The sequence below is a fragment of the Mastigoproctus giganteus genome, chromosome 13 (assembly GCF_048544385.1).
Source record: "Mastigoproctus giganteus isolate SK-2022 chromosome 13, ASM4854438v1, whole genome shotgun sequence".
Taxonomy (NCBI): Eukaryota; Metazoa; Arthropoda; class Arachnida; order Uropygi; family Thelyphonidae; genus Mastigoproctus; species Mastigoproctus giganteus.
This window is the reverse complement of record NC_143587.1, coordinates 112,247,584-112,735,170: the sequence shown is the minus strand read 5'-3', so window position 1 is coordinate 112,735,170 and position 487,587 is coordinate 112,247,584. Positions and strand designations below refer to the sequence as shown.

Genomic DNA, 487,587 nt, shown 5'->3' with positions numbered 1-487,587 from the left:
ATCCAATAAAAATGTCATCATAGAATAAATGCAGTAAGAAAGGTTAAACTATATTCACTCATCTAGCCAGTTAAGACGATATTCGAGTACAAATTTAAATGCACATTTTTTTTTTTTGCATTAGAGAAAGTTAAATATCTCGTGAATCCAAAAGAGTTTAGAGCAACGCGATCACAGCAACATCATAATTTGCCCACAGGTCAACCCCCCATTATGATAGATTCTGTAACATGTTTTGTGTGTGTGTGTTTTATTAGGCCAATTTTCATGTCGTAATAACTGCAAAATCAATGAGTGACCCACTTCTCAGCCTGAGCTTGGCTAATTACAGCCCAAATTAAATGTACATGAAAGTTAATGGGAAACAGTAATATTTATTGGAGATGTATATATCACATTTCATTAAAATTGATAAATTGAGTATCACTATTTAACATTATTGGTTATGATATCCAGAAAAATTTAAATAAAAATGGAACTCTTTTATCTTAACATAACTGGCAGTATAAAAAATACTGGTTTTTAACTAAGTGAAGATTCTTCATTGTGATATTTCAATGCCCGAGCGATGAATGGAATTTAAGATTGATGGCCTTCTTAACTCCAATTTCAACCCTAAAAATTGCAAGTTACATGCTCTCCGTATTTCTGTTTAGATATGCATATGTTTTGCCGCCTCAGTAAATTATCATATCAACAAGGGGGGGGGGGATATCCTAGTGTATGTTTTATCAGTAAATTTTGCTAAATTAAAATAAACCTCTTCCTGGTTATGTGTTGAATAACCAATAATCTCAAACTGCATATACAGCATCATATCCTTGTAAATTCAATACTGGATTATTTGAAATGCAATATATTTCAAAGTTGATAATTCTATGATGAAATCTGAATTGAGTCAGGTAATGAATACCTTGTATAATTCAAAAACATCACTGACATTATTATACAGTCTGTGGCACCTTTAAATTTTATATTTCTAATCACTTCCCTAAGAACTGTGTGAATCAATAACTTATTTTGATGTACATGAACTGTATTGTTTATTATGTATAATTGTATATGCCTTATAAAGAGAGTATCCATATTTTTTGCTGTTTAACACTTGAAATTGTTGCAAAAGAAAGGGGCAATACTTCTCTCTTCTAGCATTGCTGCTCATTCAGTAAACTTCATAACATTGCCCTCAACTATTCTTGCTAATTAAAGCTGTGTGCTAGTCATAGAGCACTAGTACAAACCACTGACTAGTTTGACATTATTTTAGAGCAGCTGAGTGAGAGTCCATTGTGGCTAGAGTTTTCAAAAAATATATATTTGGTTGTATGTAATTAAATACTTTTGTTTATTTTTTTGTGCATGAATCAAGTAGCTATTTACAGAATAAATTAAACTGCTTCAGGTTCTTTTATCAATTCCACTACTACTTTGCCAAGGCAAGTTAAAAGACATAAAAACATGTATTCAGATTGAATTGTTCTAAAAATTTATTATTTTTTTAAATGTGTTATTTGTTTTCGTGTACGATTGCATGTAATATTTTCCTTTCAGACAGCTTTTGCAGTTAATCTTTTCAGTAAATAGACTTATTTATACACACAAAAGGAGAAAAACTTAAATTAATTCTACATCCACTAAGGTTATTTAATACCACTTTTATACCGTGTGAAATTAATAATATAGTTTATTAAGCTATATGCCTAAACTACTATACATTAAGGAGACATTTCAGGTATCTTTACTGATACCCATCATTACTAATACATATATTTAGTAGTTTAGGCAAATAGCTTAAACTATATTATTATTAATGTCACGTGGTATTAAATACAGTAATAATCTTAATGGAAAACAACCACGTAACGTCCTTCCCTAACTATATTAGATCTACAACCAAGATAAAATTTTTCAACCATAATCAAATGTATTTTTCAGCTACCCTGAGATACCCAGGCATTATTCTGTCTACCACTCACAGCCGTTCTAAAGTGACATCAACTGATCATTGGTTTGTGTAGTTAGAGCACTTGACACAAAGTTTGCCAAAAGTGATAATGCAATAAAGAGAGAAATTTCACTTTTTTTGGGTGGATTACAAGTATTAAGCAGCAAATAACATCCAAAAATAAGGAAGCTCTCTTCAGAAGCTTGTATGCATCAAATATAATGGCAGAAAAAAAAGTTAGCAATGACATCACGTTCAAGAAATTTATTGAATTTTTTTACAGCGCAATTGTTATCTTTATCATATTGACTAAATTAACTTGTTAGCCATATATTCATGCATGTGTATTTTAAATGAAAATTAAGAAGGGCAGTGATGCCCTGAGCCAACTTTGCTTTGGTGCTTATGTTTCCATCACATTCATATAAGCTAAAAAGGATTTTTTAGTTCAAAAATACTTCATACTTAATCAATTGAACACACCATCTTGGTGATGTTCAGTTGATAAAAGGTTGCTGATCCAACAAACTGATCTTGTGTCATCTTCAATAAGTTCCATTTTGCAATGGTAGTGCTACAGGAATTCTCAGCACCACAAAAGATTTGCCAGCAGTGCTATCAGCATATAAGCACATAATTGCAAGATTTGTGGTGGAGAATAACTGTCTTTGAAATAGTTTTGCAAACATTTTAATTATTCATATAAATTGATACCAAAAGTGTCTTGCTGCAACTGTTACAGAGCCTGTAGTCACTAATTTTTGTGACACAATTCTAACTGTATATAGAAACTGGAACTAATCATTATGCTTTACAATCACCTCAGCCCCTCTCTTTGGATTGCTTTGTCTAACATTTTGGAAAAGTGGATCCTAAAATTTCCTTCTCTATCATTCCAACTTTGCTTTCATGTTCATCAGCAAACATTCTTTATCAGAGGCAAATTCTTGTTGGCTTAAATTCAGATGCCAAATATTTTTCATCATTTAGAAGGAATTTAATTTATCACCTGCAATTTTAAGGTATTTTATTGATTTTGAAAGCAAGAGACAACTTCTAATAAATTAAAATCGACCTCTTAGAGAGCATCACTTGTATAGATTTGGTTCAAATCTTCAATAGCCCTTTTTTTCTTTCTTTTTTTTTTAATGGTCAAAAACTTACACCCTAATTTTCTATGTAGAATTCTTCTTCTTAAACTGTTCACTTTTGCTTGATAATGATTTTTTTTTCTCCTGTTGCTCTTGATTTTTGTTGCCCCTTTGGCTCATCCCTTAAACTGGCTAGAGATTGGCTACAAATTTCTCTTGATTAATAAATACATGTTCTGAACAAACATGTATTCATACTTCAAACCCATTTAAATTGATATGGATGTATTTTGGCCCCTTTAACTTTTAATAATGAGGTTTTACTGTATATGGATGCCATAATATTTTGTGTATATAGAGCTTGCTGAAAATAAACTAAATTGTTGAGTCTCAGTTATTAGTAAATTTATGCACATCATCTACTCCTTACCTTCAGATTTCATCCTGTTTTTTTGATTTACTGGTTCCACTGTTATGTAATTGAAACAGCATGTGCCACAGGGTTTAAAAGTGTATAGTAACATATGCAACACTTTTTCCCCATATCTAACACAAGGTTGACAGCCACAAGTCCTCCAGGCTACTGTGAATAAAATTTCATTTTATTTGAAGACAGCCTTATAAAACCAGAGAAGCAGCCATTTTATTTTGTTCAAGAGAAATTGGTTATGCATTCATGAACCACATACTTTTTTGGTGATATATAGAAAACATGTACCCTTGTGCAAGGTCTAAACAGTGAAAGATGGGGAGAGAGAAGTTTAATTACTTTTCAAAAGCTACTTCCCATTTCATTTTGCATTTAAATGCAATTTCTGGTTCACTGGTATATTTTGTTTATAACTTAGCTTTTAAGTTATAAACAAAATTAGAAAAATACACAATGAAAAATTGGCAAAACTTAACTCACAGCTATTAGTGGAAGGTAATATGATGTGCATCCAAAACTTTGAATCAAAACACCAAATCAAATACAAGGAAATTCTTACCTAACAGCACAGAAATGAGTTACCAAAGTATAAAAAATTCTGAAGAAACTGAAAAATGTGACCTGTACAAAGAACAATCAACTTTGCATTCAGAATATTTTATAACAATCAGGTTTAAAAAAAAAAAAAAAAAAAAAAACTAACTGGGAGAACAAGAGTATTTTTGGGCTGTTCACAAAATCAAAGTGGCAAAAATACACACACACAATCTGGCATTTTTTTCCCCTCAAGAAAGATCACAAAATCACCATAATAATGTGTATGGTGTTCTCAAAATAGTAATTATGTAAAAATTTTCTAGAATATAAGCTTTGCCAAAATTGGTAATTTAACAACTTTATGTTATTTATTATATTTCTTTTACTTTTTTTTATACTCATACTTCAAGGAGCACTTGCGAGTTTGACATAGTTTCCATCCCTCCCCAACTGAATTAGGAAATTTTATGATGTGAGTCTGAGAACTATCGGTTTTTATCTAGTTTCCCCTCTAACTCTAAAGTTGGCTAGATCATGTTAGTAATCCTATATTCAGATTTGTAGTAGTATTAATTTAAAACTACATAAAAATAATAATCATGAAAGCTTATAGATCTGCACTATTACTTCTTCAGCTTGCATTTGGGGTTATTCTTCATGGGTGGATTCCAGTTGGATTTAAAAGCACCAGACTCTAGCCTCACCAATAGCTCAAAGTTGACCATGTGTGGTTCTCTATCTGGTGATCTACAGAAGTCAAATATATTTCCTACAGTACTCATAGCTGATAATGCATTTCAAATGCTAGATATAAATAAGGTTTGATCAAAAATTTCAATGAATGTTGCAAAAAAAAATAATTCTATTCAATGATTAATGTTTATATTCTTCAATATAACCTTCTGCAACCACATACTTGTTCCATCATGCTTGTCACTGATCAAAACATTTCTTATAGTCTTTGTGGACTTATAGACTTTTAGGCAATGTGGTGTGTGACTGGATTTCTTGAATTGACACATTGTTTTAATTTTGGAAATATCCAAAATTTGCAGGATGGAGGTGTGGCAAGACATGAATGTTTTTGTTGGTAAAAATTGCTGAATTTTTTCATAGCAGCTTTCTGCTAAACATGTGTAACAAGTTAAAACTTGGTATGTGCATGCCCAAGAGATGTTGTTACAAGTTTTATCACAATCTAGCTAGCTACTGCTTTGCATGCAAGAATTACAAAATTATTCACTGAACTTTTTGATCAAACTTTGTATATATATCTAATCCTTGATCTCTCTTGAATATAGAATGACTTTGGAGGAAGTGAATGACACCTCTGCATTTGTGGAACTGACAACATGGCTGGAGTTTGATATGCTCATTATGACTGTTGATTTCTCAGTTGACCTGCTTGACAGTTATGCACTCTACCATGTAGTTTTCCATTCTCTTCTGTGTGGGTTTTACCATTGTAATGCAATTGAAATTCTGATTATCTAGTATACAAATTTGCTATTTTCCACACACAGTGTGTGCATCTTGACATTACACAGGATTGCAGTGTAATTATATATTATGTGTATTGTTATCTTGCCACTGATAAACTTTGGAAAGAACAGTTTGTGTGTGGAATACTCAGGTTGTATTGTCAAATGAATGCACAAATACAATAATAGGATTCACTACTTGCTTCTGTTATTGAAAATCAGATCCAGTGAGCATTGCAAGCAGTATATCTGATTTCTGCAGAATCCCCCAGACTGAGGAATCACTAGAATTTTATGTATGTGGGCAACTGAAGGTCTTTATCTAGGATCTGAACTTGGTATAAAACAATCCAACCAGAGCATGTTCAAGTATAAGGACAAACACACGATTAACTTGTTAATTGTATTCACTCAGATCTTACCACAGTGAGTTTTTCTGTATACTAAAAAATTATTAGAGCAATTTTTTCATGCTTCCAGATCATCAGTTTTCTAAAAATATGGTTCATATGTGATAAAAAGAAGTACCAAGTTCAATGAAAAATACTGGATCAGAATCCCTCATCTTATATTGTAAAATTGAATATTCAGATGTGTACGATTAATGAAATGAAAATTAGTTTTCAGTGTACATGATATAACAATGGATACACTTAGCCTGTTTATTGGTAGAACATTAGGCAATGTAAGCGTGTCCCAGCAGTACAGATATACTTACTTTAAGATATTTTATGTCACAGGATAAGATAATATAATATTTGTTAACTGTTTCACCTGTGAAGTCAAAATAAACATTTTCTCATCAGTAATTAAAAAATATAAGCAGAGGGCTTGCAAGCTAGATGACGTTGTGCTGTACATTTACTCGTGCTGTCGAATAAAGAATTTTTCTATATATAAAAAAAAATTGTTAGGCCATGTTTAAAACATCTATTTATACTTTTTATAAAAATAAAAATTGCATTGCTCAGGAAAGTATAGCATTTGACATAGGATCTAGCACATTATTTTATCAGTGATCACTTAACAAAATGCTACCTGACTTATAGTAAATATATAATAACAAGGGAAAATACTGGCTTCTGAATCAATAGGTAACCCTTGATGGCACATAAATAGTAGCTAGTCTGATTTTGATTTTATTTAAAGGTATTATTTTGCTCTAGTCAGTTTTACAGTTTTTGTATGTAAAAGTGCATAAAAAGTTTGTTGTAATGTGTATAAACAAGCATTAATCTGATGTAATATTGTTATTGATGCCTTGTGAATGTGAGAATTAAATAAAATTTTACTAAATGTGCAGTTTTTAATATTTTGAGTCAGTCCATTAAAAATTTTTTTTTTCTTCACTAGAATATGTACATACTCATATACAAAAAGGAAGTCAATTTTGGATTTAAGCACCTGTCATTTTCCCCAAAGATAATGTATGATTTTTCTACTAAAATTTCTTATGTTAAATGTTAATTTATTTGTGCAAATCGTGTTACATAAAACATCATAACATTCCAGTTAAGTATGCACTGAGAAATTGACCCATTGGCAGAAAAGGTGGAACACAACATTCACTGTCATATGTATATGCCAAGGAAATACTACAGCTTCAACAACTGATATTGACTTCAATTTCCACAGAGTTGTCGTTGATCCAATACCATCTCAGAATGGGGTTCCTTAACAAGGAGAAGTAACTGCAGTTCACCTTTCTCAACAAAGTTAAAATTGGAACCAGCTTAACTGTGTGTTTGTCAGCCATCCTAGATAATTGTAAAAGCCAACTCATTAGCTTTTACATCCTTTGTTAAGCACCAAAAGGTGCTTAACAAAGGATGTGCTCCATTTCAGGCAAGATTGATTCTGAGTATAGAGGGAATGTGCTGCTTCAAATTGGAAATTTCATGGAGCTCATATGTACCCACAACCACTCTTGAGTGAATGTATCATGAAAAGGTCTAGAAAATTTGAGCAATATTGCTAAATAGGAAAGCTATTTTTGCAACAGATGATTAAACACCTGCTGTTCATATGGGAGGGCACTGATATTTTTTAGAGGTGGCCATAACTATATCTGGACTGCAGAGCAAGGAGATGATTATATATTTAGAGCAGTGTTTTAAGTGTATTGCAGAATCCTGGGTTCCCCAAAGTTATCTTGAGGGTTCTGCAAATACATGGGCTGTGTTAGGGTGGCTAGGAGCCATGAACAGGTGCACGTATACTTGCATGTACACCAATGCTAGGAGTATAGTTGTGGGTGCATTTATCAATGATATCGATGAAGGTATATCAGGCTTAGTGTCGAAGTTTGTAGATGATACAAAGGTTGGCAGGGTTGGTGATGGCAGTGTGCTACTGCAACAGGATCTAGATAATTTGGGCAGATGGGCTAAAAAGTGGAAACTGAAGTTTAACCTTGACAAATGCAAAGTACTGCATATGGGTAGAAGTAACCCCAGAGAAATGTACCAACTGTGTGGTACTACACTTAAGGTGGTAGAAAATGAAAAAGACTTGGGAGTAATTGTGCAGTCAGATATGAAGTTTTCTGAACAATGCAGACAGGCTGCCAGGGCAGGTCATGGGGAATTTTGCTATCAGGGAAAAGGAGGTAATTGTCCCTCTGTATAAGGCAATGGTCAGGCCACCCCTTGAGTACTGCGTACAGGTCTGGAGGCCTCATTTTAGGAAGGATGTAGATTTGCTTGAGCGTGTACAGAGAAGGGCAACAAGATTGGTGAGGGGAATGAAGGGATCCTCTTACCAAGAGAGGCTTAAGTTCTGCAAATTGCAGTGGCTAGAGACTAGGCACCTGCGCGGTGATCTCATTGATGTGTATAAGGCCTTGAATGGGTTGAGCACGCTGAATTCTGATGGGATCCTTCCACTTGTTCAGATTACGAACCTATGGGGGCATAAATTCAAATTAAGAAAAGACAGATGTAGAATAGATGTGCGGAAATTTGCCTTTAGCCAGCGGGTGGTTAATTGCCTGAACAAACTTCCATCTGTTGTGGAAGTTGATAGGTTAAATAAATTTAAGGAGGAACTCGACAGGCATTTGGAGGGAATGGTATGATTTTTTTTTTGGCTGATGCTGCATAAGCTTATACACTCGCTTCCTTGCATCACATGCCACTACTACTATATTCAAATTGAGGAAAGACAGTTGTAGAATAGATGTGTGGAAGTTTGCCTTTAGTCAGTGGATAGTTGATTGTGGAAGTTGATAGCTTAAATAAATTTAAGGCTGATCTAGTCAAATGTATGAAGTGACTGGATGGGTGAAATGGGAAGGGGTTTTTTTTTTTTTTTGGCTGATGCTATATAAGCTTACTTTCTTGCATCACATGCCTCAACCGATGCTAAAGTCATCCGGACTATTAACACAATTATGGGGCATATTAATTAATTTTACATGACACAAATACTGTGCAAAAAGCAGGAATCACAGAGAACAACCATTAATTGAGAACAAATCATCCAGCACCAAGCCATATTCGAGGATTACTACAACAGACTTGAAGACACATTTGATGTGATGACTTATCACGTGATACAGAGGAAGGAAAAATATGCTGAGTGATAAGAGTGTGGTGGTACTGAAACTGTGGTGTTGCCATGCATTTAATTGAGAGCCATAGTTGATAATGTAGAGTAACTTGCTAATATGAAACCTCAACTATAATTTGAAAACAATAGCGTGCACATGCACACACACGTCTGAATTATATATTATATAAATATATAAAAAATATATATTTATATTTTTTATATTTTCTTCAGTCAATATCACTCTTAGAATATGAATTTCGACAAGTGAACTGACTTGTTATCCATAAAAAATTTAAACAATTTTTTAAATAATAATATAAAAAACAAAACAATATAAACAAATTAAGATTTTTTTGAGGCAAAAATTTCACATGTATAGTAAAAGCTTTGTTATCTAGCAAAACATGGAGATTATGGCATTACAATTATTTGAGTCCAGTTGGACAACCAGGAAAAGCCAATGGATAACAACAGTAAAACTAAAATTTTGGAAACGTAAAATTTTGGAATTTTGGCTACACAGTTTTGTTATTGTAATTAACAAAAACTGTGTAGCACAATGAAAATAAGTAAAATTTAATCTTACTTTTATTTTAGAAAAATCTACAAGTACAGTAGTTGCAGAATGTTTTGTACATGTAGTGCAGTGCTATGTAGTGAGTGCAATGTAGCAAGTAAGTAATTATTTTAGATCTGCATTTTTGTAAGTTCCCTTAATTTGAGATGTGACATTTAAGAACCTGATCACACTTTGTACTGAATGCATCTTTATTCCCATTCTGTAATACTAAAAAGCAAATGTTTTTTTTAAATACAGGTAACCCTCGTATAGCATAGTAGTTAGGTTCCTATGAAATCTTGTGTAATGCGAAACTGTGTTAATAGGACTAAGAACCAGTACAAAAAGGGGGGGGGGGTTATGTTCCAAGTGCCAACAAAAATACACCATTTTGCTATCAAAAATACACCACTTTGTGTATCTTCTGATCTCTTTAAAAAATCATTAATCTGGATTTTTTTACTTTTTCTTGATAGATCTTTGTAAATTTCATAGTATGGAACTAAGCATTTTTAAAGCTCCCTTTTGAATTTTGGGCTCTTTTCAGTCAAGGAATCCGAATTCAAAAAATAAGATTCTAATTGCTTGGCTAACTTTATATCTTTCTGTATACATTTTTTTGTATAAAATTTGGAAGTTTGGCAGAATTTTCAACTGAACTGTCATCATCTGAATTGATTTGCTTCCAGTACCATTTCGACCAAATCCGCTTTGTCAGTCTCTTTTTCTACCAGTAATTCTTGAACATCTTCAGTAATCATATTTTTTTAGGAACATCGGCAAAAGGCTATGTTGTTCTGTGTATATTGTCTATAAATTGCACGTGCTCTGTGGTCGATTTTCTATTGTGCTGGATGAAAAAACCAGTTTCTGGGAGAAAAAACCATGCTACCTTCACCTGAGACCGACTAACTCAGCCATGTTGTGAAAAACACCCATAAAAATTTGCTTCCGTTATCGAACATGATTCAAACCTAGGTCTTTTCCACCAGATGTGGGGAGGACTGCGATTCTACCAACTGTGCTACCCACGAGGGCTTCACTAGTCATATCATCAAAACCTTCCCCTCCTACCAACTTAGCAAGTTCTACTATTGCACCGATTCCATGTTCTGCCGGTTTGACTAAATTTCCTGAATGAACTGCCTCTGGTCATACATTTTTCCAACACACATTTAATGTTGATGGTTTTACTTCTTTGAGCGATAAAGCTATGATCCCGATACAGCCCACAATTGAAAAATGTTTCCATGCCTCCATCACTTCAATTTCTCATCAATTCAATTCGGAATCAATTTTTTCCAAACTCCATTGTAACGATTTTCCGATGTAATGAGTTTCAAAGGTAGATATAATGCCTTGATCTAATTAAAGAAGAAGTTGTAATAGGTGGTAGGAACATTACTTCAACGTTTGGATGGCCTGGCATGTTATCCAATAGTAATAAAACTTTGAAATCTAGATTTTTCCAAGTTCAATAGCACAGAACCTAACATGTGGATTTCCCAACAATTTTTTTTTTTTTTTGCATAACAATTAGCGAGCCAAAAGCAGGGATTCACAAAAAAATAATGGAAATGTTGAAAAGTTACATCCAACATAATAGCAGAATTTTCCCTACACAAAATTAATGTTTGTCACAATTCTATAATCATGTTAGAGTAAACCATGTCATATATGTACTGTGTTGTGCAAGGATTGCTACACTTTATCAATCATGTTGGAGCAGTACTATGTTATACAAGGGTTGCATGTAAATGGAAATAAAAATATGTTATCTTATTAATATTTTATGCCAAAAAAGAATCCAGACTACAATGAATTAGGGATTTCAATATGGACTACAAAGAATACTACTGTGATTGGTGACCCCTGTTCTAAGTGTCAGATAACAAAACTTTTACTGTATTTTTTCCTATATATAAAAAACAGATTGAAATGAGAGATTTGCTATTAATTTGTTTGGCATCGTACATGCATATAGAAAATACACTCGCCTGAACATTTTGATATATAATTAAAAAACTAGTGCTGAAACTTGATGTATGTTTTCACAGGTACACAATTTATGGATATAAATTATCTACAGGTTACATATTCTTCTGCTTGAAGGTTTACTATGCTGAATTAATATGTGACCGTTACACTGTTGGTTTATTCCTCATGCCCTATATAATGGAAATGTGTCCTGAAAGTGCCCACTAGCTGCACAGCTGAAATTATATTTAATATTCTCAAGAAAGAGGTTAACTTAAGTTTATATGTGCAATAAGATAATCTAACAATGAAACAGGTAATTCAAGCATATGTCAGAAAGTTGGGAGTATGCACTGGAGAATGTAAGCACTTTTGTTTATACACTGCTCAACAAAATTAACATAAACTGTTTTTTGTGGATATTTTATTGCGAACAGTGTCGCTGAAGGTTAATGTATGATATGATAGGCATCCTGGAAGGCAAATTCTGAGTATCCAATACATATCTGTCTATCACCTTACTGAGCCACACATTTGCAAATTATTTATGCCTATAAAAACACAGGTTGCGACCACATCACTTCATTCCCATTTTTTTTTTTGGCTTGCTCAGTGGGATAGTCACATCTCCAGTACTCAGGATGGCAAGTCATCATCGTTTAGATGATTCTTTGAAATAGCTGGATGACTTGAAGCCGGGTAGTTGCTGGCACGTTGGCTTAATGCATTACGCAGTGGCATCTTGGCACTATGAAAGCAATTTCAGGAGACAGAAACCGTTGCTGGCCAAGGTCACCCAATGGCTACATCATCTAGAACAGTCCACAATCTGGCTCTAATAGCAAGAAAGAACTCTATGATGTCCTGTCATCAACTGTCTCTTGAGGTTGCTGCAGCCACAGGTGAAAATAAATTCCATCCGGACTGTGTTAAAAGGCTCAATTCAAATGGACTGTACACAAGGAAGCCAGTGGTTTGTATCTCATTAACCCACAACCACTGCAGAGCTTGTCAAAACTGGTGTCATGAATATGTGACTTGGAGCCCTGACAAATAAAGTACAGTTCTGTTCTCTGATGAGTCTTGTTTTAGCCCACAAACAGATTCTAGAAGTTTTATCAATGAGACATTTGGTACCATCCCTCCAACATCAGAGAAGGGGACACTTATGGTGGAGGCTGTGTTCTCATGTGGGGTGGAATAAAGATCAACAACCACACCCCTCTTCATGTTTTTTATAGGAATACCGTAACTATGCAGAAGTACCGAGAACAGATCCTCAAACCCTATGTGTGATTATTTAGGGGTGCAGTTGCTCAGATTTTCTTTTCACGCATGGCAATTCCACTGCACGTAGAGCTCAAGTGATGGAGGAATATCTTGAAACTGAAGATATTCAATGGCTGCCATTGCCAGCACAATCATCAGACTTAAATCCAATCAAACACATGTGGGATACTTTTGGACATGGCATGGCACTGCATGCCAGCAGCAAACTCCTCAGTCACTTGATGAGCTAAGGTTTGTGCTGGTGAAAGAATGGGATCTGTTGCCACAGAAGCTTATAGACCCTTATATCGAGTATGGTTTATCACTATCAGGACTGATAGCCATTGGAGGGATCATACGCTACTGATGTCATGTGATAATTTTTTCAAGCATCGTATATTGACTTCTGTTATTTGATCTTTTTGTTAATTTTTATATAACCCCTATAAATTACCCATATATCTGTCCAAAGTTTCTCGCTATCTCCTTATTTCATCATTATTCTATGGTACGCCATCATACCAAATTTGTCCCGCTCCATCACAAGCTGCGCTAGTCACACCACATTTTATACATGTTCTGTTAATTTTGTTGAACAGTGTAGAAACTATTTATATTATGTTTTAATGTTAAATACAGAAAACAACCATACAACTGATTTAATATTATTTACTAGAGGTATGTATAAAGGAAATACACACACACACATATATATGTACACACGCACGCACAATACAAGTATAAAGAATTAAGTTATTTTACAAGTACAAACATTCCAAGAAAGATTCTTGCAACTACATTTTATTACAATAATCCTTCCATTTCTTTCATAAACTGTTCATATGCATCATCTTTAGATGTACCAGTGACAGGAGCTGTCTTCAGACCTGATGGTTCTTTAGAAAGATCAACTGTAAAGGGGAGGGAATAAAAAAGATTCCATGTCATCATCATTAGCACTCAGTTATTAAACAAAAATATAAAATATCTTATGACTGAAGATAAATATACAGGTAGCCCTCGTTTTGCCCTGGTCCGATTTGCACCAATCACTAACCACAACACCATTTTAATTTTTATTTATTTATTTTTGCAATTTTTTATAAATTTAAAGTTTAAAATTGTCAGACAAAATTTATCAGCTTTACTGTTCTATGTATCATGAACTGTTCACATGATTTAGGACAATCTGAGCCAATCAGCAATTAATGCATCCATATCAGAGACGAGAAAGATTCCCACACTCAAAGTAGCCACTCGTGGATGCGGGTGGTAAAGATCCATGCTGTGAAACAGTCAGTTTGTTGTTGTTTATGCTATTGACACGTGTCGGAAATTTATGATGCTAACATCATCAACATCTGTCATCGTTCCGCTATTCCACAGGTCGATGTATGCTAACATTTTTTTATTAATTGTGCTATTAATAAATTAAATAATAATAATATCAATAGTGATAGCCATGTGCAGTTTTTGACAATCATGTTATAATGTTTTTAATTTAACAGAATAAAGAGACACCATGTCTGGTAAAAGAAGTTCATTGAATCTTAGTTCATTATTCGGAGGATGGAATCTGATGAAAGTCACCCTAATGTGTGTAGAGCTACGAATATGCCTCCATCAACTATTACTACAACTATGAAGAATGCTAATATAATAAAACAATCGATGCAAAGTGGTAGGTAAAATTTTTGGTGTCCGAACCTAAACCTGTGATTTCCGATTGACTCCATTACATAAAGGTTTCCATTTGCACCTGTCCTCCCCAGGAACCTAACCCAGATGTAAATTGACGGCTACCAATAATTATATTATTGCTGGTAAAATGACAGAAGAAAGCAAGCTTACATAGCAACAGCCAAAAGAAATAAACTAAAATAAATTAATTAATTAAAGTAAATTAAAAAAATAAGTAACAAGTAAAATATAAAATAACCACTGTCAACCATTCCTCATTTCACTTATCTGTTTTATTTTTAGTATTTATCCAATCCCCCCCTCTTTCTATGGTGGAAAAATCATTCCATTATGTGAAGAAGAGGGATTGGATAAATATATCACCAACAGAACTCCATGAGCTGTCCTAGCAGACTGTCTACACTGCTCAGAAAAATTCATATCAAACCATATAGTTACTTTCAAGTCCTTTTCATTTCTCAACAATCTTGCATTTGGTGGTACACAAGTGGTAAGTTACTGTTTGTTTGTTTGGGGATTTATTAGGTGCATCGGCATCTGTGGCCATAGTAAGTTACTCTGAGATTACTAATGCCCAGACAGGATCACAAGTGCATTCTTTGACATAGAATGTACTTGTGACTGTCAATAACTACCCTGCCTATGTCTGTATCATCAGAAAGCTTAGACATTAACTTGAAATACCTGTATCAATATCATTAATAACTACTAGAAAAATTAAGGGGCCAAGAAAGGAACACTGGGGAACAAAGCTAAGCATATGTGGGAAAAGATTTTTTAGCTCCAGCAAATGGACGTTTTTGATAATTTTTTGCTGTTTTATTGACTTAATTGTCATATTAATTTATTTTCTATAAATAGCTTTATAGACCTAGTCATGCTCCTTAGTTTATTTTGAATTTAGCTAGACATTTTATAGGTTGCTACTTAATATATGTAGAGCCCTTTATCTGTTCAAAAATCTTGCCACCGTTTTTATAGTATATTAGATTGTACGGTATAGTGTAGCAGATATCTCGAACTTGATAGCATAAAGTAAACGTAAACTTGATAGTGTAATACGTATCACTGCATTTAGGAATCTGGTAGCTTAGTGTAGTATTATCAATCGATCAATTAAATTGAATTTAAACAGAAATCATGCCCAAGACCAAAGCAGCAAAGTAACAGGCACAAAGTAGCTGAAGTGCTATGTGATGTGTTGGAGAATTACCCCCCCTTTGGGGGGTGATTCTCCAACACATCACAGTCTTAAAAAAATTCGCAATTTGTGAAATATATGCTGGTCTTTCAGGAACAGGACAGGATACTAGCCAAGGAGAATGCTTTGTGTGTGTTAAGTGCAGAGTGTGAAGAAATTAGGCGGCAACTCAGAGTTCTGAGGGGCATCTATGAGAGTTTGAGGAGTAGAGTAGATGCCCCAGAAGGAATTAAAATGGGGGCCCATCAAGTTCTTGGCTGCCCAACTCAATACCAGAGCTCACTCTTGTGCAACAGGCAATACAGTGACAATCTTCAAGGCAGAATACACTGGTCTCACAGGAGCTAGTTATTGTTGGTGACTCAGTTATCAGGAAAATAAGTTCTGCAAGAAAGATGAGTGGAATAGTACCAGGATATATCTACCAGGGTCAAAAGTTTATGAAGTTTTAGAGCAGATATCACCTTTTAAGGGCACAAAAGGTGACATGTTGGGCACTAATGACATTAAAATTAGGAAATCTGTGAACTTACTTAACAAATACAGGTCAATGTTGAAAAAAAGTCGCGAGTTATGATTAAAATTGAAAGTGTCTGCAATTATGCCCAGACTCAATAAGAGGGAGTATATGATAAGAGCCTTGTCAATCAATTTTGCCCTGGAGACACTGTGCAAGACTCACTGGAGAGAATTTTTTCTCAACATGGTCTGTGCCTGTTAACAGGAGAGACTGCTTCTACAGGAATGGGATACACTTAAATAGAATGGGTGCAAGAATATTTTCTGATGCTATCGAGGCAGTGTTAGTTGGGTCGGACAACTGTTAACTTGGGGGGGGGAAATCACAGACTAAAAGATTAACTGTAACCACAGGCAGAAGTGAAAGAGATTTTTTGCACTGCTTCTATCAGAATGAGCAGCAGCCTGGAAAGAAAGGACTGCTGGGAGCCATTGTCAAACAAGTAAATACATGGGCTGTGTTACAGTAGATAAGAGTAAGAACAGGTGCATATATATACTTACATGTACACCAATGCTAGGTGTACAGCAAATAAATTCGATGAATCTGAAATGCTGGTCAAGACATCAAAAGTGGATATTGTTGGGATATCAGAGACATGGTGGCATAGAGATATAAGGAATGCACAATTAGAATTTGGAGAGTACAATGTGTACGGAAAGGAAAGGAAAGGAAGGGAAGGGAAGGGAAAAGGGATTATACTGTTAGTTAAGAAACAAAATCTAAGGCAGTACATCCAATTGACAGTCGTGGAGAGTGCAATGTTGAGTCAGTTTGGTGTGACGTAAACACTGGAAAAGCAAAAATGAGGGTAGGAGTGTGTTATAGCCTAATGACTCTGATCAGTACAATGAACAACTATACTGATAATAAAGTGGGCCAATAAATCAAATGTCAATGGGGGATTTTAACTTCCCAGATATTGACTGGAACTTGTCAGTTGGTCACTTGCACACTAGCAAGATTTTGTGGATTTATTGGATGATTGTTTTCTACAGCAGCAGCATGTTCGAGGGGCAACCAGAGGGAGTTGTTTTTATTTGTTATTTGGTTTTTAGGAGCATTAGCAACTAAGGCCATATTGCTCCGGGGATATGTGGTGGTCATTCCCTGACCTTTCCGCATTCTCCGTATTTGGTGGTCACAGGCTCGAACCCTAGTCTAATCAAGAAGCGTGTGCCACGCTGCTGCTCCTGCCCACCTGGCTACGGAGGCGTCACCAGAGGGAGAATACTCTTGATCTGATTATCAGCAATGATTATTCACGCATTAAGAATTTTCACAAAAAAATCCACTAAGTAAAAGTGATCACAGTGTACTAATGTAGAATTTACTTTGAGATGAAACTACTATCAAAGGTAAAGGGAAGGGTTTTTGCTTTCGTAAAGGTGACTACAGTGGTCTCAGACATTTTTTAATCTCTATGGTAGGAGCAACCAATGATATTACCAACAGCAAATTCTAAATTCAAGGAAGTAATCTTGGAAACTACTAGGCTTTTCATACCAACAGAGAAATCATGTTGGAGGATTAGGCCTAACTGGATGTCAGAGAACTAATGAGTCTCGTGGCAAAGAAGTAAAATGCAGGGGGTATATACAAATTATCAGGTGAAACAGAAGCCTATGGTAGATATAAGCTAGTCTGTAATCAAGTCACAAAGGAGGTTAGGCAAGTAAAAGCAGAATACGAGAAATCTTTGGCAAAGGATGCAAAGAAAAACAGCAAAGATTTCTTTACTTATGTAAACTCTAGAAGAAAGGGGATGAATCAGATTGAGCCACTTGATATCAATGGTTTGACTGTTGATGAACCTGCTCAAATAGCTGACAAACTGAATGAGTATTTTGCATCTACATTCACACGTGAGGAATTCTGTAGAGAAGTGGACAACAGAAGCTTGTAAAAAGCTAACAGGGAGCTAAATGATTTTGTAATAACTGAGAGTAAAGTGGAGGAGAAATTGGTGAAGTTAAACAAGAAACGCCTCTGGGAGTGGATGGGATCTATCCAGTTATATTAAAAGAGGCAGCAAAGGAAGTAAGCAAACTCGTAGTCATAATTATGAGAGCATTCTTAAACTCAGGGGAGATAACCACAGAATGGAGTTGTGCAAATGTGTCCCCAATTCACAAAGGGAGATCAAAAGGTGACAAGTGTAATTACAGACCTGTTAGTCTATCTTCTGTTCGGGAGAAAATAATGTAGTCACTGGCTAAAGAAGCATTGCAGAATCATCTAGACAAGGCTGTAGTAATGATTAAGAAACAGCATGGGTTTGTTAAGGGAAGGCCTTGCCTGACTATTTTGATTGGATAATATGAAGTGGTCACACAGGAACTGGATGCAAAAAAATTTTGATATCATATACTCTGATTTCAGAAAAGCTTTTGATACTGTTGCACGAGGAAGACTGCTGTGCAGATTGGAGAGGTGTGGCGTCGGGGGGTAAGCTGCTGCAATGAATAGGGGGATGGTTGAGTGGGAGACAACAGAGAGTGGTAATCGATGGACACTGCTCTTCGTGGACAAATGTTATTAGTGGAGTTCCCCAGGGTTCGGTGTTGGGCCCATTGTTGTTTTGTATATTTATCAATGATATTGATAAAGGTATAAAAAGCTTATTGTACAAGTTTCCAGATGACACAAAGGTTTTCAGGGTTGTTAATGACAGTATGGTACTACAACAGGATCTAGAAAAGTTTGGCAGATGGGCTAAGAAGTGACAACTGAAGTCTAACATTGACAAATCAAAGTACTACATATGGGTAGCTATAACTACAGAGAAATGTACCAACTGTGTAGTACTACACTCAGGGTAGTGGAAAATGAAAAAAACTTGGAGGTAATTGTGCAGTCAGATATGAAATTTTCTGAGCAGTGCAGCCAGGCTGCCAGAGCAACCCATGGTGGTCTTGAGGATATACAGGTATTTTGCTAGTAGGGATAAGGAGATGTTATCCCTTTGTACAAGGCAATGGTCAGGCCACACCTCGAGTACTGCACACAGGTCTGGAGGCCTCATTATAGGAAGGCTGTTGAGTTGCTAGAGTGACTCAACGTCCTTTTTTGGTAAGAACAAACGGTTCCCCTCACCAATGAGGGGGAACCCTTTGTTCTTACCAAAAAAAAGCTTGATTTCTGTAAATTGCAGCATTAGAGATTAGGCACCTGTTAGGTGATCCAATTGAGGTGTATAATAAGGCCTTGAATGGTTTTTCTTAGTTAGTATATGCAAAGCCTAATTGGTTCTATGATTACTTTCCTGAATGCTTCCAATTTAAAATTTGCTTTTGGAACATCAGCAATTGGTCCCACTGCATAGAATTTAAATACTGTCCAAGACCACTGTAGTTACCCTTTCGAAAGCAAAAGCCGTTCCTTTTATTCTTGACAGTAGTTACACCTTCATCTTTTAACTAAATCCCACATCAGTACACTGTGATCACAGTACAGTGTACTGCAGGTGAAAGACCTACATAGTGGGTCTTTCATCTGCAGATTCATAATGAATAAAAATCACTGTTCATAATCAAATCAAAAGTATTGCTTTCTCTTAATCCCTGTAATGTGCTGCTGTTGCAGAAAACAGTAATCCAATAAATCCATAAAAGTATTGCTAGTGTGTGAATAATCAAACCATAAGCTTGGGTATTTAACTTTAAACTATCTGAAAAGTTAACATATCCCATTATGAAACACTGATTTACTGGCTCACTCAATTTCTCTGTATAGTTGTTTGTTATACTCATCACAGTCATTACGCATATAAGACAATTATACTCTCATTTTCATTTTTACAGTGTTTAGGTCACACCAAACTAACTCAACATTGAATTGGCAATGCATATCGACTGCATGCACTGCCTTATATTTAATATGGTTTTTAATCACAAGGAACAACCCCCTGCCTTGCTGCTGCTATGAATCCTCTCTTTTGAGGCATGGTGTGAGAACTGCTGACAATGGCTACATCTAGTCTGGCCAGTGTGGGATTTCATGCAGAGATGCACTGTATATCCACAGAGCATGTCCCCCCCCCCAACATAGAGCACTCTGATCCCATGACTTTCTTTCCCCACACTCCCATCTCCCCTTTCCCCCACCTCTCATCCCAACTTTTTGCCTTGTGGATCCTACCACCACAAACATTTTTGCTTTTTCTTAATAGTCCCCCCCATGTGAGGATGGGCTCCTCCCACAGGAGTACTCTATCCCTTTAACTTCCTATTTCTAGGTAAACAGCCTGCCTATTGTCCGCCTTAATTTTCTTCATCTGTTCCCTCCCTCTTCATCCCCTTTCACGCTTTCCTCTTTTTCCTAAGGCCCTCCTGGCAAGCTGAGGCACAGTCCAGGGCTTGCCCCTGCCAGAGAACTTTCTACCAGTACTATACTCAGATGCCTCCCCAAGGTAAGGACAGGCAATGTGGGAGCCCCATTAGGACTCCCCTAGCTAAATGCTAGAGGAACAACAGGCCAACACAACATTACACAAATTAACACTAAAACTTGCACTACAGCAGACTCGATTTACCAGGATCGGATTAACCAGGACACTTCAAGACTCCAAATAAATAAATAAATAAAAAAAAAAACCAACCAGAAATCATAAAATTTAAGTAATAACTAGAATAGGTATAAACAGATATTTTGTAAGTCGTAAATAAGCGACAAGAGTCGTTATAAGTTGTCATTGGGAGATTAATGTGCCTATTATCTTGCAACAAGATTAATGTGCCTATTATCTTGCAAGGGAAGGGTTATTGCTTCCGTAAAGGCGACTACGATGGACTGAGACAGTATTTAAATTCTATACAGTGGGACCAACTGATGATGTTACCAACAGCAAATTCAAAATGGGAAGCATTCAAAGAACTTATCTTGGAAGCTACTAGGCTTTACATACCAACTAAGAAATATTGTTCAAGGTTTAGGCCAAAATGGATGTCAGATGAACTAATGATGCATATGGCAGAGAAGAAAAATGCATGGGATACTTACAAATTAACACATGACACAGAAGCCTATGATAGATACAAGTTGATATGCAACCAAGTTACAAAGGAGGTTAGGCAGGCGAAGGCAGATTACGAGAAATCCTTGGCAAGGGATGCAAAGAAAAACAGCAAAGAGTTCTTTACTTATGTAAACTCTAGAAGGAAGGGGATGAATCAGATTGGTCCACTTGATATTGATGGGTCAACTGTTGATGATCCTGCTCAGGTAGCTAACAAACTAAATGAATATTTTGCATCGACATTCACACATGAGGAGTTATTCAGCAAAGGGAATGCCAGAGGTGTATTCAACTCTAGCAGTAAGCTACAGAATCTTGAAATAACTGGGAGTAAAGTGGAGGAGAAACTGTTGAAGATAAACACAAGAAAGGCACCCGGGGTGGATGGGATCTATCCAGTTATATTAAAGGAGGCAGCAAAGGAAGTAAGCAAACCCTTAGCCATAATTATGAGAGCTTCCTTGGACTCAGGGGAGGTACCCATTGACTGGAAATGTGCAAATGTGACCCCAATTCACAAAGGAGGATCAAAGGCTGACACAAGTAATTATAGACCTGTGAGCTTAACTTCTGTTCCAGGAAAATTAATGGAGGCACTGGTTAAAGAAGCACTGCAGGATCATTTAGACAAGACTTCAGTTATAGCTCAGACACAGCATGGTTTTGTTAAGGGGAAGTCTTGCCTGACCAACTTGATTGGATACTATGATGCAGTCACAAAAGAACTGGATGCAGGGAATAACTTTGATATTATATACTTGGATCTTAGAAAGGCTTTTGATACTGTTGCACATGGAAGACTGCTACACAAATTGGAGCAGTGTGACATTGGAGGCAAATTGCTGCTATGGATAAAGGGGTGGTTGAGGGGGAGAAGACAGAGAGTGGTAATCAATGGACACTGCTCATCGTGGACTAATGTTATTAGTGGAGTCCCTCAGGGCTCAGTGTTGGGTCCATTGTTGTTTTCTGTATTTATAAATGATATTGATGATGGTATATCAAGCTTAATGTCCAAGTTTGCAGATGATACAAAGGTTGGCAGGGTTGTCAAGGACACTACTGACACTATGCTGCTGCAACAGGATCTGGAAAGGTTGAGCAGATGGGCTGAGAGGTGGCAAATGAAGTTTAACATTGACAAATGTAAAGTACTACACATGGGAAACAGCAACCCCAGAGCAACGTATCAACTCTGTGGTACTACACTGACAGTGGTAGAGAATGAAAGGGACTTGGGGGTGATTGTGCAGGCAGATATGAAGTTCTCTGAGCAGTGCAGACGGGCTGCAAGAGTAGCTCATGGAGTATTGTCAATGATATACAGGAATTTTTCCAGCAGGGATAAGGAGGTGATTATTCCATTGTATAAGGCAATGGTCAGGCCACACCTAGAGTACTGTATACAGGTCTGGAGGCCTCATTTCAAGAAGGATGTAGAGCTGCTGGAACGAGTACAGAGAAGGGCAACAAGATTAGTGAATGGAACAAAGGGGTGCTCTTACGAAGAAAGGCTTAAGTTTTGCAAATTACAGTGTCTGGAGACTAGGCACCAGCGAGGTGATCTGATAGAGGTGTATAAAGCCTTGAATGGTTTAAGCATGCTCAATGCTGATGGGATTCTTCCTCTAGCTCAGAAAAATCACCTGAGAGGGCATAAATTCAAATTGAGGAAAGACAGATGTAGGATAGACGTGCGGAAATTTGCCTTTAGCCAGCGGGTGGTTGGTTGGTGGAACAGACTGCCATCCCTTGTGGTGGAGGTTGATAGCCTAAATAAGTTTAAGGCTCAGCTGGACAGGTATTTTGAACGAACAGAGGGGTGAAGTGGAAGTGGGTTTTTTTTTTTTTTTTTTTTTTGGCTGATGCTGCATAAGCTTGCTTTCTTGCATCAAATGCCTCTACTAATGCTAATGCTAATGCTAAACTCCCACTGTCTTCACACATGCAGCTAAAAAAAAAAAAGAAAAAAAAAAAAGAAGGAATGTTTAGTTTGTTTTAGTGCATCACGTCGATTGTTGTGTTCCATCGCACTGCAAAAAGACAAATTTTGTTTCGCTATTTATGTCAGGGATTTCAAATTTTTTTTTTTTTTTTTTTTGTTTAGAAATCAAGAAAATTATGGGTAAACACAAAAGAGTTGCGTTCTCAGTTTTTGAAATGATTCAAAAGTTTGAAAACAGTGCATCCATTAAATCTCTAATGAACCATTATATTGTTGGTGACCAAACCATACGGGACATCGTAAAAAATAAAGGGAGGCTATTCGATTTAAAATAGACATAGAAAAAAATAAAGGGAAGCATTGTATTGGACACAAGTAGTACGTGGTAAGTTTTTTTTATCTATTGGCATATTTTTTACATAGGTTGCTGAACATTTTTCAATACAGTAAGTCCCCGACTTACACAACTACGGATTTACGTAAATTTGGTTTCACTCAATTTTTCTATATTTTTTTTGAGGATTGTAAAATTTAAAACAAAAAAAAAATAAATAAATAAATAAGCAATCACTAACGACGATCACGGCATGCACAAATTGCACAAGTAAAATCGGAGTAACAAGCAAATAAAATAGGAAAGAAGAGAAGATACTTGCAATTCTATATTTATGGGTTTTTTTTATATGACTGAAGAATTCAGTGAAGAGGAGACGCACTCTTCACTATAATAAAATAAAAACCAACAGAATTACAGCTATCGGTATCATTGTAAATGCAATAAGATCGAGTTTACTACCCTTTATAATAGATTGCGCTAACAGAAAAGCCCAAAAAACGGAAAGTGCAAATTGTTTTTTGTTGACCTCCAGAAATGTGCTTTAGTAAAATGTGAGTTCGCGTGGGGTGATAATAGTGAGTTTTCTTTCACCTTAACTCTGTGAAATTCTTTTCAGAAAATTTAATTTTGACTGTTATCATGGTGCCGACTAAGAGAATAAGTGACAGCGGTACTAGTAAATCTACCAAGAAAAGGAAAGCGATCAATTTTTGGATCAGAAAATTAAACTAATAAGAATGTATGAAAATGGTCAAACATTAATAAGTATCATGCTGAATTCAGATTTTTCAATAATAATATAGAGCAATATGTTACTAGTCATTCCCGAGTTACGTAAAACTTGACGAAGTAAGAAGTCCTGGAACATATCTCTTATGTATGTCGGGGACTTCTGTATTTTTGGATTAACCAGGAAATCAATTATCTGGGATGTTTTTTATACCTTCTATCCCGGAAAATCAAGAGTCTACTGTACCTGAGGCATTTACAGGGTTTGTAGCGTAAACAATATATATGTAGTTTGTAGGGGGGGGGGGGGGAACAAAACTCAGTGCCACTTGAAAATATACACAATACATAATGTACACATTGTACTCCCTATATTCAAATTTTGAATCCCTTATGCCCGAATGACACCACATCTCCAATATCCCTACAATGCTGCATTTGATGACTTAATCAGTACTTCAAATTCATTAAATTTATTTACAATGTTCCTAGCATTAGTGTATATGCAAGTATACATGCACCTGTTCTTACTCTTAGTTACTCTAACACAGCTATGTACTTGCTTATTCCACAAGGACCACCAGCAGGCATTGAAATCCCCGACACTTTGCTTTCCAGGCTGCTTCATGTTCCAATAGATGCAATGCAAGAATCACTTTCACCTCTGCTTGTAGCTGTAGTTAATCTGTGTCTGTATATTCTCCCAAAGCTAGCAGTTTTCTGACCCACTTAACACTACCTTGATAGCATTAGCAAGTATTCTTGCATCCCTTCTTTATATTTAAGTGTAATCCACCTCTGTAAAAACAGTCTCTCCTGGCATAGATTACACTGAGATATTAACAGGCATAGATTACACTGAGATATCCCATCAGCCTTACAAAGTCTCTGTAGAGATGAATTGACTGACAAGGCTCTCAACATAACTCCCTCCTTTCATGTCTAGGCAGAATTGGGAACACTTTCAAATTTAATCATAACTCGCAACTTTTTCTCAACATTGCCCTATAATGCTAACAGATACAACAAGATCACCTTTCATGCCCCTAAAAGATATGTGCTCTACAATGTCATCAACTTTTTCCTCTGGCAGACATACCATGGTCCTATTCCACCTACCTTACTTTCGACAATATATTTCCCATTTCCCTGACAATAAAGTCACTGTCAATAACCTCCTTCTGTGGGACCAGGCATTCTACTTTGGAGATTACTGATGTGTCATCTGATAAATTAGTGTAAGCTGTGGTGATGGACTGGGCAGCTGAGAGATTGATGGGTCCTCCATTTTAATTCCATTGAGAATGTCCACTCTGTTCTTCAAGCTCTCATAAACACCCATCAGAATGCTGAGTTTGCATCCAATATGCTCATACTCATTGCACCAATCAAACACAAAGACATCTCTCATGTGCTATTCCAGATAAGCTGCAAACATCAAACAAATAGCAAATTTTGTAAGGCCACAATTCATAAGAGAACTGCCTCCTTCAGTTCTCCTCTGACTCCAGCATCAAAAATTATCTATTAAAATCTATCGCTCCCTACTAAAGTTATAATACACAAATATTACAGCATTTTACATTAAGCAACCCACTAGTTTTGTAAATGAGTAAATGTCCAGAAACTTAGTTGTTGTTATGGAGGCTTAATGGCACATAAGCTGCTAAGGCTATAATGTGCCTATTCACTTATTATATTAAAACATGAGTTTTCCATAAATCAGAGAAAATCTGAATTCAGAAATAATTAAAAAGCCCAGTTTGCCTGAGAAAGTCAAAAAATTCAGAAATATTTGCCTTATCACCAATCAGATTTTCAAGAGTTATTGGTTTATGAAGATTAACTAGTGAGATCAAGGATGAAGTTCTGGCTTGTTTATAATAGAGGCAGCGAATAAGAATATGTTTTACAGTCAAATTGTTAGAACAATGTGTACATTGTGGTGGATCATCTCCTGTCAGTAAATGAAGGTGGGTCAGATGAGTATGTCCTATTCTTGCCCTTGAGAGGACTACTACTTCTCGTCTTGACGTACGGACACTGGAGCGCCAAATTTTCGGGTCTTATTTAAACTGAAAGAGTTTATTATTAGTCTGAGAGTGCCAGAGTGCTGTCCATTGTGATAGGCAAGCAGCATGAACGGTTAGTGCATAATCTGATGCTGGAACAGGTATGTTGGTTAAATCTAAGGTAGTTGGATTTTTTGCAGCTTTATCGGCCAGTTCATTGCCTAAAATACCGGAATGTGCTGGAATCCAGCAAAAAGTGACCTGTTGATTGCATTCTTTAATTTGCAGTAATAAGCTTCTGATTTCATCTAGAACAGGGTGAACTTTATCTGAGGAATTACATAACATGATTGAGCTGAGAGAATCAGTGTAAATAACTGATTTTAGGGAACAGTCAGAATAGAGATTTTCTAAAGCTAGTTTTATTGCATATAATTCAGCAGAAAATATACTAAATTCTGATGGAAGGGAAGCTGATACAATTGTATTTGGAAACACTGCAGCTGCTCCAACATTTGAATTAGATTTAGAGCCATCTGTATAAATTGGGGAGAAATCAGAATATCTTTGAGTGTGAACTGCATGAATTTGGTTGACATTTGATGCTTGCAAAGAATTCTTTCTCCATTGACAGAGGTAAGTGTCACAGATTTGAAGAGGAGGAGGAGGAGTCCATGGATGGGAATATTCCAAACTTGCACCAGTTCAAGAAGACAAAGACCAGCTGGTTTTACTATGCTAGGCTTGTTTCTGTATAGGATTTCTAACGGTGGGTTAAAAAGGTATGACTGAACGGGATGAGAGGCACAATTTTGTATCTTGACAGCATATTTCAGCAACAGTGTTTTCCTGTGTAAAGTTAGTGGGGCTCATGAGCATCAATGTAGAGACTATGTGCTGGCGACGTTCTGAATGCACCAATTGCAATTCTCAAAGCACTGTGCTGAATGGGATCAAGCCAGTGTAATGCACTCTTTCTGCCAGAATCATAGATTGGAGCACCATAATCGAGACGGGATCTGATTAATGCCCTGTATAACCGAAGAAAGGAGGTACGATCTGCACCCCATGTTTGGGCAGATAAAGCTCTGAGTATGTTTAACTTTTTTAGACATGAAGTCCGTACGTTTTTAATATGATCTAGGAAATTTAACTTATTGTCAAGGGTTAATCCTAGAAATCGGATGTTGCTAGTGACCGGAACAAAGACGTTAGAAATTTGAGGTTCAGGATCTGCATGAAGTTTGCATTGTCTACAGAAATGGATAGCAACTGTTTTCTGCTACGAGGGCAGATAGCCGTTGAGGCTCGCCCATTGTTGAATTTTATTAAGTGATATCTGAAGCTGGCTTTCAATAGACCTCATGTTTTGAGAATGACAGGAGATGGAAAGGTCATCTGCATAAAGGTAAGTCTCAACTGTATTTGGAAGCTGTTTAGTGATAGAATCTACTCTCAGAGCAAAAAGAGTGGCACTCAGTACTGATCCCTGTGGAACACCTTCTTCCTGGATGAAAGTTGGGGAAAGGCATGTTGGTATCGAACTTGAAATGATCTAGTATGTAGAAAGTTCTGAACGAATATAGGAAGGTTGCCTCGTAGTCCGAGAAGGTAAAGATCACTAAGTACACCATACCACCAGATGGTATCAAAAGCCTTCTCTTTGTCTATTGAAACCATTACTAGATGTTCATGTTTGACAAAAGCATTACGGATGGCAAATTCGGCCTTGACCATAAGATCTAAGCTGTTGTTGTTGTTTGGTTTTTAGGAGCATTAGCAACTAAGGCCATATTGCTCCGGTGCGGTGGTCATTCCCTGACCTTTCCGCATCCTCCGTATTTGGTGGTGACGGGCTCGAACCCCGGTCTAATCAAGAAGCGTGTGCTACGCACTGCTGCTCCTTCCCACCTGGCTACGGAGGCGCCTATATAAGATCTAAGCATGACCTGTTTTGACGGAAGCCATACTGACTATGGCTCATTAGCTGTTCCGACTCAATGATCCAGACGAGCCTTCTGTGGATAATTTTCTCAAGGATTTTACTGAGGCAGCTTGAGAGAGATATGGGTCTATAGCTATTCGGGTTGGATGCATCTTTTCCAGGTTTCAGGAATGCCAAAATTGTAGAGTGATGACAAGAAGCTGGAAAAACATTTTCTAAAAATATGCGATTGTAAAAAACCAGCAGCAAGCGCAAAGCTTTGTCATCAAGATGTTGTAGCATGACATAATAAATCCCATCTGGCCCATCAGCACCATTGCGAGCTGTTCTAATGACATGTAAAAGTTCAGAATATTGCAGAGATATGGGAGAAGACGGGCAGTTTGAAAATGAATAGCATGCTTTTCTTTAGAATTCTTTGGAATGGGGTAGTATAGGTTGATGTTGCTGAGATTTCTGCAAAAGTATTGCCTAAAGCATTAGCTATATCTACAGGATTAGAGAGATCTTTCTCATTCCAGGAGAGGATTGGAGAAGGTATGGTAGGAAACTTACCAGACAGCTGTCTAATTTTTTTCCATATTATTTTGGGATCAGTATTTCTGTGAAAACTGGATGCAAAACAGGTCCAGGATTCTTTCTTTGCTTGCTTTTGTATGAAGCGTGCTTTTGCCCAGAAACTTAGTTTGCAATTAATTTAATTATTGGCATATTACACTACATATAAAAATATAAATAAAAAAAAGCAAGAATGAAAATAAAATGAAACTTACATATTTCTCCTGCCTTAGAAGACACTTTCTTTTTCCTATCCTCTCTCTTAACCCTTAATGTTGTAGGCATAAACCTTGTTATATCAGCACTAAGAGTCCTAATCTTTGGTTTAGCTTCAATAGTTGCTGATCGTTTCTCTTCTTCTTCTGTGATTTGGAATGCTTTTGGTCTCTGTATTAAACTGGGAGGTGCACTAAGAACATTAGGATTTGCACTGGGCAGAGGAACAGATGGACGTGGTTGACCTGCAGTTGTCATTGGAGGCAATGCAGCACTGGGAGGTGTAACTCCTGGAGGTGGTGGAATTCCTGGGTTTGTTGCTTGGGGAGGTACTCCAGGAGGACGTAACAATCTTGGAGGAGGCATACCTATATTTATTTAAAAGGTGAAAAATTAGAAGTACAACTGTATGATGTATTTATAAGAAGTTGTCAATGTTTTCCAATCATATGCATTATATAATGGAAAAACCAGTTTAATCACTGAACAAGATTATGCTATACTAAATTTAGAAATTATAATCAAAGAAATGCAATTTAGCAATTATTTGAGTCATAAGAAATGCAATTCTAGCAATTATTTGAGTCATAAGAAATGAACAGCCTATATAACATCATTAAAACATCTATAAATACTAAGCAAATATAAACCAGTAATTCTCAAGTACCAGAGTGCAATCATACCTCCAGGAGCAGAGGGGATATATTAGGATAGTAATAGTATAGAAAATGGGGATTCTAGGACATTTTTCCAATTTTACAAATAACACTAAAAATACCCTGCTTTTCCTTAAAATCATTAATTTTCTTAAAATAAACTATAAAATTGAAAAATTAAAATTATTTACATTTTTTAAGAAAATAATGTAGGTTTTAAGCATAAAATGACTAAAATGTCTGCTTTTTAAATAAATTTATTTCTTTTTCGTATTTTCTGAGGCAACAATAAATTATATGAGCTTTATTTTTTCCATATTTTCTCCATATCTTTATAAATTATTTTCATTTTTATTTGACTGTAATCTTCAATATTTTTATGTTATTTCATGGTTGAATCTATCTGGTAAAAAGACTTTAAATTCATTTATGTGAACAATTACTTTATCTCCTTTTTTCTGTTTTCATTATTTCAAATTTTTCAATTGTTCAAAATTGAAGAAATCTTCAGCAAATCTTATTCGCTAAAGATTTCTCGTAATCTGCCTTTGCTTGCCTAACTTTTTTTTGAATTTTGAATACAGACTAGTTTATATCTACAATAGGCTTCTGTATCGCCTGATAATTTATATGCATCCCATGCATTTTTCTTCTCTGCCATGAGTCTTATTAGTTCATCTGACATCCATTTAGGCTTAAATCGTGAAAGTATTTCTTAGTTGGTATGAAAAGATCAGTAGCTTTCAAGATTAATTCCTTGAATGCTTACCGTTTAGAATTTGCTGTTGGTAACATCATCAGTTGGTCCCACCATAGTATTTAAAAACTGTCTGAGACAACTGTAGTCATCTTTACAAAAGCAAAAACCCTTCCCTTTACCTTGATGGTAGTTACATTTTTTTTTTTTTTTTTTTTGGTAGTTGTTGGCGCATAGGCTTCTGTGGCCATAATGCACCTCCCAAGGTTTTTGCAGTACTTTGATCCAAGCCCGAGGCGGGAATCGAACCCGCAACCTTTGGGTTGCCAGGCAGGCACTTTTGCCACCTAGTGGTTCCTTTATCTGCAGATTCTTAACGGATGAATAATCACTGCTGATAATCAGATCAAGGGTATTACTCCCTCTAGCTGCCACTCAAACATGCTGCTTCTGTAGAAAACAATCATCCAATAAATTCACAAAAGTGTTGCTAGTGTGTGAGTGACCAACCCACAAGTTCCAGTCAATATCTGGGAAGTTAAAATCCCCTATTGACATTTGATTTATTGGCCCACTTTATTTATCAGTATAGTTGTTCATTGTACTGATCAGAGTCATTAGGCCTATAACGCACTCCTACCCTCATTTTTGCTTTTCCAGTGTTTATGTCACACCAAACTGACTCAACATTGCACTATCCACCCATGCCAAATGGATGCATTCCTTAGATTTCATGTTCCTTATGATTTTAAGATGTGTTAAAAATAACTGCCATTTGATAGTCTTACTTTTTTTAAGCATTTTATTTTATTTCATGCATATTTTTGCAAGCATATATAAAACTAACCCTTTATAATTTTTGTTTATGAATTTGTTGTTTAATGAACAATTTAAAACATCACTTTATGAATTCACTTAGCAGTCTGCTAAGTGAATGTACTTTGCTAACTGTTTCCAGTCTAATTTGTGTAGTAATTGCTGAATGCTGTCTTCTGATAACTGCTGATATTTAGTTATAATTTGCATATCTAGTTCATCAGAAAATTCAAGAATAAACGTACTACAAGGTGTCTGAAATCAATAATTTTTTTTTTTTTTTTTTTATGTTTAATTTTTCTTTGAATTCCCGAATAAATTCTTCAGATAATCTTTGAAACTCTGAAATAAATTCCCAGTTTAACTTATCTGCATGTTCTTTATTAAACACTTTAGAGATAGCTTGATGTTTAGATATCAGATTCCAGTCAATCTTTTCATGAAATTTTTTTTTAAACTTTCTCAGAATTTTTGTTCTTTAGTAATAATATTCCAATCCTTAAAATTGTCTAGCCAGTTGTTTAGAGAGGGTAGGAGCGCTAGTTCATCCCATTTTACAGTATTAGGTCATCCCATTTTACGGTATTAGGTTTAAAGGGATAGGAATTTCTTCCTTAGGAATTTTAATTTAATTATAAATTATTTTATATATATACATTCCATAGGTATAGGGTCCTTAACCTATGACACAACTGTGTGCAACCTCTGCCCTAGTAGCTGCACACGGCGTGTCTGGCAATCACGCAACACCTGAGTTATACGCTCAGTTAGGCCTGTATAGTAGGGAATGTATCCGGTGGCAATGGGTGTAAATGGCTCTCAACGTTCATGCCCAGCTTCTTGGATACATTTATCTATGATTCTCTGGGGCTAGCCGCATTTTCTGACATCTGCTGTGGCACGTTTAATTTCTTCTTTTCTATCCTCGGAGGTGCTGCAATGGGACCCAGCCTTATCCAGTAATGCCCTAACGACGCTGTTCTTGTGAGGGTTGGCTTGTGCTACAATACAAGTATATATCTGAGTTTTTGAACATATTTCCTACGAGAACATTAGGGCATTACTGGACAGGGCTGGGTCCCATTGCAGAACCTCTGAGGATAGAAAAGAAGAAATTAAATGTGCGTTTAATTAATGTCCTTGAACATGAGCTACAGGAATTCTTCGGAGCTCATACTTCGCCTTCATCTCCACCCTCACATCCAAAATAGAGTTCAGGCAAGTTGTGACAGTGGCTTCCACTGTGATTTTAATACCACTTCTCCATAAATGTAGCAAAAGCTATCAGGCTTATTTTGGTAAGAACACTACATATTTCATGTGCAGTTGAGGCAGTCAGGCAGGCAGGTGCGCACACACGCACACTATTAGGAAATTTCAGATTTTTATTTCTAATTTAAACACAGTTCATGATTTACACTAACGATACAACACTTGTTTACAAACACTAATTCACTAAAACATTTGTTGACTTTGTTCACCACTTGCTCTCTGAAACACATATTTTTTGAAATAAGAAAATGCTTGCTTGGTGTGAAACCCATTCATACATATACCAGTACAGAAGTTTCTAGAATGCTCATTATGTTTCTAGAGAAGAACTCTGCAGAAATTTTTAAAACCTTCCAGAAACACCCCAACGTTTCTTCTGCAAGTAACAAAATAATAGAACATTCTCAAATGTTGTAGAAAGCTCATGGAAGCTCTAGAAATCTCCCAAATATTCTAGGAAAAAAAAAAAAAAGAAAAAGAAATAGATAAAATAGATGGAAAAGATGATTAAACCAACTACAGGTCTTGATTTTCAATCATTAACCTAGAATATTTGAAAACTGAGGATGATGAGAACTTTTTAAGCATATATCTGAGTTTTTGAACATATTTCCTACGAGAATTTGTCAAAATTATTTCAAAGAGGAAACTGATGCCAACCAGCGTTATTTTCATTTTTCACATTAACAATAGCTTTTTTACTTTTTAATTTTTGAATTAAATCAATAAAAGAATTTCCTTGTAAAGGATTATATACATTAATATTAAGATATAATTATTCAACACCATATATAACAGATCCTGATTGTATTTCTCCACTTGCTCTCAAAACCTGTGCTCCTGAACTTACTCCTATTCTTTGCCACCTTTTTTCACTTTGTTATTCTAAAGATGTTTTTCCTTCTTCTTGGAAATTTGCTCATATCCAGCCAGTTCCTAAAAAGGGCGACAAATCCCTTCCGTCCAATTATTATCCTATTGCAATTACTTCTATTCTTTCTAAAGTAATGGAGAAATCAATTAACCGCCAACTCTTAAACTATCTAGAAACCTTCTGTCTGATCAACGATCGCCAGTATGGATTCCATCAGATAACATAAGCCAGAACATCACCAGTCAATCCACTGGTGATATTCTGGCTTATGTTACTCATTTATGGACAAATTCAATGGAAAAGTTCGGTGAAACACAAGTAGTTGCTCTTGACATCTCAAATGCTTTTGATAGTGTTTGGCATAAAGGTCTTCTAAACAAGCTTCCATCTTATGGTTTGCCAACTGTTTTTAGTAATTGGTTATCCAGTTTTCTCTCTGATCGCTCACTGAGGGTGATGGTAGATGGCTCTCTGTCCTCCTACTTCTCCACTAATGCCGGTGTCCCCCAAGGTTCAGTTCTTTCCCCCACTCTTTTCCTCTTGTGTATTAATGACCTTCTTGCATTGACTGGAAATCCTATCCATAGTTTTGCCGATGATAGCACATTGCATTCAACTTTCCATTTTGAGAAACCTTGTCCAGCTCAATCAGCTTCAACTTCTCGAATATCCGCTACCAATTCCCTAAATCCCGATCTCCAGGTAATTCTCCAGTGGGACGAAGACGACTTAACTGATTTCAGTCCTTCTAAAACTCAGTCTTGTCTTATATCTCTCAAAAAGGATTCTTCTGCTCCTATGCTTATCTTTGATGACACTCCGATTTCTAGGCAAAATGATATATCTCTTTTGGGGATTACCCTGACTTCTAATCTCTCCTGGCATAAGCACATTACAAATATAGCCTCCTCTGCATCTAAAAACTTGGTTTTCTCTTTCGCTCTTGGCATTACTTTTCTTCCAAACAGCTGTTCACTCTTTCATCATCATCATCATCATCAGCCATTTTCAATCCACTGCAGGATGACGGCCTCTCCAGCAACTTTCCAGTTCCTTCTGTTTTGAGCACTGGCCATCTATTTACTACTCAAAAACTCATGAATTTCATCTATCCATCTCCGCCTTTGTCTTCCAGGTTTTCTTCTAGTTCCTCTTGGGTACCATTCTGTTATTTTCTTAGTCCATCTGTCATCATGTCTTTGAGCTATGTGTCCTGCCCAAGACCATTTTAGTTCTTTAGTTTTGATAAGAATGTCCTTTACTTGAGTTTGCTGCCTAATCCATGTGTTTCTCTTCTTATCTAAGTCTGATTCCCAATATAATTCGTTCCATTCTTCACTGTGTAGTTCTTAGCTTCTCATCCATTCTTTTGGTGAGTGCCCAAGTTTCACTTCCATAAGTCATGGTGGGGAGTATACATTGATTCATTATTTTACGTTTCAGACAAACTGGGATATTGCTCTTCAGTATGTGACTATATTTCCGGAATGCTATCCATCCAAAATTTATTCTTCTCTTGACTTCCAGCCATTTATCATTATTACAGCTAATGACTTGTTCCAGATAAGTATATGACTCCACCTTTTCAATTACTGCTCCTTCAATCATTATTTCCCTTTCTGTGGCATACTTGTTCATCATTACTTTTGTTTTAGCCATATTCATCTTTAGTCCAAAATCCTTACTAACTGTGCATAACTGATTAAGATTTTCCTCTAATTCTTTGGAATCGTGGCTTATGACCACAATGTCATCTGCAAATCGTAAATGGTTTAGGTACTCTCCGTTCACATTGACTCCTTTCTGCAACCAGTCTAATCTTCTGAAAGCTTCCTCAAGGGTAGCAGTAAACAGCTTCGGAGATATTGTGTCTCCTTGTCGAACTCCTTTCTCGATTTTAAATTTCTTACTGTCTTTGTCTAGTCTAATAAAGGAGGTAGCATTATCATATATTTTCTTCAAAATCATAATATATGGGGTATCTATGCCTTGTCTTTCCAGTGCCCGAAACATTGCCTTATGCTGTATGGAGTCAAATGCCTTTTCATAATCCACAAATGCCAGGCATAATGGTGTTTTATATTCATTTGCTTTCTCCATTAGCTGTGATATTACGTGAAGGTGATCCATAGTTGAGAATCCTGTCCTAAAGCCAGCTTGCTCTTTCAGTTGATTCTCATCAAGTATTCTTTCTAATCTGTTAGTAATGACCCTTGTGAACAACTTGTAGATATGGGATAACAAGCTAATTGGTCTATAATTTCCAATTTCTGATTTATCTCCTTTCTTATGCAGCAAAACTATGATTGCATTATTCCACTGCTTAGGCATCACACCTTTTCTAATGCACTTTGTGAAGAGCATTGCCAGTTTTTGTGTTATGTCTCTTCCTCCCAATTTTAACAACTCTACAGTAACTTCATCTTCCCCCGGGGCTTTCCGATTCTTCATTTTCTTCAATGCATGTTCTACCTCATCAGGAAGAATATCGGGTATGTCGTATGTGTTGCTACTTTGCAATCCATGTTCCTCACTGCTGGTATCATTCCCTCGCTCCTTGTATAATTCTCTATAGTAGTCTTCTGCTATTTGAATTATGCCTTCTCTGCTGTTTATAAGTACACCGTACACCATCGCTATTCTTCAGTTTCAGTATCATTTGTCTTTCTGTATTACTGCTCATGGCTGCTGATTTAAATCCTTTGTTTTCCCTTAATGCTTGTTCTACTTTTCTTGTGTTAAATCTTCTTATGTCCTCTCTGAGTCTCTTTCTAATGGCTTTGCATAACTCAGTATACTCAATTTTCTCCCTGTCAGTTTTTCTTGCTCTTCATTTGTCGTCTTTGGTTCATCATGACAAGTGTTTCTTGACTAATTTTTTCTTCTTTGGATTTATGTTTCCCTATAGGCTTCTTGGGCTTTATCACTTTCAGAAAGTTGTAATATTCCTCGTTGATATCTTGGTCCTGAGCAGTCTGCAGAAGCTCAAACCTGTTCTTAAGTTCCAGTACATACTGCTTTTTCTCCTCCTCTGTTATTTCAAAGACCTTTGTATTATTTACTCGAGTCAGTTTTTTCCTTTCCTTTCCTACATCTATATCAAGTGTACATCTTACCATTCTGTGATCACTTCCAACATTTACCTTATTCAGGATGGTAACATCATTCACAATATATCTTCTGTTAGTGAGGATGAAGTCGATTTCATTAGTTGTTAATCCATTTGGACTCTTCCATGTCCACTTTCTGTTCACCCTTTTCTTGAAAAAAGTGTTCATTACTGACAGTCCTTGAGATTCTGCAAATTCCACAAGTCTTTCACCTCTTTTATTTCTTTCACCAATCCCAAAATTTCCTATAGTTCCTCTTTCTGCGCTGTTTTGCCTTTTTCCAACCTTAGCATTGAAGTCCCCCATAATAATAGTGTAGTGGGTTTTCTGCTCATCTAGAAGACTCTCAATTTCAGTGTACATTTCTTCAACCTCTTCATCATCATGGCTCGATGTTGGTGCATAAATCATTATAATCTTTAGCTTGTACCTCTTAGAAATCTTGAATATTAGTCTTGACACCCTTGGTGATGTACTTTTGAATTCCAAAATGTTGTTTTTAAAATCTTTATGGACCAGAAACCCAACTCCACCTTCACTCCTTTCACTGTTTCCATTGGTGTACAGCAGATTTCCACTTGATAAACTTATAAGTGATTCATTTCTTCTTTTTGTTTCAGCCAAACCGATGATATTCCAATTCACATTTTCTAATTCCTTTTCCAGCTCTAATATCCTGTCTTCACCGATGAGTGATCGTACATTATAACAGGCCAAGTTCAATTTCCGTGCATGGCAGCCTGGTCGTACCCAGAGATTCTTAGCACCCTCTGCTTCCACTCTGATCCCCTCGCTGCCGTAAGAGGGAGAGTGAAAGCTGCTGGGAACTGAGGGCCATTTGTATTGCTCTTCTGTTGTGCTCTCATTGCTGGAGGGTTTGGTCTTTTCCTCTTCACGCTGACCAGGCGTCTTGAAGAGAACCACTCTACACGTTCGTTGCCACCTAAGTGACGTAACAGGGCTTACCATCGAGAAGGTGTGCATGAGTGGATTTTAGGGAGGCAGGCCAACCGGACTTCTCCTAAATCTTCTGTAATAGAGAGATATTGGATCCATCAGTGTTTTAGGCTGAGTGTCTGATAACACACAGGATACCTGTTCCCCTCTAAGCCCCTCTTTACAAATCGCAAATCCGCCCTACCATGAAATAGTATTCCCACATCTGGAGTGGTGCCCCCAAAACCTCTCTCAGGCTTCTGGATTCCATTCAGAAGAGGGCAGTTAGGTTAATTAATGATTCATCTCTAACCGAGTCTCTCCACTCGCTTTCTCATAGACGCACTATTTCTGCTGCATGCCTCTTCTACAGATACTTCCATGGGCACTGTTCCTCTGAATTGGCTTCTATAATTCCAGGTCTCTCTTTCAAAACAGTCCGAACATGTGCCGCCACCAGCCAACATCCATTTACAGACCAACTTCAAACTCACAGAACCAACTTTTCATCTTCCTCGTTTATTCATTCAACTGCAGTTTTCTGGAACAACCTTCCTTCATACGTCTACAGAAGTTCAAGTCTAATGTCAACAAATATCTTCTTTCGTCTTCTCAACCTCCAACCCAAGCACAGTACTAAGGTTCTAATACCTCTCGTGTTTGGGGTTTTCATAAAAAAAATAAAAATAAATAACCCAACCAGAATCATGAAATGTTACTTGCATCATTTTCTTTTGCACTTTATTCAAAAGTAAATTATAATAGACATCTAAGTTAGTTCCTAATAGAATTCTATGATTTTTACTTTGAAATGAATATACATCATATTCTTCATGTTTTTAAATTTCAACTGTAAAGTTTATAGCAACTTTAAAACTCATTTGCTGTGAAATTGCTTTTTTTAAATAATATCTTTTTTATTTTCTAAGAATATCATAGGATCTAGTTCACTTATTGAATTTCTGATAAGTTTTTAATCTACCCTCAAGCTGATTCTATTCCTTGAATTTCATTAAAATTATTAAGTTCCAAAACTTAATTTTTCTTTATCATTCTAAGGGGCTCACATCTGGTGAGTATGGGCTTGGCAAACCCAGGGTCCTGAGCTGAATATCATCATTCTTCTCTTTCTTGGTGATTCCTTTCTGCTTCTGACTCCCCCCCCCCCTCTCTCTCTCAGGGTAACTCGGGAATTTTTTTTTTGGCTGGTGCAGCATAAGCCTCAGGCTTCCTTGTACCATATGGATAATAATAATAATAATAAAAGCTTTCATTGTGTTCATCATGTTTATCAGGATTATAATATGTTTCATAAGTTTTACATTTTATGAATTGAGTAAAACGTTTTCTTATTTTTCTTTTAGGAAATAATTCATTAGCATCAAGTATACTAAATATTCTAGCAAATATTTAGTCTTTCTCTTCTAACATATTTTTCTCTTTTTTAATTCCGTTCATTATAAATTCAATTAAAGTTTCTCTATTTCTTATTCTTGTATAGCCATGAAGTTGATTTTCATCACAAAAATTTTTCAATTCGCTAATACTTTTATTTTAAAAAATATGCTGAACTCTATTTTTTCTCTGTTTTCATAATATAAAATTTATTAAATTTTCTCTATTAATATCTTTTAAGTCTCTTAACAGTCATTTGACTTAATACAGAGTACATTTTCTCACTCATTTATTAGAAAAAAAATTTTTAAATAAAAATCACTTAAATTAATTTCAATATCATTAATTACATATTTTTCCATTTCACTCCCATATGTTCCCACTGACATAAAAGGTTTTCTTTTGTAAATATCGATGCAAAGTAACCATTGAGTTCATCTGAAACATCAGTTGGGGGTATCTAATACTAACCCATGCAATTACATATGGGTCCGATCTGATTTGTCCTTCTCTTCTTTGCATTTATATATATGAAAAATTCCTTAACTGCACTCTTTGCTCTCTTCTTTATTCCTTATACCGACTCTTGGCTCTCTCTGCCAGACTCGGTAAAGATACTATAGTGAAAATTATACTTCACTTAATAAAACATCTTTTTCCTTCAGAAAATGATGAACAGAATTCAACCTTGGAAGACCAACATGGGACAGAACATCAGTGTTCCGCAAATTCTTTCCAAAATAAGAAATTGCCCGACTCTAATGAGATTTTAAAAGATAAACTTGAGTGGGAAATTAATGAAATACTTTTTAAATATTAATTCTAAAAAAGTTCAAAGCCTAGAATATACAGATTGAAATCGTCTACGACTATCTCAGTACAATAGCACCATCCAGCACAGAATCCGAAAGGACGTTTACTGCCACTAATCAAATATGTACCAAAATTAGATCCAGTTTAAACGATAACACTATATGCTTATGTTTCTTAAGAGCTCACTTTATTTGGACAGGTAGTATGGATATGTAAATATAACTAAACTTTGCAGTATCAATATATATATATTTTTTGTTATTAGAATAACTGTATTTTTAATTTTTTTCAGAATATTTATTATTGCAATAAAAGTTTATTTAAAACAGGAATTCAAGTAATTACAGTACAGGAAACCCTTGATTAGTGCGGTTAATGAATCCTTGAAATATACCGCACATATTAAAACCGCACTAATCAAACTTAAGAAACAATGGGAATAATTATAATGAATCCTTGAAAATTATGAAATTGTAAAAATATATTTTTTCTTACTCAATACGTACCTATAATGCACTGCATAGTTCTTAAATTATTAAGGAATAAATTTAAAAAAAGATAGTATGATTTAAATTTTATTTTTTGCAAAAAAAACTTATCTAACTTCAATTGAACAGTGGTGGCTTTCTTCCTTTCCTCCATGATTTTGCGATAACAATCAATTTGCTTATCTAAGCCTCAACGAACGTTCATGCTTCTCTCTGCATCTGGATCAAACTCTAGTATGAGTTCTTTTGCTTTTTAAAGTGTATTAAATAGTTCAAGTTTTTTGAATGAAATTTCTTTGGGAGCAAATTGCTTTTCTTCTGCTTCATTTTCGTCTTCTTCCTCGTATGCATGTTGATGCTCAATTTCAAGATCGTCGTTACTTAAGTCTTTTGAATGCGATTCCAATAATTCTCTAACGTTTTCTGAATCTACTTCCTCAAAGCCGAGGTCTTTTCCAATTGTAGTAATTTCATCAATAACTTTGTTGACAGGATTAATGAAACCGCAAAAATCATTTGCGCATTCAGGCAAAAGATTCTGCCAGACAGCTCTCATGCAGCTGTTCGTCATTTCTTCCCACGATTTGTGTATGTTCTCAACTGCTTCTTTAATATCATAATATTAAAGAAGTTTAATGTTAATAATAAAAGAATAAAAGAATATGAGTTACCCGAGCAAATTTCAACTTCAGAGTGGTATGGGGTGCTGCTGTCGAGCATTTTGGAGTCGATTCCCATTCATTTAAGTTAGAAGACCCTGGTGAGTGCGTGTCACGTATTTGCCGCTTTAGGCACCATTGTGAGTTGCCAAGCACCGCAAGAAAAAAACAGCGCACTAATCAAATTTGATAACGCATATGTTAAGGGGATAGTATCAAAAAAATTTTTCGCACTAATTAAAACCGCATTGTTCAAAACCGCATTAATCAAGGGTTTCCTGTACTTGTTTTTTCCTTACTTTATTGCACCTAACTGTCAAAAACAAATGTTTGTTTTTGGAATACCAGTGTCATAAATTAAAAAATACCGAAATACCGGTATTAAGATTTTTACCGATATTGTAAGCCCTAGTAGTAGTATATTTTTAATATTACTTATATTTTTAAAATGAATTCATTTTTTCTCAATTTTTAAATAGAAGATCATTCTAAGTTGTCATTTTCTATGATTATATATAGTTGACAAAAATTTCATTTTGCATTCACAATGAGATACTGTAATGAGATAATTGTTTGCACATTCTTTACGTACTGTATGATATCTTTCAACCCTTGAATATTTTATAAATTGTGAAACAGTTTTTGTTTTTTACATTTTTTGCATATCTTTTTCCCTTTAATTTCCATAATGTTTCTGAAAATAATTTTTGCACTTCTCTTTCACATAAAATAACTTCCTTGTTGAGTGATGTTTTAGATTTATAATAATCTTTTTGATATGCTTTATTACAATCTCTACAATATGGATAAGATAAAAAAAAACTTCAATTTTTTTCTTTCTCACATTTCTTGTACAACTTTATTTTCATTTATAAAAACAGTTTTTTCAAATATTTAAATTATATTTTAAAAATACTTGGAAAAATTATTTGAAAAAAATTGTTTAAACAATTCCAATCCATTCCATTCAAAAAATTACAAGACTTAGATCTTAATGTATATTGTCCAATTAAAAAAATTGAAATAATAAAAACAGAAAAAGGAGATAAAGTAATTGTTCACATAAATGAATTTAAAGCATTTTTACTGGACAGATTCAACCACAAAAAAAAAAAAAAAAAAAAAAAAAAAACATAAAAATATTGAAGATTACAATAAAATAAAAATGACACTAATTTATAAAGGTATGAAAGAAGTGGGGAAAAAAAAAATAGTTCATATAATTTATTTCGATGCAGAAAATATGAAAAAGAAATTAATTTATTAAAAAGGGAGACTTTTTAGTCATTTTTTGATTAAACGTACATTATTTTCTTAAAATATAAATCATTTTAATTTTTCAATTTTTGTAATTTATTTTAGGAAAATTAACAATTTTAAGGGAAGGAGGGGTGATCTTTTGCATTTGTAGAAGTGTATGTTGTCCCAGAATCCCTATTTTCTATACTACTCTCCATCTCCAACAACAAGCCAAAAAAATGGAAATTACAAGAAAATAATTAGTTAGATACAAACACATTTTATACAATGAACCAATATGATAGATCAGAGAAATTAAATACCTAGAAAATTCCAAAAAAATTAAAGACTAGCAATTAATTAAAAAAATTAAATGCTAGCTTATACTTCTCCTACTCTCTTAAGAGTAGGAGAAGTATAAGCTAGCATTTTTGTACACATATGGAAAGAATAAATTTACTATATTTACAGGTATATAAGGTGTAAAATAGAAACATGAACTGTGAACACTGGCAAAGGAGAAGAGACAAACCTTAAAATGGCAGCGGAACGCATCACTGGGAATGGCTAAGGAAACTGGAAAGAGAATAGGGTAGAGAATATGACTGAAGATTGTAATGAACTAACAAAGTCACAGGTAAGTGGCCTAGAAGACCAAGGAGATGGTAGAAAGATGATGAGGGTGATGGAAGCAGACAACAGCCTAACAGATTAAGTCCAAGGGATCAGGCATATTGGATCAGGAAGTCAGTGCTCCAATGGAGCTGGTGGCAACATTGCCACTACTACAAAACCACCAATACTAATGCTGATGCACTATATCCAGTACAGTCCGCCTACATTAATAATCAATAGATTCCAATTCCATGAGTAATGAACTCTTACTAATTTCTGTTTTAAAGTCAACTGTTTCTAAAAAGATTAGAGCAAGAAAATTCCCACACCTACAGAACAAGACCGATTACCACAATATAGAATAAAATAAATATATTTTATGTTTATACAATCAGATGAGCACAAAGTAAGAAGGGTTTATAGGAAGGCTTTCCAGTTCTTTCCTCAAGAAATAAATGTTTTATACACTTTGTAAAGACAAAGGAGTGTGCAATAATCAAATAATGACCATTGTACAATGGTGATAAAAACCACACAACATACCAGGAGGTGGTCCAGGGGGTAATCTGAGTGGCGGGGCACCTACACGTGGAGGTAATCCAGGTGGTGGTCCAGGAGGAAGGCCAGGTCTTCCAGGTGGGGGCGGAGGAACTCCAGGTGGTAAAAGCCTTGGTGGTGGAGGAAGTCCTGGTCTCAGTGGAGGTGGTCGGAACATGAGGGGTGGTGGTCCAGGAGGAGGACCTATAGTATATAAAAAAATTTGATTTATTGTAGATAGTTACCTTATATCGACTAATTGTATAGTTATCATCTCCTAAGCAAGCAAGGTTATGTAAATAGCACAATCTCATTGCTCATTTTTACATGAACAGAACACAATTTATGAATACAAGTATTTCTCATAAATTTTTTTCTTCTAAATCATTTTTCTTCATTTTCATAACAGTTTTTTTTTTCTATTTCGTGACCTAAATTAATTTGTTGGACAATTTTCAGGCTACAATATTTAGAAGTTTAAAGTTAGTTTCTCCCCACCCTGTGTACTGCTGTAAGCAGAGCACAAATTTGGGTGCCAGGTTGCCCAAAATTTTTGAAATGTTACCTAATAATTTGAGCTGTATTGTTCTGTAGTTTTTCCCTGTCTTCACACTAACCATTTTGAAATATGCACTTCGTCCAATTTCTAGAGTATTAACTGCAGAATACTACAGATGCTAAACTACTGGCAGTGCTCATGAATTATACTGATTGAAGGAACAGTTACTTAATGAAAAATAATAGGTGTCATAAGGAGATTCAGCTTTTGTTATGATAGTCTGAAAACAACAAAGATTTGTTCTGTTTTTGTTATACAGTACATTTGATAAACTAAGTTTGTAACTGGTTCTGTTGTAATTTTTCTCTGCTACGTAAAATGTATATTATTAATTAGTCAAAATCTGCAAAAGTGATAGAGAAGTAATCATAAACAGTATTTGCAAATGCAACCTGGAGTACCTGCTTACAGTTTCTGTGTATTTGTAAGCATTGTCAAACTTGTGTATATTGCAAATGCTTCAAAAATTTGAATATTTATTCATTTGCTGTCAATGTAAATTTTCCTTCAGAATAGTTTCTAGTATTCCACCTGTTTCACTAATTGTGCACAATTTTTGAGAAGCACGAAGAACTTGAGTACACATCTGTCAGATGAATATACTCCTTATATTCTGCTTTTTTTAATGAAAATATGAGGATCATTTTCTAAGTAGTAAAAACACTGTCATTATTTCAAAAAATACAATACTTATGTGAAATTCAAGATACGTATTTTTAATTTATGCAATTTAATTTCAGATTATGCTATTATACTGTGTGAGTAGCTATAAGAAATTCGAAGATATAGCCCAGTGGTCATCAACCTGGTCCCTACCGCCCACTAGTGGGCGATTCAAGCTTTCGTGGTGGGTGGTGGGGTTTTTTGTCCATTGTTACAAATTTTGTTCTTCCTCCATATATCGAATACATTGCTAACAACTTCGCGAGTTTGACTTTTTAAAATATGCTTTTACAATTTACTTTTCAATTCCATCTCTAAACTTTGAATATAGATCTTCGAGCTGTACCTCTTTCATGGTGGGGGGGGCAGTAAGTGGTTAGATTTGTGAGAGTAAGCACGCGTCCATGGCTTGGAACGAGTTGATAAATTGTGCAACAAATTGTGAAACCATGTCTCAAAAAAAGAAATACGCTTGTTGCAATTTACCACAGTATCTGAAGATGGGTTTCATTGAATCTGTTACAAATAATGTGTTTACTGTGCCACAAGACATTATCCAATGAAGCAAAGAAGCCAAGTCGATTGCGAGAACATCTTGCTACAAAGCATTCAAAAGTTAAAGATAAGCCCATTGAATACAGTAAACCCCCGCTATTCGCGAGGGTTACGTTCCTGAGAAATGCCGCGAATACCGAAAACGCGAATACTGAGTTATGGCTCCCATAGTAATAAAGGGGTTCCGTACCAAAGTATGAAATATATAAGAAAAACTAGTCAAAAATTTTATCAATGTATGTATTATATGTACCTTCATAATATGACTATGCACATAGACAGTACATAGTGAAATGCAAGCATATGGCATCGAAATGAAAATGAGAAACAATTTAATATTAAATGTAATATTTATTAGAAATTTCAAACAAATTTTTCTAACCAGTGCCTTTGCTAGCTAAAAAAACTTATCCCGTCAGTGCTATCACCAGTTTCGCTAAAGTGTTGATAAAGGAATTTTGCCTTTTCATGAATTATGAAACTTTACGGAATTTTATTTTGAGTTCGATCTTCTATCCACAGATTTAAAGCTTTTTCTATTTTTTCTAATTTAACATCACGAGTTACAGAGCAAATTTGTGAAGCAATTAGCGCGTTTTCACGGACACTACGGCGGATTTTTTCTTCCGATTTCTTGTTTGATCGTACCCGTTGACTCATTGATTTTATAATGTTTTGCCACTGAGGAGACACTTTCACCATTAGAAATTTTGTCTAATAACAATTTTATTCGCTAATGTCATCACCTTCTTTGATCTTTTCACATTTCCCTTGTTATTCGTAGCCATATTTTTGTACGAGTTAGAACTTGTCCACAATAAAGTCACTTTCTTCCATTAACACACTCGAAAAAGTCTGTTTTACACTGCAAAAGGTAGATTTATCACTTTTGTAAGCATAACAATTTATAAATTTATTCAATTTATAAGCATATAAATTAAAAGCAAACGACGAGACCGTCCATGACAAGCGCGTAACATATACTGAACAAGGATTAGCGAGAAACATCCACGCTCGCGATTTTGTCACCCCTCTCCCCCCACTCACTGAGCGCTGTTTTGACCGGGAAAGATAATTTTAGCCACGCCCATGTTTTTTTATGGCAGAAAATGTTCAAGGCGCTTTAAAATTCACATTTTTTTAGGTTTCATTCGGAAATATATTAATAGAGATATAGATATCGCGAATACAGATACCGCGAATAGCGGGGGTTTACTGTATTTTCAAGAAATGTATAAAATATTTCAAAATCGTTCAACAATAACTGCATCATTTAAGTTGAAAAAACAACATGCAAAGAACGAAGATGGATTAACTGCAGCTTAGCGTATCACAATTAATTGCAAAAAGTGGCAAAAGCCATAATATTGGAGAAACTTTGATAATACCCTCTATCAAAGAATTTATCTCAACAGTAATGCATCAGGATATACCTGAAGTTTTAAAAACATTACCCCTTAGCGATAGCACAGTAAAGCGACACATTGACGAAATGGTGGTTAGTGTTGAAAATAAACTTATAGGTATTTCCAAAACTCTTCATTTCCATACAGTTGGACAAATCTACCATTGCAGATAATAATGCTCTATTGATGACATATGTACGGTACCTTGATGAAAACAATACATTGCAAGAAGAAATCATACTTTGCAAAAAATGATATACCCTTGAACAATTTTGTTGCATGCACTACTGTTGGAGCACCATCAATGGTAGGTCGCTATCGTGGATTTGTTGCTTATTTGAAGGAAGTGCCAAACGTTTTGTGTATTCACTGTGAGGTGCATAGACAACATCTTTTAGAAAAACATTTAAGTACATGTCTCCATTCATCATTAAGTATATGTATATAAAGTGCTTAGCATCATAATACATAGTCATAATACTATATCATAATACTATATACATAGTCTAAATTTGTTCGCAGCTTGAGGCTCTAGCCCTAAATGCACCTTAGTCTAAATACATCATTAAGTATAATTATTAGAACTGTAAATAAGATCAAATCTAATGCCAAAGATGATAGAATGTTTCGACAGCTGTGCCAGGACAATAATGAGCAATTTATTAGGTTACTTTTACACACAGAAGTTCAATGGCTCTCAAAGGGTACATGCTTGTCTCATTTTGTAGCATTATACGATAATGTCATACAGTTTTTTTGAAAGTAATAATGAGGATGGTCTCTGTCAACAATTAAAAACAGTAAAGAATGATGCCTTTTATTTGGCAGACATTTTCAAGAGATTTAATGAAATTAATTTGCAGCTTCAAGGAGCCAATATAACTCTTATCAGTTGCAAAAATATTGTGTCATTATTTACTTGATCTTCTCCATCATAATATTTTGAAGAGAGAATTTAATCAGTTTCCCGAATTGTCACCTATAAAAGATGATGTAACTCCAGAGGAGATTGAAAGGTTCAGTAGCCACCTCAACGAACTTAAATTGGATATGGAAAAACGATTTAAAGATATTTTGAACTTGAAGGTTAAGGCTGGATGATAAAACCTTTTTCTGCAAATTTTGCTGAGGTTGATATAACTTGCCAAGAAGAACTATTAGAATTTAAATATGATAAAGAGAGCAAATATAATTTGCAAATATAATTTCGATAGTGGTGGATACAAAAAACTCTGGCACAATAAAAAAAAATGCCTGCGTTATATCCAAATATATGAAAAATGATATTTAATTTATTGATACCTTTCCCTACCTCATATCTTGTAGAATCAAGCTTTAGTGCTGTTAATCATATTATTACCAAACAAAGAAACCGTCTGAATATCACCGAAAGAGAAGACCTTCGTTTGTTCCTTGCGAAAATCGAACCAGATATCAAATATTTAGTCTCGCAGCATTAGCCTCAAGGATCTCATTAATCATTAATTAAAGTAACTTCAATAAACTTTGTTTTCACATTTAACTTTCTTTTTCTTCGATTTAAGCAACTCCCGCACTAGTAGGCACTGTATCGATGGAGATGCAGAAATTCATTAAATTTAAATCATCTATGTATAAACAGACAAAGTATAAATAAAAAAATAAATTTAATTTTTTACATATTTTTTACAAACCCCCACCCCCCCTGTAAAAATTACTTTGCACTTGCGCTAAATTGAGTTACTGCAGCACCGGTAAGGAAATTTTACCATCAACAAAGATACTTTGTTGATGCCCAATAATCCAGTTATACCCAATAATCCTGGGTATAACCTTCATGCACAAGTACATGGTGGGTGACCACCCAGGTGTGAACCAACGTAAGCAGGGGTCGAGGTGTGGCGCCCACACCACATGGAGGAACGCCGCCCCTCTATGTTACCAGGCAGTACTAAGTGGTAGATGACTCTCATCAACCGGTGAAATACCACCACTTTGCTTATTGGAGGCTGGAAGTGGTGGAACCCATGTTTAGTCTCTAGGTCTAAGTTCCGGCCAACAATTCCCTATCTCTTCCATCATGCAGTATGATTGATGACTTTTGAGGTTATGATGAATGTCGTGGCGAGATCCAATATTCCTTACATTTCGAGGGTACAGCTCTAAAACGGTGTTCGCAGGCCGGCCGCTAGTTAGTACACCGGACTGAACCTATTGGTAACTCTCTAGGAAGCTTCCGGATCAGCTAGTGTATAATCTTGCTACCTCTACTCTGCCAGATAGTGACTGGAGGGAGTCCGAGTAGTGTGTATGTGGGGAGCATTGTCGAAGCCACGTTATGTCAAGGATCTGGGTATATTCTTACCACATGTACGCCATATCCAAAAATTTCATTACTTCATACAGCATGTCCCACCCACTTTTTCTTACTATTCAATACACCACGAATTGTCAAAATAATAGAGCAAGCTTATCTGCGAAAAGATCTAAACCACCCAAGGACTTCCTAATTCATTTCACAAATATACGTGGTCTCAATTCTAATCTCAACGATGTCCATTTCCACTTGCAGTCTTCCAAACCCCATGTACTTTTTCTGACTGAATCTCAGTTATCAGTTGATTCAACTACTGCTCATCTCAGATGTCCAAATTATTTGCTGTATGATTCCTTTCGCCTCAAAGGTGGTACTTGTGCATATGTCCGTTCTGATATTCCCTGTCAGAGACTTGGCAATTTGGAATCTCCTGTCTTTGATCTTCTCTGGCTTAAAATCTCTCTACCCCATTGTGTAAAATTCATCTGTTGTCTCTACCGTTCTCCCAACTCCACTAATCACTTGGAGCTCTTTGACTTCCTCTCTTTGCAACTTGACTTTCTCCAGTCCAACTTTCCTAACAGTGAGGTAATTTTCCTAGGTGATTTTAACGTTCACAACTCCAGCTGGCTTCCGTTTTCTAGTCACACCGACCCAGCAGGTCGAGATGCTGAGGCTTTTGCAATTACTAATGACCTAGCACAGATTGTTCATTTACCTACAAGAATACCGGACAATCCTAATCATACAGCCAATACGCTTGATCTTTTTCTCACAAACAACCCTTCTAAGTACAAGGTTGAAGTGACAGGTCCTTTAGGCACTTCAGATCACAACTTGGTGATTGCCTCTTCTCCAATGGAACCTTTATCTCATGGCTATTCCCAACCTCATATTGTTTGGCATTACAAGAATGCAAAATGGGATGACCTGAGAGACTTCTTTTCTTCTTTTCCTTGGTCTGATTACTGTTTCAAAACTTCTGATGTCAACGTTTGCTCAGATCGTGTCAGTGAAATTATTCTTGCAGGAATGGAATCCTTTATCCCACACTCCACTTTAAAATCTCGTCCTTTATCTAAACCTTGGTTTTCCAATAAATGTGCTAAGGCTGTCCAAGAGAAGAACGTTGCATACCGTAATTGGCTTGTTTCTAATTCTTCAGTTTCATTTTCTGCCTACACCAAAGCTCGCAACAATTGTAAAGCAGTTATTAATCAGTCCAAACTAGAGTTTGAACAGGCTAAGAGCAGAAAACTTGCTTCTTGCCCTAATGGTAGCCAAGCATTCTGGTCTCTTGCCAAAGCTATTGGCCGCAACTTTTGCCCATCTCTGCTCCCACCTCTGTCCAAACCAGATGGTTCTGTTGTCACTTCAGCCAAGGATAAAGCTGACCTGCTAGCATCCCATTTTTCTTCCAGCTCATGTATTAATGATCTTGGTAAAACACCTCCCACCATTCCTAACACGCTCCATTCAATGCCTCCTGTGGTCTTCCATCAAAAGGATATCAGAAGGATTTTGATGAATCTTGATGCTAAGAAAGCTCCAGGTCCTGAAGGTATTTCTCCACTTGTTCTCAAAACCTGTGCTCCTGAACTTACTCCTATTCTTTGCCGCCTTTTTTCACTTTCTTATTCGAAAGGTGTTTTTCCTTCTGCTTGGAAATTTGCTCATATCCAGCCAGTTCCTAAAAAGGGTGACAAATCCCTCCCATCCAATTATCGTCCCATTGCAATTACTTCTACTCTTTCTAAAGTAATGGAGAAATCAATTAGCCGCCAACTCTTAAACTACTTAGAAGCCTTCCGTCTGATCAACGATCGCCAGTATGGATTCCGTCAGTGTCGATCCACTGGTGATATTCTGGCTTATGTTACCCATTTATGGACTAATTCAATGGAAAGGTTCGGTGAAACACAAGTAGTTGCTCTTCACATCTCAAAGGCTTTTGATCGTGTTTGGCATAAAGATCTTCTAAACAAGCTTCCATCTTATGGTTTGCCAACTGTTTTTTTGTAATTGGTTATCCAGTTTTCTCTCTGATAGCTCACCGAGGGTGATGGTAGATGCTTTCTGTCTTCTGACTTCTCAGTAATGCTGGTGTCCCCCAAGGTTCAGTTCTTTCCCCCACTCTTTTTCTCTTGTATATTAATGACCTTCTTCCATTGATTGGAAATCCTTTCCATAGTTTTGCCGATGATAGCACATTGCATTCAACTTTCCATTTTGAGAAACCTTGTCCAGCTCAATCAGCTTCAAGTTCTCGAAAATCTGCTGCCAATTCCTTAAATGCCGATCTTCAGGTAATTCTCCAGTGGGGCAAAGACAACTTAGTTGATTTCAACCCTTCTAAAACTCAATCTTGTCTTATATCTCGCAAAAAGGATTCTTCTGCTCCTATGCTTATCTTTAGTGACACTCCGATTTCTAGGCAAAATGATATATCTCTTTTGGGGATTACCCTGACTTCTAATCTCTCTTGGCACAAGCACATTACAAATATTGCTTCCTCTGCATCTAAAAAACTTGGTTTTCTCTTTCGCTTTCGGCGTTACTTTTCTCCCAAACAGCTGCTCACTCTATATAAATCGCAAATCCGCCCTGCCATGGAATATTGTTCCCACATCTGGGGTGGTGCCCCCAAAACCTCTCTCAGGCTTCTTGATTCCATTCAGAAGAGGGCAGTTAGGTTAATTAATGATTCATCTCTAACAGAGTCTCTCCACTCGCTTTCTCATAGATGCACTGTTTCTGCTGCATGCCTCTTCTACAGATACTTCCATGGGCACTGTTCTTCTGAATTGGCTTCTATAATTCCCGCTCTCTCTTTCAAAACAGTCCGAACACGTGCCGCCACCAGCCAACATCCATTTACTGTCCAACTTCAAACCCATAGAACCAACTTTTCATCTTCCTCATTTATTCATTCAACTGCCGTTTTCTGGAACAACCTTCCTTCATACGTATTTCCTGAAAATTACAATCTACAGAAGTTCAAGTCCAATATCAACAAATATCTTCTTTCGTCTTCTCAACCTCCAACCCAAGCACGGTACTAAGTACTATAGGTTATAATACCTCTCGTGTTTGGGGTTCTCATAAAAAAAAAAAAAAAAAAAAAAAATACAAAAGTGGATGGTAGGTATTAAAAGGTTGAAGATCCCTGATATAGACAAACAAATTAAAAATTCAGTAAGCATTTTTTTCTTTTTAACTAAAAATACTAAATAATTAAAGAATCAAACTTTTAAACAAAAACAGTGAGGTTCATTAGAAACTTTAAAATAGTGTCTCCCATAGACCACACAGTTGTCCTCTAACAATGCAAAGTTTTAAAAAGCTAGCTGCAGCAACACTGCCATTAATTCCCTGAACAGTAACATACCACCTTTAGTTTTGAATCATTTCCCCCCCCCCACTTAGTGGTTCTTTAAATCTGGGATACAGGGAGGATAATGTAATACTTCCCAGGCTTACTGTTGCACAATACAGCAAGTTGCTACATTGTTGTGCAGAATAATGTTCTTCTCTCTACTTGAAAAGGTCGTATAAATCTTGGACAGGACACCATGTACCTTCCTAAACCCCTGTTGTTTACACTGCACGAGAATTTTAACATAAAATTGAATCATAACATCTAAGTCTTTTTTGGTCTTCAAAAACTTCTTTTAACTCCTCTCCCTTAGCTTACATGTGACTCCAGGATTTCTGTTTCCCACATGCATAACATAACCCTACATTCAGAAGTATTAAACCTTGGCTGACATTTTTTCAAACAATAGATATTACTGATTCTTTTTGAAGCAATATGACCCGAATAAAATTGTTAACCACAATTTCCACCTTAAAATCATCAGAAACTTTGAAAGCTTTCTCTGGATACCTTCATCAATATCATTTATAAAAATTAGAAATAAGAAGGGGATCCAACACTGAGCTCTGAGGAGGGCCCACAAAAGACTGACCATTTATGGCAACCCCTGAATCCTATCTTTCAGTCATCCTGAAATCCAGCGTAAGATCTTACCAGAAACTAGCAACCTCGTCTAGTTTATATAGCAAACATTCCATGAGGGACAGTATCAAAGGTTTTATGACTAAAGTCTATATACAGGGTGTCCAAAAAAAAATGTATACACACTTTATCAGCCCATAACTCAGTAACCTTTTTTCTTTTTTCAGTTACAAGTTGGTGGTAATTTTTTTTTTATTTTATTTTATTTTTTGTTAGTTGTTGGTGCATCGGCTTCTGTGGCCATAACGCACCTCCCAAAGTTTTTGCATTTTACTCTGATCCAAGCCAGAGGCGGGATTCGAACCCGCGACCTTTGGGTTGCCAGGCAGGCACTTTACCCACCTGGCTAGCCTGGTCGGCTTGGTGGTAATAATGGAGAAGACCAGACTTACATTTGAACAGCAGAAATTTGTGTTGAAGTAGTATTGGAAGTCGGAAAATATCAATGAAAGCCAGAGACAGTTTAGGAGTGAATACCACACTGAACCACTGTGTCTCACAATTTTGCATATTCATGATAAGTTTGAAGCGGATGACATTGTGCAAAATGTATACAATCAACAATCAGGAAGACCTCGCACATTCATGAGCCCACAAGATCCCAAGAGAAGCTGGAACTTTTCCAACTAACACCAAGGAAATCTGTCCAACAAGCTGCTCATGAAACGGCAATTCCCAAATCCAGTGTAAATAACATTTTGAAGTGTGCAAAATGCACTTGCTCCATGAATCAATCATCCCATACATTCGTGAGCTATTTGAGGATGACAATGAATTTTATTTTCAATAGGATGGGGCACTCCCCCATTTTCGTCACAATGTTAGGGCTTATCTGGATGAAACTTTCCCAAACAGATAGATTGGATGAAGAGACAGTATTGAGTTCCCTCGGCATTCCTCAGATGTAATGCCATTGGATTTTTATTTATGAGGATAACCAAAAGATAAAGTTTATGCCACAAAACCAGCAACAATCACTGAATTACAGCAAGCTATTGAAGTAGAATGTGCAGCAATATCAAGAGATATCTTAGATGATATATGCAATTCAGTTTCTCGATGATGTCAACAATGATATTAAGAGATTTACTAACGATATTAAGAGTAGGAGACTGGCGGAATTACTTAACAAGTACAGGTCACTGTTGAAAAAAAGCCATGAATTAGCATTGAATTTGAAAGTGTCTGCAATTCTGTCCAGACACGATAGGAGGGAGTATATGATGAGAGCCCTGTCGATCTATTCGGCTCTGGAAAGACTGTGCAAGGCTCAAGGGGTAGAATTTTTTTCAGCCTGGTCTGTACTTGTTAACAGGAGAGACTGCTTCTACAAGGATGGAATACACTTAAATAGAAAGGGTGCAAGAATGTTTGCTGATGCTATCGAGGCAGTGTTAGGTGGGTCGAAAAACTGCTAGAATGGGGGGGATACAAGGACTAATAGATTAACAGTAGCCACTGGCAGTGATTCTTGCACTGCTTCTATTGGAATGAGCAGCAGCCTGGAAAATAAGATGCAGGATATTTCAGAAACTGCTTTGAATCATTGGCGTACAAGTAAACACACGGGTTGTGTTAGGGTAGCTAAGAAAAAGAACAGGTGCATGTATACTTACATGTACACCAATGCTAGGAGTTTAGTAAATAAATTTGATGAATTTGAGGTATTGCTCAAAACATCAAAGGCAGATATTGTGGGGATTTCAGAGACGTGGTGTCACACAGATATAAGGAATGCAGAACTGGAATTTGGGGAGTACAATGTCTACAGAAAGGATAGACAGGATAGGAAGGGAGGAAGGGTTATGCTATTAGTTAAGAAATACATAAAAACCAAGGAAGTGAAGCCAGTCGACATCACTGGACAGTGCAGTGTCGAGTCAGTTTGGTGTGACATAAGCATTGGGAGATCAAAATTGAGAGTAGGAGTGTGCTATAGGCCTAATGACTCTGATGAGTATAATAAGAAACTGTTCGGAGAAATAGAGTGGGCCAGTAAATCAGAGAGTCTTATAATGGGGGATTTTAATTTCCCAGATATTGACTGGAATTTGGGGCCTGGTCACTCACACACTAGCAAGGCTTTTGTGGATTTATTGGATGATTGTTTTCTAAATCAGCATGTTTGGGAGGCAACTAGAGGGAATAATACTCTTGATTTGATTATCAATAGTGATTCTTCATGCATTAAGAATCTGCAGATAAATGAACCACTAGGTGGCAGTGATCAATGTGTGCTGAAGTGGGACTTACTCAAAGAGGTAACTACCATTAGGGGTAAAGGGAAGGGTTATTGCTTTCGTAAAGGCAACTACGATGGACTGAGACAGTATTTAAATTCTATACAGTGGGACCAACTGATGATGTTACCAACAGCAAATTCAAAATGGAAAACATTCAAAGAACTTATCTTGGAAGCTACTAGGCTTTACATACCAACTAAGAAATATTGTTCAAGGTTTAGGCCTAAATGGATGTCAGATGAACTAATGAGACATATGGCAGAGAAGAAAAATGCATGGGATACATACAAATTAACACGTGGCACATAAGCCTATGATAGATACAAGTTGATCTGTAACCAAGTTACAAAGGAGGTTAGGCAGGCGAAGGCAATAACGAGAAATCTTTGGCAAAGGATGCAAAGAAAAACAGCAAAGAGTTCTTTACTTATGTAAACTCTAGAAGGTAGGGGAAGAACCAGATTGGTCCCTTGATATCGATGGGTTGGTTGGTTGTTTTGTTGTTTATTGGCACATTGACAACGGAGATCATAATGCGCCAGTTCATTCGTTATATTATGTCTTTGTATGTATATTGATTCTCTATATCTTGTCGTATTAACTGGAGTTAAATATTTTCTCTGATTATATACTCTATCATTATTTATAGTAGATGGTAGATGTTGATTGTCTGCATGAATCTGAAAATGTCTGATACCCGTCCCTCGTCACCTAGGATATCTCTGAGGGTGATGTCTTGATTTCTTTTATATAATGATGAGAAAATCTTTCGTCGATCATTTTCATAGGTTGGGCATTCAATGATTATATGTCTGATTGTTTGGGTAGTATTGCATGTTTGGCATCTTGGAGGTTCTTCTGCACGTAGTAAATAGCCATGTGTGAGGTGTGTATGTCCAATTCGTAGTCTAGTCAGAACAACTTCCTCTCTCCTTGATTTTCTTGTGCTTGTTTTCCAATGTTCAACTTTTGGTTTTATTTTATATAATTTATTTGAAGTTTGTTTTTGCTAGAGTTCTTGCCATTGTGTCAGAGAGCGGTTTTGAATGATTGGTTTATAATCCTGATACGGAACTGGGAAAGGTTGTTTCTGAAGGTTAGTTGTTGATTTTGCAAATCTATCAGCTTCTTCGTTTCCTTTTATCCCTTTGTGTCCTGGTATCCAGCAGAAAAGTATTTCTTGTTTTTCTTTTGTTAAATCCGTTAATATCTGTTTAATTTGCACTAGAACTGGATGGGTTGTATTGGTCGTGGTTTGAATGGCTTGTATTGCACTTAATGAATCAGAGTATATTACTGTTCTCAAATGATATGTGGTTCTGAAGTACTCCAGGGCTATCTGAACTGCTACTAATTCTGCAGTGTAGACGCTGCATTCTTTTGGAAGTTGGCGTGCCAGTGTAGTGTCTGGGAATACTGCCGATGCTCCTACATGGTTCTCTGCTTTTGATCCATCTGTATATATTGGTAAATGATTGGGATATTTAGTTCTATGTGCTGCATGTAGTTGTTGAAAGTTAATGTCTGATAAGTTATTTTTATTCCAGGTTTGCGTGGAGAGTTCACAAGTTGCGGAGTGGTTTATCCATGGTGGTATTATGTGCCTTTCAAGATTTGCAACATTATTTACGTTAAGATCATATGTTGTCAATAGCTCTTGCAGTCTGATTCCTAGAGGCTTGTTTGCACTTTTGCGATTCCTATATATGTTTTCAAATTTTGGTGAGAATAATGATGCCCAAGTCGGATGATTTCTTGTGGATCTTATCTTGTATGCATAGAGTAGGGCCAGCTTTTGTCTCCTGAGGAACAATGGTAGTTCATTCGCTTCTGTATAAAGACTGTATGAAGGTGATGTGCGGAATGCTCCTGTTGCTATTCGTAGTGCACTATGGTGAATTGGGTCTAACCATTTGAGGGCGCTCTTTTTGGCGGAAGCATAAACAGGTGCTCCGTAATCTATTTTTGATCTTACTAGTGTTTTGTACAGATTGAGCAGGGTATAACGGTCTGCTCCCCAAGATAGTGATGTTAAGACTTTAAGGATATTAAGCCGTCTCATACATTGTATTCGTAATTGCTTTATATGTTCTACGAAGGTTAACTTGTTGTCTAAAGTGAGTCCTAGGAATTTTACGCTTTGTTTGACGGGTATTTTGTGACCTTCTATTGTTAGTTCAGGGTCGGGATGTAAATTTCTTTTCCTGCAGAAGTGTACGCAGACTGTTTTTTGTTGTGAAATTCTAAATCCGTTTTTCTGGGCCCAACTACTGATTTTGTTAATTGCGCATTGCAGTTGCCTTTCTATTGTTCCCATATTCTGTGCTTGATACGATATACTGAAGTCATCTACATATAGTGCATGCGACACCGTGGATGGAAGTTGTTTTGTGATGCCATTTATTTTTATGACGAATAGTATAGCACTGAGGACAGACCCCTGGGGGACTCCTTCTTCTTGTTTATATATTTTTGACATGGTGTTCTGTACTCTGACCTGAAATGTTCTGTTTTTCATAAAGTTTTGGATGAAGTGCGGTAAATGTCCTCTGAGGCCTGTATCGTGGATGTCTTGTAGTATACCGTATCTCCAAGCTGTATCATATGCCTTTTCTATATCAAAAAATATGGTAACCATATGTTTTGAACTTATAAATGTATCTCTTATGTCTGTTTCTATTCTTACGAGGTGATCTAAGGTGCATCTATTACCTCTAAACCCGCATTGCATACTGCTTAACCAGTTGGTTGTTTCTAAAAACCAGATTAATCGTTTGTTGATAATTTTCTCCAAAACTTTGCTCAAGCAGCTAGTGAGCGCTATCGGTCGATAGTTGTTTAGGTCCTTCTGATCTTTATTCGGTTTTTGGAAAGCTAATACTATTGCATGATGCCAAGCTTCAGGATATTGCTCTTCTTGAAAAATGCGATTGTACAGTTTAAGAAGGTTTTCTATTTCTTTTTGCTTCAGATGTTTAAGCATATCATAATGTATGTTGTCTGGTCCAACTGCACTTGATTTTGTTTTTGATAATGCTTCACGTAATTCATGCAATGTAATTGGTTGGTTATAGGAGTCAATATGTTTGGTGTTAAAATTAATTCTGTTTTTTTCAGTTTTCTCTTTATAGGTCAAAAATTCTTCACGATATGATTGTTTTGACGATACTCTGGCAAATATTTCTCCTAGTATATTAGCTGTCTCTGAAGGGTCAGTAATGCTTTCGCCATTCCAGTGTAATACTAAGGATGGTTGGTTTTTGTATTTCCCGTTCATTTTCCGTATTTTATTCCATATTGTATGTGTATTTGTTGTTCTATTTATTGAGGAAGTAAACTGGATCCAGGAATTTTTTTTGGCTTGTTTCCTTGTGTACCTGGCTAGCGCTCGTGCTTGCTTAAATTTTATCAGATTTTCCGTTGTAGGACATCTCCGGAACTTATTCCATGCTTTGTTTTGCTGTCTTTTTTTTGTCATACAGTCCTCATTCCACCAGGATTTTGGATGTAGCGGGAAACGAGTTGAAGTTCTGGGTATTGTTTGCTCAGCTGCTTGTATTAAGGTATCTGTGACGTGTTTCACAGCTTCATCGACTGATTTTTCTTGAATGCTTTGTGCATTAAATATTGCGAGTTCTCTAAATTTTTCCCAGTTGCCTTTTTCTATTTTCCAGCGGGGTGGTCTGCTGGGATGACAGGGAGTATTTCTGATCAGTGTGGTGATTACTGGGTAGTGGTCACTGCTGTATGGGTTTTCTATTACTTGCCACTTTAACTCTGGTAGGAGTGAAGGGGTGCATATGGTTAGGTCTATTGCTGAGGTCGTACGACTAGGAAAGTGAAAATAAGTATGTTTACCGTTGTTAAGTAGAGAAAGATTATGGTGATCTATTATTCTTTCTATTATTCGTCCTCGTCTGTTGATGTCAGTGTTTCCCCACAGATGACTATGCCCATTCATATCTCCCATTATACAGAAAGGTGATTTGAGTTCGGAGATTAGTTGGTCTATTTCTTCAAAAGTTATATCTGATCCTGGTGGAAGGTACACTGAACAGATGGTTAACTTAAATCTTAGTGTTATTCTTACAGCTATCGCTTCGAGGTTGCTGTTTAAAGGAATGTGTTCAGTTGGGATGTGGTTATGAACCAAGATGGCTACTCCTCCATGTGTTGGCCCATCTCTTATTCTGTCTTTCCTATACATTGTATAATTTTTTACTGAAAGAGTTTCTTGTTGTCTAAGGTATGTCTCTTGAAGACTGAAGCATATTGGCATATGGTGTGTAACTAGATACTGGACATCGTCGTAATTGGTTCGTAGTCCTCTACAGTTCCACTGGATGAACTGATCCATTATTTGGTTTTTCTAGGGCTTTCGGGTTGTTTCCGAAATGGAACATTCTTATATTTTGTCTTATCCTTTTTAGGGTATTGAGGCCTGTCCATGTCCATATCTTCTTCTGTGAAAATTTCTAATACTGGTTCTTCCGTTGTGTTTATTTTTCCTATATCCATCTGTTCGGTTGTTTTGATGTTTGTAGGTTTACCTCTGTCTTCGTTGTGGTGCTGATTTGTTGGTATTTGTTCTGTGTGAATAGAAATTGGAGTACTCACTATTTTCTCCTGTTTTTGTGCCTTCATTTCATTAAGTGATTCTTTTGGCAGCATGGAAATTTCGGTTTGCACTTCTACTGATTTGTATTGGATCACTGCTTGTGCATATGATGGCTTGTTTGTAGGCCATGGCTTTATTATTCTTCTTGCTTCTTGGTACGTTGTGTTGTGTTCTGTTTTGTATTTCTGAATTAGTTTCTCTTGTTTCCATTTTTCACATGTTTTTGAGTAGGCTGGATGTTCCCCTTTACAGTTTGTACATATCAAGGTGTTGGCAGAGCAATCTGTAGTCTCGTGTTCTTTAGAACCACATTTTGCACAGGTAGCCGAGTTTCTGCATGCCATTTGCGAATGTCCAAATTTCTGACATTTGTAACATCGCAATGGATTTGGAATGTATTGTCTTACTTGGCAGTTCAGATATCCTGCTTTTACTGTTGCTGGAGGTTTCGGAGTATTAAAGGTTATGATTAGAGTTCTTGTTGGAATTATATTTCCATCCCTTCGGATATTGATTCTCTTCACTGCTGTTATCCCTTGGCTTCTTAATTCTTCTATGAGCTCTTCTTCTGACACATTTAAGAGGTCCCACTCGGAGATCACTCCTCTGGAAGAATTCAGCATGTTGTGTGGTGTTACAACTACTGGTAATCCTCCAAAGATTGTCGTAGCTAGCAACTTCTGGGAGTGATTAGGACTTTCTGTTTCTACTAGTATGTCCCCGGATCTCAGGCGTCGAACAGACTTGGGAGATCCTACTAGACCCTCTAACGTTTTCTGAATTAAGAAGGGAGACATACGTCCTAATGTCTGATCTCCTGTCGCATGTATAACAATGTATGTCGGTATTTTTGGTGAGTCCATATCAGTCCTCTGTCTCTTTGCCTTTGTCTTTTCTGTATCTCTACTTGGTAGGGCTTTCTCTTGAAGCCCTGTAGTATCAGTAGTTATTTTACTACTCATGTTTGCTCTTTTGGCCCTGGGAGTGTTACTTTCCTCTCCCAGGTTACCAGCCCCGCCACGTGGAGGCAAGAGCAGTGCCACTTAGTGACCAAGCGGCTACTGTGTTAGGTTAGTAAAGTGAGATTAAGAGAAAAAATAAGAAAGGTGAGTTTCCTTCCTGTGTCTTCACTTACTGCTTGTAAGACAAAGAGCTGTTTCACAAAAAAATGAAAGTAAGTTAACGATGAAAATTAAAGAAACGGATATATTGTTTTTCTAACTCTCTATAAATCGCTGGGAATCGCTTAGTCACTAATAAATCGCTTGGCACCTGGGGCCTGATATCGATGGGTCAACTGTTGATGATCCTGCTCAGGTAGCTAAAAAACTAAATGAATATTTTGCATCGACATTCACACATGAGGAGTTATTCAGCGAGGGGAGTGCTAGAGGTTTATTCAACTGTGGCAGTAAGCTAGAGAATCTTGTAATAACTGAGAGTAAAGTGGAGGAGAAATTGTTGAAGATAAACACAAGAAGGGCACCTGGGGTGGATGGGATCTATCCAGTTATATTAAAGGAGGCAGCAAAGGAAGTAAGCAAACCCTTAGCCATAATTATGAGAGCTTCCTTGGACTCAGGGGAGGTACCCATGGACTGGAGATGTGCAAATGTGACCCAAATTCACAAAGGAGGATCAAAGGCTGAAACAAGTAATTATAGACCTGTGAGTTTAACTTCTGTTCCTGGAAAATTAATGGAGGCACTGGTTAAAGAAGCACTGCAGGATCATCTAGACAAGACTTCAGTTATAGCTCGGACACAGCATGGTTTTGTTAAGGGGAAGTCTTGCCTGACCAATTTGATTGGATACTATGATGCAGTCACAAAAGAACTGGATGCATTGGAGGCAAATTGCTGCTATGGATACAGGGGTGGTTGAGGGGGAGAAGACAGAGAGTGGTAATCAATGGACACTGCTCATCGTGGACTAATGTTATTAGTGGAGTCCCTCACGGTTCAGTATTGGGTCCATTATTGTTTTCTGTATTTATAAATGATATTGATGATGATATATCAAGCTTAATGTCCAAGTTTGCAGACGATACGAAGGTTGGCAGGGTTGTCAAGGACACTACTGACACTATGCTGCTACAACAGGATCTGGAAAGGTTGAGCAGATGGGCTGGAGGTGGCAAATGAAGTTTAACATTGACAAATGTAAAGTACTACATATGGGAAACAGCAACCCCAGAGAAATGTATCAACTCTGTGGTACTACACTGACAGTGGTAAAGAATGAAAGGGACGGACCTGGGGGTGGTTGTGCAGCAGATATGAAGTTCTCTGAGCAGTGCAGACGGGCTGCAAGAGTAGCTCATGGTGTATTGTCAATGATATACAGGAATTTTTCTAGCAGGGATAAGGAGGTGATTATTCCCTTGTATAAGGCAATGGTCAGGCCACACCTAGAGTACTGTATACAGGTCTGGAGGCCTCATTTCAAGAAGGATGTAGAGCTGCTGGAACAAGTACACAGAAGGGCAACAAGATCAGTGAATGGAACAAAGGGTTGCTTTTACGAAGAAAGGCTTAAATTTTGCAAATTACAGTGTCTGGAGACTAGGCACCTGCGAGGTGATCTCACTGAGGTGTATAAAGCCTTGAATGGTTTAAGCATGCTCAATGCTGATGGGATTCTTCCTCTTGCTCAGAATAATCACCTGAGAGGGCATAAATTCAAATTGAGGAAAGACAGATGTAGGATAGACGTGCAGAAATTTGCCTTTAGCCAGCGGGTGGTTGGTTGGTTGGTGGAACAGACCTCCATCCCTTGTCGTGGAAGTTGATAGCCTAAATAAATTTAAGGCTCAGCTGGACAGGTATTTCGAACAAACAGAGGGGTGAAGTGGAAGTGGTTATTTTTTATTTTTTTATTTTATTTTTATTTTTTTGGCTGATGCTGCATAAGCTTGGTTTCGTGCATCAAATGCCTCTACTAATGCTAATGCCTTGATGAGAATGGAGGGCAATTTGAACACTTGCGTTAATGCATATCTTTTTCTCACATTTTTTCTTCATTATAAAATTATAAAATTGCATTTATGAAAATAAACATAGAAGTTATTAACAATCAAAGTGTGTATACATTTTTTTTGGATGCCCTGTATATACAGTCGAACTCAGTTATAACAAGTATGGAAATAACAAGATCACTGATGCAATGAGCAAAAAGCCATAATGATTTTAATTTACGTGTATTCTAATACAATCACTCACTGTTATAATGAGTGTACTACACGGATATACCATACAAATTTTGGTAACATTGCAAACATTGTTGGGTAGTCGAAAAAACCCAATTCTTGGAAAAGACAAAATTTAAAAGAGCGACTTAGCTTTTATGACCACCTGCATCAGATCAACGGCTGGTTTATAACCTTGTCCTGTCAGGGACAGAGGCTATACGACAGTGCACCGACATTCGCTTGTTGCATTACCCTATTTACAAATTGCACAGTTTTTTTTCTCTCTTCTCCCCTTCCCATATTTTCACTCTGGTGGGGCATGGGCATGCCCCACTGAAAATTGGGGGGGTCTTCCTATTTCACCCCCAGTCTTCACCATCCCCTCCCAACACTTTCTCTTGTACAGTGACTGCCCCACATGTCCAAATTTAAATCACATCAAATTTTGCCTGACCTTTTAGGCTCTCTAGAAATAGTTCTTTCAGCGTAAAAACCCCAAGCAGCGCTTTCTAAGTGCAATTTTACTAAAATCAATAGCGATCGCTCCGACCTTTATTTTAGGTCCTAGCCACCGATATCCCAGGAAAGTAAGTGGCAAGACCTGCCAGAGTATAATTTGTCTCTTGGTAAACCCGGCTGGCATCCCCGTCACTAAGTATGGTAACGCTGGGTCCCACTAGGGGCCTGGCACCCAACAGGCTGGATGAACAATGGGCACAACAAACTACATACCACATTTATTTTTAAACCACTGGCATAGACAGGATACTGTCACTCAATACATAGAACATATGTGGAGATGGGAGAAATCTCTGGAGCCGTCTGACCCTCAACATACCTACACCTACACAAAGAAGTGCTGGATTTTCAATAGATGGTCCAATCTTGAAGACTCAAGCAGAAAAATTTGCTAAACAATTTGGATGCGATAATTTTGTATGTAACAACGGTTGGCTGGATCAATTTAAAAACCGAATACAAGCATATTAATACAAATAATATGTAGGTATACAGTAATATTATTTATATTAATATTTCTTTTGTTTTTTTAATCTATTTTTATTAAGTTATTGAGAATTTAAAAAAAAATAGGAGATAGATTTAACTCATCACTGATATAGTGAGTAATGGCTATAATGAGGAAATGTTGTCCATCGTTATAACCAAGTTATAACGATACTCGTTATAACCTAGTTCGACATTACATATGTATATAATGTCAGAACTATTACCTGCATCCAACTATTTTAATGACTACATCATATTAATTAACCAGACCAACCAGACATGACTTCCCCTTAAAAACCCGTGCTGGGATGTATTCAAGATATTCTTGTTGAGATGGTCGTGAATTGCATCCTTAACCAAAGAATCCATGACCCCTCCGCCCCACAACAGTAAAGACCAGTGAGTAGTCAAACTCACTGGTCTTTAGCTACCCAACTCTTCTTCAGTATCATCTGTGGACTGGGGAGACATTAACATTTCTCCAATCCAAGGGAATATTCTCAGAGCCTAATAAATGCTTCCCTCAGATAATATCACTTATTTTACAGCAATCTGACTCCTTAACATTTCTCCAAGATTCTAGTTTGCTTTCCAGAATAAATATCATTGAGAAGTAGCTGTTCGACTGATCTGCCATTCTGCAGGGTTTGCTATGGACCTTCCACTGCAAAAAATTATAGGGCCTATTTAATTGACTCTCATCTTTTTTTTTTGTATTCACATATGAGAAGAACTCCCTATCTGGCATCTTACGTTTATGAAATTTGACCACTGGTATGAATGTTTGTGGCTTTGAGCATAAATCCCATTTCCCATAATCTATTTGTATCAACACCATACAATAATCTTGCCAGTTAATCAAGCCCAAAGACATCTCATTTCATTATAGTCTCCTGAAGATCTCATCTTTACCTTTGACCACACAGGTTTTTTTAGATACAACCCCCATCAAGTTTTTGATACAGTTAATTAAGCTTCTTAGTAAGAACCAGATCTAGGATATTAGAATCCCCCCCCTCACCTTGTAGTCTCTCAGACATGCTGCAATAAGTAGCAATCATACAGTTTGTTCAAAAAACTGTTATGTAGTGTATTTCAGCCCCACATATTCTAAGATGTAGGTTTAAGTCACTGATAATGAAACAATCATACTTAATAGGCCATTCAATAGCCCTCAGTGTCATTTGGCTTGTAACGTACTTCCAATATCACTGTCCCTTTATTGCAAGTCATTTCACACAACACTGATTCAATATCCATGTTACCCTGATCTGATTCAGGGGAGCATTTTTGCCACCTTCAGGAAATTTTTGATCAAAAGTGCCTCGTTCTTCTGTCCATCCTAAACATACAATATTCACCAAAATGAAATTCTCCATCTCATTTCTGACTGGCACCATGCCTCAAAAACCTCAACTATGTCAGCATTAGATGACCTAATCAAAAGCTTAACTTAATTTGTTTACAATATCCCTGGTATAATGGAAATTTTAATTTAAGTTTTATCAGATATTACCTAGACCAAAAAAAAAAAAAAAAAAAAGTTGCATTAACAACAACAACAACAACATGCTGTTTGTTTGTTTTTTATTTGGTTTTTAGGAGCATTAGCAACTAAGGCCATATTGCTCCAGGGATATGCTGTGGTCATTCCCTGACCTCTCTGCATCCTCCGGGCTCGAACCCCTGTCTAATCAAGAAGTGTGAAGTAGCAGCAGTGCTATGCACTGCTGCTACTGCCCACCTACAACATGCATGCTAATGATAAATTCTATATATCAATTTGATGCTATATGGCAAATGTTGTAATGTCATGTTTATACTCCAGCACGACAATCAGGTCAGTAGAGTTTATAAAAAACATCAATACAAACATTAATTGTATTTAGCAGTCATGGGCTTGAACTCCAGTCCACTCAAAGAGCGTGTGCTACTGCACTGTTGCTGCTGACCACTCGGCTATGTCAGGCCGAAAATGGCGATGTGTGGGGAAAAAATGATAGTGGTTTTTGGTAATCTTATCAGGTGGGGAATAAAACTGTGCTCATAGTTTTCAGTCAGCAAAAATCATGTATACCAGTGTTATTGTTGTTTTTAGGTTTATATAAGCTTAAGTCACTATGTTTAAGTCACTATGTTTGAGTTGATGTACTATGTGCGCATTCATGTAAAATTACAACATGATTTTTTTTTATCTCCACTAATATATTAGCTGTTTGCAGTCAATTTTTTCGAAAATAATTCTTAAAATTTTACATCATATCACAATTTCTACATATCCAGGTTTTTATGTTTACTCATAACACGTATATCTTATTACAATTTAGGGAAGCAGATCTCATGTAATTCATGATCTGATGCTCATAAATAGCAATTATGTTGGGGAAGGTTAACAACTTTAGTCTTGTCTGTCTGTCACCCAAATCTCTCTTTTAGTAATAGAAAGACAGTTGTTGTGTGAGGTACATATACAGCTTATCTGCATATTTATTGCATATTGTTTGTTTCTTCTGTGTTTTGCTTAGCATTGCATTGTTAAAATGTTTAACAATGCAATGCAAGGCATATGAACCGAAGCAAGGCATATGAATTTGAAGACAGAAAACCTGAAATAAAATAAACTCATTATGCTTATACATCAGCAGAAATAATTTGAAGCACGAGCTAAAATTACAGCATACTGAAAACGTCACAGTGTTTTCAAAATATTTCATTACAGAAGACAGTATTGTTTCTGTAAATATATTATTGGTCATCTGATCCAAATGGAATTGAAAACAATCCTAAGAAATGGCATATACAGGGTGCAGAGAAACTCTACCGACAAACTTGAACAAAGGTGATAGAGGGTACCAAATGAAACATTTTTTGTCAAGTAAACATAGGTCGTAAATGAGTCATTATAGCAACAGAAGCTATTAAAGGGTTATAAAAATCGAACAACACATTCAGTGATTTAACGTTGTTTAATGCATACAAATCATTTGCTGTTGCACACAAAATAGAAAACACAATCCATAACACAGTGCTCGAACATACGACTACCATCAACATTAATTTTTGCCTGCATTGAGAGGTCCTCGGAGTGGTGCGTATCTGCTGCTAATAGCATAAACGCGTAATGTCATTTTGTGTTCAGTACGGGTACAGACATGGAAACGGAAGAGAGGCTCGCAGGATTTATCAAGAATACTTCCTATGCAGAAGGTTGCCTCACCACACAACATTTGCTGCAATACACCAAAGATTGCGGGATAGTGGCTCTTTCGGTATGAAGATGCATGATACTGGACGTCGACACACTGCTAGGACACCCTGATTTAAGGAACAGGTTTTGCAGATCTTCGCTAATACTCCTACCAGCACAGGTGCCGTTGCATGCCGATTGGGTGTGCAGCTTTGTTTGGTGTGGGATATGGTGCACAAAGCCAGACTACATCCTTTCCGATGCCAGAAAGTGCATGCACTAGAACTTGCTGACTTTGCCAAGTTCTCCCACTGATTTTTACAGGAAATCAACTTGCAGCCTGATTTTGCCAATAATGTGCTTTACACTGATGAGGCATGTTTCACCCAAGAGGGATTGTTCAACAGCCGCAACAGTCATGTGTGGGCAGAGAATAATCCCCATACAATGGTTGAACATGGCTGCCAACATAGGTTTAGCGTCAACGTATGGGCTGGCATTGTGGGAAACGTTTTAGTTGGACCATACATGTTGCCTGCACGTTTAGATGGATGACCCTGTGTTTTCTAGAGCAAACACTTCCAGACTGTTGGAGGATGTTCCTCTGATTGTCTGAGCACAAATGTGGTTCCAACATGATGGCACACCACCACATTTTCACAGACATGTATGCGCACACTTACATACAACCATTCCAGGCAGATGGATTGGTCAAGGTGGACCTGTAGCCTGGCCAACAAGGTCGCCTGATCTGACTTGTTTGGACTTTTTCTTTTGGGGATACATGAAGACTCTTGTGTATGAAATGCCAGTGGAGGAACTTATAGCACAGATTATCGCAGCAAGCGTGGAGATATAAGACAATCCTAAGAACTTCCAACGCCTACAACGGTCAATGATGCATCGGTGTGAGTTATGCATTGAACATCATGGTCACCAGTTTGAGCACTTCTTATGAACTGTTTTTTCTATTTTGTGTGCAACAGCAAATGATTTGTATGCATTAAATGACATTAAATTGATTTTTACAACCCTTTAATAGCTTCTGCTGCTATAATGACTCGTTTACAACCTATGTTTACTTGACAAAAAATGTTTCTTTTGGTACCATCTATCACCTGTTCAAGTTTTTCGGTAGAGTTTCTCTGCACCCTATATATACTCATGCCTCGAAGTTTAAACTCGAAGCCTTAAGTTTAAAAGCAGTTTTGCTGCACAAAAAGAAATGCATTCCAATCAGTTCCTCTACTTCATACTGTTAGCTTGAAAGAAACAAAATATGTCCAAGATCCTGAGTGCAATAATGTACCATGTTGTCTGTGGTGATGTAAAGGTAAGTGGATTACTCAGGTCTACAGGGAAGTTTCACAAAACACTGTTTTGTGAAACTTCCTGTTTTCTACGTTTGTGGGACAGTCATGCAGCAGAAAAACATTATATTGTGTAGTAGTGGGAAAAGAGGGAACAATTTTTAAGGGAAAGAAATAATATAAAAATTCCACTTGTAGAACCAAAAAAGGTCTTTCTTCCACCTTATCTATAAAGCTTGGATTAATGAAGAATTTTAGGCTCTGAATAAAGAATGAAGTGGGTTCTGCTATCTAAGGGAAATATTTCCCATTTTAACAGATGTAAAACTGAAAGAAGGAATTTTCATTGGGTGAAAATTCAAATAAATAAAGAAACTCATCAAAGATGATGTATTTGAAACAAAGCAACAGAATATTGAACCAAGAGTTTGGCAACTTGGCATTGGTTTCTTGGCAGAAGGGAAAAAAAAAAAAAGAAAAAGAAACAATTATGTATCCCTGCCATCAACTTTCCTGCAATGTTATAAAGATATTGGCTACTGAATGTCATCGAAAACTCATTTTCTTCACATCAATCTCAGTTTGTTTCCCTCAAAATTTGGGAGATGTAAGTGATGAACAAGGGGAACAGTTTCATCCGGACATATCCACGAAGGAAAAGTAGTACCAAGGTCAATGGTACGCTACCATGATGGGAGATTACTGTTGGTTTCTTAAGAAGGGAAGCAAAATGGACTGCAGGAAAAAATAAATTCCTTGGAGACCTCTTACAATGGCAGCAACTTGATTGGTTCTGCGTTTATTTTTTCTTGTGATAATATATGGAGTTATCAGTGACTTTCCTAATTCTTCTATGAATATTCTTCTCTTCTGCAAAAGATTCTTTTTTCACTCTGGATTAATTTCTCTCCACAAAACATGCGTTATAAGCACTTATGGTACATATACAGCTTATAACTTTTACAACTATATAGGTTGTAGTAAGTTATACAGACTGTCAACAGCTCCTTTTGTGGAATTATAGTCCAATATCATTTTCAGTTTTATATCATTCTGATCACTTATCTAGTTATTATGGTGCCTCATACTCATAAGAATAACGTTCTTGTTTTTCTTAAGAACAAAATCTAACTGTAGTATCTTGAGTAAGATAAAAGGTAAAACTATAAACATCCTTCTTTGTCAATTATCATGAGTAATTCAAGTCTGCTTTTTTCTCACCTAACACTGCAAGTTTATATTTGAGTAGCATTTGACCCAAATGATAAGATGCAAAAACGTTATCACAAGTAATGTTCTGCCCACTAAGTCATATGTCAGATCTAATACTACATATCTTGATTTTTTTCAGGAGCTTCTCCAAGTCCTTTTCCCACGTAAACCTGTATTTTTAGGGCATAAAAATTTTACTATCAGAGAGAGAGAGAGAGAGAGAGTTGTTTGTTTTTTATGAGCATTAGCAACTAAGGCCATATTGCTCCAGGATATGCGTGGTCATTCCCTAACCTTTCCGCATCCTCCGTATTTGGTGGTGACGGGCTCGAACCAAGAGAGAGAGAGAGAGAGAGAGAGAGAGAGAGAGAGAGAGAGAGAGAGAGAGAGAGAGAGAGAGAGAGAGAGAGAGTGTGTCCATATTTTGATACAATACTTAGCTGGTTTGCTAGGAATATATTGTTTGAAAGGACACCATCTTCTAAAACCTGCCAGCTGTTCATCCACATTTATATTTTCACCTGGATTGTATAACTTTGGAAGGTCTTTAAACTACTATTCCCATAATTCTCTTATCACTGACTTGTCTTTTGCTTTTCTTCACAATCAGTTTTATCATCAAAGTGTAAGATGAGCGATATGCAGCAAAAACATTAATATGACATCACCGATTCACCATATGACTTATAAACATCAGCCAACAACGGCAGCAACCACACATAAGTCTAATGTAATGCATCTAGGTCTTCCCTGTTGTTGCTGTGCACTTTTCTCCTATTGATGTTACTGGTGATGATATTTCAAGATACGACTTTCATGACTTTGATGTTTCAAGATGCAAGGGTGGTTCAATAAAGAATCGCCCTGACCAAGTTGCAGAGGAGCTAGCCTGTTGATTCTTGGCGCAGGTTTCAGTCCTTCTCTACATAGCCACCATGCAGATTTACACATTTTTCCCATCGATGGATGAGGCTACAGATACCATTTTTGTAGAAGTGGTGAGGTTGGTCTTTGAACCATGACTCTGTTGCAGAAATGAGTATCTCGTCATCAGGGAAGTGGGTCCCCCTGAAGAAATGATTTGAGGGAAGGACACAAGAAGTCCGATGGTGCAAGATCGGGTGAGTAGGCTGGATGGGTCAGTATTTCATATCCACAAGTGGCCACTTGTGTTGTTGCAATTTCAGTAGTGTGAACTGGGGCATTGTCTTGAAGCATTCTCACACCTTTGGACAGCATGCTACGACTACATGTTTTGATTTTCTCCCGTAATTTTGTGAGTAAGTTGGCATAGACACCTGTAATTTTTCTACCTTTCGGCAGGTAATCAGTCATTATTACGCCTTTCTCACCCCAAAACACTGTCAGCAAGACCGTTCGCTGATGCTTAGTCCCTTGCCTTCTTGGGGGGTGGGGGACCATGATGTCGCCATTCCATGGACTGCTTTTTACTTTCAGGGTCGAAATGGTGTATCCAACTTTCATCCTGAGTGATTAGATGAGAGAAAAAGTCTTCCTCATTTTTTTTTGTTACAGGGCTAACAACTCTTGTGCTTTCTGTTGTCGATCAGCCTTCTGGAAACCAGTCAATAATCAAGGAATCCATCTTGCACTCAATTTCCGTAAATGGAGTTGGTCATGACAGAGCCAACACTAATCTTCACCTCCTCGGACAATTCACACACAGACATCCGGTGATCTTCCATGATTAACAACTCCACTTTTCTGATTGTGCTGTCATCAATGGCTGAATGGGGACAGCCTGGAATGGGCTCAGAGTCTACCGATGTCCGACCACACCTAAACTATCTATGCCAGTGCTTCACAATGCTATAGGATGGGGCTTCATCCTTATATACAGCAGTCATCTCCTCATGGATTTCTTTAGGAGATTTCCCCTTCAAGAACAGATACCGGATTACAGCCCTGGCTTCAACTTTGTCCACATTCAGCTCTTCAACTTTGCACACGTTCAGCTCTATAAGAGAAAAACAAATTAAGACACGGCTGAAATTTTACACCTTTAGTACAGAGATATGTATGATGTTACACACCAAAATACCACGACTCTGTGATATGTGGAAGTAGGTGAGGGTGATTCTTTATTGAACCACCCTCGTAATGCACAAAATTAGGCATCCTTCCATCTCTATTAAGGTAAGCATAAGGCCCCTTTTTTTTTTTTTTTTTTTGCCTATCATGGAAGACGCACCTTCAGTAACAATTGATACAAGTTTACTCAGATCAATTTTGTCCACGGTGAGGTAATTTCATAAATGTGTCATATACATCTTTTCCAGTTGTATGACCAGTAAGCGACAAAATCGGCAAAAAAATATTCTTCATAGCTGCCATCATGTTGAATCAAACAAAGCACACGAGTTGTGATATGCCCAAAGTATCAGTCAACTCATCAAGTGCTAGTGAAAAAAAATACACAACTTTCGATTCTGTCTAATAATTCATTGAATATTACATCTGTCATTTTATGAACTCAATTTGAAACTGTATCATTACTCAAAGGAATATTTTTGGCGAAGCTAATCAAGGTAGCTATCTGTTTTTCTGATAAGATGTTAGCAAGCACTTCTAATGATGACACTACAATGTTTTATTATTTTACCATTAGTAAATTTAAATTTTTTAAAATATTTTTCTGTTTTCAAGTTTCTTTTTTTCTTCTTGAAGTTTAGCTTTTCTAATATCACTAAATTTAGGAAAAGCTTCATGAAAATTCCTATAGCATGTTTCTAATGTCTAAAATCAGTGGGGAAGTAGGTACTGAAAATGAATTTTCTAATGTCCCAGAGATGCGAAATATTCACAATTTGCGAGATGCTCGTAATGTAGAAGTTTTTAAAAGTTCAATAAATTTAAGACAAAGGCCAGATGCTATAAAACAATTGTATAAATAGAGCACAGCCTCAGTCTGAATGTAATGAAATACATAAAATGCATAGAAACCACCATTTTAATTTACATTACCTGGAGGAATTCCTGGAGGAGGTCCTGTTGGCAGGGGAACTGAGTGAAGAGGTGGATGTGACGATGCATCCGTAGAGAGAGTAATTATTTTATCTATACTTTCCAAATGATTAATTTCTTCTGTTTGCAGTTCTTGCTCATTTTCATTCTCAGCCTTTGCTTCTAAATTTTTCTTGCCAGAGTCTTCTGCCTAAAAAAAAAATATTTTTCCTAAACATTTTACTGAATATACTACTTTAGAATAATATGACATACAATTACTCCTAGCACTTTTTAGCCTGCTATATTAGCTACTTAAAGACAAAAATAACAATAAAAATTTAAAAAGAAAAAAAGAATGGAATGAAATATTTACTTCCGTAACTGCTTCTATAATAGATGTTCTTGGTAAGGTAGAATTTTTTGTTTTTAGTACTGTTGGATGTTTCTCAGAATTCCTATTTGATGAATTAGTTTCTTCTTCTTCTCCATCTTCTTTATCATCACCATCCTCTTTTTCTTCCTTATTTTCCTTATCATCATCATCAGATTCTAGTTCTTTATCATCACCTTTATCTTCCTCATCTGCGAAGCGAATTTTTCTATGCTTCACTACAAAGAAATGAACACAGTGAGCTGACAGAGCATCATTATTTTAATATATGATAATAATATTTTATTCATATATCAACATATCAATAAAACAACTGATGCTATTATGTTATAACAACATATTATTAGCATTAGTCCATTCATTCCAAATGTTTGGCTAGTTCTGACTTGAATTTATTTAATCTATCAACATCCACAACAATAGATGGAAGTTTGTTCCAGCAATCAACTACCCACTGGCTAAAGGCAAACTTCTGCACATCTATTCTACAACTGTCTTTCCTTAGTTTGAATCTATGCCCCCCCCCACCAGATTTGTAATCTGAGTAACAGGAAGAATCCCTTCAGCATTGAGCCTGCTCAATCCATTCAAGGGCTTATACACATCAATCATATCACCTCGCAGGTGTCTAGTCTCCAGGAGCTGCAATTTGCAGAACTTAAGCCTTTCTTCATAAGAGCACCTCTTTATTCCCTTTACCAGTCTTGTTGCCCTTCTCTGTACTCATTCTAGCATCTCTACATCGTTCCTAAAATGAAGCTTCAAGACCTGTATGCAGTACTCAAGGTGTGGCATGACTAATGCCTTATACAGGGGGATAATCACCTCCTTTATCCCTGTTTGCAAAATTCCTGTATATCATTGACAAGACCCCATATGACCTACTCTAGCAGCCTGTCTGCAGCACTGCTCAGAAAACTTCATATCTGACTGCATAATTACCCCCAGGTCACTTTCATTCTCCACCACCCTGAGTGTAACAACACACTTGGTTCATTTCTCTGGGGTTATTGCTACCCATATGCAGTACTTTGCATTTGTCAATGTTAAACTTCAGATGCCACTTCTCAGCCCATCTACCCAACTTTTCCAGATCCTGTTGCAGCAGCATATTGTCATTACTGTTATTAACAACCCTGACAACCTAGACATTAAGCTTGATATACCTTCATCAATATCATTGTTAAATATACAAAACAACAATGGGCCCAACACATGAGGGACACCGCTAATAACATTAGTCCACATAGAACAGTACCCATTGATTACCACTCTGTCTTTTCCCACTCAACCATCCTTTTATCCATTGTAGCAACTTGCCCTTAATGTCACACTGCTCCAATTTCTACAGCAGGCTTCCATGTGCAACAGTATCAAAAGCTTTCCTGAAATCCAAGTATATGATATCAAAATTATTTTTTGCATCCAGTTCCTGTGTGACCACACCATAGTATCCAATGAAATTGGTCAGACAAGACTTCCCCTTGACAAACCCATGCTGTGTCTGAATTATTACTGCTTTCTTGTCTAGATGATCCTTCTATGCTTCTTTAACCAGTGACTCCATTATTTTCCCTGGATCATCAATCGAACTAAGAAGTCTGTAATTACTCTTGTCACCCTTTCATCTCCCTTTGTGAATTGGAGATACATTTGCACATCTCCAGTCCATGGGGACTTCCCCCAAGACCAAGGATGCTCTCATAATTATAGCTAAGGGTTGGCTTACTTCCTTTACCACCTCCTTTAATATAACTGGATAGATCCCACCTACCCCAGGTGCCTTTCTTACGTTTAACTTCAACAATTTCTCCTCCACTTTTTAGTATTAGTAACGGCCGCATGGTGCAAGAAAGCCTATGGCTTATGCTGCACCAGCCAAAAAAAAAAAAAAAAAAAAATCCGAACAAAACAATGATAAAAACAAAAATTAAATAAATAAATAAATAATAATAATTAATAAATAAATAAAAATAATAAAATGAAATAAAAAATAAATAAAAAGGAAATTAATCCTATCATCCTATGCGCTTTCCTTACCCGAAAGTACTATCCAGATGACCTTTGAATTTCCCCAAACTGTCGGCCTCTACCACCCATGAAGGCAACTTATTCCAGTAATTTATAACTCGCTGGCTAAAATAAAACTTCCTGCAGTCCAATCTAAACATTTCCCCCCGTAACTTGAATTTATGTCCCCTAGTTCTAGCATCATTTATAATCTTGAAAATTTTGTCCTCATTCATTTTACTGATGCCTCTCAGAGCCTTAAACATCTCAATCAAATCTCCTCTAAGGTGTCTAGTTTCCAAACTCTGCAACCCACATATTTGAAGTCTTTCTTCATAAGGACGCCCTTTTGCTGATCTCACCAGGCAAGTTACCCTTCTTTGCACCCTTTTCTCTCAGTTATTACAAAATTAACTCCCTGTTAGAGTTTGATAAACATCTGGGCATCTCCTCCTTGAATAACTCCTCATGTGTGAATGTAGATGCAAAATACTCATTTAGTTCAGCAGCTATTTGAGCAGGATCATCAACAGTCAAACCATCAATATCAAGTAAACCAATCTGATTCATCCCCTTTCTTCTAGAGTTTATATAAGTAAAGAAGTCTTTGCTGTTTTTCTTTGCATCCTTTGCCAAAGATTTTTCATAATCTGCCTTTGCTTGCCTAACCTCCTTTGTGACTTGATTACAGACCAGCTTATATCTACTATAGCCTTCAGTGTCACCCATTAATTTATATGTATCCATGCATTTTTCTTCTCTGCCACAAGTCTCATTAGTTCATCTGACATCCATTTAGACCTAAATCTTGAACAATATTTCTTAGTTGGTATGAAAAGCCTAGCAGCTTCCAAGATAATTCTTTGAATGCTTCCCATTTTGAATTTGCTGTTGGTAACATCATCAGGTGGTCCCACTATATAGAATTTAAAAACTGTCTCAGACCACCATTGTAACCTTTACGTAAGCAAAAACCCTTCCCTTTACCCCCGATGGTAGTTACATCTTTAAGTAAATCCCACATCAGCACACTGTGGTCACTGCCACATAGTGGTTCCTTTATCTGCAGATTCTTAATACATGAAGAATCACAACTGATAATCAGATGAAGAGAATTACTCCCTCTGGTTGCCTCCCAAACATGCTGCTGCAGAAAACAATCATCCAATAAATCCACAAAAGGCTTGCTAGTGTGCGAGTGACCAACCCACACGTTCCAGTCTATATCTGAGGAGTTAAAATCCCCTATTACAAGACACTGATTTACTGACCCACTCTATTTCTCTGTATAATTGTTCATTGTACTCAGAGTTTTTAGGCCTATAAGAAACTCCTACTCAAATTTTTGCTTTTCCAGTGCTTTTGTCACATCAAACTGACTCAACGTTGCACTGTACATCTATGTCAACTGGATGCACTTCCTTAGATTTTATGTGTTTCTTAACTAAAAGCATAACCCCTCCTCCCTTCCTATCCTTTCTGTACACATTGTACTCCCCAAATTCCAATTCTGAGTGATACCATGTCTCTGATATCCCAAAAATATCCACCTTGGATATCTTAACCAGCACTTCAAATTCATCAAATTTATTTACTATACTCCTAGCATTGGTGTACATGCAAGTATAGATGCACCTGTTCTTACTCTTAGTTACTCTAACACAGCCCATGTATTTACTTGTTTCATTACCCCCAGCAGTTCCTGAAATCCCCAGCAATTGGCTTTCCGGGCTGCTGCTCATTCCAATAGAAGCAGTGCAAGAATCATTTCCGCCTCTGCCTGCAGCTACTGTTAATCTATTAGTCTGTGAATCTCCCAAAGCTAGCAGTTTTCTGACCCACCTAACATTGTCTTGATAGCATCAGCAAATATTCTTGCACCCCTTCTATTTAAGCGTATCTCATCCGTGTAGAAGCAATCTCTCCTGTTAACAAGCACAGACCACGCTGAGAAAAATTCTTCCCCATGAGCCCTGCACAATCTCTCCAGGGCCGAATTTATTGATAAGGCTCTCATCATATACTCCCTCCTATCATGTCCTGGCATGTTATGTACCAATACAGAACTGCATCCGTGATTGGGAAATTTTCCAAGCCAAGACGTTTTAAAATAATTAACCAACTTCCATGTGATTTTGAGAGCAATAATTGTTCCCTCTACAAAGGTGCATAGCACAGTCAAAATTTTTTAGCCTTAATTATTGATAGTGGACAAAATGAATGGCTTCAGAAAAAGGAACATTTCATGATTCTAGATTGTTATGCATGACATTCTGCTGAAATACTTAAGATAAAGAACACCTTCTGGTACAATCAGTTTTATGCAGTAATTGGATCAAGGCATCATTTTTAGCCTCAAGAGAGCATGAAGCCTATCTGATAAAATAGTGCAAATTGTTCCCTCTACAAAGGTGTGTATTTTTTTTTTTTTTTTTTTTTGCTTCATGCTATGCACTTCTATTGGACTGAGAATCACATGGAAGTTTGTTAATTATTTTAAAACATGGCCCAGTAAAGATTGTAATAGCAAAATTTAGGAATGAAAGACAATGAATGAACATATGAATTTTGGAGAATTTGAGGAGTTTGTTAAAGTAGATGATGATGTTGTTGTTGTTGCTACTACAGCAACAACGATCCGTTAACTACCAAGAAAAATTATAGTTTTCATTACCAATGATGAAAGCGATAGATAAAAAGCAGACATACTGCCTTCTAAAAGATCTCCAACCCCCCCCCCCCCCCCCCCGCCGCCGCCGCCAAAAAAAATCTCTCATTCAACATAAGAGAACATTAATGGCTTAAATTACCATTGATAATGAAACATTTGATAATTGTGGTATTTCATAATATATGTGTGCTGCAGTTAAGAATGCTTTTTTAATTGCAATTGTAATATTGGTAATTGTAAGACTGTAATATAGTCAAATTTGTAACCATTTCTATTTTCTGTTCCCCCAATAACATGGCCTGATGATGGCTATTGGTAAGTTGCTCGAAACGCCACCTTAATGTACAGAGTTTATGTGAATAGCTTAACTATATTATTAATTTTACATGGTATATGAGTGGTATTAAATATAGTTATAACCTTAGTAATGTCTTTCCCCAACTATATTGACCATGCTGTCAAAAATAATCATAATTCATTGCATTTACATGGAAGAAACAAAGATGTCCTAAACATCTTTGTTTCTTCTCAAATACACAATGGTCAGATTCATAACACTAGAAAAACCAACCCAAAGTCATCAACAATAGCTATGCCTACAAGGACTACACCACCCGCTTCTTTGACTTGAGCCAAGCATTATTCTACTCCAAGCTAACATTCACATTTTGTTTTTGCAATGGAACAAGCTTCTGTCAATAGTAATCTCATGACTAAAAAAGTATTTCTATATACTCATATGCCTGTGGGGAAGCCATCTCATAGCAATCTCAGTTCAGATTACTCACACAGAAGGAATTATTTGGGATGTAGATGCCAGGAGAATAACAAAGTCTACTAGAGTGCTAAATGATGGAAGAGAAATTGTTGAAGCTAAATGTAAATAAAGGTAAATGTAAAAAAGGTAAATGTTGAAGCTAAAGGTAAATGTAAATAAGGGGTGGACAGCAAATCTTTAGCTACAATTATAAGAGCATCCTTGGATACAGGAGAGGTCCCTATGGACTGGAGATACGCAAATATATCGCTAATTAAAAGTGGATATCAAAGAGTGACATCAACATTACAGACCTGATAGCTTGACTTCTGTTCTAGAGAAAATAACAGAGTTGCTAGTAAAACACGACTATCTGGAACAGGAATGCAGTTGTACTGCAGTTGCAGCATGGATTTGTTAAAGAGCAATTTTGGGCTGAAAAGTGGCAATTGAAATTTAAAATTGACAAATGCAAGGTACTTCATATGGGTAGCAGTAATCCTACATTAATATACCAACTGTGTGGTACCACACTCAGGGTACTGGAAAATGAAAGACCTGGGAGTAATTGTGCAGTCAGACATGAATTCTCTGAGCAGTGCAAATGGACTGCTAGGACAGGTTATGGTGTTTTTGCTGATATACAGGAATTTTTCCAGAAGAAATAAGGATGTAATTATACTGTAGTATAAGGTAATAGTTAGACCCATCTTGAGTACTGCATACAGGACTGGGAGCCTCATTTTAGGAAGGATATGAATCTCTTAGAACAGATGCAGAAGAGCAACAAGATTAATGAAGGAAACAAACAAGTATTCTTACCAAGAAAGGATACTAGGCACCTGGGAGGTAACAGTAATAGAGGCATGTGATGAAAGAAAGCAAGCATATGAGCTTATGTAGCATTAGCCAAAAAAAATTCACACAACCATTCCCTACTTGAATTTATTTAAGCTATCAACTTCCAAAATGACAGATGGAAGTTTGTTCCAGTAATTAACCACCCACTGGCTAAAGGCAAATTTCTGCACAACTGCTTCTACAGGGATGGGATACACTTAAATAGAAAGGGTGCAAGAATATTTGCTGATGCTATCGAGGCAGTGTTACGTGGGTCCGTGTATCCTACAAACTGCTAGATTGTAGGATACACGGACTAATAGATTAACAGTAGCTGCTGGCAGAGGTGGAAGTGATTCTTGCACTGCTTTTTGGAATGAACAGCAGCCTGGAAAACAAGATGCAGGGGATTTCAGAGACTGCTGGGAGTCATTGTGGTACAAGTAAACACATGGGTTGTGTTAGGGTAGCTAAGAATAGGAACAGGTGCATGTATACTTGCGTGTACACCAATGCTAGGAGTTTGGTAGATGAATTTGAAGTGTTGGTCAAAACATCAAAGGCTGATATTGTTGGGATATCAGAGATGTGGTGTCACACAGATATAAGGAATGCAGAACTGGAATTTGGCGAGTACAATGTGTATAGGAAGAATAGACAGGATAGGAAGGGAGGAGTAGTTATGCTTTTTGCTTTCGTAAAGGCGACTATGGAGGTCTGAGACAGTATTTAAATTCTATACAGTGGACTGATGTTACCAAGACAAAATTCAAACTGGGAAGCATTCAAAGAATTAATCTTGGAAGCTACTAGATTTTTCATACTAAGAAATATTTTTCAAGGTTTAGGCCTAAATGGATGTCAGATGAACTAATTAGACATGTGACAGAGAAGAAAAATGCATGGGATACATACAAATTAACACGTGGCACAGAAGCCTATGATAGATACAAGTTGATCTGTAACCAAGTTACAAAGGAGGTTAGGCAGATTACAAGAAATCTTTGGAAAAGGATGAAAAGGAAAACAGCAAAGCATTCTTTACTTATGTACTCTAGAAGGAAGGGGATGAATCAGATTGGTCCACTGGATATCGATGGTTCAACTGTTGATGATCCTGCTCAGGTAGCTAACAAACTAAATCAGTATTTTGCATTTACATTGACACATGAGCAGTTATTCAGGGAGGGGAATGCCAGAGGTGAATTAAACTCTGGCAGTGAGCTAGATGATTTTGTAATAACTGGGAGGAAAGTGGAGCAGAAATTGTTGAAGATAAACATAAAGGCACCTGGGATGGATGGGATCTATCCAGATATATTAAAGGAGGCAGCAAAGGAAGTAAGCAAACCCTTAGCCATAATTATGAGAGCTTCACATTTGTACATCTCCATGGACTGGAGATGTACAAATGTGACCCAAATTCACAAAGGAGTATCAAAGGGCAACACAAGTAATTATAGACCTGTTAGTTTAACTTCTGTTCCAGGGAAATTAAGAGGCATTTGTTAAAGAAGGATTGCAGGATCATTTAAACAAGACTTCAGTTATAGCTCAGACAGCATGGGTTTGTCAAGGGGAAAGTCTTGTCTGACCAATTTGATTGGATACTATGATGTGGTCACAAAGCATCTGGATGCAGAGAATAACTTTGATATCATATATTTGGATCTTAGAAAGGCTTTTCATATTGTTGCACATGGAAGACTGCTGCACAAATTGGAGCAGTGCGGCATTGGAGGCAAATTGCTGCTATGGATAAAGAGATGGTTGAGTGGAAGAAAACAGAGTGGTAATCAATGGACACTGCTCTTTGTGGACTAATGTTATTAGTGGAGTCCCTCAGGGTTCAGTGTTGGGTCCATTGTTATTTTCTGTATTTATAAATGATATTTTTGATGGTATATCAGGCTTAATGTCCAAGTTTGCAGACGATACAAAGATTGGCAGAGTTGTTAATGACACTAATGACAGTATGCTGCTGCAACAGGATCTAGAAAAGTTGAGCAGATGAGCCGAGAGGTGGCAAATGAAGTTTAACATTGAGAAATGTAAAGTACTACATATGGGAAGCAGTAACCATATGTAGTACTTATTTAGGCTACCAACTAAAGTTGGTAGCCTAAATAAGTTTAAGACTGAGCTGGACAGGTATTTGGAATGAATGGAGGGGTGAAATTGAAGCCTTTTTTTTTTTTTTTTTTTTTTTTTTTGGCTGATGCTGCATTGTATGCAATTTCTTGCATTGTATGCCTCTACTAATGCTAATGCTAAATTCAAACTGAGGAAGGATGGTTACAGGATAGATGTGCAGAAATTTGATGGATAGTTGCTTGTTGGAACAACCTTCCATCTGGTATTGTATCTTAGAATAAATTCAAAGAAGAATTAGAAAAACTTAAAGGGGATAGACATGAGAAGTGTTTCTTGGCTGATGCTGCACAAGCTTGTTTTCTTGCATCATTTTCCACTACTAACACCAAAAATTTAATTTCATTTTTTAGTATTTTAAAGACAATTCTATTTTTCAAAAAATATTTTTTTTTTACATAAAGGTAATTCATTTGTAAGAGAAATCAATATATTTTAAATAGTGTTGAAAAGAAATGTATGCAATAAAATATGCACATGAAAGGAAAAATATTCAAGAATTAAAAATGCACATATTTTACACTTTGCTGAATTGAAAAAGAAAAAAGAATATTTGGAGCAAAGCTTGCTGAATCATTCTTGCCTTTTTTACAACTAGTGTTTTCAAATGTAATTTATTTCCCCAAAAAAATTATTTTAAAAATAAGTAATATAGGAGAGAAATAATTTAAATTTGTTCACTTTTTTTTTTTTTTTTTTTGGTAGTTGTTGGTGCATCGGGTTCTGTGGCGATAATGCACCTTCCAAGGTTTTTGCAGTACTTTGATCCAAGCCCGAGGCAGGATTTGAACCCGCGACCTTTGGGTTGCCAGGCAGGCACTTTACTCACCTGGCTAGCCCGGTCGGCTTTGTTCACTAAGGCATACCCTAATCAAGAACCAAAAGGCCTCGCATTTCAGTAAACTCCTAAACAACCCCGTGATGAGTCTAAAACATCTATGGCAGAAGTTTTGGAAATTTGCGGGGGAGGGGGGGGAAGACAAATTAGAGTTGGGTGAAAGGTAATTTGTCAAAAAAAATTTAGATGATTCTTATATTTTTTAAAATCAATTATTTTAATATTTCTTCCTATCCCCAGACACGAAAGTCAATACATTCTCTTCTCTTAGCTGCAAAACTTCCCTTTTTTTTTTTTTCTCTTTCTTTATTAATGCTTTATGTTTTTTAAAAATCGTATTTAGCATGTAAATAGGTAAATAACCTTTTTTTTTTTAAATAAAAAATTTTTTTCTACAATAAAAAGTATCGTCTTTTTCCTTTTGCTCTTCTATCTAATAACAAAGGCAAACTGTATGCAGAGTTTAACAGACTGAGGTAAATTAAAACTGTTTAGCAAAACAAATAAAAAAAAAAAAAAAAAAAGCAACAACGACATGCCCAACCTCAATACAAAACAACTAGCATATGAAAGAACAAACGTGATAATCTAGTAATGGTTGTTGCTAGACAGTCATTTTATTTATGCCAAACAAGCAATTTCCAATAACGGTGGGAAAACCTAAGTAGTAATGTAAACATGGACTTTACTACAACTTTGCTATTACATGGCTAGTCTTGTTACTTTTTGGAAATTTTTTTTACATTGCTACTCAAGCTATAGTGGAGCAGTTCTGATGATACTTGAGTACATATAGTTTATAGTGCATATTATATCTGTATGCGTGTGTATGCATGGACTGATATGTATAATTTGTAGGCTATAAAATCCAGAACTACTTCCTCAATCTGAGGGTGGCCAATTCTGAAAAGGCCTTTGAGAATTTATCTAGTCTGCAACAGGATTTGAACCTAGACCTGTTGAGAATGACAAAACCACCATAACTTTAGTGGAGGATAGAGAATTGGGATTTCGCTGTGATCGCACTGCTCAGAGATGTTATCATCTGCAGGTAATAAGCAATCTGAGGACAAAAGAATTTTGCTTATTTCAGAACATCAAACAATACAAAAAAATGACACATGCACATAAAAATTTGAATTTTATTTTCTTTTATAGGAAGCTTACAAACAATCATTAGAATTTCAGTAATGAAATACTTACACTGTTTTTTCTTTAACCCTGTATCTTCACCAACATCCATTAATTCTTCTGATTCCTCTGCCAGAAGTAAAATAAAATACATAAAAAGGTCTGTAAAATAAGCATGTCAAGTATGCATGATACACAAAAACTAATTGTCTAGTTGGCTAACCATGAATAAAATGAATAAGAAGTATTTTAATTCAAAATTCTGTGCTTAGTAGAAGACACTGTACCAAGGATAGAAATCAGTTTTGTATGGAATGCAAAAAACTCGGCTACATCTTTTATTTTAAAATTGCTTCAATTTTGATTTAATTACAGTTGGTCCTCTGTTTCTTTATAGCGAATTTTTTTTAAATTCCACCTTGGTGATTACATTTAAAATAGTTTCCGTTGAACGAAAAAAATTTCCATATAACAAATTGATTACGAGGGACAACTTTGTACGCATTGTTCCACCTCTGGCCTTTTGGCAATTTAGATAAATTAGAATGCGTGAATTAAGGGTGAAAGGGATTACCATTTCACAATTTTAGTGGCGTCTGCAAAACCTATGCAGTCACATACCGAGAAGCCATGCTAGTCAATATGCTTTCCATAGCCAGTCAGAGGATTAAGAAGATTCCTGACATGGATAATAGCCTCTGGTCAAATCGTGTTCCCTTTACTCCAACAAACGGGCATATGTCTTTCAGAGAAGTAAGTGATCCACACCTTCCACTAAATTTCTCCATCTATGTTTACATGGCCACAGCAGCTGAATATCCGCGTGATTCCGACATTTTGCACAGTATTCAAAGAACTAGTAACAGTAGCGACATCATGGGGGGGGATTGAGGCAACTAAGATATTACATAAACTTTACGAAGATAAAATGTTGGCAGATTCTGAAACTTTATTGAGGCTTTCACCGTGCAGAAAATGTTCTAAAATATAATGGCATATAGGCAATAATTAAAAAAAAAAAAAAAAAAAACACTGTATGCATCATATCACCAATCCACAAAAACCCAGTATGAATTAAGCATGATTGCTAAAGAACTTGATGTGGAAACTATAAATATTGGTCGTGTGTTTGGGCCACGATGTAGCTTGTGGATGGCAATTGCGGGTTGGAGGAATTATCCCACTTTGTGCAAACATTTTGAATCAGAAGTTAAATATGCGGTATTATTAAACCGACTTTAAATCTGAAATTTCTTAACAATTTAGCACTAATGATCGACATCCTGCAGGAACTCTTATCTTTAAGAAGCTTTACAGAATCACCATGGAAAAAGCAAATAAATTAATTATTTGAACTAACAATGCTATTGCTAATTTGAAAAACTGTGAAAGAAATTATGAAGCTAAAATTGAGAGCATGTTGAAGGGGAAAGAATTTGAAGGAATCAAAATAAAAAGTAAGAACACATTTATATAAAATTACCTCATGACAAGTTATTAAATGCATTGTTTTATCCTTAAAGGATAAGTTATTAATGCAACAGAGAGTGATTTTAAATTAAATAAAGAAAATAATGATACCACTGACAATGAGGAATTGAAAGATATTTTAAACATATGCTACCCGAAATTGTGGAATATGAAACAACTTAGCAGTGCTGAAGCTGAGCGAGCTTTCAGTGTAATGAATAATATTGTATAAATGAATGAATAATGTTGACAATTAAACACGTTGCAGATTATGATGACCATACGTCTAAATGGAAAACCATTGCTTCAATTTAATCCGGATTGTTATGTCAAATCATCCCTTTGTAATCATCGCTCAGCTAGTGGACAAAGCAGAAGATCAACAACAAATATTAATAAAGAAGTAAATTGCATATGGCAATTTTCAGAATAAATTTTTCTTGAATATTTGGGCAATAATTTTTTTTTCATGTAATCTGTTATTTTTGTGTACCTTTTCTAGAATATAGTTTGTTTTTATATTTTAGAATGTTTTGTGATAGTTTTATGTTATTTGTGATATGGGAAATATTTTGTGTTATTTTTTATTCGTAAAATTAATTTTATCATGAAAAAAATGTATCCATCACATATTTCCCTAGTTGTTAAAAAAAAAGACGAATAAAAAAGTGGTGCATGTTTATTTTAGGTATTTTGATTTGTATATATTGATTACGAAATAAGCTTTTTTTTATTGTAAATATTTTATTGATCATTTACAAATTTTCATAATTTCTGGAAGACAAGATACAAAGGATTTATGATAACTATAGTAAGAGATGTATACTTGAGATTGCAACATATCTAAATGTCTCTGGAAAACAGTGTCAATTGAAGTAGTAGTAGTAGTGGCATGTGATGCAAGAAAGCAAATGTATGAGCTTATGCAGCATCAGCCAAAAAAAAAAAAAAATAAATAAATAATCCCACCATCCCTCCAAATGCCTGTCCAGTTCTTCCTTAAATTTATTCAACATATCAACTTCCACAACGACAGATGGAAGTTTGTTCCAGCAATTAACCACCCGCTGGCTAAAGGCAAATTTCCGCACATATTCTACATCTGTCCTTTCTTAATTTGAATTTATGGCCCCATAGGTTCGTAATCTGAACAAGTGGAAGGATCCCATCAGAATTCAGCGTGCTCAACCCATTCAAGGCCTTATACACCTCAATCAGATCACCGCACAGGTGCCTAGTCTCCAGCCACTGCAATTTGCAGAACTTAAGCCTCTCTTGATAAGAGGATACATTCATTCCCCTCACCAATCGTGTTGCCCTTCTCTGTACATGCTCAAGTAAATCTACATCCTTCCTAAAATGAGGCCTCCAGACCTGTACGCAGTACTCGAGGTGTGGCCTGACCATTGCCTTATACAGAGGGATAATCACATCCTTTTCCCTGCTAGCAAAATTCCTATATATCATTGACAAAACCCCATGACCTGCCCTGGCAGCCTGTCTGCATTGCTCAGAAAACTTCATATCTGACTGCACAATTACTCCCAGGTCTTTTTCATTTTCTACCACCTTAAGTGTAGTACCACATAGTTGGTACGTTTCTCTGGGGTTACTTCTACCTATATGCAGTACTTTGCATTTGTCAAGGTTAAACTTCAGTTGCCACTTCTTAGCCCATCTGCCCAAATTATCTAGATCCTGTTGCAGTAGCACACTGCCATTACTGTCATTAACAACCCTGCCAACCTTTGTATCATCTGCAAACTTCGACACTAAGCCTGATATACCTTCATCAATATCATTGATAAATATACAAAACAACAGTGGACCCAACACCGAACCCTGTGGGACTCCACTAATAACATTAGTCCAAGAAGAGCAGCACCCATTGATTACCACCCTCTGTCTTCTCACACTTAACAATCCTTTTATCCATTGTAGCAACTTACCCTTAATACCATTCTGCTCCAATTTGTACAATAGTCTTCCATGCGCAACAGTGTCAAAAGCTTTCCTGAAATCCAAATATATGATATCAAAATTATTTTTTGCATTCAGTTCCTTTGTAACCACATCATAATATTCTATCAAATTTTTCAGACAAGACTTTCCCTTAACAAACCCATGCTGTGTCTGAATTATTGCTGCAGTCTTGTCTAGATGATGCAATGCATCTTTAACCAGCGACTCCATTATTTTACCCGGAACAGAAGTTAAACTAACTGGTCTGTAATTACTCGTGTCACCCTTCGATCCCCCTTTGTGAATTGGGGATACATTTGCACATCTCCAGTCAGTGAGAACCTCCCCTGAGTCCAAGGATGCTCTCATAGTTATGGCTAAGGGTTTGCTTAGTTGCTTTGCCGCCTCCTTTAATATAACTGGATAGATCCCATCCACCCCAGGTGCTTTTCTTACGTTTAACTTCAACAGTTTCTCTTCCACTTTGCTCTCAGTTATTACAAAATCATTAAATATCCTGCTACAATTTGATAACCTTCTGCCATTTTCAAACCTTAATAATTCCTCGTGTGTGAATGTAGATGCAAAATACTCATTCAGTTTGTTTGCTATCTGAGCAGGATCATCAACAGTCGAACCATCGATGTCAAGTGGACCAATCAGATTCATCCCCTTCCTTTTAGAGTTTATATAAGTAAAGAAATCCTTGCTGTTTAGCATCTTTTGCCAAGTACCGATATCATAGTTGAAGCGACATACGCAGCTGTTATGGGCACCTAATAATGGAATGTAACGAAAATACATGACGAAAAAAAAAAGAAATTGTTGACAGATACTTGTATTATTGCAGTCATATGATAAATACTTCTGTTGTCGTAGTCATAGGACAAATGCCTGTATTGTTGCACTCATACTTACTGCAGTAGTAACTTCAGGAAGTATGATTGTGACGTCATACTATTCAAAAATCCTAAAAAGAACTCAAGACACTCATATAAAGGTATAATTATAAGGGGAGACATGACGACCAGGTTTTTGAGTGTTTTTTTTTTTTTTTTAAGATAGATCCAGAAACATTATACACACTTATATGCATTGTTAAGGGGGGAATAAACCCCATCTGTCCACCTCCCTGAATCCGCACCTGACTCGAGATATCATACCGATGAAGAAAAATGCCTCATGCACTCTAATCACACTACTAGTATTGCGAGCGTGGGAAGCACGTCTGGTGGAAGCCGTGGATGATGTCATTTCCGTGACCAATCAAATTTACTTGGTAGAAAGTCGGAAAAACTGTGAGCCCATTGTTAAAATATTCACAGCTCACCACTGATGCTTTCGCAGCAAATATTGCAATATACACAAGAAAATTTGGGATCCTCAAATAAACAATATGGCTTTACTCCTGGTTGTGGTTTAGAAGATGCTTTAAAATCTTTGGTTAAATTGATTAGAGATTCAAGTGCAAAATATGTTTTTGGCATTTTCATTTATTTTGAAGGGGCTTTTGATAATATCTCTTGGGACAATGTGTTATTGATGCTTCGCCTCCCAAAATGCTCCCATCAGTTTTATTAACGTCATAGTGGATTACTTTAAGGAAAGATCTTTTAAGGTTAAATCTAGTTTGGAATTTGGTAACTAGATCTGCTATTCGAGGGTATCCATAGGGATCTCCATTTGGGCCATATTTACTAATATGGCAATTGGTATTAGAGGATTGGTTACAGAAGGAATATAGCCATGTTCATATGATTGCATATGCAGATGACCTGGTATTAGTTGAAGGCTCTTCAAGGCTACAAATTGATCAACGATCTAATGAAATAATAAAATATCTGAATGCTTTGTGTGACTTCCATAAATTAACAATATCCAGGCAAAAAACAAAAATATTATTGCTAAAGGGGAACCTATCTGTTCATAGAGAGAACAGATAGGTTCCACTTGAGAAATAATATTTTCAGGAGCATCATCCTCTGAATGGAATACAGTTTTCTTATATATTTTTTTTTAAAATTAACAGTCTATCCAAGCTGAGATACCATAAAAAACAATGGGAAGGAAAATGCAGTTCATTAAGAATATTAAATATCTTGGAGTCTTCACTAACAGAGGTCCTGGATTTGACACCCATATCAATTTTCAATCTGAAAAGGTTGCAAAATTTGTTAACATGATAGCAAGAATTACTAGGAGGAATTGGAGTATTAGAGGTAGGGCACTATCTCTTCTTTATGACTGTGTTTTCCTTCCTATTGTTTCTTATGGTACCTCAGCTTGGACAGACTGTTAATTTTAAAAAATATATAAGAAAACTGTATTCCATTCAGAGGATGATGCTCCTAAAGATGGCTCTAGTTTGAAAAACTGTCTCCAATGATGCGCTACAGATTGTCACAAGGAAAATGCCAATTGACCTCTGATTTACAGAGGCCAATTGACTTTCAACATTCGGCATGGAACACCTTTTATTATTTGTGACCTTGAGTTGGATTTGGCTAATGATCCTAAGAATGAGGCCAAGCAAATCTTAGATATCTTAATGACTCTTTGGAATCATAGATGGGCTAACTCAAATTAAGGTGAAATAACTCGTAGGTTCTTTCCCTCTGTTGTTGATGTTCCACCAGAAAAATAGTTTGTGCCTAATCTATAAATTATGTTTTTATTAACCAGTCATGGCTTATTTTTAGGAAAGCAGTTGGATATTTCGGAAAGGTCGCAGTGTCACTGCATGGCTCTGAAGACATGGAATCATGTTTTATATTATTGCCATGAGTACTAGGATCTCAGAAATGAATTTTTATTTGCTAGTCCTAATCTTGCTCACCTGACTGAGGGCAATGAGGCTGAATTAATTGACTGAGGAAGGTTTTCAGGCTTTTCAAAAATTTTCCAAGAAATTATTCCAGAGAAGATTAAGTGCTGCTTGAACTTGAGGAAAGAACAGTAGAAGGCTTATAGACTATCGACATCAGTTCTGTGTCAGTTAACTGACATTATGCTGACATTAACAGTTAATTATGACATTATACTGACATTAACAGTTAATTATGCTGAAATAAACAGTGTAATTGATGTGGTGGTTAATGATCATCATGTTCCTTTGTAAACAGGCTAATCTTATTGGACAATTTATGTAGTTACTTGTAACCGTATTGTTATTTGTCTTCACCTCGTGTTGACTTTGTAAGATCAGTGGCTCCTTGTGCCACGTTTGGTCTTATTCATGTCATATGGCTCATTGTGCTATGTACTTGTCCTGTGGTTTCTTGTGCCGAAATTTATATTTCTGTATATCTGTAAAAGAATAAGAGAAGTTTACCTCAATATGATACATAGAACACTTCCATATGATACATAGTGTTCTACATATCATATTGAGATAAACTTCTCCTATTCTTTTACAAATATTGATATCAACATAGAACGTATTGAGCATTATAGCTCTGGTTCATACTATCAATTTCTGTATATTATCTGTATATGTATAAGTGGAGTTGCCAGTTTCTGGCTAGGGGCTGCTTACTAATAAAAAAAATTACAAATATAAAAGTACATCTTTAAAAAATTATTATATCAAATTACTGACAAGATTTCATACAATGCCAAGTTTGACATACATGCCTTCTATTTGCCTTTCATGGACTAGAATATATTTGGTTTTATAGATTATACATTGCCTGATGTTTGTATTTTCACAAATGTAGTTAAGCAGTGGTTCCTCAAGGATTGGTACTGGACCACTGTTGTTTTTTATTTTTTAAATGACACCGCTGAAAGGAATACAGGGTATGATTTAAAAATTTGCAGATGATGACAAGATTGGTAGATAGTTAATAGTCAAGCAGTATTTCTTCAGGATGAATTAGAAAGGCTTCAAGGATTGTTAGATAGTTATGTTTTAACGCAACAAAATTCAAGGTCTAATACTTGAGGGGGGGAGCAAAACAACTTATTGGCTGCTTATACAATGGTTAGATTAAATGGGGAGGGTGAATTAAAAACAGTAGAGGAAGAAAGGCATTTTGGAGTTACAACATGGTTGGGCATGAAGTTCTCTAAGCAGTGCAGACAGGTGGAAAGGAAGGCCAAGTGTCCTATTGACGATTGATTGCACACATATCTAGAAACAGGAAGGTCATGCTCCTATTGTATAAGGAATTGTAAGACTGAATTTAGAATACTGTGTTCAGATATGGAGACCATATGCAAAAAAAAAACCCCATCAAGCTTCCTGAAGGAGTCCAAAGATGGGTAACACACCAGGTGAGAGCAACAAAATGGATGAAGTGCGTGAGACTCAAGAGGAGAAAGAAAAATGAATGAGGGTGAAATTTTAACTGTTATAAATAGTTCAAATTACAGGGAAAGAGATTTAAACTGGAATGAAGGAAGTTTACTTTTGGCTAGCAAGCTGTTAATTGCTGGAATAAGTTGCTTCCATAAGTAGTTAATCAGTGGTTTTTCAACCGGGGTGCCGCAACAACATTCTTGGGGTGCCTTGTAATTTGGGTTTAAGTTACTTAAATTTATTATTATTTTTTAAATTTGTATATTTATTTCATCATAAAAAAGTGTACGGTATCCATTGTACCGTATCTTTTTAATTTTGTGGTGATCTATAATTGATCTTTATTTAGTACCTCTATATAAAGAATAAAATTATTATACAGGTATATATTAAAAGGTAGAAAACCACTGTGTTAGCTATTTCATTTGGCCTAGGGGTGCCGTGAAAAAATTACTAGAACACTAAGGGCGCCGTGAACTGAGAAAGTTTGGGAACCTCCGTAGCTGATAGTTTGGGGAAATTCAAAGGTCAGCTGGATAGGTATCTAATTGAGGAGGGAGTCAATTAGCAGTTTATTTATTTATCATTATTTCTTAATTAATTGATCACTATTATTATTATTTTTTTTTCTGGCTGGTGTAGAAAAAGCCTCAGTCATCCCTACATCATATGGCTATAATCTACCAAGAATATGCCATAAAAAGTATGAAAAATAGTTTTTTGGTAACCTCCTTAAATATTTAAGACAGGTTACATTGTCAAAAAGGATGCAGGCATAAAAAAGAGGCAGTATATGAACTAAAAATCAATGCTTCATATTATATACAGCCACTCCCCGACTTACATAATTATAAAAGTTGCATTCCGCAGAACTATACATAAATTGGAATTTCCCTAAATGCTTATGCAGCACTCGCAAATTTGACTGAAGCAAAAAAGAAATGTTCGACAATGGAATTATTTTATTTATTCAATTTTTTTATCTCATGCAGGAAAAATTACAAAAGTGTACAAAATTATAAAATTACAAAAAGAGAGAGGAGACAGGCATAATGTCAGCAAGTTTTACCTTACGAGCATCGTTGCCAGAATCAACGTCTCCAGCTGATTAGTACGCTAGTGCAGAGGTTGAGGGCTGTGGAAATTTAGAAGGGGTTTTTTTCCAACACATCACAAAATTTCTCTGCTGCTGCAAAATCGGCACTGGCAACTTCACTGCATATTTTAAAGTTGTGGAAACCAGTGCAATGCTTGTACCTACAAAACCACCCGTTGCTTGCCATGGACTTGGCTTGGAGTTCAGCGTACTTATCCTTAATATCTTCATAAATATTTCTTGCTTTTGCTTGAATGGTCATTGGACTCAGGGGCACTTGCTTCTGAATCTGATTTTCCATCCATATTATTAATAGCTTTTCCATTTTTGATATAGCACCTGAATGCTGTTTTGTGATCACTGTTGATCTTAAATGCATTGATCCTTTAACATGTTCTTTTATACGTGCACTGTCCTTTAAAATAATATTCACTGTTGAAGCAGTGAGGCCTAATTCCATGCAATAGATGACAAACTTTGTCCTGCTTTGTACTTCTTAATTAATCATCTTCATTTCTAAATCAATTTTGTTTCATTTACTAGCACCACCACCACCACCACTTGCACTTTCCGTTGGTCCCTTTCCCTTCACCATTGTAATAAGTAAATAGGAATGAAGAGAAGATTCTGAAAATTTATTTATGTTTTTTATATGATTGAAAAACCCACAGAATTCCAGTTATTGGTATTACCGCAAATGCAATATAATCGTTTTTACTACCCATTTATAATAGATTGCGCCAACAGAAAAGCCCAATTAACAATTAGTGCAAATTGTTTTTACTGTTTTATGATAGTGACCTCCAGAAATAAGCTTTAGAAAAATATCACAAAGGCGTTCAAAATTGATTCTTATAATGGAACATATGATAACGATGAAAGTGTAGTGCAATTTCCATTATAAAAATGACCTTTTACAGAAATAAATAGCTTAGTTACACAGCAAAAATTTCAACTTCTGAGGTCTTGGAACAAATTACCAAAAAAAAAAAAAAAAAACAGCAATGTGTTATTGGGTTCACATTATGATATCTTCACAATACCTCCATTTATTCCTACAGGATACAAAATACGTTTCCACGATTTTTTAAAGTGTGCATTGGCAAGCAAAAACTTACATAAAGTCGAATTTCTGTAAGTTGAGTATTACGTAAGCCAGGGAGTGGTTGTATAACTGTACATATTAATAATTGCTTAAAAACAACCAAAACATGGTCACTGATAAAATTTGAGTGCTTCAAGGCTGAGTCAGATGGTTAAAAGCATTGAAACATATATCCCATGTATTCTTAAAATTTGGATAGTCGATTAAAATATGATATAGATAAAGTGGGGTCAGAGAAATCCCACATAGGAGGGTCATTGGCCCTAAGCAGAAAGTAAATTCAGATGACTGTGTCCTATTCCGAGCAATGCAAGAACAACTTCCTGTCTATGATTCATGCACACACTAAATGCCATGTTTTTACTACAGGCTTTACTTGATATACTTTGTTGATGGTCTGTCTATACCATGAAGCTTGCCACTGGAAATTCAAGATATTACATATAATTTTCCTGAAGTCTCTATTTTTTTTTTTATGAAAACCCCAAACACAAAAGGTATCAAAACCTATAGTACTTAGTACCGTGCATGGGTTGAAGGAGAAGTATGGGGGGAGGGGGATACCGGAAACTCTGCTCTAGAGACTAAACATGGGTTTCACCACTTCAAGCCTCCAATAAGCAAAGTGGTGGTATTTCACCGGTTGATGAAAGTCATCTACCACCTATGTTGGAATTGTTCATTTGGCAGCAGTATCATCCAAATCGTTTTTCCTAATCCTAATGTGGTTAGAAATTCAGCAGAAGCAGATATCAAATACAAGTTCATAAAGAGAATGCATCATCTGCTTTACTTAGGACAGGATTGAGTCATATATATCATTGATAAAGCCTATAATTCACTTAAATAATCTGTATATACACTGGTGGTACTGGCAAGTTCTTATGTGATCCAAGGCTAACTCTATGGCATGTACTTCTGCAGTGTATAATGCTGCATTCACCAGAAACCTGCTCAGATACAGTAACATTTGGAAAGAGCAGCAGATCCAACAGATAATTCTGACTTCGAGCCATCTATATAAACTGGCGAGAAGTCAGAGTTCAGCCCTGTGAGCTGAACAGAATTGCAGGCAGACAGAAGACAGAGCACTGGACTTTCCTTAGTTCTTAAAGGAAAAGTCATATGAGCATTTCAGGACAGAAGGCATTGCTTTGTGAAAGAGCAGCCTTGTCTACTATAATATGTAAATCTTTGAACAGCTCTTGGATACAAATATCAAATGGGCAGTTAGCAGTCTGATGGGTGTTATACAGATTTTCCCATGTGTGGATCAAAAATGGATGTCCACATGAAGTGGCCTACAAGGATTTTAGTTTACAAGTATAAGCATATTGCAGTGACAACTGCAATAACAACTAATTTCTTTGAAGTAACAGGGATGGTTCATTTGCTTCTAATTGGAGGCTCTGGACCTGAGATGTTCAAAATGCTCCAGTAGCAATAAGGATAACCTGACAGTAGATGAGATCCAGCCACTGAAGTGCAACACTTCTGGCAAATGCATATACTCAAGACTCATAGTCTCATTTGGATCACACAGCAGATGATTAAGGGTATAGTAAAGTATCTATCTGAGATGCACCCCACAAAATAGTGGAGAAGGCATGGAAGATATTCAAACCTCCTGTGCACTTTGTACACAGCTAATGAAATTGTTTAAGACAAGTCAGCTTTTTATCAAATACCAGCCTCAAGAATTTTGTGTCTTGTTCTACTGGAATAACATTTTGTGGGCCTCAATTCAGATTCTGGGTGAAGATTAATTATACTTATGACAAAAATGTACACAAATGGTCTCTTGTGGCAAGAACCTGAAGTCACTAGGTATTACTCAGGAATTGAGATTAACTGATCATCTCAATTCCTGGGTAACTGTTACAATTGTCTTTCAATGATTCTCATGTTGCATGATTGGGAAAATATGCTAAAATCATCAACACAGAGGGCACTATTTACAGTTAGGAGAAGTTGTTCTGTAATGTAATTCAATATGATGGCAAAGGCACTTAAAAATGAATTTTGGAGAACTCCCTCCTCTCGGCAAAAAGACCAAGGCAGAGTGAATCCTACACGAACTTGGAAAGACTGAAAGGATAAAAAAAATTTTCATTATATAAAAATAGAGAAGTGACCTCTAAGTCTAAGACTGTAAAGGTCTTTTAAAATGCTAAATCTCTTGTTTGAGGAATCCATCTCGAACAAATGTTTCCAGTATAATTTAATGGCCCAAAGTGAACCTGTTCCTTCAGAAGTTGTACTACACTCTGAAGAGGAGTGTCATTTGCCTCCAAATACCATAATACGACAGGTGTTGCCCATTTTCTCCAGGACTGCATAAATGGCTGGTTAGAGCAGTAGAATGAAAGTCTTATGCCATGAATCCAGAAACTGTTCCTTTAGAAAAATTCTATTGTACACAAAGAGCAAGGATCATTTCATAATGGATGTCATCTTGCCTTAGCAAGAGCTGTTTTTAACCTTGCTATGGAGGCTTGAAGTGGTGAAACCCATGTTTAGTCTCTAGAGCAAAGTTTCTGGCATCCCCCCCCCCCATGCTTTTTTAACCCAAGCACGGTACTAAGTACTATAGGTTCTAATACCTCTCGTGTTTGGGGTTCACATAAAAATAAAAAAATGACTCATTATAAGGATGAAAATCCTTAAATTTAAAGTTAAGCATTTACTATCACATTTTTCTTTAAGGACCAGGAACTCTGAGGAATAAGATGATGTTGTAGAGATCACAGAAAATGTTTCCCCAATAGCATTGGCTACTGCAGGTGAATATGAGATTGTGCATCCATTATATTCAATGAGCGAAGAAGGGTGATATATATTTTCCTTTTTTTTTTTTTTTGATTTTATCCCAGATCCCTTAATGATAGTTATCTGGGTAACAGAGGATGTGATGCAGATCCACAATCCCTTTTGGCTCTGATGGTAGCATGCTTGATAATGGCACATATACATCTAAAGACTATGAGATTAATCACGGTAGGCTATTTTTGGAATATCCCCCATGCTTTGTTTGAACCTTTTTTGTTGCTGTGCATTCTGAATTAAACCATGAAATTGGAAATAGCAGAAACTAGGATGTTTTTGGTATTGCAATTGCAGCTGCATGGACGATGTTTTCTTTGAAGTATGTGACTGCATCATTCAGAGGCTCTAGACTAACTGTAGTGATGTCAAATTCCAGATGCTGGAAGGCATTCCAGTCAGCCTGATCAATCTTCCATCATGATGGAGTCTAGCTGCCCACAAGGACAGCAACTCCTCCATGAACAGGTACATCCGCAATTCTATCCTTACATATGATAGTAATGTTATGCAAGGAAGGGAATCATTTGGCTTCAGGTATGTCTTCAAGAAACAGCAAATGGTTCATATTTTGTAGCAGGGCCTTGATTTTGTCAGTATTTTGCTGAAACATGACAATTCCATGTAGGAATTTAGTCATCATTTGGGCTTTTGTGGATCCATCATTCAGCTTCCAAAGTGCAGAGGGATTGTTTTTCTCTGTCTTGGATTTATTTTTTTTTTGGAGGAAGTATGTCCTGAGTCCATTTCTTTCCCCACAAAGAGTTACAAGATTGAAATAACTGATACTTCCAACTCTATATCCATTTTTTATTGTATTACAGGGGTTGGTGCCTCCATAGTCAGGTGGGCAGGAGCAGCACTGCGTAGCACACGCTTCTTGATTACACCGGGGTTCGAGCCCGTGACCACCAAATATGGAGGATGTGGGTCAGGGAATGACCACTGCATATCCCCAGCCCGCATAAAGGGTGATGGTTGGCATCAGGAAGGGCATCCGGCCATAAAAATTCCATGCCAAAACAGTAAAAACGCTGACCTCATATATATATATAATGGGAAAAGGCAAGGACAAAAAAAAAAAAAAAAATTGTATTACAGGGGTTATTTTGGATTTTTTTTGGCTTTTCTCTACAACCTTTTGATAGCAATGGAGCACTGGGAGTAGGGTGTACACAGATAGGAGTAACCATTGAATGGTATTTCAGTAATATGTAAAGGGTCAACAAGGAAAGAGGTTAAACAGTTTTAAATGCCTGTATTTTTTGATATATTGGATTGATGTTAGTGAGTTTGATGTTATTAAATGTGCAAGCTGTAGCAGCTTTTTGTTTTCTTAAATTCGGCTAGTGATACTCCCAGGTAGGAAAATTCTGTAAACAAGATGGAATGTGCTACTGGGCAATGTGTGTGTGTGTGCACGTGCAAGTGCTAAAAGGTTTTATCAAACTGGCAGTTTTTTTACAGTACAGTGTGAGTATAAAGTGAGATCTGGTATCAAAAAAAAAAGAGGTTCAGAAAGATTGATGATTTTGAGGTTAGTAAATAAGTTTGAACAGTCTTGCTTTGTGTCTTTGTGTTAGACAATAAGTGCATTGCTGGAAGAAATTCACAAAGACTTCTCACTATCAATCTAAGAAGAAACACTGGTTGCTGTTATGATAATTGTCCATTGATGTTTAAAAATAGTCCTGGATGCACAGGGATCAAGCAAACACATTCATTATGTGAATATGTTTTTGCTTGGTTAATATACCTCCATTTATGCACTTAATGATAGTGTCTTACATTTAGTGATAACAAATTTACCAGTGCATCCTTTTTTTGATGATACTGTACTAATTGCCAGAAAGAATATTGGCATTCATCAGACAACAATAAGCATGACATCAAATACTGTCTCTAACATGGAATTTAATTTTAACTAATGACCAATTTTTCTGTGGGTTTTGTTTTAGTTTTTTTTTTTTTTTTTTTTTTTTCTCCCCCTTTTTTTAACAAATAGTAACTGCAGTTTCCTGTTGCATTTTTCTTTTATTGGATATTATAAAAATGAACCTTTTTAAAATTTATATAACACATAATTAAAAATGCCCCAAATATAAATCACAATTTTATTTTCTTTCAATATGATATATGTATAAAGAAAGAATATTATACATTTATATAGCATGAATCAGAGCTGAATTGTTCAATACGTTCTACATTGATATTAATATTTGTAAAATAATAAGAGGAGTTTACCTCAATATAGTACGTAGAACACTTCCATACGATACTCTCCAGAAATTAAAACAAAATTCGAAAAGCTTACATTACAGTAACAAATAATTAAAAACCAATTTAATACAATTAAAATCAATTTAACACAATTAAAAATCAATTTAACACAATTAAAAATATTAAAAAGAATTAACAAAAATATTCAAAACGATTTTCCTTCCTGAAGCTGACAACGCTTTTTGACCGTATGTCGTGATCACAGGAATGAAAATTACCAAATAGGGTTACATGAAACTTAAATAGTGATTATTTGTGTTCGCGCATGCGCATAAAGGTCCACGCATCGGAGATCAAATATGGCCGACGAACATTAACAGAATTCTCGTGTAATTTAATTTCTACGGTTTCTGCAATTAATAGTCACTTATAATTACGTTGGACATTAAGTATTTTAGTTAAATAAAAAAGTATGTTTTTCGTTAATGGCATGAAAGGCTAATTCTGATGCTGCTGAATGAGAAGTACAAATTGAGGCTTCATGTTGATTTACACGAATATTCAGAGTCGCAATCACCGCAAAAAATGTTGTATACCAGGTCATTAATTTGTGTTGCGAACGCGGAAAGAACCGAGCGATTGTTCAGTGTAGTGTGTAATTTCTGTATTGGCCTTGCGACAATTTTAAATTCGGTATCTTTAAAGAATCTATTAAGCTGTTTGTGCCACTGTTTAACATATGGGACAGAAATAAAGTATTTTTTGATATTACTATTGTTGGCTAGTGTAGACACACAATGTACTACCACAGAATATGTCAGCTAGTTCACAAACAGCTCCCCTCACCCAGTATTCAATGAACAGACATATCAACACGTTACAAATCTTTCCTCGTGTACGCTATCACAGGACCATATTTCACTTTTTACCCAAAGGATTAAATTATAATTTACCACCTCGAAAACTACCTAAAAACAATGTGTAATTGATATTGAATTTGGACTTCGTAATGTTCCACACAAAGATTTATTTATTCAACAAGTTAACCAAGGAGTGAATAACATAAAAGAAACGCGACTTCCTAAATTGAATACACATGACATCACTGAATACACATTCAGCTTTACGAGAACTTCGGGAAAATAAGGACATTATTATACAGAGGGCAGATAAAAAAGATACAGTGGTAATACTAGATACTTGTAGGTGAACAGTTTATCTAGTATTTAACTAATACTAGATAAACCTGATTATATTAATAAGTTAGATTCAGTTATTTCAGATACCTCCACTTATCTTGAAGTAGACTCGGCACTGTTTACCAATTTGGTCAATCAAGACAATAAAACGTTAACCACATATCAAAAAAACGACTACATTACTATGGCTCAGTTAAAGGAATTGAAGGCCAGAAATAGGAATAGGAAATCCAATCTTGTGTAAATTACACAAGACTGGATTTCCTATTCGACCTATTGTTTCCTAAAGGAACTCAGCATTTTCATCCGTAGCCACACATGTATATAGCATTATAAAACCCTTTAGACAGGTAATACAATTTGGGATTAAGAACTACGATACATTATTTAATAATCTTAAGGACTGTAGACTTGGCAACAATGACAATTTATTTTCACTAGATGTTACCTCGTTATATACGAATGTAAACGTTGAATACACATTAGATATTATTTGGGATATGTTAAATAATAACTCGATACTGATTAATTATACAAAGCTACCTATTAAGGAAATTTTTCACTTAATTAAACTGTTAGTTGAGGCCAACTATATCACCTTTCAAGACAAGGTGTACAAACAAATTTTTGGATTGCCAATGGGTTTGAGCCTGAGCGGCTTAATGTCAAAGATCTATCTCTCAACGATTGAGCATATACATTTGACACCTTTTCGACCCCGTATCACATACTATGAGAGGTATTTAGACGATTCTAGTTATCACTGATAGTAATACTATCCAAGACATTTTACATTCATTTAATAATGTTCATTCTAGACTCAAATTTACATTGGAAAGGAAGGATACGGATACAAAGTCATTAAACTTTCTAAATTTCACGATTACTCGGGACTCGAATAAAATCCAATTTAGCATCTATCGAAAACCTAAAAACACCGGTATGCTTCTACATTACAATAACTATCACCCGTACACCTACAAAAGATCGATTATATTTAATCAATTTCTAAATGACTATAAATATTCAACAAAGCTTTGGGCTCAGAAATACAAATATTAACTAGAAGGTTCTTAAACAGGAGTTATCCTCTTGCCACAATAAACCAAATTAGAGTACAGGCTAAGGATAGGATACAAAATACTACACCAGCCAACAATAGTAATATCAAAAAATACTTTATTTCTGTCCCATATGTTGAACAGTGGCAAAAACAGCTTAATAGATTCTTTTTAAAGATACCGAATTTAAAATTGTGGTCAGGCCAATACGGAAATTACACACTACACTGAACAACTGCTCTGTTCTTTCGGCATTCGCAACACAAATTAATGACCTGGTATACAACATTTCTTGCGGTAATTGCGACTCGTCTTACCAAGGTTCGACGCGTTTTTCTCTGAATATTCATGTAAATCAACATGAAGCCTCAGTTCGTCTTCTCGTTCAGCAGCGTCAGAATTAACCTTTCATGCCATTAATGAAAAACATACTTTTTTATTTAACGAGGCCAAAATACTTAAGGTACAACGTAATTATATGCGACTGTTAATTGCAGAAACCGTAGAAATTAAATTACACGAGAATTCTGTTAATTTTCGTCAGCCATATTTGATCTCCAATGCGTGGACCTTCACGCGCATGCGCGAAGACAAATAGTCACTATTTAAGTTTCATGTTCAACCCTATTCGGTAATTTTCATTCCTGTGATCACGACATATGGCCGAAAAGCATTGTCAGCTTCAGGAAGGAAAATCGTTTTGAATATTTTCGTTAATTCTTTTTAATATTTTTAATTGCATTAAATTGATTAATTGTGTCAAATTGATTTTAATTATATTAAATTGGTTTTTAATTATTGGTTACTCTAACGTAAGTTTTTCGATTTTTTCATTTTAATTTCTGGAGAATATCATACGGAAGTGTTCTACGTACTTACTATATTGAGGTAAACTCCTCTTATTATTTTTCAAATATACATTTATATATAAATTTTCTGTTTATATTCTGTGACAATCACATAAGATCAGATGAGTTCACAAGACAGAGACAAAATATAAAACTTCCTTAGGTTTAGCAGTCACATAGTCAACTCTAACATATGTACAACTAACCCTACTATACTCACCCTTGACCACTCAGCTACAGTGTCTGTTATAAGGATAGAAAAATTTTCAACATGCAATCATAAAATAGTGAGAAGCACATGAAACAACATAACCAACCATACCATACTTGTTAATTTACATCCATGAACAATAACTGTTCATCATAATCAATGCAAGCAGTGGAATCGGTTAATCACCTATGCAAAAAAGGCACCTACAAGAGGTTCTTTGATAAGGTATTCTGATTAGATATTTTGCCCAATTTTTACAAATATTACACTGCTAACCTTCTTAATAAGCAGCAAATGTTACTGGAAGTCCTTGAGATCTGAGAACAACAGATCTCAAGAAAAACTTGAGATCTGTTGTTCCCAGAAAATGAGAATAAGTTGCATAAGAGTGAGCGAGTGAGCGTGATTCATTTCACAAATATACGTGGGCTCAATTCTAATCTCAACGATGTCCACTTCCACTTGTAGTCTGCCAAACCCCATGTACTTTTTCTCACAGAATCTCAGTTATCGGTTGATTCAACTACTGCTCATCTCAGTTGCCCAAATTATTCGCTGTATGATTCCTTTTGCCTTAAAGGTGGTACTTGTGCATATGTCCGATCTGATATTCCCTGTGAGAGACTTGGTAATTTGGAATCTCCTCTTTTCGATCTTCTCTGCCTTAAAATCTCTCTATCTCATTGTGTCAAATTCATCTGTTGTCCCTACTGTTCTACGAACTCCATTAATCACGTGAAGCTCTTTGACTGTTCTCCGAACTCCATTAATCACGTGGAGCTCTTTGGCTGTTCTCCAAACTCCATTAATCATGTGGAGCTCTTTGACTTCCTCTCTTTGCAACTTGACTTTCTTCAGTCCAACTTTCCTAACAGTGAGGTAATTTTCCTTGGTTATTTTAATGTTCACAACTCCAGCTGGCTTCTCTTTTCTAGTCACAAAGACCCAGCTGGTTGAGATGCTGAGGCTTTTGCAATTACTAATGAACTTGTACAGATTGTTCATTTATCTACAAGAATACCGGACAATCCTAACCATACTCGTCCTTTATCTAAACCTTGGTTTTCCAATAAACGTGCTAAGGCTGTTCAAGAGAAGAATGTTCCATATCGTAATTGGCTTGTTTCTAATTCTTCAGTTTCATTTTCTGCTTACACCAAAGCTCGCAACAATTGTAAAGCAGTTATTAAGCAGTTGATCTTCGTAAAACACCTCCCATCATTCCCAACACGCTCCATTCAATGCCTCCTGTGGTGTTCCATCAAAAGCATGTCAGAAAGATTTTGACGAATCTTGATTCTAAGAAAGCTCCAGGTTCCGATGGTATTTCTCCACTTGTTCTCAAAACCTGTGCTCCTGAACTTATTCCTATTCTTTGCTGCCTTTTTTCACTTTCTTATTCCAAAGGTGTTTTTCCTTCTGCTTGGAAATTTGTTCATATTCAACCAGTTCCTAAAAAGGGTGATAAATCCCTCCCATCCAAATATCGTTCCATTGCAATTACTTCTAGTCTTTCTAAATTAATAGAGAAATCAAATAACCACCAACTCTTAAACTACCTAGAAACTTTCCGTTTGATCAACGATCGCCAGTATGGATTCCGTCAGTGTCGACCCACTGGTGATATTCTGGCTTATGTTACCCATTTATGGACTAATTCAATGGAAAGGTTCGGTGAAACACAAGTAGTTGCTCTTGACATCTCAAAGGCTTTTGATCGTGTTTGCCATAAAGGTCTTCTAAACAAGCTTCCATCTTATGGTTTGCCAACTGTTTTTAGTAATTGGTTATCCAGTTTTCTCTCTGATCGCTCACTGAGGGTGATGGTAGATGGCTCTCTGTCTTCTAACTTCTCCACTAATGCCGGTGTCCCCCAAGGTTCAGTTCTTTCCGCCACTCTTTTCCTCTTGTATATCAATGACCTTCTTCCATTGACTGGAAATCCTATCCCTAGTTTTGCCGATGATAGCACACTGCATTCCACTTTCCATTTTCAGAAACCTTGTCCTGCTCAGCCAGTTCCAACTTCTCGAAAATCTGCTACCAATTCCATAAATGCTGATCTTCAGGTAATTCTCCATTGGGACAAAGACAACTTAGTTGATTTCAACCCTTCTAAAACTCAGTCTCGTCTTATATCTCATAAAAAGGATTCTTCTGCTCCTATGCTTATCTTTAGTGACCTCTGATTTGTAGGCAAAATGATATCTCTCTTTTGGGGATTACCTTGACTTCTAATCTCTCTTGGCACAAGCACATTACAAATACAGTAAACCCCCGCTATTCGCGGGGGTTACGTTCCTGAGAAATCCCGCAAATACCGAAAATGCGAACCCTGAGTTATGGCTCCCATAGTAATAAAGGGGTTCCGTTCCAAAGTATTAAATATATAAGAAATACTACTCTAAAACTTTGTTTATGTAGGTATTATATGTACCTTCATAATATGACTATATACATAGACAGTACATAGTGAAATGCAAGCATATGGTATCGAAATGAAAATAAGAAACAATTTAATATTAAATGTGATATTTATTAGAAATTTCAAATAAATCTTTCAAACCAGTGCCTTTGCTAGCTAAAAAACTTATCCCGCCAGTGCTATCACCAGTTTCGCTAAAGTGTTGATAAAGGACTTTTGCCTTTTCACGAATGATGAGTGAACTTAACGGAATTTTATTTTGAGTTTGGTCTTCTATCCACAGATTTAAAGTTTTTCCATTTTTTCTATTTTAACATCACGAGTTACAGAGCAAATTTTTGAAGCAATTAGCGCGTTTTCATGGACACTACGGCGGATTTTTCCTTCCGATTTTTTGATTGACCGTACCGTTGACCCATTGATTTTATAATGTTTTGCCACTGAGGAGACACTTTCACCATTAGAAATTTTGTCTAATAACAATTTTATTCGCTAATATCATCACCTTCTTTGATCTTTTCACATTTCCCTTGTTATTCGTAGCCATATTTTTGTACGGGTTAGAAAGAACTTGTCCACAATAAAGTCACTTTCTTCCATTCACACTCAAAAATGTCTGTTTTACACTGCAAAACGGTAGATTTATTACTTTTGTAAGCATATAAATTGATAAATTTATTCAATTTATAAGCATATAAATTAAAAACAAACGACGAAACCTTCCATGACAAGCACATAACACATACTGAACAAGGATTAGCAAGAAACATCCATGCTCGCGATTTTGTCACCCCTCTCCCCCACCCACTGACCGCTGTTTTGACCAGGAAAGATAATTTTAGCCACGCCCGTGTTTTTTTATGGCAGAAAATGTTCATGGCGCTTTAAAATTCACATTTTTTTAGGTTTCATTTTATATTAAATCAGCGACCGCGAATACGTGAAACCGCGAATACTGATACCGCGAATAGCTGGGGTTTACTGTATTGCTTCCTATGCATCTAAAAAAAACTTGGTTTTGTCTTTCGCTCTCGGCGTTACTTTTCTTCCAAACAGCTGCTCACTCTGTATAAATCGCAAATCTGCCCTGCCATGGAATATTGTTCCAACATCTGGGGTGGTGCTGCCCCCAAAACCTCTCTCAGGCTTCTTGATTCCATTCAGAAGAGGGCAGTCAGGTTAATTAATGATTCATCTCTAACAGAGTCTCTCCACTCGTTGTCTCATAGACGTACTGTTTCTGTTGCATGCCTCTTCTACAGATACTTCCATGGGCACTGTTCTTCTGAATTGGCTTCTATAATTCACGCGCTCTCTCTCTTTTTCAAAACAGTCAGAACACATGCCGCCACCAGCCAACATCCATTTACTGTTCAACTTCAAACTCACAGAACCAACTTTTCATCTTCCTCATTTATTCATTCAACTGCCGTTTTCTGGAACAACCTTCCTTCATACATAATTCCTGAAAATTACAGTCAACAGAAGTTCAAGTCCAATGTCAACAAATATCTTCTTTCGTCTTCTCAACCTCCAACCCAAGCACGGTATTAAGTACTATAGGTTTAATCTCTCTCGTGTTTGGGGTTTACATAAAAAAAAAAAAAAAATACAGCCAACATGCTTGATTTTTTTCTCACAAACAACCCTTCTAAGTACACAGTTGAAGTGAGAGGTCCTTTAGGCACCTAAGATCACAACTTGGTGATTATCTCTTCTCCAATGGAGCCCTTATCTCATGGCCATTCCCACCCTCATATTGTTTGGCATTACAAGAATGCAAAATGGGATGACCCACGGGATTTCTTTTCTTCTTTTCCTTGGTCGGATTACTGTTTCAAAACTTCTGATGTCAACGTTTGCCCAGATCATGTATGTGAAATTATTCTTGCAGGAATGGAATCCTTTATCCCACACTCCACTTTAAATCTCGTCCTTTATCTAAACCTTGGTTTTCCAATAAATGTGCTAAGGCTGTTCAAGAGAAGAATGTTGCATATCATAGTTGGCTTGTTTCTAATTCTTCAACTTCATTTTCTGCCTACACCAAAGCTGGCAACAACTGTAAAGCAGTTATTAATCAGTCCAAACTAGAGTTTGAACAGGCTAAAAGTAGAAAACTTGCTTCTTGCCCTAATGGTAGCCAAGCATTCTGGTTTCTTGCCAAAGCTATTGACCGCAACTTTTGCCCATCTGTCCAAACCAGATGGTTCTGTTTTCACTTCAGCCAAGCTGACCTGCTAGCATCCCATTTTTCTTCCAACTCATGCATTAATGATCTTGGTAAAACACCTCCCAACATGCTCCGTTCAATGCCTCCTGTTGTCTTCCGTCAAAAGGATGTCAGAAAGATTTTAATGAATCTTGATGCTAAGAAAGCTCCAGGTTCCGATGGTATTTTCTCCACTTGTTCTCAAACCGTGCTCCTGAACTTACTCCTGTTCTTTGCTGACTTTTTTCACTTTTTTATTCCAAAGGTGTTTTTCCTTCTGCTTGGAAATTTGCTCATATCCAGCCAGTTCCTAAAAAGGGTGACAAATCCCTCCCATCCAATTACTTCTACTCTTTCTAAAGTAATGGAGAAATCAATTAACCGCCAACTCTTAAATTAGCTAGAAACCTTCCGTCAGTTCAACGATCGCCAGTATGGATTCCATAAGTGTCGATCCACTGGTGATATTCTGGCTTATGTTATCCATTTATGGATTAATTCAATAGAAAAGTTCACTGAAACACAAGCAGTTGCTCTTGACATCTCAAAGGCTTTCGATCGTGTTTGGCATAAAGGTCTTCCAAACAAGCTTCCATCTTATGGTTTGCCAACTGTTTTTTGTAATTGGTTATCCAGTTTTCTCTGTGATCACTCACTGGAGGTGACGGTAGATGGCTCTCTGTCTTCTAACTTCTCCACTAATGCCGGTGTCCCCCAAGGTTCAATTCTTTCCCCCACTCTTTTCATCTTGTATATTAATGACCTTCTTCCATTGACTGTAAATCCTATCTAGATTTGCCGATGATAGCACATTGCATTCCGCTTTCCATTTTGAGAAACCTTGCCCTGCTCAATCAGCTTCAAAGTTCTCGAATATTTGCTACCAATTCCCTAAATTCCGATCTCCAGTGGGGCAAAGATAACTTAGTTGATTTCAATCCTTCTAAAACTCAGTCTTGTCTTATATCTCGCAAAAAAGATTCTTCAGTTCCTATGCTTATCTTTGGTGAAACTCCGATTTCTAGGCAAAAACGATATATCTCTTTTGGGGATTACCCTGACTTCTAATCTCTCTTGGCACAAGCACATTACAAATATTGCTTCCTCTGCGTCAAAAAAAAACTTGGTTTTCTCTTTCGCTCTGATCGTTACTTTTCTTCCAAACAGCTGTTCACTCTTTACAAATCACAAATCCGCCCTACCATGGAATATTGTTCCCACATCTGGGGTGGTGCCCTCAAAACCTCTCTCAAGCTTCTTGATTCTGTTCAGAAGAGGGCAGTTAGGTTAATTAATGATTCATCTCTAACAGAATCTCTCCACTCGCTGTCTCATAGACATACTGTTTCTGCTGCATGTCTCTTCTACAGATATTTCCATGGGCACAGTTCTTCTGAATTGGCTTCTATAATTCCCGTTCTCTCTTTCAAAACAATCCGAATACGCGCAGCCACCAGCCAACATCCATTTACTGTCCAACTTCAGACTCACAGAACCAACTTTTAATCTTCCTCATTTAATCATTCAACTGCCACCTTCCTTCATACGTATTTCCTGAAAATTACAGTCTACAGAAGTTCAAGTCCAATATCAAGAAATATCTTCTTTTGTCTTCTCAACCTCCAACCCAAGCACGGCAACCTAAGTACTATAGGTTCTAATTCCCTCTCGTGTTTTGGGTTTACGTTATAAAAAAAAAAAAAAAAAATCTAAAATATCATGTAAATACTACAAAAATAATACTTTTAATGTATATGATTTTCCGTGCTGTTTCTTTCACAACCAATTATTTAAGTATAATTGGTGTATAAGTTATTTACTGCAAATGATGCATGCTCTGTAATTTCAGTCTTTCCTTAGCACTTTTCATGCCTTTAAAACTTGTAACAGATTATTAATGTATTTTAGGGTTTTATGCTCACATAAAAGAAATACATCTTTAATAAACTTATTTACTTTATGTAATATAAAAATGACATTTATTGTTTGGAAACTGATTTATGATCAAGAAAAACCTGTAAATTGCAACTCACCTCTAGGGGTCATGCTCAGAGATAATACACATAAGAAACAGATCCCCGAGTCTGCAGCCCCCAGTTTGAGAAATGCTAGGGCTAGTCAAATTATTCGTTCTATGTATAGCAATTTGATGATAAATAAAGTTATTATTATATATTTATATAAAAATAAGAATAAAGTTGAGTTGCTTAAACATAAAATTGAATTTTCTTTTCAGAAAACCCAGTGTTCACACACACACACACACACACACACACACACACACACACACACACACACACACACACACACACACACACACAGGTTGGAAACTTTTTTGATTTTTGAAGAGGTCAGTTAAATTTTTTTTTTTTTTTTTTTTTTTTTGAAATGGTCCATAGATCTCAACCCAGTTTGGGAACCACTGCACTAGTTGAAGGAAAGAATGAGCAATGTGGCGGATGCTCAGAAACAAATTTTCTAGGTTCACACACAAATGTTGCTTTCTGTTCATTTTTTCCCCTTATAAATCAAGAACTACTTAACTAACTGTTTATTCTATTGCCCAAGTTATATATGAGGTATAGAAATAAAGTTCCTGGACTGGTGCTGTTGCGGTCACATTCAATGAGCTTGAAAATAAACTGAAGTGGCATGTTGTCGTTCAAGCTTCCTCCAACATGGTGGTAAAAATTGTCTAGTACACTGAAAGGCTGCAAGTAACAACCAGTTTCATTAGTATCATTAACGTTCTGTGACAATTTTTTTTAATGGGGCAATGATTGAATATCAATTTTGCTTTAAATTGGGAAAATATGCAATAGAAATATTAAAATCTGTTTAGTAAGAAGAAACATTAAGTCATAACAGCATGCCTGAATGGTATAAGTGATTCAAACACAAATACGAGGATGTTCACAATGACGCAAGAAGTGGGAGACCAAAAACCTCATGAAAAGAGGACGGATTTCCAGATGTTCGGGAAATTATAGCAAGAGATAATCAGCATTAGCAGAGGCATATGATGCAAGAAAGCAAGCTTATACAATATCAGCAAAAAAAAAAAAGAAAACCTTCCAATTTCATCCATCCATTCGCTCCAAATGTATGTCTAGTTCTGCCTTGAATTTATTTAAGCTGTCTACTTCTACAATGACAGATGGAAGTTTGTTTCAGAAATAAAACAGCCGCCAGCTAAAGGCAAATTCCCACAAATCTATTTTACAACTGCCTTTCCTCAATTTCAATTTATGTCCCTCGGGGCAATTAATCTGGGCAAGAGGAAGAATCTCATCAGGATTGAGCTTGCTCAAACCATTCAAGGTCTTATACACCTCGATCAGATCACCTCGCGGGTGCCTAGTATCCAGACCCTGTAATTTGCATAACATAAGCCTTTCTTTGTAAGAGCAACTCTTTGTTCCATTCAATAATCTTGTTGCCCTTCTCTGTACTCGTTCCAGCAGCTCTACATCCTTCCTAAAATTAGGCCTCCAGACCAGTATACAGTACTCAAAGTGTGGCCAGACCACTGCCTTATACAAAGGGATAATTAAGCAAAGGAAGTAAGCAAACTATTAGCCATAATTATGAGAGCTTCCTTGAACAAAGGGGAGGTCCCCATGGTCTGGAGGTGTGCAAATGTATCACCAATTCGCAAATGGGGATCAAGTGGTGACACAAGTAACTACAGACCTGGATATTGGATATTTGGTTTTTTTAGGAGCATTAGCAACTGAGGTCATATTGCTCAGGGATATGCGGTGGTCATTCCCGACCTTTCCGCATCCGCCGTATTTGGTGGTGACGGGCTCAAACCCCAGTCTAATCAAGAAGTGTGTGCTACGCACTGCTGCTCCTTCCCACCTGGCTACGGAGGCGCCACTACAGACCTGTTAGTTTTACTTGTGTTTGGGGGAAAATAATGGAATCACTGGTTAAATAAGCATTGCAGGATCATCTAGACAAGACTGCAGTAATAGTTAAGACACAGCATGGGTTTGTTAAAGGGAGTTCTTGTCTGACCAATTTGATTGGATACTATGATGTGTAGTCACAAAGGAACTGAATGCCAAAAGCAATTTTGATATCATATACTTGAATATCAAGAAAGCTTTTGATACTCTTGCACATGGAAGACTGCTGTACAAATTGTAGAGATATGGCATTAAGGGTAAGTTGCTACAATGGATAAAGGGATGGTTGGGTGGGAGATAACAGAGAGTGGTAATCAATGGCCACTGCTCTTTGTGGACAAATGTTATTAGTGGAGTTCGCCAGGGTTCAGTGTTGGGCCCATTGTTGTTTTGTATATTTATCAATAATATTGATGAAGGTATATCAGGTTTAATGTCCAAGTTTGCAAATGACACAAAGGTGGCAGGGTTGTTAATGACAGTAAAGACAGTATGCTACTCCAACTGGATCTAGATAAGTTGGGTTTGGTTTTGGTTTGGTTTGGGTTTTATTGGTGCATCAGCAACTAAGGCTATAATGCGCCAAAACCAGGTAGATAAGTTGGGGAAATGGGCTGAGCAGTGGCAACTGAAGTTTAACATTGACAAATGCAAAGTACTGCATATGGGTAGCAATACCTGAAGAGAAATGTACCAACTGTGTGGTAATACACTCAGGGAAGTAGAAAGTGAAAAAGACCTGGGGGAAATTGTGCAGTCAAATATGAAATTTGCTGAGCAGTGCAGAGGGGCTGCCAGGGTAGGTCATGGAGTCTTGTCAATGCTATATAGGAATTTTGCTAGCTGGGACAGGGAGGTGATTATCCTGTTATACAAGGCAATGGTCAGGCTACACCTAGAGTACTGTGTACAGATCTGGAGGCCTCATTTTAGGAAGGATGTAGAGTTGCTAGAACAAGTACAAAGAAGGGAAACAAGATTGGTGAGGGGAACAAAAGGGTGCTCTTATGAAGAAAGGCTTAAGTTCTGCAAATTGTGGCGCCTGGAGAGTAGGTATCTGCGAGGTGATCTGATTGAGGTGTATAAGGCCTTAAATGGATTGAGCAAGCTGAATGCTGATGGGATTCTTCCTCTTGCTCAGACTAAGAACTTGAGGAGGCACAGTTTCAAATTAAGAAAAAAGATAGTTGTAGAATAGATGTGCGGAAATTTGCCTTTAGCCAGCGGGTAGTTGATTGGTGGAAAAGGCTTCCATCTTTTGTTGTGGAAGCTAATAGCCTAAATAAATTTAAGGCTGAGCTGGACAGGCATTTGGAACAAATGGAGGGGTGAAATGGGAGGGATTTTTTTTTTTTTTTTGGCTGATGCTGCATAAGCTTGCTTTCTTGCATCGTATGCATCTACTAATGCTACTGATAATCACCTCCTTATCCCTGCTAGAAATATTCCTGTATTTCATTGATAAGACACCAAGAGCTACTCTTGAAGACCGTCTGCACTGCTCAGAAAAATTCATAATCTGACTGCACAATTACCCTGGCTCTTTTCATTCTCTACCAACCTGAGTGTAGTACCACACAGCTGATACTTCACTCTGAGGTTACTGCTACTCATATGCATTACTTTACACTTGACAATCTTAAACTTCAGTTGCCACCTCTCAGCCCATCTGCTCAACATTTCTAGATCCTGTTGCAGTAGTATACTGTCATTAACAACCCTGTCAACCTTCGTATCATCTGCAAACTTACACATTAAGCCTAATATATCTTCATCAATATCATTCAAGCTTCCTCTAGCTTCCAAAAATGGACTCAACACTGAATCCTGGTGGACTCCACTAATAACATTAGTCCACGAAGAGCAGTGTCCATTGATTACCACTCTCTGTCTTCTCCCACTCAACCATCCCTTTATCCATAGAAGAAACTTACCCTTAATGCCACACTGCTTCTCCAATTTCTACAGCAGTCTTCCATATGCAACAGTATCAAAAGCGTTCCTAAGATCCAAGTATATGATATGAAAATTATTTTTTGCATCCACTTTCTTCGTGACCACATCATAGTATCCAATCAAATTGGTCAGACAGGTCTTCACATTAACAAACCCATGCTGTATCAGAAATTTTTTTATTAGCTCTAGTTTTTGAGATACAGTACTTTCGCTATTGTCTAAGAATATAGTAATTTCAGTAGTAGTCGGAGTGAAAAGTAATATTAAAACAATCTCATATGTACATTTTCTTGATACAACATAAATCACAGTTGTGTTTAATTAAAACGTAAAAAAAACAAGAAAATTACACAGGAACCGATGAAAGTAATCTCTCAAAATGTGGCCTATTCGTGACAATGCCGCCTATTCATGACAATGCCTTCTTTTCACTTGTATTCCACTTCCGGGGCATCTCTTGTTACTGTCCAACAGCAGTCAGTAAGCATAGAATCATTCCACCTACCCCGATATCTTCTTTCCACTGCTGAAATGTCTTGGTGGAATCGCTCACTGTGCTTGTCACTCACTGCACCACAGTTGTCAGGGAAGAAGTCCAGTGAGAGTTGAGAAAATGGATTTTCAGTGACATGTTGCAGCCTAATTGATGGTACTTTTCTAGAAGGTTGTTCAGTCTCAACATAGTTTCCAGCTCTTTGGTTTCTCAACATAGTTTCCAGCTCTCCGGCTTCCCAGGAAGTTACGCACAGTACTTTTAAAGGCTTCCCAAGCTGCTTTCTCATTACCCTGGAGGATTCACCCTGTTTTCATCCTTTAAAAGTTAATGAATTTGCAGACCAAGAAAGATTCCTTCCTTCCTTAACATCACTTAACAGTGCAAATTGTCCTCTCTCTGGTACTTGAAAGCTTCTCCATCCTGGTTCATCCCCTTAACAAAGTTCTTCATGAGTCCCAGTTTGATGTGTAAATGGAGGAAAGAAGAATTTTGCTTCGATCAACCAGAGGATTGTGCTGGACATTTTTTTTCCCCGGGGTGCAGATTTTCCCTTTGAGGCCAAACTTTTTTCTTGTAGTGTGAGGACTTAGCCTGACTATCCCACTCACACAGGAAACAGCAGGACTTCGGGTATCCCAACTGCATGCCCAGCAGTATTGCAATCAACCTCAGGTCTCCACAGATCTGCCATTGGTCGTCTTGGTACTTCACTGCTTCCAAAATTAATTTCATATGTCTTCTTCATGTGGACAGTGTGTTTAGTGTTAAATGGCACCAGGGGCGCCCCCCATCTCCACGTAATATACATTGTGGGTGTGAAACAGAACAATGTCAATGCCAGAGGTTTAAAGGTGTATGGATCTTGTACATGTGTAGTGTCGTGTACTGTTGTTCCTCTAGTCATTTAGCCACTGGGCCTCTAATGGAATGGGATCCAACGTTGCCCCACTCCACCCCCGTGGAGGCAGACCAGGTACACCAGTATTATAGTTATTTACTCTAGCAGGTCCTGCCACCTAATTTCCTGAGACTTCAGTGGCTAGGACCTAAAAAAAAAAAAAAAAAAACCCCACTACAGATGGGGGTCAGCCAAAAGGAGCACTAGTTATGCAATTTGATGTCATTAAGTTTTGGGTGTAGGGCTCAAGCAATTTAACAATGATTCGAACACTAGTAGTTGTAAGTTAGAAGGGGAGGGGAGAATGAAGGCTGGGGGAAAAGACACAGATATGGACCCCATAGAGAAGATGATCCCCAAATCAGTGGAGCAGGCCCATGCCTCACCAGAGCAGAAAGAGGGGGGGGACCAGGGGTAACCTCCCCCCACCTGGGGAGTGGAGGAAAAGGACCATGCAGGGAGCATGGCCTAATGGCAGCCTAAGAGCCTAATGGAAGGCCTAAGAGCTGTGCTGGTGGTTGTGTCCCACGTCCCACCTGGGACAGCCTTCCACAGAATGCCGGCTAGGAACAGCCAACAGCATGGATGACCTTGGGGTCCATAAGGTTCCCATGGCCATCCATCCATCTGGTGAAGAGTCTGGAATAGAAAATGCAATTTACATCATTCGCTCATACACACCAATTTTATTTATTTATTTTTTTTATCTGTTTATTTTATAGTCCCCCCCCCTTACATTTCAAGGCAACATTTTATGGTTTTTACATTTTAAAACTTTCATACTTTTCCCCTCCCCCATTCATCCATCATTCACATCAGGGAGGGGTGACATTAAACAAGCAAACTTGACACCAGGCTGTCAATCCTGCCTGTCCAATTATTGCTTTTAAAATAATTCAGTGCATGTTTAACCATTGCTTTAAAGACAAAGCAACAATTTAAACAAGAAAATAATGTAAAGAAACCTCACACAATTTAAATGTCATACAAATAATCAAATTTAGGAGAATATTTATCTACATATCTAACTGAACTAACACACACACACACACACACACACACACACACACACACACACACACACACACACACACACACACACACACACACACACACACACACACACACACACACACACTACTAATACTAGTTTTTTTTAAACTTTCTGTCATACTTTTATATTCTGCTTTCGACATTTATACATTCAACACACTATTTCTCTCATTCATTCACTCATCCAGGCACACACTTTTACACCCTTATATTCACACAGCCCATTTCACTGAGACTCCACAGTCATTTGCTAATTTTACTCAATTTCTACATTTACTCTTTCAGCACTCACCCTTTCTCACACCTTCATCCCAGAGGCATAAATTATCATTCACTCACCCTTCCTAGTATTTCCTTTCACACTCTCACCTTTACATTCACTCCAGTTCTCATTCATTCAATCCTCATTCATACTATCACACTTCAGAAACCTGCAGCTTACTAGTTTTTCCCAGATGACAGGTAACCCTGGCTGTATGTCTATACCAGTCTCTTTAAAGTTCTTCCTGTGAGTGTTGTCATGTTTGGGAACTCAAGTCTGTTTTGGTTGGACGTATGCTATGATGAGGGCAGTATCAGCCTGCCTTTATTCCTATCAGTCATATCTGGTTATTTTCCTTCACGTGGACAGTGTTAGTTGTCTGACAGCACCAGGGGTTTTCCCCATCTCCGTGCCTTCATGTGGACAAGCGTGTTAGTTGTCTGAACAGGGGGTTTCCTCCACCTCCACATTGTATTCTTTGCGAGTAACACAGAACTCTGTGGAGGCCAGAGATTTAAAAATGTGTGGGGAGTGGTCTCTTGTGTAGCATTATGTTCTGTTGTTTCTCTGACCATTTAGCCATTAGGCCCCTAACCCTTCATGTGGACAATATGGCCTAGAGGAATTGAAGGAAGAGCATTGCCATTGTGGAGCAAAACAGCTTTAAACTTAGCTTTGATGAGTCTATGAATAGCCTCCAGTCCTGTGGGTTGTGCTCCACTCAAAGCTGTCATCAAACCATTGATCACACACGCAACAAGGTTGTTTTCACTTTTAAAATACGGAGTCAAAGCATTCTGCCTGCTCCTGTATACAGACACCTTGACATTTGGTTCCAGAAGATTTAAGAAGATTGGAGCCTTGATCCCAGAAGCTCTGCTTTATCTTTCGATAGATCTAGGTGGTTGTTGTTGTTATTTGGTTTTTAGGAGCATTAGCAACTAAGGCCATATTGCTCCGGGTATATGCGGTGGTCATTCCCTGACCTTTCCGCATCCTCCATATTTGGTGGTCACGGGCTCAAACCCCGGTCTAATCAAGAAGCGTGTGCTATGCACTGCTGCTCCTGCTCACCGATAGATCTAGGTCTCGAATTAGATACTTAGTTCACCTTGAGTAATTCTGTGTGACTCACTCAGCAACTCAGGTTCTGGCACAAAATCAGGATCCTGTGATGTTGAAGGCCCAGGTTGACCATCATTCCTCACACTGTCCCCATCTTCATCAGACTTCAAAGTGTTCTCTTCTGGAGGGGTGAGGTACAGGCAGACCATCCCCACGTGCCACTGGTTGGATAGCTGACAGGATGCTAGGGTATTCCACAGTCCACTTCCTTTTTCTTTGACATACCATGCTGAAGAGGAAGCACCATGCAGAAATATCAGTCATTTACATGATTTGAAGGCTCCCTCCAAATCATTGGGATGGCAAAAGGCATTGAACGTCCTTTGTTATTTAACCATCCATGGAGATTTACAGCACATGTGTTGCAGCAAATATGAGGTGCCCAAGGTTTGTCTTCATCCACTACCTTACCGCCAAAATAATGGTAGTAGACAGTCTTCACAAGTGGAGTCAATTGGCATTTCTGAGTGGAAAATCTCACATCACCACACACATAACAAAAATTGTCAACACATTTATGTGGCATCCTGGCTTTTTATGTAATTTTTGTCCATAAACCTGAAAAAAAAAAAAAAAAAAAAAAAAAAAAGAGCATCACTTGCAAGAAATGATACACAGAAATAAAAAAAAAAAAAAAAAAAAAACATGGCGTATCAGTTCCTGTTTCAGTGTTACCTACCCATCTATTCTCTAGACTCCAAAATTTCCCTAAATCATAAGATGGACTATATCGTGGAACCGAGAGCTAACTAAGAGTTTTAAATGTTATATTCGTTTTTCTCATGCCGAAATTAAGAAGAATTGCCAATTTTCAAGCCAGAAACATTTTTGGTGTTGACCAGTGATATAATCAGATCAAGAGTATTACTCCCTCTAATTGCCTTCCAAACAGGCTGTTGTAGAAAACAATCATCCAATAATCCACAAAAGCCTTGCTATTGTGTTTAGCGACCAACCCAGAAGTTCCAGTCAATATCTGGGAAATTAAAATCCCCCATTATAAGACAATCTGATCTGATCATAGTTTGACCCTCAGAATAATGACTGATGAGTTGGATATGAACAATTTATAAAATTCTGCATGAAGATTTAGAGAAAAGGAAAGTCTGTGAAAAATTTGTGCTACACAGCCTCACATATGAGCAGAAGCAATGAAGTATCATGTGAAGAGTTCATCCAGTACTTGTTAAGACAAACCTAATTTTGATTGTATTGTCAATGAAGATGAATGAGGGGATGTTTTTGTATGATCCGGAGATGAAGTGACAGAGCATGCAGTGGACTTCAAAATCATCACTAAGGTTCAGAAAGTTTCGTTTACAGAAGTCCGGGATCACGAGAAGATGCTGATCATGTTTTTTGACAAATAGAGTGTGATTTGTATCAGAATGCAGGAGAGTCAATACTGCACTCAAGTACAAGTACTTTAGTACAGGTACAAGTACGTCAAAGACTATTGAAGCACATTTCCCTGGTAAAACCAATTTCAAGGGTAAGGCAGCTGGTGCTTGTTGCATGACATATGGCATTGTACAGATCAATCATTCACCCTACTCTCCAGATCTAGCACCAACAGATTTCTTCTCTTTTCAAAGGTGAAAACTGCCTTCAAAGGAAAAGAAATTTCAGGATGTTGAGGACATAAAGAAAAATGTAACCGGTGAACTGAACATCATCTCTTTGGACAATCTTGCTGACACTTTTCAGAAACTTTTAAGATGGTCTAATAAGTGCATTCAATCAGATGATGATTACTTTGAATAAAAATAAAACCATTTTTGAGCTCCTTCACTTTGTGTTCTTTTTATTGCACCAGTAGGGAACTTTGTCACATCTCACATATCATGTTGAGAAAGATCCCCAGGAAAAGGGACACATACAAGTTTGTTCTTGATCAATAAATCAATTTTCAAAAGGTTAAGTGTTATTAAAAAGTTAAAAGGCATTTCAGCTCAGAAAGTTATAATGTCAGAACATTATGTTGTTCTGTGTTAAAATGCTTTAAAAGATAACTTACTTTAGATTTATATTACAAAATAATTTACTCATATTTTTAATTTTCTACAAAGAATATTGCTCTCACCTTTCTCTGACTGTGATTCACCATCACTACCGCCAACATCATCATCCTCATCTTCATAATCAGATAGCTCTGGTGGTGGTCCTGGTGGAACACCTGGAGGTTGCCTCAATAATGGTATATTCTCCTTCAAACTGCAATATACAAATATAAAAGCTATATGAGACAGCTTATAAATATTTGTACATCCTATAGATAGGGATAACTAAAAATGGTTTTCTTGAACTGCCAAAGAAAATTAGAATAATAACAGTGCTATATTTAAAGTAATAAAATAAAAAAGCAATAATCCAAAACTGCATGAATTTCTGCATTCAGTTCCAGAAACATTTTGGTTTCTACAGCAAGAGAGGCAGTCTTTTTGGAAGTATGCTCGCATTAGAGATAACGCTCTAATACATAAATCAACCTAAATTGCTAATATATTTTTTAATAGAAAGTGCATCACCAAAAAGGCGAATATTATTTATTTAAAAATCAAAGCACTGTCATGAGACCTGCATCTTGACGTACTGGCATAATAGGGGCTCAGGAATGAGCCCAATTTTGGGGACCTAGATTATTTCAAATTTTTTAATTTTGGGATTTATCATGTAAAAAACAGAGACATAGTCACCAGGTCATTATGGCCCTGCTGCATGATTCAGCCAGACAAAGCTGCTGAACCAAAAGGGCTACTCCTAAACAGGGATTTTTGAAGCCCACAAAATCTGAAAACTTTTATAACACAGAGGCACCTGTATTAATCATGGCACTAATATATACAAGCAGATTTTATTCAGTATTACTTTTTTTTTTATTTAAGTTTTTCTCTTTTTTTAATTTTACACTCCTTCATTTTTTGTTATTTTGGTTGTTGTTGTTGGTTTGGACCACAGTTAACACATTATGACCATAGTTGCTATTGGCACAATAGCAACTATGGTCATAATGTCTGATTTTGTGAACATCAATTAACCTATTATGTTTATATGGGCATCACTGACCTATATACATGTATATAGTATATATAGGTCAATGATACATATATGGAGGTTGGGAAGATAGACTACAAATATTAGCAAGGTTTATTTTACTGTTACCAAAATGTGAAAAGCAGAAATGATAGGGTGCAACTTATCGATAGATTAGAGTATAAAGAAGCAGAGTTTGTATGTGTGGATCTACCATTGCAGTGCACTGAAAGCCATGTTCCATAAGCAAGAAGGAAAAAGCACACACAAAGCATAAATAAATAGAAGAAGAAAAAAAAAACTTAAATAAAAATGCAATACAAAGCAAATAAAAAACAAACTGCTTTTATTGGTATTTTAATTAATAAAATATTACTGCTTATTTATCCCTCCAAATTTTGACTTAGTGCCAAAGGGGCTCTCCACATGACAACAAAAATTAAGGGCTTGTTTTAAGTTTCTTTTAGTTTTTGTTTTATTCCTATACATAGGGTATTTTCTTGGTCACTGGCCAAAAGCTGGAAGACCTGAGAATTATGAAAATAAGTTGCGCTTTCTTTAATAAAATGCATTGTAAATTGGCTAGAAGCATCAATACATCTCTTTAGCAAAATCACATTTGATACTGTCATTTCAGTTTTATATAATGTTTGAAATCAGCTTCTGCAGTTTCCAAGATCTTCACTATGGCTGTAAAACCCGAGACTTCAGAAACTCAAAAATAAAAATTTTGAAAAGCATAGAAATTTTTGTCATTTGAGAGAACTGGGCAATCAGAAAATTGGAGTTGAAGAAAGCAATGTGAAAACAAGAAACACGGCGCTTGGCACACCCAGGGTCCTGAGCTGGATATCATCATTCTTCTCTTTTTTGGTGATTCCCCTCTCTCTCTCTCTCTCTCAGGGTAATTCAGAAATTTTTTTTTTTTAGCTGGTGCAGCATAAGCCTCAGGCTACCTTGCACCATATAGCTAATAATAATATGTATGTGTAAGATCTTGTAGAAAAATTACTGGGAAAATAAAGGGAGAGACCTATAGAGGGGAAATAAACTTGTAAGAGCAGTTCAAAAATAAATGAAAAGTTGGGAATTCAAACTGAAACATGTACACAAAGGGAGTCTTACCAAAGGTAAGATTGGTTACTGAAAAACCAAATATAATCATACACTAGGAAGCAAATATTGAACAAGCAAGCCAAAAGTCTGTTCCAGGATATACAATTAATTACTTCTGAACGAGAATAAATGTAGCTGCAGAAAGGCATATTAGCATTAGTAGAGACACAGCATCAGCCAAAAAAAAAAAAAAAAAAAACCTTCCAACTTCACTGATCCATTCATTCCAAATGTTTGTTGAGTTCTGCCTTGAATTTGTTTAAGCTATCAACTTCCACAACAACAGATGGAAGTCTGTTGCAGCAATCAACTACCCACTGGCTAAAGGCAAACTTCTACACATCTATTCTACAACTGTCTTTTCTCAATTTGAATCTATGCCCCTCAGGTTCTTAATATGAGCAAGCGGAAGTATCCCATCAGCATTGAGCCTGCTCAAACCATTCAAAGCCTTATACACCTGGATCAGATTACTTCACAGGTGCCTAGTCTCCAGATGCTGCAACTTGCAGAACTTAAGCCTTTCTTCGTCTCACTAATCTTGTTGCCCTTCTCTGTACTCATTCCAGCAGCTCTACATCCTTCCTAAAATGTAATTAACATATAAACCTCTACAAATAATGTATATATACATATTATTTATGGGGTTTCTGTATATGTGTTTTCTGTATTTGTGTATATCTACTTGCCTATCTTGTGAGTGGCTGCAAAGATAGAGCTTGTTAGTATAACCTATATATATTTATATGTAACGTTGCATTTTGTGGTTATAGGCAATTGTATAGTGGTTTAGCTAACAGTAGATGAAATTAGGTAAGGAATTAGGTTAGAAATAGGCACTCCTACCCTTATATTACACTAATAGCCAGAGTGTGGAAAATTTTAGTTGTAGGAAAGTGAACAGTATATGACTGAAGAATATAAAGTTGGTGCTCGGGCTATTTGGGATTTATCTGGACATACTAGCATGGACAGTTTCCCCGTCCGTGCTAGCATGTCCAGAGGCATTACTAGCATGGATGGGAAATTGCACTCCTGGATAACCCGAGCACTAACTTTATATTCTTCAGTCATATACTGTTCACTTTCCTACAACTAAAATTTTCCCCACTCTGGGCTATTAGTGCAATACAAGTGCAGGAGTGTATTTCTATCCTAATTCCTCATTCTTAGCTAAACCACCATGCAATTGCCTATAACTACAAAACAAGTGTACACAAAAAAAAAAAATATATATATATATATATATATATATATATATATAGAGACATCAATTGAATGGATGCAAAAAACAACACATTTTTGATACTCATATCATTAAGAAGAACAAAGCTGACACTGAATTGATACCTGGTTTCTTTTTAAGATAATGTCTGAATATGACCATCAGACTTAGGTGAGCCTTTAATACGGAGACTTCACACAATACAGAATATAACTGCTAAATGTGAATTTATTTATATATATATTTTTTTGTTTTAATGTTCAGCAGTTATTCCCTGTACTAAGTCTGAAGTCTGCTTACAAAGTTCCACTTAAGTCCAATAAGAAAAGAAAGTTTCACTGCTGATACAGGACATAACTGCTAAATGTGCCCCCCCACAATCCACATTTAGCAGTTATGTCTTTTGAGCAAGGACACCTTTTCACTAAATCCTATTTAGTATTTAGTAAGAGGAGGCTTCAATCCTTATAGGATTAAAAAAAAAAAAAACTAAACTAAATGTGAAAAAAAGTTACTTTGAATTGAGCAGTTATGTGGTCTAACTGAGGTCTTCTTTTCATGGATAACACCTAGCTTTAATTAGAGAACACAGGACATAACTGTCAAATATGCAAATTTATTTTTTTTCATTTAGCAGTTCTCTTCTGACTGAGGCCTTATTTTCAGTGATTGACACTTATGTTTAATTAGAGGACATCTCACTTGCAATACAGGATATAATTGCTAAATGTTTTTATTATTATGATTTATTTATTTATTTCACACTTAGCAGCTATGTATGTATTCTGACAGGCTTTCTTTACTCTAAAACATCATATAGGTATACTAAAAGAATGAGGCATCAATCACAATACAGGACAACTACTAAATGTTCAAAAAAATTCCACATATATATTCCCCCCCCCCTTCTTTTTTTTTTTTTTTTTTTTTGTACATTTAGCAGTTAAGGTTAGTGAATGAGGCCTCTTTCTGACTAAACTGCACCGGCATCCAACGATAAGATTTAGAAAGGCTGTTGACACGTTACCAAATAACAATTTAGTATCAGTGTTGTGCCTGAAAATGATATAAGTATCAATGAAAATCTGTTTTCTTTCTTCAATCCCATGATATGAAAGTGTCTTTGTGTATATACTTTATATATATTCTTATTATTCCTGATTTTGTTTCTTACTGGGGTTTATGTTTTTATTTACTGCTTCAATTATATACTATTATATACTATTATTATATATACCTGATGATCATGACAAGATGGTTCAACAGACTAATTCCAATTTACAATCTGTCATTCTTCTCTGAAAAATTTTAATGAAATGTTCCCATATTTCATTAAAAACTGCTTTGTTAAACAAGTGTCCCCCATAAAAACCAAGTGTGTTTTGGTGAGGGGGGAGCACCCCACACTTTGGGAACTTTTGACTTATATCATTAGCATTAGCATTAGCATTAGTAGAGGCATTTGATGCAAGAAAGCAAGCTTATGCAGCATCAGCCAAAAAAAAAAAAAAAAAAAAAACCCACTTCCACTTCACCCCTCTGTTCGTTCAAAATACCTGTCCAGCTGAGCCTTAAACTTATTTAGGCTATCAACTTCCACGACAAGGGATGGAAGTCTGTTCCACCCACCAACCACCCGCTGGCTAAAGGCAAATTTCCGCACATCTATCCTACATCTGTCTTTCCTCAATTTGAATTTATGCCCTCTCAGGTGATTTTTCTGAGCTAGAGGAAGAATCCCATCAGCATTGAGCATGCTCAAACCATTCAAGGCTTTGTACACCTCTATCAGATCACCCCGCTGGTACCTAGTTTCCAGACACTGTAATTTGCAAAACTTAAGCCTTTCTTCGTAAGAGAACCCCTTTGTCCCATTCACCAATCTAGTTGCCCTTCTCTGTACTCGTTCCAGCAGCTCTACATCCTTCCTGAAATGAGGCCTCCAGGCCTGTATACAGTACTCTAGGTGTGGCCTGACCATTGCCTTATACAAGGGAATAATCACCTCCTTATCCCTGCTAGAAAAATTCCTATATATCATTGACAATACACCATGAGCTACTCTTGCAGCTCGTCTGCACTGCTCAGAGAACTTCATATCTGCCTGCACCACCACCCCCAGGTCCCTTTCATTCTCTACCACTGTCAGTGTAGTACCACAGAGTTGATACGTTGCTCTGGGGTTGCTGTTTCCCATATGTAGTACTTTACATTTGTCAATGTTAAACTTCATTTGCCACCTCGAAGCCCATCTGCTCAACCTTTCCAAATCCTGTTGCAGCAGCATAGTGTCAGTAGTGTCCTTGACAACCCTGCCAACCTTCGTATCGTCTGCAAACTTGGACATTAAGCCTGATATACCATCATCAATATCATTTATAAATACAGAAAACAATAAAGGCCCCAATACTGAACCCTGAGGGACTCCACTAATAACATTAGTCCACGATGAGCAGTGTCCATTGATTACCACTCTCTGTCTTCTCCCCCTCAACCACCCCTTTATCCATAGCAGCAACTTGCCTCCAATGCCACACTGCTCCAATTTGTGCAGCAGTCTTCCATGTGCAACAGTATCAAAAGCCTTTCTAAGATCCAAGTATATAATATCAAAGTTATTCCCTGCATCCAGTTCTTTTGTGACTGCATCATAGTATCCAATCAAATTGGTCAGGCAAGACTTCCCCTTAACAAAACCATGCTGTGTCCTAGCTATAACTGAAGTCTTGTCTAGATGATCCTGCAGTGCTTCTTTCACCAGTGCCTCCATTAATTTTCCGGGAACAGAAGTTAAACTCACAGGTCTATAATTACTTGTGTCAGCCTTTGATCCCCCTTTGTGAATTGGGGTCACATTTGCACATCTCCAGTCAATGGGTACCTCCCCTGAGTCCAAGGAAGCTCTCATAATTATGGCTAAGGGTTTGCTTACCTCCTTTGCTGCCTCCTTTAATATAACTGGATAGATCCCATCCACCCCAGGTGCCTTTCTTGTGTTTATCTTCAACATTTTCTCCTCCACTTTGCTCTCAGTTATTACAAGATTCTCTAGCTTACTGCTAGAGTTGAATACACCTCTGGCATTCCCCTCGCTGAATAACTCCTCATGTGTGAATGTCGATGCAAAATATTCATTTAGTTTGTTAGCTACCCGAGCAGGGTCATCAACAGTTGACCCATCGATCTCAAGTGGACCAATCTGATTCATCCCCTTCCTTCTAGAGTTTACATAAGTAAAGAACTCTTTGCTGTTTTTCTTCGCATCCCTTGCCAAGGATCTCTCGTAATCTGCCTTCGCCTGCCTAACCTCCTTTGTAACTTGGTTACAGATCAACTTGTATCTATCATAGGCTTCCATGTCACCCATTAATTTATATGTATCCCATGCATTTTTCTTCTCTGCCACATGTCTCATTAGTTCATCTGACAACCATTTAGGCCTAAACCTTGAACAATATTTCTTAGTTGGTATGTAAAGCCTAGTAGCTTCCACAATAAGTTCTTTGAATGCTTCCCATTTTGAATTTGCTGTTGGCAATATCATCAGTTGATCCCACTGTATAGAATTTAAATACTGTCTCAGTCCATTGTAGTCGCCTTTACGAAAGCAATACCCCTTCCCTTTACCCCTAATGGTAGTTACCTCTTTGAGTAACTCCCACTTCAGCACACTGTGATCACTGCCACCAAGTGGTTCATTTATCTGCAGATTCTTAATGCATGAAGAATCACTACTGATAATCAAATCAAGAGTATTACTCCCTCTAGTTGCCTCCCGAACATGCTGATGTAGAAAACAATCATCCAATAAATCCACAAAAGCCTTGCTACTGTGTGAGTGACCAGCCCCCAAATTCCAGTCAATATATGGGAAATTAAAATCCCCCATTATAAGACTCTCTGATTTACTGGCCCACTCTATTTCTCCGAACAGTTTCTTATTATACTCATCAGAGTCATTAGGCCTATAGCACACTCCTACTCTCAATTTTGATCTCCCAATGCTTATGTCACACCAAACTGACTCGACACTGCACTGTCCAGCGATGTCGACTGGCTTCACTTCCTTGGATTTTATGTGTTTTTTAACTAATAGCATAACCCCTCCTCCCTTCCTATCCTGTCTATCCTTTCTGTAGACATTGTACTCCCCAAATTCCAGTTCTGCATTTCTTATATCTGTGTGACACCACGTCTCTGAAATCCCCACAATATCTGCCTTTGATGTTTTGAGCAATACCTCAAATTCATCAAATTTATTTACTAAACTCCTAGCATTGGTGTACACACAAGTATACATGCACCTGTTCTTTTTCTTAGCTACCCTAACACAACCCATGTGTTTACTTGTACCCCAATGATTCCCAGCAGTCTCTGAAATATCCTGCATCTTATTTTCCAGGCTGCGGCTCATTCCAATAGAAGCAGTGCAAGAATCACTTTCACCTCTGCCAGTGGCTACTGTTAATCTATTAGTCCTTGTATCCCCCCAATCTAGCAGTTTTCCGACCCACCTAACATTGCCTCGATAGCATCAGCAAACATTCTTGCACCCTTTCTATTTAAGTGTATCCCATCCCTGTAGAAGCAGTCTCTCCTGTTAACAAGTACAGACCAGGCTGAAAAAAATTCTACCCCTTGAGCCCTGCACAATCTTTCCAGGGCCGAATTGATTGACAGGGCTCTCATCATATACTCCCTCCTATCGTGTCTGGGCAGAATTGCAGACACTTTCAATTTCAACCCTAATTCACGGCTTTTTTTCATCAGTGACCTGTACTTGTCAAGTAATTCCGCCGGTCTCCTACTCTTAATGTCATTAGTGCCAACGTGTACAACTATATCACCTTTTGTGCCCTTAAAAGATGATATCCGCTCTACAACGTCATCAACTTTTGCCCCTGGCAGACATACCCTGGTCCTATTCCACCTATCCTTTTTACAAAGCATGTTTCCCGTTTCCCTGACAATAGAGTCACCAACAACTACTAGTTCCTGTGGGACCAGCGCATTCTGCCTTGGGGGTTGCCGCTGTGTTCCGCGATGACCAAGTGCAAGCTCTGGCATTGGTGTGGGCAGCTGAGAGCTTGATGGGCCCCTCACTTGTAATCCTTCGAGGGCATCCACCCTATCCTTCAAGCTCTCATATAGGCCCATAACAACGCTGAGTTGTCGCCTTATCTCCTTACACTCCTTGCATCGCACACACACAAAGACATCCCCCATGGCAGTATCATGTCCCATACTTGACTGCTCCGCAAACATCAAGCAAATAGTGCATCTTACAAGGCTGTGATTCAGAGGACAACTGCCCCCCTCAGTTCTCCCCTGGTCCACAGCATTCCCATTAGCTTGAGCCCTTTGCTTTGCTGCTCTGGTTTGAGTCATGATTTAGATTTACTTTCAATAAAATTTCAATTTCTGTACAAAATTAAATCCTAAACTTGTATCCAAACACAGTTATAACGCTATATTTATGTTTCAGTAACGAGTGTTATCTACGGAATATTTACGTTTCAGTAACGAGTGTTATCTACGAAATATTTACGTTTCAGTAACGAGTGTTATCTGCGAAATCCCTTTATATAACTTTCGTATCAAGTTATGTATTAATTATTTGTTTTTACTAATTATTTATGTTACGTAACCTAAGTGGTTATATGTATAATTAATTATGTTAAATAAAATTAATTATATTACGTTTGTAATCTAAGTCGTTATATGTATTTATTTAAACGTACAATTTAACTGCTAACGAAGTTCAACTAACGCTATCTAGTACGGTATATCGTATCACAAAGGCGGGAAAATTACGAACGGTTAGCGGAGTTGAAACACGTGGAAACCTTTACCGATACTTTTATGCAATTACAAGGCCGAGTAAAGAATAAATACACCAAATTAATCAGAAAATCACAAAATAATGTTATACTACTAAATTTAAATCAAAAGTTTTAGAAAAACAATAATTTCAAATCAATAAATAAGAAAAATCCACTTAGCGGCTTTGAAAACGACCGTCTCTAGTAGCCTCGTCAGCATAAAAATCATAGACATAAAATGTCTCTTTTGTGATCATGCTAAATAATAATCACCATAATACAGTACGAGGGAAGTCACAAGTACCCATGGAAATAAAATGTCATAGCAAACACCATTTTTACCATGTCAAAGTTTTTACTTACTACTTCAATGATCACACCATACAGTCCAATCAATCTGTGTGAGGTGGACTATCATGTTCTGGCAAGTTTGTCAAGCTTGCAAGAGAAACCTTATTGAATTAAAACTTTCATAATTAAAGATTTTTTTTTTTTTTTTTTGGAAAAAATAATCACATAAAATATTTTAAAAAATCATTATATAAACTGTATGTGATTACTGGTATAACCTTAATGTGATTACTGATATGTGATATGCTGTTCACATTGTAGCTTTTTTCAATCAATTTTCACAGATTTGTAAAATCTGTACATACATACAGATTTTACAAATACATTTTGTGAAGCTATTGAGTTACCAATTCTGTATTTTATTTTGGTTTTTCTTACTTATTTTGAAACATCACTGGCTATGCTACATTTTACGTTGTACATAAAATATAATGATTATATTCAAAATTAGTGGTATGTAGCATACAGATGTGTCCTTTGTGAACATAGAGAGATGTTTTTGTCAGAATAATGATATCAATTTTTATGTAATACATGTAGCAAGTTTGAAAAACCTTACATTATCACAACCTTACAATGAGAAACCTTACATTATCACAACTTCTACAATTCAATTTTTTTTTGTTTGGAAGATTAATCATACATAATAGGAAAATGCCAACAAACATAACAAAAAGAAATACAGCTACAATATAAATTGAATAATGTGATGAAATGGAGTGCACACATGATAGCTTTGCTCAAACCCAAGGAATATACACTGCATATTCATGCCAACAATGCATTTTCTGAAGCTGTTGGTTTTGCTGATTGTGTATTTTGTTTTGGTTACTGTTTCTTATTTTGAAACATCACTGGGATAGTACTACATTTCATGCTGTTCAAAATATGCACAGCATAAAATGCAATATTATGTTTCAAAATCAATGGCAGTCAAAAACCAATATAATATAAGAGTTTAATTCATAAAGATGAAGAGGAGCTATCTTCATGTTTTCTTACCCATTTTATACATGTTTATTTCCCAATTTTATGCATGATATGTACTTTCCTATTTTATGTATTTTTGCTATTTTTTTTATGTTATGTACCAATTTGTTATAATCTTTTGTGTACATTACAGATTTGTTATAAATAAATAACTAATGTTCAAATTATAGATGTTTTTCTTAAAAACACACAAACAGAATTTATAATACTCTTCTGTGCTTTCATACATTGAAAAATTATAAATTTTGAAATTAATTTTAAAATATTTGATTTTTTTTTTAATATAATACAATTATACACAGTTTATTATAAACTTATGTTTTCATAATAACATATATATAATTTAAAATGTGTACTTGAAGCAATACACAATGAAATATTGTTGCTTTTCCTGACAATCATCACTGGTTGATCCTTGAAAAAGTCACTATATACAATAACATATTTTGTACCTGGTTTTCATATATGCTTATTTCTTGCAGATATTCCTATCTTTTTATTTTCAAGCATATATTCTTATATATATATATACACACAGGGTGTCTCAAAAATACACGGCAAAACTTCAGGAATGAGTTCCTCATATGTAGAATAAAAACATTTCATATCAACATTGTTCCGGAAATGCTTGGTTTCCGAGTTTTGAAGTCTGTCTATGACACTTAACTGCTCACATCACCTTAGAGTAATTGTTCAAAATGTCCACTTTCTGCCTGAATACAGGCCTCACAGACGTCTCATGCAGGGCTCCCACTCCTGGGTTTTTCCACCCAGATCTGGGTTTTTTGATTGTCATCTGGGTTGATAGGTTTTTTTCACAAAAATATCTCATTATCTGGGTTTTTTCGGTAATTTTTAATTTTAAGTCAAAATTTATTTTTATTTCTTGTAAATACAATAAAATTTAATACATTTAATAACAGTTTAACAATTTTCTTAATTTTATATTCTAACAATACTGATCATAATTTGTAATATCTCAAGTGCTTGTACACAATACTACAAATGTAAAAGGATTTCAAAGTTTTCACAGGGTTCTACACTATGATTTTTGTTCGTGTTTCGCAGCCTATTGAGCAGGCGGTCTTTACTGCAGTCTTTCGTGATCGTTCGTGGTATTATTGCATTATTTGGTGTGATTTTTACATTTATGCGTGTACTACATACAGTGATATAATGAATTTAAATTGTAGTGACTATTTCTATTTTATGTTAATGGATTAGTGATTTATTTTTTATTTTATAGAACATTTTAAATAAGATAACTGCTAATTAGCCATACCCACAATGTCTGAAACTTGTTCTCCACAGAGAAAGAGTAAACGGTGGTATACTCAAAATTTTAGAAATTAATGGTTAGAAGATCCGGAATTAAAGGATTGGTTGAAAGAAGACAGTAATGAAAAAGGTGCGTCTTACTGTATTTGTTGCGAAATGAAATTAAAGAATGCCAATAAATCGATGTTACTAGTGCATAAAAATACAGTTAAACATAAAAAAAGTGCAAATATTGCTAAGACAAGTTCAATGTTAGACACGTTCTTCACAAAAAGTAAACCTACGGAGAATGAAAAAGTAGCAAAGACAGAGTTAACAATTGCTGCACTAATTTCTGAGCATAATATTCCATTTGGGCAATGTGATCACCTTATAGAAGCATTTCATGATAGCAATATTGCAAAACAAGTTCAGATAAAGGCGACTAAAGTCTCTTATCTTATACAAGATGGCATAGCCTATCACGAAAAAATATACATTTCTAACATATGCAGAAACAACAAGTTTTCAATGATAATAGATGAAAGTACAGATTTATCTTTATCGCAAATTCTAGCTGTTGTTGTTAGATATTTTGATATTCAAAAACTTGATGTTGTAAATGTGTTACTTGACACTGTTTGTGTCGAAAATGGTACTTCAGAAGGGCTTTATCAAGCTGTAAAAGATCTTTTCATAGAAAAAAACATTCAAATAAGTAATCTCGTTGGCTTTGGAAGTGATAATTGTGCCACTATGATGGGTACTAAGAGTGGGTTCCAATCATTGCTAAAAAAGGATATACCACCAGTATTTATAATGGGATGTGTTTGCCATTCTTTTGCATTATGTGCTAGTCATTCAGTCAAGGTACTACCATCATATCTAGAAATATTTATAAAAGATATCTCTTGTTATTTTTCCCGTAGTAGTAAAAGATTAAACGAGTTCAAAATGATTCAAGATGTCGTAGATACTGCTAAGCATAAAATCCCCAAATTAGCACAAACACGTTGGTTATCCCGTGGCAATGTAATAAAAATTATTATTGAGCAGTGGGATGCGTTAGTTCTTTATTTTCAGTCTCAATCAAAAATTGACAAAATCGATGGTGCAGGGAATATTTACAATACTATGATCACCAAAGGAACTAAGCATATGTTGTTGTTTTTAGGATATGTACTGGAGAAAATAAACTGCCTGAATATTGAATTTCAATCTGAGCATTTCAGATTGCACTTACTTCATTCAGTGGTTTCAATTGAGTATAAAAATATTCTTAGTTTTTTCATAAAAGAAGAAGTCATTACTTCGTGCAAGCTGGTTGAAATTGATCCAAGCAATGCAATAAATCATAAGCCTCTGAATAAAATATATTTGGGAGGCCGCTGTATGGCCTTATTAAATTCAACACCACTTGGTGACAGTGAAAGCAGGTTTAAAAATGATTGTTTAAAATTTCTTGTCGAACTTTGTATGGAAATCAGAAAAAGATTTCCTCTAAATGATGATGGAATTATCGCCAGTCTCAATGTTCTTGACCCAGCAGTGATACATGATCGTGCCAATTCACCATCCTCAATTTTCCATTTAGCAGTGCAGCTCCCTCACCTTGTTTCTGAAGAAAAACTAGATCTTCTAGATGATGAATGGAGATCATTTCGTTTAAATCAAGACTTAGATTTCTCTTACAAAACCATCCCTGAGTTTTGGTATCTGTTACGTAATGTAAAAGATGGCTTTAATACAGACAGACCCCGGAATATCCATTTATTTATATTCTAATCTACTTATATATATATATATAGATAAGTAGATTAGAATATAAATAAATGGATATTCCGGGGTATGTCTGCCAGAGGCAAGAGTTGATGATATTGTTACATGCACTGAAACTAATGACAATAAGTGAAAGCGATCTGCAGATTTACTCAACAAGTACAGGTCAATGTTGAAAAAAAGTCACGAGTTAGGGTTGAATGTGAACGCGTCTGCAATTCTGCCCAGACCCGATATGAGGGAGTATAGAATGAGTGCTTGTCAATCAATTCGGCCCTGAAGTGATTGTGCAAGGCCCAAGGGGTAGAATTTATTTGAGCCTGGTCTGGGCTTGTTGACAGGAGAGACTGCTTCCACAGGGATGGGGTACACTTAAATAGAAAGGGTGCAAGAATATTTGCTGATGCTATCGAGGCAGTGTTAGGTGTTGTTGTTGTTATTTGGATTTTAGGTGCATTAGCAACTAAGAGGGGCTTAGAGGGGGAACAGGTATCCTGTGTGTTATCAGACACTCAGCCTAAAACACTGATGGATCCAATATCTCTCTATTACAGAAGATTTAGGAGAAGTCCAGTTGGCCTGCCTCCCTAAAATCCACTCATGCACACCTTCTCGATGGTAAGCCCTGTTACGTCACTTAGGTGGCAACGAACGTGTAGAGTGTTCTCTTCAAGACGCCTGGTCAGCGTGAAGAGGAAAAGACCAAACCCTCCAGCATATGACAGCACAACAATACAAATGGCCCTCAGTCCCCAGAAGCTTTCACTCTCCCTCTTACGGCAGCGAGAGGATCAGAGTGGAAGCAGAGGGTGCTAAGAATCTCTGGGTACGACCAGGCTGCCATGCACGCAAACTGAACTTGGCCTGTTATAACATAAGATCACTCATCGGTGAAGACAGGATATTAGAGCTGGAAAAGGAATTAGAAAATGTGAATTGGAATATCATCGGTTTGGCTGAAACAAGAAGAAGAAATGAATCATTTATAAGTTTATCAAGTGGAAATCTGCTGTACACCAATGGAAACAGTGAAAGGAGTGAAAGTGGAGTTGGGTTTCTGGTCCATAAAGATTTTAAAAACAACATTTTGGAATTCAAAACTACATCATCTAGGGTGTCAAGACTAATATTCAAGATTTCTAAGAGGTACAAGCTAAAGATTATAATGATTTATGCACCAACATCGAGCCATGATGATGAAGAGGTTGAAGAAATGTACACCGAAATTGAGTCTTCTGGATGAGCAGAAAACCCACTACATATTATTATGGGGGACTTCAATGCTAAGGTTGGAAAAAGGCAAAACAGCGCAGAAAGAGGAACTATAAGAAATTTTGGAATTGGTGAAAGAAATAAAAGAGGTGAAAGACTTGTGGAATTTGCAGAATCTCAAGGACTGTCAGTAATGAATACTTTTTTCAAGAAAAGGGTGAACAGAAAGTGGACATGGAAGAGTCCAAATGGATTAACAACTAATGAAATCGACTTCATCCTCACTAACAGAAGATATATTGTGAATGATGTTACCGTCCTGAATAAGGTAAATGTTGGAAGTGATCACAGAATGGTAAGATGTACACTTGATATAAATGTAGGAAAGGAAAGGAAAAAACTGACTCGAGTAAATAATACAAAGGTCTTTGAGATAACAGAGGAGGAGAAAAAGCAGTATGTACTGGAACTTAAGAACAAGTTTGAGTTTCTGCAGACTGCTCAGGACCAAGATATTGACGAGGAATATTACAACTTTCTGAAAGTGATAAAGCCCAAGAAACCTATAGGGAAACAGAAATCCAAAGAAGAAAAAATTAGTCAAGAAACACTTGTCATGATGAACCAAAGACGACAAATGAAGAGCAAGAAAAACTGACAGGGAGAAAATTGAGTATACTGAGTTATGCAAAGCCATTAGAAAGAGACTCAGGGAGGACATAAGAAGATTTAACACAAGAAAAGTAGAACAAGCATTAAGGGAAAACAAAGGATTTAAATCAGCAGCCATGAGCATAATACAGAAAGACAAATGATACTGAAACTGGAGAATAGCGATGGTGTACTTATAAACAGCAGAGAAGGCATAATTCAAATAGCAGAAGACTACTATAGAGAATTATACAAGGAGCGAGGGAATGACACCAGCAGAGGAGAACATGGATTGCAAAGTAGCAACACATACGACATACCCGATATTCTTCCTGATGAGGTAGCACATGCATTGAAGAAAATGAAGAGTCGGAAAGCCCAGGGGGAAGATGAAGTTACTGTAGAGTTGTTAAAATTGGGAGGAAGAGACATAACACAAAAACTGGCAAGGCTCTTCACAAAGTGCATTAGAAAAGGTGTGATGCCTAAGCAGTGGAATAATGCAATCATAGTTTTGCTGCATAAGAAAGGAGATAAATCAGAAATTGGAAATTATAGACCAATTAGCTTGTTATCCCATATCTACAAGTTGTTCACAAGGGTCATTACTAACAGATTAGAAAGAATACTTGATGAGAATCAACCGAAAGAGCAAGCTGGCTTTAGGACAGGATACTCAACTATGGATCACCTTCACGTAATATCACAGCTAATGGAGAAAGCAAATGAATATAAAACACCATTTAATGCCTGGCATTTGTGGATTATGAAAAGGCATTTGACTCCATACAGCATAAGGCAATGTTTCGGGCACTGGAAAGACAAGGCATAGATACTCCATATATTATGATTTTGAAGAAAATATATGAGAGTGCTACATCCTTTATTAGACTAGACAAAGACAGTAGGAAATTTAAAATTGAGAAAGGAGTTCGACAAGGAGACACAGTATCTCCGAAGCTGTTTACTGCTGCCCTTGAGGAAGCTTTCAGAAGATTAGACTGGTCGCAGAAAGGAGTCAATGTGAACGGAGAGTACCTAAACCATTTACGATTTGCAGATGACATTGTGGTCATAAGCCACGATCCCAAAGAATTAGAGGAAAATCTTAATCAGTTATGCACAGTTAGTAAGGATTCTGGACAAAAGATGAATATGGCTAAAACAAAAGTAATGATGAACAAGTATGCCACGGAAAGGGAAATAATGATTGAAGGAGCAGTAATTGAAAAGGTGGAGTCATATACTTATCTGGGACAAGATATTAGCTGTAATAATGATAAATGGCTGGAAGTCAAGAGAAGAATAAATTTTGGATGGATAGCATTCAGGAAGTATAGTCATATACTGAAGAGCAATATCCCAGTCTGTCTGAAACGTAAAATAATGAATCAATGTATACTCCCCACCATAACTTATGGAAGTGAAACTTGGGCACTCACCAAAAGAATGGAAGAGAAGCTAAGAACTACACAGCGAAGAATGGAACGAATTATATTGGGAATCAGACTGTTAGATAAGAAGAGAAACACATGGATTAGGCAGCAAACTCAAGTAAAGGACATTCTTATCAAAACTAAAGAACTAAAATGGTCTTGGTTAGGACACACAGCTCGAAGACATGATGAAAGATGGAGTAAGAAAATAACAGAATGGTACCCAAGAGGAGCTAGAAGAAAACCTGGAAGACAAAGGCGGAGATGGATAGATGAAATTCATGAGTTTTTGGGTAGTAAATGGATGGCCAGTGCTCAAAACAGAAGGAACTGGAAAGTTGCTGGAGAGGCCTTCATCCTGCAGTGAATTGAAAATGGCTGATGATGATGATGAGCAACTAAGGCCATATTGCTCCGGGGATATGTGGTGGTCATTTCCTGACCTTTCCATATCCTCTGTATTTGGTGGGCATGGGCTCAAACACCAGTCTAATCAAGAAGTATATGCTACCCACTGCTGCTCCTGCCCACCTGGCTACGGAGGCACCACAGTGTTAGGTGGATCAGAAAACTGCTAGCTTGGGAGGATACACAGACTAAAAGGTTAAAAGTGGCCGCAGGCAGAGGCAAAAATGATTCTTGCACTGCTTCTATTAGAATGAGCAGCAGCATTGAAAGCAAGGCAATGGAGATTTCCAGGACTGCTGGGAGTCATAGTGGAACAAATAAATACATGGACTGTGTTAGGGTGACTTAGAGTTGAAACAGGTGCATGTATACTTGCATGTACACCAATGCTAGGAGTACAGTTAATAAATTTGATGAGCTTGAAATGCTGGTCAAGACACCAAAGGCAGATATTGTTGGGATATCAGAGAGGTGGTGTCACACAGATATAAGCAGGGCAGAATTGGAATTTAGGGAGTACAATGTGTACATTTCTGTACAAAAGAGGAGGTGTTATGCTGTTAGTTAAGAAACACATAAAATCTAAGGAAGTGCATCCAATTGATGTTGGTGGACAATGCAATGTTAAGTCTGTTTGGTGTGACATAAGCACTGGGAAAGAAAAAAATGAGTAGGTGTGTGTTATAGGCCTAATCAATGTGATGAGTACAATGGGCAATTGTGCAAGGAAATAGAGTGTGCGCAAGTAAATCAGAATGTCTTATAATGGGGGATTTTAACTTACCAGATATTAACTGGAACTTGTGGATTGGTCACTCGCACACTAGCAGGACTTTTGTGGATTTATTGGATGACTGTTTTCTACAGCAACATGTTCAAGAGGCAACCAGAGGGAGTAATACTCGATCTGATTATCAGCAGTGATTATTCATGCATTAAGAATTTGCAGATAAAGGAACCACTGGGTGATAGAGATCACAATGTACTGGTGTGGGAATTACTTAAAGATGTAACTACCATCAAGGCTAAAGGAAAGGGCTTTTGCTTTTGTAAAGGTGACTACAGAGGTCTCAGACAGTTTTTAAATTCTGTACAGTGGGATTAACTAATGATGTTACCAATGTTGAATTCTGAATGGGAAGTCTCCAGGGACTTAATTTTGGAGGCTACTACTTTTTATTCCAACTAAGAAATACTGTTCAAGGTTTAGGACTAAATGGATGTCAGATGAATTAATGAGGCTCGTTGCAGAGAAGAAGAATTTAAGGGATGCATATGAAATATCAGGCGACACAGAAGCCTGATACTTTCATAATCAGGTCAGAAAGGAGGTTAGGCAGGCGAAGGCAGATTACGAGAAAATTTTGGCAAAGGATGCAGAGAAAAACAACAAAGAGTTCTTTACTTATGTAAACTCTAAAAGGAAAGGCATGAATCAGATTGGGCCATTTAACATAGATGGGCTGACTATTTATGATCATGCTCAGGTAGCTGATAAACTGAATGAGTATTTTGCATCTAAATTCACACTTGAGGAGTTATTCAATGAGGGGAGTGCCAGAAGTTTATCAAACTAATAGGTAGCTAAGTGATTTTGTAATAACTGAGAGCAAAGTGGAGGAGAAATTGTTTGAGTTAAACATAAAAAAGACACCTGAGGTGGAGGGGATCTATCCAGTTATATTGAAGGAGGCCACAAAGGAAGTAAGCAAACCCTTAGCCATAATTATGAGAGAGTCCTTGGACTCAGGGGAGGTCCCCATGGACTGGAGGTGTGCAAATGTATCACCAATTCACAAAGGGGGGTTCGAAAGGTGACAAGTAATTATAGACGTGTCAGTTTAACTTGTGTTTCCAGGAAAATAATGAAATCACTGGTTAAAGAAGCATTGCAGGATCATCCAGAAAAGACTGCAGTAACAGTTAAGACAAGCATGGGTTTGTCAAAGGGAGGTCTTGTCTGACCAACTTGATTGGATACTATGATGTGGTCACAAAGGAACTGAATGCCAAAAATAATTTTAATATCATATACTTGGGTTTCAGGAAAGCTTTTGATACTATTGCTCATGAAAGACTGCTGTACAAATTGGAGAGGGTATGGCGTTAAAGGTAAGTTGCTACAATGGATAAAGGGATGGTTGAGTGGGAGACGACAGAGAGTGGTAATCAATGGACACTGCTCTTTGTGGTTAAATGTTATTAGTGGAGTTCCCCAGGATTTTGTGTTGGGCATATTGTTGTGTTGTATATTTATCAATGATATTGATGAAGGTATATCAAGTTGAATGTCCAAGTTTGCAAATGATACAAAGGTTGGCAGGGTTCTTAACGACAGTAAAGACAGTATGCTACTCCCACTGGATCTAGATAAGTTGGGCAAATAGGCTGAGAATTGGCAACTGAGGTTTAACAACGACAAATGCAAAGTACTGCATATGGGTAGCAATAACCCAAGAGAAACGTACCAACTGTGTGGTACTACACTCAGGGAAGTGAAAAGTGAAAAGGACCTGGGAGTAATTTTGCAGTCAAATATGAAGTTCGCTGAGCAGTGCAGACGGGTTTCCAGGGCAGGTCATGGAGTCTTGTCAATGATTTATAGGAATTTTGCTAGAAGGGACAGGGAGGTGATTATTCCGTTATACAAGGCAATGGTCCGGCTACACCTAGAGTACTGTGTGCAGGTCTGGAGGCCTCATTTTAGGAAGGATGTAGAGTTGCTAGAAAGAGTACAAAGAAGGGCAACAAGATTGGTGACCAGGAACAAAGGGGTGCTCTTACCAAGAAAGGCTTAAGTTCTGCAAATTGCAGTGCCTGGAGAGTAGGCACCTGCGAGGTGATCTGATTGAGGGGTATAAGACCTTGAATGGGATGAGTAAGCTGAATGCGGATGGGGTTCTTCCTCTTGTTCAGATTAAGAACTTGAGTGGGCATAGATTCAAATTGTGGAAAGACTTGTAGAATAGATTTGTAGAAATTTGCCTTTATCCAGTGGGTAGTTGATTGGTGGAACAGACTTCCATCTTTTGTTGTGGAAGTTGATAGCCTAAATATATTTAAAGCTGAGCTGGACAGACATTTGGAATCAATGGAGGAATGAAATGGGAGGTTTTTTTTTTTTTTTGACTGAGGCTACATAAGCTTGCTTTCTTGCATCATATGCCTCTACTAATGGTAATGGAAGAATGCTGACCACATCAGATGTATTAACAATGGAAAAATTAAATAGGTACCTGTAAAATAAAAGTAAATAAAAATAAAAATACATATAGTACTTAATGCTGTAGATCCAATGATTTTAACTTCATCATCAAGGGTCAGCAGCTAAAACCAATTGAAATATAGCAAGAAGCAAGGCCTCTGTTTCTGATGTGAAATATATGTAGCAAGAGGTAAAAAAAAGTAGGCTGACATGTATTTCATAGCTCATATTTCATGTATATTTCACAAGAAAAGGAATAAAAAACGTATCAAATCTAAAACAAAAAATAAAAATAAAAGTAAAAATTAAAATAAGATTAAATAAAAAGAAATAAAATAAAACAGCAAGCCACCCAAGAGGAATTTAAAAACAAAAGTAATGTAAAATGCAGACGAGAGGTTATAAACAAAGGCAGACAACTTACTGTGGCAAGCAGGAGCCGGTGAAATGGGCTGAGGGGAGCAAATGTCAGCCAAGCTGTACTGGTGAACCAAAGAAGCTAGCAAAGACCATACAGCCTGGCAACTTTAATGTATGTTTCACATACAACTGAAGTTTTTGGCATGATGCCAACAATATAATACTGAAAGAAGATCACAAAAGTACATTTCCTTGTGTTGGTAAAATTGACTGCTGTACAACTGACCATATGTACATAAAGAGCTAAGACAGAAAGTTCTATTTTTAAAATTATTTAAAAATATAAATCCAGTTGAAAATAATGGATTTTAATTTTTTTTAACGGAAAAAAAAAGTATAAATCAATTTTCAACTTGCCCAGTTTAAGTTAAAAAAATTAGTTGCCTTCACAGATTACACACCTGTTGAAGGGTTAACAAACCCATGCTGTGATTTCCATACAATTCTATTCTTGTTAAGGTGATCCTGCAATAGTTCTTTAGCCACTGATCCATTATTGGTGTACTCCTGGTATTCCCATCTCCAAAAGCTTCTTCATGTGTGAATGTAAATGCAAAATATTTATTTAATTAAAATTTAATATTTAAATTAATTATATATTTTTTTAAAAAGATTTTTCAAAAACCCGAATAGGATTATTAGCTGTTATCCATTCATGTCTAGTGGGCCAATTCTGTTCATCCTTTTCCTTCTGGTGTTAACATAAGCAAAGAATTCTCTGCTACTTTTCTTTGCATTCTTAGATGAGGACTTATAATCTGTTTTAACTTGCCTCTCCTCCACACAGTGATGCGACTGCAAACTAGGTTGCACTTGCTTAGGATTCCATGCCCCTACTAATTTATAATCATTATATGCATTTTTCTTCTCTGCTAGTCATTATTTCATCTGAAAGAAGGTCTACAACCATTAGACCTACACAACCATGTAGGTCAAAACCTTGAACAATATCTCTTTTTTGGTATAAAAATCTTAATATCTTCTATGATTACTTCCCTCAATGCTTCCCATTTAGAATTTGCAGTTGTTAATATCGCCGGTTGATCCCAATGAAAGGATTAAAAAAAAAAAAAAAAATGCCTAAGACCACTATAGTCACCCTTATGAAGGCAAAATCCCTTTCCCTTCCTCTTGATAGTTATACAAAGGGTACTAGGAAAGTTTTGCAATATGACGCAACAATGAATCACAGGAAGCTGCTTGTTGCTGCATGTTGAGACATGTTCATATGTGCATAGTAGCCGCCGCGCCAAGTCGATGGGCTCAGTTATTCATTAATAGTGAGAGTGTAAAGTGCTTGCGATGGCATCATGGTCACGAAATGAGATAAGGACAGTTTTGCGGTATAATTTCGTGCGTGGTTTAACCATAGACCAGTGCATAGAAGAAATGACTCTTGCTCTAGATGATGATTGTCCACATCGTACAACGATATTCAGGTGGTATAGAGAATTCCAAAGGGGAAATTTCACTCTGGAGGATTCGGAGAGGCCGGGAAGGCCACGAACGTCAGTTACGGAGGAAAACTTTACTGCTGTGAGGAAAATGCTTGACGAAAACAGGCGAGTGACCTACCAACAGATAGAGGATACTTTGGGCCTAAATGCACCAGCAATTCGTTCGATTCTGCAAGATCATTTGCATGTGAAGAAACTTTGTTCTCTCTGGGTGCCGCATCAACTGACTGAAGAGCAGATGACACGACGTGTGACTTGGTGCCGGGAGATGTTAAAACAGTTTGATAAGGGACAATCTCGGTATGTGAACAACATCGTGACAGGTGACGAGACTTGGCTGTACTATTACGATCTGCCGACCAAGGCTCAAAACAAAGTTTGGGTCTTTGATGATGACGACACACCCGTAATTGTCAGAAAATCCCGATCTCTAAAGAAGAAAATGATAGCTGTATTTTTCAAATCGAGTGGAATTGTGGAACGTGTCGTTTTGGACACGCAGAAGACAGTCACAGCTAAGTGGTATACTGAACAATGCCTGCCTAAAGTCATTGGATCTATGAAGAACCTGCGGCCAAAGTCAAGAATGGACACCTGGTACCTCCATCACGATAATGCTCAGCTCACCGCGCCAAAGCCTGCACCGAATATTTGACCACGACAGGACTGAAACTTCTCGAGCACCCTCTCTACAGTCCAGACCTTGCTCCCTGCGACTTTGCACTGTTCCCGCATGTGAAAATGAAGCTAAAAGGGAGGCAGTTTTCCAGTGATGAGGACCTTCTACGAGCTTGGGACAACGAGTGTGCTTTACTCCCTAGTGAAACTTGGCAGAACTGGTTGAAAGATTGGTTTCGGAGGATGGAGAGGTGTATTGAATGTAGAGGAAATTACTTTGAAAAAATTAAATAAACAAAGCTGTATTGCAAAACTTTCCTAGTACCCTTTGTATCTTTAAACATCACCATCAGGCATTTTCAATCCACTTCAGGATGAAGGCCTCTCCAGCAACTTTCTAGTTCCCTCTGTTTTGTGCAATGGCAATCCATTTACTACCCACAAACTCATCAATTTCATCTGTCCTTCTCCAGGTTTTCTTCTAGCTCCTCTTGGGTACCATTCTGTTATTTTCCTAGTCTATCTGTCATCATTTCTTCGAGCTATGTGTCCCACCCAAGGCTATTTTAGTTCTTTAGTTTTGATAAGAATGTCCTTTACTTCAGTTTGCTGCCTGATCCATATGTTTCTCTTCTTATCTAACAGTCTGATTCTCAAAATAATTCGTTTCGTTCTTCACTGTGTAGTTCTCAGCTTCTCTTCCATTCTTTGGGTGAATGCCCAAATTTCACTTCTTTAAACATATCCCATATCAATATATTATGATCACTGCCAGTAGTTCCTTTATCTGGATATTCTTAATGTATGATGGGTCACCACTGATAATTAGATAGAGATTGTTTTCTCTTGTGGCCTCTCTAACATGCTACTGCAGAAAAGTCAAAACAATAAATCCAGAAAATTTCTGCTACTGTCTGAGTGACCAACCACAAGTTCCTGTCTGCACAGTTATCGATTATACTCATCATCATCATAGTCATTTGACCTATAGCACACTCCTATTCTCAGTTTAGTTTTCTCAGTGCTCATGTCATAACTAACTGACTCAAAGTTGCACTAACCACCCACATCATCTGGTTACACTACCTTAGATTCTATGAAATTGTTAAACAAGAGTATTACTCCCCCACCCCCTCCATCCTTATACGCATTGTACTCACCATATTTAAATTCCAAATCGCTTATGCCTGAGTGGTGCTACGTTTCCTATATCCTTAGTATGCCCACATTTGCTGACTTACCAGTACTTCAAATTCATAAAACATAGATATAAATATATGTATACAGAATTAGAAAATTAAAGTATGTAAAGTACCATGAGAAGCATAAATGGAGAAATAAAGAATAAAATTATGTAAATAAGCTTGATGTGGGCCAAGAGTCCAAATAGCACATAACGGAATCAAGCAAACAATGGACTTTAAAGAGAGCAAAAAACTAGGCTAGTCAGTTACACAAATGAGAAAAGGTAATTGCACTGACTTGTAAAAATGTTTTAAGTCCTTCAAAAAAAAAAAAAATAAATAAATAAATAAAGCATTATACATACATAAATTTATTAGTAAATTAATAAGAGGAGTTTACCTCAATATAGTACGTGGAACACTTCCGTATGATACCCTCCAGAAATTAAAACGGAAAAAACGAAAAAATCGACAACTTACCGGTACATTAAAGTAAAATATAAATAATTAAAGTAAAATATAAATAATTAAATAATCAATTTAACACAATTCAAAATCAATTCAAAACAATTAAAATTCAAATTAACGCAATTAAAAGAATCTAACGAAAATATTCAAAACGATTTTCCTTCCTGAAGCTGACAATGCTTTTCGACCGACTGTCGTGATCACAGGAATGAAAATTACCGAATCCGGCTAAACCTGCAACTTAAATAGTGATTATGTGTCTTCACGCATGCGCGTAAAGGTCCACGCATCGGAGATCAAATATGGCCGCCGAACATTAACAGAATTCTCGTGTAATTTAATTTCAACGGTTTCTGCAATTAATAGTCGCGTATAATTACGTTGAACGTTAAGTATTTTGGCCTCATTAAATAAAAAAGTATGTTTTTCGTTAATGGCATGAAAGGCTAATTCTGACGCTGCTGAACGAGAAGCACGAACTGAGGCTTCGTGTTGATTTACACGGATATTAAGAGAAAACCGCGTCGAACCCTGATAAGACGAGTCGCAATCACCGCAAGAAATGTTGTATACTAGATCATTAATTTGTGTTGCGAACGCCGAAAGAACCGAGCGATTGTTCAGTATAGTGTGTAACTTCCGTATAGGCCTCGCTATAATTTTAAATTCGGTATCTTTAAAGAATCTGTTAAGCTGTTTGTGCCACTGTTCAACATATGGGACAGAAATAAAGTATTTTTTGATATTATTATTGTTGATTGGTGCAGTATTTTGTATCTTATCCTTAGCTTGTACCCTAATTCGATTTATTGTGTTAATGGGATAACCCCTGTTCAAGAATCTGCTAGTTAATATTTGTATTTCTGAGTCTAAAGCAGAATCCGTCGTTGAATATTTATAGGCATTTAGAAATTGATTAAAGATAATCGATCTTTTGTAGGTGAACGGGTGGTAGCTATTATAATGTAGAAGCATACCGGTGTTTGTGGGTTTTCGATAGATGCTAAATTGTATTTTGTTCGAGTCCCGGGTAAGCGTGAAATTTAGAAAGTTTAATGACTTAGTATCCGTATCTTCCCTTTCCAATGTAAATTTGAGTCTAGAATGAATATTATTGAACGAATGTAAAATGTCTTGGATAGTACTACTATCGGTAATAACTAGAACATCGTCTAAATACCTCCCATAGTATGTGATACGGGGACGAAAAGGTGTCAAATGTATCTGCTCAATCGTTGAGAGATAGATCTCTGACATTAAGCCACTCAGGCTCAAACCCATTGGTAATCCAAAAATTTGTTTGTACACCTTGTCTCGAAAGGTGATGTAGTTAGCCTCAACTAATAGTTTAATTAAGTGAAAAATCTCCTTTATAGGCAGCTTCGTATAATTAATCGGTGTCGAGTTTTTATTTAACATATCCCAAATAATATCTAATGTGTATTCAACGTTTACATTCGTATATAATGAGGTAACATCTAATGAGAATAAATTGTCATTGTCGCCGAGTCTACAGTCTTTAAGATTATTAAATAATCTTATTTGGGATATGTTAAATAAAAACTCGACACCGATTAATTATACGAAGCTGCCTATAAAGGAGATTTTCACTTAATTAAACTATTAGTTGAGGCTAACTACATCACCTTTCGAGACAAGGTGTACAAACAAATTTTTGGATTACCAATGGGTTTGAGCCTGAGTGGCTTAATGTCAGAGATCTATCTCTCAACGATTGAGCAGATACATTTGACACCTTTTCGTCCCCGTATCACATACTATGGGAGGTATTTAGACGATGTTCTAGTTATTACCGATAGTAGTACTATCCAAGACATTTTACATTCGTTCAATAATATTCATTCTAGACTCAAATTTACATTGGAAAGGGAAGATACGGATACTAAGTCATTAAACTTTCTAAATTTCACGCTTACCCGGGACTCGAACAAAATACAATTTAGCATCTATCGAAAACCCACAAACACCGGTATGCTTCTACATTATAATAGCTACCACCCGTTCACCTACAAAAGATCGATTATCTTTAATCAATTTCTAAATGCCTATAAATATTCAACGACGGATTCTGCTTTAGACTCAGAAATACAAATATTAACTAGCAGATTCTTGAACAGGGGTTATCCCATTAACACAATAAATCGAATTAGGGTACAAGCTAAGGATAAGATACAAAATACTGCACCAATCAACAATAATAATATCAAAAAATACTTTATTTCTGTCCCATATGTTGAACAGTGGCACAAACAGCTTAACAGATTCTTTAAAGATACCGAATTTAAAATTATAGCGAGGCCTATACGGAAGTTACACACTATACTGAACAATCGCTCGGTTCTTTCGGCGTTCGCAACACAAATTAATGATCTAGTATACAACATTTCTTGCGGTGATTGCGACTCGTCTTATCAGGGTTCGACGCGGTTTTCTCTTAATATCCATGTAAATCAACACGAAGCCTCAGTTCGTGCTTCTCGTTCAGCAGCGTCAGAATTAGCCTTTCATGCCATTAACAAAAAACATACTTTTTTATTTAACGAGGCCAAAATACTTAACGTTCAACGTAATTATATGCGACTATTAATTGCAGAAACCGTTGAAATTAAATTACACGAGAATTCTGTTAATGTTCGGCGGCCATATTTGATCTCCGATGCGTGGACCTTTACGCGCATGCGCGAAGACACATAATCACTATTTAAGTTGCAGGTTTAGCCGGATTCGGTAATTTTCATTCCTGTGATCACGACAGTCGGTCGAAAAGCATTGTCAGCTTCAGGAAGGAAAATCGTTTTGAATATTTTCGTTAGATTCTTTAATTGCGTTAATTTGAATTTTAATTGTTTTGAATTGATTTTGAATTGTGTTAAATTGATTATTTAATTATTTATATTTTACTTTAATTATTTATATTTTACTTTAATGTACCGGTAAGTTGTCGATTTTTTCGTTTTTTCCGTTTTAATTTCTGGAGGGTATCATACGGAAGTGTTCCACGTACTATATTGAGGTAAACTCCTCTTATTAATTTACTAATATTATTATCAACGTAGAACATATTGAGTATTTCAGCTCTGATTCATACTATCTACATAAATTTAATACATCAAAACAGTTATTAAAAGCAGAATACTTTGAATAATACATTATCAAGGGCTAGCACTATTCAATTTCACCAAATAACAATTAGCTGAAGTTATTACTTTCTGATTGTTATCTAACAGTTAATCTTAAAGATAGGCCCCACAGCCATAGTGTAAATAGGTAATACACTTCTAATTTAGTAGTTTACTGGTAGAATAACAGCTAGCCCAATAGATAGCAGCTAGAATAATTATACAGAAAATATAAAAATAAAAGCCAAATTCTATATATAAAGGAAGGGAAGGAAGAAGTAGGAATGTTATAAGTAAATGCTAAAATTAGGATAGAAATGGCACTCCAATTTCACTCAAATTGCTCTAAGAATACAAGAATAAAAAGTTAGAAACAGAAAGTAAAAGGCTTAAGTGAAGAGTTACAGTGTCTGACAATATTACTGTTATTTTATTTTACATTACTTTACTTGCTTCCACTTTGTCTTAAACTAGCTTGATAATTAATTAATTATAGTGGTGCGTGTGTGTGTGTGTGGGGGGGGGATATGAAGAGTTATGAAGAACTCCTTCCCACACATTTCTATTTCTTCCATTCTATAAAATACTGACCTGAAAGATGATGTCTTCTTCAAAATAGACTGTGGCTGCGATATTGGCTCTGGTAATGGTATATCACTAGGAAGGGGAATCTGAGATGGAACTGCAACAAAATGGACCCTTGATATTATATATACTTCAAAAAATAAGTATGATAATAAATTGGTTTTGACCATACAGATGGCCTGAATGCACATGGTAAAGATACACATATAGTTTGTGAAAGCATGAAAAACAGAATACATCACGAGAGTGTAATGGAACTAATGAGAAACAGGATTTGTCCAAAGATGTGATAACCTTATCCAGTATAATGATCCATTATCTGTGCAAAAATTGCCAGGGTGAATTATGCAATATTTCATAAGACAGTTAAAACTGTGAATGTACAGGTAGTTCCCAACTTTACGAGTTAATTCGTTCCCAGTGTGAGCTCGTAAAGCAGGAATTAATTTCCCATAGACAATGTTAAAAACAGGGTTACGTTCTCAACAATGAAATTAGTTCGCTAATTAGTTTATGTTTAAACAATGATTTATCCAAAATGAAAAAGTAGCCTGTAAAATCAGACAAATTATAACAAAGATATTATTTACGACTTATAAATATTAAAGAACGTTTATTCTTCATCATCATGGACTAAATGCACACTCGTTGATCACTCATCATTGGCTCGACACTCGCTGGCCAATGAGGAGTCGTCTTCTTCAGAAATGCTTCAAGAGGTGTTTGTTTCCAAATTATCACTTTTCTTTGTAAATTTCACAATAGCATGCATAAGCATTTTTTAACAGCACGCACAAATTGCAACTAATATGATACGCACAAGTGAGATTGCAACTAACATGATTCGCACAGAGTAACAAGTTTACAAAGCTTAAAAGAAAAGGAATGAAGAGAAGAGTCTGAAAATTTATTTGTTTTTTATGTGATTGAAGATTTCATTGAAGGGGAACACAAAGGGCCTGACGTAGCCCAGTGGTCAGGAGTGAGAGTGCATAGCACACGTTCCTTGAGTGGACCGGGATTCAAGCCCATGACTACTAAATATGATAAATATTTGTATTTACAATTTATTGTAAACTGTACTGACTTGGTTGTCGTGCCTGAGTATAAACAGAAAATAACATTTCACCATAATAACGTAAAAACTACAGTACGTTTCACCATAATAACGTAAAAACTACAGTACAAAAACTACAGTGCGTTTTTACTAACGTAAAAACGCACAATTACAGCTATCAGTATTTTCGCAAATTCAACAACAAAAACGGGTTTACTACCCGTTTATAATTGATTGCACTAACTGAAAAGCCCAATAAAACAGAAAATGCAAATCGTTTTTATTGTTTTATGGTTGTGACCTCCAGAAATGTGCTTTAAAAAAATATCACAAAGGCATTCAAAATTGATTCTTACAACAGAACCATAATTATGATAACAATGAAAGTGTAGGGAATTTTAACAATTTCAATTGATAACTAATACAATTCACACGACAAAAATGACCGTTTAGAGAGATGAATTAGTTATATGGCGAAAATTTCAACTTCCAAGGTCTTGGAATCAATAACTAACAAACAATGTTATTGGGTTCGCATTATGATATTTTCACAATACGATGATATGTTTGGAATGGATTAATATCGTAAAGCGGAGTACATCATACTGTATAGCTTTGAGCATGGTTTGAAATGCAGTACAGTGGATTCCGGTTATTTGGGCCACCGGTTAATCGGGGCAGCCATTTATTTGGGACAAATCTTAAAAAACAGAACCCAATCGAGAAAATAGCCAGGGTTTACTTCGTTTAATTGGGACAAAATGCCATTTAATCGGGGCAGGAGACCACAGCACTGGAGATTACCCCACGACTGTCTCCGACCGTACCACGTAGTTCGGTCGGATTTGTGGAGGTCACAACCATAAAACAATAAAAACAATTAGCAGTCAGCTGTTTATTGGGCTTTTCTGTTAGTGCAATCTATCATAAATAGATAGTAAACTCCATCTTACTGAATTTGCGATAATACTGACAGCTGGAATTCTGTGGGTTATTATGGTAAAATGTGTTTACACTTCCATGGAATCTTCAATCATATATAAAAAAATAATTTTCAGAATCTTCTCTTCATTCCTATTTTTAAAGCTTTGTAACTCGTTACTCCGTTCTCACTTGCACGTATTGTGTTACTTGCAATTTGTGTGTGCCGTGTTTTTTGTTATTGATTGCTTATCTTTTTGCGGTTTTAAATTTTAACCCCCACCCACAAATGTCAGTGAACAAAAATGTCAACTAGTTTAGTCAGTATGTACATATTACAGTACGTATTAATTATTTCGATTATCACGTATATTCTTCCGAATTTCACGTATCATTTAATTTTTTTAATTGGTAAGGTAATAAAGGGTAAATTTGTGCTTAATATATCTTTACTTTTAAAGCCTACGGATAATATTCCTCCTATTTTCCTAATTAGAATCACTGTTTAACAGAATTAAAATTCAGTTCACAAATGTGATCACAATGACCGGCACTTACTACACATTGCATAGTGAACGGTACTTTACTATGGTAAGTTCGTCGTAACGTGATTTGATTGTACAATGAACTAATTGTTCAGCTCACAAACGTGATCACAATGACCAGCACTTACTACACATCGTATAGTGAACGGTTCGTTGTAACGTGATTTGATTGTACAATGAACTAATTGTAAAAGGGTGGGCTTACATTGTATTTTTAACTATTTACGTGAAACTTCGGATAATTGGGGCAGTCGCTTAATCGGGCCAAAATGCACTAGTCCCAGTGTGTCCCAAATAACTGGAATTGACTGTATTTATGAATGTTTAACATTCATTTTTCGCAATTAATGTTCATATTTTCGATTTGGTTGATACTTCATACTTAAAAAAAAACCTCGTAAACCCCCGGAACTCGTAAAGGGAAACTGACAAACATTTGCATTATTAGAAATATATATTAAACAGAGATGTCCAAACCCAATGCAGGAAGGATCAGCTCCTGAAATGATTCTTGCTAGAGATCAATCATGGTGCCACCATTATGGAGCACCATAATTCTGATAATACAGGTATTATAAGAATACTTAAATTATCAGAGACGAAGAAGTACGGTCATAGTATATTCAAAAGTTCCCAGAATCACATGCTTGTATTTAAATGGTTTGCTCTACAGCCATAAGGTTTCAATGGGATGTTGACGTTCAACTTGGTGTGCAAGGAACTGGCTTTACCACTTCACTCACGGCTGATTATCATTAGTAGAGGCATTTGATGCAAGAAAGCAAGCTTATGCAGCATCAGCCAAAAAAAAAAAAAATAAAGTAAAATAAATAGCATTAGTAGAGGCATTTGATGCAAGAAAGCAAGCTTATGCAGCATCAGCCAAAAAAAAAAATAAAGTAAAATAAATAGCATTAGCATTAGTACAGGCATTTGATGCAAGAAAGCAAGCTTATGCAGCATCAGCCAAAAAAAAAAAAATAAAGTAAAATAAATAGCATTAGTAGAGGTTGCAGGTTGATTGATTGCAGGATGTTGCAGTTCGAACAGAATGCTAACATGAGGTTCTTTAAACTTGGGAAAAGTGCTACAAGGATGCTGCAAACATTACAGAAAGTTTATGGAGATAATACTTTGAAGAAAACAACAGTTTACAAGTGGTTTAATCAGTTTAAAAACAGACAGGAAACACTGGAAGATGAACCTTGCAGTGGATGCCCTTCGTCACAAAATGGCAAAATGTCATGAAAGTGAAATAACTTGTGCAAAATGATCAGCAACTTCATAAGCAATCTCAACACTTGAGATTGCTTATGAAGTTGGACTGTCTGTAGGCTCAGTGCACACAATCCTGATGGAAGATTTAGAGTTGTGTCATGTATATGTAAAGTTTATTCCACGCTTGCTGCAGGACAATCAAACCAGACTACAATAAAGCCATAGCAGGTGATGTGTTCAAAAAATCTACACAGGATTCGGCCTTCCTAAGAAAAGTGGTCACTGGGGAAACGAGTTGGCATTTGCTTATGATTCCATAACCAAGGTGGAACCATCCAAATGGCCTCCAAAAATGTCCCCAGGCCCAAGAAGCCACATGTAACAAAATCCAATATCAGTCATGCTGATCATTTTTTTCAAAGAGGGCCTATTGCACCATGAATTTGTGACTGGGGAAAAGCTTTACTGTTGCTTAGTACATTGGGGTTTTGACATGTTTGCATGAGAACGTGAGACAAAACAACCTCAAAAATGGCAGGATAGCTAGACCCTGCACCACGACAATGTGCCTAATCATATGGCAATGGCAGTTCAGCGTTCCTTGGCTGCAAAAAAAGTCACTATCATGCAGCAGTCTCCCCCAACCATCTGACTTCTGGCTGTTCCCTAAACTGAAAATGTGGCTTCAGGGTCAACATATTGCTACAGATATGAAGTTTTCTGAGCAGTGCAGGCGGTCTGCAAAAGTAGCTCATGGTGTCTTGTCAATGATATACAGGAATTTTTCTAGCAGGGATAAGATTATCCCCTTGTATAAGGCAATGGTCAGGCCACACCTTGAGTATTGTATACAGGTCTGGGGGCCTCATTTTAAGAAGGATGTAGAGCTGTTGGAACGAGTACAGAGAAGGGCAACAAGATTAGTGAATGGAACAAAGGGGGTGCTCTTACGAAGAAAGGCTTAAGTTTTGCAGATTACAGTTTCTGGAGACTAGGCACCTTGAATGGTTTGAGCATGCTCAATGCTGATGGGAGGTCAAGCAATAAAGTGCAGCAAATGCATTTGAGTAGCATATGGTCCAAATCAAAAGACTGTTAATTACAGTTAATGATTGTGCATATTGTCAAAAACATTAGTCCCTGTGGTTCAAGCCTATACAAGTACTAAATATGATGATGTTCTTGTATTCACCCTATGTTGGGAATTCCTCTGACCATATATAGTCATACAGGAGCATAAATAAAAAATTTATTTATAAGCCAGATCTATGATTCCTTTTGGTTCTGATGGAATATAGCATACCTTTGCATGTACACATTCAGAGGCTATTGAGATCAGACATGGTAGGAAGCTTTGGAATATCCTGCACACTTTGTTCAAATTTACTTGGTGCTGTGTATTCTACCATGGCTTTGGAAATGGTGGAAACTAGATGGATGTTCTTGGAATTGCAACTAAATGGAATATTTTCTGTGATGTATATGCATCCTTGATAGGCCCTGAATGACTGCAGTGATGCCAAAACTCTACTGGATATTGGAAGGAATTCCAGTCAGCCTGATCAATATTTTATTAGGATAACTTTAAGGGAAGACACAATTTCTCAATAAGTAAGAATGCCATCACAAGGAAATAATAACATTATTACTTAATGGGAAAAGAAAAGTGGTTGACTGAAGTACCTGCACTAAGAGTAGATCTTTTCAATAAGTAAGAATTTATGAATTTAATATCTTTGTAATTCATAAATTTTGTAATTTATGAATTACAAAGATATTTGTAATTCATAAATTACAAATATTCTTACTTGATGGTTATTCAATGAATTGCTAATCTGGATAAACAAAATTTGCAAAACTTGCTGATCTCCTTGGAAGAATTACCATATTTCACCATATTTGCATATATTTGAAAAACAAATTCAAAGCTTTTACTCATCATATAATTATTTCACTGCTACTGTCACACTCATCATTACTGATGTTATAGTCTCAACTTTCACTTTCTTCAAAGAATGATCATCCTCAGAGCCATCTAAGGGCAATGCCGATACCACATTTCTTGAAAGGAAGGTATATATCAACTGTCTTGTGTTTCACTAACTCTTGCTAATTTTCACCCATTCACGTTCAATGGGAAATTGTTGGTCGTTTTGTCATTCCAATGGTGTCAAATTTAGATTTGGTGCTGCCATCCACTTAATCCACTCCTTGTGCAAAAATTGAACTTTTTAAAGCCTTGTTAAATGATATGTCCATTGGCTGCATTTCTCTAAGGCTTCCTGCAATTCCAGGAGGCCTTAGAGAAATGCAGCTATTCACACAGAGCTATCTCAGCATGTTTAATTCAGCAATTACCCATTTTTGATGCCTCTACTGCAGTGATTTGAAATGGCCATACAATACAAGGCTATCCCTAGCTACAGCTAGAGATAAAGATATCACTGCATGCACCTAGTATACCTTCAGACCATAAGATGCAGAGGGATTTCAAGCAACACTTTTAAGGGAAAAAAATACATCTAATAGTTCAGAAAATATGGTTTAGCTAGTTTCCATCATGTGAAATTAGGACAGTCTGATTGCTGGATGAGATCCACATGTCAGAGCCTCTACCAACAATTGGCTGTGGTGAATGAGATCACTTTCTGATGTGCCTGAAGAGACCTGTTGTAACAAAGGGGGACCTTCCCTATTTTTGCTGTTGCCTTTATTTCTGTTGGTACTCATAGCATTTTGTTGAATGAGAAATGCTTCTATGAATCCCTTCTGTTTAGGTGTCAAATTACAGGGGCTCTGAGATTGAGGATCTAATTTTCAGTTTAAGAATAGAGTGCAACTGCCTGTCATGTTGCTGCCCTTTCTTATGACTTTAGCACACTGTTGTTTATTAATAGCAATGTAAAGATAAAACTGCAGTTTATGTCACTTAATTGTGTGAACAACTTAATTACCTTGTTGATGATATTTCAAAAGGAGAGGGAAGGTCAGTATGGAACAGCGGGAATATCTCGTTTAAGTTGGAGGGGTTTTCAAAGTTCAATAGGTTAAAAAAATCAATTTTGCACTCTTGCGTAATACAGTCGAAGCTCTATATAATGACCCTGTAGGGGAATGAGAAAAACAGTCGTTGCATCAGAAAGACATTATATCGATCATTCATAAAATCGAAAACAAAACAAGTAAAAGTTTGAAATTTTAATGTAATGCTACTAATACAATATAGTATTATCTTATTTATAACATGTACTACAATATTAAACAAGAAAAATATGATTGTAAATTTTAATGGAATCTGAAATTTCAGATTCCATTACGTCTGCAATGAGCTCCTCTTCATTTATGCATATCCTGAAACATTCAATGTCCATATCCACTTCTGCATAATCTTTAAAGCTTAAGTTTAGGTGAAGATGCACATGCTCAAATATTTCTTCCATTTATCGGACTGTTCTTCACAATTAATAGAGGAAGCATGTGAAACTTCACACACTGCATCATTAAAGGTGGTAAATCCAGCATTTTTGAAGCATTTGGCAATCACTTTTTCATCAATAGCACAATTCTGTTTATTAGCATTCTTCAGTAGTTTTTCTTAAACAATTTTCCTTTTTCACCACAATTTTTTGAAAGACAGGCCATAACGAGTCTTAAATTTCTGGAACCATTCATCTGAACTTTTAAATTCTTCAATATCCATTGAATGTGCAAACAATTCAGCCTTAACTTTTAAAACATTACCATCTATGGCAGTGATTCTCAAACGGTGCAGCACGGCACACTGGTGCACTGCAAAAGGTGGCTAGGTGTGCCATGAATATTATGAAAATATATTTTAAAAATGAGAAGAAAACCATTTTTATAGAGATTCATTACATCCATGATCAATTAAAAGCTAGACTAGGCCCCCAGGGTAACGGTTATTACTGTACACGGCTAGCAAGCAACGTGACCGAGGAGCATTACTTGCTAGCTTAGGATGCTGGTATATATTTTTAATTTGTACATGAAGTGCACCAGAAAATTTTTATATGTTTTACAGAGTGCCACGAACCAAAAAAGTTTGAGAACCATTGATCTCCGGGAACATTTTCTGCATGCATCATCATCAGCCATTCCAAAAGTACCTTTTCAAGATCCAGATACTTTGCCTTTTATGCTCGAATCCTACCCAGTGCAGCAGATTTCTCTAAACTTTCAATCTTTTTCCAATCTTTCAGAATAGTGAACAGAGCACTCTTAGGAATTCAGAACTGTTTGATGTCAGCCTTAGAATGCACACCATTATCTACAGCTTTCAAAATCCAAATTTTCTTCAATTGGCAAAGCCATCTGCTTTCTTGGAGCCATACCAATAAATATACACTAACTGACTTCTAGATGATGTTCATTTGACTACAGCACTGCGAGAAAAGAGCGTGGGAAATCTTAAAGATGATTTCTCACAGTCAGGCTGCAGTTACTCAATATATTTGAAGCATTGTCATTTTTAAATGCAAATATTGTAATAAGTAAGTGAAAATTCATATTAAGAAGTAGAAATTTATGGTCATTATAGAGAAATCCTTTTACTTTCAAGGTCATTATACTGAATGTAAAATAGCATTAGGTTAATCAGAAATTGGCTTGGACCAACCACACAGGACGTCATAACATATTGGAGCATTAAAAAGAGGGTTGCTATAAAGAGATTTGACTGTATAGTAAAGTATATTTCACTTTAAGAAGAGAAAAATGGTAGTTTATATATTATTATCAGAAATCTGTTATAATTGTATATTTAGTAGATAACTAAAGTTCAGGACTGCCCTATCCTTGATAGTAATTCATCTATGGCAGTGCCTCCCAAACTGTGGTCCCATATGAAAATAGTTGTGGGACTTTACAAAACAGCTTTTTACATATATTAAATTTCATCAAACATGCTATTAGGATGCAAATACATATCACTGTATTTAAAAAATAGTTAACATATTTGCATAGTTAATTTATACCTAACGCTTAATTCATCTAGTATTCCACTTAAGCCCTAGCTATACATTAAATATGAGAAAATTGACAGCACTTTAAGACCAAATAACTATAAAAATCTTTTAACTGTATATTTGCATAGTTTAATATTTTTTTGTGGTCTGTCATCCTACCTCAAACATAAAGTGATTAACACCAGAAACAAGCTAGAAAACATTAATTTTATGGAACTCTGCATTTATTGACTGGCCTTTCTCTGTAGTTCACTATCATGTGAATTCCAAATTTCCAGTGCTTTGTTCTTTAGGTAAGCATAGGACATACATAAGGCACAATTTCATACACCTTAGCAACATATAAATTTCAACTTTTTCCTTTTTCATATTTCATTTATCACTTTACCTTCTTAGCAAAATTATGGTTGTTATATTTAAACATGTTTGCAATCCCTTACAATTAGGATTCTTACCTACCAACACTGAATTCCGAAACATTTACCTCCATTTAGATAAAGATAGTTCTACTTGAGTTCTACTTGACATAGTCAAAACACCTATATTTTGAAAAACTTGAAATAAGTGTAATTATTTTTTCTTTCTGTTCTATCAGCATACAGAATTATCAATTATCCAGAAACACAAAAAATTTTAAATTTTATAATTCCAAAAATTTCCACAAATTAAAAGTTCATTAGGTTCAAAACACTCACAAATACTAGTCAATTCCAAAGAATTTGCAATGGTTGGAAATTCCATTTGTAATAATGCTGTACTCAACTGAATACTGTTAATAATAAACATTAATGCCCTATCATAGCAAAGTATAGAACTGCTTTTCTAACAACAAATTTCTAATTATTATAATACATAGCTCACTTTGAATTGCCCAAAATAACACTAAAGTTCTGAATTAAAGGCTAAAAGAGAATGTGCAGTTGAGAGAGAAAAATATAAATAACTATACTTTGAAACAGCATTGTGAGTCAACATTGAGTCTATGGAAGTATCCTATTTACCTAGCTCCAAACATATTAATGTGCACAGAAGACTATTTCTGTGGCGAAAGACCATTAAGACCTGTTTGATCAGATTTTTAAAATGGAAATATATTTAATTATTTATGCATAATGTGTATAAGTCAATACATTTATGACATACAGGCAGTTCCCTCTTTATGAGTGCTCGGGTTTAAAGTTTTTTTTTTTTTTACCACATATTAAGTATCAACAAAATCAAAAATATGAACATTAATTACAATAAATAAGGCATTTCGCACAACTTGCGTCGGTCGCTAGACAATACAGCACTACTGTGCATGCATGCATTTGTTTGTTCAGGTAGACAAGAGTGTCTCATTGACTCATAACATAACGCAGTTACCACGCTGATGTTACAAAGAGTGGATGTGTTGCTCTTCATTTTCACTGTCTTGTCTTCTTTCAAATTTATCCCACTTATTAATACTGTACAGTATGCCAAAACTAAGTAATACTACAGACAGTGATGTTAATAAAAAGAAAGACTAAATATAATATTGGAAACAAAATATGAGATCATAAGCAAACATGTGGGCAGAATGACTGTTAAAGATCATTGTGCAAAATTCTATCATGAAATTAATAAAGAAAAGAGAAGACTGTCTTGGAAACAAACAACTCTTGAAGCATTTCTGAAGGGGAAAATGACTCCTTGCACTTCCAACAAACTAGCAAGTGTCAAGCCAACAAAGAGTGTTGAACCCACGAGTGACGAACAATCAATAAGTGAGGAACCATCAACAAGTGTGCATTTAGTCGATGATGATAACGAATAAAGATTCTTTAACATTTGTATGACAAATAATTTCTTTATTATTATAATTTGCTTAATTTCCTTTTTCATTTCTTTGGATAAATAAATCATTGCTTAAGCATAGACTATTATATTGTTGACCTTTATTTAACTCAGAGTGGAAATTATAAATTCCCACTCTGAGTTTTCACTTTAAGAGCATGCACCAAGAACAAATTAACTTGTAAAGTCGATAACTACCTGTATATAAATTTAATTATGTATAGTGTGTGTAATAAGCTTATATATATATATAGGCTTGTATATATTTATATTTAATATATATTTAATCTTGATGTTAAAATATACATGCTGTATATTTTAACATCAGGATTAAAAACTCCATTGTGTATGAACAGAATTAGTGGGATTATTGACACTAAGTTTTAAATTTTTTTTTTTTTTTTTTTTATGTGCACCCCAAACACAAGAGGTATTAGAACCTATAGTACTTAGTACCGTGCTTGGGTTGGAGGTTGAGAAGACGAAAGAAGATATTTGTTGCCATTGGACTTGAACTTCTGTAGATTATAATTTTCAGGAAATACGTATGAAGGAAGGTTGTTCCAGAAAACGGCAGTTGAATGTATAAATGATGAAGATGAAAAGTTGGTTCTGTGGATTTGAAGTTGGAGAGTAAATGGATGTTGGCTAGTGGCGGCACGTGTTCGGACTGTTTTGAAAGAGAGAGCGGGAATTATAGAAACCAATTCAGAAGAACAGTACCCATGGAAGTACCTGTAGAAGAGGCATGCAGCAGAAACAGTGCGTCTATGAGAAAGCGAGTGGAGAGACTCGGTTAGAGATGAATCATTAATTAACCTAACTGCCCTCTTCTGAATGGAATCAAGAAGACTGAGAGAGGTTTTGAGGGCACCACCACAGATGTGGGAACAATATTCCATGGCAGGGTGGATTTGCAATTTATACAGAGTGAGCAGCTGTTTGGAAGAAAAGTAACGCCGAGAGCGAAAGAAAAAACCAAGTTTTTTAGATGCAGAGGAAACAATATTTGTAATGTGCTTGTGCCAAGAGAGATTTAGAAGTCAGGGTAATCCCCAAAAGAGATATATCATTTTGCCTAGAAATCGGAGTGTCACTAAAGGTAAGCATGGGAGCAGAAGAATCCTTTTTGTGAGATATAAGACAAGACTGAGTTTTAGAAGGGTTGAAATCAACTAAGTTGTATTTGCCCCACTGGAGAATTACCTGAAGATCAGCATTTAAGGAATTGGCAGCAGATTTTCGAGAAGTTGAAGCTGATTGAGCAGGACAAGGTTTCTCAAAATGGAAAGTTGAATGCAATGTGCTATCATCGACAAAACTATGGATAGGATTTCCAGTCAATGGAAGAAGGTCATTGATATACAAGAGGAAAAGAGTGGGGGAAAGAACTGAACCTTGGGGGACACCGGCATTAGTGGAGAAGTTAGAAGACAGAGAGCTATCTACCATCATCCTCAGTGAGCGATCAGAGAGAAAACTGGATAACCAATTACTAAAAACAGTTGGCAAACCATAAGATGGAAGCTTGTTTAGAAGACCTTTATGGCAAACACGATCAAAAGCCTTTGAGATGTCAAGAGCAACTACTTGTGTTTCACCGAACCTTTCCACTGAATTAGTCCATAAATGGGTAACATAAGCCAGAATATCACCAGTGGATCGACACTGACGGAATCCATACTGGTGATCGTTGATCAGACGGAAGGTTTCTAAGTAGTTTAAGAGTTGGCGGTTAATTGATTTCTCCATTACTTTAGAAAGAGTAGAAGTAATTGTGATGGGACAATAATTGGACGGGAGGGATTGGATGAGCAAATTTCCAAGCAGAAGGAAAAACACCTTTGGAATAAGAAAGTGAAAAAAGTCGGCAAAAAATAGGAGTAAGTTCAGGAGCACAGGTTTTGAGAACAAGTGGGGAAATACCATCAGGACATTTCATCAGGACCTGGAGCTTTCTTAGCATCAAGATTCATCAAAATCATTCTGATATCCTTTTGACGGAAGACCACAGGAGGCATTGAATGGAGCGTGTTGGGAATGGTGGGAGGTGGTTTACCAAGATCATTAATACATGAGCTGGAAGAAAAATGGGATGCTAGCAGGTCAGCTTTATCCTTGGCTGAAGTGACAACAGAACCATCTGGTTTGGACAGAGGTGGGAGCAGAGATGGGTAAAAGTTGCGGCCAATAGCTTTGGCAAGAGACCAGAATGCTCGGCTACCATTAGGGCAAGAAGCAAGTTTTCTACTCTTAGCCTGTTCGAACTCTAGTTTGGACTGATTAATAACTGTTTTACAATTGTTGCGAGCTTTGGTGTAGGCAGAAAATGAAACTGAAGAATTAGAAACAAGCCAATTACGATATGCAACATTCTTCTCTTGGACAGCCTTAGCACATTTATTGGAAAACCAAGGTTTAGATAAAGGACGAGATTTTAAAGTGGAGTGTGGGATAAAGGATTCCATTCCTGCAAGAATAATTTCACTGACACGATCTGAGCAAACGTTGACATCAGAACTTTTGAAACAGTAATCCGACCAAGGAAAAGAAGAAAAGAAGTCTCGCAGGTCATCCCATTTTGCATTCTTGTAATGCCAAACAACACGAGGTTGGGAATAGCCATGAGATAAAGGTTCCATTGGAGAAGAGACAATCACCAAGTTGTGATCTGAAGCGCCTAAAGGACCTCTCACTTCAACCGTGTACTTAGAAGGGTTGTTTGTGAGAAAAAGATCAAGCGTATTGGCTGTATGATTAGGATTGTCCGGTATTCTTGTAGGTAAATGAACAATCTGTGCTAGGTCATTAGTAATTGCAAAAACCTCAGCATCTCGGCCTGCTGGGTCGGTGTGACTAGAAAACGGAAGCCAGCTGGAGTTGGGAAAATTAAAATCACCAAGGAAAATTACCTCAGTGTTAGGAAAGTTGGACTGGAGAAAGTCTAGTTGCAAAGAGAGGAAGTCAAAGAGCTCCAAGTGATTAGTAGAGTTGGGAGAATGGTAGAGACAACAGATGAATTTGACACAATGAGGTAAAGAGATTTTAAGCCAGAGAAGATCAAAGAGAGGAGATTCCAAATTGCCAAGTCTCTGACAGGGAATATCAGAACGGACACATGCACAAGTACCACCTTTGAGGCGAAAGGAATCATACAGCAAATAATTTGGGCATCTGAGATGAGCAGTAGTTGGATCAACCGATAACTGAGATTCTGTCAGAAAAAGTACATGGGGTTTGGCAGTCTGCAAGTGGAAATGGACATCGTTGAGATTAGAACTGAGACCACGTATATTTGTGAAATGAATTAGAAAGTCCAAATAAACATTATTGATAAGTTGCTTCACTTGATGCAATAATTTAGCACCTTTAGTGAAAACTTTGAATATGTTGCAATTAGAAGAACTAGTCACTATGTTAAAAATGCTCAGAAGCTTGTTACACATCGATCATTTCTATAATTTTTACTCATGCTGTATGCAAAAACTTTTTGTATGATTTGGTTTATATAAGATTTTACTTGATCAAATATTTATGAATGTGGTATTGTTTATTCCAAATCACTTCAGCAGATATAAAAGCTCTTCTAACTACATCGTCTTGAGTAGCGACACAACCGAACTTTACCTTTCCCACAGAAGCTAACTCATGTTGCTGTCACAAAGTACAGTTAATTAAATTAAGCAATGCTGAATAACCCCTCCACTGTATTTTTGCATGAATTTTATAAGAGAAGTTATGCAGTGATAAAATAAAAGTCATAATCAAAATGCAGCAAAACTTACGAAACTGGGGCATATTTGGAGTTGCTGGAAGTGGAATTTCATCAACTTGAACTTGTTGAGCAAATCTAACAGATTCTGAAAATGAGAATGTATAAATTGCAAAGATATACTTATGTTATATTAAAATATATGTTTTAATAACAGAAATACAACAATAATATAAAAATTTAACAGCCTTATTCATTAAATTAGTATCCATTAAATCCATTAGTATCCAAAAAATAAATGTTTTAATAATAGAAATACAACAATAATATAAAAATTTAATAGACTTATTCATTAAATTAGTATCCATTTAATCAGGATACAACATAATGAAATTAGAAAAAAAAGTTTAATTATACTTTCCGGCAATAAGTAAAATCACTATTATTTCATAAAAGATTTACACAGTTCATAACTGTATCAATGAACAGAGGACAATCTATTTTTAGGATTAAGGGCAAGCTACATATGAGCTTGCCCTTAATCCAGCAGTATTAGCCTATTTTGTAGTATTAGGAAAATGATATAAGAAAGCAAGCTCATCTAACATCAGTGGGAGAGGGACTGAGATTAGCTAATACTACTGTTTCTAACTTCATATACTGATCTGTTGTAAGTATTTGCCCAATCCCTCCTTAAATTTAGATCGCTTCAGCATATCTTTACAGTTAGTCATATCCTCTGAATTGTTTGAACAACATTTTAAGGCCTTAAATACCATAATCATGTCACTTTGCATGATGCCTAGTTCAAAAAACTCAATTCTCTCTCTCTCGATAAGAATATACCCGAGTGCCTGTAAACAATCTTGTTGCTCTTCTGTGTACTCTTTCCAATCATCCACATCTTTCCTAAATAGGGTTTCCGTTGAAACCCTATTTAGGAAAAAGGCCTGGAAAAAAATTGCACTGTGGTCTACCCACACTGCTACTTTATAAAATAGAATAATCATCTCTCTACAGGCAATGTTTCTATATATCATTGACAGAATCCTCGCAGTCTGCTTACACTATTGGAAGAACTTTGTAACAGATTGTATAGTTATTTCGAAATCCTTACTTTAACTTGACAATTACTGCTACTAAGATGCAAGACCTTATATTTTCCAATGATATACCTCAGATATAACATGTCCATGAAGTGGTCTTTTATAGCCACTGTATTATACCATTTAATCATCTCTTTATCCACAGTAACTTTCCCATAATTCCACATCTCCCCAATTTATAGAACAATTGTTCATATAGAACTAAGTCAAAAGCTTAATTGAAATCTAAGGAAATCATGTTTAAATTATTTTTGTATCCAATTCAAATTGACATTTGAATTGGATACAATTTATTGACAACCTCATAATACGATATACTATGATTAAATTGAAATTAAACACTTCTTTTTGGCCATGTAAAGTATTACTTACAAGTTTTGCTTGCAAAGAAATAAAATAATTAAATCGTTAAATATGGCATTATCAGGATGTTCCCCAATGAAGTTGTGCCTGTGGTTCCCTTTATCTTTCTTTTATTTTCATTAATTTTCTTGTATGAGGTGTATGCATTTACATATGCTATGAATTGTCATCGTAGGATGAACTTGCATTGTCTCTCTGTTATGGTACAGGCAGCAGAAGTATCATTATGGCAGAATTCCATGTTAGTCTCTTCCCAAGGTGATTGTAGACACTATTTTCTTTTAATTTCCAGTTTTTAATTATTTTTCATTTTTATTTCTTTGCTTAACAATAGTTCCACAAGCAAAGCTTGCTGTAGTTACAACAATGCTTTCACATGGTAAAAATACTATTTAACATGTTCGCTGCATCAGCACGTATTCACTGGTACCCCAAATGCGGTACTGTAACGAATGTGTTATGGCACAGCACCCAATGAAGAGTAACGCATATGGGTGGTCTTAAGCAGTTGGTTTTGATTTACTGGCACAAAAATAACTGCGGTTATACTGCGCCTTCTTAAGCGGTCATTATACAAGTAGCATAAAAAGTAAAGGCACATGAAATGAGCTGTTTGATTCTGTCAGCACATTGATTGAATTTTGGGATACTGTCATCACATTTTTATTTGTTTTTTGCTTATGATGAGGTTAGTTTATGTGCACAGAATAAATTTTCATCAAAATTTTGAGTTTTGTTCTAATTCTCAGCCCAAAAGTAAGCGTTCAGTTTTAGCTATGAATTCCAGATTTTTACTTTTCAATCATTATTTAAGAATTTTCAGAATGTTGAGTTTTTAAAATATTGTTATTTCTCAACATTTTGAAAACTATAGAAAATCTCAAATATAAGTGGTAGCAAACATTAATTTCAATTTAATCATCTTGTGATAATGTCGCACATGCTATTGTATAATTTTTTTTTTTATTATTTTTTTTATGTAAACCCCAAACACGAGAGGTATTAGAACCTATCGTACTTAGTACCGTGCTCGGGTTGGAGGTTGAGAAGACGAAAGAAGATATTTGTTGACATTGGACTTGAACTTGAGTAGACTGTAATTTTCAGGAAATACGTATGAAGGAAGGTTGTTCCAGAAAACGGCAGTTGAATGAATAAACGAGGAAGATGAAAAGTTCGTTCTGTGGGTTTGAAGTTGGACAGGAAATGGATGTTGGCTGGTGGCTGCACATGTTCGGACTGTTTTGAAAGAGAGAGAGAGAGAGAGAGAGCATTAGCATTAGTAGAGGCATATGATGCAAGAAAGCAAGTTTATGCAGCATCAGCCAAAAAAAAAAAAAAAAACACTTCCTTTTCACCCCTCCGTTCGTTCGAAATACCTGTCCAGCTGAGCCTTAAATTTATTTAGGCTATCAACTTCCACAACAAGGGATGGAAGTCTGTTCCACCAACCAACTACCCGCTGGCTAAAGGCAAATTTCTGCACATCTATTCTACATCTGTCTTTCCTCAATTTGAATTTATGCCCTCTCAGGTGATTATTCTGAGCAAGAGGAAGAATCCCATCAGCATTGAGCATGCTCAAACCATTCAAGGCTTTATAGACCTGTATCAGATCACCTCACCGAGAATTATTGAAGCCAATTCATAAGAAAAGTGCCCATGGAAGTACTGTAGAAGAGGCATGCAGCAGAAACAGTACGTCTATGAGACAGCGAGTGGAGAGACTCTGGATAAATGGAATCAAAAAGTCTAAGAGAGGTTTCGGGAGCACCACCCCAGATGTGGGAACAATATTCCATGGCAGGGCGGATTTGCGATTTATACAGAGTGAGCAGCAGTTTAGAAGAAAAGTAAAGCCAAGAGCGAAAGACAAAACCAAGTTTTTTAGATGCAGAGGAAGCAATATTTTTAATGTGCTTGTGCTAAGAGAGATTAGAAGTCAGGGCAATCCCCAAAAGGGATATATCATTTTGCCTAGAAATCGGAGTGCCACCAAAGATAAGCATAGAAGCAGAAGAATCCTTTTTGCAAGATATAAGAGAAGACTGAATTTTAGAAGGGTTGAAATCAACTAAGTTGTCTTTGTCCCACTGGAGAATTACCTGAAGATCAGCATTTAAGGAATAGGTAGGAGATTAATAACTGCTTCACAATTGTTGCGAGCTTTGGTGTAGGCAGAAAATGAAACTGAAGAATTAGAAACAAGCCAATTACGATATGCAACATTCTTCTCTTGGACAGCCTTAGCACATTTATTGGAAAACCAAGGTTTAGATAAAGGATGAGATTTTAAAGTGGAGTGTGGGATAAAGGATTCCATTCCTACAAGAATAATTTCACTCACATGATCTGAGCAAACGTTGACATCAGAAGTTTTGAAACAGTAATCCGACCAAGGAAAAGAAATCTCGCAAGTCATTCCAATTTGCATTCTTGTACTGTCAAACAACACGAGGTTGGGAATAGCAATGAGATAAAGGCTCCATTGGAGAAGAGACAATCACCAAGTTGCAATCTGAAGTGCCTAAAGGACCTCTCACTTCAACCGTGTACTTAGAAGAGTTGTTTGTGAGAAAAAGATCCAGCGTGTTGACTGTATGATTATGATTGTCTGGTATTCCTGTAGGTAAATGAACAATCTGTGCAAGGTTATTAGTAATTGCAAAAGCTTCAGCATCTCTACCAGTGGGTCGGTGTGACTAGAAAATGGACGCCAGCTGGAGTTGTGAACATTAAAATCACAAAGGAAAATTACCTCACTGTTAGGAAAGTTGGACTGGAGAAAGTCCAGTTGCAAAGAGAAGAAGTCATAGAATTCCAAGTGATTAGTGGATTTGGGAGAATGGTAGAGATATTTTAATCCAGAGAAGATAAAAGGGAGGAGATTCCAAATTGTCAAGTCTCTGAAACGGAATATCAGAATGCATATATGCACAAGTACCACCTTTGAGGCGAAAGGCATCATACAGCGAATAATTTGGGCATCTGAGATGAGAAGTAGTTGAATCAACCAATAACTGAGATTCTGTCAGAAAAAGTACATAGGGTTTGGCACACTGCAAGTGGAAATGGACATTGTTGAGATGTTGTTGTTGTTGTTGTTTTTATTTTTAGGAGCATCAGCAACTAAGGCCATATTGCTCTGGGAATATGCGGTGGTCATTCCCTGACGTTTCCGCATCCTCCGTATTTGGTGGTGATGGGCTCGAACCCCGGTCTAATCAAGAAGCGTGTGCTACGCACTGCTGCTCCTTCCCACCTGGCTAAGGAGGTGCCTCATTTTGAGATTAGAATTGAGACCACATATATTTGTGAAATGAATTAGGAAGTGTTTAACATCATTAGCTAATTACATTAGTCAGACACTGTCTCCCCTTAATGACATGCTCCAATTCCCACATAGAAATCTACATAAAATCTGACTTCTTTAAAATCTGGAAATATTAAGAAAGTGATCTGGCATCATATCTATAATTACATTTAACTTTAAGAATACATACAAAAATGATGGCATTTTCTCTCTCTCTCTCCCTCCCCACACACACACACACACACGCGCGCACGCACGCGCACACCACTGTTATGCTTATTCATTAAAATTTGTAACTTAGTGCAAATTATAACCCCATGGCTGGTCACACAGTGCTTATGCAAGCTGGTGACCAGTTTGAGGGCACTATAACCTCTTCCATAAACAGACAATTACATGCACAAACAAGTGAATTAATTCCACATAACAAAAGTTTCTGCCACCATTATAATTATTCTTGCAGTTTTTCAGCTATGAAGTTTATAATGGCAGAAAACAAAAAAAAAAATCTGGTGACATTTGTTATTACATGCAAATATATATAAATACAGTAAAACCTCAACTAATCCAGTTACAGTTAATCCAGATCAAAATACGAAAAATTTTGTTTACAGTTGAGTACTGTACTTTGAAAGACACACGGATTTTGGAAGGCAGATGAGTAACTTTGACTGCACTGAGAGAGATGGAACATACATCACATTGTCATGCATGTTGTTCAATCTTGTTGTTGACTCTGAGCCAGATGGGTATAACTGCTTATATCGCTGTATCGCTTCATATATATACTTCTTTATAAGTATATATTTTATATAGCATTTTTTATATATTTTATATAAAATATATATGTTATATATTTTATATAACATATTTTATATAGCATTAGCAAAGGCACATGATGCAAGAAAGCAAGCTTACATAGCATCAGCCAAAAAAAAAAAAAAAACCACCCTTATTTCATCCATCCACTCACTCCAAATGTTCGTCAAGTTCTGCCTTGAATCGATTTAAGCTATCAACTTCTACCATGACAGATGGAAGTTTGTTCCAGCAATCAACCACCCAGTGGCTAAAGACAAACTTCCGCACATCTATCGTACAACCGTCTTTCTCAATTTGAATTTAGGCCCTCTCAGGCGATTATTCCGAGCAAGAGGAAGAATCGCATCAGATTGAGCATGCTCAAACCATTCAAGGCTTTATACACCTCATTCAGATCACCTTGCAGGTACCTAATCTCCAGACACTGTAATTTGCAAAACTTAAGCCTTTCTTCGTAAGAGCAACCCTTTATTCCATTCATTAATCTTGTTGCCCTTCTCTGTACTTGTTCAAACAGCTCTACATTCTACTTAAAATGAGGCCTCCAGACCTATATACAGTACTCAAGGTGTGACCTGACCATTGCCCTATACAAGGGGATAATCACCTCCTTATCCCTGCTAAAAATATTCCTGTATATCATTGACAAGACACGAGCTACTCTTGCAGACTGTCTGCATTGCTCAGAAAACTTTATATCTGCCTGCACAATTACCCCCAGGTCCTTTTCATTCTCTACCACTGTCAGAGGATAGTTTAACATTATTTCACTATATTCCAGACCAAGGGAAGATATAAACCCAACCATTGAATACCTACAAGTAGTCACAAACTTGCTACCTACTGCAAATATCATAGTGTGTGCTGATGTCAACTGCCGGTCAGCCTTATGGCATAGCCGTACGGAAGACAGAGCAGGCACACCCAATGGCCAGATACTTTCAAACTATATAGCCACTTCACCCTTTCAAGTGCTAAACCAACCAAATAACCTCCCAACTTTTAGCAGTACCATGTGGGAGAGTGACACTGATGTTACTCTTGACGCTAATTCAATAGCTTATAAAATCACAGACTGGTGTGTACAGCCATCCTGGACCACATCAGATCACAGAGCCATTTCCTTCAAACTAAACAGGCAATTACAAACAACCCAACACCCCCTGCTGGATATTAAAAGGTATAACCTTAAACAGGCAAACTGGCAGATTTTTACAGAACATACAGCAGCTGAGCTGCAAAAACAGGAAAATGAGTGGTCTAGATCAGGCAACTGTAGCCCGGACGAGCAAACATTGACTATGACAAACATTTTAACAAAAACGGCAACTCTGTCTATACCACGGAAAAAACCGAGGAAGTAGACAGTTCCCTGGTGGTGGTGCCCCAAACTGACTATACTCAGAAGTAGGCGAGGAGACATTTTCAAAGAGCCAGAACATCTTGGCCACAAAATGAGCTGGATGCACTGAGAGATTCTTATAGAATTCTCAGGAATCAGTATTCAGCCCTCATAAGAGACAAGAAAAGGGAATGCTGGAGGCACTTGGTGGGAACTACTGGAAACAATAACCCCTGGGAAGTTATTATTATTATTAATATCCATATGATGCAAGGAAGCCTGAGGCTTATGCTGCACCAGGAGAAAAAAAAAGTTCCCGAGTAACCCTGTGTGTGTGTGTGTGTGTGTGTGTGTGTGTGTGTGTGTGTGTGTGTGTGTGTGTGTGTGTGTGCGCGCGCGCGCGCTTAAGTGAGTGAGAGAGAGAGAGCCAAAAGCAGAAGGGAATCACCAAGAAAGAGAAGAATGATGATATCCAGCTCAGGACCCTGGGTGTGCTAAGCCCATACTCACCAGATGTGAGCCCCCGGGGTTAAGTTGTTTACAGAATAGTGACCAACAAGCTGCCAAGAGGAGATGCCTTAGAAGCTACTGTTAAACCAGATGGAACCCCAACCCTGTGTTGGGTGGATTCTGTAAATAACATTGACTGAAACTGGGAATCATTCCCCCACCCAACTAAACATCATAAAAGAAAACACTGAATATGACAATGCCAATATTGAACCTCTGTTAACCATACAAGACTTAGAAATAGCACTATCTAAAACCAAAAACAATAAATGCCCAGGTTTTGACCTCTTAGAGGTTGAGATTATCAAAAAAATTAGCAGAAATAGCATCAGATAAATTAATAGCACTATAATAACTGTATGACAGAAGGTATATTCCCAAAAATATGGAAACAAGCTGTGTTAAGATTAATTCTCAAAAACCCTGAAAAACTCCCTACTGATCCCAAATCATATAGACCAATAGCCCTACTCCCTGTACTAGGGGCTATATATTAGTCTTTCATATATTTTCCCTAGAATATTACACAGAAGCAGGTTTGCATTCCAACAATCAATACGGTTTTAAGCAGGGCAATTCGACGGAGGATGCCGTGCACCACCTACTGACAACAGTTAAAAACACAGAGGAGAAATATATGCTGGCAATCTCCACTGACTTTGCCAGGACATTTGACTCACTCTGGTGGCCTAGTGTCCTTAGGAGACTTCGCCAGGCAAATGCCCAAAAAAACCTCTATAAGGTAATAAACAGCTACCTTACAGACAGAAGTGTCTCAATACGCACAAGGTTCCAGGAATTGACACACCCTGTGAATAAAGGCTGCCCGCAGGGTTCAATCCTTGGCCCTTTCTTTTGGAACATTGTTCTGGACGAATTTCTGGCATTGGATCTCGGCTCCGTGGAAAGCCTGGCCTTTGCAGATGACATGATTTTCCTTGTAAAAGGTTGTTGTTTTTGGTTTTTAGGAGAATTAGCAACTAAGGCCATATTGCTCCGGAATATGCGGTGGTCATTCCTTGACCTTTCCGCATCCTCCATATTTGGTGGTGACGGGCTCGAACCCCGGTCTAATCAAGAAGCGCGTGGTACGCACTGCTGCTCCTTCCCACCTGGCTACGGAGGCGCCCTTGTAAAAGGTAATTCACGAGTGGTTGTAGAGCAAAGAGCAAACTCCGCCCTCTTGCAGCTGCAGGAGTGGGCACAAATGCACATGCTCAAAAAAACCAAACAAATACTTCTAAAAGGCAATTTGGACATAAGCAGATGTCCACAAATCAAAATTAACACAACCACTATAAAAATGGTAACAGAACTAAAATATCTTGGAGTGGTCTTTGATTCAAAACTAACTTTTTACCCCCATTTGATCTACTTGGTGAAGAAAGTGAGAAATTATGGAGGTATGATTGCCAGGATCAGTTGAGCAGACTGGAGCCTCAAAAGAAAGACCCTGGCAGTCATATACCATGCAATGTTCCTACCTGTTATCATCTATGGAGCCGGTGTGTGGCCATAGTAAGAAATGGGAATAAATTAGAATCAATACAAAGGACAATACTACTCACTATTACCAGAGCATGTCGCACAGTAAGCACACCTGCACTATAGTTGCTGGCCGGAACTTTCCCACTTTACCTGGAAGTAGCCAAAAGAGGCTTATATTATAGATTTAAAAAGGGCATAGCCACAGAATTTCTGGGGATAGCCCTTGACACAACCAACACCTTCAATGATGAAAGAAAAAGAATAGCCACAAAGCTCCATGAGCTATGGCAAACAAAGTGGGAGCAGGAAACCAGGGTCTGGTTACCAAATGGTTTCTGCCATGGGTGTCAATGGTTAGCCCAGAGCCACCTAAGTGGTATGCCCCTGGACTTTTTACAACATTTATATTGACAGGTCACGGCTCTCTAAAGGCGAAACTAACCTCCTTAGGCCTGACCGATGACCCAAACTGCACCTGTGGCGAAAGTAAAGACTGCGCACACATTCTATATGAATGTATAATATATGACATCCCCAGAACAGAGCTAATAGCACAGATTGGTCCCCTTCCCAGGGGAGCAAAACATCTGTTCATCATAGAAGAGCAAAATTATAAAGCTTTTATATCTTTCACACAGAAAGTATTCGAAATGCACGGAGCAACCCAAAGAATGGCAATTCAGCCCCCCAGCAATTTGACAATAATCAATAATAAAATTGCCAACGTTTCCTACCACGCCCAGACGATGACTTAAAAACTGTTAGGACAGCAGTATTCTGCACCTTGACAGAAACCTGATATAATAAAACTCCCCAGGACTACCCTGCCATGTGTAGGAACCTAGGGCCCCACACCAAACCAAGTAACCATGAAGGGGAGGGAGATGTACAGGCAGCCAGAGAAGCAGATTAACTGAAAAATATCAGTAATCTAGTAGCAAGGGAATCCAATGTAGAATGAAAGAAGAATGAAGGAATGAATGAATGAAAATGAAAGATAGAATGAATAGGCTGGGCACTGAGTGAACTAGGAATTATGGTAAAAGGGAATAAATGGCAGTTTTGGTGAAAGAAAGAGTGACCTAGCATGAGGGAAAGAAAGAGTGAATGGGAATGAGTGGAAGGACAAATGTAATTGGCCGAAAGAATACAAAGTTAAAAATAACTTACATTACTTTACATATACTGTACTAACAAATATTACTGGCCTGCAAAAAAAAGAAAAAAAACAAAAAAACTTGCAGCTAGGCCTACACCACAACTGAAGAATAACAGTAAGTTGAGGTGCCCAGAGAGTGCAGTGCAGAAAGTAAGAGTCGAATAAATAAGATATCTAGAAGAATGAATAAAAGTGTAAGCGTGTGAGAAAAAAAAAAACCACAAACCATAAATGCTACATTTAAGTACACACTAACTCGTTTTAATTAGTATTTAAATTTTCACTACACATCATTGCATCCCCTCCTGGTGTGTGAGAAAAAGATGAATGAGTTGAGTAAAAAAAAAAAAAAAAAAGAATGCAAGTAGAGTGAGAATGCAGATTATGAATGAAATAAATGTGTCTCTCCCCCACCCACTCGCCTGGTGGTTTCCCCACTGCCAGCTAACATATCCCACCACCGGAGCAGGATGGGCAGCTTGACCTTCATACTGGATTCGACACTGACGAAGACATTCTGCGGCTTTGCTGCCAACACGCCACTGGCGATCTGAACTGGGTACTCTAACCTGGTTCCCTTTAAAACCCCATCCCCAGACAGAGATGGATCTCTGTCTCCTCTCCTCCCTGCCTACCCCCCATACTTCACCTGGTGGGGCTCGTCTCCACTGACCTCTTTGGGGATGCCTACTCTATCATCCCTACTCTGTTTTTCCCCCAGTCTTCAGTCTCCCCCTCTCACTAAATCGACCAACATACACCTTAACAATGCTGCCAAATTCTAATCAACATCTAAATTCCACTGGTTTCGTCTAAATCTCTAAGACAACAAACACAATTAGCTTTTATCTAGCATATAGCCTCACGTCTAAATTTAGTAACATCAAAATTTTGCCCGACCTATTAGGCCTTTAACACATCTCTTTAGCGTTCAACCCCAGCCAGCGATTTCCTAACAGCAATCCCATTAAGCACTAATGCCAAGTGCGTAATTTTTTTTTTTTTTTTTTTTTATTTTAAGGTCCTAACCACTGAAATCCCAGGAAATTGTCCATAATTATGAGAGCTTCCCTGGACTCAGGGGAAGTACCCACGGACTGGAGATGTGTAAATGTGACCCCAATCTACAAAGGAGGATCAAAGGGAGACACAGGTAATTACAGACCTGTTAGTTTAACTTCTGTTCCAGAGAAATTAATGGAGGCACTGCTAAAGGAAGCATTGCAGGATCATCTAGACAAGACTTCAGTTATAGCTCGGACACAGCATAGGTTTGTTAAGTGGAAGTCTTGTCTGACTAATTTGATTGGATACTATGATGTAGTCACAAAGGAACTGGATGCAAAGAGTAACTCTGATATCATATATTTGTATTGCGTATCCAGTATCACAACCAGATGTATCCAATTGTGATACTGAATACACCCAGCTAGCCTCCACGTGGCAGGGTATGGGCAACGTCAGTCCCCACTAGGGGCCTGGCAGCCAATAAGCCGGTCAAACAATGGGTACAACATATCACACACTGCACAGCCACGGCCCACACACTATCAAGTCTCTGGCTTGATAGTGTACTGTCCTCGATACAGCGAAACTCAAGCGGAGTTGGGAAAACTCCCAGGTGTCATCTGACACGAACATACCTTATACCTTGTTGGTGTGGTACCACAGAGTTGATACGTTACTCTAGGATTACTGCTTCCTGTATGTAGTACTTTACATTTGTCAATCTTAAACTTCATTTGCCATCTCTCAGCCCATCTGCTCAACTTTTCTAGATCCTGTTGCAGCAGTGTACTGTCATTAGTGTCATTAACAACCCTGCCAACCTTCATATAGTCTGCAAACTTGGACATTAAGCCTGATATACCATCATCAATATCATTTGTAAATACAGAAAACAATAATGGACCCAATACTGAACCCTGAGGGACCCACTAATAACATTAGTCCATGAAGAGCAGTGTCCATTGATTACCACTCTCTGTCTTCTCCCACTCAACCATCCCTTTATCCATAGCAGCAATTTGCCTCCAATGCCACACTGCTCTCAATTTGTGCAGCAGTCTTCCATGTGCAACAATATCAAAGGCTTTTCTAAGATCCAAATATATGATATCAAAGTTACTCTTTGCATCCAGTTTCTTTGTGCCTACATCATAGTATCCAATCAAATTAGTCAGACAAGACTTCCACTTAACAAACCTATGCTGCGTCCAAGCTATAACTGAAGTCTTGTCTAAATGATCCTGCAATGCTTCCTTAAGCAGTGCCTCCATTAATTTCCCTGGAACAGAAGTTAAACTAACAGGTCTGTAATTACCTGTGTGTCCCTTTGATCCTCCTTTGTGGATTGGGGTCACATTTGCACATCTCCAGTCCATGGGTACCTCCCCTGAGTCCAGGGAAGCTCTCATAATTATGGCTAAGAGTTTGCTTACTTCCTTTGCCGCCTTTAATATAACTGAATAGTTTCCATCCACCCCAGGTGCCTTTTCTTGTGTTTATCTTCAACAATTTCTCCTCCACTTTACTCTCAGTTATTACAAGATTATCTAGCTTACTGCCAGAGTTGAATACACCACTAGCATTCCCTTCCCTGAATAACTCCTCATGTGTGATTGTCGATGCAAAATATTCATTTAGTTTGTTAGCTACCTGAGCAGGTTCATCAACAGTTGAACCATCGATATCAAGTGGACCAATACCAATCTTATTCATCCTCTTCGTTCCAGAGTTTACATAAGTAAAGAACTCTTTGCTGTTTTTCTTTGCATCCTTTGTCAAAGATTTCTCGTAATCTGTCTTTGCCTGCCTAACCTCCTTTGTGACTTGGTTACAGACCAGCTTGTATCTATCATAGGCTTCTGTGTCACGTGTTAATTTATATGTATCCCATGCATTTTTCTTCTCTGTCACATGTCTAATTAGTTCATCTGACATCCATTTAAGCCTAAATCTTGAACAATATTTCTCTGTTGGTATTATTTGAATGTTTCCCATTTTAAATTTGCTGTTGGTAACATCATCAGTTGATTCCACCTTATAGAATTTAGATACTGTCTCAGACCACCGTAGTCACTTTTACGAAAGCAAAAACCCTTCCCTTTACCCTTGATGGTAGTTCTCTTGGAGTAAATCCCACTTCAGCACACTGTGATCACTGCCACCTAGTAGTTCCTTTATCTGCAAATTCTTGATACATGAAGAATCATTATCGATAATCAGATCAAGAGTATTACTACTCCCTCTAGTTGCCTCCTGAACATGCTGCTGTAGAAAACAATCATCCAATAAATCCACAAAAGCCTTGCTAGTGTGAGAGTGACCAACCCACAAATTCCACTCAATATCCAGGAAATTAAAATCCCCCATTATAAGACACTCTAATTTACTGGCCCACTATTTCTCTGCACAGTTGCTCATTATACTCATCAGATTCTTTAGTCCTATAACACACACCTACTCTCATTTTTCCTTCCCTAGTGCTTATGTCACACCAAACAAACTCAACATTGCACTGTCCACCAACATCAAATGGATGCACTTCCTTAGATTTTGTGTTTCTTAACTAACAGCATAATCCCTCCTCCCTTCCTGTCCATCCTTTCTGTACACATTGTACTCCCCAAATTCCAGTTCTGCACTGCTTATTTCTGTGTGACACCATGTCTCTGATATCCCAACAATATCTGCCTTCAATGTCGTGACTAGTATTTCAAGCTCATCGAATTTAATAACTATACTCCTAGCATTGGTGTACATGCACCCGTTTCTACTCTTAGTTATCCTAACACAGTCCATGTATTTACTTGTTCCACTATGACTCCCAGCAGTCCTGGAAATTCCCATTGCCTTGCTTTGCAGGCTGCTGCTCAACTGCATTTCAACAGAAGTAGTTGCAAGAATCACTTTTACCTTTGCCAGCGGCTACTGTTAATCTATTAGTCCGTGTATCCCCCCCCAAGCTAGTAGTTTTCCGACCCACCTAACTCTGCCTTGATAGCATCAGCAAATATTCTTGCACCCTTTCTATTAAAGTGTATCCCATATCTGTAGAAGCAGTCTCTCCTGTTAACAAGTAAGACTAGCCTGAGAAAAATTCTACCCCTTGAGCCTTGCAAAATCTCTCCAGGGCCGAACTGATCGACAAGGCTCTCATCATATACTCCCTCCTATCGTGTCTGGGCAGAATTGCAGACACTTTCAAATTCAACCCAACTCACAGCTTTTTTTTCAGCATTGTCTTGTACTTGTTAAGTAATTCTCCCGGTCTCCTGCTCTTAATATCATTTGCGCCAACGTGTGCAACAATATCACCCTTTGAGCCCTTAAAGGATGACATCTGCCCTACAATGTCATCAACCTTTGCCCCTGGCAGACCTACCCTGGTCCTGTTCCATCTATCCTTTTTGCATAATATGCTCCCTGTTTCCCTGATGATAGAGGCACCTACAACAACTAGTTCCTTTGGGACCAGCACATTCTGCCTTGGGGGTTGCCTCTGTATTGCATGATGTTCAAGTGCAAGCTCTGGCATTGATGTGGGTAGCTGAGAGCTTTATGCAAAATAAATCCTTTGAGGGCATCCACCCTGTCCTTCAAGCTCTCATATAAGCCCATAACAATGCCAAGTTGGCACCTGATTTCCTCACACTCCTTACACTGTGCGTGCGCACGCACACACACACGCACACACACACACACACACACACTCCCCTTGGCAATATCATGTCCTGTTCCTGATAGCTCCACAAACATCAAACAAGCAGTGCATTTCAATAGACTGTGATTCAGAGGGAAATTGACCCCCCCCCCCCCAGTTTTCCCCGAGCCACAGCACTTCCACTAATTTGAGCCTTTTGCTTTGCAGCTCTGGTCTGAGTCATAATTTCTATTCAAGTTCAATAAAATTCCAATATAAAATATAACCCTATATCCCAATGCAGTTATAACACTATATATATGTATTACGTTATCGAATATTATCTCCAAGTTATGTTATATGACTTTCTTATCCCCTGTCAACTTATATGTAATTTATGATGTTATGTTTGTAATAACTAGGTCGCTATATTTATTTAGTTAAAAAAGTACAATTCAATTGACAATGAAATTTAATAAGATTAATAAATTTTACTGATTAATTGATACTACTACTATACTCGCTATCTAGTTTTCCGTTAAACCTTAGACTAGCACACGCTGTATCATATAACAATGGAGGCAAGTTACAAACGGTTAATCTACGGACACGAGGTATTATTTACTTTCCAAATCGCTCTATCTAAATTCAAAAAAAACCACGGAGCTTGACTAGGTCTATAAGATACTTATAGAAAATAATTTAATCTAACAATTAAGTCAATAAAGCGGCTAAGTATAATTAAAAACTTTTGTTTACAGGAGCTGCAAAACCTATCCACACGTGGATTTGATACCCTTACGGATACTAAGTAATAACCGACAATATCTCTATCTAAATTCAATTTAAACTAAAGTATTGTTACTAGGAATATAAATTAATATGCCAATTTAAGTCAATAAAAAAACAAACTTCTCTATTTGCTGGAGCCGTAAAAACTTCGCCTGTTCACATGTACTCTCGCACCTACTCTCAGTACTCTCGCACCATATATATTATGAGTTTATGTAATTATTGGCTAAACCACAACATCATTGCCTAGTCAAGGTCCTCATATGCAGAAGATTTCATTGTTTTTCTGATAGTCATGCCTTTAATGCTATCAGATGTGCCTACAAAATCTAATAGCTTCACTTTATTTTTTATGATGTTGTGTATCGTTTTGATACCAACATTATAATGGTTCATTAAAGATTTAACAGATGCACCTTTTTCGAATAATTTCAAGTTTTTGTTCAATTGAAAGCACAACTCTTTTGCATTTATCAATCATTTTCGTGATTTCTGAAAAAGAAATATATACATATTTACTATAAAAAAAAAAAAAAGTTGCCACTCCTAACATGAAAGAATTTTTGTTTCATAATAATGAAACAAAATTTCTTCTGCAGTGCGACAGAACACAACCCACACGATGCACTAAAACAAACTAAACATTTGTTCTCTTTCCGCTGTTTTTTTTTGTGCGGCAGATGTGAAGACAGCAGGGGTTGCGGAATAATAGGTACATTCATCTCCCAATCATGACTTATACCGCCGCTTCTTATCACTTATTTACAACTTGCAAAACATCCATTTATACCTTTCTATTTATAATGCTGTTCTTATATTATAACCCGCATCTGACTATAATTCTATCACAAATCACTATAACACTCTTTTACAGATTGCATTTTTGGTAACGAAATTGTTTCATTTGGTGAAGTCGATAGCTTTAAAATGAATAGCAAAAACATGTTTGTTATGTTATTTGGTTTTTAGGAGCATTAGCAACTAAGGCCATATTGCTCCAGGATATGCGGTGGTCATTCCCTGACCTTTCCGCATCCTCCGTATTTGGTGGTAATGGGCTCGAACCCCGGTCTAATCAAGAAGTGTGTGCTAGGCACTGCTGCTCCTTCCCACCTGGCTACAGAGGCACCTTGCAAAAACATGTAATTATGTTTTTACTATTCTAAAACATAGAATTACATGTAATTAAATGTCTAATTCTACGCATGGTTTAAAGCAACGAAAATTTCTGCTTCGACTCAGTGGATTCTTCATGCCACAGGCTGCCAACTACCTTAGTTTTATGGCCTGCCTAAGATTCATAAGCCAAGCGTTCCTCTCTGACCCACTGTATCCTGCTGCAATGAAACTACACATGAACTATCTAAATATATTGCAGGACTTCTCACCTCTTGTAGGAAATACCATCCACATTGTCACTAACAGCAGCGAGTTCATTCACCTTATTAAAGAGCTCTCAATCTCTGACGAGATTATGGCGTTATTCAATGTTGTGTCCCTGTTTACATCAATTCCTGTCCAACAGATGTCCAAATTATTTGCTGTATGATTCCTTTCGCCTCAAAGGTGGTACTTGTGCATATGTCCGTTCTGATATTCCCTGTCAGAGACTTGGCAATTTGGAATCTCCTCTCTTTGATCTTCTCTGGCTTAAAATCTCTCTACCTCATTGTGTAAAATTCATCTGTTGTCTCTACCGTTCTCCCAACTCCACTAATCACTTGGAGCTCTTTGACTTCCTCTCTTTGCAACTTGACTTTCTCCAGTCCAACTTTCCTAACAGTGAGGTAATTTTCCTTGGTGATTATAACATTCACAACTCCAGCTGGCTTCCATTTTCTAGTCACACCGACCCAGCAGGTCGAGATGCTGAGGCTTTTGCAATTACTAATGACCTAGCACAGATTGTTCATTTACCTACAAGAATACCGGACAATCCTAATCATACAGCCAATACGCTTGATCTTTTTCTCACAAACAACCCTTCTAAGTACAAGGTTGAAGTGAGAGGTCCTTTAGGTACTTCAGATCACAACTTGGTGATTGTCTCTTCTCCAATGGAACCTTTATCTCATGGCTATTCCCAACCTCGTATTGTTTGGCATTACAAGAATGCAGAATGGGACGACCTGCGAGACTTCTTTTCTTCTTTTCCTTGGTCTGATTACTGTTTCAAAACTTCTGATGTCAACGTTTGCTCAGATCGTGTCAGTAAAATTATTCTTGCAGGAATGGAATCCTTTATCCCACACTCCACTTTAAAATCTCATCCTTTATCTAAACCTTGGTTTTCCAATAAATGTGCTAAGGCTGTCCAAGAGAAGAACTTTGCATATCGTAATTGGCTTGTTTCTAATTCTTCAGTTTCATTTTCTGCCTACACCAAAGCTCGCAACAATTGTAAAGCAGTTATTAATCAGTCCAAACTAGAGTTTGAACAGGCTAAGAGTAGAAAACTTGCTTCTTGCCCTAATGGTAGCCGAGCATTCTGGTCTCTTGCCAAAGCTATTGGCCGCAACTTTTACCCATCTCTGCTCCCACCTCTGTCCAAACCAGATGGTTCTGTTGTCACTTCAGCCAAGGATAAAGCTGACCTGCTAGCATCCCATTTTTCTTCCAGCTCATGTATTAATGATCTTGGTAAAACACCTCCCACCATTCCTAACACGCTCCATTCAATGCCTCCTGTGGTCTTCCATCAAAAGGATATCAGAAGGATTTTGATGAATCTTGATGCTAAGAAAGCTCCAGGTCCTGAAGGTATTTCTCCACTTGTTCTCAAAACCTGTGCTCCTGAACTTACTCCTATTCTTTGCCGCCTTTTTTCACTTTCTTATTCCAAAGGTGTTTTTCCTTCTGCTTGGAAATTTGCTCATATCCAGCCAGTTCCTAAAAAGGGTGACAAATCCCTCCCATCCAATTATCGTCCCATTGCAATTACTTCTACTCTTTCTAAAGTAATGGAGAAATCAATTAACCGCCAACTCTTAAACTACCTAGAAAACTTCCGTCTGATCAACGATCGCCAGTATGGATCCAGTCAGTGTCGATCCACTGGTGATATTCTGGCTTATGTTACCCATTTATGGACTAATTCAATGGAAAGGTTCGGTGAAACACAAGTAGTTGCTCTTGACATCTCAAAGGCTTTTGATCGTGTTTGGCATAAAGGTCTTCTAAACAAGCTTCCATCTTATGGTTTGCCAACTGTTTTTAGTAATTGGTTATCCAGTTTTCTCTCTGATCGCTTACTGAGGGTGATGGTAGATGGCTCTCTGTCTTCTAACTTCTCCACTAATGCCGGTGTCCCCCAAGGTTCAGTTCTTTCCCCCACTCTTTTCCTCTTGTATATCAATGACCTTCTTCCATTGACTGGAAATCCTATCCATAGTTTTGCCGATGATAGCACATTGCATTCAACTTTCCATTTTGAGAAACCTTGTCCAGCTCAATCAGCTTCAAGTTCTCGAAAATCTGCTGCCAATTCCTTAAATGCCGATCTTCAGGTAATTCTCCAGTGGGGCAAAGACAACTTAGTTGATTTCAACCCTTCTAAAACTCAATCTTGTCTTATATCTCGCAAAAAGGATTCTTCTGCTCCTATGCTTATCTTTAGTGACACTCCGATTTCTAGGCAAAATGATATATATCTTTTGGGTATTACCCTGACTTCTAATCTCTCTTGGCACAAGCACATTACAAATATTGCTTCCTCTGCATCTAAAAAACTTGGTTTTCTCTTTCGCTCTCGGCATTACTTTTCTCCCAAACAGCTGCTCACTCTGTATAAATCGCAAATCTGCCCTGCCATAGAATATTGTTCCCACATCTGGGGTGGTGCCCCCAAAACCTCTCTCAGGCTTCTTGATTCCATTCAGAAGAGGGCAGTTAGGTTAATTAATGATTCATCTCTAACAGAGTCTCTCCACTCGCTTTCTCATAGATGCACTGTTGCTGCTGCATGCCTCTTCTACAGATACTTCCATGGGCACTGTTCTTCTGAATTGGCTTCTATAATTCCTGCTCTCTCTTTCAAAACAGTCCGAACACGTGCCGCCACCAGCCGACATCCATTTACTGTCCAACTTCAAACCCACAGAACCAACTTTTCATCTTCCTCATTTATTCATTCAACTGCCGTTTTCTGGAACAACCTTCCTTCATACGTATTTCCTGAAAATTACAATCTACAGAAGTTCAAGTCCAATATCAACAAATATCTTCTTTCGTCTTCTCAACCTCCAACCCAAGCACGGTACTAAGTACTATAGGTTATAATACCTCTCGTGTTTGGGGTTCTCATAAAAAAAAACAGGCCGTAAGCTGCCAAGAGGCTTCTGGAGAATGACCCAAACCCACCAAGCAGAACATTACTGTCCACTGACGACATCTGTACTGCCCTCAACCTGTGTTTAATAGGCAGCATCATTACCTTTGAAGATTCCTTATATAAGCAGGTGCACGGCACTGCCATGGGTGCTCCTGTTAGTTCCATCGTGGCCAACATTCACATGGAAGAATTGGAAGAACAGATATTGCTAAACCCACCATTACCTATTACAATATAGTGCAGATACGTCAATGACATCTTCACCGTCATCCCACATGGTTCTGAAACATCATTACTGGAGTACCTCAATTCCTTGTCAATGTTCATCCAGTTCACTTTAGAGTTAGAAATGGACGGATCCCTTCCATTCTTGGATGTCCTGGCAAAACGTGCTCACACCTGGAAACCTCAGTATCATCATCATCAGCCATTTTCAATCCACTGCAGGATGAAGGCCTCTCCAGCAACTTTCCAGTTCCTTCTGTTTTGAGCACTGGCCATCCATTTACTACCCAAAAACTCATGAATTTCATCTATCCATCTCCACCTTTGTCTTCCAGGTTTTCTTCTAGCTCCTCTTGGGTACCATTCTATTATTTTCTTAGTCCATCTGTCATCATGTCTTCGAGCTGTGTCCTGCCCAAGACCATTTTAGTTCTTTAGTTTTGATAAGAATGTCCTTTACTTGAGTTTGCTGCCTAATCCATGTGTTTCTCTTCTTATCTAACAGTCTAATTCCCAATATAATTCATTCCATTCTTGGCTGTGTAGTTCTCAGCTTCTCTTCCATTCTTTTGGTGAGTGCCCAAGTTTCACTTCCATAAGTCATGGTGGGGAGTATACATTGGTTCATTATTTTACGTTTCAGACAAACTGGGATATTGCTCTTCAGTATGTGACTATACTTCCTGAATGCTATCCATCCAAAATTTATTCTTCTCTTGATTTCCAGCCATTTATCATTATTACAGCTAATATCTTGTCCCAGATAAGTATATGACTCCACCTTTTCAATTACTGCTCCTTCAATCATTATTTCCCTTTCCGTGGCATACTTGTTCATCATTACTTTTGTTTTAGCCATATTCATCTTTAGTCCAAAATCCTTACTAACTGTGCATAACTGATTAAGATTTTCCTCTAATTCTTTGGGATCGTGGCTTATGACCACAATGTCATCTGCAAATCGTAAATGGTTTAGGTACTCTCCGTTCACATTGACTCTTTTCTGCGACCAGTCTAATCTTATGAAAGCTTCCTCAAGGGCAGCAGTAAACAGCTTCGGAGATATTGTGTCTCCTTGTCGAACTCCTTTCTCAATTTTAAATTTCCTACTGTCTTTGTCTAGTCTAATAAAGGAGGTAGCACTCTCATATATTTTCTTCAAAATCATAATATATGGGGTATCTATGCCTTGTCTTTCCAGTGTCCAAAACATTGCCTTATGCTGTATGGAGTCAAATGCCTTTTCATAATCCACAAATGCCAGGCATAATGGCGTTTTATATTCATTTGCTTTCTCCATTAGCTGTGATATTACGTGAAGGTGATCCATTGTTGAGAATCCTGTCCTAAAGCCAGCTTGCTCTTTCGGTTGATTCTCATCAAGTATTCTTTCTAATCTGTTAGTAATGACCCTTGTGAAGAACTTGTAGATGTGGGATAACAAGCTAATTGGTCTATAATTTCCAATTTCTGATTTATCTCCTTTCTTATGCAGCAAAACTATGATTGCATTATTCCATTGCTTAGGCATCTCACCTTTTCTAATGCACTTTGTGAAGAGCCTTGCCAGTTTTTGTGGTATGTCTCTTCCTCCCAATTTTAACAACTCTACAGTAACTTCATCTTCCCACGGAGCTTTCTGATTCTTCATTTTCTTCAATGCATGTTCTACCTCATCAGGAAGAATATTGGGTATGTCGTATGTGATGCTACTTTGCAATCGATCTTCCCCACAGCTGGCATCATTCCCTCGCTCCTTGTATAATTCTCTATAGTAGTCTTCTGCTATTTGAATTATGCCTTCTCTGCTGTTTATAAGTACACCATCGCTATTCTTCAGTTTCAGTATCATTTGTCTTTCTGTATTACTGCTCATGGCTGCTGATTTAAATCCTTTGTTTTCCCTTAATGTTTGTTCTACTTTTCTTGTGTTAAATCTTCTTATGTCCTCTCTGAGTCTTTCTAATGGCTTTGTGTTTTTTTTGCTCTTCATTTGTCATCTTTGGTTCATCATGACAAGTGTTTCTTGACTAATTTTTTCTTCTTTGGATTTCTTTTCCCTATAGGTTTCTTGGGCTTTATCACTTTCAGAAATTTGTAGTATTCCTCGTCGATATCCTGGTCCTTAGCCGTCTGCAGAAGCTCAAACTTGTTCTTAAGTTCCAGTACATACTGCTTTTTCTCCTCTTCTGTTATCTCAAAGACCTTTGTATTATTTAATCGAGTCAGTTTTTTCCTTTCCTTTCCTACATTTATATCAAGTGTACATCTTACCATTCTGTGATCACTTCCAACATTTACCTTATTCAGGACGGTAACATCATTCACAATATATCTTCTGTTAGTGAGGATGAAGTCGTTTTCATTAGTTGTTAATCCATTTGGACTCTTCCATGTCCACTTTCTGTTCACCCTTTTCTTGAAAAAAGTGTTCATTACTGACAGTTCTTGAGATTCTGCAAATTCCACAAGTCTTTCACCTTTTTTATTTCTTTCACCAATTCCAAAATTTCCTATTGTTCCCCTTTCTGCGCTGTTTTGTCTTTTTCCAACCTTAGCATTGAAGTCTCCCATAATAATAGTGTAGTGAGTTTTGTGCTCATCTAGAAGACTCTCAATTTCGGTATACATTTCTTCAACCTCTTCATCATCATCATGGCTCGATGTTGGCGCATAAATCATTATAATCTTTAGCTTGTACCTCTTAGAAATCTTGAATATTAGTCTTGACACCCTTGGTGATGTACTTTTGAATTCCAAAATGTTGTTTTTAAAATCTTTATGGACCAGAAACCCAACTCCACCTTCACTCCTTTCACTGTTTCCATTGGTGTACAGCAGATTTCCACTTGATAAACTTATAAGTGATTCATTTCTTCTTCTTGTTTCAGCCAAACCGATGATATTCCAATTCACATTTTCTAATTCCTTTTCCAGCTCTAATATCCTGTCTTCACCGATGAGTGATCTTATGTTACACCCTCTGCTTCCACTCTGATCCTCTTGCTGCCGTAAGAGGGAGAGTGAAAGCTGCTGGGGACTGAGAGCCATTTGTTTTGTCGTGCTGTCATATGCTGGAGGGTTTGGTCTTTTCCTCTTCACACTGACCAGGCGTCTTGAAGAGAACACACAGGATACCTGTTCCCCTCTAAGCCCCCCAGTATACCACAAGCCAATGTGGTGCAGTTAGTTCACCAACTACAGATCTGGCCACACCCCAAGTCATCTCAACAGCACTGCCCACACCCTGTTCTCCCGGTCTTTGAGCCACTCCAGCACAGATGAAGCTAGGTGCAACGAAGACAGACTTGGTCAATTGTGACTATCCAACCCACATATTGGACAAATGCTTATTGCAAGCGCAGGAGCTCGCAATTCACCCGAGACCGCCATCAACTAATGACAATGTACCTACCTCCTACATTCCCTACTATCCAGGGATGTCGGGCCAGATTTCAAAAATCCTTCAAGAATACAACATGAAATGCATGCAGCTACACGGTAGACACTTGCATTCTCTGGTTTACAATGTGAAGACTCCAGTCGCCCCCTCTTGTACAGCAGTGTAGTATACCACATAACCTGCAAAGACTGTAACAGCTGCTACATAGGGGAGATCTCGAGACGCCTTAAAGATGGCCTTGCAGAGCACGATAGATCGATTAGCCTTGCTGAGACTGACCAATCCACAATCGTAGAACACTTCTGGTGGACCCACCATGACCTTAATGCCAAGTGCGACTATGAAGTAATTGACCAGTCCCAACACTTTCGCCACTGCCTCTGTGGCTAGAGTCACTTAATATATCATGTAATTCAAGAACTATGAATCGCAGCAAGGGAATGGGACTACACCCTATCTCGGAGCAACTGTTTTGAGAATAGATAAGAGCACTGGAAGCATAACATACAGTTCCATGCAGCAACAATGAACACCAATCTAGTGGTTGAATCGTCAACCTCATGCCCACGCACACAACTGTTTTAAAATTTTGTCTCTAACGTCTCCATTCTGTTAGTATTTGCTGACAAAGAGGCCCATTTAGCCTTTGAAGCTACAAACCATTTGTAATTAAATGTGTATTAAAATTTTTACTGGATATAGGTATTTATATTTATATTTAATTGTTTATTTTTCCTAGCAATACCACCACTTAAAAAATGTCAAATGTGTGAGAGCTATAGTTCCCATACTGTAGTTGTCATTATTGGTTGGAGACACACTGTTGTCATTCCCTGCTCCTTGCATTCACAAGATAACAGATTATATTGTAAGCCAACTCGTGTTTTCAGGAACTCACATTTTTCTGTTCAAACAGAAATTTTGTGAGGCGTGATAGCGTGAACAGAGGAGCACATTTATGGAGATTATTACCATAAAACAATAAAAATTTGCAGTTCTGGTTTATTGGTCTTTTCTGTTAGTGCAATCTATTATAAACATGTAGTAAACTCGATCTTATTGTATTTGACTGGAATTCTGTGGGTTTTTGCATTATTATGGTGAGATATGTTTCCCCTTCCATGAAATCTTCAATCTTATAAAAAACTTAAATAAATTTTCAATATCTTCTCTCTTCATTCCTATTTTTTAAGTTTCGTAAACTTGTTACTCCATATCTCACTTGTACAATTTGTGCGTGTCGTGTTTGCCGTTATTGATTGCTTATTTATTTATTTATTTTTTACTGTTTTAAATTTTGCAATCCAAATAAAAAAGTCAGTGAACAGAAATATCAATTCGTATGCATATATTACAGCATCAATTAAGCTATGTACGTACTTTTCTCACCAGACTGAACTTTTTTTTTTTTTTTTTTGAGTTCTCTGCCTATCCCTATTTTTGCCAAAAGCCCTATTGTTTTTAATATGTGAAATACCATAACACGGAGATTTTTTAGGAAAATGTGTATCGTGGTATAGCAGAACTGACTGTATTTGAATATGTCTGATCGGAACTTCAAAAAAATAACATTAAATTAATAACAACATTATCTATGACCACAATAAGCAGCCAAAACTTGTACAAGTGTTGAAACAGAAGGCCAAAACAGGTAGGGTGAAGTCGGTTGTAAATATTAACATCAATACCAAAATAATTAATTGGATAGATTATCACAACAATCTTCATCAAGGAACTACAATCATAATTATCTATCCAATATGTTGAACCTCCAGACTAATGGTGAAAGAAGGCCAAATTAAGTAAACCAAATGATCAGAAAAAACATGGCTAATAAACAAGAGATAATTTTGTATCAGCAGTAGTGTGGAGAATAGTCCTTGTATGGATGTTTATTAAAGTTAATCAATAAATAAATTAAAATAAGTCAGATATTTATAAAATTGTAATGGCATAAAAATGTAATGTTGAAAGATGTAGAGAAAATTATAGAAGGCCAAAAGAAGAATAAAAAAAAAAACAAAACTAACTAAAAATAATTCTCCTAATATGATTAGCTTTGAAAACAACCACAATGCATCTTTAAATAATGTTCTAAAGCAAGTGAGAGATCTATTACTGCACCTGAGGAAAGTTAATTCATTTCTGCTTATAAAAACCTCAGTTCTTTTAACAATTTTTGGAGTAACTGTTTCTATGCGTGTAACAGCTACATCTAGAGCTTGTGAGCTACCTCTTGAAACCCACACCTCCATCTGTGGTTACAGAAGTGAGTTGTATCCGTTTTTAATAAGAAAAAACCTACATCCATTACAATTATTACTTAAAAGCAACTGATATCATGATTCATCTGTCTGTAAAAGTCAGTCTGTTTTACAGGATGAAAAACAAGAGCTCCCCTCAATTGTTAAAGCTTACAGACACTAGAAACACTGGTGATGAACACTGGTAAGTCTTCTGGATATAATGCAAGGGAATTCCATGGTTTATTTACATGCCACATTTCTGAAACAAGTGAAAAAATAAGAGAACATTTATCTGATCATCAACAAGATCTGAATCATAGATGACTCTACTTCCCCGTTTTAAGTTAATGAATGCTTATTCATTAACTTAATACAACTGCTAGGGCAGATTGCAGTTGTATTAAGATATATAAATGACATTAGTGGAACTCTTAGAATAACAAAAGATAGAAATTAAGACCATATCTGTGCATTTATCTCTGTAAAAATACAAATAAACAAGATTCAATATTTCTATAAAATAAATTCAGATGTTTTTAACAAAGTACAGCTTAGTAATTAAGAGTTATAGAATATCAGCAAGTTCTCAATTTTCAACCTAAGGATTCATTTGGTACATGAATTATCTCCATTTAATGCAGTTGGCCCCTCTCCATCCCCCCCCCCGCCAATGGACAAGATCAACTTATCCACACACTTGCAGAATGACGGAAAATCTTTCCTCGCCCCCTACCAACTGCAGAAACTACTAACTTACACAGGTTGCTATTTTTGAAACCATGTCTTTTGCTAATAGTATATTTCCAATGATGAGTGGTAAAAATCAACTTACCATAATATTTTACAAGTTGAGATCTACGTCTCTCATAATCATCTTCAAGCCTTTTAAGTTCTACCCATCTTTCTGGATCCTCTTTATGCTAACATGTATAGTAAAACATTAAAAAATACATTTCAAAAACAGACGTGCATGTGCAAGCATGCACACACACGCGCGCACACACACACACGCACAGAAACAGTTTGAATACAAAGCTTAACTTTCAGTCTCCTGGCAATAATGAGTAGTACAATTTGGATAACAGTAATTGAAACAGGCAATCACTGTTACTACAGGTACTAATTAAAACTAATATAATGTTTTTTTGTAATAACTAACAATATGCTGATATATTTTTATTGAACTTTAAATAATTAATATTTAGTGCAATTTCAGTGAGTAGGTTTATTTATTTTTTCGAAACAATCAATTACAAACATGATCATTATAAAATCTATTACAGAAAGCTTTAATCAACCTCATTATCAATGTTTAACAGTAATAGGCTAACAGTCTAACTGCAAAGAGGAAAAATTTAACAATGCTTTTAAACTACTAAATTAAAATTATGACCAATTCTTATGGCATCCAGCACACCTCACTAATTGCACACATAAAAGAACATATTAAGCCGTGTGTTGTTAACGAAATTTTTAATTTCTTACTCTGTTCTTTCATCATAGTTTGATTCCTGATTAAGAAAACTTTTAACAAATAAGTGTTAGTGCCAGAAAATGCACTTTGAGGTAAGTTTATTAGGACATACATTTCATGATTGTGAAACAGCTTATTCTATTGTATAGATATTGAGTAATGGTATCTGCTTACAACCAATTCTTATTCCATTAGGGACTATTAAGTAGGTATGCAAACGGTTTCTTTAGAAGTCAGAAACTGAAACCAGCAAAAAAGTTGATATGGCAAAATCTGTGGGATTTGCCTCTGTGGGGAACTTCTATACTGTAAAAAATTTTGCACTTATTAGGTTGGAAATATGTACTGCTATGAAGGAATACATGTAATCATAATTTTAAAATTTGTTTATAATCTTTTGTGATTACCAATATAATTCCCTCCCTCCACCCATCAAAAAAAAAAAAAAAAGGAATCACAAACAAGTTCAAAACCACGGAAGAATTTGATATGAAATCATTAATTCAGTGCATTCCAAACTGGGTTGTCGAGACAATTTAGGGTTGTGTGATGTCATGTGGGGTATCACAAAATTACTGATCTAAAAAAAAAATTTTTTTTAAAGTTGATAAATAATAAAATAGGGGGGGGGGAGCGTATACAGATAAAATTTCACCAACGATTAGAACTTTACGTAAATTTTTATTTTCATAGTGGTAACACTGAATACAACAAACAAATCTACAGTGACAGCTGACTTCTATTCATGGTAAAGTCTAGTTTGTTGATTCTGGCATCTGCTATTGAGTAATTGCGCCACTCTACTATTAAGTAAATGTGCCTGCCAGTGTAGCTGTTTCAGCATTTAGTATTACATTAGTTATATGAGGATGGTTCAATAAAAAATTGCCCTGACCTAGCTGCAGAGGTGTTAGCCTGTTGATTCTTAGCACAGGTTTTAGTCCTTCTCTACATAGCTACCGTGCAGATTTATTTACACATTTCTCCCATCGATGGATGAGGCTACGGATACCATTTTTGTGAGGTTGGTCTTTGAACCATGACTCTGTTGCAGAAATGAGTGTCTCGTCGTCAGGGAAGTGAGTCCCCTGAAGAAATTATTTGAGGGAAGGAAACAAGACATCCGATGGTGCACGATCAGGTGAGTAGGCTGGATGGGGCAGTATTTCATATCCACAAGTGGCCGCATGTGTTGTTGCAATTTCAGAAGTGTGAACTGGGGCATTGTCTTGAAGCATTCTCACACCTTTGGACAGCATGCCACGTTTACATGTTTTGATTTTCTTCCATAATTTTGTGAGTAAGTTGGCATAATAGGCACCTGTAATTTTTCTACCTTTCGGCAGGTAATCGGTCATTATTATACCTTTCTCATCCCAAAACACTGCCAGCAAGACCTTTCCTGCTGACGCTTGGACCCTTGCCTTCTTGGGGGGGGGGACCATGATGTTGCCATTCCATGGACTGCTATTTACTTTCAGGGTCAAAATGGTGTATCCAACTTTCATCTTGAGTGATTAGACGAAAGAAAAAGTCTTCCTCATTTTTTTTTTTGGCACAGGGCTAACAACTCATATGCTTTCTGTTGTCGATCAGCCTTCTGGAAACCAGTCAAGGAATCCATCTTGCACTCAATTTCTGTAAATGGAGTTGATCATGACAGAGCCAACACTAATCTTCACCTCCTGGGACAATTCACACACAGATATCCAGTGAACTTCCATGATTAACGACTCTACTTTTCTGATCGTGCTGTTATCAATGGCTGAATGGGGATGACCTGGAATGGGCTCAGAGTCTACCGATGTCCGACCACACCTAAACTGTTTATGCCAGTGCTTCACAATGCCATAGGATGGGGCTTCATCTTTATGTACAGCAGTCATCTCATCGTGGATTTCTTTAGGAGATTACCCCTTCAAGAACAGATACTGGATTACAGCTCTGGCTTCAACTTTGTGCATGATGCTACTTCGTCACACATTCAGCTGTAAGAGAAAAACAAATTGAGACACAGGGATGAAATTTTACACCTTTAGTACAGTGATATGTATGATGCTACATGCAAAATATCATGACTCTGTGATATGTGAAAGTAGGTGAGGGCGATCTATTATTTATTGAACCACCCTCGTATGCTATTATACAATAGTTTTATATTTTCTAGGCTTGATTTAAAAGTGTTAATGTTTGCAGAATTTTTTTTACATTTTTGAAAGTGACTTTTTAGAATTACCCTAATTATGGATACATTTATTTGTAGAAGAATAAGAGAAAGTTACCTCAAAATGATACATAGAGCACTTCCGTATGATACTCTCCACGCATTCTACATATCATATTGAGGTAAATTTCTCTTATTTTTCTACAAATATTGATATCGACATAGAACATACTAAGCATCATAGCTCTGTTATATTCCATCAAATGGATAAATTTATTGTGAAAAAGAGAAATATTGCTGATGTTGAGAAAGATGACACAACAGACTAAAAAGAAATTAGTACTACTGAAACATATGTCCTAGCTTTGACAAGTAAGACAGTGTTTGTTCTCATTGGGCAATACTAGTATCAAATTTATAAAAGGCAAAGTATATTTATAGTGAGGAGAATTTTAAAGTGGGCTTTATGTGCTGTGGTGGTGATGTGGACAGTTCTATGCCTTTGTGTTAAGTTTGTGCAGAAAAACTGGCTAATGAGAGCATGGCCAAATAAATTTTTTCAACATTTTTCCACTAAACACAACCATTTAACAAGAAAAACTGTGAATTATTTCAAAGATATGCTGAAACACAGAGTGCTTTATTTACTAAGTAGTTTAAGACTTCAGATGAAGCTCAAGAAGCAATTTATCTAGTAGCTGATATAATTGCAAATTGTACAGAACCACCACTCAGCTGGTGAGAAAACCATAATTCAGGCATACTGTACCATAGCGAAAACTGTGTTCAGCCCTGCATACAGAGCTGAAATTAACTGACTGATAACACAGATAAGCAATGAATTCGGGATATATCTGAAAACATTGAAAATTTGATGAGAGACATGGTTGGGGAAAAACAAACACCGTGTTTGTATTTCAAGTTGACAAATCTACTGAAGTTAGCAGAATTGCTCAACTCTTTGCTTTCATTTTATTTATGAAGGAAAAACTGCTGAACAGTATTCATGCTGCAAAGAAATCATGCTTATTACAAGAGAATAAGATGTTTTTAAGGTTTTAAATGAGTACACTGAAAGGACAGAATTTATGGGATACCTGGTTCCTGGGCAAAGCGATGCTGTCACCCCTCTCGCTAGTGAACGAACCCACAACTTGGCAGGTATGGAGGTACACTGCACCACTGCATTCATGTAGACAGTAATTCAATGTCAGTATGGATAAACATTATGAGTTAACTGACTTTTAAAGAGGGATGATAGTGGGTACCCAACACATGGGTCACCCTATCGCGGAGGTGATATAAAAATTGCAATATCCCTGTTCGACAGTATCAAGAGTGTATTGAGAACATGGCATTTCCAGAATAACATCTCATCATGGACAGTGCTATGGGCAGAGAATGTGGTGGATGATCATGGCCATCAACGTCTGTCTTACATTGTTTCAGCATTGTTTCCAATCAAAGAGTAACAAATCACTGCCAACCTTGAATCACCTTGAAACAAATCACTGCCAACTTCAAAAAGGAAGTTGCCAGAAAAGTCTCCAACAAGACCATCAGGCAATCATTAGCCGCAATAGGTTATGGGAGCCGCTGACCCACCAGAGTTCCATTGCTAACACCACAACACAGGACTCTACACCTCAAATGGGTGAAAGAACATCAGCACTAGACCTTGGATGATTGGAGATGCGTCTCCTGGTCTGATGAGTCCCATTTCCAGTTATTTTGAGTGGACAGAAGGGTACGTATCTGGCAGAAACCGCACAAAGCTATGTACCCGTCATGTCAACAAGGAACTGTTGACATGACGGGTACATGCCAGCTGAACATAACCCAAACCATTACCGACCATCCCCATAGGTGGATGGTCGGTAATGGTTTGGGGCATGTTCAACTGGCACACGTTGGGACCTCTGGTACGTCTAGATGCATCTCTGAATGGTCCAGTTAGATGTCCATCCTTGCAGACCATCTGCATCCCTTCATGGTCACCTTGCACCCACAGGGCAAGGTGACCATGACAGTCCTGCTGGACTCTTCCAGCAGGACAATGCGTCCCACCAGAGCCGTGGTAACCAGAACATGGTTTGAAGAGCATTCTGCAGATAAATTTAACACCATGGTATGGCCTCCCCATTCACCAAACATGAAGCCTGTGGAGCATCTTTGGGATGTGGAAAAGTCCGTTGGAGCTTTAGATTCTCCACCCAGGAATGCGACGGAATTATGTACAGCGGTGCAGTAAGCATGGATTGAAATACCTATGTTATGCTTTCGTGAACTAGTGGATTCAATGCCTGATTGTGTCACTGCCCTTATCCGGGTGAGAGGTAGGCCTATCCATTGCTATCCCATGATTTCTGTCCTCTCAGTGTACATGCAGAAGATGAATTTATGTTGGAAGAACTATGTTGGAATAAGCAGAGAAAATACTAACCACACAATGTTTTCTATACCGAGAAGTGATGATTGCAAAAACTACTGATGAGGACCAAATGATAGTTTTAGACAAGACTGTGCAAGACGGCAAGCTTTTTTATTAAAACTTTTTAAACTAAACTTTTAATTTTAATTTTTTTAATTAAACTTTTTATTAAAGGAAGGCCTCTTAAATTGCACATATTTTCTCATATATGTGAAGAAATGGGTACAAAACAAAACAATCATAACCAACATACTATGGTATGGGTATGTTGATTATCAAGGTGACAAGTGCTAAGTTGCATTTGTGAGCTCAATGATGCATCGTTGAAGTTAGTTGAGCAAGAAAGTAAAACTGAGTTTATAAGGCTACTGAAAAATGAACTATGGTGCATAAAATTAGCTTTTCTGTCTTGAACAAATAAGAGAGCATTTTGACTAAAAAAGACAAAATTTTAGTGCTGAGAGAAATTAAAAATTTGGTCCAACAGGAAAAGCTGAAGAGAAAAATTATGAAATGTTACCAAAAACTTCTGGTTGTTATTTGAAGAAAGATAAAAGATTTGATTTGTAAATACCTGACATTACTGAGAGATAAACCTGAAGGGTAGTTCCTAGATTTCAACACAAACACATACGACTGTATAAGAAAACCTTTTGTTTTATTTGTTTTGTTTTTAGAAGGCTTTCCCTGGCAGAAGAGGAATTTGCAGAGCTGAAAAATAACTGGCACTTGAAATTAAAATACAAAGAAAATTATCAGGAAAGCTTCTGGATTTCACTGCAAGATTTTGCTAATACAGTTGATTCCGTTTATTTGGGGCACACCGGGACTAGTGAATTTTGGCCAGATTAAGCGGCTGCCCCAATTATGCAAAGTTTCACGTAAATAGTTAAAAATACAGTGACCCCCACCGCTTTACAATTGGTTCACCGTACAATCAAATCACGTTACGATGGACTCACCATAGTAAAGTACCATTCACTATATGATGTGTTGTAATCACCGGTCATTGTGAGCATGTTTGTGAATTGAATTTTAATTCTATTAAACAGCAATTCTAATTAGCAAAAATGGGAGGAATATTATCCACAAGCTATAAAAGCAAAGATATATTAAGCACAAATTTACCCTTTATTGCATTACCAATTAAAAAATTAAATGATACGTGAAAATCGTAAGAATATACGTAATAACTGGAATAATTAACACGTACTGTAATAAGTACATACTAACTAGTTGACATTTCTGTTCACTGACATTTGTGGGTTGTGGTTAAAATTTAAAACAGTAAAAAGATAAGCAATCAATAACAAAGAACATGGCACACACAAATTGCAAGTAACACGATAAGTGCAAGTGAGAACAGAGTAACAAATTATGAAGCTTTAAAAATAGGAAAAGAGAAGATTCTGAAAATTTATTTTTTTATATGATTGAAGATTTCATGGAAGTATAAACACCATAACCCACAGTATAACCGTGAAATTCTGTGGATTATGGATTTCGATTTCTGTGGGTTATGGTGAAATGTTATTTCACCATAACCCACAGAAATCCGACCAAACCATGAGGTACGGACGGAGACAATCATAGGGTAATCTCCAGTGCTGCGGGTTATGGTGAAATGTTATTTCACCATAACCCACAGAATTCCAGCTGTTGGTATTATCACAAATTCAATAAATCGAGTTTACTACCTGTTTATGATAGATTGCATGAACAGAAAAGCCCAATAAACAGGTGACTGCTAATTGTTTTTGTTTTATGGTTGTGACCTCCAGAAATCCAACCAAACCATGAGGTACGGTTGGAGACAATCATAGGGTAATCTCCAGTGCCGCGGTCTCCTGCCCAGATTAAACGGCATGTTGTCCCAATTAAGCAAAGTAAACCCTGGCTATTTTCTCAATTGGGTTCCTTTAAGATTTGTCCCAAATAAATGGCTGCCTCGATTAATCAGTGGCCCAAATAATAATCGGAATCCACTGTATTAGCTAAATAAGCTCTAGTGGTTTTGTTGCAGTTTTCAATCACTTATTCTTATGTAGCTGGCTGTTCTGTGATGACTAATGTAAAAACAGTGAAACATGGAAGTTTAAAAAATGTTAGATGAGCAAATGAGAGTGAACCTTGACCTACATGCATCCTAACAATTTGTAAAACTCAACAAGCACATGTAAGCCACTAAACTTGAAAAATTTTTTTATTAAAAATTTGTTTTTAAATGTATGTTTTTTCTATTACCCATCTAAAAGTTATGTAACTATTACAATAATATTACAACTTGATTTTTGGAAAGCTATACATTAATTATCACACAAAAACTATCAAATGGTCCAAAAACTATCCTAACTATCCAAGAATGCCATTAAGTTAAAATTACATATATGTATCAGCAGTAGTAAATTACAAATTGTGTCCCCCTTCAAATTTTCCTGAAGAGGCAACCATACCAAACAAACCATCTGGTGGTATAGTAGTTTAGCAACTGATTACTGATCAAACTGCAATGCATTTTGTTAAGTGTATCTTGCCTTTGATGGTGATATTATTAATGAATATATTGCAATATTCCACGTTGATAGTTATTAGAATTATGAGAAACTGTAAAATACAGTATTAGCTTCTTGTTTTTCATTTTCAAACCTATATCCCTACTGTGGAATATTTGTATGTGAATATAACCTTAAAACAGGTTAAATTTTTTTCTCGTTAAAATATACTTTTAACAGTTTTGCCCACTGGCCTATACTTAACAAACACCCATTATGGCAATAACAGTATGTGAAATGAATGGTTTCAGCAGTGCTTGCAATAAAAGAAGAGAAACAAGAAATGAATTTGAATTGGCATCCTTGAACTTAGGGAAGGTCCCCACAGACTGCAGATGTGCAAATATATCTCTGATTCACAAAGGGGAGCAAAGGGTGACCCAAGTACTTACAGACCTGTTAGTTTAACTTCTGTTCCGGGGAAAATAATGGAGCCACTGGTTAAAGAATCATCTAGACTAGACTGCAGTAATAATTCTGACACAGCATGGGTTTGTTAAGGGGAAGTCTTATCTGACCAATTTGATTGGATACTATGAAGTGGTCACAAAGGAAATGGATGCAAAAAAATAATTTTGATATCATATACTTGAATTTCAGGAAAGCTTTTGATACCATTGCACATGGAAGCCTACTGTATTGGAACAGTATGGCATTAAGCACAAGTTGCTACAATGGATAAAAGGATGGCTGAGTGGGAAAAGACAGAGTGGTAATCAATGGACACTGCTCTTCGTGGACTAATGTTATTAGTGAAGTCTCCCAGGGCTCGGTATTGGGCCCATTATTGTTTTGTATATTTATCAATGATAATCATGAAGGTATATCAGGCTTAATGTCCAAGTCTGCAGATGACACAAATGTCAGCAGGGTTGTTAATGGCAGATTGCTACTGTAACGGGATCTAGAAAAGTCAGGCAGATGGGCTGAGAAGTGGCAACTGAAGTTTAACTTTGACAAATACTGCATATGGGTAGCAGTAACTCCAGAGAAAAGTACCAACTATGTGGTACTACACTCAGAGTGGTAGAGAATGAAAAAGACCTGGGGATAATTGTGCAGTCAGATATGAAGTTTTCTGAGCAGTGTAGACAGGTTGCCAGAGCAGTTCATGGGGCCTTGTCAATGATATACAGGAATTTTTCTAGTAGGGAAAAGGAGGTGATTATCCCTTTGTATAAGGCAATGATCAGGTTGCACCTCGAGTACTGCATACAGGTCTAGAGGCCTCATTTTAGGAAGAATGAGGAGTTGCTAGAATGAGTACAGAGCAGGGTAACAAGATTGGTTGGGGAACGAAGGGGTACTCTTACCAGGAAATGCTTAAGTTCTGCAAAATTGCAGTGTCTGGAGACTAAGCACCTGCGAGGTAATCTGATTGCAGTGTATAGGGCTTTGAATGGTTTGAGAATGCTCAATGCTGATAGGATTCTTCCTCTTGCCCAGATTATGAACGTGAAGGGGCATAAATTCAAATTGAGGAAAGACAGTTGTAGAATAGATGTGCAGAAATTTGCCTTTAGCCAGCAGGTAGTTGATTGCTGGAACAAACTTTCATCAGTTGTCATGGAATTGCTAGCTTAAATAAATTCAAGAAAGAACTAGACAAAGTTTTTGAGCAAATGGATGGATGGATGGATGTAATGGTTTGGTTTTTTTTTAGTTTTTTTTGCTGATGCTATATAAGCTTGCTTTCTTGCATCATATGCCTCTACTAATGCTAAAGCTAATTAGGGTTTGCTGTTCCATTCCTGCTATTGTCATACACTTCTCCATCTATGTTAGAAAAAATTAACCTTAATAAACATAATTTATCACAAAATGTATATGGCTATCATCTGCAAGTTTAATTATCTGGCACCTTGGACCCAAAATGTAACATGTTAAATGAGGACACCAAACCCCACCTCAACTCAAAGCATTCCAACAGTGTCAGAGCAGAGTTAAAAAAGGGGGGATTCCCTTAAGAATTGCAGCCCCACAGATGCTTCAAGAACTGAACACCATCAGGGACATAATTTCCCTGAACAGCTGTCATTTAGGCTCTATGAGAAAGTTCTGTTCCATACACTGCTATGTACTCCTGACTCCAAAGAAATTATGGCATTCCAAGATATCCAGTTTCACCTTTTTTTTCCTACACAGAAATAGGAAAAAGTATCTCTAGAACAGTTAGTATTAGAATAGCTAATGATGCAAGAATGCGCACTTTTTCTGCATCTGCAAAAAAAAAAAAAAACTCCAATTGTTCACACTTTCCTCATTGCCAAAAAGTAATTATCCAAATTCTGCTTTAAACTTAACCAAGCTCACTGCATCAGCCACCGCGGAAGGTAATTTATTCCAATGACTATATTTGTGCCTCCTGGATCTTGAATTTTGTACTAGTGCAAAATATTGCCCTCATTCATTTTATTTATCTCCATCAAGACTTTGTATATACCTTTATATATATAACTCCCCTTCCCTCTAGTTGTCAAGCCTTGCAAATCCACACCTTCCTGAGCTGTTCCTTATATAGATATCAATTTGTGCTTCTCACCAGTGCTTTAGGAACAGGACATCATCCAGCTAAGGAGGATGTCTTTATGTGTGTGTGTGTGTGTGTGTGTGCAAGGTGCAGAGAATGTGAAGAAATTAGGCACCAACTCAGCTTCCTGATGGGCTGAGAGTTGAAGAGTAGGGTAGATACCCTCGAAGGAATTAAAATGAGGGGTCCATCAAACTCTTGGCTGCCCAACTCAAAGCCAGAGCTCACTCTTGTGCATTGGACAACAGTGGTAATCTTCAAGGCAGAATGTACTGGTCTCACAGGACCTGGTTATTGTCAGTTACGCTATTGTCAGGGAAATGGGAAATGTGTTATGCAAGAAGGACACGTGGAATAGGACCAGGGCCTGTTTGCCAGGGGCAAAAGTAGATGATGTTGTAGAGCAAATATCATCTTTTAAGAGCACAAAGGGTGATACCATTGCACATGCACTAATGATATTAAGAGTAAGAGATCTGAGCGCTTACTTAACAAGTACAGTGCAATGTTGGCAAAAAAGTCACAAGTTAGATTAAATTTGAAAGTCACTGCAATTCTGCCCAGACACAATAAGAGGGGACATACTTTGTAAGCCTTGTCAATCAGTTCAGCCCTGAAGAGAATGTGCAAGGCTCACGGGTTAGAATTTTTCTGTGTTGTCTGTGCTTATTTTTACGGGGATGGGATACACTTGAATAGAAGGGGTGCAAGATTGGGTAATAAGTGCCAAGTTATCAGTTTGGTGTGATATAAGCACTAGGAAAACAGAACTGTATTATAAGCCTAATGACTGTGATGAGTATACCAAACATCTAAACAGGGAATTAGAGTGGGACAGCAAATCAGAATGTCTCATAATGGGGAATTTTAACTTTCCAGATGTTAACTGGAATTTGTGGGTTTCACTCTCACACGCTAAAAAGAACTTTGTGAATTTTTTGGATGAATGTTTTCTATAGCAGCATGTCAGAAAGGCAACAAGAGAAAGCAATACCCTTGATTTGGTTAACAGCTGTAATTCTTCTTGCATTAAGAATCTGTAATTAAAAGACCTAATGGGTCTTTTATCACAGTGTAATGAATTTGCTCACAGTGTAATTTGATCAGAAAATAAAACTGCTTGGGATGCATATTAATTATCAGGCGATACAGAAGCCTATGGAAGATATAAATTAGTCTGTAATTAACTCAAAAATGAGGTTAGGCAAGCTAAGGCAGATTATGAGAAGCCTCTGGCAAAGAATGCAAGGAAAAATAACAAACTTTATGCTTATATTAACAGTAGAAAGAAAGGGTTGAACCACATTGGGTCACTTGATTGAACCACTTGATGTCTATGGGGTACTCTTGATGAACCTGCTCAGGTTGGAGACAAATTGAATAGGCATTTTGCATGTACATTAACACATCGGGAATTATTTAGGGAAGGGGATGCCAGAAGTTTATCAACCTCTAAATAGGAGCTAAATGACTTTATGATAACTGAAAGGAAAGTGGAGGACAAACATAAAAAATGCACCTGGGGTAGATGGAATCTATCCAATTATATTAAGGGATGCAGCAAAGGAGATAAGCAAACTTGTAGCCATAATTATCAGAGCATCCTTGGATTCAGGGGGGGGGGGTCCTTATGGACTGAAAAAGTGTAAATATATCCCAATTCATAAAGGGAGTCTAAAGGTGACAAGAGTAATTACAGGCCTGTTAGCTAAATGTCTATTACAGGGAACATATGGTATCACTGATTAACAAAGTAATGCAGGACCAGACAGGAATACAATTATACTGCAATCACAGCATGGAATTATAAAGGGACAGTCTTGTGTAACCAATCTGATAGATTTACTATGATGAACAAGAAACTGGATGCAAAAAATTATTTTGACACCATATACAGCAGGCTCTCAATTTACCGGGATCGGGTTAACCAGGACACCTCAAGATTTCAAATTTAAAAAAAAAAACAAAAAAACACAGAAATCATAAAATTCAAGTAATAACTAGTACAGGTATAAACAGATGTTTTGCAAGTCGTAAATAAGCGACTTAAGTTATAAGTTGTTATTGGAAGATTGACGTACATATTATCTTGCATTACTTGCTGTCTTCACACCTGCTGCCCAAAAAAAAAAGAAAAGAAAAATGTTTAGTGCGTCGTGCCAATGGTTGTGTTCCATCGCACCGCAAAAAGACAAATTTTGTTTCGTTATTTATGTCAGGGATGTCGAATTTTTTTTTTTTTAGTAAATATTTTTTTTTGTTTAGAAATTGCGAAAATGATGGGTAAATGCAAAGGAGTTGTGCTTTCAATTAAACAAAATCTTGGAATTATTCAAACGTTTGAAAACAGTGCATCCATTAAATCTTTAATGAATCATTATAATATTGGTGATCAAACCATACGGGACATGGTAAAAAAAAGGGGGAAACTATTAGATTTAAAATTGACATCGTAAAAAATAAAGGGAAGTATCGTATTGGAACATGCAAGTAATGCATGGTAGGGTTTTTAATTTTTTTATCTATCGCCATATTTTTTTACATAGGTTGCTGAACATTTTTCGATACAGTAAGTCCCTGACTTATGTAACTTTGCACTTACGTAATTTTTTTTTTTTTTTTTTTTTTTATGATTGTAAAATTTACAACAGTAAAAAAATAAAGAATAATAATAAGCAATCAATAATGATGATCACTGTGTGTACAAGTGAGATATGGAGGAACAAGCTTAAAAATTGGAAAGATGAAAAGAAGATTCTTAAAATTTATGTTGTTGTTGTTTTTTTTTTTATATGACAGAAGATTTCAGTGTGGGAGGGGACATATTTCACCATAATAATGTAAAAATCCACAGAATTCCAGCTATTGGTATTATTGCAAATGCAATAAGATCCAGTTTACTACCTGTTTATAATGAATTGCACTAACAGAAAAGCCCAATAAACCAGACTCTGCAAACTGTTTTTGTTTTATGGTAGTGACTTCCAGAAATGTACTTGAGTAAAATGTGAGCTCGTATGGGGTGATAATAGTGAGTTTTTGCCTTAACCCTGTGAAGTTCTTTACAGAAAATTTCATTTTGACCATTATCATGGTGCCAACTAAGAGTGACAGCGGTACTAGTAAATCTACCAAGAAAAGGAAAGTGATTGATTTGGATCAGAAAATTAAAATAATAATAATGTATGAAAATGTTGTTGTTGTTGGAGTGGGATTTATTGGTGCTAGAGCTACTATGACCATATTGCGCCTGTTACTTTGGAGTGTTGGTCAATATAGGAAAGGAGACTATTCTAGAAGTGATTGTATGCGTTGATCATTTTTAGATAAGTGAACAGTTCTGATAAAGTGGCATCATCTCCAAGTATATGGCTTAGTTGCAGAGGTTTTTGTGAGCTAATTAAAGATCTGAAACCTGCGATTCTAGCTGAATGATAATGTGCACACTCAATGATAATATGTTTCACAGTAAATATGGAACTACAATACAGGCAAAGTGGCAGATCTTTTCCTAGTAGTAAAAATAAGTGTGTAAGATGTGTATGGCCAATTCGTGCTCTTGCCAGCACAACCTCTTCCTGCCTGTTTGATCGGGAACTGGATCTCCATAGCTGTTTCAAGAAGTTTGTTACCTGTTTGATTATGCCACATTTCAGACCACATCTCAGTACATATCCGCCATATGACTGGTTTATAATCAGAAAAAGGAACTGGGATGGAATTGAAGCAAGTGGGGTGTTTTGCTGCTTCGTCTGCACGCTCATTTCCTGGAATTCCAATGTGGCTGGGTATCCAGCAAAACGTGACAGTCTGCTTATTTTTATTGAGATGGCATAACTGATTTGTGAGAGAAGTGGATGCAAATGTTGTGATTTATTCTGTAGAGCATTCACAGCACTTAAAAAGTCTGTATATATTATTACCTGAGTGTTTGGAACATCATTAAGGAGATTTAAAGCCATTTTGATTGCGTATAGTTCAGCCGTGAAAACACTGCATTCAAGTGGTAGTTGGACAGAGACAGTGAATGTAGGACTCATTACTGCAGCTCCCACTGATATATCAGTTTTGGAGCCGTCCATGTATATCTGAAGAGTGTCAGCATTGGTCAATGTGTGATTCGGATGTGACTGTCTAAGATTGTGTTTCGATAAGGAGTGTTTTCCCCACTGAAGAAAATAGTTGTCGCAATGAGATATATACATTGTCCATGGTGCTTGTACTGCGTCTGTAGCTTAAAAGATATTTCCAAGGTAGATGTTCCAATTTTGAGTTACCTCTTGTAGCTGGATACCAGCAGGTTTGTTTTCGTTGGGTTTATTTCTATATAAGTTTTCCCACCGTGGTTCACAAAGATATGTCCAGATGGGATGAGACGGGTGACTACGTAATTTGACTGCATAACTAAGAAGCAATACTTTTCTCCTAAGATGTAGTGGAGGTTCATTGGGATCTATATACATACTTTGCACTGGGGATGTCTTAAAAGCCCCTAAGGCAATCCTGAGAGCACTAAGCTGAACCGGATATTGAGCCAAGCCAATGCTGTCTTACGTGCAGAATCATAAATTGGGGCTCCATAATCTAGACAAGATCTTATTAAGGTTCGATATAGGTGTAGAAGAGTGAAGCGATCGGCTCCCCATGTCATGGAAGAGATAACTTTGAGGATATTTATCTTTTTCATGCACTGAGTTCGTATTTGTCGTATATGTGCCCAAAAGGTAAGTTCAGTGTCAAGTATAAGGCCCAAGAACCGAATACTTTTGCTAAGTGGTATTTTTTGGGTTCCTAATATTAGCTCCAGATCTGGATGGAGCTGACGCTTTTTGAAAAAGTGGATAGCAGTTGTTTTCATTGCAGGGAGACGATAGCTATTGCGGGATGCCCATGACTCTATTTTGTTTATCAAGATCTGCAATTGTCGCTCAATGGAGTGCATGCTTTGTGAGTGATAGGATATAATAAGGCCATCTGCATATAAATAGGTGTCAACATTAGCCGGAATATTTTCTGTTGCATTATTTAGCCTAACTGCAAAGAGCGTTGCACTTAGATCCTTGTGGGACCCCTTCTTCTTGGACAAATGTATGGGATAGTGAATTGCAGTAACGCACTTGAAAGGCCCTGTTTTCTAGAAAACTCTGTATGATTAGTGGTAGCTGACCCCGGAGTGGTGTGGCATACAGATTTTGAAGTATGCCATACTGCCCTGTGGTATCAAAGGCTTTTTCGATATCCAGGCAGATCATGACTAGATGTTCTTTACAGATAAAAGCATTGCGTATGTTGGATTCTGCCTTGGCCATAAGGTCTAGAGTTGACCGATTTTTCCGAAATCCGTACTGATTCTTATTCATCACCGATTGAGATTCTAGATACCATACTAAATGAGCGTGAATCATTTTTTCTAGTGTCCAAGGCAACTGCTGAGAGATATTGGCCGATAGTTTCGTGGATCTGATTGATCCTTTCCAGGTTTAGCAAACTATTGGGTGGTGCCAAGAAAGAGGGTAGTAGCCATCTGAGAATATCCAGTTGAAGTATATTAGTAATGAATTCAAAGCTTGTTTGTTTAAATGTTTAAGCATTATATAGTATATCCCATCGGGCCCTGGTGCACTATCACCCGACCTATTTAGAGAGCTCTCTAGTTCAAATAGCGTAAAAGATCGATGATATGGAGGAGATGCCCTTGTATGGAAGTTCAGGTTATACTTTTCTGCGTTAGCTTTTGGCTGTTTAAAAGCAGACTCATATGCTGATGTTGCAGAGGTTTGAGAAAAGCAATCTGCCAGGGCATTTGCAATTTCTATTGGAGAGATGTCTTTACCTTTCCAGCTTATAATGGGCATTGGTTCGGGGAACGATTTACCATTCAGCTGTTTGATTTTATTCCAGATTTTTCTACTCTCTGTATTTTTAGTAATAGTGGAAGCGAACCAGATCCAAGAGTCCTTTTTCGCTTTTTTCTGCACATAACATACCTTTGCTTTAAGTTTCTTAAAATCAATCAGGTTGTCAGTTGTTGGGTACTTGCAAAATCGATTCCATGCTTTAGTCTTTTCTTTTTTGGCATCACAGCATGCATCATTCCACCAGATATTGGCATGTCTGCGAGGACCGGCTGTGATTTTTGGTATAGCACAGGTTGCAGCTGTGCTATACCAAATGTTACTGCACAGTTATTATCAGTGCAGTAACATGGTCGGTAACTTCATCTATGGACGGCTTTTGATGACTTGATTATCAAAGGAAATTGAATCTGTGAACGTATTCCAATCTGCTTTTGAAAATTTCCATTTTATGCGGTTGGCTATATGTGTGGTTCTGTTTGTTTGCAATTTGCAAATAATTGGGTAATGGTCACTGTTAAGTGGGTTACTTGAAATTAACCACTGAATGATTGGGAATAGTTTTGGGAAACATATTGATAAGTCTATGGCAGTAGATACTCCGGTGGGAAAGTGAATATAAGTGTCAGCACCAGTGTTTAATAACATGAGATTCTGGCTGTCAAGAACTGTTTCAATAAGTTTTCCTCGTTTGTCTATCTGGGGAGATCCCCACATAGTGTGGTGCCCATTGAAATCTCCTAGTAGAATGAAAAGAGATGGAAGCTGCTTTATAAGGTCCTCCAGTTCTTTCGCAGTGAATTCTTTGTTTGGGGAAAGGTATACAGAGACTATGGTTAAAGTAAAATTTAAAACGATATGTAACGCTACAGCTTCTAATGTGGTCTGCAGCGAGATCTGTTTTGTAGGAACTTTGTTGTCAACTAGTATGACTACGCCTCCTCTGGTTGAGTTAGTATTGCTTCTGTCTTGATACTATAATTACTAGATACTATAATTTTTAATCACTGGATAGATACTATAATTTTTAATCACTGGATAGATACTATAATTTTTAATCACTGGAGTCACCTGGGTTAGATTGGTTTCTTGCAAGCAGAGGCTTATTGGACTGTGCTGTTTGATTAGCTCATAAATATCAAATATATTGCTTCGTAGACCTCTACAGTTCCACTGTATAATATTCTGCATTATTTAGTTTTAGAGATTGTGTATGGTTCGGTCTGTTTTTTATATCCAGCCTGCTTGTGCCGTTCTAGTTTCATCTTTTCTTTTTTTGGGAAGTTAGGGCGCCCAAAGTCCATATCATCTTCTGCATGTAAATCTGGGATTGTATCATCCTGCAAGGTACCAGCATCAATGTCCATATTTCCTGAGCATGGTTGGTGTGCAATATTTGGGGATGATGCTTTCAATTTCACAGTTTCTGATAGAGTATCAGTTGCAGTTGGTGGGACTGTTAGCGAAGTATTGCTAGCACAAGTCACTTTACATTGTTCTGTAGGTGGCTGCTGTGGGGACAACAGCACTGATCGAGCCCAATCGGCAATTGAGATGGATGGAGGTACTGTGACTGCCGTTTGTGTTGCAGGTGACTGGTATTTTTTGGCTGCCACAGCTTAGGTAATTTTTGGCATACTGAGCATAACTTTTTTCCTAGCTTCCTGGTAGGTGACCTTTTGTTCAACTTTGTATTTCTGAATCTCTTTTCCTACCCTCCAGAGTTCACATGTTTTTGAGTATGCTGGATGCTGGCCTTTACAATTTGGGCATTGTGGCATTTCTGCATTGCAGTCTGTTTGTGTATGAGCTTTAGAGCCACAGTTTGGGCAGATGGTGTCTCTTCAACATACTGTTTGCGAGTGCCTAAATTTTTGACACTTGAAACATCTGATTGGGTTCAGAATGTAGGGACGTATTCAGCAATTGAGGTATCCGGCTTTGACACATGATGGTAAGGCTGGTGTACTAAATGTGAGAATAATATTCCTAGTGGGAACAAGTTCACCATCTTTTTTAATTATTATCCACTTTGCTTGAACTATTTTTTGATCTTTTAGTTCTTCCACTATCTCATCTTCAGTGACATTCATCAGGTCCCACTCTGCTATTACTCCTTTGGAACTATTTAAAGTAGCATGAGGGGTGACCTGTACTGGTATTCCGTCGAAAGTTGATAATTTCAGCAGAGCCTGAGAATGCTGGTGCTTAGTTGTTTTGACTAGCAGATCGGAGTCTTTTCACCATTTTCGGTGAACCAGCTACACTTTCCAAACATTTCTGGATGAAATGGTGAAAGTGTACTCACAGGTTTGGCAGAAAGAGAATGTAATATGAGGAACATTGGATATTCCTGCTGATTCTCATTTTTGTGTAGTCTCTTAGATTGTGATTCGTCACGTTCGGGTTCATTTAAGTCATGACAAGAGCATCTAGGCTCAAGTACTGGATAGTTGTCATAATCCATGGTTGCTCCTTTTAGACCCAGAGGATAACTTTTCCTCCAGGTTACCAGCCCCGCCATGTGGAGGCAGGAGCGGTGCCACCAGTGACCAAGCGATTAGTGGTTAGTGTGTTACGTAGGTTAGTTCTATATACAAGAAGAAGAAAGGTACCTTTCTTTCTTTTTTGAAAAGCTTACTTCTTTATTTAGAAGAGCTGAAAATAAATAACTTAGTTAATAAACACTTGAAATTTCTCTGAAATCTATTAATTCTAGAGAAGGCGCTTTGAAATTTGCTTTTAGATTCGCTTTGATCACTCGCTTGGCGCTCGGGGCCTGTATGAAAATGGTCAGCCATTAACAAGTATCGCGTGGAATTCAGATTTGTCAGTATCAACGGCAAACACAATAAAGGAGAAAGATAGAATATGAGAAGCGGTGAAGGGATCAGCACCAATGAAGTCAACTATAATAACCAAGGCTATGAAATAGTATCAGTTTTTACAGTACATAACATGCGTTTTTTATTACTTTTATGTTTTCTTTTCTTATGTGCCACTCTGGCTACTTCAACGCAGCCACCAGATAGTTTTTAACTGAACTAATTAAAAATATATAACTATTTTCCTTCATTCTTTTGAGGATATTATGTGGTTTTTGTAATTTTGGCATATCAGGTATATAGTATCAATATTTTATTAGTCATTCCCAAGTTACGTAAAACTCGACTTATGTAAGAAGTCTTGGAACATATCTCTTACGCAAGTTGGGGACTTTACTGTATTTTTGGATTAACCAGGAAATCAATTATCTGGGATTTTGATTTTGCCATCTATCCCGGGACATCAAGAGTCTACTGTACTTGGATTTTGGAAGAATAATTTTGATATCATATACTTGGATCTTAGCAAGGCTTTTGATACTGTTGCACATAAAAGACTGTTGTACAAACTGAAGTAATGCAGCATTAAGGGTAAAGTACTGCTATGGATAAAGGGATGGTTAAGTGGAAGAAGACAGTGTGGCTATCAATGGGCACTGCTCCTCATGGACTAATGTTATTAGTGGAGTTCCCCAGTGTTCAGTGCCTTGTCCATTGTTGTTTTCAATATTTATCAATGATATTGATGAAGGTGAATCAGACTTAATATCTAAGTTTGTAGATGATGATTCAAAGGTTGGCAAGGTGGTTAATGACATTCATCACAGTGAGCTACTGCAACAAGATGTAAGATAATTGGTGGTTGTTGTTGTTATTATTTGGTTTTTAGGAGCATTAGCAACTAAGGCCATATTGCTCAGGGATATGCGGTGGTCATTCTCTGACCTTTCCGCATCCTCCATATTTGGTGGTGATGGGCTCAAACCCCAGTCTAATCAAGAAGCGTGTGCTACACACTGCTGCTCCTTCCCACCTGGCTATGGAGATGCCAAGATAATTGGGTCAATGGGCAGAGAAATGCCAGTTGAAGTTTTAACATTGACAAATTCAAGGTACTGCACATGGGTAGCAGTAACCGTACAGTAAGTTATCAACTGTGTGGTACTACACTCAAGGCAGTGGAGAATGAAAAATACCTAGGGGTAATTGTGCAGTCAGCCATGAAATTCTCTGAGCAGTGCAGACAAGTTGCCAGAACAGCTCATGGTGTTTTGTCAATGATATACAGAAACTTTGCTAGCAGGGAGGTGATTATCCCTTTGTATAAGGCCACAGTTAGGGTGCATCTTGAATACTGTATACAGGTCTGGAGGCCTCACTTTAGGAAGGATGTAGATCTGCTGGAATGGGTCTCAAGACTAGGCACCCCACAGAGTGTAATCTCTGGCTGTATTAGCCCCAATCAAGAGCGTGGCCCTATCTTTTGACGCCTTGAAACCTGGCATTGTATTTTCCTCTTTGGCAATGTATGTTTGATCCGGTATTTTTTTCCAATACCAGCAGTCTCATCAACGTTAAAAATTTGCTGCGTTGAACAGCTGCCTTCATCAATAATTTTTTCCAACACATCACAAAATTTCTCTGCAGCTGCAGAATCGGCACTGGCGACTTCACTGCATACTTTAATATTTTGGAAACCAGCACGATGCTTGAACCTATTAAACTACCCGTTGCTTACCATGAACTTGGGTTGGGGTTCGCTGTACTTATCCTTAATATCGTTATAAATACTTGTTGCTTTTGCTTAAATGGTCATTAGACTCAGGGGCACTCGCTTCTGAATCGGATTTTCCATTCATATTATTAACAGCTGTTCCATCTTTGATATAGCACCTGAAAGCTGTTTTGTGATCACTGTTGATCGTAAGTACATTGATCCTTTGACATGTTCTTCTATACGCACACTGTTTCCTTTGAAATAGTATTCACTGTTGAAGCAGCGAGACCTAATTCCCTTGCAGTAGATGACAAACTTTGTCCTGCTTCTTAATCATTTTCATTTCTAAATCAATTTTGTTTTGTTTCCTGGCACTACCACCACTTGCACTTTTCATTGGTCGCTTTCCCTTTATCATTGTAACACAAAAATAGGAATGAAGAGAAGTTTCTGAAAATTTATTTTATATGATTGAAGATTTCAGTGAAGGGGAACTCATTTCACCATAAAACTATAATGTAAAAACCCACAGAATTCCAATTTTCGGTATTACCGCAAATGCAGTAAGATTAAGTTTACTACCCATTTGTAATAGAAAAGCCCCAATAAACCAGAAAGTGCAAATTGTTTTTATTGTTTTATGGTCGTGACCTCCAGGAAAATATCACAAAAGCATTCAAAATTGATTATTATAACTGAAACATATAATAACGATGAAAAGGTAGTGCAATTTCCATTATAAATATGACCTTTTAGAGAGATAAATATCTTAGTAATATAGCAAAATTTTCAAGTTCCAAAGACTTGAAACGAATTGCAAAAAAAAAAAAAAAAAAAGTGTTATTGGATTCACATTATATTTTCACGATACCTCCATTTATTCCTACGGGATGCAAAATATGTTTCCACGATTTTTTTAAGTTTGCACCAGCCGGAAAAAAACTTACATAAAGTCTAATTTCCGTAAGTCGGGGAGTTCCTGTATGCAAGGAAACCTATTTACTCCCTTGAGATTAGTGAACTACAGCCTCAACTGAAGAGGACTTTAGAAATTCTTCCAGTCTTTAACTGGAACCAAACTCAGATCCCTCCAAACAGATGGCAGATAGTGATAGGTCACTATCTGCCTAGGCTTTTTTTTTTGGCTGGGACTGTCAAGTACAATTTTTTTTTTAAAATTGTACTTGACAGTCCCAGCCAACTTTTGGCAACCCTGACATAAATTTACAATATTGTAGAGAGTATTATACAGGTGCAGATTTACTCCTATGAAACACAAGGAGCCATATGTTCAGACCACCGAAGTTTCAATTAGTACAAACTGGTCAGCTTCCACGATGTCTAAAGTTCTCAAAGGTGGAAAGTTCGCAAATTGTGCACTGTGTGTGTGTGTGGCAACCATAGCTAACACACACACACTACAGCAATCTGCAGTATATTATGTGAAGATGTCAAATCAGTGCAATGGTGTAAATGCCTCCTGTAGTGTTGTTTGAGAATAGGTTCTACAATGGGGAGAGGAAGCTCAAGCAAATCCTTAGTGCTTCCTACTCACACCCCCTAGGAAGTCTTACACAATATGCCAGGTTGGCTGCAATATGAAAAAATGCTACAGTGGGCAGTCAAACTATAAACTTAAGGAGTTTGAAAACTATAAACTATAATTTCAAGGTCAATGGATTGGGGGATCAAGCAATCAGTGACAGTAATCTCAATAATCGGAGAGTAATGTACCAATTGTGTGGTACTTTATGCAGAGTAATTAAAAGGACCTAGGCGTAATTGTGCAGTCAGATATCAAGTTCTCTGAGCAGTGCGGACAGAAGAGCTCATGGAGTTTTGCCAATGAACAAAAAATTTGGTAACAGGGATAAGGAAGTGATCATCCCATTGTATAAGGCAATAGTCAGGCTGCATCTTGAGTAATGCATACAGGTCTGGATATCTCATTTTAGGAAGGATATAGAGTTGCTGGAATGGGCACAAAATTCAAGGAAAAAACTAGACTATTGGATGGGATGAACACATGAAATGGATTGATTTTTTTTTTGACTGAATCTATATAAGCTTGCTTTGTTTCATCATTTGCCTCTACTAACACTAACAGCAGTACTAAAAAGCATCACGTCTTCCTAAATCAACCCAACATCCTGTTGTTCACCACCAGATAAGGGAATTTGTAGAAGCTGCTATATGATCCAATCCAGTCCCTCCATGACTTTCAACAGGAATGGGGGTTTATCACTATCCCTAGCTTTCCCTCTTCAAAAAAAACCACCAGGAAATCAACAACTTGAAAAAAAACAGTAAGATGGGGTTCCATCAGAGCCCCATCCCAGCTAGCCAATGAACAGAATAATACCTACCAAGTGTGCATGGGTAAGAAATTCTTCCTTCCTCTCTCTCAGAATATCGGCCTATTTTGCAACAAGGTACTCGTGATTCAACAAAAAAGATTGTACAAAGTCAAAAAATCTCAAGGGACACCAAAAACAGAATAGAAGTGCACTGCCCGGTAAATTTAACTGACTGCCCAGCTAAAATTTAAGCAATTCTCGCAGTACCGTATGGTACCGCTCACTGATCTCAATTAATATTAATTGGAACATACTATGCGATCGAGGTCAATAGGACAGGAGCATATAATGTTGCTCTGGATTGCTTAAGTCACATTTACAAATAACAGAAAATTTATAATACTGCAAAGTATTACACTTGCCCACCAGGATACTTCATAATGCCACCCAGCTGGCAAAATTTTCTTGGGAGAACACTAATGTGATGCACTGATATTTTAGTTATTTCAATCTTATTGTATATTAATACAATTATTGTCCTCACTACTGAAAGACCTGAAGGATGGCCAGAAATTTAAACTATTTTATTCTAATACGGTGCAGAAATCATATTGTATGATGGCTCTGAAGAAATAAATTTTGAAGAAAAAAAAAAACTGTTACCACCTGAATTTTTTTTTTTAGTTTACTGAGGCACTTAAGAGGTACAAAACTCCATAAAAGCACATTCAACACTATGATATACAATTTTATTATGTTTCTGGATCACTACTAATCATATTTTCAGATCAGTATAGGAGGAGGCATCAAGAAATAGCCATGGTTCTCAACTGAGGGTATGCATGCATCTGGGGGTATCTCAAGCAGTACCAAGAGGTTCCTCCAGCATTGCTTTCAAAATGGTGGATTTTCATGTGCTTAGTTTTTTAGTAAAATATTTATCAGCTAATTGCAAAATTTTACTCATTATCTGATGCCCTAGAATTTAACATGTTTGAAAAAACTAAATCAAAACCAAACTGTCCAGCCAATCATAGTGCTGAAATGAAGTCATGATTTCCCCATAAATCACTTGTCAGTTCATGTATACTTTTGTCTGTCTAGCCCTTAGTAGTTCTTGCTATCCAAAGAGTAACTTCTAGTCAACAAAAGGTTGTCACATGCTGTTGTTTACAAAAATTACTAGGCAACTGAATATATCTATGTGAATATACAGCCAATTTTTAGATATTTTCCCCTATTAGAAATACAGATGTACAATAGATATAAGACCCAGAAATGCTTTGTGTTGCGAGTCTGTTCTGGAGCGACATGGTGGTTTTTCTGCATAACTATTTTTAATTTTTTTTCACACCATCCAATCAAGGATAAATTTTTAGTAAGAAGATCAAATAGAAAGTTACATTCTACAGAGAGAAAAGAAAATCTTGAAAAAAAAAAAAAAGATGCAAAGACAATTTAAGATCATCTCAATATGACAGAAAAGAGGCAAGTGCAATCATGACTATTCACCAAGTCTGTCTACGAGCAAATCAGCTCCAGATAAGAACTAAAAAAAAAAAAAATAGCATTATCAAAATGAAATATGAAAATATTTGAAATAAAAAAATTTCAAATGTGGCTTCTGGTGATGGGCAGTGTCAAATCCCTCTGTGTTTAATATGGGAACAGAAACTCAGCAATAACTGTATGAAATCCTCTCTGTTGATGACATATTTTGAAAGCAATCATCAAGACTTGAAAGGTAAGTCCATTACGTATTTAAAACAGAAAAAGAAGTATGATTTTGTAATAACTGAAAGCAAAGATAGGAGCTATTGTTGAAGTTAAACATAAGAAAGGCACATGGGCAGATGGGATCTATCCAATTATATTAAAGAAAACAGAAAAGGAAGTAAGCAAACCCTTAGCCATAATTTTTAGAGCATTCTTGGACTCAGGTAAAGTTCCCAAGGACTGGAGATGTGCACATGTATCCCCAATTCACAAAAGGGGGTCTAAAGGTGACATGAGTAATTACAGACTAGTTAGTTTAACTTCTGTTCAGGGGAAAAATAATGGAGTCACTGGTTAAAGATGCACTGAAGGATCATCTAGCCAAGCCTGCAGTAATAATTCAGAAACAAAATGGGTTTGTTAAGGGAAAGTCTGTCTGACAAATTTAATTGGATACTATGATGTGGTTACAAAGGAAGTGGATGCAAAAAATAATTTTGATATCATATACTTGGATTTCAAGCAAGCTTTTGAAACTGTTGCACATGGAAGACTACTGTACAAATTGGAGCTTGGTATTAAGGTTAAGTTGCTACAATAGATAAAAGGGTGGTTGAGTGAGAGAAGACCAGAGTAGTAATCAATGGATATTGCTCTTCGTGGACTAGTGTTATTAGTGGAGTCCTCTGGGTTTCAGTGTTAGACCCACTGTTGTTTTGTATATTTATCATTGATATCGATGAAGGTAATCAGGCTTAATGTCGAAGTTTGCAGATGATACAAATGTTGGCAATGTTGTTAATGACAGTGTGCTACTGCAACAGGATCTAGAAAATTTGGGCAGATGGGCTGAGAAGTCGCAACTGAAGTTTAACATTGACAAATGCCAAGTACTGCATATGGGTAGAAGTAATCCCAGAGAAACATACCAACTATGTGGTACTACACTTAGGGTGGTAGAAAATGATAGGGTGGAAGAAAACAAAAAAGATCTGGGAGTAATTGTGCAGTAAGATATGAAGTTTTCTGAGCAATACAGACAGGCTGCCAGAGCAGGTCATGGGGTATGGTCAATGATATACAGGCATTTTGCTAGTAGGGAAAAGGAGGTGATTATCTCTTTGTATAAGGCAATGGTCAGACCACACCTTGAGTAGTGAATACAGGTCTAGAGGCTTCATTTTAGGAAAAATGTTGAGTTGCTTGAGTGTGTCAGAGAAGGGCAACAAGATTGGTGAGGGGAAGAAAGGGGTTCTCTTACCAAGAAAGGTTTAGGTTCTGCAAATTGCAGCAGCTGGAGACTAGACACCTGCGAGGTGATCTGATAGAGGTGTATAAAGCCTTGAATGGGTTGAGTACAACGAATTCTGATGGGATTCTCCCATTTCCACAGACTACAGGCCTGCGGGAGCATAAATTTAAATTAAGGGACAGTTGTAGAATAGATGTACAGAAATCTGCCTTTAGTCAGCGGGTGGTTAATTGCTTGAACAAAGTTCCATCTGTCATGGAAGTTGATAACTTAAATAAATTCAAAGAGGAACTGGACAAACTTTTAGAGGGAACGGATGTGTGAAAATCGGTTTGTTTATTTGGCTGATGCTAGATAAGCTCATACACTTGCTTTCTTGCATCACATACCTCCATTACTACTACTACTACTATTATAATTTTTCAGTTACTCTGAGTTGCTTCCTAGTTATTAGGATAACCAAATTCATATGTATTTTATGTTTTTGCATCTGTCTTGTTCTTTTGCTGTTAGCAATCCATGACAGAAATGTGTGTTTTGAGCATCTCCACAGGGCAGATGCCTCTTTGAAGAAGTGATCCCTGTTGTTCCTAAACTTTCTTTTAGGTTTTTCCTCTTTAGTGGGTGTCTGCAATCCCCCCCCCCATTATGTTAAGGGAGTGTGGATTATCTAGCTTGTTTGTGGCACTTGTTTGTGTTAACAACAGTTGTGCCATACTTTAACATTACTTAGGTGTGTAATGACACCAGAAGTATGCCATTACACACCTAAGTGTTCAAATTGCACCTGTGCTGTGCCATAATGCATATGGGCAGTCATTCTTAAGCAGTCAATAAATGAGTGTAGTAAAAGTAAAGAGACACGAAATTAACAAATGCCTCATTCTGTTGGCACACCGATTGAACTCTAGGCTATTAGTAGCAATGCTTGGTTTTCATTTATAGCTTGGTAAAAGTTTTGTTTTTTGCTTAAGTATGTTGAATACGCTTTTGATTAAAATTTTACAGTTTATTCTGATTTACATTTCAGTCCCAAAGTAAATATTCACTTCTAGCTATGAATTCCAGACTTTTACTTTCAATTATTATTTACAAATGTTCAGAATGTTGAGAAACATTTTTTCTTGTATACAGGTGTTAGTTGGCACCTCTTCAGCCTTACTGCTTGCAATTAGCAACTATTCCTTCAATGTAGTATAATAGATTATCATGTAGGTTAGTACAAATGCATCATTTTAACATAGCTATCTACCAAAGTAGTTGAATTAATTAAATTAATTAATTACATTGGCATCGTTTTGGTATATCTCATATTGTGAATGCCTTCACAAGTTTCCATGGTATTGTACTACCTCGAATAAATAACATTTCACCAGTGGAGAAGACTATTGTTATTTATTCTTGGTGGATACCACCACCCAGACGGCACCATTTCAAAGCTTGTTGGCTTCTCTTCGGTGGGTGGGCAGGTACCCTGGTGTTGCAATAGTGAAACCCAGTTATGAAGTATAATTTCACAATATTAGAGATGCCTGATGGTGTGTGCAGGAGTGGCCAACTTAATTTGTAATGCGATCTACTTTTTTCCTTCAAAATGTGCTGCAATCTACTATCTCAAAAATTTCATTGCACAAATCGAAGGATGACTGTATATTTAAAATTTGTCAGGATCGACCGAAATTAAATCCGCGATCGACTAGTAGATCGCGATCGTTGGCCACCCCTGATATAGACTATAAAGTGTTTAAGGGCAAAGGCCTCATGCTACAAGCTAGGATGACTATCATGTAGGTTAGTGCAAATGCATTATTTTAACATAGCTATCTACCAAAGTAGTTGAATTAATTAAATTAATTAATTACATTGGCATCTTTTTGGTATATCTCATATTGTGAATGCCTTCATGAGTTGCCATGGTATTGTACTACCTTGAATAAATAACACTTCACTAGTGGAGAAGACTTATTCTCGGCAGATACCACAGAAGAGAAGCCAACAAGCTTTGAAACGGTGCTGTCTGGGTGGTGGTATCTGCCGAGAATAAATAATAATAGTCTTCTCCGCTGGTGAAGTGTTATTTATTCAAGGTAGTACAATACCATGGCAACTCGTTGTGAAGGTTGATTTTTGATTTGGTAGTTGTTGGCGCATCGGCTTCTGTGGCCATATTGCACCTCCCAAGGTTTTTGCAGTACTTTGATCCAAGCCCGAGGCGGGAATCGAACCCACGACCTTTGGGTTGCCGGGCAGGTACTTTACCCACTCGGATAGCCCGGTCGGCTCGTTGTGAAGGCATTCACAATATGAGATACACCAAAATGATGCCAATGTAATTAATTTAATTAATTAATTCAACTACTCTGGTAGACAGCTATGTTAAAATGACGCAATTGCACTAACCTACATTAAAATGACGCAATTGCACAATCGCACGGATATAAGGGATGCGGAGCTGCAATTTGGGGAGTGCAACGTCTACAGAAAGGATAGACAGGATAGGAAGGGGGGAGGTGTTATGCTATTAGTTAAGAAACACATAAAAACCAAGGAAGTGAAGCCAGTCGACATCGCTGGACAGTGCAGTGTGGAGTCAGTTTGGTGTGACATAAACATTGGGAGATCAAAATTGAGAGTAGGAGTCTGCTATAGGCCTAATGACTCTGATGAGTATAATAAGGAACTGTACAGGGAAATAGAGTGGGCCAGTAAATCAGAGTGTCTTATAATGGGAGATATTAATTTCCCAGATATTGACTGGATTTGGGGGCTGGTTACTCACACACTAGCAGGGCTTTTGTGGATTTATTGGATGATTGTTTTCTACATCAGCATGTTCGGGAGGCAACTAGAGGGAGTAATACTCTTGATTTGATTATCAGCAGTGATTCGTCATGCATTAAGAATCTGCAGATAAATGAACCACTAGATGGCAGTGATCACAGTGTGCTGAAGTGGGATTTACTCAAAGAGGTAACTACCATTAGGGGTAAAGGGAAGGGTTATTGCTTCCGTAAAGGCGACTACGATGGACTGAGACAGTATTTAAATTCTATACAGTGGGACCAACTGATGATGTTACCAACAGCAAATTCAAAATGGGAAGCATTCAAAGAAGTTATCTTGGAAGCTACTAGGCTTTACATACCAACTAAGAAATATTGTTCAAGGTTTAGGCCAAAAGGGATGTCAGATGAACTAATGAGGCATATGGCAGAGAAGAAAAATGCATGGGATACATACAAATTGACACAGAAGCCTATGATAGATACAAGTTGATATGCAACCAAGTTACAAAGGAGGTTAGGCAGGCGAAGGCAGATTACGAGAAATCCTTGGCAAGGGATGCAAAGAAAAACAGCAAAGAGTTCTTTACTTATGTAAACTCTAGAAGGAAGGGGATGAATCAGATTGGTCCACTTGATATTGATGGGTCAAGTGTTGATGATCCTGCTCAGGTAGCTAACAAACTAAATGAATATTTTGCATCGACATTCACTCATGAGGAGTTATTCAGCGAGGGGAATGCCAGAGGTGTATTCAACTCTAGCAGTAAGCTACAGAATCTTGAAATAACTGGGAGTAAAGTGGAGGAGAAACTGTTGAAGATAAACACAAGAAAGGCACCCGGGGTGGATGGGATCTATCCAGTTATATTAAAGGAGGTAGCAAAGGAAGTAAGCAAACCCTTAGCCATAATTATGAGAGTTTCCTTGGACTCAGGGGAGGTACCCATAGACTGGAAATGTGCAAATGTGACCCCAATTCACAAAGGAGGATCAAAGGCTGACACAAGTAATTATAGACCTGTGAGCTTAACTTCTGTTCCAGGAAAATTAATGGAGGCACTGGTTAAAGAAGCACTGCAGGATCATTTAGACAAGACTTCAGTTATAGCTCAGACACAGCATGGTTTTGTTAAGGGGAAGTCTTGCCTGACCAACTTGATTGGATACTATGATGCAGTCACAAAAGAACTGGATGTAGGGAATAACTTTGATATTATATACTTGGATCTTAGAAAGGCTTTTGATACTGTTGCACATGGAAGACTGCTACATAAATTGGAGCAGTGTGACATTGGAGGCAAATTGCTGCTATGGATAAAGGGGTGGTTGAGGGGGAGAAGACAGAGAGTGGTAATCAATGGACACTGCTCATCGTGGACTGATGTTATTAGTGGAGTCCCTCAGGGCTCAGTGTTGGGTCCATTATTGTTTTCTGTATTTATAAATGATATTGATGATGGTATATCGGGCTTAATGTCCAAGTTTGCAGACGATACAAAGGTTGGCAGGGTTGTCAAGGACACTACTGACACTATGCTGCTGCAACAGGATCTGGAAAGGTTGAGCAGATGGGCTGAGAGGTGGCAAATGAAGTTTAACATTGACAAATGTAAAGTACTACACATGGGAAACAGCAACCCCAGAGCAACGTATCAACTCTGTGGTACTACACTCACAGTGGTAGAGAATGAAAGGGACTTGGGGGTGGTTGTGCAGGCAGATATGAAGTTCTCTGAGCAGTGCAGACGGGCTGCAAGAGTAGCTCATGGAGTATTGTCAATGATATACAGGAATTTTTCCAGCAGGGATAAGGAGGTGATTATTCCATTGTATAAGGCGATGGTCAGGCCACACCTAGAGTACTGTATACAGGTCTGGAGGCCTCATTTCAAGAAGGATGTAGAGCTGCTGGAACGAGTACAGAGAAGGGCAACAAGATTAGTGAATGGAACAAAGGGGTGCTCTTACGAAGAAAGGCTTAAGTTTTGCAAATTACAGTGTCTGGAGACTAGGCACCAGCGAGGTGATCTGATAGAGGTGTATAAAGCCTTGAATGGTTTGAGCATGCTCAATGCTGATGGGATTCTTCCTCTAGCTCAGAAAAATCACCTGAGAGGGCATAAATTCAAATTGAGGAAAGATAGATGTAGGATAGACGTGCGGAAATTTGCCTTTAGCCAGCGGGTGGTTGGTTGGTGGAACAGACTTCCATCCCTTGTGGTGGAGGTTGATAGCCTAAATAAGTTTAAGGCTCAGCTGGACAGGTATTTTGAACGAACAGAGGGGTGAAGCAGAAGTGGTTTTTTTTTTTTTTTTTTTGGCTGATGCTGCATAAGCTTGCTTTCTTGCATCAAATGCCTCTACTAATGCTAATACTAACCTACATGATAGTCATTCTACCTCGTAACATGAGGCCTTTGCCCTTAAACACTTTATGGTATAACAGATTGTAATTTTACAAATCATTATTCTATTTTTTTTTTTTTTTTATCAAAGCTCTGCTCTGCTTTTTATGGAGGACATATTCTGCAAGTGAGTGGATATTGTGAAATCAACAAAAGATGTTTCAACAGTACTGGGGATGATTCAAGTCATAGTATGTATTCTAATCACGAAAAGTGTGGCACTGAGGAATGACCCATTTAGAATTCTCTCTCTCTCTCTCTCTCTCTCTCTCTCTCTCTCTCTCTCTCCTTGAACAGCACTGAGGAATGACCCATTTAGAATTCTCTCTCTCTCTCTCTCTCTCTCTCTCTCTCTCTCTCTCTCTCTCTCTCTCTCTCTCCTTGAACAGAAGACCAGGAAAGGATGCTCTGATAACAGACTTCAAAAGTTCGATCTTAAAAAAATCTTGGAATTAATAATGGTAAACCACTACAGAATGCAAGGGAATAAATGTCTTAAATGATTCCAAAACACCATGTGGGGTCAAAGACTTTATGTCTACAGACATCATGACCAGCTGCTTATTCTTGATGAAAGCAATTTCTATGTTTGCTTTGACCTTGATCATGAGGGCTAGAATGGACTTATTTCTTCAAAAGCCAAACTGATCAGCTTTCAATGTGGTTTGACTTCCTAGATACCATATAAGATGATCAGGTATCAGTTTGGAGAAAATGATACATAAGCAAGTCTGGCTAGCTATGGTATTGGCCTGTAGTTACATTGATCTGACTGATCCTTTTCAGTTTTGAAATTTAGTAGAATAAATGAATAATGCTAATTTCAGTTACTGTATTCTCCTTTTGAAAAGATGGATCACATGCACATGTTGCAAAAAAAGGTGAGAGGATTCTGCAAATACATTTATTTCTTCTGAAGTTTGGGAAACATATGGAGGAACATACTGACAGATCAATGGCTGAGGTTACATCCACAGGAAAATGGACATAGGTGTGGGAGCCTGTGCTCAGTAATGTGAGATTGCGTTTGTCAAGAAAAAAATCTATTATACATCCATGAGTCTGGAGAGATCTTTATAATTAATGATGTCCCATTAAAATCACCCAGCATCCAGAAAGGAACTGAAAGTGTAAGATGAGATATTCTCAAGTTCAGACAGAAAGAAGACAAGATTTGGTGAAATATATATACAAGAGACAGACAAAATAATGGCCACACCTACGATAAGAATTTCACTAATATCGTGTTGGGCCACCCTTTGCTTTTAAAACATTGTATTTAAAAAACATAGAATAGATTCAAATAAATGTTCAATGTCTTAAGAGGAACATTGTTCATGGAGAAACATTTCAAGCTCCTTGAGCAATGAAGGCAGAGGAAATCTGCTTCTCACTCTCATGGTCAAATATATATATATATATATATATATATATTTTTTTTTTATGAAAACCCCAAACATGAGAGGTATTAGAACCTATATTACTTAATACCATGCTTGGGTTGGAGGTTGAGAAGACGAGAGAAGATATGTTGACATTAGACTTGAACTTCTCTAGACTGTAATTTTCAGGAAAGACATAAAGGAAGGTTGTTCCAGAAAACGGCACATGAATAAATAAACAAGGAAGATGATTAGTTGGTTCTGCGAGTTTGAAGTTGAACAGAAAATGGATGTTGGCTGTTGCGGCACATGTTCCAACTGTTTTAAAAGAGAGCAGGAATCATAGAAGCCAATTCAGAAGAACAGTGCCCATGAAAATATCCGTAAAAGAGGCATGCAGCAAAAACAGTACGTCTATGAGACAGCGAGTGGAGAGATTCTGTTAGAGATGAATCACTAATTAACCTAACTGCCCCCTTCTGAATGGAATCAAGAAGCCTGAGAGAGGTTTTGGGGGCACCACCCCTAGATGTGGGAACAATATTCCATGGCAGGGCGGATTTGTGATTTATACAGAGTTAGCAGCAGTTTGGAAGAAAAGTAACGCCGAGGGAGAAAGAGAAAACCAAGTTTTTTAGATGCAGAGGAAGCAATATTTGTAATGCGCTTATGTCAAGAGAGATTAGAAGTCAGGGTAATCCGCAAGAGATATATCAACTTGCCTAGAAATCGGAGTGCCACGAAAGATAAGCATAGGAGCAGAAGAATCCTTTTTGCAAGATACAAGACAGGACTGAGTTTTAGAAGAATTGAAATCAACTAAGTTATCTTTGACCCACTTGAGAATTACCTGGAGATCGGTATTTAAGGAATTGGTAGCAGATATTCGAGAAGTTGAAGCTGATTGAGCAGGGCATGGTTTCTCAAAATGGAAAGTGGAATGCAATGTGCTATCTTCTGCAAAACTATGGAAAGGATTTCCAGTCAATGGAAGAAGGGTCATTAACATACAAGAGGAAAAGAGTGGGGGAAAGAACTGAATCTTGGGGGACACCAGCATTAGTGGAGAGGTTAGAAGACAGAGAGCCATCTACCATCACCCTCAGTGAGCAATCAAAGAGAAAACTGGATAACCAATTACAAAAAACAGTTGGCAAACCATAAGATGGATGCTTGTTTAGAAGACCTGTATGCCAAACACAATCGAAAGCCTTTGAGATGTCAAGAGCAACTGCTTGTGTTTCACTGAACTTTTCCATTGAATTTGTCCATAAATGGTTAATATAAGCCAGAATATTACTAGTGGATCGACACTGACGAAATCCACACTAGCAATTGTTGATCAGACAGAAGGTTTCTAGGTAGTTTAAAATTTGGCGGTTAATTGATTTCTCCATTACTTTAGAAAGAGTAGAAGTAATTGCAATGGGATGATAATTGGATGGGAGGGATTTGTCACCCTTTTTAGGAACTGGCTGGATATGAACAAATTTCCAAGCAGAAGGAAAAACACCATTGGAATAAAAAAAAAAAGGCGGCAAAGAACAGGAGTTTAGGTTCAAGCAAAGTTCAGGAGCACAGGTTTTGAGAACAAGTGGAGGAATACCATCAAGACCTGGAGCTTTCTGATCATCAAGATTCGTCAAAATCCTTCCGACATCCTTTTGACGGAAGACCACAATAGGCACTGAATGCAGCATGCTGGAAATAGTGGGAGGTATTTTACCAAGATCATTAATACATGAGTTGGAAGAGAAATGGGATGCTAGCAGGTCTGCTTTATCCTTGGCCGAAGTGACAACAGAACCATCTGGTTTTGACAGAGGTGGGAGCAGAGATGGGCAAAAGTTGCGGCCAATAGCTTTGGCAAGAGACCAGAAGGCTCGGCTACAGTTAAGGCAAGAAGCAAGTTTTCTACTCTTAGCCTGTTCAAAATCTGCTTTGGCCTCATTAATAACTGCTTTACAATTGTTGCAAGCTTTGGTGTAGGCAGAAAATGTAACTGAAGAATTGGAAACAAGCCAATTACGATTGGTATCATTAATACCATCATTAATTCATTTACTGGAAAACCAAAGTTTAGATAACGGACAAGATTTTAAAGTGGAGTGTGAGAGAAAGGATTCCATTCCTACAAGAATAATTTCACTGACACAATCTCAGCAAACATCAGAAGTTTAGAAACAGTAGTCCAACCAAGGAAAAAAAGAAAAGAAATCTCGTAGGTCATCCCATTTTGCATTCTTATAAGGTCAAACAACACGAGGTTGGGAATAGCAATGAGATAAAGGCTCCATCGGAGAAGAGACAATCACCAAAGTTGTGATCTGAGTTGCCTAAAGGACCACTCACTTTGACCGTGTGCTCAGCATTAGTAGAGGCATACGATGCAAGAAAGCCTAACCTCCTTCGTGACTTGATTAGACTAGTTTATACCTGCCATAGGCTTCTGTGTCGCCTGATACTTTATGTGCATCCCATACATTCTTCTTCTCTGTCACTAGCCTCATTAATTCATCTGACATCCATTTAGGCCTAAACCTTGAACAGTATTTCTTAATTGGAATGAAAAGCCTAGTAGCCTCAAAAATTAAGTCCCTGTAGGCTTCCCATTTAGAATTCACTGTTGGTAACATCATCACCTATGAAAAATCATAACCATCATAAAAACTGTGAGACCTGAGTCACCTTTACAAAAGCAAAAGCCCTTCCCTTCAGCCTTGATGGTAGTTACATCTTTAAATAATTCCCACATCAATACATTGTGATCACTATCGCCCAGTGGTTCGTTTAGCTGCAGATTCTTAATGCATGAAGAATCACTGCTGATAATCAGATCAAGAGTATTACTCCCTCTGGTTGTCTCTCGAAATGTTGCTGTAGAAAACAGTCATCCAATAAATCCACAAAAATCTTGCTAGTGTGCAAGTGACCAACCCACAAGTTTCAGTCAATATCTGGAAAGTTAAAATCTCCCATTATAAGACATTCTGATTTACTGGCCCACTATTTCTCTGCACAGTTGCTCATTATACTCATCAGATTCATTAGGCCTAAAACACACACCTACTATCATTTTTCCTTTCCCAGTGCTTATTTCACACCAAACAGACTCAACACTGCATTGTCCACCAGCATCAATTGGATGCACTTCCTTAGATTTTATGTTTCTTAACTAACAGCATAACCCCTCCTCCCTTCCTATACACATTGTACCCCACAAATTCCAACTCTGCATTGATTATAACTGTGTGACACCACGTCTCTGTTATCCCAATAATATCTGCCTTTGATGACTTCGCTGGCACTTCAAGCTCATCAAATTTATTAATTATTCTCCTATCATTGGTGTACTATCTCCTAACATTGGTGTACATGCAAGTATACATGCACCTGTTCCTGCTCCTAGCCACACTAACCCAGCCCATGTATTTATTTGTTCCACTATGACTCCCAGCAGTCCTGAAAATCTCCATTACCTTGCTTTCCAGTGTGCTGCCCATTCTAATTGAAGAAGTGCAAGAATCACTTCTGCCTCCGCATGCGGCCACTGTTAACCTTTTAGTCTATGTATTCCCCCCCCAAGCTAGCAGTTTTCCGAGATTATCTAGCCTAAGATGCATTTAGGGCTAAAGCCTCAAGTTGCGAGCAAATTTAGACTATGTATATATAGCCAGAGGTATATTAAACTCTGGCAGTATTATTACTGCCAAAATTTAATATACCTCTGGCATTCCCCTTCCTGATTAACTCCTCATATGTAAATGTTGATGCAAAATACTCATTTAGTTTGTTAGCTGCCTGAGCAAGATCATCAACAGTTGTTGTTGTTGTTTGGTTTTTAGGAGCATTAGCAACTAAGGCCATATTGTTCCGGGATATACGGTAGTCATTCCCTGACCTTTCCGCATCCTCCGTATTTGGTGGTGATGGGCTCGAACACTGGTCTAATCAAGAAGCGTGTGCTACGCACTGCTGCTCCTTCCCACCTGGCTACAGAGGCGCCTCATCAACAGTTAAACCATCGATATCAAGTGGATCAATCTGATTCATCCACTTCCTTCTAGAGTTTACACAAATAAAGAAGTCTTTGCTGTTTTTCTTTGCATCCTTTGCCAAAGATTTCTTGTAATCTGCCTTTGCCTGTCTAACACTTCCTTTGTGACTTGATTACAGACCAGCTTATATCTACCATAGGCTTCTGTGTCATCTGTTCATTTATATGTATCCCATGCATTTTTCTTCTCTGCCACATGTCTCATTAGTTCATTTGACATCCATTTAGGCCTAAACTTTGAACAATATTTCTTAGTTGGTATGAAAAGCCTAGTAGCTTCCAATATTAATTAATTGAATGCTTCCCATTTAGAATTTGCTATTGGTAACATCATCAGTTGGTCCCACCATATAGAATTTAAAAACTGTCTCAGACCACCGTTGTCACCTTTACGAAAGCAAAGGTGACAACGGTTTTCTGACCTTCACTCTACCCTTCCCTCTACCCCTGATGGTAGCTACCTTTGAGTAAATCCCACATCAGCAAACTGTGATCACTGCCACCTAGTGTTTCCTTTATTTGCAGATTCTTATTGCATGAAGAATCACTACTGATAATCAGATCAAGAGTATTACTCCCTCTGGTTGCCTCGCGGACATGCTGCTCTAGAAAACAATCATCCAATAAATCCACAAAAGCCTTGCTAGTGTTCAGTGACCAAACAACAAGTCTGAGAAATTAAAATCCCCCATTATAAGACAATCTGATTTACTGGCCCACTTTATTTCTATGTTCAGTTGTTCATTATACTCATTAGCATTAGCAGAGGCATTTGATGCAAGAAAGCAAGCTTATGCAGCATCAGCCAAAAAAAAAAAAAAAAAACCACTTCCACTTCACCCCTCTGTTCGTTCAAAATACCTGTCCAGCTGAGCCTTAAACTTATTTAGGCTATCAACTTCCACAACAAGGGATGGAAGTCTGTTCCACCAACCAACTACCCGCTGGCTAAAGGCAAATTTCCGCACGTCTATCCTACATCTGTCTTTCCTCAATTTGAATTTATGCCCTCTCAGGTGATTATTCTGAGCGAAAGGAAGAATCCCATCAGCATTCAGCATGCTAAAACAATTCAAGGCTTTATACACCTCTATCAGATCACCTCGTCGGTGCCTAGTCTCCAGACACTGTAATTTGCAAAACTTAAGCCTTTCTTCGTAAGAGCACCCCTTTGTTCCATTCACTAATCTTGTTGCCCTTCTCTGTACTCGTTCCAGCAGCTCGACATCCTTCTTGAAATGAAGTCTCCAGACCTGTATACAGTACTCTAGGTGTGGCCTGACCATTGCCTTATACAAAGGAATAATCACCTCCTTATCCCTGCTATAAAAATTCCTATATATCATTGACAATACACCATGAGCTACTCTTGCAGCCCATCTGCACTGCTAAGAGAACTTCATATCTGCCTGCACAACCACCCCCAGGTCCCTTTCATTCTCTACCCCTGTCAGTGTAGTACCACAGAGTTGATATGTTGCTCTGGGGTTGCTGTTTCCCATGTGTAGTACTTTACATTTGTCAATGTTAAACTTCATTTGCCACCTCTCAGCCCATCTGCTCAACCTTTCCAGATCCTGTTGCAGCAGCATAGTGTCAGTAGTGTTCTTGACAACCCTGCCTACCTTTGTATCGTCTGCAAACTTCGACATTAAGCTTGATATACCATCATCAATATCATTTATAAATACAGAAAACAATAATGGACCCAACACTGAGCCCTGAGGGACTCCACTAATAACATTAGTCCACGACGAGCGGTGTCCATTGATTACCACTCTCTGTCTTCTCCCCCTAAGCCACCCCTTTATCCACAGCAGGAATTTGCCTCCAATGCCACACTGCTCCAATTTGTGGAGCAGTCTTCCATGTGCAACAGTATCAAAAGCCTTTCTAAGATCCAAGTATATAATATCAAAGTTATTCCCTGCATCCAGTTCCTTTGTGACTGCATCATAGTATCCAATCAAATTGGTCAGGCAAGACTTCCCCTTAACAAAACCATGCTGTGTCCGACCTATAACTGAAGTCTTGTCTAAATGATCCTGCAGTGCTTCTTTAACTAGTGCCTCCATTAATTTTCCTGGAACAGAAGTTAAACTCACAGGTCTATAATTACTTGTGTCAGCCTTTGATCCTCCTTTGTGAATTGGGGTCACATTTGCACATCTCCAGTCTGTGGGTACCTCCCCTGAGTCCAAGGAAGCTCTCATAATTATGGCTAAGGGTTTGCTTACTTCCTCTGCTGCCTCCTTTAATATAAATAGATAGATCCCATCCACCCCGGGTGCCTTTCTTGTGTTTATCTTCAACAATTTCTCCTCCACTTTACTCCCAGTTATTTCAAGATTCTCTAGCTTACTTCTAGAGTTGAATACACCTCTGGCTTTACCCTCGCTAAATAACTCCTCATGTGTGAATGTCGATGCAAAATATTCATTTAGTTTGTTAGCTACCTGAGCAGGATCATCAACAGTTGACCCATCGATATCAAGTGGACCAATCTGATTCATCCCCTTCCTTCTAGAGTTTACATAAGTTGCTGTTTTTCTTTGCATCCCTTGCCAAAGATTTCTCGTAATCTGCCTTCGCCTGCCTAACCTCCTTGGTAACAGATCAACTTGTATCTATCATAGGCTTCTGTGTCATGTGTTAAAAGTCATTAACACATGACACAGAAGCCTATGACTCATCAAAGTCATTAGGCCTATAACACATTCCCTACTCTTAATTTTGCTTTCCCAGTACTTATATCACACCAAACTGACTCAACACTGCACTGTCCATCCATGTCAACTGGCTGCACTTCCTTGGTAATGTTTCTTAACTAATAGATCCCTCCTCCCTTCCTGTCTTGTCTATCCTTTCTGTATACATTGTACTTCCCAAATTCCAATTTTGCATTCTTCATATCTGTGTGACACCACATCTCTGATATCCCAAGAATATCTGCCTTTGATGTTTTGACCAACAAATTTATCAAATTTATTTACTAAATTCTTAGCATTGGTGTACATGCAAATATACATGCACCTGTTCTTATTCTTATCCACCCTAACACAGCCCATGTACTTGTTCTGCAATGACTCCCAGCAGTCTCTGATATGCCCCTCACCTTGTTTTCCAGGCTGCTGCTCATTCCAATAGAATGCTATTTGAGAATGACCTATTACTATTTGAAATTATTTGTAATATTACTATTAAAAATACTATTTGAGAATGACCAAATTTTTGGCACTTGAAACACCTGATAAAGTTTGGAATATATAGTCATATACAGCAGTTAAGGTATCTGATTTTAATTGTTGATTTATTTTATTTTATTTATTTTGTATGATATGATCAATACACGAAGGAACCAGTTTTTTCTTGCTTCCTTCATGTATTGTGGCCAGAATATCCAACCAACCGGTTGGTTCGGCACCATCGTGATATCCAGTCCAAGGTGGGAATCGAACCCACGACCTTTGGGTTGCCAGGCAGGCACTTTACCTACGCGGCTAACCCAGTCGGCTTAATTGTTGATAATAGAGTTGGAGTAAAAAACCTGAAAATAATACTGTGTGCAAGTTCAAGATCATGTTCACAAAGAGTAACTTAACAGGAATGTCTGCAAAGTTTGAAAGACTGAGTGAAGATTCAGTGGCTATAATTTTTGGTTTTTATCAGATCTCCAGAACAGGGTATTTTCAATATTTCTGGCAGTGTTGCAACATTTTCAGGACAATTCTTATACAAAAAAAGTTTTAAAAATGGAACTTGCAGACTGACCAGTTTGGGATGGGAGTAAAGAACAAGAAAAGGCAGAGATCCCTTTTAGAATACTTTCTCTGTCTTTTTGGATGAGATGTGCCATTTTCTGTGGCAGAACCTGGAGCAATGGATAACTTTGGTGTTCCATTCTCACTCCTTTTATCGACCTCCCATCCAGGTTGTTGGATCTCTGGTACATGTCAAGAAGAGACAGTAGGTGCCACCAGTAACCAAGAAGTGATTAGCTGTATATTAATAAAGTTAGTTATATATAAAAGAAGAAAGGTGTCTTTCCTTTCTTTTTATTATGCAAACTTTTTTAATTAGGCAAAATTAAATAATCGCATAAATTAGGAGATTTTAATACTCTGAAATTAGCTGATTTATAAAAAAAATAAAAGCGCTTGAAGATAATCACTTAAAAATTGCCACAGTTGCTCACTTGGCACTTAAGACCCACCTCTACAGTGGACAGCTGCATTTACAAGAATGAGAGCAGTTGATTTTAATCCTTTATTGAATATGATAGAGCCAAAAATAAGTGAGCAAGATGCAAATATGAGAGTCCACATGTTGCAGAACATAGTACCAACCTAAAGATTCTAATGAGAAACTCATGCCACAGCTTGACTTATTTCTTAATTAAGATTATTACAACAATATCAATTGTTCTAGAGGTCTGCAAAGCATTGATTTAGTAAAATCCCATTACAGATAATTTTGTTGTACTAAAATTTTATATTTGTTGTAACAAATATTGCTGAAACTTATTTCCAAAGAATCATTATTTGTTTATACAAATTCCGCTAAACTTTTCTAATATATATATATATATATATATATACAGTAATTTCTACTTCGTTTTATTTAAATAACCTTTTAAATGATAAAATATGTATACTACAAAAGTAAAATGATTCTGTTCAGAGAGAATAATTTTGAAAGCATATTTTATTTACAAGAAATATCACACATTCAGAAATGAGACATAGTAGTGGCAATGACCGTAGCCGAGTGGTCAAGAGTGGGAATGCAGTAGCACATACTCATTGAGTAGACCAGGGTTCAGGCCTCTGACTGCTAAAGCTTCCATCCTGCAGTGGGTTGACAATGACTGCAGTTTACCTTCTTGTTTTTTAGATACAACTTATTTTTACTTTTCTTATATTAATACATCATTTTGTTTTTAATTTTTAACTTTTTTCCCCTCACATTAATACAAAAATTCAACTTTAGTATAACAGAAATGTGTAGGTACTGCAGAGGTGAAAAAAAAAAAAAAAACATTCAAAGGTAGAAAACAGAAAGAGCATAATAATGAATTATTTTGTTGCATCTTTTAAAACTTCCATTTATTTCAAGCAAATGCTTCTGAATCCACATTTACAGTACAGGCTACACAATGTTTCATAATTTTCCAATAAACTTTTTTTCCCCTTGTAAATCAGTATATTTTAGGCATAGGCTGACTTTAAAATAATTTGTTGTAATAAATTTTTTTAATCAAAACTATTTCATTCAAACAAGAAAACAAGACATACAAGGCACTAATAATTGGGGAAGTTTGCCAAAATCTGGAAATATTTTCATTAAAATGGTATTCACTGTAACAGGATTTTACTTTACGAATAGTTATAAATATAAACCCAGCATTAATTTTAAAAAATAATAAAAAGTGATAAAAACTAACTCACATACCAAATGACAACTTATTACATTATAATGAATTGTAACAATTTATTATAATGTAATAAGGTAAAACTTGGTATTGTTCATAAAGTTGAAAGAAGATGCCCACTCAGAGAATGCAACATATGCAAATCTATGCTATTCAAGATTTTCTGGAAAAGTGACATGCAATAATGCTTTAGTCCTTGATATTCCCAGCAACCAGTAGTAGCATGCAACATATTGCACAAAAAGTGACACTATCTAAATGCACTTTTATATAACTTAAATTAATTCCTGGAAGAGAAATAATGTTTGTTGCTATTATACACACTAAAATTACTCTTCAAATATACCATAACAAATTAGTTGGTCCTACTCATTGATAACACATTTCACATAAATTTCTAGAGGTCTCCTATAGGCAAATTAGTAACTTTGTTTCCACAGCCACTGGTTATGTACAAATTATATTCTACACAAATTAAAGAAATTAGATGAGATTAATTCCACACAAATGAAAAAATTAGATGATGTATACACTGTGTTACATATCAAGGCATATTTGACTACCCGAGGTTAAAAACTTCTATACTGTACTCAAGCAATGTTCACTGAAACTTCACCTCACTAAATAATTCATGTGATAGTGAGATTTGGAGAGGTCAGAGTCAGATGTACTTAGGATATTGGTTAAACTACAAGGATTATCCCAAAAGTAATGCACAAAAGCGGTTAATTTAAAATGAATTCATTTTATAATATAATTTACATTAAAACATCAATGTAGTCCCCTTCACACATTTCGCTAATTTTTGAATGCCATTTAAATTCCTGCTGAAGTTAAGCTATGTGATGGGTTACAACTAGGGTGACCAACCATCCCGAATTTTGTGGGACATCCCAATTTTCGGCTCTCTATAGAGGCATCCTAAAAAAAAAAAAGAACCCTAGGCAGGACGCCATTTGTCCCAATTTATCACATAATGTAAAATAAATAATATAAAATATAATAAATCGTACTAAAATTCATTAACTAGCATAACGTGAATGTGTATAGAAAGTTTAAATAAAATAAATCTCCATTTACATCTTCGATGTTTATTTGTCTTAGATTCCTGGACATGAACAAAATCCGAGCTTCTAATTGGTATGCGTGTGTGCTGCCACATAACAATATATATGAAACATGTTCATTGGCATGTACAGATAAAGCAGGCATCCAGAGTATTTTGTAATCTGATGTACCAATGAAAAAAATCTCGATTTTTGTGGTTGTGTCCCGATTTTTTAAGGTCGATATCCTGAAATTGGCTGATCAAGAGTTGGTCATCCTAGTTACAGCTATGCGTCACAGCTGCACCCAACACTTAAAAACAGAAATCTGTCCACACAACAGCTCCTTGAACTTGGGAAATATATCATAATCACAAGGACTCATATCAGGAATATGGGGATTGCTTCCACTTGTAATTGCGAAAACAGGCTGCAGAGACTGTTAGTTGTCTGACGGCACCGGTGGTTTCCCCCATCTCCACTAAGTTGTAGAGACTGTGTGATATAAAGCATTGCACTGTCATGGAGTACAAGCAAACCAGCTTCCAACATTTGTGGCTGCTGTTTGTGATGAATTTTCGGACATAACTTCTGATGAAGAAATATTGCATAAGTCTCCAGTTAATAATCATCCAAGTGACACATGTTCATTAGCAATAATACCCTCCTAACTGTAGGTCATGATGATCATTCTTTTCCACCTTTGGTTGTTGTTGGTAACATTTAGAGGAGGGTGTGGCAAAGATGAGTGCTTCCACTGAGCTGATGGCAACTTCAGTTCAGGATCTAAGTTTACATTTCCATCAATGGCAACGTTTTTAAAAAACTCTTCACCTTCTCATCAGTAATGTGCAAATAACCGTGTTGCAATTTCTTTACACTTTGTTGTTCATCTGACAGCAAATGTGAGACCCATCAGGCAGCAATCTTTCATTTTTGTAACACCACAGTTAAAATTTGGTGAAAAGATGATTTCAGTATTCCAGATTTTTTAGCTATTTCTTGACAGGTTATACACTTGTCTTCCTCCAAAATGGTGGTAACAATGACTAACAATGACTAAGCCAGAGGGGTATATTTACAATGCAGAGGATAAATTTACAAAAATATTTACAGTTTAGCAATAAAGGAAATGTATATTAATATAAAAATTTTGTCCTTCATTTCTGAATGTCTTCGTAGAGAAGCATTCACAACACTAAAATTTATTAACTTCGTACTTGAATGTCATAATGACAGCATAACTCACAGTACTAAAAGACTGAGTTCCTAGTAGTGTTGCAACTCAGTTGTTTGTAGGCAGATAGACTTTCTGTAGGCCTTATTGGAGCACAGTTTTTCACAGTTAACCTGAAACCGATTTAGGGTTTCTGTGGTACTTAGTGGGAACATGCTGTTTAAACTTTTCAAGGAGTTTAGAGAGCGAAGTGGCTTAATTTGCAGGCTGCATGATTGCTTCTCACTTCATGTGGGATGATGCCTGTAAGTACTGGAGCATCATATCTTCCTGTCAATAGCTTGGCAAGTATATGAATATTTGACCAAAATGACAATAAACATCCACTGTGTCCACTTCATACTTGCATACAAAATGCAAATTTGATAAAAGACCTTTTGCATACAAAATGCAAATTTGATAAGACTTATTTATATCAAATTTGGAATATTTCAAATAATTCACGAAACTTGGTTAAAGATTGGAACTGCTGTTCCAAATTTACAACATTTCCATGGAGCGGAATCAGAACAGCCTAATATCTTCACGGGTACAAACAAGGCATATATTGAAAATTTAATACAGCTACAACTTTTCCTTCCTGAATAATGCCTGACATAGAAAATATATAAATGATCCTACTCGAGAAAGAAAAGTTGTAGTATGGAATTTCTGCTGAACTGAAAACCTTTCCTGGCAATTTGGTATAGCTCTGGTCTTTCCTTCTGAACTGAAAAATTGTACATTGATTTCAGTAGTAGAGCAACTTGGGGATTATGGGATCAGACTTTATCCTGAAACTTCCCAGGACCTAACAAAACATATGATGAAAATTTCATATCAATCCTTCTTTTTCTTAATTTAATGAACATTGTGCAAACATTCATATGTGTAAAAAAAAAAAAAAAATATATATATATATATATACAGAGAGAGAGAGAGATTAGCATTAGCATTAGTAGAGGCATATGATGCAAGAAAGCAAGCTTATTCAGCATCAGCCAAAAAAAAAAGAAAAAAGCACAACCACTACTCCCATTTCACCCCTCCGTTCGTTCGAAATACCTGTCCAGCTGAGCTTTAGATTTGTTTAGGCTATCAACTTCAACAACAAGTGATGGAAGTCTATTCCACAAACCAACTGCCCGCTGGCTAAAGGCAAATTTCCGCACATCTATCCGACATCCGTCCTTCCTCAATTTGAATTTATGCCCTCTCAGGTGATTATTCTGAGCAAGAGGAAGAATCCCATCGGCATTGAGCATGCTCAAGCCATTCAAAGCCTTATACACCTCTATCAGATCACCTCGCCGATGCCTAGTCTCCAGACCCTGTAATTGCAAAACTTAAGCCTTTCTTCGTAAGAGCAACCCTTTGTTCCATTCACTAATCTTGTTGCCCTCCTCTGTACTCGTTCCAGCAGCTCTACATCCTTCTTGAAATGAGGTCTCCAGACCTGTATACAGTACTCAAGGTGTGGCCTGACCAATGCCTTATACAAGGGAATAATCACATCCCTATCCCTGCTAGAAAAATTCCTGTATATCATTGATAAGACACCATGAGCTACTCTTGCAGCTCGTCTGCACTGCTCAGAGAACTTCATATCTGCCTGCACAATTACCCCCAGGTCCTTTTCATTCTCTACCACTGTCAGCGTAGTACCACAGAGTTGATTCGTTGATCTAGGGTTACTGTTTCCCATATGTAGCACTTTACATTTGTCAATGTTAAACTTCATTTGCCACCTCTCAGCCCATCTGCTCAACCTTTCCAGATCCTGTTGCAGCAGCATAGCATCAGCAGTGTCCTTAAACAACCCTGCCAACCTTTATATCGTCTGCAAACTTGGACATTAAGCTTGATATACCATCATCTATATCATTAATAAATACAGAAAACAATAATGGACCCAACACTGAACCCTGAAGAACTCCACTAATAACATTAGTCCACGTTGAGCAGTGTCCATTGATTGCCACTCTCTGTCTTCTGCCACTCAACCATCCCTTTATCCATAGCAGCAATTTGCCTCCAATGCCACACTGCTCCAATTTGTGCAGCAGTCTTCCATGCGCAACAGTATCAAAAGCCTTTCTAAGATCCAAATATATAATATCAAAGTTATTCCCTGCATCCAGTTCTTTTGTGACTACATCATAGTATCCAATCAAATTGGTCAGACAAGACCTGCCCTTAACAAAACCATGCTGTGTCTGAGCTATAACTGAATTCTTGTCCAGATGATCCTGCAGTGCTTCTTTAACCAGTGCCTCCATTAATTTTCCTGGAACCGAAGTTAAACTAACAGGTCTATAATTACTTGTGTCAGTCTTTGATCCTCCTTTGTGAATTGGGGTTACATTTGCACATCTCCAGTCTATGGGTACTTCCCCTGAGTCCAAAGAAGCTCTCATAATTATGGCTAGGGGTTTGCTTACTTCCTTTGCTGCCTCCTTTAATATAACTGGATAGATCCCATCCACCCCGGGTGCCTTTTTTATGTTTATCCTCAACAATTTCTCCTCCACTTTCCTCTCAGTTATTAGAAAATCATCTAGCTCATTGCCAATGTTTACTTCACCTACGACATTCCCCTTCCTGAATAACTCCTCATGTGTGAATGTAGATGCAAAATACTTGTTTAGATTGTTAGCCACCTGAGCAGGATCCTTAACTGTTGAACCATCAACATCCAGTGGACCAATCTGATTCATCCCTTTCCTTCTTGAGTTTAAATAGGTAAAGATAACTTGAAAAGATAAAAAGATAAAAGAGAAAAGTTTAAAAAGATAACTTGAAACTTTATTTAAAAAAATTTCCCAATTGATCCAATTTCAATGAAATGTAAAATTCTGTGACGGTCTGTCCACTGGAAGTTTTACATGCAGATGAATGGACATAGTGAAGACAATAAGGTGCTTTATACATTTGTAAACCGGCATAAACATAATGCTATTTTTCAGTTTACTGCAAATTTGTAAAACTGAGAAGTTCAAAACTGTAGATTCTGGCATTGAAAAAAATCGAGTTATAAACTTCTGAATGAAAAAATCCTTCCCATGTTTCAAAGGCTTGCAATGTCATTTGTATTTGTTTCATATTTTCCATAGTTACTACTTTTTCAGTAGTACACAAAGAGAAGATAAAGAAAAAGAATGCAATCTATCCAAAGGTGACAAAATATGACTTCTGTCAAGGGTTTTGGCATCAGAGCGAATACAGAAACAGAACATGAAATTTTGACTATCTTTCTTGTGTGCAAAAATAAAAAAGGTAGCACTACAATGATTTAACATTGATTTAAAAAAAAAAAAACTGTACACTACTCAAAAAAAATTGGCTTTAAAATCCATAATTGATTGATTTATTTATATAAATCGAGCAGATTTATATAAACTCGTAAATATTAGTGTCATAGAATCCAATATTTTCAGACCACGTTTTTTTTTTTTTTTTTTCAAGGAAAATAGTGAAAGCTATTTGTGATATATATATTTTTTTAAATATTATTATGCACTCTTTCTTTGACATTGGGCAAGTAACAAATTTTCAAAGAAACTTATCAATTGACAGCCACATTAAAGAATGACAAACACTGGTGTTGAATGGAAAAACTCCATGTCTACCTTACACTGAATACAACAAAAACAAAAAAATAATAATAATAATAAAATAAAACCATATGCTACTGATAAATAACATTGTATTTTGCACCCTGTATCCTGTATTGTTATAACATTTCTTCAATGAGTATTTGAACTAGTAACAAAATTTCAAGGAAAAATGTCTCCTGATGGTCATGTTATATAAACTTCAAAAAACCAAGTATTGAAACTGAAATACAGCAGGCCCTCGTTATAATGCGATTTGCTTTACGCTGATTTGCTATAACAATGTTCTTATATTATAACCCGTATCTGATTATAATGCTGTCTCAAATCTCTATAACGCTCTTTTACCAGTGTACAGATTGCACTTTTGGCATATTTAATGAAAACGTTTCATCTGATGGAGTTGATAGCTTGAAAATGAATAACAAAACAGCATTAAAACGTTTCCCACGCAGACTTGAAAAAATTTTCCACACTTAGTGAAATATTCTTGCACACTAATTTAATTGCAGTACAGTGACTTATTACATAGTTCTGAGATCAACATTTTAAAAAAATGATCAAGTATATTTCTTGTAATATTTGCATTATATGCATTTATCCAAAGTCTAGTCATCACTCAGTACAGTATTAGACAGTGCGTAACGGACAGTTTACTCGAACATTGTATCATAATTAATGCAACCAACACAGTTACATTTTCAAAGAGTTAATAATGGCAGATAAGAATGAAAAAGCAATGTCTGGACTCAGTATGCAAATATATAGCAAATGTAAGAAAAAGACTGAATTTGAAAATTAAATTAGACATTTTGAAGAAAATCGATTCCAGTCAATGACAAGCGGATGTTTAGGACTGGCAGGTTTAACTGTAAGAACAATTATAAAAAATAAAGAATTAATTTTAGCAGTGGAAAGACAGTGATATTTAAAAAATTACTCTGCTAAGAATATCCCCCCCCCCCCAAATATACTGTTTCTGTTCAGTTTATTAGAGCTAGCAACATCCATTTTGCCTCGCATTTAAACTTAAGAAAATTTTTGTAATTTTGCAATTTTTTATACCACACTAAAAGGAAAACTATGACAAACTGGAGAAGTTTACTGATTAACCAAATACTCTTTTCTTTTAATTACTTTGTTGGAATAGAAGAAAACTAATGAAATTAAATTAAAAACTCAAATTATAAATTTGCAGTTATCATGTTGTCTTCGTGGAAGATGGATACCACATGAACTTCCACATGAATAAAAATTAAGGTGCAAAGTTATGAGTAACATCCGGGTCAGTATTTCTGCATCGAAAAAGTATAACAAAAACCCAAAAATATTTAAAAACAGATTTTGGAGAATACGTTGGGTGGTGTTCAAAGAATGTTCATGGTTCACAAAGTTTAAAGTAAACTTTTTGTTTGTTGAAGATGATTCTCACTCTGGCTGCCCCTCAACTTCAAGAAACGAATGGCCAATCCCTAATGTTCAAGATCTGATTAGGAATAAACAGATAAGTCATCTGCAACATTAAAATTATCCATAAAGATGCTAGTGAAATTGGTATTTCTTATGGGGCATGTCAATAAATATCAACACAAGATTTAGGAATGTGATGCATTTCAGCCAAGTTTGTGCTCCGCTTGTTTTCAGTTTTTAGGAGCATCGGCAATTTAGGCCACAGCTCCACTGTGTGCTATGTCTGTACAAATTTATTTTTAAGGGGTGATTTTCACTTGGTGCAAGCGGAAAGGGAGCCCTACTCCCACTGCCTGTGATCAGCTAGCTACAGCCCTGATTAAAGTGACCTTTAGAAATTCCTCCAGTCATTGACAGGGCTCAAAGTCAGACCTCTCTAAACAAGTGAAAAGTGGTAAAACCAACACAGAGGACTTACACCTCATATGGAAGAAGATACAATCCTCTCAATGGAAGAAGACCCCATTTCCTCAAAAGTTTAAAAAAATTAAGACAATCTCAATCAAATGCACCCATATCACATTTTTTAGCTCACGGGATTCCATTTTTCATTATGAATTTCTAGGAAGTTTGATTTGTGTGGTCAAACAGTGAACCAAATACTACAAGATAGTTCTACAGTAATTGCACAATGCTGTTTAGAGAAAACAGTCAGAAAATGGGCTTAATGGAATTGGTACTTGTATCATGACAATACCCCTACACACTCAGTTCAAGAATTTATTGTCAACAACTCAATCATGTGGTCTCTCATCTGCTATACTCACCAGATTCAACTCCATGATTTTTTTTCCCCAAGCTTAAAGCCCACTTGAATACAATTCATCTGAGACTGGAGGAATCTTCTTCTTTCCCTTCTTGACTATGAAATTTGAGCATATTTTCCCACTTTTAAAATTTACTAATGATTTCAGAGATTACTCGCCAAATAAACACATAAACAGTATGTAATTCTGAGAATTATATAACACTTTCTGAGGTAGAAAATGAAAAAAAAAACAATCAAAAACATAAAAAAATGACTTATTACCAGTAAAATCAGTTAAAAGTTAAACTGTCACAAATTCAATGGAAATTGATTATTTTATTTAAGAATACAATAAGACCCCCGTATCCATGGGGGATACATTCCAAGACCGACCGTGGAGGGTTGAAAACACAGATATAAGCGAACACCTGCTGACCACATATATACAGGCAGGCCTCACATAACGCGAGTTCAATTAACGCAATTTTCAGTTAACGCTATTTGAAAAAATATACCACTTTTCACTTTACACAATGCAAATTTCCAGTTAATGCGATCTTTTTTTTTTTTTTTATGTGATAGTTGAAAAAGATTTGAATCGCGCATTAAGCTTACCGTGAGCCTTACGGTCAATAAACAAACGTTTGCCTGCTGCCCGCCTCGGTGTGTTCCATCAACCATCGGAAAAAGACGTGTTACTTGTTTGTCTCCTGCTAACAAAGTCAATGCAAACTTGCATAAAAATTAAAATTTTTAAATGAGCCAGATGAAAACGTTACCGCGAGGGAGATAACGGTAAAAGAATTAGATGAAATCTTTCGTATCACAAAGAACCTCAGACAAAAGGTTTGAGGTTTTCTGCAATATTTATTTCGCCAGGGGCCCAGAGAAGATTGTTGTCGGCTATCGGAAATTGATTGATGAAAAGAGAAAATCAACACTGTTCAAATATTTCCGCAACAGTCATTTCTTCATTGTGTATTTCATGTCAGAGGTTCCCAAACTTTCTCGGTTCACAGTGCCATTAGCGTCTCAGTAATTTTTTCACAGCACACCCAGACCAAAAGAAATACCTAACAGTTCTGTTATTAAATAGTTAGGTCCAAACAACTTAATAAGAAATGTTGAAACTGTGAACTACCTCGAGCTTGTAGTTTTGCACGGTGTCCAACAGATGTCGAGTATCACTGTGTTTCCCTCGAAAATTTAAAATATTCCGCGGTGCGCAGTTTGGGAACCGCTGTTTTATGCAATAAACATTTAATTCCATAATTATTTTCATTATCTTTTACATTGTATACAGTTAAAAAGTTATTTAAAAGATATTTTTAAAATTCTTTATGGACATTCCAGAAGGTCAAGGACCAATTTAAATTTTTCCTATTGATTATTATATTCGATTAATGCGTTTCCGTTTTGCGTGATGCGCTCGCGGGACGAATTAATCGCGTTAATCGAGGCCAGCCTGTAACGTGATTTTCTTGCACATACGAGGGTGGTTCAATAACTCGTACATAATAATGTTACTCAGTTGTCTGTCTCGTACGTATAATAAAGTTTAATTGATAAATTAAACACATGTTAAGACATTACCAACATTAAATACGGTAATAATAAAGTACAGCAGACTCTCGATTTACCAGGACACTTCAAGACTCCAAATTAAAAAAAAAAAAAAATCAAACAGAAATCATAAAATTCAAGTAATAACTAGAATCGGTATAAACAGATATTTTTGCAAGTCATAAATAAGGACAACTGGTGTTATAAGTCATCATTGTGAGATTAGTGTACCTATTATCTTGCAACCCCCACTGGCTTCACACCTACTGCTCAAAACAAAAAAAAAAAAAAAAAAAAAAAAAGAGACCAAATGTTTAGCACGTCGCGTCAATTGTTGCGTTCCGTAGCACTGCAAAATGACAAATTTTGTCTCGTTATTTATGTCAGGAATGTCAGAATTTTTTTTTTTTATAGTAACTATTATTTATTTATTTAATTTCTTTTTTTGTTTAGAAACCGTGAAAATAATGGGCAAACAGTCATGCTTTCAAATTAAACAAAAACTTGAAATTATTCAAAAGTTTGAAAACAGTACATCCGTTAAATCTCTAATGAACTATTATGTTGGTGACCAACCATACGCAACATCATAAAAAAATAAAGGAAATACTGGACACGCGAGTAGCACGTGTGTTTTTTTGTGGTTAACTGCGGGTAACGAATCAACGGATACAGGGGCACAACTGTTCTTATAATGAACTATTTTGCAAATTAAAGAAAAAAAATTAGAAAATACAAAATAACTGTAAAAATTGACATTTACACTTTGTTAGTGAAAAAATCGTAATTTGTTGGTGCTGAAATAACAGAAACTTACAATATCTAATCATTACAAAGTTCAAGAAGATAAAATTCTTCATTAAGAATGTATACTTACATAAAGGCGAAGTACTCTCTCCCAAGTTTCCTTAAGCTTTTTTCTCTTATCTTTAAGCACTTTTTCATTTAGCGGTGGAGGTGCATTTACATTGTATTCTAAAAATATATTTTTATTACAACTATTATCAAATTTTGTATTAAAACTAACATTTTATAGCTAAATTTAGAGACTAATTCAATTTTACTAAAATATTATTAGTAACATTTAATTATTTAAACATTATTTACATCAAAAAAAATCTAACAATCTAGTTATGTACCAGCCACTTGGAGAAATCTAAATCCATAAAATTTTTGCATACAAATTCTATGATCTATTACTATGACAGAAAACATCATAATGGTGTCCCAGAACCATTATTCCAAATTAATAATACAGTACAGTGCAATGAAACACAGTACAATATAACAACAACAATAATAATAAATATCTGAAACAACAACAGCTGCCTTGGAAAATAAAAAGTGACAAGACATGCAAAACACATTCCAAAAATGATCCATGTTAAAGTAGCAGCAGTAACCTTCTAAACTTTTTTCCAGGAAGTTATCATTAAAAGTCTTTCACAACAATTCTAAGACCAGAACTTCTGATCATAGCAGATCTGTTGATCCTCTTCCGCTTCCACATGAGAGTGACTACCTTTTTATAGCCATTGATACAAAGTGTCCAACCATTCAGGCATCACAGTCCACATGAATAGTAATTTGCCATGTTAATCAACAAGCTTCTGACAACACAATGATTCAGTCGCTTTCGAAGTCCATCAGCTGTATAACATCACCTCACTTGTGTAAAGGCATCGAACACTCTTAAGTAGTCATTTGCTCACTATTCTATTTGTTCATTGACATTTACATATATTTTTATAACACTTTCAGAATTCTGTCAGGATAGTAACAGGTACATTATTGGGCATTTTACTGCACCATCAGCTTGACATGATAATTGTTTACATCCATATATGTCACAGTTCTGTGTGCAAATTTTCAGGTAAGTCCATTCACCTCTTTCTGAGTGGGGTAATTTCAATGACTAGCAGTGTAATTTCATGTTTATAATTTTTTTTTTAATAATTTTCACCAGAATTAGTACAGGTTTTGTCTTACTGAAAATAACACCAGTAAAAAAAAAAAGAACATGACACTTATTTTTCATTAAAAATTTTTAAAATTACTGCATTACACCTTAAGGACATTTGACTTTTATTTCTTAACTTCTTTTTTCTGGATTAACAGAAAAGAAGTAAAGAAATAAAAGTGTAATGTTTATATTAATAACATAACATTAGTCCAAGAGAAAAGTAAACTAATTTTCTTGTTACCAATTAAATTATTAATAATATATAAAAATAACTTTTCACAAAATTTCACAAAATTCAATGTAACATTCACATTCAACGTTTTAGTATTAGTAGGAGCAAATGAAGCAAGAAAGCAAGTTTATAGAGCATTAGCAAAAAAAGCTAATTAATGCTTCCTATATCACCTGCCCAGGCCTTCTAACAATTTTTCTAGTTCTTCCTTAACTTTATTCAAACTATCCACCTCTACAACACCAGATGGGGGCTAGTTCCAACAATCAAGCACTCACTAGCTGAAAGCAAATTTCTGCATACCTACCCTGCAGGCATCCTTCCTCAGCTTGAATTTATGCCATCTGAGCATGAGAAAGGATTCCATCAGCACTGAGCTTACTCAATCTATTCAAAGCCTTAAAAACTTCAATCAGATTGATTTGCAGGTGCCCAAGAGGCAGGTGCTGCAGTTTACATAATTCAAACCTTTCCTGGTAAGAGTTCCATTTGTTCCTCTCACTAATCTCATTGCTTTTCTCTGCACCCATTCCAACAGATCCACATCTTTCCTAAAATGTGGCCTCCAGACCTGTATGAAGTAGTCAAGATGTGGCTTGACCACTGCCTTATAAAATGAAATAATCACTTCCTTATCCCTGCTGGCAAAATTCCTGTATATCACTGACAAAACTCAAATGGACTGTCCTAGCTGCATTGCTCAGAGAAATTTAAAACTGTATGCATGTTTTTTCATTTTCCACTAACTTTAGTAGAGACCCACAAAGTTGGTACAATAATCTGGGATTACTGCTTTCCATATGAAGTACTTTGCAATTGTCAATATTAAATTTCAATTGGCACTTCTCAGCTGATCAACCTAATTTGTCAGGATCTTGTTGCAGTAGCATACCATTATCACTGTCATTAACCAACCTGCAAACTTAGACATTAAGCCTGATATGCCTTAATTAATATAATTAATGAACATAGAAAACAACAATTAGCCCAGCACTGAACACCGAGGGACACCTATAATAACTTTAGTCCAAGAAGAGCAAAGCCCACTGATAACCACTCTTTCTCCTCCTATTCCACCACTCTTTTATCTATTGCAGTAACTTGCCCTTACTGCCACACTGCTCCATTTTGTATAGCAATCTTTTATGTGGAACAGGTATCAAAAGCTTTTCTGGAATCTAGGTATATGACAACAAAATTATTTTTTGCATCCAGTTGCTTTATTACTTGTCATAGTATCCAATCAGATTGGTCAGAGAAGCTCACCCTTTAACAAATTCATGATGTGACTGCATTTCTGTCTAGATGATCCTACGTTACTCCTTAAACCAGTGATTCCATTATTTGCCTTAGAATGGAAGTTAAGCTAACAGGTCTGAAATTATCATGTCACCTTTCCATCCCCCCTTTGTGAAATGGGGATACATTTTTCATTTTCAGTCCATAGGTTTTTTTTTTTTTTTTTAGGAGCATTAGCAACTAAGGCCATATTGCTCCGGGGATATGCGGCGGTCATTCCCTGACCTTTCCGCATCTTCTGTATTTGGTGGTCACAGGCTCGAACCCTAGTCTAATCAAGAAGCATGTGCTATGCACTGCTGCTCCTGCCCACCTGGCTACGGAGGCACCCCCAGTCCATAAGGACCTCCCTTGAATCCAAGGATGCTCTCATAATCATGGCTAAAGGTTTGCTTGCCTCTCTTAATATAACTGGATAGATCAAATCCACCCCAAGTGCCTTTTTTATGTTAAGCTGCAACAAAATATCCTCCACTTTCCTCTCAGTTATAACAAAATCATTCAACTCCCTATTAGAATGACAGACTTTCAGCATACCCATCCCTAAAAAATTCCCCGTGCGTGAATGTAGACGTAAATTACCTAGTCAGTTTCTTAGCAACCTGAGCAGGCTCATCAAAAGTTAATCCATGCATATCTAGTGGGCCAATATATTCATCAACTTCATTCTAGTCTTTACATAAGTAAAGAAGTCTTTGTTGGTTTTCTTTGCCAGACTCTTCTTGTAATCTGACTTAGTTTGCCTAACCTCCTTTGTGACTTGATTGAAGACTAGATCATAGCTACTGTAGACATCTGTATCACCTGATAATTTATATGCATCCCATGCATTTCTCTTCAGTTCATCTGTTGTTATTTGGTTTTTAGGAGCATTAGCAACTAAGGCCATAATGCTCTGGGGATATGCAGTGGTCATTCCCTGACTTTTCCGCATCCTCCGTATTTGGTGGTCACGGGCTTGAACCCCGGTCTAATCAAGAAGCTTGTGCTACGCATTGCTGCTCCTACCCACCTACGGAGGTGCCCCTTCAGTTCATCTGACTTCTATTTAGGTCTAAGCTTTGAACAGTATCTCTTAGAATAAAAAGTTCTAGCAGCTTCTACAATTGCATTCTTGGGTACTTCCCATTTTGAATTTGCTGTTGGTAACTTCAGTTGGTCCCACTGTATAGAATTTAAAAACTGTCTTAGACCACTGTAGTCACCTTCAGAAAAGCAACACCCCTCCCTTTGTCGTTCACAGTAGTTACATCTTTAAGTAAATTCCACATCAATACTTTGCAGGTGTCCAAGAGGCAGGTGCTGCAGTTTACATAACTCAAACCTTTCCTGGTAAGAGTTCCATTTGTTCCTCTCACTAATCTCACTGCTCTTCTCTGCACCCATTCCAACAGATCCACATCCTTCCTAAAATGTTCTGAATTCATAAAGGGTTGCTGCTGATAATCAGAACAAGAGTACTGTTTTCTCTTGTCTCTCTAACATGCTTGTGTAGAAAACAATCATCCAATAAATCCACAAAAGTCTTACTACTGTGTGTGACCAACTCAGAGTTGCAGTTAATATCTGGAATGTTAAAGTACCTCATTATAAGACATTCAGACATACTGCCCTACTCTATACGTAAATATAGAGTATGAATATAGATATAAAGATACAGCTTTATTTCCTCTTGGATGTTTAATAAAAATTGAAATTAACATGTATTTCATGGACGTGTGATTTAATAAAATAAACAAATAGCAACACATATTTGTAGTTAGCACTTGATAATTTTCCTAAAATGAGGTCTCCAGATATGCAGTACACAAGCTGTCATCTGACCAACACCTTATACAATGGGATAATCACCTTCTTATCCCAGCTGGCAAAATTCTTGTATATCACTGACAAACACCATGAGCTATCCTGGCAGCAGCCTGAAGTTTACTTTATTTTACTTATTTCTCCTGGATGGATTTTAATAACAATTGAAAGATAACAATTGTTATCTTTCAGCTGTTAACAACTTTTAATCACTGCTGTAGTTAATATAAAAAGAAAATAGTAATAATTCATGATTTACATATTTGGTAAACAAAAAATAATTTTTCTTCTTCTGCTTCGATTTCTTCATTGTATCAATGGTTATCCTCGACCTAACTTTCTTTTTTTTTTTTCTTTTTTTTTTTATATTTTAATTTTGTTCCTCCATTCTTTTCTGCCATCCCAGTCTCCATTCTTCAATTTCCTCTTTTTCATAGCCACCCTCACTTCCTCCATCCATGTGCTTCTAGGTCTTCCTCTCCTTTTCCTTCTGGGGGGGAGGGGTATCCATTCCATTGCTTTTTTAGGTAGTATCTCTTCCCCCATTCTCATAACATGTCCATACCATTCTAATATAAGCTTCCTTGCACCATATAGCTAATGATGATAATAATAATCTTTTTTTGTTCTATTTTGTCAATGACGTTTATTTGAGCATCCATTGCTTTTCTTATTTCTTCATTCCTAACTCTTTCTACCTTACATCTTTGGGCTGATCTTCTCCAAAAATAATTTTTAGTAACAAAAATAAACAATGATGTTTATTTGATCATCCATTGCTTTTCTTATGTCTTCATTCCTAACTTTTTCTAACTTAAGATCTTCAGGCTGATCTTCTCCAAAAATAATTTTTAGTAACCAAAAAAAAAAAAAAGTTGCCCATTCATTCCCCCAATCAGTGCATGGTAACAATATTCAGTGCTTCGGGTACAATATACAGTATACTTTTCATAAATATCACATAAATATTCATAAATATTAAAAAAATTCTATCTGCTGGATTTCTATTAGCCCAATTTTAATGAAATTTGTGATATCTTGACAATCTTCCTAAAAGAGCCAAATATAAAATCTCATGAAAATCTATCCAATGGGAGTCAAGTTATTACATGTGGGCTGATGGATGGAGAGAATGGCAGCCATGTTGAAGACAATATGCATTATAAGTATATATGCAAACATGCCTGAAAAAAAAAAAAAAGGAAAAAAAAATGTATTTCCATAAATAAAAAACAAAGCTATACACCTGTTAGGTGCATCATGAGATTTGTTATGACCAGGTTTATGGCCATGTTCTATTTTTGTTATGGCCATGTTCTATTTTTGTTATGGCCATGTTCTTTTCTTAATCTGGAAGAACTTGTCTCTGCCAGATTAAGAAAAGAATTCAAATCACTGAAACTGAAATTTAACGTGGTAAATCGTCTTGAGTTAAAAATCTTGCAGTTTTTCTCAAAAAATTCATTTCAGCTGAAGTGATTCGCCATTCATCTTGTTTTTGATGGTCCAAGCTTCACTTCTGTATATGAGTATTAGTCTGGCAAATGTCTTATATACTTTTATTCTGGTATCCTTCTGCACTTTTGTTGGATTAAAAACTTGATTGATTATTCTAAGTGCTCTGTTATAGTGCTGAATTTTATTAGTAATATTGTTTTCTTTTTCATAAGTCAGGCTGTAGCTAAAATATTTAAGCAATTTACTTGTTCATGAATTGTATTACCAATACAAATTTTGCTTCAGGTGGGTTCCTTTCCTTGAAAAGCCATGATTTTTGTTTTTGCCATTTAACAAATGTTAAATTTTTTTGCAGTAACATTTAGATGGTGTATTAAGTATTGTAACTCATCTTTGTTATTGGCCAGGAGCACTTGGTTGTCAGCATATAGTAAAGTATCAAGGTGATTACCAATTTGTAATGTAATACTTCCGTGTTAGTCACTGGTGTCTGATAATGACAATGATGTACTTTTGTATATGCAAGGCTGTAGTGTTTTTTTTTTTTTTTTTATGAGAATCCCAAACACGAGAGGTATTATAACCTACAGTACTTAGTACCGTGCTATGCGGGCATACACAGTATACCTCTGGAATTTTTTTAGGCGGTGAATAGCAATATACCTTCTGGTTTTTGAAAGGCTTGAAAAAACAAATATTAAAATATTCACTGAAAATTAAAAAATTAATTTACTAGAATTTGATTCTTAAGCAATACTTATAGTTTTATCATTTTTAATATAAATGCCATGTGTGTTAAATGTAATATAAAATCATGAGTATTAAACATGTAGTTTCAGTTGATAGATAAAAATAAATAAGCTAGGATGATAGATGCACCAAAATGTGCAAAGCAGCACTAAAGGATGCAAAAGTTTATATAAGTATGTAAGAATTGAAAAATACACAAAGTGCCATGTACTAGAAGGGTGAGGATAGCAAAAAAAAGCAATGTAGGTTGGTAAAAGGAGAAAAAAATGTGAATATCCTATAAGATATAATGAATTAAGAAAATTATAGGTGAGGAAACTCACTTATAATTCAATTAGAGGTGAGGGAACTGCAAAGTAAAATGATTTAATACCAAATGATTAAACAAATAAAATAAAATGTGGGATAGCTGTCATCCAATATGGGTGGGCAAATTTAGTTATAAGTCAAATATAGGGATAGCAAAAGTCTGATGCAAGCTGAAGTAAATATTGATACATGGTCATGTATACCTGATATTAATTAATATTAATTGGTTGTTACCTGATATATATTAATATTACCTGATATCAATTAATATTAATTGGCTTAGTTGCAAAGCCAATATTAATTGGCTTTGCAACTGAACTGATATTAATTGATATTAATTGCAAAGCCAATTAATATTAATTGATATTAATTGGCTTTGCAATTCAATTTATAATTCTCTTAATTCATCATATCTTATAGGATATTTACATTCTTTCTCCTTTTACAAACTTACACTACTACTTTTTTCTGCTATCCTCACCCCTCTAGTACTTGGCACTGTGTATTTTTCACTTCCATCTATGCAAACTTGTTTTCCCCTGTACTAGGTTTGGTTTCTTAATGTATTATTTTCCCACGTAAGAAGTTTCCCGGGTAAAAAGTTTTTCCGCATAAAGAGTTTATGATAAAGAATACACAGTGTATTATTATAATGACATTTTCCCAATTAATACGTTTTTAAATATAGAAATTATTTATTTTTAATATTAAAAATATTAAACGATATAAACATTTGGTGCCAAGCATCATTTTAATTCATAATAAACCACTGAAGTAGGTGAAATGGCATCATATTTAATATACACGTATCTCATATTGTGATGCCTTCACAAAATGTTGCCCTGATATTGCACTACTTCCAATAAGCAATGCTTCGTCAATGGAGAAGACTAATGTTACTTATTCTCATCGGATACTACCACCCAGGGGTTGTGAGGTGATGGTATCCACTGAGAATCTTTTGGCTAAGCATTACCTATTTGAGAATCCATTGTTGGAACATTGCTTATTTGAGGTAGTTCAATATTAGGACAACTCACTGCGAAGGCACTCACAATATGAGATATAATAAAAACGATGCCATTTTATCTACTTCATTTACTAAGAACTAAAATGATGCTTGACACTAACTTGTTCAATTGGTGAACTGTCTGAGACTTTCAGTGCTAAAACATTTTTAGTAGAAACATTCTGATATAATGGAAGTGACATATTGCAATTGTTTTCATCGATATCCATAACTGGATATCGATGACCACATTAAGCATTAGGTTCTGATGGCTGTGAACAGTTCAGAATTACTTAGTGGATTGTTACTGTACCTTATTGTAATTGTGACCTTTTAAGGTACGTTGAAACTCTTCATTCCAACTTGTTAATAAATGTTAAACAATTAGAAATCCTCAGTTTAAAAATGTTTCCCATAGGCAGAGTAAAATATTTATAAATTCTGAAATAGTACTTAAAAATCATCTTTAACTTATGTATGTGTATCTTTTCGTTTTTATTTGTGTAGTTAATATTTCATACCCTTATGCCATTTTCCCTTCTAAGAAGTTCTAAACCTCCAGTCCCTTGAAAAACTTCTTATCCAGGTTCTACTGTATACATGTCTACTGGTGTTCAAAGAAAGTGCATCACCCCCTTAAAATTGTAATTGTCATCTGAATAACATAAGTACATGTCAATATTTCTTACAGATTGCATCAGATAAGATTGACACACGTAGGTGATGATGTAATATTACATCAGCTGTTACTTTCAGCTATATAAGCATGCTCTGCAAGGGTTGCAGTCATTCCTTGCTTGTGTCAGGATGGCGAGTTACATGCAGTTGATGCCATGAAGAAAGTGCTATTGTTGCTTTACGTGAGGAAGGATGTTCTTCCTGTCATATTGCTTATAGAGTGTCTTGTAATCAGTCAACAGTGAGTAGATTTCTTTCCAAACTCAAGAATACTGGTTCGGCTGATATGAAAAAAGGAACTGGTCGCAAACAAGTCTCTACGCCAAAACAGGACTGCATTTTGAAGCGCTTATGCCTTAAAAACCATAAAGCTTCTTCATCTGAGCTGAAAAGAGAATGGGAAGAACATACAGGAGTGATAGCAAGTACAGTAACAGTCAGAAGATGCCTCTTCAAAAATGGACTTGTAGCTGGTCAACCTAAGAAGAAGCCCTTCCTCACACAAAAAATGAAAAAAGCCCGATTAATCTGGAGTAAGGAGCATGTCAAATGGACCCCCCGAGCAGTGGAAGTCAGTTATTTTGTCGGATGAGAAGAAATTCAACCTGCATGGCTCTGATGGGAGACAAACGATTCACCATAGAAGTGGTGAAGAATACCATCCAGACTGTATGGTTTCTACAGTGAAATTCCCTACCAGCCAAATGATATGGGGTTGCATTTCATATCATGGAATAGGTCACCTGCAGTTTATAAAAGGTTCCATAAATGCCAATGGATACCTGGCTATAATGGAAGGCAAATTTCTGCCAACCATTAGAGACCATTTCAACCTGCCAAGTAATTGCATCTTTCAGGACAACTCTGCTCCTTGTCATCAGGCGAAAAGTGTAAGTAGGCACTTCTGTAGTTACTTTAGCTTCATTTCTGCATTAGAGGTTCGACAGTAATGTGTTTACATTTGTTACAGATGAAAAAATGGTTGGAAGAATGGTCCATTACAACTCTTAGCTGGCCAGGAAACAGCACAGCCGGACCTGAATCCTATAGAGAACTGTTGGCATCGCGTGGAATCTGCAGTTGCCAGAAAGAAACCAAAGACCCTTCGTAAACTTCAGGAAGCCATAATTTGTGTTTGAAACCACAAACTATCAGTTGATTATCTTCAGAAATTGATCTTGTCAATGCCTCGATGGTGTGCTGCTGTCATCAGGGCCAGAGGCAGTTCAACTAAATATTAGTTTGCACCTGGTGAACTTTTCATTTTGTTTTCCATTTAAAATGATAAACTGAAGCAAACTGAGAGTTTCTGATAACATTTCAGCCATAATTGTCGTGTTTACCAAAACTGTTGTATAAAGGTTGCAAATCTCATTTTGGAATATTTTGAGAGCACCTGTCAAATATTACTTAGCTTAGCCTTAACTATTAATAAATATCTTTTGTTCATATTTCTATTTGTGATGATAATCACAAAAAGAGTAAAAGAGTATTTTTCTGAGAGTAAAATTTAAAATTTAAGAAAATCTATCCACTAGAAGTTGTTATTATGTATTCTCAGTAATCCACAAAATCAGTCTTTCCTCATACAGTTGCCCCTATACAGATCTCACCACATGGATTACTATTAGTATTAACAGTGGCAAATGATGCAACAAAGCAAGCTTATACAGCATCAATCAAAAAAAAAAAAAAAATGACACCCTGTCTGCACAGGCTACTGATCGATAAATTATTGATAGGACACCATGGGCTTTCCTAGCCAACTGTGGTGCCAACTACACTGCTTGGAGAACTTCATATCATAACTCCCAGATCCTTTTCTTTTTCACTGTTTTTAATTCAATCCCTTGCATTTTTCTGACCATTCTTGTAGCCGGTTCAGTTCAAGTTCTCAAGGAATGCTGCTTGACACTGGTCATTAACCATGCTCCTAATCTTTACATCACTTGCAAATTTTGGTGTCATAACTTCAATACCCTTGTTAATGTCTTTTATGAAAGTAAGAAAAAATAGTGGTCCAAAAATCAATCCTTTGGGGTTCCACTTCTGATGTTACACTAATCTGATGAATATTCAGTGATCACAACCCTCCGCCTCTTTTTTTTTTTTTTTTTATGTGAACCCCAAACACGAGAGGTATTAGAACCTATAGTACTTAGTACTTAGTACCGTGCTTGGGTTTGAGGTTAAGAAGACGAAAGAAGATATTTGTTGACATTGGACTTGAACTTCTGTAGATTGTAATTTTCAGGAAATACGTATGAAGGAAGGTTGTTCCAGAAAACAGCAGTTGAATGAATACATGAGGAAGATGAAAAGTTGGTTCTGTGGGTTTGAAGTTGGACAGTAAATGGATGTTGGCTGGTGGCGGCACATGTTTGGACTGTTTTGAAAGAGAGAGCAGGAATTATAGAAGCCAATTCAGAAGAACAGTGCCCATGGAAGTATCTGTAGAAGAGGCATGCAGCAGAAACAGTGCGTCTATGAGAAAGCGAGTGGAGAGACTCTGTTAGAGATGAACCATTAATTAACCTAACTGCCCTCTTCTGAATGGAATCAAGAAGCCTGAGAGGGGTTTTGGGGGCACCACCCCAGATGTGGGAACAATATTCCATGGCAGGGCGAATTTGTGATTTATACAGAGTGAGCAGCTGTTTGGAAGAAAAGTAACGCCAAGAGCGAAAGAGAAAACCAAGTTTTTTAGATGCAGAGGAAGCAATATTTGTAATGTGCTTGTGCCAAGAGAGATTAGAAGTCAGGGTAATCCCCAAAAGAGATATATCATTTTGCCTAGAAATCGGAGTGTCACTAAAGATAAGCATAGGAGTAGAAGAATCCTTTTTGCGAGATATAAGACAAGACTGAATTTTAGAAGGGTTGAAATCAACTAAGTTGTCTTTGCCCCACTGGAGAATTACCTGAAGATCGGCATTTAAGGAATTGGTAGCAGATTTTCGAGAAGTTGAAGCTGATTGAGCAGGACAAGGTTTCTCAAAATGGAAAGTTGAATGCAATGTGCTATCATCGGCAAAACTATGGATAGGATTTCCAGTCAATGGAAGAAGGTCATTGATATACAAAAGGAAAAGAGTGGGGGAAAGAACTGAACCTTGGGGGAAACCGGCATTAGTGGAGAAGTTAGAAGACAGAGAGCCATCTACCATCACCCTCAGTGAGCGATCAGAGAGAAAACTGGATAACCAATTACTAAAAACAGTTGGCAAACCATAAGATGGAAGCTTGTTTAGAAGACCTTTATGCCAAACACGATCAAAAGCCTTTGAGATGTCAAGAGCAACTACTTGTGTTTCACCGAACCTTTCCATTGAATTAGTCCATAAATGGGTAAGGCGCCTCCGTAGCCAGGTGGGAAGGAGCAGCAGTGCATAGCACACGCTTCTTGATTAGACCGGGGTTCGAGCCCGTCACCACCAAATACGGAGGATGCGGAAAGGTCAGGGAATGACCACCGCATATCCCGGAGCAATATGGCCTTAGTTGCTAATGCTCCTAAAAAAAAAAAAATAAATAAAAAAAATAAATGGGTAACATGAGCCAGAATATCTCCAGTGGATCGACACTGACGGAATCCATACTGGTGATCGTTGATCAGACGAAAGGTTTCTAGGTAGTTTAAGAGTTGGCAGTTAATTGATTTCTCCATTACTTTAGAAAGAGTAGAAGTAATTGCAATGGGACGATAATTGGATGGGAGGGATTTGTCACCCTTTTTAGGAACTGGCTGGGTATGAGCAAATTTCCAAGCAGAAGGAAAAACACCTTTGGAATAAGAAAGTGAAAAAAGTCAGCAAAAAATAGGAGTAAGTTCAGGAGCACAGGTTTTGAGAACAAGTGGAGAAATACCATCAGCCCTGGAGCTTTCTTAGCATCAAGATTCATCAAAATCCTTCTGCTATCCTTTTGATGGAAGACCACAGGAGGCATTGAATGGAGCCTGTTGGGAATGGTGGGAGGTGTTTTACCAAGGTCATTAATACATGAGCTGGAAGAAAAATGGGATGCTAGCAGGTCAGCTTTATCCTTGGCTGAAGTGGCAACAGAACCATCTGGTTTGGACAGAGGTGGGAGCAAAGATGGGCAAAAGTTGCGGCCAATAGCTTTGGCAAGAGACCAGAATGCTCGGCTACCATTAGGGCAAGAAGCAAATTTTCTACTCTTAGCCTGTTCAAACTCTAGTTTGGACTGATTAATAACTGCTTTACAACTGTTGCGAGCTTTGGTGTAGGCAGAAAATGGAACTGAAGAATTAGAAACAAGCCAATTACGATATGCAACATTCTTCTCTTGGACAGCCTTAGCACATTTATTAGAAAACCAAGGTTTATATAAAGGACGAGATTTTAAAGTGGAGTGTGGGATAAAGGGTTCCATTCCTGCAAGAATAATTTCACTGACACGATCTGAGCAAACGTTGACATTAGAAGTTTTGAAACAGTAATCCGACCAAGGAAAAGAAGAAAAGAAGTCTCGCAGCAAGAAGTCTTGCTCTACAGTTCATCTTAGAATCTTGCCCATGATGCCAACATGTTTCTGCTTGTACAGTAAGCTCTCATGAGGGACTGAGTCAAATACCTTGCTAAAATCCAAATAAATGATGTCAAAATTATCCCTACATCCAACTCATGAGTAACTGTGTCGAAATAGTCAATCAATTTAGTTAAACATGATTTTCCATTAACAAAAATATTTAATATCTTTCAGAATGCCATTTCTATCTAAATGTCCCTGGATTGCACTCAATCATTGTCAAGGCTTTCCCAACCACTGAAATCAGAGTAACCTGTCAGCTTGGTTTGGTTTGGTTTGGTTTTTAATGGCGCATTGGCAGCTAAGGCCATAATGCGCCAAGTCAGGTTTAAAATGCTATTAAACATTTTGGTAGCCAAGGCTACCACGTCAAACAAATAATTATTATGTTAAAAAGGTATAAAAGTAAAAGCATAAAACTTAAATCTTTGTATAAAAATTAATAAATTGTAAAAAGTTAAAAACGTCAGACATATTGTTTCTGTCACCTATAATCTGACTGAGTGTAAATGGCTCAGTCAAATTATTAAAAGCGGTAAAATACAAGTGTCGTGCTTCTATATAAACAGGACATTCTATTAAAATATGACGGACGGTTAAAATAACATTGCACATCTCGCACATAGGTGGGTCATCCGCCCTCAGCAAGTAGGAATGGGTTAGATGACTATGACCTATGCGGAGCCGAGCAAGAACAACTTCCTCTCTTCGGACCCTGCGTAGACTGGACTGCCATTGCATAATTACAGGCTTGATGTGATGTAATTTATTTGTGGCCTGTCCATGCCAAGAATCTTGCCATTGGGAAAGTAGTTTAGAATGTATTATTTGCTTGTAGTCTGTATAGGGGACTGACAGGCAATAATTATCCAGGGAAATGGCTGATTTGGCAGCGGCATCAGCCAATTCATTTCCCCGGATCCCAATGTGGCTTGGGATCCAGCAAAAGCGAATATCGAATTCTAATTTCTTGAGAGAAAAAAGAATCTGCCGGATCCTGGACAGGATCGGATGAGGGTTAAAACTCACCGATACCAGAGCCTGTAACACGCTCGATGAATCACAACAAATCATATACCTCTGGTAGTCGCGATTTTTAATGTGATCTAGGGCTGTTTGTATTGCATGCAACTCTGCAGTATAAATGCTAGATTCTTGTGGGATCTTACAGGATAATGTTTTGTGAGGGAACACAACAGCAGATCCCACATGACATTCTAACTTTGAGCCATCTGTATAGATTGGCAGAAAGTCAGAATACTGCTCTCTATGTGATGCAAAGAGTTGCTGGTAGACAGATGGCGGTGTAGTAGCCTTCTCCCAGATCTTAAGGGAGAAGTCGCAAGTTGGAAAATAAGCATGCCAGGGTGGAAAGAATTGCCTTGGTGACTGGGCAACGTTGTCTACCGTCAAGTTGAGCTCATTCAGCAGCCCTTGAATGCGAATACCAAAAGGTTTGTTGGCAGTCCTACGGGTGTTGTAGAGGTTTTCCCAGCGCGGCACAAAGACGGATGGCCACGTGGGATGATCGGGCAGGGATTTTAATTTGAAGGCGTACTGTAAGGACAACTGCTTACGTCGAAGAGACAGAGATGGTTCATTTGCTTCAACGTAAAGGCTTTGGACAGGAGATGTGCGAAATGCTCCAGTGGCTGTTGGTGGATTGGATCTAACCACCGAAGTGCACTATCTCTAGCAGAACCATAAACCTGAGACCCATAGTTGAGTTTGGAGCGGACAAGTGCTCGGTAAGGACGAAGAAGGGTAGAACATTCTGCGCCCCATGAAGTTGACGAAAGGGCACTAAGGATGTTAAGCCCTTTCACACATCTTGTCCTCAGCTGACGAGTGTGTTGTAAAAATGTCAGCTTTTTGTCGAAAATAAGTCCAAGGAATTTGAATTCTGCTAAAACTGGGATGTTATTTTGCCCAAGCCTTAATTCTGGGTCAGGATGAAGATTACGTTTGCGACAGAAGTGTACACAAACAGTCTTCTGTGATGAAAATCTGAACCCATTAGCCAAAGACCAAGCTGTAAGATGGTCAATGGTTTTCTGCAGTTGCCTTTCAATGACCCTCATATTGCATGAGTGACAAAATATAGCAAAGTCATCAACATAGAGGGCATTGTTTACAGTGGGTGGAAGTTGTTCTGCGATAGAGTTTATTTTGATTGCGAAAAGCGTGACACTTAGAACGGATCCTTGTGGGACTCCCTCTTCCTGAGAGAAAACTCGAGAGAGGGTGGATCCTAAACGGACTTGAAACTGGCGATTCGAAAGGAAGTTTTTAATAAAAAGAGGAAGGTTACCTCTAAGACCAAAGTTATAGAGGTCTTTTAAAATCCCAAATCGCCAGGCTGTGTCGTACGCTTTTTCAATATCAAAGAAAACTGCTACCAAATGCTCGGATTTAATAAAAGCATCACAAATGGACGTTTCCAATCGGATTAAATGATCCAGAGTGGATCGATTTCTTCGGAAGCCGCACTGTGTCCTGGAAAGCAGACCATTTATTTCTAAATACCATACGAGGCGTGCATTAACCATTCTTTCCAGGACTTTGCACAAACAGCTTGTCAGAGCAATAGGACGATAGTTACTTGGATTACTAGGGTCTTTTCCTGGTTTTGGGAAAGAAAGGACGATAGCCCTTTGCCAGGAATCCGGAAATTGTTTGTGAATAAAAATTCTGTTAAACAGAATTAACAGGTGATCCTTAGATTGTGGTGAGAGGTGTTTTAGCATTTCGTATTGGATGTCATCGGGCCCCACAGCACTTGCATGCGTGAGAGCGAGTGCTGCATTTAATTCTTCCTGTAAAAAGGGCTTGTTATATGATTCAAGCCCTTTTGAAGAGAAGTTCGGTGGGTTTTTCTCAATTTTCTTTTTCAGGGCCAAAAACTCTGCGGGAAAAGATGTTGTTGCAGAGATTTTTGCAAATGTTTCCCCTAAAATATTTGCAACTGCAGTTCGATCTGCAATTGGACATCCGTTGTGCTCGAGGATCACTGAAGGGCATGGTGGATATTTTCCCTTCATTTTCCGGATCTTATCCCAGACTACTTTTGAGCTAGCAGCCTGAGTTATAGAAGATGTAAAACGAATCCAAGATTTCCTTTGGCTCTGACGTCGTACATAGCGTGCTTTTGCACGTGCACGTTTGAATGATATTAAATTTTCAGTGGTGGGATATCGGCGGAATATCCCCCAGGCTTTGTTTTGTGCTTTTTTTGCTGCCGTGCATTCTGAATTCCACCAAGGTTTCGGGAATAATGGGAACCGGCTGGATGGTTTTGGGATTGCAATTGCAGCTGCTTGGACAATCGTTTCTGTGACATGAATGACTGCTTCATTGATTGGCTCCTGACTGACTGTACGGATATCAAGGTTTGCCAGATGTTCAAAGGCATTCGAGTCAGCCTGATCAATCTTCCACCGCGATAAACTAAATGGCAGACACTGTCTTCCACTAGTTAGGGTGGTTATCACGGGGAAGTGATCGCTTCCATATGGATTTTCTTCTACCTCCCAAGTAAGTGCCATTGATCTTTCTATCCCAGATAGAAAGATCAATGGCAGAGAATGTACGGGTAGGCATGTGGAAGAAGGTGTTTGTTCCCACATTTAGGAGGGAGAGATCATTGTCAGTGAGCATATGCTCTATGACTCGTCCCCTTCCATTGATGTCAGCACTACCCCACAGAGTGTTATGTCCATTGAAATCCCCAAGAATTAAACAAGGGGAAGGCAATTGCATGATAAGATCATCAAGGTCTTTCTGGGGGATGTCAATCCCAGGCGGCAAATAAACAGAGCAGACAGTTAATAAGAACCCCACTGTAAGGCAAATTGGTACAGCTTCAATGCTAGTTGTAAGCTGCAAAGGCTGAAATGGGATCTGGTTGCCGACGAGGATTGCGACTCCTCCGTAGGCAGGACCGTCCACAATTCTATCCTTACGAATGATGGTAATGTTATGCGCGGTGGGGTCATCATTTGCCTTTAAATAAGTCTCCTGTATGCAAAAGCAAACTGGTTTGTGCTTTTGCAGGAGTGCCTTGATGTCGTCAGTATTTTGCCGGAATCCACGACAATTCCACTGTAGGAATTTAGCCATTATTTGGACTTGGTGGGTCCATCAGGCGGCTTCCGAGGTGCTGAGGGCTTAATTTTGTCAGTTTTGGATTTATCTTTCTTGGGGAAGTATGGACGCTGTCCTGTGTCCATTTCTTCCTCAGCGAAGAGTTCCAAAACTGACTCATCATGTACCTCCTTCTGCTCGACATCCATGTTTTCCTGCATCCTAGGTGTTACTTCCCCTTTCTTATTCTTTTCTTTTGCTACTTGTGGAGCATTAAGAGGTATCGATATAGGAGTGGCAGCTGATTGGTCCTTCTGTGCAGGTTTTTGGGAGCTTAAAAGATAACGTGCAATGGGAGTAAATGATTCTTTTGGAGGGACGGACATGTCCATCTGAGTCCCAATCGAACATCTCCCTGCTACCTTCTGGGCGTAGGTAGGTTTTTTGATGTTAAGAGGTTTTACTGCTTTTCTTGCCTCCTGGTACGATATGTTTAGCTCTGCCTTCAGCCGTTGAATTTCTTTTTCTTTCCACCTCTGGCATGCCCTTGAATAGGCCGGATGTTCTCCCTCACAGTTAATGCAGGTGGGTTTAGTGGCTGAACATGCTGTTGTTTCGTGGTCCTTTGCACCGCACCGGGCGCATGCAAGGACTCCACGGCAGGCCATTTGAGGATGTCCATACTTCTGACATTTAAAACACCGTAAAGGGTTCGGAATGTATGGACGTACTGGACAGTTGATGTATCCAGCTTTAATCTCATCAGGAGGTTTGGGAGAGTTAAAAGTCAGGATAACACTCCTAGTTTTAACAATTTTCCCATCCCTTCGCGCAGTGATTCTCTTGACGGCAGTAACTCCCTGTGGTTTTAGTTCGGAGCAGATTTCCTCCTCGGTGACATCGAGAAGGTCCCACTCCGAAATGACACCTCTCGATGAATTTAGTGTTCTGTGTGGTGTCACTGTTATGGGTATTCCTCCGATTGATGTTACTCGGAGTAGATGTTCAGACTGCCTGTCATTTTTTGTTTCAATCAAGAGGTCCCCAGAACGGAGCCTCTTAACTGACTTGGGTGTACCTGCTAACCCATCCAACCCTTTTTGTATAAAAAAGGGTGACATTTTACCAATCGGTGTTTCATTGGTGGAATGCATTATTAAGAACCTTGGGACAGGCCCTGATGGTAGTTCGGTTCGCTGCCTCTTTGTAGCAATAATGCTATCTGCCTCTCCGTCATTATTTTCAGATAGGGACCGGGTTGGGGCCCCTGAAGGAATATGTTTATCAGGATTCATGAAGATTTTAAAATTGTTCAGTGCCCGGGCTCCCCACCCACCACGGAGCCCAAAGGGACGCCCACTACCTGGCATGCAATAAATGCGCTCGGGAGTGGGACGCCAGGGCTACCCAGACACTATACCCGCACCGCCGCCAGCCTGAATCCTGTCCCTCGGACCATGAGGGTAGGGGTGTGGCATTGACACGGTTGACCCTCGCAGGCGAGCCTACTAGCCGATTGATCCTAGCCGGGCCTTCCAGGACCACCCGTCTTGTCGAAGCAGGGGCCAAAGTGGTGTATTGAAGCTGGGCCCCTCAACCACCAGGATCCCCCTTTCCGAATTTCCACGGGTCGCAGCGCACGGCAAACACGCCGGATTCCATTGATGTAAGCCTGGAACCTGGGCTGTGGGTGTTGGATCCCAGTGATGCTAGTCTGGAAGTCCAGCAGCGTCACTGGGAGGTCCCCTCACCACGTACAGGTGCCCACGTCGAGGGGAACCTGTCAGCAGTTATCTACTTTGCTCTTAGTATTGGTGTATTGTATGTATTGCCTTTATGTATTAATGATATGCTGGCACTTCTCCAGTCCACAGGAATCTCTCCAGAGTCCAATGAGGCAAGAGAGTTCAATGCACTCTTCTGCCTCTCTCAGAATTAGTGGGTACATGCCATCAACTCTAAGAACCTTACTTGCCTTTAGGTTCAAAAATTTTCTAACAATCATCTTCAAATCTGTAAATTTCAAAATCACTAATTTCATATATCTTAATGAAACTCATCCTCTATTTCTAAGTGACACCACATTTCTGTTAGTTAGCCCTATTATGTTAGCATTAGTAGTCATAACCAGTAGTTCAAATTCACTCATTTTATTGACAACACACCTGACATTACTATAGACACAGTTAAAACTAAATATTCTTCTATAGTTTACTACCCTGACACACTCCTTGAAGTTATTTAAGCTTGCCACCTTAGCATGAGATTCTCATTCATTTGAAATACTTCTACTCTAAGCCTCTTGCAAATATCAGCTGTTGCAGCAACAAAGAACTCTTGAGATGTGCACATGCATTACTCTGACCCATCATCAGATACACAAATGTCTATATTATTTTTGTCCTCCCTAAATAGCAGCTTCCCTGAACCCTTAAGGTATCCTTAGTGATGTTGGCAAAACCCTTGAACCATCTTTGTTCAAATGAATCTTGCCTCCACAGAATTGATCTCTTCTATTTAGTAGAAACAGGATTTTTGGTCAAAACAAGCAAAAAACAGGAAGCTTTTGCAAAAAGGAAGTTCACTGCAAAAAAAAAAAAGCAAATGAGGAAAATAGATTTTTTGTGAAGTCCACAATGCACCAGAAATTTAATTTCATTGACAAAATACACATTTTATTTTAAAATACAGCCATACGACTATTTACCAATACAGTATGCTTTGAAACATTAACTACAATTTTTCTGTCTTTGTCTGTGGATTTCTGCTTAGATTGGCTGTTAGACATCAATGATTATGACTGCTTTGAAAAAACTCTTATGGTGAATCAAAGTTTTCATTAAAATGATGGCACTGCTGTTCACACTTAGCTGTGAAGAGCATCTCCAAACCCTCACCAGATTTTTTTTTTTTTTTTTTTTTTCACCTAGTTAAATATTCCTGACTGCATTGCTATGAAAAATTATTAAAATGCCAAAAGTAGCTTGGGGAAATTTGTTATACTTCCTGCTTCCTTGTGCACTTGTCAGTTCCCCAACCAAAAACCACTGCATATCAATTTTTTTCTATTTTCATAATTGTATCAGGTAGATTCAGACAGAACTAACAGAAGTGCTGCTGTAAAACACCTATGCTTCATCTTTTTTTTTTATGACACCAAGGACTACTGAAAACCTGGCTGCAAAAAATTTGACAGTGCAGTATTTCAAATATTTGAAAAGCTACATTGACAAACAATAAAATTTGTGCTACTTCAGCATTTATAAAAACATTTTTCAATGAGAATTTGTGCATCATGTGGCCAAAAGAACAGTATCTTCTCTTGTTTTAGGCTATCCACAATGTTGGATTCAGGGAACAAATGTCTGGGGAAGATATTCATTAGTTTGCCTGTAAATTCTGAATTATTTTGTGATAATTTGGAGATTTTTTGCTTTACAAACATTTTAATCTATAGAAAGGAATAGTTTTAAGCACTTTAATTGTAACATATTCATTTATTTTTGTGAACTAAGTAAATTTCTTTGTAATTAAGTTAAGTGAAATTGTTCCAAGGACTAGAACAGTAAAGTATATATGACCCAGTGCAATGAGGATACCTTGGCTAGAAGAGATGGGAGATTTCTGATAGTTTTGTTTTGGTTTTTAGGAGCATTAGCAACTAAGGCCATATTGCTCCGGGATATGCGGTGGTCATTCCCTGATCTTTCCGCATCCTCCGTATTTGGTGGTGACGGGCTCGAACCCCGGTCTAAGCAAGAAGCGTGTGCTACGCACTGCTGCTCCTTCCCACCTGGCTACGGAGGCGCCGATTTCTGATAGCGATTCTCCTATAAATCAAGACCTTACTGCATATTGTGTGCGAGAGAGAGAGAGAGAGAGAGAGAGAGAGAGAGAGAAGAAATTAAATGAAAGTTTAGTGTTTTGTTAGACGAATTCAAATGCTTGAAGAAAATGGGTGTCTCTCAAAGGAATTAAATCAAGAAACACATCACGCACTCAGCTGCCCACCTTAACATTACAGCCAACCCTCATAGGATCAGCCATGAATAAGAGCAGGATGTGCTGCTCCCACAGGAGGTAGTTATTCTTGGTGACTCTACTGTCAGACAAATGGCAAATATTTTATGCAATAAGAATAGGTGGAACAGAAGAGCATTTTTGCCAGAAGCAAAAGTTGGTGATACTGTAGAAGAATTATCATCTTTTACTATTTTTTTTTATTTATTTTATTTACTTATTTTTGCTATTGTACATGTTGATACAAATGATGTTATAAGCATAGGCATTCCAAGGCTTTACTTAACAAGTATGAGGCGATGTTGAGAGAAAGCTGTGGGTTAAGGCTGAAATTAAAGTGTCTGGAATTTTACCATGACACAATAGGAGTGAGTTTATGATGAGAGCTTTGTCAATCAATTTGGTCCTGGAGAGAGAGTTTGTGTAAGGCCCATGAGGTAAAATTTTTCTCAGATGATCAGTGCTTGTAAACATAGGGCTGTTTTTTTACAGAGTTGGGATACACTTAAATAGGAGTACAAGAATATTTGCTGATGCTATATGAGGTAGTGTTAAGTAGGTTAGAAAACTGCTAGTTTAAGGGATACACTTTAAACAGCAACTTAATACTTTAGCACATTTAAACGAATATTTTAAACAGCAAGAATCAATTTTACATCTGCTTGCAGCATTCTTGCATTTAAAGTATAGTTGTGGAAGGCCAAACAACCTGTTGTTTCTGTCCTTGCACAACTGTATTTTTTTTGCTATTTCACTATTAAGAAACATTTCTGAATATGTCTACATGATCACAATTCAAGAGGAAGAGTATGTTCTATGAGAGATGCAAATAAACATTCAGCACATATGAAATGCTATATCTATTTTGGCATATCTTTCTATGTACCGCATACTCTCCTAATGCAAATGTCTGATTTACATTACATTCTCAGTGCTTGAAACTGCAAAGAGAATTGAAAAATCAATTCTCTTTGCAACACACAAATATATGAAATCACACAGAGACAACACTATTATCTTGTTTTTATTTTGCAGCGTAGAAACAAAAATAAGCAAAAGTTTTTAAAAAATTCCAACTTTGACATAGTTTAACCATTTTTTTTATGAAAATAAAAATATTAGAGGGAAACCGAGTTTTTGAAAAGATGGAGAAACCCTGTCACCAACTGCATTACAAGGATGAAACAGAGTTAAATATTTTAAAATAATAAAAATATTTTACAGAGTAGTCAAATTAAGTAAAAAAGATCATCAGACATTAAAGTTTAGTAATCACCAAACATTAAAGAATCAGTGCAGAAATTACAACATTTTATAGATTTAGATACTATGATTATATTATGTCGTTATTACATGAAAATTTGAACTCTCATTATTACAAGAATTTTATAAATAATACTAACATAACACAAAATTTGAAATAACAATACCTCTATTTAATCTAACTAATTGTTTATTGACAGGATAAATACTTACCCATCTGATCAATCTTTTCCATATCTGCTATAAGCTGGTGTGGATCTTTCCCTTTCAGTACAGCAGCTCGTACCATTTGTCTTTGTTTCTTATTCTGAAATCAAAATAAAATACAGTAAGTCCCCAACTTATGTAAATAATTCAGACTTAGAAAAATTTTTTTTCACTAATTTTTTTTTTTTTTTAGGATTTACAATCCTTTTTTTTTACTGTTTTTTACTGTTTTAAATTTTACAAATTTAAAACAGTAAAAAAAAAAAAAAAAAAAAAGCAATCAATAACGCTTCTCTAGTAGACAAATAAATACTGTTAATTATTCTCAGTGGTACCCACCAAGAATAAGTAACAGTAGTCTTCTCTACTACAGAAGCATTACTTATTTGAGTAATAATGCAATACCTGGTATCTCGTTGTGAAGGTAGCCATAATATAAGATATAATTAAAACAATGCCTTTACACTACATATGTAGCTTAATTTTATGGGTTAACTATGGTGTATCTACAAAGATGAAACAAAACTGATATTATATATATATATCAGTTTTTAAGTACAATAACATGTGTCCTTTCTTCCTTTTATGTTTTCTTTTCTTATGTGCCACTCCGGTTACTTCACAACTGTCCCCATAAAATGTTTTAATTAAACTAATTAAAAATATATAAAAAATATATAACTAATTAATTGAAAAATACAGTATATAACTATTTTTCTTCATTCTTCTGAGGTTATATTATGTGGTTTTTGTAATTTTGGCATATCAGGGATATAGTAGCAATATTTTATTAGTCATTCCTGAGTTACGTAAAACTCGCCTTATGCACGAAGTCCTGGGAGGTATCACGTATGTTGGAGACTTACTGTACAACTGATAAAGGGTAAAAAACATATTTAGAGATTACAAAGAAAAATTAGTGGAAGGGGGAAATAGAGCTATTTCGTGATGCCTGTATGCCATGAACAAAGCCGAATGTAGTAATAATTTTCAGATCACAAAATAGTAATCTATTTTGCAAACTTTTTCTTTAATACCTCCATATATAAATTATCTTCTATATTTTCCGCATGTTTATAGATATTGTTAGAAGGATTCACCAATTTGGTGACACCATGCTAATATTTAAGGAAGCACCCTAACCTCTGAACTTGAACACAATACCTGCTTTATATCTACTAACTTTAGCTTACCCTCAGATTGTATTTTGATTTTTTTATCCTTCGTTTAAACTTGAATATGAACCAAATTTAGCATATATGATGTAGATAACAAACATATCAAATCAGAAATTTTGGAGGATATCTTTTACAAGAATTTAAAATATTATGAATTCACAAGAAAAGAAAGATAAAATGAAATTTCCTTCTGCTTCAAAATTAAATCCTGTTCCAGGACCTCATCTAACTGAGTTTTGGGGCTGTCTCCTCAAAATTGCTCTATCTTCATGTCAATAGACAGAATTTATATTGGATGGAATTCTCACAGATTCACTAAGTGTTTTTTGTTGTCTGTTATATGGATGTATATCAAATGCATAACAGGAGATACCTACATGAGGAGGTGTCTCCTGTTTGGAACATATCTCCTCAGAGTGTGTATTGACATATGAAAACTGTAAAAGGAAGAAATATGTTACTGGATATTCAGTTTGAGATCCCACAAGGGCCAAACACAAAAATGCGACAGAAATCGTGAGGAATTGTACCATTCCCACCTAATATCTCAAACAATCAAGAAGTCACATCTTCCCCAGTTCACCTTTCTTCTAATATCAGAATTGTCCAAATAAATGCCCAAAAGTCTGTAGAAGCTGCTGACAAGGTACATAAAGTAGCTGAATTAAAAAAAATCCTTGATATGCGCACTCAAAAACCTTACCAGTCAAAAATAAAAAAATAATGAGATACTCTGTAAGATCCAAGACAATTCAACCTAATTTGGAGAATCTTAAAACTGTATTATCATCTTTAACCAAACCCCCCAATGTTCTTAACAATTCTAGCATCTACTCACAATATACTACATGCATACAGGTCACAAAAGTTAACATATTCTTCTACATTGTTGCATTGTGCCTTCCTCCTACAACAGATACAACTCTTTCCTTAAAACATTTAGATCATGTGTGGATAGTTTCTTTCTTGACCCTTACTCATTCTTATGGATGCCAATTCTAAGTCTATTGGTTTAATCCGTGTCAATGATTCAAGAAGTCACCTTCTTGAAGACCCAGTCTTTACAAATCAACTGTACATATTCAGTTTACCTGGGAACCTTTCACATTCTATAACTCTTTAGGGCATCCAAATATCAATGTCTTATTAGCAACAAACTCTGCTTTCTTATGTTTACAAGTGGAATGTTTTCATGGACTGAGCAGTCTCCAACAGGGTTATTGCTTTTAATATTAAGCACCTCTCAAACCTCTCACTGGCACCTGCTTCTTTTTTTTTTTTTTTTGCTAATGCTGTATAAACTCGCTTCCTTGCATCATTTACCACTACTAAAACTAATAATTTGATTAGGTATTCGCTAAGAAACATTCTCTTAACAAGGTTAATGATATTATTCTTAATACATTTGAAGACAATATCACTGACACTTCATGTGATCTTGAAGCCATGGCCTTAGCAATTCAAACTGCCATTCAAAAAATTATCTCCAGGTTCACTAAAAGAAAAGTTATAACTCATAACACAAATTGTTTGTGGACTCGAGACCTAACTGTTTTAAGATACCAAGTCGATCATGCATGCTGCACATTCCAAAGATCTAAATGAAACTAAACTTTGTCACCTGGACATCCTAAAAATATGCATTTTCAATATAAGACAAATAAAAATAATACATGAAAGCAACATATAACAATTAACTCAATTCTTGGAAAAAGTTTTTTCATGAATCTGGAAACTGAAATCCGTGAAGATTAATTTATAAAACGTGAAAATATAAGATCTTTTCTGTAAATATCTTCAACACTATTAACTCTGAGGATATGGACACCCTTAACTGGACAGATATCATAAACATAAAGTCCAGGAATTGATAATATAATTCTTCCCTGGACTATTTTCCAGGAAATTCATTCTCTAAACAATGAATGTAGAATACTGCTTCTATATTCTTCTATTCATTCTACTTCTTCTACATCCTTCTGAATTCTACATTCTCTAAATTGTTTCCATTGAATCTGCACCTCCTTTCACTTCTGATGAGCTCAACACTGACACTGCCTCCATGAAGAAAGACAAGCACCCCAGAGTTAATTTAATTGACTGCATTTTTATTAAACACTTCCAATCACTTCGTCCTAATTACCTTTTATGCTTGTTCAACAAATGTCTAAATTGTGATACCTTTCTGGGGCACCACATTTTATTTTAAAATCAAGGAAACCAATCAGTAATGCAAAATCATATGGATCAATAGCGCTGCTATCCCATTTGGGTAAAATTCTTGGGAAATTGATTGCCTACCATATTAATCTTTTAACTATTAAGCACAGTTCTCAGTCAGATTTAAAATACAGATTCAGACCAGGAAGAGGTTGTAAGGATGCCATGTATGAAATTATCAAAATTCAACCTTGAAATATACACTTGCCCTGTTCATTGATTTTAAGGGGGGCATCTGACTCCTTATGGAGCCCAGTGTTTTTAACCATTTTTTAACCACTAAATAACTCCAATTACTTTACCATTTAATTAAAAATACAGGTGAAACTCATAACGTGACGCTCGGTGTCCGAAGAATCACAGCACGATATAAGCGGGATTGCATCAGAAAATTCTAGCCATTTTTCAGCATTCAAACTTGATACGTACTAACAATTTTGCTCATCTCTTTTTTTTGCATGATAATTGCAATACTACATCTAAGAAAAATCATGCAAAGAATAATAATGGAAACAATATGCAATTGTGTTGTTTCAATCTTTAATTGATGTTTATTGAAGTCATTTATCGTTCTTATGAAAATCAAAGGATAATGCATATCACAGATTTGCATTAAACTGAAAATATTGGCACATGTTCAAAAGGAATCCAAAATGCTGACCTTCAGCGACTAAAAACACATTTCAACTGATGAAAAATGGAAGCCGTGCTTGCATCTGGGGCTCACAATACCAGTCAAAATCTTAATACTGGTATTTCAGTATTTTTAATTTATGAAACCAGAATACCAGCATTAATAGCGGTATTCCAAAAAAAAAAATAAATAAATGCTCAATAAATTTTGATGACAATTAGGTGCAATAAAGTAAGGAAAAAACAAGCAATGACTTGAATTCATGTTTTAAATCAAACTTTTATTACAATAATAAATATTCTGACAAAATATTATTAAACATACAGTTATTCCAAAAACAAAAAAATATACATATTGATACTGCAAATTTAGTTATGTTTAAGCATCCACACACTACCTGTCCGAATAAAGTGAGCTCTTAAGAAACATAAGCAATCAATAGTATGATCATTTAAAATGGATCTAATTTTGGTACATATTTGATTAGCAGAAGAAAACACCCCTTTGGATGCTATGCTGAATGGTGCTATTGTATTGAGATAGTCATAGACAAGTTGCAGGTTTACCTCCCTTATTCCCTCATCTTCAAAAAATCTTATTTCCTTTTTATCAAAAATATAAAAAAAAAAAAAATTCTTTTTTATTGCATTATATCCGTATTAAAGAAAGAGACAATTGAAATTTTTAAACTTGGTGAGGAAACCAGATCTGAGTTGTGGGTGGGGAGTTATTTCTTTATTAATTTTTATTTCCCTGTACCTTAGTATTGGTGTCAGTAGCAATTGTTATTATTATTATTTTTGTACAACTGCTCCTCTCAAGCACTAAGGCCCACAAATTTACAGATTTCTGTATCATCACATACCATGGCTGAGTTGAAATAAAATTCAAGAGTCAAATGACATAAGTTGCAATACATATGTACATGCAATATTAGCTGTTGAAATAAGATCAAAAGCATATTATATAACTGTAAATATGCTTAAGTTAGGCAAAAACAATAATTACCTTTTTAAGTTCCCTTTTTCGTGCTTCTTTCCCTAAAATTAAATAAATATCCATTTAGTATGTACATTATACATATGTAAGCAAAAATTTTAAATCAGCAAACATAATAAAGCAACCTTATAGTATGCATTCCCATATACAACTCTGTGATATTTCTGTCCCACAAAACTGAGAATGAATACTAGAAGGTTTTGTGAGTTCCTTGATTTTAACTGAAAATTCTTTTCCCAAGATAGAAAAGTTCAATAATTATTTGTCAGAAATCCTCTGACAAAAAATTATTGAACTAACAATTGCACTAACAATGTGCCTTTGTAGTGAGAAAACAGAAAGTACTGCACAGTGCTTGTACAGTTAGTTCTGCTATAACATGGTACACAGGTTATGGTATCTCAAATTAAAAACAACAGGGCTTATGTGAAAAATAGGGATGGGGCAGAGAACTCAAAAAAAAAAATGTTCAGTCTGGTAAGAAAAACACTAAAAAAAATTAGAAACCCAATAAAATTGCTAACACAAGCTTAAACATCTTAAATTTCTAATAAATAAATAAATATTACAGTAAATATAGCAATTTACCTTGACCAGATACTTTGTACTGGTCATAGACTAAGTACGCTTACATATATAGCTTAATAATTACATATACAGGGTGTCTCAAAAATATTGGTACAAACGTTTAGGGGAGGTACGTAACATCTAAAGGAATGTGAATCGCATAGGAACCCATAACTGGAAACGTCATGGGAAAATAGTAGCAGAGGCACAAGAAGCAGAAATGACACAAGACAGTAATTAGTGGCAAACATTTATTTGACATAATATTAACAATGGAGTACGAGATGGATGCATTTCATGATGTTACAACAGATGCTCAAAGGTTCCACCATGAGATACGATGCATGCGTGACACCGACGCAGCACGGATTGGCGGACATGGTCGAACACACCTGGAGTTTCTTTGACAGTAACAGCAGCGCAGACGAGTCTCGCCAGGAGATCCATTTCCGTCTCCACAGGCGATTCAACACGATAGATTTGAGGGCTCCCCACAGAAAGAAATCAAGGCTCGATAAATCAGGTGAGCGTGGGGGCCAGGCAACAGGTCCACCACGGCCAATCCATCGACGCCCAAAATGCCTGTTCAAACGGTCACGAACACACCTTCCATAATGGGCAGGCGCCCCATCATGTTGAAACCAAATGTTGCATCTCACATTTGCTGGAACATCGTCAAGTAACCCTGGTAGAACTTGTTCAAGAAAGATCCGATATTTAGCGGAGTTCATGCGGGATGGTAACAGGTATGGGCCGACTAAGCAGTCACCGACCATACCTGCCCACACATTTATTGCGAAGCGATGTTGTGCCGCATGGGGGCGCACACCGTGTGGGCCCTCTGCTAATCCATACACTAGGTGCATGTCTGCCAGCGACTACTGCTTGAATAGTACAAACTTACCTGTAAAAAGATCTAAATCTCCCAAGCCGACCAGGCTGGCCAGGTGGGTAAAGTGCCTGCCTGGCAACTCAAAGTTCGCGGGTTCGAATCCTGCCTCGGGCTTGGATCAAAGTACTGCAAAAACCTTGGGAGGTTCATTATGGCCACAGAAGCCAATGCGCCAACTAACTAAAAAATAAAAAAAAATCTCCCAAAAACTACTTCATTCATTTCACAAATATACATGGTCTCAATTCCAAATTCAATGATGTGCATTACCACCTTCAGTCTGCCAAGCCCCAATTTTTTTCTGACAGAATCCTAATTATTCATTTCCTCAACCACTTCTCATCTCAGTTGTTCTACTTAATTGCCCTATGATTCCTTTCACTTTAAATGTGGTACTTGTGCATATATCTGTTCTGATGTTCCCTCTCAGAGTTTTACTAATTTGGAATCTCCTCTTTTCAAGGAGATTTTCGAATTTGAAACTTACTTTAGCTTAAAATCTCTCTACTCCATTCTACCAAATTCACCTGTTGCCTCTATCATTCTCTGAACTCCACTAATCACTTGGAACTCTTTAACATCCTTTCTTTGAAATTTGAGTTTCTTCACTCCAACCTTCCTGATAGTAAGGTATATTTCCCTGGAGATTTTAATGATCACAACTCCAGTTCGCTTTGTAGTCACATGGACCTAGCTGATGAAGACACTGAGGCTTTTGAAATTACTGATGTCCATATACAATTCTGTGATATTTCTGTCCCACAAAACTGAGAATGAATGATAGAAAGTTTTGTGATGCGTTGATTAAAAGTCCTTTTAATTCACTATCCAGAGGAAAAAAGCGTTTTAGCTGAATTTATTTACCAGACATTTCAAACCATACGCTCTACACTCGATCTTTTTCTCATAAAGAACCCATCAAAGTACATAATTGAGGCAAGTGGTCCTCTAGGCACCACAGAACACAACTTGATTATGGTCTCTTCTCCAATGGTGCCTTTATCTTATGCCCATTCTCACAATATTTGCTCATTACATGTCAGTGAAATTATTCTTGTAATAAAGAAATTGTGCTATGGCTGTTCAAGATAAGAATGATGCATATCGCAACTGGCTTGCATCCAAGTCTCCAAGTTAATTTTCAGTCCACACTAAAGTTTGCAACAAACTGTAAAGTAGTCATTAATAAATTCAAACTAGATTTTGAACAGACTAAAAGTAGACAACTTGCTTCTTGTCCATTTGGTAGTCGAATATTTTAATCTCTTGCCAAAGCTGTTGGCCACAACTTCTGCTCATCTCTACTCCTACTTTTCTTAAAAACTGATGGTTCTGTTGCCTCCTCAGTTAAGATAAAGCTAACTTACTAGCATTCTACTTTCTTCTAACTCTTATATTAATGATCTTAGTAAACCACCTCCTACCATTCACAGCATGCTCAACTAGATATTTTGTGTGGTCTTCCATCAAAAGGTTAGCAGCAAAATTTTGAACAGTCTTCATACTAAGATAGCTCCAAGTCCTTATGGCATTTCTCCACTTGTTCTCAAAACCAGCACTCCTGGTTTACTGAGTTTACTCCTGTTTACCTTTTTAACTTTTTACACTTTCCTATTGAACTGGTGCTTATCCTTCTTCTTGGAAATTTGCTCATATCCCGGCAGTTCCTAAAAAGGGTGACAAATCCCTCCCATTGCACTTACCTTTACCTTTTTCAAGGTAAAGGTAAGTGCAATCTCCTAAACTACCACCTCCTAAACTATCTCGAATCTTTCCATTTGATCAATAATGGTTCTCTGTCTTCTAGCTTCTCAACTAATTCACAAGATTTAGTTCTTGTGATTTCACATCTCTGATTTCACAAGATTTAGTTCTTGTGATTTCACATCTCTGATTTCACAAGATTTAGTTCTTAATCCCATCCTTTTCCTCTTATATTAATGACCTTCTTTCACTGACTGGAAATCCTATCCATAGTTTTGCTAATGACAGCACACTGAAATGAAAGACTGTCACCCTTCTCGCTAGTGGACGAACCCACCAGTTGGCAGGTATATAGGTACACTGCATTCACGTAGAAAGTAATTCGATGTCAGTATGGATAAATATCTTGAGTTAACCGACTTTGAAAGAGGGATGATACTGGGTGCCCGACGCATGGGTCACTCTACCGCAAAGGTGGTACAGAAATTACACTATCCCCGTTTGACAGTATCAAGAGTGTATCGGGATGCACACGTAACCAAGACCATTCAGAGATGCATCTAGACATACCAAAGGTCCCAACATCTGCCAGTTGAACAAGTCCCAGACCATACCGACCATCCATCTGCCTGAACAGTTCCTTGTTGACATGACGGGTGCATAGCTTGGTGAGGTTTCTGCCAGATATGCACCCTCCCATCTGCTCGAAATAACTGGAAATGGGAGTCATCGAACCAGGAGACCCATCTCCAGTTATCCAAGGTCCAGTGCTGATGTTCTTTCACCCAGTTGAGGCGTAGAGTCCTGTGTCATGGTGTTAGCAATGGGACTCTGGTAGGTCGGTGGCTCCCATAACCTATTATGACTAATGATCACCTGATGGTCTTGGTGGAGACATTTCTGGCACCTCCGTTGAAATCAGCAGTGATTTGTGCCACTATTAATCTCCAGTTGGCTGAAACAATGAAAGACAAATGTCAACGGCTACATTCATCCATCACCTTTCTCTGCCCTCTGAACTCACAATAATCAGATTAAGAGTATTACTCTCTCTCTTGTTGCCTCTCTAATATGCTGCTGTAGAAAACAGTCATTCAATAAATTCACAGGTCTTGCTAATGTGAGAGTGACAAACCCACAAGTTTCAATCAACATCTGAAATGTTAAAATTCCCCATTATAAGGCATTCTAATTTACTGGTCCACTATTTCTCTGTATAATAAAGTGAGTAACATTACATTGATTGCACCAATTAATACAATTATAAGCATCAAAGAGTAATTCTTTCCTACAATAAAGGTGTTTTATAAACTTTTCCCATTATTCTCATCACTTTTTTTTAATAGTGTTCTATTCTTCTCTTTTTTTTTTAATAAGGCTTTTATTTTACTGATTCCATTAATTCTCAACACCAGCTGATATCTTTTAAGCATGCTATTAATATCCTGGAATTTCTTAGAAACATAGACAACACACAAAAAATTAGTTACTTGTGGTATTTACATCATATAACATATTAAACATATACCTTCTACATTTGTTTGCTCACAATACTGAAATCAGAGTATATGGTTAGCCCATTTTTTCTATTTACAGGCAAAGCCAGAACTAGGGTGGAGCGAGTGGGATGCCAGCCCCAGGTGCAGCATTTTAAGGGCGCATTAGGCCAGTTATATATTTTAAAATTGCTTCATTTTTGATTAATTACAGTCGAACCTGTGTTTAACGAACTTCTTTATAGCGAATTTTTTGAATTCCTTTTGGTAATTACATTTAAAAGTTTCTGTAGAATGAAGAAAATTTCAACTTAATGGACGGATTATGAGAGACTTAACTTTGTATGCTTGGTTTCCATCCCTGGCCTTTAGGCAATTTAAGCAATTAAAAAGTGAAAATTAAGGGCTAAAAGGATTACCATTCCACAATCTAAGTGGAACGTAATACATATGCGGCCACCTATCCCACATACCAAGGAGTCATGCAAGTCAACTGCTTTCTATAGCCAGTCAAAAGATTAAGGCATATTCCCGACATGGATAATAGCTTTTGGTCAACTTCTGTTCTTTGTTTAAAATAAAAATCTTATTAAAAGAAATACTGCATTATCTTTGTATGTGCTACTTATGATTCCAGAAATTTTTGTGAGAATGAAAAAAAAATTATAAATTTGGGATTTATAATCACTTATAGAAAAAAATATCAGGGAAGAACAGTGTTTTACAAATTTCAAAAATAACAGAAAAACTCCAATTACAAACTATAAAGTATGGCCCATTTTGTGATGTCACACCTCTGAGCTTTTTGGTTTGTCCTCCAGTGCTAGCCAGTTGGCAGTTGTATTTTGCTTGAATTCCACAAATGCTCAAGTGTGAATAGTTGCAGGTTAAAAGAAATAAAAGGGTTAACTCAAATTTTGTTATTCAGTTCTTTCATCTCCACATTAAAAAAGTTTTAATAAATTGTTATAAACAAACCTTTCTTTTATGTATTTTGATTTTCTTTAGTTGAACTGTAACCATATATTTTATTTTTATAAGTTATAACATTATAGGTAATTATTAGTTATTTAAACTATGTTTCAGATTTTGATTTTTGTCTCATCTTCAAAATGAGTTTAGACACAGTAATCAAATTGGGAGGACATAGTTTTCCTTGTTAATTTTTTAAGTAAAGAGTTCCCCTTGTTAATTTTTGGAGCAGAACATTTTCCTTATAATACTGACTGGAACTTGTGGGTTGGTCACTCACACACTAGTAAGACTTTTCTGGATTTATTGGATGATTGTTTTCTGCAGCAGCATGTTCGAGAGGCAACCAGAGAGGGTAATACTCTTGATCTGGTTATAAGCAGTGATCATTCGTGTATTAAGAATTTGCAGATAAAAGAACCAGTAGGTGGCAGTGATCACAGTGTACTGATGTGGGATTTACTTAAAGATATAATTACCATCAGGGAGTAAAGGAAAGTGTTTTTGCTTTCGTAAAGGTGACTATAGTGGTCTCAGACAGTTTTTAAATTCTGTACAGTAGGATCAACTGACGATGTTACCAACAGTAAATTCCAAGTGGGAAGCTGTTTGTTGTTTGTTATTTGGTTTTTAGGAGCATTAGCAACTAAGGCCATATTGCTCCGTGAATATGCGGTGGTCATTCCTGACCTTTCCGCATCCTCCGTATTTGGTGGTGACGGGCTCGAACCCCGGTCTAATCAAGAAGCGTGTGCTACGCACTGCTGCTCCTTCCCACCTGGCTACAGAGGCGCCCAAGTGGGAAGCATTGAAGGAATTAATCGTGGATGCTACTAAAAGTTTCATACCTATTAAGAAATATTGTTCAAGGTTTAGGCGTAAATGGTTATCAAATGAACTAACGAGACTCGACAGAGAATAAAAATACATGGGTTGCATATAAATTACCAAGCGACTCAGAAGCCTACGGTAGATATAAGCTAATCTGTAAACAGGTCACAAAGGAGGTTAGGCAGGCGAAGGCAGATTACGGGAAATCCTTGACAAAAGATGCTAAGAAAAACAGCAAGGATTTCTTTACTTATCTAAAAGGAAGAGGATGAATCTGATTGGTCCACTGGATTTCGATGGTTCGGCTGTTGATGATCCTACTCAGATAGCAAACAAACTGAATGAGTATTCTGCATCTACATTCACACGAGGAGTTAATAAGGTTTGAAAATGGCAGAAGGTTATCAAATTGTAGCAGGGTGCTTAATGATTTAGTAATAACTGAGAGCAAAGTGGAGGAGAAATTGTTGAAATTAACCATAAGAAAGGCACCTGGGTGGATGGGATCTATCCATTTATAGTAAAGGAGGTGGCAAAGCAACTAAGCAAACCCTTAGCCATAATTATGAGAGCATCCTTGGACTCAGGGGAGGTCCCCACAGCCTGAAGATGTGCAAATGTATCCCCAATTCACAAAGGGGGATCAAAGGGTGACACGAGTAATTATAGACCACTTAGTTTAACTTCTGTTGCAGGTAAAATAAAGGAGTCACTGGTAAAAGATGCATTGCAGGATCATCTAGACAAGACTGCAGCAATAATTCAGACACAACATGGGTTTGTTAAGGGGAAAGTCTTGTCTGACAAATTTGATAGGATATTATGATGTGGTTACAAAGGAACTGGATGCAAAAAATAATTTTGATATCATATATTTGGATTTCAGGAAAGCTTTTGACCCTGTTGCACATGGAAGACTATTGTACAAATTGGAGAAGAATGGCATTAAGGGTAAGTTGCTACAATAGATAAAAGGATGGTTGAGTGGGAGAAGACAGAGGGTGGTAATTAATGGGTGCTGCTCTTTGTGGACTAATGTTATTAATGGAGTCCCACAGGGTTCGGTGTTGGGTCCACTGCTGTTTTGTATATTTATCAATGATATTGATGAAGGTATAGCAGGCTTAGTGTCGAAGTTTGCAGATGATACAAAGGTTGGGAGGGTTGTTAATGACAGTAATGGCAGTGTGCTACTGCAACAGGATCTAGATAACTTGGGCAGATGAGCTAAGAAGTGGCAACTGAAGTTTAACCTTTACAAATGCAAAGTACTGCATATGGGTAGAAGTAACCCCAGAGAAGTGTACCAACTGTGTGGCACTACACATAAGGTGGTAGAAAATGAAAAAGACCTGGGAGTAACTGTGCAGTCAGATATGAAGTTTTCTGAGCAATACAGACAGGTTGCCAGGTTAGGTCATGGGGTTTTGTCAATGATATATAGGAATTTTTCTAGCAGGGAGAAGGAGGTGATTGTCTCTCCCTGTATAAGGCAATGGTCAGGCCGCACCTCGAGTACTGCGTACAGGTCTGGAGGCCTCATTTTAGGAAGGATGTAGATTTACTTGCGCTTGTACAGAGAAGGGCAACAAGATTGGTGAGAGGAATGAAGGGATCCTCTTACCAAGAGAGGCTTAAGTTCTACAAATTGCAGTGGCTGGAGACTAGGCACCTGCGCAGTAATCTGATTGAGGTGTATAAGGCCTTGAATGGGTTGAGCACGCTGAATTCTGATAAGATCCTTCCATTTTTTCAGATTACGAACCTAAGGGGGCATAAATTCAAATTAAGAAAAGACAGATATAGAATAGATGAGCAGAAATTTGCCTTTAGCCAGCGGGTGGTTCAGAGAGTGGTAATCAATGTTATTCAGATTACACTTGTCTGCACCTATTCCAAGGGAGGAAACTGCTCATCATGGACTAATGTTATTAGTGGAGTCCCACATGGTTCAATGTTCGGTCCATTATTGTTTTCTGTATTTATAAATGATATTAATGATGGTATATCAAGCTTAATGTCCAAGTTTGCAGACGATACAAAGGTTGGCAGGGTTGTCAAGGACACTACTGCCACTATGCTGCTGCAACAGGATCTGGAAAGGTTGAGCAGATGGGCTGAGAGGTGGCAAATGAAGTTTAACATTGACAAATGTAAAGTACTACATATGGGAAACAGCAAATCCAGAGCAACGTATCAACTCTGTGTTACTACACTGACAGTGGTAGAGAATAAAAAGGACCTGGGGATAATTGTGCAGGCAGATATGAAGTTCTCTTAGCAGTGCAGACGGGCTGCATGACTAGCTCATGGTGTCTTGTCAATGATATACAGGAATTTTTCTAGCAGGGATAAGGAGGTGATTATTCCCTTGTATAAGGCAATGGTCAGGCCACACCTTGAGTACTGTATACAGGTCTGGAGGCCTCATTTCAAGAAGGATGTAGAGCTGCTGGAACGCGTACAGAGAAGGGCAACAAGATTAGTGAATGGAACAAAGGGATACTCTTACGAAGAAAGGCTTAAGTTTTACAAATTACAGTGTCTGTAGACTAGGCACCAGCGAGGTGATCTGATAGAGGTGTATAAAGCCTTGAATGGTTTGAGCATGCTCAGTGCTGATAGGATTCTTCCTCTTGCTCAGAATAATCACCTGAGAGGGCAAAAATTCAAATTGAGGAAAAACAGATGGATAGACATGCAAAATTTGCCTTTAGCCAGAGGGTAGTTGGTTGGTGGAACAGACTTCCATCCCTTGTCGTGGAAGTTGATAGCCTAAATAAATTTAAGGCTCAGCTGGACAGGTATTTTGAACTAATGGAGAGGTAAAGTGGAAGTGGGGTTTTTTTTTTTTTTTTTTTGTTGATGCTGCATAAGCTTGCTTTCTTGCATCACATGCCATACTACTTATTAAAATACTTTTTTATCCTACAAAAATGCAGATTGTGAGCAAACTCCTATTTAAAATAATGTATTATCATATCTTTCTTTTTTTTTATTTTAATTTGTGCACATGCCTGAATGAAACCATTTCTTAAAATGCTGTTAATGTAGACTAGAATGAAACAATGTTTTAAAATGCTGTTAGTGTAGACTAGAATGAAACAATTTTTTAAAATGCTGATAATGTAGACTAGAATGAAACAATTTTTTAAAATGCTGTTTAATGAGTCAAACAGCAAATCACAAAAATTCGTTAAAACACCACGAACACTTTCAAAAATGGAAATCAAAGGAAAAGAGTCTAAAAAATTCTGAATTTATTGATGCTCTACAAAAAGCAATTTTAACAGAGAAAGAAAAATGGAGAAGAATTTTAAAAATTATTCTGGACACAATATTATTTTGTGAAAAATTCTTACCAAATTAGAAAAGGATGGGCTTGATATTAAAAATGTAAGGGGGCAGGGATACAATAATGGGGCCAATATGGCAGGAAAATATAATGCGCACAGGCAGGCAATAAAAAAATGAATTTGCCCCATTTGTACCATGTTCGGCACATAGTCTTAATTCAGCTGGTGTACATGCAGCATCAGTAATGTCTGCAATAATAAGTTTTTTTTTGGAATTGCTCAAAGAATATTTTCTTTTTTTTTCTGGTTCCACTAGTTGCTGGGAAATTTTAATGAATACTTTGGAGATTTCACTTAAAGGACATACAGAAAAGATGGTCATCCAGAGAACGAACTATAAATTCTTTGTTCTTAAAAATAACAAAAGTTCATGGTCTTAATTAATATTGAAGATACGGCTGCAAATGCAGAAATATCAGTATTGCTCTGTCTGCTTTTACATATAGACTATCCATTTTTATGAAGATTGGCATAAAATATGGAATAAAATTCTTCATAATACTGACTGTAAATAAAGCAATATAAGCTACAAAGTTTTGCATACACAACTCTTCCCAATTAATAAGCGAATTGATAAAAAATCTCCAAGAAATACGGGAAAGTGTGTATGTTTAATAAAAAATAAAGGAAAGAGTGTGTTTAATAAAAAGACTAATAAAAATATGGAATAAAATTCTTCATAATACTGACTGTAAATAAAGCAATATAAGCTACAAAGCTTTGCATACACAAAAAAAAAAAAAAGTAAATTGCAGCCATTATCAACAATTCATGCTAAGGGAAATGGACCATAATACACAACTCTTCCCAATCAATAAGCGAATTGATAAAAAATCTCCAAGGAATACGGGAAAGTGTGTATGTTTAATAAAAAATATAGGAAAGAGTGTGTTTAATAAAAAGACTGATAGCTCTGAAAGCTTCCTTAGTTATGTCAATAATAATATGTGTATTAAATATAGTATGATTATTAAAGGTTTTTATTCCTAAATCAAATATTTGAATAACTCATGGTATAGTTTACATCTAGGGCATTTTTCTTGATACATTTAATATATCAACATGTCGTTCCATGAATTATCAACATAATTCACTAAAGATATGTATTTATAATGGGCAATCCATCGATACAGGCCAAATAAATAACTGTATAGGGTACGAAAGAACATTATACATTTTCTCTATTTCGATTTTTTTTTTTTTTTTTGGCGGTTCGGGAGGGGGGAGGTAGGAGAAGGGCAACAACTGAATAGATCGCATAGCACACCAGTTGCTGGTCAGGTCAACTTCTGTTCATTATTAATACTGAATATGATTTGAGTTTTTTTTTTTTTTTTTTTTCCTGAATATTGAGCCCTAAGAGACTACTTAGTTCGCCTGAGTGAACAGACCGCCCATGTATTTCTAAATAACAATATTACACGATAACACTTGGAATGTCAAGGAGACCAATACTGCAAATGCTTCTGTGACTGGTTAAAACAGACTTACTAGCTTGATCAGTAGGATTCATATATTTCCCACTTTTAGTGGTATTAATAGATCGTCTACCCATTGTATTGATATATAAAAAAACTATGATATCTAAAAATTTATAGAGATCTCAAAAAAAAAAAAAAAATTAAAAAACCCGAAAGCAACAAGCCACAAATATACTAGGACGTCTTATTATATCACTCACGCTCGACAGTGAGCGCACTCTCTTGGAATATAATAGCAATTCGATTTTGTAATATATCCGAGTTTGATAAACCTTTCATCGATGAAATAATCAGCCTGAAGAAATGCATGAGACCGAATTAGTATAAGTAATGGCAAAACGATGCAAACTTAGATAACATCCGCGAAAAAAAATCCAAAAAAAAACACCGAATTCGTAAATCATCTCTGCCATGTCTTCTAATAATTTGTCTAATCCATCTTTAAATTTATTCAAACTACTCACTTTCGCAATACCAGATGGAAGTTTATTCCAACAATCAGTTACTGCGTGGCTAAAAGAAAATTTTCGCACGTTTGTTGCAACCATCCTTTTACATTTTAGCTTTAAGTCCCGGTGTGTGTGTGTGTGTGTGTGTGTGTGTGTGTGTGTGTGTGTGTGTGTGTGTGTTGTCCTAGAAGGAGTATGGACGTAATCTCCATTTAGTTCATTCAATTGAAACGTCAATTTACCCACTTGCAGTAAAGCCTTAAACAACTGCAATCGGACCGCTACACATGTGCCATGTTTGCATTAGCATTAGCATCGGTAGACGCATATGATGCAAGAAAGCAAGCTTATGCAGCATCAGCCAAAAAAAAAACAAAAAAAAACCGCTCCCATTCCACCCCTCCGTTCGTTCCAAATACCTGTCCAGCCCAGCATTAAATTTATTTAGGATATCAACTTCCGCAACAAAGGATGGAAGTCTGTTTTACCAACCAACTAACTACCCACTGGCTAAAGGAAAACTACTGAACATCTATCCTACATCTGTCTTTCCTCAATTCGAATTTATGCCCTCTCAGGTGATTATTCTGAGCAAGAGAAAGAATCCCATCAGCATTCAGCATGTTCAAACCATTCAAGGCTTTATACACCTCAATCAGATCGCCTTCCAGGTACCTAGTCTCCAGACACTGTAATTTACAAAATTTAAGCCTTTCTTCATAAGAGCAACCTTTGTTCCATTCACTAAACTTGTTGCCCTTCTCTATACTCGTTCCAACAGTTCTACATCCTACTTAAAATGAGGCCTCTAGACCTGTATACAGTACTCAAGTTGTGACCTGACCATTACCTTATACAAAGGGATAATCCCCTCCTTATCCCTGCTAGAAAAATTCCTGTATATCATGACAAGACACCATGAGCTTGCAGACCGTCTATACTGCTCAGAAAACTTCATATCTGCCTGCACAATTACCTCCAGTTTCTTTTCATTCTCTACACTCTCAGTATAGTATCACACAGTTGATACATCACCCTGGGGTTACTGCTTCCCATATGTAGTACTTTATATTTGTCAATGTTAAACTTCATTTGCCACCTGTCAGCCAATCTGCTCAACTCTTCTAGATCCTGTTGGAGCAGCAGCATACTGTGATTAGTGTCCTTAACAACCTTACCAACGTTCGTATCGTCTGCAAACTTGGAACAAGCCTGTTATACCATCATCAATATCATTTATAAATACAGAAAACAACAATGGACACAACATTGAACCCCGAGGGACTCCACTAATAACATTAGGCCACAAAGAGCAGTGTCCATTGATTACCACTCTGTCTTCTCGAACTCAACCATCCCTTTATCCAAAGCAGCGATTTACCTCTAATGCCACACTGCTCCAATTTGTGCAGCAGTCTTCCATGTGCAACACTATCAAAGGCCTTTCTAAGATCCAAATATATTATATCAAAGTTATTCCCTGCATTCAGTTCCTTTGTGACCACATCATTAAAGTATCCAATGAAATTGTTCAGACATCACTTCCCCTTAAGAAAACCATGCCGTGTCCGAGCTATAACTGAAGTCTTGTCTAGATGAGGCTGCAGTGCTTCTTTAACCAGTGCCTCCATTAATTTCCCTTGAACAGAAGTTAAACTAACAGGTCTGTAATTACTTGTTTCACCCTTTTATCCTCATTCCTGAATTGGGGTCACATTTGCACATCTCCAGTCCATGGGTATCTCCCCTGAGTTCAAGGAAGCTCTTATAATTATGGCTAAGGGTTTGCTTACTTCCTTTGCTGCCTCTTTTAATATGTGTTTCCAAACGTTGCAATTTATAAAACTCTAGTCTTTCTTGTTCAGAGTATCGTTTTGTGCCCCTGACTAAACTTGTAGCTCTAATCCGCACCCAATAAGGTTTGTATGCATTAGTCAATCTGCACCGTAACCATTGCCTCATACAACAATGTAATCACCACTTTGTTACAGCTGGCCCAGTTGCTGAATATCACTGACAGAATTCCATGAACTCTCATTGTAATAGAAAACATGCTGCTAAGACCAAAGCCGATTTTAAACTTGCTGTGGCTTTAAGCTATAACATGTATTAGCCCCGCCTCTCTTACCAGTGACAATATTAAAATAAGGTTTTTTTAAGGTGGAGCGAGGTCCCTTGTAATGTGAGGTCCTAAGCTGTACCTTGTTTAGCTATGTATAAATCCGACTCTGGCTAAGACAGTGCATTGGATTCTTAGAGTAAAGATTTAGATAATTCTGGGATTTGATTAGTCCAAAATTAGTTCAATTATCAACGTTAAAACTTAATTCCAATTACGTGGTCTCAGACAGTTTTTAAATTCTGTACAGTGGGATCAACTGATTATGTTACCAACAGCAAATTTTAAGTGGGAAGCATTCAAGGAATTAATCGTGGAAGCTACTAAAAGTTTCATACCTATTAAGAAATATTGTTAAAGCTTTCGGCCTAAATGGTTGTCAAATGATATAATGGCACTCGTGGCAAAGAAGAGAAATGCATGGGATGCATAAAATTATCAGGCGACACGGAAGCCTATGGCAGATATAAGCTAGTCTGTAATCAACTCACAAAGAAGGTTATGCAGGAGAAGGCAGATTACGAGAAAACTTTGGCAAAGGATGGTAAGAAAAACAGCAAGGATTTTTTTTTACTTATATAAACTCTAAAAGGAAGGGGATGGATCTGATTGGTCCACTTCATATCGATGGTTCGACTGTAGATGATCCTACTCAGATAGAAAACAAACTGAATGACTATTTTGCATCTACATTCACAAAGGAGGAGTTACTAAGGATTGAAAATGCCACAAGGTTATCAAATTGTAGCAGAGTGCTTAATGATTTAGTAATAACTGAGAGCAAAGTGGAGGAGAAATTGTTAAAGTTAAACATAAGAAAGGCACCTGGGGTGGATGGGATCTCTCCAGTTATATTAAAGGAGGCAGTAAAGGAACTGAGCAAACTCTGAGCCATAATTATGAGAGCATCCTTGGACTCAAGTGAGGTCCACAAGGACTGCAGATATCCAAATGTATCCCCAATTCACAAAGTGAGGGATCGAAGGGTGACACGAGTAATTACGGACCACTTAGTTTAACTTCTGTTCCCGGAAAAATAATGGAGTCACTGGTTAAAGATGCATTGCAGGATCATCTAGACAAGACTGCAGGAAAATTCAGACACAGCATGGGTTTATTAAGGGAAAGTCTTGTCTGACAAATTTGATAGGATATTATGATGTGGTCACAAAGGAACTGGATGCAAAAAATAATTTTGACATCATATACTTGGATTTCAGGAAAGCTTTTGACACTGTTGCGCATGAAAGACTATTGTACAAATTGGAGCAGAATGGTATTAAGGGTTATTTGCTACAGTGGATAAAAGAATGGTTGAGTGGGAGAAGACAGAGGGTGGTAATCAATGGGCACTGCTCTTCTTGGACTAATGTTATTAGTGGGGTCCCACAGAATTCGGTGTTGGGTACACTGTTGTTTTGTATATTTGTCAATGATATTGATGAAAGTATATCAGGATTAGTGTCAAAGTTTGCAGGATTGTTAATGACAGTAATGGCAGTCTACTACAGCACTGGGATCTAGAAAATTTGGGAAGAGGGGAATAAAATCTTATTTTATTTTATTGCTTTTTATTTTATTTTATATTTACAATCATTATTTATTTATTTATTTTGTTTCTTTTATTTATAATTTTTTTATTATTTTTCTTATTTTTTATTTTATTTAATTTTACTTCACCTTTGTTTTATTTTATTATTATTTTTCACTTTGTATCTATACATATATTTTTTTTATTTTACTTTTTAATACTGTTTTATTTATTTTTTTCTACTCTTATCTATAAATTTTTATCTTAGTTTATATTATTTTACTTTATTTCTTTTTTTTTTAACTAACTTATTTATTTCATTTTTTTAAAATTATGATTTTATTTATAATTTTTTTTTTTCTCTGTGCTGGTATCCTAAGTTTGGATAGCTGTGGGTACGGGATTTGCTGGCACCCACTGGCATAGCACCACTGCAGTGGGTGCGAGAATTCGCCCTCTTCAGGTCAGACAAAGATTGTAATGGTCTATCTCCACTTTTCTGCGGACATATCTAGTCGTGGCCCACCTCCTCGTGGTGTAGACGTGCACTGGGCACGCTTTCCAGGCCTGCCCCGGTGGCAAAGAGTCCAGAAACAACTAAACACATAATATACGCAAATATAACACTACACGTTTCTGTCCGTTCTACAGAGTTTTGTATCATCGCAGAGTAGCATGGTGTAGACGAACTAATGTTCCTGGAACCTCTGTACAGAAGATATTATACATGTCTACATATATGCTTTTAGACTCTGCTTTAGACGTGCTATTAGACTGTTGTGTTTTCAAAACAACGTTGATGCAGCTTTCCTCTGTTTGTATTTAAACATTAAAAAAAAAAATCAAAAGCACTATTTAATAAAATAGCATCTTATGTAGCCTTGATTATACGTACCGATGTTCATCATTCAAGTTTTTGCATTTTCAGTGAATAAAAAAAAGAAATTTGATTGAGTTATACCCAATCATGTACTCGTTAGGTTGGTGCGGCCGCACCTGTTGCAAATGTCTTACCGACTTGGACTGAAAGATATTGTACCTCTTTACCAGAAGTTGCAGCAGGATTTCGTAATTAAAAGAATGGAGAGAAGAAAGACAAGAGTATTATTTTAAGTAACTTCACGAGGTTTTAATTGTCCCTAGTGGTTATTCGCTGAACCACTGACTGACGCATTTGACGGACGGAGACGTACAATATCTTGAATTTGTTGCTCTGTATTCGTGACCGAATGGAGTGTGGATATTGTTTATTAGTTAATTGTATTAATTTTACGGTAATGAGCTATTTTTAAAGCTTGTGAAAGTTTTATAGATGGAGAAAGTTTTATTCAGGAAAACATAGCGAATGGATTTCGAAACAGGTTGTTTAGTGTACTGAATGGTGTTTCTAGTGAACCATTGAATTTTACATACACTGGGTCGGCGTCGTTGTCGTCAAATGGCACTGTACGTGTTAACTTAGTTCGCTATATGAAGTTGTGGCTTTAGTTAGGGAAAAAAAAAAAAAAAATGAAGTTCACTTATATGTCACCCGAGAGGTGACTTTCACAGACTTTGTTATGTTTTACCGTAGTTTTACAATTTCAGGAATGCAGTGAAGGCATATCTCAGTTCAAATCGAATGAGCAACGAATATGCCAACCAGGAAAGAAATTCAACCCCCAAATACCCTTGGAGGACTTCATTTATCATTACATGAGGTGAGCATTATTTGAACAATCAAAGATTAAAAGAAAAGAGGAAAGTCTTGTTAAGGTTGTAGACACTAGTTTAAGTTGTACGCATACCAATGAGCAGAGTTATGATGAATTAGTATAAAAAAAAAAAAAAAAAAATGTATATAATTCCGATGTGCTGGCCGTGATTCTGAGTTAGCATAAGTAGTCATTGGTACGCTGTGTGACAACGCATACACCGTTGCAAAAATTATCGGCTGCATAATTTTTGCTTTTGAAACGGAGGCAGGGATGGCAAAAGCGGACTCCCATTTGGGCCTCCCTGTTCTTTGAAAAACCACACTAGGCCCTACTTTCTAAAGTGAACATACGTATATTGAACTGCATAGCCCAGCATTTTTATCTGGCAGCACTGTTTCTTGTACGGGGAAACAACTAGCATTCAGAGGCGAAAAACTATACTTTCTGAGGGTACGACATGATTCGACCCACACACCCCTCCGTGGCGGACGGCTGGCAGCATGGTAGTTGGCTACTGCCGGCATTTATATTTTTTCTAGTAAAGATGATAATTGTTTATTTTCAAAATTTTATCTGAGAAATATTAAATGTAGCCATTTACAGAAATCATCACATTTCATTTCACCTTTAAAATTGTATATCCTGGCAAATGGTGGAGAAATCATTGAAGTACATTATTCTTAATTTCCCAAAAGATCCTGGGATGGTAGAGCTTTTGGATGAAGTTTTGTATGAAAAAATGTTGTTGATTCCAAAATAAGAGAACGGAACAAGCGAAAAAGTTCCGCAGATGTGAGATGGGTTTAAATACAGGAATCCCTCCTCAGCTGTGGTACTGAGAGAAAGCAGTTTTATATTTGTATTCCCAAAATTTTACAATCTGTTCTTTTTATTACAGATGTATGGTTCAATCCAATCTTAAACAAAATAATCTAACAGTTATTTGCTCCTGCCTCCCATAGATCACATGGATGAGTCTAGTGGGCAGTACCAGATTTAGGTTTAGAGGACCTAAAAATAAGGTAATGGGGATCCTTGACCAAAATCAAAGGGAAACCACTGCAGTAATGCACAGAAAGCAGATTTATTTACATTCTACTTTAAACTCTTACTATTCCCATCAGTGTCATATATTAGTATTAGCCATATAGTGCAAGCTACAGGCTTTTGCTGTACTGGCCAAAGGAAAATAAAATAGATAAGAAAATAGACAAATTATGGACGTTCCTCCTAATTTAGGTAACTATCTAGTTGACATTTCAATTTTTAAAATTGTCAGCCTCAACCATGTTGCAAAAGCAACTTATTCCAATAATGAAGGAAAAAAGAAAAGAAAACTTTCTATAGCCTAGTCTAAACCAATTTCCCTGTGATTTGAAGTTATGGCCCCTAGTTCCAGAATTCTTTATAACAGTGAATATTTCACCTTCCTTCATTTTACTCACTCCCTCCCAGAGCCTTATAGACCTCAGTCTTGTTCCCCACTAAGGTGCCTGGTTGTCAACTCAGTAACTAACCCACATAATCAGCCTTTCATTTTCAGTTGCCCATTTTCAGATCTTACCATCTGGGTTACCCATCTTTGAACCCTTTCAAGAAGCTTGATGTCTTTTTTTCTGCGTGAAATCTCCATAATTTGACATTGTATTCCAAGTGCAGTTTTGTAATTTGCCTTATACAGTGGGATTATGACCCCTATTTCCACAGGCCCATTGTTCAATAAATCACTGATTGGACACCATAGACTTTCCTCACCCTTTACACTGTTCAGAGAACTTCATATATATTGTATCATAACTCTCAGATCCCCCTTCTTCCTCTGCTGTTTTTAATTCAGCCCCATCATGTGTATAAGTTATTTTGGGGTTGCTATTCCCCAGTGTAAGACCTTGCATTTTGCTGCATTAAAACATAGTTGTCACTTTTCTGACCATTCTTGAAGCCCTGTTCAAGTGATCATGAAGGAGTGCTGTTTGATACTAATATATACCAGCTGTCACTTATTCCTTCACAGTCCATATTAGAAAATGTGTAACTCATTTTATATTAGTGAAAATATAACTTGTCGTTGTCTGAATCTCTTTTTGACTTAAAACTAAGAAAACAAACTAAATATTGATAACATAGTTTTATATCCTTTTAGCCATACAATGCAAGTAACCTCAGGCTTTTATTACAGAACATGAATTGGAATGGGGGATGGTTGAGGGTGCACTATATATACAGGATGATTCACTATCAGTGCGACAAACTTGCAGGAGGTGTAGGGGGCACAAAGACGAATCGGAATCACATAGCATTGCAGGGTCCGAAATGCCTTCGTCATGCAGTAGAGGACGTTGAAATGGAGGTCGCGTGAACAGCGATCCCGCTGGAAGTCAGCATTTGCGAACCGGTTCCCGAGGCAGTAGGATGGACGAGTATTCAAACGTTGAACTGGCCGACATGCACCTCGCGTGTGGAGCTGCGGACTGTAATGGGCGCGCCGCTCTGCGCTTATACCAGGAATGTTTCCCGCACAGGCATGCTCCTCATCATACGATTTTCGCACGTGTGTACAGAAGGTTATGTGAGACTGGTTGTTTCACGAGAGGTACAACGAGGAGAATGTCTTGTCTTGCAGAAGGCAATCAAAGTACGAGTACTCGAGCGATAGGCCAACAATTGGGTATTTCCCAATCCACTGTATGGAGGATACTGTCAACAAACCAAATGAGTTCATACCATCTGCAATGCGTCCAATCATTGGAGCCTGCGGATTATCCACTCCGGAGAACTTTTGCTACTTGGTTTCTTCAACAGAAATGGTTCGCAAATGCTGACTTCCAGCGGAATCACTGTTCGCGCGACCTTCCGTTCAACGTCCTCTACCGCATGACAAAGGCATTTCGGACCCTGAAATGCTATGTGATTCCGATTAGTCTTTGTGCCCCCTACACCTCCTGCAAGTTTGTCGCACTGGTAGTGAATCACCCTGTATAGTGTAATTAGTTTTTCAAATGTCCCATGTCAAATTAAGGGAGCTTGCAGGAATGCAAAATTGATATAATTCTTTATGCACAAATTATTGATCTTGTCTGTGAAACAGTCTGGAAACCCCTGTTATATAGTATTGCACATAAGCATATTGCTACCTCTCTGTAGATTTTCATGTTTATGACTAACATTTACATTTTTTCCCATTACATATTATGAACTTGTTTTTGTAATTCTTCGAAAATTTCCATGTCTGTTATACAAGAACTACTGTATCCTGATAACAGGCAAGTACTTGCCTGTTATCAGGATACAGTAGTTAGTTATCTCTCTGCCATGTATATATATATTTTTTTTTTTATTAATTATTATATATTATTAGCCATATGGTGCAAGGAATATGCTGCTTATGCTGCACTATGCAAAAAAAAAAAAAAAAATTTCTGAATTACCCCCAGAGAGAGAGAGAAGGGAATCATCAAGAAAAGAAGAATGATGATATCCAGCTCAGGACCCTGGGTGTGCCAAGCCCATACTCACCAGATGTGAGTCCCCAGGGTTAATTTATTTATGTTTATGTGTATGTATATTTAGCCTTTCTAGTTCATACATAAGATGCACTCCTCTTGGTCAGACTCATTCCTGCAATTGCCTTGTAAGTGGGGTTTTGATCTCCCTATCTCCACAAGCAGATGTTCAATAAATTATCAATCATAAATCACCATGGGATGTCTGCATTGCATGTAACTCCAAAATCCTTTCCTTTGTCTTTTTTTTTTTTTTTTTTTTTAATTCAGTCCCACCAAACATTTAGGTTTTGGGATAGCTATTTCTTAGGTGTAAGGCCTTGTATTTTTCTGCATTTAAACATAGCTGCCACTGACCATCCCTATAGCCTAAAATCATCCTACTTTGATTCGGGTGATGTTCCCAAACTGGAGAAGTGAAAATATCTCTCCTGTTCACAAAGGAGAATCAAAAAGCAAATTGGATAATTACAGACCTGTAACCCTGACTCCAGGAAAAATAATGAAGTTAGTGTTTAAAGACGTAAAATTCAGGATCATCTTGATAGGAATATAGTTATATGATAGCATTGATTCGTTAAGGGGAGGTGTTGTCTGATCAGACAATCTGTTGACTAGCTACTATGAAGTTGTCACATAGGAATTGGATGCAAAAAATAATTTGACATCATATACTTTTGATACTGTTCCACATGAACAAGTTACTAATATGGATAAGGGACGATTGAGTGACAGAATTGTTATTAAGGACCACTGCTCTAGATGGACTACTGTTATGAGTGAAGACTCCCAGGTTCCAATGTTGGGCCGTTATTGTTTGTTTGTTATTTGGTTTTTAGGAGCATTAGCAACTAAGGCCATATTGCTCCGGGGATATGCGGTGGTCATTCCCTGACCTTACCGCATTCCCCGTATTTGGTAGTCATGGGCTCAAACCCCGGTCTAATCAAGAAGCGTGTGCTACGCACTGCTGCTCCTGCCCACTTGGCTACAGAGGTGCCAGCCATTACTGATTTTAGTATTTATTAATGGTACTGATGCAGGAATTTGAGGTTTTGTCTGTATTATCTATATTTTCTGGTGGTACAAAGGTGGACAGGGAAGTGGTTAATCACAGTAATCAGGGTATGGTATGGTACACAACAGGACCTGGATAAATTAGGTCGATGGATTAGCTAAAAAGTGGCAGTTGAAGTTTAATATTGATAAATGTAAGGTATTTCAATTTTGTAGTAATACTCATATTATAATATACCATTTGGATGATATTTTTCAGTGGTAATCGGAAAAGACCTGGGTATAAGTGTATATAGTGTTAATTGTAATGTGGCATGAGGAAGAATCTCATCAGCATTGAGCATGCTCAAACCATTCAAGGCTTTATACACCTCAATCAGATCACCACACAGGTGCCTAGTCTCCAGACACTGTAATCTGCAAAACGTAAGCCTTTCTTCGTAAGAGCAACCCTTCGTTCCATTCTCTAATCTTGTTGCCCTTTTCCGTACTCATTCCAACAGCTCTACATCCTTAAAATGAGGCCTCCATTGCCTTGTATAAGGCAATGGTCAGTGGCCTGACCATTGCCTTATACAAGGGGATATATCTTATCCCTGCTATAAAAATTCCTGTATATCATTGACAAGACAACATGAGCTACTCTTGCAGACCGTCTGCACTGCTCAGAAAACTTCATATCTGCCTGCACCATTACCCCCAGGTCCTTTTCATTTTCTACCACTGTCAGTGTAGTAACTAAATCGACCGAGTACACCCCTTAACAATGCCGCCAAATTATAACCAACGTCTAAATTCTACTGGTTTTGTGCAAATCTCTAAGATATCTAACACTATCAGCTTTTATCTAGCGTTACATGTCTAAATTTAATAACATCAAAATTTTGCCCGACCTATTTGGCCTTTAACACATCTCTTTAGTGTTCAACCCTAACCAGCGATTTCCTAACAGCAATCCCATTAAGCATTAATGTCAAATGCATAAACTTTTATTTTATTTTATTTTATTTTATTTATTTATTTATTTTTTTTTTTTTAAATAGGGCCTAGCCACTGAAATCCCAGGAAACTAGGTGGCAGGACCTGCCAGAGCAAATTGTTGTGATACTGGATACACCCGGCTAGCCTCCACGTGGCAGGGTATGGGCAACGTCGGGCCCCACTAGGGGCCTGGCAGCCAATAAGCCGGATAAACAATGGGCACAATATATCACACTGCACAGACACGACCCACACACTTTCAAGTCTCTGGCTTGACAGTGTACTGTCCTCGATACAGTGAAACACACGTGGAGATGGGAGAAATCCCAGGTGCCGTCTGACACGAACATACCTTGTCAGTGTAGTACCAGAGTTGATATGTTACTCTGGGGTTACTGCTTACCATATGTAGTACTTTACATTTGTCAATGTTAAACTTCATTTGCCACCTCTCAGCCCATCTGCTCAACTTTTCTAGATCCTGTTGCAGCAGCGTACTGTCATTAGTGTCCTTTACAACCCTGCCAACCTTCGTATCATCTGCAAACCTGGACATTAAGCCTGATATACCATCATCAATATCATTTATAAATACAGAAAACAACAATGAACCCAACACTGAACCCCGAAGGGCTCCACTAATAACATTAGTCCACAAAGAGCAGTGTCCATTGATTACCACTCTGTCTTCTCCCACTCAACCATCTCTTAATCCATAGCAGCAATTTGCCTTCTCGGGTTTGCCCAATCTGAGGCGTAACCATTAATCATAACCCTCTGCCTCCTGCCTTGCAGCCACCCTGTGATCTCTCAAGGATCTTCCCTGTGACCCCAACATGTTCCAGCTTATACAGGAAGCTCTTATGCTGGACAGTCAAATGTTTTGTTAAATTCCAAATGAACAATGTCAAAATTATTTCTTACATAACTGATTATATCAAAATAGCTAATCAGATTAGTTGAACATAATTTACATTTTAACCATGTTATGTTTCCGTCAGAATTTAATTTCTATCTAAATGACCATATACTTTTGATCATTACTTTCATGATTTCCCTCACCACTACAGTCAGACTGACTGGTATGTAGTTACCCACTTTATGCGAAAGAGATACCTTGAAGTAATTTAAAGAAAATTGAACTGATTAATATTTCTGAAATGTGCCTTAAGCATAGTGGTAGTGAATTAAATGATCTAAACAGATTAGATTTGCACAACAAATGGACAGTATTATCTATTAATTTTTTCCAGCTTGTGGTTCACAAGTGTTTTTTGAGTGTTTTCTGAGAAGTGTCACAAAAAAAGAAATTGTAGAAATCTTTATTGCAATAATAGCAATACGAATTGATACATTGTAATATTATCCCTCATGGCTAAATAACACTGATAATACCGTATATATGAATTGGTAGAAATGAATAAATAATAATAATAACAGAGAACATTCTATAAATCAAATCTCACCATCTGAGAAATATAACATAAGGAAATATATATATGGAAGCATAAAATGAAGTACACCTCAATCTACAGTACAATTACATACAACACAATATAGAAAGAAAATATTAGTGGAAATAAATAATTTTATATTGTAATAAAAAACAGGTAATATTTTTGAACTGAAGCAGAAGTACAAAGTTTATCATTACTCATCTTAATACTGAATAATTTTGTAAGTCTCCTTCAATTCAGATAGTATTGTTGGTTTGAACTGGCACTAAGACAGAGCTTTGAGGAGAAGGATCAGGGACAGGGATATACAACTCAAGGATGTGGCATCTGTGTTCCTTGTCACAAGCAAACTTATTAGGGTCAGCAATTCAATGACTCTGCACATGAGAGCAGCTGAAAAGGCAGAAATATGGGTAGAATTCTTGAAGGGCAGGGGTGGGGATGTCAACTGAGGTCTGCAAAACTGATCATACAAAATAGTATAAAAATAATTGCAATAAATAACTTAGGAAGTGGAAAATAAAAAAAAGTTCCCATATTAAAAAAGAATTTTTTGACTATATAGCATTAGCATTAGTAGAGGCATTTGATGCAAGAAAGCAAGCTTATGCAGCATCAGCCAAAAAAAAAAAAAAAAAAAAAACCACTTCCACTTCACCCCTCTGTTCGTTCAAAATACCTGTCCAGCTGAGCCTTAAACTTATTTAGGCTATCAACTTCCACGACAAGGGATGGAGGTCTGTTCCACCAACCAACCACTCGCTGGCTAAAGGCAAATTTCTGCACGTCTATCCTACATCTGTCTTTCCTCAATTTGAATTTATGCCCTCTCAGGTGATTATTCTGAGCGAGAGGAAGAATCCCATCAGCATTGAGCATGCTCAAACCATTCAATGCTTTATACACCTCTATCAGATCACTTCGCTGGTGCCTAGTCTCCAGACACTGTAATTTGCAACACTTAAGCCTTTCTTCGTAAGAGCACCAATTTGTTCCATTCACTAATCTTGTTGCCCTTCTCTGTACTCGTTCCAGCAGCTCTACATACTTCTTGAAATGAGGTCTCCAGACCTGTATACAGTACTCTAGGTGTGGCCTGACCATTGCCTTATACAAGGGAATAATCACCTCCTTATCCCTGCAGGCGCCTCCGTAGCCAGGTGGGAAGGAGCAGCAGTGCGTAGCACACGCTTCTTGATTAGACCGGGGTTCGAGCCCGTCACCACCAAATACAGAGGATGCGGAAAGGTCAAGGAATGACCACCGCATTTCCCTGAGCAATATGGCCTTAGTTGCTAATGCTCCTAAAAAAAACCAAACCTTATCCCTGCTAGAAAAATTCCTATATATCATTGACAATACACCATGAACTACTCTTGCAGCCCGTCTGCACTGCTCAGAGAACTTCATATCTGCCTGCACAACCACCCCCAAGTCCCTTTCATTCTCTACCACTGTCAGTGTAGTACCACAGAGTTGATACATTGCTCTGGGGTTGCTGTTTCCCATGTGTAGTACTTTACATTTGTCAATGTTAAACTTCATTTGCCACCTCTCAGCCCATCTGCTCGACCTTTCCAGATCCTGTTGCAGCAGCATAGTGTCAGTAGTGTCCTTGACAACCCTGCCTACCTTTGTATCATCTGCAAACTTTGACATTAAACTTGATATACCATCATCAATATCATTTATGAATACAGAAAACAATAATGGACCCAACACTGAGCCCTGAGGGACTCCACTAATAACATTAGTCCACGATGAGCAGTGTGCATTGATTACCACTCTGTCTTCTCCCCCTCAGCCACCCCTTTATCCACAGCAGGAATTTGCCTCCAATGTCACACTGCTCCAATTTGTGCAGCAGTCTCCATGTGCAACAGTATCAAAAGCCTTTCTAAGATCCAAGTATATAATATCAAAGTTATTCCCTGCATCCAGTTCTTTTGTGACTGCATCATAGTATCCAATCAAGTTGGTCAGGCAAGACTTCCCCTTAACAAAACCATGCTGTGTCTGAGCTATAACTGAAGTCTTGTCTAAATGATCCTGCAGTGCTTCTTTAACCAGTGCCTCCATTAATTTTCCTGGAACAGAAGTTAAGCTCACAGGTCTATAATTACTTGTGTCAGCCTTTGATCCTCCTTTGTGAATTGGGGTCACATTTGCACATTTCCAGTCTATGGGTACCTCCCCTGAGTCCAAGGAAGCTCTCATAATTATGGCTAAGGGTTTGCTTACTTCCTTTGCTGCCTCCTTTAATATAACTGGATAGATCCCATCCACCCCAGGTGCCTTTCTTGTGTTTATCTTCAACAGTTTCTCCTCCACTTTACTCCCAGTTATTTCAAGATTCTGTAGCTTACTGCTAGAGTTGAATACACCTCTGACATTCCCCTTGCTGAATAACTCCTCATGTGTGAATGTCGATGCAAAATATTCATTTAGTTTGTTAGCTACCTGAGCAGGATCATCAACAGTTGACCCATCAATATCAAGTGGACCAATCTGATTCATCCCCTTCCTTCTAGAGTTTACATAAGTAAAGAACTCTTTGCTGTTTTTCTTTGCATCCCTTGCCAAGGATTTCTCGTAATCTGCCTTCGCCTGCCTAACCTCCTTTGTAACTTGGTTGCATATCAACTTGTATCTGTCATAGGCTTCTGTGTCATGTGTTAATTTGTAAGTATCCCATGCATTTTTCTTCTCTGCCATATGCCTCATTAGTTCATCTGACATCCATTTTGGCCTAAACCTTGAACAATATTTCTTAGTTGGTATGTAAAGCCTAGTAGCTTCCAAGATAACTTCTTTGAATGCTTCCCATTTTGAATTTGCTGTTGGTAACATCATCAGTTGGTCCCACTGTATAGAATTTAAATACTGTCTCAGTCCATCGTAGTCGCCTTTACGGAAGCAATAACCCTTCCCTTTACCCCTAATGGTAGTTACCTCTTTGAGTAAATCCCACTTCAGCACACTGTGATCACTGCCACCTAGTGGTTCATTTATCTGCAGATTCTTAATGCATGAAGAATCACTGCTGATAATCAAATCAAGAGTATTACTCCCTCTAGTTGCCTCCCGAACATGCTGATGTAGAAAACAATCATCCAATAAATTCACAAAAGCCCTGCTAGTGTGTGAGTAACCAGCCCCCAAATTCCAGTCAATATCTGGGAAATTAAAATCTCCCATTATAAGACTCTCTGATTTACTGGCCCACTCTATTTCCCTGTACAGTTCCTTATTATACTCATCAGAGTCATTAGGCCTATAGCACACTCCTACTCTCAATTTTGATCTCCCAATGCTTATGTCACACCAAACTGACTCAACACTGCACTGTCCGGCGATGTCGACTGGCTTCACTTCCTTGGTTTTTATGTGTTTCTTAACTAATAGCATAACCCCTCCCCCCTTCCTATCCTGTCTATCCTTTCTGTAGACGTTGTACTCCCCAGATTGCAGTTCTGCATCCCTTATATCTGTGTGACACCATGTCTCTGATATCCCAACAATATCTGCCTTTGATGTTTTGAGCAATACCTCAAATTCATCAAATTTATTTACTAAACTCCTAGCATTGGTGTACATGCAAGTATACCTGCACCTGTTTCTATTCTTAGCTACCCTAACACAACCCATGTGTTTACTTGTACCGCAATGGCTCCCAGCAGTCTCCGAAATACCATGCATCTTGTTTTTCAGGCTTCTGCTCATTCTAATAGAAGCAGTGCAAGAATCTCTTTCACATCTGCCAGTGGCTACTGTCAATCTATTGGTCTTTGTCTCCCCCCCCAAGCTAGCAGTTTTCCGACCCACCTAACACTGCCTCGATAGCATCAGCAAATATTCTTGCACCCTTTCTATTTAAGTGTATCCCATCCCTATAGAAGCAATCTCTCCTGTTAACAAGTACAGTCCAGGCTGAAAAAAATTCTACCCCTTGAGCCTTGCACAATCTTTCCAGGGCCGAATTGATCGACAAGGCTCTCATCATATACTCCCTCCTATCGTGTCTGGGCAGAATTGCAGACACTTTCAAATTCAACCCTAATTCTCGGCTTTTGTTCAACAGTGACCTGTACTCGTTAAGTAATTCTGCCGGTCTCCTACTCTTAATATTATTAGTGCCAACGTGTACAACTATATCACCTTTTGTGCCCTTAAAAGATGATATTCGCTCTACAATGTCATCAACCTTTGCCCCTGGCAGACATACCCTGGTCCTGTTCCACCTATCTTTTTTACAAAGCATGTTCCCCGTTTCCCTGACAATAGAGTCACCAACAACTACTAGTTCCTTCGGGACCAGCGCATTCTGCCTTGGGGGTTGTCTCTGTGTCACGCGATGCCCAAGTGCAAGCTCTGGCGTTGATGTGGGCAGCTGAGAGCTTGATGGGCCCCTCAATTTAGTTTCTTTGAGGGCATCCACCCTGTCCTTCAAGCTCTCATATAGGCCCACAAGAACGCCGAGTTGTTGCCTGATATCGATAACTCCTTGCATCGCGCACACACAAAGACATCCCCCTTGGCAGTAACATGCCCCGTAACCGATTGCTCTGCAAACATCAAGCAAACAGTGCATTTTATAAGGCTGTGAGTCAGAGGACAACTGATATAAATCATATTTAAGAAATATAAACTTCCTTGTCACATAAACATTAATAGATAGGCGCAATATGGCCAAAGTTGCTCTTGCGCCAAAAAACCCTTCAACAACCAACCAACCAGAGGACAACTGCCCCCCTCAGTTCTGCTCTGAGCCATAGCACTTCCATTAGCTTGAGCCTTTTGCTTTGCTGCTCTGGTCTGAGTCATGATTCTATTAATTTATTAATTAATTATAATTAATTATGTTATGCTATTAATTATGTTAAATATAATTAATTATATTACGTTTGTAATCTAAGTCGTTATATGTATTTATTTAAACGTACAATTTAACTGCTAACGAAGTTCAACTAACGCTATCTAGTACGGTATATAACTATCGTATCACAAAGGCGGGAAAATTACGAACGGTAGCGGAGTTGAAACACGTGGAAACCTTTACTGATACTTTTATGCAATTACAAGGCCGAGTAAAGAATAAATACACCAAATTAATCAGAAAATCACAAAATAATGTTATACTGCTAAATTTAAATTTTGAGGGCCCATTGTGTATATAAATATATACACAATGGGCCCTCAATATCCATCATCACAATGCTACCTATCTCATACGTTATGTGTGTAAATACCAATTGCTTGGCAGCATCAGTCTATTGGGAACAACATAAATACAAACTATTGGGAGAAACTGTTAGAAGTCTGATTAAATTAAATGGCAACTTGGATATGCACCTACTGGAGGTGAGAAGAGTGTGATAAGATGGATACAGTTGTATAAACAAAGTTTTTTCTGGATTCTGCAAAAGCCAAAAATTATTGAAGACCTTTATACAATCCAAAATGTCGATGAAATGAAAGTGGGATGGAAGATGTGCAATATTACTTTCATCACATAGAACTTTTTAGTCATCTTTTTTTTTTTTTTTATGACAACCCCCCAAACACGAGAGGTATTAGAACCTATAGTATTTAGTACCGTGCTTGGGTAGGAGGTTGAGAAGATGAAAGAAGATATTTGTTGACATTAGACTTGAACTTCTGTAGACTAATTTTCAGGAAAACGTGTGAAAGAAGGTTGTTCCAGAATACCGCAGTTGAATGAATAAACAAGGAAAATGAAAAGTTGGTTCTGTGAGTTTGAAGTTGGACAGTAAATGGATGTTGGTTGGTGGTGCCACGTGTTCAGACTGTTTTGAAAGAGAGAGTGGGAATTATAGAAGCCTATTCAGAAGAACAGGCCCATGGAAGTATCTGTAGAAAGGCATGCAGCAGAAACAGTACATCTATGAGACAGAGTGTGGAGAGATTCTGTTAGAGAGGAGTCATTAATTAGCCTAACTGCCCTCTTCTGAATGGAATCTAGAAGCCTGATAGAGGTTTTGGGAGCGCTGTCCCAGATGTGGGAACAATATTCCATGGTAAGGAGGGATTTGCGATTTGTACAGAGTTTGTTAGAAAAGTAACACCGAGAGCGAAAGACAAAACCAAGTTTTTTAAATGCAGAGGAAGCAATATTTGTAATGTGCTTGTGCCAAGAGGGATTAGAAGTCAGGATAATCCCCAAAAGAGATATATCATTCTGCCTAGAAATCGGAGTGTCACCAAAGACAAGAATAGGAGCAGAAGAATTCTTTTTGCGAGATATAAGACAAGACTGAGTTTTAGAAGAATTGAAATCAACGAAGTTGTCTTTGCCCCACTGGAGAATTACCTGGAGATCACATTTAAGGAATTGGTAGTGATATTCGACAAGTTGAAGCTGATTAAGGAGGGTAAGGTTTTTCAAAATGGAAAGTGGAATGCAATGTGCTATCATCGGCAAAAGTATGGATAGGATTTTCAGTCAATGGAAGAAGGTCATTAATATACAAGAGGAAAAGAGTGGAGTGGGGGAAAGAACTGAACCTTGGGGGACACCAGCATTAGTGGAGAAGTTAGAAGACAGAGAGAGAAAGCCATTTACCATCACCCTCAGCGACCGATCAGAGAAAAAACTGGATAACCAATTACTAAAAACATTTGGCAAACCATAAGATGGATGCTTGTTTAGAAGACCTTTATGCCAAACACGATTGAAAGCCTTTGAGATGTCAAGAGCAACTACTTGTGTTCCACCGAACCTTTCCATTGAATTAGTCCATAAATGGGTAACATAAGCGAGAATATCACCAGTGAATCGACACTGACGGAATTGTTGATCAGACGGAAGGTTTCTAGGTAGTTTAAGAGTTGGCGGTTAATTGATTTCTCCATTACTTTATAAAGAGTAGAAGTAATTGCAATGGGACGATAATTTGATGGGAGAGGCTTGTCACCCTTTTTAGGAACTGGCTGAATATGAGCAGATTTCCGAGCAGAAGGAAAACACCTTTGGAATAAGAAAGTGAAAAAAGGCCGGAAAGAACAGGAGTAAGTTCAGGAGCACAGGTTTTGAGAACAAGTGGAGAAATACCATCAGAACCTGGAGCTTTCGTAGCATCGAGATTCGTCAAAATCCTTGTGACATCCTTTTTATGGAAGATCACAGGAGGCATTGAATGGAGCATGTTGGGAATGGTGGGAGGTGTTTTGCCAAGATCATTAATACAGGAGTTGGAAGGGAAATGGGATGCTAGCAGTCAGCTTTATCCTTGGCTGAAGTGACAACAGAACCATCTGGTTTTGACAGAGGTGGGAGCAGAGATGGGCAAAAGTTGCGGCCAATAGCTTTGGCAAGAGACCAGAATGCTCGGCTACCATTAGGGCAAGAAGGAAGTTTTCTACTCTTTGCCTTTTCAAAATCTACTTTGGACTGATTAATGACTGCTTTACAATTGTTGTGAGCTTTGGTGTAAGAAGAAAATACAACTGAAGAATTGGAAACAAGCCAATTACGATATGCAACATTCTTCTCTTGAACAACCTTAGCACATTTATTGAAAAACTAAGGTTTACATAGAGGACGAGATTTTAGAGTGGAGTGTGGAATAAAGGATTCCATTCCTACAAGAATAATTTCACTGACACGATCTGAGCAAACGTTGACATCAGAAGTTTTGAAACAGTAGTCCGACCAAGGAAAAGAAGAAAAGAAAAATCGCAGGTCATTTCATTTTGCATTCTTGTAATGCGAAACAATACGAGATTGGGAATAGCCATGAGATAAAAGTTCCATTGGAGAAGAGACAATCACCAAGTTGTGATCTGAGGTACGTAAAGGACCACTCACTTCGACCGTGTACTTAGAAGGGTTGTTTGTGAAAAAAAAGATCAAACGTGTCGGCTGTGTGGTTAGGATTGTCTGGTATTCTTGTAGGTAAATAAACAATCTGTGCAAGGTCATTAGAAATTGCAAAAACCTCAGCATCTCGACCAGCTGGGTCGGTGTGACTAGAAAACGGAAGCCAGCTGGAGTTGTGAACATTAAAATCACCATCTAAAAATCAACCAATTTCTTTTGGAGGACAATGTTGCTTTTGTTGCACTGTTGCTTAGATATGGATTTAAAGTTGAAAGTGATACTTGTTTTCCACTAGAGCCCAAGAGCTTTGAAAAACCTTTTGCTTCCTGCATCCTTAAGTCAAACAAAAACACTTATGTTAGTTGGGTCTTGTTCAAAGTCAAACAAAAATGCTTGAATTAGTTAGTAGGGATCTTGTTCCAAGAATGATTCTGCTGTCATTTCTGTGCCATATGGACAAGTGAGGTTTGTAGTTTTTTTTTTTTTTTATTATTATTTTTTTTATTTGGCTGATGCTCTATAAGCTTGCTTTCTTGCATCATTTGCTAATACTAATATTAAATACCACATCCTTGATGAGATCAATCATGATGAAATCGAACTCCTTTCCCACAATTTGAAATTGACCATAGAGTCCACTGACCAGCATATAACTGCCAATATAAAGTATTCTACCATATGATAATTTGTAGGCAACTGATTTGGAAAGTCCACTTGAAGGGAATTGCTTAAATGTCAAGAATGTACAATTTAGAATCTAAATTCAGTTCCTGTAGTATGAATGCTATAAGAAGAAAGTTATGGCTTGTGTATGTCACTATTTTCTCTGGATTTTTAAAGGATACGCTCAAAAAAATGCAGGAGTTCGACTGTTGATGATCTACTCAGATAGCATGATCATCAACAGTCAAACCATCGATATCAAGTTGACCAATCTGATTCATTGCCTTCCTTCTTGAGTTTATATAAGTAAAGAAGTCATTGCTGTTTTTCTTTGCATCCTTTGCCAAATTTTTCTTGTAACCTGCCTTTGCTTGCCTAACCTCCTTTTTTATTTTTGAATACAGATTAGTTTATATCTACCATAGGCTTCTGTGTTGCCTGATAATTTATATGCATCCCATGCATTTTTCTTCCCTGCCATGACATCTCACTAGTTCATCTGACAATTGAACAGTATTTCTTAGTTGGTATGAAAAGCCTAGTAGCTTCCAAGATTAAATCCTTGAATGCTTCCCATTTAGAATATTGCTGTTGGTAACATCATCATTTCGTCCAACTGTATAGAATTTAAAAAATGTCTGAGACCACTGTAGTCACCTTTAAGAAAGTAAAAACCCCTTTACTCCCAATGGTTGTTACACCTTTAAGTAAATCCCACATCAATACACTGTGATCATTGCCACCTAGTGGTTCCTTTATCTGCAAATTCTTAATGAATCAATAATCACTGCTGATAATCAGATCAAGAGTATTACTCCCTCTGGTTGCCTCTTGAACATGCTGCTGTAGAAAACAATCATCCAGTAAATCAACAAAAGCTTTGATACTCTGTAAGTGACCAATCAACAAGTTCCAGTCATTAACTGAGGAGTTAAAATCCCCTATTATAAGACATTCTGATTTACTGGCCCACTCTATTTCTCTGTATAGTTGCTCATTGTACTCGTCAGAGTAATTAGGCATATAACATACTCCTACCCTCATTTTTGCTCTCTCTCACTGCTTATTTCACACCAAACTGACTCAACATTGCATGGTCCACTGAATGTACTTCCTTAGATTTTGTGTTTCATAACTAGCTGCATAACCCCTCCTCCCTTCCTATCCTTTCTGTACGCATTGTACTCCTCAAATTCAAATTCTGCATTCCTTATATCTGTGGCACCACATCTCTGATATAATCAGAAATAGCCAGACCACAGTGAAAAGTTAATTTGTTTAATGGTTTTATTCTAGGAATTATTATTTTCTATATTACCATGGCCCTTGATATCCATTGTTGATGGTTCCTTCGAATTGCAATGAATAAGGAAGTGACAGATATGAAGCAGTACTCTTGCATGTTATAATGATAACTAGTTCCAATGAAATCATAAATTTTATCACTAAAATCTTTTTTTTTTGGATAAATAATTACCAAATAATCTCAATGATGTCCATTTCCACTTGCAGTCTGCCAAACCCTATGTACTTTTTCTAACAGAATCTCAGTTATCGGTTGATTCAACTACTGCTAATCTCAGTTGCCCAAATTATTTGCTGTATGATTACTTTCGCCTCCCTCAAAGGTGGTACTTGTGCATATGTAATTTGGAATCTGCTCTTTTCGATCTTCTCTGGTTTAAAATCTCTCTACTTTATTCTGTCAATTTCATCTGTCATCTCTACCGTTCTCCCAACTCCACTAATCAGTCGGAGCTCTTTGACTTCCTCTCTTTGCAACTTGACTTTCTCCAGTCCAACTTTCCTAACAGTGAGGTAATTTTCCTTGGTGATTTTAATGTTCACAACTTCAGCCGGCTTCCGTTTTCTAGTCACACCGACCCCAGCTGATCGAGATGCTGAGGCTTTTGCAATTACTAATGACCTTGAACATATTGTTCATTTACTTACAAGAGTACCAGACAATTCTAACCATACAGCCAATGTGGTTGATCTTTTTCTCACAAACAGCCCTTCTAAGTACATGGTCGAAATGAGTGGTCCTTTAGGCACCTCAGATTAGTATTTGTATTAGCCGCATGGTGCAAGAAAGCCTATGGCTTATGCTGCACCAGCCAAAAAAAAAAAAAAAACGAATAAAACAATGATGAAAAAAAAAATAAATAAATAATAATAATTAATAAAAGAAAAGGAAATTAAACCTATCATCATATGTGCTTCCCTCACCCGAAGGTACTATCCAGATGACCTATGAATTTCCCCAAACTGTCAGCCTCTACCACCCATGTAGCAACTTATTCCAGTAATTTATAACTCGCTGGGTAAAATAAAACTTCCTGCATTCCAGTCTAAACATTTCCCCCTGTAACTTGAATTTATGTCCCCTAGTTCTAGCATCATTTATAATCTTGAAAATTTCGTCCTCATTCATTTTACTGATGCCTCTCAGAGCCTTAAACACCTTAATCAAATCTCTTCTAAGGTGTCTAGTTTCCAAACTCTGCAACCCACATATTCGAAGTCTTTCTTCATAAGGACGCCCTTTTGCCGATCTCACCAGGCGAGTTACCCTTCTTTGCACCTTTTCAAGAAGCTCGATGTCTTTCTTTAGGTGCGGTCTCCATACTTGAACACAGTATTCCAAGTGTGGTCTAACATAAGCCTTATATAAATGAGCAGAAGCCTGAAAAACAAGATGCATGGTATTTCAGAGACTGCTGGGAGCCATTGCGGTACAAGTAAACACATGGGTTGTGTTAGGGTAGCTAAGAATAGAAACAGGTGCAGGTATACTTGCGTGTACACCAATGCTAGGAGTTTAGTAAATAAATTTGATGAATTTGAGGTATTGCTCAAAACATCAAAGGCAGATATTGTTGGGATATCAGAGACGTGGTGTCACACAGATATAAGGGATGCAGAACTGCAATTTGGGGAGTACAACGTCTACAGAAAGGATAGACAGGATAGGAAGGGGGGAGGGGTTATGCTATTAGTTAAGAAACACATAAAAACCAACGAAGTGAAGCCAGTCGACATCGCTGGACAGTGCAGTGTTGAGTCAGTTTGGTGTGACATAAGCATTGGGAGATCAAAATTGAGAGTAGGAGTGTGCTATAGGCCTAATGACTCTGATGAGTATAATAAGGAACTGTACAGGGAAATAGTGGGCCAGTAAATCAGAGAGTCTTATAATGGGAGATTTTAATTTCCCAGATATTGACTGGAATTTGGGGGCTGGTTACTCACACACTAGCAGGGCTTTTGTGGATTTATTGGATGATTGTTTTCTACATCAGCATGTTCGGGAGGCAACTAGAGGGAGTAATACTCTTGATTTGATTATCAGCAGCGATTCTTCATGCATTAAGAATCTGCAGATAAATGAACCACTAGGTGGCAGTGATCACAGTGTGCTGAAGTGGGATTTACTCAAAGAGGTAACTACCATTAGGGGTAAAGGGAAGGGTTATTGCTTCCGTAAAGGCGACTACGATGGACTGAGACAGTATTTAAATTCTATACAGTGGGACCAACTGATGATGTTACCAACAGCAAATTCAAAATGGGAAGCATTCAAAGAATTAATCTTGGAAGCTACTAGGCTTTACATACCAACTAAGAAATATTGTTCAAGGTTTAGGCCAAAATGGATGTCAGATGAACTAATGAGGCATATGGCAGAGAAGAAAAATGCATGGGATACTTACAAATTAACACATGACACAGAAGCCTATGACAGATACAAGTTGATATGCAACCAAGTTACAAAGGAGGTTAGGCAGGCGAAAGCAGATTACGAGAAATCCTTGGCAAGGGATGCAAAGAAAAACAGTAAAGAGTTCTTTACTTATGTAAACTCTAGATGGAAGGGGATGAATCGGATTGGTCCACTTGATATTGATGGGTCAACTGTTGATGATCCTGCTCAGGTAGCTAACAAACTAGATGAATATTTTGCATCGACATTCACACATGAGGAGTTATTCAGCAAGGGGAATGCCAGAGGTGTATTCAACTCTAGCAGTAAGCTACAGAATCTTGAAATAACTGGGAGTAAAGTGGAGGAGAAACTGTTGAAGATAAACACAAGAAAGGCACCTGGGGTGGATGGGATCTATCCAGTTATATTAAAGGAGGCAGCAAAGGAAGTAAGCAAACCCTTAGCCATAATTATGAGAGCTTCCTTGGACTCAGGGGAGGTACCCATAGACTGGAAATGTGCAAATGTGACCCCCAATTCACAAAGGAGGATCAAAGGCTGACACAAGTAATTATAGACCTGTGAGCTTAACTTCTGTTCCAGGAAAATTAATGGAGGCACTGATTAAAGAAGCACTGCAGGATCATTTAGACAAGACTTCAGTTATAGCTCAGACACAGCATGGTTTTGTTAAGGGGAAGTCTTGCCTGACCAACTTGATTGGATACTATGATGCAGTCACAAAATAACTGGATGCAGGGAATAACTTTGATATTATATACTTGGATCTTAGAAAGGCTTTTGATACTGTTGCACATGGAAGACTGCTACACAAATGAGCAGTGTGACATTGGAGGCAAATTGCTGCTATGGATAAAGGGGTGGTTGAGGGGGAGAAGACAGAGTGGTAATCAATGGACACTGCTCATCGTGGACTAACGTTATTAGTGGAGTCCCTCAGGGCTCAGTGTTGGGTCCATTATTGTTTTCTGTATTTATAAATGATATTGATAATGGTATATCAAACTTAATGTCCAAGTTTGCAGACGATACAAAGGTTGGCAGGGTTGTCAAGGACACTACTCACACTATGCTTCTGCAACAGGATCTGGAAAGGTTGAGCAGATGGGCTGAGAGGTGGCAAATGAAGTTTAACATTGACAAATGTAAAGTACTACACATGGGAAACAGCAACCCCAGAGCAACGTATCAACTCTGTGGTACTACACTGACAGTGGTAGAGAATGAAAGGGACTTGGGGGTGTGTTGTGCAGGCAGATATGAAGTTCTCTGAGCAGTGCAGACGGGCTGCAAGAGTAGCTCATGGAGTATTGTCAATGATATACAGGAATTTTTCCAGCAGGGATAAGGAGGTGATTATTCCATTGTATAAGGCAATGGTCAAGCCACACCTAGAGTACTGTATACAGGTCTGGAGGCCTCATTTCAGGAGGGATGTGGAGCTGCTGGAACGAGTACAGAGAAGGGCAACAAGATTAGTGAATGGAACAAAGGGGTGCTCTTACGAAGAAAGGCTTAAGTTTTGCAAATTCAATGTCTGGAGACTAGGCACCAGCGAGGTGATCTGATAGAGCCTTGAATGGTTTAAGCATGCTCAATGCTGATGGGATTCTTCCTCTAGCTCAGAAAAATCACCTGAGAGGGCATAAATTCAAATTGAGGAAAGACAGATGTAGGATAGACGTGCGGAAATTTGCCTTTAGCCAGCGGGTGGTTGGTTGGTGGAACAGACTTCCATCCCTTGTGGTGGAGGTTGATGGCCTAAATAAGTTTAAGGCTCAGCTGGACAGGTATTTTGAACGAACAGAGGGGTGAAGTGGAAGTGGGTTTTTTTTTTTTTTTTTTTTTTGGCTGATGCTGCATATGCTTGCTTTCTTGCGTCAGATGCCTCTACTAATGCTAATGCGATTATTATGTCCCTATGTCTACTTGCAAAATTTCGATAGATCATCGATAGGACACCATGAGCCTTCCTTGCAACATGTTTACAATGCTCAGAGAATTTCATGTCTGACCGCATCGTAACACCCAAGTCCCTTTCCTCCAGTACTGGCTTTAGTTGAACTCCACAAAGTGAATAAGTTATTTTGGGATTACTGTTTCCCAGGTGTAATACCTTACACTTTGTTGGATTAAAGCATAGCTGCTATTTTTCTGACCATTCCTGAAGTCTATCTAGGTCTCTCTGAAGAAGCTCAGCTTGACAGTGATCATTAACTACTCTACCAATTTTAACATCATCTGCAAATTTAGACATCACGCCCTCTATCACTTCATCAATGTTGTTTATGAAAATTAAAAACAGATCACAATTTGGTGATTATCTCTTCTCCAATGGAGCCTTTGACATTGAACAGTAGTAATTAGTGATATTGAAATTACAAAAGACTGTTTATTAGAAAAATTTTCAAAAATAAAGGAAAGTAAGGCTCCTAGGGGATGTTGGCTTATGCCCAGTAATTTTGAGGGAGGAGGCAAGAGAGTGCATTGCACCATTCAGATCAAATATGAAGGCATTATTAGGCTCAGGAGAGATGCCTTAGGATTGGAGAAGTGCCAGTATATTGCCAGTGTATAAAGGTGGTTTTGAGATAAACTACCAGCCAGCTGGTTCATTCTCACTTCAAGTAACAGGAAATCTATGGAGGGACTGATTAAGAGTACAATACAGTTTCATTTTATCAAAATGAATTTCTGAAGGAAACAGCATTGTTTTTAAAGGTAAAATTATGTTTAATAAATCTGGTTAGTTATTTTGATAGTCACTTATGAACTGGTTGCAGGAAGTAATTTTTACATTGTTTATTTGGATTTTAGCAAAGCATTTGACTAGTCCTGCATGAAAGGTTACTGTATAAGCTGGAACATATGTTCACAAGGAAGGTTCTTAGATGGATCACAGGATTGTTGCAACACAGGAGGCAGAGTTGTGATTAATGATTATTCTTCAGATTGGGCTAATGTCAGTACTGGGAGACCTGTTTTTCTGATTTTCTTAAACGACATCAGCAAAGGGGTAGAGGGTGTGATGTCAAAAATTTGTAGATGATGTCAAGTAACTGTAAAGTCAGATACCAATATATTGGTATCAAAATAGTTAATGATCTGTGTCAAGTAGCACTTCTTTTGAACAACTTAGATGAGTTTAGGATGGTCAGAGTAGAGGCAGATGTGTTTTAATGCAGCAAAACTCAAGGTCTTATGCTTGGCATAAAGCATCCCCAAAATAACTTTTGTGTTTAGAGACAGGAATGTCATAACCTCACTGTACAAGGCTATTTTAAAACTGCACTTGGAATACTGTGTCCAGTATAGAGACCGTGCAAAAAAGTTAAGAAAAAAAAAAGACATCAAGCTTCTTGAAATAGTTTCTAAAGATGGGCAGTGCATTTAGTGAGATTGGCAAAAGTTCATCCATATGAGGAAAGACTGAATATATATTGTCTTTCCTCATATGGATGAACTTTTAAAGGTTCTTTTAAAAAACTTTTAAACTTTTTATGGGCTGCAGAGCTTGGTGACTAGACAGTTTAGAGGGGGATCTAATTGAGCTGTATTATTTTTTTTGAGAAGAGAAAGTATAATGAATGAGGGACAAATTTTCACTGTTATGATTAGAAAACTGGTGATAATGAATTGAAATTATTGGGAAATTATGATTTAGACTTAACTGTAGGAAGTTTTTTTTTTTATCCATTGAGCTGTTAATTACTAGAATAAGTTGCTTCCATGGGTGCTTGAGGAAATTCAAAGTTTATCTGGATAGGTAGCTCGAGCAGACATAGGTAGTTTATTTATTTTTTTCTTTTGGCTGGTGCAGCAAAAGCCTGGGGATTGTCTTGCCTCATATGACTAATACTTGTAATGTGACTTGCAACCCTTTTATAATAGATATTACTAGATCTCTCAACTTCAGGATTAAGGTATTTTTATCTTGTTTTCGGTTTTAAATTCAACTGAGGAAAACTGCCAAAACTGTTTGAGTTTTGAGAGTTTCTGGAGATTCAATTTAGGAGATGTCAAGAAATCCCAGTTTGTAGGGTAGTACTGAGTTACGTTTTTGCTCACTAATAGAGCAAATAATAAAATGTCCTTAGCCTAAATGCTCTCAGCCTACACTCAGCTTTATGGAATGTGCTGAGGGTGCAGTGCATACAGGCACTACAACAATGGAGAGCTCCTAAGGCACACCAACATTTTTTGATAATTTCCATCTTGTGCACATCAAAATGAAAATTGAGGCTGATACTGTTCAGTCTAAATACAGAAAAAACAGCTACAAATTGTTTGCAATTTCAATGCATTGCAAAGAGTTGCATTTATTTCTAATGAAAGATAAGAAAATATGGCTGACTCCTGTTAATCCAGGATGGCTGAGAAACAAATTGGCTTGGATAACTGAAACCTCCAGATAATCTGAAGGTGCAGATTATCTGGAGAAATCGGAGAAAGATTTATAAATGTGACAAAAACATGAAGTTATAAATTGAACACATACTGTATTCATATACAGTAATACCCCGACTTACGCTACCCTGACTTACGCGAATTCGGAGTTACACGGTTCTTGATTTTTTCGTTTGGTGTATATCTAAAATTAGCTTACCAGTGATTTGTAAGTCAAATCATAAAGCTTGGGTGACAGCTTACCTTTTTGAGGACTGGTTTGGTCACCACTTCGTACTCGAAGTCGAACGTTATTGGAAGTCTAAACAGATTCCATTTAAAGTGATGCTTCTTATTGACAATGCACCCGGTCACCCTCCTGCCACCCTAATTAATTTCGACCCACGTGTGAAAGTTGTGTTTTTGCCTCCAAACACAACCAGCTTGCTTCAACTGATGGACCAGGGAGTCATCAAACATTCAAGGCTTACTACACGAGACGTTCGTTTGCATCTGAATGAAGCCATGAGACAAAATAGTGAGATATCTGTTAAAGACTTTTGGAAACAATTCAATGTTTTAGATGCCGTAAGAATCATTGAAGAATCTTGGGATGAAATTCACAAAAAAAAACATTGAATGGCCTCTGGAAGAAACTTTGTTAATTTTTTTTCAAAAACGAGACGGAAACAACGCCAGGAACTGATCATGTCGCTCATGTGATAGAAGAAGTTGTTAATCTTGCCAAGCAATTAGATTTGGAAGTCAATGGTGATGATGTCAACGAGCTGTTGGATTCACATAGTCAGGAGCTGACAATGAATGAGCTCATAGAGATGCGTGAGCAAAACGTCACTGAAGTATCCGACACTTCAGACCCAGTTCCACCAGAAAAGCACATGACAATTGCAAGTTTGACAGAAGGTCTCAGCTCAATTGAAAAGGGCTTAAAATTTTAGAACACATAGACTTCAACGAAGAACGCGTTATAGCTACAAAGCAAGGAATAAAAAAATTAACTTGCTACGAAGAAATTCTGCGTGAAAAAAAAGGCGCTGTGTCGTCAGACGAATTTGTTAGATTTTATGAAGCCATCGACATCGAAATAACTTTTTTATGTAACTCATTTATTTTTTTAATACATATTTTGTATTAATATGTATAAATAACTGCAATTTTATTAAATATTTTTCTTCTAAACTAGTGTTTTTGTTAGTCCTTGGTTCCAATTAAACAAAATTTATATGTATTTATATGCAAAGTGGTACCCCGACTTATGCGAATTCGACTTAAGCGATTTTCGTCGGACCCACCTATCGTGTAACTTCGGGGTATAACTGTATATAAAAGTATACTACAGCATGATATTTGATATAAAATTTAACATGAACATATAATTTTTTTGAAAAAGGAGAACAGTGAATTTTTTTTTTTTTACTGTAATTGAAAGTGTATTTTTGAAGCATCATTTTCTTAGCAAGAGTAGCATCTCCTTGTTGTTCTGCTACTCTCATTAAAGTTGACACTAACACATTTTTCATCTGTATCGATGATCAGAATTTTTTTCTATAGAAAGAACAGCACTTTTCTGTTTTAGCATGATGGATGCAAATGGACTCAAATTTAATTATCTTGTGATGTGATCCTTAACAAATCTTGGAATTTGCTGGATTTTAAATAAGAATATTCTTGCACCCACTGATTAAAATAAAATATCTAATAAACCATACAAAAAAAAACCAAGTAGTAAAATATAATAATTATTTGTTATTAATATAATAATTATCTTGTTATTAATATAATAATTAACAAGATTGGTGAGGGGAATGAAGGGATCCTCTTACCAAGAGAGGCTTAAGTTCTTCAAATTGCAGCTGCTGGAGACTAGGCACCTGCGAGGTGATCTGATTGAGGTGTATAAGGCCTTGAATGGGTTGAGCATGCTGAATTCTGATGGGATTCTTCCACTTGTTCAGATTACGAACCTAAGTCAGCATAAATTCAAATTGAGGAAAGACAGCTGTAGAATAAATGTGTGGAAATTTGCCTTTAGCCAGTGGGTGGTTAATTGCTGGAACAAACTTCCATCTGTCGTGGAAGTTGATAGGTTAAATAAATTTAAGGAGGAATTGGACAAACATTTAGAGGGAATGGTTGTGCGAACATTTTTTTTTTTTTTTTGGCTGATGCTGCATAAGCTCATATGCTTGCTTTCTAGCATCACATGCCACGATTACTATTACTATTTAAGTTGATAAAACCATTAAGACCCAGTTATATTTCAGTCATGCATATACAGATATAATTATATGTATTAGAATCTAATATTTTAGAATAGGAAGCTGAGACTGTAAAATTCAAACTATGATGCTAGTGCATTTTCATAATTACTACGTAGTTGAATTTTTTTAAAACAAACTGAAGTTTGTACATTGGCATCATTATTGTAACATTTTGTTGTGAAATCCTTCAAGAGTTGCCCTCCTTATACTTCAAATAAGACACTTCCCCATTACAGAAGACTGCTGTTACTTTCTATTGAGTATATATTTTCAAAATATTTTGTAATATTAATTGAATATTTTCATAATACTCAATTGAAAATAAGTAACAGTCTTCTCTAATGGTGAAGTGTTACTTATTTGAAGTATAAGGAGGGCAACTTGCTTTGCAGGATTTCACGATATGATATGTTAAAATAGTGATACCAATGTACAAACTTCGGTTTGTTTTAAAAAAATTCAACTATGTAATAATGATGCAAATGCACCAACTAATGTCATAGTATGAAAGAATCTTATATAGTCCACTGACATCCTCGAGAGCCAGGCACATGCAGGATTGGCACCTCTGTGGGCAGGAGCAGCAGCGCATAGCACACGCTTCTTGATTAGACCAGGGTTCGAGCCCATGACCACCAAATACGGAGGATGCGGAAAGGTCAAGGAATGACCACTGCATATCCCCGGAGCAATATGGCCTTAGTTGCTAATGCTCCTAAAAACCAAATAACAACAGCATGCAGGATTTTGGAAATCCTAACTGTACTGGTTTTTTTTAAGGTTATGCATATAGCCTGAGTATTCATGGGTGGTTTGCTGTTTTTATTAGAGTATACAATAGCTCTGATCCCTATAATCTCAGCGGAACAATAGTCTCCAGCATTAAGCCAAAATATTAACCCCTACTGCCAGATTGGTGTGGTGGATAATGTACTAGTCTAAAAAAAAAAAAAAAAAAAAAGGATTGTGAGTTTGAATTCTGCCTCTGGTAAGGGTATTGAGATTTTCCAATATTTTTTAATACAAGATGTAAATAAGGTGATATGATTTTAGCAATTGAATCACCTTAGAAACTTAATTTATACTATTATATTATATTGTGAACTAGTCTTCAGTGGTTTGCAAAATGAATGATTTTATATTTGAAAATACACAGTAACAATGACTTACAGTTTGGGAAATATTTTAAACAAAGAAATTGGTCTTGGAAGTTATTAGCATTAGCAGAGGAATATGATGCAAGAAAGCAAGCTATACAGCATCAGCCAAAAAAAAAAACCTTCCTGTTTCACTGATCCATTCATTCCAAATGTTTGTCTAGTTCTGCCTTGAATTTATTTAAGCTATCAACTTCCAAAAACACAAAGTTTGTTCCGGCAATTAACTACCTGCTGGCTAAAGGCAGACTTCTGCACATCTGTTCTACAATTGTTTTTCCTCAATTTGAATGTATGCCTCTCAAGTTTGTAATCTGAGCAAGAGGAAGAATCCCCTCAGCATTAAGCCTGCTGAATCCACTCAAGGCCTTATACACCTCAATCAGATCACCTCACAGGCACCTAGTCTCCAGAAGCTGCAATTTGCAGAACTTAAGCCTTTCTTCATAGGAACATCCCTTTGTTCCCTTCACCAGTCTTGTTGCCCTTCTCTGTACTTGTTCTAGCAACTCTACATCCTTCCTAAAATGAGGCTTCCAGACCTGGAACTCATTAACAGCAAACACTGGTTAAACAATATCATAGTGTTTCCTTAGGTGTGACATCCATATACAGGGTGTCCGTAAATGTTTTCGATTTTGATATTTTTTTATCCATAGATTTCAATGTTTGCAACATCTGTAATTGATAAAATGGCACAATTGAAGGCATTTCCGAAGAACTTTCCAGACAATTGTTTTTGCTACGTTAAGTTTTCTACTGACACGCCGTACAGATTTTCGCCAACTGTGAGCAAACATCTGTTGAATGGCTTCAGCACTCACTGACGGTCTGTCTGCACTTTTGTGTTTACACACACAGCCCTCGGTAACAAAACGCTTGTACTAAGCATGAATTGATGGTTTACTCAGAGGAGCCTTCATATACTTTCGTCAAAACTGTCGCTGCATTGTAACAACAGATTTTGTTTCATGAAATGCTAACACACAGAATGCTTTCTCTGGCCCAGTTGCCATTTTGCCATTCTGGCAAATGTAGCACTGCATAGCGGGTAGAATGCAAAACTGGCAGTCAATTGCCAATTTTAATAAAACATTGAATTGCTCTTTCAACTGGTATGTGTTTCTTGAATGTAGCTTGAAGTAATTCTGAATAAAAAAAAAATATCAAAATTGGAAATATCATTTACAGACACACTGTATACTATATGAACACCTTTAATATGTTATTTTAGAATAACCTTGGAATAATTTACAGAAATGGCAAGTTTTTCGATTTATTTTTTTTATGATCAAGTATTTGCCAAATTCACAATCTTGCTAAAATAGTCTGATTTAGAAAGTTGAAGTGTATATACACCGATGAGCCAAAACATTATGACCACCTACCTAATATGATGTTGGTCCTCCGTGTGCAGCCAAAACAGCTTGTACCCGGTGAGGCATGGACGTTACAAGATTTCTAAATGTGTCTTGTGGTATCTGGTACCAACACGTAACCAGCAGATCCTTTAACACCTGTAAGGTCCGTGGTTGAGACGGAGCAGATCAGAGTTGCTGTTCCAACACAAACCACAGCTGCTCGATGGGATTGATGTCTAGGGAATTTGGAGGTCAGACCTGGAAAGCTTCCTCATGTTCCGCGAACCAGTCTCGAACAATCCGGGTGGTGTGGCACGGCGCATTATCCTGCTGAAAGACGGCACTGCCAGAGGGGAAGATCGTTGCCATGAAAGAGTGTACTTGGTCAGCAATGATGTTTAGGTATGTGGCAGACGTCAGTGCCCAGCACATGGATCACTGGACCTGGGGTATCTCAGCAGAATATCGCCCAAAGCATGACACTACCATTGCTGGCTTGTTTTTGTCCCACAGTGCATCCAGGTGCCATTACTTCCCCAGGTAAACGACACATGCGTACCCAGCTGTCCACATGGTGCAACAGGAAACGTGATTCATTGCACAAGATAACCTTCTTCCAATCACTGAAGGTTGTTTCGATGCTCGCATGCACATTGTAGGTGCGGTTGCTGGTGAACCGTGGTTAGAATGGGCACTCAGAGCAGCCTGCGGCTATGCAGCCTCATTTTCAGCAGGGTTCGATGTACTGTGTGTTGTGACACATTACTCCTGTCACCAGCATTCCAGTTACCAGCGAGTTGCACCACAGTTGCCCTTTTGTTCCCTTGTACCATCCAGGAGAGCCTTCGCTCACCTCAAGCATTGATGAGCTGTGGTCGTCCAACACCTCATCAGCATTTCGTGGGTTTCCCCTCCTCGGCTCCGTACCCAGGTGGGAAGGAGCAGCAGTGCGTAGCACACGCTTCTTGATTAGACCGGGGTTTGAGCCCGTCACCACCAAATATGGAGGATGCGGAAAGGTCAAGGATTGACCACCGCATATCCCTGAGCAATATGGCCTTAGTTGCTAATGCTCCAAATAACAAACAAATAAATCCCCTCCTCGGACCACTTTTGGTAGGTACTAACCAAGGCTGACTGTGAGCCAGCTTCACCAGCCGTGCCATTTTGAATATGCTCTGCCCCAGTTGTCTGGCCATTACAATTTGGCCTTTGTCAAAGTCGCTTAAGTCCGCTGCCTTTCCCATCTGAAGAACACGAGTAACACTGATTAACAGAGTTCGGTATCAAGTGTTTTTATACCATGTCCTGACCTGCGCACCCACTGTAGTTCACCTGCAGTTGCTTCAATTTGCATAATGACTCGCTGGTCATAATGTTTTGGCTCATCTATGTTAAGCTTATGCGATGACTATAATTGGACTGTAATTGGAGCTTTTTTTCATTATTTCATTTGAATAAAAAATTTACTTGAATATTTTAATTTAATAATAATAAATCAGTTTAATTTTTGAGTCTTTTTCCTCATAAATAGTTTCTCTATCATATTGATAAGAATTTTATTTATTTAGGAGTCCCATATTTGGACAGATGATTTACCAGTATGTCATATGTCAGGGCTGGGATTTTCAACCAATCAGATTTATAGAGAAGATGGCAATAGGACAGAAGAGCATGAATTTGAAGATTCCAGTATTCATTTTCGGTAAGAATTATTTGAAAAGTAATTAGTATATATATCTTTCAGTGAATAAGAATTTTATTTATTTAGCATATGAAATAATACAACACATCACAATCAGAAAAAAAAGGATCACAACTGTATGTCTAAATTATCATTATATTCAATTAAGTCTGGTGTCAGTAGAAAGAAATCTCTTGAGCTAGCTCTGTAGGCCCTTGAGACATTCTTGTGTAATGTCATTGATAGTTTGTCTTTCAGCACACAATTGCACTGTGGGGAAGATATTTTATTCCACTTGTAAAAGAAATCTGCACAAATTCCATGATTAGTTCATATCTGGTTTAGTGTTATCCAAATCTTACGAGGCGTCAAATTCAGCTGATTTTTTCTGTTATGCATAGTATATTACTATACTCTGAAGGCAGGAACAAGTTTCATTCATGTGACCATTGATCAGTCAGATTAAAGTTGTCAGCTTTTAGATATACTATACTCTGATATACTATACAATGGTCCTTGAGGTTGTCACAGACATTCTCTCAGATATGCCAGACAAGCTGTACTTGCTACCTGTGAGTCTAAAACACTGATGGAACTGATATTCAGGTAACACTCAAGTCAAGTGGACCAAATTTTGGCAAAGTCCGGACGGTCTGTGACAGCCAAATCCTCTGCTTGCACCTTCACGATGGTGGGACTGTTAGTAATCCTGGGTATAACCTCCATGCACAAGTACATGGTGGGTGACCATCCAGGTGTGAACCAATGTAAGCAAGGGTCGAGGTGTGGCACCCACACCACATGGAGCAACGCCGCCCTTCAATGTTACCAGGCAGTACTAGGTGGTAGATGACGACTCTCATCAACCAGTGCAATACCACCACTTTGCTTATTGGAGGCTTGAAGTGGTGGAACCCATGTTTAGTCTCTAGAGCTAAGTTCCAGTCAACCCTTCCCCATCTCTTCCATCATGCAGTATGATTGATGATTTTTGAGGTTATGATGAACATCGTGGTGAGATCCAATATTCCTTACATTTCGAGGGTACAGCTCTAAAACGGTGTTCGCAGGCCGGCCGCTAGTTAGTACTTCAGACTGAACCTATTGGTAACTCTCTAGGAGGCTTCCGGATCAGCTAGTGTATAATCTTGCTACCTCTACTCTGCCAGATAGTGACTGGAGGGAGTCCGAGTAGTGTGTATGCGGAGAGCATTGTCGAGGCCACATTATGTCAAGGATCTGGGTATATTCTTACCATGTGTATGCCATATCCAAAAATTTCATTGCTTCATACAGCATGTCCCACCCACTTTTTCTTACTATTGAATACACGATGAATTATCAAACTGATAGAGCAAGCTTATCTGCGAAAAGATCTAAACCTCCCAAGCACACTTCAGGAATAACTTTACAATTTACCCCATCGACAGCAAATGTTGACCAATTCATTTCACAAATATACGTGGTCTCAGTTCTAATCTCAACGATGTCCATTTCCACTTGCAGCCTGCCAAACCCCATGTACTTTTTCTGACAGTGTCTCAGTTATCGGTTGATTCAACTACTGCACATCTCAGATGCCCAAATTATTCGCTGTATGATTCTTTTTGCCTCAAAGGTGGTACTTGTGCATATGTCCGTTCTGATATTTCCTGTCAAAGACTTGGCAATTTGGAATCTCCTCTCTTTGATCTTCTCTGGCTTAAAATCTCCCAACTCCACTGATCACTTGGAGCTCTTTGACTTCCTCTCTTTGCAACTTGACTTTCTCCAGTCCAACTTTCCTAACAGTGAGGTAATTTTCCTTGGTGATTTTAATGTTCACAACTCCAGCTGGCTTCCATTTTCTAGTCACACCAACCCAGCTGGCCGAGATGCTGAGGCTTTTGCAATTACTAATGATCTTGCACAGATTGTTCATTTACCTACAAGAATACCGGACAATCCTAATCATACAGCCAATACGCTTGATCTTTTTCTCGCAAACAACCCTTCTAAGTACACGGTCGAAGTGAGAGGTCCTTTAGGCACTTCAGATCAGGCACCTCCATAGCCAGGTGGGTAGGAGCAGCAGTGCATAGCACACGCTTCTTGATCAGACCGGGGTTCGAGCCCGTGACCACCAAATACGGAGGATGCGGAAAGGTCAGGAAATGACCACTGCATATCCCCAGAGCAATATGGCCTTAGTTGCTAATGCTCCTAAAAACCAAATAACAAAAACAACAAACTTCAGATTACGACTTGGTGATTGTCTCTTCTCCAATGGAACCTTTATCTCATGGCTATTCCCAACCTCCTGTTGTTTGGCATTACAAGAATGCAAAATGGGATGACCTGTGAGACTTCTTTTCTTCTTTTCCTTGGTCGGATTACTGTTTCAAAAGTTCTGATGTCAACGTTTGCTCAGATCATGTCAGTGAAATTATTCTTGCAGGAATGGAATCCTTTATCCCACACTCCACTTTAAAATCTCGTCCTTTATCTAAACCTTGGTTTTCCAATAAATGTGCTAAGGCTGTTCAAGAGAAGAAGGTTGCATATCGTAATTGGCTTGTTTCTAATTCTTCAGTTTCATTTTCTGCCTACACCAAAGCTCGCAACAGTTGTAAAGCAGTTATTAACCAGTTCAAACAAGAGTTTGAACAGGCTAAGAGTAGAAAACTAGCTTCTTGCCGTAATGGTATCCGAGCATTCTGGTCTCTTACCAAAGCTATTGGCCGCAACTTTTGCCCATCTCTTTTCCCACCTCTGTCCAAACCAGATGGTTCTGTTGTCACTTCAGCCAAGGATAAAGCTGACCTGCTAGCATCCCATTTTTCTTTCAACTCATGCATTAACGATCTTGGTAAAACACCTCCCACTATTCCCAGCACACCCATTCAATGCCTCCTGTGGTCTTCTGTCAAAAGGATGTCAGAAGGATTTTGACGAATCTTGATGCTAAGAAAGCTCCAGGTCCCGATGGTATTTCTCCATTTGTTCTCAAAACCTGTGCTCCTGAACTTACTCCTATTCTTTGCCGGCTTTTTTCACTTTCTTATTCCAAAGGTGTTTTTCCTTTTACTTGGAAATTTGCTCATATCCAGCCAGTTCCTAAAAAGGGTGACAAATCCCTCCCATCCAATTATCGTCCCATTGCAATTACTTCTATTCTTTCTAAAGTAATGGAGAAATCAATTAACCGCCAAATTTTAAACTACCTGGAAACCTTCTGTCTGATCAACAATCGCCAGTATGGATTTCATCAGTGTCGATCCACTGGTGATATTCTGGCATATGTTACCCATTTATGGACTAATTCAATGGAAAGGTTCGGTGAAACGCAAGTAGTTGCTCTTGACATCTCAAAGGCTTTCAATCGTGTTTGGCATAAAGTGTTCTAAACAAGCTTCCATCTTATGGTTTGCCAACTGTTTTTAGTAATTGGTTATCCAGTTTTCTCTCTGATCGCTCACTGAGAGTGATGGTAGATGGCTCTCTGTCTTCTAACTTCTCCACTAATGCCGATGTTCCCCAAGGTTTAGTTCTTTCCCCCACTCTTTTCCTCTTCTATATTAATGACCTTCTTCCATTGACTGGAAATCCTATCCATAGTTTTGCAGATGATAGCACATTGCATTCCGCTTTCCATTTTGAGAAACCTTGTCCTGCTCAATCAGCTTCAACTTCTCGAAAATCTGCTACCAATTCCTTAAATGCTGATCTTCGGGTAATTCTCCAGTGGGGCAAAGACAACTTAGTTGATTTCAACCCTTCTAAAACTCAGTCCTGTCTTATATCTCGCAAAAAGGATTCTTCTGCCTCCTATGCTTATCTTTAGTGACACTCCGATTTCTAGGCAAAATGATATATCTCTTTTGGGAATTACTCTGACTTCTAATCTCTCTTGGCACAAGCACATTACAAATATTGCTTCTTCTGTATCTAAAAAACTTGGTTTTCTCTTTCGCTCTTGGCGTTACTTTTCTTCCAAACAGCTGCTCACTCTGTGTAAATTGCAAATCCGCCCTGCCATGGAATATTGTTCCCACATCTGGGGTGGTGCCCCCAAAACCTCTCTCAGGCTTCTTGATTCCATTCAGAAGAGGGCAGTTAGGTTAATTAATGATTCATCTCTAACAGAGTCTCTGCACTCGCTGTCTCATAGACGTACTGTTTCTGCTGCATGCCTCTTCTACAGATGTTTCCATGGGCACTGTTCTGAATTAGCTTCTATAATTCCTGCTCTCTCGTTCAAAACAGTCCGAACACGTGCCGCCACCAGCCAGCATCCATTTACTGTCCCACTTCAAACTCACAGAACCAACTTTTCATCTTCCTCGTTTATTCATTCAACTGCCGTTTTCTGGAACAACCTTCCTTCATACCTATTTCCTGAAAATTACAGTCTACAGAAGTTCAAGTCCAGTGTCAACAAATATCTTCTTTCGTCTTCTCAACCTCCAACCCAAGCACAGTACTAAGTACTATAGGTTCTAACACCTCTCGTGTTTGGTGTTACATAAAAAAAAAAAAAAAAAGATTCTCAGCTGTTCTAACTGGGGGATGTCTGGAGCAAAGTCTGTTAATACTTAAATCAGCAATATCTTCATGAATAGGCAGTTACGAGTTTTCAGATATCTTATGGTATTCTCTAACCAATGCATTGGATCTACGAAGTTTTGGTGCAGGAATGTGACTTAGAATGGACCACACCTACTCAATGGAAGCCATTGAGTAGGTGTGGACTTGATTGTTCCTGAGATTAAGCACATGGTATTATTCAGTTGCACATCGATCATTTTTAACATGTGGACTATTTAACCAGACAGGGATGCAGTATTCAGTTGTAGAGTAGATAAGTCTGCTGGCCAAGCCCTCATTGTTTCTGGAGGATGTTATTTTGGGTTTTCAATTTTGCAGTAGTCTCTAGCAAATGTGTTTCGAAAGACAAAGTTCTATCAAATGTTACATACAGGTACTTAGGGTATCTGTTATGTTGTAGGAAAGAATTATCAAAGTACCCCCTCCTAAGATCTGTGGTAGCTTTTGTCATTAAGATGGAAACAAGCAACCTAAGTTTTATTCATGCTAGGTTGGAGCCTCCATTTATGAAAGTAATTTCCAAGAGTATTTAAGTCATTTTTAACTTTTCTTCTGTTTTTTGTATGGATGTAGGTTTTGTAGCTAATACCCAGTCATCAGCATATCCAAATTTTCTTGACCTAATGTCAGTCATATTGGCAATATTTAGACTGAATAAAAGTGGGGTTAGTACTGAACCATTATTAAGTTTTTTTTTTGCCTACTTATTGCACTACCCATAATCACTTGAAATACTCTATTGCTCAACATATCTACAAGTTGAGTGATGATCTTGCAGGGTATGGCTTGAAGTAATTTGTAGATCACTCCCTCTCTACAAATAGTATCATATTCAGCAGATGTTTTAAGTCATCATTGGAAACTTGCCTCTATGTAGGTTGTTAGAGAAAGGACCTGGTCGGTACAGCTTCATTGAGCCTGAAGCCTGCCTGCTCAAGAGGTATTTGCTCTAATATTTTTGGACCAATTTTGATCAGAAGTCATTGTTCCAGTAGTTTTTGCACACACTTAACAGTAAGATTGTGCAATACTCTTTGGCCTATTATTAGTCTTGCCTGGCTTCAAAATAGCAATCATTTTTTTTTTTTTTTTTTTTTGAGTAGGCAGAGTAGTTTACCAGTCTGAGGGGTGTAAGTAGTAAACCGAAACAGCCACAGTTGTGCATTTTTCTGCGTCACGAAAAATGTGAGACTTCTGCGTCTCATTTTTCGTGACCGATCAAATTTACTCAGTTGAGGTGCTTCAAGGATGTTTCACTTAAAAAAAAAAATTACATGGGATTAAATCTGGTATGGTGGATGAGAGAAAACAGTGATGGAGCACTTTGCAAGAAATTCTCAAATGGAAAATGCTGTGTGGAGGGGCACTACCACGATGCCAAACAGCATCTCACAATCACTGTAGACCCGTTTTGTAGTGGCCCCGAGTGCCAAGTGTTTCTAGTGATTAGGCGATTTCTAAAGTGAGTGTGTTACATATATCTAGAGTTTAAATCTAATTCTCTATTGTATATATATATATATATATATATATGAGTTAAGTTAATAATGGTTAGAGTTTTTTTAAAAATAAAATATGATATACTAGCTTATCAGGTAAACCATAAACCATGGTGAGTACCCAACGTGACCTGGAAAAAATCAATCTATGCCATGACATAAGCAATAAAAATATATAAAAATACCATTAAAATGTTAGTTATGGCAATCAGATACATTGCAAGGGACTTTTTCGAGGGCTAACCCTTACAATGTATCAACCATAATTAACGAGCTATCCGTTTCTGTAGTCATCGTCCAGCATAACTATGTCCTAATATACGTAAAATAGTATTAAGTTAGAGCCAATGGTATAAATATAAATTTATATTTATAATTTATATTTATAAATTTATATTTATACCATTGGCTCTAACTTAATACTATTTTACGTATATTAGGACATAGTTATGCTGGACGATGACTACAGAAACGGATAGCTCGTTAATTATGGTTGATACATTGTAAGGGTTAGCCCTCGAAAAAGTCCCTTGCAATGTATCTGATTGCCATAACTAACATTTTAATGGTATTTTTATATATTTTTATTGCTTATGTCATGGCATAGATTGATTTTTTCCAGGTCACGTTGGGTACTCACCATGGTTTATGGTTTACCTGATAAGCTAGTATATCATATTTTATTTTTAAAAAAACTCTAACCATTATTAACTTAACTCATATTCATACAGACCGATGTAATGTTTAATCGTCCTAGATGGCATTAATTGGTTATGTTACTACTTAATATTTATTATAATACTTATATTTATTATAACATTTAATATTTGCTTTTTATACTTGGAAATATATATATATATATATATATATATATATATATATATATATATATATATATATATATATATATATATATATATATATATAGTTGCTGAAAAGTATCAGTGCAAAGTTCCGAAGGAAGGAAAGACACATTTCTTTTATTTATATCCTAGTCCTACTAACCACTAATCTACTTCCACTTGGTCACTAGGTGGCACCGCTCCAGTCCTGTGGTGAGGCCGGAAACCTGGGAGGAAAAGTTCTCACTCCCAGGGCTAAAAGGAGCAAATGAATGATTCAAACATTACAACCATGGATCCCAAAGATCTGATGCCTTTGAGTTGGAAAAATGAGGACAATGAGACTATTGCAACTAAAAGGCAAAAAAAGGACGTGACATTGCTTCATGCACCTACATTTATTGTCTTTTATTCTACATCAAAACAGCCATTAGGAAAACTGTCACCATTGTCATCCAGAAATGTTTAGAAAGTGTGGCTGGAACACCACAAAATGTAAAGCCACTCAAATTAGGCAACATCTAGTCGAGACAGCAAATGCCAAACATGCAGAAAGACTGCGTCAAATGAAAACATTTGGTGGGATTCCAGGAAAGGTCTCTTCCCAATAATAGGCTAAATACATCGAAAGGAGTCATTTCTGAATGGGACCTTATCAGTGTCTCTGAAGAAGAAATTAAAAATGAACTTGAAGATCAAGGCGTCGTAGCTGTGAGAAGGATTAAAATTACTAGAGATGGGACACTTACCCCGACCAGAAATATCATACTGATGTTTAACACGCCTAAACCACCTACATCTGTGAAGGCTGGATATCTAAATTGTAACATCAGACCATACATTCTGAATCCTGTCTGCTGCTTTAAATGCCAAAATTATGGTAATTCACAAATGGCATGCTGTGGTGTTGCCATCTGTTCCAACTGCGGGTCTCAGGAGCACAGCAATCAGAACTGTTCGACCAAGAAACCAAAATGTCCAAACTGCAAGGGGGACCATTCCGCCTATTCCAGATGAATATTGGAAAAGAGAAAAGCAGATTCAACGGTATAAAGTAGAACATTCTGTCACATACCAAGAAGCTAAGAGAACTGTACTCCTGACTATCTTCAACAGACCTTCCTATGCACAGGTCATAACGAATCGGCGTACAATAGAAACCCAAACAGCTTTTACAATTCCTCCAAAGAAGTTCATCTCAAATTGGGCAAACAGCTTTTACAATTCCTTGGGCATGTATGCTATTTACAGTATCCCAGCCAAAACATCAAGAGAAATTCACCAACACACCACTATCTGTACTTCCCGATGTAAAATATTTGAAAACGAAAGCCTCGCAAGAAAAACTTAATGTCATAAGCCAGAAGTCAACTGAACAAATGGAAACCAGAAGCGACCAACCAAGCAGACAAATCAGTAATAGAGATTTTTGCAGAAGAGATGGATACTGGAAAACCTTATTTCCCCAAAAAGGGGGAACCTACATGTGAAAGATTTAAAACAGCATCTAGGAAACAGTCTGAAAACCTCTAGAGTATTCCGCACTAACGTAGGTGACATATACAATCTGATTGCACAGTATGCACTGCTATGTCTTTGCTTGCAAGAAACCTACATCAGACCTCAAGACTCTACCTTAATAAAGAACTATACAGCATATCGAAAGGACAGAGTAACAGGTAGCACAACTCATGGTGGTGGTGTGGCAATACTAGTAAATTCTCACATTCCTTCACAGATTGTCCTGCTAAACACAACCCTTGAAGAAGTTGCAGTACGCATAGCCACTAGATCCCTCATAACTGTAATAACAATTTATGTTCCACCAAACCAGGATTTATTACAACAGGACTTAGAAAGCATAGTAATGCAGTTATCTACCCCCTTCTGTGTACTAGGCGACCTGAACGGGCATAGCCTGTGTGGGGTAACACAGCCACAGATTGGAGAGGAAAACAAATTGAAAAATGGATAGACAAGAATGATTTAACTTTGTTGAACGATGGCATACATACATATATGCATCTTCCATCAGGTAATACTACAGCTGTAGACCTGTCTGTATGTTCTCCAATACTTGATTGGTCAGTGCACAGTGATCCTCTCAGTAGCGATCACTATCCAATAATCATCACCATGTCATTAGGAACTACATGCAAGTCACTTAAAACTCCCAGATGAAAAATAAATGAAGCAGATTGGGAAACTTATAAATCATTTGCAAAACTAAATGTTGGTACTATCAAGCAAAAATTGTTAGATGCAGCAGTACAATATGTAACAAATAAAATAATTCAAGCTGCTTATCACTCTATCACAAAACCATCGTCTCACTTTCCAACGCATCCAAAATCATGGTGGAATGCAGAATGTGCGCAGGCTAAAAAAGAGCAAAATAAAACTTGGAATACTTTTCGAAGATATATTGTTTAAGAAGGCAAGGGCGAAAGCCAGATATATTAGGCAAGCCAGTAGAAAAGCACCCTGGATAAAATTTGCATCTACATTAATAAGTTCCACACCATCTAAAACTGTGGAATAAAACTAACAAAATGAATGGAAGATACCAGATTACTCCAACTCCAATCCTAAACTGGAATGGACAAGTCACTGCAGAGCCATCAGAAATAACCAATGTACTGGGCAAAACCTTTGCCAAAATATCAGCAACTGCCTCATATACTCCCAGTTTTCAAATATACAAGGCAAGAATAGAAACACATAAACTGAATATTTTCACAAGAAATTATGAAGAGTACAACCTACCTTTAACATTCCATGAATTAAAACATGCTCTATCACAGACAAAGCAAAGTGTTGCAGGACCAGACCAAATTCACTATATGGCATTTGCATTAGTAGAGGCATGCAATGCAAGAAAGCAAGCTTATGCAGCATCAGCCAAAAAAAAAAAAAAAAAAACCTTCGCTTTCACCCCTCCATTTGTTCCAAATGCCTGCCCAGCTCAGCCTTAAATTTATTTAGGCTATCAACTTCTACAACAAAAGATGGAAGTCTGTTCCACCAATCAACTCCCGCTGGCTAAAGGCAAATTGCAGAACTTAAGCCTTTCTTGGTAAGAGCACCCTTTTGTTCCCCTCACCAATCTTGTTGCCATTCTTTGTACTCATTCTAGCAACTCTACATACTTCCTAAAATGAGGCCTCCAGACCAGTACACAATACTCTAGGTGCATTATACAAGGCAATGGTCCTAGAGTACACAGTACTCTAGGACCATTGCCTTGTATAATGGGATAATTACCTCCCTGTCCCTGCTAGCAAAATTCCTGTATAGCATTGACAAGACTCCATAACCTGCCCTAGAAGCCTATCTGCACTGCTCAGAGAACTTCATATTCGACTGCACAGTAACCACCGTGTCTTTTTCACTTTCCACTTCCCTGAGTGTAGTACCACACAGTTGGTATATTTCTCTTCGGTTATTGCTACCCATGTGCAGTACTTTGCATTTGTCAATGTTAAATTTCAGTTGCCACTTCTCAGCCCATTTGCCCAACTTATCTAGATCCAGTTGGAATAGCATACTGTCTTTACTATTGTTAACAACCCTGCCAACCTTTGTATCATCTGCAAACTTCGACATGAAACCTGATATACCTTCATTAATATCATTGATAAATATACAAAACAACAATGGGCCCAGCACCGAACTCCACTAACATTTGTTATTTAAATTATGTTAAAGCAACTCGATGAACAATCCCACATGGCATTATTAGAACTATATAACAGAATCTTCCTAGAAAACCAATTTCCAGACAGTTGGCATCATGCAATAATTCTTGCTTTCCCAAAACCAGGGAAAGATCTCTCTGACCCACGCAACTACCGTCCAATAGCTCTAACAAGTTGCCTGGGAAAAGTTATGGAGAAAATTATCAATGCTCGTCTAAACATGGTTTTTGAACAGAAAACCATGTTTAGACGAGCATTGATAAACATGGTTTTTGAACAGAAATAACCTTCTCAATCCAGCACAGAATGGTTTCAGGTAAAATCGTTCAAAATTAGAAAACAGTGTGCGGAATGCCTTTATCTGAAAAGATCACCACATAGTGATCTGTTTCGATATAGAAAAGGCTTATGATACAGCATGGCATTATGGAATTATCCAAAACCTATATCACTTTGGATTACGTGGACATTTCTTATCCCACAGGTCATTTCAAGTTAAGTTGCAAAATACTCTTTCAAAAGTCTTCACCCAAGAAGAGGGCCTGCCTCGAGGGTCCATGCTTAGCACTATCCTCTTTGCTGTCAAAATAAACTCCATAACTAAACATATACCAAAACCTGTTGATATCGATTTACACGTTGACAATTTCAGTATTTCCTATCACTCTCAGAATATGCAAAGTTTAGAATGGCAGCTACAAAGAACAATAAATAAAATAACCAAATGGGTGCAAACAAATGGCTTCCAGTTTTCTGCAGGAAATGAAACCTACACCCTGATCCTGAACTTAAATTGGATAGGTATATGATCCCAGCTGTACCAAACATAAGATTCTTAGGGCTTCTCTTGGATAAGAAATTAACATTCCTTGATATTAAGCAACTAAGACGTTCATGCATCAAGAAGTTAAACCTACTCAAAGTTCTTTCCACAACAACTTGGGGTGCAGATCGACATACACTACTTAAACTTTATTGAGCAATGGTATGTTCCAAGCTGGATTATGGAGCACCTGTTTACGACTCCGCAAGACCAAGTGCACTGAGATGGTTAGATCCCATACACCACAGTGCGCTTCGTATAGCACTTGGAGCTTTTCGCACTTCACCTGTACAAAGCCTATATGCAGAAGCCCACAAACCTTCACTACAACTTAGATGACAGAACTTATTACACTGTGCTGTCAAGATGCACAGAACCTCTCTCTTTACCGATCATCCAAATAGAGAGGTTCTGTTTTCATCTTACTGGGAAAACTTATACCAAGCCCACCCACGAATGAACCAACCTGCCAACATCCGTCTAAAAAATTTACTGTTAAGCCGAGAGCTTAATTATGGCAGCACAACTACTACGATTACACAGATCATTCCACCATGGATTATAATTCAACCTGCATACGACCTGAATTTTAAATCCTGGGGAAAACAACTCTCCCGAAAACAAACTACCAGCAGCTACATGCAGCATACAAAGAACAATATGAACATCACGCTTTCGTATACATAGATGGGTCAAAAACAGAGACTTGTGTAGGAGTTGCAATTCACTTTGAAGGCTGCACTCTCATCCAACAACTTCCAAAAGAATGCAGTATTTTACAGCCAAATTACAAGCCATTTTGATGTCCGTAAACAAAATTAAACATAAACAGACAGCAAACAGCATAATTTTCACTGACTCGCTTAGCTCTGTCACTTCCTTGCAGAATGCCAATACCAAAGCACACCCAGTTTTACAACAAGTCCAATATTCAGTATCAAAGCTGTTACAAAATAATCACAAGATCAGATTCTGCTGGATTCCAGGCCATACAGGAATAACTGGAAATGAAAGAGCAGACAAAGCGGCAAGAGAAGCTGCTACCTCTGACTATGCCTTTCACTCAATACCTTATACTGATTACAAGTCATTAATCCACCAAAGCAAGGTCAAACTAACACCAAACTTCGTGTAATTAAACAAACACTTCGTCCATGGACTACTAGCTGCCGATCCAACAGACTCGAAGAAGTGATCCTTGCTCGATTTCGAATCGGGCATACCCATGTGACTCATTCTTACTTACTCAGAGGTGAAGACCCTCCTCAATGCCAAAACTGTCAAGTTCCACTCACTGTACATCACTTCATGGTGAACTGTCCAAGATTTAATAGAGAACATTTAAGAGCATTTCAAACAATAATGAATGCACAAAACAACCTAATGCTTAAAACAATTTTAGACGACCGGCCAAATATTAACATCGTTTTCTGTTTCCTTAAGTTAATCAGATACTACCAAAACATATAAAAATTAATAGTATAACATTTACGAAAATGCTACATAATTATAAAACAAAATCTTGGCTTCCTTCTAAACAACATCAAGAAAAATGAAAAATGTCAGTATGAAACTCTCTAACCTAGAGAGTCTGTCTGCTAGACTAGGCACATTATAGACTAAGCTGCTCTTGTGCCAATAGCTCTCAAACAACCACCACCACCACCACCACCATTTTGTAGTACTTCTGGTTCTCTGTTAGACCAGGTTGGAAAAATTCATAATGAATAATGTCCTGTGAATCAAAAATTGCAATAAGGATGATCTTCACATTTTTTTGAGATTGTCTTGCTTTTTGGAGTGGGGTGCTTGGAGAAGATAATCTTCCATTTGATTATCAAAATTTTGGGTAAAGCACATCACATTCCAAAATCTTGTGTTAAAATTGACAGAAATTTCCCATAGGAAATATCAATTTCACTAGCAACTTCACAAATTACTCTGTCAGCCAGTCTTGATCAGATCATAATCATGAATGATTAAATCATTGGTTTTTGAAGAGCAGCCAGGCAAGAATTACCTTAAACAGAAAAACAGCTCTTTAAGCTTTGCAAACTACTGAAAAGTCTCCAAACAAAACTTCAAACAAAGCCAACATCTCAGAAAAACTGTTTTTAACATTTCGTGGATTTCTATTGCATTTCCCCCTAATTCAAAATAAAATCTGATGCAAATTCTTTGCTCAGTAAAATAACTCATTTTAAAATGTGAGGAGACAAATAAAACACCTTTTCAAAGCATGCTAATTTGGACTGACGATCCATGTCTTACTATGTCTGGGTCACCAGACATAGTAAGACATTGATTTTTATTTAAACAGCTCCTCCCCTCCCTGAATTAGTTGTACTTGGAGTATATTGCCTTTGTTCTTTTAATTTCTCTCTATACATTAAAAAAGTTTTCCTCCTAGTGATATTTATTCGAGCCAATGGGAGAAGAGTCGAGGCAATTAAGTAACTACAAATGCAATTAATTATTGACAACTGCCTCCATAACATTCACCAACCTCGTGCACATGCTTCACTGTCTGACATTTGATGTTCCATTGTAATGTTTTTTGTATATTAATGATTATTGTATATTTGTAAATAGTTTAGTTTGTAAATATTTTAATTAAATGTTTTAGTCCTGCTCTTTTGGATGCAACAATATTCTTCATGCATTATGGAACCTGAAGCCAAAGGCCTTTGGCTAAAATCTGTTATTTGGGTACCACTTGTCTCCCGCACAGTGGGCATGGTCATAGAATGGTGTGATTGTACGGTTGAGTTCTGTGATTGGGTGATTATTGTGAATGCATTTTGTTTCTGATTGTTTTGTGTCATCGAGGTGGGGTGCTTAGATAGGGTGTTTATCCCCCATATCCCGCTGTTTTAAAATTAGAAAACGAGTTCCTGATTTTAAAACAGCGGCAAGTGGGAGGATAAACACCCTAGGGATGTGAACCTAAGAGGAAAAGGGGTGGGGCTAAACAATGAGTGGCACCTGCCAGTCACTGCCTTCTTCCCGACTTTTAGTCAAAGTATGGAGTGGTACCCAAGATCTGAATTTTTACCAGGCCTTTTCCTAAGTGACCTATGTAAACACAGGTAAATAATTACATAGTGTTATTTATTTGACCTTGAGAATGCTGCACTCTACAAATGGGATTGCTGTTAAGAAATCGCTGGTTGGGGTTGAACGCTAGAGAGATGTGTTAAAAGGCCTAATAAGTCAGGCAAATTTTGATGTTATTAAATTTAGGCATGTGAAGGCTAGATAAAAGATAATAGTGTTAGTTGTCATAGAGATTTACACGAAATCGGTAGAATTTAGACGTTGATTAGAATTTGGCGGCATTGTTAAGGGGTGTACTCGGTTGGTTTAGTGAGAGAGAGAGGGGGGGGAGACTGAGGACTGGGAGGAAAATGGATAGAAGAATAGGGATGAGTAGGCATCCCCAAAGAGGTCAGTGGAGACGAACTCCACCAGGTGAAGTATGGGGGGAGGCAGAGACCTGTCTCCTCCCTCCCCTGCCTTGAGATGGGATTTTAAAGGGAACTGGGTTAGAGGACCCAGTTCAGATTGCCAATGGCATGTCGGCAGCAAAGCTGCAGTATGTCTTTGTTGGTGGTGGTTGCCATGTCCATGCAGCATCAAATCCGGTAAGGTCAAGCTGCCCATCTTGCTCTGTGGATGGGATATGTCAGCTGGCAGCGGGAACCCACCAGGCAAAGGGGTTGGGAGAGACACACATTTACTTCATTCATAATCTGCATTATTTGTTTATTATTTTTTTTAATTACTTTTTTCTTATTTTATAATTTTTTCCCCCCAAGTTTTATATATATACAGTATGTGTGTGTGTGTGTGTGTGTATGTATATATATATATATATATATATATATATATATATATATATATATATATATATACACACACATACTGTATACATATACACGTACTTATACATACACATACTGTATACATATACACGTACTTATACATAGACATACTTATACAGTAAACTGACCAAAAATCTTTTTCCTATTGCATATTTGCACCATCATATCAATAAAGCCCTTAACATATTAAGGCACAAGAACCTAATAGATATTAATATAAACAGCATTATTGACTTATAATTATTCCCATACGCATCAAGTATGTATATAGTGTAAATACAATACACTAGGCCTCTTTGGTGTCTTACAGTCTGGAAAACTCGTACCCACCGATTGGCCTAACACAGTGTATTTATCTTGTAATTATTTTTAAGTCTATCTTGATTTATTTATTTATTTAATCGCTAATTGTGATTTGATTGTAACTTAAATGTACACAATTACACTTTTAACACAACTGACTTAAATACATGATGCACTAACTCTCGGACATTCATTCAGGGTCCTAACTATAGGAACAGGTTTGCAACCCCGAATTACCCTAGCCCAACTACATATTTCTAATTTAATCATCTTTTTACTTTACTAGATTCTACATTTTATGCTCTGTGCGCCATTAGTCTACCGAACGCTATACCAGAGCACTATTTTTCTTACTATACCCAATATATTTTTTCGCCTTAACAAAGTTTAGCTGCCTTCTACTGCTACTTTGTCAGCTATTATATTTCTTAGCTATCCTGGGTGTTTGAGCATCATGTACTTAATCTTAGCCTAGCGCAGCTCCACCGCCTACGTAAATTCATTACATAATATACAGACACCAAAATTCGTCTAACGCTAGGCGCCGCTAGCGTATCTACGCATATATACACGGGTTAGCCTCCGGCACAGTCTTTTCTGTCAACACCACCAGTAGCAGTAAGTCCTTGTCATTCAGTCACTCGTATTCCTTTATCTTCGCCTATTTCACTTTCATAGCGGTCTACTTACTTCTGTAAGGTCATCCATGTTCTGTATGTAATACTTTAGTAACACATAATAGTTTTGCATAACTTGATTTTAATTATTTATTCAAAATTTGTATTCAAAATTCTTTTTAGATTTTACCACGTGGTTTCTTACACGTGTTCTTTGACATACAGAACATGTCAGAAACAGAAGTAAGAGTATTGCTGTCCTTTTCATAATTTTGGTGGATGACCTCTGAAGAAGACACAAAAATTATGAAAGATACTACAATGCTATTTCTACCTTGGTCGTTGTTTTTTAAAAATTTGCTTTTTGGTTCTTTTCATTTTATATCGTTACACTTATTTTCTTTTCCTTTCTTCCACTCTTTGTTCAACACACATATCGCTCCCAGGGTACACCGTATTTTCATTAGTAGCATTAGTTAAATTCGATACTTATATGTATACTTACTATATTCTACACATAAAAATAATTTATATATATATATATATATATTTTTTTTTTCACTCACTCATTCATCTTTTTCTCACACGCCAGGGGGGGGGATGTAATGATGTGTAATGTAAATTTAAATACTAATTAAAACTAGGGTTAGTGTATACTTAACTGTAGCATTTATGGTTTGTGTTCTTTTTCTCACACACTTGCACTTTCATTCATTCTTATGAAACCCAAAGCAAAAAAAGGCCTTTTCTTAAGTCACCTATGTGAATGCAGGTAAATAATTACACAGTGATATTTATACGACCTTGAGAATGCCACGCACTACGGATGCACAGGTAAATAATTACATAGGTCATTATATAGATATCGATCATAGTGACAGTTTTTTCTGTCTGGCGGCACCGGGGGTCTTCTCCAAACTCTGTGTTTTTACTGTGTGTAGAATACAATATTCTGCATAAGGCCAAGGTGTGTTTTGTGAAGTATTAGGATGGGTTGTGTTGTTCCTCTTGCCACTTAGCCTGGGGGCCTGTGGAGAGCCACTAACACCCCAGTTTTCTTTCATCACTGCCCTAGGGGGGGGCAGGCCAGGACATTAGGCGAGAAGAAAGCTCTGGCGGCGTGAACCCTGGTGTAGCCTAGGCATCCAAGGAGAGCCCAAAAAAAAAAGAATTTTTTTTATTTTATTTTATTGGAAAGATAATGGGGGAGATAGGAAGATGGTGTGATAAAAGGAGCAGAGAACAGAGGCGGGGGCAATAGTTGAGACACTCGCCTGATTTGAAAGGGGAGACAGTAAGGGAACCCCTAGTACACAATGCCCATCCTGGTCCAGAGGGTAGGAGTTGAAAGTGGGTGGTGGGGTGAGCCACCCAGGGTGGAGGGAAGGAGACTCAACCGCCCCAAGTGGTAGGAATAAAAGAACATAGGAAAAGAGATTCCTATGGTGGAGTGAGCTTTTTGCAGCTCTGCCCCACACTGGCCTGGAGGTTACCCTAATGGCCAGTGTCAGCTTCCCACACCATGCCAGCTAGGAAAAGCTACAGCATGGTGTCAGCTTGGATAACCATGAGGTTATCCAAGACTATGCAGGACAGACTTCACTGGACAGACTATGCAGGCCCTGAGGGCCCGCATAGTCTGTCCAGTGAAGAGGCTAAGATAGAATCCAGATATATTTAGTTTCACAAATACTGCATAAATCATATAACAAGTACTGTATTACATGTATTTTAAAATTGTATAATGTCTTATATTCTGTAACATAATTCAATATGTATCTTCACCCCCCCCGGCCAGTAGCTGTAACCAGGTGTCTCCTAGGAGAAATAAAGATAATAATAATAATATGCTATTAATAATAACTTTCATTCACTCAACATTCACACAATTTTACTTTTTATAGTTTTTTCTTACACTTTTTATTTTCTTTTATATATTAGATTAGATATCAATCAGTGCATTTCGACAGGTGTCTCTTTTATGTAGAAAAGATTTGACTTACTCCATCATACCTTTGCATATTATGTAGAAAAGCATGCATGGGAGGTTGGCGAAGCCCCCTAGTTTACTATTATTTTCATATAGAGTATGTATAACCTGTTGTATAATGATAGAAAAAATTAGCCCTGTGATGGATCTCTCTTATTACTTTTTTAATTTATGTTATTTGTATCTTGTGAATTATTCTAATCTTATGTGTATATTTTAGAGAGTATAAGCAGAAAATTTTCTTTATTAGACTTTTTGGGGAGGATACAAATTCCTTCATTATTCCCAATAGACCTCCCCTACAGGCAGTCTTTGTCATATAATCCTTATCTATTGCAAAAGGAAATGTTATGACATTATAACTTACAATAGTAAGTGCTAATATTATGAGAAAAATATCTGCCATTGTGAGCTATTTGGACTTTGATGCAGCCACCAGTGCTGCTTTCATTCTTTGGCTAATCACTTTTTACTTTCCTTGGGGGGATTTGGTACTCTTTCATTATTTTAAAATACCAATCACCTTATACACCTTTCAAATAATTACCATTTCAGGTAGCACAGTGGTTGTGATCACCATCGTTTCATACCATATGATAAAGGCTTGAATCCAGTCTCATTGATAACGGGAGTAATTTGTATGGGATTTTTCACATTATGGCTGAGTTGTTGGTCTCTTGAAAAGTAGCATGGTAACCTCCACCAGGTAACTTGGGTTTACAGTTTCAGAAAAATTGGCAAGCCAACCAGAGACTACATGCAATTCATGGATGCAATACATTGTGTAAGTGTGCATAAATATGGCATAGAGGTATGCCAAAGAATTTCTGAATATGAACAGCTGAATGCTAATACATTAAATGTTTAAGCAGTCAAAGCTCTTTATAGTGACTCTCTTTTTAATTTCCCATAAACCTATGCTATTTTACACTCATTATAATGACCTTGAAAGAAGAACAAATTGTCTATAATGACCCAAAAATTTCCACCACTGTCTTGTTTTATTACAGTATTCACTTTTCAAAATGAAAGAATGATAATTTAATGAAGCTGATGATGAGCTTGCAGGCTAATCGTAAGAAATTACTTGTTGGCATAATGAAATTAACTTTGACTAGAAATTCATTTTATCATACCACATGTATAGAATGTATGTCTAAAACATTCCCATAAATGAAAATCTTTTAAAAAATAAGGATGAATCATTTGTGCCTCAGATGAATATTGAAGAGTTCAAGTCTTCCAATGGATGGTTCTAGAAATTTTAAACTCGTCATAGGTTGCCTTCAAAAAAGTGTGTGGTGAAAGAAAGTGAATCATTTAAAAAATGTTTTGTTAATGTACAATTAGAGCAACATTTTAAATGCAATGAAACCTGGACTTTTTTTTTTTTTTTTTTAACGCTAGCTGCAAACATGTTTGACACAGAAAAAGCTTCCTCTCTAATCACCGGGGAAAACCCAGAAATCCAACGTTTTACAGGTTTGAAGAAATTGCTAATTATGTATCAGGAAAACTAAGAGACTTAAAATGATATCAAAAATCTAGAAGAATGGAACAGAGACTTGGATAGCAAGATGAGTGGAGAGACTAGAAAAATTGCTGTTTGTAGATAATTGCACCCCTTGTTGCCAAGTGAATGGCCTACGTTGATCACTGATTACCTGCCACCTAATTATGACATGTCATCAGCCACTTGATCAAGTAGCTGATAAAATGATGTAATTCAATGCTTTAAAGAAAACTATCAAAGAATGCTACAAACAATGTGAAACTGACATTGCTGCAGGTAATGTATTTATATGTTTCAGCATGGAATGAGGTTGACAAAAATGTGATTGCCAACTGCTTCAAACATGCTGGATTTTGTCACCTTGAATGATGCTCCTTCCTCTGTTAATCACATTTAACCTTAAAGGGAAGTATGTTTTGAAGTGGATGCAGACATTCATTGTTTCAGGGTATGCTTGAATGAAGAGGAACTCATTGCAGATGCAGTGGGACCTGAAATTTGTAGTAAAGTGCAACTTAATGTGGTTGAGCAAGAAGTTTTGTTAAAGGACTCTCATCAAAAATTAGAACTTCAACATCATTTTTTAATGGTGCAGTCTAATTGAAAAAGTGAATTAACCACCATCTTGTACTTATTCACTTTTAAAACATGCTTTGCCACTGAAATAGTGCATTTTAACATATTTTAAAATCTGAAACCAATTCCTCGTGGTTAGACCATGATATGTACAGACGATACTAGGGAAGGCTGACGTTTCCACCCTCTAATAGACAGAATGCTGGAAAGTTGTGAAAACCCATTTATTTTTCAACGTAGTCCCTTTGTAAGGCACTCAAATAAAATTAAGAAGTTGACTCCAATTCAACAGTGACAATGCTGTGATGGATGCAGACAACAATTGGTCCAACCAGTTGTTGACTGCATCCATCACAGCATCGTTACTGTCAAATTTCTGTCCTTGCAAGAACTTTTAAATTTGGAAATAGAAAATAGTTCAATAGAGTGAAATCCGGTGAATAGGACGGATGTTGTAACAGCTTGAACCCATTTATTGGTCTTAACGGAAATAAATGTTTGTACAACCAATGAAACTGTGAACTAAAACTTTATTAAATATATACAATGAGAATTAAGAAATAAAAATATAATATTAGAAGAAAATATATGGAAACTACAGGTGACCCCCGCTTAACGCTGATAATTCGTTCCGGAAAAAGAGCATTAAGTGAATCCGCGCTAAGCGAGTGCCGCATTCCCATAAGGTAACATATGTATTTGTAAGTTGCAGTCAGTGCCATAGGATATTTCCTAATGAATAATAAACGGTAGTGAAAAGATGCACAAATGTCGGTCAAAATATTTAATATTCAAATATTTATACATATAAAATATTCTGCATTACATACATATATAAAAGTTAAAAAGTAAAGTGCAGCCATTATCAACCCACTGCAGGATGGAAGCCTCCTCAACAATTCATGCTGAGGGAAATGGACCATAATCTGCCACGCTGGTCCAGTGCGGGTTGGCAGATTGGCTGTATTCTGCAGTCAGGGGCTTGAACCCCAGTCTACTCAAAGAGCGTGTACTACTGCAGTCCCGCTCCTGCCCACTCGGTGGTAATATCAGAATTAAACTTAAAATTCCAATTAAAATCATGAATTTAATTGATGAATTTAATCATGAAAAATGTGTCGATTTTGGGTTGGCCCTCTTCTAAATAAACTAAAAGGGGTATTAATTTTAAATCCCCCGCAGTGTTACCACCCAACAATAAAGTCACCCGATCCTTCGCCGCTTTGAAACCAGGCATGTTTTTTTCCTTCTTTCAATATGAAACTTCTTTTAGACATTCGTTTCCACAAAAGTCTTGCTTCATCTATGTTATAAACTTGTTGAGAAGTATAACACACAATACCCCTCTTCAATAATTTTAACAAGTTCTTTTTGAAAGTTTGGGTTCCTTGATCTGCACTTGTGGCTTCTCCCTAGATTTTAAATCTATTCAACCAGCCCTTACCAGTTTTAAATGGTTCCACTTTTTTTTTTTTTTTAGGTGAGTTTTCTTCAGATCATCATATTGGCTAATCTCTCTCTCTCTTTTTTTTTTTTTTTTTGTAATATTTAACTTAACTGAATTCTGCACTGGATATTATCTTCAATAAAATTAGTTAACGTCTTTCCATTTCAATCCTAATAGTCGGCCTAGCCCTAGTTTCTTGCAGTGGAACAGCTATCTTTCCCGCTGCTAAAATTAATTCTTTATTTATTTTTTTTTTTTTTATAATTATTCTTACAGTTAAACTTGCAAGTCCTAAATTATGGCACACAACTATTCTTGTCGTTGACCGGAATCGATTTGCTTCAAAATGTCTGATTTAATTTTCAAATTCAGTCTGGATATTATCTTCAATAAAATTAGTTAACGTCTTTCCATTTCAATCCTAATAGTTGGCCTAGCCCTAGTTGCTTGCAGTGGAACAGCTATCTTTCCCGCTGCTAAAATTAATTCTTTATTTTTTTTTTTTTATAATTATTCTTACAGTTAAACTTGCAAGTCCTAAATTATGGCACACAACTATTCTTGTCGTTGACCGGAATCGATTTGCTTCAAAATGTCTAATTTAATTTTCAAATTCAGTCTTTTTCTTACATTTATAGTCTTCGTACCGCGCCCAGACGTTGTTGCTCTTTCATTCTTATCGGCCTTATTAACTCTTCGTAAATGTAACTGCGTTGGTTGCATTAATTATGATACAGTGTTCGAGTAAACTATCCGTTACGCACGATGTCTAATACTGTACTGAGTGATGACTAGACTTCGGATAAATGCATATAACGCAAATATAGAAGCAATATACTTAATCATTTTTTAAAATGTTGATCTCGGAACTATGTAACAAGCCACTGTACTGCAATTAAATTAGCATGCGAGAAAATTTCACTGAGCGTGGAAAAATTTCTCAAGTCAGCAAGGGAAACATTTTAATGCTGTTTTGCTATTCATTTTCAAGCTATTGACTCCATCAAATGAAATGATTTCGTTAAATATGCAATCTGTAAAAGAGTGTTATAGTGATCTGTGACAGCGTTATAGTCAGATACGGGTTATAATATAAGAACAGCGTTATAGCGAATCAGCATAAAGCGAACCGCGTTATAACGGGGGCCTGCTGTATTAAAAGAAATATACTAAAAATGATAAAAATGTAAAGACTAAGTATTAAGACAAATATACATCAACCAGCTTTCAGAGCGATGTGCCTGCAGGGGTATAACATATGCGCATGTACTAAAACCAAACTAATGCTGATCATGGACGGTGAAGAAGGAAGTAAGGATGGGAAAGAAATGGAAAAGAAGAAACAGACGTGAGCTGACAGACTCTTTTGAGGTAGGATTCTCTGCCATATTGGCTATATTCAGCTCCCTGACAGGAAGTTGCAGTCAGTTTCTGGGTTAAATTGAGCATTCTCTTGCTGCAATGAGCAGATTCAGTTTATTGGATTACATTCCCACTGTGGGGTTTGTTACATTGATGAGTCCAAGCAGAGACTTTGTGATCACATTTTCATCAGGCCAATTTTGCCCACTCTGCTATTGTGGAACATTACAGTTGTCAGTAGCAATGTGGATTGTAACCAACATTATAATGTTTGAATTTTGGACCGCTTGTCATCACTCCTGGTTAGAAGCACTCCATATAGCTGTGACAAGTTCTAACATTAATCATAATTGTGGAACCTGCATAGACCCTATTGTGGGAGCGGTTATTTTGCAACATGAGAAATGGCAAGCTAATAACATGGCAAACATGCATCATCCTGCCTCCACAGAGTCCATCAATTGTTTCTTTGGTGTTTGTTTCTCCCCTCCTTCCCCCACCACTTCCTTTCTTCTTGCCATCAACAATCAGCATTAGTTTGGTTTTACATATATGTGTATATTAATCCTCTGCAGGATTTAATGATGTAGTGAATGTTTTTGGAATGGAGAAGTTTTTTTCAAGGTGAATCCTTTAAGGACTCACCTTGAAGTTTTTGGAATGGAGAAGATTTTTCAAGGTGAGTCCTTAAAGGACTCACCTTGAAAAAAACTTCTCCATTCCAAAAACATTCACCACAATATCATGAGCTCGTTCATGGGATATGTTGTCTCTATATGCCTTATTGTTATTCTACAATCTTGCATTATCAGACCATGAATGGTATCCACATTTGCAGGTGTCATGGTAACAGGCCTCCCATTGTGGGGTGTATCTTCAATGTTGTCTCATCCACACTTAAATTCTGCAATCCAGTTTTTGACCATGACAAGATTTCTTTGGTGAATTTCATTTCATCAAATGAAGGTACTCAGTGACTGCATGATGCTTGATTCTCTCAACAGTCACCATTTTCATTCATCTTCTACACTTCAATGCCCTCTGTAAAGGAGAAGACTATAGTTACAAACCTGAAATTTTCTGTGAACACACAAGAAGATTAACAGCACAGATTGGCAATATTGTCTTTCACTAAAATCTTTGTGATCTATATTGGGCTAAAAACTTTTCAAACCCTTTCCCTCATATGCACATTTATCATAGATAGTATGTATGTACTACTGTATATAGTAATTTAATTTACAAATTTATCTTACTAAATCTCACAACCGATCACAATCAGTGCGAAATGTACAATCTTTGTTTTTTTGTTTAATATACTGTACATATGCCGAATTATATTATGCTATATCGTAATAGTAGAATTACTTTAAACGTGGAATTTTTTTTTTTTGTTCTTTCACAGATTTTGTGAACTATCGATATACTGACCATTTTCTCATTCTCCTGGAGGCCTCTATAAAGAGCTTTGACTGTATAGCTGCAAGTCATTTGAAATAATTGTAAAAAAAGTGCCACTTACATTAAACTCGCAATAAAATGTATATTGCAACAATTGAAAATGTATAATAAGAAAAAATCTTGGGGTAACAAAGATAAGTGAAGTCAAGTTAAGATGTATGGATAAAAGGGAGATTAGTTAAGCCTATACAATGTTTGATCAAAGAGTTTACCATATAATCTCATAATTCATAGCAGTAACTAAAAAATTGTGACTGGAGCATTTAGCAGTGTCTTTTGAGCATGTTCACACCAAGGTTTAATTAGTTACATGCCAATATAATAGGAAGTTTCTTTGAGTGAACAGTCATTTGTCTCATTTGTCATGTGCACTGAAAATGCTGAAATCACACATCACTTCTGTTGGCAAAAATTGTCATCTGGCAATTTTAGCCCAATGAGAACATTTCTGTCATACCCACCTTATTTGCCTGATTTGCACAATGCAACTTTTGATTATTCTCAGAATTAAAACAGGACTTGAGAGGGATTTGAGTCAATTCAACAAATCCAGTCAAACAGGATGGACATTATATGAGTGGCAGGCAATGTGAAATAATGTTTGCAGGATGAGTTTTTCATTCCTATATTTTCAAACAAAATGTCCCAAGGGAATAAATAAGAGTAAATAAAAAATAAATAAGAATAAAATAATATCTATATATATATATATATATATATAGTCTACATAAAAAATATGGAGAATAGCAGCTAATAATGTGTTGAACCTCCCTTAGCTTTGATAATTGCTGCTATACAGTGTGGCATTGAAACAATAACATATAAGGGTTGTCTAGAGATATTCGAGACCATTCCTTCAATGTCATACATACTAGATATTGAAATAGGAGATTTTTCCAGTTTCCTGATTTTAGAGATTTTATATTCTCTCCAAAGTGTCTCATGTTCAATGTGATTGAAATTAAGACACTGCAGGTGCCAGGAGATGTGTTGAAGTTTGCTATCATGCTGTTTCAACCGATCGAAAACTTTTTTTGGATTGTTGGATAATAACACTGTTGCCCTTGAAGATTACATCACTTGTGGGAAAGAGGGAAGTCATCATAGGATGCACATGGTCATAAAAATGTTCGGGCACATTTGGAAAATCATGCATATGTGAAGGGGTAATGTAGTATAGTGCCTTCCCAAGAAATGGCACTCCAAATCGTTACAGAGCTATCCTGCTTGCAATACAGAGGTAACCACATTCTGGATGCAAACTTGCATAGGGTTTTCTTTAAATTTTGGCCCTACATGGATTAGCATAAATCTTGATTTGTCAGAAAACTTTTTGCCATTGGTCAAAAGTTCATTTGTGACACCACTGTAAATGGCATTTATTTTTTATTTGCAAGATGAGTAAATGGCTTAATTGAAATAGTCACTTTGAAACCTCTGTTGAATTCTGTGGTTAGAACATCTATCATAGCTTGCCTGTGGTAAATGGCATAACTAAGGTATATCTAAAAAATTTTAAATTAAAAATTTTAATAATTAAAATTTTCAAATTTTAATATATGCTTATTAAGCATGAAATTGAAAAACCAACAGTGTTTGAATATATTTTATTCATTGGTGAAACAAGTTATTTCTATATTATTTTTTATTTTTTTCTATGTTCTGAATTTGTCCAAATATCTGTTTTTCAGATTTAGCTTAACACAGAGGCTCCCAAACTTTTGAGCCCCTTTAAAATTTTTCATAAATTTCATGTTCCAGAACAAGTGCAAATAAATAGATCTGATCGAAAATTTAGCTATGAATTAATTCCCCCCCCCAACAAAACCAAAAGTTCCCCTGTTGGGGGGATGCCCCACGCTTTGGGAACCTCTGCCACAAGGTAAGGAATTTTGCAAATTTATTCACAATTTACAAATTGTGCTAGTGTAACAGTTTTTTATTATTAGGAAGTTGAACTTACTATGCTGTTTGGGTTAATCACTGATTAGATATCTTTTCTGATACCTTTTCAATTAATCAGTTTTATGTGTAATTTCATTCATTGGAGTTCTTTCATCCCCCTCTACCCACACTCAGCTGTTCAGGAATATGCTTATTGATTGCCTTAGTTTGTTTGTCTGCATATAGCAAGTTTGGCTTTTTTTTAGTTAATAAAAAAAGTGAATCAACTAGAAAAATTGGCAGAAACTAGCTGAGTTCTCCATTTATTCACTTAGTGATATTTATTGTTCAAATACCAAAATACATTTTAAAAATCTCGAAGTTGCTAGTTTTCACAAGTTTCATGTAATTGTGCATTTTAGACGGTCTACATTTAAAATGCATTAGCATTAGCATTAGTAGAGGCATTTGATGCAAGAAAGCAAGCTTATGCAGCATCAGCCCCCCCCAAAAAAAAAAAAATAAATAAATAAAAAATAACCACTTCCACTTCACCCCTCTGTTCGTTCGAAATACCTGTCCAGCTGAGCCTTAAACTTATTTAGGCTATCAACTTCCATGACAAGGGATGGAAGTCTGTTCCACCCACCAACCACCCGCTGGCTAAAGGCAAATTTATGCACTCCCAGGTGATTATTCTGAGCAAGAGGAAGAATCCCATCAGCATTGAGCATGCTCAAACCATTCAAGCCTTTATACACCTCTATCAGATCACCTCGCTGGTGCTTAGTCTCCAGACACTGTAATTTGCAAAACTTAAGCCTTTATTCGTAAGAGCACCCCTTTGTTCCATTCACTAATCTTGTTGCCCTTCTCTGTACTCGTTCCAGCAGCTCTACATCCTTCTTGAAATGAGGCCTCCAGACCTGTATACAGTACTTCAGGTGTGGCCTGACCATTGCCTTATACAAGGGAATAATCACCTCCTTATCCCTGCTACAAAAATTCCTATATATCATTGACAATACACCATGAGCTACTCTTGCAGCCCATCTGCACTGCTCAGAGAACTTCATATCAGCCTGCACAACCACCCCCAGGTCCCTTTCATTCTCTACCACTGTCAGTGTAGTACCACAGAGTTGATACATTGCTCTGGGGTTGCTGTTTCCCGTATGTAGTACTTTACATTTGTCAATGTTAAACTTCATTTGCCACCTCTCAGCCCATCTGCTCAATCTTTCCAGATCCTGTTGCAGCAGCATAGTGTCAGTAGTGTCCTTGACAACCCTGCCAACCTTCGTATCATCTGCAAACTTGGACATTAAGCTTGATATACCATCATCAATATCATTTATAAATACAGAAAACAATAATGGACCCAATACTTAACCATGAGGGACTCCACTAATAACATTAGACCACGATGAGCAGTTTCCATTGATTACTACTCTGTCTTCTCCCCCTTCTCTTCACACCAGTCTAATAGGATAATAAATTCTAAACTCACATCTCTCCCTAACATAAAAAAACAACAACTCTCGGATTTACAAAGACTAAGCAAAACCCCAAATATCATCATCCAAAAAGCTGACAAAGGAGACACAATCGTTATCCTGGACAAGAACACCTACACAGAAAAAATGGAGTTAATTTTAGCCGACTAAGATACATATACAAATGACAGCAACCACAACATTACAAAACTTAAAAATAAGCTTGACACAATTCTCAGAAAACTCAGACAGAACAAAGAAATCAACCTCTTTACATTACAACAGATAGGTATTCGCAACAACATTCTGCCCCACATGTTCAGAATAACCAAGTTACACAAACCTGGCCACCCACTAAGACCTATCATTTCTTTTAGTAAATCAGCTTTTGCTAATTTATCCACCTTCCTTGTCAAAATTATATCCCCGCTCACTCCATTCTCTACATTCAAAATTAATAATACCAACCAAGCATTCCAAAAAATCAGCAACACCACCATATCCAACGGAGACGTATTAGCTTCTTTTGACATCATATCCCTATACACTAATGTGCATATTCCTTTCACCCTGCAAGCATTACGCGTACTTCTAACAGCTGATGACACTTTAACGAAACGTACCTCCTCTCTTTCAGTTGACCATATCCTTGAACTTACCACTCTTTTACTAGACGCTAGATATTTTAGATTCAACAATAAAATTTATCGACAAACATTTGGTTTACCAATGGGTTTAGGCATTTCTGCCCCCCCCCCCCTTTCTGAAATTTATCTCGCCACTATTGAAAACCAAATTTTACAACCTTTCCCCTCTGAAATTAAATTATATATCCGCTACGCCGATGATATCCTAATAATAGGCAACAGAACAACCATAGACAATCTTTTTTTAAAATTCAATACAATACATGACAGGCTAAACCTTACCCTCGAAATCGCAACGGACAACCAGATTAATTTTCTTAACCTCACTATTTATACAACAGACACAAATTTAAATACCAAGATTTTCAGAAAAAATATGCACACCGGTAAATATCTACATTTCACTTCACATCATCCCCTTAGTACCAAAAAAGCCGTCCTACACAACCAAATCTACAACGCTATCAAATTCACCTCTTCACAAAACGATCTACACAATGAACTTCAATACCTTACTGATAAATTCATAGCCAGGAGCTATCCCCCTCAACTCATCCAACACACAATATTCACCGTAAAAAACAGTATTGATAACCCCACCAGACACAGTCACAAGACAAATACTCGCATAGTTCTCCCTTACCATAGTGAACTCGCAGCACAATTCCAACGTGCATTCAAAGATACCGACATCTCCCTCACCTTCTCCACTTACAATAAAATAGGTTCCCTATTTAATTCTTACAAAGATACACACAAATATCCCATCAATGATCTCAATAACTTAATATATCTCATAAAATGCCAACCGAACTGCGACACCTGTTACATCAGCAGCACAACCACCAAATTCGGTTCCTCCACAACTTCCAATACCCGCGCATACTACCACTTCAACAGTTTCAAGACAAGTCAATCCTGCACTGAGTTAACAACCCATGCTCAAACCCACAACCACACCCCCCTTGTTGACTCTGCCATCACTATTATTAAACTTAGATCGAGCTACAGAATTCTTCAATATGAAGCCCTCACCATCGAATGGTATCGACACCATTCTGATCTCAACATTATTAACGCTAAACTTCCCTTCAACCTTTCACCGGCTTGGAACCTCTCGCGGCTAAAGTTCCCACGTGTCAAAAAGAGCATCATGGGAGTTTAGATTAACTTTAAATACAACACGTGCTTACTTCTCTTCCATTTGCCAACTGATGACGGTTTACTCACGAAAGTCCATCGTAACGACTATTGGCACCACCTGTCTTCTCTCTTTTTTTTTTTTTTTTTCATTTACATCTTTTAACCTCTTTATGACAACCAAGGATTGGAGATCTGCATTTCTACTTCCTTGCGCTCATTTTAAAATCTGTTTAAAATATTTTCACCCCATTCCCCGCCTTAGTTCTATTTAATGCCTCTTTCAACCTAAATTTAACCACCATCTACCAAAAAATTTTATTGCAGATTTATACAAGGTGAGTACCGTTTTCTAAGCATTTGCTATTCATTTTTCAGTCAGATTTATCACGGTATTATAAGGATACTAGAATTTCACTATTGTATTTCTTAACTAATAGCATAACCCCTCCTCCCTTCCTATCCTGTCTATCCTTTCTGTAGACATTGTACTCCCCAAATTCCAGTTCTGCACTCCTTATATCTGTGTGACACCACGTCTCTGAAATCCCAACAATATCTGCCTTTGAAGTTTTGAGCAATACCTCAAATTCATCAAATTTATTTACTAAACTCCTAGCATTGGTGTACACGCAAGTATACATGCACCTGTTCTTTTTCTTAGCTACCCTAACACAACTGATGTGTTTACTTGTACCCCAATGATTCCCAGCAGTCTCTGAAATATCCTGCATCTTATTTTCCAGGCTGCTGCTCATTCCAATAGAAGCAGTGCAAGAATCACTTTCACCTCTGCCAATGGCTACTGTCAATCTATTAGTCCTTGTATCCCCCCCCCCAAGCCAGCAGTTTTCCGACCCACCTAACACTGCCTCGATAGCATCAGCAAACATTCTTGCACCCTTTCTATTTATGTGTATCCCATCCCTGTAGAAGCAGTCTCTCCTGTTAACAAGTACAGACCAGGCTGAATAGTAATCATTACTGCATTTTCCTTTCATATAAATCACATAATTAAATAAAAAAAAAAAATGTAAGTTTGAACATCTCTTTTGTGATCTTTGTGATCATCCCAAATTCAGGACCAAATATAGTCACTCACCATAGTTTCATCTCGGCTTCCTTGGCTCATATTCTCCATCGATTGTATGTCCTGGTGAAATCTCTTCCTCATCCTCTTCACTAAAATCACCTAGATTTGGTTTTAAAAAAAAATAAATTCAGATAAGAGTGCAAGTAATGGAGCCTAACTGACATTTTACATACCATTTTCTGTAATTTTAATCAAGTTGTTAGTTAGCTGTTTATAATTTTCAGTGATGGCTTTCTTAGTGCTATCAAGAAAGTCATCACTGCAAAGAGAAACAACTGCCAAGCATTTCACTTACCATCAGTTATTTTTCCTTCCTGTTCTTGGGAACAGTAAGTGTGCCGCCTTTTGCTTTTACATTAGACAGTTTTGGAAACAGACTGTTATATGATTGAAGGTGTCACCATGAGGATCCGGTGTTTTGACAAATGTTTTGAGTCCCAGCATGATGTGAAATGCTGGAAGCAAGACAGTTTCTTGGAGCTATAGGATTGTTTACTGCATTATGTGCACAGGTTGCAGCTCAATTCTGGTAGACCATTCTGTTCTCTTGTAATGCTGATTCCAGAGGTAGCAAAAAGCAAGGAAACTTAGTGAAACCACCTTGCAAACTCAGAAGGAACCTCAGCATCTTGAAGTCCACACAAACATCCCATTTATGCTGGTAATTCTTTGATATTTCTAACACATGCTTCACATTTCCGTAGTTTCTTTAATATGAACAGAGTGCACCAGGAATCAGTGGGTATAAATCCCCTCTGTGCAACAACACAGCCTTCAAACTTTTACTTGAACTGTCTATGAAGAGGCACTTCTGGACTATAAATAATACTGATTTTTTTCATAAACTAGTAAAATCAAATCACTAGCACAGGGATCTTGCAACAGTGTAAAAATGTGTATGAGTGATGTTTGTTTCTATATGTGGAAGTCTTGCAGCTGGGATATAGAAGATTCCAATCTTTTAAATGAGATGTCAAGAGCTTTGCACTGGATTTGATTAGACCCAAGATTATGGAAATGAAGACTTCTGAGGTGTAATCCCATTTTGTTCACCAATTTCATCATCCATTTCTGAAGGCTCTTTTCTGAAAGGTGGATTGGGGATTTTGCAGGTCTTCGTTATGTGGCACCAGACCAATTCTGACTGGTATGTTGTGGTGCACTACAGCTGTTCAATTCGTAGACTTTTTAAATTTTGATATTCAACACACAAAAGTAGCAGATGGTTTGTGGGCTCTGTCTGTGTTTGAGATATATCAAATGGCATGCACTTATGTCTTCCACCTAAACCATCCTTCTGATGTTGATCTGCAACTATCACAGCAGTTAGGGCAACAGTAGAAATGAGGTATTCACAGTTTATCTTGATCATCCATATGCAAATTCATGTATGCATCAAAACTTGGTGCCACAAACAATGTTATGCTTTACCTGCTTTGTACTTATATAGCAGAATAAGTCTGGAAATAATAATTTGCGTGTCTGCATAGTAGCTGTATCAAACTACCAAAAAAATTATGTGAATACTGCAGGCACTAATATATCACAGTATTAGTAAACACTTATGCAATACATCAATGTGTCAAAACAAAACCTTCAATTGCCACCAAAATATTGACACTAGAGAAAACCAGTAACACCATTGGATTCAGCATACAAAATATAAGAATCATTTAATTGCAAACAGGTTTTTTATTTTTAGTACATATTGTAGTGTTAAAAAATGTAGTAATATTGATCCTCTTTATTATTATTATTTTTTTTTTTACAGTGTAGATAATGATACTTATTTTTATGGGCTGTTTGATGGTCACAATGGTAGCTGGGTTTCCAGGTTTGCTGCACAGAGAATGCCTGCAGAAATCTTACTTGATCAGCTGAAAGGTAAAGAAACACATGAAGAAATAGAAGATGTTCTTTTACAAGCATTTCATGCAGTTGAGGAAGAATTTTTTGAAACTATTGATGATTTGTTGGCAGAGAAAGCAAAATTACAATTACAACTTCAGGTAATGTCAAGAAAAACTTCAAAGATACTTTTACTGTTATTGTTTGCATTAATTGCCACCAAAATATTGACAATAGAGAAAACCAGTAACACCATTGGATTCAGCATAGAAAATATAAGAATCATTTAATCGAAACGGGTTTTTTATTTGTTTTTATTTTATTTTATTTATAGTTTTTATTTTATTTTATGGGTGAGAGTATATCAGCATTTAACTAGAAACAAAAAAAAAAAAAAAAAATATATAGTTTTCATTATTAACTTCTCTCTGGAATTGATCACTTAATCTTTACAACAAATTTACCCACTTTCAATACTGAAAGGGATAGCGGTGGATTTAGTATCTTTGATACTAAATACACTGCTTGTAAAATGGTGGGACTATTAGTCGCCCTGGGTATACCTCCCATGTGCATGGTCTGAAACACTGCACATAGTATACCAAGGGTGATGACCACACAGGTGCATACCAGTGTATGCAGGTGTAGAGATGTGGCATCCATAACACACAAGAATGGCCTATCTACTCTCTGTTACCAGGTAATGTAGGTGGTGGTAGGTAAATCTCATCACATAGTGAAATGCCACCACTTTGTTTATTGGAGGCTTGAAGTGGTGAATTATCTTCAGAGCAAATTTTCAAAACCTTTCTGTTTATCTGCAATTCTTGTGGGTTTTTTTTTTTTTTTTTTATGAATTTGGGCTAGCCTGGTGTGAAATGGCTAGCCCAAATGAATATGGCTTTAGTTTTCCCCCACATTTGAAGGATACAGCTCTACAATCCTTCAGGTCTGTACTGTGTACAGGTCTGGAGACCTCATTTTAGGAAGGATGTAGAGTTGCTAGAACGAGTACAAAGAAGGGCAACAAGATTGGTGAGGAGAACAAAGGGGTGCTCTTACGAATAAAGGCTTAAGTTCTGCAAATTGCAGCACCTGAGAGCAGGCACCTTCAAGGTGATCTGATTGAGGTGTATAAGGCCTTGAATGGGTTGAGCAAGCTGAATGCTGATGGACTTCTTGCTCAGATTAAGAACCTGAGGGGGCACAGATTCAAATTGAGGAAAGTTGTAGAATACATGCGTGGAAATTTGTCTTTAGCCAGTGAGTAATTTGGTGGAACAGACTTCCATTTTGTCTGTTCCACAAAATTTAAGGCTGAGCTGGACAGGCATTTGGAACGACCTGCTGGCTAGGCATTTGGAATGACCCGCTGGCTAAAGGCAAATTTCCGCACAATCTATTCTACAACTGTCTTTCCTCAATTTGAATCTGTGCCCCATCAGCATTCAGCTTGTTCAACCCATTCAAGGCCTTATACACCTCAATCAGATCACCTCACAGGTGCCTACTCTTTGGGTGCTGCAATTTGCAGATCTTAAGCCTTTCTTGGTAAGAGCACCCCTTTGTTCCCTTCACTGCCAATCTTGCTGCCCTTCATTGTACTCGTTCTAGCAACTCTACATACTTCCTAAAATCAGCCATCCCTCCCCATTTCACCCTTCCATTCGTTCCAAATGCCTGTCCAGCTCAGCCTTAAATAAATTTAAGGCTGAGTTGGACAGGCATTTGGAATGAATGGAGGGATGAAATGGCAGGTTTTTTTTTTTTTTTTTGGCTGATGCTGCATAATCTTGCTTTCTTGCATCATATGCCTCTACTAAATGGTTTTTGCAGGCCAGCATTAGATGTTTTGAACCCACTGGTACATGACCTTACATAGTTTAATTTACTTACCATAATACCAAACAACCTAACCACACAGCCACTGTTTATTTTTTTTTCTCTCTAGCAACCCTTCCAGAGTCGGTGTTAGTGGCCTTCTAGAGGCACAATTCAGATTACAATGCAAAATTGGATGATCTGTGTGATTTCTGTTCTTCTTTTCCTTTATTGGATTACTGTTTTAAATCTTCTTATCCCAGAATTTGTTCAGAAACTATTCTTGTAGGAATGAAATTCTTTATTTTGCATTCTCTCCTAAAATCGTGTTCTTTGTTTTCTTGTTTTTTTTTTTTTTTGTTTTTTTTTTCCTCCAGTTTTCTTGTTCTTTGTTTTCTTATATTTTTTTTTTTCTCCAATTTTCTTGTTTTTTATTTTCTTGTTATTTTTTATTTTCAATTTTCTTATTCTTTATTTTCTTGTTGTCCAATTAATATGTTAAAGCTGTTCAAAGTAAGACTGTATCATGTATCATATTGCAGTTGGCTTTTATTCAGATTTCCTGTTTAATTTTTTTTTTTTTACTGCACTTAAAGCCTTCAACAATTATGAAATACAGTGGATTCCGGTTATTTGGGCCATTGGTTAATCGGAGCAGCTGTATATTTGGGGCAAATCTTAAAAAACAGAACCCAATCGAAAAAATAGCCAGGGTTTATTTCGCTTAATTGGGACAATATGCCGTTTAATCGGGGCAGGAGACCGCAGCACTGGAGATTACCCTACTATTGTCTCCGACCGTACAACGTGGTTTGGTCGGATTTCTATAGGTCACAACCATAAAACAATAAAAAATAATTAGCAGTCACCTCTTTATTGGGCTTTTCTGTTGGCGCAATCTATCATAAACGGATAGTAAACTTGATCGTATTGAATTTGCGATAGTACCAACAGCTGGTTATTATGGTGAAATGTGTTTACACTTCCATGGAATCTTCAATCATATAAAAAAATTAATTTTCAGAATCTTCTCTTCATTTCTATTTTTAAAGCTTCATAACTTGTTACTCCGTTCTCACTTGTGCGTATCGGGTTACTTGCAATTTGTGTGTTCCATGTTCTTTGTTATTGATTGCTTTATCTTTTTACTGTTTTAAATTTTAACCCCCACCCACAAATATCAGTGAACAGAAATGTCAACTAGTTAGTATGTACATATTACAGTATGTATTAATTATTCCGATTTTCACGTATCATTTAATTTAATTGGTAAGGTAATAAAGCAAAAATCTGTGCTTAATGTATCTTTACTTTTATAGCCTGTGGATAATATTCCTATTTTTGCTAATTAGAATCGCTGTTTAATGTAATTAAAATTCATTCACAAACGTGATCACAATGACCGGCGCTTACTACACATCGTATAGTGAACGGTACTTTACTATGGTGAGTCCATCATATGTGATTTGATTGTACAGTGAACCAAATGTAAAGTGGGGATCCATTGTATTTTTAACTATTTAGGTGAAACTTCGGATAATTGGGGCAGCTGTTTAATCGGGCCAAAATGCACTAGTCCCAAATAGCCGGAATCGACTGTAGTTATTAATTAAATCAAATTCAATGTTGAACAGTCTAAGAGTAGAAAACTTGCTTCTTGTCCAAATGGTAGTCTAGCCTTCTGTTCTCTTACCAAAGATATTGGCTGTAATTTCTGCTTGTTTGTACTCCCACTTGTTTTACTTCCTGATGGTTCTATTGCATCCTCAAGTAAAGATATCTATTAATGAATGACAGTGCTCCCCAATGCTCATCATGTCATGTACAACTGACTATTCGTCATTTAATTAGTAGACTGTCCCAGTTTCTAAAGATCCGTTCAAACACCTTTAAATCATTTGCTAATTCACAGTCATCATTATCATCAATGCAGATTCTCGGAGATGATCCTAATAAAACACAACTGTTTATCTTCCTAAACTGTATAGGTATATATCATACAATATAACACCTATTACAATAAAGTTAGTATTTCGTACTAACCATTTGAAAGACACAATATGGCCCTGGCAGCCTATGTGTCATAAAACTCCATCACAAGAACAACAATTAAGTAAAGATAAAATCATTCTGCTGATTACTAGCATTCTGCTTTGTTTCTGAGTCTTGTATCAGTGATCATGGTAAAGCACCCAGTGTACCCCACTCAGTGCTTCCTGTGGTCTTCTGGACAATCTTGATGACAAGAAAGCTTCTGGTCCTGATAGCTTTCTCCAATTTTTTTCTCAAAACCTCTGCTCCTGAGCTTGTGCCTCTTCTTTGTATTATTCCACCAGTGTTTTTCCTTCTGCTTGGAAATTTGCCCATATCCAGCCAGTTCCTAAAATGGGTAACAAATCACTCCCTTCTCATTTGGAAAGAGTAAAAGTAACTCAGTAACTCCACTACAGTTACTTCTACTCTTTCCAGAGTAATGGAGAAATCCGTCAACTGCAACTCATAAACTGACTTGAAACCTTTCACCTGATCAGAATGGATTCCATCAGTGTTGTCAATATATTGAGTTATGTTATTCATCTTTGGACTAATTTGACGGAAAATTTTGATAAAAATCAATCAGTCTGCTCCTGATATTTCTTATGCTTTTGATCATGTTCCACATAAAGGTTTGCTGAACATGCTCCCATCTTATGGACTGCTGACTGTTTTTTTCCAGTTGGGTATTATCTAGTTTTCCCTCACTTTTCATTGTGGCTCATGGTAACTGGTTGTCTGTCTAACCTCTCCATTGATGCCAGTGTTCCCCAAGGTCCTCATCCTGCATAAAATGTTTCAACTTCTCAAATATTCACCTCTAATTCCTTAAATTCTGATCTTCAGTGAGATTAAAAAAACTTAATGAATTGAAGTCCTTCTAAGACTCATTCTGTCTTATTTCTCACAAAAAAAAGTGTTTGCTGCTATGATCATATCTGATGATAATCAGATTTTCAAATGATCTTGCATATCCCTATTAAGGATTACCTTGAATTCTAATCTTTCTTTGCATAAACAAAAAAATTGTGTTTTGCTTTTTGCTCTTAGTGTTACTTTTCTTTGAAAAACTACTCATTCTGTACAAATCTCAAATCTGCCCTGCCATGGAATATTGTTTCCGCATCTGTGGAATTTTTTTATTATTATTATTATTATTTTTTTTTTTATTTTTATTTTATTTATTTATTTTTTTTCAATTGAATATTTTGGAACTCTGGATGGGTGAGATTCTTCCTCAGTACCTGTATCAAATTCTAGATCATTGGACTTATCTTTTGATTCCTGATCAAAGAAGATTTAGTAGTTTCATTAAGCATGAAGACACACATTAACTGTTTGGTTTATTCACTCCCTTTTGAAGTATATTACAATTTTGTAGTCTGATCTGTTAAAAATAGGTATGGTTCCAAATGTCAATTGTTTAAAAAAAAAAAAAAAAAAAATATATATATATATATATATATATATGCACGTTTGAACAGGCACTCCTAAAAGTCAATTTCTGGAGCAAGAAGAAAAGCATTTGTTACAAACTTCAAGAAAAAAATAAATATGGCTTTAAAGAGGAATTCATTTTTCATCTAACAGATTAGATCCTAAATGCAGGGGAATGCCTTTCTCAAGAGGATCAAGTGCAAATAACTGAGTTCACATACCATGTAGTGACAGTGGTGTATGGTGAAGAATGTTCTGGCAAAGCTGACTGAATACAGAGTGAAGGAAGAATTTTTTGTGGAGCCTTTTGTTAACGTCTGCTTTGTATGCAACCCCTAGTTTGAGTGTGAGATACTTACTTTCACTTGCATTCATTCTGTAATTGTAACAAATTACCATTAAAGTCACTGACAAACTGACACATACCACACAATCTTAAATTTATAAAGCAGAAGTACAATATCATAACTCTGGTGGTTGTTACATTTGCCATAACTGCTGGCTCATCAATATTTATTTCTGGAATGAGCCAGTGGTCAACAAGGAAGTATTGAAGTGTTATTGAACTTGGACGTTGAAATTCTGACATATTCAGAGTAGGCACATTAAAATACAAAATACTTTATTGTGTTCTATAGTTTTAATATTTTTCTATATTCATTTTCTGTATCTTTCACAAAATAATAAATTTTTTCTTTTTTAAATATCTTTCTCAGTCTTTTCTTCTCTTTCCATCAACCAGTTTTTTAGCTAGATCTGTATTCATAAATCTTTCTACAACTTTCCTCCACTCAGTGCCAAAAGTACTTTATTTGAAAACAAATTGAGACAAGATTTCAGGCATATCCTTTCAGTAACTCAAGAACAACTTTTTAGAGTTACTTTGGAAATTTTTATATATAAAATATAGATGGTGTCCATGGGATACTATCCATAGCCTATTGCAATCATATGAATTGGTCATGAAGAAAATGCTAAAATTTTACATCAAAATCTCATGCAGATGTTCAGTTTCTACGTCATGCCTTTTCCACGGGTATTTCTAAGGTCTATTTTTCTGAATTAGCATCTGCGTTTCCACCTGTTTCCTCCTTAACAATCCAGTGTGAATCAAACTAGTTAACTTTGCTCACTGCATTTATCCGTTCTATTTCTGTTCTTTGGAACAACTTTCTAACATATTTTCTAAAAATTACAGTCTAGAGAAATTCAATTCCATCAAGACTCTTCTGTCAACCAAGCCTTCAACCCACACAAGGTACTAGAACACTGAATTCCAATACCTTTGGTTTGTGGGATCACCATTTAAAAAACTCCAAAATCAGTGCAAGTCATTTTCATGCTTCAGCCTATTCCAATGGTTATTATTGCTACCATAATACCAGTCATTCAGTCATATAAGACCTTGGAGGATGTTTTTGATACTAATTTGTTAGTGAGAATATCATCTTATTGAAAACACAAACTGATTTGTGTATGGGGAAGAAGTGTAGTGCTTGCCAACAGATGCATACCAGAGCAATTCTTTCCACTTGAGAGAAGGTAAAAGAAATGGTGAGAAATCAAAATAAAGACAGGAAATCTTTACCAAACATACAGTGATGTATTTTACCAAGCACATAGAATAAACATATAATGCTGAACCTAGTCATATTGTCTAGCTACATTTAAGTTCCCCACACACACACATTATACTGACAGGCATTGGATTCCTCCACGCAGTGAAGCCATTCATTCATCTGCCATGTGAGTTAACAATCACATCTTGTACTAAAACTGTCCAAAACCAGAGCCGAACTTAAATACAGACTTGCCACTGCATTGTCTAAATTGGCGTTTTTCAACCAGTATTCTAGGGGCATTGCTCAAGTGAAATGTTTCACTAAAAATTAGTTATCTTCATTTTGGTATTTTGATGTGCTTTAAAATAAAAGGTAAATATACACAATATGTCTGTGTTAAAAGTAATTCCTGTAATGTAATTAACTGGAATTGGAGTATTTTGTTTCTAGTTATGAAGACACGTTTTTTTTGTACCACTGTAAGTGAATAAACAAAATAAATTTTATGTAGTTTTAGCATTCTGCCAACCAGCACAAGATTGAGTATTTTTGTACTTGGGAAAAAATATTAAATATGTGCACACATCTTCAATTATAGAATGCCTCTATTTATAATTTTCTATGGATTTTGCTCCTGACTTTGTGCCCAGAGTGCATTTCCTCATCTGCCTCACCCTTCTAAAACAACCCTTACTGCCACTGTGGAGATGAGGAGTCCTAAGCCCACATGATGTATGAGTGCGCCTCATATGATGATCACCGCCTACGACTCTTCACCGAGATACAATCCAACCCCCGCCATCAGAAGTATATCCTCATAAACGATGAAACATCTTATACAGCCTTCACACGATTTGCACAGGAAGTTGTTACCACCAGACGGGTTTATCTCACCCTCATGACAGGCTCGACAGGAACATTCCACCATTGCAAACCCCAATAGGATAGAATAAATGCTAGCACCCACAAAGTGCAGGAAATTATAGAAACCAAGCTATCATGCAAGCTCCACTCCGGGGTAGGATTATTCTGGCAGCCTCTTGTGGGTGCAGGATCTACACTGCTGGCACTCTGTTGAATGCTGGATATCCCTACAGAATGCAAGGCCAATGGCATTCACACGGGGCCCCTGCCCCCGTGACTTTAATTCCCTATACCTTCTCACCACTTTGCCTTAAATCACCGGGTGGGCCCTTCACCTTGGTCCCTTGTTCTTTGCCCCACATTCTGACTCACTCTACTCTAATTCCTAGTATGCTCTCTTCAACAAAAAAAAATTTTTTTTTACTTTATTTTAACTTGGTCTCGTTAGGAAGCTTATGCGACCCTGGCAGAGACCAGCCAGAGTATGATGGGCAGCCTGGCTCACCTCCCAGTGGTGGTGGCAGGCAACATAGGGTTCCACTAGGGGCCCTGCGGCCAAGCAGCCAGAAACATGACAACAGAACAAAACACAGTACTTCATAAACCTTATATGATACTTTTTTCTGACTTTTGCAGTTGTTCTGCATTCCATCACAGAGTACATATAGTGCAGATGTGGGAAACGACTGGGGGGGCCAGACGCTAAATACTATGCCTCACCTTTCTTCTAGTGCTGTCATCTTGGAGCACCATCAATTTCTTACCCATTTCATGGTGTTATGTTACTCAAAAAAAGAACCATACATTCAGCCATCTCTCTCTCTCTCTCTCTCTCTCTCTCTCTCTCTGTCTCTCTCTCTCTCTCTCTCTCTCAAATTCTCTTCGGATTCCACAAACTCTTCCTGTTTCAACTGTAGAACTTTTTCTGAATACGTACTGTAAAACTTTTCTGAAATCTGTGAATTTCACTATCATAACCTCTAATCCTTAATTTATGCTGTTTATAATGATATATGCTTTGTCTATGAACCTCTGGCATTATCATACCACGACGGGAATGATTATGTACTTTACTGGTGCTGCGATTAAAAATTTTTTTTCTACCAGGACTTCATTGAACAGAGATACAAACATCACTTGCTTAAAACTGGTTAATTTTTTGAGCTGAAATGTATATCTTATGTGGAAAGGTCACTTTTATAATTTGGATCATTTGAGCTGACCAGTAGCTGCTTAAAATTAGAAGATGTTTTCTACTGGGCTAAGCTGCTGTAAATGATAGGTGGCTACTGGTGGGGGGGGAGGGATTTTTTGAACTTCGTAAAATGCACCATATGCTCAGCTAAAAGTAGTACTTATTAAGATGCAAGCTAGCATAACGTGAAAGTTTGAATTAAGTTACTGATGATTTGATATATGCCAGTACAGGTGACTCCCGCTTAACGCTGATAGTTCGTTCCGCGAAAACAGAGCGCTAAGTGAATCCGCGCTAAGCGAGCGCCATATTCCCATAAGGTAACATGTATTTGTGAGTTGCAGTCTATTCCATAGGATATTTTCTAATCAATAATAAATGGTAGTGAAAATATGCACCAATGTCGATTAAAAATATTTAATATTCAAAATTTTGTACATATAAAATATTCTACATTATATACACATATAATTATGAGGTAATTAACTAACGAAAATCATGAATTTATTAATTCGATGGCCCTGTGCTCTCGAGTTTTCATATCTTTGGACTGAAAAATGTGTCAATTTTGGGTTGTGCTTTGGCCCTCTTCCTCTCATTGTACAACATCATGTAGGGATTCATTTCTTTCTTCAAATTTCTTATTACCTTGGCACTTCGTTCCACGTCAGGGTCGTTCTCCCGGAAATAATCACACATTTTTTTCGAAGTGTTCAAAAGCTTCGCTAAGTGTTCAAAGGCCATCCCTGTCATTGTTGATCATCTCTTGTACGATGTTTTCGTTAATTTCGTGTAATCCTGCTTCTTTTCCGATCTCAACAATTTGTGTTTTAACATTTTCAACGGAATCATCAGGTTCCTGGGAATGCTTTATGCAATTTTTCCAAACTTTCCTCCACACTCCATTCATGGTTTTCTGAGTCACTTCATCCCAGGCACTTGATGGCGGTTGTAGATGGCGGTTTTAATGTTATAGGATTTTCAAAACTCCTTTAAGCTCGGTACATTTTCAGTGTTTATGGCTTTAATAACTTAGGAAAAGGTGTTCCTTATGTAGTACGCTTTAAATGTGGCAATTACTCCTTGGTCCATTGGTTGGATCAGAGACGTAGTGTTTGGAGGCATGTAAAAAACTTTTATGTGATTGTTCAAGTCTTCTAAGCTCTCTTTGCTTGGGTGTCCTGGCGCATTGTCCATGATTAGAATAGCTTTATAACCAATGTTATTTTTTGCACAATATTTTTCCACTGCAGGACAGAAGAACTCAGCATACCAATCAATGAAAAGCGGCCTGGTTACCCAAGCTTTTTTATTAGCCTTCCAGATTACAGGTAGGTTTGATTTAGCTAAACCTTTAAGAGCCCTTGGATTTTCGGAATGGTAAACTAAAAGGGGTTTTAATTTAAAATCCCCCGCAGCGTTACCACCCAACAACAAAGTTAACCGATCCTTCGCCGCTTTGAAGCCTAGCATGTTTTTTTCTTCTTTCGATATGAAACTTCTTTTAGGCATTCATTTCCAAAAAAGACCTATTTCATCTATGTTAAAAACTTGTTGAGCAGTATAACATCCCTCTTCAATAATTTTAACAAATTCTTTTTTGAAAGTTTCGGCTCCTTGTTGATCTGCACTTGCAGCTTCTCCCTGTATTGCTACGTTGTGCAGGTTATAGCGCTTTCTAAATCTATCAAACCAGCCCTTACTAGCGTTAAATGGTTCCACATTTTTTTCGGGGTGAGCTTCCTTTAAATCTTCATATAGGCTCTTCGCTTTTTCTTTAATAATAATTGAACTTAACGGAATTCTACATTGAATGTTGTCTTCAATAAAATTATGTAGAAGTTTCTCCATTTCAATCATAATAGCCGGCCTAGCCCTGGTCAATTTAGTTGCCTGCAGGGGAACAGCTGTTTTTCCAGCTGCTAAAATTGATTCTTTATTTTTTATGATTGTTCTTACAGTTGAACCTGCCAGTCCTAAATTATTGCACACATCCACTTGTCTTTGACCGGAATCAATTCTCTTCAAAATGTCTAATTTAATTTTCAAACTCAATGTTTTTCTTACCTTTCCAATCTTTGCACCGTGTCCAGACATTGTTGCTTTTTCATTCTAATCTGACATAACTCTCTGCAAATGTAACTGCGTTGCACTGATTGTGATACGATGTTCGAGTACAGTAAACTGTCTGTATGTCTAACACTGTATGCACTGAATGATATCTCTAGAATTCCTCTGGCAAGTGAGCTGAAGACGGTGACAAATGTTTTATTTATCTGAAAAGTTCGATTTTACCGAGCAGTAAAATCAAATGGTTGTTTATTGCACAAAAAGTACTGTAATCAATTATGGTGTGACTCATGGAGAATGTTTATGGAATTTCCAAAACAGTAAAACAAATTTTATGTACTTCGGGTGACCGCAAGGTCAGAGGAGTTCAGAAGACAAGAGAATACTGTACAAGAAACAGCACAGCAACGCATTTAGCACTCATGGGATTGATTGTGTGAAAAACATTTCGCAAGTTATAGTTCCCACAGTAAAACAAAAGAAGAGATAGGGAGTAAATCTATTTTTAGTATCTTTCTATTACAGGTCAGAACAGAAAATGCAGACTTCGTAACAACATATGACACTGGATGGTAAATTTTTTCAACTTGTGTACTAAAAAAGAATTTCTCCCTTGAAACTATCCACACCAAGAAAATAAGAGCATATTGAAAGTTTCAATTTTGTACATAGAGTAGAAATTATAAAAATAATTACTGTAGTTAATTTCATGGTGGTTATTTCTCCTTTTGCCAAAAAAAAAAAAAAAAAAAAAGCTCAAAACAGACTGGACTGAAGATGGATTTGCCAAAAATTCAATCTGTATGCTAGTAAAATAGAGTCACAGTGAGTTTTGACAGCATTATAGTCAGATACGGGTTATAATGTAAGAACACTGTTATAGTGAACCGCGTTATAACGGGGCCTGCTGTATATATTTCAATTCCTAGACTTGTGTACAAAGTATTTAGTCATTCAACATAAGGTCTAAAATTTTCTTTTACAGACATTTTCTGTGACATTATACTTATTTGTACATTAGTTTGTTTGTTGTGATGCAGTTCAGTTGTGCATATTGTAGTGCCATTTACTGCTATTATTTCATTCAGTGTTACTCTTCCTAACATGAAGCTTGATTTTAGTTTGGAAGGCTCCTCTTTTATCTTTCAAATAGAAATTAGAATTATAACATTATGCTCATCAATAGATAGCTGTCTATAATTTTTAGTAGTCCAAGCGTTTTTTTATCAACAAGAAGTTTATTAATGTGTTATAGGTAACATATATAAGCAGAGGAAATCATCTGAAGGGGTTATGCTTCTTATTAAATAACTCCTCCCCTTCACTTCAGGGATGTCTCTCATTTGGCAACTCCAATCACATGACATCATCAGAAATTCTAAAAAATTGCTGTAATACTGCACAATTATGTAATACCAACAATTTTGCAGAGACTGCATGTGAATTAACTTTAAAATGAATTAATTATATTTTATAGAAATAATTTATGTAGTTTTAGTATTTCACAGTTAATTAAAGAATTCCTTTCAGAATATTGTTTTATACATTTTTTAGGAAATAAGTACCCGTGAAGCTTACCAGCAGTATCCTGAAGATGTTAATCGTCTGCATGCAATACTGACAGAGATATCTAGTGGAACTACAGCTGTAATGGCTCTCATTTATAAGAATAAACTTTATGTTGCTAATGTTGGTATGTTTATAGATTTTTTTATCATTCATTCTAAATGAAATAAATTAGACAAGGTAGAGCCAAAAAGTTTCTGAACTTTTTGCAACATCATCACGTGCTGTTTTGCACATGATGATTTTGCAAAGCATATACATACCCATAAAGCTGTATAAGCATCTCCAGTCATGAGTCGTCCATTTGTTGTTTCAGTTTAACTCTCACCTCTCACTTACTAAGAGCAGGTCATTCAAGGTTGATATATGGCTGACTGCTTTTCATCAAATTTTGTTACCTCTTTTCACACATATAAAGAGTTGAAATTTGAATTTACATTTTGTATACAGCTAAGGAAATATTTTACAGAAACATGGGACCTGATCTAGCAAGCTTATAATGAAGCAAGCCTAGCAAGCTTGTAATAATTGCTTATAATAGCCTAGCAAGCCTATAATAGAAAGAAACAAGATAATTCATTATATGTGTTTATTAAATGTAATGGGTTATTGCATTATCATTATGGCATCGTGTTTGTATGTAGTAAATTGGCAAAATGGCATCATTTTTATCATATCTCATATTGTGAGTACCTTCAAAATGAGTTGCACTACCTTGAATAAGTAATGCTTCACCAGTGGAGAAGACTATTGTTAAGTATTCTCAGTGGATACTGTCACCCAGACAGCCATTTCAAGGCTGTTTGGCATCTCATTGGTGAATGGATAGGTCCCCTGGTGCTGCAGTAGTGACAATACATTTATGAACTATAACTTCAACACCAACCCACCTACTGATGAGAGGCCAAAACAGCCTTGAAATGACCATCTGGGTGGTGGTATCCATTGAGAATAAGTAACAATAGTCTTCTCCACTGGTGAAGTGTTACTTATTTAAGGTAGGCAATATCGGGCTACTTGTGTTGAAGGTATTCACAGTATGGGATATGATAAAAGTGATGGCAATTTCGGTAATTAACTACGTACAAACATGATGCTAATGAACTAACCTGTTACATATAGTGAATTTCCTGTAAGTTAGTCTTTAGCCCTAAATCTTTTCATTCAGTATATAGTTTATTCAGCAAGTTCACCTTTCAACTCCATACACTTTATACGATGATATTCAAGCATTTGTAAACTTCTCAAATAGAAATTGAAAGACTGCTCCCCAAACAGGCTTCTTTTTATAACCTAAAAAAGGGTATCAATTTTGCATTTGATGCAAAATTGATATAGTTTTTTTTTTTTTTTTTTGAGATTTAGGAAGAGGTAATAGTCCAAGAGTGCATGGTCTGGTGAATATGGGGCTGGAAGCTCAGTTCCACCAATTTGGCATGTGTTTGATGTGAAATATAGTTCTTTCAAAAGCAGCACTCCTTGGATGTGCTGCTTCTCCAGCAGCTCTACATCCTTCCTAAAATGAGGCCTCCAGACCTGTATATAGTACTCAAAGTGTGACCTGACCATTGCCTTATACAAGAGGATAATCACCTCCTTATCCCTGCTAGAAAAATTCCTGTATATCATCGATAAGACACCATGAGCTACTCTTGCAGACCATCTGCACTGCTTCATATCTGCCTGCACAATTACCCCCAGGTCCTTTTCATTCTCTACCACTGTCAGTGTAGTACCACACAGTTGATATGTTACTCTGAGGTTACTGCTTCCCATATGCAGTACTTTACATTTGTCAATGTTAAACTTCAGTTGCCACTTCTCAGCCCATCTGCTCAACTTTTCTAGATCCTTTGCAGCAGCAGCAGTACACTGTCATTAACAACTCTGCCAACCTTCGTATCGTCTGCAAACTTGGACATTAAGCCTGATATACCATCATCAATATCATTAATAAATATAGAAAACAACAGTGGACCCAACATTGAACCCCGAGGGACTCCACTAATAACATCAGTCCACGAAGAGCAGTGTCCATTGATTACCACTCTGTCTTCTCCAACTCAACCATCCCTTTATCGAAAGCAGCAATTTGCCTCCAATGCCACACTGCTCCAATTTGTGCAGCAGTCTTCCATGTGCAACAGTATCAAAAGCCTTTCTAAGATCTAAATATATTATTTCAAAGTTATTCCCTGCATCCAGTTCCTTTGTGACCACGTCATAGTATCCAATCAAATTGGTCAGACAAGACTTCTTAACAAAACCATACTGTGTCCGAGCTATAACTGAAGTCATGTCTAGATGATCCTGCAGTGCTTCTTTAACCAGTGCCTCCATTAATTTCCCTGGAACAGAAGTTAAACTAATAGGTCTGTAATTACCTGTGACTCCCTTTGATCCTCCTTTGTAGATTGGGGTCACATATGCACATCTCCAGTCCACGGGTATCTCCCCTGAGTTCAAGGAAGCTCTTATAATTATGGCTAAGGTTTTGCGTACTTCCTTTCCTGCCTCCTTTAATATAACTGGATAGATCCCATCCACCCCAGGTGCCTTTCTTATGTTTATTTCCAAAAATCCGACCACCTGCTCCACTTACGGAGAAGTCGCGCTGGTCAGCAGTGAGCAGATTAAGGGGTATTCCCAATATGCTCTGGTCCACCTTCTACTGCAGTGGTGTCCAAATTTTTCCCATACAGGAGCCATATTAAAAAAAAAAATTCGAAGTTAGATTTCTTGTGTGTTCCCTTTTCCCTATTTTGTTGCATGTAAAAGTAAAATTGAAAATATTCGAAAATTTTATTAAGTACAATACACAATTATATTTACTGAGCAAAACATTTAATGAGAATTTTTTTTTAATTAACAAAATTTAAAATGCTGTTTTAGTTCACTTTCCTGGCAGGCCATAGGTTGGACGCTGCTACGAACCAACTGTAAGCGTCCCGTTCGAGAATTAGGAGGGAGTGATTTTCTCTTACCCTGACAAATAATCATCTGTTGTTTTGCGAAAGTGTGTTATCCAGATTTTTCCATAAATTTTCCCTATATCTGTTTACATGTTCACAGTACCTGAATATCCGAATGACACCGACATTTTGGACAGTTTCAAAAAAAAAAAAGAAAAGAAAAAAATTCAAATTTAAGAACTAGTGACAATACCGATGACAAGAGAAAGAAAACAAGGACAATGAAAGTATTAAACCTTCTAAACGTGAAATGGCAAAACTTAAGTTGGTAAAACTTAAGTTAGAAAATTGTCAATTACATTACAGTTAAATGAAAGAGATACAATTTGTGGATTTCGGGAATACCTAATTGAAAAGATGGTTTCGAAAGAATTGAAGCAGTTGACGGACGCACTGAGTAGGATACCAATTTCATCGAGTGAATGTGAAGTAGGATTTTCACAAATGAATCTGATTGTCAGCCTAAACAGAGCTTCGTTGATGACAAAAACAGTTTCTTCACTACTGTTTGTAGGCCCACCGCTGACCCGCTTCGATCCAGCAAAATATGTCGATTCGTGGATGCTCCGAAAACATCATTAAGCAAGAGACACACAAAGAGGAAGAAAAGAAGTCGGCAGAGGGTGTCGAAACTTAATAAAAATTTGGAATATTCTACAAAAACTTTATTATGAAATTATTTTTATTTATGTTATTTATTTTTACCTATTATTTTTAAGGGCCGTAGTCTAACAAAGGACCCTTATACTGTCACTCGTTGTCTGTCTGTCCCTCTGTCCATCTGTCACAGCATTGTATTTCTGGAACCACTCAACCTATTGACTTGAAATTTTGCGTGGATTTGTACATCATGTGGGCCAACATAACACCATATAGATCGTTATTGAAAAAAATTTGTCTGAGAAATGGGGGGGGACAAAAATGTCACCAACAACACCTATAGCTTATACACTGTTGGAAAGAGCTCAACGAATAGGTTTAAAATATAATTTTAAAATTAAAAATGGTGACGCCAGATGGGAAAATGTGAGTAACTTACGTGCCCCACCTCTATTTCTGTCGCTAATGGAGCTAAAAATTTAAAAACCACATTAGCTATGCGTTATTCAATGCTTATCAAGGGAAAACTATTCTGGCTGAAATCTATCATTTGCTTTTTGTGTTAAAATTAAAAAAACAATTTTTTATTGCACTTCGATAGCGTGCTTCTTTGTACTAAGCAACTCTCCTTTTGGTGACAAAAAGGTTGCTAAATAGTTAGTTATAAAGGTCATTTATAAATTTTATTGAAGATTGTTCCCACAATCAGTTGCTCTTTGGCTGAAATCAAATTTTCACACATCTATCCAGCAACTATTCTTTTTTTCAATTTAAGCTTATGTCTTATGTGGTTTCCAAGAAAGAGTAAAGATGCCATCAGTATTTAGAACTCAATCCATTCAAAGCCTTAGACACTTCAACCAGGTCTCCTTGCAGTTGCCTCACAGAAACTTCCAAGTGCTGTAATTTGCGGAACAGAAGTCTTTCGTGGTAAGAGTACCATTTTGTGTCTTTGACTAATCCTTTTGCACTTCTCTGCACTAATTCCAACATACAAAGGGTACTAGGAAAGTTTTGCAATATGACGCAACAATGAATCACAGGGAGCTGCTTGTTGCTGCATGTTGAGACATGTTCATACGTGCATAGTAGCCGCCGCGCCAAGTCGATGGGCTCAGTTATTCATTAGTAGTGAGAGTGTAAAGTGCTTGCGATGGCATCATGGTCACGGAATGAGATAAGGACAGTTTTGCGGTATAATTTCGTGCGTGGTTTAACCATAGACCAGTGCTTAAAAGAAATGACTCTTGCACTAGATGATGATTGTCCACATCGTACAACGATATTCAGGTGGTATAGAGAATTCCAAAGGGGAAATTTCACTCTGGAGGATTCTGAGAGGCCAGGAAGGCCACGAACATCAGTTACGGAGGAAAACGTTACGAAACAGCAATTCGTTCGATTCTGCAAGATCATTTGCACATAAAGAAACTTTGTTCTCTCTGGGTGCCGCATCAACTGACTGAAGAGCAGATGACACGACGTGTGACTTGGTGCCGGGAGATGTTAAAAAAGTTTGATAAGGGACAATCTCGGTATGTGAACAACATCGTGACAGGTGACGAGACTTGGCTGTACTATTACGATCTGCCGACCAAGGCTCAAAACAAAGTTTGGGTCTTTGATGATGATGACGACACACCCGTAATTGTCAGAAAATCCCGATCTGTAAAGAAGAAAATGATAGCTGTATTTTTCAAATCGAGTGGAATTTTGGAACATGTCGTTTTGGACACGCAGAAGACAGTCACAGCTAAGTGGTATACTGAACAATGCCTGCCTAAAGTCATTGGATCTATGAAGAACCTGCGGCCAAAGTCAAGAATGGACACCTGGTACCTCCATCACGATAATGCTCCAGCTCACCGCACCAAAGCCTGCACCGAATATTTGACCACGACAGGACTGAAACTTCTCGAGCACCCTCCCTACAGTCCAGACCTTGCTCCCTGCGACTTTGCACTGTTCCCGCATGTGAAAATGAAGCTAAAAGGGAGGCGGTTTTCCAGTGATGAGGACCTTCTACGGGCTTGGGACAACGAGTGTGCTTTACTCCCTAGTGAAACTTGGCAGAACTGGTTTAAAGATTGGTTTCGGAGGATGGAGAGGTGTATTGAATGTAGAGGAAATTACTTTGAAAAAATTAAATAAACAAAGCTGTATTGCAAAACTTTCCTAGTACCCTTTGTATCTACATCATTCCTAAAATAAGGATTCCAGACCTGTATGTAATTCTCAAGATGCAGTCTAACTATTGCCGTATAAATGGGACAATCACCTCCTTGTCCCTGCTGGCAAAATTCCTGTGTATCATTAACAGAAAGACGTGAGCTGGCCTAACAGCAGTGTCTGCACTGCTCAGAGAACTTCATGTCTGACTGTATAATTACCCTTAGGTCTCTTTATTGCCCACCACTTTCAATGTGGTTACTACCCAACTGGTATATTATTTAAGGTATTGCGTGAGTGGCATGGTGTGTAGGTAAACTGTGTTGACTGAAGATAATAAAACATTCAAACTTACGTTTATATAATTATTTTGTTTTTGAATTGGAAATATGTACACATTTCATAGCTTTTTTTTATCACTTCTTTTCTATAAATCAAACTTTTGTAATTCGATAAATTTTGTTTTAAGGTCAATTTTACACTAATATGTAAAACCCTTACCAGCTTAGCAATATCACCATCACAAAAGGCCACTTCGGTCACAAGAAATTGTTGATTTGTTTATGGATGAAAGTGCGCACGCGCACGCGCACACGCACACACACACACACACACACACACACACACACACACACACACACACACACACACACACACACACCGTGGTTAACTTAATCTCTTGTTGCCAGGTTCTTTGGTTGACAACAGTCCAAGGGATTATCTTTATAGTCTCAATATCAGGGTTTATTTTGTGCCCTGAGGGTAACATTACTGCTAGTATTGGCTTAGTGGATAATGTAGGATTTTAATACACATTTATGGACATGCGATAAAAAAATTTGTTTTTAATTAAAATAGAATAAGACTATTAAATAAATAAACTAAATTATTTAAAATAAATATTATCAGAAAACTTTACCAGCTAAGATCTGTTTCTGGGTGGCTTGTAGGAATTAGGTTGTAGTGTATTCCTTGGTTGGATGGTTGATGGAGACTAGGCACCTGCGAGGCAATCTGATTGAGGTATATAAGGCCTTGAATGGATTGAGCAGACTTAATGCTGATTTGATTTTTCCTCTTGCTCAGATTACAAACCTGAGGGGGGCATAGATTCAAACTGAGGAAAGACAGTAGTAGAATAGATGTGTGGAAGTTTGCCTTTAGCCAGCGGGTGGTTGATTGCTGGAACAAACTTCCATCTGTTGTTGTGGAAGTTGATAGCATAAATAAATTCAAGCCAGAACTAGACAAACATTTGGAACAAATGGATCAGTGAAATGGGAAGGGTTTTTTTTTTTTTTTTGACCTATGCTGTAAAAGCTTACTTTCTTGCATCATGTGTCTAGTAATGCTAATGTTATCTGTGGCTCCTGTTAAAAAGGTTTCTTTGTACAGTCTATGGTTATGGTATCTGTCTGTGAGCAGTACTGATGTTTCGGAAAATGCTCATTTGTTGTCCTCTGTCCATATATTGAAAGCTGGGTCTGAATTTGTTACCTGCCTTTTTTTCAATGTTGTGTTCTTTTACTCTGAGTTTTCTCTTTCTTTGGCCTATCTGTAAGCTTTAGGGCAATCTCTACATTGTAGCTGGCATATAGGATTTTTGGTAGTGTGGGTCTTGGAGAGGGAGAAGGTTGAGATGGGGTTTTTTAATATGTATTTTATTGTTGTGGTTTTGTATATCCGATAAAAATGTTATGTTTTTTTAACTATTTGAGCCATGGTATGTAGGGGATGGTCATGAATTGTTTATCTTTGTCGGGATTATTGTTGGAGAATTTTTCTCTTGTGCTCTTTATTGTTTTCAATATGAGTTTATACGAATATCCACAGTTGGTTAAACTTTAGAATGTGGTATACACTTTGATTGGTAGTATGAAGGCATGGCATGATGCAGTGAGTGACAAGCGTAGCTTCTCCCACCCATTGATTTGATAAGCTACTAATTACTGCTAGTTTGTATTAGAGTGAATGCCACTTTTCAACCAATTGAAGCTGCCAGAAATGTGAAGTACAGGCCAGCGACAGTTTGTATGACACAGAATTCTGTGTCATATAAACAGAGTACACAATGTGGAGATGGGGGGAACCCCTGGTGTCATCAGACAACTAACACACTTAAAATAAAAAAAAAAAGGCCAGCGAGAGGAGAATTATGGTGTGCACTTTGATTGGTAGTGCTGAGGTGTGGTGTGATGCATGATCAGCAAGTGTAGCTTCTCCTACCCGTTGCTTTGATAGACTACTAATTGTCACTAGTTTTCATTAGAATGAATGCCATTTTTCAACCAATTGAAGCTGCCAAGAATGTGATGTATAGGCCAGTGACATTGAGCTGTTTATTCCATTTTTTGCTTAGTTTTCTTAAATTATCCAGGTTACCAGGCAAAATGTGAAAGTCTAGTTAAAAAAAAAAAAAAAAAAGAGGCCAGGTTGCCACTGTTTGGAAGGGATTCAAGCAAGAAATGGAATCAACACTAACCTAAAGGGATTTTGTAATCTTTAGTATACAGTACTCCTTTAAGTTAGTGTATTTATTCCATTTTTTGCTTCAATCCACCTCCAAATAGTGGCATAACAGAACTTGACCTTTTTTTGACTAGGAAAAAATGGTTTAAGGGATTATGGAATAAACACACTAACCCAGTGAGGTTCTGTTTATCTAAAGACTACAGAACCCCTTTAGGTTAGTGTGCTTATTCTATTTTTCACTTGAATCCCTCCCAAACAGTGGCATAACATAACCAGACCTTTTTTTTTATTTTTTTATTATTATTACTACTAGACTTTCATTTTTGGCTAGTCAAAAAAAAAGGTCAGGCTATGTTAAGATGCTATTCGGGAGGGATTTGTGAAAAACAGAATAAATGCACTAACCTAAAAGGGTACCATACACTAAAGATTATCTTGAACACTGGGTAAAAAAAACACACTAACCTGATATTGCCGGCCTGTAGCTAATCAGTAGCAATGGGTAGGAGTAGCTCCTCCTACTAGCTCGCCCTGGCATGACCAGTTGAAATGTATGCTGTATATTAAAGATTAACCCCACAGTTTCCTCCATCTAAGGAATACACTATGACCTAGGTTAGTCCTTATCAACCACCCTAAAAATGGAAGACCTTAGCTGGTAAAGTTTTCTAACAGTATTATTTAGTTTATGTAATTCAGTTTATTTATTTTTGTCTTATTCTATTTTAATTTAAAACTATTTTTTTTTTATCACATATCATTAAGTGTGTATTAATTTCCCCCCATTATCCACTAAGCCCATACCTGACGTAACATTAATGTTACCTTCAGGGCACAAGTAAGCCCTGATATCAAGACTATTAAGATAATCCTTTAGACTCTTGTCCATCAACCCACCTGGGCAACGAAATTAAGCAAACCACTGTGTGCGTGCGCACATACAAAGAGTGCAGTAGCACACGTTCTTTGAATAGACCTGGGTTCAAGCCCCTGACTACTGAATACGGTTGATCTGCCAACCCGCACTGGACCAGCATGGCAGATTATGGTCCATTTCCCTCAACATGAATTGTTGAGGAGGCTTCCATCCTGCAGTGGGTTGATAATGGCTGCACTTTACCCCTTTTTTTTTTTTTCTTTTACTTATATAAAATTAACCTTAAAACGAAATTCTTTGAATTAATCAAGTTTTAATTTACTAAAAATTTTAATTCAAATGTAAAAGCTTTAAAAAAATTCCATAATAATAATCCTTAGTTACTGTCTTTGCAGTTACTGAAGAAGTGATCAGAAAATACCATGAATTGTTTGACTCCATTATGTACATATTTCCAATTTGGAAATAAACATAATTATACCAATAGGTTTGGTATGTTATTCTGGGGTTACAGCTGTCTATACACAGTACCTTGAATTTACCAATATTAAGCCCTAACTGCCACTTGTCAGTTCATCTGCCTAATTTTTCTAAGTCTCATTGCAGCAGTATGCCTCTATTCCTGCCATTAACCACACTGGCAACCTTAAACAGTAAGCTTGATATGCCTTAATAAATATCAAAAATTGTAAGGGCCCGGCACTGACCCATGAGGGACTCCACTAATACCATCCAAGAAGTAGATGTGCACTTGTTTTTGCTTTTAGTAACCCTAACACAGCCTATGTATTTGCTTGTGTTAGTACCTGGAATCTGTTAGGCCTATATATTGGCACAAGCTGTGTTACATTTTGACCTCTGCTTGTGGCTGCTATTAATCTGTATATTACCCCCAAGCTAGAAGTTTTCAAACCCACCTAACACAGTCTTGATAGCATCAGTAAATATTTTTGGCACTCCTTCTATTTAAGTATATCCCATCCCTTATAAACAGTCTCTCCTATTAACAAGCAAAAATCATGCGGAGAAATTCTACCCCATTGTGCCTTGCACAGTCTCTCTATGACCAAATTAATTGACATGACTCTTTTCATGTACTCCCTGTTTTCATTTCTGGCAGAATTGTAGACACTTTCAAATATTATTAACTCAAACTTTTTCCTCAACATTGCCTATGATAAATAAATCATCATATCTCAATATCACCTTTTGTGTCTTACAAGACCACTGCTCTACAACATAAACTTTTGCCCCTGGTCCTATTCCACCTATCCTTCTTACACTATATTTAACATTTCCCAGCAATAGCTGCTTTCTGTGGGACCAGTGCTCTCTGCCATTGAGGATATCATTGTGTTGTCTCATGAGTATAGTTCTAGCATTGAGCTGGGCAGCTGAGTGCTTGATGGATCCCTCATTTGAAATCCTACGAGGGTACCAGCCTTGTTCAGTATTCTGAACAAGGTTGGTATTCTCAGTATTCTGATGGGCCTGTGCGAGGGCACAGGCCCATCAGAATACTGACTTTGTACTTACTACTCTTCTCATACTCTTTCTGCACTTCCTCTCCCAAGCCAAATTATTCCTGCTACTTTGGACTTTCTACTTTGCTGCTCCAGCCTGAGGTGTGATTTTAGTCTAAATTTAATTTAAAAATACCACATGAAACTAAGAGGTAATAATAATGCTACACTATTCCCAGATTATGCAACAGCATTACTTACTTCACTATTGTTGTGTAATGTACTATGCATGTCTTGTGTATTGTTTTAACTATGCTTTACATAATTATAGCAATATGTATCTTATAAAATGTTGTTAACAGGAGAGATTGTTTCTACAGGAAAGGGATACACTTAACTAGAAAGGGTGCAAGAATATTTGCTGATGCTATCGAGACAGTGTTAGGTGGGCCAGGAAACTGCTAGCTTGGGGGATTCACAGACTAATAGACAAACGGCAGCCACAGGCAGAGGTGAAAATGATTCTTGCACTGTTTCTGTTGGAATGGGCAGCAGCCTGTGACGTAGGGATTTCAAGGGCTGCTGAGAGTCATCATGGAACAAGTCAATCATGGGTTGTATTAGGGTAGCTAAGAGTAAGAATAGGTGTATTTATACTTGCATGTATACCAATGCTAAGGTATAGTAAATAAATTTAGTGAATTTTAAGTGCTGGTAAAGACATCGAAAGGGATATTGTTCGGATATCAGAGATGTGGTGCCACACGGATATAAGCAGAGCAGAATTGGAATTTGGGGAGAACAATATGTACGGCAAGGATAGACAGGGCAGAAGGGATGGAGGGGGTGATGCTGTTAGTTAAGAAACACACAAAATCTAAAGTGCATCCAGTTGACATGGGTGAACAGTGCAGTGTTGAGTTGGTTTGGTGTAACACAAGCTGTTGTTGTTGTTTGGTTTTTAGGAGCATTAGCAACTAAGGCCATATTGCTCCGGGATATGCGGTGGTCAGTCCCTGACCTTTCCGCATCCTCCGTATTTGGTGGTGACGGGCTCGAACCCCGGGCTAATCAAGAAGCGTGTGCTGCGCACTGCTGCTCCTTCCCACCTGGCTACGGAGGCGCCAGGTGTAACACAAGCACTGGGAAAACCAAGTTGAGAGTAGGAGTGTGTTATAGACCTTATGACTCTAATGAGTCAATTAACAACTGTACAGGGAAATAGAGTGAGCCAGTATATCAGATTGTCTTATAATGGGGGATTTTAACTTCCCAGATATAGATTGGAACTTGTGGGTTGGTGACTCACACACCAGCAAGACTTTTTGTGGATTTATTGGATGATTGTTTTCTACAGCAGCCTGTTCGAGAGACAACCAGAGAGAGTAATACTAGTGATCTGATTATCAGCAGTGATTCTTCATGCATTAAGAATCTGTAGATAAAGGAACCACTGGGTGGCAGTGATCAAAGTGTACTGATGTAGGATTTACTTAAAGATGTAACTATCATCAGGGGTAAGAGGAAGGGTTTTTGCTTTCGTAACGGTTGACTGCAATGGTCTCAGAGTTTTTAAATTCTATACAGTGGGACCAACTGTATAGAATTACACAGTTGTGTAATTCTATACAATAATGTTACCAACAGCAAATACTAAATGTAAAGCATTCAAGGAATTAATCTTGGAAGCTATTAGGCTTTTCATACCAACTAAGAAATACTGTACATGGTTTAGACCTAAATAGATGTCAGATAACCTATTGAGATTCGTAGCAGGGAAGAAAAATGAATGGGATGCATATAAATTATCAGGAGACACAGATGCCTATGGTAGATATAAGATAGTCTGTAATCAAGTCACAAAAGGCATTAAGCAAGCAACGGCAGATTACGAGAAATCTTTGGCAATCAATGCAAAGAAAAACAATAAAGAGTTCTTTACTTTTGTAAACTCTGGAAGGGGATGTATCAGATTGGTCCACTTGACATCAATAGTTCAATTGTTGTGAACTTGGCGAGGTAGCTGACAAACTTGAATGAGTATTTTGCATCTACATTCACACATGAGGAGGTCTGTAGGAAAGTGGAGACCAGAAGCTTATCAAACTCTGGCAAGGAGCTAAATGATTTTGTAATAACTGAGAGCAAAGTGCAGGAGAAATTGTTGAAATTGACCATAAGAAAGGCACCTGGGGTGGATGGAATCTATCCAGTTATATTAAAGGAAGTAAGCAAATCTTTAGCCATAATTATGAAAGCTGCCTTGGACTCTTTTCTTAGACATATTAATTTTCAACTGCGAAAAAAACTGTTCCAAAAAAAGCGATTATTCTTATTGCAAAAATTCGTAACTGAGGGTATATATCTTTTGACAAGTACAAATAAAAGTTAATCAAATCTATATCTTCAAATCTTTGAATAAGATTTATATCACACTGTAAATTAATTAGCTCCATTTGTAGATTTTCTGGTGTGTTATTCACGTTCATTTTTAATGGTAATGAAAATAATGTAAAATCGGACTCCAAATCATTAAAATCTTTAAATCTTTCATCAAATTCTTGTTGTAATAATGCTATTTTTCTTGCATATTCTTGAGATTTTTCATTTGAAATAATAGGGCAGGATTTAAGATGTAGGAAATGTACGAAATTTTTTGATTCCAGTTGTGTTTCCCATAATTGCAATTTAACTTTAAAAGCTTTAATACAAGCATACATGTCAGTGATAAGTTTATTCTTTCCTTGCAGCTCTTTATTGAGAATATTTAAATGACCGGTTAAGTCAACAAGAAATGCTAAATCTGTTATCCATGTATCATTATGTAGCTCGTCGATGGTTTTATTTTTTTGTGTCATGAAAATTTTGATTTCATTTATTAAATCAAAAAAAACCGTTTTAATACAGCTCCTCGACTTAATCACCTCACCTCGTTATAATAAATCATTTCTCTGCACTCACTTTCAATTTCTTCAAGCAATGCAACAAATTCTCGATGATTCAGAGCTCGTCCACGGATAAAGTTTACTGTTTTAGTTACTGTTTCCAGAACATTATCCAACTACAAACTTTTGGCACAAAGTGCTTCTTGATGAATAATGCAATGTATAGTGCAAAAATTATTCTGAAATTTTTCTTCTTTCTCTATATTTCTTAATTTTACCGCATTTTTTTTACCAACCGTAGCAGCTGCACCATCACTTGCAAATCCAACCATTTTATCCCAACTTAATTTATATTTATCTATTATAGTCTTTATTTCAGAAAAAATATCCTGTGTACCAGTTTTTCCTTTCATAGGAATTATTTCCAATAATTCCTCAATTACTTCAAATTCATCAGTAACACCTCGTACGAAAACGGCAAGTTGTGCTATATCTGTGATGTCAGTACTCTCATCAACTGCTATTGAGAATGCTGCAAAATCTATACTTTTTTCTTTTATCTGTGATGTCAGTACTCTCATCAACTGCTATTGAGAATGCTACAAAATCTATACTTTTTTCTTTTAACTGACATTGTAAATCACTAGCGATTTCGTTAATACGTTCCGCTACCGTGTTGGCTGACAAACTAATATTTTTAAATAATTGTTGTTTGTCAGGACAAAGAAGTTCAGCAGACTTAATCAAACAATCTTTAAGGAATTCGCCATCAGTAAATGGTTTTGATCGTTTTGCAATGATGTGCGCGAGAGCAAAACTTGCGTGAACTGTTGCTTCACTGGATTTATTTGCTTCAGTAAAAAAAAAAAATTGTTGTCGTTGTAAGCCAGATTTCAGAAACTGTAACTTTTCTTCCCTCAATTTGCCTTCCACCATTTCAAATTTTTTTTATGATTCATTTCGTAATGTTGACGTAAATTCTATTCTTTTGGAACTGATATTCCCTTATTACAAATAAAACACACAATTTTATTGCGTACATATTCAATGTAGAATCTACATTATATCAATACCTATCGTTTATCGTTAGATCTACATTGTAGATCTAACAACAAGCACAAATAAACAGGTTTTATATAGCAATATGAACTGCGCAGCTGTGCATCCAGCTAACCAACTAGTGACTGACTCAAGGAAAATGTATATCAGAAGTACCAACTCAACAGAAAACTCGGAAACCAGAATACTGAAGCACCACCAACTGTCAGCTGGCAAACTAAATTTACTGATTGTACCGACGTGGGAAGTTCTCCCACCTTACCCCAGTCACGTGGCCTGGCATACAAGCATACAGTGACAAAAACAAAGCCCCAACCTATTCATTCTATCTCTTTTTCCTTCAATAGCAGTCGCGCACATAAGCTCAGCCCATATCTCTATGTCTCTAAAACTATAAGCACCGTATTTACAACAAATACATAATTGAAATGTATTCAAGGGCTGTGTAAAATTGCTTCGGGGGCCGGATGTGGCCCACTGCCATAGTGGACTCAAAAAACCAAACTTTTAACCCATTGGCATTTCCATGAAATCATGCAATATTGCCCAACTATGAGGATCATTCTTCACTCTCTTCAATAGAATTCTTAAACTTTGATTGTTTGATAATAGAAACACAACTTTGATGTTGTGATGCAATTCATTAGGTGCATGTCAAGAATCAGCAGGATTTTGAAGGGGATTCGTTTGGTCTAGCAAAATTCTTCATCTGACTGATGAATGTAGTCCAAAATATGCCTCAGATATGGAAACTGTAACCCAGGTTTTTGGATTTTGTCATCCAGGTTTTGAGGCATTCTTTTCAAAAATAAATTTCATCAACACTAAATACTTGATCCATCAAATAACCAGCCTCCTTAATTGCTGTATTTTTCAGATCATAAGACGGACTTTTTACCAGATAATATTTCCTAAAATTATGATGTGTCTTACAATCTGAAGGTATACTATGTATGCATTTTTATTTTTATCTATTTTTTTTTTTTTTTTTTTTTTTTGAGATCAGACTGTATACAGTCAGTCCTCATATAACACGTGTTTACACTGTTTACACTACACGATTTATAAATAGGGGAACGATATCTTAAATAACACGAACCAAATTCGCTTATGCACAATTCGCCTTGGTGTTTACAAGAAATGGCAGTCGAACGCAGAATCACTCCAACAGATTCCACTAGCAGAAACGCAACTGTAAATTGTTTTTATTGTTTTATGGTAGTAACCCCTAGAAATGTGAGGTGTTAATAGTGTATCTCTGCCTTTACAGTGTTGTTTATTCAGTTGCTACACACGCGCAGCTTTGTTTATGTGTATCAACGTGCCCCCTCGTTTTGTAATTGTGCTTTATTCCCTAAAAATTAGTAAAATTCTTTATTAAAAGGTGTGAAAAGGAAGCAACCTGGTAAAGACACTGCAGATTCAGAGAGAAAAAGAAAAGCAATATCGATAAACAGAGGCGGACTGGGTCAAAAATTCTTACCCGGGAGAAAATTTATAGTGGCCTCATACTATGGTTTATGGCCAAAATCACACCGGCCTCCGGCCCACCAGGGTTTCCCCGGTAAGGCTTATGGCCAGTCTGCCTCTGTCGATGGAGAAAAAATATGAAATTGTGAAACACTTTGAGCGAAATGAAAGACCACGTGATATTGCACGTGCTACAGACCTAAATGAGGCAATGCCGAGAATTACAAAGAATGCAGAGAAAATAGAAACAACTTTCATAGCAGGAACAACTCAAAGTGTAATTAAAATCCATTAGATTAAAACACAAAGAATTGGAAGAGATGGAACGGCTGTCATCTGTTTGGATAGAAAACCAAACAAAAAACAAGTTTGCTTACGACAGAAGCAAAAGCATTAGCAATATTTTATTACGTAATTGTCATAATAAAATACGTATTTTATTGGTAAAAAATACGTATTTTTTATTATATTATAATAAAATATAATATAATAATAATAAAAAATATAAAAAATTATGATATTATTTTTTATTACGTATTTTAATCGTAAAATACGTAAGTGTTTTATAACGATTAAAATACGTGAAGTCTTTTAATAAATATGGAATCGGTAATTCCTTTGTTGGCACCTGAAGGTATTGCACTCTTTGAAGAAAGATAACATTTGCTAATGACAGTAGTTGGTTTTTCGATTCTATGATGAATAAATTTAATCCACACTGACACTTTGTTTAGACAAGCTTGGGAATTTATGTTGTGTTTTTGTATGGAAAATAATTTTTCCAAAATTCACCTTCTAAACCCTGGGTGCATCTTATGGTCCAGTGAATCTTATAGTCCAGAAAATATGGCACATTAGCTAGAAATTTTGGAAATGTCTCTGCTGCCACTGTATCAGCACTAACAACCTTGGTATTCACTTTTATGTTATTCATATTTGCATGAACTTGAAATCAGGGCCACCCAATAAAACTCCCTTTGCAACAGAACTTCCCACTATTTCACCCCTTCAAGTATTTGTAAAGACTTTTAGCCTTTCTGGCTAAAAGCCTTTACAGATACTTGAATGACACTCATCTTCATAGGTAAAAATTTGAAAATTCAACAGTGAATTAAAGAACAAGTGAAAACTTCACCTTTTCTTTAATTTGCTGGTACCCACCTCACCTCCTTGGTGTTCACTGCGAAAATCCCAGAACACATGCAAGAAAACTTATGGATTTACTGCTTATGTGCCTCTGTACCATATTATACAGTCAAAGCTCTTTACAGCGACCCTCTCTTTAATGTGCCAAAACGTTATAACATCCTACCTGGTTGGTCCCATCTAATCTCTCATCAACCTTGAAAATAAAAGGATTTCTCTATAACGACTATAAATTTCTACCTCTTAATATGAATTTTTCCTTTTTTATTACAATATTTGCATTTAAAAATGACAATGCTTCAAAATATATTGAAATAATTCATGAGCTTGCAACCTGACTGTGAGAAATCATTTTTAAAGATTTCCCATGCTCTTTTCTAGCAATGCAGTAATGAAATGAAAATCGGCTGGAAGCTAATTTCATTAGTTAGTATTTGCTTATTGGTATAGCTCCAAGAAAGTGGATAGCTTTGCCAATCACAGATAAAATTAGGATTTTGCAAGCTGTAGATTCTAAGACTGATATCACCAAACAGTTCAGCATTCCTAAGAGTACTCTGTTCACCATTCTAAAATATTGAAGGTTTAGAGAAATCTGCTGCACCGTGTAGGATTCGAGCACGAAAGGTGAAGTATCTGGATCTTGAAGAATTTAAAAGTTCAGATGGGTGGTTCCAGAAATTTAAAACTCGTCATGGCCTATTTTTCAGAAAAGTGTGTGGCGAAAGTGCAACCATGGACTACAACCGCTACAAAGGAATAGAAGGAAAATCATTCCTTTGACCACAATGACATCTTCAATGCTGCGAACTGGACTCTTTTAAATTGCTACCAGATAAAACACTTACATTTAAAGGTGAGAAATGTAGCGGTGGAAAAATGGCCAAACAGTGGATTACCGTTCTCCTAGCAGCAAACATGTCTGGCACAGAAAAGTTTCCTCTTTGAATCATTGGGAAAGCCCAGAAGCCTTAAAGGTTTGAAGACATATATAGTCAGTAAGACTATGTATCGAGCAAACCAAAAGGCATTGAAGACATTACTGACTATGTATCGAGCAAACCAAAAGGCATTGAAGACATTACTGACTATGTATCGAGCAAACCAAAAGGCATAGACGACATCACAGATCTATCAAGAGAGACTTAGATCGCAGGATGAGTGAGAAGAATAGAAAAGGTTGGCTTTTTGTTGATAACTGGACCCTCATTGTCAAGTAAATGACCTATGTGCAATCACTGTCAAGTGAGACGTCAGTTCTTTAGTTGATCAAGGTGTAATCCAGTGTTTTAAGAAAAATTGCCGAAGGATGCTATTAAACAAAACTGTGCCATGTTTTGAAAGCAAAATTCAATGCGTGCAAAATTGACATCTTGCAGACAATGTATTTGTTTTTTAGCACGGGATGAAGTTGATGAAAAAATTATTGGCAACTGCTTCAAACATGCTGGATTTACCGCCTCGAATGATGCAATGTGTGAATTTTTCGCATGCTTCTTCCTCTATTAATTGTGAAGAACAATCCAGTAATAGGGTAGAAATATTTGAGCATGTGCATCATCATCACCTAATACAGGAAAACTTAAGCTTCAAAGATTATGCAGAAGTGGATGTGGACATTGAATGTTTCAGGATATGCATGAATGAAGAGGAACTCATTGCAGACATAATGGAATCTTCTGAAATTTGTAGTAATGAAGATAAGGAACCTACTGCGGTTGAACAAGAAGTTTCAGTGAAAGATGCTCATCAAGGATTAGAATTTGTACGTTGATTTTTTTTTCATGTACAGCCTAACTGCGAAAGTCAATAACTGCACCTTCATATTTCTCTTTTAAAACATGCTTTACCATTGAAACGGTGTGTTTTGACAGATTATTTTAAAGTATGAAGCAATTCTCTTGTTAGGTATGTAGCTTATATAGTGAAATTTACAATTTAATTGTAACATTACTGCACTGTACAATCAATGCAAAATTTACAATCGTAATTTTCTTGTTTAATACTGTAGTACATATTATAAACAAGATTATACTATATTGTATTAGTACAATTACATTAAATATTCAAGCTTTTATTCGTTTTGTTGCTGATTGTGTCGTACTGCATTATGCTAATAAACTGCTTTTATGAACAATCAATATAATTTCCTTCCCATATAACAACTGTTTTTCTCATTCCCCTAGATGGTCATTATATAGAGCTTGGACTGTATTTCTCTTCAGGACTAATTGTATGTTGCAATTTATTAGCACTGGCACCTTTAAATCATTGAAATTGTTGCCACCTTGATAAAGAAGATAACATCCATAAGAATACAAGATAGGAAATATACCACAATAGATGCCATGCATACACTTGGGTGAAACTGACTAATTGTAATAGGTATTGCACAATAGACACAACCCCCCCCCCCTATATATTTATATCTAGTTCTCTTATAAAACTTATTTTTTGGCATGGATTTTTTTAAATTAATTTTCATTCTTACCTAACATTGGGGAATAAGACCATTGTAGATTATCTATATTTGTTGTTAGCAAAAAAGTTTTAACTTATCATATTTTACAATTACTTTTATCTGATTAATTACATATACTTTTCATTTATTAATAATTAAAATCCATATGGGTGGACTTTTCTATTAGGTGATAGCCGTGCTCTCTTGTGCCAGACAAATGACTTTGGTGTCCCAGAAGTTCATCAGCTCAGTACTGATCACAATCTTAGTAATGAAGATGAGCTATTAAGGCTATATCAGTTGGGTGTGGATATGAAAAAAATTAAAGAAAACAAACTTGGAACTCAAGAAAATACCCGTTGTATTGGTAACTACACTGTTAAAGGAGGCTATAAGGACCTGGATGGGCTCAGGTAATAATTAGGTACAATACCTTTTCCTTTAAGTGCAAGTAAAAATAAATTTGACATCTTAATGCAAGGTTTACATCACTAGTTCTTATAGACAAAAGTTTTATCCTTAAATACAGAGTACATTAGAAACAATTTCGTTAGTGTTTTCCTCCTATTCATTACTATTGTATTTGCCTTACGTTGCAAGAAAGTTCTAAGTTTTTGCTCACTAGCAAAACAAAAGTTTAAAAAAGAGACCTACTTATATTTGTGGTAGGCTTCACTTCTTTTCATCACTCAACAATTTGCCCATGTTCTATTTTTCTTTTTCTTTTCTATTTCTTTTCTGTTCTATTAAACAGAAATGAATACAGTGCTGTATTCATCCATTTTGCCATTCTCCTTTGTTCTATATTTTCTTATTGATATTCATGACTTGTGAACTTTTTTAGAGGTATTCCGTAGTTTCCCTGTAGTTGCAATCTCTGTGCTATTAATAGGGGCCATGTTAGCACCTTAAAATCTCATTGCCCTCGTGTATCTTTTTTAAAATTAAAACTTTTACCTTCAGCAAATGCAGCCTCTTTCTTCATTGCCCAACTTTGAACGTGTGATCACTCCTCTCTAAGAGTTTTTGTACTGTCAATCCTGTGTTTCTCTCTGGTAGTAATCAGGTCTAGAATATTCTCTCCACGTTCAGGGGAAAGTATACGAACATGTTGATGTAAATAACAGTTGTTTGGATGATTTAAAAATTTTGTTCCCCATGGTGAGTTTCCCTTTCACTTTCTCCAATTAATAAGGAATAAATTGAAATTGCCCAAAAGAAAGAATTCACATTTGCTTACCTATTTCATCTCTATAAGCTATCTTCAGCTATCTGTCTTGTATCTTATCTCCCAAGAAGTAGCTGGAAACTATCTCTTGAGCTATTAAAGCTATATCAGTTGGTTATAAATATGAAAAAAAATCAATGAATATAAAGTTGTAACTCACAAAAATACCCATTTTATTGATGAATACCCAACATTAACATGTTGGGTTGTCACCCAACATTAAAGGAGGCCACGAGGATCCTGATAGGCTCAGGTAATTAAGTGCAAGTAAAAATAATTTGGCATCTTAATGCAAGTTATTAATTTCCGTCGCTAGTTGTAGATAGTTTTATCCTCAAATACATTGTCAGGAACAACTGACGCATTTTGTTAATGTTCTCCTCTTCTTATGTGCAATAGGAGTCTTTTTTTTGTGTGAGATTGTGCAAGAGGATGAGATGAGTTCATTATGAAGCATTAGAGCATTCAACATCATGTTTCATTCATACAGTGATTTTATGTAAGCAAGTCTATCATTGCAATGTGGCTTAATTTTTGCCATCTTTTTTTTTTTGTCTTTCTAATGTCCCCTCCATTAACTCATTCAAGTGATGAGTAGCCAATTTTAAAACAGCCTGTCCAATAGACATAAAGGCACTGGAAGCTCCACTTGTTAAGAATAACATACAGATGCAGAGTGAGTATGCTTGTTGAGCAGAGTCCAAGACAATCTATCGTCTCATGTCCATACTTTACATTTGTCAGAGGTTACTGTGAGGTGTATTTTTTTCATCTAAAGAAGTTTCTCTCCTATAAAATAGCCATTGCTTAAAAACTTGGTGCAAATAACGAAATGAAACGACTAAATTATAAATGACTTAATTAGCCTTAACGAAAAGTTAGGAGGAGACCCGTCTTTTACTGCAAGTTGGGGTGGTTATCAAGGTGGAAGGAGCATCATGGAATCCGACAGCTCAGAATTACAGGTGAAAGTCTTTCTGGTGATTGTGTTGCAAGCGAATAATTTAAAGTACAATTTCTCAAGTTTATTAGTGAAGAAAATTTAGTTCCATCCCAAATTTTTAATGCTGACGAGACTGGTTTATTTTTCAAAATGTTACCCAAAAAAACACTTGCCTCAAAACTTGACTCTTCAGCTAAAGGACATAAATCGAGTAAGGAAAGAGTGACATTGCTTTTGTGCAGTAATGCGTCCAGGAATTTAAAGTCATAGGAAAATCTACTAATCCCTGTGCTCTTAAAAATGTGAACTTAAATGCCCTCCCAGCTAAGTACATGTCATGAAAATTAGCTTGGATGAGCTCAGCTCTTTTTAAAGATTGGTTTTCCATCTTGTTTGTTTGTTCCCTTAGTTAAAACATATTTAAGGTATCAAGGACTGGAGGAAAAAGCAGTTTTATTCATTGATAATGTTCCAACCCACCCAGCAGAACAACTGAGATCTGGCAACATCTTTGTAAAATTTTTGTCACCCAACATTACTGCACTATTACAGCCTATGGATCAAGGAGTTATAGAGGCTGTGAAGCAACGGTACAGAAAGAAGTTGATAATCTCACTGTTAGAACAACAAGAGGTGCTTGAAGAAAAATCAAACTTTATGGACCTTCTTAAAAATGTCAACATAAAGACAGTCATTTATTTTTCTGCTGCAGCTTTGAATAAAACTGACAAGACTACCCTTCTCAACTGCTGGAAATAAAACTGGCCAGATGTTCCAATAGAAAGATCTGAGGAGGAAATGGATATTTCTTCAGATCCTGATGATGACATGGATGATAATGATTTTGTTCAGTTATTTCAATGTCCAGGGAGTTGTTCAGACATAACAAATGAAGACATTGTCCCATGGATAATGTGTGATAGTGATCTAGGATATCAGATCCTCACTGAGGAAGACATCGTGCAAGCATGCTCATCATCATCGTTGCATGCTAATGAAGATGACAACTCTGATGATGAAGTGTGTGAGGAAACAACTGCTGCAAGTCACTGAAGCAACCAGAATGCTGGAGAAGCTGCTGATTTATTTCGAGAGACAGGATAACACATCAGCTGGTGAGCTTCTGACCTTGAAGCGGTTGCAAGGTAGTGTGGCCTGAAAGCGAGTTTCAAAATTAAAGCAAAAAAACATTGAGGACTATTTCAAGTAAACTTCTCGGAAATAGTTATTTGTTTTATGTTTAATTTTTTGTAATATAATGTTCTACGTTAAAACTTTATTGCTTTGTACAGTATTTTGTTTACTTACCATATTCTTTTACTTTTAATAATTTTTACTTTAAAATATTGTTTTATTAATTTAATATAAAAACCAATTCAGTTAAAATTTTGTTATTTAGTAACTTTAAAAAAAAAACTGGTATGTTAAAGATAGCATCCGATTAATCCAGACTGAGTGTGGTCCCATGAAGTCCGGATTGACGGGCGTTCTACTGTATGACCAAAGCAGTCTCAGACAATTTTTAAAATTCTATGCAGTGGGATCAACTGACGATGTAACCAATTGTAAATGGGAAGCATTCAGGGAATTAATTGTAGAAACTACTAGGCTTTTTATAGCAACTAGGAGATGCTGTTTGAGGCTTTGACTTAAATTGGATGTCAGAAGAACCAATTAGACACATAGCAGACAAGAATAATGTGTGGGATGCATATTAATTATTAGTTGATAGAGAAGCTTAGAGTACATATAAACTAATGTGCAATCAAGTCACAAAAGAGGTTAGGCAAGCCAAGACAGATTACAAGAAGTCTATAGAAAAGAACAAAGAAAAGAAGTGGCAAAGACTTTTTTAAATATGTAAACACTAGAAGGAAGGAAATGAATCATATCGATCCATTAGATACGAATGGTTTAACTGTTGATGATTCTGCTCAGGTTGCTGACATACTGAATAGGCTATTTTTCATCTACATTCACAGAAGGAACTTTTTAGGGATGGGGATGCCAGAAGTATATTAAATTCTGACAGAGAGCTAAATAATTTTGTGATAACTGAGATGAAGTGGAAGAGAAATTTTTGAAGCTAAATGTAAAAAAGACATCTAAGATTGATGGAATCGATACAGTTATGTTAAGTGAGGCAGCAAGAGAGGTAAGCAAACCTTTAACCATAATTATGAATGCATTCTTGGATTCAGGGGAGATTTCCACCGACTGGAGATGTGCAAATGTATCCCCAGTTTACAGAGGGAGGATGGATTGGAGTATGATATGGGTAATTACACATCTGTTAGCTTAGCTTTTGTTCCAGAAAAAATAATGGATTCAAGTTAAAGTATTGCAGGGCCAAAAAGACAGGAATGCAGTTATAGCATGAATTTGTTAAGGGATGATTTTTTCTGACCAGTCTGATTGGATACAGTAACAGAGCAACTGGATGAAAAAATAATTTTGGCATCATATATTTAGATTTCAGAAAAGATTTTGATACTGCTATACATAAAAGCTTTTGATACTGCTATACATAAAAGCTTTTGATACTGCTGTACAAATTGGAGTAGTGTGGCATTGAGGGCAAGTTACTTCTATGGATAAAGGAACGATTGAGTGGGAGAAGACAAAGAGTGATTATCAATGGGCACTTCTCTTCTTGAACTAATGTTATTAGTGGAGTTTCCAAGAGTCGAGTACTGGGCTATTTTTCTGTTTATTAATGACATTAATATAGATGTGTGGAAATTTGGTTTCAGCCAGTGGGTAGTTGACTGTTGGAACAAACTTTAATCTGGTGTTGTGGAAGTGGGTTGGATAAATTCAGGGAAGGACTAGGCAAACTATTAGAGGGCATGGATAGGTGATATGGAATTGTGTGCATTTTTTTTTTTTTTTTTTTGTCTGATGCATTAAGAAAAGATGAAATACTGTTACACTCCAAGCAGAATTGAAAGGATTGTTTACCTCTCGAGTCTAGTGCCACCATGTCTGTGGCAATTAGGGGTGCCACTACTGCTAGTTTAAGTAGCTGCAGGTATTCCAGCATGAAGTTTATTCCTTTTTCTGTTGATGGTCTTGTCTTAAAATCATTTTATGAATAAACACTTCTTTGAATGTCCTGTAATAGTTGACTCAAGAAAATGCAAACAGCTTTGAAATCTTACTCCATCCCACATTCCGTTGTATGTAGGATTGAGTCAGACTTTTCTACTCTTCCATGTTGAACATGATTTATCTGTTCTAATCTTTTGCTGCTGAAACATAGGTAGGATTCACCAGTGTAGGTTTGATTATATTGGCAACTAAGTCTACATTTCAAACTCCTGGGGGTTGTAAGGAAGATCAACCTCTCTTTCTTAAGAAAAATCCTTGAGAGAGAGATTGAGCCTGTTTTTATGAATATACTGAATATTGGCTGACCCGGCTATTTTCTGGCTTTAAGATAAGATGTAAAATATGGAGATGGTTTCCTGCACTAGTTGTTTTGGTTGCTTTTCTTTTATACACTATTTTAGTTTCTGCTATGATTTTGGAAACTTTTTTGATGTTTCTACTTTTGACAATGTTGCTGATGAACTGTAATTTCTCTTCTAAGGTTTGGCCTTGGTATGTCTTTGAGGACATAACCTTTCATGATCTCCGACATTTATTGAATGAGGATGGTATGAATTAAAATTTGTAATGATCTGTGTATCTGTAGGTTTTCTTTAAATGGAAGTGATAATATTGTGTGATCTGACTAAATAATTTTATTTACTCAGTTTCAAAATCAGTAGGAGTAATATTTTACACATTTTGTGCTTAATCCTAAAATACTTCATCTATAAATGATTTAATTCATTCACACAGTTAAGGCCGACCGGGCTAGCCGAGTGGGTAAAGTACCTGCCCGGCAACCCAAAGGTCGCGGGTTCGATTCCCGCCTCGGGCTTGGATCAAAGTACTGCAAAAAACCTTGGGAGGTGCAATATGGCCACAGAAGCCGATGTGCCAACAACTACCAAATCAAAAAAAAAAAAAAAAAATCACACAGTTAAAATTTTGCAAGCACTTTTTTTTTTTATGAAAACCCCAAACATGAGAGGTATTAGAACCTATAGTACTTAGTATCTATAGGTTCTAATAAGTTTACTTATTAGAACCTATAAGTTCTAGTAAGTTTACTGAGGTCTATGCTAAAGTGGTGACCACTGGAATAAATTACATCCTTGAATGGTCAAGATGAAGGCTGATTAAATTAAATGGCAGCTGGATAGGCACCTACTGGAGGTGAGAAGAGTGTGATAAGATGGATGCAGTTGTATAAACAAAGTTGTTTTTTCTGGATTCTGCAAAAGCCTAAAAATTATTGATGACCTTAGATATAATCCTAAATGTCGATGAAATGAAAGTGGGATGGAAGATGTGCAACATTACTTTCATCACATAGAACTTTTTAATCATAAGTCTTTTTTTTTTTTTACGAAGACCCCAAACACAAGAGGTATTAGAATCTATAGTATTTAGTACCGTGCTTGGGTTGGAGGTTGAGAAGACGAAAGAAGATATTTGCTAACATTGAACCTGAACTTCTGTAGACTGTAATTTTCAGGAAATACGTGTGAAGGAAGGTTGTTCCAGAAAACCACAGTTGGATGAATAAACGAGGAAGATGAAAAGTTGGTTCTGTGAGTTTGAAGTTGGACAGTAAATGGATGTTCGCTGGTGGCGGCACGTGTTCAGACTGTTTTGAAAGAGAGAGCGGGAATTATAGAAGCCTATTCAGAAGAACAGTGCCCATGGAAGTATCTGTAGAAAAGGCATACAGCAGAAACAGTACGTATATGAGACAGAGAGTGGAAAGACTCTGTTAGAGAGGAGTCATTAATTAACTAACTGCACTCTTCTGAATGGAATCTAGAAACCTGAGAGAGGTTTTGGGAGCACTGCCCAAGATGTGGGAATAATATTCCATGGTAGCGCAGATTTGCGATTTGTACAGAGTTTGGTAGAAAAGTAACACCGAGAGCGAAAGAAAAAAACCAAGTTTTTTAAATGCAGAGGAAGCAATATTTGTAATGTGCTTGTGCCAAGAGGGATTAGAAGTCAGGATAATCCCCAAAAGAGATATATCATTTTGCCTAGAGATCGGAGCAGAAGAATCCTTTTTGCGAGATATAAGACAAGACTGAGTTTTAGAAGGATTGAAATCAACTAAGTTGTCTTTGCCCACTGGAGAATTACCTGGAGATCAGCATTTAGCAAATTGGTAGTGGATATTCGATGAGTTGAAGCTGATTGAGCAGGGCAAGGTTTTTCAAAATGGAAAGTGGAATGCAATGTGCTATCATCAGAAAAACTATGGAAAGGATTTCCAATCAATGGAAGAAGGTCATTAATATACAAGAGAAAAAGAGTGGGGGAAAGAACTGAACCTTGGGGGACACCAGCATTACTGAGAAGTCAGAAGACAGAAAGCATCTACCATCACCCTCGGTGAGCTATCAGAGAGAAAACTGGATAACCAATTACAAAAAAACAGTTGGCAAACCATAAGATGGAAGCTTGTTTAGAAGATCTTTATGCCAAACACGATCGAAAGCCATTCAGATCTCAAGAGCAACTGCTTGTATTTCACTGAACTTTTCCATTGAATTTGTCCATAAATGGGTAAAGTAAGCCAGAATATCACCAGTGAATCGACACTGACGGAATCCATACTGGCGATTGTTGATCAGACGGAAGGTTTCTAGGTAGTTTACGAGTTGGCAGTTAATTGATTTCTCCATTACTTTAGAAAGAGTATAAGTAATTGCAATGGGACGATAATTGGATGGGAGGGATTTGTCACCCTTTTTAGGAACTGGCTGGATATGAGCAAATTTCCAAGCAGAAGGAAAAACACCTTTGGAATAAAAAAGTGAAAAAGGCAGCAAAGAACAGGAGTAAGTTCAGGAGCACAGGTTTTGAGAACAAGTGGAGATATACTGTCAGGACCTGGAGCTTTTCTGAGCATCAAGATCCACAGGAGGCATTGAATGGAGCATGTTGGGAATGGTGGGAGGTTTTTACCAAGATCATTAATACATGAGTTGGAAGAAAAATGGGATGCTAGCAGGTCAGCTTTATCCTTGGTTGAAGTGACAACAGAACCATCTGGTTTTAACAGAGGTGGGCCAAAGTTGTGGCCAATAGCTTTGGCAAGAGACCAGAATGCTCAGCTACCATTAGGGCAAGAAGCAAGTTTTCTATTCTTAGCATGTTCAAAATCTAGTTTGGACTGATCAATAACTACTTTACAATTGTTGCGAGCTTTGGTGTAGGCAGAAAATAAAACTGAAAAATTGGAAACAAGCCAATTGCGATATGCAACATATTTCTCCTGAACGGCCTTATCACATTTATTGGAAAACCAAGGTTTAGATAAAGGACAAGATTTTAAAGTAGAGTGTGGAATAAAGGATTCCATTCCTACAAGAATAATTTCACTGACACGATCTGAGCAAACGTTGACATCAGAAGTTTTGAAACAGTAATCCGACCAAAGAAAGGAAGAAAAGAAATCTTGCAGGTCATCCCCATTTTGCATTCTTGTAATGTCAAACAATACAAGGTTGGGATTAGCCATGAGATCAAGTCTCCATTGTTGAAGAGACAGTCACCATGTTGTGATCTGAGGTGCCTAAAGGACCACTCACTTCGACTGTGTACTTAGAAGGGTTGTTTGCGAGAAAAAGACTGTACAGTCTTGTTGACTGTACAGTCTTTTGTACAGACAATCCTAACTGTACAGCCAACATGTTGGCTGTACAGTTAGGATTGTCTAGTATTCTTGTAGGTAAATGAACCATCTGTGCAAGACCATTAGTAATTTTAAAAGCCTCAGCATCTCGACCAGCTGGGTAGGTGTGACTAGAAAACAGAAGCCAGCTGGAGTTGTGAACATTAAAATCACCAAGGAAAATTACCTCACTGTTAGGAAAGTTGGACTGGAGAAAGTCAAGTTGCAAAGAGAGGAAGTCAAAGAGCCCCAAGTGATTAGTGGAGTTGGGAGAACGGTAGAGACAGCAGATGAATTTGACACGATGAGGTAGAGAGATTTTAAGCCATAGAAGATCGAAAAGAGATTCTAAATTACCAAGTCTCTGACAGGGAATATCGGAATGGACATATGCACAGATACGACCTTTGAGGCAAAAGGAATCATACAGCGAATAGTTTGGGCAATTGAAATGAGCAGTAGTTGAATCAACCGATAACTGAGATTCTATCAGAAAAAGTACGTGGGGTTTGGCAGACTGCAAGTGGAAATGGACATTATTGAGATTAGAACTGAGACCACATATATTTGGGAAATGAACTTGGAAGTGTTTGGGAGGTTTAGATCTTTTCGCAGATAAGCTTATTCTATTATTTTGACAATTCATGGTGTATTCAATAGTATGGGTTATCCTCTTAATAATTTTTTTTTGGTAATAATACTATCTCTATCTGCTGTCATTATTGAGCAAACACAGTCAGCGATAATCAACATACTGATTTTCTTAGTAACTTTGAAAGAAGCCATTATTTTGCAACTCCCACAAATTTTCAGGAGCCAATAAATCAACAACTGTGATAAAGACACGCATGAAAAGCAATTGGCTTGTCACAATTCAATTAGCATCATTTCGTGGAGGCAGCTATCTATAACATTTACCTCTTCACATTATGATATCTGACTTGTTTATTATGCTTAAATTTTATTTCGGACCCTGATGGAAATGTAAACGTGTTAACTTAAGAATAGCTGTTTTATACATTTGTTCTGTATACCAGCTTGTCCCTCACAAGGTGTTCCATTGAGTGCTGGATTAATTTTATTAAAAAATAACTATTCCAGTTATGATGTACGATGCTGAAATTTTATATTTTCAAAGAAAACAGTATCCTTGACTTTTTTTTTATATAAAATTGAATGATGAATATTCATATTCTGACATGTCATAATATTGAGTATTTAGTATAGTATTTTGAGTATATTTAAAATTTTCATTAAAAATAACACTGGATATGAATATGATATTAGGTATTCCCAAAGATTAAACTATTTTTTACTAAGGAGAAAGAATCAGTGAGAAATATTTATTTCTGGACTACTTGTTTTTCAAATTGGAATCAAAAAACCTGCCTTTCTTATTGAAACTGCATTTCAAAAAAAAAAAAAATTAGCTGCTAGTAACACAAAAATGAAAGTTTTGTATTTAGAGTCCATGTAGTTGTGGTAATCATTGAGAGGGAGGGGGGGGGGGAAACTAATTGAGAAATATTGAAAAATGGCTACGCTATATGAGTTTAAATTGGGAAATTGGACATTATAAAAAGGCAGCATTACAAGAAATCTATGTATCTTCCAGCAGGTTAAGGGAACAAATTTTTCTTCGGTGTATAATTTCAGCATTCTGATTATCAGATGCAATTCATGACATCTATTATGCAATTTTTAGAATTTTCAGTTTTTAGTACAGCAGGCCCTTGTTATAACGTGGTTTGTTCTACGCTGATTTGCTATAATGCTGTTCTTATATTATAACCCATATCTTCCTCTAATGCTGTCACAACTCCCTATAATGTTCTTTTACCAGCGTACAGATTAAATTTTTGTTATGTTTAGTGAAAACGTTTCATCTGATGTAGTTGATAGCTTGAAAATGAATTGCAAAACAGCATTAAAGTTTCCCATGCTGACTTGCAAAATTTCTTCCATGCTAATTTAATTGCAGTGTGCTCTGTTTTTCCGGAACAAATTATCAGCAGTACGGTGGCTTGTTATGTAGTTCCGAGATCAGAATTTTAAAAAATGTCAAGTATATTGCTTGTAATATTTGCATTACATGCATTTATCCGAAGTCTAGTCATCACTCAGTACAGTGTTAGGTAACGGACAGTTTACTCGAACATTGTGTAGTAATTAATGTAATGCAGTTACATTTTCGAAGATTAATAATGGCGGATAAGAATTAAAATGCAACGCCTGGGCACAGTACAAAGCCTACTAAGGTATGAAAAAGACTGAATTTGAAAATTGAATTATATATTTTGAAGCGAATCTATTCCGCTCAACGACAAGTAGATGTGTGCAATCATTTAGGACAGGCAGATTCAACTGTAAGAACAATTATAAAAAAAAAAAAAGAATTAATTTCAGCAGTGGAGAAGACAGCTGTTCCACTTCAAGCAACTAAATTGGTTATAGCTAGGCTGGCTATTATAACTGAAATGGAGAGACTTATAAATAATTTTATTGAAGATAATATCCAGTGCACGATTCCGTTCAGTTAAATATTATTAAATAAAAAAAGATTTAAAATTCGGGGAGAAGCCGTAAGTGCAGATCAAGAAGGAGCCAAAACTTTCAAAAAAGAACTTCTTAAAATTATTGAAGAGAGGTGTTATACTTCTCAACAAGTTTTTAACATAGATGAAACAGGACCTTTTTTGGAAACAAATGCCTAAAAGTAGTTTCATATCAAAAGAAGAAAAAAAACATGCCAGGCTTCAAAGTGGGATCGGTTGACTTTATTGTTGAGTGGTAACGCCGCAGGGAAATTTAAAGTAAAACCCCTTTTAGTTTACTAGGAAGAGGGCCAAAGTACAACCCAAAATCGACCAAAGATACGAAAACTCGACAGCCCAAGTCCATTGGATTAATAAATTCATGATTTTAATTGGCATTTTAAGTTTAATTTTGTAATATGTAATGTAGTTACTTACCATATAATTATATACGTATGTAATGGAGAATATTTTATATGCATAGATTTTTATTATTAAACTACTGTTTATTATTTGTGAGTCAATTTGGTATAGACCGCGACTCAGAAATACATATGTTACATTACGGGAATATGGTGCTAGCTTAGTGCTGATTCACTTTGTGCTCTGTTTTTTCCAGAAGAAACTATCAGCATTAAGCAGGGGTCACCTATATTTGTTTATTGAAAATTAACATGTTTATTGAAAATTAAAATTTCATATTGCATAGTTTGCATTCATTTAATGGTGATTCAAAAAATTTTATAGTACACTTTGCAGCTTTGCTTTCTGCAGGAAGAATTGCCTTCAATACTTGGAAAAATTTTAATGTTCTATTGATCAATTCTTATAAACTTAACCAGTGAGTTTTGGAAAGTGTTAGTAATTTTTTTTTTCTGAAGTTACAAAGTTTGACAAACTAGAAAGTAAAATATTGCATTCCTTAGCTAGATCACTGATTGCAACACAAACTGTCTTTTCACACAATGCAGATTGTCCACTATACAAATAAAAATTTACGTGGGCTCCAAATTATTTTTATGAATATTTTCCATACATGAAATTACGGCGCCTCCGTAGCCAGGTGGGAAGGAGCAGCAGTGCGTAGTACACGCTTCTTGATTAGACTGCGGTTCGAGCCTGTCACCACCAAATACAGAGGATGCAGAGAGATCAGGGAATGACCACTGCATATCCTGGAGCAATATGGCCTTAGTTGCTAATGCTCCTAAAAAAAAACCAAATAACAAATAACATGAAATTACACCTTATATCCCAACAGGAAAGTGCTCCGCAAGATGAGACAGCAGATGAAAAGATCTAGTCTTGAGATGAAAACAAAATTGTGCAAAGGAGATGATAAAAGCTACTGGGCTAACCATTACATTTAAAATTTTGATAATTGGGAAATTTATGTATTCCAAAAAAAAATTTCAGATACTGGGACAAAACATTGAAAGTGGGACCTCCCCTCTCCCAGTCCAGTATATCATAAGTTTTTGCATCTGTTAATGGATTTTTTTACAAAAGTTGTATGAAACACCTTGTTTTGACTTGTTTCACTGTAGCTGCAATTACTGTAATGCTCACCTATGAAAAGTCTCTTAATGCCAACTGCTTATTACGTGGAGGGCCGAAGTTGTTAGGCATAGATCCAAGATTATGTTGGTAATTTGACTTTGAAAAAATTGTTCATCTATGGCAATCAGTGATGACAATTGCCACAATTGCTTGATCAGAGGGCAAATACTTTGACTTGTTTTCTGATTGCATTATAAGTATCCTTTTATGTCTGTTGTGGTTGTTTGCCACCTCAACTGATGCTTCAACTTCCAAAGTTTCCAAGGTTACCTTTTGGAAATTGGTTGAGGCTGTCCTCTAATGGGATGACTCTCCTGATTGGGTTTTTGGCTTTGCTTTTCACTGTTTGTGTCCTATCAGCAAACTGTGCACAGAATTGCACAGCTCTTTTTCTTGTACAGTTGTTATTCTTAGATAAGCCCTGTTGTTTTTAAAAATTTACTCTGTTGTTTTTAAAAATTACCCTGTTGTTTTTAAATATTTACTCTGAGTATATCATGGAATAGGATACGGTAGCACAGCGGTTCCAAACTTTATTTAATGGTGCCTTCCTAGCTTATCAAGATTTTCATTTCCCATTAATTGAATTAGTAGGTATGACTGTTCATTTGTATCCCTCCAGAGATGTGCACCATCACAATTTGGAAACCATTAAAATTGCCATGCCCCTTCTGAGTGGCATAGATGCTTATCTTTGCATTTCTGTTGTCAGATTAGTGTTTTGATATAAGCCACATTTTTTTTTTTTTTTCATGTATATATCTGTTCTAGGGAACATGTTATTATCTGCAAATAATCTACACCTTGTATATAATTTGTCCATCAATCCATCATATATAGGTTTTTGTATTGTGTGTGTTAGGGCCGTTTAAATTGTTTGCACTGTTGTGGATTGTTTGCATGCATAGATAACACTGGCCAATGTGATTTTTACCTCCATTAATATATCAGCAATTTACAGTCAATTTTTATGTATAGATTTTGAAAATAATTCTTAAAATATCACGTCATACGGCAGCTTCTACATATATGACACTGATCTGTTATTACCTGCAAATAATAATGCTTGCATGTACTCATAAGTGGCAGTGATGTTGGAGAGGTTTAACATGTTCGACCTTGCTTTTGGTAATGGAAAGACAGTTCTAGTGTAGTTTAACTTCATGTCTGTTTATTTCTTCTGTGTTTTGCTAGGCATTGTATTGTTAAAATGTTTCAGCAGAAGCAAAGGAAGTCTGAATCAACCTGAAAATTTCTGCCACTTGTGTAGAAGGTTCACAACAAAAACTCAAAGGAAGAAAATCTACACTATTACTAAATTTGCTGATAAGGAGGCCACATACTCTTGTGTGAAAGTGGATGAATATTTTAAAACGAATAAGAAGTCATTTTTAAGATATATATTGTTGTATGATATTTGAAATTGGTTTTTCATTGAGTTACTAAAATTTCAGTATATCTTTCACTGATGATGTTGTTAGGCGCTTCCGTAGCCGGGTGGGCAGGAGCAGCAGTGCGTAGCACACGCTTCTTGATCAGACCGGGATTTGAGCCCGTGACCACCAAATATGGAGGATGCGGAAAGGTCAGGAAATGACCACTGCATATCTCCGGAGCAATATGGCCTTAGCATTAGTAGAGGCATTTGATGCAAGAAAGCAAGCTTATGCAGCATCAGCCAAAAAAAAAAAAAAAAAAACCACTTCCACTTCACCCCTCTGTTCGTTCAAAATACCTGTCCAGCTGAGCCTTAAACTTATTTAGGCTATCAACCTCCACGACAAGGGATGGAAGTCTGTTCCACCAACCAACCACCCGCTGGCTAAAGGCAAATTTCCGCACGTCTATCCTACATCTATCTTTCCTCAATTTGAATTTATGCCCTCTCAGGTGATTTTTCTGAGCTAGAGGAAGAATCCCATCAGCATTGAGCATGCTCAAACCATTCAATGCTTTATACACCTCTATCAGATCACCTCGCTGGTGCCTAGTCTCCAGACACTGTAATTTGCAAAACTTAAGCCTTTCTTCGTAAGAGCACCCCTTTGTTCCATTCACTAATCTTGTTGCCCTTCTCTGTACTCGTTCCAGCAGCTCTACATACTTCTTGAAATGAGGCCTCCAGACCTGTATACAGTACTCTAGGTGTGGCCTGACCATCGCCTTATACAATGGAATAATCACCTCCTTATCCCTGCTGGAAAAATTCCTGTATATCATTGACAATACTCCATGAGCTACTCTTGCAGCCCGTCTGCACTGCTCAGAGAACTTCATATCTGCCTGCACAACCACCCCCAAGTCCCTTTCATTCTCTACCACTGTCAGTGTAGTACCACAGAGTTGATACATTGCTCTGGGGTTGCTGTTTCCCATGTGTAGTACTTTACATTTGTCAATGTTAAACTTCATTTGCCACCTCTCAGCCCATCTGCTCAACCTTTCCAGATCCTGTTGCAGCAGCATAGTGTCAGTAGTGTCCTTGACAACCCTGCCAACCTTTGTATCGTCTGCAAACTTGGACATTAAGCCCGATATACCATCATCAATATCATTTATAAATACAGAAAACAATAATGGACCCAACACTGAGCCCTGAGGGACTCCACTAATAACATCAGTCCACGATGAGCAGTGTCCATTGATTACCACTCTCTGTCTTCTCCCCCTAAACCACCCCTTTATCCATAGCAGCAATTTGCCTCCAATGTCACACTGCTCCAATTTGTGTAGCAGTCTTCCATGTGCAACAGTATCAAAAGCCTTTCTAAGATCCAAGTATATAATATCAAAGTTATTCCCTGCATCCAGTTCTTTTGTGACTGCATCATAGTATCCAATCAAGTTGGTCAGGCAAGACTTCCCCTTAACAAAACCATGCTGTGTCTGAGCTATAACTGAAGTCTTGTCTAAATGATCCTGCAGTGCTTCTTTAACCAGTGCCTCCATTAATTTTCCTGGAACAGAAGTTAAGCTCACAGGTCTATAATTACTTGTGTCAGCCTTTGATCCTCCTTTGTGAATTGGGGTCACATTTGCACATTTCCAGTCTATGGGTACCTCCCCTGAGTCCAATGAAGCTCTCATAATTATGGCTAAGGGTTTGCTTACTTCCTTTGCTGCCTCCTTTAATATAACTGGATAGATCCCATCCACCCCGGGTGCCTTTCTTGTGTTTATCTTCAACAGTTTCTCCTCCACTTTACTCCCAGTTATTTCAAGATTCTGTAGCTTACTGCTAGAGTTGAATACACCTCTGGCATTCCCCTCTCTGAATAACTCCTCATGTGTGAATGTCGATGCAAAATATTCATTTAGTTTGTTAGCTACCTGAGCAGGATCATCAACACTTGACCCATCAATATCAAGTGGACCAATCTGATTCATCCCCTTCCTTCTAGAGTTTACATAAGTAAAGAACTCTTTGCGGTTTTTCTTTGCATCCCTTGCCAAGGATTTCTCGTAATCTGCCTCGCCTGCCTAACCTCCTTTGTAACTTGGTTGCATATCAACTTGTATCTATCATAGGCTTCTGTGTCATGTGTTAATTTGTATGTATCCCATGCATTTTTCTTCTCTGCCATATGCCTCATTAGTTCATCTGACATCCATTTTGGCCTAAACCTTGAACAATATTTCTTAGTTGGTATGTAAAGCCTAGTAGCTTCCAAGATAAGTTCTTTGAATGCTTCCCATTTGGAATTTGCTGTTGGTAACATCATCAGTTAGTCCCACTGTATAGAATTTAAATACTGTCTCAGTCCATCGTAGTCGCCTTTACGGAAGCAATAACCCTTCCCTTTACCCCTAATGGTAGTTACCTCTTTGAGTAAATCCCACTTCAGCACACTGTGATCACTGCCACCTAGTGGTTCATTTATCTGCAGATTCTTAATGCATGAAGAATCACTGCTGATAATCAAATCAAGAGTATTACTCCCTCTAGTTGCCTCCCGAACATGCTGATGTAGAAAACAATCATCCAATAAATCCACAAAAGCCCTGCTAGTGTGTGAGTAACCAGCCCCCAAATTCCAGTCAATATCTGGGAAATTAAAATCTCCCATTATAAGACACTCTGATTTACTGGCCCACTCTGTTTCCCTGTACAGTTCCTTATTATACTCATCAGAGTCATTAGGCCTATAGCACACTCCTACTCTCAAATTTGATCTCCCACTGTTTATGTCACACCAAACTGACTCCACACTGCACTGTCCAGCGATGTCGACTGGCTTCACTTCCTTGGTTTTTATGTGTTTCTTAACTAATAGCATAACACCTCCCCCCTTCCTATCCTTTCTGTAGACGTTGTACTCCCCAAATTGCAGTTCCGCATCCCTTATATCTGTGTGACACCACGTCTCTGATATCCCAACAATATCTGCCTTCGATGTTTTGATTTTTTTTTTTTTTTTTTTGATTTGGTAGTTGTTGGCGCATCGGCTTCTGTGGCCATATTGCACCTCCTAAGGTTTTTTTGTAGTACTTTGATCCAAGCCCGAGGCGGGAATCGAACCCGCGACCTTTGGGTTACCGGGCAGGTACTTTACCCACTCGGCTAGCCCGGTCGGCTTCGATGTTTTGAGCAATACCTCAAGTTCATCAAATTTATTTACTAAACTCCTAGCATTGGTGTACACGCAAGTATACCTGCACCTGTTTCTATTCTTAGCTACCCTAACACAACCCATGTGTTTACTTGTACCGCAATGGCTCCCAGCAGTCTCTGAAATACCATGCATCTTGTTTTTCAGGCTTCTGCTCATTCTAATAGAAGCAGTGCAAGAATCTCTTTCACCTCTGCCAGTGGCTACTGTCAATCTATTGGTCTTTGTCTTGGTTGCTAATGCTCCTAAAAACCAAAATAACAAAATAACAACAACTGATGATGTTGATAGAGACATAATTTCAGTATTTTGGAATCAGTGGATCAATTTCTTTTAGAATCTGTCCCAAAGAAAGCATTTTTTTATTTATTTATTCGCTGACTAGTGTAATGAATGCATACAGGTATCAGGCTTTTGCAACTGACCCTGAGTTTCAGTATGACTAGTAACAGGAGAGACATCCAGCCATAAAATTCAGATTCACTTGCATTATTTAGCTTGGGGAATATGGTAAAATATTTAATATGAAGGATTTCCTCATTAAGATGTATATTTTTGCAGTAAAGTTTTATAATTATGCAGTTCATGTTAATAAATGTTTTATAAATTTAGTGATCTTTATTTTCAGTAAAGCCAAGGCAGAGCCAGTCATAGCAGAACCTGAAATTCATGGGGGTATACCAATTGATCAATCATGCTGTTTTTTACTTCTGATGTCTAATGGACTATATAGATCACTGGAAGAGGCAACTGGTACTACAAATGTAGGATATACTTATCATATATACATATATGATTTATCAATATATTATTATTATTATATATTTACAGTCTAACAGATGTTATTGACTGAATTTGGTTCTTTAACCACTGACCCTTCCCAAGGGTCTAAGACGATCAAAGGTATTCATCGTAAAATGTGCTGTTCTGAGTAGTGCTGCTTTTTTGCAATTGATGGACTGAAATTTCATCTATGCCTGTGATATTCAGGTGGTGTTCTAGGCTTTTGGTATGGAAAGATGCCAATGGCTATGGACAACACTAATAACACTACTGTTATTAGTGTTGTCCACTAATAACAGTACTGTTAATTAGTACAGAAAAATAACACTACTGTTATTTTTCTTTCCCAGAGCTATTCCATTTCAATCTTTAGGTCTATATATTTTGTGATCTTTTCCAGCTGTTTCCTTTCGACTCTGCTGTTCTCTAGGTATTGCGATGTCGATTATCCAAGTCTGGTTCCTCTCAGCCACTGTCAAATCAAGTGTATTATGGGGAGGATGTTTGTTTATATTCAAAAATCCCATAATCCCATAGCACTTTGACCTAATTATTATCCACAACTTTCTGGATTCTGGTCCTACCAGTTTTTGCTAGATGGTAAATTAACTTTTTGTATCATGGTTGTGCAATCTTTTTTATAGCAGCATACAAGATGTTCAACCATTTCATTGAATTCCCTACCAAGCTTGCACTTGCTATCCTTTTGGGTCTCACTAATCTGAGCTTTTATTGCTTTAGTGTATAATCTTGTTCTTGAGCTGCTAATATGAGGCCTTCAGTTTCTTTATTTATTGTTCCCTTTTTTAGCCACTGCCATGTCTTTGTACTATCAATCTTTCCTTTAGTGACACTAAAACACTGGCCATGTAGTGGTTTGTTATGCCACTTTTCTCATTAGGTCACCAGCTGTTGTTTTTTTTATAATCCTCAGTCATATTAGCATAGGGAATGCCATTTTATTTTTGTAAGAATAAAATGCATTTCTTTGAAAAAAGGTTTTCTATATTAAATGGTTGTTGACAAATTTGAGATTTTTTGATTTTTGTTTATTTTATGCCATATCCTCTTTATACCTTTTGATGGGCTAAATTTTACTGTATTTAAGGCCATAATTGTTGTAATGACCTTAAATTGTCATTACAACAATAATAACCTTAAATATAGGTCATTATTTATTATTATACTCCAATTGTCAGTTATACTTTCTTGTTTCTGTTATGTTCTCTCCACATAAACTTATGGCTGCCATTTTGCTGTGAAGTACTGTAAGTCCAGTCTAATCAAGAATTTCGTAAGTGACAATATTATCTGAGTCATAACATTTATCAGAGATAAATGTTATCACTCAGATAATATTGTCACTTATGAAACATTGAACAAACTATGTGCATATTAACACCATTTATAGTAGTTAGGATTCGGTCTGTGTTTAATATTTTGCCTTGTCGCAATTTATGCATATGCAGTGATTATGTAATGTTCTGAATTCTTCTTGAACTCTGACATGTTGAGGTTGTGTGGTTAGTTGCTGATTTTGCTTTGTACAGGCATATGGTTGTTGCTCCATGAAAGAAAGTACATATCTCTACTCCTGCCAATCTGGCTGTTTTAGAGTAGAGCATTACCTACTTTAGAACATAACCCTTTTCTAATCTCAATTTTAATATTTTCTTCATTTTTAATGGTTTGTGTAGATTTCCAGAAAACATTGTGACAGTTTCATTTTTATTGAAAAGTTTCTCAAATAAATAATGGACAATCAAATTAAAGTGTTCTATATTGCTTGATTTTCATGTTTTTTTTTTTCCTGTCTGTTTCCACCATTTTAAGTACACATTTCTGCTCTGCATCAATAAACAAAACTGAATAGCTGCAGTCTTGTTCCAGCCGTTATTATTATCATTATTATTATCACTTTAGTTGAGTCCTAGTGATCACAATATGTGGGATCCACTGTATATTTTTTGTAATATATATTTTTTTAAATTTTTTATACCCATAAGCAGGAATATATGCACATACGCACATTTGAAATTTTGCATGGTTAATGGGTTTTTCAACTGGAAAAGGCTAATAGTTTCACGTGGTTTTTTTTTTTTTTTTTTTTTTGAAAATAGTGTAGAAAAACAAGAATTCGTAAATATATAATTTTTTTTATTAATTAAAAACATCATTTCATACAATAAGTATTACAGTCTATTTAAGAAAGGATGAAATACTGATTTACTCCAATCAGAATTCAAAAAAACCCTTCATAAAACCAACTTTTACCAGAAATTAAAATGAAAGTGTAGATATGTGAGGTCATATGCTACCATTATTTTAGTACTAGAGGTGCCACCACTGCAGGGTTAAGCTCACAGAAATCTGCACAGAGAAACCAGTTAGTTGCCTGTCCTATAACAGTACCTCCTGAAGCTCCACTGTTACCAAAATCTAATAGTGGAAAAAAAGCACAGAAAGCTCAAGGAACAAAGGCTGTACAAGAATCAGTGGATATCAAAGCTAAGGAAGTACCTAAAGACTTAGGTACTCCTGAACTCTTTGCAGAGGAAGAAATGAGCTTATGATAGCATCTGTACTTTTCCAAAAAATAAAAGTCCAAGACTAAGAAAAGTAAGCCCTCAGCACTTCAGAAGCCAAGTATTGTGCTAATTCCTTCTGTGGAAATAGCGACATCAAGGGTCTTCTGCAAAGTATGAAATAGTTTGCTTTCACATGCAAGAAACATGTCTATCTCTAGTTCTCACTGAGAACTGGAGCAACACCTCCATGGACCTGCCCACGAAGGTGTTGCTATCCTTGTGAGCATCTAGATCCCATTTTAACTTTTTTTCCACCCACTATAAATATAATGGCAATAGCAATTAGAATTGCAATTGTGTTATGTTGTTGTTGTTATTATTTGGTTTATTTAGGAGCATTAGCAACTAAGGCCACATTGCTCCGGGGATATGTGGTGGTCATGGGCTCGAACTCCGGTCTAATCAAGAAGCGTGTGCTATGCACTGCTGCTCCTGCCCACGGAGGCACCTGCAATTGTGTGTTTACTAACAATATGTTCTGTTCATTTTCCATCTGGGACAGACATCCCCTAGCCAGACCTTGATGATCTCATTATGAAGCTGTTCTCCCTTGTCTTGGCGATATCGATCGACATAACACCATCAGGTAGTGCTAACATTAATGGGCTATATATCAGTGTATACTCATCGATAATGACCTTTCCCATTTCGCTCCCACAGTAGAAACCCTGAAATTGAAGATCAATTTTCTTTCTAAAAACAATTATCCAATTTCCACCATCTCTATCGTGTGATAATTTGTTACTTTTTGGGAGACCTTGTCTTCCTTTAAAGTTAGTTACAACATCTGGTGGAGTTGGACTTCTCTACAGTCAGGAGGCTTAAGTGACACAGAGTTGTACATAATAGAAAATATTGTTCATATTGTCTGTATGGCTCAATTTCAACTCCAAAAACATCTATCCAGTGTAGGTGTTTTCTTTTACCTTATTGCATTGACGCCAATTGTAATCCTGGTTGGCTCGTCAATCGTAAGGGTATTATTTTATACTTTGCCTCGCCAATTGTAGGCATAAATTCTTTGGTTTTTTTATTAGCCATATACCCTTGGCTACTAAGCTAAACCCTACTTTAATTTTATTTATGGAAACTATCAAGTTATCCTTGGGCCTCTGACTGCTTCTACAAGATTTCAGGTTTAATTGCATTTTTAGCTAGGAATTGAGCGAGGCAATTGACAAACACACTTAAAAAGTTTAACATGTTTAATTATAGAAATTGACTTAAAGGTTTACAAAATTGATCAACAAAACTCTTCATATAACAAAACATTCCTCACTGGGATAAACCAAAACAATAAGTTCATTCAGCATATCTTGTTACTAAATTGAAACAATAGTTCCTTTACAATATCCAATTTGTTTATCCAGTTATTCCTTAGGCTAGTTCAAAATATCACAGTTAGGATTTCAGAATGCCTTTCTTCCCCTTTTTGGATTATTCTCTTGACTAGAAATAATAATACGAAACAGTACTTACAATTATTTCACTTCTCCGACCTTTTGGACTAGTTCCTTTATCTTCTAGCACTTTCTTTTAACGGTTTCCACATCAGATTAAACTCTCCTCTATCAAACTCACTTTGAAGTGGTATATACTTATTAACTGCCCACTTATTTTAACTTTATTAACACTTGAAACTACTAGTTGCATAACTGTAACTAATTACAATTCCCAAACACAACTTTCCTCAATTAATAACTTACTCGCTGCTTCCAAACTTGTTAACTCCAAACGACTCATGCCCTTACACCAGCAAATCCTCTCGTCTGTAATCCGACAATATTATCGCTGTTTCCTGACTATTACTCTCATTGAACTCCTTCCCTTACGGAACAACGCCTACCTCTACAACTCCTCCCTCTATAACTCCTTGTCGCGGGTTCGATTCCCGCCTCGGGCTTGGATCAAAGTACTGCAAAAACCTTGGGAGGTGCAATATGGCCACAGAAGCCGATGCGCCAACAACTACCAAATCAAAAAAAAAAAAAATCTATAACTCATTCCCATTTTTACCCATGATTCCCTGAATTTTGACCTGACCTCCCCTAGGTAAGTCGAACGTTCCCCCCAAATTTTTCCCCCCTTTTCCAAAATAAGCTTATGCTTACACCAGTTTCTACCATTTCTAATGTGGTAGAATGCTCAGTGTAAAAAAAAGCTCACTGCTGTCAGAACCAAAGGGAATTGTTGATCTGCTCTAAATCCTCTTATTGCCAGTGCTCTTGGAGAAACATTTTCTCAACATCTCTGCAACATCACCTTACACACCAGCATTCCTGGTCCTGAAAAACAGTCAATTTTACATCAAAGACTTTTTATCCCTACAATAGGCCATATACTATGCAAGAATTAAAAATAGCGCTATCTCCTAATTCAAGTACTGTTGGACTAGATGACATCCATTATGAAAAATTATAAAGTTTTTAATTATAAATTATTAAAAATTGAAATTATAAACCTCCACCAAAATCTATGGATCATTTGCTCTTTTCTGTATAACAGAATCTTTCTTGAGGGACAGCTTCCATACTCCCAGCATAAGACAATAACGCTTGCCTTTGTTAAGCTCAGTGGCATAACCACTATAGGGCTGCAGCCCCTTCCAAGCCTATACTCTACTCTGATATTTTTACTTTGTACTACTATTTTCCATATTTTAAAATGCTATTCCAATTTCAATTTAATTACTATTTGACAACACCGCACAAACAAAAGTCCAACTATGTTCCTTATTGTACTGAAGTTATCAGCTCGAGCTCCGGGCTCAGCGTACTTTTGCCACCGCGCATCTGACTTTTGCAGCTTTTGTTTGGCTGGTTCAACTCTAAATATGCATAAAAGTAGGTAGGCTAATACCTAACAAGATTTTTTGGCTTAGTTGTAAAGTGACTTCAGTGCGATTTGCAGCTTTTGTTTGTATGTGTTTCTTTGGTGTGGTTACAATTTGTTTCTGTGAAAATTTATAATCCGTGCTTGGATAAATTTAATTACAAAACGCGAAAAATAGAAAGGAGGTAATTAAATTTTAAATTGGTGTATAAAGTTTATATTGAGTATTTGTAAAAAATTTAGATTTCATTTTGTTGATTCTCACAGTTGCTTTTGTTAGGCTTTAATTTACCAGCATGCGTTTATTGACTAAGTTACTCAATATACAAAATAAGCTTTTTTCATTAAAAGTTAATGAAATGTAATGTTCCACATTATATTTCACTTTTTCCTTCGTACATAGTTACAATCCTAAACTTGGTGCTAAGCTTGGGGATCTAGCTTCTAGCAAACAGAATGTAAGAGATACGAAGTCGGTTAAATTGGAGCAATGTTGCGTAATTGTAGCCTAATAATGATCCGTTGAAAAATGAATAAAGAAGTTTACTAGAGGATTAAATTTGAGAACTATCTGACCAGCAGTGCAATTTTTATTTGACAGATAAACTAAAAACACATCTTCAAAATTCTCAAAAAAAAAAATTATTTTTCAGTCGGATTAGGCCCACAATTACGCAATTTACAACAATTTAACCAACCTTGCCTTCCAGTATTTCTGTTTTTATTTTCTATTTCTGAGATCCTCATGCTTAGCCTCGAATTTGAGGACCCCTATATAAAATTTCTCTTGCCTTGACGTTTCTTTTTTTTTTTTTATATATAAAAGGGAAAACAAAGTTCAATGTTGCAATTTGTGGCAAAAAAAATTCAAAACGAGTGATGATGGTGAATCTGAGCATCAAAATTCTGTTGAAGTCCAGGATATGAAGTCGGCGAATGCAGAGGAAATTGAAGTTCAAATCAGTGAAAAGTGTGAAGTTAATGACATTGCGTTACTTAAAGACAAAAAAAATGTTTCTTGTGGATTTAATCAAGCTTTGGGTAGTGTTTGGGTTCCCAATTCTAACTATAAATTTCCTGGATCTACTGATCGAAAAGAAAAGTTTAATAGACGTTTTCAGCTTTCTTAGTTGAGAAAATACGACTGATCAGCTTATTCAAAAATAGAAAATGTTGCATATTGTAAATATTGTGTTCTGTTTTCTAGTACAAATGTAGGTCATAATCAGACTCAACAGGCTGGACATTTAGTGAAAACTGGGTATAATAAGTGGAAACATGCCACTAGAGATTTTAACTTGCATTACTACTATGCACTATCATCGAATATCCTTACATCAAGCTAATGATTTACACCAAGTTCTTAGTGGCAAACGTTTATCCGTACAAGAATTGCTGAATAAAGCAAAATACGAAGAACGAATGGATCAGAAAAGACTGGTGCCAATAATTAAAACAATTCTACTTTGTGGAAAGCAAGGAATACCATTAAGAGGTCATCAAGAAAGTGGGCCCATTAACTTATCAGAAACCTACAATGAAGGAAACTTTCGAGCTTTGTTAAGGGAATGAGTTGATGCCGGGGACACTGTTTTAGAAAATCATTTTAAGAACTGCTGGTAAAAATTCATTATACACTAGTGCGGGCATCCAGAACGAAATAATTGAATGTTGTGGTTCTATAATTCAGAAACAGATTGTGAAGAAAGCCAAATATTTTTCTGTGTTAGCTGACAAAACTACAGACATTTCAATAAATGTCGCTTTGTGTCAGATATATAGACGAAACAAATTTTCTTTCATTTGCCCCTCTCAATTCTGCAACTGGTGAAAATATAGTGAAAGAAATAATTAATCAACTTGAAAACTTTGGGCTAGATATAAAAATATCCATGGCCAAGGATATGACGGTGCTGGGGCAATGAGTGGCAGAATAAATGGCATCCAGGCTCATATACAAGAATTAAACCCGAAAGCACTTTACTTGCACTGCGTATCTCGTTGCTTAAATTTAACAATTTTGGATTCATGTGATTTGCAAGATATCCGAAACTGCATTCAAAAAGTTCACGCATTCTTTCAGTATCCAAAGAGGCGGTTGGTATTATTAGAACAGATAGAAGAATTGTGTCCGAATTCCAAGAAAAAGCATCTAAAAAAAAAAAATAAAAAATTGTTCCCTACTAGATGGGTGGACAGGCACGAATCTGTAATTATATTCATTGAATTGTTAGAACTGACATTTGCAGAATTAACAGTACTCATGGGAAGATAAAGATACAGCAACAAATGCACAATTACTTCTCAATTCCATCCAGAATGGTAATTTTTTGGTTGCTTTATATAATTAAAAAAGTATTCAGCAATAGTAAATACTTACAAACCATTAATATCGATCTAAAGAAAGCAACTGATCAGGCTAATTTGTTAAAAATAGTACTACAAGAAATGAGATCAGATGCTGACAAACAGTTTCATTATCTTTTTTAGAAGTTCAAGGTTTACGTAAAAATTACCAAATAAATTTTGAAGGTACCACAAATTACAGGTCGTCACACCAACTGCCATAATGTACTGTGCGATAATGAGGAGGACTATTATCGGATCTCAACTTTTGTGCCATTTTAGATAATTTCTTAAATCAGATTGAGTCTCGTTTTTTAACACATAAGGATGTTTTGTCTTCTTTTATGTGTCTCCTTCCAAAACGTAATGTTATTGAAGATATCTATATTCAAAATTTATGAAAACTACTTTTGTTTTACTCAATGACTTTTTAAATAGCAATAACTTTGTTAATGAAAATATGTTAATTTCTGAATATAACCTCTGGCAGAAGGAATGTGCTGAAAAACTATGAAATACTTTGACCACCATAGAATCCTTAGCAATATGTAATAAAGATATACAGTAGATTCTTGATTTTCCGTGTAGATTAAAAAAAAAAATAATAAAAATCCCAGATAATTGATTTCCTTACTTACGCAAGAAGTCCTATTACGTAACAGGACTTCTTGCGTAAGTTGAGTTTTACGTAACTTAGGAATGACTAATTAAATATTGCTACCATCCCCGATATGCCAAAATTACGAAATCTACAAATATCCTCAGAAGAATGAAGAAAAATAGTTATATATTTTTAATTAGTTCAATTAACAACTTTATCTGGGGACAGCGGTGAAGTAGCCAGAGTGGCACATAAGAAAAGAAAACATAAAAGGAAGGGAAAAAAAACACGTTATTGTACTATAAAAACTGATATGTATTTTATAGCCCTGGTTATTATAGTTGACTTCATTGGTGCCGGTCGCTTCACCGCTTCTCGTATTTTATTGTGTTCACCGTTGCCACTGACAAATCTGAATTCCGCATGATACTTGTTAACTTTTGGCCCTTTTTATAGATCGTTATTATTTTAATTTTCTGATCCAACTCAATTGCCTTTCTTTTCTGATAGATTTACTAATATCACTGTCACTTATTCTCTTAGTTGCCACCATGATAATAGTCAAAATGAAATTTTCTGTAAAGAACTTCACAGGGTTAAGGCAAAAACTCACTATTATCACCCCATGTGAGCTCACATTTTACTAAAGCTGATTTCTGGAGGTCACTGCCATAAAACAATAAAAACAATTTGCACTTTCCGGGTCGCTGGGTAGTAAACTCGATCCTATTACATTTGCGGTAATACCAATAGCTGGAATTCTGTGGGTTATTATGGTGAAAGTGTGTCCCCTTCACTGAAATCTTCAGTCATAAAAAAATATATAAATAACGTAGCGTAAGTCGGAGACTTACTGTATTGAAAAATGTTCAGCAATCTACGTAAAAAGTATGGTGATCAATAAAAAACTTACCCACGTATCAAATATGTTGCTTCCCTTTATATTTTACAATGTCGCGTATGGTTTGGTCACCAACATTATAATGGTTCCTTAGAGATTTAACAGATGCACCGTTTTTAAACTTTTGAATAATTTCAAGTTTTTGTGTTTAATTGAAAGCACAACTCTTGTGTTTGCCCATCATTTTCACAATTTCTTAAAAAAAAAAAAAAAAAAAAGACATCCCTGACATAAATAACGAAACAAAATTTGTCCTTTTATGGTGCGACAGAACACAATAATCAACGCAATGCACTAAAACAAACTAAACATTTGAGGTTTTTTTTTTTTTTTTAGCAGCGGGTGTGAAGACATCAGGGGTTGCAAAATAATAGGCACACTAACCTCTCAATGGCGACTTATAACGCCATGTCTTGTTGCTTATTTACGACTTGCAAAACATCTGTTTATACCTATTCTGGTTATTACTTGAATTTTATGATTTCTGGTTGATTTTTTTTTTTTTTTTTTTTTATTTGGAGTCTTTAAGTGTCCCAGTTAATCTGATCCCAGTAAATTGAGAGTCTGCTGTATGTCCAAATATATATCAATTACTGAAAATATTTGCCACTTTATCGGTATCCACTGCGACAGTTGAAAGATCTAATTCAAACTTAAATTGTTTAAAAAGTTATTTAAGAAACCATATGGGGGAGGAAAGGCTGGAGGGATTAGTCCTTTTGAATATACAGTAATACCCCGAAGTTACTCCGATAGGTGGGTCCAACGAAAATCGCGTAAGTCGAATTCGCGTAAGTCGGGGTACAACTTTGCATATAAATACATATAAATTTTGCTCAATTGGGACCAAGGACTAACAAAAACACTAGTTTAGAAGAAAAATATTAATAAAATTGCAGTTCTGTATACATATTAATACAAAATATGTATTAAAAAACAAATGACTTACGTTAAAAAGTTATTTCGATGTCGATGGCTTCATAAAATCTAACAAATTCGTCTGACGAAACAGCGCCTTTTTTTCACGCAGAATTTCTTCGTAGCAAGCTAATAATTTTTTTTATTCCTTGCTTTGTAGCTATAACGCGTTCTTCGTTGGAGTCTGTTTTCTAAAATTTTTAAGCCCTTTACAATTGAGCCCTTTTCAATTTTCAACCTGTCAAGTTTGCAGTTGTCATGTGCTTTTCGCCGTTGCTTCATTTAGGCCTGTAGCACGTGCAATATCACGTGGTCTTTCATTTCGCTCAAAGCGTTTCACAATTTCATAATTTTTTCTCTATCGACAGAGGCGGACTGGCCATAAGCCTTACCGGGGCCAGTGTAACCCCGGTGGGCCAGTGTGATTTTGCCCATAAACCATAGTATGAGGCCACTATAAATTTTCCCGGGTAAGAATTTTTGACCCAGTCCGCCTCTGTTTATCGATAATTGCTTTTCTTTTTCTCTCTGAATCTGCAGTGTCTTCACCAGTACGCCTCCTTTTCACACCTTTTAATTAAGTATTTTACTAATTTTTAGGGAATAAAGCGCAATTACAAAACGAGGAGGCACGCTTGATACGCATAAACAAAGCTGCGCGCATGTAGCAACTGAATAAACAACACCATAAAGGCAGAGATACACTATTGACACCTCACATTTCTAGGGGTTACTACCATAAAACAATAAAAATACAGTTGCGTTTCTGCTAGTGAAATATGTTATAAACTGGTAGTAAACTCGATCTAATTGCATTTGCGATTATACCGATAGCTGGAATTGTGTTGGTTTTTACGTTATTATGGTGAAATGTGTTTTTCCCTTCACTGATATAAAAAACATAAAATCAGCAAAGTTGAATTTTGTTCATCTTTCGCTCTCATTCTCCGCCGTCGCACCGTATATCGATAACATATGAAAAACGACCTTGAAGATAGTGGGCGGCAGCGTTGCCAAACGAAAAAATCAAGAACCGCGTAACTCCGAGTTCGCGTAAGTCGGGGTATTACTGTATACTATGACGTAATTATTAATCCCGAAGAAGTCATAGATCTTCTCGGGGAAAAAAAGAAAAAAAAAAAAAGTGTTTAAATATAAATATATAACTAATTTACAACACCCACTTAGTATTTTGTTGAGTATATAAGGCTTTATTTTTTTTTTCCTTTTTTTTTTTTTTTTTTTTGTGTTTGAACAAAAATTTATTTGTGAACAAATAAATTATGTACAACTTCAAATTACTGTAATGTAAATAAGTTTTTTTTTTTTTTTAAGTTAAAAGGGTTCTTAAATATACATATGTAATTTTTTTAAATTGCTGTATATGGATTAAAATTTAATCTAAATAAATAATTCCTAGTTTTTTTTTTTTCATTTATAGAAATTGACTTTTTATTTATTCCCTCACTAAATGGTCTATTTCACTAATTGGTCACCCCTCTTATCCTGAAGGTGAGCAGTTAGTGAGGTTCTACCATATTTGTATTATACGGAGGGTTGACTCAGCCTTTTGATAACGATTTTGACAGTCCTTTAAAACTACGAAATTCCATGCTGCTGTCACTGGTTGTGTTCTATTTGTAATTTGTAAAGTAAAGCCCACTGCAAAACTGCAAGTCGATCTTGTCCCATTCCTGCTGGCAGACTTTCCACAAACCTTCAACAGTTCTGGGATGGCAGTTTCCGAATGCCCAAAAATCCATGGGTGGCAGGTGATTTAACAGGTATATCTTCAAACGGGAGCGAACGAATACCTGTTACTGCTTCCATTCTCTGCAAAAAAGCACAGGTGGAACGTGACTGTGGCTGGATGCTTTATCCAGATGCACAGACCTTTTCAGCGCCAGAACTGTACAATATGGGTATTTCACATTCAAACAACGGCTGTAGAACTTCAGTCTGGTAATACACTGCTGACTTTCCGACTCTACGCAACTCAAATTTGCCATTATGACAAAAACCGGCTACAACCATAAAACCTCGGCCAAAACTTTCCTTGCACTGATGCACCCATGTTGGAAAGGCCTTGTCACCTGTGGACGGTAATAAATTGCTCAAATTTTGTTGCAAAAGGAGAGGTATACCCACGCTTCTTCCAATGTTGCTACGAATTTCCACCTTTCAGCTGCCAGATATTTTTTGTGCAGTTTTCGAGCATTGACCTGCCGCTCTGCAACGTGCCTTGCTCCTAGGTGGTGTACGCAGGCCTTGTGCTTCTTCTCCAGTTGCAAATTTTCGTTGATTATGCGACAAGCGGTTGGTTGACTGGGATGTTCCCACACGTGACGCTATAGCTCTTTGGGTTTTTGGATTTTCACCGACAACGAGCAACTGCACTTTTCGTACCACCTCCCTCGTTCGTCTTGGAGCAGGTTGCAGTTTCTTCAGTGTTTTCCGCCCACTTGCAGCAGCTTCACGGAATTTTCCTTTGCCATTCAAAACATTATGGATACCGAACTTTGATACACTAAAATTTTTCGTTATGTAATGTTCCAACCATGGGTCCAATTTCTGAGGTATGTCGACATTAAAACAACTTTTACAACTGATACACCTGTTCATAAATTTTTACCCTGCAGGCACAGGAGGGGTAAAAATTTTACCCTTCCTGTGCCTGCGGGGTAAAAATTTTACATTGCTGCCATACGTCACAAGTAGGATTAATGTCAAAATCGTTATCAAGAGGCTGAATCAACCTTCCGTTGTAAAATTACATATTTTTTTCTATAATCATAATTTCGGTACTGTACAATTGATGGCTCTACTTTCATCAGTTCATTAATATCAACATATGCATTACTTTTCACACAAATGCATAAGTGAAGGTTTCTTTGACTAGTATCGGGACATTTGCTTTGTCGTTTTGTGATTGACAAATGTAAAAAAAAAATAAGAAAAAATGTGTTTTAGCTGCTCTTCTGAAAGTAGGTATCATAATTACTTTTTTATTACACTGATTTTCATAAAGAAAAGTGGCAGTTGACAGGGGATGCAGTGATCAAAATTATTCTTTATGAATCAGGTTCTGGGTCAACTGATATTTTTTTAAAGCTGATGTTTACCAGTTTACTGAATAATACTAGTTCAAAAGGCGACTCCGTAGCCAGGTGGGAAGGAGCAGCAGTGCGTAGCACACGCTTCTTGATTAGACCGGGGTTCGAGCCCGTCACCACCAAATACGGAGGATGCGCAAAGGTCAGGGAAAGACCACCGCATATCCCGGAGCAATATGGCCTTAGTTGCTAATGCTCCTAAATAACAAACTAGTTCAAAAGATGATTTCAACGCAACTTTTTTTTTTTTTTTTTTTTATGAAAACCCCAAACACGAAAGGTATCAAAACCTATTTTAGTACTGTGCATGGGTTGAAGGAGAAGTATGGGGGAAGGGTTCTAGATAATTTTGTGATGTAAATTTTGTTTCACTTGAACTGTAAACAGGAGAGTTTCAAAAAGATTGGATCTGTATTTTAAAATGGCAAATCAAAATAAATACCCTCGTCAGAGGGGTGCTTCTGTTTTGGTGCATACTTTGTATGCCTTGCCTTACACCCCCCCCCCAAGTATTGAAAATTGGTTTGGATCACACTGTAAACAAATGAGGACAAAGAAAGCCAACACAAGAATCACGGCAGGCTTCAGGAAACTTTTACCAGACAAACTAGTTTCTCCCTGCATTCTCGTTAAACAGATGGTGCATGTTGTCGGTAGTGGCAGTAGAAGTCAGTAATGATGTATTGATTAGTTTTTTTTTTTGTTTTTTTTTTCATTATTAAAAGCAGATTATTGGAGTACATGAGTAATGCCTTCATGACTGAAATTTACTTACAGGTACACCCTCTAGACTGCCTCAGCCTTAGGGTGTTTAGCCCCCTTCCTGCTGTTTTAAAATAGGAAAACAACTTCTACAGACTGTGCGTGTTATCGGTAATGGCAGTAGAAGTTTATTTCACTATTTTAAAACAGTGAGGGGGGGGGATTAACATCCTAAGACTGAAGCAGTCTGGAGGGTGTACCTGTAAGTAGATTTCAGCCCACTCATGAATGCGAATAATCTGCTTTTAATAATGAGGAAAAAACTAATCAATACACCGTTATCGACTTCTACTGCTATTACCGATAACACGCACTATCTGCTTGCCGAGAATGCAGGGAGAAACTGCAGTAGAGGGAAACAAGTTTGTCTGATAAGTTTGCCGTGATTTATCGTGTTGGCTTTCTTTACCTTGGTACAAATTAGTTATAAATAGATGATAACATCTCCTCTTCCCCCATCAAGTACTCAAGTGCCCCGATGGGAATGGGATAATGTGTGTCATAAATTTGGTTTCAGTCAGAGCGTAAATGAAAATGTTATTTGGGTGGGGACACAGGTACATATGACAAACTCATAAGCCAACTAGTAAAGTAGAACTGAAGAAAGGTAACAATTTTTGAAATATTCTAATAGGAGGAAAGTTTAGAGTTAAATGGTTAGTATGTGGCCTTATCTACTGATTTATACACTGACAAAATTTGACACTATACTGAATTATAAAATTCAGATTGGTGTCAAATTTTGCAGACTTTCTGATTTGGCACTACAGTATTATTGAAACTGATGTCTTTAATTTATTTATTTACAGTCAAATGTGGAAATCTGTCAGATGGTAATGGAGCAGTTTGCAGAACAAAGCACACTGAATTCGGTAGCTCAGGCTGTAGTAGATAAAGTAGTTCGAATCCATCATGATACTTATATGAATAGCATAGAAACTTCCAAGAGATGCCAAAAAAGGGATGATATAACTCTTTTGGTAAGAATATATAAAATAAATAAATTTATAACATATATAATATAAATTTATTTTATATTACATCACATTTTATTGTCCATTATTTATAGATAGAAGCAAACATTGAGCCCCCCCAATCTTATTTTTGATTGGCAATAAGACTAATATCTCAATTAAGATTTTGCAACTTTTAACTTCCAAGGTTTTCTGGCTTTACTCTTTTAATATTATTTGATTTCTACAGCTTTAAAAGAAAATTTTTTTGGGCTCTTTTAGTGATATTCCAGTGTAAAAACCAAACAAGTCACAAAAGGGGTATCATTAGGTACCAAAGACGCACATCTATCCCACAACTGTCTTTGAACAATTTGAATTTATGCCCTCTCAGGCGATTATTATGAGCAAGAGGAATAATCCCAACAACATTGAGCATGCTCAAACCATTCAAAGCTTTATACATCTCAATTAGATCACCTTGCAGATGCCTAGTCTCCAGACACTGCAAAACTTAAGCCTTTCTTCATAAGAGCAGCCCTTTGTACCATTCACAAATGTTGTTGCCCTTCTCTGAACTCGTTCCATTATCTCTACATTCTTCTTAAAATGAGGCTTCCAGACCTGTATACACTACTGCAGGTGTGGCCTGACTATTGCTTTATACAAGAGGATAATCACCTCTATATCCCTGCTAGAAAAATTCCTGTATATCATTGACAAGACACCATGAGCTACTCTTGCAGACTCTCTGCACTGCTCAGAAAACTTCATATCTGCCTGCACAATTACCTCCAGGTCCTTTTCACTCTCTACCACTGTCATTGTAGTACCACACAGGGGATATGTTACTGCTTCCCATATACAGTATTTTACATTTGTCAATGTTAAACTTCATTTGCCACCTCTCAGCCCATCTGCTCAACTTTTCTAAATCCTGTTGCAACAGCGTACTGTCATTAACAACTCTGCCAACCTTTGTACCGTCTGCAAACTTTTTTTTTTATGAAAACCCCAAACACGAAAGGTATCAAAACCTATAGTACTTAGTACCGTGCATGGGTTGAAGGAGAAGTATGGGGGGAGGGGGATGCTGGAAAATTTGCTCTAGAGACTTGGACATTAAGCCTGATATACCATCATCAATATCATTAATAAATACAGAAAACAACAATGGACCCAACACTAAACCCTGCAGGACTCCACTAATAACATTAGTCCAGGAAGAGTCCATTGATTACCACTCTGTCTTCTCCCACTCAACCATCCCTTAGCAGCAATTTGCCTCTAATGTCACACTGCTCCAATTTGTGCAGCATCATCCATGTGAAACAGTACCAGCCTTATCCAAATATATGATATCAAAATTATTCTTTGCATCCAGTTCCTTTGTGACCATATCATTAGCCGACCGGGCTAGCCGAGTGGGTAAAGTACCTGCCCAGCAACCCAAAGGTCGCGGGTTCGATTCCCGCCTCGGGCTTGGATCAGAGTACTGCAAAAAACCTTGGGAGGTGCAATATGGCCACAGAAGCCGATGCGCCAACAACTACCAAATCAAAATCAAAAAAAACCATATCATAGTATCAAAAAAAATTGTTCAGACAAGCCTTTCCCTTAACAAACCCATGCTGTGTCCGAGCTATAACTGAAGTCTTGTCTAGATGATCCTGCTGTGCTTCTTTAACCAGTGCCTCCGTTAATTTCCCTAGAACAGAAGTTAAACTAACAGGTCTATAATTACAGGCACCTCCGTAGCCAGGTGGGAAGGAGCAGCAGTGCGTAGCACATGCTTCTTGATTAGACCAGGGTTCGAGCCCGTCACCACCAAATGTGGAGGATGCGGAAAGGTCAGGGAATAACCACCGCATATTCCCAGAGCAATATGGCCTTAGTTGCTAATGCTCCTAAAAACCAAATAACAACATAACAGGTCTATAATTACTTGTGTCGCCCTTTGATCCTCCTTTGTGAATTGGGGTCACATTTGCATATCTCCAGTCCTTGGACTCAGGAGAGTCCAAGGAAGCTCTCATAATCATGGCTAAGGGATTGCTTACTTCCTTTGCTGCCTCCTTTAATATAACTGGATATATCCCATCCACTCCAGGTGCCTTTCTTATGTTTATCTTCAACAATTTCTCCTCCACTTTGCTTTCAGTTATTACAAAATCATCTAGCTCACTGCCAGAGTAAAATTTACCTCTGGCATTCCCCTCCCTGAATAACTCCTAATGTGTGAATGTAGATGCAAAATACTCATTTAGTTTGTTAGCTATCTGAGTGGGATCATCAACAGTTGAACCAATCTGATTCATCCCCTTCCTTCTAGAGTTTACATAAGTAAAGAACTCTTTGCTGTTTTTCTTTGCATCCTTTGCTAAAGATTTCTTGTAATCTGCCTTTGCCTGCCTAACCTCCTTTGTGATTATGTATCCCATGCATTTTTCTTCTCTGCCACGTCTCATTAGTTCATCTGACAACCATTTTGGCCTAAATCTTGAACAATATTTCTTAGTTGATAAGAAAAGCCTAGTAGCTTACAAGATTAATTGTTTGAATGCTTCCCATTTTGAATTTCGTGTTGGTAACATCATCGGTTGGCCCACCGAATAGAATTTAAATATTGTCTCAGACCACCATAGTCTCCCTTTACGAAAGCAAAAACCCTTCCCTTTACCCCTGATGGTAGTTACCTCTTTGAGTAAATCCCACTTCAGCACACTGTGATCACTGCCACCTAGTAGTCCTTTATCTGCAGATTCTTAATGCATGAAGAAAGACTACTGATAATTAGATCAAGAGTATTACACCCTCCAGTTGCCTCCCTGCTGTACGAAACAATCATCCAATTAATCCACAAATGATTTGCTTGCGTGTGAGTGACCAACCCACAATATCTGGGAAATTAAAATCCCCCATTATAAGACACTCTGATTTACTGGCCCACTCTATTTCTCTGTACTTTTCTCTCTGTACAATTGTTTATTATACTCATCAGGGTCATTAGGCCTATAACACACCCCTACTCTGAATTTTGCTTTCCCAGTGCTTATGTAACACCAAACTGACTAGACACTGCACTGTCCACCTATGTCAACTGGCTTCCTATGTACTTCCTTGGATTTTGTGTTTCTTAACTGATAGCATAACCACTCCTCCCTTCCTGTACACATTGTACTCCCCAATTTCCAGCTATGCATTCCTTATCTGTGTGATGCCACGTCTCTGATATTCCAACAGTATCTGCCTTTGATGTTTTGACCAACTCCTGAGGTCATTACACCTACTAGACTGTGTGTGTTTGTGTGCACGTGCATGCATGTTAAACCAGTTGCTTGTATTCAGTCTGTTTTATGCAGTTGAAGTGTAATCATGTCAGCTCTGCTTTCCAATTACACTTAAGTTGGACAATGTGCTGTAATTAGATTTTTATGGTGAAAAGTATTCAGACCCTCCCAGATTCAAAGAAAGGTGTACAGATAAATGGAAAGGTGGTAGTAGAAGTAGTAGAGGTATGTGATCCAAGAAAGCAAGCTTATGTAGCATCAGCAAAAAAAAAAACATTTTGCACATTCATTCCCTCTAAAAGTTTGTCCAGTTCTTCCTTGAATTTATTTAAACTATCAACTTCCACAACGACAGATGTAAGTTTGATCCAGCAATCAACTACCCTGGCTAAAGGCAAATTTCTGCACATTTATTCGGAAACTGTCCTTCCTAATTTTGAATTTATGTCCTCTTAGATTCCGTAATTTGAGCAAAAGGAAAAATCCCATCAGAATTGAGCCTGCTCAACCCATTCAAGGCCTTATACACCTCAATCAAATCACCTTGCAGGTGCCTAGTCTCCAGATGCTGCAATTTAACTTAAACCTTTTTTGGTAAGAGGACCCCTTCATTCCCCTCACCAATTTTGTAGCCCTTCTCTATACCCTTCATAAAATGAGTCCTTCATACCTGTACACAGTACTGAAAGCATGGTCTGACTATTGCCTTATGCAAAGGGATAATCACCTTTTCTCTACTAGCAAAATTCCTGTATATCCTTGACAACACACCATGACCTGATCAGCCTCTCTGCACTGCTCAGAAAACTTCATATCTGTCTGCACAGTTATCCCCAGGTATTTTTCATTCTTTACCACCCTGAGTGTAGTATCACACAGTTGGTACGTTTCTCTGGGATTACTTCTACCCATATGCAGTACTTTGCATTTGTCAAGTTTAGACCCCTCCCAGAATGTGGTTGACAGACTGTTGAGGCTGTCTCACTACTTCAACCACACTTGTGCTGCCATTTCCATCATTTCATACACCTTTGGCTAATGCACTTTCCTCCATATTATGCTGACACTTCTGTAAATCTTTTCTAGCAGGGTTTGACTTCACCCACTTTCAACTACGGCACCTTCATTAATGGTGCAATTGGAAAGCAGAGCACATGATTATATTTCAACTCTGTAAAGCAGACTGAATGCTCGCAATTGTATAGACTTATCTAATTACACATGTATAGACTTATCTAATTATATAATAGGTATTATAGTATGGTGTTAGTTTTCCATACAAATTGCCTTTACTTTTTGATTTACCCTTATAAATATACCTGTAGATAAAGACAACAGCTGTTTGATTTTGAGAACATAGTTCTCTTCCACACTATGTGTATCATACCGTACCTTTCACCAAGACAAATAAAATGCTGTCTAATACACAGTGGCCAGCTTATTAGGTATATACCATCATCCAAAGAATCAACTGCTCAATCAGAGGCAATGTCGTGTGTTTATATTAGGCGATACAGGGTTTCATAACATATGATCCATACTTTCAAAATCAATTCAAGACTGAAAATAGTGACTAGTTTATATAAACTTCACTGATTCTGAATGGTTATGGAGTTTTCAGCAGTAAAAAATAGTAAAAAAAAAATATATATATATTATTTATTTCTTGTACTTAGTGTGAATAAACATATTAATAGGTATGTGCCTGCTGCTTCTTATTATTACTTTTATTATTTTTCACCATTGAAAACATAGCCATTTTTTTTAAATTTAAACAGCCATCCATAGCCATTCAGAATCAGACATGTTTATATAATTTTTTTTTCCATTACTTTCGTGCCCTTAATTCTGAAAGTATAACCCACACTTTATGAAATACCCTGTGTAGAACAGGTAGTCAGATACCAAGAGAGACTGTGTAGTTCAGCAAGAGAAAGGGCCAACAGCATCACTGAGAATGGTCTAGCACAATGTTTCTCAATCTTTTTACTCTCGTGGCACATTTTCTAAAGAAGAAAAATTTCGCGGCACACCTACGTAGTCATAGAAGAAGAAATTTCTAAATTAAATAAATAGAACGAAAAATAATATTAACAATTTTTTTATTTATACTTATATTATATCTGTGTTATGCAAACAATTCTTACAACCAAAATAAAATATAAAAATAATTAAATAAATAATTACAAAAAGAAAATATGTACGCCTTCAACGAAGCTTTAAATTATTCAAATATTTGATAGAAATCAAATGAATTTTTATTTAAAAATTATAGTCAATGTGAAATATGTGATTCATGTCTTATTTCAGACAGAGCAACTCGCAGGTCATCTTCGACATTTTCCAATCTTTATCGTTTTTTATTTTTCATGTTAGTGAGAGTTGAAAATCCTAACTCACATAAATACGACGTAGAAAATTGGAGTAAAATGTTTATTGCTCTTTTAGATAACTTTGGATATTCATCTCTGACTGAAATCCAAAAAGTATCCAAATGAAATTCCGAATGTTTGATTTTTAATGTTCGATCGGATGAAAGGGAAATCAGTTCTTCCTCTTCTTCAAGACAAAGATTCCAGTTTGATGTATCATTAATAAAAGGATTTCGAATCCAGTCATATTTTTCCGATTTAATAGATGGAAAATATGTTTTTATTGCCTTTTGAAGCAAACCCAAATGGTTTTTCACCACTGGTGCAAGAAAATTTCTCATCTGTTTAGGAATCTTAGGAAACAGCTAAATTATTTTCATCAAGTTTATTCATCCACAAGCATAATTTTTTATCAAACGCAATTAACTTATCTGTTGACGTTAAGATATTTTCGTTTCGCCCTTGTAAACTAGTATTTAAAATATTAAGATGTGCAAATATATGTTCTATGTAAGCCAGTTTTGCCCACCACAATTCATTCTTAAAACAATCATAAAATTTTTGTATTTTCATACGATTCTTTTGTTTTCCTGCTGTATTTATTTCATTTTTAAAAATATGTACAAAGTTCTGCTCGCAATTCAAATACACGGGCTGAAACTTTTCCTCTAGAAAGCCAACGAATATCATTATGTAGTAATAAACAATTGTAGTTAGATTCCATGCTGTCGCATAATTCTTTGAAAATTCGTGATTTTAAAGGTCTGCTTTTAATATAGTTAACAATTTTTATTACGTCATCTAGTACAATGCTTAATTCTGTCGGGAGAGTTTTGCCTACTAAAGCTTCTCGATGAATAATACAATGTGCAGAAATAAGATTTGAATTTTTTTGTTTTGCAGACGCCAAAAAACCTTTTTCAGGTCTGATCATCGATGCAGCACCATCTGTACAAAAATTCCATGATAACTTTGTCTTTTCGAAAAAGTTATCTACACAATTAAATATTTCCCTTCCTGTCGTTCTTCCTGGCAATTCTTGACAAAATAAAAATTGGTTCATAATTAAATCTCCGTTAATGAATCGAACAAATCCCATTAATTGTGCTTTCCCGCTGATGTCTGTTGACTCATCTATTTGCAGAGCAAAAATTTGACCATCAAGTTTTTGTTGAACATTTTCTACTATATTTTCCGACATATCGATTATTCTTCGACTTATAGTATCGTTGGAAAGAGGAATTTTATTTATTTCAGCTTCTGCATCTTTGCCGAACATACATTTCACCATTATACGACAAGCAGGACCGATCAACGTTCCTCCAATCGAATGAGGTTTCCCTTTTTGTGCAATAAGTTGCGCTACTTCATAGGAGGCAATTTGGGCTTTGTCAGACACTTTTATTGTGTTTTCCAATTTTTGTATTTGTTTGGCACTATTTGTCATTAATCGTTCAAAATACCTTTTGTCTTTAGACATCAAATTTCGATGAACTTTTTCCATATGGCGTTTTAGCTTGCTAGGAACCATTGCACTGTTTGCTTTTTTATGTCCACATACAACACATAAAGGTAAGGGGAAATTTATGTCCCCTGTCCACTTAAAACCAAATTTTAAGTAATCTTCATTATATTTTCTTGTACTAATTTTCGATCTTTTTGGCTGAGATTCATCGTCGCTGGTATTGTTCATATTATCACTATTTTCAATGGATATATTTGTATCTGCTGCAGAACTACTGTCGCCGACATCAATAGTTTTGTTTTTATTTAAAACTTTTCGTATATCCATTTTCAGTTTTTTCTAATAAACAAAAAATGGTTTTGTAGAATAACCCTAAATTATTCACTTTACAACACAAACACAGTTTAATATGACAATATTAACACGATATATATAAACACGCCGCATGCCTACACGTACAACTCCCAGAGAACTAGAGATGGGATCCCGTATTTTGACTTTATGAGGTAATTCAGGGGCGCTGCGCACTTAAACAGTATCGCGTCGGTCCGATTCACGTGGTCTGCGGGCGACAGATAATTGGTCTTTATTCAAATAGTGTTGGCGCCTGAACTGCAGACGCCCCTGTATTCGGATATGTCAATTTCAATTCATCATAAAAAGATCCTTCGTGTACTTTATTCTTATTAATGGTATTGTACGTACCATTAATGGTAATACTTATTAATGGTATTGTACGTACAGTATATTCGGACAATGATGTTAAAATAAAAACGACGCTATTTTTTTTTTTTAAGATTTCGCGGCACACTAATGTGCCGCGGCACACCCTTTGAGAAACACTGGTCTAGCAACCAGAAAACACCCAGCCAATAACAGACCTCTGACTACAGATAAATAGTTGATAGGAAGCATAGCCAAGAATAGCAGGAATCCTATTATTCTTTGTTATGCTCTTATATCAAGAAGTTGTCTTCAGAGGGGACCAGGTTTGAGGTTTATAAGGCTCTGAGAAGGGGTTAGTAAAATGAATGAAGGTAGAATTTTCACTGTTATAAAGAATTCCAGAACTAGAGGCCATAAATTCAAATTACAGAAGTTTAGACTAGATTGTAGGAAGTTTTCTTTTAGTCAGCAAGTTGCTGATTGCTGGAACAAGTTGCTTTTACAGGTAGTTGAGGCTAATGGATTGAAGGAATTCAGAGACCAACTGGATAGTTACCTGCATGAGAAGGGAAGTGCATAATCTGTATCCACTTATTTTTTTGGCAAGTGCAGCAAAAGCCTATGGCTTCTTTGCACTATATGGCTAATACTCATAATTTGGCTTTATAACATTCTTCCCCAGAAATGTTGTAGATACTGTGCACTGGGTGCTGTTGCAGCTCTTTTGAATAATATCCAATTTTTCTAAATTGGATACTGTTCAGAAAATCAGCTTCCTATGTATCATCCTTATACTAATATCAGTTCCTGAACTCCTGTAATCAAGCTGACAGAGTCTAGATACCATTCTTTCATGTGCCCTTCTGATCTCTCTTTTCAACAATTTCAGTCCACTTGAACATTTCCTATGGTGCTACTTAGCTGTAGTAGTAGCAGCACCATAACATTTCTATTTGATGATTGTCAGTCACTGCTGATCTAGTGTGGTGCATCTGCAAAAAGGCCTCTAAGGGTGGGGTTATACATACCACAAATTTAGACAAATACACCAACTGATTTAATGATAAAATTATACTGAATAGTATACTGATTTACTTTAAAACAAATAAAAATGAATTGATGAATTTGAAATGCATTAAAAATTATAAATTTAAAAGCGATAAAACACCATTGAAGCTTTCGGGGGCATCAGCCTCCTTTCTCAACAATAATGAAGTTCAAGCGACACAACCTTAAATATCAGGCTCACGGCACACGTGTCTGACCAGATGCATGTTCAATACTCCGTTCACATGTACTGGAACCGGAAATGGTTTGGGAGGGTGGCAAATTAAAACATTTGTCTCTGGCAAGGACCACAGCCTCTAAAAGTGGGTGGAGCCAAACTCCCCTATCTTATTCATACTTGAATAAGATAGGGGAGTTGGCCTGTCAATTGTTACCAGATGACCCAATCCACAAACTCTCCAGCCACTTGCGATCCCAGAATCTATGCGCCCGGTTAAAGTAAATCAGTTTTTGTAAATAATTACTTTACAGTTTTTATTGTATTAGTATACTATTCAGTATTATTTTATCATTAAATCAGTTTATTTAAACGGTTGGTGTATTTATCTAAATTTGTGGCTAGTGTGGTGTAGATTGACTGTTAATGATACATCTTATAACGACTTCCCATTGGAAGTTACTAAGCTCAATGTCATGGCCAATCTGTTGTATTTAGTAGAAGTGCTTGCTTCTGGTGTGAAGCAAGCACTTCTACTAAATACAACAGAAGTGCTTGCTTCTGGTGTGAAAGCAGTTGCATTTGGAACTGTTCTTGACATTTGAATGGTGGGCATGGTTCATCTTTCCCAAATCCTGGGACAAGGCACATCCTTTCATTTCCACAAATAAGGTAACTTGTGCATACTTTACTCATTCACTGATCTCAATCTGATTAACTGTTGGCTGTACTAATCATTTGTGGCCCGTATCATGTGTAGTCTATGTCTCACCATTTGGGGCTATTCTAAGGACATGGATGACTACTTGCTCTTAGGTCAGTATACATTAGTGGTTTCAACCTTTTTTTTAATAATGGCACCCATAAGTAATTTATTTTATTTTGAGGCACCCCTACTCAATTTTCTGCCTTTTAGATCCGATTGTGTGTGTGTGTGTGTGTGTGTGTGTGTGTGTGTACAAATGTTTATATTCAGTGTATAGGGAAGGGATGTTGGCCTGTCAATTGTAATTACCATGGAAAAATTGAGAAGGCCTGTAAGGTGAAAGAGATAACCTGTAATAAATTGATTAACATAAAAAGAGAAATAATAATGAAGATAAAAACGTTACCTAAAGTAGTGGGTCCTAAAGCTTTAACTACTTCTTCATAGGATCAGCAGCCAAAACCACAGAAGCTACAATAATAAGCAGAGTTTCTGTTATGATGTATACATGCGAAATGTATAAATCATAGCCGACCTGACAGAGACCAAAAAGAAAAGAGTAAAGTTTAATTAAAAAAAAAAAAAAAAAAGGTTTAAGTAACTTAAGCCTATAATAGGCATCCTAATAGTAGAATAATTAATAACAACATTCCAGTTATTAATGCCTTGAGTACTGACAACATTTCTCATGTGCAAACTTTTGATTTCAATAGTCTATTCACCACCAAAGACCTAACTTAAAATTGGTCCTGAATGAAATTTATAATAAATACAAACATATTATTGGTTGTAATTCAGTTTTTTGGAACAATCTCATTAATCTCTGTCTTCAATAACTACATTTTTGATGGCAAATCTGTATACTTGCAAACTAAAGGTACCCCCCCCATGGGTAGCCCCACTAGTTGTATCTCAGGTTACCTATATCTATACTGGTCCAAGACCTCTCTACCCTCAGATATTAAACTTTACAGATATGTTGATGACTTATTGGTATTCAATACCCTAAATTTATACATGACTTTGCTGGTATTTATCCTTCAGAACTTACTCTGGAGAAAACAAATAATAATGATTCTTCAGCCAATTACCTAGACTTAGATATTAATTTAACAGCCTTCATACCACAATCAACATACACAATAAAAGAGATGCTTTTAATTTTAATGTAGCCAGTTTTACCCACTGGCACTCTAACATTTCCAAAAAAAAGTACATGCTAATACAGTCCATTCCGGTTATTTGGGACACATCGGGACTAGTGCATTTTGGCCCGATTAAGCGGCTGCCCCAATTATCCGAAGTTTCACGCAAATAGTTAAAAATAAAATGTACCCCCCTTTACAATTGGTTCACTGTACAATCAAATAACGTTACGACGAACTCAACATAGTAAAGTACTATATGATGTGCAGTAAGCGCCAGTCATTGTGATCACGTTTGTGAATTGAATTTTAATTCTATTAAACAGTGATTCTAATTAGCGAAAATAGGAGGAATATTATCCACAGGCTATAAAAGCAAAGATATATTAAGCACAAATTTACCTTTATTACCTTACCAATTAAAAAATTAAATGATACGTGAAAATCGGAAGAATATATGTGATAACTGGAATAATTAACACGTACTGTAATAAGTACATACTAACTAGTTGCCATTTCTGTTCACTGACATTTGTGGGTGGGGGTTAAAATTTAAAACAGTAAAAAGATAAGCAACAATAACAAAGAACACGACACACACAATATGCGCAAGTGAGAATGCAGTAACGAGTTACAAAGCTTTAAAAATAGGAATGAAGAGAAGATCTGAAAGTTAATTTTTTTTATATGATTGAAGATTTCATGGAAGTGTAAACACATTTCACCATAATAACCCACAGAATTCCAGCTGTCGGTATTATCGCAAATACAGTAAGATCGAGTTTACTGTCCATTTATGATAAATTTCACTAACAGAAAAGCCCAATAAACAGGTGACTGCTAATTGTTTTATGGTTGTGACCCTCAGAATTTTGACTGAACCACGTGGTACCGTTGGAGACAATTGTAGGGTAATCTCCACTGCTGCTGTCCCAATTAAGCGAAGTAAACCCTGACTATTTTCTCGATTGGTTTCTGTTTTTTTAAGATTTCCCCCAAATAAACGGCTGCCCCGATTAACCGGAATACACTGTATAATACTCTCCTAATGCATCAGAATTGCAACAATATGCAGTAGCGACAGTCTTTGCTGACAACATTAAACAACTCCATTATAAATTGCAGTACAATAATTTACCTACAGCATTCCTTTACCATCATTTCAAAAAAGAGGTAAATATTATAAAATTGAAAAAACTTGATTGGCAATACATGGCTGCCCCAGTTATCTGAATCTGTTATGTCCCCCCCCCCCCTTTTATAATACCAATGATAATAACAATACTGACTTAAACATATGAGGCATTTGTCCAGGGACCAACTATGGTATGGGTTCAGCAACCCCAGACAACCCAAGCACAACGATATTACTCTTCTTCAAATTATTTTCTGCTTTCCTTAATAACTACATTTTATTTTTCATGTGCAATTAGGCTGGCCGAAAGCAATATCGAGATACTATTACTCTATCCTTCCTTTTTTCCCTCTGATACAAAGTTTTGTGTCTTTCTACACCACTTTGTCAGTCATTAATAATCTCCCTCTGCTGGCACTGTGCCTCATTTGTTTATTTATCTACTTCCCCGTAACACAGGACATTTCACTTTGACGACTCCACTTCCTCCCCCTCACACGTGGTTGCTTCAACCGATATAAACACTCTGGACAGCGATCTATTGGCTTTATGCTTGGTTCTCCAACGTTACTTTGTAAACACCACAGGCAACTATTTCACAGATTCGGTTCCAAACAGACAGTAAGTTGAAGTAATTTTTGTAATGTATCTATCCTTTTGACTTCAAATTCCCCCCCCCCCCTTAAAGTTCTATTGGCAGGTTTTTTTTTTTTACTCTTTTCTTTTTGGTCTCTGTCAGGTCGGCTATGATTTATACATTTTGCATGTGTACATCATAATAGAAACAGAGACCCTGCTTATTATTGTGGCTCCTGTGGTTTTGGCTGCCGACCCTATGAAGAAGTAGTTAAAGCTTTAGGACCCACAACTTTAGGTAACATTGTTATCTTCATTATTATTTCTATTTTTATGTTAATCAATTTATTTCAGGTTATCTCCTTCAACCTTACAGGCCTTCTCAATTTTTCCATGGTAATTACAATTGACAGGTCAATATCCCTTCCCTATACACTGAATATAAACATTTGTCTATATTTCATTATGGTTGCCAGGTTTCTCTACTGTAACTAGTAGTACCCGGATCCATAACACAGTTTAATATTTTTTATTTAATACTTTGTTTGCTTACTTTGTCATTCTGTAACTTCATTATTTTTATCAATATTATATATATATATATATAAAACGTTATATGATATTTATTGCAATAATATTATAAAAATTACACTTCATAATACAAATTATATACACTGTGCTGCCACTTCATTAGGCACACAAACATTGTCCCACAACGTTGCAAGTCACATGACCACAGTTGTGGATATAGATGCAGCAGAACAACCTTTCTAATATCAGTTAAGCGTACAAACCGTAGCAAGAATGGAGAAAAGGAGTGATCTAACGGACTTCGAACGTGGCATGGTAGTAGGTTCAAGACATGCTGGATAAAGCTTCTCTGAAATGGCAGTTGTACTGAACTTCTTATGCACCACAGTTTCAAGGGTGTATCGAGAAGTGCAACGAACAGAAAACATCCTCTCAACGACACTTCTGTGGAAGAAAATCGCATGTTGATGAGAGAGGTCAGAGGAGGATGGCTAGAATTGTGCAAGCAAACAGACAGGCCGCAATGTCGCACTTTGTTGTGAATGAGCTACAACAGCCGACGGCCACATCACATACCTTTGTTATCACTGAAGAACAAGAGAGCACACCTCCTGTGGGCACAGCAACACCAGCACTGGACTATCAAGGATTTGAAAACAGTTGCTTGGTCTGACGAGTTGAAGTTCCTGGTGCAACATGTTGATGACTCAGAATTCGGCAAAAACAACAAGAATCCATGGACCCATCATGTCTGATGACTACTGTGCAAGGTGGTGGGGGTAGTGTTGGGTCCATTGATACCCGTCTTCTGAATGCCACATCATACCTAAACATCGTTGCTGACCAAGTGCATCCGTTCATGTTGACAGTTTATCCTCAGTCAGATGGTTACTTCCAGCAGGATAATGTGCCGGTGCAAAAAACCCGAATCACTATGGAATGGTTCCAGGAACACGACCATGACTTTTCTTTGTTGCAGGCCTACACCTCCATCGAATCTCAAGGAAATGCGTGATATACTCATGTCTGCATGGTACTCCATTCCTGCACAACATTTTCAGCATCTTGTTCAATCCATGCCTAGATGAATTCAGGCTGTTTTGAAGGCTAAAGGAGGCTCAACATGCTAAGTAGGTGTACTTAATAAAGTGGCAGCACAGTATATATAATTTTATTCTTTATATAGAGGTACTAAGTAAACATCAATTGTAGATCACCACAAAATTAAAAAGATACTGTACACCTTTTTATAATGAAATAAACATATAAATTAAAAAATAATAAGTTTAAGTAACTTAAACCCAAATTACGGGTTTAGGTTACTGCACCCCTGGAATGTTGTGGCACTCCAGTTGAAAACCACTGGTATACATAATAAATTGGCCACGCAGCATACATCTTCCACTGGATAACAATGTGTAACCAGTTAGTCATAGAAGCAGAAAATGCCCTTTGTAACTGAATCAGTAGATCAGTTATCTTTATCTGTCATTTTGATATCACATACTTGGGTTTCAGGAAAGCTTTTGATACTGTTGCATATGAAAGGCCACTGTACGAATTAAAGCAGTGTGGCATTAAGGGCAAGTTGGTGCTATGGATAAAGGGATAGTTGAGTGGGAGAAGACAGAGTGGTAATCAATGGACACTGCTCTTTGTGGATTAAGGTTATTAGTGGAGTCCCCAGGGCTCAGTGTTGGGCCTATTGTTGTTTTCTGTATTTATCAGTGACATTGATGAAGGAATATCAGGCTTAATGTCCAAGTTTGCAGATGATGCAAAGGTTAATGACAGTATACTACTGCAATAAGAAAAGTTGGGTAGATGGGCTGAGAGGTGGCAAGTGAAATTTAACATTGACAAATGCAAATGCAAAGTACTGCATATGGGTAGCAGTAACCCCAGAGTAATTACCAACTGTGCGATGCTACACTCAGGTAGTGGAGAATGAAAAGGTCCTGGGGGGGGGGGGGTCTTTTCAATGATATACAGGAATTTTGTTAGCAGAGACAAGGTATAAGACAATGATCAGGCCACACCATGAGTACTGCATACTGCTCTGGAGGCCTCATTTTAAGAAGGGTGTAGAGCTGCTGGAACGAGTACAGAGAAGGGGAACAAAGGGTTGCTGTTAACAAGAAAGGCTTAAGTTCTGCAAGGTGATTTGATTGAGGTGTATAAGGCCTTGAGTGGTTTGAGCAAGCTCAATGCTCATGGGATTCTTCCTCTTGCTCAGATTACATACGGGGATAAATTCAAAATGAGGAAAGACAGTTGTAAAATAGATGTACAGAAATCTGTCTTTAGCTAGTGGGAAGTTTAATCATCCTGATAAATAGGAGACTATTTTTTTTTTAATGAAATTCCAGACATGCATTGTTTAGAACATATGGTCCTATGTGTGGGACAAAGATTGAGAAGACAAAAGATATTTGTTAACATTGGACTTTTTTTCTCTCTACATTAGCTTTTAGTTTTGCTTTTATACTGCTGGGTATTCTTTAATATGTATTTGTTTGTTATTGAATTTTCCAGTTGGTTAGCTAATTCCAGTTGGTTACACAAACAATATATGGATGATACTAAAATTAGCACATTGGCTGACATGCCTGCTACATAAATTGTATACAGTACTTTGTTTAATTATTATACAAAATGTGGTGGGTTTTTTTTTGTTTGTCTCTATTATTATCAATAATATTTATTATTGATGTTAAAAGGTGTCTTTTGAATTATTTTTTTATTAAATCTGTTTATTCCTTTATTTATTTGACAAAACATCAAATTTGTGTGCATGCATAATTATAACTTTTGTGCTGCTCTTTTTCTGAACTGGAAAATGGAAGTGATCATTAGTTTCTTCTTTACCCTTTGAAACATTTCATTAAAATAAAATCACATTTAGTATATATTCAATGCATTAGTGTACTTCAAGTAGAACTCCAAAAAAAATCAAAAACTTTTTGCAGAAATAAAAAATTAAGTTGAAAACCAGTCAGGTGCCACATGACCACATTTGTTTCAAACAAGGCCTGCAACTGCTGCCAGGTTAAAGTGACCCTCAATCCTTAGTTTGTCTCTTGAGCTCAGGTTCCATTTATATATACTTTGCAGTATATAATGTATATTTCCTCAATCAGTTTGATCATTAGTCCATCTGTACTCTTAAGCTTATATTAAACTGGCTTTGTTTCTGTTTACACTGTGATTTCCAGGTATATGCATATTACCTCACACATACATTCAGTTTTTGCTGCATACCTTTTCTATTTCCATGGACATTGTTCTTCTGGATTGGCATCTGTAATTCCTTCGCTCTCTTCCAAAACAGTCCAAACATGACTCAACTAGTTGACGTCCAATCACTGTTCAATTCTACTTGTAGAATTAACTTGTCCTTTTCGTTTGTACCTTCTGCTGCTGCTGTTCTTTGCAACAACCTCCCTTCGTACATATATTTCCCAAGAATTAGTCTACTGAAATCCCAGTGTTAACAAGTGTCTTCTGTCTGTCAACTTTCATCCCACACATGATACTAAAATACCATAGGTTCCTTTACTGTTCATGTTTGGGGTCACTATTAAAATTTGTCTGTACACAGTGTACAGAACAGTGTTTCCCAACCTTTTTCGCTATGTGGGCCAACTGGCATTTGGCCTGAAATGTCAGTAACAACCATAACTTTTTTTTTTTGTTTTTTTTATGTGCACCCCAAACACGAGAGGTATTAGAACCTATAGTACTTAGTACCGTGCTTGGGTTGGAGGTTGAGAAGACGAAAGAAGATATTTGTTGACATTGGACTTGAACTTCTGTAGATTGTAATTTTCAGGAAATACGTATGAAGGAAGGTTGTTCCAGAAAACGGCAGTTGAATGAATAAATGAGGAAGATGAAAAGTTGGTTCTGTGGGTTTGAAGTTGGACAGTAAATGGATGTTGGCTGGTGGCGGCACGTGTTCGGACTGTTTTGAAAGAGAGAGCAGGAATTATAGAAGCCAATTCAGAAGAACAGTGCCCATGGAAGTATCTGTAGAAGAGGCATGCAGCAGAAACAGTACGTCTATGAGAAAGCGAGTGGAGAGACTCTGTTAGAGATGAATCATTAATTAACCTAACTGCCCTCTTCTGAATGGAATCAAGAAGCCTGAGAGAGGTTTTGGGGGCACCACCCCAGATGTGGGAACAATATTCCATGGCAGGGCAGATTTGCGATTTATACAGAGTGAGCAGCTGTTTGGAAGAAAAGTAACGCCGAGAGCGAAAGAGAAAATCAAGTTTTTTAGATGCAGAGGAAGCAATATTTGTAATGTGCTTGTGCCAAGAGAGATTAGAAGTCAGGGTAATCCCCAAAAGAGATATATCATTTTGCCTAGAAATCGGAGTGTCACTAAAGATAAGCATAGGAGCAGAAGAATCCTTTTTGCGAGATATAAGACAAGACTGAGTTTTAGAAGGGTTGAAATCAACTAAGTTGTCTTTGCCCGACTGGAGAATTAACTGAAGATCGGCATTTAAGGAATTGGCAGCAGATTTTCGAGAACTTGAAGTTGATTGAGCAGGACAAGGTTTCTCAAAATGGAAAGTTGAATGCAATGTGCTATCATCGGCAAAACTATGGATAGGATTTCCAGTCAATGGAAGAAGGTCATTGATATACAAGAGGAAAAGAGTGGGGGAAAGAACTGAACCTTGGGGGACACCGGCATTAGTGGAAAAGTTAGAAGACAGAGAGCCATCTACCATCACCCTCAGTGAGCGATCAGAGAGAAAACTGGATAACCAATTACTAAAAACAGTTGGCAAACCATAAGATGGAAGCTTGTTTAAAAGACCTTTATGCCAAACACGATCAAAAGCCTTTGAGATGTCAAGAGCAACTACTTGTGTTTCACCGAACCTTTCCATTGAATTAGTCCATAAGTGGGTAACATAAGCCAGAATATCACCAGTGGATCGACACTGACGGAATCCATACTGGCGATCGTTGATCAGACGGAAGGTTTCTAGGTAGTTTAAGAGTTGGCGGTTAATTGATTTCTCCATTACTTTAGAAAGAGTAGAAGTAATTGCAATGGGACGATAATTGGATGGGAGGGATTTGTCACCCTTTTTAGGAACTGGCTGGATATGAGCAAATTTCCAAGCAGAAGGAAAAACACCTTTGGAATAAGAAAGTGAAAAAAGGTGGCAAAGAATAGGAGTAAGTTCAGGAGCACAAGTTTTGAGAACAAGTGGAGAAATACCATCAGGACCTGGAGCTTTCTTAGCATCAAGATTCATCAAAATTCTTCTGATATCCTTTTTACGGAAGACCACAGGAGGCATTGAATGGAGCGTGTTAGGAATGGTGGGAGGTGTTTTACCAAGATCATTAATACATGAGCTGGAATAAAAATGGGATGCTAGCAGGTCAGCTTTATCCTTGGCTGAAGTGACAACAGAACCATCTGGTTTGGACAGAGGTGGGAGCAGAGATGGGCAAAAGTTGCGGCCAATAGCTTTGGCAAGAGACCAGAATGCTCGGCTACCATTAGGGCAAGAAGCAAGTTTTCTACTCTTAGCCTGTTCAAACTCTAGTTTGGACTGATTAATAACTGCTTTACAATTGTTGCGAGCTTTGGTGTAGGCAGAAAATGAAACTGAAGAATTAGAAACAAGCCAATTACGATATGCAACATTCTTCTCTTGGACAGCCTTAGCACATTTATTGGAAAACCAAGGTTTAGTTAAAGGACGAGATTTTAAAGTGGAGTGTGGGATAAAGGATTCCATTCCTGCAAGAATAATTTCACTGACACGATCTGAGCAAACGTTGACATCAGAAGTTTTGAAACAGTAATCAGACCAAGGAAAAGAAGAAAAGAAGTCTCGCAGGTCATCCCATTTTGCATTCTTGTAATGCCAAACAATACGAGGTTCGGAATAGCCATGAGATAAAGGTTCCATTGGAGAAGAGACAATCACCAAGTTGTGATCTGAAGTGCCTAAAGGACCTCTCACTTCAACCTTGTACTTAGAAGGGTTGTTTGTGAGAAAAAGATCAAGCGTATTGGCTGTATGATTAGGATTGTCCGGTATTCTTGTAGGTAAATGAACAATCTGTGCTAGGTCATTAGTAATTGCAAAAGCCTCAGCATCTCGACCTGCTGGGTCGGTGTGACTAGAAAATGGAAGCCAGCTAGAGTTGTGAATGTTAAAATCACCAAGGAAAATTACCTCACTGTTAGGAAAGTTAGACTGGAGAAAGTCAAGTTGCAAAGAGAAGAAGTCAAAGAGCTCCAAGTGATTAGTGTAGTTGGGAGAATGGTAGAGACAACAGATGAATTTGACACAATGAGGTAGAGAGATTTTAAGCCAGAGAAGATCAAAGAGAGGAGATTCCAAATTGCCAAGTCTCTGACAGGGAATATCAGAACGGACATATGCACAAGTACCACCTTTGAGGCGAAAGGAATCGTACAGCAAATAATTTGGACATCTGAGATGAGAAGTAGTTGAATCAACTGATAACTGAGATTCAGTCAGAAATAGTACATGGGGTTTGGAAGACTGCAAGTGGAAATGGACATCGTTGAGATTGGAATTAAGACCACGTATATTTGTGAAATGAATTAGGAAGTCCTTGGGAGGTTTAGATCTTTTCGCAGATAAGCTTGCTCTATTATTTTGACAATTCATGGTGTATTCAATAGTAAGAAAAAGTGGGTGGGACATGCTGTATGAAGTAATGAAATTTTTGGATGTGGCGTACATGTGGTAAGAATATACCCAGATCCTTTACATAACGTGGCCTCGACAATGCTCCCCACATACACACTACTCGGACTCCCTCCAGTCACTATCTGGCAGAGTAGAGGTAGCAAGATTACACTAGCTGATCCGGAAGCCTCCTAGAGGGTTACCAATAGGTTAGGTCCGGTGTGCTATCTAGCGGCCGGCCTGCGAACACCGTTTTAGAGCTGTACCCTCGAAATGTAAGGAATATTGGATCTCGCCACGACATTCATCATAACCTCAAAAGTCATCAATCATACTGCATGATGGAAGAGATAGGGAAGGGTTGACCGGAACTTAGCTCTAGAGACTAAACATGGGTTCCACCACTTCAAGCCTCCAATAAGCAAAGTGGTGGTATTTCACCAGTTGATGAGACATCTACCACCTAGTACTGCCTGATAATATAGAGGGGCAGCATTCCTCCATGTGGTGTGGGCGCCACACCTCGACCCCTGCTTACGTTGGTTCACACCTGGGTGGTCACCCACCATGTACTTGTGCATGGAAGGTTATACCCAGGATTACTAACAGTCCCACCATCGTGAAGGTGCAAGCAGAGGATTTGGCTGTCATAGACCGTCCGGACTTCGCCGAAATTGGGTCCACTTGACTTAAGTGTCACCCGAATATCAGTTCCATCAGCGTTTTAGACTCCCAGGTAGCAAGAACAGCTTGTCTGGCATATCTGAGAGAATGTCTGTGACAACCTCAAGGACTTAGTTCAATTTAAAAGTATTTAATGGAACACTGCAGGCATCTGCCGAATGGGGGGAAAAAAAAAACAAAAAAAACAACTCAGTTTAAGCTGAAGTTTAATGAGAGATGTTCTGAAATTTCTGCACTAGTTTCCCAATCCTAGGTTCTGTTGTAGAATTGCACATCTAAGATCTGCCTCACATTCAAGGCAGTTCTGAGCCTTTGTCTTTAGCTGCAACAATGTTGAGAAGCCTGATGGGGGTAGCTTCCCATCTTTTTTGGCCAAAACTCATAGATAGAGGAAGCTTCAATCGTTCATCTTGCAGGCTATCGTGAACATCACTGGCTTTAACAAGAAAAGGATTCCTTGTGAGCGCCAGTTCTTCTTCTCAGAGATAGCTGAGGTGTGTCACAACATCCTTTGCAATGCCAGAATCCAACGGATCATTAATAGTGACTGCTGAAAGCGATTCAAACATGGCAAAGTTCCCTTCCTCAGCCTTTTGTTTCCAGTTTTCAGTGAACTGAATGATAGTAGTTCCCTTTCCTTGCAGCTTTAGATTCAGTCTTTTCAGTTGATCAAAAATATCCAGAAGGAATGTGTAGTGAAAGACCCACAGCTTTTCATGAAAGGAAACTTCAAGTTTGTGCTTTTCTTGAATCTGTAGGAAACTCCAAAACTCTTCCCAGACTTCAAACACTCATGCACAACATTGCCTTCAGATAGCCAATGCACCTTGCTGTAGTAGAGCAGGTTCTTATGCTTTGAATCCATTTCTGTGCACAGTCGGGAATTCAAAGCACTGTTTTTCACGATGTAGTTCACAACTTTGATGACTTGTTCAAGAACATCCTGAAGATGAGCTGGAAGGATTGTTGAGCAAGAGCTTACCAATGAATCAGATAGTGAACACCAATGATGTCTGCAGATTGATCTCAAACAAGCATTTGGAAGCCACTTTTTGCATAGCTGGGGCGCCATCAGCGCAAACTCCACATTTTTCTTCTCGTGACAGAGAAGAAAAATGCATGGGATGCATATAAATTATCAAGCGACTCAGAAGCCTATGGCAGATATAAGCTAGTCTGTAATCAAGTCACAAAGGAGGTTAGGCAGGCGAAGGCAGATTACGAGAAATCTTTGGCAAAAGATGCTAAGAAAAACAGCAAGGATTTCTTTACTTATATAAACTCTAAAAGGAAGGGGATGAATCTGATTGGTCCACTTGATATCGATGGTTCCACTGTTGATGATCCTGCTCAGATAGCAAACAAACTGAATGAGTATTTTGCATCTACATTCATACATGAGGAGTTATTAAGGTTTGAAAATGGCAGAAGGTTATCAAATTGTAGCAGGGTGCTTATTGATTTTGTAATAACAGAGCAAATTGGAGGAGAAATTGTTGAAGTTAAACATAAGAAAGGCACCTGGGGTGGATGGGATCTATCCAGTTATATTAAAGGAGCCGGCAAAGCAACTAAGCAAACCCTTAGCCATAATTATGAGAGCATCCGTGGACTCAGGGGAGGTCCCCACAGACTGGAGATGTGCAAATGTATCCCCAATTCACAAAGGGGGATCGAAGGGTGACATGAGTAATTACAGACCAGTTAGTTTAACTTCTGTTCCGGGTAAAATAATGGAGTCACTGGTTAAAGATGCATTGCAGGATCATCTAGACAAGACTGCAGTAATAATTCGGACACAGCATGGGTTTGTTAAGGGAAAGTCTTGCCTGACAAATTTGATAGGATATTATGATGTGGTTACAAAGGAACTGGATGCAAAAAATAATTTTGATATCATATATTTGGATTTCAGGAAAGCTTTTGACACTGTTGCGCATGGAAGACTATTGTACAAATTGGAGCAGAATGGTATTAAGGGTAAGTTGCTACAATGGATAAAAAGATCATTGAGTGGGAGAAGACAGGGTAGTAATTAATGGGTGCTGCTCTTCGTGGACTAATGTCATTAGTGGAGTCCAACAGGGTTCGGTGTTGGGTCTTCTGTTGTTTTGTATATTTATCAATGATATTGATATCAGGCTTAGTGTCGAAGTTTGCAGATGATACAAAGGTTGGCAGGGTTGTTAATGACAGTAATGGCAGTGTGCTACTGCAACAGGATCTAGATAATTTAGGCAGATGGGCTAAGAAGTGGCAACTGAAGTTTAACCTTGACAAATGCAAAGTACTGCAAAGTACAAATGCAAATGCAGAGAAACGTACCAACTGTGTGGTACTACAATTATGGTGGTAGAAAATGAAAAAGACCTGGGAGTAATTGTGTAGTCAGATATCAAGTTTTCTGAGGAATGCATACAGGCTGCCAGGGCAGGTCATGGGGTTTTGTCAATGATACATAGGAATTTTGCTAGCAGGGAAAAGGTGATTGTCCCTCTGTATAAGGCAATGGTCAGGCCATGCCGTGAGTACTGTGTATAGGTCTGGAGGCCTCATTTTAGGAAGTATATAGATTTGCTTGAATGTGTACAGAGAAGGGCAACAAGATTGGTGAGGGGAATGAAAGGATCCTCTTACCAAGAGAGGCTTAAGTTCTGGAGACTACGAACCTAAGGGGGCATAAATTCAAATTAAGAAGAGACAGATGTTAGAATAGATGTGCGGAAATTTGCCTTTAGCCAGCGGGTGGTTAATTGCTGGAACAAACTTCCATCTGTCGTTGTGGAAGTTGATAGGTTAAATAAATTTAAGGAGGAACTGAACAGGCATTTGGAGGGAATGGTGTGATTTTTTTTATTTTTTGGATGATGCTGCATAAGCTCATTCACTTGCTTTCTTGCATCACATGCCAATACTACTACTACTACTACTAGATTGTGCCAGTTCAGTCCCTCGTGGTCAAAGAACTCTGATACTGTTTCCATCACGTCCATGGCTCTGGCATTTCTTTCAATTTTAATGGCAGAATAAGAATTCTTCCTTGATGGAATCGCCCTTCACATACCGAACGAAGACAAGCTGGGAACAGGATGAAACATTTGTGGAATCATCCAACTGATATGCAGCTCCTTTGATTTCAGCAATCACCTGTTCTTTTATGTCACTAACAAGTCAGCAATCCTTCTTTGAACCGTATTTTTCAATAAAGAAATTTTGTTGAACTTTTTTTTCAGCTTCTCCAAGCAGAATATGAGCTACCTTCAGAGCACATGGCTTGATCAGTCTTTCTGACTGTGTGAGGTTTTTTCTGTTGTGCAATGAGACAGCTGATGGCATAAGAAGCCTCCGTAAGATGCATGTCTTGCTGAAACAATGCTCCACTTTGATCCAAGTGCTGGCACTTCATGTTCTCTTCTATTCATTTGAAGTAGTCCACATCCTTATGTTGATGTTGTGGATGCATCTTCTCTAAATGGTGCTTCAACTTCGATGCGTGCAAAGAGTGATTTCCAAGAACTTTCTGGCGCAGGACACATTGTCCCTTTAATTCTCCACGATCACGAAAGGATGTGAATCCAAACTTTATGTATTGCTCATCATATCCTTGTTTTGTCATATCAGAATGGTTTCTGGAGTAAAACTTTGAAATACCTAGCAAATAAAAAAATAATGTAAAAAAAAGACTTAATAAAATGGACATATGATTGTAGCCATTAGATCAGATTTCAGATCCAGGAATAGTTTGAGTAGCATAGCCCTTACATTTTTTTTATCAGCATGCAATGAATTGATGCTACTTGAGGGACGACCCCGTTTATGTATCTTTTTAACATATATATGTTCTTCACTATTGAAGTTGTTACCATGAAATATATGAAAAAGATAACTTCAAAGAGAAATAGTGTCTTAGAAGGTGATGAACATGAGAGAGTGACATGCACGTCTGACTCAAGCGTGCCACAAAACACAAGTGAATAAGTTGTCAGCAACTTCCAGAAACCAAACACTATGCAGAACATAGTATGACTCATGCAACTTGCATGTTCTGCCAACTTTGCCAACTTGTCAGCTACAAGTCGAAATTGGTGTGGCCATATGCCTGTCAAGAAAAAAAAAAAAAAAAGGACAAGAATTGGGCAGTCTCTGTGGCCTGCCAGTGGCCCATGATTGGGAACCACTGGTATAGAAGATGAGCTCTGTCTCTGATCTTTTGTCATTTAAGTAGTTTCATATTTTTAAGGATACTTAGTTTTAATCTTGAACTGAAACATGCTTTTTTTGCTTAATGAAGTTAACCTATGAATTTATTTTGTAAGTGCATTTAGTAAATTTTTTCATAGCGCTATATAGTTTTGAAAACGGCCTTTAAGCATGGTTGTTTGAGTAAATTAAGCATTCCTTCTATAGGAAAAACTATATTTCCAAATCTGAGACCTAATACTGCAAATATGTGTAAAGTTAAGTGTAAATTTACACAAGTGTATTTTTTCATTTAGAATTAAATGAATTTGTATTGTACTTTGCGAATTTTTTATATTTAGAAGAATTTCATAAAATTTTAAAAAATATTATTGTTATAGCAAAATAAATAAATAAAATGTTCATATCCTGAATTTTTTTTTTTTTAAATTTCGCAAAACTTACTCTAGTCTTTTTTGACTTAGCAGGTATATATTACACATACGAGAAGCCACAGAATACTCCAGCTCCTTTTAGCTTTGAAAGAGAGCTATTATAATTTCTCTCTATTAACACTCAGCAAGGACAAATATTAATACTGTAGTTAAACTTTGTGTACATTGGATAATAAATAATGGTATGAAATTTCTGCACCTTCTATAACTTGTTTTGAAAAATTTCTAGGTCCGGAATTTTTATCAACCCATGCCTCGTGCCATCAGCTTGAGTAGTCCTACACATGGGCTACCTATGACTAGTCAAACATTAATGAAAGGTGGCACCACTATCACCAGAGCCCCTGATAATTTTTCCAGTGCTTCAGACACCAGAAAATCTAGTGAACTTTCTTATGCACCAGAAAAAAGGACTAATATTTCTGGATCTCCTACACAAGCATTCAACACTTCTGTGTCAAATACTGTGACAAATACAAATGCCAGTAGCTCAGAATCAGGAAATGGACAACGTTTATTTCAACCACCTAAGAGTCATATCCTTCCTCTTGATGAAGATGGTAGGGTTGAGCCGTATATAGATTTTAGTGACTTGGTTAATGCTGTGCAACAAGTTTATGAACAAAACTTATTACCAGAAGAATGGAAAAATTCCTGAAAACAAAGAGTTTTAGTGATTTTATTCTGTAAAATAAATTTAAGTATTCTTAAGTGGTAAAACTTGTTCAGCAAGCAATTTAGAAATGTTGGGCACAATGTGTCACCTCTTACAGAATGTAAAAAATACTGTGTGTAAAGCTGCTTTGATTACAGATGACACTGTTAACAATATGAAACTTATTTAAGATATATTTTTACTGGACTTTGAACTATATTATTAAAATGGAATCAGTAATCAGATTGAAAACTAAATTTATCCTTGTGCACACAAAAAATTCAGTCATTTATGCCATTTACTACAATCATGACCAGTGTTGTGTAAGTTTTTTTTTTTTAATTGATAGGATTTATATAATTTCAATTAAACCTATGGCTGGCATGTTTTTATAGATAGGGCAAGGAAAGAACAAAGTCTATATTGTATCATTAATCTCTGGAGTTAAGATACCATTACTGTAATTTGCTCTGGTCATCTAATATTACATTGTAAATTAACAAATTTCTTTTTATAAGATGTTATTTAATACCATGCCACTACACAAGAAAAACAAAGGGTGGCTTGATATCACAAATAAATGCTGCTTTAATAATTATTGCCACCTCTCCTTGCCCTGTTCAGTAGTTAATGCACTGATGGGGTACTTGCTATTCTTTGAAGATAGTGACACTTGTTGAAACAACTATCAGGATGACAGATTTTGCAAATTCATGCATGTGTGCTAATCCTTCATTCATGCTAATTCATGCATGTGTGCTAATCCTTCATTCATGACACCTTTTATCTATAATATACACAGACATTTGTACATAATGACATTGGAACCTAAGATCATTGTGACAATGTATATGCTTTCCTTGTCTTATAATAGGGTGGAAAATTTTTAAAAATCTATATACAGCCACTCCCCGAAATACGTAAGGGCTGCATTCCACAGAACTCTACGTAAGTTGGAATTTCTCTAAATTCTTGTGCAACACTTGCAAATTTGATTCAAGCAAAAAAGAAATGTTCGACAAACATGTAAATAGAATTAATTTTTTTATCTCATGCGTGGAAAAAATTTCAATATGATAAAATTACAAAGAGAGAAAGCGGGCATAACGTCAGCAAGTTTTAGCTTTCGAGCATCATTGCCAGAAAGTTCACTACTGCAGAAGTTGAGGGCTGTGCATATTTAGAAGAGGTTTTTTCCAACACATCACAAAATTTCTCTGCAGAATCGGAACTGGCAACTTCACCGCATACTTTAATGTTTTGGAAACTAGCATGATGCTTAAACCTATTAAACCACCCATTGCCTACCACAAAGTTGACTGGGTTTGCTGTACTTATCCTTAATATCTTCATAAATACTCCTTGCTTTTGCTTGAATGGTCACTGGACTCAAGGGCACTTGCTTTTGAATCTGATTTTACATCCATATTAATAGCTTTTCCATCTTTGATATAGCACCTGAACGCTGTTGAAGCAATAAGACCTAATTCCGTGCAATAGATGACAAACTTTGTCCTGCTTCATACTTCTTAATCATCTTCATTTCTAAATCAATTTTGTTTCGTTTCCTAACACTGCCAGCACTTGCACTTTCCATTGGTCCCTTTACCTTCACTGTAATAAGTAAATAGGAATGAAGAGAAGACTCTGAAAATTTATGTTTTTTATATGATTGAAGATTTCAGCGAAGGGGAATTCATTTCACCATAACACCATAATGTAAAAACCCACAGAATTCCACTTATTGGTATTATTGCAAATGCAATAATATCAAGTTTACTACCCGTTTATAATAAATTGCACTAACAGAAAATCCCAATAAACCAGAAAGTGCAAATTGTTTTTATTATTTTATGGTAGTGACCTACAGAAATGTGTTTTAGAAAAATATCACAAAGGTGTTCAAAATTGATTCTTATAACGGAACATATGATAACAATAAAGTATAGTGCAATTTCCATTATAAAAATGACCTTTTAGAGAGATAAATAGCTTAGTTATACAGTGTATAGCGAAAATTTCAACTTCCAAGGTCTTGGAACAAATTACCAAAAAAAAAAAGTGTTATTAAGTTCACATACAGTATTTTCACGACACCTCCATTTATTCATACACTTTCCATGATTTTTTTTAAGTTTGCACCGGATGGCAAAAACTTACATAAAGTCAAATTTCCATAATTGAACTATTACGTAAGCCAGGGAGTGGCTGTATTTTTTTTTTTTTTTTTTTTTAATTATTGTATTGACATTGTTTTAACAAAATGAATGTATGAAAATCGGATATTGATGTGCATATTACTTTAAGAAATGCAAGCTGTGAATGTTCCTTTTTGTGTTAGAAAGCAACCATTATCAAAATCTTTTGTTATGTAGGTGTTATTTTTTCTAAAAATTAGAAGATATGCTGCAAGTTTTATCAGAATTCCTTCCATATTTTAAATGAAGTACCACAAGTGCAATTATTTCTTGCAGATTTGGCTGTTCTTTAAGAGCTGAAACCATTTTCCAAGCCCAACTTTTACATTTAGATCTTATCAGTATTTCTATTTCCAGCTACCATTAGTCAACTTCCATTAGATCATCTCTAATTTACAGAAATTTAAGCATTTCAAACTTAATTTGCTTCAATTTTTATAATAATAGTAAATCAGTCTGTTGTAAATTGAATGTTATTTTAATTGGAGCAGTGGTAAATTTTATTGCTGGCTTGCTAGGCCTTTTTCAGAGATGTATTTGTCTGCAACTACATATACAAGGGGATATATATCAAGAAAGTTTTTTTCTCCTGACTATGTTCTACATGTCCCAGGAGGTTGAGATTTGGAACATGTATTACTCCTATGTAATCACCACCCAAAGCAGTGCATTTCTTCCATCTGTTACAGAAATTACCTCTGAATTGCTAAAAAAATTATTTCAACTGTGGAAATAGGAAGCAGTCAGAAGGTACCGTGTCAGAAATAAGGTGGGTGTGACAAGATATGAAGTCCTAACTTCCATGCAAGATCAGTGTGCAACAGCAACAATGTGGGCTGGTGCATTGTCATGAAGCAACAGCATGCTTTGTGACAATGCACTGAGCATTCCACTTTGTTTTTCCTTAACTGCCATATGTAATTGCTTCAGTAAGTTGCTATAGTAATGTGCATTTGATAGTGGTACCCTTCTCCGGGTACCCTGTAAGAATAATACAGAAAATAATCTCAAAGAATAATTACATCTCAGAAAACTGACAGCAACACCTTCCCTACACAGGGTTGCATTCTGGCCTTTTTGGGAGTTGCTGATGGTGGATGTTTCGAAACCTGTTTTGTTTCCGAGTCAAAGTGATGTATTCATGATTCATCCATAGTTATCAGTTGGGAAAAAAAGAGGTTTGCTGTCACACATGACAATCAATTCAACAGAGCAGGCCTGCCTTCTTTCTTTCTGAAGACATGTAAGCAAGGAACCCTTCATTATGAGACCTTATTCATATTGAAACCATTGTGAATTATGCTCTCTGCTGATCCATAGTTTATCCCAGTCTCAGCAATTATCTGTCTAATTGTTTTCTGGCAGTCACTGAGGATCAACTGTTCAATTTTCTCATGAATTCAGTTGTGTGAGATGTGAATGGCCATCCACTTCTTTCCTTTACAATGTCATATAATGTCAGATACCCCCCCCCCCTGCCATACACTGTAGACATGTCTTCATGGATAGTCCCTGGCTGTTTGGCTTGCAAAAACAGGAATTTGATAATGGATTAATATTTAACTTTATCCATGATGACACTATTACACATTTGGCTCTGTAATAAAAAAACATGAGAGCAATGAAATTTATGGCATATATTACTAAACAAACAAGCAATACAGCCAATAAAACAATGTTCATAGCACACAGAAGTTCAGGAAAAAAACTTTTTTTGATACCCCCTCATATGCTAATATCAGTGTATCTGTTACATGGAGCAAAAAAAGTTGAGATATTTCTGACAGTTTTTTCTTTTTTGTTTTTAATTGTGTAACATAAATAATCATGTAGATCAATTTTAATACCCCAGTCTCTAGAAACTTAATGGCCACATGAATATTTCCCATTTTTTTTTTTTTTTTTTCCTGGTTAATAGTACAAAAGTAGTATACATACATAAATTAGCATATCCATCAGAGGTAGCATGGTCATGCTTATTTATAAGATGTTAAAGGAAGGAGTAGTACCTGAGTTTATAAAATTGCAATTGCTGATTTCTGTTAAGCTGTAGGTCTCAATGAAATCTGTCTGACTGTGCATGTAGTGACAACTGTGGTCATACATAATTAATTCTGCAATAAATTGTATCTTTTAGGTAAGCTCAGCTTTTCTTTATATAGACTTCTGACATAGTATTGAGTTTAGAAGTGTGTAATTCAATATGATTGTTTAGCTTAGTAATGTCATTATTCATAATTTTTTTAGTTGTGGTGGGGCCGACCGGGCTAGCCGAGTGGGTGAATTACCTGCCCGGCAACCCAAAGGTCGCGGGTTCGATTCCCGCCTCGGGCTTGGATCAAAGTACTGCAAAAACCTTGGGAGGTGCAATATGGCCACAGAAGCCGATGCGCCAACAACTACCAAATAAAAAAAAAAAAAAAAAAAAGTTGTGGTGGGGGAGATTCAACTCTACATGTACTGTTTTTTTTTTTTTTTTTTTTTTTTTTAAGTTTGATTTTTATGAGAGAAATTTTTTTTTTATTATTATTAGCTATATGGTGAAGGAAGCATGAGGCTTATACTGCACCAGCCAAAAAAATAATTCCCAAGTTACACAAGAGAGAGAAGTAGAAGGGAATCACCAAGAAAGAGAAGAATGATGATATCCATTTTAAGTGATAACTGAATGCTAAAAACATTTCTTAACGTAAAATTTTTTTGACTACTTAGCAAGAAAGGTCTAATGGAGCAGCACATAAGTTGAATAAGCATGGAAACGTAATCGTTTTTGAGAAGAAAGTTGATATGAAAGACTAAACAATACGAGTTGGATCAAAGCTGTTGTTAGTAGCTTTGATCTAGCTAAAAATATAAAAAAATTGGGGGGGGGGGGGGGGTTGCATGGAATTTGAACTCAGCCTAAACATTCTCATGGACCATTAGAACAAGTGCTTAAAATTTGGAGTCAGTGCAATTTTTCCTTCTTAGGATATCCAAATGTCTATACACACAGGTGGGCCAGACAGTACAATGCTCGAAATTTTTCCAATACTTTTGTTCCCTGCCTTTTTTGTCCCACTCCATGTGTTGTAGGTAGCACTTACACATATCTTTAAGGAGGAGTAGAAACAAAAATGGAATGGAGGACCATTTGACTAAAATTGATACTGTTCTATTTTAAATTGTATGTCTCAGCGAGCTCCATCTAAATACATGCTGGATTACAGCCAAACCTCCCAAATTCAGTAATCCATTATCTGGCACCACCCATTTCTCGATTGTTTAGTAAATGGGTGAATCCAGCAAACCGATCTGACAAATTTAGCTATCATGTTTGAGTCTAGTGATTTCACTTTGAATCCCTAAGTTTTTAATGTACCCCAACAATGTCAAGAAATTTGTGGGGTCATGGAATTGTTAAAGTGCTATCATGAACAAGAATAGCTGCTCACTATTCTTCAATTTCTGGGTTTCACTCTTCTACATGAAGCATTTACTGCATGTTTACTGATTAGTGAATATTTTTGTAACTTTTAGTTCACTTGTAGACATCAACACAGTAATTTTTATCCATTTGTATTTGCCCTTAATGCCAATAGAGTCATAACTTGGTATTCAACATCCAGGGGCAGATATAATTTTGTGCCCCCAGCCCTAAATAAACATTAACCCTTTGCAGACCAGCATTAATTTCGCTGTCACCCCCATGTGGTCCAGCTCTATCAATCAAACAAATGAAACGTTCAAAATTTATTTATTTTCTTTCAAGTTTTCATTAGCTAATATATAAAACAGCATGACGAAACAGTTTAAAACCTCTAATGCAATATTCCTTCTTGGAAAGAAATATTCACAAAACCTTTGATTCAGATAATTGACAATGTTTTTTTACTTTAGAGCCACTACTTTGAATTCCTTGGTTCTATTTTTGTAAGTGGGCAGAAATCCAACATCCAGAATATTGTTGGGGGGGATAGCTTCCACCCCTTCCTTTGAGGTGATGCCCTTTTTCATCTATGTCACTAAACTTTCAATCTCTTAGGACAAATCTGTGCTCTCAGAGGCTGAATAAAACCTGGAGCTGCAGCATTGGATTCGCGTTATGATTTAAGATTGGGGGGATTGCTGAGCGTTGCTCCCAATCCCCACTTTTACCCCTTTACTGATTCATACTTGTTTCTACTGGTGTATTAGAATATGGGTAGAGAGAATGAGACATAATGTAATGCATAACATTTATTATAACAAAGGAAACAGGTACGCAACACTTGCATTCTGTGTGGGTAATTTATATAAATGTGACATACACGTGTCAATTCCATATATCAGGTTACAATAATCTCAAGAGTGTGAGTAAAGTGGTAAGAATGGTACATTTAGCCCTTCATAGAATTCTGTATTCCATCTTATAAACACACTCTTCATTCCTTACCTTTGGTCGTTCACTAGATTGCTCTAGGCCGAATGTCTATAATGCTCATAAACACCTTTTGTATTTTAGGCAAAGGGAAACATAGGGTGGCTAGTTTTTATGCCCTGTTTGTCTCTTAATACGTTTTCCATCATTGTTCATGAGAATTAGGAAAGAAGCATTGAAATGTTATCTGTTGATGTTGTTTTCGAGGTTTACATTCACACAAATGAAATAATGGCTTACCACATAAATCACTTGCTCCTGAATTCAGTTAACAAGCTTCCTTCTCTCCAGCAAAATCTGGGTGTGGTCGTCTGTCGTTTTGGATCTTTTACCTCTGGTAGTCATTCTTCTCTTTCGACCTGTAGTCACCAGCAACGTTGTCAGCGAACTCTTTAGAGCACAATTAGAAAGAACCTTTTCTGTTGGATAGCTCTAACTCTCAGCTCTCTCGAGATCTCTCTCTCTCTCTCTCTTTGCTCTTCACTGATCTTGCCTGTCTCCAACTGACTAACTCCCCCTTTTTGAGCGCCCAATATTCTTATATACCTTGTGCCTTTACTCTACTTTTCCCGAAAAGATCCTCCTTTCATTGGCTATGTTAAAATAAAAGGATTATTCACTTCCTGGCGGTGGTAATAAAAGAAGTTGTAAAAATGGAAGGAAACTTTGTTCTTTTGATTATCTGAGTTTATGTCATAGAGACAAAGTGACCCAAGAATGCACATATCCCCTCTGATGCACACGACCGTGGGACGGTCGTGTGCATATGGGCTTTGCTATGATCATAAACATCTTAATAGGGATTAATAACCCACGTTATTAATCCCTATTAAAAGTGAATGCAAGTTTCTGTGGTTATTGCAATCCTTGCCCTCTCATTGGCTCTTTCGTGTTTTCTCCTAAGTAATTCTGATTTCGCCTTCTACCCTGTCGGCAGCACGTGGCCACAATTGAGAGATGGGGATTTCTGCTGAAGCCGGAGCATTTGTACTTGTTCCCTACAACCATGAGTTTCTCTTTTCTCTTGCTTAATTATCATGGGTTCTGATCAAATTTGGTTTTTGACATTTTAACCTAAATATCCCAAGATATGGTTTTATTGATAGAATAGTTAATTAGATCTGCTCGATTGTCGAAAGCTGAGAATTTCTCAGTCTCGTACACCCTCCACCACTCTCACTGAAGAATCGCCGGATCCAGGACAACAGTTTCGCATCCGGAGATTCTGTCCGTAGGAAGTGATGATGTCAAAATAAAATTTCCTCTGCTTCTTTCCTTTACAAACTGTAATCTTAATATCTATATTATATGATAACATAAATGTGTGGACAACAAAAGTAATATAGGTTTTAGAATAACATTAATCTCAGCTTATTACCTTCGTCTAATATGGGAAACTAATCTAGGATAATTAGATTATAATATATGATAAAATCACATGAATACTCGAATAACATGAGGTAAATACTTGAATAGCATATGTGATAAACATTTAAATAACATGTGTTTCTGTGCACATGTAATTTGAACTGGTTTCATCCTATATTAAACTTGGTAAAGTTCATTGACAGTTTGTGTAATACCATCTGATAAATCAGTCTTATTGAACCACTTTCCTTTTGAGAAGGTCATGTGTATCACTCCACAGATATGAGATTGATGGAACCAAATTGAATGAGTCCATTCCTTTTCGTCAATGGAGTATGATAACGCTTTTCTTCTTCCACAGTCTCTGAGTTTTTGGCACCAGAGCACTCATACATTATTTTTTCATAAAGCTCCAGACTTTCCAGGAGTAGATCATGAAACAATAAAAACAGGTATTAGTATACGTCCTTATCATTTAAGAAATTATAAACATAAGATAATCAAACATATTATACTTAGGTTTTCTATGGTATGTTAAAGCTAAGATTAACACTTATAAAAGCATTGATAATCAAAAAATTATTATTCATTTCACCAAACAATTCTAATCTAATTTACATAACATTAATTCTGTGAACATCTGTCCCATCATCTACAGTTCGATATCCACTGCTGATTTTCTTCTAGTGACGTTGGGCATTTTGATTCGGTCTTCTTTATCTGAAAGGATAAAACACTGCAATCTTCTGCAGTTCTCCAGGGAAAGTCTTTTGGATTATCGATCTTCTTCAAGATGTTGATTTTCCTTTTACAACTTGATGAGTTGTTTGTACCATATCATTATCCATTTGATGACTTCAGGTGATTAGACTTGAAGACTGAGACATTATTTTTTTATTATTATTTTTTTTTTCTTCTTTTTGTTCCTTAATGCGTACTAATATCACAACACATAGAAGTAGACGTATGACACACATGAACTGTAGTAAATGTTAAACTTATTAGTATTAGTAACAGCCACATAGTGCAAGAAAGCCTATGGCTTATGCTGCACCAGCCAAAAAAATAAAAAAATAAAAAAAAAATCCGAACAAAACAATGAAAAAAATAAATAAATAACTAAATAATAATAATTAATAAAAAAAAAAAAAAAGAGGAAATTAAACCTACTATCCTATGCACTTCCCTTACCCGAAAGTACTATCCAGATGACCTTTGAATTTCCCCAAACTGTCAGCCTCTACCACCCATGAAGGCAACTTATTCCAGTAATTTATAACTCGCTGGCTAAAATAAAACTTCCTGCAGTCCAATCTAAACATTTCCCCCCGTAACTTGAATTTATGTCCCCTAGTTCTAGCATCATTTATAATCTTGAAAATTTTGTCCTCATTCATTTTACTGATGCCTCTCAGAGCCTTAAACACCTCGATCAAATCTCCTCTAAGGTGTCTAGTTTCCAAACTCTGCAACCCACATACTCGAAGTCTTTCTTCATAAGGACGCTGTTTTGCCGATCTCACCGGGCGAGTTACCCTTCTTTGCACCTTTTTCAAGAAGCTCAATGTCTTTCTTTAGGTGCGGTCTCCATACTTGAACACAGTATTCCAAGTGTGGTCTAACATAAGCCTTATATAATGGGATTATCACGTCCCTATCTCTACTTGCAAAAGTTCGATAGATCATCGATAGCACACCATGGGCCTTCCTTGCAACCTGTTTACAATGCTCAGAGAATTTCATGTCTGACCGTATCGTAACACCCAAGTCCCTTTCCTCCAGTACTGGGTTTAGTTGAACTCCACCAAGTGAATAAGTTTTTTTGGAATTACTGTTTCCCAGGTGTAATACCTTACACTTTGTTGGATTAAAGCACAGCTGCCATTTTTCTGACCATTCCTGAAGTCTATCTAGGTCTCTCTGAAGAAGCTCAGCTTGACAGTGATCATTAACTACTCTACCAATTTTAACATCATCTGCAAATTTAGACATCACGCCCTCTATCCCTTCATCAATGTTGTTTATGAAAATTAAAAACAACAGTGGTCCTAATACTGATCCTTGGGGAACCCCACTTCTTACATCAACCCAATCTGAGGAATAGCCATTTATCACAACCCTCTGCCTCCTGCCCTGAAGCCATCCTTCTATCCATCTAAGGATTTTCCCAGTGATTCCAACCTGTTTCAGCTTATAAAGCAACAGCTCATGTGGGATTGAGTCAAAAGCTTTGCTGAAATCTAAATAAACAATGTCGAAATTATTCCCTAAATCCAGCTTGTGAGTGACCCTTTCGAAATAGCGAACCAGATTTGTTAAACATGATTTTCCCTTTACAAAACCATGCTGAGTATCCTTGAGAATTTCAATTCGATCCAAATGATCCTGAATTCCACCCTTGATCATTGCCTCCATGATTTCCCTACTACTGAAGTCAGACTGACAGGTCGATAATTTCCAACTTCACTTTTAGAGCCACCCTTATACATGGGAGATACATTTGCACTTTTCCAATCCAAGGGAATCTCCCCAGAGTCTAGTGATGCTTGCATAATTAGCCTCAATGGTTCAATGCACTCGCTTGCCACCTCTCTTAAGATTATAGGGTATATTCCATCAACTCCAGGAGCCTTACTGGTCTGTAGGCTCGAAAGTTTTTTCATTAAATAATCTTGCGAAATTTCAATATCATTAATTACATATTTTTTAACTTCGCTCCCACAATTTCTCATTGCCACAAAAGGCTTTTCATTTGTAAATATTGATGCAAAATAACTGTTGAGTTCATCTGCAACGGCAGCTGGTGTATTTATTACTATCCCCTTTCCCTTACATAAAGGTCCGATCTGGTTTGTCCTGCTCTTCTTGGCATTTATATATGTGAAGAATTCTTTATCCCCCCTCTTTGCTCTGTTTGCTAGTGAATTCTCATAAACTGCCTTTGCCTGTCGAACCTTTTCTGTGGCTCTATTACACATCACCTTGTAGCTGTTATAGGCTTCAGTACTTTTTATTGCTCTGTAACCTTTCCATGCCACCTTTTTCTGCTCAAGTAATGTGGCAACTTCACTATTCATCCAACTTGGAACCCTTCTCGTGGAGTATTTTTTTTAATGGTATATACACATTCAAGGCATCTGTGATTAATGTTTTAAAAGCGTACCACAGTTCAATTGTATTCATTCTCTGCACGATATCTACCCAGTTAACAGAGGCCATGTAGTACCTTAAGGCATCGTAATTTCCTTTTCTGAAATTAAAACCCATTCCTTTGCCTTTTACTTCTGCTACCTCTCTCGTCATCATCCCCCGTAGAACTCCGTGATCACTTCCTGCTACTGGTTCCTCTACTGTCAGTCCTGTTATGTCATCTGATTCATGTGTGATGTTAAGGTCTAGGATATTCTTTTCTCTAGTACTTTCCCTGACATGTTGATACAAATAACAGTCATCTAGTTGATTTAAAAATTTTGTTCCCCATGTCGAGTTTCCTTCCCATTTACTCCAATCAATTAGAGGCAAATTGAAATCACCCATAATAAGGCATTGATGCTTACTTGCCCATTCCATTTGCATGTAGAGGCTTTTGTCATAATCTTCACAATCACCTGGTCTTCTTCAAAGTCTTCAAAGTAATTTTGTATGTTACTGGCGGTATCCAGGGTGTCCCCTATGTCCGCCGTTTATTAAGCGATTTTAGTTGCCAGCAGTACGATAAAATTCCTCTAATTTAAAACAAAAAAAAAAAAAAAAAAAAAAAACTAGGCTTTGACTTTAAAACTTTAAACTTTAAATTTTCTTTTCTAAGAATAATTTTTTGAACTTTAATCTAATCCGTTAGGGTTAAGCTTATTTGTATTTTTAAGTGTGTGTAGTATGTTGTTCCTGTTGTTTGTGGCTGGCATCTGGCATTTAGCAGCAGGGAGTCGAGGGCAAAATGTGCCCCAACCCCCCGCTCCCATCCCTAGCCACGTGGAGGCAGCCAGATTCTACTTCTCTAATTACAGAGGGGGGAACACACACATGCTCCTTCTCGCAGGGCACCTTCCTGACCTAGAAGGGGCACGCGTGAGGTCTCATTGCATTGTCCCCTCCAGGCGGGGCCCAACCCGCCCAGAGTGGACACGCAATACAATTGTTCCTTTCTCTTCCCTTTCTTTTCCTTTTCTCTCTTTCCTCTTTTTTCTTTGTAATTTGCAAGGTTCTAAATTTAAAATTCCAAAGTTATTCCTATTTATCCCAGCACCAAGCTCTCGCAGGGCTCATCCTGGCCTAGAGCTCGCGCCTGGCACTTTGTCATTTGTCCGGGCTCCCACACTCGCAGGGCCCAATCCTGTCCTAGTGGGGAGCCCGGCACTCTTATGGGTGATATATCTTTGTCATAGCTGAGTATACACAACAATATAGGTTGTACATCATTCAATATAATTTTACAATATACAATAAACACAATATTAATGTGCTCACAAGTGGTATCTGGGCGCATCACTGTAAGCTCACAGTGTGCACAGCAAGGTGCAATAGTTGCAGTTTATCATAACCCCTAGGACACTTTGTTATTGATAGGATAATACATATATTAGTCCATATGCTATTTATCCTGTTTTCTTTTTACAGTTTGCTTTTTGTTACATCCATTTTTTGGATTGGATATGGTATACATTCAGATTTGATTTAGGTATTGTGGTTCCTAATACATATTTTTATGGGTAGGATAATACATATAAGTCCATATGCTGATTAATCACCTGGTCTGCAGATTACTCCTACTCGCATTATACCTTTGTTTCCAACAACCATACAGACTCTATACTAGCATGTGAAATGGCCGACCGGGCTAGCCGAGTGGGTAAAGTACCTGCCCGGCAAACCCAAAGGTCGCGGGTTCGATTCCCGCCTCGGGCTTGGATCAAAGTACTGCAAAAACCTTGGGAGGTGCAATATGGCCACAGAAGCCGATGCGCCAACAACTACCAAATCAAAAAAAAAAAAAAAAAAAAAAAAAAGCATGTGAAATGTCTGAATCCGGGAAAGCTATCGTCACACTCAGGCTGCTTCTGATAAGAAGCATTACCCCACCACCCCTTCTATCTAACCTGTCCTTCATAAATACATTATACAAGCGGTACTGAAATTCATCATCCCCAATTTCCGGGTGGCACCACGGAACTTATAAACTTCACAGTCCCGAAGGATATACAGAAAAGAATCTTTTCTTGTCTTCTTTCCTTATTCTGTGTAACTAACATTATCTTCGTCAATGTTCCCATTGTAATATACTTGGTATGTATTGCATGATGTATCTGAGTTACTTGTGTTACTTTTTTCAGTTCATGACTTCCAAATCACCTAATGTCATTATGATTAGGAATATCATGGGGATTCCTAGGATGATATACATGACTTCTTTGGACCAATTTCTTTCAATTTGAAGTATTAGCTTTGACTGACGCCACGCGTGGCATTCATAAGATCCAAATTGTGTGTGTGTGTTTTCAATAACTCCTTCCTTACTGGGCCTTTCCAAGATACATTTCCTAATGGTGGCACATGTCTAAAGATGCACTTCAATTGAACGGTGTCTCCCAAATATGCTGTAAGTACTCTGCAACTTTCCTCTGGAGGTTCCTTTACAAAGATTAATGCTTCACTTTTCACTATCGGATATCCTATAATTTCACATTCATGTATAGTGACCTGACATCTTATATGGCATATTTCTGATTGATAGAGATGAAACGATGCTGCTTTGAATGAGCCGGTCCTCAAAATACCACTTTATCATGGGTAGAGGATTTCCCTTGACATCACATTCAGCAGAACTGGGTTTCCTTCAATCATGGCTAGGTCGGTTAATGCTGTTTGAAGCATAGGACCATAGGATACTGCTATTACGAATAAGACAGGCTGAACCCAATTCGTTTCATACCATACAAGTATAATTGCTATTATGGTCTTCACAAAGCACCTTTCTAATTACAAAAGTACCATTTCCTTCCATTACTAGTTGCTAATTATCTTTATACCATTAATATATAAATATTGTCTGGATTGGCAAAGGCTTCACATCTCAATTTAAATTGATCAAATTCTCTAATAACTTTTGAAGTCGCTCTCAAGGAGACTCTGGGTCTGTACTTTACTATAATAGTTATGGAAATCATCATGGGATGAGGATATCTAGGCTGATGAACGAAAAATCCTGTGTGTAAAATTGAATTCTGAAACAATAGTATAACTATTATGACCTTAAAGGTTATCGAAATTCCCCTGATTTTATCCATTCTGGTTAATTTTGATTGTCTTGCTCTTCTCTTCTTTTACCTGTTAAAAGGTAAGAAAAGGAAAAAAACTGCTTTATCTTGTAGTGTGAAGAAAACAAGATAAACATCTAGACACTGCTCTCTTTTCCTAGTGGATAAATAAATCCAGTTTAGTTACGAAAAGAATATTTTTTTTCTCCTTTTTTTTTTTTGAATGGATGGCCAGAAAGTAAATAAACGAAATTCTAAATTCCTCATCTATACCCCATTCTCAAATCTATATCAGTTTTTACTTCTTCCATCTTCAACAATTTTCCCTATCTATAAAACCTTTCTTGAGCCAACTAACATATTTATTGATAGCTAAAATTGCACAATAATTCTCGGGCAGACCAAATCATTCAGGTTAACAATCGCCTTCACACCAAGAACATTTTTCAGCCAAGCCACCTTTTCATTTCCTTTGACAAAAATGTAATCATATGGACGGTTGATAACTCTAATCCATGAATCAAACATTTGCACTGGGAATGCTCTCTGTTCCCACGGAAGACCTAACAACTTGTCGCACGTCCAAAGATTTTACATTTGTAGGAGTTTTGGAAGTTCTGAAAACCTGCATCCCCCCCCCCCCCTTTAGGAAAGTGTTCTTAACTATCCCATTGCATCCTATAACACTGCTTCTTTGGGACAAAGTGCAGCATTAGCGTCTCGGCAAAACTGCAGGTCCACACAGCCCCAGTTTTCTGTAGGAATGGGGAAAGCGGTGCGTTGCACCGGGATGTCATGTGTTCAACCTTTTCCCTAATTAACCTGGGTGTATAAGCTGGTGCCAGCTGAATGGCCTGATGCCACTGGCCCCTGGACATGGATCGGCGTTCCTAACCTCCAGAGAGAAGCTTGTAGTCAGCCTAGGATCCCAATCCTCTTCTTCCAGAAGTGGTGTATCCTCTGTCGCTCAGCTCTGGTTTCTTTCGCACCGAACACATGGACCCACTATGTGGTGAGGGTTATGTTTTGGGAAAGTGTGCAGGCCTTTTCTCATTCCTTGGTCTAGCCTTGATCTTCAATTCTCTTTGGTCTGAAATGCAAGGCGTTTGGCCATCTGGTTTTCTTGCAAATTCACAGGGAAGTCCTTTCTTATCATTCCTTCTTCTCTGGTGGTGAAATCGTTCCATTCTAGTCTTTTCTGGAGCGGGGTATCCTCTAGACAGGACACAGGATTAATCCTGTTAATCGGGGTCGACGGATGAGCATCCTCTTCTCCACTTGACTCCTCTGATTTTCCTTCACCTCCTTCCAGTTGATGCAGTACGTTCGACAAAAGTTTCGCTCATCCTCAAATACTTCCATGACTTCCTCTGTCACAAACAGCATGCTACATAGTTCTGGACTAACTGCCACACCCTCTTCAAACAGAAATCCAGCCATCCAGTCCAAATCCAAAAATTGTTTCCCATTTTTCCTTTTTAGGTCTGTAGAGTACAAAGAGAACATAAATGGTTTTTTTTTTTTTTTTGGGTGTAATCTTGGGAGAGGCCTCCTCCTCCAAATACAGTACAAATGATACAGGTTAGACATATTTATCACATTAAATTCAGATTTTTTAGTATATAATTTTCCTGTAGGTGTATCTGAGAAGCAAAAAGGAAAATCGGATGGCTATTTCGTGACACTGTATGAGCGCATATAGTTGCGATAGAGGGGCGTCCATGTGACCGGATATGGTTTGTTTGTTTGTTTTGATTTTATTGGCGCATTACCTACTAAAGCTATAATGCGCCAAGACCATGTCATTTATAAAAAAATTTAAACTTTCAGTGACCTAATTAGTTAGGTCACTATGTCAAGAGATATAAGAAAAATGTAAATTTTATAAACGAGCAAAAATATTTATTGATTTTAAAAAACTAAAAATAGCAGACACATTGCCATTGTTGGATAAAATCTGACTGAGTGTATACGGCTCAGTCAGATGAATAAAAGCAGTAAAACGGAAATTACTAAAATCTGGACAATCAATTAAAATGTGTCTGATAGTTAAAATTGTGCCACAGGACACACACATAGGAGGGTCATCAGCCCTCAGCAAAAACGAATGAGTTAAATGACTGTCCTATGCGGGTCCGGGCAAGAACAACTTCCTCCTTACGATTCCTGCGCAGACTAGACTGCCACGGTTCAATTACAGGCTTTATACAATATAGTTTATTCCCAGTCTGTCTATTCCACGAGTCCTGCCATTGGGAGTGTATGTTTTGGTGTATTATTTGCCTGTAGTCTGTATAGGGGACTGACAGGCAGCGGTTATTATTGGGAATTGCTGATTTGGCTGCGGCGTCAGCCAAATCATTTCCCCAAATCCCAATGTGGCTGGGAATCCAGCAGAAGTGGATATCATATTCATGTCCAAGGAGGAAGTGAATCTTCTGCTGAATACTAGACAGAACTGGATGAGGATTATATCTCACAGATATTAAAGCCTGTAACACGCTGAGAGAATCGGAATATAAAATGAACCGTTGGTATTGGCATTCACTAATGTGATCCAAGGCTAACTCTATAGCATGCAGCTCTGCAGTAAATATACTGCATTCAGAAGGAATCTGCTCCGATGTAGTGCTGTCTGTAAAGACAGCAGCAGATCCCACATATGATTCTGACTTCGAGCTGTCTGTGTAAACTGGCGCGAAGTCAGAATGTTCAGCTCGGTGTGCTGAATAAAGCTGCAGGTAGACCGATGATGGAGTGTCCGACTTTCCCCAATTTCTAAGAGACAAGTCACATGCCGGGACATGAGCATGCCAGGGTGGAAGGGGTTGCTTTGGTGTTTGGGCAACCTTGTCTACCTTGATATTAAGTTCTTTGAGTAGCTCCTGGAGACGAATACCAAAAGGACGATTGGCAGTCTTACGGGTATTGTATAAATTTTCCCATCGTGGCTCAAAAACGAATGGCCACGTAGGATGGTCTGGCAGGGATTTCAGTTTTAAAGCGTACTTTAAAGACAACTGCTTACGTCGAAGTGATAACGGTGGTTCGTTTGCTTCGACGTATAAGCTCTGGACAGATGTGCGATATGCTCCAGTAGCAATACGTAGGGCCTGATGACGGACGGGGTCCAGCCATCGCAGGACACTGTCTCTGGCTGAGGAATATACCTGGGACCCATAATCTAGTTTGGATCGCACAAGTGCACGGTAAACCCGAAGAAGGATACATCGGTCTGCTCCCCAAGATGTAGAGGAGAGCGAGCGGAGAATATTAAGCCCACGTGTGCACTTTGTGCGGAGTTGACGAATATGATCCAAAAAGTGAGTTTTTTTTTTTTTTTTTTTTCAAATATGAGTCCCAAGAATTTTATGTTCGCTGCTACTGGAATAGCATATTGTCCGAGCCTTAATTCGGGTTCAGGATGAAGATTACGCTTACGACAAAAGTGTACGCAAACGGTCTTCTCCGGCGAGAACCTGAAGCCATTAGCAAGTGCCCAGGAATTCAGAATATCAATGGCTTTCTGCAGTTGTCTTTCAATAACCCTCATGTTGCACGACTGACAAAAAATGCTCAAGTCATCAACATAGAGGGCACTGTTTACAGTTGGAGGAAGTTGTTCTGTGATTGAATTTATTTTGATGGCGAAAAGCGTGACACTTAATACTGATCCTTGTGGTACTCCCTCCTCTTAGCTGAAGGAAGGAGAGAGTGAGGATCCCACGCGAACTTGGAATGATCGATTGGCTAAAAAGTTTTTAATAAAAATTGGGAGTTGCCCCCTAAGACCAAGGCTATGCAGATCTTTTAAGATGACAAATTTCCAAGTAGTAAATACGCTTTCTCCATGTCAAAGAACACTGACGCCAAGTGTTCGCGTTTTAGGAAAGCATCCCGGATGGATGCTTCCAATCTAATAAGATGGTCCAAAGTGGACCAGTTCCTTCGGAAGCCGCACTGGATGTTGGAGAGGTCATTTGATTCTAGATACCATATTAAACGAGAATTAACCATTCTCTCCAGGATTTTGCACAGACAGCTAGTCAGAGCAATAGGACGATAATTGGTGGTGACTTTTGGATCCTTTCCTGGCTTAGGAAAGGCAAGAACGATTGCCTTTCGCCCGGAGTCCGGAAACTGCCCTTCAATAAAGATTCTGTTATACAGAAGGAGCAGACAATCCATAGATATTGGTGAAAGATGTTTAATCATTTCATAATGGATGCCATCTGGTCCAACAGCACTTGCTTTGGAAAGAGTGAGGGCTCTTTTCAGTTCCTCTATAGTGAATGCCCCGTTGTAGGGATAGAGGACCTGGGACTTAAAATTAAGTGCCTGTTTTTCGATTTTCTGTTTCAGAACCAGGAACTCTGGGGAATACGAAGATGTTGCAGAGATGTTAGATAATGTTTCCCCAAGAGCATTGGCTATTGCAGTTGGATCTGCAATAGTGCATCCATTATAATCTAGGATTGAAGAAGGGTGGGATGTATATTTTCCCTTCATTTTCCGGATTTTATCCCAGACTACCTTAGAGTTGGTAGACTGGTTAATAGATGATGTAAAACAGATCCACGATTCCTTTTGACTCTGACGACGGATGTAACGTGCTTTGGCTCGTGCGCGTTTGAAGGCTATAAGGTTGATCGTGGTAGGATATCGGCGAAATATCCCCCACGCTTTGTTTTGATCCTTTTTTGCTTTTGTGCATTGTGAATTCCACCAAGGTTTGGGAAATGGTGGAAACCGGGCAGATGTTTTTGGGACAGCATTAGCAGCTGCTTGGACAATGATTTCTGTGATGTACTTTACTGCGTCATTGCTAGGCTCCCGACTGACTGTACTGAGGTCAAAATTTGCCTGATGTTGGAAGGCATTCCAGTCACCCTGTTCAAACTTCCACTGTGGTAACCTAAAAGGAAGACATGGGCTCCCACTGTGTAACAAGGTTATTACAGGGAAGTGATCACTTCCGTATGGATTCTCCTACACTTCCCAAGTGAGTGAAGGGAGCAGATAGAGAGATCAATGGCAGAAAAAGTATGGGTAGGCATGTGGAAGAAGGTGTTTATTCCAGTATTTAGAAGGGAAAGGTCATTGTCATTGAGCATCCACTCTATGACTCGTCCCCTTCCGTTGATGTTAGCACTACCCAACAGGGTATGTCCATTAAAATCCCCAAAAAAGTAAGAAGAGGGAAGGCAACTGCGTTACAAGATCATCAAGGTCTTCCTGGGAGATGTCAGTCCCAGGTGGCAAATAAATAGAGCAGACCGCTAATAAAAATCCCACTGTAAGGCGAATTGCAACAGCTTCTATGCTAGTTGTAATTAGCAAGGGCTGAACTGGGGTCTGGTTTCCCACAAGGATAGCCACTCCTCCATGAGCAGGACCATCCGCAATTCTATCCTTACGAAAAATTGTGATGTTATGCATTGTGCCATCATCATTTGCCTTAAGGTAAGTCTACTGCAAGCAAAAGCAAACTGGCTCGTGCTTTTGCAGGAGGGCCTTGATGTCATCAGTATTTCACCGGAATCCACGACAATTCCACTGTAGGAATTTAGCCATTATTTTGGCTTGGTGGGTCCATCAGGCGGCTTCCGAGGTGCCGAGGGCTTACTTTTATCAGTCTTGGGTTTATCTTTTTTGGGGAAGAATGGATGCTGTTCCATGTCCATTTCTTCCTCCACAAAGAGTACCAAGACTGAGTCTTCGAGTACCTCCTGCTCGACATCCATGTTTTCTTGGGTACTAGGGACGACTTCCCCTTTCTTATTCTTTTCTTTCGTCTTTACCTTTGTTACTTGTGGAGCATTAGGAGGTACTGATATAGGAGTGGCAGCTGATTGGTTTTTCTGTGCAGATTTTTGAGAACTTAAGAGATAACACGCGATGGGAGTGAAAGACTCCTTTGGAGGAATGGTCATGTCCGTCTGAGTTCCGACGGAACATCTCCCTGCTACCTTCTGGGCGTAGGTAGGTTTGTTGATATTCAGGGGTTTCACCGACTTCCTTGCCTCCTGGTATGATATATTTAGCTCTGCCTTCAGCCGTTGAATTTCTTTTTCTTCTTTCCACCTCTGGCATGCTTGTGAGTGGGCCAGGTGTTTACCTTCACAGTTAATACAGGTGGGTTTTGCAGCTGAAAATGCTGTTGTTTCGTGGTCCTTTGCACCGCATCGAGCGCATGCAAGGACTCCATGGCAGGCCATTTGAGAATGTCCATACTTCTGGCATTTAAAACACCGTAAAGGGTTCGGAACGTATGGACGCACTGAACAATTGATGTATCCAGCTTTAATCTCATCAGGAGGTTTAGGAGAGTTAAAAGTCAGGATAACACTCCTGGTTTTAACAATTTTTCCATCCCTTCGCGCAGTAATTCTCTTGACGGCAATAACTCCCTGTGGTTTTAATTTGGAGCAGATTTCCTCCTCGGTTACGTCGAGAAGGTCCCACTCCGAAATGACACCTCTCGATGAATTGAGTGTTCTGTGTGGTGTCACTGTTATGGGTATTCCTCCGATTGATGTTACTCGGAGTAGATGTTCAGATTGCCTGTCATTTTTAGTTTCAATTAAAAGGTCTCCAGAATGAAGCCTCTTAACTGATTTGGGTGAACCTGCTAACCCATCTAACCCTTTTTGAATAAAAAAGGGTGACATTTTACCAATCGGTGTTTCATTGGTAGAATGAATAATTAAGAACCTTGGGACAGGCCCTGATGGTAACTCGGTTCGCTGCCTCTTTTTAGCAATAATGCTATCTGTTTCTTTATCATTAGTTTCGGATAGGGACCGGGTTTGGGGCCCCTGAAGAAATAGGTTTATCAGGATTCATAGAAATTTTATTTGGTTCAGTGCCCGGGCTCCCCACCCACCACGGAGCCCAAAGAGACGCCCACTACCCGGCATGCAATAAATGCGCTCGGGAGTGGGACGCCAGGGCTACCCAGACATCATACCCGCACTGCCGCCAGCCTGAATCCTGTCCCTCGGACCATGAGGGTAGGGGCGTGGCATTGACACGGTTGACCCTCGCAGGCGAGCCTACTAGCCGATTGATCCTAGCCGGGGCCTTCCAGGACCTCCCGTCTTTTCGAAGCAGGGGCCAAAGTGGTGTATTGAAGCTGGGCCCCTCAACCACCAGGATCCCCCTTTCCGAATTTCCACGGGTCGCAGCGAATGGCAAACACGCCGGATTCCATTGATGTAAGCCTGGAACCTGGGCTGTGGGCATTGGATCCCAGTGATGCTAGCCTGGAAGTCCAGCAGCGTCACTTAGAGGTACCCTCACCACGTACAGGTGCCCACGTCGAGGGGACCGGATATGGAAGGCTTTCGTTCAACACTGGACGGTCTAAACGCTCCTCTCACTGGGATGCTAGTAGGCATCTCCACCTGGTAAGGTGTGGAAGGTACCATGCTTAAATCTATGGCTGAGGGTGCTACTGCAATGGGAGTGGACGTCTCTTGCCACTTAGGAAAAAAGCATATATCTTTAGTAAGGGAAGTAATTAAAGGTACCCTCTCCAGAGTTTTAAGACATGCCACGTCACTTTTTGGTTCAATATGATAAGTAGACTAAGCAGGCCTGTTTTGTCTGCCCTGCATTCCAAATCACAAAGGTTGTTATGTACCACGAACCAGTCTCTGAATGTTGCCAGGACATGCATTCAAGGACTACGGAGTATACCACCAAAACATCCGCTTGAAGGATGGGTTCTACATTCTCCACTGGGATATTATTTAGCATGATTGGCGCTCCCCTGAAAACTTCATTACCCTGGCAAACTTGAACCAGAAATATCTTCAGCTTCTCCTTTAAACACAGAATTTCCCCAAAATGGGCAAAACAAGTGTTCCATACCATATTTTTCATCTCGAGCATACAAGACTCCATACTCCTCATGCGTTAATACGCAACAAACAAAACAATCTGCCTCTGCATGATCGTCAGCTGCAGAGCTTGCATAATAATCTTACTAATCACAAATTCATAGTGTACGATCATGTCAAAACCCAAACGGAAAAACGTTGCTAATCTAGAAGTATCCCTCTCAGTGGAGTTTGCATCCACCAGGGGAGGACAGTTGTGGAAAAACCTTTTGCTGAATATGATGCATATACCTCATCTAGGATGTGTCATAGAATATAACGCATCTTCGGATGGCATTTACAACACAGCCCCTAACACCTTTTCCTGGTGCAAGGTCTTCGTACTTGATACTGTAGAGGTCATGTCACATAATTGGATGGTTTGTGGATGTTGAATTACTAATTGTGCTATTTTATCCCCTGTTCGGATCCTAAAGCCAACCTTACCAAGGTTAAACATCCTAACTTCCAGATTATCTCTGATATTCGATACTGATGTTCTTGCACTAATATCTAGATAGTAGCTTAAAGGGATACCTGCTCGTGGCAAAATTCTTCCTATGTATCCGTCTGGGAGGCAGATTTGAAGGTTCGTCTGAACAGTAACTCCAGACAATGGCAGTATGAGGTACTCTCTAGGACTATAAAGGTCAAAGGCAGTACCCTCCAAGGTTATCCTAAGGTGCATATGCCCAGGCTGTCGAGGCTGTAATAAAGAACAAAGAAACTTCTTTCTCCTCCTCCTCCCTTTTGTTAAAGGGGAAAAATACAAACAAGCTTGCTATCATTAATTTCAATGGAATAAATTTCCTTGAAAAGAAGAGGCTACTTCCGAAACTTCCTTAGTGTTCTTTCATTCTTATTTGTCATTTCTCTCCCCCCCCCCCATTTTTTTGTTGTGCAGATGTTACATCTTTACTGTTTTCCTTCTCTCGTATGCTTTAAACAAAGCGTGAGAGGTTCTTACATGTTATTGTCCCCCTTTTCACCCTCACACTCCTAATTTAAAACCCTATACAGAGATAGTAATGATAAAAATTTTGTTTTTTTTTTTTTTTTGGTAAAAGAAAGAGGAAAGAAAACATTCCTAATTTTACTTTTGAAAACATGCCATATACAAAGTTATCATAAAAGATCCTGCCAGCACTACAGTCAGGGGTATTTTGAACCAAGAAGTTAATTCTTCGCCTATGAGTTGTTGAATCCAAGCTGTCCAAGGTGTTTGTCCTGGCAAGAATCCGGAAATTTATGCAATCTGAGAGAAATCTGGATGTATTATTTGTTAGAGTCGAGTCTTCTAGACAAAATTCTATTTCCCGACATTCTGATATTGTCCTGCCTGCCAAACAATTTCTCTTGATGGCATTTCAAGTCTTGTCTTCAATGTGTATGTAGCTGATTGCTCTGATAACTTGACTGATCTTGTCGCTACTGAAATTTCCTTGAAAGTTAACAAGACACTTCCTGCAAGACAAGTTAACATGGCTTGAATGGTCAATACTGCCAGTGCATCACAAGTGATGCATCCTATTGGTGAATTTATTTATTTTGTTGACAAATTTAGGACATACTGTATGTGTCTAAGAAAATGCTATATCCCGTGAATGAAAGATCAACTACCAATGGAGCGGTTTGCAACAATTTTGATGTGAGTTGTCCAGACTGTTCGATTTCCAACTGATGCAATGCTTGAGTTTTTGGTAACATATTGATTTTGCCAGATAACATGTGATTCAAATATGACTGGCTCTTGCGACAGCTAACTTTTTATTCATAAAAAATGACATTGAATCATCTTTTCATCGAAAATGAATTGTTTTGAAACACTGAAATTAGACTGAACATTTCCAATTTCGCCATATTTTGGTCTGGATGGCAAAGCAGCTTGATCTAAGTAAGCTTCGGTGTTCTGTCTGACACGCAAAATTAGGTGATGGTCGAGTATATCGGTTGGTTGATCAAAAGCACCAACAACTTGAATTTCTATATTGTCTTTAGTGAGGACAAAATTTTTCAGCGATATTAGAGTCTCATTAGATTGTGATTGCACCTCCACTATATACTAACAACTCATTCCTTTGATCTTTCTTACCTCATATACTCTCGTGAAATCTGGTACTAACCAGGCCCGATAGTGTAGACAGTGTTGACTATCAATTACATGACAATTTGCATCGCTGTCTCCAGTGATACAATTTGTTATGCCTGGCCAACTTAATGATTCCTTCGTTAAGGCTTGAAACTTATATCCTGAATAACAATGTAAGCCCCATGAGCAGTACATGTTCTGTGGACATGCTACTGGCTGATCAAATGTAATTCAGTAGGAAAAGTGTAGTAGACACGTTTTGTTTGCCATTGGCAACGTACTTGCTTAAAAGTTAACTGTAGTTGAAAGAGTGTCTGCTGAGTGCCTGAGACAAACTAGAGGCACTGTTTGTAGTCTTAGTTCATAAGAGTGATGCATGCTTTTGTGTAGATCTTGCATGGTCGAGACAAGTCTGCCACGCATTCTTCCACTTCTGCTCGCAAAATCTGGTGGTTAGTACAAGTGGCATCAACCAATAAGATGGCTGCTGACACAATCACCAACATTTTTAAAGGTGTTACTCTTATTTCAGGCCTCTGATTGACCTGCACGTGATCTAAATAATCCCTGACTCTTCCAGTAGTTGCTCTTGCTCCGTCAGACCTGCTAGTGCTGTTAATCGCCACATTGCCTTGCATATTCTCTAGACATTTCTTAACATTATGTACATGCTTCTAATTGCCTGCCATAGGGTATTCAAAATAAACTTGGCATACCAAATTCCAACTGAATATGTGACAAATGCAGGAAGGCAGTGCCTATTTCTGATAGTATACAAGACAATCTTCAAGGATATGTAGGTGTACATATCCTTGTACCAATTTCCCTTCTTGCGAAACAAACAGAAACTTCAATGAACCAGGAGTCAACAAAATCTCCTGAGGTACACTTACTTGAAATGGTTCGTTATTTACTGTATACATTTTCTCTGCTCCAAACTTTCTCACAATCAAAATGCCCTTATGTGACAATGTAAAAATAGAATCTGCAAACATTACTTTCAAACCTTTCTCTCCAAAGTGAGCTAACTCATCAGATAATAAATGTCTTTCATGTCTAATATGATTTATTTTTCTCTCCAATGGAATTTCTCCTATGCAAATCTTATAAGAGATGATCGGAGGATTTTTTATAACCTGCGACCCATCTCTACTAACCAATATGTTTCTTCTGCAAGCCTTTGTCATGTGCAAGCGGATAACTGATCACTGTTTCACACAATCATGACAATTATTCTTAACACAGCTATCAACTGGGATCATTTCCAGTATTGCTGGTGTACGGCTTTGTTTCACACTTATATGTTCCATGTACTCTGCAGATCTCTACATTAGCATGAATAGAACTGTCCCATATCAAATACATCATGATTAGGAGCGAACTTGTCAATTTATTCTTCATTTCGAGTCCCTTCGCTGTGTCCATTCTTCTCTTTCTTGGAACCACCAAGAAAGAGAAGAATGATGATATCAATAGCTTATTTTAATGCATCAGTTAGCCTTAAAACAAGATCATATCCAACATTAGCCATTTCATTCTGTGGTCTTCTGCTGCATTTGTTCGTTATCAGGAGCCATGACCCAACCCACAAATCGTTCCAATAATCAGAGGTTATCTGAGTGTGGGGTTGGTGTTTCTGCCCCTTCCTTTGCATAAGTTTGTGAAGATGAAGACTATGCTTCACTATATGATTCACCAGCGGTAGGTTCAGGCAACATATCCTCTTCAGGTATTTGTGGAACCCTCTGGAGCCTTTAAAGAAATTGCCGATTGGGGCATATACAGCTCCCGACTTCGGCTATGCAGATTATTATTATTATTAGCCATATGGTACAAGGAAGCCTGAGGCTTATGCTGCACCAGCCAAAAAAAAAAAAAATTCCCGAGTTACCCTGAGAGAGAGAGAGAGAGAGAGACAGAGAGAGAAGTAGAAAGGAACCACCAAGAAAGAGAAGAATGATGATATCCAGCTCAGGACCTTGGGTTTGCCAAGCCCATACTCACCAGATGTGAGCCCCCGGGGTTAATTTATAATGATGCATTGTCTGCAATCGACCTTTCTCTTTTATATCCTCTTGTAAGGCTATATTTTCATCCTGTTTTACTTCTGACTGCAGTTCATGTCCCCTGTTTGGTAAATATTTTAATGGTATGGAGACAAGAAGACTTGGGATCATAAATGAGGCATCCATTGATTCATCCCATTGTTCCTCTTCGGCTTCTGCTCCCTCATATATCTCTTTTGTCTTAGTGTGTTCCAAGGTTGAAACTTGGGGTGTATCGGCTTTCCACTCTGGAAATGGTCTATGATCTATTATTACTTTAGTGTCGACCGGGCTAGTCGGGTGGGTCAAGTGCCTGCCTGGCAACTCAAAGGTCGTGGGTTCGAATCCCGCCTGGGGTTGGATCAAAGTACTGCAAAAACCTTAGGAGGTGCATTATGGCCACTGAAGCTGATGTGCCAACAATTACGAAAAAAAAAAAAAAAAAAATTACTTTAGTAAGTCTATCTACATGAACCAATTGTTCATCTCTGGGCCGATAAATGTGTTGGATTTGAAAATTTCCAGATGTTTGAGATATCACTCTATAGGGTCCAGTACTTTGACATGCCAGCTTACGTGTTTGACCTGGTCTAACTTTTGGCGTATACAATACTGCCTACCCTAATTTGCTTATCCATAGCTTTTGTGGAGCAGTAATGCTCTTGACTTTCTGCTGCTTCTTGAAGATGTTGAACTATATCATACGTATGTTGCATCCTTGCTACCATTTGTTCTGAGTAATGTTCTAAGGAAGCGTATGTTGTTTGGACCAGAGATGTCCAAATGTGGATAAGGCAGGACCAAATGTTGGCCGTATAACAAATAATTGGGCGTTTCCTGTGTAGATGAGTGAACAGCAGTGATAAGCTGCAACTGCTAGTGGTACACAAACATGCCAGTCTGATTGTGACCACATGTGATAGTATTGCTGCCAGTGTCTTATTTAGATGTTCCACTTTGGCTTTACATTGGGGATGGAATGCATGAATCTTCTTAATTCCAAGATGTTCATAAATATTTTTCATCAGCTGACTGTAAAAATTACTACAGCAGTCTGTTAATAGGACTTGTGGAATTCCATGTCTAGCCACAACAAAATTGATAAATGCAATTATTACCTCTTCAGCTTTTTGTGTCTTCAAGGGTATCACTTCTGCGTACCTCGTGAAGCAATCCACTACTAGAAGGTATTTACCCCCATCTAAACTGGTGGGTAATGGTCCAAGGGTGTCCATCCATACTCTGTACCAAGGTGCTGACTCAGCAGGAACTCTCATCAGGTTTGCCTTTGCTTTAGGATTATATCCTCTTCTCTGCAAACATGAAGCACAAGTGTCCACATAATTTTTGATGTCACTATACATATTCACTCAAAAGAAACCTTTCCAAACTCTGTAACATTTTGTCAAATGCTAGATGACCACTCTGAGGGAGATGACATGCATTCATAATTTCTGATTTTAGTGCATGTGGCACAACTAATTGCTCTAGAGGCCCATCTCTAGTAGATTTTGCATCAGGAAGAGTGTAATGATATAGTATTCCATCATTCAGATAGTATGAATCTGGAATCTTCACTGAAGATTCATTATCTTCCAGTTGTTTAATTAAAGAATTTAATTTGTCCATCTTCCCTCTGTGGCAATCTCATCAGATCTTTAGTGGTATTTTTCAGCATCACTAATGCTTCTAGTGTGATTTCAGTTGATAATGGTGCAACTGTCTTCGTGACATTTCTCCTGTGTGACTTAGGCTTAGGCTCCTCCTCCTCCAGCACTGGTCGAGATAATAAATCTGCATTTGAGTGCAGACGACCCGTACGATATTCCACTGAGAAATTATAATCTTGCAGTGTCAAATTCCATCAAGTTAATCGAGGTGTTGGGTTCTTCAGTTGCAGTAGATATTTCAAGGCTGCGTTGTCTGATATTATGACAAACTTCCTTGCATATAAGAACTGAATTGTGAGATTGAATACATAACAGCCAAGTTCTCCTTTTCAACAGTGCTATACGATTTCTCAGCCTGCTTGTATACACAACTGGCTGCCTGGAGCCATTTTGTGACTGCTGTTCCAAAATCCCCGCAATCGCATACTGAAATGCATCCATGGACAAATAGAAAGGCTGTGAGAAGTCTGGATAAATTAATAACCATTCTGATATCAACGTTGCCTTCAGTTTTTCAAACACTGACTATGTTGTTTCATTCCAGACAAAAGGTGTATCTTTCTTCATGAGGCTGGTTAATGGTTGAGATACTTCTGCATAGTCCTTGATAAACTTTCTATAAAATCCAATCATCTCTAAGAATCTTCTCACTTGTTTGACAGTCTTAGGTGGCCACCATTCTCAGGATCCGGACTGAACACTGTCTGAACTGACTCGATGCCCAAGATAAGTTATCTCTTGCTTCAGGAATTCACATTTGGATGGCTTGAGCTTAAGCTCATATTGTTCTTGTTCTTTGGTTTTTAGGAGCATTAGCAACTAAGGCCATATTGCTCTGGGGTTATGCAGTGGTCATTCCCTGACCTTTCCACATCCTCCATATTTGGAGGTCACAGGCAGCTCATATTGTCTCAAGCGTTGGAAGACAGTCTGCAGCCTCTGCAGGTGCGTTTTGAGGTCTGCACTTGCGATGATAATATCATCCAGATAGCAAAAAAAGGATTCTTAGGTCTTGCAGCAACATTCATGGCCCTCATGAATGTTGCTGGACTATTTTTTAAACCGAATGGCAATCTTCTGAACTCATACAAGGTGTGGCCGGTTGTAAAAGCTGTTGTCTGCAGGGTGGACAGGAATCTGCCAGAACCCTGACTAAAAATCAAGAGTGCTATAGTAGCGAGCTTTACCCGGAGTGTCCAAAATTTCAGTTATCTGCAACAGTTTTGGCATTAAGCTTATGGAGGTCGATGCACATATGAAGTGAACCAACTCATTTCTTCACCATTACAATGGGAGCTGAATATGGTGAGACACTTGGTGCTATTATACCAGCGTCCAGCAATTTAGTGACCTGATATTCAACCTCATCTCTCAAGGCATAAGGAGTGCGATAACCCATTTGCGTGATTGGGACACTGTCTTGTATTTTTATTCTGTGTTGCACTAGCATGGATCGACCCAATTGGCCAGCTGATTTGGCAAACACATCTCTGTACCTATCTAATAGCTTAACCAGTTCTTGGCATTCATTAACAGTGAAATGATCCAGATCGAAATCTTTGATTGTCACTGGAGATGACTTTTCAACCCTCCTTCGTTCACCTGCAAAACTAATCTCTTGCATATTAATACGTTCAGTTTTTGCTAATGCCATTCCCTCTGAGGTGCAAAGGGTCAGATGACATGTTAGCTACCAAAATTGCAACCTTTCTGTCTTTGGACAACTTGTCTAAATAGTTCCCGACTACCAATTCATTACTACCCAGATTATAATTGGGTTCAACAAGAACCAACTGTCCTGGATGGAATGTGTTTGTACACTGAACAGTCAAGACCATTTCTGTGTTAGGTGAAATAATGTTTAAGTCAGTTTTCCAACACAGGCCTTTTGGTCACCCATAATCCATTCTCTCACACAAATCCCAAGTGGTACTGATTTTAAAATTCTTTCCCCGAGTCTAGAATGAACGAAAATCTCCGTAAAACATCAGAACCTAAAATTAGTTTGTATCGCGGACTTAATCTATCTAAGGCCACAAAAGCATCAACTGTGAATACTTTCCCATCCAAAGTTAACTCTACAGTAATTTTTGTATTGAGAGGCACATTTCCAGCAATCCCACAAACAGTAATATCGGGAGGCCTCTGCTTGAAAGATCTATCATGTTTGATTTTATTAAAAATTTCTGCTTGTTGAGGGTGACTGATGCTCCACTATCAATGAGAAACCTTGTTTTTATTCCTTGTATTACCCATTCTATCAATGGTAAGTCTGTATCATTATCTGCTGTAAACACACCGTGTTCTGCCCTATTCCCTCTCATGCCTTGTATTGTTGTAAAGACTTTGTTATCAGCTTGACCTATCCCTAAACTGCCAATGTGAAGAGATTCCTATGTGATTTACTTGTCTCAGGTTTGCTCCCCCTAGATTGTCTAAATTCTGCATTTCTACTATGTAATACTTCCCTAGGTTTTGACTGGAGATGACTTTTCAGCCCTTTTGTGTTGAAAATACTTGCGTTTAGTCTGGCTGGAACACGATTATTGACTCTACTATTGAAGTGCCTCCCAACTGTTGGGGAGGGACTGTACATGCTTCTACCCACGGTTCTCTGGCGATAAAAGTGACCTTGCCTTAGCATAAAAATGCGCTGTCTACCTGCCAAATAATCGCTCCCCTGCTGTGACCAAGGTCATGTGATATTCTGTGACCATGAGTGTCTCCCTGCTTGCTATACCTCTCTCGTGGATCACTCCCCAATATTGGTCTACCAGCTGTGTGTTGACTAACTTCAGGCAGTCCCGTGTGACAAGAATAAGGTTTGCGGTTTGCGTTGATCATGTCTTATTTCTTGTACAGGAATACCTTGCATAGTGTGGTTTTGAACGGTGCAGGTTTCGCTATAGCGCGGTTTAAAATTGAAAAAAAAAAAAAAATTAACAGCATTTTTATTAAAGTGTATTTTTTAAAAACATTATACCTTTATAAGTAAATATGAGTGGAAAGAAGAAATGTAATGTTGCTGAGTGTTCTTCTAGATCCAAACATCGAACGAGGTATGAAAGTAATGCAGGCATTGCAAAATAACATTCGATGTTATAAAGAGAAGTATGCAGATAAAAAGAAGAAACTGTGCAAACTAAGCAACTGATCAGTTATTTTTCAAAATAAAACTACAGTACATACTTCACTTATATTCTTTTGGAATATACATACTGCAATAAAAATCATTTCTACTGTACTTACAAGTACTGTATTTTTCATTGTTATCACTTTAGTTTCTTTTTTTACAAGAACTTTGTGTGCATCAATTTATGGTAAACAAACATCTATATATTTTTGCAACTCGACCCATATAATCAAATTGTCGGAACACAATACATTAAAAGACATACTAAGAATACCTTGATCAGCGCGGTTTCACATAGCGCGATATTTTTTTAGCACAAATTAACTGCACTATGCAAGGTATTCCTGTAATTGTTGATCTGTTTCCATTGCATAATTTTGAAATTTACTATCAAGCGAAGACAAGTGCTTTTCCAAAGCATTCAAATTGACATTGTTAGTTGACAAAAGATTGAGGTACTGCTGTAAAGAAAAGATTTGCTCCTGCATGGGAGACAGTCTGTTCACTTTGATTATGGGTAATATCTGCCAAATTAATAGTAACATGTTGCCTTACATGTGTTAACTTATCGTTTTCCTCCTCTTATTGCCACTTCCAGAGCCCATTTAAAGGTAATTAGATTCTGGCTCAATACCAGAATCTAATTACCTTTAATTTGGAGTTTAGCCCGTTTATAAACTGGGCCAGTAAAGTCTGATTTCTTAATACTGACACTTCTCATGTTTCATTCTAAGTTTTGAATGTGTCCCAAACTGTATTACAAGAGATTGGTTGCTCGAAGCACTTCACAGAGGCTTCTTTAAAGTGTTCAAATACAATAAAGATTAAAGATAATTTTTTCTGCTCTTAACTCGAGCGAATGTGAGAAAAATTCTGCTGCTACCATCTAGGCCTAATTACAGCCAATTTTTCACGTTCTGTCCAATTTGCAATTTCAGATATTTCTTCTACAGATTCAAAAAACAAGGACACAGGAGGTCCTTCATCTTTGAATACATAGATTGGTATTAGGTTTTGGTAACCCGCGATCAAAGCCGGATGAACCCTTACATGTTCGTGACGTGGCTCCAGTTGTGTCGGAAATAGTGTCTCAGATAGGGCTAAACTCGTTACATCTATATTCTGACCCTCCATGTTCTGTGTAATGTTTTTATTTTAGTGTTATTTGTTCAAATAGTAACCCCAAATCTATAGTCCTTCCCACTTAAATATTTCAATACATAAAGACAAGTATTTGCATAGACATACAAGAAAGCAAGCTTATGCAGCATCAGCCAAAAAAAAAAAAAAAAAAAAAACACCCCACTCCCATTTCACCCTACCGTTCAAAATACCTGTCCAGCTGAGCCTTCAATTTATTTAGGCTATCAACTTCCACAACAATGGATGGAAGTCTGTTCCACCAACCAATTACCGCTGGATAAAGGTAAATTTTCACATATCTATCCTACATCTGTCTTTCCTCAATTTGAATTTATGCCCTCAAAGGTGATTACTCTGGGCAAGAGGAAGAATGCCATCCGCACTGAGCATGCTCAAACCATTCAAGGCTTTATACACCTCTATTAGATCACCTCGCCAGTGCCTAGTCTCAGAACACTGTAATTTGCAAAACTTAAGCCTTTCTTCGTAAGAGCAACCCTTTGTTCCATTCACTAATCTTCTTGACCTTCTCTGTACTCGTTCCAGCAGATCTACATCCTTCTTGAAATGAGGCCTCCAGACCTGTATACAGTACTCAAGGTGTGGCCTGACTATTGCCTTATACAAGGGAATAATCACCTCCTTATCATTGACAAGACACCATGAGCTACTCTTGTAGCCTGTTTGCACTGCTCAGAGAACTTCATATCTGCCTGCACAATTACTCCCATGTCCTTTTCATTCTCTACCACTGTCAGTGTAGTACCACAGAGTTGATACGTTGCTCTGGGGTTACTGTTTCCCATATTTAGTACTTTACATTTATCAATGTTAAACTTCATTTGCCACCTCTCAGCCCATCTATTCAACCTTTCCAGATCCTGTTGCAGCAGCATAGCGTCAGTAGTGTCCTTAACAACCCTGCCAACCTTTGTATTGTCTGCAAACTTGGACATTAAGCTTGATATACCATCATCAATATCATTTATAAACACAGAAAATAACAATGGACCCAACACTGAACCCCGAGGGACTCCACTAATAACATTAATCCACGATGAGCAGTGTCCATTGATTACCACTCTGTCTTTTCCCCCTCAACCATCCCTTTATCCATGGCAGCAATTTGCCTCCAATGCCACACTGCTCCACTTTGTGCAGCAGTATCAAAAGCCTTTCTAAGATCCAACTATATAATATCCAAGTTATTCCCTGCATCATAGTATCCAATCAAGCTGGTCAAGCAAGACTTTCCCTTAACAAAACCATGCTGTGTCCAAGCTATAACTGAAGTCTTGTCTAGATGATCCTGCAGTGCTTCTTTAACCAGTGCCTCCATTAATTTTCCTGGAAGAGAAGTTCAACTCACAGGTCTATAATTACTTATGTCAGCCTTTGATCCTTCGTTGTGAATTCGGGTCACATTTCCACATCTCCAGTCTATGGGTACCTGACCATAGTCCAAAGAAGCACTCATAATTATGGCTAAGGGTTTGCTTACTTCCTTTGCTGCCTCCTTCAACATATAACTGGATAGATCCCATCCACACCGGGTGCCTTTTTTATGTTTATCCTCCACTTTCCTTTCAGTTATACAACAAAATCATCTAGCTCACTGCCAGAGTTTACTTTGCCTCTGGCATTCCCCTTCCTGAATAACTCCTGTGTGAATGTAGATGCAAAATACTTTAGTTTGTTAGCCACCTGAGCAGGATCATCAACAGTTGAACCATCAATAACAGTGGACCAATCTGATTGATCCCTTTCCTTCTAGGGTTTACATAGGTAAAGAACTCTTTTCTGTTTTTCTTTGCATCCTTGGGCAAGCATTTCTCATAATCTACCTTTGCCTGCCAAATCTCCTTTGTGACTTGGTTACAGACCAGCTTATATCTATTGTAGGCTTCCATGCCACCCATTAATTTATATGTATCCCATGCATTTTTCTTCTCTGCCATATGTCTCATTAATTCATCTGACACCCATTTAGGCCTCAACCTTGAACAATATTTCTTAGTTGGTATGTAAAGCCTAGTAGCTTCCAAGATAAATTCTTTGAATGCTTCCCATTTTAAATTTGCTGTTGGTCCCACTGTATAGAATTTAAATAGCGTCTCAGACCATCGTAGTCGCCTTCACGAAAGCAAAAACCCTTCCCTTTACCCCTGATGGTAGTTACTTCTTTGAGTAAATCCCACTTCAGCACACTGTGATCACTGCCACCTAGTGGTTCCTTTATCTGCAGATTCTTAATGCATGAACAATCACTACTAATAATCAGATCAAGAGTATTACTTCCTCTAGTTACCTCCCGAACATGCTGATGTAGAAAATAATCATCCAATAAATCCACAAAAGCCTCACTAGTGTGTGAGTGACCAACCCACAAATTCCAGTCAATATCTGGGAAATTAAAATGTCCCATTATAAGACTCTGATTTACTGGCCCACTCCATTTCCCTGTACAGTTTCTTATTACACTCATCAGCGTCATTATGCATATAGCACACTCCTCCCTTCCTATCTGTACACTTTGTACTCCCCAAATTCCAGTTCTGCATTCCTTATATTTGTGTGATGCCACATCTCTGATATCCCAACAATATCTGCCTTTGATGTTTTGAGCAATACCTCAAATTCATCAAATTTATTTACCAAACTTCTAGCATTGGTGTACATGCACCTGTTCCTGTTCTTAGCTATCCTAACACAACCCTTATGTTTACTTGTATCGCAATGGCTCCCAGCAGTCTCCGAAATATATCGCATCTTGTTTTCCAGGCTGCTGCTCATTCCAATAGAAGCAATGCAAGAATTACTTTCACCTCTGCCAGTCGATACTGTTAATCTATTAGTCCTTGTATCACCCCCAAGCTAGCAGTTTTCCGACCCACCTAACTCTGCCTCGATAGCATCCGCAAATATTCTTGCACCCTTTCGATTTAATTGTATCCCATCCCTGTAGAAGCAGTCTCTCCTGTTAACAAGCACAGACCAGGCTGAGAAAAATTCTATCCCTTGAGCCTTGCACAATCTCTCCAGGGCCGAACTGATCGACAAGGCTCTCATCATATACTCCCTCCTATCGTGTCTGGGCAGAATTACAGACACTTTCAAATTCAACCCTAATTCATGGCTTTTTTTCCACAGTGACCTGTACTTGTTAAGTAATTCCGTCTGTCTCCTACCCTTAATATCATTAGTGACAACATGTACAACAATATGACCTTTTGTACCCTTAAAAGATGATATCTGCTCTATAACATCAACCTTTGCCCCTCTCAGACATACCCTGGTCCTGTTCTGCCTATCCTTTTTACATACCATGTTCCCCATTTCCCTGACAATAAGAGTCTCCAACAACTACTAGTTTCTGTGGGACCAGTGCATTCTGCCTTGGGGGTTGTGTTGTGTGATGACCAAGTGCAAGCTCTGGCATTGATGTGGGCAGCTGAGAGCTTTATGGACCCCTCAATTTAGATCCTTCGAGGGCATCCACCCTGTCCTTCAAGCTCTCATATAGACCCATAACAACACTGAATTATTGCCTGATTTCCTCACACTCCTTACATTGTGCACACACACACACACACACCCCCCCCTTGGCAATATCATGTCCCGTACCCGACTGCTCCACAAACATCAAGCAAGCAGTGCATTATAAAAGGCTATGATTCAGAGGGCACCTGCCCCCCCCCCCTCCCCCTCAGTTCTCCCTTGAGCCACAGCACTCCCACTAGCTTGAGCCTTTTGCTTTGCTGCTCTGGTCTGAGTCATGATTTCTATTCAATTTCAATACAAAATTATAACCCTAAACGTGTATCCCAACACTATATATCTATATATATTTTTCAGTATTGAGTATTATCTACGAATTCCATTTATATATTAATTAATTATGTTATGTTTGTAAAATCTAAGTCATTATATGTATTTAGTTAAAAATACAATTTAATTGACAATGAAGTTTAACAAGATTAATAGATTTTACTGATTAATTAATTGACAATATTATATAATATACTATACCATACTAAGCTAACGCTATCTAGTTCGGGATATAACGTATCGTATAACAATGGCGGCAAGTTACGAACAGCAAATCTACGGACACTCAAGTATTAATTAACTTCCAAAATCTCGCTGTCTCAATTCAGAATAAACCAAGGATCATGACTAGATCTATAAACTACATATAGAAAATAATTTAATATAACAATTGGTCAATAAAGCGGGTAAATATGGCTAAAAAACTTCATGTTCAGCGGAGCTGCAAAACTTGGAACACGTGGATTGGATACCCTTACTTAGTAATAACCTACAAAATCTCTAAGTTAAACTTTAAACTAAGTATCGTAACTAGGAATATAGTTACTCTAGAAAATAAGTTAATATGCCAATTTAAGCTAATAAAACAGAAAAAACTTCTCTCTTTCAAGGAGCAGTAAAAAACTTCGCCTGCACAAAGCTATTCTCGTTTCCATAAAAAAACAAAAATTTAAACTATAATAGTAACATTTTCACCCAATAGACTTACCTTTTGAAGTTCTCAAAAAAACATATACCCTCACTAACAACAATTAAAGATATAATATAAAATTCTTATTCTAACAATAAGCAGCACCCTAAATTTATCTACCGTCTTTCTTTTGGTCAATGCCCTTTTTTCATCTATGTCACTCTAACTTTCTATCTCTTAAGAAAAATCCGTGCCCTCGGCTCTCAGGGGCAGTATATCACCTGGAGCTGCAGCATTCCATTTGCGTTGTGATTTAAGATTGGGGTGATCCTTAACCCTGTACTGATTCGTACTTGTTTCTACTGGTGTATTAGAATATGGACAGAGAGAATGATATAATGTAAAACACAACATTTATTATAATAAAGGAAACAGGTACACTTGCATTCTGTGTGGGTAATTTGTATAAATGTGACACACGTGTCGATTCCATATATCAGGTTACAATAATCTCAAGGGTAGTAAGAATAGTACATTTAGCCCTTCATAAAATTCTGTTTTCCCTCTTATAAACAACCTCTTCATTCCTTACCTTTGGTCGTTCACTAGACTGCTCTAGGCCAGATGTCTATAATGCTCATAAACACCTTTTGTATTTTACATATTTTAGGCAAAGGGAAACATTGGGGTGGCTAGTTTTTATGCCGTTTGTGTCTTAATACGTTTTTGATCATCATTAGAAAACCAGAACTTGAATATAGTTGATTTACCACTCTATTTTGGGCATTCGACTTTCTAGGAAAACTTTCGGGTATTTGTTATATACATTATAGTTATATAATCATTATAGTTATTCCACCTAGAATTGAATTAACAAATAGTTCGTGAGAATTAGGAAAGAAATGTTATCTGTTGATGTTGTTTTCGAGGTTTACATTCACACAAATGAAATAATGGCTTACCGGTTAAATCACTTGCTCCTGAATTCAGTTAACAGGCTTCCTTCTCTCCAATGAAATCTGGGTGTGGTCCTCTGTCATTTCGGATCTTTTATCTCTGGTAGTCGTTCTTCTCTTTCGAACTGCAGTCAGCAACATTGTCAGCAAACTCTGTGGAGCGCAATTAGAAAGAACCTTTTCTGTTGGATAGCAATTGGCTGGATAGTTCTAACTCTCAACTCTCTCGAAGTCTGTCTCTCTCTCTGCTCTTCACCGATCTTGCCTGTCTCAAACTGCATCACTGCCCAATGGACTAACTCTCTAACTACTAACTGCCCCCTTTTGGGCCCCCAATATTCTTATATAACTCATGCCTTTGCTCTACTTTTCCCGAAAAGATCATCCTTTCATTGGCTACGCTAAAATAAAAGGAATATTTACTTACTGCCGACGGTAATAAAGGAAGTTGTAAAAAATAGAAGGAAACTTTGTTCTTTTGATTATCTGAGCTTACGTCATAGAGACGAAGTGACCCAAGAATGCACATATTCCCTCTGATGTTACCATCTTTCGTAACCACGGTCATGTGCGCATGTGGTCTTCACTATGATCATAAACATCTTTTATTTGCTGTTGTTGACATGGGAACCATGGACCTTACTCTCCTTCCACCCACGTTATTAATCCCTATTAAAAGCAAATGCAAGTTTCTAGTGGTTATTGAAATCCTTGCCCTCTCATTGGCTCTTTTGTGTTTTCTCCTAAGTAATTCTGATTTCGCCTTCTCCCCTGTCGGAAACGCGGCAGCGCATGTCCACCATTGAGAGAGAGGAATTTCTGCTGAAGCCGGTGCATTTATACTTGTTCCCTCCAACCATGGGTTTCTCTTTTCTCTTGCTTAATTATCGTGGGTTCCAATCGAATACAGTTTTTGACATTTTAACCTAAATATCCCAAGATATGGTTTTATTGATAGAATAGTTAGAGATCTGCTTGATCGTCGAGAATTTCTCAGTTTCACAATATCTGCAGAAAACTCTCCCTGCTAATTACATTCTTGGAAAATTTAATTCTGCCTGTTTGTTCTTCAGACCAATATTTCTTTATATTAATTTTTCCATTTTGTCCCATGTTGATAATTCCAAAAATTTCCTTTAGTTCACTTAGTGATATTTCTTTCTACTGGTCCATTCTATTTCTCTGTAGAATTGTTTGTTGTAATCATTAGAGTCATTAGGCCTATAACACACTCATCTCTCATTTTTGCTTTCCCAGTGCTTATGTCAGCCCGCTTCTTGAGCCCATGCCCACCAAATACGGAGCATGCGGAAAGGTCAGGGAATGACCACCGCATATCCCCAGAGCAATATGGTTTTAGTTGCTAATGCTCCTAAAAATTCAAAAAAACAAATAACAATAATAGCTTATGTCACACCAAACTGGCTCAACATTGCACTGTCCATCCATGTCAACTGGATGCACTTCCTTAGATTGTTTTTCTTAATTAACAGTATACTTAAGAAAAACAAAAACATAACTCCTATCCTGTCCATATTTTACACTTTAAATTCCAATTCTGCATTCCTGATATCTGTGTGACACGTCTCTGATATCCCAACAATATCTTTGATGTCTTGACCAGCACTTTAAATTCATCAAATTTATTTACTTCTAGCATTGGTGTACATGCAAGTATACATGCACCTATTCTTAGTTATCCTAACACAGCCCTTGCATTTATTTGTTTCATGATGACTGCCATCAGTCCCCGAAAACCCCACCACCCTAACCTCTGGTCCACTGCTCATTCCAATAGTAGTGCAAGAATCACCTTCACCTCTGCCTACTTTTAACCTTTTAGTCTGTGAATCTCCCGAAGCTAGCAGTTTTTCGACCCACCTAACGCTGCTTCGATAGCATCAGCAACCACTCTTGCACCCCTTCTATTTAAGTGTATACAATCCATGTAGAAGCCGTCTCTCCTTTTAACAAGAACAGACTATGCTAGAAAAAAATTCTATCCCGTGAGCCTTGCACAATCAATACAGGGATGAATTGATTGACAAGGCTCTCATTATATACCCCCTCCTATAGTGTCTGGGTAGAAGCACAGACACTTTCAAATTAACTGTAACTCAAGATTTTTCCAATGTTGACCTTTACTTTTTAAGTAAATCTACAGATCTACTCTTAATGTCATTAGTGGCAATGTGTACAACAATATCACCCTTTGTGCCCTTAAAAGATATCTGCTCTACAACATCAACTATTGCCACTGGCAGACACATGATGGTCCTATTCCATTTTACACAATATATTACCTGTCTCCCTGACAACAGTCACAGACAATAACTCCTCTGTGACCAGCACATTCTGCCTTGGAGAGTGCTGCTGTGTTGCATGATGCACAAGAGTAAGCTCTGGTAATGATTTGGACAGCTGAGAGCTTGATGGGCCCCTCATATTAATTTCTTCAAGGGAAACCCTACACCTCAAGCATCACATAGATGCCCATCAGAACGCTGAATTGGCACCTAATTACTAGACACTGCACCTAGAACACACGAAGACATCCTCCTTGAACAGATCATGTTCTGTTCCCGAAAGTTTGGCAAAAATTTTACAAGTTGAACATTTTTTTAGGCCGTGATGCACTGGAGAATCACCTTCCCTCAGTTCTCCCCCAAGTCACAGCACTCCTGCCACTTTGTGCCCGTTGCTTTGCTGCTCTAGTGTGGGGCATGATATTGAAAATTAATAGGCTGACTTTCTTCAGTCGAAAAACAGTACAAAAATTAATAAAGAATGCCCGGTATGGTGGACATGTAAGGTGAATCATGTTAATGGCAATTTTACAATTAGCAATTGGAAAATTTGGGCAGCATACCCAAGCATTTTATAAATATAGATAATCGGAAACTCTGACGTCCTTGGCACCAACAGCATCCAACTGAAAGAGGACTAGAAAAAAAAAAAAAAAAAACACTATATGCACTTAATTCTATATATACAGGTGACCCCCGCTTAAAACTGATAATTGGTTCTGGAAAAACAGCGCTAAGCAAGCGCCGCATTCCCATAAGGTAACATATGTATTTGTGAGTTGCAGTCGGTGCCATAGGATATTTCCTAATCAATAATAAACGGTAGTGAGAAGATGCACAAATGTCAGTCAAAATATTTAATATTCAAACATTTATACATATAAAATATTCTGCATTACATACGTGTATAATTATGTGGTAACTACTTACATATCAACATTAAACTTAAAATTCATTCCAATGAAAATCATGAATTCAATTGATTTAATTTAACTGATGAATTTAATCATGAACATTTGGGGTTGTATTTTAACACTCTTCCTGGTAAACTAAAAGGGGTTTAAATTTAAAATCCCTCGCAGCGTTACCACCCAACAATAAAGTCAACCGGTCCTTCGCTGCTTTGAAACCTGGCATGTTTTTTACTTCTTTCAATATGAAACTTCTTTTGGGCATTTGTTTCCAAAAAAGTCCTGCTTCATCTATGTTAAAAACTTCAGAAGTATAACACATAATACCCCTCTTCAATAATTTTAACAAGTTCTTTTTTGATAGTTTCGGCTCCTTGATCTGCACTTTCGGCTTCTCCCTGGATTTTAAATCTATTCAACCAGCCCTTACTAGTTTTAAATGGTTCTTTTTTTTTTTTTTTTTTTTTTTAGGTGAGTTTTCTTCCAATCGTAATAGGCTTATCTCTCTCTCCTTATAATATTTAACTTAACTGAATTCTGCATTGTCTATTACCTTCAATAAAATTAGTTAAATTCTCTTCATTTCAATCCTAACTGCCGGCCTAGCCCTAGTTGCTTGCAGTGGAACAGCTATCTTTCCTACTGCCAAAATTAATTCTTTATTTTTTATAATTGTTCTTACAGTTAAACTTGTCAGTCCTAAATTATGGCACACAACTGCTTGTCGTTGACCGGAATCAATTCACTTCAAAACGACTAATTTAATTTTCAAATTCAGTGTTTTTCTTACATTTATAGTTTTCGTACTGCGTCCAGACTTTTTTTTTTTATTTCCCTTCTTATCTGCCATTATTAACTCTTCGAAAATGTAACTGCGTTGGTTGCATTAATTATGATACAATATTCGAGTAAATTGTACATTATTACACGATGTCTAATACTGTAATGAGTGCTGACTAGCTTTTGGATAAATGCATATAATGCAAATATTACAAGCAATATACTTGATCATTTTTTAAAATGTTGTTCTTGGAACTACATAACAAGTCACTGGAGTGCAATTAAATTAGTATGCGAGAAAATTTCTCAAGTTGACGTGGGAAACATTTTAATCCTGTTTTACTATTCATTTTCAAGCTATCGACTTCATCAAATGAAATGGTTTCATTAAATATGCCAAAAATAAAATCTGTAAAAGAGCGTTATAGTGATCTGTGACATGTGTTATAGTCAGATATAGGTTATAATATAATAACAGCGTTATAGCGAATCAGTGTAAAGTGAACCACGTTATAACGAGGGCCTGCTGTAAAAATCAATAAACGGCTGGATATGGCTTTTCAGATTATTTATATAAAATGTAAATCGATAGTAGTAACAATAACTGCACCAGTACAGCTGGAAGGAAAAAAAAAAAAAAAAAAATCTGTAATAAGCAAAAATGCCAATGGGCACTGGATGCAACGTTGATCCAAAAGCGAAATTTACAAGGGTGCACCCAGTGCAACATTGTATTGCAAAGGTTTAATCATTAACAATGAATAAATAATTTTCGATCCCAAGCTGCTATCTATTCTTGCATTGTGTACATTATATCCAAAAATTTCATTACTTCAAAAAATGGTCTCTCCACCTTTTATTACTCAAGGTACAAAAAGATATAAAAATATTTTGAAAGAAAAAAAAAATAATAATCTGTAAATTATTTTAAAATAAGCATAAGGTCTTAACTTTATTAATTAACTGCTCAAGACAACTTATGCTGGCTCCACTAACTGGCAAAGTAAGGTGTCAGCTAATAAGCAGTCTCAGTTCAAAAGTACAGTAATTCAGATCTTTAATAGACCACAATAAAAGAACCAGTTTAGCAAATGCAATCTGCTTAACATCAAGGCATGCTTGTCGTTGTAGCATTTCCAATTCAAAATATAAATATAGAAAAGTTTTATTTAAATAAAACGTATATAAAATATATATATACATATATATATATATATATTTTTTTTTTTTTTTTTTTGAAACTCCTGGTTTTAAGTAGCACAAGTAAGTTCACTGCTTTCCACACCCTAGTTGTGGTTCTTAATACTATTTAAAAGAAGATTATGTGGCACAGAGGATAAAGCTATTCAAAATTTCTGGAAAACAGCTAGCTTGGGGGGGGGGGGGGATACTCACAGACTAGAAGATTAACAGTAGCCGCTGGCAGAGGTGGAAGTGATTCTTGCACTGCTTCTATTGGAATGAACAGCAGCCAGGAAAACAAGATGCAGGGGATTTCAGAGACTGCTGGGAGTCATTGCGGTACAAGTAAACACATGGGTTGTGTTAGAGTAGCTAAGAACAGGAACAGGTGCAGGTATACTTGCGTGTACACCAATGCCAGGAGTTTGGTAAATAAATTTGATGAATTTGAGATATCGCTCAAAACATCAAAGGCTGATATTGTTGAGATACCAGAGACATGATGTCACACAGATCTAAGGAATGCAGAACTGCAATTTTGGGGGTACAATGTGTACAGATAGGATAGACAGGATAGGATGGGGGAGGGTTATGCTATTAGTTAAGAAACACAAAATCCAAGGAAGTGCAGCCAGTCGACATCGCTGGACAATGCAGTGTCGAGTCAGTTTGGTGTGACATAAAGCACTGAGGGATGAAAATTGAGAGTAGGAGTGTGTTTTAGGCATAATCACTCTGATGAGTATAATAAAAAACTGTACAGGGAAATAGAGTGGGCCAGTAAACCAGAGTCTTATAATGGGGGATTTTAATTTCCCAGATATTAACTGGAATTTGTGGGTTGGTCACTCACACACTAGCAAGGCTTTTGTAGATTTATTGGATGATTGTTTTCTATAGCAGAAAGTTTGGGAGGCAACTAGAGGGAGTAATACTCTTGATCTGATTATCAGTAGTGATTCTTCATGCATTAAGAATCTGCAGATAAAGGAACCACTAGGTGGCAGTGATCACAGTGTGCTGAAGTGGGATTTACTCAAAGAGGTAACTACCATCAGGGGTAAAAGGAAAGGTTTTTGCTTTCGTAAAGGCGACTACGGAGGTCTGAGACAGTATTTAAATTCTATACGGTGGGATCAACTGATATTACCAACAGCAAATTCAAAATGCGAATCATTCAAAGAATTAATTTTGGAAGCTACTAGGCTTTACATACCAACTAATGAGACATGTGGCAGAGAAGAAAAATGCAAGGGATACATATAAATTAATGGGTGACATGGAAGCCTATGATAGATATAAGCTGGTCTGTAATAAAGGTACAAATGAGATTAGACAGGCAAAGGCAGATTATGAGAAATCTTTGGCAAAGGATGCAAAGAAAAACAGCAAAAAGTTCTTTACCTATGTAAACTCTAGAAGGAAAGGGATGAATCAGATTGGTCCAATGGATATTGATGGTTCAAATGTTGATGATCCTGCTGAGGTGGCTAACAAACTAAATGAGTATTTTGCATCTCCATTCACACAGGAGTTATTCAGGGAGGGGAACGCCAGAAGTGAATTAAACTCTGCAAAGTATGCTGCTGCAACAGGATCTAGAAAAGTTGAGCAGATGAGCTGAGAGGTGGCAAATGAAATTTAACATTGACAAATGTAAAGTACTACTTATGGGAAGCATTAACACCAGAGTAACGTATCAACTCTGTGGTACTACTCTGACAGTGGTAAAGAATGAAAAGGACATGGGGGTAACTGTGCAGGCAGATATGAAATTTTCTGAGCAGTGCATACAGTCTGCAAGAGTCGCTCATGGTGTCTTGTCAATGATATTTAACCCCGGGGGCTCACATCTGGTGAGTATGGGCTTGGCAAACCCAGGGTCCTGAGCTGGATATCATCATTCTTCTCTTTCTTGGTGATTCCTTTGTACTTCTCTCTCCCTTTCTCTCTCTCTCCCCTCCTCTCTCTTCTTTCTTTCTCAGGGGGTAACTCGGGAATTTTTTTTTGGCTGTTGCAGCATAAGCTTCAGGCTTTCTTGTACCATATGGCTAATAATAATAATAATAATAATAATAATAATATACACAGAAGCGGATTAAGGTCGGTTGAGGCTCCGGGCGCAGAAGAAAATATTGGGCCCCATAAAAAAAAAGAGAGAGACAGGTAAAATAAAAAAATATTATGTACTATTAATCTTTTATTTCCAATAAAATTTGAATATATGTATTATATTATATTTGCGTCTTTTTTTTAATTTGTCTTTTTTTTTCAGCCCCTGATAGATGTCGTTTCATTTTTTTAGCTACCATTGGTAGCCTACCAATGAAAAGAAAAATATAAAATTTAATAGTTTGAATGATTAGAATACTAGAGAAGAGATTTTTCGTTATAGTGCTATAAATTAACGGTTAATTAAATTCAAAAATTATTCATAAACTACGAAAATCCAGGCGCTGATGTAACAACAGGAATTAATTTTATCTTAATATAATTTCAACAATATACAATATACGCGTATTTGCATATATCGTAAGTGTGCACAGCAGAACCTTTGTTAAGTACAAAGTAGCAAATACAATTCTATTGCTCCGATGAGCGGTAGCGCAGCCTATGCAGTGTAGTATGTGTATAATATGCAGTGTAGTAATGAAATAATGAAAATAAGCGAATATAAACATACTATCAGGTTTTACTGCCGATTATAAACTTCTACGTAATTAAAATTGCACATATGAAACCAAATTTGGTGTCAATAGAAAAAAAGTGTCAAGTTGAGGTTTTGAGGGTCCCTTCAGAAGTCGGGGCCCAGGGCGCGCGCCGGTGCGTCCACCGTTAAATCCGCCTCTGGATATACAGGAATTTTTCTAGCAGGGATAAGGAGGTGATTGTCCCCTTGTATAAGGAAATGGTCAAGCCAAACTTTGAGTACTGTATACAGGAACTAGTACAGAGAAGGGCAACAAGATTAGTGAATGGAACAAAGGGTTGCTCTTACGAAGAAAGACTTAAGTTTTGCAAATTACAGTGTCTGGAGACTAGGCAACTGTGAGGTGTCTAATTCAGGTGTATAAAGTCTTGAATGGTTTGAGCATGCTCAATGCTGATGGGATTCTTCCTCTTGCTCAGAATAATCACCTGAGAGGGCATAAATTCAAACTGAGGAAAGACAGTTGTAGGATAGATGTGCAGAAGTTTGCCTTTAGCCAGCATGTAGTTGGTTGGTGGAACAGACTACCATCTTTTGTTGTGGAAGTTGATAGCCTAAATAACTTTAAGGCTGAGCTGGACAGGTATTTGGAATAAACGGAGGGGTGAAATGGGAGTGGATTTTTTTTTTTGTGGCTGATGCTGCATGAGCTTGCTTTCTTGCATTGTATGCCTCTACTAATGCTAATAAAAAAAATAAATAAAAAAATGTGTTCACTATCTCTTTAGCCAAAGGTACCATTGGAAATTTTGTGAAAATTTTCACCCTTTTTCTATTTCTAATTATACCATAAAGATCTTAATTTTTAAAATATTTTTGAAGAGGATCACTGATACTCAATAATAAGTTGATTTTGAGTAAAAACTGATCATCAGTTTTGGAAGTCAGAAAATATATTGACCTTGTATAAATTTATTAAAAAATGTGCTATGATGACATTTACTGATGCTACCTGATTTTTGTAGGTTTCGGAATAAAATATGGGTGAAGTGTGCAAAACTATTTGATTCCAAATTGTTTTCAATACTAAGTGAATTGATTATTTTAAGTTATTAACATAAATTTTTCTCCATACGTAGAAACCTGATATGACCTGTGTATAACGAGGTTATCCACGTGTTGGACAAGATTTTGCTGTTCCTGCAACTGCAAAGTTTTTGATAAATATACAGTAGTTTTATTGACTTAACTGTCATATTAAAGTATTTTCTAGAAGTAGCTTATAATCCTAGTCACGCTGCTTAGTTTTGAATTTAGATAGTGATTTTTACAGTTAATACTTAGTGTCTGTAGGGACTCCATTCACCACTTGCCGCCATATGATGCAAGAAAGCATCTCAAACAAAAAAAAAAAAAAAAACCTTCCCATTTCACCCATCCAGTCACTCCAAATGTTTGTCAAGTTTAGCCTTAAATTTATTTAAGCTGGCAACTTTCACAACAACACATGGAAGTCTGTTGCAGCAATCAATTACCCACTGGCTAAAGGCAAACTTCTACACATCTATTCTACAACTGTCTTTTCTCAATTTGAATCTATGCCCCTCAGGTTCTTAATATGAGCAAGCGGAAGTATCCCATCAGCATTGAGCCTGCTCAAACCATTCAAAGCCTTATACACCTGGATCAGATTACTTCACAGGTGCCTAGTCTCCAGATGCTGCAACTTGCAAAACTTAAGCCTTTCTTCGTCTCACCAATCTTGTTGCCCTTCTCTGTACTTGTTCTAGCAACTCTATATTCTTGCTAAAATTAGGCCTCTAGACACAGCACTCAAGATATGGCCTGACCATTGCCTTATACAAAGGGATAATCACCTTCTTGTCTCTGCACTGCTCACAGAACTTCATATCTGAATGCACAATTACCCCCAGGTCTCTTTCATTATCCACCTCGCTGAGTGTAGTACCACACAGTTGGTACATTTCTCTTGGGTTACTGCTACTCAAATGGAGAACTTTGCATTTGTCAATGTTAAACTTCAGTTGCCACTTCTCAGCCCACCTGCCTAACTTTTCTAGATCCTCTTGCAGTAGCATACTGTCTTTAATGACCCTGCCAACATTGGTACCATCTGCAAACTTGGACATTAAGCCTGACATACCTTCATCAATATGATTAATAAATACACAAAACAACAATGGGTCCAGCACCAAACGCTGGGGGACTCCGTTAATAACATTAGTCCACGTAGAGCAGTGTCCATTTATTACCCACACTGCCTTCTCCCACTCAACTATCCCTTTATCCATTGCTGTAACTTGCCCTTAACGCCATACCCCTCCAATTTGTACAGCAGTGTTCCATTGCAACAGTATCAAAAGCATTTCTGAAATCCGAGTATATGATATCAAAATTATTTTTTGCATCCAGTTCTTTTGTGAGCACATTGTAGTATCCAATCAAATTGGTCAGACAATACTTCCCCTTAACAAACCTGCTGTGTCTGAGCTATTACTGCTGTCTGTTTTCTAGGTGATCCTGTATCACCTCTTTAACCAGTGATTCCATTATTTTCCCTGAAACAGAAATTAAACTAACAGGTCTATAATTATTTCTGTCACCCTTTGTGAATTGGGGATTCATTTGCACATCTCCAGTCCGTGAGGAACTCCCTGATTCTAAGGATGCTCCCATAATTATGGGTAAGGGCTTGCTTTTTTCCCTTTCTGCCTTCTTCATCCTAACTGGATAGATTCCATCTGCCCCAGGTGCCATTTTTTTATGTTTATCTTCAACAATTTCTCCTCCACTTTACTCTCAGTTATTACAAAATCAGTTAGCTCCCTGTTAGAGTTTGATATGCTTCTGGCGTTCACCTCCTTGGATAACTCCTCATGTGTCAATGTAGTTGCAAAATACTCATTCTGTTTATCGGCTACTTGAGCAGAGTCATCAATAGTCGAATCATCTATGTTAAGTGGACCAATCTGATTCATCCTCTTCCTTCTAGAGTTTACATAAGTAAAGAACTCTTTGCTGTTTTTCTCTGCATCCTTTGCCAAAGATTTCTCGTAATCTGCCATAGGCTTCTGTGTCACCTAATAATTTATATGCATCCCATGCATTTTTCTTCTCTGCTATGAGCCTCATTAATTCATCCGACATCCATTCAGGCCTGAACCTTGAACAGTATTTCTTAGTTGGTATAAAAAGCCTAGTAGCTTCCAAAATTAACTCCCATTTAGAATTCACCATTGGGAACATCATCAGTTGATCCCACTGTATAGAATTTAAAAACTGTCTGAGGTTGTTATAGTATATTAGATCGATACGGAATAGATAGAAGTAAAAAACATAAAACAAGTACAAACGTAAAACTAGATAGCATAATATAATACATAGCACTGTATAAGGAATCTGTTAGCTTGGAATAGTATTATCAATTAATCAGTAAAATTTATTACTCTTACTAAATTTCATCGTTAATTGAATTGTACTTAAACGGAATCATGACGTAGATGAGAACAGTAAAGCAATGGCACAAAGTAGTGGGAGTGCTGTGGCTCGGGGGAGAACTAAAGGGGACGATTCTCCGATGCATCACAGTCTAAACAAATGCGCGCTT

General features: G+C 37.2%; 2 protein-coding genes across 2 annotated transcripts; one reads left to right on the top strand and one right to left on the bottom strand.

The window, feature by feature from the left end:
* Nucleotides 1-13,494: 13,494 nt before the first annotated feature.
* On the bottom strand, nt 13,495-278,758 carry LOC150076369 (uncharacterized). Its single transcript, XM_090388089.1, has 14 exons — nt 278,643-278,758; nt 267,343-267,374; nt 262,309-262,402; nt 239,552-239,649; nt 186,976-187,063; nt 160,473-160,547; nt 146,150-146,240; nt 117,870-118,000; nt 83,223-83,279; nt 72,735-72,970; nt 72,380-72,569; nt 43,136-43,333; nt 29,022-29,390; nt 13,495-13,752 (listed from the first exon to the last, which is right to left on the bottom strand). Exons 1-14 carry the CDS (start codon nt 278,704-278,706, stop codon nt 13,646-13,648), a joined length of 1,830 nt encoding a protein of 609 aa, XP_090244215.1. The 5' UTR covers nt 278,707-278,758; the 3' UTR covers nt 13,495-13,645.
* Nucleotides 278,759-283,888: 5,130 nt separating this feature from the next.
* LOC150076368 (TGF-beta-activated kinase 1 and MAP3K7-binding protein 1-like) lies at nt 283,889-438,536 on the top strand. Its single transcript, XM_090387335.1, has 8 exons — nt 283,889-284,431; nt 314,374-314,507; nt 347,120-347,357; nt 359,734-359,872; nt 379,507-379,732; nt 397,580-397,715; nt 412,605-412,775; nt 438,108-438,536. The coding sequence occupies exons 1-8, from the start codon at nt 284,366-284,368 to the stop codon at nt 438,534-438,536; spliced, it is 1,539 nt and encodes a 512-aa protein (XP_090243461.1). The 5' UTR covers nt 283,889-284,365.
* The last annotated feature ends 49,051 nt before the right edge of the window (nt 438,537-487,587 follow it).

What these genes read in the sequence shown, in the direction of transcription:
- LOC150076369 (XM_090388089.1), bottom strand. Translation starts at nt 278,706, where the DNA reads ATGGGTAGACGATCTATTAATACCACTAAAAGTGGGAAATATATGAAT. An exon ending in AGAGAGTACTTCGCCTTTAT is followed by an intron (nt 187,064 to 239,551) that starts GTAAGTATACAT and finishes TATACATGTTAG; the next exon opens with CATAAAGAGGATCCAGAAAG. An exon ending in TCAACTTGTAAAATATTATG is followed by an intron (nt 160,548 to 186,975) that starts GTAAGTTGATTT and finishes TCTCATTTTCAG; the next exon opens with AATCTGTTAGATTTGCTCAA.
- LOC150076368 (XM_090387335.1), top strand. Translation starts at nt 284,366, where the DNA reads ATGCCAACCAGGAAAGAAATTCAACCCCCAAATACCCTTGGAGGACTT. An exon ending in AAGGACCTGGATGGGCTCAG is followed by an intron (nt 379,733 to 397,579) that starts GTAATAATTAGG and finishes CTTTATTTTCAG; the next exon opens with TAAAGCCAAGGCAGAGCCAG. An exon ending in AGGCAACTGGTACTACAAAT is followed by an intron (nt 397,716 to 412,604) that starts GTAGGATATACT and finishes ATTTATTTACAG; the next exon opens with TCAAATGTGGAAATCTGTCA.